The 482,500-nt window shown below is 36.4% G+C and overlaps 12 protein-coding genes and 2 long non-coding RNA genes across 35 annotated transcripts; 8 read left to right on the forward strand and 6 right to left on the reverse strand.

Moving 5' to 3' along the window:
* The first annotated feature begins 2,074 nt into the window (after nucleotides 1-2,074).
* Nucleotides 2,075-14,608, forward strand: LOC127881956 (uncharacterized). Of its 3 annotated transcripts, XM_052430226.1 has the most exons (6): nucleotides 2,075-2,167; nucleotides 2,702-2,864; nucleotides 3,576-5,768; nucleotides 9,446-9,613; nucleotides 11,433-11,625; nucleotides 12,128-14,608. In XM_052430226.1, exons 3-6 carry the CDS (start codon nucleotides 3,587-3,589, stop codon nucleotides 13,014-13,016), a joined length of 3,432 nt encoding a protein of 1,143 aa, XP_052286186.1. In that variant the 5' UTR covers nucleotides 2,075-2,167; nucleotides 2,702-2,864; nucleotides 3,576-3,586; the 3' UTR covers nucleotides 13,017-14,608. The 3 variants fall into 3 exon arrangements, with proteins under 3 accessions (XP_052286186.1, XP_052286187.1, XP_052286188.1); XM_052430227.1 differs by lacking the exon at nucleotides 2,702-2,864 and having other exon boundaries at nucleotides 2,081-2,167; XM_052430228.1 differs by lacking the exons at nucleotides 2,075-2,167; nucleotides 2,702-2,864 and adding an exon at nucleotides 2,307-2,645.
* Nucleotides 14,609-20,674: 6,066 nt separating this feature from the next.
* Nucleotides 20,675-55,013, reverse strand: LOC127881809 (dixin-like). 2 transcript variants are annotated; one of them, XM_052429943.1, is made up of 18 exons: nucleotides 54,531-55,013; nucleotides 52,701-52,830; nucleotides 52,044-52,169; nucleotides 48,558-48,712; nucleotides 46,312-46,400; nucleotides 45,722-45,993; nucleotides 44,529-44,686; nucleotides 43,757-43,837; nucleotides 43,181-43,285; nucleotides 40,761-40,865; nucleotides 39,840-39,893; nucleotides 39,054-39,200; nucleotides 36,409-36,516; nucleotides 35,427-35,597; nucleotides 32,905-33,004; nucleotides 31,961-32,069; nucleotides 31,502-31,610; nucleotides 20,675-30,583 (listed from the first exon to the last, which is right to left on the reverse strand). In XM_052429943.1, the coding sequence occupies exons 1-18, from the start codon at nucleotides 54,870-54,872 to the stop codon at nucleotides 30,506-30,508; spliced, it is 2,439 nt and encodes an 812-aa protein (XP_052285903.1). In that variant the 5' UTR covers nucleotides 54,873-55,013; the 3' UTR covers nucleotides 20,675-30,505. The 2 variants fall into 2 exon arrangements, with proteins under 2 accessions (XP_052285903.1, XP_052285902.1); XM_052429942.1 differs by having other exon boundaries at nucleotides 32,884-33,004.
* An 8,911-nt stretch (nucleotides 55,014-63,924) lies between these two features.
* Nucleotides 63,925-87,616, reverse strand: LOC127882306 (angiotensin-converting enzyme-like). Of its 2 annotated transcripts, none has more exons than XM_052430872.1 (13): nucleotides 87,292-87,616; nucleotides 84,000-84,167; nucleotides 77,642-77,847; nucleotides 76,873-77,036; nucleotides 74,482-74,702; nucleotides 73,874-74,101; nucleotides 73,346-73,625; nucleotides 71,835-71,942; nucleotides 70,853-71,004; nucleotides 70,059-70,200; nucleotides 67,939-68,037; nucleotides 66,643-66,765; nucleotides 63,925-64,636 (listed from the first exon to the last, which is right to left on the reverse strand). In XM_052430872.1, exons 2-13 carry the CDS (start codon nucleotides 84,157-84,159, stop codon nucleotides 64,450-64,452), a joined length of 2,070 nt encoding a protein of 689 aa, XP_052286832.1. In that variant the 5' UTR covers nucleotides 84,160-84,167; nucleotides 87,292-87,616; the 3' UTR covers nucleotides 63,925-64,449. The 2 variants fall into 2 exon arrangements, with proteins under 2 accessions (XP_052286832.1, XP_052286831.1); XM_052430871.1 differs by having other exon boundaries at nucleotides 87,263-87,616.
* Nucleotides 87,617-89,427: 1,811 nt separating this feature from the next.
* Nucleotides 89,428-95,478, forward strand: LOC127882329 (uncharacterized). Of its 2 annotated transcripts, none has more exons than XM_052430897.1 (6): nucleotides 89,428-89,743; nucleotides 91,098-91,160; nucleotides 91,937-92,068; nucleotides 92,704-92,779; nucleotides 94,136-94,222; nucleotides 94,632-95,478. In XM_052430897.1, exons 1-6 carry the CDS (start codon nucleotides 89,644-89,646, stop codon nucleotides 95,005-95,007), a joined length of 834 nt encoding a protein of 277 aa, XP_052286857.1. In that variant the 5' UTR covers nucleotides 89,428-89,643; the 3' UTR covers nucleotides 95,008-95,478. The 2 variants fall into 2 exon arrangements, with proteins under 2 accessions (XP_052286857.1, XP_052286858.1); XM_052430898.1 differs by having other exon boundaries at nucleotides 89,726-90,502; nucleotides 94,632-95,476.
* Nucleotides 95,479-100,455: 4,977 nt separating this feature from the next.
* Nucleotides 100,456-196,849, forward strand: LOC127882166 (uncharacterized). 6 transcript variants are annotated; one of them, XM_052430642.1, is made up of 20 exons: nucleotides 100,456-100,591; nucleotides 111,112-111,223; nucleotides 149,700-149,793; nucleotides 154,332-154,435; nucleotides 157,425-157,509; nucleotides 158,003-158,224; nucleotides 158,920-159,012; nucleotides 161,189-161,311; nucleotides 162,202-162,279; nucleotides 165,033-165,129; nucleotides 167,689-167,838; nucleotides 168,549-168,651; nucleotides 174,803-174,947; nucleotides 175,284-175,468; nucleotides 176,665-176,807; nucleotides 177,753-177,945; nucleotides 183,506-183,624; nucleotides 184,368-184,553; nucleotides 186,817-186,987; nucleotides 187,434-196,849. In XM_052430642.1, exons 2-20 carry the CDS (start codon nucleotides 111,204-111,206, stop codon nucleotides 194,003-194,005), a joined length of 8,883 nt encoding a protein of 2,960 aa, XP_052286602.1. In that variant the 5' UTR covers nucleotides 100,456-100,591; nucleotides 111,112-111,203; the 3' UTR covers nucleotides 194,006-196,849. The 6 variants fall into 6 exon arrangements, with proteins under 6 accessions (XP_052286602.1, XP_052286607.1, XP_052286601.1 ...); XM_052430640.1 differs by lacking the exons at nucleotides 100,456-100,591; nucleotides 111,112-111,223 and adding exons at nucleotides 143,667-143,907; nucleotides 144,170-144,290; XM_052430647.1 differs by lacking the exons at nucleotides 100,456-100,591; nucleotides 111,112-111,223 and adding an exon at nucleotides 124,604-124,868.
* On the reverse strand, nucleotides 118,231-139,438 carry LOC127882175 (uncharacterized). The gene is made up of 3 exons (XR_008050432.1): nucleotides 139,332-139,438; nucleotides 118,938-119,085; nucleotides 118,231-118,507 (listed from the first exon to the last, which is right to left on the reverse strand). It is a non-coding gene; the product is annotated as an uncharacterized LOC127882175 (long non-coding RNA).
* A 2,684-nt stretch (nucleotides 196,850-199,533) lies between the features above and the next one.
* Nucleotides 199,534-218,770, reverse strand: LOC127882174 (transmembrane protein 147-like). Its single transcript, XM_052430667.1, has 6 exons — nucleotides 218,614-218,770; nucleotides 209,524-209,659; nucleotides 208,622-208,758; nucleotides 202,926-203,010; nucleotides 202,394-202,515; nucleotides 199,534-200,811 (listed from the first exon to the last, which is right to left on the reverse strand). Exons 1-6 carry the CDS (start codon nucleotides 218,688-218,690, stop codon nucleotides 200,676-200,678), a joined length of 693 nt encoding a protein of 230 aa, XP_052286627.1. The 5' UTR covers nucleotides 218,691-218,770; the 3' UTR covers nucleotides 199,534-200,675.
* LOC127882170 (SID1 transmembrane family member 1-like) lies at nucleotides 218,768-277,890 on the forward strand. 3 transcript variants are annotated; one of them, XM_052430652.1, is made up of 22 exons: nucleotides 218,769-219,087; nucleotides 239,579-239,700; nucleotides 240,372-240,533; nucleotides 240,633-240,771; nucleotides 242,043-242,126; nucleotides 243,110-243,263; nucleotides 246,098-246,191; nucleotides 246,987-247,030; nucleotides 247,375-247,583; nucleotides 248,589-248,662; nucleotides 254,220-254,286; nucleotides 256,642-256,790; nucleotides 260,055-260,103; nucleotides 260,867-260,984; nucleotides 267,901-268,037; nucleotides 269,296-269,398; nucleotides 269,843-269,916; nucleotides 271,979-272,025; nucleotides 272,367-272,475; nucleotides 274,033-274,143; nucleotides 274,877-274,990; nucleotides 275,795-277,890. In XM_052430652.1, the coding sequence occupies exons 1-22, from the start codon at nucleotides 218,806-218,808 to the stop codon at nucleotides 275,855-275,857; spliced, it is 2,505 nt and encodes an 834-aa protein (XP_052286612.1). In that variant the 5' UTR covers nucleotides 218,769-218,805; the 3' UTR covers nucleotides 275,858-277,890. The 3 variants fall into 3 exon arrangements, with proteins under 3 accessions (XP_052286614.1, XP_052286612.1, XP_052286613.1); XM_052430653.1 differs by lacking the exon at nucleotides 218,769-219,087 and adding an exon at nucleotides 232,086-232,104; XM_052430654.1 differs by lacking the exons at nucleotides 272,367-272,475; nucleotides 274,033-274,143; nucleotides 274,877-274,990; nucleotides 275,795-277,890 and having other exon boundaries at nucleotides 218,768-219,087; nucleotides 269,843-269,945; nucleotides 271,979-271,994.
* Nucleotides 277,891-280,179: 2,289 nt separating this feature from the next.
* Nucleotides 280,180-366,348, reverse strand: LOC127882171 (phospholipid transfer protein C2CD2L-like). 8 transcript variants are annotated; one of them, XM_052430657.1, is made up of 16 exons: nucleotides 365,790-366,348; nucleotides 341,213-341,308; nucleotides 337,488-337,607; nucleotides 335,717-335,821; nucleotides 332,422-332,679; nucleotides 327,443-327,569; nucleotides 325,982-326,090; nucleotides 324,874-324,938; nucleotides 315,580-315,707; nucleotides 311,358-311,508; nucleotides 309,047-309,115; nucleotides 305,959-306,086; nucleotides 305,369-305,392; nucleotides 303,422-303,521; nucleotides 295,897-295,962; nucleotides 280,180-285,008 (listed from the first exon to the last, which is right to left on the reverse strand). In XM_052430657.1, exons 1-16 carry the CDS (start codon nucleotides 366,177-366,179, stop codon nucleotides 284,764-284,766), a joined length of 2,181 nt encoding a protein of 726 aa, XP_052286617.1. In that variant the 5' UTR covers nucleotides 366,180-366,348; the 3' UTR covers nucleotides 280,180-284,763. The 8 variants fall into 8 exon arrangements, with proteins under 8 accessions (XP_052286617.1, XP_052286616.1, XP_052286618.1 ...); XM_052430656.1 differs by lacking the exon at nucleotides 295,897-295,962 and adding an exon at nucleotides 300,284-300,418; XM_052430663.1 differs by lacking the exon at nucleotides 295,897-295,962 and adding an exon at nucleotides 288,288-288,332 and having other exon boundaries at nucleotides 284,860-285,008.
* A 5,157-nt stretch (nucleotides 366,349-371,505) lies between these two features.
* Nucleotides 371,506-380,777, forward strand: LOC127882172 (oocyte zinc finger protein XlCOF6-like). The gene is made up of 4 exons (XM_052430664.1): nucleotides 371,506-371,606; nucleotides 373,948-374,777; nucleotides 375,345-375,469; nucleotides 379,311-380,777. The coding sequence occupies exons 2-4, from the start codon at nucleotides 373,969-373,971 to the stop codon at nucleotides 380,192-380,194; spliced, it is 1,818 nt and encodes a 605-aa protein (XP_052286624.1). The 5' UTR covers nucleotides 371,506-371,606; nucleotides 373,948-373,968; the 3' UTR covers nucleotides 380,195-380,777.
* A 6,737-nt stretch (nucleotides 380,778-387,514) lies between these two features.
* On the reverse strand, nucleotides 387,515-397,802 carry LOC127882173 (tRNA-uridine aminocarboxypropyltransferase 1-like). Its single transcript, XM_052430666.1, has 5 exons — nucleotides 397,703-397,802; nucleotides 393,639-393,805; nucleotides 391,700-391,837; nucleotides 389,926-390,244; nucleotides 387,515-388,015 (listed from the first exon to the last, which is right to left on the reverse strand). The coding sequence occupies exons 2-5, from the start codon at nucleotides 393,801-393,803 to the stop codon at nucleotides 387,735-387,737; spliced, it is 903 nt and encodes a 300-aa protein (XP_052286626.1). The 5' UTR covers nucleotides 393,804-393,805; nucleotides 397,703-397,802; the 3' UTR covers nucleotides 387,515-387,734.
* Nucleotides 397,803-397,964: 162 nt separating this feature from the next.
* On the forward strand, nucleotides 397,965-439,720 carry LOC127882169 (hormone-sensitive lipase-like). The gene is made up of 11 exons (XM_052430651.1): nucleotides 397,965-398,274; nucleotides 407,401-407,535; nucleotides 414,189-414,327; nucleotides 416,843-416,998; nucleotides 419,488-419,565; nucleotides 420,104-420,295; nucleotides 421,247-421,375; nucleotides 431,849-431,993; nucleotides 433,231-433,449; nucleotides 435,371-436,890; nucleotides 438,482-439,720. Exons 1-11 carry the CDS (start codon nucleotides 397,973-397,975, stop codon nucleotides 438,686-438,688), a joined length of 3,222 nt encoding a protein of 1,073 aa, XP_052286611.1. The 5' UTR covers nucleotides 397,965-397,972; the 3' UTR covers nucleotides 438,689-439,720.
* Nucleotides 439,721-447,090: 7,370 nt separating this feature from the next.
* LOC127882168 (uncharacterized) lies at nucleotides 447,091-474,189 on the forward strand. Of its 3 annotated transcripts, none has more exons than XM_052430648.1 (11): nucleotides 447,091-447,207; nucleotides 448,487-448,777; nucleotides 449,094-449,282; nucleotides 449,533-449,573; nucleotides 451,441-451,465; nucleotides 453,625-453,789; nucleotides 456,848-456,970; nucleotides 462,086-462,273; nucleotides 465,693-468,968; nucleotides 469,675-469,819; nucleotides 470,193-474,189. In XM_052430648.1, the coding sequence occupies exons 2-11, from the start codon at nucleotides 448,498-448,500 to the stop codon at nucleotides 471,410-471,412; spliced, it is 5,652 nt and encodes a 1,883-aa protein (XP_052286608.1). In that variant the 5' UTR covers nucleotides 447,091-447,207; nucleotides 448,487-448,497; the 3' UTR covers nucleotides 471,413-474,189. The 3 variants fall into 3 exon arrangements, with proteins under 3 accessions (XP_052286608.1, XP_052286610.1, XP_052286609.1); XM_052430650.1 differs by having other exon boundaries at nucleotides 470,176-470,335; XM_052430649.1 differs by having other exon boundaries at nucleotides 447,127-447,207; nucleotides 448,490-448,777.
* Nucleotides 474,190-476,443: 2,254 nt separating this feature from the next.
* Nucleotides 476,444-479,501, forward strand: LOC127880700 (uncharacterized). The gene is made up of 4 exons (XR_008049699.1): nucleotides 476,444-476,685; nucleotides 478,004-478,127; nucleotides 478,843-478,976; nucleotides 479,234-479,501. It is a non-coding gene; the product is annotated as an uncharacterized LOC127880700 (long non-coding RNA).
* The last annotated feature ends 2,999 nt before the right edge of the window (nucleotides 479,502-482,500 follow it).

A 482,500-nucleotide genomic window follows, 5' to 3' on the forward strand; every position in this document is an offset into this window, starting at 1 on the left:
ATTCATTGAACTATCAACGCCGTATGTCTTTTTTAAAGATATTTCTTGTTAATTGTACGCCGTTTTTATTTAGTTTTGCACTCCTCTTTTTTCTATCTCGTGGCCACGACATAGCTAACTCGTGGCCACGAGATAGAAAAAAGAGGAGAGCAATTTAAAAAAAGAGAAGCACTGCTCTTTTTTAATTGTACGCCGCTCTATTTAGTTTTGCGCTCCTCTTTTTCCATCTCGTGGCCACGACATAGCTTACTCGTGGCCGGGAGATAGAAAAAAGAGGAGAGCAATTTAAAAAAGAGAAGTGAATGTCACCTTTATGCCACCGTACTTAGCGGACTGTACATGTTATTCTGGGATGACACTTTAAGCAAATGCATTAAGCCCCGTTTTCCAAAAGCGCGGCTCATTTGTATTTGATGCGTTCTCGCTTGATGAATGGTTTTCTTTCACTTTACGATTATCTTTCCAATGGCCAAATCACACAACAAGCTGAGATCATTTCGATAAAAGAATGCATACACAATACATGTTTCGTTCTCGGGTATAACCACATGCGCATTGTAAAGCACATGTACAGACGGAACACTATTGCAGCTCGCTTAAAATCTCGAGTAATTATGCATTAATGGCGTTCGTACCTTGTTTGACAGATTTATAGTATGCTATGCCAAGCAATAAATTCATCTTAATTATTTTACGTGTTACTGTGAACCGTGTCGACAGTGATTGCTATGCTGAGCTTTCTCAAGGCAATAACATTCTAAATTAATTGTAAGTTTGCAAGATGAAAACAAAAACAGTATCAAACCTTAGACTTCTTAAAGGGGATTAAAGAGGGTTGGGGTTGAATTCACGCCTTTTCATGGCACACATTTAGCATCTAGTTGACATTGACAGGAGCCTCTGTGTACTCTTACTAAATATTTGTAACTAAAATTTCACATAGAATTAAATGAAAAATAACTTTGTTGTTTGTTTCCAAAAACCATCTAAAAATGTAAATGTTCGGTCATTTTACTGCATTCGATTATTTTCGCAAACTTAAATGTACATTGAACTTATATGTAAACAGGTATGCGACAAAGTTTGTCATTAAATGCCTTTATATTGATAAATGTAAACATTGGATATAAAAAGCTCCAGTGAAAAAAAAAGAATAAAATTAAAGAAGAACAAAATACCCTAAACTGGGCTCGAACCACTGGCCCCTGGAGTAAAAGTCTTTCGCATAGACCACTCGGCCATCCATGCTCATTCAATGAGTGATGAATAATATATATACTTTATATTATTATATAAGCAATCCTCGTAGTATCACACAATATGAGGACAACAACAGAACTCTCAAAATTATTCAATCGTTTCGCGTTGCAACGCTTTATAATTTTCAGGTTTTTAAATCGTCAAAAGATGCATATAATGGATATTTTAGAGCTTAGTAAATGTTCAGTATTACTGTTTCCTCACAAATATCATAACTACATCGAAAATGTGCGAATCTGAAATACTTATTTTAAATTTTGTAAATTAACCAAAACGTGAAAAGCCGCCTTTAGAATGGAAAGTAGCTTAAATCCATGTAGAAAATTGGAGAACGAAAAAGTTTACCCGACCCTCTTAATCAATTCTTGGGAGATTTTAGTGAAAACAAATATGCGACTTCATTGTACCCTTATATTCTATTCACAATGAATTAACTAATATAAAGGTACTTTAATACTGATTTCAGTGCATTTATTGAAATTAACTTGTTCAAGAGACTTTACTAAAGGATGAAGACTGTACTGTGTACAATATGGTTTGTACACTTAAAACCTGCAAGAGGCCTTCTAATCTTGACTACAGTATTCTAGATTGTATTATATTTTTCTAGATTGTATTATATTTTATAATCTTGACTATTCTAGATTGTATTGTATTGTATATCACGGATGCAAGTTTCCAGAATAACAATTTCATTGTTAAATACGGTTTTCATTCTCAATTATAATGCATATCAACAGCGAGTATACAATATAGAACAAAGCACGCGTGCATTCTATACGGGCCTCCTGTCAATATGTACAAGGTTACCTCCCTTGACCGTAAGGCCCTCCATTAGGACAAAATCTAGGTCACAATTGCCACGCACACAATGTCGGAATTGGCAATCTTTCGTTGAATTTGACAGGTAAGAATAATATTTAACTAACAGATAAACATACAACTGATAAACAAATTTGTATATTATAAATTTACATGCATCATTGACGTTAGTTTTCAAAGGTTGTTCTTAAAAAACTTCTACACTGGGCCTCCCGTACGAGAAAGTGAAACTCTACAATTGTACACTGCGTATACTATAATTGTTGAATGTTGTTCATTGTTTACTAAAATCAATATTAATAACAGTTAATGCATTTATGTTTAACAATTATATTTATATTTAACTTCTAAATCATTAGATATTTGTTGAAAACAAAACAAATAATTCAATTAAAACATAGAATCAACTCCCTTTGATGGAGGCCCAAAATGAGCGTGTATTATATTAGCTTTCTAATTGCAATATAATGCAACTGAGTAGTCTGGTGAACAAAGTGGTTGATACACACTGTTATTGCTCAGGCCTACTGGGTTCAATCCCGCTTGCGATGCATGTAAGCTTGGTAGGTGGTCACAATACCGTACAGGTGAATTCACTTCTTCTTCCAATTAATTACAGGGCTCCTTTGGTCAGGGAGTCTTGTGCCTGGGTAGAACCAGTACTTTGGTGCCTTTTGGGATGATCTAAAGAGCGCTCCCACAATGGGGATCAAACCCGTGACCTCCTGATCGCTCCGCGGACATCGTGTCCACTAAGCCAAGGCGACCTCTTACACATCCTGGTACTCGGCTTGCCCTCCACAGCACATGGCAAAACCAAAATTTAATATCTTTCAGTAAAAAATAAGTACAAAAATGTAGCTGTACTTCACAGCTATATTTCAAAATTTGTTTGGTTAACTTTCGTGAATCTAGTCCATTAATTAGGCTCTATATTGGTTATTGTCAGCTCGGGTACTACTTAAATGTACCCTGGGTATGGAAAATACCCTAGTTTTATTGCCTCAAAAAATCCGATTTCGTACAGCGCGAAGGAATACGAAACACAATTCACTTAGAAAAGAACTGTCTCAGCATCCTTTTCGTAGTATGAGTTTCGATAATATAGAGGTAATTATTCAAAATATTGACATAAATATGACCATAATTATTGGAGAAAAAAAGCTGAAAATAACCAATTTAGCGTTAAAATTCCCAGGTAAGTTTGAGTATATTTACCCAGGGTACATTTAAGTGTACTAAAGAGTACCCGGGGTTCATTTAAGTAATACCCGAGCCGACAATAACCAATCCAGTGTTAATAACTAATTAGATAGAGTCCGTTAATTAGGTAAGAGTACTATGACACACTTTGATTCCCCACATAATTTAGCCTTATGTACGGATAAACCTCATAAACATCGTAAAAATACACAATCATAATGATGATGTAATAATTTTAATAAGCAATAATAATAAATACTTAGTCTGAAGTCATGAAACTCTCTTTGTAGATAACTAAGTCATGGATCCGCAGAGAGAATGTTCCAGTGACGTTCCATCAGATGTGGATCATCACATGGATGAATTCATGTCACTGGATGATGAATGCAAGGCCTCATTTGAAGGGAACCACTCCAGAACTTTTGAAGATAATCTGGGAAACATTTTTCAGGAGAGAGAAGTTTTTAACGAAAATGACGATGATCTGTTCGTTAGTAGGGCCACCTTTGATAAAAAATCCAGAATACCCAGTAAAACAACCAAATTGAATGAAATTATGCCAGCATCAGAATCAATTACCAATGGGATCAGCCCTCCGAGTTTGAGTGTGAGTTCGGTAACAACAATAGCCAGTCCTCCTATGACTGATATTCACTATGTTATTGTAGAAGATGTGCTAGATTTGAATAATCTTGAAGACTTTAATAATGTTCAACTATCACACTGCTCGCAGATCCCCTTGTCAAACATTAAACCAACATCGCAAAGGTCATTTCATGTTGATGCTAAAGGTACTTCAAGCTATAAGCTAGAGCAGGACATGTCTGAACCCACACCTATGGATCTTATTGCTGCAGGGGATGATGACATTGCCAACCCACATAATGCTGGTAATGGTACAATTGCATATGATGCAAAACATGAAAACATGAAAGTACTTGTAGAACAAACTGGTCAAAGTTTTGGACATGATGTACCTATGTCATTAGGATCTTCTAGTGATTTTGAAGGTGACAGAAACAAAAGTGATGTAACTGTTGCAGAGATTGCCCTGAACAATGAGAACATTGAATATCATGACTTAGGATTATTGTCGAGCTCAGGGACATATAATAGACTTACAAACAATGATGACAAATCAGATATTAGTGAAAGCTTAGAGGACACCCTCTCAGGGTCATCTATGTCTGATAAGGTCCCAGGAGATATTATACTAAAAGATGTGAATGACCAATACCAGTTAAAACAGGAACAAACTACATTTTCTGAAAATCTTGGGCTCATTCCAGCAAATACTAAAAGAATTGTTGAAAAAGCAAAGAATGCCCCTAAAGGAATGCAAACAAGAAAAAGGTTTGAAGCGAAAAATGTTCTCTTGGCTATGTCATCTGTTGTGAAGAGTAAAAATGAAGCATCACCCATACCTGGCCATAAGCATACACCAGGCAGTTACAAATGTGGTGCTTGTTGTACAATTTTCTTGAATATTTGCAAACTTCACGACCATCTTCAAGAGCATGGCGCTGGTTCGTATCATTATGATCACATACTTTTTACAGCTTTTCCAAAATTAGATAGCAATTGTTCCCATGCTCAAACTCAAACTTTGGATACTTATGGTGCCAGTTTTGGAGATAAAAATGATATGACCATTAGCAATGTCAATACAAACATAAGGAAAGCTTTGCAAGTCAAACTTAAAGCACCCAAAAAGGTTCAACCAAAAGGAAAATCGTCTCAGCCCACAAGTTCTTCCCAAAGGAAAAGAGGTAGGCCAAGAAAAATAAAAGAAACTCCTATTTTGGACCACACTGTTGTTGTTATTGAAAATGTTGCAGCAAATTCAAAGGTAGACAATGATTTAAATGTGGGAGAAAGTGCAGTGTACACAGATTTTGAAACACCCATTGAAAATGCGCTTGCATGTGAACAACACAATGACAGTCATTTAGAACTGAAAAAGTCAGACACAACAAGCATATCCCCAATTGAAGAATTACCAGCTATGAAGAAAGGCAGCGAACTGTTGGAGCTCTTGACAGAGGGAACCCAGGCAAAAAGAAAAAGAAAGTCAAGCATGCCACGAAAGGTCTTGGTGGACATGCTTCCAAAGACACAGTTTCAAGTACAGGCCACAGTCATGGAAAACAAAATAAAATGTGAATTCTGTGGAAGTGCTTTTGAGCACATTAGGGGCTTACTGAGACATGAAACGATAAAACATTCAGATAAGATGAAGTTTGAGTGCAGCATTTGTAAACAAAAGTTTATGCGAGAGTATAACCTTGAACGGCATAAGCTCTGTTCGCATGCCTTAGGGAAGCACAAAACATTTCTTCAACAGAGGCGAGGAATTTACGGGGCAAAGCGTGTCAGGGTGCGTACGCCAAGAACAAAGGAGGCCGACTGTAATATTATGTGCGAGATTTGTAAGACGGAAGTACCGAAGTCGAAGTTTGTGGTTCACAACAGAATTCATACAGGTAATACGAAATAAATGAAATATGTATTTACAAGCAGTGATTTTTTTCGCTTTACATTTTACAGCCTGTGCCTTTTTGATTGGGAAAAAAAGCGTGCTAGACCATGAAATTGGGAAAAATTAAACATTATTAATATGACTTTAAATTACAGTATACCAATTGTTTATAAGTTCATGTTTAACTGCTTTCTAAAATGTATGTTAAAAATTTCTAGGGAATTGCTTTATAATAAACTAAATAAACCTATTATTGAGTTTATTGGAAAAGATTGGCATATTTTTTGGGGAAATTTTGGTCAGATTTTTGGGGAAAATGTTACTTTTTGCCATTGGGAAACAGCCTTTTTTTACTTCTTGCAATTGGGATACAGCCTGGAAAAGGCTGTAATTTTGGGCAAAAAAAAATCACTGAAAAGCAATACAATCTCAGGTGTTATTGATGTATTTAAAGACCTTTCATTTAGATAAGATGTTGTTTTCAAAACAGGTACAGAGTAAAGTTGAAAGAATTCGTCTGGATGAGCATATTACTGGTGGGATTCATTGGTAATAGGCATATTGCTGATGGGATTGGCAATGGGCATATTTCTGGTGGGATTGGCAATAGACATATTACTGATGGGATTGGCAATGAGCATATTACTGGTGGGATTGGCAATGGGCATATTTCTGGTGGGATTGGCAATGGGCATATTTCTGGTGGGATTGGCAATGGACATATTACTGGTGAGATTGGCAAAGGGCATATTACTGGTGGGATTGGCAATGGGCAAATTACTGATGGGATTGGCAATTGGCATATTATTAGTGGGATTTGCAATTGGCATATTACCGGTGGGATTGACAATGGACATATTACTGGTGGGATTGGCAGTGGGCATATTACTGGTGGGATTGGCAATGGGCATATTACTGGTGGGATTGGCAATGGGTATATTACTGGTGGGATTGGCAATGGGCATATTACTGGTGGGATTGGCAATGGGCATATTACTGATGGGATAGGCAATGGGCATATTACTGATGGGATTGGCAATTGGCATATTACTGGTGGGATTGGCAATGGGCATATTACTGGTGGGATTGGCAATGGACATATTACTGTTGGGATTGTCAACGGGCATATTACCGGTGGGATTGGCGAAGGGCATATTACTGGTGGGATTGGCAATGGGCATATTACTGATGGGATTGGCAATTGGCATATTATTAGTGGGATTTGCAATGGGCATATTACCAGTGAGATTGACAATGGACATATTACTGATGGGATTGGCAATGGGCATATTACTGGTGGGATTGGCAATGGGCATATTACTGGTGGGATTGGCAATGGGCATACTACTGGTGGGATTGGCAATGGGCATATTACTGGTGGGATTGGCAATGGGCATATTACTGGTGGGATTGGCAATGGGCATATTACTGATGGGATAGGCAATGGGAATATTACTGATGGGATTGGCAATTGGCATATTACTGGGGGGATTGGCAATGGGCATATTACTGGTGGGATTGGCAATAGACATATTACTGATGGGATTGGCAATGGGCATATTACTGGTGGGATTGGCGAAGGGCATATTACTGGTGGGATCGGCAATAGGCATATTACTGGTGGGATTGGCAATGGCATTTCAAGAGGGAACATATTACCCAGAATACTTCACAAGGGGCCCTAAATAAATACATTTTATATACTTATCATAGTGATCCTTTAGTTTCTTTGCATAGATACGCTAATTGAAAATAAATGCAGGTTTTGATTGTTAGCATTTTAACAGTTGTTGTTCTAAAAGTAATCAAAATTTGAGTATTGCCATTTGGGTTTGTAATTTTTATTTGCACATTTTTTAATTTTGGGGGAAATTTATATATTGGCAATAGGGAATTGGGAAAATGTTTGAAAATATGCCCTGGGATCTTTATTTGTTTTTAATTGTTTTTAAATAGCTAAAATAAGAAAAGAGATCAGTATGATTAAAAACAAGACTATTGTAAAGCAATATGATCCCTTACCGGTGAAACTCCACCAATGTCAGATTTGGTTTAATTATATTTGTTGCCATAGCAACCAGAATTTTTGACTTAGGAACAAAATAAAATGACGTGCATAATCTCCATATTGCCATCTACCCATGTTTCAAGTTTCATGATTTTTTACAGTTATCGCAGGATCCAGAAAAGTGTGACAGACTGACTGACATACTGACGGACACACAGAGCGCAAACCATAAGTCCCCTCTGGTTTCACCGGTTGGGGACAATTAAGGCATAGGGATACCACTGAGCTTAAAGTTCAGGATTCCCTCTGTGCTTAAAGGCCATGGGGGAAGTCTAGAGTAGTACTGTATCTTTAGAGCAGTACTGTATTAAAGGCCATGGGGGAAGTCTAGAGTAGTACTGTATCTCTAGAGCAGTTCTGTATTAAAGGCCATGGGTGAAGTCTAGAGCAGTACTGTATCTCAAGAGCAGTTCTGTATTAAAGGCCATGGGGGAAGTCTAGAGTAGTACTGTATCTCTAGAGCAGTACTGTATTAAAGGCCATGGGGGAAGTCTAGAGTAGTACTGTATCTTTAGAGCAGTACTGTATTAAAGGCCATGGGAGAAGTCTAGCAGGGGTGTCAATTTTCCGGATTATTCCGGAAATCCGGATTTGAGCCGTCCAGGGTTGATTTTGAGGTGAATGTAAATCCGATGAGTTTGTTAAACGCGGGTGGGGGTAGGGACAAAATTCTTTTAGTGCGGGATCATTTCAGAACGAATATTGTTATTGCATCGTCAGCATTCCGGACATTTGCGCTTGGTACCGATTTTATTTATTGATTTCTGATTGGTAAGCGGCTGGCACTGACATGAGCAGTAACTGGCTAAGTAAAGTACTGAAATATCATATTTTAAAACAATATGTTAATCAAATTATATATTGACTGCGTATTTGCTAGGTTACTGGTTACTGGTTTTCATTTTCTGCAGTCAAACGATATGCATATTTTATTTCATTTGCAAATGATGTATCGCGACATGTTTTCGGACAGTCGTTTTCGGATACGCTGGTTTGTCGATTTTAATTTAATTTCAAAGTTCTTAATATCATTTGTTAAGAATGACAAATACACCTGCGGTGTTACCGATGGTTTGGTTTATAATATTTCGCATTGTACTCACCAGAAATTGCACCTAGAAGGACAATTAAAAAAAAGAACAATAAGCTAGGGCTCGGGGAGTTGGGCCCTCTCTTCCCTTTATCCTACGGCTTAATTTTCCGGATTTCAAATTTGGGACAATTGACACCCCTGTCTAGAGTAGTACTGTATCTCTAGAGCAGTTCTGTATTAATGGCCATGGGGGAAGTCTAGAGCAGTACTGTATCTCTAGAGCAGTTCTGTATTAAAGGCCATGGGGGAAGTCTAGAGTAGTACTGTATCTCTAGAGCAGTACTGTATTAAAGGCCATGGGGGAAGTCTAGAGCAGTACTGTATGTGTAGAGCAGTACTGTATGGCTAGAGCAGTCCTGTATTTAAGGCCATGAGGGAAGTCTAGAGCAGTCCTGTATGTCTAGAGCAGTATTGTATTAAAGGCCATTGGGGAAGTTTAAAGCAGTTGTGTTATTTAAGAGAGTTGGAATGTGTCACACTTATGATACCTAACGATATGATTATGTATTTCTTAATTCAGGTGAGCGACCCTTCATCTGTCATGTGTGTGGTAAGGGTCTTATCAGTGAGAAGAAACTGCGGCGACATGTCCAGATACATTCCGATGCCAACAAGCACACCTGTGAAGTGTGTGGTCAGGGCTTCTCAATGAAATATAAACTCCGCACACACATGTTCGTCCACACAGGTAAGTGGAGAGTTGAGTTCTAAGGATAGACGAGTAAAGAAAAAGTGGGAAAACAAGATTCAATCATTTTCACATGTGTGCAATATAAATGTCTGCTCTTTTTCACAAGCACATCTTTTCCTTTAGAATAATCAGAACAAAAATGATAATTTAATTTTTCTTCCAAATGTAAAGCGGGAGACCTGTTTATTGTCATGCAAACTTGTCCCTATGTCACTCTGTCATGTTTGTGTCATTTTGTTTGGAACACTTTCATGTCGACACTATCTCTAAAACCCTTTGATAGATATTCATGAAACTTGTCTCAAATGTGCCTATGGCATGAGGTCAAGGTCATACTTCAATGCCAAAGTGTTGAGCATCTATTTATGTCCTTCTCTACTATACCCTTTGAAGGATTATTTGCTCACCTGAGCACATATTTCTCATGGGAAGTATTTAGGATTCAGCGATTTCTGTCATATGTCAGTGTGTCCATGTGGGCATGCATTAACTTTATGCTAACAACTTCTCCTCCTGAACCCTGTCTGATTTATTAGCAATATTAAAATAATTTGAACACTCTAGAAGTTGCATTTTTTTATGCAGGCCAGTCATTAGAAAATTTGTAATATTAAAATAGTGCATTCTTATGATATCACGGCTTAGTTATACAAAGATGTAATCATTAAACCTCCTGGGGTGGAGGCTGGTTTTCATTGTGAAAGCCTTTAATCACTATTTGCTCAGAAAAGTTGGGTTTCAGGTGATTAACCCAGATCCTTTGGCCCTCTTGTTATTTTTTTCCTAAAAGGACTATTAACAAGTATTAATCAACTTAAAGTTCTTTACCTTGAGAATTGATAATTCGAAAAACCTGCTGTAAGTCTAACAATCTTCTGGTCATGTCAAAGTAATTAATACTTCAATAGCAAATTACCTCCAGTATCGCGATCATTAATAAGTCAAGTTGCGAATAGGCCTTCATCTATGTAAAATTTACCTCCATTACTCAAGGATATTATTCACACTTCTGTTTAGGACTGTCTGACAGGGGAAAGTCTTTCCCACTTTGCGATAGCTGAGAATGGATTAATGGAATGTGTTCTCAACACATGTCAATAAGATGAACTTAATTTAGTTAATTAGCATAATAGCAAGATTGGCATCCTCTTTTTTAGCTCACCTGAGCACAATGTGCTCATGGTGAGCTTTTGTGATCGCCTTTTGTCCGTCGTGCGTCATCCGTTGTGAGTTGTCTGTTGTGCGGCGTCAACATTTGCCTTGTTAACTCTCTAGAGGCCACATTTATTGTCCAATCTTCATGAAATTTGGTCAGAAGATTGGTCTCAATGATATCTTGGAGGAGTTCGAAAATGGTTACGTTTGCTTGAACAACAAGGCTGCCAAGGGGCGGGGCATTTTTCCTTATATGGCTATATATGGCTATAGTAAAATCTTGTTAACACTCTAGAGGCCACATTTATTGTCTGATCTTTATAAAACTTGATCAGAATATTCATCCCAATTATATCTTGGACCAGTGTGAAAAAGATGCTGTTTAGTTGAAAAACATGGCCGCCAGGGGGCAGGGCATTTTTCCTTATATATGGCTATAGTAAAACCTTGTTAACATTCTAGTCTAGAGGCCACATTTATTTTCCGATCTTCATGAAGCTTGGTCAGAAGATATGTCCCAAAAATATCTTGTTATCTCAGGTGAGCAACTTTGGGCCTTTCAGGCCTTCTTGTTTATTAATTACAGGTATTTTTGTCATTCGGGTGTAGTCTTGAAGTTTTACTGTACTATCTATCACATACACATTCCCTTGTGATACAGGTCACAAGCCATTCCTGTGCTCTGTATGCGGGGGTGAGTTCAACAATAGCACCTCGCTGTTGCACCATCACCGCACGGTCCATCTCGGCGACAAGCGCTTCGAGTGTAATGTGTGCGGCGGTCGCTACGGCAAGAAGTCCCAGCTTGAGGAGCACATGTTCAGTCACTCCAATGAAAGAACCCAGACTTGCAGGTGTCTTGACAATTCCCTTTTATATGAGGGCTTAATGCATGTAAAGTGTCGTCCGAGATAAACCTATGTAGTCTGATGAGGCTAATTTGGGATGACTCTTTTCGACTAAACTGGAATTTCTTTAAAAAGAGACTTCCTTTCAAAGAAAAATTCTATAAAAGTGGAAACTAGCGTCCCAGATTAGCCTATGTGGACTGCAGAGAAACGTTATGCACATGCATTATACCCCGCTTTCCAGAAGCAAGGCTCATGTGTATTTCCTTAGAAATAAAACATTGATTGCATGTTAACAACGTCATTGACCAATATAAAAGGAGTTAAGTTGATTGCAAATTTCACATAAGTGCAAACAATATTTACGGCACTAAATAATGATATTGTATTTAATCATATTTTTTGTTCTGAAGTAAGCTGCAAAAAGCCAACAGACCATGAAATTATTTTTGTTGTTATTTTCCTCTTTGTTAAACTTATCTGTTATTCTATGTGTAACTTGTTCCAGGTATTGCGGAAAGTCTTTTAAGCATGGCAAGAGTTTGCGCCGTCATGAACAGACGCACGTTTCTGACCTTAAGTTTCAGTGCAATCAATGTGACAGCAAATTCTCTCGTAAAGATAATCTTGACAGACACAAAATGTGCCACGTTGAGACCTCGCATCAGTGTAGCTTCTGTCGGAAGAAGTTTAAAGAGCGTCAGGCTTTGCTGGATCATGAACAGTTTCATATGAACAGCCGGAAGTTTAACTGCCATATTTGTAAGGAGAAATTCCAAGATGAGACATACTTCTACAATCATATGGAAAAAACACATCAGATTTCTAAAGATATGGTTCACGTGGTCAATTCATTAGTAGGAAATCCTAGTGATAAATCATCAAAAGGGAGGAAGTCTGCGGGACTCGGCACAAAGAGAATGTCATCAGTTTCCTTAGAAACCAGTGATGTAGCATTTTCAGGGGCTACAACTTCCCTAGGAATGGATACTCTAAACCTTAGCATGAGTGTAGCGGGCATCATCCCAGCAGCTGTGTCATCACAAGATATGAACATCATAAACCATGGCAGCGTTCCAATTCAATCAAACATGTCTTTAAATCCATTATACATGTCCGGAACAAACGCTTCGAGCAACGTTCGAAACATCATGACCAACACTATGAATCAAGTGTTCACGGTGCCTGGTAGTAACATGATACACGTGCAACACGGCATGCAGGAATCGGAGCGGATGTCATCCATGAACGCTATCGACTCGGGACTGATCCATGTGGCACTCGGCCCAGATGGGACCATGATTCTACAGGAGCAGCACAGACTGATGCAGGAGGCCCTCGGGTCTACCATGCAGGGCATGCCTAACCAGGCCTTCAGACTGCAGAACATGTTCTGAGGCCCTTGGGTCTACCAAACATGGCATGCCTAACCAGGCCTTCAGACTGCAGAACATGTTTAAGGACATTTTCAATCTAGCCAAAGTCTTACCAGTCCTGGTTTAGTGCTCTAGAATTGAAGCTTTGTTTAAGCAGCATTTCAAGCAACATATAACGTGTTATGAAGACATTGTAGAACAATTAGTAGTCTTCGTCATTGTCATTTTTAGCTCATCTATTTTTTGAAAAAAAATTATGAGCTATTGTCATCACCTTGGCGTCGGCGTCGGCGTTGGCGTTGGCGTCGGCGTCCGGTTAAGTTTTGCGTTTAGGTCCACTTTTCTCAGAAAGTATCAATGCTATTGCATTCAAACTTGGTACACTTACTTACTATCATGAGGGGACTGGGCAGGCAAAGTTAGATAACTCTGGCGTGCATTTTGACAGAATTATGTGCCCTTTTTATACTTAAAAAATTGAAAATTTTGGTTAAGTTTTGCGTTTAGTTCCACTTTTCTCAGTAAGTATCAATGCTATTGCATTCAAACTTGGTACACTTACTTACTATCATGAGGGGACTGGGCAGGCAAAGTTAGATAACTCTGGCATGCATTTTGACAGAATTATGTGCCCTTTTATACTTAGAAAATTGAAAATTTTGGTTAAGTTTTGTGTTTAGGTCCATTTTATTCCTTAAGCATCAAAGCTATTGCTTTCATACTTGCAACACTTACTAACTATCATAAGGGGACTGTGCAGGCAAAGTAATGTAACTCTGACTGGCATTTTGACAGAATTATGTGCCCTTTTTATACTTAGAAAATTGACAATTTTGGTTAAGTTTTGTGTTTAGGTCCATTTTATTCCTTAAGCATCAAAGCTATTGCTTTCATACTTGCAACACTTACTAACTATCATAAGGGGACTGTGCAGGCAAAGTAATGTAACTCTGACTGGCATTTTGACAGAATTATGTGCCCTTTTTATACTTAGAAAATTGAAAATTTGATTAAGTTTTGTGTTTAGGTCCACTTTATTCCTACAGTATCAAAGCTATTGCTTTCATACTTGCAAGATTTATGAACTATCATAAGGGGACGGTGCAGGCAAAGTTATGTAACTCTGACTGGCATTTGGACGGAATTATGGGCCCTTTATACTTAGAAAATTGAAAATTTGGTTAAGATTTATGTTTTGGTCCACTTTACCCCTAAAGTATCATAGATATTGCTTTCATACTTGGAACACTCACAAACTATCATAAGGGTACAGTAAAAGGACAAGTTGCATAACTCTGGTTGTCATTGTTACGGAATTATGGCCCTTTTTTGACTTAGTAACTTTTAATATATGGTTAAATTTTGTGTTTCGATCCACTCGAAGTATCAAGGCTATTGCTTTCAAACTTCAAATACTTACATGCTATCATGAGGTTACTGTACCTGGCAACTTGAATTTTACTTTGACCTTTGAATGACCTTGACTCTCAAGGTCAAATTATTAAATTTTGCTAAAATTGCCATAACTTCTTTATTTATGATTAGATTTGATTGATACTTTGATGAAACTACTCTTACCTGACATACCACAATAGACTTCACCCAAACCATCCCCCGTGCCCTCCCCCCCCTCGCCCCTCCCCCCCCCCCCTAATTTTTTTTTTTTTTTTTTTTTTTTAAGATCATCTCACAAATGACCACCCCACCCTCACACTATACCCCCACCCCACCCCCCCCCACCCCACCCCCCCAATTTTTTTTTTGATTTTTTTTTTTTTTTTTTTTTTTTAAGATCATCTCACAAATTATCACCACACCCTCACACTATACCCCCCCCCCCCCATTTTTTTTTAAAAACGGTTATGTTTGAAATACTGTCCAACCATCGCACCCAAACCCCCCCCCCCCCCCCCCCCCCCCGATTTTTTTTTTTTTTTTTTTCGCTTTTTTGGAACATAATGTAATAAATGTCCACAACCCCACACTATCACCCCTCTTCACTACACTCCTCCCTCCTTTGTGATTGAAAATGAGAGTCCCTTCACCTTTAAAAAGAAAATAGATGAGCGGTCTGCACCCGCAAGGCGGTGCTCTTGTTTTTAATTGATTCAAGCCTTGCCCAAAAGCATTTAAAGCCACATAGAACAGCTGTTAGAAGTTATGGAAAATTACTGGTTTTTAATACTTTATCAATTGATCATAGATATTAAGTCTAATGACAGTTTATATAAAATTTGAGAATTGATAAATAAATAGTATTAAATACTATTGGAAATAAATATGACTATTTGTTAAAATGTAATATTAAATTACAAAATAAGAAAATGCCAACAAAAATTTATATTAAAAAAAACATTCATGGCTTAAAGGTAAGGTGTTGTGAGAAAATTTGGAATAATATAAACATGCCATGTTAAATATGATCCTTTATTTATCTTTAAATTGCACTATTTAATACTGTCATCAGTAACCATAAAATGAGTACTTTTATAATAATTTACTCTCACTGATAATCCTCGTGTTATGTATTTTATGTTAATTTAAGTATTCTTATTACTGGTATATGAACCTATTTATATTCTCTGTTTTATGAAATTTATATTATTTCATCTGTGATAAAAATTGAACTTTAAAGGACCTGTTTTCAAAGTCTATATGTTCTGTCTCTGACTATATAATGTCTAGTGATGTAAAATGTCTTATGACGAATTCTGTATACAAAAGAATAGGGTGACAGTTTGCATTTTTTTTGTGTGTGCAACAAATTGTATTGTTATGTTTTATCTTTTGTATTTGAATATTATGTATGTAGTTAGTTGAAATGCTTTCACTAATAATTGGATATTTGGTTTTATAGTCATTAACAAAATAACATAAATTACAATAGAAATAGCCCCTATGTGTGGATGGACTACTTTTCATGAAACATTTGCCCCAATGATATCTTTGCCTAGTTTAAAACTGGGCTACATGGGGTTAAGAACTAGGTCACAAGGTAAAATTACAGAAAATGATTGTGAACACTCCAAAGAAAACATTTCATTTCTTCATGAAACTAAATCAGTACATTTGTCCATATCATATGTCAGCTGAGTTTTAAACTAAGTAATATGGGGTTAAAAAACTAGGTCACTAGGTGTTATTAAATAAAGGCTTGTAAAAACTGTATAGGCCACATGTATTGCCCAATCTCCCTGAAACCTGTTGAGAATGTTTGTCTCAATGATGTATCTGCCAAATTTGAAAATGGGTCATGTGGGGTCAAAATGAAAGAAAAAGCTTGTGAACACTCTTAAAGTCACATATATTTGCACACTCTTCATTAAATTTGTTATGAACAGTTGCCCTAGTGTTTTTGTCTGATAAGTGAGATTTGGTTTCTTTGCAGCTGCACTTGAAGTCTGAGGGCAAGAGTGATACAGAAGGTCTTTTGTAGGGTGTCAATTCTCTTTGTCCTCAACTCCCAAGTGTGGTGTTCAGCTGTGGTGTGTGGCCACGTGGTTTGTTAGAGTCGGGTCCTGAGAAAACTGGGCATAATGCATGTGCGTAAAGTGTAGTCCCAGATTAGCCTGTGCAGTCTGCACAGGCTAATCAGGGACAACACTTTCCGCTTTTATGGTATTTTTCGTTTAAAGGCAGTCCCTTTTTACAGAAAATCTAGTTTAAGCGGAAAGTGTTATCCCTGATTAGCCTGTGCGGACTGCACTGAGATGACACTTAACGCACATGCATTATGCCCAGTTTTCTGAGAACAAGACACTGTTAAGAGTCCTTTGTCTATAGGAATCACAATTTCTTTTAGGTTAAGCTTACCATTGGCTCATGGTCAAAGGACCTCCTCTGTGAGAATAGGGAGGAAGTGTTTCAACGGATTCATGCCGTGGGCTAATGGCGCACCTCATGATAGCATGGTGTTCCTTTCATTTTACATATGAGGTATTTCCAGTGGGAATGATCACCCCAACATGACCATCACTGGGCAGTTTCTGTTTGTGGCTATAGTAATACTATTTGAATACTCTAATAAAAGTATAATTGTATACCCACTCATACAGAAACTTGCTCTAACATTTATAAGTCCAATATATCTAGACTGGGTTCTAAAATGATTGTAGTTTATTAATAATCATTTTTGCTAGTTATTGGGGTGGTTTTCTGTTTTTATCCTTTACAAAACCTTGGAACACTTCCTGCTCGGATCAGCTTATTTCCTTTGGGTGTCAGGGGAATTCCTTAGGGCTTGAGGCCATTTTGTTGTATTCATTAACATGATTCAATCACATTTTTGCTTGTGCAGGTCACATTTGTTGGTCTGTCATTTGCAGATGATTTACTTATATTGTATTAAAAATATTCCCCAAAGCTTTTTTCAACAATTAAAAAGGGAGTCACACAATATATATACAAAATATATATATATATATATATATATATATATATATATATATATATATATATATATATATATATATATATGTAAATACATAGTGCCAGTTATGTGGTCTCGGTAGTTTTCAGACTATACTTAAGGGGTTATTATTAAAAACGGGGTCTGTATACAACCCCGCGTTCTAGGCACCTTTAATTACTATGAGGGGGGTGTAGGGAAGGTAATGCAATCAAATGTTACAATAAGGTCTTATATCGAAAACCACAATCACGTCTGAAATTGAAATTTTGTATACCTCGCAATTAATGTTGCTATATATTTCCTTGTATGAGATGTTAAATAAATGATGTATTTATATATAATACTATATTAGGTACCCCTAGATACCTTAATTCGTGTTAATATCGGATACAAAAGGGTATGGAGATACATGTATTTAAAGTGGGAACCCCATGACCTAATTTTTAAATCAGAGAACCCGTAACTGGCGATATGTATGAATATATATGAAACATAGGCCTGGCAGGCTATAAGCCAAGGTCTGCACTGCCAGTCTTCTAGGCATAGTAGATTTTCTTTAATTCAACTCTAACCCTCATGTATAGTTCATACATAATAATAATATAACTATAGTATTGTTTTATTTTGTAGTTTGTTCAACACGTGTTTAATTTGGAGTAAGAATTGTATTGTTGTGCTTTTAATGGTAGAACAAGTTTGAATCAAATATTTTATTGACATGGTTTACAAAGGGTTGATTTGTTGATTTTGTGTGCACTTATTGTCTAAATTAAGACTTGATTTAAGACACTGTGGGTTTAAACATGTTTGTGGTTAGAAAAAAGTTTTGTTTTAGTTAATAACAAGACATTCTGAACCTGTATGTACTATCAAACCAATTACAATCGCTTGTTACAATTATATTTTATCTTTATGCTCTTGTGTTACTAATTTTGGTTCAGGTCAATTATTTTGTATTTGTTAATGAAGCAGACAGCTATATAAAGATTTAACTTTTTTTTCTTAAATATTTATGACATTGTTATATATATATTTTTTCATAGTTGTATACATGTCTTGAAGAGGTATTTTTGTGATATATGAATAGAATTAAAGAACATTAATCTGTTATTGTTACTTTGTTATTTGGGAATATTATGTACACAAATATTTAACAGATATACTTTTCATAAATAAATGGATTAAAGGATTACAGTCGTTGATACTGCCCTGTGATTCTACTAACATTTTGTTCATCTTCCGAAGTAAGCAACATACTTTTTGTATTGTGCTGGTAAAGAGAATTTGGTTGGAATACTAGCAATGCAATCATGTACAAGTATAGTGAAGTTTATGTTTACATGCACATGAAGCCGTTGCAACCCAGAGAATACTAATTGAAGCTGTGGAAATTACTATTTCTTTGATGATGTTTGACATATATATTTTCATTTCGGACCTAAATCTGATGATTTATTTGTACCAGATATAACAGCAAACACTAAGTAGGATTCACTTATACAGGTATTTTTTAACATGAACATGACCCTCCTAAATAAGTATATCAGCTAAATCTTTCAAAAATGGCTTTGAGAACATATGCAGCCAGGGTTGCTCCTGAACAGAATGCCTGATTTGGCTGGTTATGCAGTGCGCTTGTTAATAGTTGAATGACTTAAAATGTTTATGCTTTTAAAGAATATCTTTGGGGCTGCAACAATAATTTGCAGAATTATGGCCCTTTATTTTTATTAAACATGGAATATATAGTTGCCTGAACTTGTGTTTTCAGCCTATCTATAATGACTAGGTGGCTTTAATTATGACAGTTGAATTACCTTTAAGTGTAGATGATTATACACAAATGAATTTTGACAGCCAACAGTATCACAGTAAACTGTGTACCTCAGTCATACTGTATTCCAATTGATAACAGTTTACCTATTTCATAATGTATCCTAGTAAACAGTTTACCTAAGTCATACTGTATCCAAGAAAACAGTTTACCTCAGTCATACTGTATCCCAGTAAACAGTTTACCTCAGTCATACTATATCACAGTAAACAGTTTACCTCGGTTATACTGTATCCCAGTAAACAGTTTACCTCAGTCATACTGTATCCCAGTAAACAGTTTACCACAGGCATAATATATAACAGCTAACAGTTTACCTCAGTCATACTGTATCCCAGTTAACAGTTTACCTCAGTAATACTGTATCCCAGTAAACAGTTTACCTCAGTCATTCTATATCCCAGTAAACAGTTTACCTCAGTCATACTGAATCATGTGGTAAATATGTTATCAGTCAAACTGCATCACAGCAAACAGTTTATCTCAGCCATTCTATATCCCAGTAAACAGTTTACCTCCAGTCATACTATATCACAGTTAACAGTTTACCTCAGTCATACTGTATCACAGTAAACAGTTTACCTCAGCCATTCTATATCCCACTAAACAGTTTACCTCAGTCTTACTGAATCCCAGTAAACAGTTTACATCAGTCATACTGTATCACAGTAAACAGTTTACCTCAGCCATTCTATATCCCACTAAACAGTTTACCTCAGTCATACTGAATCCCAGAAAACAGTTTACCTCGGTCATACTATATCACAGTAAACAGTTTACCTCAGCCATTCTATATCCCACTAAACAGTTTACCTCAGTCATACTGAATCCCAGTAAACAGTTTACCTCAGTCATTCTATATCCCAGTAAACAGTTTACCTCAGTCATAATATATCAAAGTTAACAGTTTACCTCAGTCATACTGTATCACAGTAAACAGTTTACCTCAGTCATACTGTATCACAGTAAACAGTTTACCTCAGTCATACTGTATACCAGTAAACAGTTTACCTCAGCCATTCTTTATCACAGTAAACAGTTTACCTCAATCATACTGAATTCCAGTAAACAGTTTACCTCAGTCATACTGCATCCCAGTAAACAGTTTACCTAAGTCATACTGAATCACAGTAAACAGTTTACCTCAGTCATACTGTATCACAGTAAACAGTTTACCTTAGTCATACTGAATCACAGCAAACAGTTTACCTCAGTCATACTGTATCTTAGTAAACAGTTTATCTCAGTCATAATGAATCACAGTAAACAGTTTACCTCAGTCATACTGAATCATGTGGTAAATATGTTATCAGACTTTTTCATCACAACACTGTGATTAAATGGAGACATAAATCCCTTGGGATCCAAACAAGTTTCTTATTCCATTCTTACCCAAAACATTGCATTGATTTAAAAGAAGAATTAACAGGGAAATAGTGTTTCCTTATTTATTGTTTAACCAGCAATAGTTCCATCTTTACAACTTCAAGCAAACAGAATATGAAATAAAAAAATGTATAACATGTAAGTGCAATACTGGCAAAACCTTGCTAATAAGACAGCAGCATCACAAGATTAATGGATCACTTTCACAGAGACGATCTACACAAAATGTGTCAGCAATATTTACAGCTTAAAATTTACCTGTATAAAGACATCATACGTATTTGACAAACATTTTAATACAGTTCTCACCTTAGGAAAGATAAATGTATCCCTTTAAGTTAAAAAAGTGACACTGATAAGGCCCTAGAAAAATATCCCCAAAATATGACAAAACCATTTTTAATAATTATCATATACTAAATTTGGTCATTTACAACAAGATATAAAATGAGATTCAGAGACATTTAAAGCACCAGCTAAAGTTGGATAATGATCATAGTGACTGAAATATAGATCAATCATACTTTATCGTCTCTGTATTATTACACATTTGATCTTCAGTAAGCCAAAACATGGGAAAAACAGTAACCAGCAAAAAATAAGCATACATATTTTTTACCATTCTGTTATTTGTATTAAAACCATATATTTAAGTGTTTGTTTAAAAATGCTCACAATTTAGTTAAAGTATGCCTGTTTTATGACGTATGATGTAAACAGATTTTTATTGTGCATATCTATACATTTGCGCATCTACAAGTTATTCTATTGGTCGGTCTAAATGAAACTAGAATTTGTCACAGTAGCTATGAATACCCCTTAATGCCAAATGTATTACTTAATTAGAAAAAAAGCTTTAAAAAAATATATAATTGACCCTAGGACTTTTTTTACAAGGTTTGTAGAGAACCACAAAACAATCCAACAGTATGTTGTACGTGGAAAGTGAAGGAGAAAGCCTCCACACAAATTTTGGTCCATGGGCCGACAGACAGACTGTCTAACAGACAGTTATTTCAGTATACCCCCTTTACTATGGACTGGTGGTTATAATTACTACATAAGATTAAATACGTAGTACAAGTCCAAATGATAAAATACAAACATACATAAATACAAATACATGTACCTGTAATTGCACTTTGTTCTACATGTCAAACTGACAATCATAAAATGAAAGTGAAGACACCAAAATGTACCTGAAGGTTGCTACAATAACACCGACAGATTTGGGTGACTGCCACAAAACATTTTTTATCCTTTACACAACAGCCCAATGGAACTCATGGTATAAACTGAAGCTTTAATCTATTTTTATTTTAGCACACACTCAGTTGTTTTTTAGCCTGCAGAATAAACTGCATCTTTGTGCACAATTCACCTGACATTGACATAATTAAATTAACCCTTTCACACTCAAAAGAAAAGTGAAAATGGTTATGTGCAAACAGCATAAAACCAGAACAGCCTGCAAGTAACTCGTAGTCTGTTCAGTTTTATGCTGTTTGCTGCTCATAAGTATCTAAGGTTTGGAGATGAAGCCTGAAAAACTTGATTCTAGTAAGAAAGGTCTAGACACATATTTATTATGTCCACTTTTCCAAGATCACAGCTCAAGTCTTTTAATACATCTACAGTACATTTACCCTAGTGTACCCCAAAAACAAATTGTAAAAGAAAACGCATATAAGCAAATGCAAGAATATACCAAACATATACCAAGCAACAATTTTGCATTTATTACAAAACAAACCATTACATATGATTACATATTTACTTTATAAATTGGTAAGTTATAATTCCTAAACATATAACATAAAGTGGACCAAAGACGATCAAAACTGTAAAGAATGTAAAATTATCACACATTATTTTGATGGGATGAACATGAAAATATACACATGTTTTGACTAGAAATAAATAGTGACCATGACACAAATATATATCTAGAGACAGAATATATGGATAGGAGATTAGGATGGAATAGAGACCAAATATTGGTGATTAAATACACAAGCAAATAGAATACAATAATAAACATTATTCTCTGAAAAATAGAGACGCGCAAGTTTCTTTTGTGTAAGATTGTGTCATTAGTAAAACTCAATCTAGTACTGGTATAAGTAACTACAGAAACCAGATCTTAAGTAGCAAGTAAGTACATACAATATACATGTATAATAGTTAATAAAAACCTAATTTCATACCAAATATGTAAACTGTTATTGCTTGTAACTGAATCATGGTGCATGTGCAAAGTAACTAGCGGAGAATGACCATAATTCAATTGTAAATCTACTAAGCTATCAGCACTATAGCATGCAACAATTGACAATAAAACTAGACGAGCAATTAATTACAGCAAATACATTTTCACAATTTAGTTTTGGCATTCTTTAATATTTATAAATCTTTTCTGAACTTAAAATGTAGCCAAACCTCACTGATGCCCTTACTGAAATCACTGGACACAAGTCGCCTTACAGACATTACATGAAAACACCACAGAAACTATCCAAATAAATGGTGCAACATTCCAAATACAGTAGTAGCTTTAAACATGAGTTATACCTTTCAAACTGCTGTAAAACATATAGCCTATAATTTAAATGGAACATTGACCTTAAATTGAGCAAAAGTAAACGGTGCAACATAATAATGAAGTAGCTTTAAACATGAGTGGTACCTTTCTAATTGTTGTAACACATGATGCCTATAAAAAAATATAACCTTGACCTAAATTGAGCAAAATTTATAAATGTTACATGTTGTCTTGATACGACACTAATTTTTTGTCAATTTATTCTGGAATCCCATTGAGCCTCACTCAAACATCTACTTCACTATATCTGTATGTAAGAAATATGAATAACTTCAAGCGTCCGCTGTGACCTTGATCTTTAGATTTTTTTGCACAATAAAAAAACTTGATATGATAATACTTTGTGCAAGTTTTTTATGTTATTAAAATGTATGTTTAAAACTTCCAGCTCACAAAGAAAATTTGTGCAGATATTTTGATACAAAATTGTGATTACATTTCAACAGGAACAATATGTGAGTAATCTCCCTTGAGGAAGATCCAAAATCCTGGAAGACTGTCAATCATTAAAGCTATTTTAACCCTTTCCCCCATAAGAAGCTCTGTGCAAACAACATAAAATCAAATAAAATAAAATCAGAACAGCTTGCGAGTAACTCAGTCTGTTCAGGTTTTATGCTGTTTGCTGCTCATCAGTAACTAAGGATTGGAAATGAAGCCTTTAAAACTAGTATTTAGTAAAAAAGGTCTTTAATTAAATGTAACTTTCTAAGGGACTACAAATGCATCAAAATACGTATCTAAGTGGTAAAGGGTTGATAGACCTCATCCCTATGTATGATTGCTAACTCACATCAAACAGAAGCTGCCTTCAGAGAGGAGTCACTGACACATCAATTTGCAAGGACACTGTATACTTATTACAAGTATACATACTAATTTGTACATGCATAAACACAATTTTGCTTAATTTTTGTTATTGGATATAATTTCACATCATTGATGTTTAATTAGTATCAATCAAAACTAAAAAGAGATGTTAAAATCCAAAAATTTCTTAGTATTGAAAAAATATTCATTCATTTGCTCAAATACACAACACACTATCACATGCCCCATTGCAAAAATACGAATATTACTTAACACATACTGTTGGAATGGAAACAAAATACCTGAGAATGTGAATGGTTACTAATAGAAAATAGATGAAAGAAACCATCATTTTCGCTGGATGTTGGACAAAAAATCAACCAATTATATTTGAGATTCATAATACATGACCTTCCACTATTTTTCATAAATATGAGCCTACCTCAGGGAGTACTGAGCTGAATGCAGGTGGGTAAAGCATTGTCCCAGGTTAGTGTGCAGTTCACACAGGCTAATCAGAGAGGAAACTCTCTGCTTGTATGGTATTTTCCCTTTGAAGGAAGTCTCTTCTTAGCCACAATCCAGTTTAGGCAGAAGGTGTCATCACTGATTAGCCTTTGCAGACTGCACAGTATAACCTGGGACAACACTATATGCACCTGCATAAAGCCCTTTGTGCCATAATGTAGCTCATATCATTTACTAATACCTGTAAATCTAGTTGAATACCACCATTTGAGTGCAGGAGCATTTCTTTACATCCGACTGATTATCAATTTACCACTGAAAATCTTAACAATTAACCATATATGATTAACATATTTAACAATTGAAATAAAGCAATGCATCTTGGATAAATGTTCTACCCTAAACAAAACCAATAAATAACTACAAGGCAATAAATAAACTAGCAAGCTAGATTACCCGCATTCATTGAAACAAGAGAGCCAAGATGGCAGTAGATTGCTCACCTGTGTAATGGCCAGTTTCGAAACCAGAATTGAACAATCTTCGTAGAGGACCAAATTGTGATTGTAAATACCAAAATATAAATTCAATTTTCAACTTCTCAACCCCGCACCACTCAGAAGTCCTTTAAATGTGAAGTTCATGAAAATCTGCCTAGCTGTTCAGATGTTGTTTGAAGCAAAGAGCTGATGACTTAAGACTGATGACTGACTACACTAAAGGGCCACCTACCACAATAGCTCAACATGAGCACTTCATGCTCAAGAGAGCTAACACATCCTAACAGGACCACCATGTGAATATCTGTTGCACATGTTTTGTGCTTTTTAGTAAGTTAACAAAACAATCAGGCACAACATCTAACAGAGAAATGTCTTAAAACAAGAGGGCCAAGATGGCCCTAGTTCGCTCACCGGAGAGGAGTCGGTTCATTCAATTTTTACCAAATTCAAACTTGACCTAGATATTGTCCACAAAACATCCTGGTCAAGTTTCATCATTATTTCATCTGCGAGTCATGATCAATATACCTATGAAGTTTCATAATCCTAGGGGTAAGCATTCTTGAGTAATCATCCGGAAACCATTTTTCTAAGTTGAGTCACCGTGACTTTGACAGCCATTGTGTGAATTTGTTTTTTGGCACTGTGACCTTGACCTTTGACCTAGTGACCTGATAATAAATAGGGGCCATCTGCGAGTCATGATCAATATACCTATGAAGTTTCATGAACCTAGGCATAAGCGTTTTTGAGTTATCATCCAGAAACCATTTTACTATTTCAGTTTACCGTGACCTTGACCTTTGACCTAGTGACCTGAAAATCGATAGGGGTCATCTTCGAGTCATGATCAATGTACCTATGAAGTTTCATGATCCTAGGCATAAGCATTCTTGAGTTATCATCTGGAAACCATTTTACTATTTTGGGTCACCATGACCTTGACCTTTGACCTGAAAATCAATAGCGGTCATCTACGAGTCATGATCAATGTACCTATGAAGTTTCTAGATCCTAGGCCTAAGCTTTCTTGAGTTATTATCCAGAAACCATTTTACTATTTCGGGTCATCATGACCTTGACCTTTGACCTAGTGACCTGAAAATCAATAGGGGTCATCTACGAGTTGTGATCAATATACCTATGCAGTTTCATGATTCTAGGTCTAAGCGTTCTTGAGTTATCATCCAGAAACCATTTTACTATTTCGGGTCATCATGACCTTGACCTTTGACCTAGTGACCTGAAAATCAATAGGGGTTATCTGCGAGTCATGATCAATGTATCTATGCAGTTTCATGATCCTAGGCATAAGCGTTCTTGAGCTATCATCCGGAAACCATTTTACTGCTTTGGGTCACCGTGACCTTAACCTTTGACCTAGTGACCTGAAAATCAATAGGGGTCATCTGCCAGTCATGATCAATGTATCTATGAAGTTTCATGATCCTAGGCATAAGTGTTCTTTAGTTATCATCCGGAAACCATTTTACTATTGCGGGTCATCGTGACATTGACCTTTTGACCTAGTGACCTGAAAATGTATAGGGGTTATCTGTGAGTCATGATCAATGTATCTATGCAGTTTCATGATCCTAGGCATAAGCGTTCTTGAGCTATCATCCGGAAACCATTTTACTGCTTTGGGTCACCGTGACCTTAACCTTTGACCTAGTGACCTGAAAATCAATAGGGGTCATCTGCGAGTCATGATCAATGTACCTATGAAGTTTCATGATCCTTGGCATAAGTGCTCTTGATTTATCATCCGGAAACCATCTGGTGGACGGACGGACCGACATGAGCATAACAATATACCCTCTCTTCTTCGAAAGGGGGGGGGGGCATAATGAGAAAACTTCCCCCCTCCCAGCAGACATGTTATTCAACTGACCGGAACCATTTTTTAACTCAAATCTCATATCAAGGAAACAAATGTTCTGAGCAAATTTTATGAAAATTGGGCCAAAAATGTGACTTCTACTGTGTTCACATGTTTTCACTATATAGATATGGAGAAAAATACCCCGCCCACTGGCGGCCATGTTTTTTCACTGATCCCGACCATTTTCAAACTCATCCGAGATATCAATAAAACCAATGTTTTGACAAACTAGAGAGTTTACAAGGTTTCTCTATAGCCAAATAGGGAAAACTGCCACTATATACATATAGAGAAAAATGCCCAGCCCACTGGCGGCCATGTTTTTTCACCGATCTCGCCCATTTTTGAACTCGTCCGAGACATCAATTGAACCAATGTTTTGACCAACTTTCATGATGATCGGGCAAAAATTGTGACTTCTAGAGTGTTTACAAGGTTTCTCTATAGCCAAATAAGGAAAACTGCCCCGCCCACTGGCGGCCATGTTTTTCAACTGATCAGAACCACTTTTGAACTCAACCAAGATATCATTAACACAAACATTTTGACAAAGTTACACAAGATTGGGCATGAAATGTGACTTCTACAGTGTTTACAAGGTTTTTCTTTTTTTTGACCTAGTGACCTTTTTTTTGACCCGGCACAACCCAGTTTCGAACTCGGCCGAGATTTCATTCGAGATTTCATTTGGACAAAGCTTCTGATCAAGTTTCATGAAGATGGGACAAGAAATGTGGCCTCTAGAGTGTTTACGAGCAAATGTTAACGGACGGACGGACATACGACGGACAAAGACCAGTCACAAAAGCTCACCTGAGCAATCAGGTGAGCTAAAAAAACAATATACATTTTTTACACAAAATCATTTGTCAATGCAATATAGCATGCAAAAAAATGTGAAAAAAATAAACTGGTAAAAGACAAAGATGCTTAGCTTATTCAACAAGCTTTGGAAAGCAAAGGAGAGATGTATAGATTTAAGTCATGTTTAAATTGTATTGTAAATAATTGATAATGATTTCCTTCAATACTAAACATAAAAATTAAGTACACAATAAATCGAAAAAACATCGGCATTACAAATAAAATGACCAACAAATATCATTAACATAACATTACAAGAGGGCCGGAGGGCCCAAATTCGCTCACCTGAGATACAAAGGAACTTACCTGTTCTGTGCAGCCCAAGATATCATTAGAACAAATGTTCTGACCAAGTTTTATAAATAGTGAACTATAAATGTTACTTATAGAGTGCTAACAAGGTTTCATAATCATATAAGGATAACTTCCCTGCCACCTGGTGGCCATGTTTTTCAACAGACCGAAACTATTTTCGAACTCATTCAAGATATCATTAAAACAAATATTCTGACCAATTTTCATGTTCTGACCAAGTTTCATGAAGATTGGATAATAAATGTGACTTTTATAGTGTTAACAAGGTTTTACTTTAGCCATATATAGCCATATTAGGAAAAATGCTCCGCCCCTGGCGGTCATGTTTTCAAGCAACTGAAACTATTATCGAACTGGTCCAAGATATAATTTGGAAAAATCTTCTGACCAAGTTTCATGATGATCAGACTGAAATAAGGAAAAAAGGCCCCGCCCCCTGGTGGCCATGTTTTTCAACAGACCAGAACCATCTTATCCAATATATGTTCTGACCAAATTTTATGAAGATTAGACTATAAATGTGACTTTTTAAGTGTTATCAAGTTTTTACTATAGCCAAATATAGCCATGTAAGGAAAAATTCCCCACCCCCTGGTGGAAATGTTTTTCAACCAACTAACCAACTGAACAATTTTTAAACTAGTCCAAGATTTCGTTTGGAAAAATCTTCGGATCAAGTTTCATGATAATCGGACAATAAAATTGGCTTCTATAGTGTTAAATTTTTTTAACTATAGCCATATATAGCAATATAAGGAAAAATTCACCATCCCATGCCAGCAATGTTTTTCAAACAATCCGGAACCATTTCGAACTCGTCAAAGATGTCATTTGCACAAATCTTCTGACCAAATTTTATAAAGATCGGACAATAAATGTGGCCTTTAGAGTGTTTACAAGGCAAATGTTGGCACCCCACAAGGCAAGACGCACCATAGGCAAAAGGCGATCACAAAAGCTCCCCATAAGCACATTGTGCTCAGAAAAAAAAATATAAGTAGCATCATCATGTTCATAAATGCATAAAAAAACATATCTGCTATTCAAACATGGAACCATCAGTATCTGTGATATACACTGTAACTTGTAAACTGGCATAAAGTAGAACCAAATCAGTATAACGCATTTGTAACGCTGAAATCATGCATGCGTACATAACATACAGGATTAACAGCTTATCAGCAATATTACAGTGAAAACAATCAAAAGTAGGTCAAAAACAAATTGTGTCATTTTAGCAAACACTACCATAGCCTTTAACCTATAAGAAAATAAGGAACTCATATAACAAACAAAATAAAGTTATTGCAGACTTACTAAATGTTGAGCTGTCTATTAAACCCCTTAACTACCTCCATGTTTAATGAACAATGCATATTCACACTCCAAAAAAAAAAGCATTACACGAAAAAATAAACAAATCATGGAGACATGAAGCCGTAGTTGACATTGAGGTCATTATTGGTATAATCTTTTATAAATGTAACAAATACAAACCATAAACATTTGTTAATTGGTAAGTTGGGAAACCTTATCAAATAATAAGAATATTACATGAAAAATATATTGTAGGAATGCATGTGCAATACTGAAATGATTTGGAATGTTCATTTGTTTAAAGACATGTAGCATTGTTCTATTAAAAAAACTTTTAAAAAAACATGCCACATCAAATGATGTAGAATTTGACTGGGAAGGACTTATTGTACTTCAAAATTGGAACCTGCCTGAAAATCTTAAGAAGAAATAAAAAAGGCCCTATTCAAGCAAATGCTTGAATAAACAAAGTTTTGATAGCAGCACTACAATATCTATGTTGTAATGCTAACTATAGGCTAGTGAACATGGCAAAACAACAGTAATATCAAAACTTAACAATATGGCAGTTATATAACCTGGCATGACCAACGATTGGGAGTACAAGATAAAGTCAGGTCACCTCAATTTTAAGAAAGTAAAAATGTCATTAAGAAATGACATTTTAAGCCATTCATTTCTGAAAGACAGGCCACTTAATATCTCATTATCATCAACATCCACTTAACTATAGTTCTTCAAAAGTGTAAATGATTCACTATACTATAGTTTTGCCTAAAATAGAGCACAGATGAACAATATAATTGGATGTTGTTTGATCTAAGAATCAACTGATTGTATACCTAAGCCATAACACAACATTATTTGATGTCAGCCAACCAGACAATGTGACAATTGCATGTAGGCCACAATAATACAAGCACATGCACCAATGCACTCGGGTACCTAATGAATATATGATTAACATGTCTTTGGCCTGCTTTATATTCCACTGTGTGTCTAGTATCTTGTCCTCCAGATGACATAGGTGACCGTCGTACACAAATAAATTACTGAACCATGGTACAGTATCGTACATAATAAATGCTGCCGGGACGCCTATGGATGTTGGACTTCTAAGTTACAGTGTCAGGCTCTACCCACGCCACTATCTTACCCTCCCAGCCTGGGATTATGGCATCCTCGTTGGATATCTACAATCACAAGCATACATATGAGTCTGTCTCTAAACAAATGGGGCTTTGTGCATGCATGCTAAGTGTCTCCCAAGATTACCCTGTCAAGTTGGGACAGTCTAATCAAGGACCACGCTGTTATTCTATATTTGTTTAAATGAAGTCTCTTCTTGGCCAAAATCAAATGAATACACGACTGCCTACCTGTCAATAAATATTCCCATTTAAAAGCCTGTGTTACAATGACCTCCAAAAGATGAATTTATTTGTTGTACAAATGATGGCACAGAAAATAATGGAAGCGACAAAATCAAATGTCTGCATAATACCTCCATAAAAAGGTAATTCATCAGAAACTGCCTTTCTATTTTTAAATTTTAGCAACCGAGACCTTGACCTAAATTCAAATAGGCCAAAATGCAATCACAAGCTTAGTCTAGATGAAAGCAATATACACACAATATTTCAGTGAAATACCTCCGTCTGAACTCAAGTTATTTAGCAGACACTGTTTTTTTAGAATCAATCCCAAACTAGTTCTGAAGGTAAGCTACATTCACACAAAATGTAATTGCAATACCTAAACCCTTTTAGCAGAATTTTTGTTCATTTGTTGAACCTTGACCATGACCCAACCAGCCCCAAAAACAATGCCAATCAAGGTCACCATGCAATCTTGCTATAACTAAGTTTCCCCAATAATGGCAAATACATAAGTTAAGTTATTAACCTGAAATCACTGTTTGACGGTGTTCTGAAAAAAAAAAGTGCAAGGCGTAGTGCCTCACACCTGGTGGAGGCATAATAAAACTTAAAACTGGAATAATTATCCTTTAACACTTTTCTGATGCTACGATTCAATGAACAAACAAAAACTGAAGAGAAGCACTCCGAAATTGCGCACAAATATCTGTGTGTACATAATTACAAGCATACCTCTTCTTTGACTGTGCCAAACTCTGGATCCAAAGCCTTGAAGTGAAATCTATACTGGTTTGGTCGCTCAAATGCCCCTTTGAAATCATGTAAAGTTATTTCCCCTAATCTGGAAGACATAAACAGGTATGACATGAATCAGGTCTAACTATCATAACTTGTGGCCTGTTTTCATAATACCAGTATGTTAAATGTATTATTACTAAATACATACTGATATTTTGTAAAATTATTATTGCAAATTTTTTATTTAACTTAAGTTGAAAAACTACCTGCATATTTTTTTTCGCATTTAAGCAATATTTCTTATACACCTTTTACAATCAATGATTGAGAATAAAACGAGAGTTTATCAACTGCAAGATAAATAATCATGTCCATGTAAATACAGTCCTCAGCACCTTACTGACAGATGAAACAAACACATCCATGTCATTTCAACACTTCACTATTACACACCTTTTATTGATTGTCAGCATGGAAGGAGTGGTGGAGTTGTCTTTGAAGTAAAGTACCTTGGTGCTAGTGGTGCTCAATGGAGGACTGCCCAGCTTGTTAGGGTGAAAACCTGCAAAACACATAGCATACACTTTTATACGTGAGACTTTGGTGCTAGTGGTAGTCAATGGAGGACTGCCCAGCTTGTTAGGGTGAAAACCTGAACACACATAGTTTGATGAAGATTTCATTAAAAAAACTATTGAGAGATTGGACACATTTGGCTTAATGGGAAATTATAAAACATTCAGGGCCCAACAAGAGCTGGAGCAATCTGGCTGATTATTGTATGAACCTAGACATATTACCACAAACAACAACAACAAATGCATGCACTCTGGGAAACATAATATGTAGACTGACTAAAAATGTAAATAAAAGTGTCAGACTGTCCCTCTGGGAATAGCAACAGTCAGTTTACAAGGAAACAATAATTCATTAAAAAATTCATACATGACTAACATGATAATAATATTTATTTTTTTTATTTAACATCTCAAAGCAGTTCTATTAACATTAATCTTTAAACGAACCTAGATAAAAGCAACAAGCAGTAAGAGGCAATAGTTTACATTAGATTACCGGTATACACAGTTCAGGTGTAAACACACTTGTGAAAACACACATCAATTATAACAGTGATATTGCTGTTAGTACAGTAAAAGGACAAGCTCTAAGTAGTTCTGAAGGATGGTTGAACATTTTGCAGTAAACATGTTGACAAATTGAAAATTAAAACAAACACTCGTTTTATGTTTATAAAGCACCTGTTAATAAAGCAGGTATGCTTAAAATTTTATAAGGGGAAACAATCATACACTTCAAAACCTTCATTGAGCTCATCCTAGACAGTAAATTCACAGGTGATGTCACACTATACAAACCGTGGGTTACACAGCACTCACTTGATTGCCTACTACCTGGAATAGCGGTGATTGGCGACCTGCGTACATCACCTGTGCCATCAAAATTCAACTTCCGAGACACATGCGGCTCACCAAGGCTCTGAAAAATGCCAGTCTAATGATAAAATAACACATGCCATGTGTTGTGCAAAAATAGGTCTTATGCCATATGTGGCCAGTTTATCACTAGACTTATGTTAAATCCACAAAGTCAGATCAGGAGATACAATGTCCAATAATGAGACCACAAAACTTGTGTGACTTTATGGCTGACAGGGAAGCTCCTGACAAGGGTGATTTATTGCGCAGGCTGGTCTGGAGCTACCCAGGTTGCATATGGCATAAGACACATTTTAGCATGATGCAACTCACATGGTGTTGTACACTTAGGATTATATCCCTCCTGTGGAATAAAACATGCATGCCCCCCATATGGGCTCTCCGTTGTAGTGACAGCAATTGTATGAATATGTTTTTTGTCACTGTGACCTTGACCTTTGACCTAGTAACCTGAAAATCAATAGGGGTCATCTGCCAGTCATGATCAATGTACCTATGAAGTTTCATGATCCTAGCCATAAGCGTTCTTGAGTTATCATCCGGAAACCATTTTACTATTTCAGGTGACCTTGACCTTTACCTTTGACCTAGTGACCTGAAAATCTATAGAGGGCATCTGCTAGTCATGATCAATCTACCTATCAAGTTTCATGATCCTAGGAATAAGCATTCTTCAGTTATCATCCGGAAACCATTTTACTATTTCGGGTCACCTTGAACTTGACCTTTGACCTAGTGACCTCAAAATCGATAGGGGTCATCTGCGAGTCATGATCAATGTACCTATGAAGTTTCATGATCCTAGGCATAAGCATTCTTGAGTTATCATCCGGAAACCATTTTACTATTTCTGGTCACCATGACATTGACCTTTGACCTAGTGACCTCAAAATCAATAGGGGTCATCTGCCAATCATGATCAATGTACCTATGAAGTTTCATGATCCTAGGCATAAGCGTTCTTGAGTTATAATCTGGAAACCATTTTACTATTTCGGGTCACCGTGACCTTGACCTAGTGACCTGAAAATCAATAGGGGTCACCTGACAGCCATTATCAATCTACCTTCGAAGTTTCATGATCCTAGGCATAAGCGTTCTTGAGTTATCATCCGGAAACCATTTTACTATTTCGGGTCACTGTGACCTTGACCTTTGACCTAGTGACCTAAAAATCAATAGGGGTCATCTGCAAGTCATGATCAATCTACCTATCAAGTTTCATGATCCTAGGCCTAAGCGTTCTTGAGTTATCATCCGGAAACCATTTTACTATTTCCGGTCACTGTGACCTTGACCTTTGAACTAGTGACCTGAAAATCAATAGGGGTCATCTGCAAGTCATGATCAATCTACATATCAAGTTTCATGATCCTAGGCCTAAGTGTTCTTGAGTTATCATCCGGAAACCATTTTACTATTTCGGGTCACCGTAACCTTGACCTTTGACCTCAAAATCAATAGGGGTCATCTTCGAGTCATGATCAATGTACCTATGAAGTTTCATGATCCTAGGCCCAAGCGTTCTTGAGTTATCACCCGGAAACCACCTGGTGGACGGACCGACAGACGGACCGACATGTGCAAAGCAATATACCCCCTCTTCTTCGAAAGGGGGTATAATGAATACTGGTACACCACATGTAGTTTTTTTGTGCATTAATTATTCACGTTTTTTTTTGCTTTTTTTTCTTTCACTTAATTTATAAATATAGACAGCAAATTATGGAATTAATAAAAAAAAATTAAAAGGTCAATGTTCATTTAAAGAATGTTTATTTGCTCAATTGGAATAAATGAATCCCTACCTAATTTGATTAAACCACAGCGATTAAACATATTTTTATTCGAATCTTACCTTTTCTACATGTCTCCACATTATTCTCAATTAAGATTTGGGTAAACTGACTGCCCATTGCTAATTTTGGAGGTTTAATATTAATTTAATACATTGGATGGAAATATTATATGAAAGCTAGGGATAAAACCCACCAAGTGTCTGCCACTGCCACAGGAGTTTTCCACGAAAATCTAATAAATGGAAATATTCAACAATGCAGCCTGAGGTGTTAATACCGTAAGACTGTAAAATAATTAACTAAAACATCAAACGAAGTGTAAACTACACTTTATTCTACAACCAAACAGTTCATAGTTTGTAATTGCCTTGTTCCGAGAAAACTGTTCCAAATGCTTGTACCTAAAGTGTTATCCCAGATAAGCTTGTACAGTTCACATAGGCTAATCAGGAAAGACACTTAGGGCCTGAACTGGTTTTTCAGTAAAAGAGACTTCCTTCAAACAAAAAGTATCATAACAGTGGAAAGTGTTGTCCTGATAAGCCTGTGCAGACTGGACAGGCTAATCTTGGACGACACTTTACAAACATGCATGATACCCAGTGTTCCCAGAGTGAGGATAACATATATTGTAATTAATTGTCATCGTTATCCAGCACCTACCGAATTTCCACCACTGCTGCCCCCCGAGGTGTTCAGTGGTAGCCTTTCTACGAGTGTGGAGATACCTTGCTCTATGGTGTCTAGAGTGTGCTGCTGGGGGTCTGTGGGGCTGAAACACCTGCGCAGGCTAGACAGGGACTCCTGGAGCACTCCCAGCTTGTCTGCACCCGTCTTCACAGAACACATAAGATAATTTAAAGCATATGAGCAATTTAAAGCACTTGTGTGTAAGAGACAAAGGTAAATGTATACTTGATTTAGTAGGCTATCCCCATAAAAAACTTTTCAGTATTACTGTAACTTAAGACAGGAGACACAAACAATGTTTACATAATAAACAAGAGATTGCCAAGCAATATGGTCCCCTACTGGTGAAACTCCACCATTGTCAGTATTTTTTTTTTTTACATTTGTTGTGCATAATCTCCATATTGCCATCTGTCCATTTTCAAGTTTCATGAAAAAATATGAAGAACTTTTTAAGTTATCGCAGGATCCAGAAAAGTGTGACGGACTGACAGACTGACAGACAGACTGACACACAGAGCGCAAACCATAAGTCCCCTCCGGTTTCACCGGTAGGTGACAATAAAATCAGTAATCAATGCAAAAGCAAACACTGTTAATAAAAACAATTTCTAGTTTCCAGTACATGAACATTTGTATGTATAGTTGCTAGGAATTCAAAAGTATTATTTAAATATATTTTTCAATGATTGTTGAGTTTGTTAAACTTTTTAAATATCAAATCTGAGTCATATATCAGGTTGAATGAGCTCTTGCAATGAATGAAAAAGAGACATGACAACACTACCTTGATAATATAACAGTAGAGTGTAATTGAGCCCATTACAAACACACATGCAAAACTAAACCCATGCAAGTACAGTACTGTACAGTAAAGGTAAAGGAGAAACAAGGTATAAAACCCCAATGAAGCTAATCAATAAAGCAAATACTGACAAAGTACTTAAGGTCTTACAGGTGGCGGTCGTATGAGTTCATTTTTATCTGGCTTGGTATGCAGGATTCTACCCGCAAGGCGGGCCATCTGTTCATCCTGTGACGCCAGTCTGGCTCGCAATGAGGCCTGTCAATGACATGCAAGAGCATGGGGTGAGCAGCATGCAGAGAAAAAGCGCACAGGTTTACTTTTGTACTTATTGCTATGTAGTTGACCATTTTATGATTTATCAGTAAGATACACACCTTAACCCATTTGAAGTCCCTCAGAAATTCAAATCAAATGTAAGACCTTTTTTACTAGATTGATTCACATTCAAGTTTTCAAGCTTTCATGTCAATACATATGATACTTTTGAGCAGCAAACAGCATAAAACCTGATAAGACTGCAAGTTACTCTGTTCTGGTTTTATTCTGGTTGCACATAGCCATGTTCACTTTGCTTATGAGTTGGAAAAGCTTAAGAGATGGAAATGCCCTTATACATTCATATTATACAGGTAAGAGTCAGACAATACAATAGACAAAAGCAGTCCCAAGATAGCTCGCTAAACTCTTCTTTCACTTTGACAGTATAATACACATTTCCTGTCAGTCATCTGTTATTATGACTACGAAGACATTATGTTAAGTTGAATCTCTGTAAAAATTATATAGTATGTATTAACTTCAAACTGAAAAAGTATGTATTATGAACAATTTGACCATGCCAAGAAACTAATTTCCACTTTTTACCAATTAATTTATTGGAATTTATTTCACTTTGAAATCAAGAGCTGCAAATAAGCTACCTAAACACAAAATTACAGAAAAAAAACTCCATCCAAACAAACATTTACCATCCAGCGATGCTGTTTTACATGTTTGTATTCCTTCAGAAAATCAAATTAAATTCCAACCCTAAGCTGCTGATAAGCAGCAAACAGCAGAAAACCTTAACAGATTGCAAGTTTCTCGCAGGCTGTTATGGTTTATGCTGGTTGCATAAAGCAATTTTGCTTTGCTTCTGAGTGGGTTAAACCTATTGAGCAGAAACCATTTTCTTGTTTTTAGTAACATTGATCCAACTGGCCCTAAAGTTACTAAAAGTACAAAAAGGGGCATAATTCTAGTAAATTCCAGGTCAGATTTAAGGTCTGATGTCAGAGACCCCCCATGATAATCTTATTGAAGATGTGTGTGAAGACATATCTTGGTCAGTGAATGTTCATTAAGACACAGAACACATAAGTAATGTTTTATTTTAATATCTGTGGTAGAAAAAGTAGTCACACGCAAACGTCAACCTAAGATGGACAAAAATGTGGCATAATTCTGCTTAGTTGCAGGTAAGAATAATGGAACTTTGTAAATGACCTCACTAGATGAGTTTTAACATTTGCTAAGTTTCAATTGAATATCTTAAGTAGAAAAAGTAATATGAAGAGGTTTTATGATAACCTTAACCAAATTTATAAATAACAAAAAGGAAGCATAATTCTGATAAATTGTAGTTCAGAGTTAAAAAAACTTGGTTAGTCCCCGTGCACAATGACCCGAATCTATCTGTGAAGCTTAAAATTAATGCTTAAAATTAATATCTGTAATAGAAACAGTGATAGGGAGACGTGGCAGGTTCAATTTAAGCAGAAAATTACACACATGCCTACATCCGCGCCAACATTTGGGTGAGTAGTACAGCTCGGACTATTCAGTGAATAGGTAAGCTATTCATACCAAGAAAACAATGTTAGAAAATCCACTTTGTTCTTGTCTTTATTTTAGTAAAACAATGTCAATTGTTTTTGCTTGGTTGATATCAAATGGCTTCTTATAAAAATGATTGCATTATTGTAGAAAGAAAAAGAATGAGAAGTAATTTCTCTTTAAGAACAAAGAAATATATTTCAAATAATGATGTGTTGAAGTTGTTCTTCCAATTCTTCAGAAGATCTCCTTGCTTGATTGTTACAATTGTTTGAGTCTCAAATACCTCGGCAATAATAAACATAATTGAACAAACAAATCTGCAAATAAATTATGTATATTTTAAAACAAATAACGAAAAGAACAAAGCAATAATGCAATATTACTTTGAAGAAACATGCTCAAATCAATACATCAAACAAGCATGAACATATCCGAAAAATCAGGACCAAAGTTAGGTGCATTATTGCTCTGCAATTAGGAGTTTTGAACTAAGTTGCTTGTTCCCATTAAGCTGAAGATTTTAATTTTGTGTGTTGACCCTTAACTTTGTTATGAAAGTTCTGGTTTAGGTTTTAATCATTTTTATATTAAAAAATATTTGCAAAATAAACTTTTGCAAACTATTACTGATAAAGAATGAATATAAAATAGAGACTTGGAAGATTTAATTATTGAATATCCTTATTAGAATGGGAATTAACTTGCGAATGATAAAATTAGCTAATCTATCTACCCTATCTGACAAAGTTTCTTAAAGATTGGACAATAAAAGATGCCCACAGAGTGTTCACAAGCGTATGACAGAGTGAACTAGTTTTTGAGTATACATGACCCACCTTTCAACTCACGGGTATTTCCTTTATTCCTATCCCATAAACAAAACAAAATCACTTCATCTTCATGCATTTTTGTGTATGAGCAATGATGCAGCCTAAAAAAAAAAAAAGAAACATATTGAACTGAAAAATACATACACCAGTTTCATCGACGACACGAAATCTATCACTGAGTTCTTTAACCTGCAGTTTCAAGGACCTTGTCGCATTCTCCTTCTCAGAAACCTGCATCTGAAGCTCGTGTTGCAAGTGGTCAATTCTCTGATCTCGCCTTGCAATATCTTTCTACAGAGTTTAGAAAAAAGGATTTGTGCCATGCAAAAATGGGTCTTATGCCAACTGCAGGCAGCGTAGCTCCACACCAGCCTGTGCATACTGACAGACTGGTCAGGAGCTTCACTGTCCGCTGTAAAGTTATGTAAGGTTCTGCCATCAAATTAGCAGACAGTGTAGCTCATAACCAGACTGTGTGATGCTAAGACTGGTCTGCACCTACATTGACCTATATGTCACATGACCAATTTTCACATTTCACTGGTCATAGACTATGGTAAACAAAAGTTATCATGCACCAAATGGATAATTTTCACTTTTCTTTATTTACAGGGCTATGAATTGGGAAACAGCTCAAGGTAGGAAAATACCTACCATAAGAAAATATGGTCACCAAAGCTTTTCTCTTTCAAAAAGGTCCTTTAAAATTAAGAACTTATTGTTGAGCACTCGAAAAAATCATGAAATTGATATTGTGTATTTACTCCTGTTTACAGTTTTTACTGCTAAATAGTTATGTTAATATGGTGGTGATAAAAATAAAATAATGAAAAGATCAGGACAGCAATAATGAGGATACTAATCAGTAATGACGAATGACAATAATGACAATATATAATATTAAGATAAATTTAGTGAATAATAACTTACTTTTAAATCTGTTACAAGTTTATCCTTGTCTTGAAGCTGTTTTAAAAAGTTTGCCTGAAAAAAAACTATATGCTAACAACATTTTTTACCAACACACAAGAACTTGGGAAAACATCTTCAGAGTAAGTTGATTGAATTGAAATGTATGTACTGTTTTGTTCATTATAAGGATGCAATTTTTAAAACAGTAATTCAAATTAAGGAATAAAATTATCAAAGCATCTTTACACTTTCTCAATTTATGTTTGCATCTGACACTAGTATATTTTGATTCACTCTTTGAATATAAATTAAATATTTACCAATTGCAAACACACACTCTAATATTTAGAAGTGATCAAAGGGTTGTATTAATCAGAATGAACCAGTTCCACAAACAAAGATAAGTCCATTTTCAATATTTCTAAGGTTGATTGTCCAAGGATTACAAGTTAATTAGTTTAATAATTCAATCATGTACTTTTAATTACCACTTAATCTGGCTTCCATACTAATAATTCAATCATGTACTTTTAATTACCACTTAATCTGGCTTCCTTACTGGCTTTTTTCTCTTCGACCTTCAATAGCGGTCTTGAGCTTTTCTTGAAATTCCAATATGGCGATGCCTATTGTGCTAAATGCTCAATTATAATCGATTACAGACTAAACATTATTCGGCATTTGACAGTTTAAGAGTAAATCTATTGTTTGGTGCAAATAAAGGTGTGAAAAACAGCATGTGTTTAGCGGTGTTCACGTTCTTATGCTGTTACTATTAATGTGCTATTGATCTTAAATTATTGACAGCTTTGACAAGTTTAACGAGGCATGTTTCCTTCGATTGCTTTTTGTAGACAATATGAATTTATATGGGGTCTTGTGGCTTGGATCCCGTCATCCGCGTTATATTGGACTGACAGTGTCAAAGTAAACTGTTACCTGTTCTGAATCAAAGTTCTGCTTCTGGAAATCTCTGCGCAGCAACTCAGACTTCAACGTGGCAATGTTATTCTCCTGGTCTGATATCCTCTGTTGAAGACCTGCCTGTATTCCAAACAGAAATGGCAAAACACCAATATAAGACTGTAGTTCAGATTTCATAAGCCTGATTAATATTATTTGTGGTTTTGCCTGTCCTGAACAATTGGATTAGAAAAGACCTTTTTTTTAAAGCATTTCGTCTGACTCTTTGTGATTGGGACCAGGCTTAATTTCAGCTCCAAACTTTACAACAAACATATATATATAAATATATAAACAGTATAAATAAACTTTACACACTTTGATGGATGATCAAGGTGTTAAAACCTTTTCTGCCCATATAAAGTAATGTAGTAATCATTCAGCGGACAAACAGGGGCCCCATAATTAGTGCTGCAACAATATACCGGTTTATCGGTATATATCGCAATATGCAATTTGCATATTGTATTGCGATACGATTTTCATCATACCGGTACGAACATTTTACAAAAATTCATTCACATTTCGTCCAGAAAAGCCGTTCCAAATAATGATAACAAGGTAAACAAAACAAAGCAGTGTAAAAAAAAAAATCCGTAAAAATAGCATTCTGAAAGTGTATTATACAGAGTAGCGTTGTTACATCGGAGCATTCGTTCAATGCTTTTGAACAGATTATCGTTGAATTAATTGCGCACAGCTGTAAATGTTTTGTTCGATTCTGAATTGAGCATTATTAAATTTGTATTCTGAACTTCGGAATTACGCTTCCAAATTTTAATGCTAATGCGACAATAAAAAATTCTAGCGTCAAATAAAAAGTGCTTTATCCTTTGTCTCAATTAAAAGCGCGCAAAAATTATACAGACATGTAGAACGTCGCATGGAAAGTATGTGTGTATTTTGTGTTGTATAAAAACGGGAACATCACGTCAGGTGAATTACGCGTGTTCAGTGGAAAAAAATGCCCCGCTTGGACGTTATTTCATCACATCTTTAAATAGTAACAAATGCCAAAATGTATTTGATACTTAAGAAAATTTGCGAATGTTTGTGTTTCTTGTTATTCTTGAGCACATTTATAGTAAATATATACCAGAATTTGCTTTAAAATTGGAATATACGGGATTATCAGGTAATTGGCAAGTTATAATTTTGGTACAAGTAAGCAATATATTGCGATATATTGCAATACGGGTTTTTGAACTGACAATATATTGCAATACGGTTTTTGGCGTATTGTTGCAGCACTACCCATAATATATATACTCAATGCTGCAAGAGAAATGACTGCTGTTCCAGGATAAGTAGGTTGATGTAATTAAATTAAAAATGTGTATGGCTTTTTGCTGTTGTTTTTTAAATCTCATTGAACTAATGGAATGTTCTTATCAGTAAGCATTTTTGAAACGTGTAGTAGTTCCACAAGATTGATAATAATAAAAAACATACATGTTTTCTTAAAATATCTACATAGGAAATAATTATACAAAAGCAAATCCAACAAAGGCTGTTTGTAAAACATGCATGCCCCCCATATTGTCTGTCAGTTGTAGTGGCAGCCATTGTGTGAATACGTTTTTTGTCACTGTGACCTTGACCTTTGACCTAGTGACCTTAATAATCAATAGGGGTCATCTGCGATACATTTTTTGTCACTGTGACCTTGACCTTTGACCTAGTGACCTGAAAATCAATAGGGGGTCATCTGCCAGTCATGAACAATGTACCTATGAAGTTTCATGATCCTAGGCATAAGCTTTCTTGAGTTATCATCCGGAAACCATTTTACATTGCAAGTCACCTTGACCTTTGACCTAGTGACCTGAAAATCAATAGGGGTCATCTGTGAGTCATGATCAATGTACCTATGAAGTTTCATGATCCTAGGCGTAAGCCTTCTTTAGTTATCATCCGGAAACCATTTTTCTGTGTCGAGTCACCATGACCTTGACCTTTGACCTAGTGACCTGAAAATCAATAGGAGTCATCTGCGAGTCATGATCAATGTACCTATGAAGTTTCATGATCCTAGGCGTAAGCGTTCTTGAGCTATCATCCGGAAACCATTTTACTGGTTCATGTCACCGTGACTTTGACATTTGACCTAGTGACCTGAAAATCAATAGGGGTCATTTGCGAGTCATGATCAATGTACCTATGAAGTTTCATGATCCTAGGCGACCGACCGACATGTGCAAAACAATATACTCCATTTCTTCGAAGGGGGGCATAACAATCAACATCTTGGTTGCAAAACCATACAATCCTGAGAACTAGAACGATGTGCTTGCCCCCATGGCCACAAAACCATACAATTCTGAGAACTAGAACGCTGTGCTTGCACCCATGGCTGCAAAACCATAAAATTCTGAGACATAGAACACTGTGCTTGCCTTGATTCCTTGAATCTGCATCATTTCCAGCTTATTTCTGGAGAGTTCCTCCCTCAAACTAGAGCAGACCTCATGTGACTGCTGCAGCTGACTACGCAATACAACCTGTTGAATAAAAAACATTACAGTACATAGAAGCAGCGTCATGTGAAACTGGGTCTTATACCATAAACAACCAGTGTCCCTCCAGACAAGCCCGCGCATCCGCACAGTCTGGTCAGGAGCTACCATGTCTGCAATAAAGTCACGAAAGGTGTCTGGGTCTCATCATCAGACAGGGTAGCTCCATTAACCAGACAGGGAAGAAAATTCAGGCTGGCCTGGAGCTACACTGGCCGCATATGGCTTAAGAATCATTTTCCCATGACACTGAAAATATTTAATTAACAATATCAATCGAACTGAATTGTTTTGTTGACTGTTTTATTCAATATTGTCCGATTTATGCTTTGCTTACAAGCCGGAAATAATGACAGAAGGAAATAAATATTGATATTGCGATTACTATAAGCCTCCCTTCAGATGAATAAAATTATTTCTTAAACAACTTTAGAAGAAAGGATTGCTATAGCGTACAATCTGCTCCTCAGGTGTGGTTCCCTCTATCACATCCTTAAAGCCGGACTCTGCACCATCAGGGGGCTGTCCACTCAACAGCTGAAACAGGGATATACAACGTATGTAACATCTGTAGAACATTATATTGTAAAAAATGTGAAGTCAAGGAGTCAAATTTAACAACTCATATGGCATAACTCAAGCATGCAAGGTTGTGATTTTTGCAAGACCTTGGAAAGTAATATATTCTCCTACTCTCTTAGAGGGTTTACATATATCAAGCCAAATAAAGATTTTCAAAACTTTTTTTTAATTGAAACGGAGGAAAGTAGCAAGAGGAGAAATAACAATCAGAGTACAGTAAATAAGTTTTGATAAAAACAAGAACATCCAAAAACATTCATGTCAGACGAATTGTATTTGTTTTACAGTAATCCAGACATAGGGACTCTGGGAACAAATGCTTAATTTCGCGCACTGAAAAATGTATAGATCACCTATAAATAAATACCATACAGCTTCTTTGACTTCAATATAAACAAACTTAAAATGTCATTGCATCAGCAGAAAATGATTCTCAATATCAGGTCCTTTATTTGAGGCAAATGACCAAAGGTCATACAATTAAACACACATGGAAAGCACATGACAAATAGCAACTCCAAGCAATAAAACTAGGATCACTGCCTTGAATTGTCAATGCAAAACACAGCATTTGGCATATTTATTCAAAATTGTTTTCACTATTAAAATTTCAACTAAATCCAATGATTGCACTTCAAGATCATACCAGGTCCTGCAACATGCCAAGGTCTTTCTTGATATATGTCATGGCCTCTGCAAGCTTGAGATATTCCCCCATCAAGTCATCATACTGGGTCTTGTAGACCATGGGCTCCCTAGCGGGTGTGAACACACTGTCCTCTAGCTCTGTACCGCTGTCCTTGTCTGTAACCAGGGAAACAGTTAAAACACGGCAACCCTCGATATGTAATTGGACAAGGCGAAAATTGCTTATAGATTCCTTAAGATTCGATAAGTAACTGCCAACTTCTATATAAAACCAGCAACAATTTTAGCAATCCACATTTTTTTTCTAATTACTGTTGAGCCACAACAATGTCTTAATGATTTACACGATCTACCTTTCCAACCAACACAATACAGTACCTTGAACTAATCATTTTTATATAAATTATTTGCTTATAATAACAAACAATGCATGTGCATTGCAATGCCAAAGACAGTACAAGATAAAATCACAATCTCAAAAATTGAAAACTTTCAAACTATTAACGAAGGGCTCGAATTTAACTTTTCTTTCTACTAGCAAAACATTGCAAGCAGCTTAAATACCAGCTCGCAAAATCAAAAACATATTCGCAAATAATGCTGGAAACATTAATAAAAACAAGTTTGGACATTAGTAAAGTACTATTAAAACTAAATAAAATATGACATCAACCACAAGTTTTGGTGTTATATATGAAATTCTTTTTCCCACTTTTTCACTGTTTTCGTGGAAGAATTTATTTTCCTTTTGTTTTCTCTCAACTCAACGGTTAACTTTGCTTTATATTTCATATTGTATTTCAATCTGTGGGCAAAAAGAAACTAGTTATTTTTCGTTTCGACATGACTGTTCAGGTTTTTTGTCTTTTATAGTGAACATGTGTGGATAATCGACTGTTTCATTATCTTTGTACCAATACCATCCACATATATGTACTATAAGTATACCAGTCTACATACAAGTTGCGAGCTTCCGCATATGGGTATTCGGACATTCTATTAATTGACCTGCGGTTTAGCATTCACAACGTCGAGCGCATTTAGCAATATAACTCTTTTTTTTTTCACTATTTCTTTACTCGCAAAAAAATTCTAGTGGCTTAAAACTTAACTGGCAATCGGTATTTTTCACTCGCATTTTGCGAGTGCGCGAGTGTTAATTTCGAGCCCTGATTAACGCTGGAAACTCACATCCAATATAGTCGGCCGATTTGCTCTTGGACACAGAAGACATGGTGACCTCCAGACTAGACATGGTATCCTCATGACCCATAGACGATGTTGAGGACACCAGCATGGTGGGCGGGCTGTGTACCGTGCTGGAGTTGGGACTGCTGCCTGCGCTGGCCCCGTCCACGTCCCCCCTCTCACGCCCGGGTACGATACGTGGGTGGTCCGCATGGAAACTGGTGTCAGAGTCACTGTACTGGTCTGAACTGCTCTCGTTGTGGTAGTGTCTGCGACTGAAGCAATTAATGTTATTGAATGACCACAATATTGCTTGAAAAGTGCTGTAGGTTATATTTTTTTTTTTAAATACATGAAAATGTGTAAAGTCATTTTTTAATGAATTTAAAAAAAGAAGAAGATTTCTTCCTGTGTCTGATACTGTAGTCTAACTTTGGCTGTACAACTGCCATATTCTCCCTTAGTTTTCAACTGTTACGTGTATGAGCAAAAACAGTGACAAATGAAAACGTTTTATTTTTCTAGACAACAAAGTACAACAAAACAATGAAAAAACATGTTAAGCTGCTTTTTCGACAAAAGCTAACATCTACCTGTGATGGTAATCGTGCCCTTTTCTTCTGAAGCTGTTTCCAGCCTTGGCCACATGCCTTCTGGCTGCTGTCAACGCTGCCGCTGCTCCCTACATTTGAAACGAATCAGAAAATTGAGCCTCATTCAGGAAAAACTGGGCTTAATGCATGTTCCTAGAGGGTTGTCCCAGATATAAGGGCCCAGTACTCTTTAACAATAAACATGGAGAAGCCACAAACCCAGGTTTCAATGTTTAAATTCACTTGCATTTAAATAACTGTGCACTACCAAGCTGCTTCTGCAAGTGAGCTGCATACACACAAAATTCCTATATCTTGATTTGAAGGTGCACACATGCAATCCCTAGCTAGGCGGGGATGCAAACATTTAACGCAAAATTTCAACGTCTTTATAAAAACTCTAATAACAAGAGACGTGTTTGTCAGAAACACAATGACCCCTTCTGCACCGATTTGAAGCCATATATTTGACTTTTGACCTTGAAGGATGAAATTGACTTTGACCTTTCATCACTCAAAATGTGCATCTCCATGAGATACACATGCATGCCAAACATCAAGTTGCTATCTGAAGCGACATAGAAGTTATGAGCATTTTTCAAAACCTAAATGCGAAACCTAAATGCAAAGTGTGACGGAAAGACAGACAGACGGACGGTCCGATCACTATATGCCCTCCTTCGGAGACATAATTAAAAATAAAATGTAGTCTATTGATAAAAACACTGACTTCTACTTTGATCAAAGTAGCCACAAATTAGGTTTACAGCTAGGTCTGCATGTAAGTTACAAATCCACAAAATTACAGTACACTTGCTCTATCAAAACTCAGACAAATGTTCTATTGTAAACTACAGTGTTTACAAGGTTTTACTATAGCTATATAAGGAAAAATGCCCCGCCAAGCCATGTTTTTCAACAGACCGGAACCATTTTCAAACTCCTCAGAGAGATCATTAGAACTAATGTTCTGACTACGTTCCATGAAGATTGGACAATACATGTGACTTCTAGAGTGTTAACAAGGTTTTACTATAGCCATATAAGAAAACTTCCACAAACCCCCGGGAAGTTTTTTTCAACAAACAGGAACCATTTTCGACCCCTTTCAAGATATCATTGGGACACATGTTCTGACCATGTTTCATGAAGATTGGACAATAAATGTGGCCTCTAGAGTGTTATCAAGGTAAATGTGGCCCTAGAGTGTTATCAAGGTAAATGTGGCCTCTAGAGTGTTATCAAGGTAAATGTGGCCTTTAGAGTGTTATCAAGGTAAATGTGGCATCTAGAGTGTTATCACGGTAAATGTGGCCTCAAGTGTTATCAAGGTAAATGTGGCCTCTAGAGTGTTATCAAGGTAAATGTGGCCTCTAGAGTGTTATCAAGGTAAATGTGGCCTCTAGAGTGTTATCAAGGTAAATGTGGCCTCTAGAGTGTTATCAAGGTAAATGTGGCCTCTAGAGTGTTATCAAGGTAAATGCTGACAATGCACAACACATGACACACATTGTGACACAAGAGACAAGAGGCAATCACAAAAGATCACCATGAGCACATTGTGCTGAGGTGAGCTAAAAAAAGGGAACTTGACCCGACTGGCCCAATGTTCATCACAAGCTGGATATGCATGTATGCTCATACAATGAATTTTTAAGCGCAATACATCCATGTAAACTTAAATGATTGCTTTTCTTTCTATTTTTAGGGGTGTGACCAAAGAGAAGTCAAAAGAAAGGAAAATTCTTACACACTTGTTTTGGACCACAGGATACATACAAATAACACACCTTGTGGAACTTGACATCAACATTTGTTTCTTAACCTTCTTTTTTACTGAGCTTTAGTGAGAGTCACTTGTTTTAACAATTAACAATGATCTTCATTTTCTTCTGAATGACACCATTTGCAAAGAAATCTAATCAACACATTTTCAAAGACCAATTTTGATTGGAAGATTGTAAAACAACAGCCAATGAGATCGCTGATTATACAAATGGAACTAGTGCATAATGGTTATAATGCTGCCAGTGTAATAAGCAGAGTGGTTAACAAATCACTTTTTGTTACCTCAACTTTCAAAATATGCTATTGGAATAGAAAGAAAAGCCCCCCCAAGAAAAAAGGATCCCTGGAAATACGTACAACCAGCAAAATTCACACAATCCAGCTACTTGATAACAGTGACATAGACCTGGTAATTTTATTGAAAACCTGTTTAAGAAATCAATGTAACAGCCACTGACCTGTGCGATGGAGCTGACATTGGGGCTGCGTTTGTCTGCTCTACTGGATCCCCTACTGGAGCCCTGAGAAGACTGCTTCACGCTCTTGGGCTTGTAGTGGGCTGCCAGAGCCAGGATTAGACGCATGATTGACTTCAGATTGCCATCTACTATGTCTGAAAAGAAAACAAGGCATATTCTTGTCTTTTTTGTTTTTTTATTAAGCAAGTTGCTGTCTACAGTGTATTAAAGGAACACATGTACTTATGTTTAAAAAACATGCACTAAATAGGTCAGAAAAATGTATAGCCCAATTTTAATAATGCTTGCAACTATTAAACTAGCTGCGCCATGCACTTTTTGACTTTTGTCCTTTAAAGTGACCTTAACCCTTGCCGCAGGTGTGTGTAAACTATTATAAAATTGCAAGATAGATGAATGACAAAGTTACACAAGCATGTGTTTTTTTTCCAAATAACCTTTAAGCTTTAAGTGTGACCTTGATTTTTGAGGTAGAGAGACAGGTGTAACAAGCAACATGTACCGGTATTATGTTGCTGAAAAATTGAGGTACACTACACGACCCGTGATTTTTGCCGCGATTCTCGCATCACCGCAATCGATGCAACGTGACAAATCGCGGTGTTTCCGAGCGACAATAAAATTTGGGTGATGTCTCGGTGACCGTCGCGCGATGTTTCTCGCTGTTGCGCAATCAGCGCGAATCAGCGCAAATCACCGCATACCGCCGGGATTCCCCTTTTTAAGCGATTTACGTTGAGGGTTACACTACATAATGTAACAAATATGTATACACTTACATTATACATTGCAATAATAAAGCTTTTGTTGTGGTTGTATACAATGGGCGTATTAGCTTAAATACTCCTGTTCCGACATGAACTTGATGAAGTAATGTCGGAAGCTTTAACGGCTCCAAATTAATAAAACAGCGCAGAATGATCATGCAATAATTATTGAACATAACATGTAAACATTATTTAATTAATTGCATTAGCAGAATGTTTATTAACACTTACAATCAATTATATTCCAGGCCGGAAAACACTACCACTGTTCAAATTCCATATTGTTGCCATATACATGTAGCCTAGCACTGTGTAAATTGAAAGTTGCATAGTGTTTCGTCATTGGTCGGTTATAAATACCTTGTTTCTCTATACATGGTATTTGATTTAGACGAAACTAATAATTTGGTAATTTACGAGAAATATGACATAACTTTGATCTTACCGTGTGTGTTTATTGACGTTATTAATTATGTTAATACTTATTTTTGCATTTCATTAAGAATTATAACGTGTAGCCCTTTTGTTAACAGTGTTTAGCAAAATATTCGCGTGTTAAGGCACGGAAAATTGTTTAAGTACCACTTTCATTTAAAGTTTAAATGTAATCGGTGAATTACGTCTAATTATTTGGACTAGATTATGCTATACTTATTTATTTTCTGTTTCAGGCTCCAATGCGGATAACTCGTGTTACTCGCGTTACTTTCCGAGCGTTGTACATACATTCACAATGCTTGATAAGCCGGAAATCGGAAATACATTACTGTTCTATTTTTAAGTACATGTTATTATGATATCGTGTTATATACCTATATATTAAAGCCATTAAACATTGTGTTTGTTTTGCTGGAAAAAAACGAGTATATCAACGTAGCACTAAGCATTCGCAAAGTTAAATAAATATGATGATGTATAATGTACATGCGTTTCTCTGGGTTTTCACGTCCAAAACAAAAAACCCTCAACATTTGATTATTTATTGTGTACTGTCCAGCGGGTGATAGTGTTTATTCTAGTGTCTAATTGGCACTCTTTGTACGTGTTCAAACTGTGAAAAAATGTGACAATCACAGAAACAACAAGATGGCGCTGCCAATTAAGTGCGATAATGGATCAAAGGGCATTGACAAAAAATAACAGTTTGTATATATTTTTGGGCGTTTACTCAGATGGTCTCTCACAACAAAAAAACTATACACGTCAAGGTATTATGTTTTACTTCTATCAGTAACGATACGGCGTGTTTGATTTGACATGATTTTAAAAGAAATATCAAATTTTTGGCGATATAACTGATTTAAAAATACCAAAGAAACATTTAACCGAAATCAACAGAATTCAATGTTCTCTGTGCTGTGCAGTTTGTATGAAAAATCAATACTTGCACACTCTTTACCTTGACCTTGTACATTGCCGCATAATTTTCGCGCTCTTTTGTCGGGAAATATACATGATGGCTATATTGGAAGCATTTGTGAACGTTGTGTTAACATTAAAACATCGGAAGTGTGTTTCGGATTATAAATTATTATTCTCATTTGGGAATTTAACGGAACATTAATTCTTATGGTATAATTGTTATGAATTGTATCTTAATTTGTTACAACGCCTTACGTGTCGAAAAAATGTTTTGATAATATTATGCATTTTTTATAGCACAATTTCCAGGAGGAAAACGTTTTTTTACATGAAGGCGTATGACGCAATAAAACGTTTTTTTTATGTAAGATCGTATTGCATTCGATCTAAATTTTAATACGCTCGTCCAATGAAAGCTGTGTTCCACATTATGCACTACACTCTTTACACTTCTTAAAAATGGCGTAGTCATATAGTTGTTAATGAAATTCTCAAACATATTTACCAACATATATGGTTAAGATTATTTTTCGGAAGTGATGTTGCAATTATGTTGGATTATTTGATAATTGTGAACATTAAAAAAGCGTTTTGTATACATTTATCGATACGATTCGGTTTATATGCATGAATTGGCAAATCATCGATGTCAACGATATCCACTGCTATCACGGCGAATTGCGGCGAATCGCAGCGAATCACCACAACATTGAGGGGATTTAGCGCGAAGATTATCTTGCTCTCGCGCGACGTCGGAGTGACGAGTCACGTGAAATCGCGGTGATTTTCCACCCAAAAAGCAAAATGCCTGCCTTGACTTTGCAAATGAGGCAAAATCACGGGTCGCGTAGTGTAAGTTATTTTTTAATTGCGCAATGAATATTAAAGTTTTGACAGGCTCGGACTCACACATGCACACAAACTCAACTATTTTGTTTTATATATCGCCTTTTCCGCCAGGGGGTTTAACAAAAATCAAAATTCATAAAGGCAGCCAGTGACAATATACCAACTTCATCACATTAGGGTCTCCCCAAGGAAGTATTTAAGTCATAGAATTAAGTTAAGTAAATTTGCAGAGAAAGAAACAATGGTATAAAACTTTGTTAATACCACTTTATATTAAAAATAATTTCAGATTGTAGTTGCAGACAATAAACATAACACCAGTTTTTGCTGTTCAAAGCTTACAATTAAGTGGTGTGACAATATTTTAAGCAAAAATTATGTATGTGAGTATTTTTGGAAATAAATAACTTTACACAATCAAGACATGCAGAATTGTGATTGAAGGTCATGCAGAATCAAAAAGTCCTACATAAGGTTAAACGCTTACCTTTTGCCATGATGTGATGCATGCGAATCTTCTTTGATGACATAAACTGTAAAATTCTTTCAACATTTTCCTTCATTTCTGCATAAGTTGATGGAACATCATGTACCCCAGCAATTGTCTCTCCCGCTAAAAAGTATGTTAGAAATAGTTAGCCTTCATACAACAAGATATTTAAAAACATGTAGACAAGACAACTTCAGTGTAATAAATAAAAGTGACTAAGAAAATAGAGGGTAATTCAAGGAACATTTTTGTTTTGAAAACTGATATGGGAATCAGTTTCTGAGATTGTCTCTATTTTCTAAAAAGGCTAAATAAAGGTCACTGCCATGCACCTGACAACCATGTTACGTGAACTATTTTGAAATCCAGCAATCAGTTCCTGACAAATATTAATTTGCAACTTTTCCCAGTTTTTTTTACTTCTGGAACATATTTTGAAAGATATTCTGTTAAATGTTAATATATTTGTTAAGGATTGTTTCGAAAATTCACACCCCTTTGTGACAGTGACAAATCGATCAGTTTGTTGTCATTTAAGTTACCAGTTAGGCATAGAAAGCCAAATTTTTTTATTGCTAGAAAATTTTATATTCCTACAGGACTTTGTTTATATTTTTTTATGTTTGCTCAAGAAACCTAATTTTGCAAGTGTACCTATCACGCTGATCAAGTCAACAAATGCAACACCATCTCTGGCATCATTCCTCAAATCCTCAACCAGTCTAGCACCGGGTTTCTTTTTAAGTTGTGAGTTTATCCATAACAAATATGCTTCCAGTTGATTCTGAAAACAAAGAAAAATACAGCTTTTATAGTGTTTTATTTTTTTCTTAATACATTTTTAACCTAAATAAAACTTTTACCTATATCTTAACATTCATGACTTTAACATATTGAAATAAATTAAAACTGAACAAGTTACAATTATGACTGCCACTTTCATGAATGCCATCTGTCAATTTGTTTTTTTACTACCTGTAAACGTATTGATCAATAAGATTTACTGAGAGATTTCTGATCAGAACTTCCACTTGCTTTCACAAATTGAAAGTCCAAGCCTTACATTTTTGCCACCCAGATATAAAGTTGGAAATCCCACTTTACTTTCAGTATTTAAGTAAATCCTACCAAAAGTGTTGATTGATGAAAACATACATGTTCCTATTCTATTTATTACCTTATAATCAAGTATACTGGGTAATGAGGATAAGATGATGCAATATTTCAAGATTGCACCATAAAACATTGAAAAACAAGAAATGAAGAACCTAAATTTCAAATAATTTCAAACAGATATTTATGAAGAGAAATGAAAATGAAAAGTAATAAACTTACATTCCAGTCAGTAAATGCTCCACTCGAATGACTGGAATTTGCAGATTCTGGAGAGTTGGTTTGTTTAGCTTGCGCCATTACGGATTGTGTAACATTTTAAGTTGTGTTTATGCATTCATTTTAATGACATCATGATCTCCTTCTTTACTGTCGTTCATTTCACAACAATAAATTGCTGTCAACATATATTGTCGCCGATAAATAAAGGCATATGAGCGTAATTAACTATTCATGATTGCCAAGTCCATGATGATCATGAAGTCAAAAAATTAAGTTGACATTGGTAACAATGAAATTGTGAAAAATGTAGAGCAATTAAACGACGTTGTTAATTGTTTAACGATATAAAAAGTTATGATTGTCGACGTTAGTTAGGAAACCCAAAGCCTTGCATCGTGGATGCCATTAAATTTCTAATAATTATAGTCAATACGGAAATGATTTTCCAATATCCTCCATCATGGCGCTGTAGTCTCTAACCAAACACACTATCATTGTTATCATTTTTAACACGGTAATAACTAATAAAATGACATCAAAATGGTAAGTAAATATTAAAATATTGAATAAACATCAGCTTTCTATATTGCAATCAGCATATTGCATATGCTTTGTATATTTATTTTCATTTCAGGGCTATCCGGTTATAATGATATTTTTATCTCGAACAATTAAGCCCGTAAACAGGTACGGTCAAAAACACAGTTTTCTTTTTGGTTCGATCGACCAAGAAAGGAAGACGCGCTAAACGTCTTCCTTTACTTCATTCAATAACAGAACAAGTGTGCGTACCAATAAAAATGACATTTTAAGAGCATAAAAAATAAACAAAACAACTGAACATGTGTGAAACCCATTTGTGAGTAAACCAATATACAAAAATATACAAGTTTAGCGCTAACACATTATGCGGCATTTTAATGTATGTTTTCGTTTTTAATACATAATGTAATTTCAACAAACTAATACAGAGATTCGGCAATAAAAACTAGTTATGTATTCTAATATTGTATGAACATCATCTACTTCATTTAGTTTAAAAAAAAGTAGCACCAGAGTGAGAGTGAGAAAATCCTAACTTTCCATATTTAACTGTTATATAGAGATTATTGCTCTTATGGCACAGAAAATAACTAATTATCAGGTTACCTCGATTCGAGACGACACTTTCCCGGACCTGCTACCCGAGCTGATAGGCGGCGGGGACACGGAGCGGTCCGACCCCTGCGTGGATACCCTAGAGCTGCTGACCCCCGACCTCGGCAGCACAGGGGACACGTGCCGAGAGGAGCCTGCGCTGCTCGAGCCACTCGGAGACTTCAGGATGTTCAACTCGACACCGATCATTACTCTCGGAGAGAGACGGTTTGGAGGTCGCGAGGTCACCGCGTGCTGCCCGATGGTAGCCGCGGGGCGCGGCACTCTGACGACTCGGGATACTCCACTGTCGCTTTGGCTACTCAGTAGTGATACATCCGCCTTAAGAGCCATTTTTTTGCAAATCCCGTTTCACAGCATTTATCAACTTCAAAGTTTTTAAAATCTGAAAATATATGAACAGTGCTTGAGAACAACAATTGATCAAGATGCTAACACGCCCATGTTTTCTTAACTCAGACTGTACATGATGCTGATACCACTGCACATTTTGATAACTCCCTGCACTTGATAGTATTTATCTAGTTTCACCGTGATTAATCAAATACACAGCCGTGGAATGTATATACTAATCCTTCCACTCGAAAGGACGTTAAAATTAACAACTTTGGAGATAACAGCGTGTTTCCATTGTACCACAATACTACTACTTTAATTGGTGTTTGAGGTATTTCAATATGTCGAGCCTCGGCATAATAAACTGACTGCACTTTCATGCGCACAAGTCACGAATGAGAACTTCGTTCAAACTTTAGCATTGATCTTGTATGTATGAGTATGTTTATAAGATGCCGGCAAGAAAAAACGAAACGCCTATGCTAATAATAAAAAGTAGAAAATGGTTTTTAACGTTGCCACCCCCTCCCCCAAGAGATTCGACAAAATCGCGAATGTTTATTTATAATGGCAAATTACACAATTATCTTTCTAGATTTAAAAAAGCAAGAATTCAGATAAAAGCTCCGCTGTCGACGTGTCCAAATAATGTTTTTCATTTAAATTGGAGAGGCAACAGCATGCCGATGTTTTAAAGGAGGTACCAAGACAATAGGAATCTCAGACAATAACTTTTAATTTAAGTCCTAGTAATTTACATTGGGATCAACAAAATAAAAATCTTCATCTAAGTATGACATAGAATGTCCTAAAATCAATATTATACATGTCTGCGGAACGAAATCTTTTATCACAAGCATCCATGGTCTCAAGCATACATAAAAATAAATATTGACGGGTTGACAAAAACTGATATTAACGACGATCACAAAAATTATAGGATTTGGCGAATATGATTACAAGTCTGTCATAGAAAATTGCATGTACTTCTATATGGACCATGCTATGTGAGAAAAATGGGTCTAATGCATGTCCGTAAAGTGTCTCCCAGATATGGGTCTAATGCATGTCCGTAAAGTGTCTCCCAGATATGGGTCTAATGCATGTCCGTAAAGTGTCTCCCAGATATGGGTCTAATGCATGTCCGTAAAGTGTCTCCCAGATATGGGTCTAATGCATGTCCGTAAAGTGTCTCCCAGATATGGGTCTAATGCATGTCCGTAAAGTGTCTCCCAGATATGGGTCTAATGCATGTCCGTAAAGTGTCTCCCAGATATGGGTCTAATGCATGTCCGTAAAGTGTCTCCCAGATATGGGTCTAATGCATGTCCGTAAAGTGTCTCCCAGATATGGGTCTAATGCATGTCCGTAAAGTGTCTCCCAGACGAGCCTTTGCAGTCCTCACAGGCTAATCAAGGACGACACTTTCCGCCAAAACTAGAATGTTGCTAAGAAGAGACTTTCTTTAAACAGAAAATACCATAAACAGAAAGTGGGACGACCCTTTACGCACTTGCATTCAACCCTCTGTGTACAGAGCACGGCTAATATGAATTACGACTTGTGTACAACTTCTTTGTGTATGATGTTTGTATTACGACTTGTGTACAACTTCTTTGTGTATGATGTTTGTATTATGACTTGTGTACATCTTCTTTGTGTATGATGTTTGTATTACGACTTGTGTACAGCTTCTTTGTGTATGATGTTTGTATTACGACTTGTGTACAACTTCTTTGTGTATGATGTTTGTATTACGACTTGTGTACGACTTCTTTGTGTACGATGTTTGTATTACGACTTGTGTACACCTTCTTTGTGTATGATGTTTGTATTACGACTTGTGTACACCTTCTTTGTGTATGATGTTTGTATTGCGACTTGTGTACAAATTCTTTGTGTATGATGTTTGTATTACGACTTGTGTACAACTTCTTTGTGTATGATGTTTGTAATCACCTTATGCATATTTGCATTTTAGTTGCTTTTACTTTTATCAAATTTAGATGTTTTGCTTCTACCTTCCCCTTATAATGCATACATGTATTTGCTTTGTATACCGTATTATTGGATAATAATTATATTATTGGATAATAATTAAGAGCGACATAAATAGATGCTAAAAAGGGATTGGACAACCAGATACAGTAATATTCTTACTCGCAATAAATCAGTATCTATTTTCACCTTACCGTAACTAACACCACTACCAGCGTGACTGCACTTTCCAATTATATTGCGCATCAGTTCATGCGCTTTACTAGTGGGTGTATACATCCAAGGTGAGAATGTAAATGTTTAAATCTATTTCGGATAGTACCCGAAACGTGGCCTCGACCCTTATTAAACGTCAGAGCACAAGACTTGCCATTTCATCCAACGATCAACTTAATCTCTCTCGAGACAGATAATCGCCCAGGGGACGGCCAGGATCTGTTGCCGCAGACTCACCCATTGACCAAGGTAATCAAAACCGTCGATCTCACTCTCAGTCATCCGAATAATTGACAAGTCTCTGACCGGTTTAAATGAAAATTAAATTAGGAGAGATAGACTGACTGCCACGGCTGCCATTTTTGTTTTTAATTTAGAAAAGGAATAATGAAATTATTGATTTTAATAATGGTAAAGCAATATACGTTGAATGCAGCTGAAATACCGGTAAACAGTGCTGAGTAAATTAATTAATTGCGTGAGCTCGTATGTGAGCATGCATTTGATATTCTCTTATATGTATTTCGAATTTATCGAGGTCCTCGCGCGCAAAAAGCAGAGTGTGTCCCAGCATTCCTACAAAGTTAACTTACTAGATTTATTAAAGTTGGGACTTTAAAAATATTTCTGCAATTTTCAGCTACATTCATGAACGTATTTAGTTTATATTGACGGAAACCCTAACTTTCCAGTATGATGATCACCAATTAAGCGCACAATTTTCGAAAGCGGGGATTGAACCGGGGTAACATAGCTGAGAAGCGCGTGTAAACAACACTGCGCTAAACCGACAGTCTTTTTAAATTTTTGTTTGTGAATTCAGATACCTTTCAACTTTACAATTCAATCTACTAGCAATTGAAAATAAAACCTATCTTGTGTCACAAGAACTCTTGAAACGGACTAAGATATCTGGAGGGGTTACTTAGAGGATTTGGGGACGTGCTTACACAATATTTATTACAAACGACTAGTTAACGACGTCTCAATTGCGTTGTTTTAAAAATACCTCAAAATTTATGTCCCAGGTGAGATCAGTGCTCTGTACATTCGAACTTTGTTTCCCCCAAATCTAATTGTTATTTGATTTAAAAAGGAAACATGCAGGATTGACCAAAGTTATGCATTTTTAGTTTGAAAAGGTTTAAAACATATCTCAAAACGGCGTAAATAATTAGAGCGTATATTTTGCGATTCAAATCTAGTATAAATTGTTCATATTCCTGAAAGCTGTATGAATGAGATCCAGATTTGAAGCATTTGTACATTTAAAGTCTCGATAAATACTGCTATAATCCGTATAAGCGAAGGCAAACTCAAATTTCTTTTATAGTACGCATCAAATTGCAACCATGTTTATCATACCACGGAGGCCTTAAAATCTTATCAGAAGTGTTTTCTTTTGAACTGCGACTAATACTTTTGTAAAACAAAAAATAAACATTTGCTTTGGCTGTACGGATAAGAGATGTAATCGGTTGGGAATGTATCAAGTTTAAAACAGAGTTACAATGTAAGCCACGTCATGCGAAAATAGGTCTTAATGCAAATATAACATGTAAATGAAATTTATCTTCCGCTTAAGGAAGAAGACTGATGGGGCGTTATTAGTTTCTTAGTTTTATGAAACCGATTGTTTCGGATCTTTTGTTTTCGTTTATCGAAACGCGCATCACATATTTATGCGGCTTCAAATGGCCATTTTCATAAAGAATGCACGGCCCTGCGGGCCCAGCAAGAAACAAAAAGGATCACCAGATTTTGCTCCATTAAGCAAAGATGCCCATGACTAGAGCAAAATATATTGTGTTCTACTTCTGTATAAGTTGTGACTGTTGTTGTCAATGTAGCAGACCTTTAATTAACCCATTATGTAAGACTTAAGCTGCTAAGGTGGATTTCGTGCTACATTCTATAGTTTGATTAGTTTGAATATACCTAATACCTGACTAAGGAATATTGTTAAGCATGCCCAACTTGTCGGTAATCAATGTGTTATTCAACATAGTAGTTGATTTCAAAGAGAGGTGTTCACTACTTTCGTACTTAATCATTTGTTCACGAAGTCCTGTTATTTTTTTTCACAAATACTCGCAGTGAATACCTCGATAATTGATTATAAAAAGTGTCTTGTTCTGAGAAAACTTGGCATAATGCATGTGCGTAAAGTGTCGTCCCAGATTAGCCTGTGCAGTCCGAACAGGCTAATCAGGGACGACACTTTACGCCTAAACAAGATTTTCGATGAGAAGAAACTTCCTTTAAACGAAAAATACCATAAAAGCGGAAAGTGTCGTCCCTGGTCAGCCTGTGCGGACTGCACAGGCTAATCTGGGACGACACTTTACGCACATGCATTATGTCCAGTTTTCTCAGAACGGGACACAATACTACAATCAAAACCACGTTGTCATCACTTGCAGTTTTTACACGTATTCTGTCACGTGTTGTTATCTTTGCTCATGATATTAAGTGCACGACCGCTCACATCACTTGTTACTTCCAACGCTCAAAAGACAAAATGCCGTCATAAATTTATAACAGATATATACGACATAAATCTGCCAATCTCAAGTACAAGCCAATACAAGGGACGTATGAAGAGGATTTTACGAGCATGTATGCACTCGACACAAGATATATTATTGAAACAATAAAATTAAACATTAAATTGAAAAAATATACGTGTATGTACCATAAATATTTACAGAATGCTCAATATTTAGGGATCGAACGGGTTAACGTTGGGTGATACTGCTGACAAATAACGTACCTTATCCGTTTAATTCTAAAATTGTCGTATATATAACACACAGCTTCAACATACATTCCACCTTTTTTCATAAGAATAATTCTATCCAATTTGTTACACAAATATTCACAATCCAACACCATCACGCATCAAATGTTTTGTTTTCTGCTGCTTTTAAGGAAACCATCAATAAAAATTATTTATTTTATAATCCACAAGTAAAATTTTCTCCCTTGTTTTATAACAATTATAACTCAGCTAGAACGAAAACCACCAAAATCAAACGACAAGTAATTCCAGAACAGCTCGTCCGAAACCACTTCAAAACACGCATTCCCAAAGCACTGAATTACAGCGACTAACCATTGAAAGTTACAAATTCAACAATTGAGTTTAGCAAAGAATGTTTTGCTATTATTGTTTTCCATTTTCGCGCTCTCTTTAACACCGATGAAACATAATACCCCGGGGTATTGACTGGGCAAACATTAGTTTCTCCCAAGACTATAACTTTGAACAAAAAGAAGACACTATCGCGATGTAGAAGGGAGCGCGTATGTTCGTGTGCTGAACAAATTGGTTAAAGGGGTATAGCCAACAGTACCCATGCAATAAAATTGGGGGTCATACAAATGACACCAGTTTTCAACAAATACACGTTTTGGCTAAAACGTGTTTCAAAATTAAGGTCAACTATCGAAATACGTTATAGAACAGGTATCCAACGTGTTTAGTATACTTTAAGACGACTTATCGCAATGTGTTTTTTTGCATGTTGCACTATGCGATTGCGTTTATGTTTATTATAAATGAAATTACTGATGCAGAATTGATCGCTGCTTAAAACACTTTAAAGATGGTAGATGCTCAACCAAACATATGTTCTAACTCAATGGAATTGCAGTAAATCTGTGTCACGCTGTTTTTAATAGAGTAAACATATATTTAAAAGACTGTTGATTCTTTTAATACTAAAATTATCTTGAACTACGTTAAATTGACTAGTGCCGGAAGCATACTTTGTGCCCGGTACATTACATTCAGTTTGAAAAAACACACACATCGAAAACCATGGTTTTTGCTGTCCAATTGCACGTTTTGCCCCTTTAAAAATATACAGGGGCCTTTTCACAGATTTTGGCATATTTTGAAGTTTGTCATTAAATGCTTTATATTGATAAATGCAAACATTGGATCTAAAAACTTCCAGTAAAAAAATCATGAATAAAATTAAAAAAGGAAAAAAGTAACCATCAGCAGGGCTCGAACCACTGACCTCTGGAGTCCTGGAGTAAAAAGCCTCCCATTGAGACCACTCGGTCATCTTTCCTCATACAATTACAGATGTATTTTAAGCAATCCTCGTAGTTTCACAAAATCTAACGACAACAACGGAACTCTCCAAATTATTTGATCGTTTCGAGCTGCAACGCTTTATAATTGTCAGGTTTTTAAATCGTCAAAAGATTCATATACTAGCTAATTTAGAGCATGGTAAAATTTCAGTATTACTGTTTCCTCAGAAAAATCATAACTTAAACGAAAATTTGCGAATCTGAAACAACTTTTTTCGATTTTTTCAATTTACCAAAACGTGAAAAGGCCCCTTTAAAGCCACGATCCATGATCATCACAGGGACAATGTGCGTTGAAATTAAATACATCGCGATAAATGGACCCGGGTACTACACGCCCCACGCGCATCATCCTTCACATGACGGACCCTTACACGAAAGGGCCGCCCCATATTCACGAACGGGAAAAATAAAGTCACTTCAAGAAATTCATATAATTAATTAAGTGTATGGCTATTTCGTATTAACATAAACATGTTTTAACAAGTAATACGTTCTAAAGTAATAAAGTAATAAAAATGATACCCCTTTTTAAGCAAACCCAACAATAAACGACTTAATTGGATTTCGAATAGAACAATGTATCTTGTTTTTCCCACATGTACAACGGATGTTAAACTTTCCTTTACAGCCCATACGCGGGCCCTCATCAGAACTCGACAACTCGAGCAACAGTGTAAACATTGTTTGTAGTGAGTACATATGTGGTGGCATTAACGCGACTATGGTGGTTACATTACGCTTGGATAATTGCTATATTGCATATTTTAATACTTATTGTTCTTAGATAAGTTCTCTTTATAAAATGACGATGATGATGGTGATGATTGTGATAATCATAAAAATTTGATAATACAAATGATAATACACTCGCGCATCCTTAGAATGAAACAACAATACACATGTTATGCCTATATTTTTGCTGTTTCATCCGTCTGTTGATTCAGTACAGATATTGATGACCCGCTAAAACTCGTGTGATTTCATTCATCCAGCATCATGCACTGAATTTTCCTGTACGAAGCATACTAAATATACATGATCGCTGAAACATTCATCCAGCATCTTGCACTGAATCTTCCTGTTGTTCGCGGACTTTCTCTTTTCGAGTTTTATGACCGAATGTGAATGAAGCGTACTAAAAGTCGGAATGTTTGACGTTTTAATGACACTGTTGCTATAATGACCTCTCCGAAAGTCACGTGATTACAGCCAGCTGCAGCCCCTGAGTTCATCACGAGGGTTTAATGGAATTCTTGAGAGGGAGGCTGGTTATTTCAATCAAATGGAGGACGAATTGGAAAGCTGGAGACATCATAAAAAGGTTCATGGTCGATTCGACGCCAAAGCTTTCAATGTCTTTACCGTTTTACAGCAACGTGCCGTTGGTGACTTAAAATTTGTCTACGAAACCATTGATATTAATGAAATACACAGGTCTAGGAGAAATGAAAAAATGTTCGCCCTATTGAAGCTGATTGTTCATGATTAGTTTTGAAATGTTCGAGACTCAAGGGGTTGTATTGACCATTTGAATACCAATACATACTCGTTTATAAACATACACTTGGAGACTTTTCTAACGCATCACTTAATCATATCAATATACTGTAGCTCCCTTATTTTTGAACGGCTTGTGTTGAAATTTGGACCAAGAATAATTCAACACACATCTGATAATTCATGAAAATATCATTTAAATTGAAAAACAACACGATATTTAACTTAACAAATTAAAAACGTCACTTCAAAAGGCAAATTCGCAAACTCGTACAACGTTAAATAATAACAATGTGAAAAGTAAAACGCATAAACCTACACTTCTTATTAACTGACCGGCTTGCAACATGCCGATTAAGCCGTTTTGCTCCTGAATATTCATACGAGCCATATTGTTTTTCTTTAATTAATATTATGTTTTTCTTGTGTAAAAACTTACCTAGAATTATGAAATTGAAATTAAATTGGAATAACATATATATCGCCTTTTACTACACTTGGTGATTTTTCAAACGCAACACTTTTAAAACTTACATATCTCAGCAATGAGTAAATATTTTTATTTAAAATTGCACATGTGATCATTTGACTACAATATGTGCAAGCTAACGATAAAAGCATTCATCCGTGGCGATCGGACGCTTTAGCAAGTGGGAAAGGTAGCCTGTAAAATGCAAAGTGCGCGATTGCACTTCTGAATATTCATACGAGCTATATTGTATTGTAAATTAATTTTATGTTTTCCTTGTGTAGGAATCCACCTAAAATAATTAAATTGAAATAAAACTAGAATTAAATCGCGTTTCAACATCCACGTGCAAAAATATGGAACCATACCTACCCCACGTGCTAAAGCGTTCAATCGTCACGGATGAATGATTTTATCGTGAGCTTGCATATAATGTAGTCAAATGATCGTATGTAAAATTTTAAATCAATATCTTTACTCGTTACTGAGATATTCAAGTTTGAAAAGTGATGCGTTAGAAAAGTCTCCAAGTGAACTTTTTTGCTATCACGATAGAAGCTGCATGGGTAACAGCCTGGTGTTCTTTACAAGTTGGTGGTCCAATCATTATCTAACACGTGAAGGTCTATGGTACTATACCACCGTCTCACCACTCCGATACTTCCGTTATTATTACAAGAACGCAAAACATGCATATTTTATAGACCGTTTACTTAATTAATTAACGCGATAAAATCATTCAAATGCCACGAAATCGTATAAATGGGAGCACATTTTATTAACGATAACAATTCAATAACATCATTATTCCCAGTATCACAGGTGTTACAACGAATGCATTTCAGTAAGCAACATATTACCAATCATAAATGTGTTACGTTAAATGGTATAATATATAGAAATAAAACAAAGCAGTATAAAATTATTACGATATGCTTTTCGGTCTTTGCATAAATACTATACAAAAACTTACACGTAATTATGATCTATAACAGAACACAATGTCGTATCAAATAGCAATATTAAACATATTTTCTAATATCCTAGTAAAGAGTTAATGAATAAAAGTGTCAAACTTATCCATTTATGAAGCCGCTTTAACATTCTGTGTCGTAATATATGATAAATATAATAAAATAACAGGATTTTACCATTGGCTTTATTAGTGAAGTTACCATATCCGATTTATTGTTATTTTGTTAAGTGCTGTATTTTGGCAATATTGTCATAGAATAACTGTATATGCATATGAATGATTGGTTATTTTCGTGTTTAAAAATTTCTTTATTCAAAGTTAATTTTTGCATGTTTCCACCCGACCGGGTTCTTAAGTCGAGCGTTTTCCGCCACTAGCCAGTCATAAAGGGGCTTGAAGTATTTTAGTATTGCGGACGAGTGAATTTCTTTACTTCCGGTTAGGGCTTCCATTGCTGTTGGCCAGGGTTTTGATTTTCCGAGTTGAAGCAAAGCTCTGAAAAACATAATACTTTTGTCTTCAGCGAGCAAATTTTATAATTGCTGCATTTATCAATAATTTACATGCTCAATTTACCTTCGGCCAACGAGCGGATACCATTTTTAAATACAATGTATGAACAAACACATATAAATCGGGTACAAAATTACTGTACTGAAATAGATTGTTTGTATGTTCCACGGCATATTATACCATACTAGTTATAAAATGTATTTTGAAGTTTAAGCAAAGCATATTCGCATATATCTTAACTGGACTGTCAACCACGAATGACGAAAAAGAAAAAAATGTAAAAATACTTTTTTTACAATTATTAGTTTATATTGATTGAAATATCGCAACTGGTATATTACATTACTTGAAAAAAGTTCATATTTTCAGTATATTTGGTAATAAAATTTCGTGATGTGAAATCGAAAGTACATCGCAAAAATAGGTGACATAACGACATACACACTATAAATAACGCTAGTAGATTGATCATTTCCTATATTAGATATATACAATTCACTACGCATGCACAATTTGCATTCCTGAGTTTACCACATAACGATGATGATCAATCTACGGGCGTTATTTATAGTTAACTGGTAGTTACCTGGTAGACATACCCAGTATAATTTATTACCAAATATACTGAAAATATGAAAACTTTTTTCAAGTAATGAAATATACCTGTCGTATTATTTTGATCAATATAAACTAATAATTTTTAAAAATACGGTATTTTACAACTTTTCTTTTCTACGTCGTCGTGGTTGACAGTCCATTTAAATGATTTGAGTTGTATAAAATATTTTTTAACCCGCACACTTGTATAAACTGCCACATATTCGTTTAATGTATATATATAAACGTTGCTCTTTACAGCGTGATTATAGATAAAGCTCGTGTGACTGACTTCAAATAGCAGCTGATACACACAATCTTCATTTGTTAAAGATTTAAATGCTAGTAGAAAATAAAAACCGAATCAGACAAAGTCACACTCGTGTAACAAAAACCAGATTATATCCGGCATCTATTTCAAGTATTTAATGTGCCAAGTCCACTAACGACAAGTCCACTAGCAATTTATGACTAGGTATTTTCTTAAGTAAATATGTGGTCCCCTTGTTAATGGCAACGAAGTTGAGTGCAAGAAATACCATGAAAAGTAATTCGAAACCAAAGTACTTAATTGGAAGAATTGCATCGTGTTTCACATTTAAGATATATTGCAGCAATATCACGGCAAACAAGTAGTAGTTAACGATTTGAATGAAATATAACCAACTAATAATTCAGATACCCGATTCATTATTTGACCATTTAAACACCTTGTAAATGTCACTTGGTCAGTTATATTGCGTAGTTATAAACTATAATTACATTTGTACATGTATGTAGTGAACACGGTATCCTCATAGAGGTGATATGCCTCAAGCCAAATAAGATTCATACAGAACGGTTATCTTGCATTTATAGCCTCTTGTTTGAGGACAATTATTATTATCGTCCGGCGATTATATTAAGAAAGTACGAAACTATTCAGTAACCGACTACGGTTGCCAACAGTCTGTTTTGTCCTCTAACATGTTAAGAAACATAACAACACCTTTTCGGAATAAAACATTAAAATACATTTTCTGAAGCCATTGTCATTGGCAATCAAATACGCATGGTCAAAAGTACTTCCATGTTAAAACATTCAGAATGCTAGTCAATTTATATTAAATACGGTTGAGGAGGGACGACTCTTTCGTTCCCCTTTTAATGAAGCGTTGTTTTCGATTTTGCACAAGCTTAGTTAAAAATAGTAGTATACATTACCAGCAGATGACCATTCTACGGTGGCATAAAGGGGACATATTTCCTATGTCCCATTTATGCCGCCATACCATTCGATTTAATTTGGAAAATGAAAGCAAATTATTGTGTGCATAGAATATGCGTTCAATTAATTCAGATTTTAGATAGCCAATACCGTCCAATATTACAAAGACAGACTGGATCCATACTTAAGTTTGTTCCCGGCCTCAACGGATTGGTAGAAGTCGCAGTTGTACAGCGGGCCCTGGTGCCCGGCCGCCTCGCACATTGCCTCGTAGAACTGGAACTGGCTGATGAAACTGATGAAGTAACTGGAAAAGAAGATGCCTATCATTGGGTCACCTTGTTCTGTAAAGTTTAGCGATTGTCTTTGAAAGCCATACGCGTGTATGTATGCACGTACTAAGTATATACACAAAAGCCATTCAAAAGACACATCATCACCGTTATTAGATTATTAGAAGATCTACATCTGCATCGTAGATCGCTGCAGGACGACTCGACTATAAAGCGACCGGATAAATACAAATTCGGGAACAAAGTGAGTTTACCATGTTTAAGTAATGGTAGTTTCACAGGTTAATAAATTACGTTATTACAACATAAGGTCAAAAATACGTGTATTTTTTTAAAAATAATTTCAGTCGTAAAATACTCAGGAGTATAATCTATAATTTAAACGAGTTTCCCAGATTAGATTGCAATATAATAAACAATAGCTGTCACCATAGGATGACATATGCCCCCTATTAACGCTTTGATAGAAGTGATGAGCATTTTTCGAAACCTAAACGCAGATTTCGAAACCTAAACGCGGACCCTAAGTTCAAGGTCAAGGTCACAGTGGTGAAAATTTGTGTGCACATGGAAAGGCCTCGTCCATATAAACATGCATACCAAATATGAAGGTTATATCTCAAGGGACATAGAAGAAATGAGCATTTTTTGAAACTTAAACGCAGAATTCGAAACCTAAACGCGGACCCTAAGTTCAAGGTCAAGGTCACAAGGGTTAAAATTTGTGTGCGTATGGAAAGGCCTCGTCCATATACACATGCATACCAAATATGAAGGTTATATCTCAATTGACATAGAAGTTATGATCATTTTTCGAAACTTAAACGCAGATTTCGAAACCTAAACGCGGACCCTAAGTTCAAGGTCAACGTCACAGGGGTGAACATTTTTGTGCGTATGGAAAGGCCTCGTACATATACACACGCATACCAAATATAAAGGTTATATCTCAAGGGGCATATAAGTTATGAGCATTTTTCGAAACCTAAACGCAAAGTGTGACGGAAAGACAGACGGACAGACAGACGGACGGACAGACATACAGACGGACGGACAGTCCGATCACTACATGCCCCCTTTTCTTCGAAAGGGGGCATAAAAATGATTACTACGACAAAACATGGTTTTATCAGTAACAATATATACTATGCAAAATTGACGGAACGTAGTTCTTAATTAACACTTACCATATATAAGGGGAGTCACTCGGTATATGGTATTTTGATCCCGGGTCGAAGTCCTTCTCACTGCGCGGGACTGACGACACCAGGCCCTGGTACTGGAGTCTATAACAGACAGGAATACGAGTCTCGCTCTGCGAAAACGGGACTTAATGCATGTGCTTAAAGTTTCGTCCCAGATAAGCATGTGCAGTCTTCACATGCTAATGCGGGACGACACCTTCCGTCTTAAATTGATTCATTTAAACGAAAAATACCATACACGCAGAAAGTGTCGTCCATGATTAGTCTGTGCGGCCAAATAAAATACATACTGAATATATGCATTTGATATGTTTACCAGCAATTGCTTGAAGCAATCGAGCTGTAACGTCCACTGAATTGTTTAATATTTAACAAGAGCACCGCCTTGCGGGTGCAGACCGCTCATCTATTTTCTTTTTAAAGGTGAAGGGACTTTCATTTTCAATCACATTAAGGAGGGAGGGGTGGAGTGAAGAGGGGTGTATAGTGTGGGGGTGTGGACATTTATTACATTATCTTCCAAAAATACGGAAAAAAAATGCAAAAAAAAAATCGGGGGGGGGGGGTTGGTGGGTGGGTGGGGGATTCTTGGGTGCGATGGTTGGACGGTATTTCAAACATAAAATAACCAAAATAAATATTTGTGTTTTTTAACCGTTTAAAAAAAAAATTGGGGGTGGGTGGGGTGGGGGGGGTAGGGGGGGGGGTATAGTGTGAGGGTGTGGTGGTCATTTGTGAGATGATCTTAAAAAAAAACAATTAGGGGGGGGGATTCGGGGGAGGGTGGGTGGGGGGGATTCTTGGGTGCGATGGTTGGACGGTATTTCAAACATAAAATAATAAAAATAAATATTTGTGTTTTTTAACCGTTTCAAAAAAAATGGGGCGGGGGTGGGGTCGGGGGGGGGGGTATAGTGTGAGGGTGTGGTGGTCATTATTGAGATGATCTTAAAAAAAAAAAAAAAAATTAGGGAGGGGGGGATTCGGAGGGGGGGGGGGTGGGGGCACGGGGGATGGTTTGGGTGAAGTCTATTGTGGTATGTCAGGTAAGAGTAGTTTTGTCGAAGTTTCCATTAAATCTAATCATAAATAAAGAAGTTATGGCAATTTTAGCAAAATTTAATAATTTGACCTTAAGAGTCAAGGTCATTCAAAGGTCAAGGTAAAAATTCAACTTGCCAGGTACAGTAACCTAATGATAGCATGAAAGTATTTGAAGTTTGAAAGCAATAGCCTTGATACTTTAGAAGTAAAGTGGATCAAAACACAAAATTTAACCATATTTTCAAAGTGACTAAGTCAAAAAAGGGCCATAAGTCTGTAAAAAATACAACCAGTGTTATGCAACTTGTTCTTTAACTGTACCCTTATGATAGTTTGCGAGTGTTCCAAGTATGAAAGCAATATCTATGATACTTTAGGGGTAAAGTGGACCAAAACACAAAACTTAACCTAATTTTCAATTTTCTAAGTATAAAGGGCCCATAATTCCGTCCAAATGCCAGTCAGAGTTACATAACTTTGCCTGCACAGTCCCCTTATGATAGTTAATAAGTGTTGCAAGTATGAAAGCAACAGCTTTGATACTGTAGGAATAAAGTGGACCTAAACACAAAACTTAACCAAATTTTCAATTTTCTAAGTATAAAAAGGGCACATAATTCTGTCAAAATGCCAGTCAGAGTTACATTACTTTGCCTGCACAGTCCCCTTATGATAGTTAGTAAGTGTTGCAAGTATGAAAGCAATAGCTTTGATACTTAAGGAATAAAATGGATCTAAACACAAAACTTAACCAAAATTTTCAATTATCTAAGTATAAAAAGGGCACATAATTCTGTCAAAATGCAAGCAAAGTTATCTAACTTTGCCTGCCCAGTCCCCTCATGATAGTAAGTAAGTGTACAAAGTTTGAATGCAATACCATTGATACTTTCTGAGAAAAGTGGACCTAAACGCAAAACTTAACCGGACGCCAACGCCGACGCAGACGCCGACGCCGCCGCCAAGGTGATGACAATAGCTCATATTTTTTTTTCAAAAAATAGATGAGCTAAAAATGATAGGTGTTTGTCATGGATTTATGACTACATTTGACTCACATCAGTTTCCACCAGTGTCTATTGTACTGGTCCTTGGTCACGGTTCCCCGCATCACGTCCCAGCGCCACTTGTCTATGAGGTAACCAAAGGGAAGGAAGGCTACCTTGATCAGCGCTTTCCTCATCAGGTAGTTTATGTCCCCTGAACAGAAGCGGTAAGATAATTAGTACAAGTGACGTGGTCATTAAGACGTTGCTATTCCCGCAGACTACCAGTACACGGCCAACAAATATCTTGAGCAGAAATCAAACTTTAGTCCAAAGGATCTTACAGCTGAACACCGTTTTGATTTCGAAAACTGTAAATTCCAATTTATTACTTTTTAGACTTTTTTAAGTGACCCGATTTTATTTCCTTCTTTTAAATATGTTATTGTAATGCACTTGAACGACAATTGTCGTGCACTTTCAACGTTTATCTCAAGTCCTTTGAGCTTCATATACATATATAAGAAAGGGGCAAATACTAACTGAACATGCACATTGCCCATATGAAACGGAGAAACAAATCGATAATTAATATGTGTATGTATTTCAGAGTATATTTACAGGTCCCCTTTCATGTGAATTTGTTTTATTTTGAGCCAAAGTAGGTAACACTTACCCGACCGACCGATAATGTGCATGATTTTGATCCAAATAAACCACGAACAGTGGCAAATGAGGCTTCAATGTGCACTGGTTGACGATTTCCAAGGAATGGGTAATTAATGCATGACTCTAATGCTTTTATAGTAAACGTCAACTCCACAGCGACAATAGTCAACAACTTGTAATAAATATACTTCCCATACCTTTTGACGGCTTCCCTTGTTCGGCCGACCGCACGGTCTGTACCGGTGTGCCCTGGCCGTCCCCTAGCAGGCGTTCAAGATGCTGCCGAGTCATTGCCGACAGGCTGATGGTGTCGCCTATAGCTTCATGGAACCCGGAATTGGCGCCGTCTCTAGAGGAAAAGAAATTGTGATACGATTTCCAATGTTAATGCCCATTTTCGAAGTCGAGGTGCATTTTTCTACTGTCCGCAATAAGCGGCGATAATTTGCTAAGAAGTAAATCATGCTGGTCTTGTAACCGACTCTACTGAAATTTTGAGTTTTCAGTAAACATCGTGAATATAATAGCCTACAATAAGACAGTTTTGTCACAAATACTTATGCAGGAGGAGAAGATGTGGCAGGAAATCAAGTCTACCCGCCTGACAAACGCGCACAAGCTTTAAAGCGGGTATATACGATTTTTATATGTGCTAAATTGTAAAATATTGATACAAATATGTTATAATAACACACAATTTGCAAGAAAAATGATACATTTAAGACGAATTTCATAAAATACAGCAAATACAAATTAGCGCCCCGAGCCGATTGTGACGAAGATAATTCGTAATTATTTTCCTACAATAACCGATGCATTCGTCTTTTTTGTAAGTGTTCATGTGTCGTATGAATCGATATCGCTGCAGGAATTTCAAATGAACCGTTAAACTAAATTTCGATTCACATCGTACATGCATGATATACATGCTGGCGAATTCGGCTGTACAGCCTTTTTCGATTTGAGAATTAAATATCTGGCTTATTTAGCATTTTTCGACACATGTTCTTCTTAACTTTTATTTTAGTTTATATTGAAATATATGTATAATCAGTTTTTTACACATTTTATATTTATTACTAAATATTTGACAAGATCGTATATACCCGCTTTAAATTCACATTTTACATATGGCCTTGTGAATTATAAGCCTGTTCGGATAAGAGTTCGGATTCTAACCTGTAGACTGTGGGCTGGTCTTGGTAAGCCATAAAGTAAGTGATATGACCCATCTCGTGATGAATCGTCTCGAAACTGTCCATGTTGATCTCTGTACACATCTTGATTCTGTAATAACGTGCGCATACACAGAGAAAGTGGAAGGAATAAAAGCCGCGAAAACAGAGCGCACGAGTGTAGCAATCCGAAATATGTTACAAGTATTTCAAACTACGGATGCAAACATATTGCAGGTGTATATAAAAGCATATGAAACGATAAAGAACGCATTTTAGTGTGCATGAAAAGATTCACAATAGTTTAACTCTACATTAATTAACACGTTTTACTTGAAAGACGTGTTTAGAGTATTCTGACACGTTATATGAAAAATCTTTTTTGTATCAGTAGGATACCACTTAAATATTTAAGGATCGGAAATGTTATTAATAAACTCGTAAAGAATGCTTCATTGAAAATAACGAAAGCTTTCATTGAAGGTGATACATACCGCCACGCCGCTATAATATCAAAGTCTGACCTTGACATTTAAGGTAACAATGAGGCTTGTGCTGCGAAACGTCGTCTCATATTGGTCAACGTGCTTGCCATTTTTTAACGAGCAAATGCATGTCGAAAAAAATTAGAATATTTAAAATTAAATAATTTCTGCTGAGAATGTTCTGTAAGATTTTTTTATTATTCCTCTATATAAAAAAGGACGTAAAGTTCATTTTCGCATTTAAAATGTATGGTACATGTATACAGGGTGAAGAATCTCGTGGCTTCGTGGGGTTCACAATTGAACGTTAATGGATGTTAACACACCGGTAAGTGGTGTGTTTTTTTCAAATCACTTTTTAAAACATTTTTTCTTTAGAATTTCAACTAGTGCATAAAAGACCTCTCCAGCCCGTGTGTACACCCCTGAAAACCCCGTTGATCCTGCAACCTGTATACAGGATGCAGGATCAAAAGGGTTAAAAGAGGCTTAGACACGGTTTGGGCAGAATGTAAACACACCGTTAAGAACTGTCCTTTTGTCAATATCTCAAGTTATTGGACAGGCAGTTTTTCTGGCAGTTTGTGTAGATATTTAAAGATTTAAGAATAAATCATTGAAAACGTCTGAAATCAGTGCCTAAATTTCACGTTGCGTGCAGCATAGCCGTGTAGATGATTGCGTGACAATCGTTTTTTGGCCAAGAACACAGGCTTATTTAAATAAAGTAATTCTAATATATTTCACATTGCCATAAGAAGCATGAAAACTGTCTTTTATGCACTACTTGAAATTCTTAAGAACAGTTGTTTTAAAAAGTTATTTGAGGAAAAGTACCACATACCGGTGTGTTTACATCAATTAACGTTCCATTGTGAACCCCACAAAGGCACGTGATCCTGCACCCTGTATAAGGAATGAGTATTAGGATTTTGCGACCTAAAACCAAAGAAAACCATTCATCATATTGGGCCCACATTTCAGTATTTAATGTTCAAAACGGTATATAATCATTGACGAAATTTCTTACCGGAAATCGTTATTTGGCGGTTTTGTAGTGTAAAAATCGAACGCTGAAGCATGGCAGACGACATCACGACCTTCCGGTTTAGTAATCATCGAATACTTCCAGAAGTCGTTTGTCATTGGAAATAGTCCGATTGACGTGTAGAATTGCTCCGCCATTTTAAACAGTTTGGCGGCGTCAAAGACTTTTTCCTTGAGCATTTTGTCGTAGTCTTTCTCCACTTCTTCTGGATATGGTTTAACGATGTCGTAGATATTTTCCCATTGTTGTGACCACATGTTCCCTTTATTGTTAAAATGATATAAAATACCAATATATTTCTATTGTTTGTTAAATAATGGAATATTATTGTATATTGTACTTTCCTTCTCTCTCGGTACATAAGTTGTTTTCATGCAAAAATTGAAAAAAAATATTCTGAGACAGCCAAAATAATTATCAAGGCCAACAAAGCCAAAAACTAGTACCGGTACTTTTTACAAATTTCCTCTTTAAATGTCGACCGTTCATTTTTGTATAGCGAGGTAATACCTTGTAGGTGTGCTGGCATAGCACCTTGTCTGAACACTCCCCAGAACTTGATGTCGTTGTTAAAGGAGCGATAGTCATGGTAATAGGCCGCCAAGCGGTGGCGGACGTACGCATGCAGTTGTTCATACAGCGGTTTGATTTCCATCCACAATTTCGCCGCCTGTTCTTCGATGTCGTCTGTGGAGTCGAACTGACTTTCCTCCCAAGCGTCGGCGTAGTTAGCGAAACCTAGAATGCCCAAACAGAAAAGTAGAGTTTAGTCTAACATGGTATAATTGAAGTAGTCTCCATATTAGATATATACCGGTAATTAAAAATTTATCAGGAATAAGAGCTTCAAAAATCTCAACTTTAGACTTCTCGTATAAATAGGAAATCTTTTCAAGTATTAAATTTATCATTTAAAAGTCCTTTTTTTAAAAAAACATTCTTAATATATTAATACAATATATTAGTACTTTGGTACATATAATTGTGTCAATGTCAGTATGGCGTTTATACTCTAAACACATCGTGTTAAATATACCCATAAGTAGGTCTATTTTTATAAGAATACTATAGAAAGTGTTTAAATAATCCCAACCCAAACCTGTATATGGTTTAAATACCGTTGTCAGTGGCCCCTTTGTTCAGCAGTCCGATCATCCGTTCATACTTGTCCTTCATGAGCGGACCCGTAGCATTCCGCCAGCCCCACCACGCACCGAGCAGAACATCCGGGTCACGTGAGTGCGACATCACTTCCGTCACGTTGGGCTCCAGGGGGAGGCCGTTCACAGTTGCCGTGCTGTAGATCTTCTGCAGGTCGTTCTTTGTGGTCTCCAGGGCTCTATATACAAAATAAAGCAACACATACCGTATAGGCGAACGATGAAAGCTCAAATGTTTAATTGTAATAATAGCTTATGAGGCTTTGCGTGTCTGACTAAGCGCGGGAAGCTTTGCGTGTCTGACTAAGCGCGGGAAGCTTTGCGTGTCTGACTAAGCGCGAGAAGCTTTGTTTTTCCCATCTTGCTTTAAAGTGATATTATGGGCATTTTTCACTGTTGAATTGAGCTGAAAAGAATTAACAGGTCAAAACAGTTAGTTAAAATGTTGTAACTGATCAATTATCTGCAACTCATCTTGCTACCAGTTGTTAATAAAAGATATATATTATATTCGATATATTACATGACTGCCCCAGTCCTCTAAGCCGAGCGGAACTATCTTTTTGAATAGATATCGTTGCAGAAAATTAAAATGATCCGTTAAACAAAATTGTGTCTTTGTGTCGTATGAACGAATCTGCACTAAAACTAAATTTAGATTCACATCGTACATCGAATCATTTCTGTCGTCAGTTGTCTAAACGAAAGTACGGTTGATATTCAAATGCATTATTTTGCTCTTTCCGGGATTTTGTTTTAGTATGTTGATGCTGCAGGTGAAGTGAAAACACCTACAATAAACAACGGTTGCGATAGGCACCCATAAACATAGCATATACTGTTAGATACGCATAATATCACTTAAATAAGTGCTTTTCTTTTTTTCATGTTTATATAATTGTGTGTCTGATCTATGTTTTTTCGCCAAGATGTTATTATGGGATGCACACCGTATTTAAGTATGAATTGTTTAGAGTAAAACGGTAAACGGCGAATATTCAGACCCTATTGTTTATAATTAGGTCTAACAAAATAATTACATCCCTCGTTAAACATTCCCAAGTTGTATGCGTTACGATGCAGTTGCGAACATCTTATCATACAATCAAAATCATCTTACAGTAAAATCATGTCCATCAAATGAGCATCGTTCTGGGAAAAGTGAGCTTAATGCATGTACATTAAGTGTCGTCCCAGATTAGTCTGTGCAGTCAGCTTAATGTATGTGCATAAAGTGTCGTCCCAGATTAGTCTGTGCAGTCAGCTTAATGCATGTGCATAAAGTGTCGTCCCAGATTAGTCTGTGCAGTCAGCTTAATGCATGTGCATAAAGTGTCGTCCCAGATTAGTCTGTGCAGTCAGCTTAATGCATGTGCATAAAGTGTCGTCCCAGATTAGTCTGTGCAGTCAGCTTAATGCATGTGCATAAAGTGTCGTCCCAGATTAGTCTGTGCAGTCAGCTTAATGCATGTGCATAAAGTGTCGTCCCAGATTAGTCTGTGCAGTCAGCTTAATGCATGTGCATAAAGTGTCGTCCCAGATTAATCTGTGCAGTCAGCTTAATGCATGTGCATAAAGTGTCGTCCCAGATTAGTCTGTGCAGTCAGCTTAATGCATGTGCATAAAGTGTCGTCCCAGATTAGTCTGTGCAGTCAGCTTAATGCATGTGCATAAAGTGTCGTCCCAGATTAGTCTGTGCAGTCAGCTTAATGCATGTGCATAAAGTGTCGTCCCAGATTAGTCTGTGCAGTCAGCTTAATGCATGTGCATAAAGTGTCGTCCCAGATTAGTCTGTGCAGTCAGCTTAATGCATGTGCATAAAGTGTCGTCCCAGATTAGTCTGTGCAGTCAGCTTAATGCATGTGCATTAAGTGTCGTCCCAGATTAATCTGTGCAGTCAGCTTAATGCATGTGCATAAAGTGTCGTCCCAGATTAGTCTGTGCAGTCAGCTTAATGCATGTGCATAAAGTGTCGTCCCAGATTAGTCTGTGCAGTCAGCTTAATGCATGTGCATAAAGTGTCGTCCCAGATTAGTCTGTGCAGTCAGCTTAATGCATGTGCATAAAGTGTCGTCCCAGATTAGTCTGTGCAGTCAGCTTAATGCATGTGCATAAAGTGTCGTCCCAATGTATGTGCATAAAGTGTCGTCCCAGATTAATCTGTGCAGTCAGCAAAGGCTAATTTGGGGCGACCCTTTTCGCTTAAATTTGAATTTAGATTTAAGAAGAGACTTCCATCATTAAACGAAAAAATCCATAAAAGCGGAAAGTGTCGTCCGTGATTAGCCTTTGCAGACGACACATGCATTAAGCCCAGTTTTTCCTTAACGCGGCTCCGAAACTCCTTACATATTGTCATCAGGGTCCTTGGGGCTGGTCTCGAATGCAAGCAGACGCACCTGCCTCTTAATGTCATCGTCGAGCTCGCTGAAGTGCGCATGGTTGAGCACCTTGGTCGCCTGTACAGACAGCTGCTTTGTAAACCCGGACCTTTGCACTGATACATCCGTGTTCTTAAATAACAACAGAAAATGTATATTATATAATTCTCGGTCTTGGAAAACGAGACTTCATGAGTGTGCGTAAATGTCGTCCCAGATTAGCCTACGCAAGCACAGGCTAATCAGGGACGACACTTCCCGCTTTAATTGTATTTTTTGTTGAAAGGAAATATTTTCTTAGCGAAGAACCAGTTTAGGCGGAACTGCACAAGCTAATCTGGGACGACACTTAATGCACAAGCATTTACACCGTTGTCCTAGAGATAGGCTCATTATTTGATTGTTTTTGCTTTCCTGTGATGTGTTTTAAATGAAATACATAGTCCAAAAATTAGTGTCATTCACACTCTATTGATGAATCATTTGACTAAAATCTAGAATAAAGGGCAATAAAGCACTTAAACAAGAATTTGAGTGGATCGACTTCTGGTTTCACCGTTTGCATGCATTCAATTGAAATATTGGTACACAGAATAGATCTTTGTCCATCATGGACTCAGCACTTTGAATCTTTGGAAACTTCATGTCACAGTAGCGCGTGCCAGACACTTGGCTTTAGGCAAAATATTTAACAGAAGTCCTTAAATGTCGCCAAGGGGTAATTAAAACATGCACACCTTCTGTGCATTGGCGTCTGTGAGATCTGTTTCGTAATTCCAATCTGCATACGCAGTCTTCGACTGCCACTTTCCGAGACACATATCCCAGGTTCCCACGAACTGCGTTACGTCATCGACAAATTCGCTAACGTCATCGGGTAGAGGCTCGTCGTAGTGCATTTGTGAGTCGCACGCGCTACGCATAACCTCTTCTTCCGTGCGTTCTAGAAGGGAAACATTACCATTTAAGGTACCATATTAGAAATTATACTGATTAATTTATGCTATCCATGGACATCTTATTTTTATGTAGATATGTTTAAAATGTAGTCCAGCCACAAAGTTAACAAATACTCACAAAAGAATTAGGAACTTAGGTGAGAGCTAAAGCTCTCGGGCAGATATTGCTCGCCGGGCCGATATAACCTCCCTGCCCTGCTTGTCAAGTGAATAATCTCTAATGACTAATTCAAAATGCTCAAATGTATAATTAGAGATCGGCCCGAGAGCTTTAGCCCCTCCGGCCCTGCTGTCCCTGTGTATCAAATTAATTTAATGTGAATTTCAACAATGTTGTGTCCACAATATCTGCGAGCGCTTCCAGTCGCCAACCAAAAAATGATACTTAAAGAATGAATTTCATGCCTGTTTGTATTAAAGTATAAGTATGCGCATCGTTGTTTGTGATGTTTAATGTGCGTCTCACGTTCTATTTACCCAGATGTGACGTCATTACCTTCATCTGTTTGTTCAGGAGCGACACATACATGTGGACATAGTCGTGCGTTTTTAATTTAATTATAAACAATGAAGTAATTACCGTATATATAACGACGCTACGAAATTGTGACAATGGAGAAAACAAAGAAAAAAGTAACTTCGTGACTTTCGCGTCAATTAATGCGTGATATGTATTTTCGGCCAGGAATATGGATTATCGGACCGGTATATGGATTTTCCATATCAAGTCATGTGACACGACATTTCGTCTCGTATTTGATATTGGTTTATTGGTTTATTCAATACTATTTAGGCCGGGCATACACACAAGATTTGCAGATATCTACTTCCTGTTGTACCAAACACCGGTTGGTTTCTGGCACTCCATTGATTTCACGTGCCTTAGTTAATCCACTAGCAGCGTTAAAATGGCTACCAAGGATCGCACGCCTTCCAGCAGGATGTTGCTATTTGGATAAGATGGCAAATTTATGAAAATGTTGATGCGATGCACCTTTACTCCACGACTTAGTAATTGCAAATATTTTACAAATACACGTTCAACTGTTCTACGTCTTATTTATTCGTTAACCGGTAAGATGTAAAGCAACAAGCACAGATGACGTCAAATTAATTATCGGCACTTTGATGTAATTTTTAAAGAGAAGTGATTTTTTAGAAGAAAAAAATGCACAGACTGAATCTCGTGTTCTCAATTAATCAGTGATTACGCGTTGAATACATGTAATATTTTAAAACATGGATCTGGCCAATATTGCCCACGGCACACAACAGCCGAGGAATATCATGACAAAAATGGCTTAAAGGGATCTTTTCACGCTTTGGTAAATTGACAAAATTGAAAAAAGTTGTTTCAGATTCGTAAGTTTTCGTTTTAGTTATGATATTTGTGAGGAAACAGAAATACTGAACATTAACCATGCTCTAATATAGCCATTATATGCATCTTTTGACGATTTTAAAACCTAAAAATTATAAAGCGTTGCAACGCGAAACGATTGAATAATTTGGAGAGTTCTGTTTTTGTCGTTCAATTTTGTGAAACTACGAAGATTGCTTATATAAGGTATAAAATACGTCCAGAATGTGTACACGGCGGAATAGCTCAGTAGGCTAAAGCGTTTTTACTTCAGGACTCTGGCAGGACTCCAGGGGTCACTGGTTCGAAACCTGCTCCGGGCAATGTTCTTTTCCTTTTTTTATTTTTTTTCTTGATTTTTTACTGGAGCTTTTATGATCCAATGTTTACATTTATCAATATAAAGCATTTAATGAATAAGTTTAAAAAATGCCAAAATCTGTGAAAAGGCCCCTTTAAGGATCAAAGCAAGCATTCACAATTATATGTACAAATTTTATGAAATAACTATACGCTGCGTTTTATATTTTCGAATTGTATATCGTATAAGAATATAATCTTTATAAATTAATTATCTATAATTATTATTTTAGTAAACGTTTATTTTATATTCAGATAAATAAAGAAAAACGTAAGTTGTAACGCATTTTTTTTAATGAACTGGAAAAAAAAGCGAAACCTATCGTTAGGCATCACTATGCCAGTGTGCCTCCCTAATTTAGCACTGTAATTAATTTATTATTAAGAAAATTTTAGATTGAGGTTAAAGTATAACACTACTGGTGCAAGGCCTATATCCGCCACCCCATCAAAAGTAGTATTTTAATGCGCTTATGTGTATATGTCTTTATCAAAACTGATGTGTCAATAAACAACACTGACATTTTTTTCTTATTGAAAACATTAGCGACACGCTATTTCACGAGGACATGCATATGCTACAATTGAACGAAAACATACTTTTTACATATGTTCACAAGATTAATAATTTAATCACGGGTATATCAAACTTTGAGCAATAAAAACTCACGTTTTGCAACAGTGAATTCGTTTCGGTCGTTTTTGATTGACTAAATTTTTACTTTGAATAAAATTTACGTTCAAAGTACTTTATTTTACAAGTAAATTTACTGTATTTTACAGGTAAACCGTTGTGTTTTTTCTGCTTTGCTGATTGCCTTTTCAATACCTTTTTAAGAGCGAATGCTTAAAAATGACCAATAAAAAAAGCAACATACGGTTTTGTTCTTTGAAATCTCTAAGAAATACCGTAATCTCTTACCCCGGTAATTGTGGCAACGTAAAGAGCAATTTAAAGGGGCCTTTTCACGTTTGGGTAATTTGACAAAATTGAAAAAAGTTGATTCAGATTTGCGAAATTTCGTTTTAGTTACGATATTTGTAAGGAAACAGTAATACTGAACATTTACCATGCTCTTAAATAGCCATTATATGCATCTTTTTATGATTTAAAAACCTGAAAATTATAAAGCGTTGCATCGCGAAACGAATTATTAATTTGGAGAGTTCTGTTGTCGTTATATTTTGTGAATCTACGAGGATTGCTTACATAAAGTATAAAATACTTCCGACATAGTACACGGAAGGATGGCCGAGTGGTCTAATTCGAAGACTTTTTACTCCAGGACTTCTGGAGTCAGTGGTTCGAGCCCTGCTGAGGGTTACCTTTTTTTCTTTCTTTTTTTAAATTTTATACTTTGTTTTTACTGGAGCTTTTAAGACCCAATGTTTACATTTATCAATATAAAGCATTTAATGACAAACTTCAAAACATGCCAAAATCTGTGAAAAGGCCCCTTTAAACGTAGTTGAAAAATAAAATAGTTCAAAAGAAATCGCTCATGTAAAATGGACATGAAGTCTGTTATTTAACTTCTCACTTTTCTGTTCAGATCAGATAATTATGTTCATACGACATATCAATACAATTTTCGGTTTCTGCAACAATTAGACTTGTCGGTATCTGTGGGTCCCCAAAAGAGTGTAAGGACTTTAAGTGAGCTAGATTCTATTATTTTTATAGCTAGATTCTATTATCTATATTAGTAGAATATTTCATATAATTTTATTCATTAGCATTGTTCTTCGGATTAACTATTGTTTGTATGTACGTGGCTACTATATATTTTATGTTCATGTCTCGAAGCAATAAATCTGGCGACTTAAAATGATTGATGACTACATTCCTTTCAATATATATGCGTATCATCACTTAAATAATGTTTAAATACAGCTATAGTTTGTCGATATTTACTTTGTGCAAAGCTGTTGAGTCCATTTTTCCGGTTTAACGAGATTTAATTAATCTGTTTGATTATAATTAGTTTTCTGTTCCAAACCAAATTATCAATTGCTAATCATAAAGGTAGTTGGCTTGACGAAAATTAAATGTACAGAATTAGGTATTTTGTTTTCAATTTTCTGGAGCTTTACTCAAAACTCGTGCGATACGCTAGACTTCACTAAATGTTTTACACCGTGTAGGTACTATTTATGTTAATTGACATTTCTAGTATCTATAAACCTATGGAAAGATTGCAATTAACGAGCGGATAATCGTAATTTCGCTTAAGTACTCAAAACACACTTCATATTACTTTGCAAAAATGCTAGGCTTTGAAAAGATGGGCTTCTAGTAACCTACCCGTATACCGGTATTAATAATTGTCAACGTTGTTCTAAGACATAATGAACATACTTTGCAAATCTAACATCAATGTGTTATAATGTATTCATTCGATTGTTCGTTTAAAATTATCAATCTGAGGAAGAACAGTACACAAGCTCAATCATCCCCAAAACAGCAGCGACATTCTTTTACCGTTTTATCATGCAAAGCAGCGAACGGGAACACACTGATTCCCAATTTTTATACCCCCAATACACCGACTTCGTTTGAAGTACGTTCTGAAAAATGTGACTAAACGGGCTCGAACTGTGTGAGAACGGAGTGATCGTAGTAGCAACGTGTTACGAACTGTCTTCGAACTTTGTGGACGCCCTGGAACGGGGATGAACGGGAGAGGCGTTTCAGAACTTTGAGCCTGGTCAAAATTTTCTTCCGGTCATCCCGTTCTACAATTAAACGTAGAAACCACGCACTGGAAACGGAATGGACGTACTAAGAACGGATAGGTCGTGTTAAGGTCGAGTTAGGAACGTGCCAGAACGTAGTGCGATCGGACCGAAATTACCTGTACGATGCCACAAAGATCGAGTCCGTTTCTGGTCCGTCCAATCCGTTTTCAGACAGACCGACCCCGTTCGCACTACGTCTCAAGTACGATCTTGTTTCGTGAAAATAAATAGAAACCAAAAGATAAGTTCTTACAACGTTTGCAACACGTTCTACGAGTTCTCAGTACGGTCTTAGTACGTTGTATTCGTTTTAAGGAGTTCGCAGTAGGTTCCAAGTACGTTGTAAATCGTTTAATGCAGTTGTTACAACGTTCAAACCGTATACGTTCAGACAATGTGCATATAAATAGAATTCGTTGTCTCAAATTTCACCATTTGTGATACTAGTATTGAGTTGAAACATGGACAATCTTGGAGCTCTTAATTTTGTAAACTGTTTTGTTGGGCCGAGAAAGAAGGCGGAAACGACACAGAACTTGTTGGGTGAGAAATTTGGCGGAATTATTTCTTGGAGGCATTACAAATGTACGTCTGGTCGGCTCAAATCGTGAAACATAAATGAGAACTGGCAGGAACGTAGTCGGTTTTATAATCGCCGTGCAGAAAATGGCTGCAACAACGTCCTAAACGTACTAAGAACGTAGTAGGACGGAGTGAGAACTGCTTTTGACCGAGTTACCACTGCACAACGAATAAAGAAGGACTGCGTACGAACGTAATTGAAATGACTGAGGACGGGCTCGGTCTGACTGGAAACGGTATACCAACGGGGACAATTGGGAAATTGACCCGATTTGAACTGGATAAAGACGGACTGGCAACGGGATAGGACGGGATAGGCACGAGCTGCACGTAGCGCAAACTGTGTATGAACGTCAGTTAGTCATATTGCAGATTTTCTTCTGACCAAAACTACACGTTCAATCAAGTTCACATCCCGTTCTGCATTTTCTTCAAAACGTGGTCGAACTGTCTAAGAACGTGCTTGGTGTATAAATATATATTGATTTTCTTTACATTTAGATTGCAACGAAATATGAATAAGCTAATAAGCTCTGCATTTTGCTTTGTAATTCAAAACGAAAAGCGCTATAACGTTTTGGTTATTTGAAAATCGGAATACGAACTTAAATGTGTTTAGTCCGTTCATATCGTTTATAGCACAGAGTACTTTTCCAATGTAAAGTCGTCGAAATGTACCAATAACATGCCAATTATTAACACTAAATCTTACTTGAGTCATGTAATGTTTGTGTCGTTTGATACATCACTTTTCAAAATGTCGTTAAAATACATCCCAATATGGCGGATTTATGTACCAGAACTTCACAAGCGCTAATGCATTGGCCCTACAATATGTTGCAACAACAATGTAATTTTTAATTACATAATATGCGCCATGTTGTGGTAATATACAACCGATATACATATGTATTGGCTATGCAAATAAGAATGTTAACATACCTTTTATTAATCAACCGTATTGTTGAACTTTGCATTATCAAAATAAATAATAATGCAATAACCATCTTTTAGTGAACGTTCTGTTTTAATATTTAAAAAAATAGACTCTACCTGTGTTATAAATTATTTATTTAGATATAAATGCTTTATCACCTGTAAGGCTGTTCAATGCGTCCTCGTCTTCAATGAATTCCACATTCTCCAGGTATTCCTTCAGTCGATCAAGCTCCGCCTTGGCAACATCAGCAGCACGGGCATGGAAGCACGTGGCGATAAAAGTCACCAACACGAAGGCGACGAAGGCGAGCCTCATTTCGGCCCCTAAAATGCTCGAGAAACCCCGCCATACATGAATATTATGCTGTTGGAACTTGTGTGACGTCATTCGTGAATATATGACGTCAACTACGAAAGCATATGCAACCTATATTCGCGGGCACGAGACATTTTTTATTAACGTGCACGTTGTTAATTGGGTAGATCTATTAAATAATACACGTATTGATGTGTTTTTTATTAAAAATTCTGGGCAAATGCTCTTACGATGCAAACGTCGATCGAAGACATTCTAAAATTTGTATTCAATTTCGCGCGGTAATATACAAGAAGTTATAACCAAAATGTAGAAACAAGGATACAATTAGATGAATACCTATTGCTGTGTGTGTACAGGCATATACAGTACTGATAGATAACGATTGCAACATTTACCATTGACAGGTCTACTTAAAATATCAACCTTTAGAACATGCTATTTTCTACTCAGGTTCGGTAAAATTTTCCTCATAAATGATAGTTAAGCACACAACTTGTCTCGGGGGAAAAGCAAGTACTTCTCGTATTTCCATATACATACATTTAGACTGTTATTATACTCGGGAATCGTTTACATCCACTTCAGTATCGTACAGCTATTTCTACGGTGAAATTTTGGGTTGCGTCAAATATTACTGTTGTTATTGCATTTTCCAGTTATCCTAATTTATTGCTTTTCATGCAGGCCTGTACATAATGGCGAGGCGATACAAAATAAGTTTGAATCAGGTTTCGTGTCCAAGTAAAGAGTACTTAAGAAGGGATCATTTTATTTAGTAAATAGTTAAGCTGAAGATTCTACATCTGATAAATATTCAAATTTTAAATATATCCGTAAGCCTAACATAGACATTCTTAAAATTGTACGTAGGTGGGAGCTATCACACAACGCTTTAATTGTACATACCTGGGAGCTATCACACAACGCACATCGTTTTTACAGATAAAAAACACTGTTTACTTCTATTACCCAGAGGCGTATCCAGAATTTTTTTAGAGGGGGGGGATCAACAGGGGAGGGTGCGGGAGGGGTGTCCCCTTCCGTCGACGATTTTTTTTTGAATTGGCACCTTGAAATAATGCGATTTCCTGCTATCTAATCAGCATTTTGCATGATAAAAGTTCATGTAAAACAAATAAGAACTTGAGTTCACACATAAAGTGTGACAGACACACGGGCAGACAGACACACATGGGTAAATCAAATGTCTCTCAAACCACTTAAGTGGTGGGAGACATTATCTTTATAAATAACTTTTAACAGAGTAAGATGGGTTGACCTCCTATTTAACCATGCTGGATATTCTTCTAGGTCAACTTAGGTACAACATTAAAATGTTTATGTCCATGTCCCTATGAATGGAAAGCAGGCACACAGCGGATAACCTGTTCTGACCCATTGATGATCTTAGTTTTGTCTTAACAAGTCCTTGGGCACTGATACTCCTTTCACACTCGCATGATGTAACAGGGAACACACATGATATGGACAAAACAGTGTAAATGGTGGGGTACAGCTGGGAATAACAATGTGCAACAGAGCCCTGAAGGGTAGTAGGTGGGTTGGGTACACCTTTCCACCTAGCCTGCCATATAAAGTGCAACTCAGCAGGGAGGGACTGAGGGGAAGGGAGATCATCAATGAACCATTCAAGGTCACTAGCACTGACAGGAGAGGCGCACATTTGTTCAGGTATAAACTTCAATCACATGGCTGCCTTAGTCTGCAAATCACTGAATCGGGTTTCCATTTCGTTCACAAAAGTGTTAACAAAGGGAGTCGTTAGGTTTCTGTGTAGTTTAATTCGGGTGTTGCTGCCTCGATGTTGTCACGCTTTAAGAAAATGATTTAGTTTCATATAGCAAAGCAATTCTTCATTTTTGAGTCTTTTTTAATTTTAAAAAGTATGGATGTACATCAAAGCAGTAAGCCCGATTTGTAAAAAAAATAAATTAAAAAAATAATAATTGCCATTCATTAAGTGTGCAGTTGAATTTCACTGGCAATAACTTGTTACTCAAAAGGATTATCACTCTAAAGAGCTAATACCAATTAAATTCATCAAAGATATTACCGAAAAAATAATTATGATTGTCCATTGCGTTCGTCTGAACTCTTTAATTGCTACAAATTGAAATATTGTTTTTCACAAGTCTCATGCGGCAGCCATTTGTAAAAATTTATCTATAGCTTAAATGTATGGATGAATTTCATTAGTTGAATGTATCTTCTTCAGCCAATCAAATAGCGCAGTTTATTACTTACAGTCAATGAAGCGTTTAGCTGACGAAGGTTAGATCGTCTGTACACATGCCTGGGGGCAAATCACACAAATCGACAGCTGTTTATGGCTTAATTAGGGACATATGACAGGAAATACACAAGTGGATTGAAACTGTAAGGGGCTCATTTTTATTAAAAATCGTGTCTAGCCAGCCAGCTGGGGGGCTTTAGCCCCCTAGCCCCCCACCTAAATACGCCCCTGAAATTTACCGGTAATGCATTGAAGTTTAAACGGATATAGACTGCCATATTGTATTTCTTTTAAAGATTCCCAAAACATATAGACAAGATAAATTACCGAAACAAATACGTCGTAGAAATAAAACTTACGTCGCCTATTTAGTTACAAGCATTTAAGGACGCGGTAACGTGAATATTATGCCCGCATAGCGACTGGCAGGTCAAGGGATCGATCCCTACGGTGTGATCGTTCTTAAGATCTCTCTTAAGTCACAAATGTTTAACCCCAAAAAAACGAACCCGAATCTTTCAATAAGCCTTAGGCTTTTTATGTAATAGAGTTAATATAAATACGTTTAAATTACATGTATTAAAAAGCAAATGTACTGGATTCGTGGGCATTTTTGTATTTTTCGGCAATGGTACACTAGGGTCAGATTTTAACTTTTCAATAAGAACATGTATATACATATATCTATGACAAATCAAATTCACGAATAACAAAACTTAAATATAAAGTTATGTGTTATGCATGTTAAAAATATTCGCGAGGTGGGTATGATAAGACTTTAGCTCAAATGAAATTGTTTCGTTTTATACTGAGCAGTTGACATGTATAAAGATTACATAAAGTTACCTTGTGACGAAGAAAACAAATAATCCTACATGTAGCTATCCATGGCCTGGTTTCAATACACAACACTCTGTCAACTGCACATCAAAATTATGCGCTATTCAATACCGCAGCCGTAATACCAGATTGTTTTAATGTGCTAACTTAAGTGTGCGAGAGCGAATTTACTGCAAACTATTCCCAGTTGATATAACACCGTAACACATGGCCCGCGTACATCCACAACTGGCAAGTAATTTCGAAATACTGTATACGTCTACTTGTATGTCTATTATTCGTTTACAAAGATATTTAAATCGTGTTTTGACAACTCTGCTTTTGTACCCGAGCAAATTTCGGTATGCTTTCATTACCGAGATCAACCAAGCGTGCGAGGTGTTTGGTTTTATCAGTGTACAAATCCCATCCGCCTTCAGCCTTATACTTATGTATGCATAGATATCACTCAAGCATCACAAATACAGTGGTTTAAGAAATAAAAGTTTAGTCCTAAACATATTGTTTTAAAAGAGTGAAGAACAAAACATTTTATGTCAATGCATTTAATGGTGTAAGCATGTTTTAATTAATTTTCGTTGCAATCCGATTTTTGATAATCGACAATCGATGCACGACTGTATGACCAGTTGAAGATGTTATGAATGCAGTCACACTTTAATGCAGAAAAATTATTGAAATGTGAGAAGGTTTGCTAAAAGGGCAATTGAACATATCCCTACGTTTCAAACATCTAAACACATCGTAGTTTTTAAGCGGTAAAGTAAATTAGTTAAAGAGCTTCTCTGTGACATATTTGTAATGATATCAAATAACTATCGTTGTAATATCTGTATTTCTGAAAGAAAATTTTACAACGTAGCTTTTTACCAATTGGAATAAAGATAACCAGTGGTTTAAGTGATTTGTACTTCTATGTTTTTCGAGTAGCATCCTTTGATTTTATTTGTTTTATCTGAGCTGATTTTTTGCCTACTAGCTCGCCTTGAGTACAATAACATACTTTTAGAAATATGACGTTTTAAACTGAGTATACCGGTACATTACTATGGTGACTGAGAAAATGTCTTATTCAATCGTTAAAGACTAGGGTCGTATTTCATATAAACCAAATTGTCATCCATTGAAGATCAAATTAGACTATACGAATATCAAGACAATTAAAAAATGTCAAGTTTTCCATAATGGTTTTTCAGCGCAAATACAAATCATTTATATAAAATATCAGTCAGTTACGTTTACACATCAGGATTTATGCTTTGGTGAGGTTTTTATATATTCCAATAATATTTTTCAAGAATTTACTTCGCTGAGAGATTACACACCAATAATTGGGTATGTATCCATTTTTTTCATAGTCTTTTGATTTGGACGTTATGCATATGCAGTGGGATAAAAGCAACTGTAAACGGGTCTTTTAAGCAGTATTTATCTTACAAGCAGTACTATTATTTGATCATTAAAAATGTATGTTTTATGATTTTTTGCAAATAATTTCAGTGAATGCGTTGTATTGTTTCTCAGTATTTCACGTTAAATATTTAACGTTATATTCGTAAAAACGAATACACATTTTATCAATGGCAACATATATTACAACAAAACACATTTACGAACATACAATAGTAATGAAAAACTAGGTCGTACCGTCTCTCTCGCCACCATGACTAAAGTCCAAGTCTCACTATTGCCGGTAGAGCCCCGGTCCATCCCGGAACGCCGGTCGACCGGCGGGAACCGGGATGATTCGTAGAAATTTTTTAACGCGGTCACACTATTTTCCGGTGCCGCACCAGGTTGAAGCCGGTCAAAAATCAGCCCGGTAGAGTCCCGGTCAACCCCGGACTGGCTACGGTTTATCCCGGTGAAGCCCCGGCAGAGCCCCGGTTGTCGCCGGTAATGCCCCGGTGAAAGCCGTCAGAGTCCCGGTATACCGAAACTCCGCCGGCACTCACCGGGGCTATACCGGCATCAGACCCCGGCAGAGCTACGGCAACGCCCCGGTTTAACCCCCGTCGTCGCCGGTAATGCCCCGGCGGAGCCCCGGTGAATGACGGTGGCGTCCAGGCAGAGCGCCGGTTTACTTATGTACCGTAGCTATACCGGGACTCTGTCGGCATTCACCGGGGCTCCACCGGGGCTTTGCCGTAGCTCTGCCGGGGTCTGTATGGGCCCCGGTGGAGCTACGTTGACGTCCCGGTTGTTCCCGGTGCCGTCCCGGTTGTTCCCGGTGCCACGCCGGTCGTTGCCGGTCCTACCCGGTGACTCCCAGTTCATCCCGGAGGTATTAAACGTTGTAATACTTTCCCGGTGGAGCCCCGGTCGTCCCTGGTTCATCCCGGTGAAGCGCCGGTTTATACCGGTAGAGCCCCGGTTCATCTCGGTAGATGTCGGATCATGCACCGGGGCTCCGCCGGCATCATAGTGAGACTGGGCCTTTAAACTGCGTTACGGTTTCTGAATTACGTTGGGATCATCAGGACACAGGTATGTGAACTTAGCTCATCTCATCTGTGTTCTAGCTAGATGTTTAACTGTAACCCTAATAACGTACACGGGAACATGACCGGACTTGTTAATCCATTTTGATTTGTTTTAATTGTTTTTATTGTAATCCAAAATATTCTCATATCATATACATTTTAAGATGTAAATGAAAGCAAGTTGTATCACGTTACATTATGTTAACATTATATAAGTGTGTCCTCAGCAATGTTCCTTCAGTGATTCAAATGCTAAGACATCTTAACGTGCTACAATAAGGTATCATATTTACAACCGACAGTTTGAATAATTAAGTCAATATAAGATCGTGTTTATATCAAATATCAAAAGCAAAACATGCACCATTATTGATGACAATCATGCACATTCGACTGCATATTTGTTAAGATTCAGGTTTCTTTTTACAAAGATGATCCATTTCATTTTGTTCAATACTTGTAAATAGACAACGATTACCAAATCAAATTTAAACCACGTGGTGCGTCTTTAAATTACCAATATAGCAGATAAATATAGTAATACTATATCATCGATTGTCTCTTTAAATTGTCAGTATTTGTTTTACTCAACTTATTCTTTGTAAGAAGGCGTAATTGAGTCGAAAAATGGTTGATTGTTTGAGTAAATCTCGTAATCAAAGATAAAGTGTAGGATTGAGACGTCGGAATGATTGACACGCATTAGCTGCGCGACAATTTCATCGACGTGATTTGAATATAGCGGATTGTCATTGGAAAAGAGGTATTTTGTTCTAAGTTTTCGTTATAAAAAACAATTACATAAATGTAGTTGTTTCATATCGATCCTAGATTAAGACAATTGCAAGAACTTATTTAAAAAATTGAATTGCTTAAGATTATCATTTCTATATTGCTAATTAATTGGCATGCTCAACATAAAAAATACATTATATTCAATTCGTCAACATGGACAAATTATTCTGCCATGGCAATTTGCTCAACCCTCAAATCTTACTACGTGTACTTGCGTTCTATAAAGATGTTCGGGTGTTTATATTACAATGATATACATATATATGTAAGGGTTATAGTACGCTACATATTGTCTATAGATAAGTTACCTTGGTAAATTTAATTATTGGTTAACCTACATGCATACGTTTATGTATCAATTAAATATTTTCTTATTATCGTCCTCAAGAGCGTGCCTTAGTATATTCCATTTTGTTTAGTTGTTTTAATGGTTTGCCCATGTATTACGCTTTGTGTTATATTTTAAGTCAGCTAGCCAAAGGAGATATAAACCTATAGTCCCACATTACAGTGAGTACTAATTACAATTGATTGTATCCTCGCCACACATACATATTTTACAGCCATGCCCATCTGGCTCGGTATTCTGACTGTCGTGTTGCCAAGTCTGGCCTTTGCCAACCAGAGTATGTATAGCAATATCATTTTGCAGCGTCGACATTTTATAAAACCGTGGTATTCGCTACAGCATATTGTTTTTTTGTAATAATAATATTCATAATAATATAATAATCTCCATTAATAACTTTTAAATTAACTGCGCAGACAGCTTAGATATTATTTTCATTCTATAAAATGTTTTGACTATTGAGATTTTAAAGTGACCTTTTCACGTTTTGGTAAATTGACAAAATAAAAAAATGTTTCAGACTTGGTCTTATCGTTAGACTTTTATTCCAGGGGTCAGTAGTTCGAGCCCAGTCGTGGGTTACATTTTTCTTTCTTTAATTTTATTCTCGTATTTTTACTAGAACTTTTTTACCTCCAATGTTTACATGTATCAATATAAAGCATTTAATGACCAACTTCAATACATGCCAACATCTGTGAAAAGGTCCATTTAACTGGAGTCGTAATATCTGTTTTTGAGTATTTTATATGGTCTAGTAGAACCGGATGTGTGTTATAATTGCTTTCATGCAAACATATTATTTATGTCAACACCGTATATACAAGTATATAATACTGCTGTCACGCGCTATGTGATATACATACATTCGATAGATTTCTGTGTATGAAAAATTAATGAATATGTTATATTACAATCGAATTTGCAACTGTTAGTTTTTTTTGCGTTCATTATTTATTTATTTTAATATTTAGTGACTAAAGAAATATTATTAAAAGCTTATGCACTATGTTTTGATGAGTATTTTCTTATAATATTATGCTCGTTGCTTAGCAACCACGAATGCGACCTGTTGCCATGAGGATAGCAGTGTTAACAGAGCGGAAATCGCCGCCATTGTACTTGGGATCATCTTCCTGTTGCTCATTGGTGGAGCAGTGGTGATCTGCATCCTTTTCTATAAGGGTATATATTATGTTACACAGATATATAGAAAACAGTGTTGTTGTTTTTTCACCATTTTGGGAATGGTACCGGGTCCCTTTGGATTGGGAAAATTTCCGGCGTTTTGACTAAAATTGAGAAATTAGTGTTGTTGTTATTTTGCTAAAAATGATTCAAAATTGAAATCTTAAAGTGTGTTAGTATTTTATTTTCCAAGGTTGAACTTATATGGTTGGGAGATTAACAAAATATTGAAAAATAAAAATTGGAAACCTTTCATTTGGAATTTTTAGCTCCCATTTGGGAAAAATATATATACTTTTTTCCATTGCGATTATCGGACACGATTTTTAATGAAAACAAAACACTGGAAAACATTAACTAACTTTTGCAAAACATGTAAAATCTTATTTTCTTCGAAGAAAGTATCAAAACTAGAATTTTTGCTAGCGACTACTTAGATTTTGCGTGGTGCTAGACATTGATAATTTGTATAGCGATCGAACGATAAATGTAAATATACATAAAGACCATATATTTATTGCCGTTGAATATGTGTAATATTTGTTTGTAATTATAATGTTTATGTATACTTAAGTGCTGTAAGTTATGTCCACAATGTTCGTAGTGATGTTCATCACGGCATTCATTTTCAGGCTACCTGGGTCGGGACCCAGAAGAGCAGGCGACAGTAATGCCGCTGTTTCCGGACATCTTCACCACGCCGTCCAGGTAAGGTTCAGAGACGCCACACGGTCTGCAACGACACCACACAGAGAAGCATCGTTCTTGGCTTCATGCATGTGCTTCAAGTTTCGTCCCAGATTAACCTGTGCAATCCGCTTTCCGCTATATATGATTTTTTTCGTTAAAATTAAGTTTCTTCCTAACGAAAATCCGGTTTAGGCGGAAAGTGTCTTCCCTGAAGAGCCTGTGCGGACAACACATGCGGAAAGTGTCTTCCCTGAAGAGCCTGTGCGGACAACACATGCGGAAAGTGTCTTCCCCGAAGAGCCTGTGCGGACAACACATGCGGAAAGTGTCTTCCCTGAAGAGCCTGTGCGGACAACACATGCGAAAAGTGTCTTCACTGAAGAGCCTGTGCGGACAACACATGCGGAAAGTGTCTTCCCTGAAGAGCCTGTGCGGACAACACATGCGGAAAGTGTCTTCCCTGAAGAGGCTGTGCGGACAACACATGCATTAAGCCCAATTTTCATAAATCGCTGCTCGTACGATTCCGTATTCCGCGTTTGACAGCAGGTATTTACCTGATCAGTTTATTGAAGTATGCTCTACCAATCGCTTTGCATTTACCGTTCAAAGGCGCTGACCCCATTTTTGTTTATGTTTGTGCGTCTGTTATGTACTGTATGTCTTGTCTAGTGCATTGGTCGCGTGTCTTAATGTTAGCCGGGTATTTTGTTCGAACTTTAAGAGGTCCTTTCGCGCTTGAGGCTGAATTATGTGAGGACCCTTTGTGTGCCCTAACACTCCTTCATATTTATCTATTCGACTCACGAAAGTTGGGATTACTTTTTAAATTACAACTGCAATTTTACAGCGTTTTTTTTTACTGAAAAAACTTTTGTGTGAATGTTGGTGCGGTGTTCTGTTGTGGTGTGTTGTGGAGGAAGTCGGAGTACCCCGAGGAAACCACATCTTTCCGGAATGGTGACGACAAACCAAACTCACATGCTTCCGGGAACGGGGTTCGAATCCGGGTCGCCTACAAACCACTGCGCTAACCGGAGAGCCTCACTGATTTGGTTCCTTGCCATAAATAAAGGAACGCATTGTTTAATGATGCTGTTCTCTCCTACTAGTGCAGCTAAACTATCAATGTATTTGTATTTGAGTATAAAAACCATTTTGTTCAGTTGAAGTCGCGCGATCGGATTCTTTTCAGCCTCGGCCTGGGTCGATACATTGTATTGGCCCAGCGTAAACGAGCAATGGCCCGCTTGTGACATAAATCTCTTAATTTTTTACAGAAAAATATATATAATTATGCATTTCAAATGTAAATTCTATAGCCTTTTAACAACTCAAAATTGACAGACGTTCTTAAAATTGGTATACTTGCAGCTTGCGAGCCGTAAGCTATCAAGCCATTTTAAAGTCGAAGAAGACGAGGCAATCATTGTTGAAAAACACTTCATCGGAGCCGATCATGTGAGTAAACAAATTAAAATGCCCATACGAAGTAGGTTTACATATAAATTAGACGCGTCGTACAAAAATGGGTCTTATGCCAGACAATTAGTCTGGTCAGGAGCCATCCTGCCTGTGATGAGACCACACAATCTTGCGTGACTTTAGAGTGGAAAAGGCAGCTTCTAACGAGATTGCGCGGATACGCAGACTGGTCTAGACTACGTTGGCCGCATATGGCATAAGACCCTATGTAGGACGAGGCTCAAATGTAGTATATAATTTGATTTTAATAGCATATATTTTAATTGTCATTAAATAACCCCTATTTGATATATACTATATAAATACATGTTTTATTTCAATATGCAATTTCCTAGACGATTTGGAATATTAATTTAATTTATTAAATATTGTATCATTTGTCAAGATACATCGACGACGACATATACCATCCACCCAATTCACGGCCATTGCCGACCAACAGTGTACCCGCTGTGCCTTATCGAGAGAGAGAAATCAATTCAAAAGTACATAATTATCGGGGATCTGAGAACCGTCAGAATAGGAGCTTTCCTGAACGGAAACGGTCCAGAAAACAAAAATCCAGACGACATACCAAAATAGTCCGAGACATCCGACCGGAATCAGCCCCAGCTCATGTGCGCGAGAGAGTTCATTCCGATGGTCTGGATGAAGATATTATTGTAATTCCGGACACCGGTCGGTCGCTGATCATAACTACCGATTATGGTGCTAAGAATCCATACATGGATTACACTGTACTGTCCAAATCACAATTGTAGAAATACATTGTTCTGTATGAAAACACTATCCTTGGAGTTTATACAGATTTTTGTACTTTTGTCTTTGTTTCGCATATGGTTTGGTTCCATTTGCAATATTTAGTGTTGCGGTTACTTAAATATAATTCATTGTCAGCTTACATAAAACATCTATACACATTTACCCATTTATATATTTGGATTATTAATATAATAATTACTAGCATATTAGTATCTATATGAGTAATATTGTTGTGTGTTGTTTCATTTTAACTTATATATTAAACTGCTATTGCTTAGACTATTTTCATACGTTGGAACTTTTGTACTTTTTCACGATAAAACTGTTCGTTTGAAGTTGCTTCCTTCAATCTGAACCACATCAAGTAGATACATGGGCTATGCCATCTGTCATGTTTTAATGGCATTGGCCATTCCATCAGTTGGCAATGTTGAAAATGCAGATTAAAAAAAGTGTTATAATGTCCAATAATAGGTTTATATTTCTTTCAATATATCCAAGTAACTGTGTAGCGCACAGCTATCCGCGCGAGGTGGCACCAACATCGGCTAGTGTACCTTGGTTATTATGTTTATGAAGCGTGTTCTTATTTATGTTCAATGCAAATGTTACATGTTTGACAATACAGATCATATCAGAAAGCTTTTTAAGTCGATATCGGTGCCAAATCGGGCGGAAAGATGAATCATAGCAAGGAAACACTGTGTGCATAGTTTGATTGTCGACAGTCTTTTCATCTTTGGATGAGTTTGAACACGTCTTTAAGTAAAACAACTGTACGAAGAACGGAGAAACAGACGAAACACATTGGACGACTTGTTCAGTCCGTCTGCTTGTTATGCAACCTTGAAATAATACAGTTGTTACTAAACGTGTGCACTAAGCATGAGTAAATAAGTCGTTAAAATATCGATGGCTAGTACGAAATCAAGTACACGGTGTACAAATCTTAAAAGCACAATTATTTCTTTACACTCTGGTTAGCGAAAATCGTAAAACTGATTTTCCATCCGTGTTCACTCAATATTATCCAAGTATTCCAATGGTTTCTATTTTAAAAAATGTGCTTGAAATGTTTTGATGCAAGCAAAGAACTATCGATTATGATTGTTAATTTACAGATATTTGGTGCAAGATTGCACAAAATGTAATAATTTAATTCTAAAAGATTACCGTTGGATTTTTATCTGGTATGTTCATTGTCGAGTACAGGTGGTGTGCAATCAGTAGGGGTATGGACGACGTGTACACCGTTGAGGATTATAGGCACGTTTCACCATTTATTTTACTGAATTTTATCGTTTTACTAAAGTTTAGACACTTTCATTATGATATTGAGCCAGGTTTTTTTGTTCTCGTCTGTAATAATCAACATTTTAGTGTAACCATTTGAGATTTAATATTTATTAAGCCACATGGTGATATCTTTTTCATGAATTCTCAAACAGAGGGCATGAAAAAGATAAATTGGAGAGACGCAAACATTGTCCCAGTCTTTAAAAACGGAGATCGCCACTCACCTCATAACTTCAGACCATTATCACTCATCCGCGTGTTCTCCAAGCTATTAAAGCATATCATCTGTCGCCATATACTAAACCACCTGGACAAGTACATAGGCGCTCGATGTCAATGGCAATGGTTTTTTTAATTTGTTGATTGATTTATTTTTAGTTACCCGTTGTTTATTATAATGCATACACATACCAAATTCATAAAAATCTTCCGACAAAACGTCTTCTTAAAAAAAAAGATATGTTTTGATATTGACAAGGTAAATCACTCGCCATTTTCTAGAGCAACGGAAGTGCGTCATTATGCATAATTAAATCGCTGTCACCCCGCTCGCTTACAAGTACACAGTATTAACGAACCTTCATCACGGCTTCCGCTCAGGATACTCTTGTGAAACCCAACTTGTGTCACAGCCCATGACCTGCTCGGATACCATGACCAGAACAAACAGGTAGACACCATTATCCTTGATTTCACTAATGCCTTTGAAACCGTGCCCCACCAACGCCTCCTGGTGAAGCTTGAAAAATACGGCATCCGCGGTCCATTACTCAACTTCCTCACACAACGACTACGTTAATTGTGCATTGTGGTTGGAAGAGAGAAGTTCCGTCACGTTTCTGTAGGACCTGGCGTACCACAAGGCACATTGTTAAGGGCCCTGCTGTTTCTCTGTCATATTTATGATCGACCAGGAATCCCACATCCGGTTTTTCGCAGACGACTGCCTAATGTTATGAGCCGTTAGCTCAATTAAGGATCGCCGTTTTCTACAAGAAGAGCTTGACATCCTATAAAATGGGTCCATGATTGGGGAATGCAGTTTTACTACAAGAAATGCTATTTCCTCAGTTCAAAATCGAAATCTTCATTGCTCTACACCATTGGCAACACAATTCTCAAAAACGTTTAAGAGAACCCATACCTACCATTACTTTCTCCAGGGACCTATACAAACAAATTGTTTGTTTTGTTTGTATAGGTCCCTGCTTTCTCAAAATTATGACTTGAAATGGAAGACCCGTATCTCAAACATCACAAAGCGGGCCAACTCTACAATAGGCTTCCTTAGACGTAAACTCATACACTGTCCCAAAGCTGCCGGTTAACCGCATTCCAAGCGCTCATTCGTACTAAACTGGAGTATGGGAGTGTAGTGTGGGACCCATACCAGCAAGGCTACATAGACAAGCAAGATCGAGTCCAACGATCTTCGACACGATTTATCAATTGGGATACAAAAATCCAGACAAGATTGATGCGTATCAGCCATGCTGGACAAACTAAACCTCCACACACTACAAGAGTAGCGACGCCACCAGAGATTGACGTTCTTAATTGTACAAGGTAGTGAAAGGGCACGTACCGGCTATCAATATTGATTACTTTTTGCATCGTGTAAGACCGAAACGAACTATTAGGACTAAGAAGTTTAAAGATAACATCCACCAAAATATAGTGTTAAAATCAGTGATCACAATATCTCTAAATGCTTCCAGCCACTACACACAAACAGTGATAAACTTAAATTCTCTTTCTTTCCGCGAACCAGTATTGACTGGAATGTACTCAGTGAAAGCAATGTGAGCACAAGATCTATTGAGTATTTAAAGGCCGCAATATTGGCAAAAGTGTGACATTTGCCTAGCTTATATTAACTACATGCGCTCTCCACGTTGAATAAAAGCCAAAAAAACTTGGTTATTTCAACGTATCATTTACATTCAGAGATTCACTTCCACCATGGCCGCTGTAATTTCTGGTGTACCCCATGGATCAGTTCTTGGGCCTCTTCTGTTTCTGCTTTACATAAGTGATCTTCCTTCATCTGTGAAGTCAAACGTCCGTCTATATGCGGATGACTGTGCCATCTACAAACCCATCAAAACTTCGGCTTACACTATTCAGTTTCAGAGAGATCTAGGAAGTCTATCATTGTGGTTGCAGAAATGGAAGATGTCTTTTAACATAGAAAAATGTCATATCATGCATGTTACGAGAAACCGTAAACCAGAAAATACAGCTTACACTCTTCACAATCAACCTCTGTCTGTTGCAAACCAAACAAATTATCTTGGTGTTGAAATAAGCACAACTTTAAATTGGTCACCCCATGTAAATAAAATTAGTAATAAAACAAGTCAGAGCTTAGGCTTCTTAAAACGAAACATTCATTCTTCTAAAATGGAAACTAAGGCAGTGGCATATAACAGCATTGTTAGACCATCCTTGGAATATTGCTCTAGTGTGTGGGACCCTTGACATCAGAAGGATATTGATAAAATTGAAAATGTTCAGTGTCAACAGATTTGTAACGAATAATTACAGCGAGACCACGGGCACAGTCACATTTATAATTAAGGATTTAAATTAAAACACCTTGCAATCAAGAAGACAACAAGAAAGGCTCTTATTATGCCCCCGAACCAGCGGTCCGTCCGTCCGTTAGTTAGTCAGTTAGTCCGTCCGGATTAGTTTCCGCTCACTAAGTCAATCAATTGTCATCAGATCTTCTCCAAACTTCATGAAAATGTGTACGGCAATAACATCTGGGTCAAGTTCGATAATCGGCCAAATTGACCCAGACACTCATGAGCTACGGCCCTTGAATCATTTAAAAATATTTTTTCTCGTTTCCGCTAAATAACTCGAGCAAATGTCATAGGATCTTCGCCACACTTCATGAAAATGTGTAAGGCAATAACATCTAGGTCAAGTTCGATACACGGCAAATTTGACCCAGACACTCCTGAGTTACGGCCCTTGAATCATCGTATTTTTTTCTCTCGTTTCCGCTCAATAACTCGAGCAAATGTCATAGGATCGTCCTTCATGAAAATGTGTAAGGCAATAACATCTAGGTCAAATTCGATAATCGGCCAAATTGACCCAGACACTCATGAATAAGGGCCCTTGAATCATCGAAAAATTGGGTATTTTCTCATTTCCGCTCAATAACTCTAGCAATTTTCATTGGATCTTCACCAATCAGTCGTTTTTATGCCCCCCCCCCGGTAGGATGGCATAAAGCAGTCGCACTGTCCGTCCGTTTGTCTGTCTGTCCGTCACACTTTTAGGTTTAGGTTTCGAAAAATGCTCATAACTTCTATGTCGCTTCAGATGTAACCTTCATATTTGGTATACATGTGTACATGGACAAGGCCTTTCCATACGCACACAAATTTTGACCCCTTTGCGTCCCTTTGACCTTGACCTTGAACTGAGGGTCCGCGTTTAGGTTTCGAAATCTGCGTTTTAGGTTTCGAAAAAGCGTTTTTCGGGGGCATATGTCTTCCGATGGAGACAGCTCTTGTTGTTTTATAAAATATTATATAATCATGTTGACGTCAATCCCCTTAACTATCTCACTCCATACACTAGACACACACGCCATCACCATCACATGGTAACCAAATACTACCAAGTACAACTGATTACCACAAATTTTCATTCTTTCTAAGAACAGTTGTACAGTGGAACACAATTCCATTTTATGTAGTCAGCGCTGATACGATCCCTGGATTTAAATCAGCGCTGTCTACATCAGTGTTCCATCGGTAGTTCACATGTTTTTGCTTTTATCCTGTTTTAAATCTACTAATATTATCATCTCACGCACAGCAGTATATGCATATATTTAAGTCTTAAGGGCTTAAGGTGTTAGGTTTTTTCACCTTTTTATCACTGTTGATAGGATTTTCCTGAGTGGATTGAGTAACTCGGATAACCTATCAATCTATTTCTTTTTAACCCCCCAACGCATGGCCATAATGTATCAGTAATTCATGTCATTATAAAAGAAGAAGAAGAAGAAGAAGAAGAAGAAGAAGAAGAAGAAGAAGAAGAAGAAGAAGAAGAAGAAGAAAAAGAAGAAGAACAGATTCATAGCCGCAACGAAGTCCGAATAATAAGCATTCGTTTTAAAAGTCACGTGATTTGCATTCGGATGTCCTTTATATACATTGTGAGAACGACTACCCCAAAAATGGAAGCAAAACAGTTGTAATTCGCTATGTTTTATTTGTTTATTTTAAATCAGAGCATATTTTATAACACGATAGGAAACAGGTATACTAGTATTTTACTCCGTTGGCATAATATCATTGTGATTTGTTGTTCTTACCCATTTTTTGGTGCTGATTTTGAAGAAAACAAAAACTAAAAATAAAACTCTGACAATCTACATTCAATCTCCATTCAATCTACGGCTACTATCAGATGAAGTTCTTTATTAAAATGTTTGCTAACATAAGATAATTAGTTTGAATATGTTATAATAACTGTCAAGAAATTATCTTCGTGTTAAACAGTGAGAGAAGTCCTGAGTCATACACATAGGCGCTCGATGTCAATGACAATGTTTTTTTTCAAATTTATTTATTTATTTTTTAGTTACCCGTTGTTTATTATAATGCAGACACATACTAAATTAATAAAAATCTTCCGACAAAACGTCTTCTTAATAAAAAGATAGTTCAACTATGTATGTATAGATATTGACAAGGTAAATCACTCGCCATTTTCTAAAGCAACGGAAGTGCGTCATTATGCATAATTAAGTCGCTGTCACCCCGCTCGCTCATTGAAATGCGCATGAAATGCAATCAAACGATATGCACATATTATTTCATGTGCAAAACACGTACATTTTTTTTCGGACAGTCGTGTTCGGATAAAGTATTTGTCGTCGATCATTATTTACATGTTTCATTTTAAATTCAGTCGTTGCTTTGTCATAATGACTAAATATGTACAGTGCTCTATGCTCTCAAATCGCGTCACTTGGTTAACGCATGTTCAATGGGAATTCCCCCATCCCACAATTCAACTTGCGTAAAATGGCGGACAGAAGCGGACGTCAGTATTGTCCGTATTTTGGTTTTGCAAATAGAAATCGTAATAATACTGGCTTATTGGGTAATTGATAGAGTTGGAACATGTAAGTGTATTAAAATTCTAAAATGAAAGTGGGACTTCAAAATTTATGTCTGGGACGTCCACAATTTTAGGCTTCGAAGTCAGGACTTCCAACTTTTAAAAGTTACCGGAAGTGCTGGTACATTACCTGATAATTCTGAATAAACCAGCACTTCAATATTTGAAAGCAATTTCTGACCGAAAATGTGTCTTAAGAATTGCATAAACACAACCAATTTGTCTGAAGTGTCAATGTCGCGAAAATTGCATTATAGAACACTCGATACAATGACGTTTTACAGGGTATTCCGATTGTCATGCTAAAACACTGCACACGGTTATTTAAAACACAGTACCTACCGGGAAACACATTTTTTAGCTTCGGTCATTTCGGTCGGAAACTGGGAATTTGTTTGAGAATTGGGAAAAATATGAATATTTGGCATTGGGAATGGGTCCGACTATCGGACCCGTGAGATAGGCAGAAAAAGGCCTGTATTAGTAATAATTGTTAGAATATATTATCTCCATTATTATTAAACCATGCAAATAAAATGTCTATTATGATTAATTAATTAATTAATAACAATATAATGCAGATAGAACTTAAACAGTTATATTTTCCTAACAAAATGTTTTTGGCATAAATGGGCACTTATCCTTCTTTCCTATACATGTATTTTCATCCATTCTTACAGATTTAGTCACCTCCATATCTTGGATATTATTATATATTTCTGATGAAAATTGAGTAATTTATCTTTGTTTATATAATTCTATTACACAGATATGGATGTTTGGTTTAAAACCGGTGAATCTTTTTTATTTTGTTTCGTAACAAATAATTTTGGTACCAAAAAAATGACATTTGCCAAATTTTTTGAAATTTTTCACTGTAAAAGATTATGTTGATGTTTATTTGTCTAAAAGAATAATTTTTTTTATAATTATTCATGTCATCCTCAGTGCTCACACTGGCCTTCAGAAAATAATAGCCATAGTTTTTTCCTTAAAAAAATAATAGTCAAAACAGACGCGGACTTTTCAGCAAATCTGTACTGAAGGCAAAAATGAAAAAACAATCTCATTTTATCTATGTTTTATTAAATGTATATCTATTGAATTTAAGTTATAATATATATATATATATATATATATATATATATATATATATATATATATATATATATATATATATATATATATATATATATATATATATATATAAATAAACGAGCATGATATCAGTGTGTCATTTTCTTATAAAATATTATCATGGCTTTACAATAAAGAATACAATCAAGGTTGTGTGTGTCACTTAACAAACCAGATATCAGCTACAGTTGCATACACAAGAGAATAAAGGGCAGAGCCCCCACCCCACCCATAGCCCTTACTAATTATACTTTTTTTATTATAGTTTTTCCAATTGCAATTTCTGGTGAATACAATTCGAAATATTATAAACAACACCTTCCGTATCACCGCATGTGTATTCGTCATTCTATTTTTTTCTATTATGAACTTTGAAATACATCATAATCGACGACAAAAATACAGTATCCGAAAACGGCAATCCGAAAAATTGTACGCGTTTTTCACATTAATAATTAAATAAAAGGTGCATATCGTTTGATTGCTTTATGTCTTATTACGACGTTTGCCATCGGCAGCTATATTGTAGGCAGAGGCCAATATCAAATGTAAATGATTTATTCCGACAATAACACTTTCGCAATGCCGATCATGTTTACATCAAATAACGTCACAGCGCATGATTTAAAATTCACCATCTCAGTGTAATTCCAAACACGTGTTTCGTTAAAATTAGCTGGCCATGGCATATGCCGGGTCCCTTTGAATTGGGAAAAATTCGCAGCGTTTTGACTAAAATTTGGTGATTTGTGTTGTTGCTGTTTTGCTAAAAATGCTTCAAATGGAGAAAAAAAGTGTTTTTCAGAATTATTTTTAACCAGGTCACCTGGTTAAAAATTGAAATCATTATCAATTTATCACACTTCAAGAAATGTTAAAGCAGACGACAAACATCTGTTATTACGGGGATAATTCATTGATGGCGATTTAATCATTATTTCATCAAGCAATTTTCAACAGCGTGAAAAACAAAATCAGCCGAAAATATTTGCGTCGATTTTCAATAATGACAAATTATAATTGGCGATAAATTATTAGATATAACAGTTACCGATAATTGGTAAAGCATGGGGAGATTAAAGATGTTTTTTTAACCAGGTTTTCCGAAGGAAAAAAACTGGTTATTAGATTGGCGAATGCGGGCGGGCTGGCTGGCTGGCGGGCGGGCGGAACAAGCTTGTCCGGGCCATAACTATGTCGTTCATTGTCAGATTTTAAAATCATTTGGCACATTTGTTCACCATCATTGGACGGTGTGTCGCGCGAAATAATTACGTCGATATCTCCAAGGTCAAGGTCACACTTTGAGTTCAAATGTCAAAAATGGCCATAAATGAGCTTGTCCTGGCCATAACTATGTCATTCATTGTGAGATTTTAAAATCATTTGGCACATTTGTTCACCATCATGGGACGGTGTGTCGCACGAACGAATCACGTCAATATCTCCAATGTCAAGGTCGCCATGACTAAAAATAGATTTTTTTAAAAAACAAACTTACAAAGGGGGTTAATTTTGTTTGTTCATTTGAAAAGAACAGTTTGAGTTTTCTCCCTTTATCAGATTTTTTTTTCACAATGAAAACCTGGTTTTGTGACAATTTTGTCCCTTGTTCCAAAATGTATCACTGCTGTCGGACACTGAGAAAAACTCTCTAGGCCACGATGTCGCAGAAGTTATCGACGCGTTTATGACAATACACAGGGTCGAGTGTGCACACAGCTAGGTAATCTCGTTATTGATTTTTTCTGCTTGATGGCCCGATTTACAGGCCGCCATTGGCGACAATGTCTGGCAGCAGCGTGAGCACTGCATCCTATAAATGCAGTCACTTCCTTATTCCTTATTCATGGAAATGCTTTAATTTGCTGCCAAACATGCCATAAATATAAGCCTATGCAATAAAAAACTGTCTATTCCAACCATGCGCTCCAGGCTTGGTTCACATTCATCAGGGTTGTGATTTTTCCGCAGATCTGCAGATTGGGTTGTCTGGGGGTCATTTTCGCGATTCGCGTAATTTTTTTTTTAAATGTGGGAGGGGTACAACTGATTCCGCGGGCGTATTTCATAAGTGGCCAGCGAAACCACTCTGCATATTACACTGGTATATACTGCCTAAGCATTTTTTTAAACGAGCGATGTCATTTGCTGTGGTTCCTCAATCTTTCAATTAAAATCGGTCTTTTAAAATGTGTTTTATATTTCTCTGCTGATTTGTTTGCAAATGGCGCCTTTGTGAAGGTTAAATGAACATTATTGAACGAATGAATCTCACAAAATCTCGAAGATTGAAAAGTCATTGAAAAATAAATTTTATTGGTAAAGAGAAGAAACAACAGTGGATATAAATCAGAAAGCGATACCACTTTCTGAATGGGTACGGAAGATCAACTGTCTTGGTAAGGCTAAATTCATATTCCATGTGAAAAAATCTTGAACAACGGATCCCGTAGAAAATTGTTGTTAGTTGAACACTGTAAAAATTTCGACCATATTTCGAATTTAAAGACATTGAGCTCAAACGAAAGATTGCTGTCATCGCTCACAAGGATCGGAACACACATTGATTTTGATCACAATAAATACTGGTGACTTTGCATTATATGTTAAATGTGAATTACATTTTTTTTTCATAAATAAATATTGTTAATAAAATTAAGTTTAAGATGGTGTATATTGAAATGTCTGTTTTAAGGTTTGTCGTTGCGTTAAGCATGTGATTCGCAAAGTCAAAATCAGTCTAGAAAATTTTCCTACCCTCTGACTTCACCTCAATCACACCCCTGGTTAATGGATTAGAGGATACAAAACTTGATTGCCAGAGTTAAATAAATTACATTTTTTATGGTAGGTGTTTAGCCTGTTACCCATATAAAGAAAGAACACCTAGGGCTTTTCACCCTTATATGACAGGGGCCGAAATTCAGCCTCTTCCCAATTGAAAATAAGGTCATTTTTCCCCAAAATTGATAGAGGAATTTCCCAAATTGTAAAAAAAAAAAAAATAAAAATAAAAAATTTTGTATTTTGACATATTGGGCATCTCCCAAAGTGAAAGCAATGAGCTCTTATGTGTCTAAGAATGCACCACAATGTCTCTTTTAATACTTCTGCACAATGAAAAAGACACTGTTTCAAAAACTTAAAAAAAAAAACACGGTCTTCCCAAAATTATCAGTTATCGCGCATGAAATTCCCAATTTGAAAGTCTAGGGCTTCTTCCCAATTTCCTGATGAAAAGCCCTGCCATTGGTAAAAACCAACACAATAGAGCAAGTGATGGCTTGCTTACATTTTTTTAACATCATTCATGTAATTTATTTTGTAATCATAAAATTGTTTCAAATTCATGTACTTTTCAATACTTTGATAGTCATGTATGAGATCTTTATGGCTTTATGCCAGTAGGATTTGTTAACATATAACATTTTTATTATAAGAGTAAAGCATGGATTCTTTAACGCGCTTTTATCAGTGCATTCTGCATACACATTAAAGATAAACGTTGTTAGCTTAATAAATTATGTACATGAATAAAATGTATAACTGTTTTTCTTTCATTGCATGAATTGTTATTAAAATTAACTTAAAAATTAAAATTTAAAATTATCATTCAGTCTTTTGTCCTTACCAAAAATTGTTTCGGACTTTGGTCCTTTGGACAATGATTCATGAAAAAAATATTTTTTATTGTCTGATTAACTGGTTTAAAGTCTGAAATTTTAAAATTATTGCTTATTTATTTATACAGAGCTCATTAAAATGTATACTAACTATAAACTAAACAACAAAAATACCATACATTTCAAGTTGAATTTCATAAATAATACATCTTTCATGAAACTCTTAAATATTTAAACAGATATTTTTACATACCAACACTGAAAGTCATGAATAGTCCCGTCAATGGCAGTTTTCTTAATGCTTTCATAGTCTTCACCACCATTGTTAAACGTACCATCACATGTGACACTTACAAATGGGGCATTTCTGAACAGCTGTTTAGGTTTTTTATGTTCACTGTAGTGCCTAGATATTAAATATTTATGTTTCATAAAGTACTTTTATTATTCTTAACTCCACCTTCTCAGAATAGTTTAGTCCCTCTTCTTTATGTAAGTTTGTATATTGACCCTTTGCTGAGGTTCATTTAATCATGACTCTTGAGTCAAAACTGGCCACATTTGATCATATCTCAATATAACTTTGTCTGAAACCGATAGGCTACAAGTGACTTAAGGGCGTATTTGTTACCTCTGGCTTAGTTGAGTTTTAGAACAAAAAGTTGTAAACAAATAAAAATTTCTTTAGCCAAAGTTCTGTATTTGTAGACGTTGCCTTAAAGGGGCCTTTTCAAAGATTGTGGCATGTATTGAGAAGCTTTTCATTAAATGCTTTCTATTGATAAATTTAAACATTCAGAGCTCCAGATAAGGTTTTGTGAAATTCTTAACGTTACTCTCAGATCTTCAAAAATAATTCTTAACTCTGAAATTTTATTCTTAACGTTACTACTAAGTTTTGGAAAATAATTCTTAACTTTTCAAAATGACGTAAAAATAAATAATAATGGTTATTTTCATGCAAAAAATCAAAATAAACATACTAGCAACTTTATTTATACGAGTTCAACAGTGTCTAGTCAGTATTATACAATTTTATTTTTCAAATACCTTCATATGCCCAAACTCTGCTTAGATTGCATGCCTTCGATGAATTTTTACATATTTCACAATTAAAACGGGTCCCCCCTATCAATCTTTTCAAGGATTAGCCATGGGAATTGTCCCTTCCACTGGTTCAATGTTGTTGTTTTTTTTAAGTTTGGACCTGTCGTGTCGCGTTTTTTTTAGCTTTTTCCGACTGTGTCGGCAACTGAACATACAACATCGTATAAGATCTTTTCTATAATGTCTTTCTTAAAATTTAACTTCGGCTCACTTCGCGTACAATATGTTAAAGCGTGTTTTTGCACGCTTTGCAGTTTTTTAAGACGCTCTCTGGGCGCCGCCATTGTTTTTGACAGAGAGACTGTGCACGCCGCTTTTATTAGAAAAAATGTGCTATGTTAAACAAACCCAATAACCATTCTATATAAGCACCGAAAAGATCTTTAATACGTGAAATTCTCTCAAAAAAATCAATACAAACCGATGTAAAAATAATATTCGTAACTTGATTTTGTAATTCTTAACGGTATGACAAGATTTTAAAATAAATACGTAACGGACTTGAAAATAATTCGTAATTACGAAAATACGACCCTTATCTGGAGCTCTGACATTGGACCTACAAATCTCCAGTAAAAAAAACAAGAATACGATATAAAAAAGGAAAAAAAAAGTACCCAGCAACTGGACTCGAACCACTGACCCCTGGAGTCCAAGAGTAAAAAGTCTACCGCTTAGACCACTCATCCATCCGTGCTCATGCTATTCCTGCATGTATTTTTTACTTATGTAAGCAATCCTCGTAGTTTCCCAAAATATAAAGTCAACAATAGAAGTTTCCAAATTATTCAATCGTTTCGCGTTGCAACGCGTTTATAATTTTCAGGTTTTCAAATCGTCAAATGGATATTTTAGAGCATGGTTAATGTTCAGTATTACTATTTCCTCACAAATATCATAACTAAAATGAAAATTTGATAATCTGAAACCAATTTTTTTGTCATTTTATCAATTTACCAAAACGTGACAAGGCCCCTTTAATCAGAATCAACCATTGTGTTGCTGCTCATTAATATATGTAAATTATTTTATACTGACTGACAACATCTGCTTAGCAAATGTTGCAGTATCTCAGTAAAGATCCACGGAAATTGTGAATGCAATTAATAAATTAAATGGCATGATGACATTTCTACTTAATTGCTGCTGAAGCTATTAATGATGTATCAGTTCTTTGCCCAGGATATTTTTCAAACGCCCCAGGGCCATTAGGGGTGGGATAGGGAGGCAACTCGCTGCATATACGCTAATTGTTTTACATTTACTTATGACTTTATTTGTTGTGTTATGACTGTAAAAGAAAAAAAAGCTATAAAAAAAGTAATGGTTTAAATAACAACCTTTTTTGATTGAGTTAACACTTTCAAGTAACCTTTTTTTTTTAAAGCAAATTCTTGTAATTAGGGGCAATAAACGTACTCAAGAAATTCATTGACACAAACATTCGTCTTTTTTCTGAAGTAACAAATGAATTGTACATGTTAAAGATTTGATGAATAACATCAAATCGGGACGGGGTTTTCCCACAGAACTTAATTATATCGCCTGACATGTTGTTTGCGTTTTTATAACGAAATAAATACACCCACACTTTTCACGTAACATGGTACAGGTCTGCACAGTTTTTGCGCGTTTTTATTGAGACAAAGAAACAATACGAAATACATGAAGCACTGTTTATTTGAAGCTAGAAGTAATTCATGTCGCGTTAACATTAAAATTCAGAAGCAAGTTTCGGATTACAAATTTAACTATGCTAATTTGAGAATTCAGCAAAACATTTATCGTTGTGTATAATTCAACAATAAATTGTTAAAACGCTTTACAAGTCGAATAAATGATTTGACAACATTATGCATGAAATGCACTATTTCCACAAGGATGTATTGAATGCCTTCAAGTGCTGTCGCTCTTGGAAAGCATGCGCTCTCATTGGCTAAAATCGATTTTCCAATACAACAACGCTCCGCCTTAAGGTGGGCTAAAGTTGGTTAAAAAGTTTCATGTAATTGACAGATAATCGTAAATCTGCTCTCAAAATATTCGGCGAATTCGTTATCGCTTTGATCTTAAGAATGGCTAGTTGCAATTACTGAAAAATACATAATCGGTAAATTTCAAGCGCACTGCAGACTCTGATTTCCAAAATCAAGCGCCTGGGTGTGGGACTGTTAAATGGCTTGTGGATAGCATTGTGTTTGTACAACCAACCAGTTAAACCAATCGTAGCATTTTTCAAACTGCTTTCATTTACATTGTCTAAACCATACCCCAGAAAGATTTTCAAATTTAAATAACCTTGTTAAATATTTTTACTGACCAATATGTTTTGAAAACCTAACTTATTACAAAATCAAGAAAAGCATTTTAATAACACATATTGGTTTCCCTTGGATACAACCCTGGACCTCTGGAAGCAAAAGCAAGTGCTATAACTTTGTATCGCCCATGCTGTCATATGAGTCACGTTCTGATAAAACTGGGCATAATGCATGTGCGTAAAGTGTTGTCCCAGATTAGCCTGTGCAGTCTGCACACTTCGGCCTAAATTGGATTTTTGCTGAGAAGAGACTTTATTTAAACAAAAAAATGTTATTAAAGCGGAAAGTGTCATCCCTGAATAGACTGTGCAGATTGCACACACTTATCTGGGACTACACTTTGCGTACATGCATAATGCCCAGTTTTCTCAGAGTACGACTCATATTTATTTGCAGGTAGCGCTATGAATTTTGAATAATGACTATCGAATAATGAAGCAATAATTTAAACAGGTTTGTAAGGAGTGTTGTTTTGGTTGTTTAAACATAATGTATATTTGTGTTTTTTTAATGTATTACAATTTTCTAAAAATCTTCATTTTAACAAACTGAACTTTTTGAATTATTTATTTATTTTTTTTCCACAAAGATTCAGCCAGACACAGTCAGATCTTTGTGTACAAACTGCTCTCATCTACATGGTATAAACTATACCGATTCTCCAGCTATGATTTGAAATGGCAGGGCACCCTTTTGTTAGGAGGCCACTTTAGGGAGCATAGTCATATTAACCATGTGACATCGTTTTCAAAATAGCAAATGTCATATTGAATATGTATTTCATATTTAAAACATGTATTTTCTTTCTAATAATCAAATTGTTTTATATGATTCAAATATTTAATACAAATAGTTTCAATGGAGTTTATTTGTTTAAACTTCAAATAAATTAGCTGTATAATAATGTGATCAGATAATTAAAAACTGCATAGGCTTATTATGGACGACACTTTATACACATGTATTAAACCAAACTTGCTCAGTGCAGGTTCATATACATATGAGTAAATTCTAAAAGCAGGGATGGAAATTAGTGGTTGCCTGTGAGCCCCGGGCCAGTACAGTTTGGTCTGGGCAACTAATATTCAAAAAATAGAAGTACGGCCAGGCAACTTGCCTTTTAAGCTTCAAACAATTCAGTGGAATTTAACATTTATGAAATTGGTGACTATGAATTAATATTTTTGTTTTATGAAATTCATTTATCAAAGCCAATGAAATGTTTTAACTAAGACTTATATTAGGACATAATAAACAGTTTGTCAATTAAGCAATGTTGTTGTTTAGTTATCTATTATTTTATTTAAAGAAAGTATTATATACACATGACACTACATGCAAATGGTACTGGGCTCGTTAGTCTTTAGCTGGGCAACAAAAATACTAAAGATGGTTGCCCGTGTGGGCAACCAATTGTAAAACGTTAGTTTCCATTCATGAAAAGCTGCTTTTTTGATTGCAGACTGGTTGATACTTGAGTTAGTTGAAAAGTGGAACAAAATGGTCAGGCTTCTGGAGAAGTATTGAAGAAAAGGTGACGGAATACTTCGGGGAATGGCCACTTGCACCAAGAGGTAAATAGACTCATAATAGTGACCAAATTGCTTAAAGAAAGGTAACTCATGTGAATGTTGTTTTTTTTCATCAGTGGGTTACTTCCCTTAATAAATGAAATTGGATACGGAGTGCTCTTGCTTCTTCCACACAACCAGCTATGCATTTAAAGCATTGAGTTGAGTGTGCATTCTTTAACAACACAAGTGTGTAGAACTACATATCTTTATGCTGAAAATTGCATTGCCCAGTCAAAGCACTGATTTCTCATATTAATTTGCTGATGTTTTTTATAATTTGGTAATTGCCCTTCTTGTTAGTTTTAGTACTCAGTACTAACTAGTTAGTGCTTGAACTCCATAAACTTCAATTAATTATATCAGTGAAACCCGAAGTGCAACTTTCTTATGATTTATTGGTGAATTCAGTTTGTTTTGTTTTAATTTAAGTGCTATTTCAATCAACAAGATTTGCAGGCCCCCCAGACAAGGTCGCATGTTTACATTATTACACTAGAATCTCTTTATTAGCTCGGCTGTTTTCGGAGAAAACCCAAGGTATTGTCATAGCCAGCTCATCATCTGCCGTCAGCCGTCCTCCGTAGGCGTCGTGCTAAACATTTGCTGTAAAATCAAAGTGCTTCCACCTACAACTTTGAAACTTCATATGTAGATGCACCTTGATGAGTTCTACACGCCACACCCAGTTTTGGGTCACTAGGTCAAAGGTCAAGGTCACTGACCTCTAAAAAAAAAAATTTCTGACAAGCTTTCGCAGCCGAGCATTGGCACCCGTTATGCGGTGCTCTTGTTTCAAATACTGCGATAGAGAAAAATACTAATGATTATTTTAATTGAACATGTATTTGTTATATTAGTATCAATTATAGTTTTCAAGACAGCAAAGAAACTTATAGATTTGTTGGTTTCCTTACTTCACAGTGTAGTCTTTCCGAAATTTCGTCTGACCTTCGGACATGTCTGGTAAAATGCTAGTCGGTCCGACAGATTTTCTGTCTATGCCAGACCGAATGTCCGGTAACCTGCATAGAGGTTAATATTTCACCCAATTACACGTGCAAAACAGTTAACATATTCTCCAACAAAACATTTTTCCTTCGACACAAATTATTGGAAAAACATCGATCTTAAAATAGCGCAGCAAACTTATGAATATTCATACAGTTGTGTACTCTCATAGTCTCGCAAGATCATTATGCTTTTAGTGAGGAAATGAAATGGGCGTTCATTGGTTCCATAAGAAAATCAGCATATCTGGTTCCCTACATTCGTTATTTTTTGTTGCCAAATCGAGAAAATGCAGGCCATGCGTTGTTTTGACCTCTTTCCAAGGACTCTTCGCAAATGTAACAAAAGTGAATTCAACCCCTTTTTCGAAATGTAATACTCCTTTTGTCGCAATTGTTATTCTAAATGCATCCAGTGCAGATTAGTGTTTCTGGGGTAATAGGTTTAAATGATAGATTTTATGATCTTTGCTGTAGCTATTGTCTCTATGTTACTGGAAATAAATGTGAATACTGACAGTTTCTGTTAGTCCAATTGTCTTACCTTTTAGAATTAACGAAATTGCCCAATATGCCTTGTCTGGTTTTTTGGTATGGTAAAATGTCAAAGTTTACCAGACCGAATGTCCTGGTGGGCAACTTTCGTAAAGACTGACAGTGCATTGGGGCATTTTAAATGTATATATATATAGTGTTTTATCCAGGCCGTTTTAGCGTGGCGCGGCGCCACGCCGCTTTTTTGAAGCGCCTCGCTGCCCCTTTCAAAGCAAATCAGCGCCACGCTGCCCTTTTCAGAGGCCGCCGCCCTGTTTTCCACCTTGCGCGACCTTATTGATAACATCTTAATTGCCTCTTAACCAAGCTTCTAAGCCGACTTTTATCAGCGAAGATTCGCGCGGTTGTGAATACGTCATGCGTGAATAACCATGTGTCAATATCAATCGATAATTTCAGTGGCTTTGTAACACCAATCGGTCCGGATACAATCGTGCACAGTTACATAGGAGACTTGATGAAAACCTCGATGTTATTCACATGGAAATTGTGCATTTCATGCATAATTCAGTTATATCAAAACATTTATTTTTACGCGTAATTAAATTTAAAAAAAAAACACCAGTTGTATCTGTAAAATATTGATTTGATTTCAATTTTATGCAAAACAGTTTTAAGTTAATAAAAATTAATTTAAAACAGGGCTTGCACTAAGCGGCGTACGGCCGTATATTACGCCCGATAATTGTTTCCATACGCCGATTACAAAACCCCATGACGTCCACTGTACTTCCTGAAAATTGGCCATACGCCGAAAATAGCAACCCGTGACATATTAAAGCTGTCGATTAAAATAACGCTCCGCCTCCTATCCAATACAATTGGCGCAGGCTCATATTAAAGCTGTCGATTAAAATAACGCTCCGCCTCCTATCCAATACAATTGGCGCAAGCTCACAGTGGATGCGTGTTGATGAATTGTAGCAGACGACAATCTTAACACGTTTGCTGTTCACGGTTAGGCAGACCGCGCTTAATTGGAGCACGTGCTTGTTTATTGTCACGATGTTTTGATTACAATAACGTGTGAATGTCGGCAAAGAAGTTGATACCCCGTCTTGGACCCTGTTTGACCAAAAGTTGTTAATTGTTGTAACAGTAGTAGGCCTGCACCATTGGTTCAATTAAGAACATTATGACCCGCTTGTAACTTGTCAAAATATGTTAATTGGCAAACACAGATATTAATTTTACAAAAATATTGAACTTGTACCACTTATCATTCGTGTTTAGAATGTCGCAACGTACGCTTTACGATTTTGGCATTCCACTTTCGACGAAACGTAAATTAGAAATTGATGCAAATTGCTTTGTAAGCAAAACAAGTTTATATCGGAGACCAATTAACGTGCATTGAATTAATTGACAATGAACAAAAGACAGTACGGCGCCGTTCCTAGTTACACTTTTTGCGAAATAAAATGTACACAATCCAACACGTGGTCATGAAAACAATGACATTACGCAGAACTTTCTGACTATTCAACAAAGTGTTAGTGTTTGTGAATCCCATTTAAGATGCATATAAAGGACTTGTTTGTGCAATGTGTGTAACGTTTTAAATATAAATAATTGTTTAAGAGGGTAACTCATTTAACAGTATTCTAAGACTTCTTTGAAAAGCTATAGTTTGTATAAGATATATATCCTAATGTGTTTAATCTTGTTTTTTGTTACTACATGAAAATATAAAACACATAATAAAATATACATTCTGGATTTTGTTGGTTTAATTATTCAACAATAAATCTCAAAACTATACATACAATGTTTGTGTGTAACAAAGCTTGTTATTAAGTCAATATACAGATATATGTGTGCCCTTTTTATGGATGTCGCGCGCTAAAGTGCCCTTTTTTGAAATTTTGCACCACGCCCTTTTTCCTTCCTGTATAAAACACTAATATATATATAATGCATTGAATTTAACATTAATAAGTAAAGTTTTATATAATTGTGTTTTTATGTGCAAGAAATTTCTTGCCAAACTTGAATGAATAAACAAACTTTGGAATTCAAGAGGCTTGAGCAAGCTATTTGTAATAATAGTTGTTGAAATAGACTTACAATCAGAAGATTAACAATTATCACTTGATAAATAAGAATTAAATGTTGACATGGTACCAGATTAATTTGTTTCATTAAGCAATCATTTGAAATAACGGATTTCAAATTAAACATTGAATTTATAATTTAATGAAGAAGGAAAAAAATTGGGACCAAAATTACTATGAGATAATGACAGTGTTTGAAATGACTGTACTTGTACCCAAGAAACTGTTTCAAGCCAGCCTATATGAAACTGAAAATCTAAGTAAGCTGATGAACTACAGCGTGCGAAAAATGGTTTAATGCCATATGTAGCTAACGTAGCTCAAGACAGCTTGTACAATAATGTAGTCTGGTTAGGAGCCATGCTGTCCACTTTAAATTCACGCAAGGTTTGGTGGTCGCATAAGCAAACTGGGTGTCACCTGACCAGTCTGCGCAGATGTGCAGGGTGGTCTAGAGATACAATGGCCACATGTTGTTGTAGACCCATTTTGGCATGACATGGGTCAGAATAAAAATTTGTCAGTGGAGGACTGGCTGGCTGTGTAATTTTGATCACTGCAATAAATACTTCCTACAAGGACATAAATTATTTATAATTATTAATTGCAACTGTTATTTAAGGAAGTTAATGTTGATATTCAATTGATGACATTGTCTGTGGTTATTTTGTGCACTTATGTCCTGGTTTATCAAGATGGTTACTTATATGTTAGATTCGCAATATATGACATCATCTTTATACACCTCTCATGTTAAATAAATTACTTTGCAGATATTATAGTTTTATTTTAAGTTTTTTTGTTTATAAATGGATTGTTTCATCAGACAGTTGCAGTCTCCTTTAGAGTAATTAGAAATAAGAGCTTCTCACTTGAAATGTGAAATAGTCTTGGCTTATTTATGTCTGTCTGGTGTTGTTGCTTCAGTAAACCACCCTGCTGTGGATTTGTGAAACATTGTTTAGATAAGATACTGCTGCTGTTATGTAATGTATTCCAGAGATGTATTTTAGTTTTTATATTGTGACTTAATGAACCACAGGTGCGCTGTGCAAAGACTTAATTAATAAACATTGAAACTGCCGTAACATGATCCAATAAGGTATCATGATCCAATAAGAGTACTTGGATGCTTAAGGGAAACATTGTTACTGAACCTTAGGTGTTTACAAGATCAATATTCAATGTGCTCCATATGTTGCCAAAGGGATAAACAGATATATGATTTCTGACTTAAATATTCACTTTCGCTAGCCTATATGGTTGTTACCTTCCAGACACCTTTAGTAGGTTCAACATTAGGATTTTACCACAGTGTACAGAAAAATAACAAGTTGTGGCATACTGAGTGCAATAAGTGTTGATTTTAACAGTATTATGTTTGACGAGACAAATCAGAAAATTTGGTTTTAAATTGTGAAAGCTGGTATTGTCAGATTGGAATAAGGAAGTCTGTTTCTACTGCTCATCTGTCAGTTATGGTAAGGGACTATTTTCAGTTTTCAAAATGCGGGCTTAGCATAAAACAGTATTAACAGACTTTTCCAAAAGTTTTTGGTTGGTGAAAAAAATTAAACAAATAAAATCAATTCATACCAAAGGTTTTGCATGAGCTTAGGACTTTTACACTATGTTAGCATTAAAATAATTTATTATTATTGTCATGAATATTTGTTAAAGGAGAACAGACATGGTTTAAAAAAGCTGAAACATTCCAATTTTATGGGAGATTATTATGTGTTAAAGCATTTCCACGCCATAGTTTGCTTAAAACCATCGCATTCAGCGAGTATTCAGCCAATAATCATGCCAAATTTTCACACTTTGCAATCGAGTCGACATTTTTGTTCAAACCGGAAGTGACGTAGTCGTGCGACAACTTTCTTCCAATTCATAACAAAAGACTCGCTATCAGCGAGTGTCATTGTAAAGTTAGAAAAATAACGACCAGTTTTCGTATTATACATACAGGTCAGCGTTATTTAATGAAGTTCATTATTGAATTATGATTTAATCAAGACGGTTTTATAAATGACACTTATTGATCTGATCAATTTAGTTATAACTAGAAACTTTTAACACTTCAATAAATTATAACGTTGTCAATATGAATAATGTTAATTTAAAATGTATAATGCTTACAATGGTCATGTCATTTAAAACGGATTAATCGAGATTATTTGTTTCGTTTCTTATGCTCATATCCTGACATGTTCATTTTGTTGAAACCCGATGTGGTCTCTGCACACGATTTTTTATTTATGGTAAATTGAACTGGTTGATGCCATTCACTTCTGAGAATTACCTCAGTTCTGCTCTCTTTTTATTAGCGAGGCTGTTTTCGGAGAAAACCCGAGCTATTGTCATAGCCAGCTCGTCGTCCGCCTTCCGCCATCCGCCGTAGCCGTTGTGCTAAAACCTTAACATTGGCCATAACTTTTTAAATATTGAAGATAGCACCTTGATATTTGGCATGCATGTGTATCTCATGGAGCTGCACATTTTGAGTGGTAAAATTTCAAGGTGAACATCATCCTTCAAGGTCTGGGGTCAAAAAAAAAAGTGAAGGGAAGTAATAAGCTTTTATTGGACATAGTTATCTGACCTGCCCACGTATATTTTTGTTAAATAAATCAAAGCGGCGCAGTAGGCGGCATTGTGTTTCTGACAAACACATTGTGGTAAAAGGTCAAGGTCATCCTTTACGGTCTACGGTAAAAAATACAGATTTAAGGGAAGTAATAAGCTTTAAAAAGGGAGAAAATTATTCAATACGGAACATAGCCACTTTATATATTTGGCATGCATGTGTATCTCATGGAGCTGCACATTTTGAGTGGTGAATCTACAGTCACGGTAGTGGCTTTTAATTATTTGCTACTAAAAATAGAGATTTGATACAGGGCTTATTTGTTAAAAGGCACTTAAGCACGCATGTTCATATTATCCCTGTGGCATATTATATTTTAAATATAGCATTTATTCTGGAAGAAAGGGGCCTAATGAATGTTGCAAAAGTGTCGACCCAGATGAGCCTGTGCAGTTTGCACAAGCTAATTAGGGACGACACTTTCTGCCTAAACTGGATGTACAATACGAAGAAACTTACTATGAACGAAAAATACAATATAGGCTTAAAGTATTGCTCCTGATAAGCCTGTGCGGACTGCACAGACGAATCTGGGACAACACTTTAGGCACATGCATTAATAAGCCCAGTGTTTCCAGAGCGCGCCAGCTCATATACATATTCATATTCAAAGTATTTTCATTTAAACTATTGTTTCTATAATTCATAAAACTAGTTTCCCCGTGAACATCTAATGAATTTATTGAAACTTCAAATAAAATATTCAGTATAATAATATGATCAGATTATAAAAAGGGAATGTTCTGGGTCCAGGGAGGAGACCTTGGGGTGGCAGGGTGCTGCGCCTCTCCGTTTAGGCCTAGCTGCATGGAAAATGGCATGTCAAGTTGGTTCAAATTTCTGAAACTAATTGAACCTAGAGCGGTGCAACTGCACTGCTTCAGTCTTTAAAATTTTCTTCGCAGAAGATGCCAAATGAGGAGGAGAGAACAGAACGGAAGAAGCCTGTCTCGCAGTCTGGCTGCTCTTGATTGTTCTTTTAATTGCAGCAATTCAGCCATGAGCTCGGTGACATAATCTGAAATATTTATCAATGATTGATATTGTACTCATTCAAAACCAATCATATGCATTGTTACAAATATGTACATTGAACAATTAAGGAAATACACATATATTATAAAAAAACAACAACATTTGAATAACAGTCAAGCTGGCCATTTGCAATTACAAGGTTTTGGCATTATATGTATATAAGAATGTGGCTAGATTGCACTTTACCGATATGCAGTTGTTTACCACTATCGACAAAGCGGGGGTTTGGGGGCGGTAGCCCCCCGATACTTAGGAAATATATTGGATAAAATGGATTATTTGGTATTGCTTTAGTTGTTATGTGTTTGGTGTTAAGGGTTAGGGTACGTTGTTTGGTGTTAAGTGTTGCGTACTGGTAAAGTGCAATTGCACCTAGAATGCCAATTTTCTATTGTGCTTAGAAGGACCATTACCATAATTGCAGGCTTCTTTAACAGGTTTTACGACATGGGGGCCCGCCTTATACTTCGGATACGAAATTCTGTAGCGCTTTCCCATTTCTGTGTCTCCACATGTTGTCTGTGTGCATTCGAAACTGAATGCAGGGCTGCCAGATGCAATCTAAATTCAGAATTATTACTTTAAATCACAAATTAAGTCAACTTTTTTATGTAACAAAAATGAACTCAAAATTGTTTTCACAACTTATGCAAGTGCATTATGGACATACTAAGTCCATCACACTTTTTATGGTTAAGAACTGCCACTGACACTGCCACTGTTTATTATTCAACTAGCATGTTAATTTTACTATAAACAAAGAACATATTTTTGGTTGTACGACTTTCCGCAACCAATGCAGAAAAGTCAAAAGCCTGTGATGTTAGATGGACTGTAAGTTAAGAATTAGGTGTAAATATATGCATACAGTGATCATTAAAAGAGTAAGAAAAGACACGTTGCCATTTTTACTCGGACTGAATAAATGTCAATCTCCAAACAGAAATATAGTAAGGATACATACAAATCAATGCATGGACAGCCCAATTACAAGATGATATGAGCAATTGACAAATGCAGATGAAAAAGACAAAGATATTTACATAATTCATCTACTGCCATCAACTGTCATCAACAAACAATTGCATTGGATGGGACATTGGCGCATGTAAATAATAACACACCTCACAGTAAAGGCTATTTAAAAAGGTCAACAACTTAAAAACAAACGTCGATTGTCCAGCCCTGTCACACTTTGGAAAGCCGAAGAATCCTTTTGTCCCCTTCTCGGGACGAGCGTTGCAGCCAAATGCTACACACTGCACCATCGTACAAATAGGTAAATCCTAAATGTCACATTACAAATCTAATGGAAATCAACACAGTCTAGATTGAAAATTGTTTTAATTAACAGTCTTGATGTAAATTACAATTAATGAAGGATGTTCCGGGTCATGCGCAGTTGTCTCACGACTACGTCATCAGGGAAAATGGTGGCGGAAAGTTCGGCACGCATTACGGAAATTACCGATCATCAAAATCATCGTTTTTTAGCACTTTCTTTTTTTATTTTTGTGTTTTTATTTCAATGTTATTATATTATATTCATTTATAAAATGTGCTTTTTAAGTCTGACCTTGTCTGTTCTCCTTTAAATATCAAGATGTGACCCTTTTGCACTCAAAAATCATGAAATGTTTGATTCTCTTTTGTGTGTACAATTGACATTATTATTGAATTATGAAAACTTGGACTGCCTCAGGGTAATAACATTTATTTTATTATGCTTTTGTTAACCAACAGACTTTAAAATAGAAATTATATGTCAAGTTTATTTGGGAGAAACTGTCATTTACAGATACAAAGACACTTACATGAATAACAAGCAACAGCAATTGTTCATAAAAAGTGGATAGTACACGCACATACTGATGTAGTAGAATACCATTTCATGAACAAAATAAATTGTCATATCTTTGTATCACTTAAAAATCATTATATAATTGTATATAGGTACTATGGTACAGCAAGAACAAATGTTTCAATGTCATATGGAATAAGATGGTTTCTATGATTTAATGCTGGGGTATTTCTAAAAATGTTACACAATACCAAGGCTGACGTCTTGGAAACACCTCAGAGTGGTGAGTTATCTTGACCCTTCAACACTTAGATACATATTTTCACGCATTTGCCTTAGAAAGTTACTTTTAATTAAAAAGCTTTCTTACTAAATTCAAGTTTCAAAGGCTTCATTTTCAACCCTTAGTAACTGATGAGCAGCAAACAGCATAAAACCTGAACAGACTGCGAGTTACTGAATTACTCGCAGGCTGCTCTGGTTTTATGCTGGTTGCAAAAGCCATTTTCACTTTGCTTCTGATGGGGAAAGGGTTAAGAAGGATATCAGGGGGTCCCCCCTTCCATTTTTGGGTCAAACCATTCTGAAAAATGTGTTAGCATGGACTTGACCTTGTCTTTCCTTCCATTTAGGAGTACTATGACACTTATGAATCTGTTACAGCTTTCATTGCCTTAATATAATAAATTCAATAGCAAAAGCATCACAAGAGCCATCCCTAGCTGGGGCGCTGAACCATTCTTTCATGTTGATATTATGTGGATCTTCTATCAGCAACCTAAAAATGTCATAAAGACACATTTGAAGTTGAACAACTCTAGTAGTTGGATAGGTTAACATGTATGTAATCTCAAAACTGTTAAATTTATAAATTACATGTGCAATATGAAACATCACCATGCCAAAAAACAATGTTTACAACATTTAACCAATTTAAATAGGATTTCCTTTAATTTCATAATTTTAAGCAGAAACATTTTATCTATTTTGAACAACAAGCTGGGTCCCCATTGAAGCTTGCACATTGCTTTCCTCTTGAAAAATCATTAATTTTGTCTTAGAACTAGTATATAATAAGAATCTTCATATCTGCCTAAACGGATTCCTAGTGAAGGCATATCTTATCAATGTGTTTACAATATGGAGCTAGCTGTATACTTGGCTGTGATGATTATGGGAATATTGTTTACAATTCTAATTATGCCCTGATTTCCTGCCACCTTTCTTCAAGGTCTTGGGCTTAGTAACTATTGGCCTCTAAAATCATATTTCAGTGTTTGGCTAACCAGGAATGATCTGTGAAGATCTTCAAATAATTTGAAGGTTGAACTTCCTAATACAGTAGTTTTAAAACTCCCATACTGTCATGTTGTTCAACTTCCACCTTCTCATGTCTAACTGCAATTGTCTGATGTTGTCCAACATCCATACTTTCATGTTGTCCATTATCATAGGAGTCCTTGTCCAAGTTTGCCAGTTTTTTATGATTTTATAATTCTACTTTGACTGTTTTGTAAGGTCAAGAAACTTGTTGCAATCTTTTCATAAACACCTCCATTGGTGATTTATTTTAAGTGGTACTAAAATTGTCTATAGATCCAAACTGTTGTCCATTCTCTTTTGTTTAGAAATTGATTATGAAAAAAACAACCATGTTGTATTGAAGCTGTCATGTTTTGAAGATTTTTTTATAGATTCTATCAGATAACTAATTTATTACAAATATCATATGATATATTTGTATTGATCAGCCCCACTTATAGACTGAAAAGCTTATAGAGTGAAAAACTCCTTATGGATGGTGAACGTATATTGTGAAACAGTCTCTTCATCGTTATTATCTCTGAAGAAAAAACCAACAACCTCAGAATATGTTACAAACCTAAAAATATTCAGTATCATTGTAATCAATTTGATTAACAGATTTTGCAGCAGCTGAAATGCATTTCACACATGTTGTAATGAGCTGTTAGACATTAGTCCTAGGCAGACATAATGTACAGAGATATCAAGGACGAAACAAAGTGCAACTGCATTTTGCAAAAATCTCCATGTTTGGTGAGATTCCACTGCATCGTCTCATCTGTCATCAAGTCGGAGATGGGGAGATTTGACATTTGTATTCTTAGAATATTGGCTTAAATGTTGTACTTATATACAGGAATCTGGCTGCTCTGTATTTTCAGTGTTGTTTTCTGTAGCTAACAAAATGAATTTTTATTTTTATTGGAAAAAAAGACATAGCAAGTAAGTGAATGATGTGAATAAATATTTGAGACAAAATTAATGACTGGTTGGCATAATTGAGTTATTTGTAAAATACTGTACAGGCAGTATAATCTTTCGCCTTATAACTTTTTGAGAGCAATAAACAAGTGTTTTGGTTTAAAGGCACATTTATACTGCAATCCTGTCATGTTATACACATCAAATTAATTATGGTCCTTAAAGCATTTCCATAAATGGCTGCAATTCATTATATTTTGTATTATATTTAGTTGACGTGCATCTGAAGTTTGTCATGTGGAGATAAAAAATGTTTCAGTGTTGAAATATTGAGTATGTGCATCTAAACTGCAATATTTTTTTTTGAAAAAATGACTTAAATTCTTCTAAAAATGTCAGATGTTGATAATCTTAAAATGCCATCGTCTTAATTAGTGTACTGGTCAAATGATGTAGTTTACTGATAAATTAAAAAAATTAGAAGGTGCGTGTTATTTGTGAATTCATTTGATAATACACTTTTATTTAGTGATTTATAGGTATCCAGTCTTTCAACCAAAGTTCATGTCACATGTACTAGACATTATGTTGATTGAACCTGATCACAGCATATCAGTCAGATAACTGAGAACAATAGTTTTTTAGGATATATGCAAGTGGAACCGCAAAAAGTGCACTGGAGCAGTTTCTTTTGTGATGTTGTTTGTGATGACTGTTAAGTTGTTGTTTCTTGTCTTGGGGCTCAGTATGGGATAATTTTACAAACTACATTTTATTGAGTTGAACAAACCACAACCTGAAATAAACAACCACTCTTTATAACTTCAGCATCTACTGATGTCAGGTGGCATATGGCATTTGTCCCGTCTGTCTGTACTAGGTTCACCCAAAATGACACATATAATATTACATTAATAATGCTCCTACAAAGCTGTGATACCTGCATGTATTTTATCCTATTACCAGATGAAAATCGATAGTATAACAACGATCCCATAAACTTAAGCTTTATACGATCGATATTTTTAGACCATGGTTTCCCGATCTCTATCTAAAGAACGCTATATGTTTCAATGTGACGTCATAGCAAATGATGACGTTGAAGTAAACAAACACTTCGGAGTTAACTTGGGAAACCAGCACTGTTTCTTTGAATTTTAAAGTATTTTTACTCTTTTTGAACGATAAACGACCACAAAATAATAGGATAAATAAAATATTATGTGAGTGTCGGATAGAGATCAAGTTTATCATGCTCGGCTCGAAACTTTGTACCACTCGGCAAGCCTCGAGATTCTTGTTTCTCAGCCTTGCATGATAAACTTGATCTCTATCCGACACTCACATAATATTCTCTATATGTCTTTAAACACTTTCAACATACCCATATCACCTGACTCTATTTTGACCTTGAAATTGACCTTACTTTGGACTTCACAATTTACAAGGTCAAATTTTTTTACCCAAATTGACTGTTTGCTTAAAAGCTTGGATACTTCCATTCAACACTCACAACACATCACCGGACCTCATTTTGACCTTGACATTGACCTTCATGTACTCAGGTCTTCAACTTACTCAAATGGGCTAATGGATCCATACTTATGATGCAGGCTCTTGTTTAATGATAAGTTACTTTGAATGATCAAAATATATGTAAGGACGTGCAATATACTTTAGAAATCTTGGAGCTTGTATGTCTCACATGTAATGTCTATATTATAGGCTATACTTCACTTTAACTTTGGCTTGAAATATCCTTCACAATTTGAGTAATTAGAAGTAATTTTGATTCCATTCAGCAGAATGTAGGCTAAGGATTATTATTGTAGGTGCCAATAAACTCTTCAAACTTTTAACTCAATCTTTCAAACAGTTAATGGTCCTTATGACTCTGCCAAAAATCTTAAGTACCATAAATTCCTATTGAAGCACTTGCACATGCACCCGCCAAGATCCAGTACTGTTTGAGAGGATGCCACAATTTCATTTCCTTTTCCTCATGGATAGCAATCGGCCGCCTGTTGATCAATATGTTAATTTTTTGCTCTACAATGGGGAATGCAGATTATTTTGCATTTTCAAAATCCAATATTATTTTAGATATTGATAAAACACATCAGCTAACATTGCTCTATGAGTGAGTCAGTAACACATGGCACGTTTCAATAGCTGTTACCTGATAACAAGGGACTTACCGTAGTAATGATTGACATTGTTCAGTTCAATGATTGACTCATATTGGTCAGCAATTGGTTACAGAAAAACCTATATTGATTTATTTGGATTAACAACTCTGATGGAGTACTATACACAGGTAAGCAGTTTGAATCTTGGAGTATTGTGTATTGCAGATAGCCAAAACATGTGCTGACCATCCTTTGGTTTTAACACTATTTATTTAGTTCATTGAAAGTACATATAAGCAATACAATACAATACAAACATACATATTATATTTGAAAAAATATTCTAGGCAGGTAGAATTGCAGTATTGCTTAACATAAAGCCTGGAAAATACAATTGGACAGAATTGAGAAGGAAGCTCGAGGCTTATACTATGTCTCTCTTCTGTCAGTTAGAAGCGCTGCTGTAATGGTGTAAACAACCAAACGTATAACAACTATTTAAAGATATGTCAAAATTACGAACAATATATTACAGTGATAGGTAAATGCATACCGTTTAGAAATAAAAAAGTAGTATAAGTTATAATACAAAAAGTATAACAGAGTTATGTAGATAGCATACTTTGGTGACTTCTTTTCAATATTTGCAATGGTAAAACCAAAAGCAATAATACCTATTAAATATTTCAGCATCTTTACAAAAAACAAAGCTTTTTTTGGTTTTAAGAATTGCTTTAAAAAGAAAAGACTCAAGTTGTAAATGATGTCATGGTGGTTTTTAATACTCATAGTAAATGCAATATCATTACAGAATGCTCCATGGAATGTATTCAAATTTTATTCTTAATCAATCTTTAATGATGTTATTTTAAGCAATTTGGTTTTGATGTACACGAGAATTATAAAACGTGATGTTTTTGTTCTTTCAGTAATTATAGTGATAGCGAAGAATTGTAAGTAAATATCTGGTTTGAACCCATGAAAGTTCAAATACTGAATGCTAAGGTTGTGGTGAAAAGTGCTTTATTTAAAATATTTTCAGAAATTTTAGTTGGTTTATGACCTCTTAAAGTGGGAGTTATAAGCATTGTACATGTACTTAAACATCTGTTCATACATCATTATGTCCCAAAGCTGGAGTTTTTAACTTCTCTTTAAGTACTGTTTGAAACTCACTCAAACTTTAACATGTGAATGACCTTAATGTGTTTATGATTTTAAGAAGAAATTTTAGCTGGGACAAGTTTGGGCAGAATTGTTGGTTTTCCACTACAGAACATATAGTCCCAAAATTTAGTGTTTTCAATATCTCTAATTACTAGGTGGATTTTGTTTTAACTTTCACAGTTTAATGAACATTATGTGTTCTTTATTGTTGAGAAAAGAATGAAGACTGTGACCAGTGTGGGTTCAATTATGGTTTTTGTCTTGTAATCCACATTAGACTACTTAAAGGACAATAATTTTATGTCAGTGTCGAAAACTGTGTGATGGGGGCAATAATGTCTGTTCTTTCAATAGCCAAAAAGATATTTAGAAGTGATTGGCTATTTTGGCTACTGGTTATGTTAACATAGGAATATATTGCTAGATCAAAGTTTATAGAGACTTGAGGTTTCTGTGGTGTGTCAGACCACATGGCCAACTTGGTTCCAGCATGTTTATATTTATTCACACTTCATTACAGATTTGGCATGCCTTGGAATAGGATCTTGTGGAAACAAAAATATGGGGATTGTTTATAGCTAATATATATATATATATATATATATATATTCTACAAATATAATTCCAGGTTTTTATCTTATTGTGGATTAGATTCCATCAGAATGGGGAGTAAACAGTTAACTATAATAGTTTGAGTATTGTTGTCTCTGAGTGTTTTTTTTCATGAAAAAAACGCGATGTTGAATATTTCTTTAATTATAAAGTTATAATGATGTATAGTCAATTTGTTTTAACATCTCAGTGTCTAAAAATGGATCGATTATGTTTCTGCTAAGTGTCTTGTACTTAGAATGAACAACTATCACATGTGAATGATGTGTGCAAAACAACTGGATTATGTTATGGGTGATCAATAGCTGTTTTCAGGCTGTGGTTTGACTGTTGTAAATGCAGGTAACAAATCACTTGTAACAAGATCCCAGCATCCTTCAGCTCTAAGGAAATTATCAATATTTGAAAAGTTGCTTGCCATGAGGGCTGGTAATAGAAGACACACTACTCAGTTTTCCAATGCCCTTGTGTGAACCTCTTTCATAAAAATCAATGTCAAATAAAGACTGTATTTCTAAATTGAAGGACCCACTACGTGACTCAGTGGTTTTGGAAAGGATCGTGTGAGAAAGCATGCATTGTGATGTGCACTTGGTGCATATTGGAATGATGTGCTCTGTGATATCTGGTGACACTCTGGAAAGTTGGAAATTAAAGCAGATGATTTCTCTTTGTAAAATTAATGGAATCAACTCAGGAATGGCTTGGAGTATGTGTGTTTGAATATTAAGTGACAATTTAGGATTATAGCCTAGTCACCACCACCCATCTGATGGCATTTACAATGAATATAGCCTAGTCACATTAAGTTATAGCATTATAATTATGTTTGTGTTATTTTTTTCATCTGAATCGAAAACTCATTTTCCATTTGAAATAAAAACTTGTGTACCGAAGTGATGTGTAAGTCATTGTTAATTCTTAATTAACTCAATTTTTGAATTGACATTTGATAGTGAATTCACATCACATTTATATATATCTTGCTCAACATGCAATACAAGTATCAGCTCTTATTGCAAAATCTATGTCTTAGTATTTTTTTACTTGTGTTAAGTTTACTACCTACATGTACTTACTAATATTTCTATATCCATATCCTCGAGGGCAAATGGTTTAGCTGTCATATTATACATGAATATATACATCACTGATAAAGTTGTGCTTTCTGGCTAATGTAAATACAATTTCCTTCTATAGATATTTTCCGTTGCTATATGTTTTTTTGCGATTGATTGTTGGACGGAAACATACCAATGTGACTTCAGATGATTTCATGTCTTACAGAAGTAGAAGATTTACTGTTAAAAAAATGTAACTAGCACAAGCAGTCATGTCATTCAGGGAAATTAATTACAGTTTGCAAGCAGCACTGGAACTGATTCAGTGAAGGATTGGGAACAATATTGGAAAGTGAATGTTGATAATTAGTAAATTGTGTATGTTGATAATCAGTTAGTGGTTCTTTTATTGGAAGCAGATTTAAGTCTAAAATATGTATTGTGGAATGTGGAGAAAAAGAATGTTCAGATTAAGTGTTGGATTATGCTGCTTGTGATAGCAGGCTGATTATGTTGTAATATTAGTGTTAAGCGAAACATTTACCACTACTTCTTCAGCATATATGGATTTTATGAAAATGGGGGCATTGCTGTTTCCATTCTGTAATAATTTTAGGTAAGTACATTTTAAATGTTTCAAGTACATCCTTCCTTATTTTGAGAGGGTGAATTATTATGTATGTCTGAGTTCTTGGTTTGGGCAGTAGAACATGTATACATGGGTAATGATTTCCTATTGTTGAAAGGTTTTGACATGTCTAGGAGCTTACTACATGTAATATATTGTATGCTGCAAAAAAAAAAAAAATTTGTTTTGTCTAATACACAAGATTTTTCACATTTGATCCTAGAACTGATCGGGTATATTTTTGGTGCGGTCATTTTTGCATAAGACTAATATTTAATAAGTCATGAAATCAAATGGAATACAATAGGAGTTTCACTTTGGGAAAACAGGCGTAATGCAAGAGTTGTAGTCTTTATAGCGTGTGTAGTCTGCACAGGCTTATCAAGGAAAAAACTGCGCTTTTTTGTATTTTTATGCCCCCGGTTGGAGGGCATATAGTGATCGGACTGTCCGTCCGTCTGTCCGTCTTTCCGTCACACTTTGCGTTTAGGTTTCGAAAAATGCTCATAACTTCTATGTCCCTTGAGATGTAACCTTCATATTTGGTATGCATGTGTATATGGACAAGGCCTTCCCATTCGCACACAAATTTTGACCCCTGTGACCTTGACGTTGAACTTAGGGTCCGCGTTTAGGTTTCGAAATCTGTGTTTAGGTTTCAAAAAATGCTCATAACTTCTATGTCCCTTGAGATATAACCTTCATATTTGGTATGCATGTGTATATGGACAAGGCCTTTCCATACGCACACAAATTTTGACCCCTGTGACCTTGACATTGAACTTAGGGTCCGCGTTAAGGTTTCGAAATCTGCGTTTAGGTTTCGAAAAATGCTCATTACTTCTATGTCCCTTGAGATATAACCTTCATATTTGGTATGCATGTGTATATGGACAAGGCCTTTCCATATGCACAAAAAATTTGACCCCTGTGACCTTGAACTTAGGGTCCGTGTTTAGGTTTCGAAATCTGCGTTTAGGTTTCGAAAAAAGTTCATTACTTCTATCAAGCGTTTATAGGGGGCATAAGTCATCCTATGGTGACAGCTCTTGTTTGTTTCACCTCCACCTAGCGAAAATCCAGTTAGCTGATGTGTCGTCCCTGATTAGCCTGTGCATTAAAACCCGTTTTCCCACTTCAATGCATAAGTTCTATAAAGCCCAAGTCTCAATATTGCTGATAGAGCCCCGGTCCAACCTGGTTTGCTAACACCGGTCGACTAGCTAGAACCTGGATGATTCGTAGGATTTTTTAGACGTGGTCACACTTTTTTCCGTTGCCATCCCGGTTGAAGCCGGTCAACCCCGGACTAGCTACGGTTTATCACGGTGAAGCCCCGGCAGAGCCCCGGTTGTCGCTGGTAATGCCCCAATTGAGCCCTTGTGAAAGCCGGCAACGTCCCAGCAGAGCCCCGGTATACCGTAACTCCGCCAGCACTCACCGGGGCTATGCCGGAATCAGACGCCAGAAAAGCTACGGCAACGCCCCCGTTAAACCCCGGTCGTTGCCGGTAATGCCACGGCGGAGCCCTGATGAATGCCGGTGGCGTCCCGGCAGAGCGACGATTTACCGATGTGTTGTAGCTATACCGGGACTCTGCCGGTATGGGCCCGACTGGAGCTACTGTGCCATCCCGGTTGTTCCTGGTGCTGTCCCCGTGACTCCCGGTTCATGCCGGAGGTATCAATTATTTTAATACTTTACTGGTGGAGCCCCGGTTGTCCCTGGTTCATCCTGGTCGTCCCTGGTGGAGCTCCGGTATATCCCGGTAGAACCCCAGTTCATCCCGGTAGATCCCGGATTACGCAATGGGAATCCACCGGCATCATAGTGAGACTGGGCCTTTAGCTCTGTGCAATAAAAAGACACAAACTGGGGCATGTGTGACTCATTTCTGTTGTATCTTTAGTGCTTTTATTGACAATTGCTTACCTCCATGTAATCAACTTGTTGCTTAATTTGATTAGCCAAAAAAATTGCATCTGTGACAAGGAAAACATATACAAAGATGGATGAAGTTATGAATTGATATTCTTCACAATCATGTTTTATAAATGCAAAGAATAATCATCATACGTTATGAGAACACATTTCATTGGAAGTCAGGCCACATTTTGGCCTTGGTCGAGTTGGAATATGTCTGAAAACAATTTCTGATGTCCAATTCAAAATGGGCTATATTGATACATGAATGCATTGAAAGTTACTAGTTTCTTTCATTGACACATAATAATTGTATTTTCCGGGGGTGTTACAAAGATGATATAATGAATCATGAGTTCCTTGGAGAGATGTTTGTATATAGGGTTTTCTCTGGATAGTGGCAGAAAGTGTCTATAATAGATCATTGATGTGGACACTAGGGCGCGTTCTGATAGCCATTTGGTATATGTCCCTGGAAATCTTTACAATCAATATTGCATGATCTTTGCTGTTAGAGGATAGATATACAGCTCTGGGAGGTGGTAACTGTCGGATAACAACCTTTCTCAAAATCCATTTCTGGATAAATCCAGTTTTCTTTCCTTGTGATCTATGCCTTACTACACATTGAGAGAACTAACTGTTGAATATAGCCCTAGTTTCAAATTAGGAACTGTGTCCAGACTGCGTCTTCTTTACCCAAATTTGACATAATTGGACGTCAACTTATTTGGTCATAAAATGCTGCTGGTCTAAGTGTAATGAAGTATTGTGAATGTTGACTGCGTCATGTTTTTCAGAGTCAGGGAGTTGAACAACATGTTGACCTGCAACTGTTGCAGGATGGCATTTTATGGATCAGACGGTTCCTGTTGGATCAATTATCATTGAAAATATTGTAAGATTTTGACTGAAACAGTGCTGCCATCCCCTGCATTAACTACCTATCTGGCACTTTCTTGAGGTTATGACCAGACAAAGAAATATATACATTAGGAATAAGAAATGCTTTACAATTCATTAAAACTGAATAGCGCACATTCTGTTTGTGACCTAGGCATAGAATGTGTCTGAGTAATAAGACAAGATCTCAGACTGATGGAAATATTACACAATGACATGATCAATATCTTTGGTTTCTTTATTTTTTTTATGTGTAAATTGTTTAATAATTGTTCACATTTCCTTGCAATGAGGCAGTCATGGTTTCAATTCCTTTTCAGGAAGGATTTCTCAAGATCTTTCCAAATTACATCAAGTATTAGTTCTTCCCATGTGATAGCCTCAAAGTTTCCCATTGAGCTTAGAATTAATGTTTGTTTATCATATACTTTATAAGAATAGTAAGAATTGATAAACAAATATGCAATGTATCATTGAATAGTGTACACAGGCTATTTGTATGACTGCAATTATATGAATAATATTTTTACTACTATTTGGTGTATTAAGAAAACTTTACTGTAACTTTCTTTTATTCTTAATTAAAAAGTCATTTACTCTGCTGTAATTGCAATAATTTTTATCCTATTATGTTTATGTAAAGAGCAATGTGATCTCACCTTTTGAACCCAACTAGATTAGTAACCAAGAAGTAATATATGCCAACATCAGCTGACATTCTCTGTTGTAGCAATAAATGGTGAACAATTTCCCAGAGCATTTTATTGCTTCTCTTTCCTGGTCCAACAAAGTCATGTTGATTATTGTTATGGAAAAAAAAAAAAAACCCTTTCTTTATGAGCATTTTATGGCTTATTCGATATTGATCAATAAAAAGATGGCAGTTTACAACTTTTAGAGACCAGACAAAGTTGGTTCATTAACTAAGGATTTCTGTAACAAGAGACTTTTTCTTTTATAAATTTTTGTTGTGGCATATTGTACGACAGTATTATTTACTCAACAGTTTTCATGATGCATTATTGTAAACCAAAGACATCTTGTACCTACCGGGGCATTTCAGAATGAAATGTTTTCTTTGGACAAAAAGTCGTTACCCTCCAGTAAGTCAAAATACAAGAAATGAAAATAATGTTCCTGATAAATGAAATTTTTGTTGTGGCATATTGTACGACAGTATTATTTACTCAACAGTTTTCATGATGCATTATTGTAAACCAAAGGCATCTTGTACCTGCCAGGGCATTTCAGAATGAAATGTTTTCTTTGGACAAAAAGTCGTTATCCTCCAGTAAGTCAGAATACAAGAAATGAAAATAATGTTCCTGATAAATGCTTTTTGAAGTTTTTTACATTTTTTCATGAAATAAGAGATGCTTCTCTTTTTCTTAGTTGCTGAATTCTGGCCATTAAATTCCCCCCCCCCCCCCCCCCCCCCTGTAAAAATTTTTGGATCCTAGATTGGCTGTGGTGCGTTTTGGGGCTATTTCCTGAGCAAAATTAAGACTATTTGTTTCTGAAATTAGCCCTTTTTTTGCTTGAAATTTTTTCTTTGCTGGAGAGCCACTTGCTGACATTTTGCAGCCGATTTTTTTGTTTACATAGACACAGGTGGCGTAGTGATAATGATACGTTAACACCGTTAAACAGTTCTCGGTACATGTGGTATTTAGGTTTAAAACCACTAAAACAGCCCGCCCGTCTCTGTAGTAATTATACGACATTTTATTAAATCCAAACATTACTTTTGTTTTTGTTTTTGAAGAAATGCATGAGAAATTACTTAGTCAGCATGAGACCGTGACATTGCATGTCAAAAACCGTGAGACTCACGACGAAACCGTTAGACTTGACAGGTAGACGTTTCCGATTCTGCATTCACGTCTGCACTATTTTAGACGTCCTCCGATCGCGAACCTAACATTCGGTCATTTCCTGAGTTTACATTATTCTGTCTGCTTTCTTTTCTAAAGAATTGTGTTAATTTCTGTTGCTTCGACTTTCCATTTTCGCTCGCAGCATCCATTTGTCCCGGAATCTGCAACTCACTTTCTAAATCGGTCTTTCAAGCCGCATAGCGACCGTAAAGGGAAGTTACTCTTATCTACTTTTTTAGCCAATCAAAATCGTTGTGTCTTGGGAAATTAGTTAATAGTGGCTATGTCAATGCCATAACTCTGCCCATCTGATTAAATGACAATTCCGTACTGGTCGATTCGATTACGTTGAGTCGTAACATCTATAGCATAGGTCATTACACGGCACGCTTCAGTGATTCAGTCATCACGTAAATCGCCAAGTAACCCAAATGTTCAAAAAGTCTGATCGCAGTGTAAAGCGTGACCAATTAAGACATTAGCCATGTGGATTATCGACCTAGGCGGTCGTCATTATCCCCTGGGGCCTTTCCGGTATGGGTGTTATCTGTGTAATCTTAGCGATGTTTCTGGTGATTTATACGGCCTGAAAACAGGCATTTAGAGTGTGCATTTGTAAAGCATAGGGTCTTTTTTTTTTCAATCGCCAATTTCATGAAAATCTTATTTTTAATCGCCAGCTAGGAATTGTAATCACTTATGGCGATTTCAGCAATCGGTAACGCTAACGTAGCCAATACAACCTTCAGTTCAGTGAACACTTTCCCATCATACAGGCACCCTAGTCTCATTTATAAGATGCGCAAAGAATTTAGAGATACTTTTTATATGGGATAAATTCTTTGGAAAGTCTCATCGTTGAAGGACCTTGTTTGTGGTGGAAACCAGAAAGTTTAAATTTTCATCAATTTGCGTAAAATTGCAAAATAACATTACCAACTCATTAAGTTTTAATTCAGAAGTTCATTTTTACATCAAATATCGTCGATTCGAAGTTAGAAAGGCATAAATTCTTCAGTTAAACTTCTGCTTAAATCGCAAAACAATCACTGACCTGTAGCCATGTCATGAAACTGATTTAAATATGAACCAATCAGAAGAAGGCATTACGGTGTAACGTGTACGCGTAATTTTATTTAACATGAGCTTTTAACACCGACTTTTACGTAACTAGATCTAGTATGCTAAACTTTGTCGATTTAATAAGCATATGTTCAAAACAGATATGGTGCAGTTTCTATTCACTGTTCTAAGTTTCAGGAAGTGTTTATGCATGTCTTTTTCGCACCTCTGTCTGTGTTGTTTTATGTACTTACATTCTACGTTACAAAGGACGGTATACTGTACGATCTGTATCAATATTATTTATGTACAGTATAAAAATAAAAGATGTAATTTATTTCAGAACTTTTTAATTGTCAATTTAGAAAAAAAAACAATGCTAAATTAATCCAGAAAAGTATAACATCGGTTTACTATGTAACGCGCTGCACCACAACAGACGAACGCAAACTGTATTTTACGCTGTTTATTCTTCCACTTTAAACCAGATGCTTTACATCGAGGTCGTGTTATCGATTTATATCTACACAGCGAGCGTATCGAGAGATATTGAAAAATTGAATAGTGGTTGGATTTAAATTGCTCAGGCGTGCAAAATTCAAAGTGTCATTACATAATTTTTACGGAACATTATCGAGAAATGAATTATCTACACAGGTATGTAAATATTATTGCAATCCGTTGTTATTAAGTGTCTTATATCGGGGCTTGCGCAACAATATAGACAAAGAACAAAAAATTCCCACCACATAATTGGTCTTTCACCCTTTGTACGCTCCAAATATTACCCATATAAAAAGTAGCTTAATATTTAAGAGCGTCAAAAATTTGGACTAACAGGCACCCTATACAAGGCAGGAGAACTGTAAGGTACACATACTTGCTGGTACCAGAATGGTTTGATTTATTGGTGAATTGTTGAATTATTTGTAGTGTTATTTGTCATGTTGATTTCAATGATAAGATAATGAAACATCACCTATTCAATTTAATTTGTAAACATTTTTATTCATACTTCACACTATTGTATTCACATAGAGATATTTGATACAAATGAGGTCTCAAATACACATTCTTTCTGTCAACTGAAGTGGTCTAGATCCACAAAAACCTTTGCACTTGTAAACTGATACATTTTATCCATGTGATCCTAGTGTTAAGATTTGAACAAAGTAATTAGGGTGATAGACATCTTAGCTCTGAAAAATGTAACTGTCAATGTTTTCAAAATAGTCTATATCCAATTTGCTGACAAATACTATGCAACAGTAAGCAACAATAATTTGAAGGAACTTGGTTACACTTATAAGTTTTCATAAGTTACTTTTCTTGTTTTAATGCTACAGGTAATATGCTAATAATCACTTATTATCATCGTAAAAATCCAGAACACAAAAGATGTTATATTTAAAACTAAATTGTTTTGTTTGTTTAAAATTTAATTTTTAATATTCACAGCATTTTACTAGGTGATTTTGAACCTGACTGGCCATGGGTTTTTGTTGCTAATTTAGCTAAGGAAATTAACAAAGCTAATTTAACAAATCAAAGGCATCAACTCAATTTTGGGGGAAAGTGAATTATGTTAAACCATATTTGTTTTGGATGGTGCCTTTATAGTCCCCTACTATATAATTAATAAAAAAATAAGTCCAGATAATTACTTCAGACAGTTTTATGTAAATTACTGTTTCATGTATTAACAAAGCTTACACGTATTCATTTGGAGGAATGTTTTCATATATTGATGGATGTAGAGTAAAACATATATAAGTCATATGTCCTCTGCACTGTAACAGAGTTCCCTGTACTGTGTTTATTGTCCAGTACTATATAGTAGTGGACTAGATAACCAGTCTGATGACATGGTTAAATGAGCTCATTATTTATGAATAATGTATTGCCTATTATTTTATATTTGTGTATCTAGCAGTTCCTTTGAAGTGCATAATGTGAACTTTGGTCTTATGCGGTGTTTTGATGTGATTACTTCCATATTTTGAGTGGACTTATAATGTTTGCAGTTCTTATCATGGCAGTTACTGGCATTGCCTCCCAAGTTTGAAGTTCTTATTTTTGTGGAATTAGTACCAGATACTTGGTGGATGGAGTCCTGGAATTCATGTGAATAAGGAAAATCTGATATCAGACTTAAATAAATAATGAAACAAAGAAAAAGGTAATATCTCCTTATTTACATGTATTAATTTTATGTTAGGTTTAATTTATGTCATGGAAGGAGGAAGAAGGAAGTTGCAAAGATCTAATATAAAAAAATAACTGTCACTGGCTTAATTTACAAAAAAAATAAAATTTAGCATGGTGGCCCATGGTGTAAAATTTTCTTTTCCACTTTTGCCATAGTGATTGAACAATGTCTTAAATAGCATAGTTCCATATGTCATTTGCCAGATTTTCAGAGAGATTCAAACAAGTCTACTTGTTTTTGATGTTTGAACATGTTTACTAAAATGATTGTTATATAAAATATGGGCTTATCAATTTAGTTGATGGCCCACTTTTATCCTTGATATACAACTACATATATTATCCTGAATAATTATTTATGACAGTAATATGTACATTGATTGTGACTAATGCCTGTTGATGACTTGTATTTACATTCTTACACCTGGCAGTTTCAATAACCCTAACTATCTATTAACAATGTGATGTAAACCTTAAGTGGCTTGGCCATTATGGTTCTTCTTGTACTAAATATTTTATAAATACATTTGAATGTAGTGTTTATAACAGTATAATTATGATGGTTTATATTTTAACACTTATATGATAAAATAAAATAATATGCATAAATAAATGTTGATTAAAAATATAATAAACATGTATGAGCTGCATGAGGTGTAAACGGCACCGATGCCATATGCAGCCAGCATAGCACCAGCTTATGATCAGCCTGTGCCGTCTGGAGAGACTGCTGGTCACATGAGGCATAAGACCCTTTTTGCCTGAAGCCGCTCATTGATATGTTCTATGTCTAGTTCAAGTTTAGGCCTCTTGTATATATCTGTAAAAAGTATCATTTACATTGTACTTTCATTCTCCCAGCTTCTTGATGTGTAACATATGGGTGTTGTTGTACAGTCTGCTTTGAGAACTCAAGTAGGACTAGTTCAGAGGTTATTGAGATGTTACTGAGTGATGGATGGAAGTCTTGAGAACAATGTGTGGCTCAAGTGTTAAAGTCATGTGTATACATCCTGGTCACTGGATTGCGCTTTGTTGCTGATAAATTATTTATATTTCATGTTACTTCGCTCTTAGTGGTATTATAATTGTGTTTAATTTGTATTCGGATTTAACATTTGCATCAGTTATCTTAAATGCCTGAATGTGAACCTTGGTCAAGTTGGTTTGAAAATTGGATACATAATTATGTAGAATTGAAAAAAAATAAATACGCTACATGTACAAGTTTCTGTTTTGGAGTGTGTTGTTTTAGAGAAAGGATATTACATGTGTTTCATTGTGTGTCCTGCATGAACCTACAAGTAAGTTGTCCAGCAACATTTATATCAACTTTCATAAAGTTTGGAGGAGATACAGGATAGGGAATGTCTTTCATATGTCTGTCTGACAGTAACATTTTCATGTCTACTCCATATTTCCTATGGCCTCTTAACCCTTTACCACTTAGATAAGTATTTCGAAGCATGTGCAGTCCCTTAGAAAGTTACATTTAATTAAATACCTTTCTTACTTTATTCAAGTTTTAAAGGCTTCATTTCCAACCCTAAGAAGATGAGCGGCAAACAGCATAAAACCTGAAGAGACTAACAGTTACTCGCAGGCTGTTCTCGTTTTATACTGGTTGCACATAGCCATTTTCACTTAGCTTCTAATTGGGGAAAGTGTTAAGGATGTGTGTCAAACTATGCCCAATGTTAAGGTCAATTAGTAGTTGTTCAAAGGAAAGTAGCTTTCACACCAGTCATGGTCACAGTTGAAGATTAGATTTTGAACCTCCCTTTTCTTCTCTAACATGTCCACTCTAATGGATGCTCATTAAGACTGTATGCAGAAGTCAGAAGACAGTAACATCAACCCAGGGTCAAGGTCAAACTTGATGATTGAGTGCTTGAACTTGTATTTCCATTGATATTGATTAAACTTGGCTCAAATGTAAAGCACATGTTGGCAATATTTAGAAGGCATGGTGTAGTTGTGCTACAGCACGGTCAATGTCACAATTGAATGCCAAAAGACTCATGGGTGTGTTATATTGTATAAAGTACTGTATCACCTTCTAGTGCTTATATAATCCATACAAATAATTGAACAAAAAATACTGTTAAGCATCTAGTTTAAGGTAACAATAAACTTTAATCTCTCTGTGAAGAGCAGCATGTAAAATCAACTATTCAAACCATTTTATGCCTTAGTAGACCATAATAATCAAGAGTTCACCAAGTATGAAATAATTTGTTGTCATTTGTATTGAATCAATCGTTGTCTAGTTTGTGGGGTGATTGATATTTATACATAAATTGTCTGTGTCATGTTTTAAGAGGACATTTGTACCTGGTAAATAACAATTTTACTTCTTAATTCAAATTTTCTTAGCAATTTTTGGTCCTAAAAGGATAAGAGTATTTAGACGAACAAAACCATGGGCTGCATCATACTGAGTTAGCATTTCTATTTATTGTTTATTAAGCAGATTCTTGACCGAAAATATGTAATGCAGAGTTTGTTGAAGTTAAAGTTAATTGTATTTTATACTTATTTATGTTTATATTTTACACATACTTATGTTTGCTGCATATCCATAGGATAACAGGTTGTCATCATCAACTATAACCCTTACAATGCGGGAACCGAATTTTTAAGGCCTTTGCAAACAGTTTGGATCCAGATGAGACGCCACAGAACGTGGCGTCTCATCAGGATCCAAACTGTTTGCTATTCTGATAGTATTCTTTGAAAAACATCGAAGAAAATGCGAATTTTATAAATTCAGCAGACGACATTTTAGCAGACGACAAATTTCCCAGCATGCAAAGGGTTAACCTGTACACAACATGAATGTTTCATGATATATTGGATTGTGTGAATAAACACTGTCATCAAATTTCTGAGTAATATATCTTGCTAATAAATGCAAGGTTATGTACCGGCCAATTCAGGACAGGACAATTTTCTATTATATGCAAGATGATTTATCCTTGTTTGGTGATGGTATGGAATTGTTAAGACAACCTGAGCGGATTAATGTATTCCAATATGATCCTTATAATTGCAGGTAGTTAATTGTTGAACTTATGCCATACTGTTTAAGAAAATATTTTGTTTTATTCTAAAGAAGTAAAACGATTAAGCAAAGAAGACGAGTTCTGTTTTAATCCATTAACAATCTATCAATTCAAAGGTGGAAAGTTATGAATGAAGACCACATACCTTAATATTTGTCATTTCAAAGTTCCTTTGACATTTTTTGCCAGCTAAAATTATGATTCTTTTTGTCATTGTGTGCTTATTAGGTAGTTGGTTGTTTGATCTGTCCATATTTTGTTTCTGGCTCATATCTCTATTGTGCATGATAGGGTATTTAAATTTGGTACAAAAAATCATCTTATCAGAACCACTTGTGGCAGGCAACAACCAAGTGACCTTCTTAAAGGTCAAGTTAATAGGGACACCTGAGGTTTGTGCATGTCCTTTTATTGATTATTGTGACAGTGAAAACTTGAAGATGTTTGTTTTACACCAAAAATTATATTGTGCATGATAGTGGGTAGAGATAAATTGGCACATATAATAATCATATAATTATAATGTGTTCTGTGCAAGAACACGCCTCAAATCAACAGGGTCAAGGTCACACCTGGAGTTAAGCCACTTAGATAGGTATTTGGACACATTTGTAGTCCCTTAGAAAGTTACATTAAGACCTTTCTTACTACATTCAAATTTTAAAGGATTTATTTCCAACCCTTGGATACTGATGAGCAGCAAACAGCATAACACCTGAACAGACTGCAAGTTACCTGCAGGCTGTTCTGGTTTTATGCTGTTTGCACATTTTCACTTTGCTTCTGAGTGGGAAAGGGTAAAGGTCAAAAACTGTCTGGAATACAACACAAAGGAATAATGTAATCCATTTGGGTCAGACTTAAATGCTTTTATTGCTTTAACAAATGTTTAGTTACTTATGCTTACATATAGCAAGAATTTTTCAGCATCAAATACCAATTGTTAGCTAACACATTGTTGAGTACTTATCAGTAAAAATGGTAGGTTAAATTGTGTTGTTCATTTTGTAATTGAGTTATGGATTCGAGGCGACATATCAGGCCCGACTCCCCTGAGTTCTAGCTGAAATATTGTGTTGTCCTTGGAAAACGATTCATGTTGATGGTAAGGTAAGCTTTTAACTTCTCATTTGAAGTAATCATTTCTGACAGGAGCTGATAAAAGATTAGAACTGAAGATTTGTCCAACTGTTCTGTAATGTAAGTAGCTGGAAAAGATGAGAACTTTGACTTCTATAATAATCAGTCATCAGCCTAGTGTATGCCAACCAGTGGGTATTATGTGAGGAGTTGGGCAGTGGTTGCCTAGTGTATGCCAACCAGTGGGTATTATGTGAGGAGTTGGGCAGTGGTTGCCTAGTGTATGCCAACCAGTGGGTATTATGTGAGGAGTTGGGCAGTGGTTGCCTAGTGTATGCCAACCAGTGGGTATTATGTGAGGAGTTGGGCAGTGGTTGCCTAGTGTATGCCAACCAGTGGGTATTATGTGAGGAGTTGGGCAGTGGTTGCCTAGTGTATGCCAACCAGTGGGTATTATGTGAGGAGTTGGGCAGTGGTTGCCTAGTGTATGCCAACCAGTGGGTATTATGTGAGGAGTTGGGCAGTGGTTGTGTATGCCAACCAGTGGGTATTGTGTGAGGAGTTGGGCAGTGGTTGCCTTGTGTATGCCAACCAGTGGGTATTATGTGAGGAGTTGGGCAGTGGTTGTGTGTGCCAACCAGTGGGTATTATGTGAGGAGTTGGGCAGTGGTTGCCTTTATACAGGGAATATTAGACTGTTGAAAATAGTGCATTATAATTATCTGTCATCAGCTCCTTCTGTAGTTTAGTAAATGTTATGTCCAATTTTTAGAATTAATGCTCCCTTCAACGCCAGAAGTGCAATTAGCATATCTAATGAAGCCATATTGCCCTTTCTGACTATAAGTTGAAGAATTTTTTTCTTATTTATGTGGAATTTATGGAACGAGATGTTTTAACAATTTTTGTGTGTGACCTGTGACCTATTTAAAGTCTTTCTCTTTGAAGTCCTATTAAAATGTTGTTATTTTTTTCTTATAGGCCTAAGTCATGTAGATGCAGTATTACACATAAGTGTGCTATTTTGTCTCTAAGAAAATGGTACTTTAAATCCATATTGAAGACATTTAAGATCAATTAAAGTTATTATTGTTGCAGACTATCCCATCCTCCAAAACTATCAAGACTGTAGTTACAGTTTTACCACTAATATTTAGCATGCTACTAAGTATTATGTGTCTAGTAAATTCTAAAAATCCACAGGTTGAAAGCTTTACAACATATGCCTACAACATTCCTTTTGCTTTTTATGGAACTTTAATATATATACTTTATATAATAAAGTGAACCTTTTCGTTTGAAAACCAAATTTCTTACTCCCTCCACAGTAAGTGCTCAAATTGGTTACGAACACAAAATTATTCCAAATTTGTGCAGCAATAAGTGGTTGTTATTAAAGACAGGAACATGTGGAGGTGCAACTCAGAAGTTCTGTTTCTTCAGGATATACTATTTGAATTGACATGGTGCCAATAACCCATTGTTTGTAGTGAGAAGTTGTAAGAGGTGTCTGTGTGATGGAGAAAACATTCTGGTAATAGATTTCAGAATTGTGCGTAGAAGGATTGCATGTGTCTACCTGTTAACATGTAGTTGCAAAACTGTAAAAATGTTATTTGGATCACTATTTTTATATATGACTAAACAGTCATTGTAATCAATGTAGTGGTCACAAAAAGAAGTTATTGAATACTTGCAGCTTATTTTATAGAAACGGAACGACCTAAATCATTCAAATTAATAATTGATGACTTTAATTAAGGTTTTGTTTGGATAACACTTAAAATCATACTAAAAAAGCAACATGATATGTCTTTACATAATATATAAATAATTGTCTGTATTTAATGTTTTCCTGGCCTTTTTAGATGTTAGCATGCACATGGAACAGAAGGAAATTTCAACTTAAATGAGGGCAATGATTACACCCATGAGTTCTCCATTTAATGCTCAGTTGATTATCCATAAACTACCAAGGGGAACTGATGGGCCAGCCAGAATTGCTTCAACATGTGTTCACAATCACTGCATAGGTGAAACATTTAAAGTATTTAAAATATGATTAATTGGTTGCAGGAAGCCTGTGGGCTTATCAGGGTTTTAAGCATGCTTCTTTGTGGGGTAATTAGGAATAGCTTCTGATGTTGCCTAGGATTTCTGGGATAACTGTAGATAGATGGTGTATGTACTTTGTGAGGATACTGGCCGATGGATTATGATGGGATATAACTGATGGCTGCTTTATGTGCAGTGTATAATGGACTTCCTCTATCACTTATAATGAAATTGTTATTGCATACGCAAAATGTAAGTTTCATCTTAATTTGATATCAAAGGAGTAATTTCCTTGAGGCTGTAAAATGTGTGAGCAATTATTGGATATGAATTTGCCTTTTGGATGTAAGAATATGGGATACATGCACATTGTGATGTTATCTTTATAAGGCAGACCTGTGGTTATGAAGTTTGAATGACCTTCGAATGTCTTTTACAGCAAAATCTTTGGACAAATATTGAATTATTTTCACCATAATATTTGATATTACTACAAGTTTAGTGTAAAAGTAATAATAGTACATTAGTAACACTTAGTGTCTGAAAATGATGCTTCCTTCTTTTTATTTGTAATGGACATATAAACAACAATCATAAGAGATTGTCTGTTCCCATAATTGTCTCTTAAAGTTGGAAGGATGTGAAACAAGTTGTTAATTATCATAGCAATTAAGAAATCTAAAAATGCTTTAATAATGCTAGGTTTAGTCAGACAGTAGTATTTTGATGTGAATTCATGTGTGAATTCATGTTTCCAAAATGACCAATGTCTTGATAATGTTCTGTGATGGCTATTAACAAAAGGTTTGAACTAGGGTGGGATAATGGGAAAACTGTGAGTCCTACATGACTGCGTTTTCTTCTTGGTATCTTGGCACCTTTTTCTGCTGCTGTTAAGCAAAAAGACTAAAATACATCACATTTATAATATTTGCATGTTTGTGTTAAATTAATAAGATGATGATGATAATGATCTCTATAAAATTGATTTAAAGAATCGCTTTGTTGTTTTCAAGAATTTAATTATGTGTCACTAATAGGTGTAAGTTGATAACAGTCATTTAAAAAGAGCGAATGGCATCACATTTAAAACAGACATATATTGTAACATATCTGTTATACGTGTCATGTGCTTGGTTCCATTATCTGTTTCAAGGCTCTTAACATCGCTATATTATACAGGAAATAAATTGTTGAAACAATTAGCAATCAAATGAAAGAGAAATGAAAGTTTCCATAGTGAATATTGAGGCTGGGTCTAGTTTCAAGAGGGCTGGTCTTATCATAAGTGGTGTTCTTCCATGTGAAGACTGGTATTAAACTGCAGTAAACTGCCCTTAGAAGATATAACAGAACAGAGTTCCAATACTCATTGTGTGCTGTATTAGGAAACTGATTTAGTGGTGTCAGAACAGGAACATGTCTGATGTGTTTAAAAGTAATCATATCACACTGGGAGGAATAGATTGTGTATTTGAGGTGCAATAAGGCTTACCAACATCTTTCTGGTATTTCATGTGTTATTAGTGACTGCACTTAAATATGTTCATAGTTAGCAGAAGATATGGGAATTGAATCTCAAGAGTGTAAGAAATTTACCACATTGTTCAGATATATTGATAAATAAATTATCATAAAATCATTGATTTTAGTACTAGCGTTAGTCATAAGTCGAAAATGATCTAATGATACAAGAACATGTTTCTATGTAATTCCTATTATTTTCTGTTAGAATGGTTTGTTTGATATTTTTTATCGATAAACTGTGTAACGATCGACAAAAAAATCATGAGATTTATTCCTAAGGTTCATAATAATACCATCAAAGGCTTGATGTTGGTTTCCTAGGTAACAAGTAACAAAGTGCGGCCATGTTTGAGGTGCAGAATATTTACCGCAGCCCTCAGATAAAGAGGAGGAACCAGAAATTCCGAGACCTCTTCCGGCGTATGACCTTGGTTGACCTTAGGTACTTTTGTTTGATCCTTGTGGTGTGACCTTGACCTTTTGTTGACCTGAGTTCTCTGTTTTAGTAACCGTTGAAATGATGTAATAGAGGTTGACAAAATACAGTGTAGCATGGTGTAGATATTATCTTGGATTTCGTTTATTGTAGCAAGTTATGGTTGTTTTTGTTTATGTTTTTTTAGCTTACATAAATTACTGTTAATTTGTAAACTTTACTGTAAATTATTGAATTGAAATACTGATAACATTTCATTTTTGTATTGAATTGCCAGAAGTTATATTTATGCTTCCCCTTCGAAGAAGAAGTGGGTATATTGTTTTGCACATGTCGGTCAGTCCGTCCACCAGATGGTTTCCGGATGATAACTCAAGAATGCTTAGGCCTAGGATCTTGAAACTTCATAGGTACATTGATCATGACTGGCAGATGACCCCTATTGAATTTTAGGTCAAAAGTCAAGGTCACAGTGACTCGAAATAGTAAAATGGTTTCCAGATGATAACTCAAGAATGCTTACGCCTAGGATCATGAAACTTCATAGGTACATTGATCATGACTGGCAGATGGCCCCTATTGATTTTCAGGTCACTATGTCAAAGGTCAAGGTCACAGTGACTTGAAATAGTAAAATGGTTTCCGGATGATAACTCAAGAATGCTTATGCCTAGTATCATGAAACTTCATAGGAACATTGATCATAACTGGCAGATGACCCCTATTGATTTTCAGGTCACTAGGTCAAAGGTCAAGGTCACAGTGACTCGAAACAGTAAAATGGTTTCCGGATGATAACTCAAGAATGCTTACGCCTAGGATCATGAAACTTCATAGGTACATTGATCATGACTGGTAGATGACCCCTATTGATTTTCAGGTCACTAGGTCAAAGGTCAAGGTCACAGTGACTCAAAACGGTAAAATTGGTTCCTGATGATAACTCAAGAACAATTAGGCCTAGGATCATGAAACTTCATAGGTACATTGATCATGACCGGCAGATGACCACTATTGATTTTCAGGTCACTAGGTCAAAGGTCAAGGTCACAGTGACAAAAAACGTATTCACACAATGGCTGCCACTACAACTGACAGCCCATATTGGGGGCATGCATGTTTTACAAACAGCCCTTGTTACAACTTGTCTTAAATGAGAAGTGGAAAGTTAGACCATTGGAGTGAAATGGTTTCTAGTTAAATCAATTAAGGATGCCAGTATAACTTACTGTTACCTGCAATTTTTAGCCTTCGTTATAATTATGTGTAGAAACACCAGTTTGTTTCCACGTGGAATGCTGTTTTATAGCCTTGTTTCCTGTTCCAAGAGAAATCTCTCTGTATAATTATGAGCTGAAAGTACTTTGATGCATGTGTTTGTTCACCTTTCCTCTATGCCCTGAACTCAATATGAAATGATAACTATTTTGTATAAAACAGTTACCTGGGATATTAGAGAATATCTTCCAAGACAATCACCTGTTTACACAAAGTATCTGTGGATAATAGTAGAGGGTTGTAACCCATCCATCTCTAGGAGCATACATTAGAATCATATTACATTTGCTTGAAGGAATTATATGAGGTTGGGGTGTATGGAGTCAAGGTGTGGTTGTAACTTGTTGCTTTATGGGATCACAGGGGAAGATGGGAGTGCCTCTTAGTGGCTGAAAGTAAGCACAATGCAATTTGCAACCTGTAAGATTCAAACAATTGGAACTGGTCCAAATGTTTGATTAATCACTTGTGTTTGTAGTCTTTTATTTGGTAAGTTTATGGGATTGAATTACAGAGGTGGAAAACACATCACAAATCTTCTACATGTGTAAACTCTTGTACATAACATAAATTGATTGCTGTTGTTTATGGCTTTTACTAAACTTATTACTTATCCATAAAACAGACCTCCTGGTACAATCTAGTGTGACTGGTTGCAGACCTTGTACACTGTAACTCAAATATAAGGCAGATGACAGGGTCCAAGCCACAAAACCGTGATATAAACAGATCCGGCCATTTTAAGTTCTGATCCCATTTATTGCCATGCTGTGAAGTAATTTGCCAATACATGCGTATACCCTTCCATATCAATAACTTTGTCCATGCCGCTTTTTCTAATGTGCATATATCCAATGATCCAACATAATTACAAAATCAATTTTTTTTAAATTGAGACAAAATATTACAATTGAATGCAATATGATTCAAAGAAATGATTTATTGCGTCATATGCAGTCATCCTTCCTGTGAAAACACACTAAAACTTTTAATGCCCAAGTAAATGAAATAATAAATTCTAATTGATTATAATTGAGAAATTATGCAATCAGCACAAAGGGCGCGGCCATATTTAAATTAAGAAAACGCTTTAGACCAAAATGGGAGGTTGGAGAACAAATGGGAGCCAAAACCCACCCTGTATTGGATTTTGCATTATAATGGAGAGCTTTATTGGATTTACAGTGTATATAATATTATAAAATCAAACAATTTGGAGTTACAATGTCCCCCTGCGAAATGTTGTTCTGCAGTTCACGAATAATTCGCGAACAGTTCATGAACTGTTCTTGAACTGAGTTCATGAATTGTTCACGAATAGTTCGTGAACAGACAATGAGCCACGTCTGTGAAAAGTTCTTGAAATTTTAGTTCATGAACTGTTCATGAACACTAATGGCATGAAGTGTTCATGAAATATTATTGAAACCTAATGGCTTGAAGTGTTCATGAACTATTCTTGAACCCGTGTGGCATGAAGTGTTCATGAACTATTCTTGAACCATTATGGCATGAAGTGTTCATGAACTATTCATGAACATCAATGGCATGAAGTGTTCTTGAACAGTTCATGAACAACACAATTCTTGAAAAATTCTTCAGGGTTTTGCTGTTCACGAACAGTTCATGAACATTTTCCTTCTATTTTTCAATGGCTCATTTTCTGTTCACGAACTGTAAGTGAATAGTTCATGTACCATAGTTCTTCAAGAGTTCATGAACTGAGGTGGCATGAAATGTTCATGAACTATTCATGAACAAGAATTTGTCAATTTATGCAAAGGTTATCATAAGTGTTACTAAAGCTCAACAAACAGGTCAGGGTAAGAAGAAACAAGTCTTGTATTAGCACTTAACATATTGATAGCAACATATAACAATAATTTAAATATAACACTAATAACTGAGATACAAGTGGTTTGATAATACTCTTTAAATTTCATATTACAACTTTGCACTATATGTTCATGAATAATTCATGTATTGAAAAGATTATGAATAGTCTCATTTTCAGTTCAAGAATCATTTACTAATCAATGGTTTCCCTGAAATGGTTACACTTACAGTGCCAAAGAACTTGAAATGGAACCAATGGCTGATCAGTTCAGCCAGTAATTTATTAAAGACTTACATTTTCAAATATAACATAAACCATGTGCCTTCCGTTTCAACTTCCTGTGCACACAATATTCTTTCTTTGTAAAAACAGCAATGCAATGTACATTGAGTTCTTGATATCATCTTAAACTGTTCTTGAAATAAGATGTCCTTAAAACGTTCTTAAACTTGTCTTTTAAGTCTTCCAAAAACAATGACAGATCCTTTTAAGAACATATTGGATTCTTAAAAAGTCCATCATACGTTCAAAAACATTGTGTAGACCTGTTTAAGAACATCAGAAGGAAACATGTTGTTCAAAAAAGTTCTTAAAGTGTTCAAGAATAGTTTAAGAATAATTCAAGAACAGGAAAGGTCCTTAAAAAGTTATTGAAGTGTTCCTGAAGGCAGTTCTTGAACAGTTCTTTTACAAATGTTCTTAAAATTCTCTAGAACAGGTCAAGAACTCTTACTTACAGTGGTGAAAGTACTATGCATATTCATACTAACTTCACAGGTTTCACAAATCTAGATTTGTATGCTAGACATTTCAATATTACTTTCAAAAATATGTATGAAACATCTAGCACAAAGGAATTCATGAATTATTCATGATGGATCCTTAAAGTCTGTCTCAGAAAAGTCATTAGAAATACTTGTGCATGAAATGTTCATCACTAAGTATTTATGGTTAGATGAAGAACTGTTCATGAACTTTGAAATGTTCAACAATAATTCATAAACAGTTCATGAACATGTCTTAAGAACAGTTCATGTCCAAAAGTTCATGAACCAATCTAAGGAACTTTTTCAGAACCGTTCATGAACAGTTCTTGATTGGCTTGAAGTGTTCATGAAATCATGAACAACATTTCGCCGGGGTCAACAATGATTTTATGGTATATAACCCATTTGTTTCATATTTATTACTTAAGGACGATCCAAATTATGATTTTAAGTGTCTACTGACAGACTGATAAAAAAATTTACACTAGGATAAACTAGAGATAATTAACATTGTTGCTTAATGTTCTACTACAATTATGAACAATAACAGCTATTTCTCCCTAAACATTAAGTGACAGTGAACATGGCATGATCTCAACTGTTGCAGATAAGACAGTATTCATGTGTTGAGTTAGGGTTCTCATTCCAAATAGAAAGAGCTGTAGCAACATCATGATTCCCAAAGACTTTTGTTATTTGTTGTAAATGATGCCTTGAGGGTTCAGCATTCAACCCCCCCCCTCCCCCTGAATTCATTTTATTTTACATGTACCTAACTCACGTTATAAAATTTGAAATGGGTATTTGTTCAATGCAGATTTTTACCCAAACACCTTAAATCTTAAGATTTTTTTGCAAAATTTAATGGGAATTATGCCTTTATGCGCATGGTTGGAGTTATGTTGTTTTTTCTTTGGTTGATATTCAAAGAGGCTCCTTAAACCTTAAATGGGTTTAAGCCCTTGTGCTACACACTCTGGCTTCAACACAAGGACATTTTCCATGGCTGGATTTTCCTTATAACGAAAGTTCTAGCAACATAAAGGTAAATCAATACTAAACGGTAAATAGTAAACGTTGACAACTTACTGGACAAAAAGTTAGACTCAAAGAGTCGTGGACATGCCATCTGTCCGTAGATATTGTGATAAGGTTGTCCTCTTTGTACAGTGAGTAAAAACAGCCAAAATAAGCTGGGAATTGTATGAGTTTTATTGAAATAAGTCTCACCCTGGGAAATCAGGGCTTAATGCATGTGTTTAAAGTGTCATCTTAGATTAGCCTGTGCAGTCCACGCAGGGTAATCAAGGGCGATGATTTCTGCATAAACTGGTTATTTGCTAAAAAAAAGACATCTTTTAAATAAAAAATACCATAACAAAAGTGGAAATCAAGTTTAGGCAAACAGTGTCATCCCTGATAAGCCTGTGTGAACTGCACAGGTTTATCTGGGGCAACACAATGCACATGCATGAAGTCTGCTTTCCCCAGAGCATTTTTCATATGCTTGACTGTTTTGCTTTCTGTTTGCAGGACCGTGCAACTAGATGAGGATGACCTGCCATACAGAAAGGGCAGCAACGCTACCATACGGTCTGAGGGTACAGGCACAGAGTACTATACAAAGGTAGATTTTACATACAGTATAAGCTTTGATCTGAGAAAACTGGGCTTAATGCATGTGTGTAAAGTGTTGTGCCAAATGAGCCTGTGCAATCCCAATCGGGAACGACACTTTGCGCCCTTACTGTATTTTTACTTAGACGATACTTGATTTAACTGAAAAATACCATGAAAGCAGAAAGTGTCATCCCTGATTAGCCTAAGCAAACTGCACAGACTAGTCTTGGACGATACTTTATACATATGCATTAAGCCCTGTTTTCCCTGAGGAAGGGTAACATTAATGGCAATGAATAGTCCTTGGCACATTATACCAGATGTAACGTATGTTTTTATATATTTAAAATCATGTTTCTGAAGATACCAGTTCCTGCATAATTTAAATCCACTGTAATTCATGCACATCGGCTTTATAAAAAAAAAGGAGTTATCTTGTTCATTTCTGGTATAACTGATGTCAAACATCTATGTGATGAACAACAAATGAGGCTCTAAGTGAAAATTAAAATGTTAAATTTAAAAGAATAAATTATAAATTAAATGAAGAAGATAATTTTGTCATAATTTATGCTGTGCATATGTTTGATTTTTGGTTTGAATAGTTTTTAAGTTTTTAAGAAATTCATACCCAAAAGGCAGTTATAAGAAGCAGTAGGCATGTTTTTTGTTCATTATTCCCTCACAAACGAAGTTTAGGGGGGTATATAGGAGTGAACTTGTCTGTCTGTCGGTCGTTCGGTCTGTCTGTCGGTCCGTATTAAGTGTCCGCTCTCTAATTCAAGTAGTTTTCATCCGATCTTCACCAAACTTGGTCAGAAGTTGTATCTACATGATGTCTAGGCCAAGTTCGAACATGGGCCTTGCCAGGTTAAAAACTAGGTCACGGGGTCACTAAGTGCGTTTACAACATTCAGCATGTTGTCCGCTCTCTAATTCAAGTAGTTTTCATCCGATCTTCACCAAACTTGGTCAGAAGTTGTATCTAGATGATCTTAAGGCCAAGTTCAAACATGGGCCTTGCCGGGTCAAAAACTAGGTCACGGGGTCACTTAGTGCGTTTTTTAACATTCAGCATGGTGTCCTCTCTCTTATTCAAGTAGTTTTCATGCGATCTTCACCAAACTTGGTCAGAAGTGTTATCTAGATGATCTGAAGGCCAAGTTCGAACATGGGCCATGCCAGATCAAAAACTAGGTCACAGGGTCACTTAGTACGTTTTTCACATTGAGCATTGTGTCCGCTCTCTATTTCAAGTAGTTTAAATCCGATATTCACCACACTTGGTCAGAAGTTGTAACTAGATGATGTGTAGGTCAAGTTCGAACATGGGCCATGCTGGGTCAAAAACTAGGTCACGGGGTCACTTAGTGTGTTTTCAACCTCACCATGTTGTCCGCTCTCTAATTCAAGTAGTTTTTATCCAATCTTCACCAAAATTGGTCAGAAGTTGTATCTTGATAATGTCTAGGGCAAGTTTGAATGTGGGTCATGCCGGGTCCAAAAAATGGTCAGGGGGTCACTTAGTGCTTTTTAAACATCACAATGTTGTCCGCTTTCTAATTCAAGTAGTTTTCATCCAATCTTCACCAAACTTGGTCAGAAGTTGTATCTAGATGATGTCTAGGTCTAGTTTGAATATGGGTCATTCCGGGTCAAAAACTAGGTCACGGGGTATCTTAGTGCGTTTTAAACCTAACCATGTTGTCCGCTCTCTAATTCAAGTAGTTGGTCACAAGTTTTATCTAAATGATCTCTAGGACAAGTTAGAACATGGGCCATTCTGGGCCTAAAACTAGGTCACGGGGTCACTTAGTGCGTTTTTTAACATTCAGCATGGTGTCCGCTCTCTTATTCAAGTAGTTTACATCCGATCTTCACCAAACTTGGTCAGAAGTTTTATGGAGATGATCTTAAGGCCAAGTTAGAACATGGGCCTTTCTGGGTCAAAAACTAGGTCAAGGGGTCACTAAGTGCGTTTTAAAAATTGAGCATGGTGTCCCAGGGATCAAGCTAGACTCCAATTTTTGGGAGAAGTCACTTCTCCCTCAGCTCTGGAGAGGGAGAAGTGAGGCAGTTTTAGGGAGAAGTGGATCTTTTGCGATCACCAATGGACCATTGTGAACCATGACCCAGGGGTTTCACTGGCCCCAAAAAAGTTGTTGCCACTTTTTCTCAGTGTGAAAACTGTCTGTTATTCCAACCGTATTAATATGAACAATAATTTAGGACGATTATTAAAAGAAACCTTGCTACATTACATTAATGTCATTGACTGTATTATCACATGAAAAAATATGGTAATACATAAAAAAACTATAAGTACCTTCATAAGTCATACCTTCATAAGTCTTAATAAGCTTTATTTGTATATAACTTTTTTCATCTTGATAAACAACACAGATAACCAAAATAATATAATAATGTTAACATCAATGTAACAGTATGCTGCATAAATGTTTCAAAATTAACTATTTAATTTAAAACATAGAATCACATCAATTTACATCATTTGGAAGGGAAAGAGAAAACATCAGATAATAAAGCATCTCACTTCATACTGTTAAACAGTTATATTTGGTCATTTGGACATGATATACATCAGCTTTGACAGCTTCTGTTGATAAAACGTTTTCTGTAAGTGGTGGATGATTTCTAGGCTCAAATAAATGAATGTTTTTCACGCATATTTCTTGACAGAAAGGCCCAGATAATTGCCACCATCCATTCTAGTTGCCTGAAATATCATAAAACATAATTTTACAAACTTTCAACAACAAACCAACACATAAATGTCCCTATCTTTAAATGTCCGAATTTTTAACATATCCGAAATATAGTACAACGAGTGAATGGTATACTTTATATTTCCGAAATTGTTGGTTTCTAAATCAAACTTTACCTTTCCCAAAATATTATAATAATGAAACTATTAAACAGAAATGGTCACAAATTCCTGTTGAAACAAGATTTCATGTGTTTTTGTGGAGAAATTGTTTTTGTTAAATGCTTTAAAAATTGCCAGGCCCGTGGTATTGACAGTCACTATTGATTAAATGGTTAAGAAATAGCGGCCCTAATAATCGTTATAATTTTTTATCGTGGTGAAAGTTTGTCACAGTGTTACTTTATTATTGCTCACTATCATAAAGGCGCCGTTCATCCGATAATAACCCCCATAAAACTTGACAATAGCAGTAAAAACACCGTTTGTAACACTTACAGGCTTCAGTGATTTCACTCTGCTTGGTCAAAATTCCTGCCAAATACCCTAATGACGAGCGCTGTGAATGGTTGCTTATCAATTTTCAATAGGTAATTTACTACGCCTGGGGGCGGAGTTTCGTCGATTCGGTCAGTTGATTGACTTTGGCGTGTAATTGGTAATAAACAAAAGCCACTTAGATAGGGCTGCGGATATGATAATGGCCAGATTTTAGGGCGAAGTGATATCGCCGATGCTTTTGATCCGGGCGATTAAAGGGAAGCCACGGCGATATAATCGCCCAAATCGCCCAGTTGCTTGATCCCTGGTGTCCGCTGTTTTTTGTGAAGATGACATGCAAAATATAATGTGTCAATGCGGCATGTGGGGTTATTCGTTACATCTGTGGCTAAGCTCTAGTTGTTGATGACTGTACTGAAAGAGATAATGTGATTTATAGTCCAAAGTATTAAGGATCTGTCAGATGATAATTGTGTTTATGTAGTTATTTTCCTTCTTGTTGTAACATTGAGCCGGATATAAGAAGTTAATATTATTAGATTTCATCCTCATGCTATAATAATATTTTGTGGTCGATATTGTTAATACTTATGTGCAACTATCTTACACATGGGCAACTATCTAACACATGGGCAACTATCTTACACATGGGTAACTATCTTACACATGGAAATATTTTACACATGGGCAACTAACTCATATGGGCAACTATCTTACACATGGGCAACTATCTAACACATGGGCAACTATCTTACACATGGGCAACTATCTTACACATGGAAATATCTTACACATGGGCAACTAACTCATATGGGCAACTATCTTACACAGCCATTATTGTTGAAAAGTGCGTTCAGGGGTAGCGTTTTCATTTTGATTGTAATTAATGAGGCACTTTTGGACAATAAATGTAAATTGGACATTAATTCATGATATATTTTTAATTTTGCACAACGTAAAAACTTTGTTTTCTTTTGGTCTTTTGGTGTTCAATATTTTCCCCCATCTTCATAGCTCCAACCTACCAATGATCTTAATTGAGATAAGAGAAAATGACATCAAAACCAGTGAGAAAAGAATTCTTCAACTTACACTTTGATTGATTCATTTACCAAAATTTAATAATACATTGGTTATATTGAAAAGATTATTTGAAATATTTTGTAAGTATTGGGACGGGTCAATTTTCTTTGCACCAGCTGCGTAAAGCTGCATCCACAACAGAACACTGTGAAGATAAAATGTAGCTGGTTTTTTTGCCATCTTCAACATCATTATTGTCATGACATTCCGTCAATGAACCAACTGAACTGTTTCAGCATGGTCTGCTATCCTCGTATGACAGTCAGGAGACGATCAAGCCATCCTCACGTCCCGTCAGCACGGCCAGCAACAGTAGCATGAGAGTGAGACGCCTCTCCAGGTGAGAACACTGTGGTGTCCTTTCCCCCTATAAGAAGCCAAGGGAAAATGGCTTTTGAAACCAGCATTAACCCATTTATGCCTAGTGGACTCTCCCATCCTTCTAAATTGGATCAATTTATTTCCAAAATTAGGGATGTCTAGTATATTTATTTCTATTTTTAGAATATTTCTTACAGAAATTCCTTTAAGCAAACAGCACAGACCCTGATGAGACACCGCATCATGCAGCGTCTCATCTGGGTCTACGCTGTTTGCCAAGGCCTTTTTTCTAGACGCTAGGCATAAATGGGTTAAACCTGAACAGCCTGCGAGTAGCCCGCAGTCTGTTCAGGTTTTATGCTGTTTGCTGCTCATCAGTGTCTAAGGGTTGTAAAAGAAGCCTTTAAAACTTGAATCTAGTAAGAAAGGTCAAAAGTTATATTTAACTTTCCAAGGGACTACAAATGCGTAAAAAATACCTATCTAAATGTTAAAGGGATTTATTGTATAGTGTAGCCTACCATCTTGATTGAGTGTCGTTCTCACTTTATATTGGCCATGTTTCATATCAATATTTTCAAAGTCTGTACATGAAAGTGACAATAAAAGTTTAAGACAGACAGTTTGTCAGACAAATGATGAATGAACCACTTTGAGATGAATGTTTTATTTGACATTTTCAATGGAATTTATTAATATCATTGTTGCAACATAACCCAAATAAATGTTATAAGCTTGCCTGATTTTCATAAACACTAGACCTCAATTATTTTGTCAAATTGTGTCAATAATTGTTTTATTAGTGAGCCAAGTGCAAACCAGGAATCTTAGAATTGTGTCACTTGGCAGGAACAGAAACATGACTTTGTTGATTTTTTTTTCATGTCCCCCACCACTATAGTGGGGGACATATTGTTTTTGCCCTGTCTGTTGGTTGGTTGGTTTGTGTGTTTGTTTGTTTGCCCCAACTTTAACATTTGCCATAACTTTTGCAATATTGAAGATAGCAACTTCATATTTGGCATGCATGTGTATCTTATGGAGCTGCACATTATACCCCCCTCTCACCCCCCTACCCCCCCCCCCCCCCCCCCCTAAATTGTTTTTCCTTTTTTTATTTTTGAAAGATCATCTCATAAATGACCACACCCCACATTATACCCCCTCTCAACCCCCCCCCCCCCAAATTTTATTTTTTATTTTTTTCCTTTTTTATGTCCCCCACTATAGTAGTGGGGGACATATTGTTTTTGCCCTGTCTGTTGGTTGGTTGGTCTGTTGGTTGGTTTGCGCCAACTTTAACATTTTGCAATAACTTTTGCTATATTGAAGATAGCAACTTCATATTTGGCATGCATGTGTATCTCATGAAGCTGCACATTTTGAGTGGTGAAAGGTCAAGGTCAAGGTCATCCTTCAAGGTCAGAGGTCAAATATATGTGGCCAAAATCGCTCATTTTATGAATACTTTTGCAATATTGAAGATAGCAACTTGATATTTGGCATGTATGTGTATCTCATGGAGCTGCACATTTTGAGTGGTGAAAGGTCAAGGTCATCATTCAAGGTCGGAGGTCAAATATATGTGGCCCAAATCGCTTATTTTATAAATACTTTTGCAATATTGAAGATAGCAACTTGATATTTGGCATGCATTTGTATCTCATGGAGCTGCACATTTTGAGTGGTGAAAGGTCAAGGTCAAGGTCATCCTTCAAGGTCAGAGGTCAAATATATGTGGCCCAAATCGCTTATTTTATGAATACTTTTGCAATATTGAAGATAGCAACTTGATATTTGGCATGCATGTGTATCTCATGGAGCTGCACATTTTGAGTGGTGAAAGGTCAAGGTCATCCTTCAAGGTCAGAGGTCAAATATATGTGGCCCAAATCGCTTATTTTATGAATACTTTTGCAATATTGAAGATAGCAACTTGATATTTGGCATGCATGTGTATCTCATGGAGCTGCACATTTTGAGTGGTGAAAGGTCAAGGTCAAGGTCATCCTTCAAGGTCAAATATATGGGTCAAAATTGCTCATGTAATGTCACTTCTGCAATATTGAAGCTAGCAATTTTATATTTGAAATGCGTGTGTATCTCAAGGAGCTGCACATTTTGAGTGGTGAAGGGTCAAGGTCATCCTTCAAGGTCAAACGTCATATAGGGGGACATTGTGTTTCACAAACACATCTTGTTATTTATGAAAGATCGTCTATTAAATTATTGGATATTAACTATTTCCCCATGATGGCTTACGTTATACTGTCAAGCACTCGAATAGTCGAGCGCGCTGTCCTCTGACAGCTCTTGTTGGGTCACTAGGTCAAAGGTCAAGGTCACTGTGACCTCTAAAAAAAAAATCTGACAAGGTTTCAGAGCTGAGCGTGGCACCTGTTATGCGGTGCTCTTGTTTTTGAAACAGTCCCAATATTTGCAACTTTGTCACCATTGGCAACAATTGCGCTCGACAAGTGGGAACCCTGCGAAAGATTGGTGCACTAATAGTCAAAGCTTGTTTTGTGTATCAACACCTATTTGATATGATATTTAATGGTTTACTTGTGATTTTCATGCAAATGTATGAAGTCATCTATGTAATTGCAGCCTATTTGTGATATTAGTAACTATTATGTTGCTAAACCGTGTATGGTGGTGTAAAACAATTACTGGATCATTTACCAGGTGACAGCTTGTAAAGCATGCATCACTCGTAACAAGGATTGATCAATATTAAGTGTGCAGTACAATAAAACTGGTATTACTGTGACAACTGCCTTTAGATGGGAGTCTGAAAATATTATATAGGAATTACTTGTAGCTGAAGCCAATGTGAGATTCATTGAAGTTTGAAGGGTGAAATTATTGAATAAGATACACCTGAAGAAATGCTAAACAGGTAAAATCATTTCTCGAACAAGCATTCATTATATTTTAATATGTCATATATTCTATTTCATATATGAAAGATGTATAAAAAGTAAGCTAGATGCTTTCTGTTTCAGTTTGACAGATGATAATACGAGGTTTCCAAAGCTACAAGACTGTGCACACTTCCATTATGATCTTGTTGACATTAATTCATTGAAGGTAAATATAAAAAATGTAAACAAATCTGTAATGTTATTGTTGCTTCATAGGAACCAAGTATATTACTTCTCCAAAATAGTATATCCCCACAAACAAAGTTTTTTTGCATATCAGAAAATGCAAATGTGTTCTTTGTAAGTTTGTCTCTCAGTGTTCTACTGATCAAATGTCATATATTTTTATTTTAAACAAAAAGAGAACATTGTTAAGATTCTTATTCAACAATTAACTCTTTCAGTGCTGGAACCGAATTTTGAAGGCCTTTGCAAACAGTTTGGATCCAGATGAGACGCCACAAAACGTGGCGTCTTATCAGGATCCAAACTGTTTGCTATTCTTATAGTATTATTTGAAAAAGATGGAAGAAAATGCTAATTTTAGAAATTCAGCAGACAACATTTTAGCAGACGACAAATTTCCCAGCATGCAAAGGGTTCAAATATATTTCATGAAAGAAAATGTACATTGCTTTCCCACATCCATGTTTGCCCAGGTGAGCCTTTGTGAGGAGGATAAGGAGCACTACCATCACAGCTCAGAGCCAACAAAGTACTTCTACATAAAAATATCCTCCAATAACAAGACGTGGCTGGCCAGACGAACTCTCCGCAACTTTCGCATGCTCGATCAGAAACTGCACAGATGTATATTCGACAGAAAGTTCAGCCACTTGCCTGAGGTGTCCCTTATTGAGAAGGAAAATATTTCTGAAGAGGTGATTAGGTTTTGATTGTACAATAATTGTGCTGTTTAGTCCTGTGCTTATACAAAAAGATAGGCACGCCCCTGGACCTCATTGAGATCATATCTTATTTTCCTTCCTTTTCAGCGACAGGTCATGTACATATATTTCCTTGAAGAAATGCACTATGTGGGAATTTCTCAAGAGCAGGCAATATTTTCTTATTTTGTTTGTTCATCATAACATGCTTCAATTGTGGAGACGTATAAGCTTAACTCTTTACCACTTACATGTAGATACGTATTTTGACGTATGTGTAGTTCCTTAGAAAGATAAATTTCTTACTAAATTCAAGTTTTAAAGACTTCATGTCCAGCCCTTAGATATTGATGAGCAGCAAACAGCATAAAACCTGAACAGACCGCGAGTTACTCGCAGGCTGTTCTAGTTTTATGCTGTTTGCACATAGCCATTTTCACTTTGCTTTTGAGTGGGAAATGGTTAAGTATAGTTTTATTGTGTCCTTTTAAGCTACAGTAAAAAAAAGTTTACGTCATTCAAAGTATGCAAACCATCACCCTCACAATACTGTTTCCCAAAAGTTATTTAATACCTATATCATGGGTGGTGGCAAAATCAATCTATCCATATTGTCCCAGAAAAGTGATAAAAATTATATAATTGGCCTTGAATTCGCTAAGCAGACATATAAAAAAATCTAATTACAGGAGCTGTACTTAGTGCTACAAGAGTATCTGTCAAGGTTCACGAATCTGGCAGGGAGCATGCTCAACTGTGGATCAGTTCTCAACTGGCTCGAGGTAGGCTTACAACTGAAATGTCTTCTCCAGAGGAGTTCACAAATTTCTTCAAGATATCAAAAAATCTGTGTTTTTATGTCCCCGGTAGGGTGGCATATAGCAGTTGAACTGTCCATCAGTCAGTATGTCAGTATGTGTGTATGTCAGTCTGTCCGTCCGTCCGAAAAAAAAAACTTTAATGTTGGCCATAACTTTTTCACTATTGAAGATAGCAACTTGATATTTGGCATGCGTGTGTATCTCATGGAGCTGAACATTTTGAGTGGTGAAAGGTGAAGGTGAAGGTCATCCTTCAAGGTCAAATGTCAAATATATGGCGTCTGTAAGTCCAAAAACTTTAACATTGGCCATAACTTTTTCAATATTGAAGATAGCAACTTGATATTTGGCAAGCATGTGTATCTCATGAAGCTGCATATTATGAGTGGTGGAAGTTCAAGGTCAAGGTCATCCTTCAAGGTCAAAGGTAAAAAAAATAATGCACATTTTGAGTGGTGGAAGGTCAAGGTCATCCTTCTAGGTCAAGGTCATCCTTCAAGGTCAAAGGTCAAACAAAAAAAATTCAAAGCGGGGTTCTCATGAAGCTGCAAATTTTGAGTGGTGGAAGTTTAAGGTCAAGGTCATCCTTCAAGGTCAAGGTCATCCTTCAAGGTCAAAGGTCAAAAAAATAAAAAATAATTTCCAAGCGGCGTTATCATGAAGCTGAACATTTTGAGTGGTGGAAGTTCAAGGTCAAGGTCATCCTTCGAGGTCAAGGTCATCCTTCAAGGTCAAAGGTAAAGCAATAATTTCAAAGCGGCGTTTTCATGAAGCTGCACATTTTGAGTGGTGAAAGTTCAAGGTCAAGGTTATCCTTCAAGGTCAAAGGTCAAAAATAAATAAAAAATCAAAGCGGTGCAATAGGTTTTGTGTTTCTGACGAACACATCTCTTGTTTTATCAGAAATGAGGAGGATTTTATACCCCCTTCCCCCTATGCACCCCAACCTCTCTAAAAGGAATAGAAGTCTGAGAGGGGATATATTAGTTAGTCTGTAGGTCAGTTTGTTGGCTGGTATTAGTTTGTTGAAAGAAAAACTTGCTTATTTTTCTAGCAGTGCAGGGGTAAAATTCAATATGTGACAGACATCTAGATAGAATATTTTCTCTAAAAGTTAATTAAATATTTGTACATGGAAATTTTTGTTTTAGTCCAATAACTTGACTTAAATATATAAATAATATCAAAGGTATTCATATGTACTTGTCTTTTCCATGAATATGGCACGTACTAAAATGCCTTTAGGTGCATGTGGCCTGCTACAGCCAGCACTCGTTCAAAGCTATAATCTGTCAGGGAGTGGATATTCCTCTCAGGTTATTGATTGCTCCATTGAATGGTTATTTTTGTCTCCACATATAAAAAGTTAATTATGTCCAACACTTGTCAGTTTTCTCAATATTCCCAAAAAGGAAATATGATGGAAGTCTGAATTCTGCTTGGTAATATAATTGAAATTTAATGAAAATTGTTTTGATGAAAATTGTATGAGCACTAATAATGTGAAATTGTTTTCAAAAAGCTTCTCATTAAATTGACATTAAGAAACCTTTCCTGTTACTGCAAGTGTCAGGAATTGGAATGTGTCTTGTAATTATTTTCAAATTCACAATTGAATAACTGTGTTTGAGTGTATCTTTAGTTCTCTATTGAATGCAATACAACTTTTCTTCATTTATGTCATCTATTGTCTGGCAATGTAAGTTTGCACTCACCATGAATTGCAAAAGCATGTTACATAAAGGGCATAGATTGCTGTTCAAAATCATAATGAAATATGTATAATGAAGAAAATATATATATGCAGGAAGAAATAGATAGAGGTTTATATGATATATTATATACCATCAAAATTATAAATAAATATAACCATCCAAAGATGTTTTTTTGTATAATTGTGGAAAAATTATAAAGAAATGTTAAATGGTAAGTGTCATGTATTCGTCATATGTGTTTGCTTATTATGGAGGGATAGTTTGGTACCCAAGGATTCCAAGGGATTTTACAACATGAGCTTGTGACACAGACAATGCATTTTAATATTTTGACAATTTTATATTTGATCAATCATTAATCCATCAGTTCATTAATAATCCTGAACAGAGATATAAATTGCTGTCATCTCCACTGTGTTCAGATTGACAATCGAGGCAACCGGCTGCTGGCGGTGGATGACAGTGGTATCAACACACCGGCCATTGCAGCTGCCCATGCCATCAAACGCTACACGGCCCAGGCCGCTGACGAGATCTCTCTAGAGGTTAGAGCAGTACAGAGAATGTACAGCAAGCAGGGCATAGGCCTTATAAAGGCATATGTTGAGAAATTAGGATAAAGCGGATTTGAAGTATAAACCAAGCAATACAGTTTAATTCATTACCAAACCTGTTTAGCTAAAAAAAGTGTCTTTGTTAAAGCTTTAAACATTTTATCTGCTCAATGTCTTATAATAGATAGTATATTGAAAGCCAAAGCCTCTAAGAGATTGTGCACCCTTTGTTTATATCCCATTTTGGCTGTCAAAGAATAATATGTTCTAAAGCATAACTCCAATATCTCGTCACCATAAATGGGATACCCTGTTGGCATAAGGGGATACCCTGTCGACATAATGGGATACCTTGTCGGCATAATGGGATACCTTGTCGGCATAATGGGAAACCATGTCAGCATAATGGGATACCCTGTCTGCATAATGAGATACCCTGTCAGCACAATGGGATACCCAGTCGGCATAATGGGATACCCTGTCGACATAATGGGATACCCTGTCGGCATAATGGGATACCCTGTCGGCATAATGAGATACCCTGTCGGCATAATGGGATACCCTGTCTGCATAATGGGATACCCTGTCGGCATAATGGGATACCCTGTCGGCATAATGGGATACCCTGTCGGCATAATGAGATACCCTGTCGGCATAATGGGATACCCTGTCTGCATAATGGGATACCCTGTCGGCATAATGGGATACCCTGTCGGCATAACTAGGATGTATTGGCAGTATAATTAGCATATACAATGCATTTTCAGCATATTGTCAATATGGCTAGGATGAATGTTCATGTCTTTAAATGGCAAACTTGATTTTATACTCCCTTATATTACTAAGATATCAAGATGTGTATTGTGTGTGTATTGTTTCAGGTGGGGGATATAATATCTGTGATAGACATGCCACCGACAGATGACACCATCTGGTGGAGGGGCAAGAGGGGATTTGAGGTAAGCGGACTGTACTATGAAGTATATAGATTCTGAGGTTTAGTCTTAACTTAACCCTTTCCCACTCATAACCCAAGTGGAAATTGCTTTGTGCAAACAGCATAACACCAGAACAGCCTGCGAGTAACCTGCAGTCTGTTCAGGTTTTATGCTGTTTGCTGCTCAACAGTACCTAAGGAATGAACATGAAGCCTTTGAAACTTGAATTTAGTAAGAAAGGTATTTAATTAAATGCAACATTCTAAGGGACTCCAAATGCGTCAAAATACAACTAAAGGGTAAAGGGTTAAACTACCTAATGAATACTTGCGCAGGCTCTGGTGTTTATCGTATTAATAAAGACAAATCTTGAATAAAAATGTTTGTTGTAAATTGCCTAGTTATCAAAGGGGCCTGGTAAAAAAATGTGCAAGATTATTTGATAAAACAACTTGGTGTTGACATAATGAATCCTTGTGGTGTCAATGTCTTAAGATAGAAACAACACTAGCATGCCAATGAAACAGATGTGTTACTGGTTTTGAGATAATAAGGTAGAGTCAATCTTGTTTTAAGAGACCACAAAAGGGAGAAACCACAATTGGTCTCTTAATAAAATGGTCTTTAAATAAAAAAGACCATTCTGAAAAAAAGTAAAATCATCGTCAGTATCAAATTCATACTCATAGACCAATTTTGTGATACAATTATCCTGTTCAACGTTTAAATTATATGAAATAATCCAGATGTTAGTGTATTTAAACATCATTACCTCAACTATTAATAATCTAACAAACCACTGTTGCCTTTTTTGACGATAAATGTGTTTTAAGAATTTTATAAGCACAAACCACTGTTGCCATTTTTAGCTCACCTGAGCACAACGTGCTCATGGTGAGCTTTTGTGATCGCCTTTTGTCCGTCGTGCGTTGTGCGGCGTCAACATTTGCCTTGTTAACTCTCTAGAGGCCACATTTATTTCCAATCTTCATGAAATTTGGTCAGAATATTGGTCTCAATGATATCTTGGATGAGTTTGAAAATGGTTACGTTTGCTCGAAAAACATGGCTGCCAAGGGGCGGGGCATTTTCCTTCTATGGCTATATATGGCTATAATAAAATCTTGTTAACACTCTAGAGGCCACATTTATTGTCTGATCTTCATGAAACTTGGTTAGAAGATTCATCCCAATAATATCTTGGACGAGTTTGAAAATGATGCCAGTTGGTTGAAAAACATGGCCGCCAGGGGGACGGGGCATTTTTTCTTATATGACTATAGTTAAACATTGTTAACACTCTAGAGGCCACATTTATTTTCTGATCCTCATGAAACTTGCTCAGAAGATTTGTCCCAGTGATATCTTGGATGATTTCAAAAATGGTAACCTTTGCTTGAAAAACATGGCTGTCAAGGGGCGGGGCATTTTTCCTTATATGGCTATATATGACTATAGTAAAATCTTGTAAACACTCTAGAGGCCACATTTATTGTCTGATCTTCATGAAACTTGGTTAGAAGAAGCATCCCAATAATATCTTGGACGAGTTTGAAAATGATGCCGGTTTGTTGAAAAACATGGCCGCCAGGGGGCGGGGCATTTTTCCTTATAAGGCTATATATGGCTATAGTAAAACCTTGTTAACACTCTCGAAGCCACATTCATTGTCCAATCTTCATGAAATTTGGTCAGAAGATTGGTCTCAATGATATCTTGGATGAGTTTGAAAATAATTATGTTTGCTTGAAAAACATGGCCTCCAAGGGGCGGGTCATTTTTCCTTATATGGCTATAGTAAAATCTTGTTCACACTCTAGAGGCCACATTTACTGTCCGATCTTCATGAAACTTGGTCAGAAAATTCATCCCGATAATATCTTGGACAAGTTCAAAAATGATGCCGGTTGGTTGAAAAACATGGCTGCCAGGGGGCGGGGCATTTTTCCTTATATGGCTATAGTAAAACCTTGTTAACACTCTAGAGGCCACATTTATTTTCCGATCTTCATGAAACTTGGTCAGAAGATTTGTCCCAAAAATATCTTGTTATCTCAGGTGAGCCACTTTGGGCCTTTTAGGCCCTCTTATTTGGAAATATACGTGAAGTTGGTATATAGGAATTACTCGACCATTGGGGGAAAGCGGGGACAAATGTATTCATTCTTTCAAAGCTTATTCTGAGTAATTACGATTGCAAATAATTGGGACTGAACTTGCGTGAACCACGTGTTCAATATTAAGCATCGGTTAGAGCTCTTAACCGTTAACTCCACCTTCGTTCTCAATAAAAATTTAAAAGGCAGAGCTATGCACGTGCTATTACACGGTTAGTTAGCATGTTGAGTAAGACAAAGGAAGCCAATTTTATCGACCAGAAAGTCTTGTTTATGGCTTCTTGAAGGAAGCTGCTTTTGTTGATTACGTCAAACTGACGATAAATCGGCAATCACGTTTGTTCTTTACGATCAATAGATTTTTAAATTTACCACGTAGTTGCTAAATCGTATATTTGGACATCAAAACGCACGAAAATCAGCAGTTGCTGGTTGTGAAGACAAAAGTCGCTTAATACAATGTCAAAATAAAGTGAAAAGGCTCGGGGGTTGCATAAGACAAAGGTCGCTTTATTCAAGTGGTCGCATCCTTAAGATTGACTGTACTATATTCATAAATTAACTAGGCTTACATCAAAATTGTATAAAATCCATTGTGCATTTTGAAACGCAGTGTGATTGCAGGAGACTCTGATGTTCCTGTGGACTTTATTGCAGGTTGGGTTCTTCCCCTATGAGTGTGTGGAGCTGATAGGGGACAAGGTGCCTCAGGCAGTGGTGAGCAGCATTCCAGAGACACCACATAACAGGGCCTGTAAGTGAACAAGTCAGTGTGTGGGTGGGGTGGAGGTGAACCAGCCAGTGTGGGGATGGGGTGTTGTTGAACCAGACAGTGTGGGGGTAGGGTGAAGGTGAACAAGTGAGGGTGGGGTGGAGGTGAACCAGTCAGTGTGGGGTGGGGTGTTTTTGAACCAGTCTGTGTGGGTGGGTATACAGGGTTCCCAGCCAACCTGGAAATCAGGGAAAACCTTGAAAAAGACTTTCACTTTTTCTAGTCAGGGAAAAGTCAGGGAATTTGGTAAAAGTTCCTGAAATCAGGGAATTTTGTTTGGTCAGACTTTCCTGACTTAAAACAGCAAATTTATGCCTCTGCATGCCTATGGTGGCTTTGTAGTATACAGTCATGTAGCTTAGTTATGTCTGCAACTGCCATTTATTGAGGGTGCCTCTAACAAGAAATAGGTCGAAATTATGATCCTTTTATTTTTATTTAAAATTAGATGAGAGTCGGGGAAAAATCAGGGAATTTTGTTCTTACAAAAAGCTGGGAACCCTGGTATAAATCAACCAGACAGTGGGGTGTGGGGTGGAGGGAAACCAGTCAGTGGGAGGGCAAGTTGTTGTTCACGTCAGTGGGGGGGGGGGGGGGGGGGGAGTTGTTGAGCACGTCAGTGGGAGGGGGGGGGGGGTTGTTGAGCACGTCAGTGGGGGGGGGGTTGTTGAGCAGGTCAGTGGGAGGGGGGATTGTTGAGCAATTCGGGGGGAGTGGGTTGTTGAGCATGTCAGTGGGAGGGGGGATTGTTGAGCACGTCAGTGGGGGGGGGGGTTGTTGAACCAGTCTGTGTGGGTGGGTGTACATGGACCAGACAGTGTGGGGGAGGTGAACCAGTCTAGAATGTTAATCATAGATGAAACTAGACTAAATGTAGTTCACACATGTAAATCATGGATGAAACTGGACTAAATGTAGTTCACACATGTTAATCATGGATGAAACTGGACTAAATGTAGTTCACACATGCTAATCATGGATGAAACTGGACTAAATGTAGTTCACACATGTTAATCATGGATGTAGTGCACACATGTTAATCATGGATGAAAATGGACTTAATGTAGTTCACACATGTTAATCATACTGGACTATATGTAGTTCACACATGTTAATCATACTGGACTTAATGTAGTTCACACATGTTAATCATACTGGACTATATGTAGTTCACACATGTTAATCATACTGGACTTAATGTAGTTCACACATGTTAATCATACTGGACTTTATGTAGTTCACACATGTTTATCATACTGGACTATATGTAGTTCACACATGTTAATCATACTGGACTTAATGTAGTTCACACATGTTAATCATACTGGACTAAATGTAGTTCACACATGTTAATCATACTGGACTATATGTAGTTCACACATGTTAATCATACTGGACTAAATGTAGTTCACACATGTTAATCATACTGGACTAAATGTAGTTCACACATGTTAATCATACTGGACTATATGTAGTTCACACATGTTAATCATACTGGACTAAATGTAGTTCACACATGTTAATCATACTGGACTATATGTAGTTCACACATGTTAATCATACTGGACTAAATGTAGTTCACTTTTGTATTTTTCATTTAAAGGAAGTCTCTTTTTAGCTGAAATTATATCTTGGCTGAAAGTGTCGTCCCTTATTAGCCTTTTCAGACACTACAAGCTAATCTGGTATCATACTACACACGCATGCGTTAAGCCCAGTTTTCCCAGTACAAGGCTCATATGATCCTTTAGCACATAAGTCATTGATTATAACTATGACCATATAGTTATTAAGATCTGTCTTGCATTCAGGAAGTTGTTTATTCCTAATAAGCACTCATAGCCTTCAAGTTGTTATATTAACTGATGGTCTTCCATGTTTCAATGACTTGAACAGATGTTCTTCTAGTTTAAATATTAAATATTCAATGATGCTCAAGGGTTACTATGGAAACAAATAGTCAGCAACTTTAGTACTCATCCCTTAACATGGCCTGTTACTAATTGACAATGAGCTGTTTAGTAAATTACGCTTAAGTTGAAATAAACTATTCTTTACATGTTTAGTAGCTTTTGATAACAATTGGAAGATTGCAAGATTCAATAAGTTAGTAGTTTTCTTCACTGTTGAAGAGGGAAAATTGTTTTGATGGTTTATATTTGTCAGTTTATTAATAATTATGTAGTCCTTAATAAATGCTAAATAACATCATATTATCATTTAAATAATTGTCAATGGAATTTTAGTTCATACATTATGCAAATGATCCAGCATAATTCATTTTTCACCAAATAATCATAAAAGTTAATTTAAAAGTTAGTTTTAAAATGATTTCTACTGAGTTTTAAAATGGTTCTGAAAACATTTCAAAAGTTGCTTAGAATGCTTAACTATTTTGGGCATATGGTGATGGACCTAGGGTCTTTGGCCCTCGTTATATTACTTGTATCTCAAGTAATTACATGAAACTGTTGTACTTGCACAATCGCTCTATATAAGATGATATAGTTCTATTTTCAACTATTGACTGTGATTTTTCAGTGTTGAAGAAGCATGGCAAGTTCATCTCTTTTTTGCGCCTGTTCTTCAATACACGTCCCGAGCGTATTCAACTGAAGCAGTCTGGGATAGTGAAGGAGCGAGTGTTTGGCTGTGATCTGGGAGAGCACCTGCTCAACTCAGGACATGATGGTTTGTTTCAATATGATATTTACTTCCCTTTTGTGCATTTATTATACCCCTACTAACGTAGCTTGAGAGGGGGTATATTGGAGTCATTCGGTTGTTCAAGCAGTTTACAGGTATGTCTGTATAAAATCTTATATGTTTGTGTATTGAACATGGAGAGTAGATGTGGAAGAAACCATTCTCCCTCAGTGATCTACACATGCCTAGGTTATTTGAAACACATAAAAATTAATTGATGTGGAAAAATGCCATTGTACTAGTATGCGTCAAATGCACAAATTATGAAAAGAGGCTTTAGTCGCTGTCATTTGGAAGTAAGGTGTTAATAATGAATACTGCAGTACAATGCCTGTCTTTAGTGTACTCAAAAACATCACTAGCCACTAGTTTTGGCATTACATGGTATGTTAAATGTGTTTCAGTGCCCCTTGTTTTGAAAAGCTGTACCGATGTGTGCCAAAAACTGGGCTTAATGATATTGCGTAAAGTGTTTCCCAGATAAGCCTCTGCAGTCCACACAGGCTAATCAGGGACTACACTTATCACCTCAGTTGGATTTTCACTAAAAAGAGACTTAAAAGCAGAAAGTGTTGTCCCTGATTAGCCTGTATGGCCAGCATGGGCTTATCTAGGACGACTTTTTAAACTCATGCATAAAGCCCAGTTTTTTTCCCAGAACAATGTTCATTCATGGTGTGTTGTATGTGTTTTAGTGCCCCTAGTATTGAAGAGCTGCACTGATGTGATAGAGACCCATGGGCTGGTGGATGGTATATACAGGCTTTCTGGCATCACATCGAACATACAGAAACTCAGGTAGGGCTTAGTTTGCATGGCTCTATTTATACTTAAACTTACCATTTTTAATCCGTGTTTAAAGTAATTAAAGTGTTCATAGTGAATGTGTGTAAAACAGTTTCTAGTGTGGTATTGAACATTGCATTTAAAAAATAATCTCTCAAATTGTTTTCTATATCTATTTTTTGTTATCAATATATATTTATCATATTCCAATGAGAGTTTGTTTTCTGTACTGTGTACTATCTTGTGCATCTATGGTTTATTGTAACATAGCCCTGCATTCAAAGGTTAAGAGGGGCATATTGGAGTCATTTTGAATTATTGTTGTTACCGTTGGGTGTAGATGTGCAAGTCACAATTTTCATGTGCAGTTACCTTCTCAATCCTTAATCATCTACCCATGAAATTAGCCATTTAGCCATGGGTATTGCTGCCATGCCTGTAACAAAGCAGTGCATTAGCCATGTGTATTGCTGCCATGCCTGTAACAAAGCAGTGCACGAGGTTTAGGTTGGTAAGTTGTATTAGCCATGGGTATTGCTGCCATGCCTGTAACAAAGCAGTGCACGAGGTTTAGGTTGGTAAGTTGTATTAGCCATGGGTATTGCTGCCATGCCTGTTACAAAGCAGTGCACAGGGTTTAGGTTGATAAGTTGTATTATGGGTATTGCTGCCATGCCTGTTACAAAGCAGTGCACAAGGTTTAGGTTGGTAAGTTGTATGGGTATTGCTGCCATGCCTGTAACAAAGCAGTGCACAGGGTTTAGGTTGGTAAGTTGTATTATGGGTATTGCTGCCATGCCTGTAACAAAGCAGTGCACGGGGTTTAGATTGGTAAGTTGTATATTAGCCATGGGTATTGCCGCCATGCCTGTAACAAAGCAGTGCACGAGGTTTAGGTTGGTAAGTTGTATGGGTATTGCTGCCATGCCTGTAACAAAGCAGTGCACGAGGTTAAGTTGGTAAGTTGTATATTAGCCATGAGTATTGCTGCCATGCCTGTAGCAAAGCAGTGCACGAGGTTTAGGTTGGTTAGTTGTATATTAGCCATGGGTATTGCTGCCATTCCTGTAACAAAGCAGTGCATGGGGTTTAGGTTGGAAAGTTGTATTAGCCATGGGTGTTGCTGCCATGCCTGTAACAAAGCAGTGCACGAGGTTTAGGTTGGTAAGTTGTATTATGGGTATTGCTGTCATGCCTGTAACAAAGCAGTGCACAAGGTTTAGGTTGGTAAGTTGTATGGGTATTGCTGCCATGCCTGTAACAAAGCAGTGCACAAGGTTTAGGTTGGTAAGTTGTATCATGAGTATTGCTGCCATGCCTGTAACAAAGCAGTGCACGAGGTTTAGGTTGGTAAGTTGTATATTAGACATGGGTATTGCTGCCATGCCTGTAACAAAGCAGTGCACGAGGTTTAGGTTGGTAAGTTGTATTAGCCATGGGTATTGCTGCCATGCCTGTAACAAAGCAGTGCACGAGGTTAGGTTGGTAAGTTGTATTGTGGGTATTGCTGTCATGCCTGTAACAAAGCAGTGCAAAGGGTTAGGTTGGTAAGTTGTATTAGCCATGGGTATTGCTGCCATGCCTGTAACAAAGCAGTGCACGGGGTTTAGGTTGGTAAGTTGTATGGGTATTGCTGCCATGCCTGTAACAAAGCAGTGCACGGGGTTTAGGTTGGTAAGTTTTATTAGCCATGGGTATTGCTGCCATGCCTGTAACAAAGCAGTGCACAAGGTTTAGGTTGGTAAGTTGTATGGCTATTGCTGCCATGCCTGTAACAAAGCAGTGCATGAGGTTTAGGTTGGTAAGTTGTATTAGCCATGGGTATTGCTGCCATGCCTGTAACAAAGCAGTGCTCAAGGTCTAGGTTGGTAAGTTGTATGGGTATTGCTGCCGTGCCTGTAACAAAGCAGTGCACGAGGTTAAGGTTGGTAAGTTGTATGGGTATTGCTGCCATGCCTGTAACAAAGCTGTGCACGGGGTTAAGGTTGGTAAGTTGTATTAGCCATGGGTATTGCTGCCATGCCTGTAACAAAGCAGTGCACGGGGTTTAGGTTGGTAAGTTGTATTAGCCATGGGTATTGCTGCCATGCCTGTAACAAAGCAGTGCACAGGGTTTAGGTTGGTAAGTTGTATTATGGGTATTGCTGCCATGCCTATAACAAAGCAGTGCACGAGGTTTAGGTTGGTAAGTTGTATCATGGGTATTGCTGCCATGCTTGTAATAAAGCAGTGCACGGGGTTTAGGTTGGAAAGTTGTATTAGCCATGGGTATTACTGCCATGCCTGTAACAAAGCAGTGCACAAGGTTAAGGTTGGTAAGTTGTATTATGGGTATTGCTGCCATGCCTGTAACAGAGCAGTGCACAGGGTTTAGGTTGGTAAGTTGTATTAGCCATGGGTATTGCTGCCATGCCTGTAACAAAGCAGTGCACGGGGTTTAGGTTGGTAAGTTGTATTATGGGTATTGCTGCCTTGCCTGTAACAAAGCAGTGCACAGGGTTTAGGTTGGTAAGTTGTATGGGTATTGCTGCCATGCCTGTAACAAAGCAGTGCACGGGGTTTAGGTTGGTAAGTTGTATTACCCATGGGTATTGCTGCCATGCCTGTAGCAAAGCAGTGCATGAGGTTTAGGTTGGTAAGTTGTATTATGGGTATTGCTACCATGCGTGTAACAAAGCAGTGCACGAGGTTTAGGTTGGTAAGTTGTATGGGTATTGCTGCCATGCCTGTAACAAAGCAGTGCACGGGGTTTAGGTTGGTAAGTTGTATTAGCCATGGGTATTGCTGCCATGCCTGTAACAAAGCAGTGCACGGGGTTTAGGTTGGTAAGTTGTATTAGCCATGGGTATTGCTGCCATGCCTGTAATAAAGCAGTGCACGGGGTTTCGGTTGGTAAGCTGTATGGGTATTGCTGCCAAGCCTGTAACAAAGCAGTGCACGGGGTTTAGGTTGGTAAGTTGTATCATGGGTATTGCTGCCATGCCTGTAACAAAGCAGTGCACGAGGTTTAGGTTGGTAAGTTGTATCATGGGTATTGCTGCCATGCCTGTAACAAAGCAGTGCACGGGGTTTAGGTTGGTAAGTTGTATTAGTCATGGGTATTGCTGCCATGCCTGTAACAAAGCAGTGCACGAGGTTAAGATTGGTAAGTTGAATCATGGGTATGACTGCCATGCCTGTAACAAAGCAGTGCACGGGGTTTAGGTAGGTAAGTTGTATGGGTATTGCTGCCATGCCTGTAACAAAGCAGTGCACGAGGTTTAGGTTGGTAAGTTGTATTATGGGTATTGCTGCCATGCCTGTAACAAAGCAGTGCATGAGGTTTAGGTTGGTAAGTTGTATTAGTCATGGGTATTGCTGCCATGCCTGTAACAAAGCAGTGCACGAGGTTTAGGTTGGTAAGTTGTATTAGCCATGGGTATTGCTGCAATGCCTGTAACAAAGCAGTGCACGGGGTTTAGGTTGGTAAGTTGTATTAGCCATGGGTATTGCTGCCATGCCTGTAACAAAGCAGTGCAGGGGGTTTAGGTTGGTAAGTTGTATTATGGGTATTGCTGCCATGCCTGTAACAAAGCAGTGCACAGGGTTTAGGTTGGTAAGTTGTATTAGCCATGGGTATTGCTGCCATGCCTGTAACAAAGCAGTGCATGGGGTTTAGGTTGGTAAGTTTTATTAGCCATGGGTATTGCTGCCGTGCCTGTAACAAAGCAGTGCACGGGGTTTAGGTTGGTAAGCTGTATGGGTATTGCTGCCATGCCTGTAACAAAGCAGTGCACGGGGTTTAGGTTGGTAAGTTGTATCATGGGTATTGCTGCCATGCCTGTAACAAAGCAGTGCACGAGGTTTAGGTTGGTAAGTTGTATGGCTATTGCTGCCATGCCTGTAACAAAGCAGTGCACGGGGTTTAGGTTGGTAAGTTGTATTAGCCATGGGTATTGCTGCCATGCCTGTAACAAAGCAGTGCAGGAGGTCTAGGTTGGTAAGTTGTATGGGTATTGCTGCCAAGCCTGTAACAAAGCAGTGCACGAGGTTAAGGTTGGTTAGTTGTATGGGTATTGCTGCCATGCCTGTAACAAAGCTGTGCACGGGGTTTAGGTTGGTAAGTTGTATTAGCCATGGGTATTGCTGCCATGCCTGTAACAAAGCAGTGCACGGGGTTTAGGTTGGTAAGTTGTATTAGCCATGGGTATTGCTGCCATGCCTGTAACAAAGCAGTGCACAGGGTTTAGGTTGGTAAGTTGTATTCTGGGTATTGCTGCCATGCCTATAACAAAGCAGTGCACGAGGTTTAGGTTGGTAAGTTGTATCATGGGTATTGCTGCCATGCTTGTAATAAAGCAGTGCACGGGGTTTAGGTTGGTAAGTTGTATTAGCCATGGGTATTGCTGCCATGCCTGTAACAAAGCAGTGCACGAGGTTTAGGTTGGTAAGTTGTATTATGGGTATTGCTGCCATGCCTGTAACAGAGCAGTGCACAGGGTTTAGGTTGGTAAGTTGTATTAGCCATGGGTATTGCTGCCATGCCTGTAACAAAGCAGTGCACGAGGTTTAGGTTGGTAAGTTGTATTATGGGTATTGCTGCCTTGCCTGTAACAAAGCAGTGCACAGGGTTTAGGTTGGTAAGTTGTATGGGTATTGCTGCCATGCCTGTAACAAAGCAGTGCACGGGGTTTAGGTTGGTAAGTTGTATTACCCATGGGTATTGCTGCCATGCCTGTAGCAAAGCAGTGCATGAGGTTTAGGTTGGTAAGTTGTATTATGGGTATTGCTGCCATGCGTGTAACAAAGCAGTGCACGAGGTTTAGGTTGGTAAGTTGTATGGGTATTGCTGCCATGCCTGTAACAAAGCAGTGCATGGGGTTTAGGTTGGAAAGTTGTATTAGCCATGGGTATTGCTGCCATGCCTGTAACAAAGCAGTGCACGGGGTTTTGGTTGGTAAGTTGTATTAGCCATGGGTATTGCTGCCATGCCTGTAACAAAGCAGTGCACGGGGTTTAGGTTGGTAAGTTATATGGGTATTGCTGCCATGCCTGTAACAAGGCAGTGCACGAGATTTAGGTTGGTAAGTTGTATCATGGGTATTGCTGCCATGCCTGTAACAAAGCAGTGCACGAGGTTTAGGTTGGTAAGTTGTATCATGGGTATTGCTGTCATGCCTGTAACAAAGCAGTGCACGGGGTTTAGGTTGGTAAGTTGTATCATGGGTATTGCTGCCATGCCTGTAACAAAGCAGTGCACGAGGTTTAGGTTGGTAAGTTGTATCATGGGTATTGCTGCCATGCCTGTAACAAAGCAGTGCACGAGGTTTAGGTTGGTAAGTTGTATCATGGGTATTGCTGCCATTCCTGTAACAAAGCAGTGCACGGGGTTTAGGTTGGTAAGTTGTATTAGCCATGGGTATTGCTGCCATGCCTGTAACAAAGCAGTGCACGAGGTTTAGATTGGTAAGTTGAATCATGGGTATTGCTGCCATGGGTGTAACAAAGCAGTGCACGGGGTTTAGGTTGGTAAGTTGTATGGGTATTGCTGCCATGCCTTTAACAAAGCAGTGCACGAGGTTTAGGTTGGTAAGTTGTATTATGGGTATTGCTGCCATGCCTGTAACAAAGCAGTGCATGAGGTTTAGGTTGGTAAGTTGTATTAGCCATGGGTATTGCTGCCATGCCTGTAACAAAGCAGTGCACGAGGTTTAGGTTGGTAAGTTGTATTAGCCATGGGTATTGCTGCCATGCCTGTAACAAAGCAGTGCACGGGGTTTAGGTTGGTAAGTTGTATTAGCCATGGGTATTGCTGGCATGCCTGTAACAAAGCAGTGCAGGGGGTTTAGGTTGGTAAGTTGTATTATGGGTTTTGCTGCCATGCCTGTAACAAAGCAGTGCACGAGGTTTAGCTTGGTAAGTTGTATTCACGTATGAGCCTTGGTCTGTGAACACAGGGCTTAATGCATGTGCGTAAAATATTTTCCGATATTAGCCTGTGCAGTCCGCACTGGGACAGCACTTTCCACATAAACTGTTTTTTTGGCTAAGAAGAGACTTCATTTAAACAAAAAAATCCACCCAAACAGAAAGTGTCATCATAGATTACCCTAGGCAGTCCACTTTACGCTCATGCACTAAGCCCTGTTTTTCCAAGATGTAGCTCATATTTATTCGCCCGCAGGTTGGCGTTTGATGAGGATCGGGTGCCGGACCTGACGTCAGAGGAATACCTGCAGGATGTACACAGCATCTCCTCCCTGCTCAAGATGTACTTCCGGGAGCTTCCTAACCCACTGCTCACCTACCAGCTCTATGACAAGTTTGCTGTAAGTACTTCCGGGAGCTTCCTAACCCACTGCTCACGTACCATGTCTATGACAAGTTTGCTGTAAGTACTGAGCACTGGTAGTCTGGCAGGCATGGATGGGTACAAAAACAGCACCTTTTGGACTAATCATATAACTACATGAGTCGGGCTCTGTGAAAACGGGGTTTAATGCATGTGCGTAAAGTGTCGTACCAGATTAGCCCTTGAAGTCCACACAGGGACATCAGGGATGACACTTTCCGCCTAAACTGGACTTTTGCTCAGAAGAAACTTTCTTTTCACAGAGTGAGCCATATTATTAAAAGTGTATTTACATTCTCTATTTTCTGTACAGAATGCAGTGAAGGATGATGACAACAAGCTGCTGCGTATCCATGACGTCGTGCAGCAGTTGCCTCCCCCTCACTACCGCACCACAGAGTACCTCATGAGACACCTGGCACGGGTCGCTGCACATGGCCACGAGACCGGCATGCATTCCAAGAACCTCGCCATTGTGTGGGCCCCCAATCTCCTCAGGTGAGCAATTACAGGACAGGTAGAATATTGGTTTGTTTTTGTTTTGAAAAAAATAAAAATAATGTAATTCCAGAAATATAAGTAGGAGAGAAATTCATGTTTACATATATTCTTTTAGTCAAAGGACCTATGATAGTCTTTTAATCAAGGTGCATAGAATTACCTGTACAAAAAGGGCTGAAGCTTTAACAAATTATTAAACTGGGATCACTGTCTTGAAATGGTCAATGGGGACTAACAGGGGTTTAAACCAGTTTAACTGCACACAAACCTCTTACTTAGCCCAGTTAGAGCCACTTAAAATCAGGGAGTTTAAAACTGGACTACAACAAATTCACAGAAAGAACTGGTAGATCCAAGCGTGGAATAAGAATCTTAACCCTTTTCCACTAATAAGCAAATTGAAAATGGCTATTTGCAAACAGCATAATACCAGAACAGCCTGCGAGTAACTTACAGTCTTTTCAGGTTTTATACTGTTTGCTGCTCATCACTTTCTAAATGTTGGAATTGAAGCCTTAAAAACTGTTATCTAGTAAGAAAGGTATTTAATTAAATATAACTTTCTAAGGGACTACAAATGAGTCAAAGTATGTTTCAAAGTTGTAAAGGGTTAACATGAGTTGTTGGATCAAAGTCACAACACAATGTGATAAATGTGAGTCAATGCACTAGGAAGACCTCTGTCTTAGCATGAGATGGATTTTAGTCACAGCACCAGGATGATCAAAGTCACAGCAAGATGTGGCTGATCAAGATTACATAAAGCTGTGGTAGGTCAGAGTATAAGCAAGATATGGATTATCAACATAGCATTATCCCTTTCCCACTTAGAAGCTAAGTTAAAATGGCTATGTGCAAACAGCACAAAACCAGAACAGCTTGCCAGTAACTCGCAGTTTGTACAGGTTTTATGCTGTTTGCTGCTCATGAGTATCTAAGGGTTGGAAATGAAACCTTTAAAACTTGGATCTAGTAAGAAAGGCCTTTAATTAAATTTAACTTTCTAAGGGACTACAAATGCTTCAAAATATGTTTCTAAGTGGTAACGGGTTATTTAATGGATCAGAGTCCCATCATGATGTGGTGAATGTGAATTACAACACTAGGTTGATCTCAGTTTAGAATGATGTGGATTTGGGTCACAGCATAAGGTGGATTAGTATCACAGCAAATTTTTGCAACTGATGTTACAGGTCCAAGGAGCTGGAGAGTGGGGGAGGGGCGGCGGCCCTGCAGGGGGTGGGCATACAGGCCGTGGTCACGGAGTTCCTCATACTGTATGCTGACCTCATCTTCAGTGATAAGATGCCTTCCTACTCCACTCCTCAACTGAAAAGTAAGTCAATCAGCCATAGCTCATGTTGGTGTGTGTTGCCACATTGTTGACAAGGTCTATCTGCTTCTTTTTTGAACATGTTAAGTATTACTGTGTAATCCTAGGTGGCAATATATATCTGGTTATGTAGCTGGTATTGTTTGCGGAAGAAATTGTATTAAATCGATGAACATACTTGCAGCTTTGAAAAACTGGATATGGTAGTATTTTTGTTAAAAGATCATTTATTGTTTTGTTCTTCTTTTTAACTAAATCTTGTTTATTTTCATAATATATTTCCTGAAAACGTATAACCATTATTCTTTCTCATTTCGATAGTATACGAATTGATTTGGATAACTTACCCTAAATAATATTTATGCTTTTGTTTTCGCTATTTTTGTCTCTTTATGGAGTCAAAAAGTAGGATTTAATTGGTTTATATAAGAGAAACTAAATGCTGATAAGATAATCATTTATTTAATATATGGATTTAGCAATTAAAATGATTGGACAGTTGAATGTACTGCAAGTGGGGGTTGTCTCTTTTGTCTTAATTGCGTGACACCTAACTGTGAATAAAATGTCAATTATCTTAGACAATAGATTATAAGAAGTCATTTAACAGTGTACCAACACTAGTGGTAACTCTTATATAAAAAAAATAAAGACACTACCCCTCTCTTTGCATCCTCCCGTTTGCCAATACTCATCTTGTTAATTGATGTCAGCTGAATCCAAACAATGACTTTTACACGAAAGTCGGCTGCAATGAACCAAAACTGCGAATTAGCACTTATTCCTTTTTTTTAAGTTTCTATGAATAAAAATCAAATACATGTATTCCAATAAAAATTTTGGGTTTGAATATTCGGCCAATTTTCGAATATTCTAATATTTGTTTTCATCCCTAGTAAAAAAAAAAATAATCAAGCAAAATAAACACAGATGGTATCTTGTTTACAGAGACCCAGAAGAAACCACGCCCTAAGTCTCTGGCAATCTCCACGCCCACCCGTCTCCTCTCTCTTGAGGAGGCGAGAGAAAGGGCCTTGATGGGCGGGTTTGTGAAGCCTGACCAGAGGTACATTGACGTAGGGGGCGGGCCAGAGAATCTACCAGCCAAGTACCACACTGTGATAGATCTGCCTGGATACAAGTAAGATGTTGTGTCTCTGCTGTTGTTTTTTAGCTCACCTGAGCACAACGTGCTCATGGTGAGCTTTTGTGATGGCCTTTTGTCCGCCGTGCGTTGTGCGGCGTGCAGCGTCAACATTTGCCTTGTGAACACTCCACATATGAAACTTGGTCAGAACATTTGTCCCATTGATACCTCGACTGAGTTCGACACTGGGTCATGCTGGGTCAAAAACTAGGTCACTAGGTGAAAAAAAAAGAAAAACCTTGTGAACACTGTAGCTGTCACATTTGATGCCCAATCTTCATGTAACTTTGTCAAAATGTTTGTCTAAATGATATGTTGGTTGAGTTCAAAAATGGTTCCGGTCCCTTGAAAAACATGGCAGGGCAGTATTCCTTATATGGCTATTGAGAAACTTTGTGAACACTCTAGAAGTCACAATTTTTGTCCAATCATCATGAAACTTGGTCAAAACATTGGTTTCATTTATATCTCGGACGAGTTCGAAAATGGTCCAGATCGGTAAAAAAACATGGCCGCCAGGGGGCGGGGCAGTTTTCTCTATATGTATATAGTGAAAACGTGAACACTCAAGAAGTCACATTTTTGGTCCAATCCTTATGAAATTTGGTCAATGACGTGTTTTCTGGATAAGACGGTTGAGTTCGAAAATGGTCCAGATCGGTGGAAAAACATGGCCACTAGGGGGTGGGGCAGTTTTCTCTATATGTTTATAGTGAAAACATGTAAACAGCCTAGTTGTGATAAGCCATAATGTTAAAGAAAGATAACCTGTACATACTTTCTAATAGTTAATTAATAGTTAACTCCCTTGTATAAACCTGGGACTTCTTTCATAAAATGTGGTGTACATGAAGACAGTAGTTTGCATGCAATTTAATAAACCTATGTCATAAAATAACTGTACATGTACTAATGCACTGTAGAGCCTTATCTTTGATCTTTACTGATAAGCCAAGTTAACCTACTGGTGTATTTAGTAGACTACTGTGCTATGAAACTGTTTCCATGGCAACCTTGTTATTTGGCATTTTCTAAATTAGAAAGACTCTTTTGATTGAAATAACTTTTATAAATTCTTCTTATTTTTTACATTTGAGTCACTGGAGTTTTCCACTCTCCATAAATTGTGTTCTTTAGATTAAGTTAGACTTATTTTATAAACTAAATTTTTGGAGCAACTTCTAGACTAACAGTAACTAATATTTAGTTTATATCAGTTTTTTTGACAGATTGTGATCTTTTTACATTCATTAAGGTATTTGCTGTAAGATTAATTCTTTGAGTGTATTCAGGCGTACCTGACTGGACGCCTTTAGTTAATTGAATTACAACCAGTAAGTGTGCTAGAAATAAGCGTTCTTTAATAAGACTCGATAAATATTTCCGTATTACATAAGTGCTCACAAAGTTACATAACTTGTAACCGTCCCGTGACCGATTCACTTGCGTAAGCGAACAAGACCGCACTACCAAAGTTGTTTATAGTAAAACATTGTGAATACTTTTAGTCACATTTTTAGTTCAATCTGAATGACACTTGCTGATCTTCACACATGGTGACAATCTTTATGAGCATAATATTTTTTGCTCATGGTGACTTTTGTGATCACCTTTTGTCAATTGTCTGTCTTCCGTTGTGCGTCATGAATATTTGCCTTGTTATACCCCCCACAAACGAAGTTTAGGGGGGTATATAGGAGTGAACTTGTCTGTCAGTCTGTCGGTGCGTATTAAGTGTCTGCTCTCTAATTCAAGTAGTTTTATCCGATCTTCACCAAACTTGGTCAGAAGTTGTATCTACATGATGTCTAGGCCAAGTTCGAACATGGGCCTTGCCAGGTCAAAAACTAGGTCACGGGGTCACTTTGTGCGTTTTAAACATTCAGCATGTTGTCCGCTCTCTAATTCAAGTAGTTTTCATCCGATCTTCACCAAACTTGGTCAGAAGTTGTATCTAGATGATGTCTAGGCCAAGTTCGAACATGGGCCTTGCTGGGTCAAAAACTAGGTCACGGGGTCACTTAGTGCGTTTTATACATTCAGCATGTTGTCCGCTCTCTAATTCAAGTAGTTTTCATTCGTTCTTCACCAAACTTGGTCAGAAGTTGTATCTAGATGATCTTAAGGCCAAGTTTGAACATGGGCCATGCCAGATCAAAAACTAGGTCACGGGGTCACTTAGTGCGTTTTTTAACATTCAGCATGGTGTCCTCTCTCTTATTCAAGTAGTTTTCATCCGATCTTCACCAAACTTGGTCAAAAGTTTTATCTAGATGATCTGAAGGCCAAGTTCAAACATGGGCCATGCCAGATCAAAAACTAGGTCACAGGATCACTTAGTACGTTTTACACAATGAGCATGGTGTCTGCTCTTCAATTCAAGTAGTTTAAATCCGATCTTCACCACACTTGGTCAGAAGTTGTAACTAGATGATGTGTAGGCCAAGTTCGAACATGGGCCATGCTGGGTCAAAAACTAGGTCACGGGGTTCACTTAGTGCGTTTTAAACATCACAATGTTGTCCGCTCTCTAATTCAAGTAGTTTTCATCCAATCTTCACCAAACTTGGTCAGAAGTTGTATCTAGATGATGTCTAGGTCAAGTTTGAATATGGGTCATGCCGGGTCAAAAACTAGGTCACGGGGTATCTTAGTGCGTTTTAAACCTCACCATGTTGTCCGCTCTCTAATTCAAGTATTTTTCATCCAATCCTCACCAAACTTGGTCACAAGTTTTATCTAAATGATCTCTAGGGTAAGTTTGAACATGGGCCATTCTGGGCCTAAAACTAGGTCATGGGGTCACTTAATGCGTTTTTATGTCCCCCACTATAGTAGTGGTGGACATATTGTTTTTGCCCTGTCTGTTGGTCTGTTAGTCTGTTGGTCTGTTGGTTGGTCTGTTGGTTGATTGGTTTGCGCCAACTTTAACATTTGCAATAACTTTTGCAATATTGAAGATAGGAACTTAATATTTGGCATGCATATGTATCTCATGGAGCTGCACATTTTGAGTGGTGAAAGGTCAAGGTCAAGGTCATCCTTCAAGGTCAAAGGTCAAATATATGGGTCAAAATCGCTCATTTAATGTACACTTTTGCAGTATTTCAATATTCAAGATTGCAACTTGATATTTGGCATGCATGTGTATCTCATGGAGCTGCACAATTTGAGTGGTGAAAGGTCAAGGTCATCCTTCAAGGTCAGATGTCAAATATATGTGGCCAAAATCGCTCATTTTATGAGTACTTTTGAAATTTTGAAGATAGCAACTTGATATTTGGCATGCATGTGTATCTCATGGAGCTGCACATTTTGAGTGGTGAAAGGTCATGGTCAAGGTCATCATTCAAGGTCAGAGGTCAAATATATGTGGCCCAAATCGCTAATTTTATGAATACTTCTGCAATATTGAAGATAGCAACTTGATACTTATCATGCATGTGTATCTCACGGAGCTGCACATTTTTAGTGGTGAAAGGTCAAGGTCAAGGTCATCCTTCAAGGTCAAATATATGGGTCAAAATTGCTCATGTAATGTCACTTCTGCAATATTGAAGCTAGCAATTTTATATTTGAAATGCATGTGTATCTCATGGAGCTGCACATTTTGAGTGGTGAAGGGTCAAGGTCAAGGTCATCCTACAAGGTCAAACGTCATATAGGGGGACATTGTGTTTCACAAACACATCTTGTTTAACATTCAGCATGGTGTCCGCTCTCTAATTCAAGTAGTTTACATCCGATCTTCACAAAACTTGGTCAGAAGTTTTATGGAGATGATCTTAAGGCCAAGTTAGAACATGGGCCTTTGTGTGTCAAAAACTAGGTCAAGGGGTCACTAAGTGCGTTTTAAAAATTGAGCATGGTGTCCGCTGTTTTTTGTGAACACGACATGCAAAATATTATGTGTCAATGCAGCATGTGGGGTTATTCTTCACGTCTGTGACAAAGCTCTAGTTAAAACTGTAGAGGCCACATTTATTGTTGGATCATCATGAAACTTTGTCAGAAGATTTGTCCCAATAATATCTTGTACGAGTTCAAAAATGGTTCCAGTCTGTTGAAAAACGTTTCTGCCATGGGGCCATTTGTTGTTCATTCTTCATGAAACTTGGTTAGACAATTTGTTCTATTGATATCTTGGGCTGCAAAGAACAGGTCATTTCTTTTTATCTCAGGTGAGCGACTTTGGGCCTTTCAGGCCCTCTTGTTTGGGAACTTACTTTGGACTTGGACATTTTATGTAAGGAAGAAGGAAAGTTGTTGATATTTTGTCTTTTGATCTTATATCTTATTCATCTTAACAATTACTTTATGAATCTGCTTCAACTTGTCAATCCTTTCATGCTACTTTACTATGATATATTGTGATGTGTAACATACAATTAAACTAACAAATCCTCTATTTTTTTTTGTCATATAAATAGTATTATATTTCAGACTTCTGTTATACATTTCGAAAGGTTGTCAAGCTGTAGTGGATGTAATGTCCGCCGAATATCCTAGAGGTTTTTGAGTTTGAGCCACAATGTGGGGTCTGTCTTTTAATTTTTATCTCTAACCAGAGAACCGACTGAAGAGTGTCTCAATAACCATTGGTCTTTATATGCCATCAAATATATTCTTTTGAACTAAATGTGTTTATACAGTATATAAAAAAGTACACAGAATGCACCTTCAGCTGCACCAGCAGGAGCAAAACTTTATTATGCATTGCGGTTTGTATTTATGGCAAGGAACCAATTGCCAAACAATGAAGCACTTAACAAATGAACAAGACAAGCCACACAATCATGTACACAACAAACAACAACGAATAAAACTGTGCATTGGTTATTTTGTGGGTTGAAACCGGGTTGAAACCAGTTTTAAAGAGCTCCAATTCTCTCATTTTGCTCAGTATTATTCACAAAACATTTAAGTGTAAAAAACATTTCAACTTAAGCTGTATAAAATTGTACAAGTATAATTTTTTCAAATAAATAAAAATATTATAGCCATTTTCAATAAAAATATTATAAAACACAGAAGGAGATCCCAATTCTGGAAAGCCTTTAACCCTTTACCACTAAGATACATAATTAAACCCTTTACCACTAAGATACATAATTAAACCCTTTACCACTAAGATACATAATTAAACCCTTTACCACTAAGATACATAATTAAACCCTTTACCACTAAGATACATAATTAAACCCTTTACCACTAAGATACATAATTAAACCCTTTACCACTAAGATACATAATTAAACCCTTTACCACTAAGATACAGCCTTTAGATACATAATTAAAGACCTGTCTTACTGGATTCAAGTTTTAAAGGCATCGTTTCCAACCCTTACTGGTAGATACCGATGAGCAGCAAACAGCATAAACCTGAACAGACTTTGAGTTACACACTAGCTATTCTGGTTTTATGCTGTTTGCACATAGCCATTTTCACTTTGCTTATGAGTGGAAAAGGGTTGAAATTACACAATTTACACCTGATGGCCTACATGCATCTGTTAGAGTAAAATGTATTCGATGGTTAAACTTGTTGTTGCAGGAAGAAAGGCAGTAGTAAAGATAAAGGCAAGAAATCTCCCGGAGGCTTGAAATCTCTCTTTACTAAATCTCGCTCAGGCAGTGTGCGGCAGAAAGGTCGCAAGGCCCAGAGTATACATGGTATGTCATTACTTGACCGGTTTTAGCTGATGAGAGAAGGCCTCGTTTGAATGGCTTATAGTATTGTTTTGCATTTGAGCCTGGCATTGGGAAAATGGGGTTTAATGCATGTGGGCAGTGTGGACATGTCAAGCACGTGCATTAAGCCCTGTTTTCCCAAAGCAAGGCTCATTATTTTCATTGGCATTGTTTGACTTTGTAACTTGAATTTGAGCAAATTTAGTTAATAATTCACTTTAATACTAAGTTGTTGATTAAAGCTATTAAGAATTTGTGTTGTTAAAAATATAAGCTAAAATCTTTCAAAGAAATGATTTAAAGAAAAATGTATTGATCTTTACTTGATTATTTGGAAATTATCAGCTAGGATAAATTATTTTGGTTAGATTGATTTCAGAACTTATCACCTCTGAAATGAATATACAGTTATGTTATTGAGAGCTTAGTTTTAATGGCTTGATATTTTTGTGAATAAAATATCATGTTTATAAAACATGGTTATAAAATCTGGTTATATTAATACTTCTGATACTCTCAACATTGAGATTGATGACCTTACTGCGACACATTTTGTATCATAATCCTCCGGAATGTCTCATATTTTAGATAATATACAATATAGCTTAACACTTTGTGTACATGTATGCTGCAGAATCTCTCAACTTTGATATTAGAGACCATACTGCCCAATTGCTAGTTGTTTACATGGTATACCATATAATTTGTGTATCTGAATTCTGCAGAATCTCTAAACTTTGATATTGGCGACCGCAAGGCTATCACAGAGGAGGACGTGCAGCACTGGAAGCGTCGCCGTATACGCAGCGCTAAAAGTGCTGAGTCACTGCTGTCACTACCGGTAACCAGTCGGCTCGGAAGCCCCCTCAGTGAGAGTCTGGACCCAAACAGGCTCATGAACATTCTGGCCGGTAAGAACTGGTGACAGAACAGCACCCACTTTTGTTAAATCAATTAAGTTTATATTGGCAGCACTCTGTAAAAACCTTGCTTTATGTATGTGCATAATGTGTCGTCCCAGATCAGCCTGTGCAATCCGCACAGGACAACACGTTTGTCTAGACTTAAAAATTTTTGTTAAGAAGAGCCTTCCTTTAAACACAAAAGTCCATTAAAGTGGAAAGTGTTGTCCCTGATTTGCCTGTACTAATCTGGGATGACACTTTAAGCATATGCATTAAGCAATGTTTTACCCGAGTAGGGCACATTAATATATATATAATATATTTATAGTAAAGCAATAAGAGGCAACTGGTGGTGGAACAGTGATGGTAGGATTGGTATATTCAACTGGTCTCTGAATGACTTTGTTTTCATGGTTGCATCATCCTTTCAATGTACTTGAAATCATTGGACAAACAGCCATAACCAAGAATAAACTTAACTTAAATACAAGATTGTGGTAAAATCTAATTTTTAGCTCACCTGTCACGAAGTGTCATGGTGAGCTTATGTGACCGTGTGATGTCCGGCATCCGTTGTGCGTGTGTGCGTGCGTGTGTGCGTGTGTTCGTCAACAAGTTGTTTGTGTAGACAGTAGAGATCACAGTTTTCATCCAATCTTTATGAAATTTGGTCAGAATATTTATCTTGATGAAATCTGGGTTGGGATTCTATTTGGGTCATCTGGGGTCAAAAACTAGGTCACTAGGTCAAATAATAGAAAAACCTTGTGTAGACAATAGAGGTCACATTTTCATCCAATCTTTATGAAATTTGGTCATAATGTTTATCTTGATGAAATCTGGGCTGGGATTGTATTTGGGTCATCTGGGTCCAAAACTAGGTCACTAGGTCAAATAATAGAAAAACCTTGTGTAGACAACAGAGGTCACAGTTTTCATCTAATCGTTATGAAATTTGGTCAGAATGTTTATCTTAATGAAATCTGGGCTGGGATTGTATTTGGGTCATCTGGGGTCAAAAACTAGTTCACTAGGTCAAATAATAGAAATACCTTGTGTAGACAATAGAGGTCACAGTTTTCATTCAATCTTTATGAAATTTGGTCAGAATATTTATCTTGATGAAGTCTGGGTTGGGATTGTATTTGGGTCATCTGGGGTCAAAAACTAGGTCACTAGGTCAAATAATAGAAAAACCTTGTGTAGACAGTAGAGGTCATAGTTTTTATCTGATCTTAATGAAATATGGTCAGAATGTTTATCTTGATAATATCTGATTTTGGATCATATATGGGTCATCTGGGGTCAAAAATTAGGTCACCTGGCCAATTCTAGTAAAACCTTGTGTAGATGAAAGAGGTCACAGTTTTCATCACATCTAAATGAAATTTCGTCAAAATGTATTAATTAATGAAATCTGGCTGGGGATTGTATATGGGTCTGATAGAATTTTAGTTGATGTAGCAAGGTTAGTCAGGTGAGCGATTCAGGGCCATCATGGCCCTCTTGTTTTTTGTATTGTCAATTTTGCTCTGGAACTGTAAAATGTAAGTGATTGAAATATATTTACAGCAATTTTATAGATATTTTACTTATGAACTTGTCATTATTCTTGTCGTGTTACAACATGTAGAACAACTGTCATGACAGTGTATATATCTGTATTACTTAATTACATGTAAGTTAGTATTGTTATTTCTCTTCAAAATCTATTTCAATTTTTCTTAAGATTTTGAGTTAAACTTTATTCGCATAACAATCTAATGGAGCCATGCACTGGGAAAATAAGGCTTAATGCTTGTGCATCAAGTGTTGTCCCAGATTGGCCTGTGCTATCAGGCTAATCAGGGATGACACTCTGCTTTCCTGGAAGTTTTTTTGCTACAAGTAAGTCTCTTCTAAATGAAATTCTAGTCTATGTGCTAATCCCTGATTGGCTTGCGGAGTTGCATCTTGGACAACCCTGTGCAAATGCATTAACCCTTTCATTCATAAGAAGCAAAGTGAAAATGGCTTTTGCAACCAGCATTAAACCAGAACAGCCTGCGAGTAACTCGCAGTCTGTTCAGGTTTTATGCTGTTTGCTGCTCTTCAGTATCTAAGGGTTGGAAATGAAGCCTTTAAAACTTGAATTTAGTATCAAAAGAATTTAATTAAATGTAACTGTCTAAAGAACTACACATGCGTCAAAATACGTATCTAAGTGGTAAAAGATTAAGCAACAGTTTTCCAGAGCATGGCTCTAGTACAATTGCCTCTATGTTTTCAGGCAAAGAACATGACAGCCCTACCAAGAAATACTCGAGGTCGGCCTCCACAGAGTCCCCTCATACTCTCACCTCCCCACGGCCTCTCACCATGGAGTTTTCAATCTCGTTTCCAAGCTTCGTTCTGGAAGACGATAACTGCCGTGAAATGGCGATTGATGTCAATCCTAAAGGTGAGGCATGCTTTGTGATCTGAAGATAATTCATTGTTGCTCTGCTTTAATAAAGAAATACCAGAAAATGGTAACCTTGATAATTATCAATTTAATGACTTCAATAGGATTTTTCATTTAGAAAAAAAGTTAGGTGTTTTACTTCTGTTAAAGCTAACAATGCGTCATTAAAGTGACTGGTTCACAGTTTGGCAATATTTTCTATTAAACTGTTTTACTTGCTATTACAATATTAAGTTAAGACTATTTAAAACATAGATTATTAAGAAAACATATTAAATTACATTTTTCAAAAATAACAACATCTGTGAACAAGTCCCTTTAATGCAAACAATTTGTCAGAGACAAGAACATAATTAGAACACAAAATTGTTATAGCTTCCTTTGATATTTTAATGGTGTACTAAAAGATTGAAGCTGTATTCGTTGATCATGTTTCATTTCAGATATTGAACTAGACTTCAGCAGTGAGTTAGAGCGTGCCAGTGAACGGGAATCCTCTGAGAGTCCAGAAGGAGGTGTCCATCGCAAACAGTCCTTTGTTCGTAACGATCAGAAACGGCGCGTGATCTGTCATCGACGCATTCCCTCGGCTCCAACCACCCCAAAACAAGATAATACTCCCACTGAGGAGTCGTCGAGAGATTATGAAGTTTCAGACAAGGACAAGAGCTTGTCACTTCAGGCATTAGACGTGAGGCCAAAAATTGCAAGTCGAAGTAATAGCACGGCGGGCCGGATTGGTGGGGAGGCCGAGAGGTTTTTTGTTCACAGTATAACACCTGCGGGTGTGGGTGGTGTAGGGCAGAGCAGTTTCGTGAGATCGGGTGAGGAGAATGGGTCTGAGAAACGTAAAGGATCCAAAACACCGCCCAAAGACAGAAAAAAGTTGAAAGAAGAGAAACATAATAGTCCTTCTATGGAAAGGGCTAGGGCATTGTCCATTGAGGAATGTGTGGAAAGAAGTGAAAGTGATACTGTCTCGTCGTATAAAAGTAATGAGATTATTTCTGAGTTACCAGAGAGTCCTGGGTGTAAAAGAAAGCTGTGGAGTGGGAGTACTGCCAGTGTAGAAGAGCCAAATAAATCAAGTGTTACTGACGTCAAGTATAAAGTTGTGAGACGAAATCATGACTATGCAGAAATTGATGAAAGCAAAATGATTGATATACTGACTGATAAACACTCAAGCAGTGAACAGCTTAGTGAGGATACGAACAGAGATTCAAAATCAAACAGTGCAATAAGTTTAAGTACAGATAGGGCACGTCACTATCGTGTGGAAAGCATTGATAATGTTGTGGCCAGTAGCAGTTCAGTGGGGACCTTAAATTCAGTGCTTGAAACAGACTTTCCTGCAAGAGCAAAGGTTTTGCAGCGTGCAAAGACGTTTGAAAGTGAAGAAAGCATGCGAAGAAACGAGGACTTATTACTGCAGATATCAGAACTTGAGCAAGGATTAAAAAATATTAAAAAACGAGAGCCTGGGAAATCAATTACAAAGTGTGTAAGCATTCCTTTGGATATTCAGAAATCCTTGGAGAACATTCGCAGTCATAGTGGCAGCCATTCAGATATAACGTCTTCTCTGACAATAAGTGAGCTCTCGGTGTCACAGGATAATGTTTTCAGTGTTGGCGATGCCAATGGTGTGAACACGGAGAGACGTAGGAGAAGCACGTCACTTGATGGCCTACATGATGAGTCCCCGCTTTGTAGGACACTGAAGGAGATCAACGCACAGATTGACATGGCATTCAAGAGTGAGAAACACAAGGCTCAGACTCTGAGAGAAATGCAGGCAGCACATAAGGCCTGTCTCACCAAGCAGTCTAGTTATGAGTCTTATGATTCCCATCATGATGAGTTGAATGTGACGCCCACTGGTCATCGATCCTTTGGTAGCATGAGGGACAGTGATGTTTCGCCTTCAGACTACGAGAATCCTGTTTGTAATGTAAGAAAATCGGAGAGTGAGAATTTGAGAAACATTGATCAAAACATTTTTGTTGAGAGGCCTAAGAGTGAAATCCACATAGCTGATGCCCCCAAGGTGATTAAAGCTCCAACTAAGCTGGAGACAGCCACACCTGTTACTATGACAACACCTACTCGCCCCTCTCCCCCAGCCTCCCTGGATATAGTGTCCACAATGTCATCCAATAATCAGCCAGGAAACATGCTAACAAAATCAAACTCAATTTCAGCAATAGAAAGTGAAATGGTTGCGTCACTAAAACAAACGTCGAACCTCCCACCGTCAAAAACTGGCTTTAGAATGAGTGAAGAGGATTTCCAAAAGATTCTCATGGCTGATCCAGATTCACTAAAACAGTTTGAACAAAGCATGATGTACAGTCCAGTGAGAGCACGAGTAAGTAAGGCCTTCCCTGACGACAGGTCAGCTAGAAGCAGTATTGCCAGCCCTTTGGAAGGGGTCATTCCCAGGTCACGATCCAATAGATCCAGCCTGGCCAGTCCAGAAGGCAGCCCAGGTATGTACAGACAGATGGCCACTGGTAGAGGCATGATAAGCCCTGAGACCAGTCCACTGGCCTCTAGACCGCCACGAAGCCATGGAGGGTCCAGTATTGAGTCCAGCCCGCAGCAACGGCAGAAACAGACATCACACCAGCTGACTGCCCTGGAAATCAGTCCGAAATCACGACAGAAAAGTAAGTTGCCAGTTCCCAGCAGCATGGACACCAGCCCAACATCCAAGCAGAAGCTGAACACATCGTTCAGTAGCTCAGAAGGCAGTCCCCAGCCACGTCAGAAACAAAACACGTCCTTCAGTTGTGTGGAAGGCAGCCCACAGTCCTGTAGGCAGAAATTGAACCAGTCATTTTCGTGTCTGGAAGTCAGTCCTCCAATGAGACAGAAACAGAACAACCAGTCTATCAGCAGCTCTGATAGTAGTCCCCAAGTGAAACAGAGATTGAACCAGTCCACTAGTAGTTCTGAGCCCAGCCCTCAGACTTCCAGGAGTCGGCTGAACCAGTCCTATAGCAGTGCTGAAGAAAGTCCTGTGAGCTCTGCAAGGCAAAGTCACAACCAGTCTGAGGTTAGCTGCCAGCTAGGTTCTAGACAGCCGTTTGGAGTTATGAGTCCACAGTCAGAGGTTAAACGGTTTGATCCAAAATCACCACTGGGGTATATGTCTGATGAGAGCCCCAGCTACCAACGGAGGTCTGCTATCGGAAGGGCAGAACAGCACAGTGGCATGGTGTCTAGTCCTTTGTCACCAGAACACAAGCAGCCCAGATGGGAAGACCTAGCTGGTCTGAATGAGAGTTTCAAAGAGATTGACATGTCTGTGTTTAATGACAACTGGAAAAGATGCCTGGCTCCAACAGGTGATTCTATTAGACAGTCAAACAAGAATTCTGCTGATTCCAGTGTCTGTGAGAATGACTCGACCAGAAACGAATTCCCAGAAGTGAGCACCGGCACAGATACATTAGTACTAGAAAGACCATCTATTACACGAAAAGTCACCGCCCAAGTGAAAACTGACCAGCCACTCGAGAACACTACAGCAGCATTCAAGGCTCGGGAACTTGAGACCTATGATAATGTTTCAGAACAAGAAGTTCTTCTGATCCAGACAAGAACACCTGCTAACAGACCTGTTGCCATTGCAATCAGCCCTAAGAGAACGGTGGTAAGAAGAAGTCAGACCCTGCCAGAGTCATCTTCCCAGCCTCAGTCCCCAATGTCAGCACGATCTGGGATCACCTCTCCTGTGTGTCTGCTGGAGCATTCAAACAGTTTTGAGTCGAGTGCTACAGTTTTTGGGCCTTATCGTGGTCTACCAGTGGAAGCGTTGGAAGTAGAACATCCAGCTATTACGAAATCTAGTACCTCACCGGCCTTAGCTAGACAAACTTCATTTGATTCATCAGTCAAACAATCTGTAAGAGTTACCAGCCTTGGCTCATTTGAAGAGTTAAACAGGGAGCATGCTGCTACTGTAGCAACTTCAAATGTTCCGAGCAAAGGTTTCACTGTAACCATTTCATCAAATGAAAGCAACCAATCAGAAGTTACCACTGGTTCAGGGTTCAAAAGAACAGCAGCCAACCAAAGTTCAGTTAACATCTCAACTCGACAGTCTAACCAAGCATCAGTATTGATAAGGTCAGAAAAAAGTCAATCAGCAGACTATTGCTATTCAGATTTGAACAATTCAAGCGTGTCTGATCAGGCCAATACAAGTCACCAGACCAGTATTGGTACCCTGTTGCCACAAATGTTGGAAGAAATGGATGTAAACGAAAGTTGCTTGGGGATTGCTTCACATCAGAACATGTCCAATGAAATGAAGGAAATGATGCAAGAGCAAATAAGGGGGCGTGTGGGAAGCATTCTTTCTCCCCTTGACGAAGTCATGGCCCCTTTTTCCAATATTGGCTCACCAAGATTGAATCAGAGATCTTTCTTTGATGCCAGCCACCCTCTTGCTGGCTTTGACATGGAATCCTCCATTGAAATCCCAGCAGACATTGGTCTGGTCAGCCTGCCTGAGGTGCACATCCAGTACCTGTCAGATGGCCCCACTCTCATTGCCACGCCCATGGTTCTCAACCGGCTGCATTTCTCCCCCAGCTGTAGCCAGCCCCACCAGCCTGTGGACAACACTGAGGAGGAGTTTCAAAATGCCATCAATGATGATCTTGAGCGTAACCTCGCAAGTCTCCGCAACTACCTTCCCCAGCATGCCAATGTCTGTGAACCCGGTAAGCTTCACACCGCAAATTGTGGCGACCCCTTCAACCTCAACCCTCTACAGAATCTCGGAGACTCCTTTGTATGCGGTGGTGACAGTGGAGACCTTCAAAGAAGTATCTATGACAACAATGACTGCCACGCTCCCCTTGTAGAGCACCTGGTTTTGATCCCACCTGTGACTGTGATGGACACGCCTCCCCCTGTCATGCAGGACTCAATGTCCTCCTCTTCCTCCTCCCAGGTTGACCTCATGAGCACCAGCTTCACCTACCCCCAGAACTTTGACTCCTGGCATTACTACAGCCCTGTCGTGAACAGTCTCAGTATACAGGGAGACATTGCCCCTCCACCGCTAGAGATGATCGAAATCTGCAAGTCAGTTGTCGTACGTTCTAAACCTCCGACTGGAAAGGACAAGCCTATTGGGAAACATTTACAGTGGGAATACCCGAAAATATTGGACAAAGATGTAAGAGAAGTTGTGAAGAAGAAGACAGAAAAATTGAAGTCTGAATCATCACATGAGAATGTCAGTTCAGAAAGAGGGGAAGAGATATTAATCATGGATAACCGACCAAGACTGCGAAGGACTCCAGAGGGTCAGAGAAAGGCCATGCCTGGAAATGTTTGTGTAACTGATCTTGTGGACTCAGATCAAGGTGAGAATTCTGCTGCTGAAGATGATGTATTTGTAGACCCTAGTGAGGTAACACCACAGACTAACTTTTTCGCTGCAGGTTCAAAGTATTTTAAACGGAGAGACTTTCTCAGTTATGGTCACTACCCAGGTTTAGAGGACAAAGGTAGAGATACGGAGACCGGAGGTCGTGTGAACAGGGTGTTCAGTTTTGAGATGCCCCCAAGAGTGTCGCCTGATGAGGATATGTTACAAAGGAACCATGCCAGTGATAGATTGAAAACTGAAGTTAGGAATGACCTCATGGATATTGGGCATGAGGGTGCTGAGGATATCAGGTTCAGTAAAGCCCACAAGTCCAGCAAGCTGCTGACACTTTGTGGGAAATTTGAGACTGCCTTAGCTGAAGGGGATGCGTCTATTGCTGTTGAATCAGAATCCAAGAAGACAATTACGCCTCCAGAGAAAAATCTGGTCTCGTCAATCAGACAGATGCATGAATCTTTAGAACTTGAGAAGAAAGATGGAGATAGTGCCAGTAAACACAGAGGCAGTAGAATATCCCTGGGCAATGAGAAAGTTGATGATTTATCTGTGAATACATCTAGTCCTTTAGGAGAGAGAGCAATTGTTGCTCAATTCAATGACCCCTCCCAGAAAAGTCCTGAACTGCCCGGAGGAGCAAAGAATAAAGAAGTTCAATCACCTCAGGGTCGCCCACCCAGGTACAAGGGGAAAACAAGAACCCCGAGCGAATCTTCACTGAGCGAGAATGAATCTACAAGAAGTTCTGGCTTCAAAGCAAAGACTGAAGGTTCTCCTAAACTACGCTATGATGGCTCCCCAAAAGGTCAGAGACAGGGGCCATCAAACCAAGAAGGTTCACCAAAGGTCACTCCTCACAATAACTCGCCTAAAGGGCAAAGGTTGTCCACACAAACTTCACCAAAGTTAGGCACACATGCAAAAGAATGTGCTCCTGCTTTAACAAAGCAGAAAGGGTCTCCAACTCATTCAAAAGCTGAGACATCAGGATCCAGAATTCCAGTGCTTAGACAGACCAGTTCAAAGGACGAGGCAAGACAAGAACTTAGTCCGCGACTGTCTGGTGCTTCACAAGGAATACGTCTCAGCTGGGGTTCTGTTGAAAGTGACTCTTCTAAAACAAGAACAAGTGAAGCTAAACAGAGAATCAGTGATTCATTGACTAGACATGCACAGCTTGGTGATGCTGTGTCGGGTAGTGACAAAAACACTTGGGATGAAAAGGGGGGTGACACTGTGTCAAGACTACCTACTGCAGGTGGTCAAAAACTGAGGGATAAAAGTGACAAAGATAAGGAGGAAAAGAAGAAAAGGAGAGGAAGTATAAAAGAATTGACAAATATATTTGAAGAGAAAATTGAAAGTTTAGGTAAAAATGCTAGTAGTCCATCTCCCACACAGGTTAAACTGCGCAATCGTGTGCGGAGTGCATCGCCAAACAGTGCTACAACAAATTCTCCCGTTCTAGCAGTGAATGTTCGTCACAGTATGGAAGTTTTGTCTACAGTACCTACAGATGTTCCTCTGATAGGGAGACACTCAGACGGAAACATCAAACACGGATCATTACGTATGGGCCCTAAACCATTTTATGGTGCTAAATAGCGTGATAGACATTTGTATTGTTGTTTGCTTTGTGTTGTAATTGGTGTGTCAACATTTAGGATATTTTTAGGAACACTTTGTTGAGGACACCTATTGTTGTTGTTTTTTGTACGAATAAAAGTGTACACATCAGTGTTGTTAATGTATTGTTTTTTTAATTAGTTGTCAAGCAACGTTTCCTTTTATAACATTGATTTTCATATTTACCTGCTTGCCATGGGTACAAGAATGGAAAGAGTAAACAATGGCAAAAGGGTTTGCTAATATAATATGCAGTGTAAAAGCAAGTGAATCCAAGTATTTGTGTTGATAATTATTTACTAGTATTTGATTTTCAAAATGTTTAATTGTTGTGAACAATTGACCCTGTTGGTAATCCTAACCTTATTTTGAATAATGACAATATAAATATACGTTTTGATAGTTTCAAGATGCCTAAAATCTTAACATTTAATTTGTAGGTTGGTGCTCATTTATGAACAGGGCTAAGTTCAAGTGTTAGTATTGTTTACACTTTTTGGTTTTCATCAAAATACCCAGTTGGTGTTCACTGCAGTAATTCTATGTTTTAATACATGTATATATTTTGAATGTGTAAGTGACTGATTATTGACAACAGTCAAAAATGATTTATTGGAGTCACAGAGTGAAAAAAAATGTGTGAAACTTAATTTATAGTAGGGCATTTTCAGTATTTGAAAGTTTATTGAATAGTTGAGTTCAGGGTAATTTTATTAGAACATTTTTAACGGTAACAAAAAACAACAACTGTGTAATCATTGTTTGTTTGTCTAATTTTAAACTTGATATGTTATACTGTAAGGATTGTACACATTTTCTGTATACTTTGCTTCTCCTATGAAATACAATGTTGCGCTATGTATAGATTGCGTTAAAAAATGTAGACGTATGGCCTAAATAATAAGGTATAATAATACAAATTTATTTAGTAACTAATTATATATTGCTTCTAGTCATAAGGATGAAAATGTTTGATAATCAAGACCGTTTAAATGTAAGACAGACATTTATTGACATGCCTGTAAATGTCAACAAAACATTCAGACACGCAGTGTACTGTACAGTTGATTATGTATACCAACCCATGTGCTAATTTCATCGTTGATCGGTATACAATACCCTTTAAATGATTTCTCAAATGTTCTCAACATTTTCATTTATGTTTTCATTGCATAACATTAAGAAAATATACACAAAAATTGAAAATGTACAAACTAAAGTTGGCTTGACTGGACTGGTTGTATTAGTGGAGGTATACTGGTTGTTGTACATAAACAATTTAATGTAGGTAAATTTTTAATTAATTTCACTTTTTTATCACAAATTTAAGGTATTATCATCCTTGATGGGATAAAGGCACATACTATTTTATTCAGTTTATTATGCTCCCCCAAAATTAAATATGCTCACCCAAATTTTTTTGGGAGGGAGCATATAGTCGCCGCTTCATCCGTCCTTGCGTGTGTCGGTCCGTCCGCGCACAATTTTTTGTCCGGGCTATTTCTCAGCAATTAATGACCGAATTCAATTAAACTTTTATGGGAAGCTTCACTACCAAGAGGAGATGTGCATATTATCAGCCGGTTCTGGTCGGATGATTTTTTACAGAGTTATGGCCCTTTGAAATTTTCCATTAACTGTACATATAGTACCCCCCAACTACTAGACGTTTCCTTTTAACTGAATATATAGTGCAATCTTGTGGAAAAAAACACCTTTGGGGAGCATCACCAGTCTCCGTCGGTTTCTTGCTGTATTTTACAAGGATCATGCGTTTTTATGAAAACAGTTTTAAGTTTATAACAGATTAAAAATGACTTGCTAAATAATTTGCAACCATTTAAATAAAACAATATATGGGAAACTGTTCATGCGAGTCTTATACAGAAAACAAATACTTTAACAAATATTAAATAGAAATAGTATGTCTGACATTAGCATGCTTACATTTATGTTAAATTTGTAAATACATAATATAGAGAATTCATGTTAGAAAACATTGACATAAACCCATTCATGTTTAGTTTTATCATAAATTCCACAATTTTCTACACACTTCTTCCAATTTTGAATGTTTTGGACCACTTATTATTTACTTTTTGTTATGTTTTTCCCTGTATTATTTCTTTAGCTTACCTTTTCCCTTTTTACAATGAAATTGAGCATCATTTTAATCTTATTTTTTACTGCAAGTATCCCATTTGTTTCGTTGTTTTAATCAATTTTAATGAGCTTGTACTTTAATATATATTAATATACATATTATTAATTTATTTTAATAGTGCAAATGTTCTCATGTTCATGCTAATTGTTATTTGTTTCTTATTTTTTAATAAATATCTAGTCACTATGATTTGAAAAATGCAGTAAAATAATAATTTAACATTTTAGAAGTCTACATTAAGAAAATTGTTGGATAATTTAGAAACATGTTTAATCTGCAAATTAGTCTCAAATTGCATTATTTTTTAACCATACTAAACTTGTCTCTCAATAAGAAGTTTTGTTTGTGTTAATGTTAATCTAAGATAAACTCAATACCATATACAATAGGAATATAATGTAAATAAATTATTATTTCTTGAAGTATTAAACCTTTTATTTAATTGCTTCTATATTGCCATAATTATATGATTCAGGTGGTAGTTCACCCATACCTTGTAGATATGACCCAGATGTACATACTGGTAGGCAAGAATGTGTATAATATGTAAATTGCCATTTTGTTTTACATTGGGTTGTTTAAACAACTCATTGACAACTTGATTATACTTAATATGACTATTATTAAAATGTATGTGCAATAAATAATTTAAAAAGTGAGTTGAATGTGTTATCCCTTGAAAGAAGAAAGCAGTCAACATTATGGCTTAACATTGATGTCATTGCTTGTAGATCCTCAGAATTCTAAGTTCAGTGTATTGCTGAACATGTATGCAATGAATGCCCCGTAAAGGGATTGAAGGAGTCCGGCATAAAAAAGAATTTAAGGAACTTTTTTTTCTGAAATATTGTTTGTTTATATTCGCGATCATCAGGTTTATTATAATAAACAGAAAATTACACGGACATCATAACGGTCATTTCAGCACATATTTTTTACACATAGATGAATTTTAAAAAGTTAAATTGATTTAGTTAATCCACGAGCAATTCCAAACATATTTCATTTTATCACGGTTTGTTTGCATATCTTTAATTAATGCTGTTCCCAGCCCAAATTAAAAAGCATGCAATACTGCTTTACTGTAATAATGCAAAGTTTTTCGACACTTTAAAATAATAATTTTCTTTATGTCTTAAAATTTTGATACAACAATTATCAAAAAATACAGGTGAACAAAAATTAAGAGACACAAAATACTGGTGATTGAAAATGTTGAGACGCTAACAATATAACATGGAACCATTGCATGCGGGAACGCAATCTGTGAAGTGTCCATATATGTATCCCGGAAAAAATAACTTTTTGGAAAAACCCACTAATCTGCTGGTACAAATAAACACGACCCAATTATAATCCTTTCAAAATCACACACCGTATCAACCGTTATTATTTAAGGTAAGCTATCATTGGTTGATTTAATGGACCAGCATTGTTTGTACCGGGGTGATCAGTGGTTTTTTTCTAAACTCGTGCTTTTCCGGTATCAGTCTATTGTTTCAATGAATAATGGCAGGCGCTTATATAATACAATGCTGTATCGTGTAAATAACTTATATGTTTGCTTTAAGCTGTTGGGTGAGACCATTGTCTATTACCGTCACTTATGGCTATTAAAGGGTCCTTTTCTTGTTTTGATAAATTGACAAAATTAAAAAAAAATGGTTTCAGATTTGCAAATTTTTGTTGTAGTTTTGATATTTGTAAGGAAACAATAATACTGAACATTTACCATGCTCTACAATATCTATTGTATGCATCTTTTTACGATTTAAAAACCTGAAATTTATAATGCCTTGCAATGCAAATCGATTGCAAAATTTGGAGAGTTCTGTTGTTGTATTTTGTGACACAACGAGGATTGCTTATTTAATGTATAAAAAACTTCATTTAAAGTATCAGCACGGATAGCCGAGTGGTCCAAATGTTAGACTTTTACTCCAGGGGTCAGTGGTTCGAGCTCATTTGAGGGTTACTTTTTATGTCCCCCTTCGAAGAAGATGGGGTATTTTGTTTTGCACATGTCGGTCCGTCTGTCCTTCCGTCGGTATGTCCGTCCACCAGATGGCTTCCGGATGATAACTCAAGAACGCTTAGGCCTAATATCATGAAACTTCATAGGTGCATTGATCATGACTTGCAGATGACCCCTATTGATTTTCAGGTCACTAGGTCAAGGTCATGGTGACCGGAAATAGTAAAATGGTTTCCGGATGATAACTCAAGAACGCTTATGCCCAGGATCACGAAACTTCATAGGTACATTGATCATGACTCGCAGATGACCCCTATTGATTTTCAGGTCACTCGGTCAAAGGTCAAGGTCACGGTGACCCGAAATAATAAAATGGTTTCCAGATGATAACTCAAGAACGCTTATGCCTAGGATCATGAAACTTCATAGGTACATTGATCATGACTCGCAGATGACCCCTATTGATTTTCAGGACACTAGGTCAAAGGTCAAGGTCACAGTGACCCGAAATAGTAATATGGTTTCCTGGATGATAACTCAATAACGCTTATGCCTAGGATCATGAAACTTCATAGGTACATTGATCATGACTCGCAGATGACCCCTATTGATTTTCAGGTAACTAGGTCAAAGGTCAAGGTGACTTAACTTAGAAAAATGGTTTCCGGATGATAACTCAAGAACGCATACGCCTAGGATCATGAAACTTCATAGGTACATTGATCATGACTCGCAGATGACCCCTATTGACTTTTAGGTCACTAGGTCACGGTGACTTGTAACAGTAAAATGGTTTCCAGATGATAACTCAAGAAAGCTTACACCTAGGATCATGAAACTTCTTAGGTACATTGATCATGACTCGCAGATGACCCCTATTGATTTTCAGGTCACTAGGTCAAAGTCACAGTGCCAAAAAACGTATTCACACAATGGCTGACAGACATGCATGTTTACAAACAGCCCTTGTTTTTCTTCCTTTAATTTTATTCTTGCTTTTACTGGAGCTTTCTAGATGCAATGTTTATATTTATCAATCTAAAGTATTTAATGACAAACTTCAATATCTGCCAAAATCTGTGAAAAGGCCCCTTTAAACCAATAAAAATGTATGTTCAATTGCCTCAAGAGATTTGTATCAGGGTTTATGATCTTAATCTCCTTGTAAAACTCATGATCAAAGTGTCACCAGATGAGCACAACAGAGTAATTAATTATGGATAAACATCCCTGTGTCGAAAAATATAGTCACAAAAAATAATTATTTTGGCTAAAAACAGGTTTCCAAAAAATTTGTGAACGTACTTAGTGAGAGAGATGGCCAAAGACTCTGAAAGCAGAGGTGTCCAGATCAAGCAACAAAGCATACACAGTTTACATATTTATTTTATGAATTTCATGTTTATACATATTGTCTTCTAAATATTAAAAGATGAAAATAACTCTAGGATAGCCTTGCACAGTAAAACACATCGTACATGTACATAGAAATAATCATCAAACACATCGGACATATAAATAATCATCAATATTGTGGATTTGTTTGTACCTTTAATCACAAGTGAATATTATGTTGACAGGGCCAAATCTATAAATCAAATGTTCATTTAATAGGAGTGTTTATCAACAATTAAGCTCATAGACTTTTATGAGTTTCAGTACCTACATGACAATAGAATTAAGCAAAATTCTTTCAGAGGTTTCTTAATCCTCTAACTGTAATAATTATTTTCACCACAAGTTCCACCTTTAAGCAAAAAGTTGTAAAAATATACACCTTAATGTGATCTCATATGCCACAACATTTATGTGTACATAAAAACTAAGTCCATACATATCAGTAAACCAAACTGAATATTAACTATTGTGCATCAAATAACCATAATTTATAATCACAGTTACTTCACACACAGTTAGCCTGATGATCCGATGTAAACATGCAATATGATTGAGATTACTGTCAGACATGTATAACTGCATGATTGACAAAGAAATCAAGTGACATGAAACATTATATTACAATGATTGCTCTATTTTTGAGTAACAGTTGGACAATAACAAAGACTAGAGACATAATTAAAACTAAACCTCCCTTTAGGGAAACAGGTTAACATGCATGTGTGCGAGGTCATGTCCCAGATGAACATGTGCAAACTGTGCGAGGTCATGTCCCAGATGAACATGTGCAAACGACACAGACTTATCAGGCACAACTTTTTAAACCGTAACTTTTTTTTGTAAGAAGTGACTTCCGTTATATGAAAAATACCGTACACTAAGTATAAAAGTATTTCCCTGATTAGTCAGCACAGACTTGAACTGGCTAATCTGTGACGACACTTAACGCACATAGATTTAGCCCCCTTTTGTTTTTGTGTGTGTTCAATTTCCACTTTTCTGATGTTATCATAGTCTTTGTTTTCTCAATAAAGTACTTTGTTCTCTGTGTGTATTAGCAAGTCGCAATCCATTGACCCTGAAATCACTGACCCCCTTTGATGTTGTGACATTCAGTAGTACGAGTTGACGGCCTGTGTTGACATGCCCATGTACATGTTCAGGGCTATAGTGCTCACCAGCCCCGTGAACAGGGCCTTGGCAAACAGCAACATCCACGAGCCCAGGCCCACTGCATGCACCAGGATTCTGAAAACAGCAAGTATTTTCGAATTGTCATTTTTTATCTGCAAATAAATGATTATTTAAAGTTCCAATGAGCAGGAATTTAAACTGTGATGGTGTTAAATGGGGATAATGTGTGACTACAAACATTGTGTATATAAGAATCTTCAAAAAAAAAAAAAGGCATGGGTACACTCAACAACTTTTGTTATTGGCTTTTGTAGATTTTACTACAAAGTTTCATCAACATGGCTAAAGTACATTTTGACTTGTTGCAGGATCACGATTTTAGTTTCCACTTATTTCTGTAACCATAGAAACCACAATTTTTGTCTCATTAAAAAACCTAAAAAATGTGTTTATCCAAAATATGGCTCTTTATCCACTCACTGAGTTCAATCATCTTAGCTAAAGTACTTTTTATGTTATTGCACGATCCAGATTTGACATAAGGACAGAGGCTACACAGAAAAAAGTGAAGTTATATATAATTTCCCATATGGCCCTGGCCTCTATTCACACACTGAGTTTCTTCAACCTAGCTTAAATTCCTTTAAATTTGTAGCAGGATCCAGATTTCAGTTTTTCCTTTCCTGTAACCACAGCAACCTATTTTGACAAAATATTGATAAATATTTCATATTCCCCATATGAACCTCTATCTACATAATGAGTTTCATCATCATAGCCTTATTTTTCAGTTATGCAATGATCCAAATTTTAGTTTTTCAAGTATTCCTATCACCATATCATAGGTAACCAAAGGAATCCAGGGGACAAAAATTCCACTCGTCCGCTCGTATTGACGAGTGAAATCTTGAAAGGACGAGCATTAGAAAAAAATATTTATTTTGTGTTCCTCATAAATAAAGTAACTTATTTCACTGCTTAGCAGTGATATACTTTAGGAAATTTTATAAGTCATATGAGCCCTTTGCAACCTTTATTTCACACATATTTGAAGGACGAGTGCGTGTGTTTGCAGGACGAGTGAAAATTTTAATGCACTTGTCCTGCAGGACGAGTGCAGTTTATGAATATTTTTGTCCCCTGGAATCACATTTTTTGTCTGACAAAAAAAAAGAATTTACTTGCATACTCCCATATTCCCCTCTATAAAAATACACAGTTTCATCGACAAAGCTGAATCACTTTTTGACTTACAGTAGGATCCAGCTTTAGTTTTTATTGTTTCTGTAACCATAGCAACCACACTTTTTGTGTGACAATAACAACTGAAATAAAATCATTGTACAAGAAATATCTGTCAAACAAGGAAGTCCTGAAGTATGTTTTATTAAAAAATAGCCATGTGTCTCATCAAATAATTGACACTGATAAATTCATTTCAACCTCCATTGACAGGGCTTTTTTCTTCATTTGAAAAAAAGTGCTAACTTTCCTTTTGGGGGATGAGTAAACTGATTTAGGGATAGACATTAACAAGTTGCGCAAGGTTAACTTAAAATTTGAGGTATTTGAATAATTTTAAAGAAATTCCATTGTGGGGAGGGTCTATATTGTGCGATGATGGGCTCTTTATAAGGCCCGTGCTAAAGAAGGAAAATGGCTGCAATGTTTGTTTTACACAGTCACTGCTACTTACTCGACAATAAGGGGTCTGTAGCAGCTGAGAGCCAGCAGCGCCATGACAACGGGCACAAAGGACTTGTTGAGGTCCTGTCTGTAGTACAGCCACACTAGCATTGCAGTAGCGATATGGTGAACCTGCGGAGAGTGCAACATGTACATGTACTTGTACATTTACCAGCCAGCAGGCTCACATGCAACCAGAAGAAACTGAACTGTCTTGCTTAGCTTTTGCAAAGATTCTTACATCAATTAAAACATATGCAAACAAGAGTGAGTCTAATTTGTGAGCAAATATTGAAAAATTACCACATCATGCACAGTGAAATATAACGTACAACTATATGTACCGGTATATCCCTAAAATCTTTGTCAAGGCCTAATGATTGTACAGCAAAATATATCGCAGTGCAACTTGGCAATGTATGAGTAATTACAGATGGTTTTATCATTTATCAATATTTATCATGTGCAGTCCATACATTGAGTTGCATTTTGTAGACCTAAAGCAGTCATATATTGACACAATTAAGTATGTGAATCCTTACCAAACTAATGTTGGAGTCAAAACTCATTTGAATGTATTTCCAGTCAAACTCAACGCCTCTTGCCCCAACCCACAATGGTAGACACCTGCGAAGTATGAACCAAAAATAATTATGATCCGAGCTCTAAGATAATAATGCTAATGCATGTGTGAAACGTGTTGTCCCAGATTAGCCTGTGTCTACACAGGCTAATCTGGGACAACACTTTCTGCTTAAAGTAGATTTTCGATAAATAGGGACTCCTTGAAACGAAAAATACCATTAAAGCCTAAAGTGTCGTCCCAGATTAGCCTGTGCAGATTGCACAGGCTAATCTGGGACGACACTTTACGCACATGCATTTTGCCCAATTTTCAAAGAACAAGACACATTTATAATCATATGGTCAGCAATTACAAAAAACTAGTGATGCAAGAGGTTAACCGGTTAACCTACCGAAACGACCAGTTAACCGGTCATTTTTTCGGGGAAAAGGTTAACATGGAAAAAATATTTGATTATGTTTTTATCATGGAATAAATCGTACGATTTTACTTCTGCGCGTGACATACTGCCAACTTGCGCTGGCTACTAGTTAGAACAAGATGCTGCACCATCGACGGAAATAAATAACATGTCAACAATCAAAGTAACAAAGCACTAAATCAATACCTTTGTGATAACAAATAGGGGGTACGTTTTGATAACTGACACTATTGTTTTGTTTGACTCGCAAAAATTTAACTAGCGAACTGCGGGGAGTCAGAGCAATTAGCGAAGACATAATTGACATGTTTATTAAACTCGCGATAAAAAACAGTTGAGACATTGGACGGCTTATTTTGGTGTTTTGTTAACCAATATCCAACACTGATTGCTCACGAAAATTCCGTGTTAATACTTAACAATTTTATCATGAATTACATTCATAGTTAAAATTTTGTCGAGTCAACGTCGTTTTTGTTTATCAGAAATTAATATTATTATTATAATTTCATCAAGCGATTCCACCATTACCGTCCGATGCAAGTGTTACTTAAAATAGCAAATTATTAACTTATTAAATAATTAAACATCAATTAAAAACAAGAGCACCGCCTTGCGGGTGCAGACCGCTCATCTATTTTCTTTTTAAAGGTGAAGGGACTCTCATTTTCAATCACAAAGGAGGGAGGGGTGGAGTGAAGAGGGGTGTATAGTGTGGGGGTGTGCACATTTATTACATTATTTTCCAAAAATGCGAAAAAAATGCAAAAAAAATATATAAAATTCAGGGTGGGGGGGGGGGGGGGGGGGGGATTCTTGGGTGCGATGGTTGGACGGTATTTCAAACATAAAATAATAAAAATAAATATTTGTGGTTTTTAACCGTTTAAAAAAAAAAATTGAGGGGATGGGGTGGGGGGGGGGGGGGTATAGTGTGAGGGTGTGGTGGTTGTTTGTGAGATGATCTTAAAAAAAAAAAATTAGGGGGGATTCGGGTGGGGGGAGGGGGGGTTTGTGGGGATTCTTGGGTGCGATGGTTGGACGGTATTTCAAACATAAAATAAAATAAAAAAATTGTGTTTTTTAACAGTTTAAAAAAAATTGGGGGGGGGGGGTGGGTGGGGTGGGGGGGTATAGTGTGAGGGTGTGGTGGTCATTTGTGAGATGATCTTAAAAAAAAAAAAAAAAAATAGGGGGGGGGGGATTCGGGGGGGGGGGGGGGGGGGGGGGGGGAGAGGGGAGGGCACGGGGGATGGTTTGGGTGGAGTCTATTGTGGTATGTCAGGTAAGAGTAGTTTTGTCAAAGTATCAATCAAATCTAATCATAAATAAAGAAGTTATGGCAATTTTAGCAAAATTTAATAATTTGACCTTGAGTCAAGGTCATTCAAAGGTCAAGGTAAAATTCAACTTGCCAGATACAGTAACCTCATGATAGCATGAAAGTATTTGAAGTTTGAAAGCAATAGCCTTGATACTTAAGAAGTAAAGTGGATCGAAACACAAAATTTAACCATATATTCAAAGTTACTAAGTCAAAAAAGGGCCATAATTCCGTAAATATGACAACCAGAGTTATGCAACTTGTCCTTTTACTGTACCCTTAAGATAGTTTGCGAGTGTTCCAAGTATGAAAGCAATATCTATGATACTTTAGGGGTAAAGTGGACCAAAACACAAAACTTAACCAAATTTTCAAGTATAAAGGGCCCATAATTCCGTCCAAATGCCAGTCAGAGTTACATAACTTTGCCTGCACAGTCCACTTATGATAGTTAATAAGTATTGCAAGTATGAAAGCAATAGCTTTGATACTGTAGGAATAAAGTGGACCTAAACACAAAACTTAAACAAATTTTTAATTTTCTAAGTATAAAAAGGGCACATAATTCTGTCAAAATGCCAGTCAGAGTTACATTACTTTGCCTGCACAGTCCCCTTATGATAGTTAGTAAGTGATGCAAGTATCAAAGCAATAACTTTGAAACTTAAAACTTAACTAAAATTTTCAATTTTCTAAGTATAAAAAGGGCACATAATTCTGTCAAACTGCACACCCGAGTTATCTAACTTTGCCTGCCCAGTCCCCTCATGATAGTAAGTAAGTGTACCAAGTTTGAATGCAATAGCATTGATACTTTCTGAGAAAAGTGGACCTAAACGCAAAACTTAGCCAAAATTTTCTATTTTCTAAGTATAAAAAGGGCACATAATTCTGTTAAAATGCACGCCAGAGTTATCTAACTTTGCCTGCCCAGTCCTCTCATGATAGTAAGTAAGTGTACCAAGTTTGAATACAATAGCATTGATACTTTATGAGAAAAGTGGACCTAAACGCAAAACTTAACCGGACGCCAACGCCGACGCCGACGCCAAGGTGATGACAATAGCTCATATTTTTTTTTCAAAAAATAGATGAGCTAAAAAACAACAAAAAAACTGAAATTCAGTATTTGTGTTATTGCTTAAAATTTGCGTGCTATGGTACGTTAACAAACATACGTAACTATCAGTATTTGAGATCATAATACTTAGTTACTTCGCTATTAAATAAATGTACTGATTAAATTATTTAACTTCCATTTTGTTCAAAATTAATTTAATTTGCATTTGTGTCCTTTATTTAACCCACATTTTTTAAATTGTATAATGAACATCAAACGACAATACTTCAGCTACAGACGCTCAAATGCACACAACAAAATATGCAATTATCGAAAAAGAAGAGATGCGGATTGCTGATCACACATGAATGACTTAACTTCGAATTGAAAGGGGAAAGCACATTTCTATATTTAGCCAATTTGAGTTTCAAAAATTAAAACAGAATGAACAAAGGAACACACCATTTTTGTGAGCGATACGACGGAACTTCATATAAGTGGCCCAACCAAAAACAGTTCATAACACGAGAAAATGAACATTGTGTTGTTTTTTTATTTTTTACCCCTTTGCATTTACGCAGGAAAAATAAATAAAATATATAGCATACATTTACAATATTGATAAATATATTGTATAAACATTTTATTACGAAACTGGCATGTTATCAATGCAAGCGATTTCAAATTTGAAATTACTTTTGTTTCTACCGAGCGGTTCGAGCGCTATGAAATTTTTATTATTTATTCTTTTTAAATTATTCTTAATCATTTTAACTACGTATAAGGTGTTTTGGTTAACCGGTTAATAACTGGTTACGGAAAAAGGTTAACAGGTTAATGATTTTTTGTAACCTCTTGCATCCCTACAAAAAATGTTACAATATAAAGCTTTTGTTATACTAGAATACCAGTCCTGTTTACACCAGGTGTTGAGCCCAATGACAAGAATGCCTTCCATTATTTAACAAGAGATTGTCAAGCAATATGGTCCCCTACCGGCTCCACCATTGTCAGAAATTCCACCAATGTCAGATTAAAAAAAAAAATTGTTGCCATAGCAACCAGAATTTTTGACGTAGGAACAAAATGAAATGACGTGCATAATGTCCATAATGCCATCTATCCATGTTTCAAGTTTCATGAACAAATATGAAGAACTTTTAAAGTTATCGCAGGATCCAGAAAACCACCATTTTCAGCAGTATTTCTAGTCTATTTGTTGCCATAGCAAACAGAATTTTTGACGTAGGAACTAAATGAAATGACGTGCATAATGTCCATATTGCCATCTATCCATGCTTCAAGTTTCATGAAGAAATATTAAGAATTTGTAAAGTTATCGCAGGATCCAGAAAAGTGTGGCGGACAGACTGACAGACAGACTGACTAACGGAGCGCAAACCAGAAGTCCCCTCCGGTGAAAACTGTAGGGGACAAAAATGACAGGCTGACCTTGAACTTAGGACACAGGCATTACCTCTGACCTGCCCTCACCAAAAGGGTGAACATGTGAGACAAATTTTAGTTTGAATGATGGAAGTTACTGTCAGACAAAGCTCCCCAGATTTTGAGTATTGACCTTTATGAACAACATTGACCTTTGAGCCATGGAAATAATCCTTTCATACATGTACAACAAGTTGTTACCAAATGTTGAGCTTTTTAAATTGGCTGCTGAGTGATGATGAATTCAACTTTTACAGTCTACACATGCAGTATGATGCTCATATTTGGCCTGAACATTTGAACTGAGTCTCCTCCTTGGCATGCTGTATTTACATGGGGAATGTTTTTTTTATAGTTATTTAATGCCTGCTGAATTACAGTCTTAACAACCGGTATTATTTCTGTATTTGACCTTTGATCTCAAAAAGTGACCTTAACCTTTGAGGTATGGACAGGGCCTTAAATGTGACTTGTCATTTCTAGAATTGTGGTAAGCTATTTCAAATTTTATTAACGAAGGACAAAACTACAGTCTGCAAAAGCTCAGCTGGACTGATGCAAGCTTATAAACTGAGCCACCATTTTTACAGCTATATTGATCGGACAGCAATTAGGAGCAACAAACAACAATGCTTTGCTAATTAATGTTGGATGAAATGGAAATAAACTAATCAATGTCTACATCTGTGAAACTGTAGAAATAAATCACTGATTGGATAATGGGTTAATATTGTTTGAAGATTATCAATAATGTTCATGGCGGCAGGTTTCACCACAAATCAACAAACATTATGTTAAGTTAAAACAGTGCTTTCCACAGTGATTAGAGGTGGGTTAGGGAGGGCAGCCCCCTTCATATGATTTTTTTTTTTTACATTTATGTATGATGTTATTTGCACAATTTCCACGAGCATGACACTCAGTGGCCATCATCAATCTTTTAAGTAACTTGCAGAGATTTCATCATTGAGGTGTACACCATTGGTCACAAAGCCAACATACTGTCACAAAACAACACACTTATGACAATTACATCACTTGTTGTCTGCTTATTTTACTGCAGGTATTGAATGCCTACGAGTGCTGTCACTAGTGCAAAGCATGCGCTCTCATTGGCCAATATCGATTTTCCAATGCAAAAATGCTTTGCCTTTACGCGGGATTTAGTTTGGTAAAGCAATACATGTAATTGACAGAGGACCGTAAATCGGCTCTCAAAATATTCGGTGAAGTCGATATTGCTTCGATCTTAAGAAAGACTAGTTGCAGTAACTAACAAATACACTAATTGAGCACCCCACAGACTCTGATTTCGAAATTCAAGCGCACCAGCTAGAGACCAATAAAAAAGGTGGAAAGCACTGAGTTAAAAGTGCCAATGTCAACAGTGAGCAGGAATACCTGGTAACGACCAACTCGGCTGTTGCCCAACCAATGCCAGCAACCATTATTTTTAGTTGACCTTTCCCAGCAATCCTGGACATGACAAAGTAAATGCCAACTAGGTCTGCAATGTCCACAGTGCACTTCATCAATTCCTGAAAACAAATGTTTGCCAGAGAATGTGCTTGTTATATGACAGGACCCATGCCAATTCAATATATGGGGTAATGGTTTATTTTTCCGACTAAATGGACAAATCAGCAGTGACAAAATTCTAAATACATGAAAAGATGTGCTATTAGACAAATACTAATAACATATTGACTCAAAAAGTTTCACATGTAACAGAAAATTGTATATTTATTAAAATGTCATGCTTTTGAATGTCCCAATTTTAAGTTTTCATTTTTCAAAGTTACCAATTGAATCATACCGATTCCCAAAGCAGTGAATTAAATTACTGTTTACTAATCATAAATTCTATATAAATGCCATTTCTGTCTCCAGATATTTTCTCCTGAGTAAAAATTAGAATAACCTTTACTAAATTGAATTCCAAATTTAAGTAAGCAGGAAATTTATTTGGGGTGGCTCTGGATAGAAATAATTTCAATCATGACTAATACACAACTTAACCGGTTACCCTTTACCACTTAGAAACATATTTTGACAAATTTGTTGTCCCTTAGAAAAGTAAATTTTATCAAAGACCTTTCTTACTAGATTCAAGTTTTAAAAGCTTCATTTCTAACCCTTAGATACCGATGAGCAGCAAACAGCATAAAACCTGAATAGACTGCGAGTTACTGACAGGCTGTTTTGGTTTTATGCTGGTTGCAAAAGCCATGTTCACTTTGCTTCTATGGTGGAAAGGGTTAAAGTCAATCATCAAAACATGAAATAACAGTAAATTAACTTACCCCTAGAATATCTAGACTCTCAGTTGCAACTTCATTTGTTGGGAAAAATGTTGCAAGGATAAGCATTTTACACAACTGTGTGAACAGATATGTACCTCCTGCCTGCACACATTTCCAAAATGCACTGTACTCTGACCTGAAATTGTATGTGACATATATAGGTACTGTCAGCAATAAGCTATGTTCAACAGTCTATAAACTTCTGTGATTGTTATATTAAATCTTGTCCACTATAACTAATTACATGCATGTTAAAATGACATCTGTTCTTGTGAAAGACAATAGTACAAGTAGCTCACCTAAGAGTAAAGACCGAGCAGGAATTAACTGTTGTGAGTATATTTTGTGATGTTTTCCAATAACATTTAAAAATCAGCCAAGATATCTTAGCAAAATGTTCCTTAAACAAGAGCTGATAAAAGATAGCGTGCTCGACTTTTCTTCCTCTTTGAAAGAACTGTGTACATTTTCTGTCAGTCACATGATATAAAGACCGCAAAGACAAATTTGAAGTTCAATATCTGCAGTAGTAACAGTGTATGTAAATTTATAGCTAAATGTCAAAGCTGTGAATTTGTATCTTAGCAAAAATATCGTTATCAATGACGTTATAGTTGTGTAAAGAGTCATAGCGCACACAATGTCGCATTTGGCCCCTAAAAATGTAAACAAAGTACGGAGTGGACAGTCCTCCTCACCCCATATGCCCCAGGGGTATGAGAAAAAATTCTTGTGGAAAGCACTGATTTCATGCATTTTCTGAAAATGGGGAGAAAATAAAAGTAATTTTGGTTAAGTATTGTCTTACCACTACAGTACTCAGACAGTAGTGCAGTTGTTTGCTTTACTTTGCAACTTATGTGGAAATATAATGAAGAGGACCAATAAAATGTATGGATTATGGATAAATAAATTAGGATAATTTTAATTGAAGTAAAATTATGAAAAGCAATTATACCTGTTTATCCTCATTTTGGTTGAGCTTGCATTTATTTTCAAGCGTAGTAATGTAAGTGAATTAAAATCCTCAGAGCCCATGCAAGCGACATCATCAGGAGAGCCTTATTCTTAATGTAACATGCATTTATTTATTTATTGGTTGGTAAAATTTTCATATGCAATAACTTATGTAATGTTAAACTTTTTGATAGTGGTAGTGGACTTGGGCTTTAACAGGAAGGCTATGATGGCCCTTTAAAAGACTTAAATTATCCCATATGATGACATTTGCATGCTTTACTTGATTGCACTTTATCAAGCTTCAGTCGATTGGTGTAAAACCGATAGGCATGCTAAGGACTTCGAGTCTCATTTCAACGTAAACACCATGCATTCAGTAATTAAACCTTTAAACCTCTAAAGACAAATGTCTTTCCTATTGAAACATGCCAGCGGTTTTAAAATTCTGACAAATATTTTTTGTTTACAGCGCAAATTTCAGGGTAAACTGATTCAGCCATTACCGGATCGCTTAGGTCTTTATCGGATTACATGTGTATCGTGTTATTTCTTGAAATTTTACCCAGCATTTGTAAAACATATTGCAAGATATGTACATTTCCAGAAAAGGAACTTCATTTCTGCGTTTAATAAGACCGAGTTCATGGAAATCGCTGCACAATTGATGGAGTAATGGCTGTTCATAGCGATGCACCATATATTCGGGTCGTTTTGAGTTGAATACCTTGTTATATATATAGATTTGATAGTGAAAACTATGTTTTCAGAGAAATCGATTTTTCGTTATAATTTTATTATTTTTCATTCAAAATGATGTTTTTACTAATAAATATCATAGCCACACGCTACCCACATGTGTATTGGACAACTTCAATTGAGTTTTCATTTAGTTTGAGACAATCCCCACATTCCCAAATATGTGTCGCCACAAGTCCGTTATTCACAAAATCACGAGTTGCAGCTCTCATGCTTATTTTATGTGGTACACATCACACATTATACTACAATATTACATCAATGAACATAACGTTTACCAAACAAAATCTGCAAAATTCAAGAAACCATACGTCTTCACTTTTCCTTTCGTCACAAAAACGATGCGTACATAACGTGACCTTGTTTTGCTTTCGAAAAAAGAAACAATTGTAAACATTGACACATGTCAACTAAAACATGAATCGACTGAACAATGATAGGCATTTTGTATTCAATTCATAGAACACTATAAATCTTTATATAAATACAAGTACTTTGCAAAAAACTTTTAACCTATCCGTTACTCACTAAAATCCGCTATACACCAATCGACTGTAGTCTCATTTATAAGACGTGCAAAGAATTTAGAGATACTTTTTATATGGGCTAAATTCTTTGGAACGTCTCATCGTTGAAGGACCTTTTTTGTGGTGGAAACCAGAAAGTTTCAATTTTCATCAATTTGCGTAAAATTGCAAAATAACATTACCAACTCATTCAGTTTTAATTCAGAAGTCCATTTTTACATCAAATATCCTCGATTCGAAGTTAGAAAGGCATAAATTCTTCAGTTAAACTTCTGCTTAAATCTGCAAAACAATCACTGACCTGTAGCCATGTCATGAAACTGATTTAAATATGAACCAATCAGAAGAAGGCATTACCGTGTAACGTGTACGCATAATTTTATTTAACATTAGCTTTTAACACCGACTTTTACCTAACTAGATCTCAGGCTTTTTCCGCTCCATTTTGGGAAAACGCCACACTGGAATTTTGGGAATTTCGCGGCGTGAAAAACCCCATTTTGGGAAAAAAATTAATCGCAAAATTGGCTCAATTGGGAAAAATTATTGCATATAAATAGTGTTTCTTATATTTCAAAGAAGCCATTAACTGGTAAATAACGACTATTTGGATAACTTATTATTATAATTTTACAAAATATTATGAACATGTGTGATAAGTGCAGGTTTTTTAATCTTAATTTGGTGAAAAGGCTTGGCCTTTTATGAGGTGAAAAAAATCGCGCGATTTTGAGGAAAATAAGGAAAGTCTTAAATAATCATTAACATATTTTACAGTTTTTAAAACAAATTCAAGGCAACAGATAATTTAATTATGCAATACTTTCTATTTTCTACACCGGATCAGGTCAACTTATATATTTTAAGGGTAAAAAAAAAAAAAAAAAAAAAAAAAAAAATTTTTTTTATTTTTTTTTGGAATTGGGAATATTTTTTTTCAATTGGGAAAAAAACAACCAGATTTGCATTGGGAATGGGGCCGAATTTCGGACCCGTGGCATAGGGCGGAAAAAGCCTGGATCTAGTATGTTAATTTTTGTCGATTTAATAAGCATATGTTCAAAACAGATATGGTGCAGTTTCTATTCACTGTTCTAAGTTTCAGTGAGTGTTTATGCATGTCTTTTTCGCACCTCTGTCTGTGTTGTTTTATGTACTTACATTCTACGTTACATAGGACGGTATACTGTACGATCTGTATCAATCTTATTTATGTACAGTATAAAAATAAAAGATGTAATTTATTTCAGAACTTTTTTAATTGTCAATTTAGAAAAAAACAATGCTAAATTAATCCAGAAAAGTATAACATTGGTTTACTATGTAACGCGCTGCACCACAACAGACAAACGCAAACTGTATTTTACGCTGTTTATTCTTCCACTTTAAACCAGATGCTTTACATCGAGGTCGTGTTATCGATTTATATCTACACAGCGAGCGAATCAAGAGATATTGAACAAGAGTGCCAAACTGTCACAAGATACGCCCGTTCGAAGGTTTTGGACACCATGCTCAATGCTTGAAATGCACTAAGTGACCTCAAGACCTAGTTATTGACTTGGCATGACCCATATTTGAACTTGACCTAGATATCATTTAGATGTAACATCTGACTAAATTTGGTGAAGATCAGATGAAAACTACTTCAATTAGAGAGCGGACACCATGCTAAATGCTTTAAATGCACCATGTGACCTCGTTTTTGACCGGGCATGACCCATATTCGAACTTGACCTACATATCATCTAGACACAACTTGTAACCAAATTAGGTGAAGATCAGATGAAAACTACTTCAATTAGAGAGCGGACACCATGCTAAATGCTTGAAATGCACTAAGTAACCTCGTGACCTAGTTTTTGACCCGGCATGACCCATATTTAAACCTGACCTACATATCATATAGACACAACTTTTGACCAAATTTGGTGAAGATCGGGTGAAAACTACTTCATTTAGAGAGCGGACACCATGAAATCCTTGAAATGCACTAAGTGACCCCATGACCTAGTTTTTGACCCATCATGACCCATATTCCAACTTGGCCTAGATATTGTCTAGACTCAACTTCTGAGCAAGTTTGGTGAAGATCGGATGAAAACTATTTGAATTAGAGTCCGGACAAAGCGGCGCCGTTGAAAATGCACTAATTGACCCTATGACCTAGTTTTTGACCCGGCATGACCCATATTCGAACTTGGCCTATATATCAACTAGATGCAACTGCTGACCAAGTTTGATGAAGATCGGATGAATACAATTTGAAATAGAGTCCGGACAAAGTGGCCCCTTTGAAAATGCACTTATTGACCCTATGACCTAGTTTTTGACCCGGCATGACCCATATTCGAACTTGGCCTAGATATCAACTAGATGCAACTGCTGACCAAGTTTGGTGAAGATCGGATGAATACAATTTGAATTAGAGTCCGGACAAAGTGATGCCTTCCGCCCGCCGCCCGCCAAGGGGTTTCACATAATACGTCCCGTATTTTATACGGGCGTATAAAAATTGAATAGTGGTTGGATTTAAATTGCTCAGGCATGCAAAATTCAAAGTGTCATTACATAATTTTTACGGAACATTATCAAGAAATGAATTATCTACACAGGTATATAAATATTATTGCAATCCGTTGATATTAAGTGTCTTATATCGGGGCTTGAATAATGCGCACAAAATCCTTGCGCAACAATATAGACACAGAAGGAAAAAATTCCAACACAAATCGAATGGTTCAGCCGTTGGACGCTCCAAATATTACCTATATAAAAAGTAGCTTAATATTTAAGAGGGTCCAGGGTTTTTTTTGGCCGATTTTATAGCCGAAATTCGGCTATGTTCCCACACGGAGTGTATATTGACAGGAGATGAATCGAGTATTTGACCCTTACTGTAGTAAATTCAATCTTATGCAAAAACTATTCATCCGATTTTATTGGTTTATACGTTATCTTGTTGCTTATTAATTCCTCTTTCAAAAAAATATAACTTTTAGTATATTCCCGTTGTTATTAATGGATTTATAGCGAGTTAAACACAAGAAATACACATTTTATGTTTTACCACCGCGCGTTTTAACGTGTTGTGGCTATCGATCTTTTACGATTAGCGTACAGCGAAGCGCCGAGGTTATACATTTTGATGTACCCACTCACGTCTTTTGTTAAATTATAGTTTCATTTCTCGGCCGATTTTGACAAATTATATATCATTAAAAAGCTTATGTTACGTAGTAAACAGATATATCAATATATATTAAGTTTTTCTTCTGATTTCGACAGCTCGGCGAGTTATAACTTTAACTTTTGCAAATATCATACCATTTTGGAGTTTTAGAATCTAGATTTACGGTTGACATGTTCGTACTTAATACCAATTTGTAGCGTTTATATTTGGAGTTCAGTTTTAAAAATTACATCTTGCTTAGGAGAATAGAATTCTGTATCCAATAGAAAAATTTTTTGTTTAAAAACGAAAGTAATTAAGGAATGAAGGCGGGAAAATGTAGCGCGCGTTCCTAACGCACTGAACTGATGCTACGGTCTTGGCGATTATGCTTTTGTTTAGAAACCGGCCATTGAATTTCTTTTGCCATCTTATTATATTTTTTATGGAATATATTGTAGTATTTTGTTCACGAAACATATCAATAAAGCTTATTATAAATGAATCTTAATAAATTAACGATTTCAGCTCTTGTTTATAACACAGAAAGGGTGTAAAATTTATGATGAAACAGCGTATATAGCGGACCCTCTCGATATTATTCGGCTTTGCATGCATACTTGAAATAAAATGGGTGTCAAAAACATTCATCGTTTGCTGTTTATTATCAACAAGGTAATTATGTATAATTATTTGAAATGTTATTTACCTTAAATTATCAATTTATTAAAGATTCTTAAAAATCACGGTCCGTGTTACGCGGGTCATTTCGTATTTTGACATCAGGGCATCATGTCCAACTATTGAAAATCAGATTTTTTTTCACCGGGACGATGACGGCTTGGATTTAGACAGGCAGACAGATAGTTTATTCAGACTTAAACAACAGTAAATCGTCTTCAACTCAAATATATAAATTAATTTTTAGACGAATTGTTAGGTGATTACACATATAGCAGTGATGATTCTGAGAATGTTGCCATGTTTCTTATCCGTGTAATCTAGAGTCCATGGTTTGAGCATTTTGATCGCGGTGTTCAATAAAAGATATCTCAATAATCTTGTTTATTGATAGATCTGTGGTTTTATTGCCCCTGTGTTCAGCACAAACCAATTATCTCGTTATGATCAGATACTGTGCCGACCAATACTAAATAACACTATGGTTATTTTTAAGAATCTTTAATAAATTGATAATTTAAGGTAAATAACATTTCAAATAATTATACATAATTACCTTGTTGATAATAAACAGCAAACGATGAATGTTTTTGACACCCATTTTATTTCAAGTATGCATGCAAAGCCGAATAATATCGAGAGGGTCCGCTATATACGCTGTTTCATCATAAAATTAACACCCTTTCTGTGTTATAATCAAGAGCTGAAATCGTAAATTTATTAAGCTTCATTAATACTTAGCTTTATGGATATGTCTCTAGAACAAAATATTTCAATATATTTCATAAAAATTATAATAATCATGGCAAAGGAAATTCAATGGCTGGTTTCTTAACAAAAGCATAATCGCCAAGACCGTAGCATCAGTTCAGTGCGTTAGGAACGCGCGCTACATTTTCCCGCCTTCATTCCTTAATTATCCCCACGCTTTTTGAAAAAAAGGTGGGGATATTGTGGTGATCTCCGCCGTCCGTCCGTCTGTCCGTCTGTCCTGGCCACTATCTCCTCCTACACTAAAAGCACTAGAACCTTGAAATTTACACACATGGTAGCTATGAGCATATGTGCGACGGTGCACTATTTGGAATTTTGATCTGACCCCTGGGTCAAAAGTTATAGGGGTTGGGGTGGGGCCGCGTCAGAAATTATCACTCATTTTTTTAGGTTATTTTACATTTACTTCTTTATTTCTACACCGATTCACTTCAAATTGATACTGGACCTCACCTATGACAATACGGTCAATCTCAACCATGCATGGCCCCATTCCCAACCCTGGGGCGCCCCGCCCACATAGGCCACACCCACCAAAAATTTCCATTTACTATAATTTTTTCATTTCTACACGGATTCACTTCAAATTGATACTGAACTTTTGTTATGACATTAGGGTCAATCTCAACTATGCATGGCCCCAATCCCAACCCTGGGGCGCCCGCCCACATAGGCCACACCCACCAAAAAAATCCATTTACTATAAAAAAATTTTAGGTTATTCTACATTAACTTCTTCATTTCTACACTGATTCACTTCAAATTGATACTGAACCTCTCTTATGACAAAACGGTCAAACTCAACTATGCATGGCCCCGTTGCCAACCCTGGGGCGCCACGCCCACATAGACCACACCCGCCCAAAATTGCCTTTTACTATAATTTCTTCATTAATACACTGATTCACTTCAAATTGATACTGAACCTCTCTTATGACAATACGGTCAATCTCAACTATGCATGGCCCCATTACCAACCCTGGGGCACCCCGCCCACATAGGCCACACCCTCCCAAAATTGCCTTTTACTATAACTTCTTTATTTTTACACCCATTCACTTCTAATTGATACTGAACTTCTCTTATGACAATACAGTCAATCTCAACTATGCATGGCCCCATGATCAACCCTGGGGCGCCCTTGGGTCAAACATGCGGCGTGGGGATACGCGTCGGCCTCTGCCGCGCCATTTCTAGTTACTTTCGTTTTTAAACAATTTTTTTTTCTATCGTATACTCCTATTCTATTCTCCTAAGCAAGATGTAATTTTTAAAACTGAACTCCAAATATAAACGCTACAAATTGGTATTAAGTACGAACATGTCAACCGTAAATCTAGATTCTAAAACTCCAAAACGGTATGTTATTTGCAAAAGTTAAAGTTATAACTCGCCGGGCTGCCGAAATCAGAAGAAAAACTTAATATATATTTATATATCTGAAAACTACGTTACGTAAGCTTTCTAATGATATATAATTTGTCAAAATCGGCCTAGAAATGAAACTATAATTTAACAAAATACGTGAGTGGGTACATCAAATTTATAACCTCGGCGCTTCGATAAAAGATCGATAGTTACGACACGGTCACGTGACTTAGACACAACAAGATATTTGGCATAACTGTCCCGTTTCTTATCCGTGTAATCTAGAGTCCGTGGTTCCCAATCCCAAAAAGTATACTTTTTTCCCAAAATGTGGCAAAAAATATCCAATTTCCAAAAAGAAAGAAGTGTCTAATGAGTATTTTATCTCAATTTTAATTCAATTACATCTAACATAGTATTATATGATTGTGTTCTTTTAATTTGAATGATTATAAAGAGTTATATCAAATTTAGTATTTTCCTAATCAGTGGACTTTTAGTTTGGGATAAAAAGGCTGATGAATTTATTTTCCGAATTTCATGTAAATGCCGATAAAATTCCCAATTCCAAAGCCATGGGCTATCTTCCCAAAAAGTGGGAAAAAAACCCTGGCGTCAACAAGTTGGACTACAATCGACTGTACTGCTTTGTTTCTCTGATAACACTGGTTAATCAACAAGCCATATTCAAGCACCTGCAGTTTTGTCGGCACACACACAATTTACATTAATTAATAACATCTACATAAAGACGTCAGAGTATCTCTGAAAATGAATTGGACGTAATGCGTTGCCCCACCCACATCAATTTACAATGTAAATTATGTCGATATCACTAAACCATGTACTTACAGGCCGGAACACTTGTATACTAAGACATATGGAACATACGCTAGCGCCAGGCAATTACCAAAATGAAATAACGTCATGTTTCCAAAAAAAGAATGGACAAAACAAAAAATTTGCAAAAAATGTGACCAGTTTTCGTGTCGGTGTCTGAAAAAGTTTTGTTTCGTAATAATTGGAAACTAGGAAGAGCAGTCGATGTTTTCTAAGAAATATAAACGCACAAGGATTTACTTTTACTTTTATTTTCTAATTACATCTGACATCTGCATCGCACACTTTATTCTAACAATGGAAAGCCTTTCACTACGTTGGCTTTCCTTCTTTGTGCTAACGAGCTTTTTTGATCCTGTCAACATGCAGTCAACAGTTCTGCTTGATGCCAACGACGGTCAGTTCGGCGTTCAGTACAGCAACTCTACATTTCCGAACGCTAGTAGTAGCGTTTTATTCCAGTATAGATACAACATATCACAAGAGGTAAATTATATTTAAACCAATGTCATGTATGAGCCTTTTATTCCAGGGTTACATCAGTCGCATTTAAAGTGTTCGGAATTGTCCATGACGTTTCTAAACTGACATTATACCGGGTCCATACAATAACCGAAAAGCACCGAAAAGCACCGAAAAGCACTCAATTTCTCTCTATATATATGCAATATATCGTTTTTAGTGTATGTTAACGAGTTTAATTAGTAATAAATGGTTATATGATTGTATGTTTATACTACATTGTGCCCAAAATGGTAAATATCGGCAATTACCGACCGAAAAGCACTTCATGTGGAAACCGAAAAGCACTCAATTTCTCGCTATATATATGAATATTTGCGTTTCTATTGTGTGTAAACGGATTAAATTAGTTATAAATGGTTATATTTCATGCATATTTATACTACCTTGGGTTTATTATGAGGTATTAAGCCCCAAAATTGGATAAATATCGGCAATATACCGACCGAAAAGCACTTCAAGTGAAGACCGAAAAGCACTCAATTTCTCGCTATATATATGAATATTTGCGTTTCTATTGTGTGTAAACGGTTTAAATTAGTTATAAATGGTTATATTTCATGCATATTTATACTACCTTGTGTTTATTATGAGGTATTAAGCCCCAAAATTGGATAAATATCGGCAATATACCGACCGAAAAGCACTTCATGTGAAGACCGAAAAGCACTCAATTTCTCGCTATATATATGAATATTTGCGTTTCTATTGTGTGTAAACGGTTTAAATTAGTTATAAATGGTTATATTTCATGCATATTTATACTACCTTGTGTTTATTATGAGGTATTAATGCCCGAAATTGGATAAATATCGGCAATATACCGACCGAAAAGCACTTCATGTGAAGATCGAAAAGCACTCAATTTCTCGCTATATATATGAATATTTGCGTTTCTATTGGGTGTAAACGGATTGAATTAGTTATAAATGGTTATATGTCATGCATATTTATACTACCTTGGGTTTATAACGAGGTATAAATGCCCGAAATTTTATAAATATCGGCAATATACCGACCGAAAAGCACTTCATGTGAAGACCGAATAGCACTCAATTTCTCGCTATATATATATAATATTTGCGTTCCTATTGTGTGTAAACGGTTTAAATTAGTTATAAATGGTTATATTGCATGCATATTTATACTACCTTGTATTTATTATGAGGTATTAATGCCCAAAATTGGTTAAATATCGGCAATATACCGACCGAAAAGCACTCCCGCGACAGCAGAGAATCACCGAAAAGCACTCAAGTTCTCTATATATACATGCAAGTTAACTATAAGGGCCGATTTTAATGGATTGAAAAGATGTACATATTTATTTAGTCAATAATGACTTCATTAAATAAAAAGTTTAAATATAAAGCTCATTACTATTTTTGGTGGCCACCGAAAAGCACTCCCGCGACAGCACAGAATCACCGAAAAGCACTCAATTTCTCTATATATAAACGAAATTAAGCTATAAGTGCCGTTTATAATGGATTGAAAAGATGTACATATTTATTTAGTCAATAATGACTTCGTTAAATATTGATTTAAGTTTAAAGATAAAGCACAAGCACTCAATTTCTCTCTATATTTAATATAATCAATGATGACTTCGTTAAATATTGATTTAAGTTTGAAAATAAAGCACTATATATATATGAGGCGCGTTCTGAGAAAAGTGGGCTTAATGCATGTGCTTAAAGTGTCGTCACTGATTAGCCTGTGCAGTCCGCACTGCTAATCAGGGACGACACTTTTCGCCCAAACGTGATTTTCGGTGAGGAGTGACTTCCTTGAAACTAAAAATACCATAAAAGCGGAAAGTGTCGTCCCTGATTAGCCTGTGCGGACTGCGTAGGCTAATCTGGGATGACATTTTACGAACATTCATTAAGCCCCTTTTTCTTCCCAGAACACGACTCATATATACATGAGGTAGTTTGCCAACATAATGAATATGTTGCCCAGCTCTTGCCACGTGGAGGCCACCTCTTGTAAGAGCCAAATTTTGAAAAAAAAGGCCGAAATATTCCCGAAAATTTATGCAAGAAATAAAAAAAAACGGAAATAGTCCCATTTGTATAAACAAGAAATTAAATATTTGCAGCTGTTTGTAATGAAATAAAACTGCACAGCTTAAGATAAGCTTGTCTGTCAATGATTATGTTACCCTCAAGTTCAAATCAGATTATGATTATAGAAAGTAATGATATGTAAAAAAAAATCCAGGACATACACCGGCATATGGGACGCAATGTGTATATAAATATATGGTACATACTAACTAATAAGTGGTACATAATATAAAAAAACATAGAATAAAAATGGAAAAACTATACATACAACTATGTTACATATACATATGCAAAGAAGGTAGTAAAGTTAGAATAAAAGATAGATTAAACAAAATAAACAAAGATACAACTATGTTACATAGACATATGCAAAGAAGGTACAAAAGTTATAAAATTCAAGATCATGATTATAATAACAAATGTGAACAATGATAAAAAACCAGGTATGATTATCATTAAGATTTGTAAAGAAATCTATACGACGGGGCATTTAAATCGTGTTTCATTTATTTTCAGATATAAATATCAACGGAATGCACAGGTAAACTATCAGTGAGTTTTAATTACAACAAAACTGATCGAAGGTGTTAATACTGTTATCTTATCAGCGGGGTGTTAATTAAATAGCATCCGATTGAAGGTGCGATAGTCTTAATACACGCAGCGCGCAATCTGATTACCCGCTGCGCACACGCGTCAATATGATAGAAATGGGGTTTAATTTCCCACTAAACAATGTTACAGTTTTGTCTGCCTCAGAAGCCGTTGCTTGGTCATTTGTCAGTTCATCATTCTGATTTGCATCACTGCTCTCAGATAATGAGTTTTCAAAAGACCTTTCAACAGTTTCCGAGTGGTCATAATCGGAGTCGTCACCATCAATTACCACAAAAGTTGCATTAGCAGGAATTGAACATGTTTCTACCTTTGTAACTTTAATATCATCACTGAGTGGCGAAACATCATTTACTAAAATTTTGTTTGCAGGAATCAATGGCACAAAATGGTTAGGTTCTAGTCTGATTATCTCCGAGCGAGACATTTGAGACCACATTATTGTTATATCAGGTGACATGTCTTTACATCCCCTACCCACAACACGCCGTGTTAAGACTTCGGACGTATAGTCCGAGAATGGCTGAGGCGGATAGTACGACTTAATGCATTTTTTGATTACTGCGCTTACCACAAAGATTAGCTCGACGACTGACCAAGTGTATAGACCTATAACATCATGCAACAAATTTGAATATTCCGCCTTAAGTATTCTGTCATCGGCGAGGAACTGATCAGATTTGTAGTAACTTTCGTTTTCAATAAGTTCAAGAGCAGATAACAATCTCAACAAAATATGTTGCTCTTCACTACCATTCAAACATTTTGAAATAGATCTAAACAGACAGTTGCCGTCACCGATTGTTTTTATAGGTGTGTAATGCCCTATCATTGCAGGATGAAATTTGTGCAGAATATTGATCGCCATCTTGTCCGCGTCTGAAGACGGGAACGTAACATCAGTCTGCTGTAATCCCACATTATACGCATCTAATAGTTTCCTTTCGGACTTAGCAGCATTTATCAATGCATTTTTCTTTTTTGACTGTAATGCGGCCCGAAGTCTGTAAAAAGAGGGTGTCCCGAAGAGTTGACTAAATTTCTACAGCTAACATTTAATCAAGCGCGTAAACTTCTGAAAAATCGATATTTCCCTATTTCCGTTCACATTTTAAAAATGTATGTATTAATGGCTTACTAACGCTCGATTGGTCATTGTCGGCTCGGGTACTACCTACATGTACCCGGTCGATATTAGACTGTACCCCAGTTGTATTTCCCGCCCACAATCCGATGTCGTAAAACGCGCTAACGATTATCTTAAACAAACTTCTGTTAAGAAAAACTGCATCAACATGAGTATGAGTTACTTAAGAGTACCCGGGGTACATGTAAGTTTTACCCGAGCCGACAATGACCAATCGAGCGTTACTAACAGTAAAATACCCAACAGCGGTATAATGTTATAGATTTATTTTTGCATTAACATTAATTCAAAACATTTTTAGTTCAAAATGTTTTTCACGTTAAATAAATACATCAGTTCTTCTGTTCATTTGCATCAAATTAAAGGTTAAAGTCCGATTGTTTTTAAAAAACTGCTATGAGTATGAGTTACTTAAGAGTACCCGGGGTACATGTAAGTTTTACCCGAGCCGACAATGACCAATCGAGCGTTACTAAACAGTAAAATACCCAACAGCGATCGGGATTAATGCACTTGGCCGCTAGACGAAAAATTTTATACAACTATTCTGGGAAAATTTCACTTTCAATAAATACATCAGTTATTTTTATCAACCAAATTCCTGTTGTGTGCTACTGTTTCTTATCAGAATTATATATTTTACAATACACCATCAGACCCGAATGAATACACCATTTATTCCAAGCAGGTAAATAACAATTACTATAATAAAACAGTGGAAGTCTACACGGTGTATTAGCAACCTGCTGTGGTGATCTTATCAGTTCAATACACAGGAACATGGCTACTGTACTGGAATTGGAATTACAGCCAAAATAACTGTTTTCATTTCAGTCTACACTGTGTATTAGCAACCTGCTGTGGTGATCTTATCATCTCAATACACAGGAACATGGCTACTGTATTGGAAATATCGGATTTACAGTCAAAATAACTTTCATTTATTGCTGAAGTGGTGTGCACTAACAATTGATCCACCTCACCGTTGCACTTTTTTTATTACATTAATTAATTTACTGAGTCGGCGCTGCGCTAATAAAGTGTGATGGTGGAAATTAAGAAATAAGATATATTTTCGCATGAAAACTGAATACACATGATACATGGATAAAATATATATAAGACACATTTGAATTTTTCATTTCTCCAAAAATTAGCACGTAGTCACATATATATAAGATAGATTAAATACCAGAAAACAATATAAGTAAGACACATTTGCATCTTTCATATCTTAAAAAAACAACATGTGAATTTAAAGAAATACATTTATTACTGGCACTAGCTATTCTAAAAGTCGGCCGTCAACATAAGTTCAAAGAAGGAACCACAATTAAATACGATCCATTTTCGAATGGTACTGATTGTATAGCAAGTAGTCACATATTAATTCTAGCTTGCATTAGTTAAAATAATTTTGTTAATTTTGTTAATTAAGGTCAAATTAATCTGTTCTTTAGAGATTAAAAGGGTTTAAAGACGGCGCTAATAAAGTGTGATTGTGCCCGTGCCTGAAATATACGTGACACGTTGACACGTTGTTTTTTCTGCACTCATTTGGGGAGCTATTGAATTTCAAGTGTACATGTTGATTTTTTTGTATCTTCAATTAAAATCGCTATTATTAATACAGAGCACATTAACTAAAAGTCATGCTGCAATTTCTATTCAACAGTTTCACGTCAATTAGAAATACTTAAAACATATACATCAATTTACGTATAAGATGATAAACACCATGAAATGCTTTTCGGTTGGTACATGAATTAAAGGCACCGATCATAACGCAACTTCTCATCATTATCTGGAATATAATTAATTGAAGGTGCGAAAATCTATTTCCAAACTGCTTTGTGCTGATTAAAGAAGCGTACCGGCCGTTCGTTCACAAGTTGTTAATGATGACTTCAGACATTAAAATTAAGTTTCAACATGAACAGACTTTGACTAAATAAATATGTACATCTTTTCAATCCATTAAAATCGGCCCTTATAGTTAACTTGCATGTATATATAGAGAACTTGAGTGCTTTTCGGTGATTCTCTGCTGTCGCGGGAGTGCTTTTCGGTCGGTATATTGCCGATATTTAACCAATTTTGGGCATTAATACCTCATAATAAACACAAGGTAGTATAAAAATGCATGCACTATACCATTTATAACTAATTTAAACCGTTTACACATAATAGGAACGCAAATATTATATATATATAGCGAGAAATTGAGTGCTTTTCGGTCTTCACATGAAGTGCTTTTCGGTCGGTATATTGCCGATATTTATCCAATTTCGGGCATTAATACCTCGTTATAAACACAAGGTAGTATAAATATGCATGAAATATAACCATTTATAACTAATTCAATCCGTTTACACCCAATAGAAACGCAAATATTCACATATATAGCGAGAAATTGAGTGCTTTTCGGTCTTCACATGAAGTGCTTTTCGGTCGGTATATTGCCGATATTTATCCAATTTCGGGCATTAATACCTCGTTATAAACACAAGGTAGTATAAATATGCATGCAATATACCATTTATAACTAATTTAAACCGTTTACACATAATAGGAACGCAAATATTATATATATATAGCGAGAAATTGAGTGCTTTTCGGTCTTCACATGAAGTGCTTTTCGGTCGGTATATTGCCGATATTTAACCAATTTTGGGCATTAATACCTCATAATAAACACAAGGTAGTATAAAAATGCATGAAATATAACCATTTATAACTAATTCAATCCGTTTACACCCAATAGAAACGCAATTATTCACATATATAGCGAGAAATTGAGTGCTTTTCGGTCTTCACATGAAGTGCTTTTCGGTCGGTATATTGCCGATATTTAACCAATTTTGGGCATTAATACCTCATAATAAACACAAGGTAGTATAAAAATGCATGCAATATACCATTTATAACTAATTTAAACCGTTTACACATAATAGGAACGCAAATATTATATATATATAGCGAGAAATTGAGTGCTTTTCGGTCTTCACATGAAGTGCTTTTCGGTCGGTATATTGCCGATATTTATCCAATTTCGGGCATTAATACCTCGTTATAAACACAAGGTAGTATAAATATGCATGAAATATAACCATTTATAACTAATTCAATCCGTTTACACCCAATAGAAACGCAAATATTCACATATATAGCGAGAAATTGAGTGCTTTTCGGTCTTCACATGAAGTGCTTTTCGGTCGGTATATTGCCGATATTTATCCAATTTCGGGCATTAATACCTCGTTATAAACACAAGGTAGTATAAATATGCATGCAATATACCATTTATAACTAATTTAAACCGTTTACACATAATAGGAACGCAAATATTATATATATATAGCGAGAAATTGAGTGCTTTTCGGTCTTCACATGAAGTGCTTTTCGGTCGGTATATTGCCGATATTTATCCAATTTCGGGCATTAATACCTCGTTATAAACCCAAGGTAGTATAAATGTGCATGAAATATAACCATTTATAACTAATTCAATCCGTTTACACCCAATAGAAACGCAACTATTCATATATATAGCGAGAAATTGAGTGCTTTTCGGTCTTCACATGAAGTGCTTTTCGGTCGGTATATTGCCGATATTTATCCAATTTTGGGGCTTAATACCTCATAATAAACCCAAGGTAGTATAAATATGCATGAAATATAACCATTTATAACTAATTCAATCCGTTTACACCAATTGAAACGCAATTATTCACATATATAGCGAGAAATTGAGTGCTTTTCGGTCTTCACATGAAGTGCTTTTCGGTCGGTATATTGCCGATATTTATCCAATTTCGGGCATTAATACCTCGTTATAAACACAAGGTAGTATAAATATGCATGCAATATACCATTTATAACTAATTTAAACCGTTTACACATAATAGGAACGCAAATATTATATATATATATAACGAGAAATTGAGTGCTTTTCGGTCTTCACATGAAGTGCTTTTCGGTCGGTATATTGCCGATATTTATCCAATTTCGGGCATTAATACCTCGTTATAAACCCAAGGTAGTATAAATGTGCATGAAATATAACCATTTATAACTAATTCAATCCGTTTACACCCAATAGAAACGCAAATATTCATATATATAGCGAGAAATTGAGTGCTTTTCGGTCTTCACGTGAAGTGCTTTTCGGTCGGTATATTGCCGATATTTATCCAATTTCGGGCATTAATACCTCGTTATAAACCCAAGGTAGTATAAATGTGCATGAAATATAACCATTTATAACTAATTCACTCCGTTTACACCCAATAGAAACGCAAATATTCATATATATAGCGAGAAATTGAGTGCTTTTCGGTCTTCACATGAAGTGCTTTTCGGTCGGTATATTGCCGATATTTATCCAATTTCGGGCATTAATACCTCGTTATAAACCCAAGGTAGTATAAATGTGCATGAAATATAACCATTTATAACTAATTCAATCCGTTTACACCCAATAGAAACGCAAATATTCATATATATAGCGAGAAATTGAGTGCTTTTCGGTTTCCACATGAAGTGCTTTTCGGTCGGTAATTGCCGATATTTTCCATTTTGGGCACAATGTAGTATAAACATACAATCATATAACCATTTATTACTAATTAAACTCGTTAACATACACTAAAAACGATATATTGCATATATATATAGAGAAATTGAGTGCTTTTCGGTGCTTTTCGGTGCTTTTCGGTTATTGTATGGACCGCCGCATTATACCTGGATACCTGGATACATGGACTGTTGGGCCGTAATTTAGCTATGCTGTAGTGGCCCCTCTGATAAATGGTCTCTTCTTTAGAATCTCTCTCTGATAATTACTTTTTTATTAAAACTTCTCTAGAGTGCGCTTAGTAAAATTAATTGTTAATTTATCTTAAATTACAAACGGGTTTAACTTCTTAATGTTCCATTTTTCAGAATTTAGCAACGATTTAAATTGATTTACACTTGTGGCAGCTATTGTTGATTCTTACAAACTGTTCCAGTAATGAATTGATCTTTGACTAAAGGTGTTGAGTCTTACATTACTTTTGGAATTCTTGCCTCTTAGTTTCAAGTAATGACCACGAAGATTATCCTCAGCCAGATCGAACAATTTTTCCCAGTTTAAATCATCTAGCTTATGTAAAGATTTGAAAATTTGCATCATATCCGCCATGTCCCTTATGTTCTCAAGTGTGACAAGTCCCAACTTTCGAAGTCTCTGGTCGTATGGTAGATGTGCCACCAATGGCAATAATTTAGTTGCTCTTCTTTGAACATCTTCAATTCACTTTATATGTTTTTTTAGGTGAGGGGACCAAACACATGATCCATATTCCAAGGTTGGCCTGATTAAAGCCTTATAAAGAGGCAAAAACATTTCTAAATCAAGACACTCAAAGGATCTATGTACTAAGCCAAGAGTTCGCTGTGCTTTATTCGTAATGTTTGTAATGTGTTGGTTAAAACTTAGCCGCTCGTCAAAAGTCCCACCTAAATCTTTCTCATTTGTAACTGCTTCAATGGCTGTATAATTTCCGTCCGGGTCTCTCATGGAATAGCGAAAGTCACTATTTGAACTTCCAAGGTGAAGAACTTTGCATTTCTTTGCATTAAATGTTAATTTCCATTTATCACTCCAGTCACTTAAGTTGTCTAGGTCAGATTGAAGATTATAACACTCCTCATTTGTTGTTACTGGTGAAAAAAGCTTTGTGTCATCAGCAAAAATCTTAACAATTCCTGATACTATGTCAGGTAAGTCATTGATAAAACACAGAAAAAGTATCGGTCCGATTACACTGCCCTGAGGGACTCCGCTTACTACATCTGTCCATGATGATAAAGTAGATCCTATACGAACACACTGCGTTCTTCTAGACAAGAAATCCCTAATCCAATTCAGGACTATTCCTCGAATACCCAACTTGTGTAATTTATGAATCAAATGCCCGTGTGAAACGCGATCAAAGGCTTTGGCAAAGTCCAGGTAAATGACGTCTATTGGTACACCTTTGTCTAAGGATTCTGTCCAATTATCAAGAATCTCTAATAACTGAATAGAGCATGACCTTCCTGATCTGAACCCATATTGTGCGTCAGAAAATATCTTGTTGTCATTCATATGTTTAAGAGTTTATCCTGGACAAGACGTTCACATAATTTACACACCACAGAAGTTAGGCTAACTGGGCGGTAGTTTGCTGGCTCTATCTTACTTCCATTTTTAAAAATGGGAGAAACAATGGCTTTCCTCCAATCCTCGGGAATAACTCCTTCACTCAACGTCTGATTAAATAAAATTAATAGTGGTTTTACTAGTTCCTTCTTAGTTTCGTAGAGAACCCGAGGGTGAATATAGTCCGGACCAGGTGATTTCTCTGGGTTAAGTGAATTCAAGGCTTTTAACACATCCTCCTCAGACAACAAAATATTCTCTAGTAAATTCCGATTTTCATGTTGAACAATATCAATATGGTCATTTCCTGCATTGTCTGGTCCAACAAAGACACTGCTGAAGAAGCAATTTAATGTTTCTGCCTTATCAAAATCTGTCTTAGCTTCAGTATTATCCTCCCTTACCAACATGCCTATGGAATCCTTTGTTTTTCTCTTAGAATTAACATATCGCCAAAAGGATTTGCTGCTCTTAATTACTTCATTTGCAATTTTTTTCTCATAACTTCTTTTGGAACGTTTCACAATATTAGCACATTCTTGTCTACACTCAGCATATTTCAAGTAAATATCATGTGAACGTGAAAACATATATTTTTTCCAGGAGCTCCTTTTCTTGTTAATTGCTAATCTTGCAGTTCTATCCAACCACAATGGTGAATTCACTTGTTTTGAGTTTGACTTTTTCTCAGGAATAAACTTTGATGAGATTTCAAGCAAGGTTGACTTAAAAACAGCCCACATATCGTTAATATTCTTCTCATAAAATAAACAATCCCAATCTAACAAACCTAATTCTGTTTTCATGCCCTCGTAATCCCCTTTAAAATACTGGCGTCTGACTGGTTCCTCACCTAGTTCAGCAACATATAATTTCAAATTACAGCTAACTATAGAATGATCACTTTTCCCCAATGGCGGGTTTATTTCAATTGAATCTTCATCTACCATAGCTTCCTCGTTAGTGAAAAGTAAATCAAGGCAACTTGGCAATTGTCCATCCCTAAAGCGTGTACTTCCTTTCACATGTTGAAACAGAAAATTATCCAAAAAACAGTCAAAGAATTTGTGTCCATCTGAACCAATAGCATAATCACATGTTGGTATTGACCAGTCTATATCCTTGTAATTAAAATCCCCCATGACAGCATAATGAGTGTAATTCTTTTGACATGAATAATTTAATAATTCCAATAATTCCATATTATTTTCATGACTTGAGCCTGGACTACGATAAATCAATCCAGCTAATAGCGACACACCAATTCCAGGAATTTTGATTTCACACCAGACACTCTCGTTAAATCCTGAATTATCAAAAGTAGTCACATTAGTAGCTTTCAAATATTTTCTTATTAAAAACAATACACCTCTGTTCCCATTCGAAGTAGGACTAAAGACATCATAGTCTGTAAACTTCAGATCATTTATACTCAGTTTTTCATTAGCTGACTTTGGAAAAACCTCACAAATTCCAAATATATCTGGATGTACCAAGTCTAAAAATGCCTCAAGTTCTGCAACTTTATTCGATAACGAATCAACGTTTGTAAAGCACAATTTTAAAAATGTATCTGTATCTTCAGATGAACCATTTAACAAATTATTTGAACACCCTGCATAATCCACACTTTCATTTGAACTACTTAATAACTGAACATTTTGAACGTGATTAACAATATTTTGAACATTTTGAACGCGATTAACTGTGTTTTGAACATGTTTAACTGTTAACATATTTACATTACAATCATTGTTAACCAAACCATTTAATGACCGTCCCCCAACCCTTGAGGGGCGGGGAGAGAAGTCCCTGTTGCACCAGCTGGCAAGTTAATTGCTTGTCTGGGTTGAAGTTCAACAATCTTATCCCGCCGGATAGCCCATAATTTCCCTGGGAAGTCTTTTTTCGTAGCCTCCAGTGTTTTTTTCAGTATAATATTGTTTTCTCTCTGCTTCTGAGTGAGGTCTCTCCCTATTCCCACCTTTGAAAGTCTACCAATGTCCTTTAGCTTATAAGCATTCCTTAATATTTCTCCCCTCTTGATGCGACTCTCAATGGATAGCCTTATGGGGCGTATTTTCGTACTGTTTGGGAAGAGACGACCTAATCTTGTTACGTTCTCTAATTGTGATGGATCCAAATCTATTCCAATGCTACTTATTACCTCCCCTAGTAATTCAATGTCCCTTTCCTTTGAACTTCCATTCTCCGCTTCTTTAAGATTAAAGAATATCATGTTATTAGCTCTCAAATCCTCTTCCCTCTTGTCTAAAAGTACCTCACTAACCTTTTCGCTGATCACTTCCGGTAGCTTGAGCTTCATTTCCGCCACATCTTTCATTACAATACTTATCTCGGCCGTCTGATTTGACAACTTCCCATTAACGTCTTTTAATCCACCGTTTACTTTTTTGACCTCTTCCTGTAGTTGATCCTGCCTTTTTGACACTAAAGTGAGCATTTTGAGTAGCTTTTGAGAAGCTCCTCTACAACTTTTGCAATACCACTGGATGCTATCGTCCGATTTTGTGAGAAATTTATAATCATCCATGGGAACATGTTGACAGTTTATATGATGCCACTTTTCACAAACACAACACACCAATGCTTTATCATCTGCCCCTACCTCCTTTTTACAGTCCTCACAATTATTACGGTTCGATTTCTTGGGCGGCATTCTGATCTCGGACTCTAACGGTTATTTCGGACACACGAGGCAATTCATCAAAGACTGATTTCGAATGGTTAACACAAGTAAATTTGATAGCGAACACAAATCACTATGTTGTAATAATGTTTAAATCCAAAGATAACTCAAATTTGTCACCCATAACTCTTGATGATCGCGGATATTTTAAAAACTAAATATTAAATTATTTGCTCTCAAGAAAAGCTGCCATATTGAAAGGTAAACTTTCACCCAGTGCTCAGGTCTCTAACCCACAAATACTACAATGGTACTATAATTACAATTTCATATTATTAATTGATTTTCAACTTTAAGCTGCTTTTTATGTATATTGCGGTCAGCAAAACTAACTTTTTTGTCTTCATAAATGACAATGGGGCATATGCAATTTCAACATTTTATAACTAGAGGCTATTAATAAGTTTACAGTGATAATCATCAAAGAACAACAACACTCTTAACATATGTATTGCAATTTGGGGTGCTAGTTCTTTGCAAAGGAGTAGTGTTCACACTCCAATTTCATTTTTTGATAATCTCGCTTATTAAAAAAATATTTCCAAGAGTTCTGATATATTTTTGATATCTCAATTTTCTTGTATGACAACATGTGGTTCCTTAGCTTTGAAAAATACTGCAACAGCAAAACCTACACAATTTAAAATGATTTTCCTATTCATCAGTGTTAATTGTAGATAATATTCAAAAATCTATTTTGATATTTATCCTTATATCTTAGTAAATTAATAATTTTCCAGTATCATGTGATTAACTATTATTGTAAGAAGAATTGTCAGTTTTATTAAAGTACATGTGAGAAAATGTTAAAAAAATCAAGCGCATTTCTTTATTTAAGGTTAACCCCCAAAACAAAGTATATTTCGCAGAAGCTGGTATTTACGGTATCAATATAAAGCCAGTACTGACTCGGGCATCAATGTAAATGATATATGATAATTATGAACAATGTAACGGTCATTTTATAAATTATTTGCCTTCTATAACCAAAAGTTGACTAATTTACTAATTCAATGAAAAGACTCACCCTTTTTTCTTTTCATTTTGGTATACATTTTAAGTTCAGTTTATCAATAGTATTACATTTTACACTTTCTAAAGATCTAGGGGTGATCAATACAGAAAGAAAATAGGTAAAAGAAGTTACTTTAAGACGTGTTACTGTGAAAATTGTCTTCTGCAATACATTAATTTTTTTATATTTGTTGGTTTATTTTAATGCCCCCGAAGGAGGGCATATAGTGATCGGACCTTCCGTCCATCTGTCTGTCTTTCCGTCACACTTTGCATTTTAGGTTTGGCATTTAGGTTTCGAAAAAAGTTCATAACTTTAATGTCGCTTCAGATAGCAACTTGATGTTTGGCATGCATGCGTATCTCATTGAGCTGCACACTTTGAGTGATGAAAGGTCAAGGTCATCCTTCAAGGTCAAAGGTCAAATATATGGCTTCAAAGCGGTGCAGAAGGGGGCATTGTGTTTCTGACAAACACATCTCTTGTTTAATATTCTTTTCAGATTGTTTCATTCCAAATCGGGCAATCAATAAACAATTTTTCTTACTCTGTTTTGAAATGTTATTGTATTGATGATCAGGCGATGGGGTGATATTTCAGCCTGAAGGCCCAATCATGAATCATAGTTATCTGCCATAATCCATACACCCAAAGAAAGAGATGAAACGGTATTAAAAGAAAAACAAGTTTCTCTGACTCCCATATAAGTTTTCGGACACTTAAAAAAAATAAAAAATTGTGTCCAAATATTTAAAATAATATAGGTTCAATATTTAATTGTCAATTGGATACAGGGTTGCAATAAGTATAACACCCATTGTATTTATGACTAATATCACGTGCTTGTACGTGCTTATATAAAACCATGCTGTATAGTTTCAATTACCTATAGAATGATATATTTGCACCAGTGCCTTCCCCAGGCCATTTAAGCGCCCCTTGCCGGGGCGCTTGAATTTCGAAATCAGAGTCCCCGGGGCGCTTGAAATTTTCCGATCAGTGTATTCTTCAGTAAAAGAAAGTGGCGATTGTCCAAAAAAATCAAGGTTTCCCTATCAGTGTATCAATATTCCCTGTTTTATAAGAGCACTCGGTACCTACTTTCACAAGTAATCGCCATAAACACCACATGGGGTAATGGATAATCCACTGATAAGAGAATAGCATGACGCGCGTTATCGATTATTCTAGCCACATTACACGGTCATTTAAATGCTGACAAGGATGTATCTGGTAACTTTCCAGTCGTCAAACGGTGAAGTTCATCGTCCAATCGGTTACGCGAATGCTTATGAGGGCGGGGTTAACTATCGACCATTATTTTTAACTGACGTCGGGCATGAAGTAGGAGTTTATCGCAGCTTGATTAGCAATAAGTTGTACCATTTGAGTAATATAAAGCCGGTAATTAGTACAGTACAGAACATTAAAGACGGTTTCGGGCATCATCATCACACCTTTTTACTGTAAACAAGTGTTACCTATGACTCATAATTAATATGAGAAATTAATTTCAAGTGGTAAACAATTAATTATTATAGCGAGTACGTTGTTCAAATGACTCCCGGTTACAATTATGTGATAACACTATTTATTTAATTCCAGTACATGTATATTTCAACATGTCCATTTATAGAACTGATTCACCTCGTTTTTCTGACATTTATTCGACACGTAATGCGCTTTAACAAATTTTCGTTGAATTAATTACGCACACTTGTAAATGTTTCGTCCGATAATCGATAGTTAGAAGACTGATGATGGCAACCGGCCGTGATCCTCGTGGACAACGTGAATTTCATGCATAATTCCGTCAAAACATTTATTCGACTCGTAAAGTGTGTAAACAAATTATCGTTGAATTTATAACGCAACGGTTAATATTTGTTGAAATCTCAAATATGAATAATTAAATTTGTAATCCGAAACCCATTACCGTAAGTCGATGTTAACGCGTTTTTAATCCGAAACACACTTCCGAATGTAAATGTTACCGCAACGTTAAATATTTTTGCTTCTAATTAGCAGTGCAAATTCATTTTGTGTCGAATCTTTTTCTCAATTAAAAAGAGCGCGAAAATTATGCAGCATGTACAACGTCGCGTCTATTGCATACAAATGGTGTGTATTGAGCGTTTTAACAAGCACACAAGAGGTCAGGGGATTGACGCATATTCAGAGGCAATATTTCATCAAATCTTTAAATAGTCACTTAAAAAATGGCAAGGTTTCTGTTAAAGAAATAACTGAAAGCTTTTATCGTAAATATTTAACAGAAAGAGATTGATAAAAACGGAATAAACGGGATTATCGGGTAATAAATAGAAACTTGAAAAATAGTAAGTATACAGTAATAGAGTCGGGTTGAAACGGATGTATTGGGGAATCGTTCGAGACGGGATTTTACTATCTGTGCGGAAAAGTTTTAAAACAATTAAACAATATAAAAAAATATATTTTTAAATGACTGTTGTTTTTTTTTGAAGAGTCATAGCGCACCAAATGACGTCTTTTGACGCTGTTTTTCTTTGAGTTATAACGCACCACAGAACGTGAATTGACACGTTAAATTAAAAAAAATCAAGGTAGGGAGGGGACTCCCCTCCCGAACCCACCCCCGGGGCGCCTGAACAAATTCCTGGGGAAGGCACTGATTTGCACCTTACTACAAATAATTTCACATGCACTATTTTTGTACCAGAAGTTACTCCAATGCTCTTTTTTTACCAACCGGTTCAAAGATGAGCATAAGATTTACCGATACTCTTAGACTAGTATGAAACTGCATTGAATAAATTGAATAAAATAAAAATCTGCAACCTGGGAATCTTTTGTTTGGTTGACAGTCGTTGTCTCACACCTTCAATTGTTTATATATCAATAGGGGTGCCTTAAGTTTTGGAGCGTTTAGAATTTGCCAGTTATCTTTCTGGGGTGAAACCTTTGTTTATTACCGGTAAACATGGTAATTTACCTAATTACGTAAATGCAATTGTCAATTGCCCTAAAGCATTAATCTGCCAGGTTTTGTGACCTTATGCAATCCGGTCTTGAAAATGCATGTTGGAAGTGACACCAGATAAGCAAAAACAGGCAACAAATCTGGTAAAATAGCGCTGTAAAATGGGGGTTTAAGCAAATTTAGAGTGTCCGAAAACTTAGAGTTATTACGGTAATAGGTACAATTGCTGTGTTTGTCATCAAAATTATCTCTTACAGATTTTTTAAAATGTAAGGTACTAAATGGTCAATTAGCTGCCATCTGCAGACATATTAAAGCAAATGTCTGATTATTTTTGCAACTTTAGTTTGTTTAATTTGTTTCATTTTATTAGCTCATCTATTTTTTGAAAAAAAATTATGAGCTATTGTCATCACCTTGGCGTCGGCGTCGGCGTCCGGTTAAGTTTTGCGTTTAGGTCCACTTTTCTCAGAAAGTATCAATGCTATTGCATTCAAACTTGGTACACTTACTTACTATCATGAGGGGACTGGGCAGGCAAAGTTAGATAACTCTGGCGTGCATTTTGACTGAATTATGTGCCCTTTTTATACTTAGATAATTGAAAATTTTGGTTAAGTTTTGTGTTAAGGTCCATTTTATTCCTTAAGTATCAAAGCTATTGCTTTCATACTTGCAACACTTACTAACTACCGTAAGGGGACTGTGCAGGCAAAGTTATGTAACTCTGACTGGCATTTGGACGGAATTATGGGCCCTTTATACTTAGAAAATTGAAAGTTTGGTTAAGTTTTGTGTTTTGGTCCACTTTACCCCTAAAGTATCATAGATATTGCTATCATACTTGGAACACTCGCAAACTATCATAAGGGTACAGTAAAAGGACAAGTTGCATAACTCTGGATGTCATTTTTACGGAATTATGGCCCTTTTTTGACTTAGTAACTTTGAATATATGGTTAAATTTTGTGTTTCGATCCACTTTACTTCTTAAGTATCAAGGCTATTGCTTTCAAACTTCAAATACTTTCATGCTATCATGAGGTTACTGTACCTGGCAAGTTGAATTTTACCTTGACCTTTGAATGACCTTGACTCAAGGTCAAATTATTAAATTTCTCTAAAATTGCCATAACTTCTTTATTTATGATTAGATTTGATTGATACTTTGACAAAACTACTCTTACCTGACATACCACAATAGACTCCACCCAAACCATCGCCAGTGCCCCCCCCCCCCCACCCCACCCCCTCCCCAATTTTTTTTTTAAACGGTTAAAAAACACAAATATTTATTTTTATTATTTTATGTTTGAAATACCGTCCAACCATCGCACCCAAGAATCCCCCCCCCCACCCCCCCCACTCCCCCCCCCCCCCCCCCCCCCCCCCCCGATTTTTTTTTTCCTTTTTTTCGCATTTTTGGAAGAAAATGTAATAAATGTCCACACCCCCACACAATGCACCGCTCTTCACTCCACCCCTCCCTCCTTTGTGATTGAAAATGAGAGTCCCTTCACCTTTAAAAAGAAAATAGATGAGCGGTCTGCACCCGCAAGGCGGTGCTCTTGTTAAATAATTTGAATGAGTCGTTGTATGTTGAGATATTTTTTGTAATTATCATATAAAAAATTATATTGCTCATACTTTTGTAGCCTTTACAAAAGTGTTGTTATTAACAGTATTTATTCCATAATGCAGCCTTTTTTTAAAGTCTTAAGGCAGTATTACCTGTAGTTTTACCAGTATTTTGTTGTTTGCTATTTTGTAGTTATATGATTTTTTGAAAATCACCTGAAAATCCTACAAATCCCAGGGTGAGAATAAGTAGATTGGTCAGTGACCTAGCCCAATGGTTGTTCAAGCTCACACATATGCTTTAACAAAATACACTTTTGAGGTTGTTTATCTTATTGTCATCTTACTGACCAAATTACATAAAAAACAAAACATAAAAACCAGTAAAATATGATGCCCGTTTGGTATAGTTTTTATAGATGCTATAGATGCGATAGCATATGATGCATCTTCATAAATTGTGCACATTCATTGTGTAGTAAATATTGTTTTCTAATGGCTTTCAAACAAATGCTTGGTGGAACAGGGCTTAAATCCTGTTCCATGTATTTACCACTTAAATCACTTATTATTGTTTATTATTTATCTGAAGAGAACAAGTCATGATCACTTCATATGCACACTTAAATATCACTTTCAGAACACTTACACTTGGAAGAGATTGAACTTGAACCATGCACTTTTGCTTTCTGGTAAATTGTTCTAATTGTTTGTATTGAGAAATTGATATTTTCAAAAATTAGCAACAACAGTTATGCATTATGTTATAAATCAAGCCTTTTTGGTTTAACTGAGCACTAAGTGCTTTAAAAGTTTCATATTTGGATTGTTGTAAATGCATGTCATTTGTCTTTTACTTGTTACTAGTTTCCACTCTATAATCCACTGTTTTGGCTCACAATTGTTAAAATTAAGCAAGAATGTTTATTGTGACAATATCTAGGGCAAGTTTGAATCTAGATCAATGGGGTCAAGAACCAGGTCACCAGGTCAACTCTTAGAAAAAAGAATTAGCACTCTAAAATTTAAGTCACCTCCGTGACTTACACTTAATTAAGCTTGGTCAGAATGTTTATAATAACAATATCTAGCCCAATATGAAGATGGTCTCAAGTGAGACCAAAACCTAGGTCAGCAGGTAAAATCTTAGAAAAAACGTGTGACCTCCCTAGAAGTAACATTAATGATTTAATCTTGATGAAAATGAGTTGATATGTTTATCTTGACACTATCTAGCCCAGATTATAATGTGGGTCAAGAAGGATTAAAAACTAGGTCACTAAGTTCAAATCTTATAAAATACTGGGTTGAGGTATAGCATGCTTGCAGTCAGGTTTTAGAAGATAGGATTCAAACATTTGTTTCTGGTCAATAACAAATGCATTTACCAATCATGATAAAACTTAGGCTATAGCTAGCTATTTAGGGCTAGTTTATGATAATTGAGAATGTTTACAGATTTACCCACTAATAAGAATGTCAGTGTACACTTCATCCATCCATGAACATGATTTCAAAGTTTGTAAAATGTCCCTCCTTTATTAAGTGTTATCTATATCTATATGCTTTAGCAATAAATATTTTACAATTTTATTGCGAAAGTTTATCATGCTGATCCATATGTTCTGCTAGAAAGTGCGCTAAATATTGTTGACATGAAAAACATCACATTGTCAGCATAGAGAGTGTAATGGTTTGTTATTCATTAGACAAATTGTAGTGATGAAAACAAAGATAACTTTACTTACTTATATAAATTTTTGGTAGCCCATACTGTTAATTTAAAAAAACGCATCTTGACAATTATTGAGTGAAGATTTAGCCTGCTTGATTTGGATCAAAATTTTAGTATGTTATGTAATACGAAAAGTAAGTTTTACAGGATGTGATAAACATATATCTTATCTACTCCTAATTGAGCATCCCTTTAAAATGTGGGCCCCTGTCTATTTAGGGCCTGATCTTATACTGACTGGTGCATGTGATTAATCAATGCATATTTGCTTAGATTTTTTTGTCAAAACTTATAAGCACTAACACTTTGTTCATTTTCAGACAGTAGCAGCACTACAGTGTAACACTTAGTACATTACACACAGCTCTTGTACAGCACTAACACTTAGTACATTTTATACACTTTGTACATTTCGGACACTTTGTACATTTCAGACTGTAGCTGTACGTATCACAGCCGCCAGTCCCAATGCTAGTCAGATGTTCCCAGTGATGTTTGTGATAAGGGAACGGATGGATGTCTTGTCATGGCAGATTCCTCTTGTATTGAGGGACATGTAAGTCTGTGATGGCCTTCTCTATGTCACTTAAGTTGAGTAGCATCAAAATGATATTTTACATATATCAGCACTATTATACATATGTGCATTTAAATATATCAAGTATTATATAGCAATGTCAAAGTTTGCACTTTTATATCATGGAAAAAACTTGCCTAAATTACCAAAGATATATAATTACCTAAGGTGTGTTCCAAGCATCCGACTAGTTCCACACCAATTAAGTAGTACAAGTAATTGTTGTAAAAATAAAAAATAAAACTGATAATTTGCATAGAAACATTTCAGACTCAAATACTTATAAAAAATACTATTATTTACTACAGCCCATGTTTTATTTTTCAGGTTTAAATGACAGAATTAACAACAGCAACTGCATACATTTTCGAGTTTAAATGACAGAATGACATATTCTACTAGGGCTTTTGTTATTCTATAACTGTAGCAGAAAAAATAGGCTACACCCTCTTAGAAAATTTCTTTAAATTCATGGAGTTTAACCCCAAATGATACAAAGCCCTGGAAATGTTATTTCCCTATCATATACATCATATGAACTTAATTCCCTAATTTTGTTTCCTACTCTATTTTTCCTCATATTTGAAGCTTAGGACCCCTTACTGTGTCTTAGAAACGCTATTGAATACAGACCAATTATTGTTTTCCAGATATGAATACACCAATGTCAGTAGGACATTGTGTCCAGTATTTGTGAGCACAGACTTGTACAGAGTATCCACTGAGATGTTTACAGTCGGCATTTCCTCACAATCAAACATACCCATGTCATTCACTTTGATGGCTGAAATTCTTCAAGACTTCACCATTCAGTATGTATTGTTTTTGTGGTGATGTTAATGCTTTTAATTCAAAGTATGTATGGTTATATTTTTATGGATAGTTATAAATAAAAAGTACATTTTTTCCAGAGATTCTAAGACAGTAGTGGTCTCTGCATCTAATCCAGTTTACTACATGTATACCTTTCCACAAGGAGTGGACTCAGTTCTCATCCGAGCAACATCCAAAGACAAAACATGTGCTGTCCTGTCTATTCAGGATATCAAGGTAAGCAGGCTTCATAGTCATAGAAAGCCAATCAATTAAGATCTACGTGGATTGCACACACAAATGCGAAAGTGTGTATTTTAACAGCTTTGGATATTTAAGACCTCGATCATCTGTAAAAATTCTCTTTTTTAACTACACATTAATGATAAAATTTGCAAAAGGAATAGGTAAAGAACAACACCCACTGTGCAAGAATCATTTTGTGTCTTACCTTGACAGGCCAATTTCAGTACCCAGTGTTTGACCATGACATGCCTATTTCAGTGCTCAGTGTTTGACCTTAACATGCCTCTTTCAGAGCTCAGTGTTTGACCTTGACATGCCTATTTCAGAGCTCAGTGTTTGACCTTAACATGCCTCTTTCAGAACTCAGTGTTTGACCTTGACATGCCTATTTCAGAGCTCAGTGTTTGACCTTAACATGCCTATTTCAGTGCTCAGTGTTTGACCTTAACATGCGTATTTCAGAGCTCAGTGTTTGACCTTAACATGCCTATTTCAGTGCTCAGTGTTTGACCTTAACATGCCTATTTCAGAGCTCAGTGTTTGGCTTTGAAATTCCTATTTCAGTGCACAGTGTTTGACTTGAAATTCCCATTTCACTGCCCAGTGTTTGACATTGGAATTCCTATTTAAGTGCCCATTGTTTGAACTTAACAAGCCCATTTCAGTGCTCCGTGTTTGACCTTGTAACTCCTATTTCAGTGCCCAGTGTTTGACCTTGACGCCTGTTTCAGTGCCCATAGTTGACCTTGAAATTCCTATTTCAGTGCCCAGTGTTTGACATTGACATACCTATTTCAGTGCCCAGTGGTTGTCCTTAACAGGCCTATTTAAGTGCCAAGTGTTTTGACCATTGGAACTCCCTTTTTAGTACCCAGTTTTTAACCTTAACACGCCTATTTCAGTGCTCAGTGTTTGACCTTGAAACTCTTATTTCAGTGCCGAGTGTTTGCCCTTGACAGGCCTATTTCAGTGCTCAGTGTTTGACATTGATACTCCTATATATGTGCCCAGTGTTTTAGACCTTGACAGTCCTGTTTCAATACCAAGTGTTTGACCTTGAAATTCATATTTCTTTTCCCAGTGGTTTGCCTCGACACTTCTATCTCAGTGCCCAGTGTTTGAACTTTACAGTTGTGTTAAAGTATATTCAGTGGTTTACCTTAACATTTGTAATTTATAGCCCAGTGTTTGATCTTGATATGTGTATTTCAGTGACCAGATTTTGACCTTAACACTTTACTTTGACACTTATTGTTTTTCAGTGCCCGGTGTTTGATCTTGACACTGATGTGAAATACCAGGGCAAGTACCAAACCATGACAACGCAAGGAGCCATCACAGTCACCGTGAGTAAATTCTGCATGAAGCTGCTTCTTGTTTAAGACTCTTTATGCTTTAAATAGTGCAAGAATGTATGGATTATATTTAACAATATGAACATATTTATGCATCCATGGAGTGGCAGTCATTCCGCATTGCACATACTACCAATTACTATCATGAGGTACATGCATGTCGTGTATAACACCTATCTCCATACTTGAAATGTCAAGGTCACTCTTAGAGGCTTATCAGAACTGTAACTTTGTCATTGATCTTGCTGGTTTTAAATAACTTACTACAAACTTCCACCTGTAACTTTGTCATTGATCTTGCTGGTTTTAAATAACTTACTACAAACTTCCACAATGATGAGTGTTGCATGTAAAATCCGTCACCCTTCCTCAGAAGTCAAGTTCACAATTAGAAATCAAAGGTCGATTGGCAATTTAAAAAACCTTGTGGAGACTGTGACTTTGGGCATTCATTGTGTACTTGATAAAAACATGCTAGAAATGACCACCATGAGGAGATGATGTGTCATGGGTAACATCTGTCTCCCTACCTCAAAGGTTAAAGTCAAACTAAGAGAGCAAAGTTTAATTTTGCCATGTCTGGACTGTTACTTCAGTGTTTATCAAGCAATTTTAGAATTATATTACTGAAAATGTTTACCATGTTGAGACTGCGTCACATGTATCATCCATCTGGCAGTTACATGTTTTTTTCTGAATCATAGTAGTTTGTTATTTTATCCATGATAGAATATAGGGTTTGCCTATGTCTAGGCCAATGTTGTGGGGAATTCAATATCAGTAACATATTATTCTAGTTCCATTGTAGAATATATGGTTTCCAAAATTGTCAAGTGGACATTACCAATATGGATAACCTAAACAAAATAAAGTATTCCAATATTCAAATCGTTTTGCCATTATTAAGATTTTTGTTTTTATATTTTAGATTCATATAGCTGCATGAAGCTAGTTTCAGCTATCTGTTTTTGTAGCGAGAGAACTACCCAAGGGGGCGCCTGTACATTGTATTGGTGATGCTACCAGACAGAAGTGAGTGTGATCAGACTGCAATACAAACCATACTTCCAGCAGGACAAACCCAGGCACAGAAACAGATAGCCATCACTGTGAAGAAAACAATCCCAAGTATGAGAGTCTTTCAGCCTTTTTTTTTACATTTTTTAAGGTGCATTTGATACACCATTTTAAATTAATTTATTAAAAAGCTTATACAAAAAGTTAATGTTTTTATTTGTCCAAATACAAATGAGCTTGTTTTAGGAAATATGGGCTAAATGCACATGCATAAAGTGGCGTCCCAGATTGACCTATGCAGTCTGCACAGACTTGTTGGGGACAGTACTTTTTGCATAAAATGGATTTTCACTTTAAAGAGACTTTCTTATAAGAAAAAGATCCAAAAAAGGGGAAAGTGTTGTCCCTAATTAGCCTGTGCGGACTGAGGGAGCTATTGTCTTGTTGATATAGATCTTATTATTAAAAATGCTCATTCTCACGAGTGTGTCTTTCACAGTTTATGAACTTAAATGTCATGGATATAAAGAAAGATATACTTATTTTAGCTACAATTTTAATGAAGATTTGATGTGTTCACAGAAAGCTATGAAATGAGCCATGCTCTGAGAAAGTGGGGATTAATGCATGTGCGTACAGTTTCATCCCAGACTAGCCTGTAGATTATGCACAGTGGGGATTAATGCATGTGCGTACAGTTTCATCCCAGACTAGCCTGTAGATTCTGCACAGTGGGGATTAATGCATGTGCATACAGTTTCATCCCAGACTAGCCTGTAGATTATGCACAGTGGGGATTAATGCATGTGGGTACAGTTTCACCCTAGATCAGCCTGTAGATTCTGCACAGTGGGCATTTATGCATGTGGGTACAGTTTCACCCCAGACTAGCCTGTAGATTCTGCACAGTGGGGATTAATGCATGTGCATACAGTTTCATCTCAGACTAGCCTGTAGATTATGCACAGTGGGGACTAATGCATGTGGGTACAGTTTCATCCCAGACTAGCCTGTAGATTCTGCACAGTGGGGATTAATGCATGTGCGTACAGTTTCATCCCAGACTAGCCTGTAGATTCTGCACAGTGGGGATTAATGCCATGTGGGTACAGTTTCATCCCAGACTAGCCTGTAGATTCTGCACAGTGGGGATTAATGCATGAGCGTACAGTTTCATCCCAGACTAGCATGTAGATTCTGCACAGTGGGGATTAATGCCACGTGGGTACAGTTTCATCCCAGACTAGCCTGTAGATTCTGCACAGTGGGGATTAATGCATGTGGGTACAGTTTCATCCCAGACTAGCCTGTAGATTCTGCACAGTGGGGATTAATGCATGTGCGTACAGTTTAATCCCAGACTAGCCTGTAGATTCTGCACAGTGGGGATTAATGCATGTGGGTACAGTTTCACCCCAGACTAGCCTGTAGATTCTGCACAGTGGGGATTAATGCATGTGCGTACAGTTTAATCCCAGACTAGCCTGTAGATTCTGCACAGTGGGGATTAATGCATGTGGATACAGTTTCACCCCAGACTAGCCTGTAGATTATGCACAGTTGGGATTAATGCATGTGGGTACAGTTTCACCCTAGACTAGCCTGTAGATTCTGCACAGTGGGGATTAATGCATGTGCGTACAGTTTCATCCCAGACTAGCCTGTAGATTCTGCACAGTGGGGATTAATGCATGTGCGTACAGTTTCATCCCAGACTAGCCTGTAGATTCTGCACAGTGGGGATTAATGCATGTGCGTACAGTTTCATCCCAGACTAGCCTGTAGATTCTGCACAGTGGGGATTAATGCATGTGCGTACAGTTTCATCCCAGACTAGCCTGTAGATTCTGCACAGTAAGGGTTTAATGCATGTGGGTACAGTTTCACCCCAGACTAGCCTGTAGATTCTGCACAGTGGGGATTAATGCATGTGCGTACAGTTTCATCCCAGACTAGCCTGTAGATTCTGCACAGTGGGGATTAATGCATGTGCGTACAGTTTCATCCCAGACTAGCCTGTAGATTCTGCACAGTGGGGATTAATGCATGTGGGTACAGTTTCATCCCAGACTAGCCTGTAGATTCTGCACAGTGCGGATTAATGCATGTGCGTACAGTTTCATCCCAGACTAGCCTGTAGATTCTGCACAGTGGGGATTAATGCATGTGGGTACAGTTTCATCCCAGACTAGCCTGTAGATTCTGCACAGTGGGGATTAATGCATGTGGGTACAGTTTCATCCCAAACTAGCCTGTAGATTCTGCACAGTGGGGATTAATGCATGTGCGTACAGTTTCATCCCAGACTAGCCTGTAGATTCTGCACAGTGGGGATTAATGCATGTGCATACAGTTTCATCCTAGACTAGCCTGTAGATTCTGCGCAGTGGGGATTAATGCATGTGGGTACAGTTTCATCCCAGACTAGCCTGTAGATTCTGCACAGTGGGGATTAATGCATGTGCGTACAGTTTCATCCCGGACTAGCCTGTAGATTCTGCACAGTGGGGATTAATGCATGTGCGTACAGTTTCATCCCGGACTAGCCTGTAGATTCTGCACAGTGGGGATTAAGGCATGTGCGTACAGTTTCATCCCGGACTAGCCTGTAGATTCTGCACAGTGGGGATTAATGCATGTGCATACAGTTTCATCTCAGACTAGCCTGTAGATTCTGCACAGTGGGGATTAATGCATGTGCGTACAGTTTCATCTCAGACTAGCCTGTAGATTCTGCACAGGTTAATCAGGAAAGACACTTTGCTTACATGGTATTTTTTTGTTACAGGAAGTCTCTTCTTAGCAAAAATCCAGTCTAGGGGCAGTCTATTGTCTGTAGGCTAATCTGGGATAACACTTTACGCACATGCATTTATTCCACTTTTCTCAGGGCGAGGCTCAAATGTGATCTTCTTGTACACTATGTTTGTTCTTGTTCTTTCAAGCTTCCCAGTACTACAAGGCCGTCCTGGCTGCCATTGGAGTGTTTGTGTCTTTCTACGTGGCTGCCCTGATAATAGGCATCTTCTATCATGGGTGGTCAGTGCTAGTTAGCATTCTGTTACTTTTGAATACCATTTGGTGTTATTGAATTTATAAATGCAGGGCTCCTGTTGCAAAATATAATTGGGGCTCCTGTTGTAAAGTATAATTGAGCAAAATGGGAATGTTTAAGGAAAGTGGCAATACAATCTTTCAATTAGCAAAACAACTGGCAAGAATGTATTATGTTGTTTTTTTGTTAAGCAAATTATATAAGCGACCAGAAACAAATGACCGTTTGAGCGCATTTTATTACTGGATACTAGTTACTTTAATGACAAAAGTAGCTCTATTTAGATTCCATTTTATGACAGTTAACTAGGGCATATTAAGCTAGTGCTAACATGCTCTAAGGACATTGTTTGTTATGTGATCACTATGAAGCCTATTTTTGATGACAAAGTTAGACAGGAAGGAACTCAACTGAAATTTAAGATAACAATATAGATTTGTATCTTTTGACTAGTTATAATTTTGACTGTTAGCAAAGAGTTCCAACATTGTCTGGACATATTAAGGAACAGTATTGCCCTGTCTTTTACTAATGATCTGTATTCAAATATAGAAATAAAGTAAGGGTGTAATTTGCATTAAGATTGTTTAACTTATTTTTGGTAGATAAAATAACAAATCAAACACTGTTAAATGCTTAGAAAAAAACCTTGTTAATAAAAATTAATTTGAATTTTATTTAGTCTGATTTTTTTTTATGAAGCATTCTACCTGTTTCTGTAAAAAATCTTGCATGAAAATTGCTCATTAAGAAAAAAATGTTGTCTTCTGTAATTTCAGCCAAAGGGGTTGGGGTATCATACCATCAGATTTGCCTAGAGCAGGTAACCAACATGCACCTGTTATTCCTAAATAGCCTATGAACGATGTTTTCAGTTATTGTAACTTTTTCTTATAGTTAATAAATATAAAAACTTTTCTTTTTTATTGTGAAACATTTTATATCTTTAAAAAAGGTATCTTTTCAAGGCAATAGTTGAATTTTTCAATGTTTGCTTATCTAAACGAAATTATTTGTTCAAATTAACCTTTATAATACCAATCCTTTATCTTTCAAGAAAATATCACTTGTTAGAGAAATTGTTTAAGTTATGTCTGTATTTGTTTATCTAAAAGTTTTTTTTTTCAAGTTAACCTTTTTGATACCAGTCCTGTACAATTTTTTAAGGAAACGAAAATTCAGAGTTGCTGGAGAGCCCAGTCATGGCGAGTGGTTACGGTGCAATTCAACCCCAGGTGACAGGAGCAGACAGTCCAGGAAGCTCGCGGGGTGGGGTAGAAGCTAACCGTGACAACGAGTCTGTCAGCTCGCTGAACTCAGACGAGTACGACAAGGTGGACGATGCAGACCAGGACAAAAACATCTTCAGAACAAAGGTATCTTAGTGGAATAACTGAAAACTTTCACACTGGGATTTTGAGTTAGCTTTTTGACCAGTAGTCTTTTGGGTTATCATTAGCCAGACAGTGCTAGGCAAGTAAAAGGTAATTTAAAGCTATCTTGTAAATTTTTCTTTTGTTTTGTATTTATCCATCGCGTGTGATATTTTTGAATGAATGCATAATAAATTGGGCTAGTGGGTTAAAACTAGCAATATGAAGACTTATTACCAGTAAAATGCTGTTGGGAAAAGCTTGGTATAGCAGTTACAATAGTCGAATGTATGTGCAAAATTTCAAAATATTTTAACACAAATGTTCACCATCATGAGACATTGTTTGCGTGTATCACCTGTCTCCCTACCTCAAAGGTCAATGTCATATTTGAGGTCAAATTTTTTGTTCTTGTATAAAATGGCTTGTTTTGAATTCAACTTTTTAATTTATTCTGCAATGCAATTCATAATTAATACAGTTTGAAAAAAGGGTAGTCATAGACACACTAAAGGTCAATTGCAAAACATGTGCATGGTGCAGCTAATCAAATAATTGCAAGAATTATTGACAATAGTCGCGACATGTTACTGACATGTCACTTATACTAGAAAAATATTTTCTGCTTAATACTGGTACCTTGCTTTTGGATGAAGTCTTGAGAAGATATAGATTGGGATTGCAATCATTGCATGTTGTGGGAGTAAGGTCAAGGTTTCTGTTACCAAAAATAGAAAAACAGTTTCTGCTCTAGTACTAGCATTTGGATGGACATATTGATCTGTAACTTTGTTTGTATGTTTTGCTACCAAATTATGCTTTTTAGTGCCTAAACATTGTTTTCTTTATCAACATAAATTATTATATTATATGTTGGTCGTTTTATAAGGTTTACATCTAAAATGTTTTCATGTGTTGTTTTAATAAAAAAGTTTAATTTCTGAAAGATTTTATTACAGAAACCCTATCAAACGCATCTAATACAAGGTGTGTCTACTTATGTTTTAGACACAGATGTTTGTATGTGACCTGGCTAGGAAGAGTGCACACAAGCGAGACAAAAATTACAATCTTTATTTAAAGTAAGCAGACTTCTAATAATATTAATTGAGCGTTTAGTAAACCCCCCTTAGGGAATAATAGGAATTCCCTTGTCCGTACATCAGTTTGTCTGTAACTCTTTTCTGTCAGCTTATATCTCCTGTTCGCAATGACAGAGTTTCTTGAAACTTGCCTCACATTTTAAAAGGACTGTCAACCACGAATGACAAAAAAAGAAAAGTTCTAAAATACCGTATTTTTTTACAATTAGTAGTTTATATTGTTTAAAATATCACGACTGGTATATTACATTACTTGAACAAAGTTTATATTTTCAGTATACAAATGTATTTGGTAATACAATTTTGCAATGTGAAATCGAAAGTACATGGTGAAAATAGGTGACATAACGATATTAACACTATAAATAACGCAAGTAGATTAATCATTTTATATATAAAATATATACAATTCACTTCGCATGCACAGTTTGCATTCCTGGGTTTACTACGTGATGATGATGATCAATCTACTCGCCTTGTTTATAGTTAACTGGTAGTTACCTGGTAGACATACCCAGTAAAATTTATTACCGAATATTCTGAAAATATTAAAACTTAACAACTTTTTTAAAGTAATGTAATATACCAGTCGTGATATTTTAATCAATATAAACTAATAATTTAAAAAAACAACAGTATTTTACAACTTTTCTTTTCTTCGTCGTCGTGGTAGACAGTCCCTTTAAGGGCAATGATGTGATATCAGAAAGCATGAATCAGTCACGCAAGCTCATGATACTCATACTCAAAGGTTTGAGACTGCATGTTTATATCTGTTCCATATTTCCTATACCCTGTTAAGGATGAGACTTTGATAAAATGTTTAGGTAAATTAGACCAATGGCAGAAGGTACAAATCAGTCATGTTGACTTAAGGACAAGTTCATACCTCAAGAAAAAAAGTTCAAAAATAAATTGTTTCCTGTCCATATATCCTAACCCATTGATGGATTATCATGAAACTTAAAAGATTTTCATAAGGCATGCATAAGTCATGCTGGCCTAAGGTGAAGGTTATTCTTCAAGGTCATTGATTTAAGCCTCCATTTTTTTTAGGGATGCAAGAGGTTACAAAAATCATTAACCGGTTAACCTTTTTCCTTAACCGGTTAACCGAAACGCTTTAAATAGTTAAAATGATTTAGAGTACGTAAAGAATGGCATACCACTCGAACAGCTCTGTAGAAACAAAAGTAATTTCAAATTTGATATCGCTTGCGTTGATAACATGCGTTTCGTAATACAATGTATTATACAATTTATCTTAATAATTTTGTGAATGTATGCTTATATTTTATTTATTTTTCCTGCGTAAATGCACAGGAGAATAAAGAACAACAACTACATAATGTTCATTTTCACGTGTTAACTTATTTTTAGCTCGACTATTATATATAAAATATATATAGTGGAGCTATCCTACTCACCCCGGCCTCGGCGTCGCCGTTCACGTGTCCGTTTGCGTGCAAATGATAAAGTTTGCGTACTACCCCAAATATTTTCAATATCATTTGACATATTGCTTTCATATTTTGCATCCTTGTTAACCATCATGACCCCAACCTATAAACAAGAGCAGACAACTGTATCAAGCATCAGAATTATGGCCCCTTTTATACTTAGAATATGCATATTATTGATAAATCTATGTTAAAGTTTGCGTACTACCCCAAATATTTCCTGTGTCCCTTGACATATTGCTTTCATATTTTGCATACTTGTTTACTAACATTACCCCAACCAATAAACAAGAGCAGACAACTGTATCAAGCATTTTGACAGAATTATGGCCCCTTTTATACTTAGAATATGCATATTATTGATAAATCTATGTTAAAGTTTGACAAAACAACACTTACCTTACATACCACAATGCACTCCACCCAAACCATCCCCCACGCCCCCCAGAACCCCTCCCCCCTAACCCCCCCCCCCCAATTTTTTTTTTTTTTTTTTTCAAATTTTTGAAAGATCATCTATTAAATGATCACACACCCACATTATATACCCCCCCCCCCCCTCTCCATGATGGCTTACGTTATACTGTCAAGCACTCTAATAGTCGAGCGCGCTGTCCTCTGACAGCCCTTGTTGGTTGGGCCGCTTATATTACGTTCGCGTTGTATCGCTCACAAAAATGGTGTGTTCCTTTGTTCATTCTCTTTTAATTTTTGAAACTAAAATTGGCTTAATATAGAAATGTTTTTTCTCTTTCAATTCGACGTAAAGTGGGTCATATGTGTTCAACAAATCTGCATCTCTTTTTATTCAATAATTGAATGTTTTGTTGTTTGCATTTTAGCGTTTGTAGCCGAAGTAGTATTTTAATATTACAATTAAAAAATGTGTGTTTAATAAAGGACATGAATGCAAAATAAATCAATTTTGACGGATGTAAAGTGAATATTGAATATAATCAGTACATTTATTTAATAGCGAAGTAACAAACTATTATGATCTCAAATACTGATAGCTACGTATGTTTGTTAACGTACCATAGCGCGCAAATTTTAAGCTATTACACAAATACTAAATTCAACGGTTTCATTTTATTTTAATATTTTTATGTCCCCCACCACTATAGTGGGGGACATATTGTTTTTGCCCTGACTGTTGGTTTGTGTGTTTGTTTGTTTGTTTTTTTGTTTGCCCCAACTTTAACATTTGCAATAACTTTTGCAATATTCAAGATAGCAACTTGGTATTTGCCATGCATGTGTATCTCATGGAGCTGCACATTTTGAGTGGTGAAAGGTCAAGATCAAGGTCATCCTTCAAGGTCAAAGGTCAAATATATGGGTCAAAATCGCTCATTAAATGAATACTTTTGCAATATTGAAGATAGCAACTTGATATTTGGCATGCATGTGTATATCATGGAGCTGCACATTTTGAGTGGTGAAAGGTCAAGGTCATCCTTCAAGGTCAAAGGTAAAAAATATAGCTTCAAAGCGGTGCAAAAGGGAACATAGTATTTCTGACAAACACATATCTCGTTAATTGCTGTTTAATTAGTTATTAATTTGCTTTTTATGCCCCCTTTCGAAGAAAAGGGGGTATATAGTTTTCGCACTGTACATCAGTCTGTCAGTCAGTCTGTCTGTCAGTCAGTCAGTCTGTCTGTCAGTCTGTCACACTTTTCGTGTCGGCTCTCTAATTCAAATAGTTTTCATCCGATCTTTACGAAACTTGGTCAGAAGTTGTATCTAGACAATATCTAGGTCAAGTTCGAATATGGGTGATGCAGGGTCAAAAACTAGGTCACGGAGCGAAAAACAAATCCAAGGGAAGTAATAAGCTTTAAATGGACATAATTATCTCACCTGCCTGCCAAATTATCTATTTTTGTTAAATAAATCAAAGCGGCGCAGTAGGCGGCATTGTGTTTCAGACAAACACATTGTGGTAAAAGGTCAAGGTCATCCTTCAAGGTCTAAGGTCAAAAATACAAATCCAAGGGAAGTAATAAGCTTTAAAGGGAGATAATTATTCAATATTGAACATAGCAACTTCATATTTGGCATGCATGTGTATCTCATGGAGCTGCACATTTTGAGTGGTGAATCTACAGTCACGGTAGTGGCTTTTAATTATTTGCTACTAAAAATAGAGACAATTATTTTCATGGGGAGTAATTTATATAATTATAAATCTCAGATTATATATTTCCTTACCAAGAATTTAAGTTCTTTTCACAGTTACTGTACAGATTTTTTATTTTGATTATTTATAACTCAAATGATTGATTTGTCAAAGTTTTTTTTTAAATGATATAATTATCGTTTCTTTCCTGTACTAATTTGTGAATGGTAGGGTTCATTACATACTTGTGGACTTATGTCCATAGATACATGATGAACTCTGGCTATGATCTCTTTGATAAACCACAGGCCTTGGTTGTCGGGAGGAGGAAAACTACAACGGGCGAGGCATGGTATGGTATTGCGCAAGGGGGGGTTAGAGGGTTAGGGTTAGGGTTTGGGTTAGTGTTAGGGGTCGGGTTAGGTTTTGGGTTAGCCTAAACCCAACCCTTACCCTAACCCGATCCCTAACCCTAACCCTTACCCTAACCCTTTTTTGGGGTTATCACCCCTGATCATGCCTCGCCCGTTGTAGTTTTCCGCCTCCCTTGGTTGTCAGTGATGTCTGACTTGGTCATTTTTGACTGTCTACAGACCCCCCCTCCCCCCGGTTGGATTGGACAAAATCCAAGGGAAGTAATAAGTTTTAAAGAGAGATAATTTCTATACCTGCCAAATTTTATTTCAAAGCGGCGCAGTAGGGGGCATTGTGTTTCTGACGAACACATCTCTTGTTTAAATAAAACTTGCATCAGACAGTTATGGTGGAATCTTTGGAAGTAAATTATCATAATGATATTTATTTCGATAAACAAAAATGACGTTAACTCGACAAGAATTTAACTACGAATGCGTTTCTTGATAAAATTGTTACTCATAAACACGGTATTTTCACGAGCATCAGTGTTGGATATTGGTTAACAAAACATCAAAATAAGCCGTCCAATGTCTCGACTGTTTTTTATCACGAGTTCAATAAACGTGTCAAATACGTCTTTGCTAATAGCTCCCACTAACCACAGTTTGCTAGTTAAATTTTAGCGAGTCAAAAAAAACAATAGTGTCAGTTATCAAAACGTACCCCCTATTTGTTATCACAAAGGTATTGATGAATTGCTTTATTTCATTGATTGTTGACACGTTATTTATTACCGTCGATGGCGTGCCATGTTGTTTTAACTAGTCGCCAGCGCAAGTTGGCAGTATGTCACGCCAAAAAAGTAACATCGTACAAAATATTCCATTAAAAAAACATAATCAAATATTTTTTGCCGGTTAACCTTTTTCCGATAATGTAACCGGTTAACTGGTCGTTTCGGTAGGTTAACCAGTTAACCTCTTGCATCACTGATTTTTTTCTTTCCTTTCTTTATCTTGTATATCCTTTAAAGGAGTTTTTGTTAAAATGTTTAGGTCATCCAGACTTGTACAGAAGGAATAAGTCAGTTACATTGGCTCTATGCCCAGATTAAACTTTGTGTGTCCAGTTTGTATCTCTTATACACTGTAACTCCAATATAGCGCGGTCAATGGGGTCCAAGCCGCGAAACAGCGTTATAACGGATCCGCGTTATAGGTTTTGAGCTCATTTACTGCAGGGCGCTATAAAAAAAAACAGGTATAGAATAGCCTATAATATAGGTCATGTATATTGCCATGCTGTGTTGACGCAAATACATGCATATAAACCGAATCGTATCGATAACAGTATACATACCGCTTTTCTTATGTGCACATTTATCCGATAATCCAATAAAATTGCATCATCACTTAAAAAATAATAATCTTGAACATTAATGACGATATATGTTTAAGAAATTCGTAAACACAACCGTACGCATATATGCCATTTTCGAGGTTCAACGGACGGTTGAATAAAGCAATCAACATGTGATTGATATAAGAGATACTCTTTAGTGCACCATAATTGATCTGTTTCTGCCAATTATTTACAGGAGCCTGTTAACCATAGCCATCTTCTATGGCCTGCCAGTAATTCAGCTGGTGATGACCTATCAAAAGGTGAGTGTTTAGGGTGCTTTTTGTAATTATATCCGTTATGGAGCTTAATGACTAATAAGCACGCTTTTTGAGAAATCTTGATTTGCATGTGTTTGTCCAAATTAAATGCAAACTTTAAATACTTTGAACTCTGCTATGTTTAACACTATTAATTCAAATGATATGCTTATTTAAAAAAACTGCCGGTGCTGATTTTATTCTTTCTTTATTATGCCCCCCTTCCAAGAAGAGGGGGTATCATGTTTTGCACATGTCGGTCGGTCCGTTGGTCGGTTGGTCCGTCCACCAGATGGATTCCGGATAATAACTCAAGAATGCTTACGCCTAGGATCATGAAACTTCATAGGTACATTGATCATGACTGGCAGATGGTGAGTTTTGCAAACAAAAGAAACGTTAGCTATTGTAATTAATTTTCAATGGTCGCAAAATATTTATTTTTGGTCATTAGTAGTTCTGAAACTAAACCGACTTCTCGTACTGCAATGTCTCTAAAATCATGGCTAAATGGTCAATAGCTCAAACCAGGGTCGAAGCGACAAATTGACGATGAAAGTGAAGGTTCACTTAAGAGAACATTCTCTTAAACACTCGGTCAAGATTCGTTTGACTGGTATGTCAAAGACAATACTGGTCTATGGCGCTGCAAGATCTGCAGGTATGTTCAGTAAACTAAGGCTATAAGTTTGTTTTGTAGATGTGTTTTATGTATCCGCTGGAGATTATTATTATTATAAATGTCTATGGTGCATCTTCGTTCATTATTGCTCAATTAATTTATTTATCCACGGACAATTATTTTTATTATAAATGTCTATGACGCGTCTTTGTTCATTATCACTAAATTTCTGTTGACTAATCTAGTTGATTGCTTTTAATATTTTCTTCTCTATGGTCTTGCTAAATACGACAGGAAGTTTACGAAATTATGTGCATACGAGCATGTCTGCGTATAAAGCTTTTTTTGTACATGCCAAAATTAATAATATTTCTATCACCGTAGAGAATAGATATTCGAGCATGAAATCGTATCAACATTCATTGTAAAAAAAGAGAGAAAAATTGTCATATCTGTTGTGTCTAATATTACTATCACATATATGTGTTGTAACGCCCTACACGCAAACCCTTGTGTCCAAGTCTCTCAATTTCTCCTTAAAGTCTCCGCAATTCTCCTTAAATCAGTGTCCAGGGAGAAGTCACTTCTCCCTAAAATTGGAGCCCAGCGTGAGCCCTGTAAAGTGCTAAATGTAATATAACTTTCTTATTTGATTTTACATTTCTGAATATATTTGTTGAAAATTTACATATAAAACTAATGAAATGCAGAATTTATTGCTTTTACTATATTCTATCTAGTATTAAATAAAAACCTTCATATCCATAAACACATCTTAGCATTTGTGTGGAAGTATAACAGCATACACATTTTGTACTGTATAATACAAGACAATTACAAAGAAATAATTCTTTTGAGCTGGTCTATTTTAAAATCCATGTTACTGTCTAAATGACTTCAATATAATATTTCTTTCTTTTGTTCAATATACGTCACAAAGACAAACTCCTATTGTAATTTAATGACAATTTAATTACATATGCATAATGCCATATCCCCAACATATACACAATTCCTGAGTAACCATATCTATACGACCTATATAATCTATTTCATTCACTAATTCCCTAAATATTGTACAAGTTGAGAATGAAGTTGTGATGTCACATATATATGACGTCAAAATAGGTAATACAACCTGGTTTGACACATGACTACTATTTAAAAGCTTGTGAATTTTTATTATAATTATTGATTTGATGCTAAACATTTACTGGATGACTGGCTTTCCCCCATAAGAAGCAAAGTGAAAATGGCTTTTGCAAACAGCATTCAACCAGAACAGCCTGCGAGTAACTTCTTTTATGCTGTTCGCTGATCATCAGTATCTAAGGTTTGGAAATGAAGCCTTAACAAATTGAATCTAGTAAGAAAGGTCTTAAATTAAATAAAACTTTCTAAGGGACTACACATGCGTGAAAATACATATCTAAGTGGTAAAGGGTTAGCCATAAAACATACAGTGTTCAACCATTTCACTCTCAGAGGCAAAGTGAATATGGCTTTATGCAGGTTGTTCAGGTTTTTTGCTGTTTGCTACTCATCAATAGTTTACATTTTGAATGTAAGCCTTTAAAACTTGTATCTATTACAAAAGGTCTTAAATTAAATAAATTGGATTTTTGTAGGGTACCGCAAAGGGTCAAAATTGTAATTGGAGCGGTAGACTGAAGGAGCAAACATTCAGCTCCAATAATCAGTTATTCAATGCTGTATTATTTTTGTTCTGGCGGCAGGTGCTAAACTTCACAGGGAACCAAGATATCTGCTACTACAACTTTGTTTGTATGCATCCGTTGGGACAGGTCAGTGCCTTCAACAATATCTTCAGTAACATCGGCTACATGATGTTGGGGATTCTCTTCCTGATTCTTGTCTACAGGAGGTATGTTAACAATCTTCTGGCAGAGCTGTATCCCTTGATTACCTGCAATTAACCAGTTTAGGGCAATTGAAACGTATTTTAGGGAAAACTGGACTTAATTTGTTTAGGTAAAGTGTTGTCCCAGATTAGCCTGTGAAGTCTCCACAGGCTAATCAGAGAGGACATTTTCAGCCTACACTGGATTTTCACTAGGAAGAGACTTCCTTTATACAAAGAATAGCAAATAAGCCTAAAGTGTCGCCCCTGATTAGCTTGTGGAGATTGCAAAGGCTTATCTGGGTCAACATTTTGCGCACATGCATAAAGCCCAGTTTTCCCAAAACAAGGCTCAATTTATAGCCGCACACATCTGTTGTTTGTCCAAAGATTTACTGTTAATCGATTGGATTTTGTAAACATTTGCTTTGTTTTAACCACAACAAATTTAAACTGATGATTGTTCAACTCAAGCATTAATTGATAACTGTCTACTTGTCATATCTCTCTGCTGACTGTCTTCTTGTCAATATCTCTCTGCTGGCTGTCGTCTTGTCAATATCTCTCTGCTGCCTGTCTACTTGTCAATATCTCTCTGCTGACTGTCTACTTGTCAATATCTCTCTGCTGACTGTCTGCTTGTCAATATCTCTCTGCCTACTATCTACTTGTCAATATCTCTCTGCTGACTGTCTACTTGTCAATATCTCTCTGCTGACTGTCTACTTGTCAATATCTCTCTGCTGACTGTGTACTTGTCGATATCTCTCTGCTGACTGTCTACTTGTCAATATCTCTGCTGACTGTCTACTTGTCAGTATCTCCATGGTGACTGTCTACTTGTCAATATCTCAGCTGACTGTCTACTTGTCAATATCTCAGCTGACTGTCTACTTGTCAACATCTCTCTGCTGACTGTCTACTTGTCAATATCTCTCTGCTGACTGTGTACTTGTCAGTATCTCTCTGCTGACTGTCTACTTGTCAATATCTCTCTGCTGACTGTCTACTTGTCAATATCTCTCTTCTGACTGTCTACTTGTCAATATCTCTCTGCTGACTGTCTACTTGTCAGTTTGTCTCTGCCTACTATCTTCTTGTCAATATCTCTCTGCTGACTGTCTACTTGTCAATATCTCTCTGCTGACTGTGTACTTGTCAATATCTCTCTGCTGACTGTGTACTTGTCGATATCTCTCTGCTGACTGTCTACTTGTCAATATCTCTCTGCTGACTGTCTACTTGTCAATATCTCTCTGCTGACTGTCTGCTTGTCAATATCTCTCTGCCTACTATCTACTTGTCAATATCTCTCTGCTGACTGTCTACTTGTCAATATCTCTCTGCTGACTGTCTACTTGTCAATATCTCTCTGCTGACTGTGTACTTGTCGATATCTCTCTGCTGACTGTCTACTTGTCAATATCTCTGCTGACTGTCTACTTGTCAGTATCTCCATGGTGACTGTCTACTTGTCAATATCTCAGCTGACTGTCTACTTGTCAATATCTCAGCTGACTGTCTACTTGTCAACATCTCTCTGCTGACTGTCTACTTGTCAATATCTCTCTGCTGACTGTGTACTTGTCAGTATCTCTCTGCTGACTGTCTACTTGTCAATATCTCTCTGCTGACTGTCTACTTGTCAATATCTCTCTTCTGACTGTCTACTTGTCAATATCTCTCTGCTGACTGTCTACTTGTCAGTTTGTCTCTGCCTACTATCTTCTTGTCAATATCTCTCTGCTGACTGTCTACTTGTCAATATCTCTCTGCTGACTGTGTACTTGTCAATATCTCTCTGCTGACTGTGTACTTGTCGATATTTCTCTGCTGACTGTCTACTTGTCAATATCTCTCTGCTGACTGTCTACTTGTCAGTATCTCTCTGGTGACTGTCTACTTGTCAATATCTCAGCTGACTGTCTACTTGTCAATATCTCAGCTGACTGTCTACTTGTCAATATCTCTCTGCTGACTGTGTACTTGTCGATATCTCTCTGCTGGCTGTCTACTTGTCAATATCTCTCTGCTGGCTGTCTACTTGCCAATATCTCTCTGCTGACTGTCTACTTGTCAATATCTCTCTGCTGACTGTCTTCTTGTCAATATCTCTCTGCTGACTGTCTACTTGTCAATATCTCTCTGCTGACTGTCTACTTGTCAATATCTCTCTGCTGACTGGCTACTTGTCAATATCTCTCTGCTGACTGTCTACTTGTCAGTATGTCTCTGCGGACTGTCTACTTGTCAATATCTCTCTGCTGACTGTCTACTTGTCAATATCTCTCTGCTGACTGTGTACTTGTCAATATCTCTCTGCTGACTGTCTTCTTGTCAATATCTCTCTGCTGACTGTGTACTTGTCGATATCTCTCTGCTGGCTGTCTACTTGTCAATATCTCTCTGCTGGCTGTCTACTTGTCAATATCTCTCTGCTGACTGTCTACTTGTCAATATCTCTCTGCTGACTGCCTACTTGTCAGTATCTCTCTGCTGCCTATCTACTTGGCAATATCTCAGCCAGCTGACTGTCTACTTGTCAATATCTAAGCTGACTGTCTACTTGTCAGTATCTCACTGCTCACTGTCTACTTGTCAATATCTCTGCTGACTGTCTATTTGTCAATATCTCTCGGCTGACTGTCTACTTGTCAATATCTCAGCTGACTGTGTACTTGTCAATATCCCTCTGCTGACTGCGTACTGTTCAATATCTCTCTGCTGACTGTCTTCTTGTCAATATCTCTCTGCTGACTGTCTACTTGTCAATATCTCTCTGCTGACTGTCTACTTGTCAATATCTCAGCTGACTGTCTACTTATCAGTATCTTTCTGCTGACTGTGTTTTGTCTATGGGACTGTTTGCTACCTACTAATATTTACTTGCTCATTTCAGAATTGATCAAGGAAAGAAATTGTTACCTTTGTATATGTTTTTTGGCAATATGTTTTTATGCCCCTGAAGGAGGGCATATAGTGATCGCACTGTCCGTCTGTCGGTCCGTCTGTCTGTCTGTCTGTCTGTCCGTTTAGTTTCGAAAAATGCTCAAAACTTTTATGTCGCTTCAGATGTAACCTTCATATTTGGTATGCATGTGTATATGGACAAGGCCTTTCCACACAAATTTTGACCCCTTTGACCTTGACCTTGAACTTAGGGTCCGCGTTTAGGTTTTGAAATCTGCGTTTAGGTTTGGAAAAATGCTCATAACTTCTATCAAAGCGTTTATAGGGGGCATATGTCATCCTATGGAGACTGATGCTATTTTTTTGTGATGCTTTCAGGGAATATCTTCATAGGAAGGCAGTACAAAAAAGCAATGACCAACAAAAGGTGAACTGTTTACTTTGTGCTTTCAAAAATGTAAATACTGCTTAACTCTTTGTTTACACAAAGTTGAATTGCAATTATGCCAATTGTGATTATGCCAATCCTGTCATTTTCTTTATTAAATACAGAAAATTCACATATAGTGATACTTATAATGGTTTGATTAAAATATGTGCGAAACAGTTATGCTAATAAGTAAAATGGATTACAGCATTTTAAATAATTTGTTACACTAAATAGCCTTTGAAATTAGCATAATTATTATAATGTTATTTTCAACCATACCTCAGCATACAATTGAGTCGTGTTCTGAGAAAAATGGGCATAATGCATGTGCGTAAAGTGTCGTCCCAGATTAGCCTGTGCAGTCCGCACAGGCTAATCAGGGACGACACTTTCCGCCTAAATTGGATTTTTGCAAAGAAGAGACTTCATTTAAATGCAAAATGTCATAAAAGTGGAAAGTGTTGTCCCTTATTAGCCTGTGTGGATTGCACAGGCTAATCTGGGACAATACTTTACGCACATGCATTATGCCCAGTTTTCTCAGAACACGATTCAATTGTGTTATTTCATTTAACAGAAGCTTATTTGAGTCTTACTGTTGGTAATTGGGACCTAATGCAGTCTGCATCTACACAGGCTAATCAGGGACAACATTTTCCGCCTAAACTGGACTTTGCTTAGAAAGGGCTTCCTTAAAATGAGAAATACCATATCAGCAGAAAGTGTCGTACCTTATTATCCTGTGCACAACGTTTTTCAGCTGTACGGGATACCACAACACTTCGGCCTGTTCTATGCCATGGGACTGGCCCTGTGTATCGAGGGAATCATGAGTGCCTGTTACCATGTGTGTCCCACAGTCTCAAACTTCCAGTTTGGTATGCAATATCATTCTAACATGTTCATTGAAATAATATGAGAAGTGTTCTGGGAAAAGGGGGCTAATGCATGTGCGTAAAGTGTCGTCCCTGATTATCATGTGCAGTCTGAACAGGCTAATCAGGGACAACACTTACTGCCTAAACTTGATTTTCGCCAAAAATAGACTTCTTTTAAACGAAAAATGCAACAGAAAAGGATGGTGTGCAGACACTTCACACATGCATTAAGCCCAGTTTTCCCAGAGCGACTTCCTGGGTTGAACCAGTACTTCTTGTCTTTCAAAAGATCCTTATTACGGTCACTTAGTGGGGTTCAAACCCAGGACAAATTGCTTACAAGGCTGACCCTATAAGGGCACACAGCAAACTTGGTGGTGAAAATAACTAAAATCCAAGGGAAAAAAATCATTTAAACAATTTAGTTTACAATCTTTTGCAAGTATTACATGTTAAGGAGTGTACATTTGCATGTTTTTGCATGTATACATTAGTTTTAAAGGGGCCATTTCACATTTTGGTAACGGGTTTCACTGGTCCAAAAAAAGTTGTCGCTTCTTTATCGTGGTGTGAAAACCGCCAGTAATTCCGACTTTATTAATAAGGACAATCATTTAAGGAACCTTACTACATTTATGAATAATGGCATTGACTATATTTTTTATTACTTTTAGAAGTATGTTAATAAATAAAAAACAATAAGTACCTTCATAAGTCTTAATAAAATTTATTTTATATAAATTAAAAAAAATCCACTTGATACATAATATAATAATGTTAATAATACTTTAACAGTATGCTGCATAAATGCTTTCGAATTATTTATTAAAACCCAGATTCACACAAATATACACATCTGAAAGGAAAAATAAATCAAACATCAGAAAATAAAGCATCTCAATTCAAATTGTTAAACAGTTACATTTGGTCATTTGGACATGATATACATCAACTTCTATCTATTATCAAATTTCACAAATTCTAAAATAACACCCATTGTGAAAAGGTTTTCTGTTAGCTGTGGTGGTTGATTTCCAGGTTCAATTAAATGAATATTTTTCACATCTATTTCTTGACAGAAAGGCCCAGGATAATTGCCACCATCCATTCTTGTTGTCTGAAATAACACAAAACATAATTTTACAAACTATCAACAACAAATTAACACATAAATATCACTATTTTTATAAGTCCGAATTTAAACATATCCGAAATATAGTACATCGAGTAAAAGACCTACTTTTGATTTCAGAAATAGTTGGTATCTTAATTAAAATAAATCGTTCCCAGAACATTATAATAATGAAACTGTTAACATAAAATGCTCACAAAATGCCTGTTGAATTAAGTTAACATGTGTTTTTGTCATGGTATTGAATAAAGAAATAGCGTCCCTTATACTGCACATTGACCATGCTCTAAAATATCCATTATATATAACACCTCAGAGATATTGGTCCTTCTATATCTATATGACCGGTTTCAGCCTATAAAATGCGATAGAGGAACCTAATAGTATATGGACCGATCACTATTTTTGTATATGGACCGTTCGGGGTTACATACCACTAAATGTGCACTGTGTTGAAGTGTTTTATTGAACAGCATTGACACTATTTCAGCTTTAACAAGAGTTAAAAACAACAACTTAATTTAGAATAAACGAAACGCTTATCTCAATGCCAAGTTAATCCAATGTTTATAACAATAAAGTCGAAACGATATTCACTTCCATTTTCTATTCCTCCAACCCTTTATCGAAACTTATTTTAAATAACACTATTTTATTGTATTCCTATCGAAGTTTACCTTATGTATGATAAACACACAATCCGAAATACGGTTTGCATTCATTCGATGCCGTAAACAAATAACTAACTGTTAAAAAAACACCACGTCCGACATCCAGAGAATTTAACTCCAACTGGAATGTTTCATCAGAGAAACTACGTCACACGATATATGTCATCGTTTGCGCATTCAGCTTCATGAAAAATAAAAGTACGGAAAGCCGGTAAAACACTGTACAATGATACAGGGGACACTCTTCGGTGTAATATAAGAAATAGTAAACTCCACTTCGGTCCCAATGGCATTATAGTGACCAGCCAGGCAGCCAAAAACTGTATATGGACCTCAGCCTACGGCTTCCGTCCATATACGGTTTGTGGCTGCCTGGCTGGTCACTATAATGCCATAGGGACCTCAGTGGGGTTTACTATTTCTTAAATACATTTCTTGACGATTTAAAAAGCTGAAAATTAGAAAGCGTTACAAATTAGAAACAATGGAATAATTTGCAGAGTTTTGTTTTTATCGTTGTATTTTGTGACATTATGAGAATTGCATATATAATGTATAAAAAACACCAGTCATCGTATTAGCAGTGATGGCCGAGTGGTTTCAGTGCTAGACTTAAACTCCAAGGGTCAGTGGTTCGAGCCCAGTTGCGTAGTACTTTTTTTTCTGTAATTGTATTCTAGTTTTTTACAGAAGCTATTTAGTTTCATTGTTTACATTCATCAAATTTAAAGGATTATATGACAAACTTCAATACATGCCAAATTCTGTGAGAACGTCCCTTTATCTAATTGGTTTTAAATAATTTTGGATTACAAAGATGTATGCTAGATGTAGATATGATGTAACTAAACAATTTACTGACATTGACTCAAAGACATAAAAAATAACCAACAAAACAAAGTTTTTTTTCTAAACTTAGAAGTAAAAGTTACGTAAATCAGGACAGAACTTTAGGTCAAGAACCAAAAACGAATGTGATTCAGTGATCAAGACCTTTTATACAATGGTATTGATTGATGCAGATAGAAACTGGCAATTGTTCTAATCATCTTGGTACATTTGAAAATAAACATATAGGAGTTGAAATAAAAAACAAAACTTATCATAAAGCATCACTTGGAACAATTTGAATGAAGAAACAATGAAATAGTTGATTATGGAAGAAATAATTTAATGCTTATTTTCAATTTATAGCTTACTGTTTATTTATATTTATGATTTTTTAATTACATCAATTTAGGAGTGTTTTCAAATTTTAGTTCTTGACTTTTTTATTTCTGTACGTTACAGTGCTTTGTTAAACACATTGTACACCTACAGTAATGTTAAGCAGGCAGTTTTTACTAGGGATGCAAGAGGTTACAAAAAACCATTTACCGGTTAACCTTTTGCCGTAACCGGTTAGTAACCGGTTAACCGATATACCTTAAGTAGTTAAAATGTTAAAGTACATGTATACCGCTCGTACCTGTACTCTCTATAGAAACGAAAGTAATTTGAGATCGCTTGCGTTGATAACATGTCTGTTTCTTAATAAAATGTCTTGTAACATTTATTTAATAATTTTGTAAATGTTTGCTATATATTAATTTTTGTCTTGCGTAAAAGAACATGAGTAAAAAATTAAAGAATTAAACAATGTTCATTTTCACGTGTCATTAACTTATTTTTGGTTGGGCCGCTTACATTACGTTCGCATCGTATCGCTCACAAATGGGGTGTTTCTTGGTTTATTATGCTCCTTCAAAAAGAATTTGGGGGGGAGCATTTAGTCACCGCTTCGTCCATGTGTCCGTCTGTCCGTCCGTCCGTGCACAATTTTTGTCCGGGCTATTTCTCAGCTACTAATGACAGGAATTCAATGAAACTTTATGGGAAGCTTCACTACCAAAAGAAGATGTGCATATTATCAGCGGGTTCTGGTCGGATGATTTTTCACAGAGTTATGGCCCTTTGAAATTTTCCATTAACTGTACATATAGTGCAATTCTTGTCCGGGCTATTTCTCAGCAACTAATGACCGGAATTCAATGAAACTTCACTACCAAGAGGAGATGTGCATATTATCAGCCGGTTCTCGTCGGATGATTTTTCACAGAGTTATGGCCATTTGAAATTTTCCATTAACTGTACATATAGTGCAATTCTTGTCCAGGCTATTTCTCAGTAATGAAGCTTTATGGGAAGCTTAACTACCTTGAGGAGATGCGCATGTTATTTGTGGGTTCTGGTTAGATGATTTATTTAGAGAGTTATGGCCCTTTAAAGATTTTAAGTTGCTTAACCATCCATCGTATTATTTTGTCCAAAGTTATGCCCCTCAAGACGTTTCCTTTTATCTGAATATATAGTGCAATATTGTGACAAAAAAAACCTTTGGGGAGCATCACCCGTCTCCGTCAGTTTCTTGTTCTCTTTTAATTTTATTATAAATGTGTATTAATAATTTATTAAATTAGTTTAATTATTTGCTTTCTTAAATAAAACTTGCCTCAGACGGTAGTGGTGGCTTCATTGATTACGTAAATAACTAACAATGATTTTAATTTCTGAGAAAACAAATAAGACGTAAACTCTACAATATTATAACTACAAATACAATTCTTGATCAAACTGTTACTTATAAATACTTTATTTTCGTGAGCAATCAGTGTTGGATATTGGTTAACAAACATCAAAATAAGTCATCCAATGCAAGACCTATAAAATATGTTTTTGTCCAATGTCTCAACTGAATTTTATTGCGAGTTTGAAAAACGTGTTTATTGCGTCTGCGCTCTTAGTCCCCAACTGCCCGCAGTTCGCTAGTTAAATTTTCGCGAGTTAAACAAACAAGTGCCAATTATTAAAAGGTAACCCCTGTTTGTTACCACAAAGGTACTACTTTATTACTTGATTACCTTGTTTGCTGACACGTTATTTACTATCGTCGATGGTGCGGCATGTTGTTCTTACTAGTCGCAAGCGTAAATTGGCAGTATGTCAAGCGCAAAACGTAAAATCTTATAAATTGCATTATAAAAAAAGAAAAAAAATATTGAAAGAAAAAAATGTAATAACATTATTTTCCAGGTTAACCTTTTCCCGAAATGTAACCGGTTAACTGGTCGTTCTGGTAGGTTAACGGGTTAACCAGTTAACCTCTTCATCCCTAGTTTTTACTGATATTTTGTCTTAAGCTAAGAATTAAAATCGACTTATAATCAGTTTTCTTGACAAATTTGTCACAAACCAGCAAAAGTGTAAGGATTTAAGCCAGTATGAATTTGTGAAAATTAGGGTCTTTTAGTGGACATAAATCTTTTGTCAAGAAATGTAAACATCATTCGGGATTAATCATAATGTTTGCTTACATATTTATTTTATTTGCTCATTTAAAAGCATGTGATGAAAAAGATCTGACACTTGTTGTGATTTCATATAAAAATTCATTAAATTCGTCCAGAAAACTCATTAGTTAGCTTGCCAAAGGCTTGCTGACTAACATAATTCCTGAACTCTTTTAATGAAATATGGTAAGAAGAGACAACTCTTGCCAGATCCTATATGTAGTGTACAGTAGTCAACATGTTAATTTTAGTTGAATACAATCATTTATATGAAAACAACTTATTTATTAGCTCTACTTTTCGAAGAAAAATGAGAGCTATACTACTTGCCCTGGTAAGTTTTGTTGAGGTCCACTTTATTCCTAAAGTATCAAAGCTATTGCTTTCATGCTTGCAACACTTACTATCATACGGGGACTTTGCAGGCAAAGTTATGTAACTCTGATTGTCATTTTGACACAATTATGGCCCCTTTTATACTTAGAAAATTGAAAATTTGGTTAAGTTTTGTGTTTTGGTCCAATTTACTCCTAAAGTATTATAGAAGATATTGCTTTCAGACTTGAAGCACTCGCTAACTGTCATAAGGGGACTCTACAGGACATGTTGCATAACTCTGGTTGTTATTTTGACGGAATTATGGCCCTTTTTTTGACTCAGTAACTTTGAATATTTTGTTAACTTTTGTGTTTAGATGCACTTTACTTCTAAAGTATCAAGGCTATTGCTTTCAAACTTCAGATACTTTCTTACTATCATGAGGGTACTGTACCTGGCAAGTTGAATTTGACCTTGACCTTTGAATGACCTTGAATCTGAAGGTCAAATAAATACATTTTGCTTAAATTGCCAGTACTTCTTATTTGATTCATACTTTGACAAAACAATTTTATTTTTGAAATATCATCATATAAATGACCACATCCCCACATTATTCCACCTCTCCACCACCCCCACAATTTTTTTTTTAAACATGTTAAAAAAAGCACAAATATTTTTTTTTATTATTTTATATTTGAAAAATGTTGCTCAAATTGCCATAACTTCTTTATTTATGATCAGATTTGATTCATACTTTGACAAAATAACACTTACCTGACAAACCACAATGGACTCCACCCAAACCATCCCCCATGCCCCACTTTGACCTATTGCTTCTATTGAAAGATCATCTAATAGATTACCACACACCCACATTATACCCCCTTCTCCACCCTTCCACCCCCCTATTACAATTTTTTTTAAACATGGTAAAAAAACACACACAAATATTTATTTATTTCATTTTCAAAGAACGTCCAACCATCCCACCCATGCTATTACGATAAAACTTGAAATAAAATCTTATTAGTTTGTTTTAGGTCTTCACAAATGTTCAATAGATTGTTTAAAATATACCTGAACTCAGAATCGTCTATAAAGTACAACTCCTTTAAAACATAAGGGATCAATATGTTTTAATTATGGTCCTTTCTTTCACTTAGCATATGACTATATTACCTTTACCTTACTGAATATTAACAATTTCCCCATGATGGCTTACGTTATACTGTCAAGCACTCGAAAAGTCGAGCGTGCTGTCTTCTGACAGCTCTTGTATTGTATAATAGTAATAGGTAAATTTTAGTTGAAAAAAGGATGTCCTAAGCAAATCCATTACCTAAGAATGATGTTTATGTTCTTAAAGTAAGACATTTTAATTTTAAACAATCACACTTAAAGCAGATCACAGAGATACAAAAACTTTCAAGAGTTGGCAGTACCTCGCATGTCTCTGCTTGCAGACACATCGTTCATGTACATCATGGCCTGCCTGTGCATCTTGAAGATCTACCAGAACAGACACCCAGACATCAGCGCCAAGGCTCACTCCTCGTACCTTGTCATGGCGGCAATCATCATCATTGCTGTCATAGGAGTGGTAAGGGTGTGATAGGAGTGGTAAGGGTGTGATAAGAGTGGTAAGGGTGTGATAGGAGTGGTAAGGGTGTAATAGGAGTGGTAAGGGTGTAATAGGAGTGGTAAGGGTGTGATAGGAGTGGTAGGGGTGTGATAGGAGTGGTAAGGGTGTGATAGGAGTGGTAAGGGTGTGATAGGAGTGGTAAGGGTGTGATAGGAGTGGTAAGGGTGTGATAGGAGTGGTAAGGGTATGATAGGAGTGGTAAGGGTGTGAAAGGAGTGGTAAGGGTGTGATAGGATTGGTAAGGGTGTGATAGGAGTGGTAAGGGTGTGATAGGAGTGGTAAGGGTGTGATAGGAGTGGTAAGGGTGTGATAAGAGTGGTTAGGGTGTGATAGGAGTGGTAAGGGTGTGATAGGAGTGGTAAGGGTGTGATAGGAGTGGTAAGGGTGTGATAGGAGTGGTAAGGGTGTGATTGGGGTGGTAAGGGTGTTACTGGAGTTGTAAGAGTGTGATTGGAGTGGTAAGGGTGTGATTTGAGTGATAAGGGTGTGACTGGAGTGGTAAGAGTGTGATAGGGGTGGTAAGCGTGTGAAATTAGTGGTAAGGGTGTGATAGGGTTGGTTAATTTTGTAACAGAAGTGGTAAGGGTGTGATAGGAGTGGTAAGGGTGTGATAGGAGTGGTAAGGGTGTTATAGGGGTGGTAAGAGTGTGGTAGGAGTGGTAAGGGTGTGATAGGAGTGGTAATGGTGTGATAGGAGTGGTTAGAGAAGGGTTATAATAAATCTACATTGGTTATTTGATGTTTACTTCTGCTGAAAGAACGTGTGAAAATTATGTCATGATTTTTTTGTCAGACTATGTTACTAAGTTTATTGTCTACAAAATACTTATGTATGTAGTCATATTTTATGTATGGTTCCTTAACAATTTCGTTGATGAGACAGAATTTATGTACATTAGAAAATGACTACAGACTCCAGAACAGTCTTTGTGAAATGTGTTGCCATAGGTTTGCATTATGCTAAAGATAAAACATATAAGGGATGCTTTGGAGTTGGTTTGTAAGAATTAAAGCTGAAGGTCATTAGTTTGATTGATTTAATATTAACTTACTAAATACCAAAGAGTGTTTGTTTAAGGCTATAAATTAATTTATAAATTTGATTATGTTTTAAATTAAAATGAAAACTGTACTTTACTATATACTGGATATAGGATCATTACTGCCTTGAGATTGTTTATTGATTTTTTTAAATTTAATAATTGTTCAATTACAGGTGTATGGTAACAATATTTTCTGGATCCTATTTGCCATTGCCTACATGTTTGTCTCCCTTCTACTGAGTGTCCACATCTACTATATGGGCAGATGGAGAGTAGGTCAGTATCATGGTACCCTAAGAACAATAAAACAGATGGTATTAGCTCTTATAGTGACAGGTTATAATGCACCTTATGAATATGTCCAATAGAAAACACATCAATTTTGTAAATGAAAAACCTTTTGATTTTGTTTAGATTTAAATAGGAAAAGCATAGCTATTTTTTTATTTTGATAGGGGATTCTTTTTATATTGTTGTTTATTTACCTATAAACAACAATTTGGAATGTCTGATAAATATATTTGGAGAACAATAAATTAAAACAGTGTGTTATGAACTTTGCCTCTTTTTGTTTATTTGCTGGTTGAACTACATGTACAATTATTAATATTTTTTTTGGGGGAAATCACATCAACACCCTCTATATGTGTTAAATGTGGCCGTATTGAAGATTTAAGTTCAAATATGTTCATAAATACATTACGCTGTCCCATGTTGCAGATCGCAACCTCTGTCATCGGCTGTGGTTGCTGTTGATATCAGACTGGATCAAATGCAGTCGCCCAGTCTATATGGTAACAACAGCTTTAGTCCAGTCTATATGGTAACAACAGCTTTAGTCCAGTCTATATGGTAACAACAGCTTTAGTCCAGTCTATATGGTAACAACAGCTTTAGTCCAGTCTATATGGTAACAACAGCTTTAGTCCAGTCTATATGGTAACAACAGCTTTAGTCCAGTCTATATGGTAACAATATCTTCAGTCCAGTCTATATGGTAACAACAGCTTTAGTCCAGTCTATATGGTAACAACAGCTTTAGTCCAGTCTATATGGTAACAACAGCTTTAGTCCAGTCTATATGGTAACAACAGCTTTAGTCCAGTCTATATGGTAACAACAGCTTTAGTCCAGTCTATATGGTAACAACAGCTTTAGTCCAGTCTATATGGTAACAACAGCTTTAGTCCAGTCAATATAGTAACAATATCTTTAGTCCAGTCTATATGGTAACAACAGCTTTAGTCCAGTCTATATGGTAACAACAGCTTTAGTCCAGTCTATATGGTAACAACAGCTTTAGTCCAGTCTATATGGTAACAACAGCTTTAGTCCAGTCTATATGGTAACAACAGCTTTAGTCCAGTCTATATGGTAACAATATCTTTAGTCCAGTCTATATGGTAGCAACATCTTTAGTCCAGTCTATACGGTAACAATATCTTTACTCCCGTCTATATGGTAACAACATCTTTAGTCCAGTCTATATGGTAACAATATCTTGAGTCCAGTCTATATGGTAACAATATCTTTAGTCCAGACTATATGGTAACAGCAGCTTTAGTCCAGTCTATATGGTAACAACAGCTTTAGTCCAGTCTATATGGTAACAATATCTTTAATCCAGTCTATATGGTAACAACATCTTTAGTGCAGTCTATACGGTAACAATATCTTTAGTCCAGTCTATATGGTAACAACAACTTTAATCCAGTCTATATGGTAACAACATCTTTTGTCCAGTCTATATGGTAACAATATCTTTAGTCCAGTCTATATGGTAACAATATCTTTACTCCCGTCTATATGGTAACACTATCTTTAGTCCAGTCTATATGGTAACAATATCTTTACTCCTGTCTATACGGTGACAACATCTTTAGTCCACTCTCTATGGTAACAACATCTTAGTCCATTCTATATAACAATAACATATTTAGTCCAGTCTTTATGGTTAAAATATATTTAGTCCAGACTGTATGGTAACAATATCTTTAGTCCAGTCTGTATGGTAAAAATATCTTTAGTCCAGTCTGTATGGTTAAAATATCTTTAGTCCAGTCTGTATGGTTAAAATATCTTTAGTCCAGTCTGTATGGTTAAAATATCTTTAGTCCAGTCTGTATGGTAACAACATGTTTAGCTCTACTCCAGTCTAAGAGCGTGCAATGGCTTTAATGATGTGAACAAAGATAACATTGAGTCTCGCTCAGGGAAAACGGGGCTCAATGTGTAGGCATCTAGATAAGCTTGTGAAGTCCATGCAGTCTTATCAGGGACAACTCTTTCCACCTTGGATTTTTTTTTGTAAGAAGAGACTTCGTTTATATGCAAAATGCCATAAAAGCGAAAAGTGTCATCCCTGGTTAGCCTGTTTGGACTGCTTAAGCTAATCTGGGACAACACTTAATTCACATGCATTAAACACCGTTTTCGAAGAGGGATACTCGAATCAAGATTTCATTTCTTAAACATAAGGTTTTTCTTTGTTTCAAAATCTTGCATATTGTCTGAATGCTATTTCTAAAAGTGCAATTCTTAAACATACGTGATTTTGTTTTTATGTAGCAATAACAATTTTGTAATAAAAGTCAATTTAATCAGTCCATTTTAAGTTTTAATAACTTCCATTTTTTCATGTAAAAATCTCAAATATGAATGACCATTGTTTAAAAAAATATGTGACAAAATTTTCAGTATAAGTAAAAATGGCATATAACAAGGGTTTGGTAAATAATACTTTCTGAAATGTATAGGATGCTATGATTGTTTATCTATGGGAACGTAAGTTTGCAACTTTTTTCATGTTATCTGACTTTTAAATGAGTGTTTGTTATTCTGTTATTTTACTTTCAGAATCGATTGATACTTCTCATCATTGGAAACATCGTAAATTTTGGAATGTAAGTACAGTGTAGAATTATTTCTTAGGCTGGGTTTTATCGTCATTTTCAATAAAAAAAATAACAACAACATTAAGTTTGACTTTAAGTCATCAAAATTTACATTAAAAGTTTGCTGTCAGGTGGATATTGAAAAGGGTTGATGTACAAACTGATAGTGATCATTCAATTATTTAAATAATTACCTCACAAATGCCCCACCAAACCTTAGTTCTATATCCTTTGTAAATTTATTATTCATTTGTGTGGCAGAGTCACCAATGTACATGCGTTGTTTACTTATCTGTCATTTGTATGGTGGTCTTTAGGCCTCAGTCACTAATCCACCTTTGTTCTTTCAGAGCCATCTACGGCATAGTGAAGAGTGGGGGGAAAGACTTTGCCAGCTACTTGCTGGCAATATTTATTGGCAATTTGCTTTTATATACAACGTTTTATATAATATCAAAGGTAAGTTACTTGAAAAAACTCCTTAGATTAGATGTCATTCTTCTTACAATGTAATATTTATGCCCCCCCCTTCGAAGAAGAGGGGGTATATTGTTTTGCACATGTCGGTCTGTCCGTCGGTCCATCCCCCAAATGGTTTCCGGATGATTACTCAAGAACGCTTAGGCCTAGGATCATGAAAATTCATAGGTACATTGATCATGACTGGCAGATGACCTCTATTGATTTTCAGGTTACTAGGTCAAAGGTCAAGGTTGCGGTCAAGGCCACGCTTGGGGGGGGCATATGTCTCCGACCGCGGAACACTTTTTTGTTTGGATTCTGTGTGTTCGCTCTTTTGGTTTGTTTTTAATCTTTATATGTCATAGTCAGCATGGATTTGAGAATCACTAAGCATTTAAGTAGGTCAACTTGTACCATGTACAGACAAGGAGTAATTTGGGCTATTTAGAATGCGATGTCTTGTATATAAATGTAAAACTATGTACAAGGTTACATTCGTATTATTTCAAAAAGTATTTTTTGAACCTGCAAGTGTCAAGGCTCAAATATTAAGTGTGTAAGATCATCAAGTGGTCCCCTTCCCCAAGGCGACTGGTCATGCCCTTTTACACATGTGAGGGGTCTAGGGCCATCTTGGGAACTATTGCGACAAGAGGGATTAAACCCCACAAATATATTAACCATAATGTGAATTTGTGCACCTACATATTTTTTTGACATTTTTCGAGTTATGAAACAAAGTGGAATGTGGGGGAATGCTTGTTCTCATTTCTAGTTAGACAAAGGCATGAGAAATTATACTTCTCATTAATAATTTCCAAAGATGAAAATGCTATTTACACATCATTCTAAATATAAAATGATAGAAAAGACAGTTGATACTGCTGAGTAAAATTCAAATTAACTTCCTTTAAGGAGTACAACAGTAACAATTTAATTCCCAATGTCAGGATTCACTTAATTTCTTAGAAAGGCAGGTGAATACTAGCCCAGATCAAGTTATTGTAACATATGAGCCTCCCTATATGAAAACTGGGCTAATGGCATGTGTGTAAATTGTCGTCCCAGATTAGCCTGTGCAGTCTGCACAGGCTAATCTGGGACGACACTTTACGCACATGCTTTAAGCCCGGTTTCCTCAGAACTCGACTCATTTGAGCCTCACTCTTGGAAAACTGGGCTAATGGCATGTGTGTAAAGTGTGTCCCAGATTACAATGTGGAGTCTATACAGACTATTAACTGGGCTAATGGCATGAGTGTAAAGTGTTTCCCAGATTACAATGTGAAGTCTATACAGTCTAATCAGGGAAGACATTTTCTGCTTTTAAGGCATTTAAAAGAAAGTCTATTCTTAGCAAAAATCAACTTTAGGCTGAAAGTGTCGTCCCTGATTAGTCTGTGCAGTCTGAATTAGCCCGTGTGGACTGCACAGGCTAATCTGAAAACAGGATGTACATGCTTTAAATCCTGTTTTCATAGAGCAAGGTTCATATCTATTTTGCTTGAATATTGCAGCATTTTAATAATTAGATGTATTTGTTGCTTACTGCAGCTGCTAGCTCATGAGAAGATTCCACGTCTGACCATTCTGCTGATCGTCATGGCTGCAGTTACCTGGGCATTTGCATTGTATTTCTTTGTGGCACATCTCACATCCTGGCAGGTAGGTTTGACAGTTGACAATTGCACATTGGTAAAATATCTAATCCAGGATAAGATTGTGTAGGTAAACAGACAGACAGGCTTTGACTTAAATGCTGTTTATAAAAAATCCTTATAAACAAACAAGCAAGAGAAAGTTCTTAATGTGTAAAAAAATTCAGGAAGAAAGTTCATAACTTCAATAGTCACAACACAGTGTTTAGACTCAACATTTTATTTACCCACTTAGATAATAAATATATACAATTAAATTAGTGAAAAAATCACTGAAATTTCTTGTATATTCATTACATGTGTACACTCATGTGTATGCTCAACTTCACTCTCACCCATATTAGCCCTGTTCTTTGCTTTTATTCAAATCTGCCTGTCCTCCCATATTTGGATGGGATTTGGTAATGTGGATTGACACTGATAGGCCCTAACATTTAATTTATATTTATAAGGGCAACTGTTGAAATATCTGACAAACAGACTCTGCAGAGCAACAGAACAGACCAGTCTTCACTAGTTTATAAAATAAACAATGAAACATAGTATCCCGTTCTGATAAATAACATCCACCATGCCCCAATGGCATCAAAGAAAGCAGTCTTAATTCAGTTTGTATACTAAAAATTACAATAAATGGTATTGACGGTAATGTTTTTAGTGGAAATAAGTTTTGGTTCCAAAAATCAAACTTGTACACAATCTTGCATAAGTATGCTAACACTGTGTCTTTTTGTATACAGCTGACGCCATCAGGGTCACGAGAAGGCAATGGGGAGTGTGTGCTGTTCGAGTTCTATGACAAACACGACGTCTGGCACTTCCTGTCGGCTATCAGTCTCTTCTTCTCCTTCCTGGTAACTGACTCTTGTTGCTATGGTAACATGGGAGGCGGAAAACTACAACGGGCGAGGCATGGTATGGTATTACGCAAGGGGGGGTTAGAGGGTTAGGGTTAGGGTTTGGGTTAGTGTTAGGGGTCGGGTTAGGGTTTGGGTTAGCCTAAACCCAACCCTATCCCTAACCCGACCCCTAACCATAACCCTTACCCTAACCCTTTTTTGGGGTTATCACCCCTGACCATGCCTCGCCCGTTGTAGTTTTCCGCCTCCCTGGTAACATTGACAAGTATGGTAACTATGTCAGGTTAAACAAGGCAGCTTTATAAGTTATTTGTAATATGAAATGCAATAAATAATGGACTAATTGTTCAAAATAAAATAAACATTACTTGTATGCAAAAAAGAGTAACTAAGATTAAAAAACCACTCAGTTTCTTGCTTAAAAAAAAGTGAGAGACGAGAGACATGTTTTATTAATGGATTACAACAGTACATTGGTGAAATTGAGTTATTGAATGTGATATCAGACATCTGGCATGTTAGGATGAAGCAGTGTGCTGTGTACAAACCTACCAAGTAATTTCATCTGACTATTATTAGATTTAATACATAAAAACTTTCCACCTAGACTGGATTCATTGTTTAGAAGACATTTCCTTCAACAGAAGATTCCATAATAGCAATAATTGTTGTCCCTGATAAGCATGTGAAGACTGCACAGACTAATGTAGCATAACACTTTACGCTCCTGCATTAAGCCTTGTTTTCCCAGAGCAGTATATAATTTCACTGTTTCAACAAGTTGTTTTGTGATTTTAGGTATTGCTGACATTGGATGATGAGCTAATTCTTGTAAGACAAGACCAGATACCTGTCTTCTAAATGGCTTGCCGATGTTGGAGAACCAAGCACCAGAACATTGGTTCTATCTATATTTTGTTAGTTTAGAGCATAAAAACAGTATGTTTTCTCTTATTTAGGTACCTGTATTTTCAACTGTAAGACTTTTATCTTCTATTTGAACTTTTTTAAGTGCATAAAAACAGTATGTATTCTCTTATATAGGTACCTGTATTTTCAACTGTAAGAGTTGTGTATTTTATCTAGTTGTATTGCTAGTTTTCGGAAAAACAATTTTCTAATACATGACTTACATGCCTTACTGACCTATCTGTGTTAAAGACTACATTACGCAAGATTCCAAAGACTGTATTCATTTACAAAATGAGCATTCTAACACCATGTGATAAAGCTAATGTGATTTGCTGGCGATTTTAATTCATGTAGAGTAAATGTTGATTTGTTGAGTTGATGAATTTTATTTTAAGCGTAGCCATTTGGACATGTATTTACATTACTGTTCCCGAAGGAACAAGTATTTTTTTGTTTATTATTCATTTCATTTGTTATATTTATTACTTTGTTTGTTATTTATGTGCATGTACAGGTGCTTTCTAAACTGTTACTGTTTTATTGCAGATGTAATGTCTCATTTCTTTTGTGTATAATCACTGTATAAGTCAGTTTTGAAATTAAATTGGAAGGGCACCTTAATATATACTGTGAAATCACTTACTTTAGAAAAGGATAATTTTTATGCTTCTTAATAGTTCATAATAGTACATAAAATATTAATCATTTTTTTGTTAACATGATGTGTTATATTTGCATGCTAAATATGCCGTTTTAGTTTGAAATTCTCTATATTTTATTCAAATTTGCCAAAATACAAAAAAAACATTTGAACTACATATCCGAATATCTTTTTAAAATATGTAAATAACAATTTTGTTTGTAATGCTTTTCTTTTGTTATATAAAGCGCACAAAATGCACAAGTTAAGGCTTAACGTTCTCATTTTGATAGAAATCATTGTAGCAAAGAGAATATTAAGATCTTTCCTTTCAAAAAAAAGTTTAATATTTTATCATTTTTGGCGATTTATAACAGTTAATTTGGTTAACTGTTTGAAGCTTTGGAAGTTTGGTGTCACAAAATGACATTATCAGAAAAAAAGGCATGCAATGTACAGTGTTGTTTTAAACCTTTTTAAAAAAACGCGTGCCTTTTTGACATATCTCTTTATGTTAACCCCATTATACCCTGAAAACTAAGAGTCTAACACAATGCACATTGTTTTGGTTTCAATAAGCAAGCTGTAATAATAAGAGATTTCTTCCAGATTGGGTTGTTACATGAATCAATACATGCATTTTTGTTTTGAAAGTTGACATATGTGAACTAAAACTGTTTGTGATTTTAATTGCGCCCAATTTGTATCATGCAAATGTAAGTGATTCCACTTTACTTAAGTATGTCTTGTGCTGAGAAGGGACCGATTGATACAAATGGCCATGGAAAATTGTTTTGCTCTTTTATATGCTTTATTTTGATATGAAAATATTTGGGCAGTGCTCTTTGAAAAAGGTGTTTAATGCTCATGCGTAGTGTTGTCCCAGATTAGCCTGTGCAGTCTGCACAGGCTGTTCAGTGACTACACTTTCCGCTTTAATGATATTTTTTATTTGAAGAAAGTCCCTTCTTAGCAAAAATGAAGTTTAGGGGAAGTGTTGTCCCTGATTAGCCTGTGCAGACTGCACAGGCTAATGTGGGACGACACTTTACGTGCACACATTAAACCCCTTTTCACAGAGCACGGCCCATTTCATTTCAGTACATCTTACATCATGTCAATACGGTAATTTCTTTAATTATGTTAGATAATTTTCAATTTTGTAAAATAATGTCTTGCATTCTGTGTAAATTGTATATATTCATTATTAAAGATAAAGCATTATAACATTAAGTGATTGATTAAGTGACACACCACAGAATGATGAATTAGCAATATTTTTGTTGTTGTTAAATTCAATTTTTCCTCATGTTTTGATATTCATTAAATTCTACAAACAAGAGGTTTCATCGTTTTTATTCATAAGGTATTCTTTTTGTTCGACCTGTATATTGCAGTAACAATTCTCCTGTGTAGGCATGCATGCTTGGGTGGATGTGTGCTTTAAAGATTATCTGGACTGTAACTCTGTCCCTCGTGTAATTTTAATAGAACTAGACAATAAACATTCAGTTATTCACAATCATCAAACAACTTTTTTCATGTAACATGGCTTGCTATGTCAAATGTGGGTATAGAACAGCTTATCTGGTCTGCAACTTAGGCATTCATTATGAGTAATTATTTTAAAGGGGCCTTTTCACGTTAAATATTTGATATGTTATAGTTCAAAATGTACATTATTATCATACACTTTCTTATGTTTTTCCGTATTCTAGTAATTATGGATGTAAACTACAATGTAAAGAAATGTGAAAAATAAATGAGAAAAAAAAAAAATTGACAAAATTACAAACAAATGTTTGAGATTCGCAAATTTTCATTGTTATGATATTTGTGAGGAAACAGAAATACTTACCATTAACAATGCTCTAAAATATCCATTATATGCATCTTTTGATGATTTAAAAACCTGAAAATGATAAAGCTTTGCCATGCAAAACGATTAAATAATTTGGAGATATTTTGTGACACGAGGATTGCTTATATAGATTATAAAGTATAAAATCATGAGCACGGATGGCCGAGTGTTAGACTTTTACTCCAGCGGTCAGTTCTTCGAGCCCAGTTGAGGGTTACTTTTTTTCTTTAATTCTATTCTTGTTTTTTACTGCAGCTTTCTAGATCCAAAGTTTACATGTATATAAAGCATATTTCAACTTCAATATCTGCCAAAATATGTGAAAAGTTCCCTTTAAAATAATTTACCACAAATAACAACCATGTTCACGTGTTGCATGTCACGTATGTCTCACTACCTCAATGGTCAAGGTCACTTTCAGAGGTCAGAAGTGGACACAAACAACAGCTTGTTAAGACTGTTTCATCATCATATAATAACTTACGACAAATGACCATCATTTAGACATTGCACATTATATCCATCTCCCTACCTTTAAGTTCAAGGTCGCACATAGAGATAACAAGAGATGTGTTCGTCAGAAACACAATTCCCCCTATTGCGCCACTTTGAAATTATTATTTTTTTGACCTTTGACCTTGAAGGATGACCTTGACCTTGAACTTCCACCACTCAAAATGTGCAGCTTCATGAGAACGCTGCTTTGAAATTAAAAAAATATATTGATCTTTGACCTTGAAGGATGATCTTGACCTTGAAGGATGACCTTTACCTTGAACTTCCACCACTCGAAATGTGAAGCTTCATGATAACGCCGCTTTGAATTTTTTTTTGTAACATTTACCTTGAAGGATGACCTTGACCTTGAAGGATGACCTTGAACTTCCACCACTCAAAATGTGCAGCTTCATGAGTACGCCACTTTGATTTTATTTTTTTTAACCTTTGACCTTGAAGGATGACCTTGACCTTGAACTTCCACCACTCAAAATGTGCAGCTTCATGAGATACACATGTATGCCAAATATCAAGTTGCTATCTTCAATATTGAAAAAGTTATGGCCAATGTTAAAGTTTTCGGACGGACAGACGCCATATATTTGACCTTTGACCTTGAAGAATGACCTTCACCTTCACCTTTCACCACTCAAAATGTTCAGCTCCATGAGATACACACGCATGCCAAATATCAAGTTGCTATCTTCAATAGTGAAAAAGTTAAGGCCAACGTTAATTTTTTTTTCGAACGGACGGACAGACCGACATACAAACATACCGACTGACAGACAGTTCAACTGCTATATGCCACCCCACATAAAAAGTCATATCTGGCCATAAAACGGCTTGTTCACAGACTGTAACGTTGTCATTCATCATGCAATTTTTAAATGACTGACCACGAATGACCAACATGAGATGGCATGTTGTGTGTAATGCCCATCTTCTCACCTTAATAGTCACAGTAACATTTAGAGATCAAAGGCCAAATTTGTTCTTTAAAGAGCTTATCCCTAATGTGACTTAATCATTCATCATGCAAAGACGATGTGTTCTGTTTACCATCAGTGTTCCAAACACATAGATCATGGTCACACTTGAAGGTCAGACTAAAATGTGGCCATGAAAAAGCTTGAGGGATGAGTATTGAAAATGTACATATAAACATGTGTATGCATGATACTTGATAATACAATCTTGAGGTTATGCAGTTAGAATTACAAATATATTTTCTTTTATAAAAGGCTATTGCAATGAAGTAAACTAACCACATTGATTAAACCAATCTTTATTCCATGACATGCCGTGAGAACACTAATAACACGGGAGAATCTCACATACACCACAACAAACAGACATCATGACATAAATAATATTCTTAATAAGTTAATTTAAATATTAAATCCAGTTTATTTATTTGTATAATGGACATTCAAAATTAATTAATAAAAAATTAATCAAATTTAATGTAAATAAAGTTGTTATTCAATGCATTTTTTTCTTCTGAGAGCTGTTAAAAAACCAACAATATAACATACATCCATACATTCAGCAGACAAAATTAAAAGCTAAACAAAAATAAAGCAACAACATTCATTGATAATAAATAACAAAAAAGATACAACATATAAATTAAAATAGTGGTTTAAACAATCTAACTATTCTACTATAAAGTCAGACTTGTAGAAATCAACATATACAGTCCATTACACCAAAAGGAACCCTGCTTTGTTCTATACTAATATGAGAGTATCACACCAGGATATGATAAAAGAAGTTGGGATTTGCCATTTCAATGCAGACTAGTTCAAGGATAGAATTTGTTGATAAAGTTTCCTAAATCTAAAAATGGACATACGCATCATGACAAATGCATTTGTATTTATATGCAAAATGTTGACAGAATTTAAACAATCTGCAAATGTGCTTTTGTATCATCAAACAACTATAAAACTTCATTACATCAAAAACATCAATAAATTACATCATAAAGCAATTGTTTTCAGGTGTTTAGAAATTGTTCATACTATGAAACATTAACTCATTAATGCCTAGTGGACTCTCCCATCCTTCTAAATTGGATCAATTTCCAAAATAAGGGATGTCTAGTATATTTATTTCTATATTTAGAATATTTCTTACAGGAATTCCATAAAGCAAACAGCGCAGACCCTGATGAGACACCATCATGTGGTGTCTCATCTGGGTCTACCCTGTTTGCCAAGGCCTTTTTTCTAGACGCTAGGCATAAATGGGTTAAAAAAATCATTGATTTTCCACATGAAATTAACAAACAAATTCTACAACCTTCTTACATGCCTTCTACAATGTTTGTTACAGAGATGACCACATGTTCTTTAAAACAGCCGATACTTATAAAGAACTCAATCAAGTGCATATTTACATTCGTTCAATGATTTATGGGATATGATATTATGTTGATATTGCACAGAAATTGCTTAGCAAAATGCTAAAATATGTACATGAATGACATAATGAAAGCAAAATTTGTAGCAAATGTGCTTTGGCTCTGTAAATTGTCTGTGTCTTACACATGTAAAGTGATTGGTCAGTATTTGCAGAAGTAGAATGGAACAATTCACTTTGTAAGGTTACCAGAATGGACTTCCACTGCAATCTGAAAAACACTGTTATCTGTATGGAAAATGGTTGTCAGCACTATTTCGAAGGATTAGCTTGACTTGGGTACACAAATATGGACATAAACTGAACAATCAATCTTGGAAAACAATAAAATAAATATAGGATGGATTTAGCTAAAGCGGATTGGCAGGACTGTCACCCCTTTTATTTTCATACCCCACCCATTTAAATTGTGACCCATTCTTTTTTTTGTTCCTTTTTCATGTTCAATGTTCTACAGACACACCCAACAAGATTTTTGTAGATATTGACAATTGTAAAGAGTAACATACAGTATTACTTGATTTAACACAGTATTACTTGATATTTATATCAACTCTTTTTTCACGAAGAACATACCTCATGGGGTTGGTAATTTAATATAAGTAATTAAGTGGAAACTGCACGATTAAGTCTCTTACACTTTACACAGTTCACAATCCAACAAGGTCTCCCTGCCCCTTTCAGATAGTCCCCACCCACTTCTCAGCATGTTTTAGTCTGGCTTACTTCCTAGCATTGTACACAAACACAAAAGGTATCAATAAAAGGTACACCCATGTGACATAAGAAATATCTTAAGTTGTTGTAATTGTAACACACGTTTTATCAACTATGCATACATTATCAGATACCGGTAATGATGTAAACACAACTTACAACTTTTAAAGGGACCAAAATAAGCAGCAGCATTCAAAACACCCAATCATTCTCAAATATAAAGACCACAACAAAATTGTAATTAAAACATTAGTATTTTCTTTTTGCACAAAACAACAACAATATGTAATTCTATGAAAACAGTCATTTGCTAAGCAAACAAAACACTCAAGTATAAATTAATATTAAAAAAATAAATGAACAAAACAAAGTTGAACCAGCATACACTACCTAAGCTTACAGATATAAACAGTGTTCTTTAAAGACAAGTACATTTCAATAATTGTCCAACAAAGAACACTCCTCATACTAATAGTAACCATGGCAATATGAGAATGCCTACCACACATATGATGCAAAAGCTTGGAGTGCCATGATTCAAAATAGATAAATGACAAGATTGTCTATAAACACAGATCACACAATGGATTTTTCTGATCACATCTGACGTATTCATAACCATACAAAAAAACTTTCCAGTGTGTGCCAATAGAAAATAGTTAATTGTCTTCTAAAGGTAACAACAAATAAATACTTTTTTATGTTAAGGCATTGTAATAATTGAATCATTACAAATTTAACAAGAGCACCCCATAACGGGTGCCAACGCTCGGCTGCAGGTGCAGTTTTGAATAAATGAAAGCTTATAAGAATATTTTTTTAGAGGTCTAGTGACCTTGACCTTTGACCTAGTGACCCAAAAATGGGTGTGGCGTGTAGAACTCATCAAGTTGCATCTACATATGAAGTTTTAAAGTTGCAGGTGGAAGCACTTTGATTTTAGAGCCAATGTTAAGGCTTTAGCACGACATCTACGGCGGACGACCGACACGACGAGCTGGCTATGACAATACCTCGGGTTTTCTCCGAAAACAGCACAGCTAATAAAATTATGCACTGTCAAATTTGAGTAAATATAAATATTTAAAAACATTTATTAGAGAAATCACACCTGTTAACAATTGTTGCCAGAAATTTTAATAATCATCAACTCTACTTGTCTTACAAAGACTTACCTACCCTAGCTTTCAAGATATGAAGGATAATTTCCCATAATTTTATTACTAGACTTGTGTTTGAAAAATACTGACAAACAAAATGTCTGATTTCCTTGTAATACGTAGATAATTTGAAAATGTGAAATACACAACAGCAGACATCATAATATCTTCCAAAAAAAGATTGTACATCAAAACTTTCAATCGATGAAAGTTACAAAGCAGATTCTAAGAGGTAGAAGGATTTTGAGAAAGGGCAACCTTCGCCTAACAACACAGATAGCATCCCCTAACAACACATAGCAACATTCATGATGAGCTTATCATTTATTAACTTAACAAATAAAACGAACAGTTTGTGTACATGCCAAGCATTAACCACATAAATGCATGGTTTGTAATTAAATTCAAACATTATGTCAATACATTCAAACATTATGTCATTCAATTCAAAAGTTTTTTAACGAATGTTCATCTTTTTTACTGAAACTGTAAAGAACAATTTATCTTTTTTGTGTTTAGAACCCTATTTTAAGTCTATTTCCTAGAAAACCGCATGAAAATGTAGTTTTGAGAAAGGTTGCAAAAGGTTCCCATGTAAGGGAACAAATCTAGGAATAGTAGACGGCAGGGTTTTGGGTTTTTAATGATCTGTAAGTATGATCTTGCATCCAGAACATTTACTATCAACAACTATCACATAGCTGCTATATCTACTGATAATCTCTTCACGTGAGGAAAGTGTGGCCTATGTACACAACGAAACATGAAACTGCAATAAGCCCAGAACACTTTTGCATTAAGATACTTTGTGCATTAGAAAAGAGCATGCAATATCGAGAAATTCTAACGCTAACATCATAGTTGCTTACAACAACCATACAGGATGTAGAGCTCAGATCACCAAGAAGTGTGATGTTGGGAGCTATATGACCCGCCTTGTGCAAAAATGGTTTATATGCCACATGCAGCCAGCATGGCTCCAGAAAAGCACGAACATTTGTACAGTGTGGTGAGGAGCTATCATGTCTGCTATGAAGTCACGCTATGTTTTGTGGTCTCATTAGCGAACAGAGTAGCCCTTGACCAGACTGCAGAAATGCCCAGGCTGGTCTGGAGCCATAGAACTTTTTGCACAATGCGGCTAATATGCCACCAAACACCATACACATTTTTTTTCAAACAAACCATTTTGTACTAAAACTATATTTTGCATTTGAAACATCAATAAATTCATGTTCTATTGAGTCTTTAATGTGCACTGCACTTATGAAACCTTTGATAATTTAACATAAAAAACGAGTTTAAATTAAATTTTCAGTATTGTAATAAAATTGCAATCACTTATATATCATTTAGTTTACAACAGCTCTCATGTTGCAGATAAACCTAAATGTGAAACGTGTTATTCTTCATTTTTCACCAAACTCTTAAGAAACAAAAACAAACAAAGCCAGCGTCCTATTCACTACATCAAGCCAACAGATGTAGAGGGGAGAAACCTTATAATCATTAACTACGTAATTCCAGTAAAATCTTTACTTCTTCAATAATCTCATAAGATCACAGTGTCCTGCTGGGATGACCTGTCTTGCTGTGATGACCTAGTTAGCGATCCCTCACGTGACGTGTGCCGTGATAGGCGGGACTGTGAGCTCTCGCGGGAGTGGTCACCGCGCCCTTCTGACCGCTTGCGACTCCGACGGAATATCTTCTTGAGACTGCCTCCGAGGGACCGGGATTTCTTCAGATTGGGAGCTTGGTCCTGCTCTTTCTTCGCTCGATGTAGATCTATGTCGTCTGCAATAGTAAAAGGGAAAACAATATGAAAAATGCATTTAAATGAGTCGTGTTCTGAGAAAACTGGCCATAATGCATGTGCGTAAAGTATTGTCCCAGATTAGCCTGTGCAATCTGCACAGGTTAATCAGGGACGACACTTTCCGCTTTTATGACATTTTTCGTTAAAATGAAGTCTCTTTTTATCAAAAAACCAATTTAGGCAGAAAGTGTCGTACCTGATTAGCCTGTGCGGACTGCACAGGCTAATCTATGACAACACTTTACGCACATGCATTATGCCCAGTTTTCTCAGAACGCAACTCAAATTATTTTAAGGGTTTCAGTAAAACTTTTTTATCTGATCTGACTATAGCGTGTCACAGTAGTGACAAATACACCCCAATGCTGAATGTAGCAATATGTTACAATACAAAATTGGACTCTTCGGAATGCTCAGTAGATGCACCATACAGTTTCACATAGCGAATTTTAAACCTTTGGGCCTTGTGGTGTTAACAGAAAAGTCTATAGTAATTGTAATTTTTAACTTTGGATAACATTGCACATGCTAAACATCATGTCATAAGGAACAATTCAACTTGAAGTAAGTTTCAAAGTTGCACATTCAAGAGTGGAGGAAACATTCTACATTCAAACGGACGGACAGCCAGGTGGACAGATCTCCAAAGTGATTCCAGTATAGCCCCCTTTACTTCTTATCTGGGAGCAACAAATGTTTAGATTATAAATTATTATATTCTCAAGTAAGAAAATCAGCAAATATAACAACTTGTTCTCTTGAATAACAAGATTCTGATGTTACTCACGCTTAAATAGTTTCCAAGTGCAATTTGCTTTCATGTGGAAACAACTTCTTTGAGTCTCTTATAGATTCAATAAACAAACAAAGCTGTGTTTTAGAAAAAGCTTAATATGTTTAAACAATGCACACATCAAGGGCCCATTACACAATAGAATCTATTGAAATGTACCTTGTAAAAACTTGCTTTAACTTAATTATAACAACAAATTATTCCTATGCATTGTGCACAAAGCAATGTTCATGTACATTTAACTACGATTTAAGCCACCAAATGTTAGTTAACATATTATGTTAGTAAACATATAACATTATATTATCTTTCAAATGTAATTAAATTAAGTGTTCATTTAAAAACTATTTAAGGATTAATTAAGTATCATTAGCCAATTTAGGACAAGTATTAGTTTAATCTAAATATGCACATATTTGTAAACAATAATTTCACCAAAGATATAAGTAAATGTACCAACTATTAACTGCATTTAATTCATTTAATATTAAACATTCATAGTTGAGTGTCACTTTTAGACGCAGCAAATGCAAAATATTTATTTGCATATATGGAAATTTAATGCACATTCCCCAGGTGCTCATTCAACCATGTGGTTAGCAAAAAGCTGCAAAAGCAAGTAAAAACAGCCTTTAACTGCTTGTTGCAGGATAACATGATAAACAGTCAAATATTTGTTGATGCTATTTTCATACAAATGCCAGTAATACAACATTACAGTATATTTTATAAATTGTGATTACTTGGGCATGTTATAAAAGCAATTAATATCATTTAGAAACATATAATTTTAGCAAAGGATATAACTTACAAACAAAGATCTGAATAGACAATATAGTATTTACATTATTCTAAGTGTACAAAATGAACTAGCATGCCAAAAATTTTACAAATAGCTTTTCATTTTAACATGATTGTGTGAACATTACCAAAAAGTTTCTTGAAAGATTGATTGTACATGTACTTATAAATTAAACTATTCAATAAAGTGCTTTTATTCTATATCAAACTAGAGCATTGTCACAGACATGACGAATACCTCCACATGCCGCATGGACACAGAATATTTTGCATGTTGTCATCACAAAAAACACCGGACACCATGCACATTGTTTAAAACGCATTAAGTGACCCTGTGACCTAGTTTTTGACCTGCCATGACCAATGTTCGAACTTGGCCTAGACATCATCTAGATACAACTTCTGACCAAGTTTGGTGAAGCTCGGATGAAAACTACTTGAATTAGAGAGCAGACACCATGCTCAATGTTAAAAACGCACTTAGTGACCCCGTGACCAAGTTTTTTACCCAGCATGACCCATATTCGAACTTGACCTAGACATCATCTAGATACAACTTCTGACCAAGTTTGGTGAAGCTCGGATGAAAACTACTTGAATTAGAGAGCGGACACCATGCTCAATGTTAAAAACGCACTTAGTGACCCCGTGACCAAGTTTTTTACCCAGCATGACCCATATTCGAACTTGACCTAGACATCATCTAGATACAACATCTGACCAAGTTTGGTGAAGATTGGATGAAAACAACTTGAATTAGAGAGTGGACACTTAATACGGACCAACAGACAGACCGACAGACCGACCGACAGACAAGCTCACTCCTATATACCCCCCTAAACTTCCTTTGTGGGGGTATAATAAATTCATCCAATGGGCATTCTTCATATGTACCATGTGACAGTCCAATATATTCCGGTATTGGATCCAAAAAGTCTGTATTTTTTCCATAGTGGACAGTTGAGTACAAGTGCACGAAGCAATTGCATTGTAAGGATAAAAGCCGTTACAGAGAAAAAGTATCCGAATTAACAATAATTAATTCTTAGTAAAATGCAATTGCTTATAATCCACACGTTTCTCGTGAATATATTCAATAAGTTTCACAGGTTATCGTGCTGCAAATAATGATTATACATGCATATTCATTAAAAATCAACAACGACCTTATGAAAGGGATATAAAATAAAAAGCTTATAGACGTTTAAACTGTTCAATATGTGATATATTTGGATTTGCACACAGTTTGAAGTCATATTGGACTGGCCTTATTGCTCGTCCAATATGACTTCAAACTGTGTGCTCATCCAAATATATCTCCGTATTGTACAGTGAAACCTCTAATAACCTATAAATATTAAAAATATTATTTTCTGGTTAAATATAAGGAAAGAAAATCAAGGTCAAAAGTTGCTACAATATTGCGTTGATATAATACACTGTTATTGCGCTATGGAAAGCAGATAAGGCAATACAAAATGGTTAGAAACAAACATCTGTTTATAAAAAAAGACATATGTCACATTATATGACTACATTTTATATGCTGAGATTATAACAACAATGGGATTGTATAATGCTGCTGAATAAACATGTGGATAAAGAAGAGTGGTTGAGTGGAAAACTATTGTTTCTACTATAGAAAAGTTGACCAGATACAAACCATTTGAATTATTTCCATACAGTCTTATAATTGTCTACTGCAACACTGTAAAATTAAATTATGACTGTTTACACTGTAAAATAGCTATCTGCTACTATAGTGATACTTTTTTATGTCCTTTCTCACCAGGAAAATCAAATTACAACTCTAAACAATGTGAAAGCTAGCTGCTACTATAGTATTAAATGTGAAAGCTAGCTGCTACTATAGTATTAAATGTGAAAGCTAGCTGCTACTATAGTATTAAATGTGAAAGCTAGCTGCTACTATAGTATTAAAGACTAAACAATGTGAAAGCTAGCTGCTACTATAGTATTAAAGACAGCAAAGGCCACACAAGATATTGAGCCTCTTTCCGGGAAAACTGGGCTAAATGCATGTGCGGAAAGTGAATTTGCACAGGCTAGTCAGGGACAACACTTTCCGCCTAAACTGGAATTTAGTTTAGAAGAGGCATCCTTTCAATTAAAATTTCTCAAAAGCATCAGTTTCATCCCTTATTAGCCTGTGCAGACTGCACAGGCTAACCTCGGAGGACACTTTGTACACCCAGATAAAGCCCATTTTTCCCACTACGTGGCTCTATTGTGCCATGGTGAGATACAGGCTACCTGTTGGTGCGTCTGCTGCAGACGATGATGTGGCTCTACTTCTCTGATCAGAGGACATTGGATCACCTTCACACAGAGCAAACACAGACACGATTATTGTGTACGTAAGATGTATGGGATTTTGTTGGTTGATGATGTACAAGTGTAGTTTGAAAGATTGCAACTGCAAGCTGCTGGACCCTCCACGTATTGGCTGTACATTTATGTACACATATGCTCAAAGTATGCACAAAAACTATTGCATGATTGGGATGGCTTGTTTTCTTCATTTCATAGTCTAAATGTGTTTTGTAGACTATTTTAAGTTTTAGTTTATGGTCAGAATTTTGTTGTCTCTGGCAAACAAGACTAATTTACTCTTAGAGAAAAATAAAGTGGGGACAATGTAAGAGTTCCAGGTGGAAATGCCCATCTAAAGACTCCACCAATCCAACTCTAAGACGCCAAGAAGGAAGTTAACCCAGGCAGCCTCACTGTAAAGCTCTGTTCGCCAAAGAGCCATGGGGTTTGTTTGCTTAAGACTTTAAACTGAACAAGATGTGTTTGTGAAACACAATGTCCCCCTATATGATGTTTGACCTTGAAGGATGACCTTGACCTTGTGAAGGATGACCTTGACCTGTCACCACTCAAAATGTGCAGCTCCATGAGATACACATGCATGCCAAATATCAAGTTGCTATCTTCAATATTGCAAAAGTATTCATAAAATAAGCAATTTGGGCCACATATATTTGACCTCTGACCTTGAAGGATGACCTTGACCTTGACCTTTCACCACTCAAAATGTGCAGCTTCATGAGATACACATGCATGCAAAATATCAAGTTGCTATCTTCAATATTGCAAAAGTATTCATAAAATGAGCGATTTTGGCCACATATATTTGACCTCTGAACTTGAAGGATGACCTTGACCTTCCACCACTCAAAATGTGCAGCTTCATGAGATACACATGCATGCCAAATATGAAGTTGCTATATTCAATATAGCAAAAGTTATTGCAAAATGTTAAAGTTGGCGCAAACAGACCAACAGACCAAAGTACAGACCAACAGACCAACAGACAGGGCAAAAACAATATGTCCCCCACTACATAAAAAGAAATATCTTTAAAAAAGATATACGGCGTTGATTGTGGTTGGAGTTTATGAAAGGTAAAGAGTTCAATGAATGAGATCAAGGATAGCGAATGTCTTTTTCTGTGCAGTTCTTAGCTGCATCACACGCAGTAAGGAATGGTAGCGGAGTTTTTGCGGCTTATTTTACATTATTACATATTGCTGGTCATAAACCTATAGATACAAAACAGAAAACCAAAAAAATAATGGAAGTAAAATTAAAACATATGAGTCAACTGGCCACACACGAAGTATCCATACATATTAACAAATATTTATACACGCGTTCTTCGAACAAACCTGTTTTCGTGGTGTGTCGGGCATTGCTATTTGATTCGAGTATTAACAGTATCGAGAATCATCGAGCTCATGCGTAATACAATTGTCAATATGGTGGAATAATTCTTGTTAAATTAATTAAAAATAATATTTATCATGGTATTGTTAAAAACACATTAAGAATCTATTATTGACATACCATAATTATATCGCTGGATATCTTCATTTAACATCTTTCTGGTCTAAAGAAAATTCCAGTTCACCTAGTTCACGCTATAGCGTCTTTATTATATAACAATTATTCCACTGGCCGCGAACTCCGGTCAGCACATAAGGTAGTCGTGAAGACACAGCGATGACCTGTATATAAACTCTGACATTCACACACACTAACCGCGAACTGACAAAGGTGTAGAATCTATGCACAAATTGTATTGATGTGAAGAGTTGAGTGTAAAACTGTTCTATCATGTCTTTTCATAAGAGATAAAATTGTTTCATGCTAAACATGCAGTAAAACAGTGTTAGAAAGACGTGGCCATGTTTCCAATGTTCTGGTGGTATTCTCAAATCAGCCAATGGACTAAATGAAGTGTATTCATTTGTGGATAGCCGAGGGCATTTTTATGAATGTAACCTAAAGGTCACCTAAGGTCAAAAGTGACGTTAAACAGCTACGCCGAAAAAAAGCTAATTGATAAATGTATCAGTTTGGTTTCTTGTATGAAATTTACATTTATTAGGCTTCTTTCTCATGGTTAACAGTCAACAATGAGCCTCACATGGCTATAATGATACAAGCTTAAGCTTTTACTTTTAAAGCCACTCCTGGCCCATGTGTATGTTTGTGTGTGTATTTCTTAAAGCCACTCCTGGCCTATGTGTATGTTTGTGTGTGTATTTCTTAAAGCCACTCCTGGCCCATGTGTTTGTTTGTGTGTGTATTTCTTAAAGCCACTCCTGGCCCATGTGTATGTTTGTGTGTGTATTTCTTAAAGCCACTCCTGTCCCATGTGTATGTTTGTGTGTGTATTTCTTAAAGCCACTCCTGGCCCATGTGTATGTTTGTGTGTGTATTTCTTAAAGCCACTCCTGGCCCATGTGTATGTTTGTGTGTGTATTTCTTAAAGCCACTCCTGGCCTATGTGTATGTTTGTGTGTGTAATTCTTAAAGCCACTCCTGGCCCATGTGTATGTTTGTGTGTGTATTTCTTAAAGCCACTTCTGGCCCATGTGCATGTTTGTGTGTGTATTTCTTAAAGCCACTCCTGGCCCATGTGTATGTTTGTGTGTGTATTTCTTAAAGCCACTCCTGGCCACGTGTATGTTTGTGTGTGTATTTCTTAAAGCCACTCCTGGCCCATGTGTATGTTTGTGTGTGTATTTCTTAAAGCCACTCCTGGCCCATCTGTATGTTTGTGTGTCTATTTCTTAAAGCCACTCCTGGCCCATGTGTATGTTTGTGTGTGTATTTCTTAAAGCCACTCCTGGCCCATCTGTATGTTGTGTATTTCTTAAAGCCACTCCTGGCCCATGTGTATGTTTGTGTGTGTATTTTTAAAAGCCACTCCTGGCCTATGTGTATGTTTGTGTGTGTATTTCTTAAAGCCACTCCTGGCCCATGTGTATGTTTGTGTGTGTATTTCTTAAAGCCACTCCTGGCCCATGTGTATGTTTGTGTGTGTATTTCTTAAAGCCACTCCTGGCCCATGTGTATGTTTGTGTGTGTATTTCTTAAAGCCACTCCTGGCCACGTGTATGTTTGTGTGTGTATTTCTTAAAGCCACTCCTGGTCCATGTGTATGTTTGTGTGTGTATTTCTTAAAGCCACTCCTGTCCCATGTGTATGCTTGTGTGTGTATTTCTTAAAGCCACTCCTGGCCCATGTGTATGTTTGTGTGTGTATTTCTTAAAGCCACTCCTGGCCCATCTGTATGTTGTGTATTTCTTAAAGCCACTCCTGGCCCATGTGTATGTTTGTGTGTGTATTTTTTAAAGCCACTCCTGGCCCATGTGTATGTTTGTGTATGTATTTCTTAAAGCCACTCCTGGCCCATGTGTATGTTTGTGTGTGTATTTCTTAAAGCCACTCCTGGCCCATGTGTATGTTTGTGTGTGTATTTCTTAAAGCCACTCCTGGCCCATGTGTATGTTTGTGTGTGTATTTCTTAAAGCCACTCCTGGCCCATGTGTATGTTTGTGTGTGTATTTCTTAAAGCCACTCCTGGCCCATGTGTATGTTTGTGTGTGTGTATTTCTTAAAGCCACTCCTGGCCCATGTGTATGTTTGTGTGTGTATTTCTTAAAGCCACTCCTGGCCCATGTGTATGTTTGTGTGTGTTTATTTCTTAAAGCCACTCCTGGCCCATGTGTATGTTTGTGTGTGTATTTCTTAAAGCCACTCCTGGCCCATGTGTATGTTTGTGTGTGTATTTCTTAAAGCCACTCCTGGCCCATGTGTATGTTTGTTTGTGTATTTCTTAAAGCTACTCCTGGCCCATGTGTATGTTTGTGTGTGTATTTCTTAAAGCCACTCCTGGCCCATGTGTATGTTTGTTTGTGTATTTCTTAAAGCCACTCCTGGCCCATGTGTATGTTTGTGTGTGTATTTCTTAAAGCCACTCCTGGCCCATCTGTATGTTGTGTATTTCTTAAAGCCACTACTGGCCCATGTGTATGTTTGTGTGTGTATTTCTTAAAGCCACTCCTGTCCCATGTGTATGTTTGTGTGTGTATTTCGTAAAGCCACTCCTGGCCCATCTGTATGTTTGTGTGTGTATTTCTTAAAGCCACTCCTGGCCCATGTATATGCTTGTGTGTGTATTTCTTAAAGCCACTCCTGGCCCATCTGTATGTTGTGTATTTCTTAAATCCACTCCTGGCCCATGTGTATGTTTGTGTGTGTATTTCTTAAAGCCACTCCTGGCCCATGTGTGTGTTTGTGTGTGTATTTCTTAAAGCCACTCCTGGCTCATGTGTATGTTTGTGTGTGTATTTCTTAAAGCCACTTCTGGCCCATGTGTATGTTTGTGTGTGTATTTCTTAAAGCCACTCCTGGCCCATGTGTATGTTTGTGTGTGTATTTCTTAAAGCCACTCCTTGCCCATGTGTATGTTTGTGTGTGTATTTCTTAAAGCCACTCCTGGCCCATGTGTATGTTTGTGTGTGTATTTCGTAAAGCCACTCCTGGCCCATGTGCATGTTTGTGTGTGTATTTCTTAAAGCCACTCCTGGCCCATGTGCATGTTTGTGTGTGTATTTCTCACTCCTGGCCCATGTGTATGTTTGTGTGTGTATTTCTTAAAGCCACTCCTGGCCCATGTGTATGTTTGTGTGTGTATTTCTTAAAGCCACTTATGGCCCATGTGTATGTTTGTGTGTGTATTTCTTAAAGCCACTCCTGGCCCATGTGTATGTTTGTGTGTGTATTTCGTAAAGCCACTCCTGGCCCATGTGTATGTTTGTGTGTGTATTTCTTAAAGCCACTCCTGGCCCATGTGTATGTTTGTGCGTGTATTTCTTAAAGCCACTCCTGGCCCATGTGTATGTTTGTGTGTGTGTTTCTGAGGAAACAAAACAACATCATTTGGCAACCCAGTGTTTATTTGGAATTAAATGAAGTACGGTGCATTTGTCCAATGAAATCATGGAAAATTTCTTTTTCAGTCCTATGTTTTAACAGAAAGAAATCTACATTTACAGAGAACAATCATATGAAGGAAGACTGGTAACAATTTGTATACAGAACACAGGCAGATGAAAGAAGACTGGTAACACTTTGTGCACAGAGAACAGTCAGATGAAGGAAGACTGGTAACACTTTGTGCACAGAGAACAGTCAGATGAAGGAAGACTGGTAACACTTTGTAGACAGAGAACAGGCAGATGAAGGAAGACTTGTTACACTTTGTACACAGAGAACAGGCAGATGAAAGAAGACTGGTAACACTTTGTAGACAGAGAACAGTCAGATGAATGAAGACTGGTAACACTTTGTACACAGAGAACAGTCAGATGAAGGAAGACTGGTAACACTTTGTGCACAGAGAACAGTCAGATGAAGGAAGACTGGTTACACTTTGTAGACAGAGAACAGGCAGATGAAGGAAGACTTGTTACACTTTGTACACAGAGAACAGGCAGATGAAAGAAGACTGGTAACACTTTGTAGACAGAGAACAGTCAGATGAATGAAGACTGGTAACACTTTGTACACAGAGAACAGTCAGATGAATGAAGACTGGTAACACTTTGTGCACAGAGAACAGTCAGATGAAGGAAGACTGGTTACACTTTGTACACAGAGAACAGTCAGATGAAGGAAGACTGGTAACACTTTGTACACAGAGAACAGTCAGATGAAGGAAGACTGGTAACACTTTGTACACAGAGAAAAGTCAGATGAAGGAAGACTGGTAACACTTTGTACACAGAGAACAGTCAGATGAAGGAAGACTGGTTACACTTTGTACACAGAGAACAGGCAGATGAAAGAAGACTGGTAACACTTTGTGCACAGAGAACAGTCAGATGAAGGAAGACTGGTAACACTTTGTACACAGAGAACAGGCAGATGAAGGAAGACTGGTAACACTTTGTACACAGAGAACAGTCAGATGAAGGAAGACTGGTAACACTTTGTGCACAGAGAACAGTCAGATGAAGGAAGACGGGTAACACTTTGTACACAGAGAACAGTCAGATGAAGGAAGACTGGTAACACTTTGTACACAGAGAACAGTCAGATGAAGGAAGACTGGTAACACTTTGTGCACAGAGAACAGTCAGATGAAGGAAGACTGGTTTCACTTTGTGCACAGAGAACAGTCAGATGAAGGAAGACTGGTAACACTTTGTAGACAGAGAACAGTCAGATGAAGGAAGACTGGTAACACTTTGTGCACAGAGAACAGTCAGATGAAGGAAGACTGGTAACACTTTGTGCACAGAGAACAGTCAGATGAAGGAAGACTGGTAACACTCTGTACACAGAGAACAGTCAGATGAAGGAAGACTGGTAACACTTTGTACACAGAGAACAGTCAGATGAAGGAAGACTGGTAACACTTTGTGCACAGAGAACAGTCAGATGAAGGAAGACTGGTAACACTTTGTGCACAGAGAACAGGCAGATGAATGAAGACTGGTAACACTTTGTAGACAGAGAACAGTCAGATGAAGGAAGACTGGTTACACTTTGTACACAGAGAACAGGCAGATGAAGGAAGACTGGTAACACTTTGTACACGTAACTGCAAAGCTTGTTCAGAGAATGTCAGTAAATGCTTAGTATTTTAAACAAAAGGACTTAAAACTTCAATTTTAAATACCTTTAAGATAATAATTCCTAAATTTCTACCAATGATGTAGCTAATGGACTCAAAAGCAACCTTATTACATTTGATGATGAAGCCTTATGGCTGTCATTGGTGCTGCAGTCTTTAGCGCAAATACAAATCTTTAAGGCTATTTTTAACAAAACATTTATGAAATCACGAAAATACAGAACAGGAAAAAGAACCCAAACAACATTCTCTAAACAAGCAGTTGCGAGCACAATGCTGGCCTTTATCATGACAGGGGTGACAATTGTCCTACCTCGTACAGAGGTCATCGATGTTTGAATAGTCCTTAGAGATAGATCACTCTCTATTGAAGCTCCGTCTTATTGTGAGCAGAACAAAATAACATAATACTTGTATATACTAATCAAAGCAATGTAAATACCTATATTTTGTCCAGTTGTGCCTTAATTCATGTATATAAAAGTTGTTTACCATAAATGTGAAAAAAACAAAAACATTTAAGACATTTCTCCCCATTATTACCTTATGACATTTGACATAACAAATATCACTTTTTATCATTTATCAACATAGAATTACAAACTTAAAGAAAACCTACACAAAATATTACTTTTATACACAAGAGATGTTTTAATGACATGTATTCCCCTTACATTTAGCAAAGTCTCAGCATATGAGTTTGAATATTAAATGCTACTGTACTAAACTTTGACCTGTTAATATGCAAATCAATAGGGGTCTCTCTTCCTTAATTACTAACAGCATAATAATTTATATGATCCTAGGTTAAAGCATTCTATAAATATGGAGAAGAAAAGGATTTTATGTAACAAGCCCCTGCAATCTTGACTTTTGACCTGTTGAACTAAAAATCATTATGCAGTTTCCTCTAATCACAAGAAATGATCATAACACTTTGTGCAATCGTAGGTCAAAGCATTCTCTATACATGTCAAAGAAACAAAATGGTCTACATTCAATGTTACAATCCCTGCTTGAACTTGACCTTTATCTATGACCTGTTGACCTAAAAATCTTCAGGTGTTTTCCTTTCTTCCCAATTCCCCACATACCAATAAGCATTCTCAAGATAGCAACCAGAAACAATTGTTTTGTTACAATCCCGTTTGAACTTGACCTTTAACCAGTCAGCCTTAAAATTGATAGATGTCTTTCTTTCTACAAAGTAGCTGCCATACCATTTAACATGATTGTAGGTAAATGTGCCCTCTCCATATCATGCAACAACAAAATGGTCAATATTTCATGTTCCAAACTTCTGTGACCTTGACCTATGATCTGTTGATTACAAAATCGATAGGCTTCTTTCATTAATTCAAACAAACCATCAAACTCATTTGATCCTACGTTAAAGAGTTCTCTAGACATTAACAGGAACAAAATGGTCTACAGACCCACTAATAAACTGACAGACATGTACAAGCCCAAAGTACTTTGAATGTTTCTTGAATGTTTCTTGACAGAAAGGCATACCTTAACAAATTAATTTCAAAACTATAATAAAAGTTATATGAACCTACTATTGAACATTTCTCATGTCATGCAAACATATTAATTGGTATATACAAACCTCAAAATGTTTCACAAACTTCTAGGAAATACACTCTAAATGACATGCAAATACTCAGTGATGAAGGGAAACTATGAATTAGATAACTTGTTGCTGACATAATTAAATCTTTAAAATCTAGAAATTTCTTACTGCCAAACAACTGTAAATATACCTGTGTCAAACATTCCTTCTTATAAGTATAGTTTACATGGAGAATCATTGATATTACTAAAAAAAGTCCATCATACACTTACAATAATAAGGGCCATTTAAAGATTTTAGATGAAAACAAGAGCTGTCAGAGGACAGCGCGCTCGACCATTCAAGTGCTTGACAGTATATCGTAAGCCATCATGGGAAAATTGTTCATCTTCAATAATTTATTAGACAATCTTTCAAAAATAAAAAAAGGAAAAAAAAATAGTTTTTTTTTTTTGGGGGGGGGAGGGGGGGGTGAGAGGGGGGTATAATGTGGGGTGTGGTAATTTATTAACTAATGTTTAAAAAAAAAATTGGGGGGGGGTAGGGGGGGTGAGAGGGGGGGGGGGGTAAAATGTGGGGTGGGGTAATTTATAAGATGATGTTAAAAAAAATGGGGCGGGGGTTGGGGGGAAGGGATTCTGGGTAGGGGAGTGGGGTATTGTTGGTGGAATCCATTGTGGTATTCAGGTAAGTGTTGTTTTGTCAAATTAATAATAAAATGTGATTATAAATAAAGAAGTTATGGCAATTTAAGCAAAATATTCAATAATGTAAGTTTAAAGGGGCCATAATTATGTCAAAATGCTTGATTCAGTGGGTTGCTCTTGTTTATAAGTTGGGGTCATGTTTGTAAACAAGTATGCAACATATAAATGCAAAATGTCAAAGGATATAGGAAATATTTGGGGTAGTACGCAAACTTTAACATAGATTTATCAATAATATGCATATTCTTAGTATAAAAGGGGCAATAATTAAGACAAAATGCTTGATAGAGTTGTCTGCTCTTGTTTATAGGTTGGGGTGATGTTGGTAAACAAGTATGCAAAATATGAAAGCAATATGTCAAGGGACATAGAAAATAGTTGGGGCAGTACGACGCAAACCTTCACATTTGCTGCATATTATAAGTGGAAAAGGGGCCATAATTATGACAAAATGCTTGATAGAGTTGTCTGCTATTGTTTATAGGTTGGGGTCATGTTGGTAAACAAGTATGCAAAATATGAAAGCAATATGTCAAGGGACAAAGAAAATATTTGGGGTAGTACGAAAACTTTAACATTTGCATGCTAACGCAGACGCTCACGCAGATGCCGGGGTGAGTAGGATAGCTCCACTATATATATTTCATATATAATAGTTGAGCTAAAAATCATTGATACTGCAAAGCAATTAAAACAATTTTTTGTCCGATAATGCCAATCACATTTATTACCTATAACAATAAGTCTTCATTTCAGCAGGACAGTCCTGTTTGGGCAATTTGTCCCATATGTCCTGACATTGTTTACAAACCATGCTTGTTCGATAATTTACTGCAGACGTTGAAATGCAAGCTTCGTTATCCCCAAACTAACTATTAATAATCCTGTTTTAGACTGCTAATAAAAAAAACTCACTAAACAAACTTGTTCTTAACACCTTATCAGGGATAAAGATCTTTTGATTTGTCCCCCCTTTCATGCTACACTGTATGACCTCAGAAAAAATGTCCTTAGTTTGGCCAGAAAAAAGGCATATAGTATTAAAACCGATTGTGTTGAAGTTAATCTTTTGTCATGTAACACTGTCATATTTAGAGACTCATGGTACATATATCCTCATTCCCTGCTTTTGCGCTAAAGGCATTACAAATAGACCATAGATATGACTTTTTTCATGAAGATGAAGTAATAAATTAAACAAGATTATTGCCAAGCAATAAAAGTCCCCTACCGGTGAAACTCCACCATTTTCAGCAATATTTCTACTCTATTTGGTGCCATAGCCACCAGAATTCTTGACGTAGGAACACAATGAAATGACATGCATAATCTCCATATTGCCATCTATACATGTTTCAAGTTTTAGGAAAAAATATGAAGAACTTTTAAAGTTATCGCAGGATCCACCATTTTTAGCAATATTTCAAGTCTATTTGTTGCCATAGCAATCAGAATTCTTGACGTAGGAACAAAATGAATTGACGTGCATAATCTCCATATTGCCATCTATCCATGTTTCAAGTTTCATGACAAAAAATGAAGAGCTTTTAAAGTTATCGCAGGATCCAGAAAAGTGTGACAGACTGACAGACTCACAGACACACAGAGCACAAACCATAAGTCCAATCCGGTTTCACCGGTAGGGGACCAAAAAACAAACTGAAAGCTTAAAATTATCAGAATCACATCAGCTACACACTAGGTAAGTGGTTGTTAAAATCATCCAAAAATGAGATATATGCAACTCAACTAAGTAACTGATGAATGATCAATTAAAAAACTAGTTATATAACACAACAGCGGAACTTTGTAATACAGCCAAGAACAAAACAACACACTGGGGTCATGAGAGTCTATAGAGGACAACTCTAGCAGTTCTACAACACCTCCATGATCCCTTAAGGATTGTTCATATACAATTTTTTACAGTATAACGGCTATATTCTGCAGTTGAAGTAATAAAAACAGTGTCTAATTTATTTGGGTTAAGTATATTTTTTTCACTGTAAGAACAAGTATCATTATGTTAAAAATCTTTTGTAAAACTTTTGAAAGGATTTTGAAAACAAAAAGTAAAGCGCTGGTGAACAAAGAACACTTCATTATGGGGAAAATGGGGCTTAATGAATGTGCGTAAATTGTCATCCTATCATAGCCTGGACACTGGCTTAACAGGGACAACACTTTCTTCCTAGACTGGATTTTTTATTACAAGAGACTCCTTAAATGTTAAATTAAATAAAAGCAGAAAGTGTCGTGCCTGATGAGCCTGTGCAGACTGCACAGGCTAATCTTGGACAACGCTTTACCCGCATGCATAAAGCCTGTTTTCGCAGAGGGAGGCTCAATGGAAGTGCATTTCTGACTCAGAACTTTATCTGAACAATACTTAGGGACCATGTGTTCAAGAAAGCCACCTTTGGACTGCATTCCTGGAGGCTGTAGGTAATTAGAGCCCTCGCGTAGAGAGCTTGACGCCCTATCTGCACTCAGAGAGCGCTTTTTGGAGCGGGAAAAACGTTTCTTTATCCTTGCCGCAAAGGATTTCCTCTCTGGAACCCCACACAATGTAAATATATATATATTTATATAGTGCACTCTCTTAAGCTCTATATATGAGTATGTGTGTCCGTTTGTGTGTCGTGCAAAATATTGTGTATCACTTTGTGTGTCGTGTGTCGCCCTTGATGAAAGAAGGGCGAGATTATAGATGGCAAAAAATGGATTCCGTAATATTCACATGACATTTCAAACTATCAAAAACATGGCCAGCTATAAATCAAGTCATTGAAGAGTTTATATAACACAGCTTTTTGAAAGTTGAACTTTGAACAGCTCCAGAAAAGGTCACCTGTTGAAGCATCACATTATAGATGATTTCAATGAGATAAAGGTTACAAAACACTATAATATTGATACGGTTGTCTCTGCTTCACCCCTAATGTGTGACCCCTAATGTGTGACCCTTAATGTAAAGTCATAAGATAAAGACACTGGAAAATAAAGCAGCAGTAGACAGAGATAATTTCAATGAGAACAAACCCAACAAAAAGAGGATATAACAATGGGGATGGTGAAGCTATCCATGACTATACTTGTGAAATTGATTTGTACCTGCCAAATGATATAAAATAGAAATTATCTCCCTTTAAAGCTTGTAACTTCCCTTAGATTTTGTTTTTTTGACCTTTGACCTTTAAGGATGAACTTGACCCTTCACCACTCAAAATGTGCAGCTTCATGAGATACACATGCATGCCAAATATCAAGTTGCTATGTTCAATATTGCAAAAGTTATGGCCAATGTTAAAGTTTTCGGACGGACAATCAGACGATAGACAGTTCAAATGCTATATGCCACCCTACTGGGGGCATAATAAACTAGAAATGGCGCAGCAGAGGCAGACGCGTATCCCCACGCTGCATGTTTGACCCAGGGGCGCCCGTTGGTTGGTAATGGGTCCATGCATAGTTGAGATTGACCGTATTGTCATAAGAGAAGTTCAGTGTCAATTAGAAATGAATCGGTGTAGAAATGAAGAAATAAAAGTAAAAGATTATTTTGGGTGGGCGTGGCCTATGTGGGCGGGCGCACCAGGGTTGGTAATGGCGTCATGCATAGTTGAGATTGACTGTATTGTCATAAAAGAGGTTCAGTAACAATTTGAAGTGAATCGGTTTAAAATGAAGATATTATAGTTAAAGGCAATTTTGGGTGGGCGTGGCTTTTGTGGGCAGGGCGCCCTAGGGTTGGTAACGGGGCCATGCATAGATGAAATTAACTGTATTGTCATAAGAGAGGTTCAGTATCAATTTGAAGTGAATCGGTGTAGAAATGAAGAAATTATAGTAAAAGGCAATTTTGGGTGGGCGTGGCCTATGTGGGTGTGGCCTATTATGGGCGGGGCGCCCCAGGGTTGGTAATGGGGCCATACATAGTTGAGATTGACCGTATTGTCAAAAGAGAAGTTCAGTGTCAATTAGAAATGAATCGGTGTAGAAATGAAGAAATTATAGTAAAAGACAATTTTGGGTGGGTGTGGCCTATTATGGGCGGGGCGCCCCAGGGTTGATTAAGGGGCCATACATAGTTGAGATTGACCGTATTGTCATAAGAGATGTTCAGTATCAATTTGAAGTAAATCGTTGTAGAAATGAAGAAATTATAGTAAAAGGCAATTTTGGGTGGGCGTGGCCTATGTGGACGGGGCGCCCCAGGGTTGGTAATGGCGCCATGCATAGTTGAGATTGACCGTATTGTCATAAGAGCAGTTCAGTATCAATTTGAAGTGAATCGGTGTAGAAATGAAGAAATTATAGTAAAAGGCTATTTTGAGTGGGCGTGGCCTATGTGGGCGGGGCGCCCCAGAGTTGGTAATGGGGCCATGCATAGTTGAGATTAACTGTATTGTCATAAGAGAGGTTCAGTCGAAATTTCAAGTGAATCGGTGTAGAAATTAAGAAATTATAGTAAAAGGCAATTTTGGGTGGGCGTGACCTATGCGGCCGGGGCGCCCCAGGGTTGGTAATGGGGCCATGCATAGTTGAGATTGACCTTAGTGTCATAAGAGAGGCTCAGTATCAATTTGAAGTAAATCGGTGCAGAAATGAAGAAGTTCATGTAAAATAACAAAAAAATGAGTGAAAATCTCTGACCCGGTCCCGCCCCAACCCCCATAACTTTTGACCCAGGGGTCAGATCAAAATTTTGTCACTGTCACCGACACACATATAGCTACCATGTATGTAAGTTTCAAGGTTCTAGTGCTAATAGTGTAGGAGGAGCAGGTGGCCAGGACAGACGGACGGACAAACGCACATCAATACAGTATCCCCACTTTTTCTCCAAAAAACGTGGGGATAAATACCGGAATGGGTCTTCATGTGTTTTATAAATGAACTGTACTACAAAAAATATAATCTTTTAACAATTTTTATTTTGAACAAGAGATGTGTTTGTCAGAAACACAATGCCCCCTATTGCGCCGCTTTGAAATAAAATTTCAATATATCACTTGGCAGGTTTAGAAATTATCTCCCTTTTATAGCTTATTACTTCCCTTGGTATGTACTTTTTGACTTTTGACCGTGAAGGATGACATTGACCTTAAAATTTGTTTCAGATTATATCCTTTAAAAAAAATATTACTTCCCTTGTGACAATGATCTGTACCTGTCAAATGATATAAAATAGAAATTATCTCCCTTTAAAGCTTGTTACTTCCCTTGGATTTTGTTTTTTGACTTTTGACCTTGAAGGATGACCTTGACCTTTCAACACTCAAAATGTGCAGCTTTATGAGATTCACATGCATGCCAAATATCAAGTTGCTATCTTCAATATTGTAAAAGTTATGGCCAATGTTAAAGTTTTCGGACAGACGGACAGACTGACTGACACACTGACGGACAGTTTGACTGCTGTATGCCACCCTATCGGGGGCATAAAAATAATAATTATAATTATAATAATCCAGACCACTTTTTTGCAAACTGTAACAAATAACAGAAAAAAATATATCAAGGTAGTAATAACATGAAAGATGCATCCTCACCTTTGGCCTGTGGCGGGTAGGCGATTTCCGGTGATTCAGGGGACGACATGTTAGACAAGGTACTTCGATTACTCACTTCAGAAGGAGGACTTTCTGCCATCTTTAAGCAACAATAAATATTTGAAATATGTGTAATCTCTAACTAACAACTGAACATACAACAATGTGCATTATTTAGATAATCAAGATTAGTGAAATGTATCCTCATAATATATCATCAATTAAACAAATACATCATTTTAATTAAGATCAATACAAAAGTAATTGTTTTTAAGTCCATAATAATGTGTTAAAATTACAGTTTCAGTAATGCCTTAAAAAAAATGATCTAATTTATGAATAACTTTTAAAAACAGTTCTGTCACTCTAAATGATCAACTGTGTAAAATATGCAAAGCATTTGAAATAACTTTTTAATGAGTATATCCGTATGCTTAATAATAAAACAATCCTAACACATTTTCAAGATGTATCATCTATTTTATGTACTCTGCAAGTTTAGACCAAACCAAATGTTGCCATGGAAATGAATTGAAGACAAAGCATGAGCTTTCTTGGTGGCAGTATACAATCATGATTTATCATACCACAATGTTGATATCCACCTGATACAAGAGTGCCTATATATTTTTTGTATTAGGTTAGTAGGTGTTTATATATCGCAATTTTGCAAGCTACGTCATTTTATTCAAAAATCAAGTCAACGATATTTCTTTCAGTTTTACCAGGATGTAAAGAATTTAGGCACAAAAAGGAACATAACCAGCAAAGTTATGGATATCTAGCACAAATGCTGAAGATGCCATGATAAACGCACCAAACAACGAACAACATAATCATTCTAAAAATGCAGAATTGTAGTAATTATATTTTAAAGTTTGTTAAAAAATGGGGGCATAGAGGTAAACTGAACAGTCTTTTTTTGTTGTTGCCCAGCCTGATATATTACAAAACCACGTGGATAATCAGGCCTGATGCAGTCTTAAACAGTATTCCTGGATTATACAGTACTAGATAATCTATAGACTTAAACAAATGATGCATCAAAATGTGCTTTAAAATCTGTTTTGAAAAGTCTATACACTACATACAGTAACTGTCCATACCAAGCTCACTCTCCGCACGCTCCTTATTGAATCATTTTTGCATACTTCACATGAGGTTTATTCAAGTTCATGCTTAAGCCCTAAATTAGCATGTGCTAAATGAACCATCATTCAAATAACATAGAATATGCAAATATAATGCAAAATATCAGTGATCTTGAAACAGACACTGTGTTTTTATTCTTTTGTATTAAGACATCTACAAATTGGCAAAATTATTATTGTATGCCTATCTTTGTTTTCTGAAACTTTAAAAAAAAACTAAAAAAACCTTATAACTTGTTTTTTTTTCAACAAATTTATAAAAGATAGCTCAACTTGTAAGCTAAAATAACACAAACAAATGGCCATAATTCTGCCAAAACTGGTTGCACCCAAAATTCTCTCCTTTGCAATACTGTACACATTAACTGTTTTCCTATTTTTAGTCAGTAGGTAGAATTAACAGGACATAATCCAGAAGAGCTTTATCCGATTGGCTGGTATCAAACTTGGTGAAGATAAAATGCCCAAAAACAAATACCACCAAGTTTCATGATGATCTCATGTACACTATTGATTTTGAGGGTAAACAAGGTACATAAGGCTATTTTGTTATAATTCAAGGCACATTATCAAGATGTGCTCAATGTCTAAATGTTTCACTTGGCCTAAATTAAATGCCCGCCATAAACATTATTACCAAGTTTGGTGATGAACTAAATTAAATTATTTTAGTTATTGAAGGAATATGGTCTCCCAGCGCTGCCATGACAACCTGCCACCACAGCTGGGTCCATATTAGCCCTTTGTTTTATTAATTGGGGTATAACAAGAAAATAAGAAAATCATAACATGGTACCTTTATTTTTGGAATGGCTGGTTCCTAGATAAAAAAGATGCATACAATTTACAATCTGTAAGTAAAATGGCATGCAATGCATACAAGAAAAATCATTTTGCTACCCCAAAATTTCCTAAACTATGAACATCAACAATCAAAGTGTTGTTGTACATTTTATCCAATCACTTTATCCATATTTTCCTACGTTTTTTGACGCATTTGTAGTCCCACAGAAAGTTGAATCAAATGAAAGACCTTTCTAACTAGATTCAAATTTTAAAGGCTTCATTTTTTAACCCTTAGATACTGATGAGCAGCAAACAGCATAAAACTTGAACAGACTGCGAGTTACTCGCAGGCTGTGATGGTTTTATGCTGGTTGCAAAAGCCATTTTCACTTTGCTTCTTATGGGGGGAAAGGGTTAAATTGGGAAAGTTCACTGGATGGAAATTAATTCATAATTGCATGGGGGAAAGTTTAAATTAAAGCGTTTAAAGCTGTCAAAAATGCAGTAAAAGATCATTTACATTTTTTAATATACTAACAAGGATATTATCTTAACATTTGATTGGACATTCTGTCCTTAAATATGAAGTTGTCCTCTTACCCTTTTAACGCCAGTTATAATGAGTGTGGAGGTTCGGGTAGAAGGCTTTTTCGCAAGCTTTGAGCGTTCTTTCAACGCGCGAATTGCGGTCTCGGTCACTGACTCTACACCATTTATATGCACAACCTCTGCAAGCATATGAGAACACAAACATGCTTGGTAAACTCATGCCGGCTGACAACTAGGGAGGATAACTCTTATGAAAAAATGCACACAGGCATACATCGGGCCAAAGTTATATCGTACTGTGTTAAACATGAAATGAGCCTCGCTCTGTGATAAGGGGGTTAAATGCATGTGCGTAAAGTGTCGTCCCAGATTAGCCTGTGCAGTCGACACAGGCTAATCAGGGTCAACAATCTCTGTCTTTATGATATTTTTCGTTAAAAGAAAGTCACTTCTAAGCAAAAATCTAGTTTAGAAAGTGTCGTCCCTGATGAGCCTGTGTAAACTGCACAGGCTAATCTGGGATGACACTTTACACACATGCATTAAACCCCCATTTTACAGAGCACAGCTCAAATGTTTTCATTATTTGTTTTGTTGTTAAGGTTTAAAACATGCATATTGTGTATGAAAAAAAAATCATATATAACATTTGGATATGAAATTCTTAACCAGGTTGTCTTAGGTTTCACCTATTTTTTAGTGTACTTTAACATTTATATGTTTGAAAATAATGAGCTGATCTTAAAGATTAACACTTGTTCTTTGTGTGGTAAAATAGGCATTGAACTTTGCATAAATATGCATAACTGATAATACAGCAGTAACATTGTTATCTTCTTTGTTGTAACAAATTAAACCTTTTGAAAAAAGTACATTATAGAAATCTTAATCTATATACCTGTTGTAATACAGTTCAGAGGTCATATATCAGTATTAAAAATTCATTAAAAAAATTGTCTGGACGATATTTTTCCAGACTGTCAATTGATGTTTTTAGATGACAACGCCTTTCCAAGTTCTGAACAGATGCAGGCTACTAAGCTAGCAGTATCCTAGCTCAAAAGACTTGAGAACTGGTGAATTTGTAAAATGCTTTATTCATACATTTAAAGAGCATTATTACCTCACTTAATTTGCGGTAACACTCGCAATGTATCAACATTTAACAAACTTAATTCTGTGAACAATGAACTGTTACAAATATGCCATCAATGCAAATGAGCAAATAGATCCATGCTTGAAACAAAACTAAGGACAATGCTGTACACTCCAATGTAACTCTCCATTCACATAACATCCTCCTACCCTATGGGAAGTTAACACTATGCACAAACACTAACAGTCTACTCACAGGCTGGTAAATGGCTGAAATAGCATTTTAATTAATAAATTAATTAGTATATTAATTATATGTTTCAATTGAGAACAACCATACAGCTTGCTGTCCATGATATGCTAGAAATAAATGTCTTAGTTTGATGTGTTGGTTATTATGCTGTGTTTTGTTCAGTGGTTTTTATATAAACATTTGTAACATAACTATGCCCAACACATATTTTAAAAAGGCTTTACCCCTTTTTTACCACTTTCCCACTTAGATAAGTATTTTTACGCATTTGTTGTCCCTCAGAAAGTTACATTTAATTAAAGATCTTTCTTACTAAATTCTAGTTTTAAAGGCTACATTTCCAAACTTTGATACTGATGAGCAGCAAACCGCAGAAAACCTGAACAGACTGCAAGTTACTCGCAGGCTGTTCTGGTTTTATGGTGTATGCACATAGCCATTTTCACTTTGCTTCTGAGTGAGAAAGGATTAAAGAAATATTCTGCTGTTGTAAAAACAAAACAAGGGCTGTTTGAAAAACACGCATGCTCCCCAAATGGGCTGTCAGTTGTAGTGGCAGCTATTGTGTGAATACGTTTTTTGTCACTGTGACCTTGACCTTTGACCCAGTGACCTTAACATCAATAGAGGTCATCTGCCAGTCATGATCAATGTACCTATGAAGTTTCATCATCCTAGGCCTTAGCGTCCTTGAGTTATCATCTGGAAACCATTTTACTGTTTTGAGTCACTGTGACCTTGACCTTTGACCTAGTGACCTGAAAATCACTGGGGGTCATCTGCCAGTCATGATCAATGTATCTATGAAGCTTCATGATCCTAGGCCTAAGCATACTTGAGTTATCATCTGGAAACCATTTTACTGTTTCGAGTCACTGTGACCTTGACCTTTGACCTAGTGACCTGAAAATCAAAAGGGGTCATCTGTGAGTCATGATCAATGTACCTATGAAGTTTCATGATCCTAGTTAGACGTAAGCTTTCTTGAGTTATGATTCGGAAACCATTTTACTGTGTCAAGTAACCGTGACCTTGACCTTTGACCTTGTGACCTGAAAATCAATAGGGGTCATGCGAGTCATTATCAATGTACCTATGAAGTTTCATGATCCTAGGCATAAGCTTTTTTGAGTTATCATCCGGAAACCATTTTACTGTGTCCAGTCACCGTTCCTTGACCTTTGACCTATAACCTGAAAATCGATAGGTGTCATCTGCGAGTCATGATCACTTTACCTATGAAGTTTCATGATCCTAGGCGTAAGCATTCTTGAGTTATCATTCGGAAACCATTTTACTGGTTCGAGTCACTGTGACCTAAACCTGTGACCTAGTGACCTAAAAATCAATAGGGGTCATCTGCCAGTCATGATCAATGTACCTATGAATTTTCATGATCCTAGGCGTATGCGTTCTTGAGTAATCATCTGGAAACCATTTGACTGGTTCGAGTCACGGTGACCTTGACCTTTGACCTGAAAATCAATAGGGGTCATCTGCCAGTCATGATCAATGCACCTATGAGATTTCATGATCCTAGGCGTAAGCGTTCTTGAGTTATCATCCGGAAACCATTCGGTGGACGGACCGACAGACGGACCGACAGACGAACCGACAGACCGATATGTGCAAAACAATATACCCTTTCTTCTTCGAAGGGGGGCATAATAATGCTGTGACTGTGCATTACATAACATAACGAAGCAAAGCACCATTTCCCCATTCAATCTTAGTTATAAATTAAGGTATGGTCAGTTAAAGGTATTTTTTTCTTAATAACCTTTAACTCACCTGAGAGCCCAGGATCCTGATTGGTAGAACTGTAGTCAAACGTTCTCGTCTGGATGTAGCTTGGTGAACCTGCAAAACACACATACATAAACTGATAGACTTCATACAAACAAAAGTAAAATTAGAATCCTGCTAGAAAAACTGGGCTATATGCATGTGGGTAGTGTTGTCCCAGATTAGCCTGTGCAGTCCACACAGGAAAATAAGGCACGACACTTTCTGTCTAGACTGGATTTTCACTTAGAAAGGAACTGCTTTAAACCATACATACCATTAAAGCTGAAAGTGTTGTCCCTGATTAGCCTGTGTGGGCTGCGTGCTGCACAGGCTAATCTGGGATGACACTTGAGGCACATGCATTAAGCCCAGTTTTCCCAGACTGAGGCTCAACTGACCATTCTTTTTTTGCAATATCAATAAAAACACATCTCATGCATATATACGTATATATATATATGAAGTCTACACATTAATACATGTGAGAAATGATTTCAAACAATTAAAAGCAAGTACATACATGTTTATTTTTTCCCTAAAATAAAACAGAAAAAAAACTATAGTTTATGCACAAATAATGAAGAGTTTTAACCAGATGTGTTTTGTTTCTATCTTTACAATACTGCCAATTAGTTAATCTTGCGACATAGAAAGGAGAAACAAGTGGGAGGAGGATATCAGATTTACATAAAAAGTAAAAAGAAATAAAAGTGAGATTTATGCCTGGCTGTTGATTAAAATTTGATCATTTTTGTAAAAGTTTTCATGGGTATCATTTTTTCAAATTAAAAAGTGATATCAAAATGGCAATAAAATTTAATTCCAGAAAATAATTCCCACATTCCTAGGGAATAGAAAATATTGTACGAGATAGATCATAAGATTGATCGTTGTTATGTTTGTATGGTAAAAATAATCAGACAGTGTTGTTGAGCATGACATTTCCACAAAAAAATGTTGAATATTCTCATTGTATGGATTGCCCACATCAAATATTAGAATTTGTCCATTTGAATAAATATAAACATGTATTGTTAGGATTAAGCTGACAATAAATTGATATTGAAAGCATCTTAGACTTGTACCATTACATCTTTGGTGCACTAATGAATATATTGTAGTCATGTCTTTGGTGCACTAATGAATATATTGTAGTCATGTCTTTGGTGCACTAATGAATATATTGTAGTCATGTCTTTGGTGCACTAATGAATATATTGTAGTCATGTCTTTGGTGCACTAATGAATATATTGTAGTCATGTCTTTGGTGCACTAATGAATATATTGTAGTCATGTCTTTGGTGCACTAATGAATATATTGTATTCATGTCTTTGGTGCACTAATGAATATATTGTAGTCATGTCTTTGGTGCACTAATGAATATATTGTAGTCATGTCTTTGGTGCACTAATGAATATATTGTAGTCATGTCTTTGGTGCACTAATGAATATATTGTAGTCATGTCTTTGGTGCACTAATGAATATATTGTAGTCATGTCTTTGGTGCACTAATGAATATATTGTAGTCATGTCTTTGGTGCACTAATGAATATATTGTAGTCATGTCTTTGGTGCACTAATGAATATATTGTAGTCATGTCTTTGGTGCACTAATGAATATATTGTAGTCATGTCTTTGGTGCACTAATGAATATATTGTAGTCATGTCTTTGGTGCACTAATGAATATATTGTAGTCATGTCTTTGGTGCACTAATGAATATATTGTAGTCATGTCTTTGGTGCACTAATGAATATATTGTAGTCATGTCTTTGGTGCACTAATGAATATATTGTAGTCATGTCTTTGGTGCACTAATGAATATATTGTAGTCATGTCTTGCTATTTAGTTTAAGATATTGCACATGTATATAGGTTACTTTATATCAATGAAAGTTGTACATAACTTTATTTGGCCATTTACATCCTCATCCAGTTTTGTTATTGAAGCATGCAAGCTTGTTGAATTCTATCGTTAAGTAAGTTGTGTTATTTTTAATTATAATGTTATACAAACAGTATTTTGTCTGCATTCTAGTAGATGTTCATTATATGTGGCTTATACATTGCAGTAAGTGAAGTAACTGATAAATAAGTACATAATTTGAGAGAAATTACACTGTATATCTGAACATGGAAATCTATATGATTTAAATTACTCAAGCAAACCCTACCATGCTTTAAGTCACAACATAGGCTACTATGAAATTTGAGTGCACCTTCTATCATTAAATTCTTGTTGACAGTTTTTATACTGCAAAACATGCAATGCATTTCCATAATAGATCTTATAAGCAAACCTAGCACTTACCATCAACATTGGTTTCATAGTTATGTGGACGTTTGGTGGTTGTCATGGTACTGGTAACTATGGTTCCCCCAGGGGTCATGGCCTTGTTAGTTTCTATGGTTCTTTGAGGTGATGATAATGAGTTGTGTGGACTGGCATCAGCAAGCAAGAACTAAACAAAAAATGAAATAATACATAGATTCAGTCGAATTTTAGTGCCAACATTGAAAATCAACTGAGCTAGTACAAAAAAAGTCAACACTTTATTTGTGATTGCCAATGAGGACTTACATGGTATAACATTATGATCATACAAATTGTAAAATAAACAGTTTATTGACATCAGTCATTAATAAAATCTACATTTAGTTCATATAGGATTTATACTGATATGTACATGAATTTATCCCATGCGGAGGAGATGTCTGCAACACATTTCATGCAATTCCTTTGGAATAAAAAATATACAGAATATGAACCACAACATGCGAAAATGAGTCATATGCAGCATGCGGCCAGCGTAGCTCCAAGCCAGCCTGCAGCAGGAGCTTACTTGTCCGCTATTAAGTCATGCAAGGCTTAGTGATCTCATTACCAGACAAGGTGACTCCTGACAAAGCCTGTGCAGACGAGAACCCTGGCTGCATATTGGAGAAAACCCATTTTTGAATGATGCTGGTCATATCCACAAAGTTCTCCTTTTGTAACCTTTTACCACTAAGATACGTATTTTGACGCATTTATAGTCCATCAAAGAGTAAAATTCAACTAATGACCTTTCTTACTGGATTAAAATTGTTAAGGCATCATTTCAAACCCTTAGATACTGATGAGCAGCAAACAGTATAAAACCATAACAGACTGTGAATTACTCGCAGGCTGTTCTGGTTTGATGCTGTTTGAAAATAGCCATTTTTGCTTTGCTTCTGAGTTGGAAAGGGTTAAATAAACATTTGGTCAGACTTGGAAAGCATGCACAGTGCATTAACATTCTAACAAGTACAATACAAGCTGCTGTACTTGCGATTTGGCAATAAAACAGTTACAGAACCTTCAGATGGAAATTTGTAAATTTCAAATTCAAAGTGCAAGTTTTTATCAGAGCACAAAAATAGCATTCCCGCAATGGATGGGTTAAAGTAAGACAGCATCAGGAGTTATTACCAGTACATTTATTGGCAATGAAATAAGACATTTATTTGCAAACAACTTCATTAAGAATGTTTAGGTAGTTTGTTGATGCAGTTAGTGCCAAATAACAAACATTCATCCACAGAGTATAACATTCATCATGACTACTGCTAATGAAGCTATACAGTGAACATTAATACAGACAGAACAGCCCCAAATTTGAACAACAGCTGTGAAGGTGAGGATTGTCTGGTATTTCTTTTTTTATTTCATTACCAATGTTTTCTTACAACACAATCAGCACTGGTGATGTTTCATGTATATTACATACATAATTATACATCTTTCAATTTGTAACCACAAAAGGGAAGTCAAGTTTTCTATTCCTTGCAGCCATATGAAGGTCAACACTTAAACTTTGAGGTCAACATGCTAAGAATATTAAGGGTTCAGGGCTATAGATAACTTTTGGTGTATATTGGGTGATCAACCCCTGTTTTTTGACAACAATATGGTTTTTGTAAATTCAATAGAGTTTTAGCAAAACTTTTCACCCCCTACTTTTGATCTTAATTGGGTTTTTCACCCCCAGTTTGTTAACTCAATAGGGTAATTTAGGGAATTTATCTATCTATACTGTCTAACTCCCCTTGCGGGTATTATTGACAGGTGAAAATGGGAATGACATATATAATATAATAAAAATCTACTAAGGTTACTATATTATTTATACAAATGGAATTCAAAAAAGTACATGTACATAACAACAAACAATTACTGAATTTCTGATCAAAGTTCATTTATTTTTGCATAGAATAAGACCGAGTTCGTGAAAATCGCTGCACAATTGATGAAGTTATGGCTGTTTAAAGCGATGCACCCCTTTTTCGGGTCATTTTGAGTTGAATACCTTGAAAATGAAAGTAGAAGTTGGACGGGTCTACGAATAATTACAATAACACCCCAAAGATTGATAACCGCTGGAAAGACTGTCTTCTTTTCTTCATAGGACGGCATATAAACTATTAGGTACATTTTTGTACAGAAAATACCCAGTCTAAAAAATATGCCCGGTGTTCGTAAGAATTGCGTTTCGTGACACACGTTTTTTTTATGGGAATTACGTTGTTAAATTTGTATTTGCGTTTTTGTACGCTTTATTTTGAATTAAATTACGTTTTTGGTTAATTTAATTGCGTAATAACACAAATACATTTGTTATCTATAGCCCTGAGGGTTACGTGGGACATACAAATCCCATAGGCTTAAAGACAGGAAGGAAATGGCTGTCCAGATAGCACAATAGTTGGTTCACTATCTTCTAACTTAGGCGATCGGAGTTCAATCCCAATACCCAGCAGCATGTGAGTTTTGTGGTCACCATACCACAATGGTAGGTTTTCTCTGGATACCTAGCTCCACCCAACAACAAATGACCATGCCAATATGGAAAAATTTCAGTAACATCTATAACTAGATATTCCTCTAAACTTTTGTGCATCTATTAACACATTTATGCCTAGTGGACTCTCTTATCCTTTTAAATTGGATCAATTTATTTCCAAACTTAGATTGTCTAGTATATTTATTTCTATATTTAGAACATTTCTTTCAGAAATTCCTCTAAGCAAACAGCGTAGACCCTGATGAGATGCCGCATCTTTTTTTCTTTTTTCTAGACGCTAGGCATAAATGGGTTAAGTTTAATAGGTAAGAGGGCTGGGACACACTACAAGTCCACATATAATGCAGCCTCAGGCGCTGACAGAACCGCATTAACTGCAAACACAAACAAACAGAGGCAGGAAGTAAAACATGGCAAACAATGCAACAGAACATGTGAATGCACTAAGAATATTTTGGCTGGAATGGGAACATTCAATCTGCAATCCTCATGCAGGCATTTCAAGCAGGGTCCAAATATTATGTTACAGTATGTGAGTCTAAATTCAAACTGCATACCATTACAATGACATTCACAAACACTTTGATATGTTTGCATGGGTTCAAAAGTTTGGGAAATTAACGCCAAATGCACTTTGTAAAAAAGGAAAGCAAAGTTAAAATTTTACTAGTGCTCTATTGTATGCAGCTACTGTGCAGTTAAAAGTTACTAGTTAAACAATTTTCAAAACTTTTGCAGTCTGAACATTAGACTCACCTTTTGTTTGAAGAACGATTCTGATTGGTGATTTCAAGATGAGAGAAGCTTTCCTATTGGCTACTTTACTCTAAGTGTGACATGGAATCCACACTTCTACTGGCTATCACAACTGAACACTCCATTTATAAAAATGTACACTTGTATGTAATGGATGGGTGAAAAACACAAATCAATCCGATTGCATAGTAGTTTTATGGTCAACACACTGTTTGGGCATCGAACAACCAATGGAAACACTTGTAATTCTATGAATACGTAGGGTGGAGTACTAAAAACTAGTAGGTTACACACACTTCACACATATAGGGCACAGTTAATCAATTTGTTCATCATTTAAAACAACTTGGAGGTGCATAGAACTGAAATAAAAAATATATATGGAGAAACATAAACTTTCTTTTTCACACTTAAAGGTCTATATTTTAATATGAACATTAATAAGTAACATACTTGAATTTATTTATATTCAGTATAAGTTTAAATCTAAACATTTTGGCTTGACTGCAACAATACATTGAGCTAAGAGTTACTATTAAAGTCTCTTTCCTGGAAAGAACCAGTACTTGGTGTTCTGGGTAAAGCAGACATCATATCCACAACACCATAAACTATATGATAGTTCAACTCATTTGAAACGAGCAGCATTTGCAGGCAATCTTGTTAGAGGTTCAGACCACCTTACAACATGCACATGGGTCTCTCTCTCTGTGAAAAGGGAGGTTTAATACACGTGCTTTAAGTGTTGTCCCAGATTAGCCTGTGCAATCTGCTCAGGCTAATTACGGACAATCTTTTGCGCCTAAACTGGCTTTTTGCTAAGAAGAGACTTTCTTAAAACAAAAATAATTATAAAAGCAGACTGCACAGGCTAATCTGAGACCTCACTTTACGCACATACATAAAGCCCGTTTTCGCAGAGATGCTCATATTACATAAGAGAGTTCATACCTCTACTGTAATGGAGCCCGATACAAACTCGCCCGCACCCAGACGACCTTGAAGCGGGATGATCTGGCGGCTGCTAGGGTTACGCTGCAAGTCTTCCATGTACACTATGGCTTCGCCCAGGAAGTTGTCTGTAAGGACACAAAAACTACTGATAATCATCTGCCGTCACGCCCTTTGCTTTTTTACCAATATAATAACATATGTTTTTAAATTGTTTGAAGGTACACAAAAAACACTGAAAATCATCTGAGGTCAACCCCCCTTGATTTTTTTACAAAATCGAATACCATCCAAATGAATTTTGTTGAAAATGAACGGCCAAAATAGTATTTATTGCTCTACAAAATTATTCTGCATACAGTCCAACCTGACTTAGCCGTCACATAGCTTTAGCGGTTTGTCTAGATCCACCCCCTCGCATCCCAAAAAAAAATCTGTGGAACATCTATGTCATATAACAATTAACATATTTAAGATAAGTTGTGCTAAGCTCATGGTTGTTTAAATGAAAAGGATGTGTGTGTGATGTTTGTGCACACAGAATGTTTTTGAAGCTTTTGGAGTGTTTTTCTTTAAATGAGAATGATTATGATGACCAATCTAAAAAATGGTAACCTGCCTATAGCAGCCACTTTGACCACTTCCTTGACTGGCTGTTGTACACAGGATAGATGTATATATGAAGCAGTAAACAGGAGCTTCTTTTCTTGATTTTGAGAAAGGGCCTGGCCTCCCATTTTGAGAAAAATTATCGAAAAAACTGAGAAAGTGGAAAACAAATCCCAATGTAAGCTTGGATTTTGGGGAAAATTGCATCATTTTGAAGACATTCTCTTTGAGGAAGGGGCTTTTCTATTGGGGGAAGGGGCCTATATAAGGCCCTATCTAAAGAAGAAAAAAAGCCCTGAACAGTGACATTACACAGGACTGTATTCATTTCATAAGAGCTCAAGAACTGTTGTCTTGACAGTGGTTCATAATGAAACCTAAAATTAGCTACCTTTACAATGCTGTCATGGGAAAAATGTTGAGAAGCAAAGCTTTCCACTGAGATGTCTGGCATTTATTGCTAATTTCTATTCATTTCTATGGAATGTCCCCACTGCTGCTCACAGACAGGTTTTGCTGATACAAATTATCTGCTGAAAACAGCATCCAAATCCTGGGTGAAGATGCCAGCACTGCAAAACTTGTGGATATCCCACCATGCTCTCAGAGATAGATCTCTGTAAAATGTGTGTGTGAAGATTTCCCAAGAACAATTAATGATTTTCTCATGGTTTGATACTCTCTTGTTTTTAGCATAGGTGCGTTTACGCACCTATGCTTATGGTATATACCACATTTCGAAAATCCACATCGGTCAGTTGCCCTTTATGAAGCCTTACCTGATCAAAAATCAGACGAAATATCTATTTAATTTAGTATATGGTCATTCTTACAAAAAAATTTTGGAAACGTTTTTCTAATGTTTTCTCCCAAGAATATTGCTGACACCGTTTTTAGTGAATTTTTCTAAGACCGTTTTATGTTAAAAAATCTTATAACCTAAAACAAATTTCGTTCGTAAAACAATTCTATCTGCACTATAAATCTCAATCTCCTACGCAGTGGCCTCCCTTATACTAGAAGTTACTGACCGGGCGAAGCAAGGGAAGTAACTGCTGTGAGGAGTTTCTATAAAAATCTGCATTCAGAAATCTGTATTCATAACTCAATCTGATGTGCACGTCTGCATCTAACGCTTACCACAAGTTTTACGACAAATTCTTGACGCAGACGAATAGGGTAGCGTCTATTTTCATTTGTGAAAAGAATAGTTCGATACAGATCTGTCTGTGCTTAAATTTTGAAAGGCTTGGGTAATTATTGTTCATAAGCGTTTCAAACACTGATGTAAATGGAAAGATTATCTATTTAAATAGTCGGTAATTGTTTGAAATTATTGATTTGAGAAATTCGCAGATGGCGATATCGAACTACATTATACCACGTGACGCCATTCTTCCCTGTATCTTGCACCTATGCTTTTAACGCCATCGGCGCTCTCGTTTTTCTAAGGTACTGACAGTGTTTACAGGCATTTGAGAGTTATACTCATTGACTTCAATGATTCAATGTATTCTAAGTAATGAATGTTCTTAAATGTATGTGTAATAGAATGTCATCATTTATCAATCTATTTTACTTACACGTTTAGCTTTACCTATATCAAAACTAATGTTTAATCATACTTTCATAGTTCTGTTGTTGTTGTTGTTGTGTTTAATGAATTTTCAAAAGGCAGTTCATAACACTTCTGCAGTTATGATTTATCAGTAATGTGTTGTATTAGCAGTGGAATGATTGTTTTGACATATGGAATGCCATGGCATTATTATTGTATAAATAAACAAGACTATTGTCAAGCAATATGGTCCCCTACCGGTGAAACTCCACCATTGTCAGATTTTTTTGTTTTGTTGCCATAGCAACATAATTTTTTACGTAGGAACAACATGAAATGATGTGCATAATCTCCATATTGCCATCTATCCATGTTTCAAGTTTCATGAAAAAATATGTAGAACTTTAACAGTTATCGCAGGATCCAGAAAAGTGTGACAGACTGACTGACTAACTGACTGACAGACACACTGCGCGCAAACCATAAGTCCCCTCTGGTTTCACCGGTAGGGGACAATAAACATTGACAAACCTTACATGTTTTGCAATTTGTACCATAATAACATATACACAAATAAACTCAATGAATAGTTCTTTGCTCTTAATTCAGTTTTTAACATTATGTTTCCAGGTCCATATAATTCTTTAAATTATTTGTTAATGCAATATTCCCAAGTCCATGTAATTCTCCAAGTAACTAATAACGCTTCCAAGATATGACAAAATCTGCCCAAATCCATCTGGATAGGAACCCACCCCTATGGGGTCCTGAAGATAATCCTCTAGCGTCTCTCCTATGGGTTAAATCCTTCATCTGTTTAGTGGCCAAAGTAGCTCTGCTTATATACATGGATCAATACATAAACATGTCAACTTGATGGATCAGACTAATTTGTTGAACTTAGTGTGTATTTATTATCTGGGAATTGCACTACACGAAAACAAACATCAACTAGAAATGGCGCGGCAGAGGCCGACGCGTATCCCCACGCCGAATGCTTGACCTAGGTGTGCCCCAGGGTTGGTAATGGGGCCATGCATAGCTGAGATTGACCGTATTGTCATAAGAGAAGTTCATCATCAATTAGAAGTGAATTGGTGTAGAAATTAAGAAGTTATAGTAAAAGGCAATTTTGGGTGGGTGTGACATATGTGGGCAGGGCGCCCCAGGGTTGGTAATTGTGCCATGCATAGTTGAGATTGACCGTATTGTCATAAGAGAAGTTCAGTATCAATTTGAAGTAAATCGGTGTAGAAATGAAGAAATTATAGTAAAAGGCAATTTTGGGCGGGTGTGGTCTATGTGGGCGGGGCCCCAGGGTTGGTAATGGGGCCATGCATAGTTGAGATTGACCGTATTGTCATAAGAGAGGTTCAGTATCAATTTGAAGTGAATCGGTGTAGAAATGAAGAAATTATAGTAAAAGGCAATTTTGGGTGGGTGTGGTCTATGTGGGCGGGGCGCCCCAGGGTTGGTAATGGGGCCATGCATAGTTGAGATTGACTGTATTGTCATAAGAGAAGTTCAATATCAATTTGAAGTGAATCGGTGTAGAAATGAAGAAATTAAAGTAAAGGCAATTTTGGGTGGGTGTGGTCTATGTGGGCGGGGCCCCAGGGTTGGTTATGGGGCCATGCATAGTTGAGATTGACCCTAATGTCATAAGAGAAGTTCAGTATCAATTTGAAGTGAATCCGTGTAGAAATGAAAAAATTATAGTAAATGGAATTTTTTGGTGGGTGTGGCCTATGTGGGCGGGCGCCCCAGGGTTGGGATTGGGGCCATGCATAGTTGAGATTGACCCTAATGTCATAACAAAAGTTCAGTATCAATTTGAAGTGAATCCGTGTAGAAATGAAAAAATTATAGTAAAAGGAAATTTTTTGTGGGTGTGGCCTATGTGGGCGGGGCGCCCCAGGGTTGGGAATGGGGCCATGCATGGTTGAGATTGACCGTATTGTCATAAGAGAGGTCCAGTATCAATTTGAAGTGAATCGGTGTAGAAATAAAGAAGTAAATGTAAAATAACCTAAAAAAATGAGTGATAATTTCTGACGCAGCCCCACCCCAACCGCTATAACTTTTGACCCAGGGGTCAGATCAAAATTCCAAATAGTGCAGGGTCGCACATATGCTCATAGCTACCATGTGTGTAAGTTTCAAGGTTCTAGTGCTTTTAGTGTAGGAGGAGATAGTGGCCAGGACGGACGGACAGACAGACGGACGGACGGACGGACGGACGGCGGAGATAACCACAATATCCCCACCTTTTTTTCAAAAAGCGTGGGGATAACTAGAAATGGCGCGGCAGAGGCCGACGCGTATCCCCACGCCGCATGTTTGACCCAGGGGCGCCCCAGGGTTGGTAATGGGGCCATGCATAGTTGAGATTGACCGTATTGTCATAAGAGAAGTTCAGTAACAATTAGAAGTGAATCGGTGTAAAAATGAAGAAGTTATAGTAAAAGGCAGTTTTGGGTGGGTGTGGCCTATGAGGGCGGGGCACCAAAGGGTTGGTAATGGGGCCATGCATAGTTGAGATTGACCGTATTGTCATAGGAGAAGTTCAGTATCAATTTGAAGTGAATCAGTGTAGAAATGAAGAAATTATAGTAAAAGGCAATTTTGAATGGGTGTGGTCTATGTGGGCAGGGCGCCCCAGGGTTGGTAATGGGCCATGCATAGTTGAGATTGACCGTATTGTCATAAGAGAGGTTCAGTATCAATATGAAGTGAATCGGTGTAGAAATGAAGAAATTATAGTAAAGGCAATTTTGGGTGGGTATGGTCTATTTGGGCGGGCGCCACAGGGTTAGTAATTGGGCCATGCATAGTTGCGATTGACCGTACTGTCATAAGAGAGATTCAGTATCAATGTGAAGTGAATCGGTGTAGAAATGAAGAAATTATAGTAAAAGGAAATTTTGTGTGGGCGTGGTCTATGTGGGCGGGGCGCCCCAGGGTTGGTAATGGGGCCATGCAGAGTTGAGATTGACCGTTTTGTCATAAGAGAGGTTCAATATCAATTTGAAGTGAATCAGTGTAGAAATAAAGAAGTTAATGTAAAATCACCTTAAAAAATGAGTGAAAATCTCTGACCCGGCCCTACCCCAACCCCTATAACTTTTGACCCAGGGGTCAGATCAAAATTCCAAATAGTGCAGGGTCGCACATATGCTCATAGCTACCATGTGTGTACGTATCAAGGTTGTAGTGCTCATAGTGTAGGAGGAGATAGTGGCCAGGACGGACAGACAGACAGACAGACAGACGGGCGGCGGAGATAACCACAATATCCCCACGCTTTTCAAAAAGCGTGGGGATAATTAACCATGTAATCGTATCACGATCTATAATTAAAACAGACTGAACCCAGTTGCAATCGTGCATCTACTGCCAACAAACTAATAAGTCTCCGGCCACACTGACATAAACACAGGACATGCATTATTGCGTACATGATATATACATAAATTATGTGACAAAATGTACAATGTCCCATGTCACTTGAGCCAAAGTACTTGATTTAGACTGTTCCTTTTTTACCAGCATTTATATTCCCCGTCTCACTTAGGCTCATGACTGTGAAAGGCACGTGACAGAGGTTAAGCACAGCAAAATGTGTATTCTTTGTCAGAGCCAAGTCATAAGAAGTTTTGCTTTACTTGTATAGCTCATCAAAATTTACCTGGCACTGACCTTTATGCATGAATATACTAAAGTGGGGTTATAAACAATACATGTATTTCTGCACTTGCAGCTATTTTAATTGTTACAAGAGTACCTCAATTAGTATTATTTTATGATCTGGTGCAAAATGAGCTCAAACAAAGCCGCATGTAAATGTTTGAAATCATCTACATTCACAATTTATGCGAATTCACAAGTGACAGGAAATGATATCGAGCTGTATCAGCAGAAGAACAATAGTGTGCCATTTATGTCTACCGGGTTAACACTCTCCACTATTATAATTAAGTAATCCATCAAAACAAGTTTATTCTAAAATACAATTTTACAAGCACTTTATCAAATTCATGAAGGTGTTTCTCCTGCAATTTTCCAGGTAAATACCTGCTAATACAAGACATTACACCCCCAGACATCTTGATGCATTTTATTATTCTCAAGGTGAAATCAATCTATTTCATTAATTCTTCACATATGTCTGCATGATAAAATAATAAACTGACAGAAGGGGGTAGATCTCTAACACAAAAACAATGATTACAGACTTCCCTGTACTGTAACATTTTGAGTGCTAAACACTTGTTTCTCATTCTTCATCTGATTCAGTTAGATAGTATTCCATTTAAATTATGCAAAAGTGTTGGCAAAATATCTCAGCAAATGTAAGAACACAGCATTAAGAATTATAGCAGTCTAATTTACATAATTGCATCGATATTTCACAAAACTTGAAACATACGCACACGTTATAATAAAACATATGCTTATTATTATGCGAAGTATATGCAGACATGAGGTGCACTTTGTTAGCCAATAATATTTATTGGGTATTCATTTATACCCTGTACATACACCAAACCACATGCTGAGAAAGCCATAGAAGATTCTAGCGTGTTAGAAATGCAGTGCAAGATGAAATATTAAGTCTTCCTAGAATTCTTTACAAATTCTTTAAAATTATTATGATTTTCTTGTAACTTATAATTATTTGCAATTTTCTTTACACTTGATTATAAATATTTGTGGTTTTCTTTACACTGTATAATTTTTTGTAATTTTCTTTACACTGTATAATTATTTGTGATTTTCCTTACAATTTATAATCATATGAGATTTTCATTTACAGAAAATCTTAAGACTCTACAATTGTCGAAGAAAAAGCAGCTTATTATTAATATTAATACATCTATGAAAAATCTATACATCTTTTATATCACAATAACTTATGTATTAAACATTCAAATGGGAAAAACAAGTATCCACAACAAGTGATTTTTTTGTTTCTGTATCCTATAAGTAATCAGACTATTTATACAGTTGAAACAAAAGACAGGGACCGAAACGTAGCTCGCACACTCTCAAAATGCGAGCAAGATTTATGAATAGCGAGTTGAAAAATATAAAGCTTGCAATTTTCTGCGAGTAAAATTTTAGATTCCTCAAACCTGTTTTTCCATAAATCCTTAAAGTATTGAGAGATAATTACTTTCTATAATCACAACTCCCATTTTCATGATCAAAATCTTGCTTAAACGATTAAAGTGTTAAAGAATTGCATAAACACATTCAACAGCCATTGTTGTTGTTGATTTTGTAAGATTCAAGGGAAGCTATTCTGGTACGAGCTATGGTTCGCTAGGCGCTTGCGGCTAATAAGAATCTCTGTGATTGCACTGCCAACTTGGCCAAGGAATTAAAAGATAAAATGAAAAGAAACAATGTTTGAAGAATTGAGAATGAGGTCACATGACTGAAAATTTTAAAAGGTTGCATTTAGCCTGGTAAATGGCAACTGGAGTTCAAGCTTGTTTTAAACAATTTTGAGTTTCAAGTCACTATTGCTGAATATTGAATGTGTGTCCATGCCTATAATTATTGAGATAACTGTTTTCTTCCAATGATTATGCTTTTTTAAGTAGCCAACATATTATGCACAATTTTAAGCAATATGGTACAAGAAATGTTTTGTTTTAAATAAAAAATATAAAACAAAAACAAATTGCGAGTAAGTTTTTCATTTTGCAAGTGAAAAAAAATCAAGTGCCTTTATAGGTTAAAATGAATCCCAGAAAGCTAGACCAGCGAAAGACTCCTGACATCACTTCAAATAATTCTGTGTTGTCTTAAAGTTGCTCTTTAAGAATTATATGACATAAACAGATATACTATAATGGGATATTACACAAGCACCGTGTTCTGAAAACAGGTATAGGTCTCACTGGTTATTCCTAGTAGCATCAACAACAGTCAGAGCTATACACATTCCACAAGAAACTCTCACTGGAACCTGTCTTGAACTACCAATGCAATAAACATTAACAACCATCACAGCAGCTTTATTCATTTTGCTTTTCTTGGAAAGGTTTCATCATTGCAAAGTATTGTCTATAAGAGCCTGGTATAAAATGTTAAATGCCAAGTATATAATATTTACTGCAAACATTTTGATCTTTGCTATGCTACATTTTTGTTGTAATTCGTTCATTATTCGTCTGTCTGGGAATCTTCTACAGTCTTCCTAAGGGAGAAATAATGTCAGTTCTGGAATTGTTATTTATTGACACTTAGATTTATTTAGTTGATTTTGACAACGAGCGAATTAATGAAAAGAATTTCGCATAACCATGTGCATAAACGATCACTATTTGTATATCATACAATGAAATGCTGTAACAAACTGTATAATGAAAAATAGAAGTTAAATATGCTCACTTATTCCTTGGGCCTAAAAAATCCAGATTTCACCAAAACAATCATCTCATTCAAAAGTATGCAAACCCAAATCCACAAACCTGTCAAATGATTATTATCTTAAGTTAAAATACAGTGTTTCACCCACTTTTTGGATTAGTTTTTCAATTTGTTATATACAATTACTCAAATCCTGCATATTAGATATGTTTTTTTTTCCAAAAGCAAAATGTAAATCTCTGAACCCTTTACCGCCCAGATACACATTTCAACACGTTGTCCTGAGAAAATAAAATTAAAATAAAGACTTTTTTTAACCCTGAGAAAACAAAACAAAATACCTTTTTTTAACCCTGAGAAAATAAAATAAAATACCTTTTTAAAACAGATTCAAGTTTTAAAGGCTTCATTTCCAACCCTTAAAATACTAATGAGCAGCAAACAGTATAAAACCCAAACAGATTATAAATTACTCGGCAGGCTGTTGTGGTTTATCTGCTTCTGAGCAGGAGAGGGTTAATCCTTTGCATGCTGGGAAATTTGTCGTCTGCTAAAATGTCGTCTGCTGAATTTCTAAAATTAGTATTTTCTTCGATTTCTTTTCAAAGAATTCTATCAGAATAGCAAACAGTTTGGATCCTGATGAGACGCCACGTTCTGTGGCGTCTCATCTGGATCCAAACTGTTTGCAAAGGCCTTTAAAATTCGGTTCCCCCACTGAAAGGGTTAATAACTAAATAACTTACCATTGGATGGCCTCTTCTTGTCCAGAACTTCAAACCTTATTTCCTGGGTGTCACGTGTAATCTCACTGTAGACAAGTAGTAAAAAAAAGCAAAAGGTTTACTCACTACGATAAGAATTATAGGTTTTAAGGTAATTTACAGGTAAAAGATTTTCTTACAAGTAGAAGGTAAACTAATGAGTAATTACTATAAACAAAATTTGTAATTGAAGGTGAAAACAAGTTAGAGATTTATTTTTGAACAGGTCTACTTATTTTGCATAACATTTGGACTGTATATTGTTTATAATAAATTAACAAAATTAACTTACTATTTAAAGGCTCATTTTCTAGTGGAAGCTTTCATTACCATTCAAATCTTTACGTAACAGTAGATGATTTCATTACTAGCAGAAATTTTTATTATTAGCAGATTTCATTACTAGCAGCAGATTTCATTACTAGCAGAAGATTTCATAACTAGCAGAAGATTTCATAACTAGCAGAAGATTGAATTGCTAGCAGAACATTTATTAACTAGCAGAAGACTGCATTACTAACAGAACATTTTGTTACTAGCAGAAGATTTCATTACTAGAAGCTGAAGATTTCATGACTAGCAGAAGGCCTACTATCTCAGAGGGGGCAATCACGTGATAGTCACGATGGCGACCTTCATGCAGAGGCAAGTATTTTTCGCTGTTATATACCCTTAATTACTTGTATTTATTGTTTAAATGCTGCTCGCTTTTCAGCCATACCAGTTAGAAAGGAACTAGCGTTTATTTCTCGTTGATCTTTGCTCTTTTATCTTGACTTGACTCGCTGAGAAATTTCTTAGGGGGATGCCCTAATTAAAGCTCCACTAAGAAAATTTGCAGAGAGTAAATTGGAGATATAAAGGGAATTTTGATAAGAAATAAACGCTCATCACATGTTTAGTGATATGGCTGGAAAGTGAGTGTCATTTAAAAATTTAACAAAAGAAATAAAACAGCGAAAAATATCTGCCTCTGCATGAATGTCGCCATCATGACCATCATGTGATTACCCCCTCTGTATCCAGTGTATACACATTTTAGCAGACTTCTTTACTAGTAGAAGGCCTACATTCAATTTGATATACTTACTAGTAGAACTGCTCATCCCAAAATGGATTAAATGTGTTCTTGACCACATTGGACACCTCGGTCTGGGCAGGCGAGTCCAGGTACATCACACAGTAGGGGTCAATGGGGCCTGATAGCAACAATAATACTATTTTATTTGTTGTGTTTTAAAATCATTGTAATTGAACCCATGCGGAAGACAAAACAAGAGTGACTTAAGGATCTAGGTCACACACCTGAGACCAGTCCCGAATTAACTATTAGGCAGAGTAGGCAACTGCCTATGGGCCCTGTGACTTTAAGGGGCCCCTTGAGGTTGAATGAAAGATTTTTTAAATTTCTTACTTAGCCTAATCTAATAACTTGACAAATCCAATTATTTTATATCAATGTTTGACGATGCTGATGATAAAATACCTGCATCGCAATAATGTGGACTCATTTGTGACAACATGATTCAGTCTACATTCCCAAATGTTTTGACTGCACAATGAATTTAAATATGCTTAATAATCACAAACTCAACCAGCGAACAAACCTTTTCCTAATTGAACATTCTAAATAACAGTCGGTGTGCTTCATTTGCGCAAGAAAGAGGGAATATGCTTGCCATTATGGCCACTGAAAATTGATTTTCAGTATATTTTAAGAGATTTCTTCACTAAGACTTAACTTAGACTTTCTTAACTAGACTTTTTGAAGGTTTGTTACTCATTAGTCATTACTTAAAAATGACAGCTTACTCGTATATTACAGTATGGAACGGACCAAACGGTAACTACCTATCATGGATCTTAATTTATATTTTCATATTGTTTTTTTTTGTTATATTGTTAAATAATTTAATGTAAAGACTACAGTTAGTGTTTTTTTCCCTAAATTTTTAATATAATAATCATGATGTCGTATTGGCATTAAATTATTATAATGACATGTTATACCTATTAAAAGACATTTAATGTCTTTCCAGCCTTGGCACTGGTAAGATAATTTAAAGAGTGAAATTGCCTGGGCACTGTTTTTTTAGTAGGTACTAGGTTGATTTGGGGCCACAGTGGTAATCCAGCACTGCCGGAGACAGGTAGAAACTAAGTTTTTATGTGCAGAATTTCTTCATATAAATTTCAGTGAAAGAATGTCTTGCTAAAAAAAGATAAACTTGAATTATAAATTTTTCTTGTGTTAAAAATAATATCTAATAACAAGAGATTGCCAAGCAATATGTTTTTTTAAATATTTGTTGCCATAGCAACCATATTATTGACGTAGGAACAAAATGAAATGACGTGCATAATCTCCATATTGCCATCTATCCATATTTTAAGTTTCATGAAAAAATATGAAGAACTTTTTAAGTTATCGCAGGATCCAAAAAAGTGTGATGGACAGACTGACGGACAGACTGATAGACAGACTGACAGAGCGCAAACCATAAGTCCCCTCCGGTTTCATCCGTAGGGGACAAAAATACTAAGTGCTTACCTTCGTTCTGCTTCAGCCCACTTGCCTTGATGACCTTAACCAGGAGTTGCTTGTCCCTGGGGCCCCGGGCTTGCACCCTTTGGGGAGTGGGGACCTTGGTAGGCGTGGCTAGGGTGGGCACATGGAACTGGAGAGGGATACAAGCAGTGCAGTCTTGTTTATGGAAAACAGGTTTTAATGCATGTGTGTAAAGTGCCATCTCAGATTAGCTTGTGCAGTCTGCACAGGGACGACTAATCTGGGACGACACATTACACTTAAGTAGAATTTTTCATTTAAAGGAAGTCTACACAAAATCCAGTTTTAGGCGGAAAGTGTCATCCCTGACCTGGGATGACCGTTAATGTACAAGCATTTAGCCCAGTTTTCCCAGAATCTGGGAAAAGTGTTATACATTGGAGACTTATTGCATGTATGGCACTTATACATTTAGAATCATGATTTGGGCTTACTTAACAAGTTTCGACAAAGCAAAAGGCAACCTGTCTGTATAGCAATTACATAGAGATTCATAAATAATTTTCACTTGCACATACATGCTCAAAGTTAACACTGACAATACTGAAAATGCATTGTCCCAGATTTAAACCTCTTGGGTTTTGTAGAGCAAAGAAATATGTTAAACGACAACTTGGTAATACTACATGTGTTCTCTAGTCAAAATTTCACATATATCACATTTATCCTACATTTCCAGATACTTGATGTTTCAAGAAGAACAACAAGCAAATCATCTTAATAATTTTTTGTTGAGTCCATTCCTGAAACTGGTATTTATGTTTTCAGGCAAATAATAAAAAGCAATAGAATTAAAAAAGTAATATATCTAAATAAGGGTCCTATTGTTTATCATTTTTATCTTGCAATTTATTTGCTAGAACATTCATGTTGTCAAACAGATATAATATACAGAAATGGGTAATCTACCACAGCCACAATCCCATCACTCAACCTCCACCAATACAGGCAACCATAATCAATCATCACCAATACTGTTAACCATCATCAATCATCACCACTACAGGTAACCATCATCAATCATCACAGATTCATGAATCCATAATCAACCATCGCCCTTACAGGTACATCATCAATCATCACCAATATAGGTAACCATCATCAATCATCATCACTACAGGTAACAATCATCAACCATCACAAATACAATTAACCATCATCAACCATCAAAGACACATGCAACCATCATCAATCATCACCAATACAAGTAACCATGATCAATCATCACCAATAAAGGTAACCATCATCAATCATCACCAATACAGGTAACCATCATCAAACATCACCAATACAGGTAACCATTATCAATCGACACAAATACAGGTAACCATCATCAATTATCACGAATACAAATAACCTTTATCAATCATCACAAATATAGGTAACCATCATCAATAATCACCAATACAGGTACCCATCATCAATCATCACCAATACAGGTAACCATTATCAATCAACACAAATACAAGTAACCATCATCAATCATCATCAATACAAGTAACCATTATCAATAATCACCAATACAGGTACCCATCATCAATCATCACGAACACAGGTAACTATCATCAATCATCACCAATACAAGTAACCATAATCAATCATCACAAATACAGGTAACCATCATCAATCATCACCAATACAGGTAACCAGTGTTAATTATCAAAAATACAGGTAACCATCATCAAGCATCACCAATACAGGTAACCATTATCAATTATCACAAATACAGGTAACCATCATCAATCATCTATAATACAGGTAACCAATATTTAATCATCACTAATGCAGGTAACCATTATCAATCATCACAAATACAGGTAACAATCATCAATCATCACCTATACAGATGACCATCATCAACCATCACCAATACAGGTAATTATAACCAATCATCACCAAAACAGATAACCATCATCGATCATCACTAATACATACAACCATCATCAATCATCAATGCATATAACCATCATCAATCATCACCAATACAGATAACCATCAACAATCATCACCAATACAGATAACCATCAACAATCATCACTAATACAGATAACCATCATCAACCATACCAATAAAGATAACCATCATCAACCATCACCAATAGAGATAACCATCATCAACCATCACCAATAGAGATAACCATCATCAATACAGATAACCATCATCAATACATATAACCATCATCAATCATCACCAATACATATAACCATCATCAATCATCACCAATACAGATAACCATCATCAGCCATCACCAATAGAGATAATCATCATCAACCATCACCAATACAGATAACCATCATCAACCATCACCAATTTAGATAACCATCATCAACCATCACCAATACAGATAACCATCATCAATCATCACCAATAGAGATAACCATCATCAACCATCACCAATACAGATAAGCATCATCAACCATCACCAATAGAGATAACCATCATCAATCATCACCAATACAGATAACCATCATCAACCATCCCCAATAGAGATAACCATCATCAATACAGATAACCATCACCAATACATATAACCATCATCAATCACCACCAATATAGATAACCATCATCAACAATCACCAATAGAGATAACCATCATCATGCATCACCAATACAGATAACCATCATCAACCATCACCAATTGAGATAACCATCATCAATCATCACCAATTTAGATAACCATCACCAATACAGATAACCATCATCAATAATCACCAATACAGATAACAATCATCAACCATCACCAAAACAGATAACCATCATCAACCATCACCAATACATATAACCATCATCAATCATCACCAATAAAGATAACCATCATCAATCATCACCAATACAGATTACCATCATCAACCATCACCAATACAGATAACCATCATCAACCATCACCAATACAGATAACCATCATCAACCATTACCAATACAGATAACCATCATCAACCATCACCAATGCAGATAACCATTATCAACCATCACCAATACAGATAACCATCATCAACCATCACCAATTTAGATAACCATCATCAATACAGATAACCATCACCAATACATATAACCATCATCAATCACCACCAATATAGATAAGCATCATCAACCATCACCAATAGAGATAACCATCATCAATCATCACCAATACAGATAACCATCATCAACCATCACCAATATAGATAACCATCATCAATACAGATAACCATCACCAATACATATAACCATCATCAATCAACACCAATATAGATAAGCATCATCAACCATCACCAATAGAGATAACCATCATCAATCATCACCAATACAGATAACCATCATCAACCATCACCAATAGAGATAACCATCATCAATACAGATAACCATCACCAATACATATAACCATCATCAATCACCACCAATTTAGATAACCATCATAAACAATCACCAATAGAGATAACCATCATCAACAATCACCAATACAGATAACCATCATCAAACCATCACCAATTGAGATAACCATCATCAATCATCACTAATCAAGATAGCCATCATCAATCATCACCAATACAGATAACCATCATCAATCATCACCAATACAGATAACCATCATCAACCATCACCAATACAGATAACCATCATCAACCATCACCAATACAGATAACCATCATCAACCATCACCAATACAGATAACCATCATCAACCATCACCAATACAGATAACCATTATCAACCATCACCAATACAGATAACCATCATCAACCATCACCAATACAGATAACCATCACCAATAGAGATAACCATCATCAATCATCATCAACACAGATAACCATCATCAATACAGATAACCATCATCAATACAGATAACCATCATAAACCATCATCAATACAGATAACCATCATCAACCATCACCAATAGAGATAACCATCATCAACCATCACCAATACAGATAACCATCATCAATCATCACCAACACAGATAACCATCATCAATCATCACCAATACAGATAATCATCATCAATCATCACCAATACAGATAACCATCATCAATCATCACCAATACAGATAACCATCACCAATACAGATAACCATCATCAATCATCACCAATACAGTTAACCATTATCAATCATAACAAATACAGATAATCATCATCAATCATCACCAATACATATAACCATTATCAATCATATTGTCTGTAAATGAATAATGATATTAAATACTCTTATTATAAATAACTGATAATTCCGATTAATCCCAAAATTCAAGAAGTTAAATAACTGTTATTGATCTTCAAATTTGGTCTCTAATTTGTATTTTTGGTATGGTTTATTTTCTTATTTTTTTTTGCTTTTGGTGCATTTTAACTGTTAATGCCAAAGTGATCGATTTTACCATATAAAAACAAACTTACTACAATTATTGTCAATCGAACATATTTTTCTCCATTTAAAAAATATGTTCTCATACATCATTTATTAAAAGATGAAAGGTGAAATATCTAAGTAGATAAACCGTGTCTGAGAGAAATAAACACATATTTCATTTGCAGGTGGCATGTCTGCAAGGCATTATCTAATGCCAGAATTTACATTTTACATCATTAAATCGAATCAGATGCTTGCATTATCATCAAATCAACCTGGAAGACATTATTTCTCAAGGCTAAAATAAAAGAAAGCAAATACTGGCACCAACAGAATCTAAACGCAGAGATAACATTTGTTTTTATAATGGCATGCTAACAATTTTTAAAAAAGGAACCCATCAAACAGTTATTTTTTCAATGCTGATTTTAATAAAGGTTTCATATCTTCCACTTTAATCTATATTGGAGAATCTTTAAAGCATACATCATAATTTTATTTTGATAATGCTGAAACAAATATTTATTAAAAAGAAAATGCATCTGAAAAGAAAGATGACTATGTTTGAAACATAATTAAAAAATAAATTACAATTAGAAATGTTAAAATTTTCCTTTTTTACAAAGTGATATTCTTACAGCACTGTGTTGCTGCTGCGGGACATCCTGGGCTTCAAACACCTCCGACATCTGCTGCTGTTGCCGAGGTGATGAAGGAGAGATCGGTACGTTTTCCACTGTTCTGACCTTGTTAGATTCTGTGCGCCTGATCGGAATAGTTTGTTTCTCCTTGTCTACTCCCATCCACTGCGAGAGATTAATTGTGGTGCTTGCGAGGCAGAGGGTGTTCCGCACCACTTCCTGGGCAACCCCTACATCCACCATGTCGGATGGGTCCTGGAAAGGAAACAGACAAAAGGTCAATATTTGTAACAAATGAAACAGAAACAAGTCTTGACCCTTTACCACTTAGATACATATTTTGACATGTTTGTAGTCCCTTAGAAAGTTAAATGTTATTGAAGACCTTTCTTACAAGGTTCGAGTTTTAAAGTTGTCATTTCCAACCCTAAGATACTGATGAGCAGCAAACAACATTAAACCTTAACTGACTGCGAGTGACTCGCAGGTTGTTCTGGTTTTATGATGTTTGCACATGGTCTTTTTCACTTTGCTTCTGAGTGGTAAAGGGTTAAGTACTACTTATGTTAATGACATAATAACAACAAACACAAGTTTCAAGTTCCTTTTGGACAAGGACATCAGAAAAAGTTTCAAGCAGGACTGTAGACAATGACATTATACACAATTTGCTAGTACTAGAATAGTTAAAGACAAAAAACGTTATTTTCAAGTACCAACGTAACTAATGACAACAGACACTAGTTTAAAGTGCCCCTGAAGTGAATGTTTAGCTGCATGTGAAGATCATTTAACTGTTAAAGTTTGAGCAATATTCAACCAGTCATGAAAGAGAAGGTCAATACAATTTGTATGACTATAATTATATTCTACAATGGAAAAACAGAAAAAGGGGTAAAAAATTCTGCCAAAATTCTCAAGCACAATTTCTGTCTTTTAGGCAATCTACAGATCACAGTAATTCAAATGTTTAAGTTTGAGCAAGATCTATCCATAATTTAAACAGATGTTTAGAACACAAGCTTGTGGTGAATACATATGATATTGCAGAAAAACACACACACAATTGGCAATCATCCTGCCAAAAATAATCTCATTAAAATTCCTTTCTTTATTAGCATCTACAAATTAAGGTCATTAAACATGGAAACTTTGAGCGTGATCGGAAAAGTAGTTGAAGAAAAGTTAAAACCATAAGGTTCAGGACATATTTATGTATGTACAGATGGACGGACAAGTGCTATGCTTAATGCTTCTAAACCTGTGAGGGCATAAAACAAATGGAATTTCAAAGCTACTGTAGACAATGACAACAGACACACATTTCAATAAACAGTGTTTCCAAAGACAAAAGAAACAAGTAGTTTGTGAAAACAAACACAAGTTTTAAGTATCAACGTAACCAAGATCCATTGAAGCTAATAACAGCAGACAACAGTTTCAAGTGAAACTGTATTCAATGATATCACATTAAAGTTTGAGTTACCACAGCAGCTAATGACAACACTTCAGTTTTGAGGCAGCAAACAATAACATGCACAAATTTCATGTACCACTGTTGCCAAAATCTGATCGCATAAGATTGTAAATGTAACTCATGTGCACTCAAATGCAATCTTGCATCTGGCACTAAAACAAAACAAAACAAAAACAAGATTACATATTACAAAACCTTAGGCAGTTGAGCAGTTGACTATCTCTGGGATATCAGTACAGGTAAAACAGAAGACGGGTGTAAAACAACACTTCTAAAATATACATTTGGCTATTAATAATCTCTGCAAATTGACATGACTGTATTTCAAATGTATATCCGTTTGTACTATGGTTCGGCCATCCACTTTTTTTTTAAATAATGACATATTTCTGACAAGTTTTGGATTGTCATCTTTATTAAGGAAATTCTATCACAAAGATGTTGTTTTTTTGGGTCAAAACATGTGAATTATATTTTTTTATTTGGAAAAAAGTAGGTAAAAATTGAGTAAAATTTGCTTCCCATGTTGTGTAAATGCCAAAAATGTTGATAATATTAAGTTTTAAACACTTTGTGGGTGTTTACTACAAATGTAGTCTATAAGAAGATGTATTCAATGATTTATATAAAAAATTGTTACACAAGTTTAGTGCTTTTCTATCAAAATAACGACTAAATAGATAAATAGGAAAGATATGAAAAAATCACGGTTGCTAACCTGCCTGCTTAGAATTGGCTTAGCAAATATCTGATACATTTCTTATTTTGCACTTCAAAATATGTTCATTCACTATAAATAAATCACTTTAACTCTTAAGGGCATACATGCCATAATTTTTCAGACCAATTCCGGGACATTGAGTTAAATTGTCTGGCACTTTTGCGGATTTTCCGGGACATGTATAAAATGTAGCGATATTTATAGACATATGCATTTTTGGTACGTTTTTTTTTGTTTCGCATCGTTAATTGCAAAAGTTCGAAAGCCTATCCGAAATACACTTGATCTATTAACGTCAAATTAAACATTGCTACTTCCGTTACTAGATACAAGCCACGTGTTTTCAGTGTAAGCGTTCTAAACATAGATGGTGACGTCACTGCGTTATTGTTATTAAGACCGGTGTAACGCGTAGTTGTTGATACGCCTTTATTCATTTATAACATTTATATAATAAAAAAATACAACAATTCAGTACCGTTAGATCGTCAACTCAAATCAATTAACAATACATACAACCAATCACACGTTTTTATATGCTTACTTTTTTACTCAACTTCTTTGTCGGTTAAACGTGCGAACATAAACTGCTTTTAATTTTTTACTCAGCGATGTTAGACTTCAGATGTGTGAAAAACTATCCTTTGCCCTCACGCAGCGGGAAATAATGACGTAGTAGATTAAAGTCAATTAACAACCACATTAAACAATGCCGCCTTTTTGGTTTGACCGCGAACGTGAGACAATCGATATGATAACAGGACCCCTGTTAATTGATCGATTTTGACACGTAGCGTAGTCTGCCTATTCGGGTAGGCATTGTCATGGAGACGCTGCAGATATACACAGAATCGAGGTGCAGTTAAGCCTAAGATAAGGTACATGTATATATAGATTTTGTAAATTCCGGGACATTTGACAGATTTCCGGGACAGCGGGACAAGTTCTTCATTTCCGGGACTGTCCCGGACAATCCGGGACGTATGGCATGTATGCTTAAGGGGATGAATGTACTGGCAAACTGACAGACAGATACATGGACAGATGAATTTGAAATTATTGCAATGACAATGTCTCAAAATGACAAAGTTTACCATGTACGGATTGACAGGTTTCCCTTGGACTTTGACATCAGGTCTCCCAAGGAACCCAACTTCCGCCATCATGTCATTGCCCTGGCGGAAACAGCGGATCTTCAGCTAAAATAGATTTTATGGAAAAATAATGAAAAACCACTATTATTCATTTGAAACTTATTTTGATAGATTTTTGTTGGTCAGCTTAAACCAGAAATGAAATGTTCAATGAACGTTTCCCTTGGAAGTTTTATATCAGATCTAACCAAATAATACACAAATTTGAGATCCAACGAAAATATTGGATTTTATGACTCCATTAAATTTGTTTTCACAGAATATAAACGAATCCACAGTAAAGTGCTGCAGTGCTGCCCTAAACAGAGAGGCGCAGCACCCTGTCTTCTTAACCCTTTACCATACGTATTTGTAGTCCCTTAGAAAGTTCTATTTAACTCATTTATGCCTAGCGTCTAGAAAAAAGGCCTTGGCAAACAGCACAGACCCAGATGAGACGCCGCATAATGCGGCGTCTCATCAGGGTCTGCGCTGTTTGCTTTAAGGAATTTCTGAGGGAAATATTCTAAATATAGAAATAAAGATACTAGACATCCCTAATTCTGGAAATAAATTGATCCAATTTAGGAGGATGGGAGAGTCCACTAGGCATAAATGGGTTAATTAAAAACCTTTCTTACTAGATTCAAGTTTTGAAGTCTTCATCTCCTAACCTTAGATACTGATGAGCAGCAAACAACATAAAACCTGAACAGACTGTGAGTTGCTAGCAGGCTGTTCTGGTTTTATGCTGTTTGCACATGGCCATTTTGACTTTGCCTCTGAGTGGGAAAGGGTTTCAGTTAAACATGGCCTCTTGAATCCCCACCACCCTTTTTATGGATCTGATACATTTTTTGAGCAGCATATATGTTTCTTGTCAGAAAAGCAACTTTAAAATTAGTAAAATAATCCCAAAACTTTGATGACTGAGCTGTTTTAAGAAAAGTGATAATATATTGCTCTCAGTATTTTTTTTACAGCATCATCAGTCGTTTGAACAAACATATAACTGCAAGTGAGATTTAAAACTACTAACCTATGTTGCCTGTGTGTTGACATTAAAACACATGCATGAATTTCAGTACAAGACTTAATTATGACTTTAAAATATGTCTGTAATGTTTTTCTGACTGTAAGTCTTAAATATGTAGCTAGATACCTTGAAAATGCAGGTGTCTATTTACTTACTGTTTACCCGTTGAGTAATACAATTTCCTAAAACATTCTTGGGATGATGAACAATTTATGCTTCAATGTGGTTTAGTTTTCATTGCATAATAAAGACATTTGTCAGAAATCTTACAAATCTTTGTATTTTTGATTTTGTGAATATTATGGTACCTGATTCTTCCTTGTTGAGAAATTCTTCCTTGTCAGAGACAACACCCTTAAAACTGAAATCCTTACACAGCCTGCACAGTCTCATCCAGGAAAAGACTTAACACAAGTGTATTAAGACCAATTTTAAATGGGCCATGCTTTTTGAAATGGAGGTTTAATGCATGTGCGAAAAATGTTGTCCCTAATTAGCCTGCGCAGTGTGTATAGTCTAATCAGGAATGACACTTTCCGCTTTAATGATATTTTTCATTTAAAGAAAGTCTCTTCTCAGCAAAAATCCAGTTTCTGTGGAAATTTGTTGTCCCTGATAAGCCTTTCGCACATGCATGAAACCCCCTTTTCACAGAGTGAGGATCATATGTATATAAGACTATGTTTGCTATCTGACCTGTCCGCGCAGTTTGAGCACAGTGATGACTAGGTTAGTGAGTTTCACACCCTCATGTGTCTGCTGGGAGGCAAACACGGCAAACGAAAGATCCCTTGAGTCCACACGGCAGTTGAGCACCTGAAACCAAAATTTGTTTATTTAACCCATTTATGCCTAGTGGACTCTCCCATCCTTCTAAATTGGATCAATTTATTTCCAAAATTAGGGATGCCATGCGGCGTCTCATCTGGGTCTACGCTGTTTGAAAAGGCCCTTTTTCTTGACGCTAGGCATAAATGGGTTAATTATTGTTAGAAACTTTCTATGGCAGGAAGTTCCTAGCAAATACCCAACATTTCTTGTGAACACCAGTCTTATTCTCTCAGTATGTGTTGAAAAGGTACTTGTATAGAGATTATTACCATCAAACATTACACAAATTACAGTAGATGTTCCCTATATCTTGTAGATTGTGATAAAATAATATATAGTACATGTACCTTTTTCAGCTACATTGAGTCCAATCCTACTGGTAGTTTAGACCCAGTTCTTGAGACTTTTTGAGAAAGTTCATTCAAATAGCTATATAGTAAGAATTTCTTCAAATATTCAAATCACAAAATATCCATAATAACAAAATATTGCAATTTGCATATTAATTTATAATTACAACTTTTTGTAAGCTAAATCATGCTTTAATCAATCTATTTTTGTCAGCATTCATTCAACACAGCCGAAAGAAAGATTTTACTTTAAGCAATCACCTTCAATTCTTAATTCAAAAGGGTTAGCAATTTATCTTCTTTTAATCCAGAATTCCCAGCCTCCAATTGATATCTGATATCCATTTAATCTCCATGTTAAAGGGGCCTTTACACGTTTTGGTAAATTGACAAAATTTAAAAAAGTTGTTTCAAAATCGCAAATTTTCGAATTAGTTATGATATTTGTGACAAAACAGTTATACTGAACATTTACCATGCTCTAAAATAGCAATTATATGCATCTTTTGACGATTTAAAAACCTGAAAATTATAAAGCGTTGCAACGCGAAACGATTGAATAATTTGCAGAGTTCTGTTGTTGTCGTTATATTTTGTTAAACTACGAGGATTGCTTATATATAGTATAAAATACATCGTACATTGTATGCGGAAAGATGGTCTAGGGGTCTAAGTGGTAGACTTTTTACTCCAGGACTCGAGGGGTCAGTGGTTCGAGCCCTCTTGATGGTTACTTTTTTTTCTTTTTTTAAATTTTATTCTTGATTTTTTACTGGAGCTTTTTCGAGCAAATGTTTACATTTATCATAGAAAGCATTTAATGACAAACATCAAAACATGCCTAAATCTGTGAAAAGCCCTCAGAATTGCTTGTTGAGGTTACTTGCTTCATGTTTATGAATGAACTTTAAACAGGTCTACATTTAATGTATTCCTGCGAAAAAAATACATAATAAGTAAATAAAAATGTTATGGATAACAATTAAAGGTTATGACTCTTGCTAGAGTTACATTTTAACCTTGGGGTGGGGGGTGGGGGGAGGGGGTGGGGGGGACCAGTGTGTGTGGGGGGGGGGGGTAGGGGGGGGGGCCCGGGCTTAAGGAATGTGCGTAAAATATCATCCCAGATAAGCCTGTGCAGTCTGCATGGCTAATTTGTTTAGCTTTAATAAATTTTGTTAACAAAAAAGTGACTGGCTGGAAAATCACCAGTCTGTGATTGAGAGTTGAGGCTCTATGTATTGAGACATGCATCATGATTCCTCTGGCAAAAATTAAACAGAAAAACCGCTTTCTCTCAAAAATATTTATACTGGTTTTTCCAGATGCCTCTAATAATGATAAAGAATCACACATGTTTTGTATTCATGTACCAGTAAGTGGCTGACATTGGAACCAATGTAAGACTTCTATGTTCAATACAATGGAACATGTAGCAGTTTTGTTTCCCCAATTAAGTTTGTTACCATAGTAAACAAGAAATATCTTTTTTTTAAAGATATACGGCGTTAATTGTGGTTGGAGTTGGTGAAAAGTAAAGAGTTCAATGAATGAGATCAAAGATAGCGAATGTCTTTTTCTGTGCAGTTTTTAGCTGCATCACACGCAGTACGGGATTTTTTACATTATTACATTATGCTGGTCATAAACCTATAGATACAAAACAGAAAACCAAAAGAAGAATGGAAGTGAAATTAAAACATTAGTAAACCGGCCACACACGAAGTATCCGTACATATTTTAAATATCTATACGCGCGTTCTTGGAACATACCTGTTTTAGTGGTTTGTCGGGCATTGCTATTTGATTCGATTATTTACAGTATCGAGAATTATTGAGAATCATCACGCTCATGCTTAATACATTAGTCAATATGGTGGAATAATTCTTGTTAAATTAATCAAAAATAATATTTATCATGGTATTGTTGAAAACACATTAAGAATCTAATATTGACATACCATAATTATATCGCTGAATACCTTCATTTAACATATTTCTGTTCTAAAGAAAATTCCAGTTCACCTAGTTAACGCGATAGCGTCTATATTATATAACGATTATTTTACTGGCCGCGAACTGACCCTGATACCTTGCGGGTTGGAATGCAATGAATTAAAGTGAGACCACGGTTCCACTGCTGGAACGACGGCTTGTTTAAAACTTTATACTTTTACATGTTAAATGTTCAATTTTGAAAACAATTTAAAATGGTTTGGTCCAAACGATTATCAGGATAGGGAAAAACGATACTATTATGAACTTAAATATACTAGTACACAGACAGGAATATGGAAGTAATTACTAAATATGAGAACATAGCCTTTAAGTACAAACACTATTGCGCTGGCAATCCTCTCAAAATAAAAGGTGCACGCACAAACCGTATTGATGTCAAGAGTTGAGTGTAAGTCTGTTCTATCTATCAAACCTTTTCATTAGAGATAAAATTGTTTCATGCTGAACACGCAGTAAAACAGTGTTACAAAGACGCGGACATGTTTCCAATGTTTTGGTGGTATGCTCAAATTAGCCAATGGAATAAATGAAGTGTATTCATTTGTGTCTAGCTGCAGGAAATTTTATTTGAATTTTATTGGACACTTACAAAGGTCAGGTAAGGTCAAAAGTGACGTTAAACAGCTACGCTAAAAAATACCACCCCATGTCATCACTTGTGACAGACAGGCACAGAGACATCAATGATGAATCCTGTACACCCACTTCTACTTCTTTGCTTGAGGTCACATTATGCAAGAAATTAATCTTGATCAGCCCATATGCACAAGAAACAGAATAAAATGCTTTCGGTGATTAAGTGCTGAGATATCTAAGTTTAGTTCATCCAATGTGTAGGTATGTTTTTTCTTGTTATTTACATGGATCTGGTACAAGAAATGTAGATCTGCCAAGTTCAGAGCAGACTGACTTCCAGGAAAAATGTATTCAGTGCAGCCAGACTTTTAACATTGTTAATTATCTACCAAAATGAATAATTATATATTTTAAATCTAACAGAATGTATATTCAGCCATAAATTTCCTTTTCAAAAGAGAGCAGAATATTCAAAACTTAAACTACAGTATATGCCTCTACCGGCAAGATGCCAAGGGCATAACACAACAATTTGGAGCCATACTTAAACAAAAAAGAAGAAATTATATAAGTTACCAGTGAAATGGATTGTAAAGAAGAATATGCTAGAAAATAACCAACAGATGAGCAACATGAGAGTCTTACATATTTGTCCTCGGGTCCAGAGTCAAATGTGACCTCTCCAAACTTGGGTGGCAGGCTTCCAGACTGAACCTTCTCAAACTTGATCTGTACTGGGCCCTGAAATTAGTTAAACTTACACTTAAGAATGGCAATTAATAATGGAGAAACTTGTATTTAACCCTTTCCCACTCAGAAGCAAAGTGAAAACGGCTATGTGCAAACTGCATTAAACCAGAACAGCCTGTGAGTAACTCACGGTCTGTTCAGGTTTTATGCTGTTTGCTGCTCATCAGTAACTAATGCTTGATTGGTCATTGTCAGCTCGGGTACTACTTACATGTACCCTGGGTACTCTTAAGTTTACTTACATGTACCCCGGGTACGGTAAATATACTTTAACGTACCCAGTCGGTATTAGAATGTACTGAGTTCTATTTCTGCCCAAAATCAGATGTCGTAAAACGCGCTACCAATTACGTGTAAACGATATTGTTTATCTTAAACCAATCTCTTTTACAAAAACTGCATCAACATGCTTTTTAGTATGAGTTCCGATAATATGGAGGCCATTTAACAGAAAATTGATATTAATTTGAACATAATTTATTTTAAAAAAAATAGCCGACAACGACCGATTTAGCGTAAAAATTTCCCGGGTAGGCTTTAGTATATTTACCGTACCTGGGGTACATGTAAGTGTACTTAAGAGTACCCGGGGTACATGTCAGTAGTACCCGAGCCGACAATGACCAATCGAGCGTAACTAATGGTTGGAAATGAAGCCTTTAATTTAGTAAGAAAAGATTAGAGAGAAGAAGAGACTACAAATGCATCACAATATGTATCTAAGTGGTAAAGGGTTAACTTACACTAAAGAATGGCAATTATAATGAACAAACTTGTATTGAAATGTGCTCTAGAAATAAACATGTATTATACTAAACTGTGCTGCTTGTAATAGATTTGAACAGGGTTCTAAAATTATACAAACGTGGTTTATGGTTTATTAAACAATTCATCCAGAAGGCCAAAAGCCCAAGTGGACAAAGCACGCATACATGATACAGTGTTTACAAAATACACAGTTTATGATTATACAAAATAAAGTTATGCAAAGAAATAAAATCGTTTGGTTACAACGATGCATACATGAATTATTATGCATTACACTAGATCATAAATAATTATCGAAATCATACATGTAATTAAATATATCCTAAGTGCGTCAGAGTGTATGAGGCTAATAAACTCAATTTAATGCAATATACCAAATATAACGTGAACTGCACCTAGCCCATAACAGTAAATATGCTTGGCAATATAAATGGATTTTTTAATATACTTAGTCTTGTAAGGATCTTGCTTGGGTTTGATTTTGTACTGAGTTGATGCCTCTTTAAAGGAAAACATACAGGTGTTTAAAAGCTTTTTCTTAACCACTTCATTATATTGGCTTAAAACTGTTTGCATGAGAGGCTGTTGGGCTCCATGCAGGCTTAATTAATTTTTTTCATGCATTTCACTGAGCATTTTGGGGATCCTGTTGTTTTTTTCAACCAGTCCTATTTGTCAAGCCATCAATATAGACATTAATGATTAAATCTTGTATTTAATGATTGCTTATCTTAATTTTCCAGTAGATTTCATGATTGGTTGAAGTGACAGCCTTGTATTGTCCAACATGTTTGAAAACATTCTTTGCAGAGGCTCATCTGTTATTACTGCATAGTGATGAATTGCAGACTTGTTGCACACAACATTAAAAGTTTATTATTGAAATTCAAATTTATTGATACAAAGCTTCACACAGTATTTATTAGTTGCATGTGACAAAACAGTAATTTCTAATGTATGAAAAAAGCTTTTGTTGTAAGAAATACGATTCTTAATATTACTGTTGAATAAATTTCAGTACCGCCTTGACAGAACTTAGATGTTCTTGGCATCGATTGTGTTTATTTGTATTTGTATTCTTACATGACTATTTTTATGTCATGTAATTATATGTGACAGAAATACATTTGTATATGTAAGTATGGGGACAATGTTCTTAAATTGTATAAATCTCAATAAACTGTTGTCTGTCTATATTCATATGAAAATGACTTCAAGTTCTTTATTCATTTGCATTACGCCCTGTTTTCACATTCCTTCTGAGATGTTTTGTTTTTGTTGCACAAGCTCTGCTGCATTTATCATAGCATCCCTGAGACATCAAAGCAAATTAATTACATATACTTATGAAATGTAAATTATTGGCACAGCACACAAATGAACTCTTCCAAAAGCTTGTGTTTGTATGCACGAGTGAAAGCCCAGTGAAAGCCTTTCATTGATCTTTATAGCAACATAAATTTAAACACTTTTATCCAGTCTAGATGGACTTTTTTCCCATATGAGCATCAAAGTGTTTAAGTGATTTCAAATATAAAACATTTAAATAATATCCTAAGACAGTCTTTTCTACATGCTCAACTGTTGTTTAAAGAGTTCAAAGAATTTAAGAAACAACTCAATAATTGAATATGCAATAATTATTGTAAGATCACAATTAAATTTTAATACACTGTATTTATTTAGTATTTCATATTAACACAATACACTAAAATGTAATGCATTATTATGCAATCCACACATAGGTGAATTACATTAATAGTATGAACGCCCACATTTTAATGGGGTGAATGTTTTCTTGGTAACTGCAGAGTGTTTTAACTGATGGAATGTCCATATATTGAACAAAGATATTTTACAGTACGCATAATTTAAATATTGAAGACTAGCAGTATCAGTAGTGGTTGGTATTTCACAACCCCTCAGACGCCAAACCAGTAAATGACTTCCATGGAAGTTTTCAGTTTCATTTAACCTTTGCAGGAACTCCACCTTTCACCTTAGCCTCAGCATTAGCTCATTTCACCTGGTTTATGGCTCATTAATGTTGCTTCCTGGTATGTTTTTAGAACAGAACATGGAAGGTAGATTCCATTAGGACAGATTCTGTAGGGCATTGAACTGGCAGAATGCTGCAGCTTATACAAGGCCAGAAATAATTACCAACACCTGCCAGTAATATGTTAATATGCCAGCAATAAATGCATCTTTAACCTAGAGCTTTAATTGTCACAGACGTGACGTATACCCCCACATGCTGCATTTACACAGACTATTTTGCATGCTGTCTTCACAAAACAAGAGAATCAAATTTATGGCGATTTTTAAGAATTATAATGCCACTATCATTTATGGCCATTTCGACCTTTGAACTCTTGAATTCTTTTGCATGCCGTCCAAATTTATGGCCATTTTTTACTTTTGAACTCCAAGTGTGACCTAGACCTTGGAGCTATCGACATAATTCTTTCGCATGACACATCGTCCTATGATTGTGAACAAATGTACCAGGTATTTTTAAAATTTCACAATAAATGACATAGTTATGGCCCGGACAAGATCATTTATGGCCATTTTTGACCTTTGAACTCACAGTGTGACCTTGACGTTGCAGATATTGACGTAATTCTTTCCCGCAATACACCGTCCAATAACGGTGAACAAATGTGCCAAATTAATTTAAAATCTCACAATGAACAACATAGTTATGGCCCGGACAAGCTCATTTATGGCCATTTTTGACCTTTGGACTCAAAGTGTGACCTTGACCTTGGAGTTATCGACGTAATTCTTTCGCCCGACACACCGTCCAATGATGGTGAACCAATATGCCAAATGATTTTAAAATCTCACAATGAACAACATAGTTATTACCCGGACAAGCTCATTTATGGCCATTTTTGACCTTTGAACTCAAAGTGCGACCTTGACCTTTGAGATATTGACGTAATTCTTTCGCACGACACACCGTCCCATGATGGTGAACACATTTGCCAAATTATTTTAAAATCTCACAATAAATGATAAAGTTATGGCCCGGACAAGCATTTGACCCTTGAACTCCAAGTGTGACCTTGACCTTGGAGATATCGACATACTTTTTTAACGGGACACACCGTCCCATGATGGTGAAAAAATGTACCAAGTTATTTTAAAATCGATAAAAACGATAAATGACATAGTTATGGTTCGGACAAACTTTCGGTTTAAAACACACTAAGTGACCCTGTGACCTAGTTTTTGACAGCATGACCCATATTCAAACTTGACCAATACATCATCAAGATACAACTTGTGACCAAGTTTGGTGAAGATCGGATGAAATTTCTGGACAGACCGACAGACTGACCGACAGACTGACAAAGTGACTCCTATATAGCCCCCCATTACCAATGGTAATGGGGCAATAACAAGAGCACCGCATAACGGGTGCCACGCTTGGCTGCGAAAGCTTGTCAGAAAATATATATTATTTTTTTAGAGGTCACAGTGACCTTGACCTTTGACCTAGTGACCCAAAAAGGGTGTGGCGTGTAGAACTCATCAAGGTGCATCTACATATGAAGTATTAAAGTTGTAGGTGGAAGCACTTTGATTTTAGAGGCAATATTAAGGTTTTTGTTAAAGTTTTATATTAGAGGTCACAGTGACCTTGACCTTTGACCTAGTGACACAAAAATGGGTGTGGCATGTAGAACTCATCAAGGTGCAACTACATATGAAGTTTAAAAGTTGTAGGTGGAAGCACTTTGAATTTAGATCCTATGTTAAAGTTTGAAATTAGAGGTCACAGTGACCTTGACCTTTGACCTAGTGACCCAAAAATGGGTGTGGCGTGTAGAACTCATCAAAGTGCATCTACATATGAAGTTTCAAAGTTGTAGGTGGAAGCACTTTGATTTTAGAGCCAATGTTAAGGTTTTAGCACGACGCCTACGGCGGACAGGGGACGAGCTGGCTATGACAATAGCTCGGGTTTTCTCCGAAAACAGCCTCGTTAATAAAAATGAACATAATCATAGTATTTAAGGTAAAATTTGGAAATTTAGGAATGCATAATGAGTTGTTTACTGTTAATGCATGAGGGATTATGTCAAAGTTATTGCTTACAATCCATAAGATGCATGTTATGGTTCTTGTGCATAGCACTTCTTCTGATTGATCTCTACATGCCAATAAAGTTTTATGTTGAAATTGTGTTTTGTATCTGAGATATAGCCCTGAAAAGTTAAATTGTACGAACAACAAATGGCTATCTCTTATTTAAGAAAATGTAGTGTTATGGTTCACGAGGGTTGCACTTCTTCTCATTGATCTCTACACCAGCATGAAGTTTCATGTTGAAATATGGCAAATTGTCTGAGACATAGCCCTGAAAAGTTAAATCATACAAAAACAACAAAGGGAAATAAGTCTTATTCAAGAAAGTGTAAGGTTATGGTTCTTGATCATGGAACTTCTACTCATTGATATCTTAACACCCATAAGTTTCATGTTGATTCCTTACATAGTTTCTGAGATAAAGTCCTAATTTTTTTGTGACAGAGGGAATAATAGACTGGTGGACAAAGCAAATTCGATATCTCCCCATCTGTGGCGCGTGATAATAATAAATTATTTAAATGCAGTAAGATACTGTAAGCAAGCCATCACAAGGTTCAAGATCATGTTGGTTTGTTCCACAAATACTATCTTAGTACAAGCCCAGCAACAGGCTATCCACCCACCAGGTATTGTAATCTATTAACTCTGGCAATCAAATTCAATCTCATTTAATTGATTATGTATGAACCAGGCCAGCCACACATGGTAGGTACAAACACAACTGCTGCAGATTAAAGGACCTGTCCTGGCAATTAAGGGATATCACAATACCACCACAGATAATGAAAGTGAGAGGCGCTAAGACTTATGAGATTGGGGGAAATGCTGATACCCACATAGACAACCAGACACAATCATAAGCTTTGATTTTGACAGCAACTAATTTTTTCCATTTAATTACAGTTACATTGAGCCAATGCGCCTCCTATGCAAACAAAAATGAAGTTTTGTACAATGTGTATAGCTATTCTTTCATCCTTGATAACACCTATCCAATGTGCAGACCCTGGACATTAGTATTGTATAGGCCACGTTAAATTTTAATCGCTCAATTTGTTTTAAAATTATTGAGTACCAACAACACTTGAATACCTACTTTCAGTGACCTTGACATTGACTCAACACACCCCATAGAAGATCGCATGTTAGATCTGGCAAATGGAATTTTATATGAACATAGTTTCAATACAGTAGCTAAATTTTGTTTTTAAGACACTTAGCAGAATCCATTTTGCAAGTTTTAGCCAAAGTGAGATTGACTGTGAGCTTATGCATGCCATGCGCAACCATAGCAAGATCTCTTTGCGAGCATAATGTAATCTTCTGCTAGTAATGAAATCTTCTGCTAGTAATGAAATCTTCTGCTGCTAATAATGTAATCTTCTGCTAGTAATGAAATCTTCTGCTAGTAATGAAAAATTCTGCTAGTAATGAAATCTTCTGCTAATAATGAAATCTTCTGCTAATAATGAAATCTTCTGCTAGTAATTAAATCTTCTGTTAGTAATGAAATCTTCTGCTTGTTATGAAATCTTCTGCAAAATGAAATCTTCTGCTAGTTATGAAATCTTCTGCTAGTTATGAAATCTTCTGCTAGTAATGAAATCTTCTGCTAATAATGAAATCTTCTGCTAGTAATGAAATCTTCTGTTAGTAATGAAATCTTCTGTTGGTAATGAAATCTTCTGCTATTAATTAATGAAATCTTGATCTTCTGCTAGTAATGAAATCTCCTGCTAGTAATGAAATTTTATACTTATTCAGCCTATCATAGTATTTTCAGCAAATTCAGCCAAATCAATGCATTTCATTGATTCATACATAATAAATACATTTATTATTGACTTATTGAGAACAAGGGCTGTTTGTAAAACATGCATGCCCCCCCCATATGGGCTGTCCATTGTACTGGCAGCCATTGTGTGAATACGACTTTTGTCACTGTGACCTTGACCTTTGACCTAGTGACCTGAAAATCAATAGGGGTCATCTGCAAGTCAAGATCAATGTACCTATGAAGTGTCATGATCCTAGGCAAAAGCGTTCTTGAGTTATCATCCGAAAATCATTTTACTATTTCGGGTCATCGTGACCTTGACCTTGTGACCTCAAAATCAATAGGGGTCATCTGCGAGTCATGATCAATCTACATATAAAGTTTCATGATCCTAGGCATATGCGTTCTTGAATTATCATCAGAAAATCATTTTACTATTTCAGGTCACCGTGACCTTGACCTTTGACCTAGTGACCTCAAAATCAATAGGGGTCATCTGCGAGTCATGATCAATCTACCCATGAAGTTTCATGATCCTAGGCGTATGCGTTCTTGAGTTATCATCCGGAAACCATTTAACTATTTCGGGTCATCATGACCTTGACCTTTGACCTAGTGACCTTAAATTCAATAGGGGTCATCTGCGAGTCATGATCAATCTACCCATGAAGTTTCATGATCCTAGGCGTTTGCGTTCTTGAGTTATCATCCGGAAACCATTTTACTATTTCGGGTCACCGTGACCTTGACCTTTGACCTAGTGACCTCAAAATCAATAGGGGTCATCTGCAAGTCATGATCAATGTATCTATGAAGTTTCATGATCCTAGGCCCAAGCATTCTTGAGTTATCGTCTGACAACCACCTGGTGGACGGACCGACCGACCGACCGACCTACCGACAGACCGACCGACATGAGCAAAGCAATATACCCCCTCTTCTTCGAAAACAATGTTTCTATATTTACTAATCATGACCATGACCACACTCACCCCAAGGCAATCAAAGCTAGGTCTGGTAACAAGGTAACAATCTACGAAGTTTCAATAAAATAACTAAATTAATTATTGAACAATTCAGTTTCATTCATTTTTTTAGTATCAGTGATCCTAACCTTGACCATCACCCCTACATATGAGCCGCGCTCTGTGAAAAGGGGGTTTAATGAATGTACGTGAAAAGGGGGTTTAATGAATGTAGGTGAAAAGGGGGTTTAATGAATGTACGTGAAAAGGGGGTTTAATGAATGTACGTGAAAAGGGGGTTTAATGAATGTACATGAAAAGGGGGTTTAATGAATGTACATGAAAAGGGGGTTTAATGAATGTACGTGAAAAGGGGGTTTAATGAATGTACGTGAAAATGGGGTTTAATGAATGTACGTGAAAAGGGGGTTTATTGAATGTACGTAAAGTGTCATCCCAGATGTGTTGCATAGCAAGATGGATTATCAAGTTATTAAATTAAATATCATTATAAATAATAGTTAAAGATTATATTATATATTAATAGACAATACACCAATGACGGGTTGTTGTGTAGATTGGCATTCAGATATGAAGGCAATGATGCAACTTCACGATAAAACCTGTCGCGAGTTGTAGTTGAACGTAACATAGGGACGAATATAGCTTGGGAGCGGTTTCTATATACCGAGAATCACAATTACAAAATAATTGAACACGAAAGACCTAAAGATCAGATAGGTAGCGCAGTGTGCCTTCTAATTATACCCAATTAATCAATCAAAGGATACATGTTTCCATATGATGTCAGATGTCCAGTACAACCAGCTCCGCCTATATAATACTTACCCCAAGACATGATAAGGCACTAGTGTTAGGAAGTAGGATAGGTTTTTCTATGTTATTTTATAAGTCTTTTGAAATTATTAATTTTTATTATAACTTGAGATTGTAAATAGAACTTTATATAAAATAAATTAGCTTTGTGAATTGACTAAGTTGTGTTTTATCATACTTATAAAGTTAAGGTATAGAACTACATTACATCCGCACAGGCTAATCAGAGACGACATTTTCCGGTTTTATTGTATTTTTTGTTAAAAGATGGACTCTTATTAGCAAAAATCCAGTTTAGCCGGAAAGTGTCGTCTCTGATTAGCATGTGCACATGCAAACCCCCATTTGACAGAGCTCAGCCCATATGATGTTTCATGAAAGGATCTAGTTTCGATGACCTGAATGAAATCCCTCAAGCCATTCCTGAGAACTAGCCTACCAAAAAGCTTTAACCAAGCTTGGATGCACACACCCATGCTGGAGTGAGAAAAATTGCTTGCTTGTTCTCCAAAAAGTTGAGCTAATTTTTTTTTTTATCATTCAAATGTTAGAGTAGTTAACAAGAGGGCCAAGATGACCCTAGTTAGCTCAACTGAGAGGAGTCGGTTCATTCAATCTATACCAAACGTCAAACTTGACCTAGATATTGTCCAGACAAACATCCTGGTCAAGTTTCATCATTATTTAGCCAAAACTCTGGCGTATGGAGTGTTTACAAGGTTTTTGTAAGATTTGACCAGGTGACCTATATTTTGACCCCTCATGACCAAACATCAAACTTTGCTAACAACAAGGGCTGTTTGTAAAACATGCATGCCCCCCATATGGGCTGTCAGTTGTAGTGGCAGCCATTGTGTGAATACGTTTTTTGTCACTGTGACCTTAACCTTTGACCTAGTGACCTGAAAATCAATAGGGGTCATCTGCCAGTCATGATCAATGTACCTATGAAGTTTCATGATCCTAGGCGTAAGCTATCTTGAGTTATCATACGGAAACCATTTTACTGTGTTGAGTCACCGTGACCTTGACCTTTGACCTAGTGACCCAAAAATCAATAGGGGTCATCTGCGAGTCATGATCAATGTACCTATGACGTTTCATGATCCTAGGCGTATGCTTTCTTGAGTTATCATCCGGAAACCATTTTACTGTGTCAAGTCACCGTGACCTTGACCTTTGACCTTGTGACCTGAAAATCAATAGGGGTCATCTGTGAGTCATGATCGATGTACCTATGAAGTTTCATGATCCTAGGCGTAAGCGTTCTTAAGTTATCATCCGGAAACCATTTTACTGGTTCGAGTCACCGTGACCTTGACCTTTGACCTAGTGACCTGAAAATCAATAGGGGTCATCTGCAAGTCATGATCGATGTACCTATGAAATTTCATGATCCTAGGCGTAAGCCTTCTTGAGTTATCATCCGGAAACCATTTTACTGGTTCTAGTCACCGTGACCTTGACCTTTGACCTAGTGACCTGAAAATCATTAGGGGTCATCTGTAAGTCATGATCAAAGTACCTATTAAGTTTCATGGTCCTAGGCATAAGTGTTCTTGAGTTATCATCCGGAAACCATTTGGTGGACGGACCAACGGATGGACCGACTGACATGTGCAAAACAATATTCCCCCTCTTCTTCCAAAGGGGGCATAAACATTTATATTATGACCAAGATTCATAAAATCTGAAACAAAATTGTAACCTCTAGAGTGTTTTCAGGGATTTTGTATAATATAATGAAAATTTTGACATTTATTATTCGATTTTGCTCATTATCAAACTTGACTGAGATCTTGTGGCCATATAGCTTCTCAGCAACTTTGATAAAGAATGCTTGAGAAATGTAAATGCTAGAGTGTTTACAAACCAAATGTGGACGGACGGACGGACGGACAAATACCAACCCTTAAACCTCACCTGAGCAATCAGGTGAGCTAAAAAGTGTTTTTTTCACCGATCTGAGCCATTTTCCAACTTATCCTAGATATCAGTAAAACCAAAATATTGACTAAGTTTCATGATGATTAAGCAAAAAATATGACTTCTAGAGTGTTCACAAGGTTTCTCTATAGTCATATAAGGAAAACTGCCCCACCCACCCCTGGTGGCCATGTTTTTTTACCGATCGGGACTATTATCAAACTCATATGAGATATAAATAAAACCAATCTTTTCACCAAGTTTCATGATGATTGGGCAAAAAATGTGACTTCTAGAGTGTTCACAAGCTTTTTTACTATATAAATATAAGAAAAATGCGCCCCTCCCCCCTGGTTGCCATGTTTTTCAACGGACCGGAACCATTTTCTAAGTCAACTCTCGTATCTAGGAAACAAATGTGCTGACCAAATTTCATGAAAATTGGGCCAAAAGTGTGACTTCTAGAGTGTTCCCATGTTTTCACTATATACATTTAGAGAAAACTGCCCCACCCACTGGCGGCCATGTTTTTTCACCGATTTGGACCATTTTCAAACTTGTCCCAGATATCAATAAAACCAATGTTTTGACCAAGTTTCATGATGATTGGGCAAAAATTGTGACTTTTAGAGTGTTTACAAGGTTTCTCTATAGCCAAATAAGCAAAACTGCCTCACCCACTGGCGGCCATGTATTTCAACGAACCGGAACCACTTTTTAACTCAACCAACATATCATTAAGACATTTACATTTTGACAAAGTTACATGAAGATTGGGCATGAAATGTGACTTCTACAGTGTTTACAAGGTTTTTCTTTTTTTTGACCTCGTGACCTAGTTTTTGACCCAGCATGACCCACTTTCGAACTTGATCGAGATATCATTGGGACAGATCTTCTGACCAAGTTTCATGAAGATCGCACAAGAAATGTGGCATATATAGAGTGTTTACAACCTAATGTGGACGGACAGACGACAGACGGATGGACGACAGACAACGACTGATCCCAAAAGCTAACCTGAGCAATCAGGTGAGCTTAACAAGAGGGCCATGATGGCCCTAAATTGCTCACCTGACTAACCTTGCTACATTATCTTAAATTCTATCAGACCCATATACAATCCCAAGCCAGATTTCATTAATTAATACATTGACAAAATTTCATTAAGACATGATGAAAACTGTGACCTCTTTCATTTACACAAGGTTTTACTAGAATTGGCCCAGTGACCTAATTTTTCACCCCAGATGGCCCATATACGATCCAAAATCTGATATTATCAAGATAAACATTCTGACCATATTTCATCTAGAGTTTCGTTTGATTATATTTCGCGAAGTTTTTTTTAATTTGTGCGGGCAATTTTCGTCTCTTTTATTGATGTTCTTTATGGAATATTCACGTCTTTTTTCCAATTCTGCAATTTTGAACTTAGCTAAGTTGATGTTCTTGTTTAGTTTATTTAAATTCTTGTTTTGCTAAGCACACAAATACCTTGTCATTTTATAACATTTTGTATTGTCCAAATCATCATCACTCTCGAAATTTGTTTGACAAGACACTGACTTTTTTTTCTTGATTTAGGGATGTTTCAGATGAACTACTACTACTAGGCGGCGGGGGAGTAGGCCATGAAATTTCAGTCACGGTTTGGCACACAGTCAAATCAACGTTTTCATTGGAAACATTATTGCATGTTTTGGCAGGCACCATTTGTTCAAAATGTTTACTGTCTGTGAATTCTTGTTTCAACAACTCTGGCAGAGTTTTTGCACATTTTATTTTTTTATGTTGCAGTTTCTTTTTGTTTTCAGACAGACGCTGACTTTTCATAGTAACTGCACGTTCATTAAAGTTTACTAATGCTTCATCCAAGAAAGCCAACAAACCGACAAGTTCACTGCTGTGAATATTTTTATTCTTTGCAATCTGCCATATTTTTAAAACTGCTCCATTAGTGAGTGTTAGTTTCTGGAAGTTGTCAGCTTTGCTGCGCAGAATTGAATCTGTGATGCCCAGTGCTTGACAGTAAGGTCCAGGGTAGTTCTGGGTCCCCATCATTACATCTTAAATTGAAAAGATAACATCACACACTAATTCAGCTTTTTGTGCAATAAATTATGTAAACGTAATCGAGTTAGCTTTTTAACAGTAAGAAACGTTTTTTCAATTTTTGGTACAAAAGTGATCGCAAATAATTTGCAATATTGGTTTTACATCGGAACATCGTTATTATCTACTTCATTAGCGGAAACATATAGACGTAATAATTTAATGACTAGTTTTTACGAAAATTACTTAAAATATGTTTGACTGATTGTTTTTCTATATTCCGTTCGACTGCAAACATTAAACGACTACGACTCGTAGTACGAGCCGAAAAATGGCTTGGTGACGAATGCACTTTCGTTTTTCTTGAAGACTATTTATAATAAATATGTAGAGATTTATTGATATTAAATGAAATAATTCAATTATTTATTTACTTACCAATCAATTTTTATTCCATCATAACGCTTCAACAATCCAATAATCGAACGTAAAGCTTGTTTCTGATTGTAAACTATGCAGTGCGACTGTAAACAAAATGGCGGCTAAGCTTGACCTTCGACTCGACTGGAATTTTCAACAAAGGCGCGTTTTCAAAGACAAATGGGACGCGCTAAAAATTGTTTGCGAATATTATTTTTGGTATCAAAATAAAGTTTAGAATGTATAGTTTATAAATATATTTGTAATTTTTCGAAATACTGACGAGATTTTCGGCAATTTACGATTAACTTTGGGATTTATTTTCTCGGCATAGGAAGGTCATACAGTAATTTTACAAACACCTGCATAAAGCTCGTTCATTGGTCTATAAAAATAGCCTGTAAACAACAATGTGTAACTGATTCCACTATGTCGCAAATTGAATGAAAACAGATGCCTCTCACAGCATGATTGCACAAAGTGTGATAAACAGCGGTACTTAACAAAATGCACAGAAGCCAATTAGGTAATAGGCTATATAATATCGTAATCAATCAGTATCAAATTGATATTTATACCATTTAAAAGGTAATTTTATTTCCTATTTAAATAACTTTTAATGATAATCATATCTTTAAAAACAAATGTGTAAGACCGATTTTATTTGAAGTGGTTTCAATGATTATTGGTTTTCTTCTATTATCAGCTGATTAGCCACTCAGCTTCTGGAGTTGCTATTCATTAAGATCATATGAAAACTATGACCTCTATTGTCTTCACAACGTTTTTCTATGATTTGACCTAGTGACCTAGTTTTTGACCCCAGATGACCCAAATACAATCCCAACCCAGATTTCATCAAGATAAACATTCTGACCAAATTTCATAAAGATTGCATGAAAACTGTGACCTCTATTGTCTACACAAGGTTTTTCTCTTATTTGACCTAGTGACCTAGTTTTTAACCCCAGACGACCCAAATACAATCGCAACCCAGATTTCATTTAGCTAAACATTCTGACCAAATTTCATAAAGATTGGATGAAAACTGTGACCTCTATACAATCTACACAAGATTTTTCTATCATTTGACCTAGTGACCTAGTTTTTGACCCCAGTTGACCCAAATACAATCCCAACCCAGATTTCATCAAGATAAACATTTTGACCAAATTTCATAAAAATTGGATGAAAACTGAGACCTCTACTGTCTACACAAACAAATTGTTGACTGACACACGCACGCACACACACACGCACGCACAACGGACGCCGGACATCACACGGTCACATAAGCTCACCATGTCACTTTGTGACAGGTGAGCTAAAAAATACAACTAAAAAAAACAAAACATTTATTTCCATTGATAATTTTTTTACTTAACATGTAAGTACCACGCTAATTGTCTCATGTGTAATTTGTTGCAATCTGGCAAATTGTTGGTAACCTGTGGCAATTACATACATGCAAACTACTGGCAGTATGTAGCATGGGCAATATGATAAAGGCATGCTCGGAATCTGCACAGAGGTTAAGTTAAATAACCCTTATCTTATAATCCCCACGTTTTTCAGAGAAAAAGTGGGGATATTGTATTGATGTGCGTCTGTCCGTCCGTCCTGACCACCTGCTCCTCCTACACTATTAGCACTAGAACCTTGAAACTTACATACATGGTAGCTATGAGCATATGTGCGACGGTGACAGTGACGGAATTTTTATCTGACCCCTGGGTAAAAAGTTATGGGGGTTGGGCCGGGGCCGGGTCAGAGATTTTCACTCATTTTTTAATGTTATTTTACATTAACTTCTTCATTTCTGCACCGATTTACTTCAAATTGATACTGAGCCTCTCTTATGACAATAAGGTCAATCTCAACTATGCAAGGCCCCATTACCAACCCTGGGCGCCCCGGCCATATAGGCCACGCCCACCCAATATTGCCTTTTACTATAATTTATTCATTTCTACACAGATTCACTTCAAATTGATACTGAACCTCTCTTATGACAAAACGGTCAATCTCAGCTATGCATGGCCCCATTACCAACTCTAGGGCATCCCGCCCACATAGGCCACGCCCACCCTAAATTGCCATTTACTATAATTTCTTCATTTCTACACCGATTCACTTTGAATTGATACTGAACCTCTCTTATGACAATACGGTCAATCTCAGCTATGCATGGCCCCATTACCAACCCTGGGGTGCCCCGCCCACATAGGCCACACCCACCCTAAATTGCCTTTAACTATAATTTCTTCATATCTACACCGATTCACTTCAAATTCATACTGAACCTCTCTTATGACAATACAGTTAATCTCAACTATGCATGGCCCCATTACCAACCCTGGGGCGCCCCGCCCACATAGGCCACGCCCAGCCAAAATTGCCTTTTACTATAATTTCTTCATTTCTACACCAATTCACTTCAAATTGATACTGAACCTCTTTTATGACAATACGGTCAATCTCAACTATGCATGGCGCCATTACCAACCCTGGGGTGCCCCGCCTACATAGGCCGTGCCCACCCAAAATTGCCTTTTTCTATAATTTCTTCATTTCTACACCGATTTACTTCAAATTGATACTGAACATCTCTTATGACAATACGGTCAATCTCAACTATGTAAGGCCCCATTACCAACCCTGGGGCGCCCCGCCCATAATAGGCCACACCCACCCTAAATTGTCTTTCACTATAATTTCTTCATTTCTACACCGATTCACTTCTAATTGATACTGAACTTCACTTATGACAATACGGTCAATCTCAACTATGTATGGCCCCATTACCATCCCTGGGGCGCCCCGCCCATAATAGGCCACACCCACATAGGCCACGCCCACCCAAAATTGCCTTTTACTATAATGTCTTCATTTGTACACCGATTCACTTGAAATTGATACTGAATCTCTCTTATGACAATACAGTTAATCTCAACTATGCATGGCCCCATTACCAACCCTGGGGCAACCCGCCCACATAGGCCACCCCCACCCAAAATTGCCTTTTACTATAATATCTTCATTTCTACACAGATTCACTTCAAATTGATACTGAACCTCTTTTATGACAATACAGTCAATCTCAACTATGCATGGCGCCATTACCAACCCTTGGGCGCCCCGCCCACATAGGCCACGTCCACCCAAAATTGCCTTTTACTATAATTTCTTCATTTCAACACAGATTTACTTCAAATTGATACTGAACATCTCTTATGACAATGCGGTCAATTTCAACTATGTATGTCCCCATTACCTACCCTGGGGCTCCCCGCCCATAATAGGCCACACCCACCCAAAATTGTCTTTTACTATAATTTCTTCATTTCTACACCCATTCTCTTCTAATTGATACTGAACTTTTCTTATGACAATACGGTCAATCTCAACTATGCATGGCCCCATTACCAACCATGGGGCGCCCCTGGGTCAAACATGCGGCGTGGGGATACGCGTCGGCCTCTGCCGCGCCATTTCTAGTATTCCTGTACTGTTTATTGCTAATTATGACGCTTAGGTAGGCTTGTCAAACGCTTGATAGAAGTTATGAGATTTTTTCGAAACCTAAATGCAGATTTCGAAACCTCAACGCGGACCCTAAGTTCAAGGTCAAGGTTACAGGGGTCAAAATTTGTGTGCATATGAAAAGGCCTTGTCCATATACACATGCATACCAAATATGAAGGTTATATCTCAAGGGACATAGAAGTTATGAGCTTTTTTCGAAACCTAAATGCAGATTTCGAAACATAAACGCGCCCCCTAAGTTCAAGGTCAAGGTCACAGGGGTAAAAATTTGTGTGTGTATGGAAAGGCCTTGTCCATATACACATGCATACCAAATATGAAGGTTATATCTCAAGGGACATAGAAGTCATGAGCATTTTTCGAAACCTAAACGCAGATTTTGAAACCTAAACGCGGACCCTAAGTTCAAGGTCAAGGTCACAGGGGTAAAATTGTTTGTGCCTATGGAAAGGCCTTGTCCATATACACATGCATACCAAATATGAAGGTTATATCTCAAGGGAAATAGAAGTTATGAGCATTTTTCAAAACCTAAACGCAGATTACGAAACCTAAACGTGGACCCTAAGTTCAAGGTCAAGGTCACAGGGGTAAAAATTTGCGTGCGTATCGAAAGGCCTTGTCAATATACACATGCATACCAAATATGAAGGTTATATCTCAAGGGACATAAAAGTTATGAGCATTTTTCGAAACCTAAACGCAGATTTCGAAACCTAAATGCAGACCCTAAGTTCAAGGTCAAGGTCACAGGGGTAAAAAAAATTGTGCGTATTGTAACAAGTTAGTTGTTACAGAACTCAAGACATAATTCTAAACATCTAATAATTTCTAATATATATCTCATATTGTATTTTTACTTAGTAGTTGTTAAATGAATAATTGTAGGCTATGTTTATATTGCAATTGCAATATTATTATGACTCAAATAATTTATTGTATGTTTACTTGGCCATTGCCCAAGTATCAATGTTAGGCTAATATAGCCTATGCAATATAATAGTTAAAATGTGATTTTATTCACCAGTAATTTACTGGGAAACTGTTGAAACTGTATTTAATGATTTATTGATGTGTTGTTATTTTGCAGTTTTTGCTTATGCTTAAAATAAGTATGATTCCGAAAAAGGTCACCCTTTATATATATTTAATATGTTTTTCTTATAGCATAATGGCTAAATGAGATCGTTCATGTAAATGTATGCAATGCAATCTTAAGCAGTTTTCTCATGTCAACTTACTTGTCAAACGTCATTCACATCCCCCATCTTGTTTGGAAGCTGTCAATGTCTATTTTGGAAACCGGCGTTTGATATCACATTTTTGTCTATTGAAACCATTTGTGGTGCCATTTTATTCATAAGATATCATTCGTTCTAAAATATCAAGTAAACGCCACATTATAATTGTAAATAATTGTAGTTTTGCATCAGAAGCTAAATTTTCTCAGAATCATTCATTTTAGAACGCCAATGTCACTTTGTAACGATTGTTTTCATTGGTCTGGATTTCATAAGGTGCTGTCTGATTGGCTGATACTGTCTATAAAAGAAGGAGTTTCAGAAGGCAGATTCATTCAAATTTCCAAATCTGAATCGACAACATCAAAAAGTAAAAAATAAGATAAATAAAATATATTCTAAATAAATCTTAAATTTAAACTCTAAGTATACCCAAATTAAAACAACTTGAAATAAACTGTCAAAGGGTGAGCCTTAGATGTACTTTATTATTCAAGTTATATTTACAAATGTTGTTAAACTTGTTTAGTGTGCCTGGCCCTGGTGATCCAGACTTTTAAAGACGGAAAAATAGAACGTTTAGTGAACCTGTCAAAAGCCTTCGTTATTTACTTTATCATAAACCATACATATGCGACTACTATAATATATAACTCGCCGTCCTGATAAGTCTTACAGTATGGAAAGGCCTTGTCCATATACACATGCATACCATATATGAAGGTTATATCTCAAGGGACATAGAAGTTATGAGCATTTTTCGAAACCTAAACGCAAAGTGTGACGGACAGACAGACAGACAGACGGACAGTCCGATCACTATATGCCCCCTTTTCTTCGAAAGGGGGCATAAAAAGCTGTAGCCCTCCTGGCCCCTCCCACCCTGGATTGAGGTCCGAAGCTACATGTCATTATTGCCTTGGGGATTGAAATCAGGAACCAAGCTTCATATTAAGCTTGCCTCAGCCCTAGGATCTATCGTAACCCTCTGGCATAGATAGTAACCAAATGGGCAACCATCCCCAATGTATCAATTACGCATACAACTATTTAGCATAATAATGATTTACCTTCATTAGAGAAAGGCCTATTGGAAAGCCCACAACACACCTATTGGCACCTTGTTCAAAGAGGCAAACAAATATCAATAAACCTTACAGGAAGGGTTTTTATTTTACATGTTGCTGTTTATACATTTACTGGATATACTTGTAAATTGGTAATGCATCATCAGAGCTGTGTGAGCAAAACTGTTTCCAGAATACAAATTATGTATTTTCTTAATGGGGCATATTGACAGAACGACATTTCAATATAATACTGTATTAAAACACTGTACTTGAATATTCCCATGTCAAGAAACAAAATTTTAATATTATATTCATGACAAAATATTTTGCTCCAAAGTTTCAGTGGGATTCAAACACAAGACTCTAAACAAGAGCACCGCATAACGGGTGCAACGCTCGGCTGCGAAAGCTTGTAGAAATTTTTTTTTTTTTTAGAGGTCACAGTGACCTTGACCTTTGACCTAGTGACCCAAAATGGGTGTGGCGTGTAAAACTCATCAAGGTGCATCTACGTATGAAGTTTCAAAGTTGTAGGTGGAAGCACTTTTATTTTAGAGCCAATGTAAAGGTTTTAGCACGACGCCAGATGGCGGACGGCGAGCAGGCTATGACAATACCTCAGGTTTTCTACGAAAACAGCCTCGCTAAAAATGAACAAATCAATGTTCAATCAGCTAAAAACATCTTTGGCATAACACTATCATATATAATTGTTCCTTAATTATTCCACAAATATGATTTTATATGAAACAAGCAATATATAAATTCATTGGTTAGTAGCTAGACATGTTTGCATATTACATTCAATGAACTTTAATCCTTGGAAAACAACAAAAGACAAACAGAGAAGGGGAGCTAACTAAGTTTTTTTTTAACATGTCAACTTTTGAAGTTATAAATTGCAATCACCTTGAAACAAATATATCCCCTTGAAATCCAGACACGGATTTTAGCCATGTTAACACATAATAAGACTGATGATGATGTGTTTTGAATTTAACTGCAGGATATGTTGTTTTACATTCATGTATCGAGAATATACACAGAAATGTTGCTAGTCTAAACCAGCATTATAGCATAATAATGAAAAGGAATATTTACAAATGTGTGTGTCATTTGTCGATAACACAGCCTACAACAAACTTTCCTTTGAGTCACTTAAGACAATGAAGGTAACAAGTACACCTAATACACCTGTTGCTATTGATCCCTATTAGCTGTTAGAAGTAATATCTATTGATTAAATGGAAACTCCCACTACCAAATGTGATATGACCTTTAATTTCCTGTGAAGGTAAAAATATAAAATTATAACAAGAGACTGCTTTGAAGAATCTGTCAATGAATATGCCTGACAGCTTCAGGTTTGAATTAAGAAGTGGAATTTACTTGCCACAAGAGAGCCATAATTAACATTTAATCGCATGGCTTGTGGTGTCATTAGCTCACGACTAAATTCACAGAGCATGTTTTGCAAATCAGTATGTGCTTAGAAGCCATAGCTTTGCTAAGAACCATAACTCACTATGCTAGGAATGATTACCACTGCCTGTCTGCACTGCAGACGACGAATGCTTATGAGCGTCTACATCTACTACTGCAGTGAGTGTATTTACCAGCTTGTAAGACGACATTGGCCAGTCTAGTGTTTATCATTGAAATCTGAACATATTGGCTGCTTTCATGGAAAACGGGGCTTAATGCGTGTCAAATAAGCCTGTGCAAACTGATTAGCCTGCAGTGTTTTTTTTATGGCAATTTCAGGGCCAATATTCGGCCCCATTCCCCTAAAAAAATAGTATATATTTTTCCCCTAATTTGTAGAAAAAATCCCCTCCAAAAGTAAAAAAAAAAAAAAAAAACATTTTTTTTTTTTTTTTTAGAAAGAACTGTCTTATGATACATATATCTCATATTTATTTCATAAACAACTAACAAAGCATATACATATAATATTAATATGATTTTGAATAATCATAAAGAGTTAAATTAGTTTTTCCCAAATCAGTGGTCACTTTTCACATGAATTTCATTTTTTCCAAAAATGGCCAGGGAAAGGCCTGATGTATCTATATTGTGTCAACATTGATAAAAACATTCCAATTTGCTCCATTTTATTGGTAAAAAATGCTCAAATTTGCCATTTTATTGATTAAAAAAATTCCAATTAGACTGAAATTGGCTAGGAAAACTGAGACTGTGCATGATGGCTGAACTGTCTGAAACTAATGTTGAAACAATCATTGATATATATTTAAGAAAAAGGACAGAAACATTCAGCTGTGAATATTGCATTCATACATACATGTGTATTCATATAATAAATATCATTACATAAAAAAGAGTGAATTTGTAATTTTCCCCTTTTCCTAAAAAACGACGCGTTTTTCCCCTTTGGACGGGCCCCGCCACCATTCCCCTATAGGTGAAAAAAACACTGGCCTGTGCAATGCGCACAAGTTTATCAAGGACTACAACAGCGAACATCTTCAGTGCCTTCAGTGCTTTGATTTTTAAAAGGTGACCTACACCAGTGAAATTAGGATTGTGAGTGTCATTTAAGTGGGGGAAAATTGTGTGATATTTTGAACAATTTTTGATAAAACTGACATTTAACTGTAGATTCTAAGTAAACATGAAGAGCTCAGTAAAATGAATATTACAACTGAATTGAAGATGCCCATTTCAAGTGGTGTTGAATGCCCATCAAGAGCAATGATTTAATTTCAGTTGACCAAATACACTTGACCAGTCATTGAACCCCGGGGGTGGGTGTCCCACTGAGACTGCCGAAATGTGACCCATTTTTATACCGGAACTCTGATAAAGTAGACCCATTCTAAAGCAGACCCATTTATATACCATACCATTGAGAAAATGGACCCATTTCAAAACAAGAATTTTGATAAACTGGACCCATTTCAATACTAGAGTTTGATGATAAAGTGGACCCATTTCATACTAGAATTTTAATCTCTATCATATCAATACAGTATACTTATTGAATTTGCTATTATATGTTTAATTGTAAATTTTATATATGTATCAAGTCAAGTTTCTGCATCTTTCTCGCTACTAAAATTTACTTTTTGATACCCATTTATATACAAGAATGAAATGTATCATACCCAATTTGATACTGATACTTTCCAATATATATGCATTTTATTAACAAGCAAATTTCAATACCCATCTATACTTAGATGCTAACCCCCTCCCCCCCCCCCCCCCCCCCCCCCCTGGGCATTGAACTCAGACTTACTATGGCTGCAAATAAGGTTTGTTCAATTAGTTGCTTCAAATTGCATTACACAAACAAATATAATCATGATTAAATGTCATATTTCACTATCACGCAATGTTTACTGTAATTCTATTCTCACTGCCATAACATAGCCGTACAACCTGGAAAACATAAGGAATAGTACATGTTACTATGGAAACACTGACAGCTGATGCTCTGTATCATTTTCTGGCTCATATGAATCAGGCAAACAATTTACACAAGGAAAAGCAATGTCATCCTTCAGTATTGGATGCATTTAGTATTTTTCGGCGTCAGCTGTATACGCCAGCTTTTCACCTTAGCCTGACCTTTGTTAGCGTCAAATAGAACTCAAATAAAACTTCCCGCGGCCAAGTACAGATGAATACACTTCATTGACTGCATTGGCTGATTTGATAATACCACTAGAACATTGGAAACATGTCCGCGTCTTTGTAACACTGTTTTACTGCGTGTTCAGCATGAAACAGTTTTATCTCTAATAAAAAGGCTTTATAGATAGAACAGTTTTACACTCAATCTCGACATCAATACAGTTTGTGCGTACATCTTTTATTTTCAGAGGATTTTCAGCGCGAGAACGTTGTGTACTTAAAGGCCATGTTCTCATATTTAGTACTGACTTCCATATTCCTGTCAACATGTTATATGTAAAAGTATAAAGAGCAGTGGAAGCGATGCCTCACTTTAATGTGTTGCATTTCAACCCGCAAGGTATAAGGGGTCAGTTCGCGGTTAGTGTGTTTGAATGTCAGAGTTTATATACAGATCAGACCTTCTGTGCTGTTCGGAGTTCGCGGTCAGTTATATAATAGTTATATAATAAAGACGCTATAGCGTGAACTAGGTGAACCGGAATTTTCTTTACCACCAGAAAGATGTGAAATGAAGATATCCAGCGATATTATTTTATGGCATGTCAATAATAGATTCTTAATGTGTTTTCAACAATACCATGATAAATATTTTTTTTAATTAATTAACAAGAATTATTCCATCATATTTAATAATGTATTATTGCAGCATATTGACTAATGTATTAAGTATGAGCGCGATGATTCTCGATACTGTTAATAATCGAATCAAATACACGTAGCAATTCCCGATAAACCACTCAAACAGGTTTGTTCGAAGAACGCGCGTATACATATTTAAAATATGTACGGAGACTTCGCGTGTGGCCGGTTGACTTTGGTTTTCTTTTTTGTATCTATAGGTTTATGACCAGCAATATGTAATAATGTAAAATAAGCCGCGAAAACTCCGCGTAACATCCCGTACTGCGTTTGATGCAGCTAAAAACTGCACAGAAAAAGATATTAGCTATCCTTGATCTCATTCATTTAAATCTTTACCTTCCATAAACTCCAACCACAATCAACGCCGTATATCTTTTTTAAAGATATTTCTTGTTATTTATGTTCAGAAATGCTGGCTGTTAACCATGTAATTAATTGCTCAATGAGTAAACCAGACAAGAACAGATCTATGCTACATTGTACTTGAGTAACAGATGCAACTTTAAAAAGCAATTATATATCCATGTACAATAATAGAGAGAAAAAACAATACTAAGTTTGAGTTTGTGTTTTTTATTATTAAATAATTATTATTCATAGTACAAGTTAACTGATTGCATTTTGGATGTATGCTTGTAGGTATTGGTAACTAGTAAAGGCTTTAAAGCCAATATGTATCATTTGTACAATGTAGAAGAGAGAAATTATCTGTTGGACCATTTTGCATGAATTAAACTTCAAATAGCAACACAAACTATACTTTTTTATGAATCATACACTGTACTTAGCATGTGATATTTCTATAGCAAACTTTTCTAGTATTTACTACCTCGTACTTTCTTTACTGTTACTACCAAACTGCAGGAAAGCATTTTCATAGAAATTGTAGCTTCTTTCAAGTGTTGATTAATATCCAGTTGAATAAACTCTGTTTTAATGGGGTTGCTCCTTTCAATAGTGTCAGAAGGAATCAAGTTAATAAATAATTTATTTTTTTTGAAGGGTTAGGAGTTGCTTGTTTATGATTAATTTTTATTTAAAGACCATTTTTTGTATTTGTGTATGCAAGGACATTAATGATCAATCAAGAATTGTGTTGGCCAATCATTGAGCACTAAGCAGCAATAATAACACACATTTGCATAATCCGATCAATTTACTTAAGTCCCTGGACAAACTATATTTGACAAACACAAAGGGGAAGCTAATTACATTACGGGAAATGGTCAATTTGTATTTGGGCCTGTAGTAAATTCAGTCCCCAAACTGTGAAGGTTCCAAAGTATAGTGCAATATAACAACAACAAAATGTTGTAATCAAACCAGATATCCATTTATGGTTATCATTTTTGATTTTACCTACAGAATACCACTAATTATCAAATTTAACAAAATAAAGACATGTAATGGAAGATTTAGTTTATTTTAATGACATGTTAATTTTTTGGATAACCTTACCCCTAATTTGTTAGCCTGCTCATTAAGTGCCTGGATCCAGGCATCGACGAACTCTGGAAACTGGTCATAGTGCAGGTAGAGCCAGTTGAGAGCTGAGTTGAGCCATTGGGTGGACTCGGGCCCTGTCGGCCCCTGGGGGGTTGCAGGTGAGCTGGTCCCGCCATCCTTGGATTGTCTCCACGAAATCCGGGGTTGCAAGGGGCCGAAAAATGTTGTCAGTGAGTTGACAACCCCGACGATTAGTAATCCGCTTGAAATCCAGAAAACCAACAAACAATCCAAGAAATGTTCTTCCCAACTAAACCAGCTCATGTTTGCACCGGCCTCCGCCATCTTTGTGTAAGTTTCGCCCAACTTGTACCATATCAGCTTCAGTGTAATATCTGCCATGAGTTAAACCAATCAGGATCGTGCATTAAGCATGCGTTACCTAAGCAACCGTTGTTCTCTCCCATAAACTGCTTGGCAGCGGTACAAGAAATTCAAGGTGAGTATTTTCGGCTTATCCGAATACCTGTCAAATTAGCTTGTTTTCATTCTGATAGGGAATCCCATTGACGTCACAAACTTGCATATGAAAACGAGGCAACCTTTGTAAAGCTTTTCAAAAAGCTCTGCGAAAAGTTGTTTCACCTTATAAAAGTTGTTTGATAGTCGGGATAAGGGTATTGCTCGCAGGCTGTGAGAACATGCTTCTACACCTTATGCCGATGGCATGGATAAGGGCATTATTTGCAGTATTGGTGGACATGCATCTAAACCTGTTGCTGAAGGTGGGTAAACAGTATTACGCGCAGGATGAGAGGAAATTCATCTCAACATCAACATTGTTGCTGGTGGGGATAAGGGTATAGATGTGAGGACATGCTTCTCCAACCCCTTGCTGATGGATACAAGACGCATTGTGGTATGATTTGAATCTCAACCTCCTGCTGATGGTGGGAAAACTGTTGTAAGGCTCATGGTGGGAGGGCATGCATTTCAACCTCCTACTCATGACGGGGACCAGAATATTTGGCACAGGATGGGGATACATGATTTTCAACCTTCTGCTGATGGTGTGGATACAACTATAAGGCTCAGGATGGGCGAAAATGAAAGTCAACCACCTGCTGATGGTGGGAATAGTGGTATTAAGAGCATGGTTGGAGGGCATGCATCTCAACCTCTTTCTGACCGCGAGGATATGAGTATTTTACACAGGTTGCGAGGACATGCATTAAAACCTTCTGCTGCTGATGGGGATATCAGTATAAGGTGCAGTGTGGGAGGACATGCATCTTAAACACCTGCTGATTGTGCGGATAAGAGAATTAGGGAAAGGGTGGGAGGACATTCATCTCAAACCCCTTCTGATGGTGGGAATACTTTTATAAGAACCTATGTGGGGGATATGCATGTACATTTTCTTCTGGAGGTGGGGATTATGGTATTAGGTGCGGGGTGAGAGAAAATGCAGAAACCTATTGCTTATGGTCAGGATAACGGTGTTTGGCGCAGGTTGGGGGACATGAATCTATACAACCCCTGATAATAGACACTTTATTGGATTGCATGCATATTAACCCCCTGCTTATAGCGCGGATAAAATTTTAAGGTACAGGGTGGGAGGCCATGCATCTCGGTCTGATGCAGATGACGCAGTTAAGGTAGCGCACCTCTAATGATTTCCCGCGATTTCTTCGAAGGTTGAAGAGCCTACTATTAGGTGCCGTAGCCTAGTGGTTAAGGCGATAGACTAGAAATCTTTTGGGATATTCCCGCGCAGGTTCGAATCCTGCCGACGACGTATACTTTTTTGCGACACGTTTTATTTATTTTCTAACGTAATTTGATTTAATATGGCATATAAGCTATATTTATTGTTAAATATGTTGCAATTTTTATGCACATTCTTCAATTATTAAAATTAAAACAACGTTATTGCGAAATTGGGTGATTTACTGTTGAAAATACGAACCATGCATGTTGCATTTTTATTTTTATTTCAAAAAGTAAACGGTAAATCTGTCTATTTCTTGGTATTTTTGCTGTATATAGTGTTTCTATAAAAACTAAGTTTAAAATATGACTTAAATGATACTATTTTGAATTTTATGACACTTTGTTTTTAACCGACCCAATTTTTACTTGGCTGAAATCACTTACATTTCATGGCGCTCTTCCATAGATCAAAATTTGTAAAAAATAAATGTCTGTAAAAGAATACTTATTTCATCTTTTTTAAACTTTAAACACCTTTACAGCATCTGTACACACCATCTGCATGCCCATATTTGGAAATTTGAATGTATTATGGAACTTTTATATACCCCAGGGGTGAAAATAAACTGGACAAAAGCCGAGCGTGGGGGTGGTTTTGAAAAAATCGGTTTATTTTTTTAAAAAGCATGGAGAGCCTACCTACAAATTTGCATGTAGTTCAGTGAAATGATGCTGATTAAGAAAATAATTAATTAGATTATATTTGGATATGTGCCCATTAGAGGTGCGCTACCTTAAGGCTATTTTTCGTAGTGTCGCAGGACATGTTTCTCGCTATCCTGCGAATCGTGGGATACGTGTATTAGGCTCAAGATTGCTAGACAGACATCTCAACCTCCTTCGGATGGTGGTGATAAAGTTATTAATCACAGGATGTGAGGAAATGATCTCTAACACCTGCTGTTGGCGCGTATAAAGGTATAATGCGTAGTTTGAGAGGATATGCATCTCAACCTCCTGCAGATTGTGGTTATAAGGGTATTAGAGGCAAGATTGACATGCATCTTAATCTCTCGCTGATGATGATTACTATCGTGATCTCGAATCGTTTTTTTTTGCATTCGCATTGTGTCTTCGTGTACTCGTTCTTGTAATCCAAACAATGAGACAAAAACGAGTGGCCATTAGTTAACATGTTTGGCGAATTTGCCGCTCCTTAAATTCCTAATGTTAAATATTTTGTAATGAACCAGCACTTTCAAATTTACCATGCTCCCATTTTTAACATGAAATGGCAATTTTATACAGAATCATTTTGGTTATACATACACATTTTACGATATATATATACTGTTGGTTTTTCGCACACAATATATGTATAAAGCATTATTTATATGTATTTTGTTTTCTTTATACTAATGTGAAAACATATTATTAAAGACTGTTGTATTGAGGAAATAAAGTATGCGTTCACTTAGATAGGTTATTTCGTTTGTTCCTAATATTTACTTCTAATCTTACGAAAAGTTTATGTCAAATGCATAACGAGTTTATTCCGACCCAAATGAATTTTAATCATGTATGTAAGTGCTGAATACACTTGAAGATGTATGAAAAGACATCGTGGGAAGAAGTGACGTAACACAGATAATGGTTTATTTTAATTTAAAACAAGAGCTGTCACCATAGGATGACTTATGCCCCTAATAAACGCTTGGTAGAAGTTATGAGCTTTTTTCGAAACCTAAATGCAGATTTCGAACCTAAACGCGGACCTAAAGTTCAAGGTCAAGGTCACAGGGGTCAAAATTTGTGTGCGTATGGAAAGGCCTTGTCCATATACACATGCATGCCAAATATGAAATTGCTATCTGAAGCGACATAGAAGTTATGAGCATTTTTCGAAATCTAAACGCAAAGTGTGACGAACAGACGGAAGGACAGACGAACGGACAGTCCGATCACTATATGCCCTCCTTCGGGGGCATTAAAATGTCTTAGAATATCAAAATAAATCAGAAAGCCACATAAACTAGAGAGCGGACACCATGCTAAATCCTTAACATGCACTAAGTGACCCCGTGACCTAGTTTTTGACCCGGAATAACCCATATTCGAACTTGACCTAGATATTGTCTTGATACAACTTCTGACCAAGTTTGGTAAAGATCAGATGAAATCTACTTCCAATTAGAGAGCGGACACCATGCTATAAATCCTTGAAATGCACTAAGTGACCCAGTGACCTAGTTTTTGACCCGGCATGACCCATCTTCGAACTTGACCTAGGTATTGTCTAGATACAACTTCTGACAAAGTTTGGTAAAGATCGGATGAAAACTATTTGAATTAGAGAGAGGACACGAAAATTGTGACAGACAGACTGACAGACAGCATTACCGAACGTTGCCACAACGTTGCATACAAAACGTTACCCGGACGTCCGGGTAATGTTTTGTATGCAACGTTGTGGCAACGTAATATTTAGGTCGCAAAGTCGGCAACCATTACCGAACGTTGCCATAACGTTGCATACATAGAGAATACAAGGTCGGTGCCGAATAAAGCAAAGTTTATTTTGCGAGTCTTAGAAAATCTGAACCACGAGCCTTGGCGACCATTCTCCGCCGCGCGTGACAGCTATATTTCAGCACTGCCGAAATAGAGGAAAATTTATTCCACAGTGGTTTATTTCGACAATGCACGTCTGATGATGGGATAAAAAACATTACCCGGACGTTTTATCAAACGTTGCAGTTTGTTTGTCACAATGGTGTATATGAAAGTTTTCCCGACGTTTATTTCCAACGTTGCTGCAACGCTGTATTTAGGTTGCATTCGAACGTTGCAGTTTGGTTGTACCAATGGTCTATTTGAAAGTTTTCTCGACGTTTTTTCCCTACGTTGCTGCGACGTTTTTTTCCCAACGTTGCTGCAATTCTATTTTTTAAATTCTATTTTTTAATACTATAATATTATTTATTTTTATTTACTGCCAACCGCTCTTTCGAGTATTATCGGCAGATATGCACACTGTCGAGTCCGTTTCCTAGGAAGAACCAGTACTTGGTGTCTAAAGAGAAGATAATAAAACGCTCCCCGAGTAGGAATCGTAGCATCAATGAAAATATGATTTCTTGTAAATTTTAGAAATTCATTTTTTTTAATTTTACAGATCAGTTGCTTAAACTTAAAGATGCTAAATATGAACTTTAGCTCAAAATCGCCGGATAAAATATTTTGTTTAAGTTGTGTTATGCATTAAAATGGTAAAATCTAGTTTCAAAGTTTAAACAAAAAATTAATAGACAACATTTTTGTCTGAAATTTTCAATTGTCGCCGTGGTGTAGTCGATGAGGTGTCCGCCTAGCGATCGGGAGTTGGTGGGTTCGATTCCCACTCTAGGAGCGTTTCATTAACTCCTCTATAGACATCAAATAATGGTACTTTCTAAAAAACGAACTCGAAAATGTCCAAAACTGCCGATACTAATCGAAAAAGCGGTTGGCAGTAAATATATATTTTTTAATTTCATATTATTAAAAAAAATAGAATTTAAAAATACTGCGTTTTAATGCGACCTAAATACAACGTTGCAGCAACGTTGGGAAAAAACGTCGCAGCAACGTTGGGAAAAAACGTCGGGAAAACTTTCATATAGACCATTTGTACAACCAAACTGCAACGTTCGAATGCAACCTAAATACAACGTTGCAGCAACGTTGGATGCCCACTGGGTATGTGGTGGATAATTTTATGCTTGATTTATTGCGAATTTTGCTTTCTTACAAATTGTGGTTTGGTATATATTTTTACTGTAATTACTGAAAGAGTGCAGATCAATCTTTAAAATGATACCAGTCGTGCACAATTTGATACTAGTATATGAAAGGCATGAAACTTGCTTTGAAAGTTGGCAGTTTTATAATAGGATCCAATGGGAATTCGAATTAGTGTAATTTAACGTCTTAAACAGATGGATTGTAACCGTTATTTTTCATGAGTTACTTCCCGTTGAGAAGAAAAGTCATGATTTTTAGACTAGGATATTTTTTGTTCTCTTTTCAAAGGCTGTTTAAACAACTTATTTTAAATAAAATATCGGTGTATTGGTAAGTCATAATAATGGAAAAGTTAACGCATACTGGTCATCAAGTAGTTTCCGTCATTTTATCATTCATTGTTGTGATACCAGTTAAGCTGTTTTGTTCAAGGGTTGTTACCCTTAGGTCATCATAAATTCACTTGTAATTTTTGCAAATGTTGCTAAAACTGATAGTTTGTCCGGCTTTCTTTGAACAGATAATGTTCTTGTCACGTCGTTTGTTGATATAATGATTGCAATCTTGTTTTAAAGGGGCCTTGTCAGAGTTTTCGGCATGTATTGAAGTTTGTCATTAAACGCTTTATATTAATACATGTAAAGATTGGATCTACAAAGCTTAAGTAAAAAACAAAAATAAAATTGAAGAAAGGAAAAAAAGTAACCCTCAGCTGGGTTCCAACCACTGACCCCTGAAGTAAAAGTCTATCGCTTAGACCACTCGGCCATCGGTGCTCATACATTGAGTGATGTATTTTATAGTTTATTTAAGCACACCTCGTAGTATCCCAAAATATAACGACAACAACAGAACTTATCAAATTATTCAATTGTTTTGCGTTGCAATGCTTTATATTTTGTAGGTTTTTAAATTGTCAAAAGATGCATATAATGGTCGAAAATGGATATTTTAGACCATGGTAAATGTTCAGTATTACTGTTTCCGCACAAATATCATAACTACAACGAAAATTTGCGAATCTGAAACATTTTTTTTTATTTTGTCGATTTCCCAAAATGTGAAAAGGTCCCTTTAAATATAGCCCCTTTTAATAACAAATTGTGAATGGAGTCAGTTTCTATGGCATTTCATTGATTTCAAAAATTTAAGTAGGGTCGGGCCAACGGAAACAATTTTTTTTTACGCCTCACAATCTACAAGTTGGCTTTTAAGTTTATTTTTGCTATAAAATTAAAAAATATATAAATGCACAGTAAGTCAATAAAAACGCGCCATTATTTTATCAACTTAAATATAATATATCAATATGTACATTGTAGGCTCACGGAAACTGATTCTATTCACAATAAGTAAATAAAATTTATATCAGTTTCCCTAAAGTAAAAAATTCTGGTTGCTATGGCAACAAATATTAAACAATTCTGACAATGGTGGAGCTGGTAGGCGACATATATTGCTTGGCAATAGTCTTGTTATATAATGAGACACATGGTATGCTTAATGAAGGATGTAATGTAATATTTCAGTATTTTAACTGAATTAGGCTTAAATCGTCTCACTATAGCCTTAACAATAATGATTCGTTCTCTTCCTCTTACTACCGGTTATGTTTCGCTACAACAGTCAAGGGATTCAAATGACTACATGCATACATGCCAGACATTCTGATCTCAGCAGGACAGACCTGCTTTTCGGGTGTTTGTCCTGGCGTCTCGATATGAGACAATTTGTCCCGATATTCTTAAAAATTATAAATTCTAATAACTAAGTTCACAATAAAATTCACTATTCAAGCTCAGTTTGGCTTAAATTCATCATCGCTTATCCCTGTCATGCCCCATATTAACAAACCATTTCTCCTACTTGAATGCACATGTGTTCTTTTTGACACCTTGTCAGAAATGTATTCGCAAATTATTGATTTTATCAGGCATTCACACCATGGTGGCCACTTTTTTTCTTTGACATATTTCAGACAGGTCTCAGGCTGTCATTTGCCCTTTGAGCCATTTGCGAAAATATTGATTATAAAAATTTGGATATACAATTTCTGATTGCGGAAATGTCAAATTTTCAGAAAAAAATTGTTGCCATTTTAACCCGGACTGGTTTTCTTTGCTTTTTATCTTTGTTTCAATAAAAGAAGTTAGCAGTTAAAACAGTAAGAGAAATCCAGTCTGCAGTTTTTGAATGTTTTCAACTGGTTAAATGTTTTAAGCTTTTATTAAGTAGTCATTATGAAGCATAGGTAGGTATTATGGAATCACCATGGACATCTGTCCGTTTGATCATCTTTCTGTCTGTCCATAGACACAATCATGTATGTAGAGTTCTGTCCATAGACACAATCATGTATGCAGAGTTCTGTTAATAGACACAATCATGTAATCCGAGTTCTGTTCATAGACACAATCATGTAATCAGAGTTCTGTCTATAGACACAATCATGTCTGCAGAGTTCTCTTGCACTTGTAATATACCACATGTGACATTTATCCTACTTTAAAAATTACAAAAATTATGACCCTATGTCATCTTAGCCATTCTTAAACATCATTCATATTTTGATATACATTGTATTATGACATGCAACAATGGAAGTTTTCTTCATACTATTTTGATAAACTCGAGTTTGTATCGGTTCACAATTGTTTGTATTATTTTCCAGTCTTAAACCAATAATTTGACCATGAGGAAGAAAAATCAAGTTCCAGCAAGATCAGGTGAGAAGAATGTTTTGGGGGCGGATTCTGATATTGGGCGTGTAAGGAAAAGAAAGATAAATGTTGGAAAGGATAAAAGTGCAGTGTTGCGCTCTGCAAACAAAAATAAGTCTGATTCTGCTGTTGAGGACAGTTCTCAAGATGAGACAAATGACTACACAGATAAAAACAGTCAAGAATCAAAGAAAGATGCTGAAAATACTCAAAAGGGTGTGATAGGAAATCTTAAAACTGAAGATGATTTCTCTGATGATGACATAGATGAATTGAACGAAGTAGTTACTAGTGATTCAGATTCTCTTGATCATGAAATGGAAAATGACATTGAAAAACAACGAAAACACAAAAGAACAAAGATTTTTAGCAAAAGGGGCATGAGAGAACCAACTTGCAACTACTGTAACAGCCTTTTTAGCTCAAAAGCAGAATTGAAAACTCATACCCTCACTGAGCACAAAGACAGAAAGATGTACAAGTGTTTGTACTGTCCAAAAGAATATAGAGGTTCTTGCTCTCGAGGCAAACATATCATGACGGTGCATTTTAAAGAATATCGCTTTCAGTGTCATGTTTGTGGAGAGAGGTTTCTAAACGAATCGCGCTTAAAACAGCATATTTATTGTTACCATACCAGTGTTAAAGACAAGAAGCAGTTTCCATGTAGGATATGTGGAAAAGTCTTCTATTCCAAGGCCCACAACAAAATGCATGAATATTTGCATGTCGGTGAAAAGAAAGTACCATGCACTGTTGAGGGATGTGGAAAATTGTTTAGGTAAGATAAAAAATTGGATGCCAGTACATGTAAACAGGTCAATTTTGTATGTAGATGAATAAGGTTAAGCTGTTAAACTTGCTATTTGTAAATGCATGTCTTTAATAGTAAGACATACTGTCATTAAAATGTTTTTAATCATTTTAGTAACCTTAATTGTTGACACATTGAATTAAGTGTAAAATAAATGGATGTAGAGCAACCTGCCAATAATACAGAAAGGCAACAACCATTACTTGGTGTTGAATGAGTTGCTGTAGTCTAATAAATGAGAAATTTAACACCAATTAAACCTTCACCACATAGATACGTATTTGTAGTCCCTTAGAAAGTTCATTTAATTAAATACCTTTCTTACTTAATTCAAGTTTTAAAGGCTTCATTTCCAACCCTTAGGTACTGATGAGCAGCAAATAGCATAAAACCTGAAGTGAACAGACTGCGATTTACTAAAGCCATTTTCACTTTACCTCTTATGAGGGAAAGGGTTAAGGGCTAGTTTTTACATAAGGCTTAATAAAAAAATATTTCATGTATGCTATCTGTGTTTTTGTGTTTTCTGCGTAGGACGAAGAATCAGTTGCAGAAGCACTTGCCTGTGCACAGTGATGTAAAGCCGTTCATCTGTCAGGATTGTGGCAAGGCATTTAGGAAGAAACATGGACTTCACAATCACTCGCTGTCACACAAAGGTATGATTCAAAGCTGGTATTCTAACTTGTGCTTCAATAGCCTTTTTCAGAGAAAACTCTGCTTAATCCATGTGCATAAAGTGTCGTCCTGTATTAGCCTGTGCAAACCTAATCAAGGATGGCACTTTCCCTTTTTATGAAATTTTGTGTATGATGTCTGTCTCTTGTAAATGAAAATCAAGTTTAGGCGTAAAATGTATTCCTTGATCAGCCTGTGCGAACTGCACAAGCTAATCTGGGACAACACTTTAGGCACCTGCATTAAGCCAAGACTTCCTGGAACAAGTCTTATATGGCTGGCCAAGATAAACCGGATACTTGTGAACTCTTAATACTATATAATTAATTACATGCTTGAATTGTGTCCTATAATCACACTTGCTTTTGTTAATTCAAATGTTTCGTCGAAAAAATAACAATAAATCAGTAACAGTCAGTAAGCAGATATTCCTTTTATGCCCCCGGATCGAATGATCGGGGGTTTATTGTTTTTGGCCTGTCTGTCTGTCATTGTATGCGTGTGTCTGTCTGTCTGTCCCAAAACTTTAAACTTGGTCATAACTTTTGCAATATTGAAGATTGCAACTTGATATTTGGCATGCATGTGTATCTCATGGAGCTGCACATTTTGAGTGGTGAAAGGTCAAGGTCAACGTAATCCTTCAAGGTCAAAGGTCATTTTTAGCTCGACTATTATATATGTAATATATATAGTGGAGCTATCCTACTCACCCCAGCGTCGGCATGAGCGTTGGAATGCTATAGTTTGCGTACCACATCAAATATTTGATATCAAATTTCCCTTGACATATTGCTTTTATATTTTACATGCTTCTTTACCAACATGACCCCACTCTATAAACAAGAGCAGACAACTGTATCAAGCATTTTGTAAGAATAATGGCCCTTTTTTCACTTAGAATATGCATATCATTGATAAATCTATGTTAAAGTTTGCGTACCACCTCAAATATTTTCTATGTACCTTGTCATATTCAGGGATTTCAATAGACGTAGAATCCTGCATTTTGACGCGATCAAATTAAAAATGACTCGTTTTTAAGCAACCCTCTTTACTGCCGTGCGTCATTTTGACGCATTGAAAATTTAACCCGTGCGTCAGTCAGTTAACATCTCAAGTTCCATGGTAATAAATCCCACTTTGCTCCTAATTGAAATTAATGTTTCAGTATTTGAAACTCGGTCTATAATCGAGGGAATACCCCGGGCGTTGTATATCTTATCTCATCTCCTCGAATACACATGTCACCTTTTAAATAGTGCGTGCGTACTAACTGGGTAAATAGCAGCAGCGATTACGTGATAATTGATTTACCATCCGATAATTGCAGGTTTTTTTGCAAACTTGCAGACGGCACGGTTAAAGTAAGTCGGCAAAAGTAATTAAAGAAAAAACAAAATTGATCAAAGGTCTATTAATTACGTAGATCCACTAGTAAGTCCAGCGAGTTTTGTCAGTTTGTTAATCCACCGATACTTACTAGTACCACCCATCTTATATAAACTGGAATCACAGTTCATTTTTTATACTAACATATTTCGGACATGTGTAGTATTCGGATAAACAGTAATAGATATACTAGATGTTCCATGCATTTTGATTGTGATTGTTAGAAAAGCTATCATAGGGATGATGATAATATAATGACGATAAATATGTGATGAAAAGGTGCTACCGGTACATATCTTAAATTACTTAAATGTGTTCAAAGACTTAAATGTTTTAAAAGGAAGTAGATTTTAATGTACCAATTCATTAAAATATGTTGTGTTTTTATCATGGTATTGTCTTTTTATAAAGCAATATAACTTTTTAAGATATTATATTACTCTTAGAGCATATTTTTATCTAAAAAAATTGAATAATACAGACAAAAACACAATTAACGCGCTTTAAAATTGACCCCAGCCTTTTTCAATTGACTCCTCAAAATTTCAGTCCAGGGGTCATTGACTCCTGGTTTTTGAAATCTATTGAAATCCCTGCATATTGCTTTTATATTTTGCATACTTCTTTACCAACATGACCCCACTCTATAAACAAGAGCAGACAATGGTATCAAGCATTTTGTAAGAATTATGTTCCCTTTTTATACTTCGAAAATTGAAAATTTTGTTAAGTTTCGTGTTCAGTTTCACTTTATTTCTGAAGTATCAAAGCTATTGCTTTCATACTAGCAACACTTACTATCATAAGGGGACTGTGCAGGCAAAGTTATGTATCTCTGACTGGCATTTTGACAGAATTATGGCCCCTTTTATACTTAGATAATTGAACATTTGGTTAAGTTTTGTATTTTGGTCCATTTTACACCTAAAGTATCATAGCTATTGCTTTCAGACTTGGTAAACTCACTAACTATCGTAAAGAGACTGAACAGGGCAAGTTGCATAACTCTGGTTGGCATTTTAACGGAATTATGGCCCTTTTGTTCCTTAGAAACTTTGAATATTTTGTTAAATTTTGTGTTTAGATCCACTTTACTTCCAAAGTATCAAGGCTATTGCTTTCAAACATAAAATACTTTCTAACTATCATGAGGGAACTGTACCTTGCAAGTTGAATTTGACCTTGACCTTTGAATGACCTTGACTCTCAAGGTCAAATTAATAAATTTTGCTTAAATTGCCATAACTTCTTTATTTATGATCAGATTTGATTCATACTTTGACAAAACAACACTTAACTGACATACCACAATGGACTCCATCCAAACCATCACCCACACCCCATCCCAGAATCCCCCTTCCCCACCCCCCAAAAAAAAATTATAATAAATATTTGTTTCCATTTTTTTCTCTTATTTTTGAAAGATCATCTAATAAATGACCTCACCCCCCCCCCCATTATACCCCTTTCTCCACCCCTAACCCACCCACCCCCCACCCCAATTTTTTTTATTTTTTTTTAAACATGTTAAAAAAATGCAAATACATATATATATATATATATATTTTTTATGGACTGTCCAACCATCCCACCCAAGCTATTGCTATCAAACTTGAAATAAAATTTTATTAGTTTGTTTTATGTCTTTACAAATGTTCAATAGATTGTGGAAAATATACCTGAACTCAGAATCGTCTATAATGTACAACTTCTTAAAAACATAAGCGATCAATATGTTTCAATTATGGTCCTCTTCCACTTAGAATATGACTATATTACCTTGACCTTATTGAACATGAACAATGTCCTCATGATGGCTTACGTTATACTGTCATGCACTCAAATAGTCGAGCCCGCTGTCTTCTGACAGCTCTTGTTTTCTAAAATAGCTGCCGTGCGGCTTCAAAGCGGCCCAGTAGGGGGCATGGTGTTTCACAAACACAGCTTTTGTTTCTGAGTAACCTGATTTTAGTTTGAAGACTTATATAGTAATCATAACAGTTCATAATTATGCATAAATGTCAGATTTATGTTTGTGAGCTAAAGAAGTATAAACAAAAATTGTCAATAATAGGTGGTAATATTTCTGTGTGCTTCATGAATCACAGTTGTTTAAAAGATTTTTAGTTAAAAAATGTTTGAATTGCAGAAGTAATTATTGAGTTCTTTGCAGAGATTATAAAAATGATACATGTAGTAATTTTCTGAGAAAGTAAGTGTTTGTGTTCTCATAAGAATGGGTGTATATGATCTGAGCCTAAATAAGAAAGAACTTTTGTTGTTATTTGTATGAAAAACAACTTGACACTAAGAGTAGTGAGCAAACTTAATTTTTTATTTCAATTAATATGTGCCATCTGAATTATGAGTTAAAACATTTGTATATTTTTTATTAATAACACAGTATTAACACAATAATTATATTTTTAGGCATAAAGTTTCAATGCTTGGAGTGCCAAAAGGTGTTTAGTACAAAAGGAAATCTCAGGGTTCACATGAAAGTGCACGAGGGTGTACAGTTCACGTGTGAAGTCTGTAGCAAAACGTTCAACTTTAAGTCCAACTACAATTTCCATATGAAGCAGCATTTTGGAAAAGAGGAGGGAACACCGGACGAAAAAAGTGGCAGAAAACTGGAGAAGAAAATGAAGGAGGCTGGAACCAAAAGAACTAAGACAAAATATACGCAATTCAGCAGCACGTCCTTGGAGATGGAAAGTAAAATGATGTGTAATGAATCAGATACAGAGATTCAGAATCAAAATGTAGGTAAGATAACTCCTCCAAGTGATGACGTGAAGGAACACACACAAGAGGAAGCTGAAGACATAAGTGCGTCTTCGACAGATGTGTCAACACAGGTCAGAAATTACAACAAAGGCATCATTGGTAGAAGCACTTTTGCAGAAGTTTCTGGAACCAAAAAATATATTGTTTTAAATACAAATGAGATGGCAACAAGATTAATTTGTAAGATGGCACACAATGATTACGAGTCCTCCAATGAGAAATCTCCCTTGCAGCCATCAACCCAAGATGATACTGCTAACACCTGCGCAAATGACTCAAAAAATGCACATGAGATCAGTCCTACAAGTAAAGGCATGGATCTGGAAACTGCAGCATATAACTCAGAGCTGAAGGATGAGCCTGTGGAACAGGAAGTTGAGGGTGTAACCATACAACCTGAGGAGTTCTTGATCAACTGCAAAAGACCAGTGGCAGTCCTTGAAAAGGCAAATGAAGCTCTGGACAAGACAAATGACCTGACAGAAGAAGATATTGAGAAGATTGTATATCAAGCACATAAATGATGCCAGGGATGCTATCATTCAGGTCATGTGGAAAGGACTAGTTGAAAACCGTATATTGCTATTTTTTCTAAGATAGAATTTTAGACTGCAACAATAGCCGCAGTATTTAGGTAACCATGAATTAAAGTATCTTTAATGATGGCAATGGCGCAGTTAGCTACTGTGTTTCTTAGATTTCAGTATCATTCAGCATGTGAGGGAACTGACCATCAGGGCAATCAGGAACAAGCTTGTAATTAATTGTATTATATTGTGTTTGTAAACTGCTAAATAAGACAAAAAATATCAACTTGTCACAAACAAATTACCTGAATTTGAAACATTTATTTGCATGCAAAATAAGTTTTCTTGAAAATGTGTGCATATCTTAACATGACATTTAACTTATTTAATGACAAGCCACAGTCCTGTATTGTTCAACACTTTGATTATTGTTATCTAATTCTTAGAACTTCAGCTTGAAACATTCTTTGCTTTTAAGGTTTACAACCAAGAAATTGTTATTTGAATCAACAATGCTTTAATCAATTTGTTATTTACAGTTAATTATTATATTGAACAATACAACCTAGTGACAAAATCACATGTTTTGTATATTTTTTAGAAACTGTAATTTTACACTTATTAGCTAATCTGAGCACAATATGCTCATGGTGAGCTTTTTGATCGCCTTTTTTTTGTCCGTCCCAGTTGTGCATTGTCAACATTTGCCTTGTTAACACTCTAGGAGCCACGTTTTTTGTCCGATCTATATGAAATTTTGTCGGAAGATTTGTGCCAATGATTACTTTGGACGAGTTCTAAATGGTTCTGGTTAGTTGAAAAACATTGCTGCCAGAGGGCGGGCCATTTTTTTCCTAATATGGCTTTAGAAAAATCTTTTTAACACTCTAGAGGCAATATTTATTATCTGATCATCATGAAATTTGGTCAGAAGATTTTTCCTTATGTGACTATATATTACTATAGTAAAACCTTCTTAACACTATAAAGACAACATCAATTGTCCCATGTTCATGAAATTTGGTCAGAAGCTTTGTCCAAATGATTTGTTGGAAGAGTTAGAAAATGGTTTTGGTTGGTTGAAAAACATGCCACCAGGGGGCTGGGCATTTTTCCTTGTATGGCTATAGAAAAAACTTTTTAACTCTCTTAAAGTCACAGTTTTGTCCAATCTTCAAGAAACTATTAGAGAACATTTGTTCTAATGATTTCTTGGATGAGTTCGAAAATGGTTCTGGTCTGTTGAAGAACATGGCCGCCAGGGGGTGGGCATTTTTCCTTATATGGCTATACGTTGATATAGTAAAAACTTGTTAACACTCTAAAAGTTACATGTATTGTCCAATCTTCATGAAACTTGATCAGAAGATTTGTCCCAATTATATCTTTGAGCAGTTTGAAAATAGTTCCAGTCTGTTGAAAAACATGGGGTCAGGGCATTGATCCCTATTTGGCTATAGTAAAACATTGTTAGCACCCCCAAAAGTTACATTTATAGTTCACTCATCATAACACTTGGTAAGAACATTTGTTCTAATGATATCTTGGGGCTGCACAGAACAGGTCAGTTCCTTTGTATCTCAGGTGAGCGACTTTGGGCCTTTCAGGCACTCTTGTGTATAACCAAATTTACCTGCTTATGTATTCGTGAGATTGCCTTTTAATGTAATAGCTATTACTTTGTGTGTGTGTGTGACATTGCCTTTTAATTTAATAGCTGTTACTTTGTGTGTGTGACATTGCTTTTTACTGCAATAGCTGTTAATTTTCTTGTGTTATATGTTAAGTATGTACATGTACATGCATTAAAAAAAACTGATGCAGACTTGCATAACATAGATCTGTTTTAATGAATTGTGTTTTTAAATTGGCTGTTTTTGGAGAAAACCCGAGGTATTATCATAGCCAGCTCCTCGTCCGTCGCCCGGCGTGCTAAAACCTTAAAATTAGCTCTAAAATCTAAGTGCTTCCATCTACAACTTTGAAACTTCATATGTAGCTGCACCTTGATGAGTTCTACATGCCACACCCATTTTTGGGTCACTAGGTCAAAGTCACTGTGACCTTTAATATAAAACTTCTGACAAGCTTTCATTTATTCAAAACTGCACCCGCAGCTGAGCGTTTGCAGCCGCTATGCTTTGCTTTTGGTTCCACATTATTATGCCCCCCTTCGAAGAAGAGGGGGTATATTGCTTTGCACATTTCAGTCTGTCTGTCGGTCGGTCTGTCGGTCCGTCCACCAGGTGGTTTCCGGATGATAACTCAAGAACGCTTGGGCCTAGGATCATGAAATTTCATAGGTACATTGATCATGACTCGCAGATGACCCTATTGATTTTGAGGTTACTGGGTCAAAGGTCAAGGTGACCCGAAAAAGTAAAATGGTTTCCGGATGATAACTCAAGAACCCTAAGGCCTAGGATCATGAAACTTGATAGGTAGATTGATCATGACTCGCAGATGACCCCTTTTGATTTTCAGGTCAAAGGTCAAGGTCACAGTGATCCGAAATACAGTAGATTCCACTTAATTGAATATCGGATAATCAATAATTCGGTTAATTGAATAGAAATTGAAAACGCCAAATCATTTGCATCTCTTCCTTTTGTAAAAACTCCACATATTCTGATAGGAAATATGGCGTATTTCGGTTAATTGAATAGCCAATTTTCTATTGCACACTATAATCCACACTTTAATCCAGCAAAGAATGTCATAAATATCCAAGGATACGCATCGTATCGACGATTTTGACAGACACGCTCAATTGACTGCCTTTGTTTTCATTTCACACCATGCATGTATGCAGCATCGGTCAAGCGTCACGTGACTAACAGGTGAAGTATGTGAGCAAGTACCATGCAAGCACTGGAGTCTCCGGTGTGCAGTCAGGTGCGAACTTTCGAATGCAATCTGTCGAGTAACACACTTCAAGTAACAGTTTGTTGTCGCTTAGAAACAATTAAAGAGTGTGTTGCTGACCCCTATTGATTTTCAGGTCACTAGGTCAAAGGTCAAGGTCACGGTGACCCGAAATAGTAAAATGGTTTCCGGATGATAACTCAAGAACGCTTATGCCTAGGATCATGAAACTTGATAGGTAGATTGATCATGACTCGCAGTTGACCCCTATTGATTTTCAGGTCACTATATCAAAGGTCAAGGTCACAGTGACCTGAAATAGTAAAATGGTTTCCGGATGATAACTCAAGAACGCTAATGGCTACGATCATGAAACTTCATAGGTACATTGATCATGACTAGCAGATGAACCCTATTGATTTTGAGGTCACTAGGTCAAAGGTCAAGGTCATGGTGACCTGAAATAGTAAAATGGTTTCCGGATGATAACTCAAGAACCCTTAGGCCTAGGATCATGAAACTTGATAGGTAGATTGATCATGACTTGCAGATGACCCCTATTGATTTTCAGGTCAAAGGTCAAGGTCACAGTGACCCAAAATACAGCAGATTCCACTTAATTGAATATCGGATAATCGAATAATTCGGTTAATCGAATAGAAATTGAAAACACCAAATCATTTGCATCTCTTCCCGTTGTAAAAACTCCACATATTCTGATAGGAAATATGGCGTATTTCGGTATATTGAATAGCCAATTTTCTATTGCACACTATAATCCACACTTTAATCCAGCAAAGAATGTCATAAATATCCAAGGATACGCATCGTATCGACGATTTTGACAGAAACGCTCAATTGACTGCCTTTGTTTTCATTTCACACCATGCATGTATGCAGCGTCGGTCAAGCGTCACGTGACTAACAGGTGAAGTATGCGAGCAAGTACAATGCAAGCACTGGAGTCTCCGGTGTGCAGTCAGGTGCGAACTTTCGAATGCAAACTGTCGAGTAACACACTTCAAGTAACAGTTTGTTGTCGCTTAGAAACAATTAGAGTGTGTTGCTGACCCCTATTGATTTGAGTCAAAGGTCAAGGTGACCCGAAATAGTAAAATGGTTTCCGGATGATAACTCAAGAACGCTTATGCCTAGGATCATGAAACTTGATAGGTAGATTGATCATGACTCGCAGTTGACCCCTATTGATTTTCAGGTCACTATATCAAAGGTCAAGGTCATGGTGACCTGAAATAGTAAAATGGTTTCTGGATGATAACTCAAGAACGCTAATGGCTATGGTCATGAAAATTCATAGGTACATTGATCATGACTTGCAGATGACCCCTATTGATTTTGAGGTCACTAGGTCAAAGGTCAAGGTGACCTGAAATAGTAAAATGGTGTCCGGATGATAACTCAAGAATGCTTATGCCTAGGATCATGAAACTTCATAGGTACATTGATCATGACTCGCAGATGACCCCTATCGATTTTGAGGTCACTAGGTCAAAGGTCAAGTTCAGGGTGACCCGAAATAGTCAAATGGTTTCCAAATGATAACTGAAGAACGCTTATTCTAAGGATCATGAAACAAAGGTCAAGGTCACAGTGACAAAAAACATATTCACACAATGGCTGTCACTACAACGGAGAGCCCATATGGGGGGCATGCATGTTTTACAAACAGCCCTTGTTAATTGCTTGTTTTATGTTATTTTTCATCAGCAAAGTCATGATCTTTTAGGATCACCAGAAACGCGGACATTCATTGTTGACATTATTCAACAGGTCTTATGTTAAAGACCCAGTTTCTGTTGTGGGAAAATGAAATGATTTGTAGTATGTTCTAGAAGAATGTAGGTAAAAATGCCAGATATGAAGTGGTAAAAATTCCATAGGTAAAAATGCCAGATGCAAATGTGTATTATTTATATTAAATATGTGTGTCTTGAATGTGTCCTATTTATATGTGACTACATGCTATACAAAGCATGTGTCATGCAAAAATGGATCTTTTTTCATTGTGTTTCACTTTTTGAACTTATGTTATTTCCAAGTTTATAATAATGTGCCAGTAATACTAGTAAATGAATTACTTCAGATTCATAATTTATTTTGATGAAATTAAAGATGCAAATGTGTCAATGTCAATGTTACTGACTCTACGTATTCAATATTCATTATCATATTGCTTATTACTAATGAATAATAATAATGATGAATACTAATACACATAATGAATACAGAACAACAAAATTACGTAGTCTAAATTTATTAGTTAGACAATTGAAATATATATAGCATATTCAATGTCATCAGTAAATAAGCATAAAATGTTATTCCTCCAATACTCAATATCCGTAAAAAATTATGCTCAAAACTCTATTTTACTATTTAGCATCTGTCATTTTTACCACTACTTCTGGCATTTTACCTGTGGTATTTTTACAGCACTGTTCTAGAATGTTAAGGTTTGGATAGCAGATTGCTAGGGTTAAGGGTTATTTTAAGCTCGCCTGACCACAACATGTTCATTATGAGTGGTCACCATTTTATGTTTTTTGTATCAACTTTTTTGGGTTGGGAACTTTCTTGAGGCTGCATTAGTTGCCCTCTCTTCACAAACTTGGTAACAATATTTATTCAAATGATATCTGGGCCGAGTTGGAAACAGGGTCATGTGGAGGTCATAATCTAGCTCTCAAAGTCAAATTAAAGAAGCTTGTGATCACAGTATAAGCCACATTTATAACCAAATGTTGGTCAGAACATTTGTCTCAATGATATCTCTGCTGAGTAAGTAACAAGGTCACTTTCATTCATAAACTTGTTTTTTCCCTATCATTATAAATGCCAAGAAAATTTGTTCTAATAACATTTAAGGATAAAACAAAACAAGGGCAGTTTGTAAAACATGCATGCCCCCCATATTGGCTGTCAGTTGTAGTGGCAGCCATTGTGAATACGGTTTTTGTCACTGTGACCTTGACCTTTAACCTAGTGACCTGAAAATCAATAGGGGTCATCTGCCAGTCATGATCAATGTACCTATGAAAATTCATGATCCTAGGCCTAATTATTCCTGAGTTATCATCAGGAAACCATTTTACTGTTTCGAGTCACTGTGACCTTGACCTTTGACCTGAAAATTAATAGCGGTCATCTGCCAGTGATGATCAATAAACCTATGAAGTTTCATGATCCTAAATGTAAGCATTCTTGAGTTTTCATCTGGAAACCATTTTACCATTTCGAGTCACTGTGAACTTGACCTTTAACCTAGTGACCTGAAAATCAATAGGGGTCATCTGCCAGTCATGATCAATGTTCCTATGAAGTTTCATGATCCTAGGCGTAAGCATTCTTGAGTTATCATCCGGAAACCATTTTTACCATTTCGAGTCACTGTGACCTTGACCTTTGACATAGTGACCTGAAAATCAGTAGGGGTCATCTGCCAGTCATGATCAATGTTCCTATGAAGTTTCATGATCCTAGGCGTAAGCACTCTTGAGTTTTCATCCGGAAACCATTTAACCATTTCGAGTCGCTGTGACTTTGACCTATGACCTAGTGACCTGAAAATCAATAGGGGTCATCTGCCAGTCATGATCAATGTACCTATGAAGTTTCATGATCCAAAGCCTAAGCGTTCTTCAGTTTAAGTTATCATCTGGAAACCATCTGGTGGACGGACGGACCTACCGACAGACCGACATGTGCAAAACAATATACCCCCTCTTCTTCGAAGGGGGGCATAAATATTTCCACCTTATCTGGCTTACGCCGTGTGCTAGTCTACCAAAAAATAACATAGTCAAGCATTAAAAGATGTCTTAAGTGACCAGCGTGATGGGGGCGGAGATATGTTCACAAGAACTCGGTCTCTAGGTTTAATGTACTTGTATTCTTGTCAAATCTTTACTGGTTTGGTATAGAAATATTTTATTTTATGTGTCATGATAATCAAAATTTTAAATAAGCTATGTGTAAAAGACCCATTCCAAGAAGTCTTAGCACCATATATGAAGTTTATTAAAGCAACAACTATTTTGCCTTGAAAAAACAGGACAAAGTAATGTGTCTTTGTCGGTGATGTAACAGTGTTTGTAGTGATGCAAAATTTTAAAAGTTAAAAAATTACAATATTTCTGAACAGTTATTTTTATCCTACTCAAGTGCAAAATCTGAATAGTATGCTTTGCTTTGGCTGTTTGTCATTTGTCATCAAGATATACTTTGTGGATGCTCTAAGGTTATAAATATCTCGGTGCCTATAGAAAATGTGTGTGGAGTCCCTTCTGAAGTTCCAGTTTTGTTCCAGTCATCATGAAACTTAGCTTTGATCATATGAGCAACATAGATTGGTTCTGAATAGGCCATGTCACCATGTTATTGTTTGTAGTCTAAAGCTTATCTATCTTTGGTATATGTAAATAAACAAATTACTATCTTATGATGCTTTTTATTGTTTTTTTTAGCAAGAAAATGTTTCAATTCTTTCTTTGTTAGTTACACATATCAATGCATAACACAACAAACTGATAATTACCAGTATGTAACTACTTATTATACTAGTCATCAGAAACATAAAAGCCTGAATATATCATTCAACTTCATTTTAAATCATTCTTGCAAAAAATTATCACAATTTACTAAATCTTTTTTGTTAAGAAACATTTTTCGTCTGCAATGCCTTTTCCTTTCTACTTTTATATGCCTCGAGATGTTCACCGCCATCATAGATATTTCTGATTTTCTTGTACATGAAGTTGAAAAAGAACAGCAAATTGTCATATTGCCCTGAGTACTGAGTGTCCACAAAATGTTCATGGAATTCACGCATGAAGTAGTAGATAGCTTCAATTGTTGCCAGGTGCGTATCTGGATTGTTCTTCTGATGGCGCCAGAACTTTGTTTTCTCACTCTTCAACTCTACACACTGTATACCTGGAACAAATATTATTGCAGGCATTAATTAAACCTTTACCACAAAGATATGTATTTTTGTCGTTCCATAGAAAGTTACATTTAATTAAATGCTTTAAAAAAAACTAAATTCAAGTTTTAAAGGCTTCATTTCCAACCCTTAGTTACTATGAGCAGCGAACAGCATAAAACCTGAACAGACTGCGAGTTACCCGCAGGCTGTTCTGGTTTTATACTGGCTGCAAAAGCCATTTTGACTTTGCTTCTTATGGGGACACTTATTACACACTTATCAAAAGATATTTTTGAATGTTCCTGTAGGTTGGCCAGTTGTCTTGGTAGGTAAGTCAGTGGGTAAGCTGCATATGTGTAATTTTTGTCGCAATTAAATTTCTTAGTTTTCTCCATATCAATATGCAACTTAATAGATAACTGAGCCGTGCTCTGTGAAAAAGGGGTTTAATGCATGTGTGTAAAGTGTCATCCCAGATTATCAGGGACGACACTTTCCGCTTTTATGATATTTTTCGTTTCAAGAAAGTCTCTTCTTGGCAAAAATCATGTTTAGGCAGAAAGTGTCATCCCTTATTGCCTTTGTGGACACACATGCATTAAACCCCTTTTTCACAGAGCACGGCCCGTTTGTTGTTTATATGTTGTTGTATTAGTGCTTATCAGCATGACACTTTATAGATTAGTTGTTCATACTATGTAGAAGTTTAAGACAAATTTCAACAGTAATACAGTTATATCACATCAGTTTACCAACTCACACTTCTTACTGTGCTAGCTGGTTTACAAGTGCTGAATGCACATACTTATGCCAGTAACTGACAACTGCTGTACAGAAATAAGAGGTATAAGAGAATAGCCGTAAAACGATTTCATTACAAATCCTAACAAAAGCTTTGTGTATGTTGCATTATTTGTTGCAGAGTTATTTACCCTTAAACTTTGTAAATTTATTCAATAAATTTATGTGAAACTTTGTTTTAAGTGTGAATTAGAGACTAACACAACTTAATATTAATTTTACTTCTACTCATATTATGCAGCTTAAAATGCACGTGATATTTGTTATATTCAGTGACTGTTCTAGTAAGTATACAAAGAGATTGATATTTTTACTTGTATTCATGTAAATGATAGCTGATATATGTAAACATCCGGTGGTATTGAATACTAGTTCAGTAAGTATTTGGGAAATTCATTACATAGAAATTTTCTGATAAATAAAAAAAATAAAGTGTTTCCAAGTAGGATATGTATTGATTTCGAACAATGCAGAATATGAGTAAGACAAAAGTTTCAAGTGAACACATGCATGAAAAGCATTAGATGATGAACACATGCATGAAAAGCATTAGATGATGAACACATGCATGAAAAGCATTAGATGAATCATGATGAACACATGCATGAAAAGCATTACATGATGAACACATGCATGAAAAGCATTAGATGATGAACACATGCATGAAAAGCATTACATGATGAACACATGCATGAAAAGCATTACATGATGAACACATGCATGAAAAGCATTACATGATGAAAAAACATGTAAATGAGCAGCACTCTGAGAAAAAGGGATATAATGCATGTGCATAAAGTGCCGTCCCAGATTTGCCTTTGCTGTCAACACAGGCTAATCAGGTACGACATTTTCCACTTTTATGGCATTTTCTGTTTTAAGTAAGTCTCTTCTTTAATAGCAAAAATCCAGTTTAGGCGGAGTATGTTGTCCTTAATAAGCCTGTGCAGACTGCACAGGCTAATCTGGGACGACTTATCGCACTAGCGTTAAACCCTCTTTTCACAGAGTGAGGCTTAAATCTTTATTGAGTGTAAATCAAAAAGTTTCTTTTTAAGAAAACATTTGAACTTGTCTTATCTTCAAAACTTAAGTATGGGATCTGATTTAATGTTACCTCTCAAACGTTCATCATTGAAGATTGCCCTGGTTTGATTCCATGTGCTGTCAATAAAGATCACTCGTTCAAATGGTAGCTTTGGAGATTCTTCTAATTTAGACAAGGCTTCATCTTCAGAACTGTGTAATTTCTCTGTTTTAGCAGGGAGTATTTCACTGCCAGCAATTGTTGATTTCTCACCACTAGTTTCTAGTGATCCTTTCCCACTGAATACAGATTCATTGGATTTCAACTGAGTAGGCTTGAGTCCATGTTTCCAACTAGAGGCCAGTTGCTCTAATGTCTTCGAGTCCTTACATGGGAAGACAAGTATCACCTAAAGAAATTAAAAGAGAAACAGTATTTATATTAACTGTTTTATGCATTTCACCTATCAAAACTTACATAGTACATTCTCTTAAAATATAAATAATATTTCTCTGATAGATTCAAGATAAATATTAAGTCATTGTGTAAACGTAAATATAATCTATGAAATACTATGGAATTAAGTAAAAAAGCATCTTAAATTCTTAATGCAAACACTTCATCAGTCTGGCAGCACAATCATGAGACAGTGAGATGAGTAATCTTCCTTTTTGGAGTCGATATAACTGTGTGCGTGATAGTACTAAAAGAATTACCACAAATGTCCAATTTTACATGTATCAGACAACTTACAAAATTAAATCAAGGAGAGAATTTCATCACGTTTTAAAAATGTCTGTCCTCATGCCAGTTTTAATTAGTTCTACTGGCATTAAAGATATTAACCTTTACCACTAAGATAAGCATGTGCATCGCCTTAGAAAATCAACTTAAACAAGCAAATTTGTTGAATTGATATCCCCCGCCAATATGCTTCTGGACACAAAAGTGTTATATTTGACACTAAAAAAAGCATTTTTTCTAGATACAAAGGGCCATAACTCCGTTCTTATGCTCCCCCCAAAAAATTGGGGGGGGGGAGCATATAGTCGCCGCTTTGTCTGTCCGTCCGTGTGTCCGTCCGTGCACAATTTTTGTCCGGGCTATTTCTCAGCAACTAATGACTGGAATTCAATGAAACTTTATGGGAAGATTCACTACCAAGAGGAGATGTGCATATTATCAGCGGGTTCTGGTTGCATGATTTTTCACATAGTTATGGCCCTTTGAAATTTTCCATTAACTGTACATATAGTGCAATTCTTGTCCGGGCTATTTCTCAGCAACTTATGGCCAGAATTCAATGAAACTTTATGGGAAGCTTCACTACCAAGAGATGTGCATATTATCAGCGGGTTCTGGTCGGATGATTTTTCACAGAGTTATGGCCCTTTGAAATTTTCTATAAAAAATTATTGTCCCCCCAACTACTGTGCCCTCAAGACGTTTCCTTTTATCTGAATAAATAGTGCAATATTGTTACAAAAAAACAACATTTGGGGAGCATCATCCGTCTCTGACGGTTTTTTGTTAACAGATGGTGTACAATGCCATTTGGCGTGCATCATCCTCTTATCCATATATATACCAAGTTTCAATGAAATCCGCCAAACACTTCCAAGATATGGCTCCGGACGGACGGACAACGCCAAAACAATATCTCTCCGCCGATAGCGGGGGATAATTAAACTTAAGACATTTTATACTTAGTTTCAAAGGCTAAATTTCCAATCCAAATAGCTGATCAGCAGCAAACAGCATAAAACCTGCGAGTAAAGCCAGGCTGTTCTGGTTTTATGTTGACTTTATACAGCCATTTTCTCTTTGCTTCTGAGGGGTAAAGGATTTAGATTTATCATACTACCTTGTCCTTCTCATAGTCTGGAATGCATGGGTACGTATAGATGCATACATCCTCGGGGGCCACAATCCCAGCATGCACTGCTGTACTCTTTCCATCCACCTCACTGGGGTGCTTCAGAATATCAACCTTGAGGGGCAGCTGCATACAAAGAACAAAACTATACAGAAATGAGAAACTTTGTTGTTTGTTAATTTCATTATATTTTTAATAATTAATAATACACAAGTCAGCAAATAAATGGCCTGAGCAGGGTCTGGTAAAAGAAAATGCCAACACATGTTTTTATACATGAATTTCTGTCTGGAAAAAAAGATAAAATGAAAGTCAACACAAAAATGTAACTGAATCACTATAAAACAATATAATAGTGATAAATTACTTTGATGTGTTTAAAGGGCGTAAATTATCATTTTAAACTTGAGATCTCAACTTCCTTGGCTCTAAATTTGAAAGTTTTACTTTTATGTAATTTTAAAAATGTTTTTACATTGCAGTAAATGAAATAAAAGAGTATTAAAGGATGACTTCTTTGCCTCTATCAATTCAAACCCTGTAATAGTATTTTTTGCATAATTCTTGATTTCATTATAATATCTACAACCATTTTTCAGGAAAAAAATGTTTTGCCATTGAACAAGACGGCCCTAATGCGCCGCTCATCTGAGACCCAAATAAACTGGACTGTTCTTAACAAGTACAAGTTGATTCATAAAGATTTGACTAAAACAATTAGTTCTAGATTATTGACATGTTTGTTTTTTATTAGAACTTCTGACCAAGAATTTGAGCTGACATGACCCAGTTTCAATCTCATCCGAGATTTCATTGGGATTAATTTTCTGACCAAGATTCATGAAGATTGGCCAATAAATGTGGCTAATATAGTGTCAACAATTTTTCTTTATAACCATATAAGAAAAATTGCCCGCCCTATGGGGACAATGCTTTTCAACAAAAAACGATTTTTTTAATCTCTGCTGAGAAGTCAATAGAACATGTGTTCTGACTAAGTTTCATTAACTGTACATGTATATTGCACTAAATATGTGACTTTTAGAGTGTTGGAAAGGTTTCACTAAAGCCATATATGGAAAAATGCCCCGCCCTCTGGCCCCAATGTTTTTCGACGAACCATACACATTTTAGAACTAAGCTGAGCTATTATTAGAACAAATGTTCTTACCAAGTTTCATAAAGATTGGACTAAAATGTGACTTCTAGAGTGTTAACAAGGTTTAACAGTGTACTAGAGCCATATAAGGAAAAATGATCTGATGGATGACCTTGACCTTTCACCACTCAAAATGTGCAGCTCCATGAGATACACATGCATGCCAAATATCAAGTTGGTATCTTCAATATTGCCAAAGTATTCATAAAATGAGCAATTTTGGCCACATATACTTGACGTCTGACCTTGAAGGATGACCTTGACCTTTCACCACTCAAAATGTGCGGCTCCATGAGATACACATGCATTCCAAATATCAAGTTGGTATCTTCAATATTGCCAAAGTATTCATAAAATGAGCGATTTTGGCCACATATATTTGACCTCTGACCTTGAAGGATGACCTTGACCTTTCACCACTCAAAATGTGCGGCTCCATGAGATACACATGCATGCCAAATATCAAGTTGCTATCTTCAATATTGCAAAAGTATTCATAAAATGAGCGATTTTGGCCACATATATTTGACCTCTGACCTTGAAGGATGACCTTGACCTTTCATCACTCAAAATGTGCAGCTCCATGAGATACACATGCATGCCAAATATCAAGTTGCTATCTTGAATATTAAAAAAGTTATTGCAAATGTTAAAGTTGGAGCAAACAGACCAACAGACCAACTTACAGACCAACAGACAGGGCAAAAACAATATGTCCCCCACTAAAGTGGGTGGGGGACATAAAAATTCCAATGGGAAAATGTGTACCTTAACTCTTGGAATTCTGTGTTCAATTTCTGGCAAAGGTAAAAAGCAGGTGTAGCAGTAGAATTTTCTAGACCTCTGACACTTGGAACATTTGCTGCGCCCATCTAAGTCATTTAGGAAATCAGATGATTCAATTTTGAGTCCTGGAAAGGGTTCTTCTTCCATTGCTACAAAATATTTGCAAAATTATTTAAATAATTAAAAAAAGTTGTATGTGTTCATTCTTAGAAATTTCTGTAACTCGAATCTTAAATCCTAAACAAGGAAGCAGCTGCTGAAAAACATAACATGATTTGGGCCACCTTCAGATTTATGTACATTTTTTTAAGAATAATGTTCTAGTTTTTTTTTAAATTCCCAATACATTATCTATTTGTAAGTAAACGGAAGCATCAATGATCAACCATTATATCCAAAGAAAACTTTATTGAAAATGTTGTCTACCTCCATGAGCAGCATTGTTATTTTTTTCTTATCTTTCATACATGTACATGTACATGTATACTGATTAAATCAGACATGAACTAAAATTAAAGACTTGCACTTTTGAAAAACATACCATTCAATTCATAAATCAATTAAAAACTTAAAACAGATGTGATATACATGTAGACAAAGCATGTGGATCCATGTAAGTAAAATTTACATGTAAGTAAAATTTACTTACTAATGTTGGTTTTTAGATTCAAAACATTGCATTTAACAAGTCCCTGATATAAATCCACTTTGCCAAATTACTGGCTTGATTTAGCTCCCATTAATTATCACTTTCATGAACACTGTTCCCCGTTGATCCGGCCATTCAGATTGATGGACAATTTTATTACTCTGTGCATGTTCTATAAAATATTTCAGGATTAAAATTATTGAGTTTTGTTCATATTTTTTTTTTAAACAAGCACCTTGTGTTTCAAGTTTTTCATTTCGTTTATTTGAAATATTTTGATGTTTTGCTTGATTGCATACATGCCATAATTTTTCAGACCAATTCCGGGACATTGAGTGAAATTGTCCGGGACTTTTGCCGATTCTCCGGGACATGTATAAAATGTAGCGATATTTATAGAAATATGCATTTTTGGTACGTATTTTTTTGTTTCGCATCGTTAATTGCAAAAGTTCGAAAGCCTATCCGAAATACACTTGATCTATTAACGTCAAATTAAACATTACTACTTCCGTTACTAGATACAAGCCACGTGTTTTCAGTGTAAGCGTTCTAAACATAGATGGTGACGTCACTGCGTTTATGTTATTATGACCGGTGTGTAACGCGCAGTTGTTGATACGCCTTTATTCATTTATAACATTTATATATATGCTTGCTTTTTTACTCAACTTCTTTGTCGGTTAAACGTGCAAACATAAACTGCTTTTAATTTTTTACTCAGCGATGTTGGACTTCAGATGTGTGAACAACTATCCTTTGCCCTTACGCAGCGGGAAATAATGACGTAGTAGATTAAAGTCAATTAACAACCACATTAAACAATGCCACCTTTTCGGTTTGACCGCGAACGTGAGACAATCGATATGATAACAGGACCCCTGTTAATTGATCGATTTTGACACGTAGCGTAGTCTGCCTATTCGGGTAGGCATTGTCATGGAGACGCTGCAGATATACACAGATTCGAGGTGCAGTTAAGCCTAAGATAAGGTACATGTATATATGGATTTTGTAAATTCCGGGACATTTGACAGATTTCCGGGACAGCGGGACAAGTTCTTCATTTCCGGGACTGTCCCGGACAATCCGGGACGTATGGCATGTATGTTGATTGCATGGAAAGCCTAAAGCTTATTAAAACACTCTCTAGCGAGCACACATCGCGAAGATAGGTGACATGACGATATACACATGTTCAGTGGGTATACCCTGTCCCTATTCCTAATTGGATGCTGAATTTCCTCAAATCTTTTAAAATGTAACATATATGCCAAAATTTTATTTGAAAAAAAATGTGAATGTTTGTGTCTTTCAAAGTTTGCCATTCTTGAACACTTTTACGTGCCAATTTTGCTCAAAAGAAGATCCACCGATAAAACAGAAACTTGTTAAATTGTAATCAGAAGTTTAAAAGCTTAATTACTTTTTCAGTTTGTATAATTATGTTCAGTGAATCGAATTTTCGAAGTTTTGTTTGCTTAATGCCTATTGCAATTGAGTACTCTAGCTTTTCGGAGGTGACATCTACATCTCTACATCTACATGGTACTGCTATACAATCGTTGAACGATTATCAGAAGCAGGCGCGTTGTCAGAAAATAGCTGTTAAAGATATGTTAAGTGCAATTTACTAGGTACAGATAAAAAGATAAATGAAGCTACAAGACTAAGATAAAAAGTTAAAAACACAATAGATTAGAACTGGTGGAAAGGATGCAGCTGCCCAGTAAAGATGTCTAAACTGGGACTAGCTTGTAAGGACACAGGCAGGCCATTCCACAGACGAATAGTACGTGGGAAAAATGAATTCGAGTGATACTGTGTCCTTGAGTACGGTACCAGGTAGTTCAGGTTTCTGGTGGGTGTCAGGTGGTGATGGTCAACCCACACAAGATTATTTTGGATTTTGTATAATAATGTGACATTACTGATGTTACGACGCTGTTCTAGGGTTTGCCATTTGAGATCATTTAGCATTTGGGTAACACTACTGGTATAGTTGTAGTCATTACAAACATACCTGGCAGCTGGACTTGTTCAATTTTGTAAATGAGATATTTTTGCCAAGGATGCCAAACAGTTGAACAGTATTCTAACTGGGGCCTAACATACGTTTTGTAGGCAGTCTCTTTAACCTTTTTATTTGAAGTTTTGATATTTCTTTTAATGAATCTGAGTGAATTACTGGCCTTTGATGTTATGTTGTTTATGTGATTGGTCCAAGACAGGTCTTAATTTATGGTGACACCTAGGTATTTTGCAGTCTCTGTGGCTTTTAGTTCTATACCATGGAGTTTGTAGGGAAAAAGGAAAGGATGTTTTTTGCGGCTGATTCTAAGGATTTCACATTTGTCGGGGTTGAATTCCATTGACCAATCGGATTCCCAGTTTTCAAGATTTAAGAGATCTTTTTGGAGGGTTTGTGCATCTTGGGTAGATTTAACTGTTAAATAAACAATAGTATCATCTGCGAAAAGCCTAACCTTGCTCTTAACACTGTCAGTGAGGTCATTAATGTATGAGAGAAACAGGCAAGGTCCGAGGACCGAGCCTTTGGGGACGCCAGATAGGACTGGAAGGTTGTCAGAGTTATGGCCCTCGACGGCAACCTGCTGGGTGCGACCGTATAGGAATGACCTTATCCAACAAATGGTCTCGGGGTGTATCCCTAGTCTATGAAGTTTCATGAGGAGTTTGTGATGGTCGACTTTGTCAAAGGCTTTGCTGAAGTCCATGACTATAATATCAGTTTGTTGACCTTGTTCTAGGTTGTCATAGACTTCCTGAGAAAAACTAATGAGCTGGGTTTCACAGCTATGTTTTGATCTGAACCCCTGTTGAAATTGACTTAAAATATTATGTTCGTCATAAAAAGACATGATATTGGAGACAAGTATATGCTCCATAAGCTTAGAGGCAATACAGGTTAGTGAGATGGGTCTATAGTTACTGGGGTTGCATTTAGGGCCTTTCTTGAACACTGAAGCAATGACTGCGTGCTTCCAGTCATTCAGGACAATACCTGATTTCAAAGAAATTTGGTAGATATGGGTCAGGACAGGGGCTATTTCATGGTGAAGTTCCTTTAGTAACCTTGGGGAGATCTGTCTTGATACCAGGTAAACAATGGGTGTAGTGGATGTAATTTGTGGGTGGGTATGGAACTATAATAACTTGCGGTTTTGTGAGCATTTATTCAGAAATTCGTTTACTTGTTTCCTTACTCGCTTGATACAGGGTAATCGGAAGATACATGTCAGATTCAGAAATTATCATTGTCGACTTTATTTAATTTTTATAGAAGACCCATATCCTGGCTGCCCAAATCTGTGTACTAAATTTATATATTTATTCATGATTTAATAATTCATAGGTATTTTGTAAACGGTTATACCTTCTTAATTTGATACAATATTCAATCTCCGGTCGATATTAGACGCAGATCCACGTTTCCTTTCGATAAATAAAATCAGCTTTACTATTTTATCTCTACGTATATGCGAATGAATAAAGTTATGTCACGCTACATTATCTTTATAAAAAACATAAATACTTGTGTATATTATTTATCAATATCATGTACTAACACGTTAATAGTGTTATTGTATTATAAATTCCTGATACATTTTAAAATTCGAATCTGCGGATAATGCGATGTTTGGGAATGGCGAACACGGAAACGGATGGACCACCGTTCGGACTTACGAAAAATGACGCTGAATTTCTAAAGAATTTCCATTCGCGTCTAAAGGATCTAAGATCGATTATAATAAGCAATATTGAGTTTTATCAAAGGGGTAAATCTAGTGTCCACTCTTGTTATTACGCTGCTTTTTGTATACTTCTTGAACGAACCCAAGTGTTAGAACCTCAGGTGATCCAGATTGTGCCTCGGTTAAGTAAATACGATTTCTCAGAGGAAGTTCAAGCTAATGGTTACAGGAGTTTCATAAGTATTGTAAACAGGTAAATTTAGTAGTTACAAAGACATTTTCTGAATAAAATGAGTTATTGTGTACAGTGTTTTTTTTTCGTTCAAATTTGGGTCCGGTAAGGGGGTTAATGGAGGTTTCGGCAAAACACCAGTTCGGCGAATTGATTATAAATAGTAGGTGTTCATCCGGTTCGGTGAAATGATTTATAGTTGATTACGCCTTTACATAACTACTTAATAGGTGTGAATAGATCGATGTACAGCATTGCTATCACATTCAAATTGTCGGCGAAGTGTTAGCAAACACTATTGTGTTGCCCATTAGCAGATCAATTACTATTGTAGTTCAAATCAGCGCACAAGGAGCAATTAAACAGTATGCATGAGTATTTAATCATGTGAATAAAACAAAGGAAAAACTGTGTGTAGTGTAATATTTTATTGAAATACCTTTTAACGATTGTTCAACATGTTCATATACACAAATTTACTTGCAAGTGATTATACATAAAAAAAATAGTCATAATTACCTTATTTACTTATACATTTCACCATTATATATGCAATGACATGACAACACATGATACACTTGGGATACACAATATTTATATGCATTTACACATACACATGTACTAAGGCAATCATGTACTAAGGCAATCAATTTGCAAATGATACAGCACAGACATTTCAATACACATAAGGCCTAACAAAAAAATATGTTTGTTTCCACTGACATGGCCTAAAAAATTAGGGTAGGTAGGTAGGCAAATAATTTTATTTTTAAAAATATTTTTTTTTAGAAAATTTCGTACATGGTGCATCTTCTTCTCATTTATTTGTGTACAACTGTATGTACAATAAATTTGATGATGTATGTAATGCAATATGGCTTTATTTAAATGCTTTAACGAAATAAAAACTTGCTGTTCATTAATTCTGCATTTGTTGCTTTCCTTATTTCCGAGTTTAATGTTGACTTCTGGCAGCGGCTTTAATAGTCCATTTTATTACCAATAAAAGGCATTACTTAAGTCGCAGTAAGCTTGACCCTCAGTGTCTATAGGGATTCAGTGTTGTTATACTTTCCGTTCCTTTGGAATCATGGAGTATATACTATATTATTTATAATTTATAAAATTTAAATAGCCCAAAAGCCATGCTTGGGGGACGCGAGTGGTGTTGCATGTAACATTATCACCATGAACAGACCCAATCAAACTTGGTGTGCTATTATATTTCTTGGATGCAGTTTATGCTTCCAAAGGACCACATTTTCAGATTATATTATGTACTGGTGCCGTGAGGTCTATCTACCAGGGCTAGCGCTGTCCCAAATTTCTTTGAGCCGACCAGGTTTTTGTTTTTTGCTGCGCGAAAACTGGTTTTAAAATAATTATATATACATTTACTATCAACTTGTTTATATTCTTTTAATGACAACAAGGGCATATCACATATAAAATGTAACATACATTTTTCAATATACAAATAATTAGTATGGTACTTGTCAAAGTACAAACATAAGTTATTTTATAGATGAACATTTAATAGGGGTGTCGATTTTTCCAAATTTGAAATCCTGAAAATTAGGCCGGGGATCTTGGAACCGCAGCCGCAGGAATCCAACAGGAATAAAGGGCAGATCCACCAACCCATCCAGAGCCTTTACTAATTGTTCTTTTTTATAGTCTTTCCAATTGTATTTTCAGGTGAATACAATTTAATATATTATAAACCACACCGTCCGTATCACCGCATGTGCATTCGTCATTCTATTTCTTCTATAAAGAACTTCGAAAATAAATTATAATCGACGAAAAATAATGTATCCGAAAACGACAGTCCGAAAAATTGTACGCGTTTGCCACATTAATTAAAATGTGCATATCGTTTGACGGCAGAAATTGCAAAACCTAGCAAATATACAATTTGGTTGTCATATTGCTTTACAATGGCATTTTTTGTGGGTAAAAAACAACTTAATTATCACCTTTTAATTTCAAACGATAATCGGCAAAAAGATGTAACATCGTCGAAATAGAACTAATTATTTAATTATCATCCTTTCATTCAGATCGATAGTCGGGAGAAAGGTGTTAAGTAATCAGCTTAGAAATAATTTATTTATTGGTACGCTTCTTTTGATTTGCTAATCTTTAAATACGACGTTTGCCATCGGCCGCTTTATTGTTGGAAGACGACAAGATCAACTGACTGTGTATTCCAAGTGTACAGTGTCTGCGCATGAATGACCCAATATCTGTCTGTATAAATTATACAGGAGAAAATGATGGTTATGATTTCATTGGTATAAAGCGCTTGCGTTATTGGATATATGCTGTACGTGTGTAAATTATGCCTTAAAAGGAAAGTTAAACGTCCATTTCACAAATTTTGGAAGTCCCTTGGACACCCTATAATTTTGCTTGATTGGTCATTGACTGGTGGCTCTGGCACTACTTAAATGAACCCCGGGTAATTCTAACGCTCAATTGGTTGATGTCGGCTTATTTTAAAAATTATGTATGTTCATATGTATGTCAATATTCTGTAACATGCCTTCTATATTATGGAAACACCTACTCAAAAAAGCATATTGAGGCAGGTTTTATTCAAAGAGAATTTTGTTTTGCATTCCATGGCACGTTTTATGACATCACATTTTGGGCGGGAATAAAACTTGGGTGCAGTCCAAATTGGCCCTGTATGTGTCAGTATTATACTCTTAAGTATACTTTAATGTACCCTGGATACGGACATTATAGTATATTTTCCGTACCAGGGGTACATTTAAGTATACTTAAGACAGGGGTATCACTAAGATTTTAAAACGGGAGTCCTTGGACTCCTTACTTGGCAAAAGTAGGAGTCCAAAAGGAAATAAATAGGAGTCCCAATGAATACTGCACATGTCTTCAAATTTTCAGCAAAAAATCCATTTTATTTTAAATTAAGAAGAAATATAAAATAATAAATAATATTATTGTTGGTTTCATTATAAAAAACCCAAATACAAAATGTACATTTAGGAATCCCACTCATTATGTACTCTTTATAGTTACTCAAATCAAAAGTCATGTAGAAAAATAAACAACTTTTTATTTATGGCAAGTGTGCATAAAGGTGCTTTATATATTTACATACCGGTACACACCCCACATATGACCATTAACTTTTTTTTGTAAACAAAACATTATCATTACCTTGCAATGATATTTATGCCCCCCTTCAAAGAAGAGGGGGTATATTGTTTTGCACATGTCGGTCCGTCCGTCCGTCCACCAGATGGTTTCCGGATGATAACTCAAGATCGCTTAGGCCTAGGATCATGAAACTTAATAGGTACATTGATCATTACTCGCAGATGACCCCTATTGATTTTGAGGTCACTAGGTCAAAGGTCAAGGTCACGGTGATCCGAAATAGTAAAATGGTTTCCTGATGATAACTCAAGAAAGCTTATGCCTAGGATCATGAAACTTCATAGGTACATTGATCATAACTCGCAGATGACCCCTATTGATTTTCAGGTCACTAGGTTAAAGGTCAAGATCACGGTCACCCGAAATAGTAAAATGGTTTCTTGATGATAACTCAAAAACGCTTATGCCTAGGATCATGACACATTGATCATGACTCGAAGATGACCCCTATTGATTTTCAGGTCATTAGGTCAAAGGTCAAGGTCACGGTGACTCAACTTAGAAAAATGGTTTCCGGCTGATAACTCAAGAACGCTTACGCCTAGGATCATAAAACTTAATGGGTACATTGATCATGACTCGCAGATGACCCCTATTGACTGTCAGGTCACTATGTCAAAGGTCACGGTGACTTGACACAGTAAAATGGTTTACGGATGATAACTCAAGAATGCTTACGCCTAGGATCATGAAACTTCATAGGTGCATTGATCATGACTCGCAGATGACCCCTATTGATTTTCAGGTCACTAGGTCAAAGATCAAGGTCACAGTGTCAAAAAACGTATTCACACAATGGCTGCCACTACAACTGACAGCCCATATGGGGGGCATGCATGTTTTACAAACAGCCCTTGTTCTATTTGAAACAACAACAAAAACAATTAAATACAAAAGTCTTTGACAATCACACAGTGTTACCGGATGACATCAATTAAACCTATGCCTAAAAAAACTGCAAGTTGTGAATGGTGTCAGCAGACATCAAAGGTCTTTGATGTAAAATCCGAGTTGGGGCAAGTTTCCAGGAAGTCAAAATTGTAAATTTGCAACACATCAGCAAGTGGCCATTTTAAACGGCATTAATCAATACTACATTACTGGAAGCATGCTCATACTGTCAGATAAAGCATATGATTACCTAGGGCTTAGCTCCCTAGAGGATGGGATGTGGGAAAACTATCTGAAAATTTAGAAACATTACTGCACTTGATTAATTTGATTTTAAAAAGGTGTAAGGAAACAAATTGTGTTGGCTTGAGTTTAAATAGGAGGTTGCTTTACAAGTTTGTTTGTAAATGGAATGACTTGAAGAACCCAGTTATTCAAAAATGTGCGTCCTGGGGACTCAGTTGATTTCCAATTAGCGCCATTTTTCAAATTTATGCGTACAAATAAGCTTGATTAGGCATTTCCGAGAGCCCTGTAAGAGTACCCGAGGTCTGCATGTATGATGTTTTGTAAAACAAGGAAGATACGAATCTCAACAGTAAATCTGGTCATTCACTCCCCTAACTACTTCCACCACTTACTGTATACAGTGCATTGCTCAGCCAGCGACTTATATAGATTTTTTTAACTCTGCCTACCATCCAGTTATCAGAGTCTTGCTATCAAATCAGACATTAATGCAAGCTTCGCCTGTGGCCAAGATAAATAATCTTCAGATGCATAACTTATTTGGTGTTATTAATTACCATCATGACCCTGAATTTAAACAATTTAAATGATGCATGGGAACACGTGTTTAATAGAAAAAAGACATATTGGGTATTTCATCAGTACTCTGTATGATTTTCAGAAATATTTGTTTACCCTCAGAAGTCCACTTTCTCTTTAGCACATTTTCTGAAATTGGTTACATATTACATTCAATCCAAATTTTAATTAACATGTTTCATATTACTAAATATGAACAGTGCTTGATGCTCACACATGGTGTCACGCAATTCACTTTGTACATACATATAAAGGCGGGCATATGTGTATTTGAAATTCTTCAATATTGACCATATTTTGGTTTTGAAAATAGAAATTGTAATTAAACTGGATTATTGGAAAATGGATAGAAGTTGAGGGAACATGTATGTATCCTGCGATCAACACATATGGATGGTTTACTACATTGTATTATATCTTTAGCAACATATGTTCAGTATGGTCACCAGTTTTAGAAATTTTTGTTGAGGTTTTTAATAGGAAGACTCTGTAACAATTAACATTTGAAATACCAATCTTGAACTTTTGTTTTGTTTTGAAACTGAGATAAGTAACCAGCGATATGACACATACACTTGGTGCGAGTCCAGGTGTAATCATACATTGTAAGGTCCCAAATTTTGCAAGACATACACTGTAACTCCAATATGACGCGGATGACGGGGTCCAAGCCACGCGACAGCGTTATAAACTGACAGCGTTATAGGTTTTGAACTCATTTATTGCAGGGGGCTATAAAAACAGGTATAGTATAACCTATAATATAGGTAATGTATATTGCCATGCTGCGTTGTCATTCATCAGTACATGCGTATAAACCGAATCGTATCGATAACAGTATACATACGGCTTTTCTAATGTGCACATTTATCTGATGATCCAATAAAATTACGACATCACTTACAAAAAAATAATCTTGAATATTTATGACGATTAATATGTTTAAGAATTTCCTAAACACACCATATGCATACGCCATTTTTCAGAAGTGTAAAGAGTATAGTGCGTTTCAGGGCAGAGCTTTCATTGGACGAGCGAATTTAAATTTTGATTGAATGCAATACGATACATGTACAAAGAAATGTTTTATTGCGCCATAAGCAGTCATGTAAAAAATGTGCTTCCCGGGGACTTGCTGATACCGGGCAAAATTGAAAGTGAATCTCTGTTAACAATTACACTGCGTTTGCATGTACATTAATCATCTGGATTATTTAATTAATTTCTCGTTCACGTACTGAAAAATGAAATGCCTAAATACTAGAATGAAATGTCAGGAAACTTGTTTTATACTGTGCGCAGTATATTGAACAGCCGCTTCTTTAATTTAGACAAACTGCAATCATATCAAAGTAAGAATGTTTTAATTGTTTTGAATAACTTTAATTTGATAATTATTCCGCTTGCACTTACGTTATTGAAATAAACCACTCTGATAGGGAATACATGTAATAAACACTGATACACGAGTTTTTCACACCTTTATTGACACTACACAACAGATTAACACCAATTAGCTGTCGGTGAACCTCTAAGTGATTTAAATCGGTTAAACAGAAGGTGGATAAAGCAATCAAGATGTTATTGCTGACATCTTTGAATTTTCTGAAAATACATGAAGTTGCATGACAATGGATTTGAATCAGAAATCATTTATAGAAGGTTGGAGAAAAAACAGGATCCAAGCATCCCCCGGGTTATATTAGACACAGCATTATAACGGAGCGTGTTATATTGGAGTTTCAGTGTACAGTTAGTATGATTATAAGACGCCAAGAAATAATGTGCTCGTGAAATTATTTAATGATTTTTGGAATGGTCGAGTCACGATTCTGACTAGGATCATGAATTTAATCCTACACCAATAACAAGTAAATGAAAGTCAAGTCTCAAATTATTTTAATATGAAGGATCTAAGGGTTTTATCAATCTAAATGTATTAAATGTGTTTGCTATAGTTGAGAACACTTGCATCAATTAGATTTCTCATCTGGTAGTTCTTGGTGTTCTGCAAACATTCCCAGGTGTAAAAAACATTTCCGTTGTAATTTGTATCTTAATTCCAGATGAAGACAAATTATTTAGATGACAAGTATCTCACAATCTCTGATAGACTTTTATTATGCTCCCCCAAAATTTATTTTGGGGGGGGGGCATATAGCCCCCCATTGTCTGTCAGTGTGTGTGTCTGCCCGTCGGTCTGTGCACAATTTTTGTCCGGGCTATTTCTCAGCAACTAATGACGGGAATTCATTGAAACTTTATGGGAAGCTTCACTACCAAGAGGAGATGTGTATATTAACAGCGGGTTCTTGTCGGATGATTTTTCACAGAGTTATGGCCCTTTGAAATTTTCTATAAAAAAATTATTGTCCCCCAACTACTGTGCCCTCAAGACGTTTCCTTTTATCTGAATATTGTGCAATATTGTGACAAAAAAACAACTTTGGGGAGCATCACCTGTCTCCGACGGTTTCTTGTTTATCTATTGACATCTTTTCTAGACAGTGAATAAAACTAAAGAGAAATAGTTTTCTTGTATTTTGCAAAATCAATTTTATGCCTATGAAAACCTGTTTGGGCCTATGACTTTGCTAAGGATGTATGGCTGCATGCCCTATGCTCTTAAAAAAATATTTTGCCGACTGCAGTTAAATTTGTTTCATGGTTTGCAGTTACAAGTTGTTTTCACTTCTCTCCTCTTCTGTGTAAATTTGCAGACGACGATTAAAAAGTATTTTGACTTAAATAATTTTTCTTGATTTGATAAAGTTCTCTGAACATTTATAATTGAAGTACATTTGTGTTACTATTGTTGGGTATCTAGAAGGGAAATTTTACGTCGCAACCATCGCTTTAAAAATATTTCTATAACGTTTTTAAATTATATATCAAATATTCTTATGCGAGTTAATTTTTATGCCCCCTTTTGAAGAAAAGGGGGTATATAGTTTTCACACTGTCCGTCTGTAAGTCTGTCACACTTTTCGTGTCCGCTCTCAATTTCAAATACTTTTCATCCAATCTTGGCCAAACATGGTCAGAAGTTGTATCTGGACAATATCTAGGTCAAATTGGAATATGGGTCATGCGGGTCAAAAACTAGGTCACGGGGTCACTGAGTGCATTTCAAGGATTTAGCATGGTAAAATGCTCATAACTTCTATCAAAGCGTTTATAGGGAGCATTTGTCATCCTATGGTGACAGCTCTTGTTGTGAATACTTTTAAAACAAAGTTTTATCAAAACTTTTCACAATTTTTAGCTCGGCTGTTTTCGGAGAAAACCCGAGGCATTGTCATAGCCAGCTCGTCTTTGTCGTGTAGTCCGCCGGCGTGGTGCTAAAACTTTGACATTTTGCTCTGCAATCAAAGTGCTTCCTCCTACAACTTTGAAACTTCATATGTAGATGCATCTTGATGAGTTCTACATGCCACACCCATTTTTTGGGTCACTAAGTCAACGGTCAAGGTCACTGACCTCTTGAAAAAAATAATCTGACAAGCTTTCGCAGCCGAGCGTGGCACCCGTATGCGGTGCTCTTGTTAGACATTGTCTGAGTGACTTAATTTATGCCTTCCTTATCATAAGTTAAAATCCACTGCAAGAGGCTCAGAGCACTTAAAAAGTTAGGATATTTGCTCACTGCAGGTTTCTCCACACCTAGACTTGCTCGTATTTCGTCTCCACAAAAGTCCAACAACCTTGGACAATGCCAGTAACAATGTACGAGGGCCAGTTAATTTTATGAGGAAACTCTTGCACATGGCCAGCATTGCTTTTGGGGAAGGATCTTATTTGTATTTTACTGGCCAAAGAAATTGAGTCTGGGATAGTAGCAGTAATGAGATTAACCGAAGTTTATCGGGTCCTTTCCAAGTCAGAGGCTACATTATGTGTGGACCCAGAGTGTGTCTCAGCACTCCTACTTAATTAACTAATTAGGCTCACGAAAGTTGGGACGAATTTTGAATTAACGCTGTGATTTCCAGTTATTTCGTTGTTACTGAAAGAATTTTCAATTTTGATGTGGTTTAATGTTGTGGGGGAAAGTGGGAGGAAACCCAACTAGTCTGGTATGGCGACCACCAACCAAATCACATGCTACCAGGAATGGGAAGCATGCCCAGGTTGCCAAGGTATGTTAGCCGCATTGTGCGAAAAAATGTGGTTTTGATCAACCTTTATTGCTTTACATTTAGAGTTTCTCAATGACGTTTGTTTCATGTATTGCAGATGCTGCTTACATTTGCTGCAGCTATGTCGTCACATCTGCGTGAACAAGACGAGTTTGCTGTTCAGGTCTGCATTCTACTTAAAGGAGTTAGAGGCATATGTGGACGTATTAGGACAGCTAATGGCTTTCCTAGGGTAATGATAACTGTTTGTTGTCCAAAATTGATACCATTTTTATGTCCCCCACTATAGTAGTGGGGGACATATTGTTTTTGCCCTGTCTGTTGGTCTGTCTGTCTGTCTGTCTGTCTGTTTGCGCCAACTTTAACATTTTGCAATAACTTTTGAAATATTGAAGATAGCAACTTGATATTTGGCATGCATATGTATCTCATGGAGCTGCACATTTTTGAGTGGTGAAAGGTCAAGGTCATCCTTCAAGGTCAGAGGTCAAATATATGTGGCCCAAATTGCTTATTTTATGAATACTTTTGCAATATGGGTCAAAATCGCTAATTTAATGTACACTTTTGCAGTATTTCAATATTCAAGATAGCAACTTGATATTTGGCATGCATGTGTATCTCATGGAGCTGCACATTTTGAGTGGTGAAAGGTCAAGGTCAAGGTCATTCTTCAAGGCCAGAGGTCAAATATATGTGGCCAAAATCGCTTATTTTATGAATACTTTTGCAATATTGAAGATAGCAACTTGATATTTGGCATGCATGTGTATCTCGTGGAGCTGCACATTTTGAGTGGTGAAAGGTCAAGGTCATTCTTTAAGGTCAAGTATATGGGTCAAAATTGCGCATGTAATGTCACTTCTGCAATATTGAAGCTAGCAATTTTATATTTGAAATGCATGTGTATCTCAAGGAGCTGCACATTTTGAGTGGTGAAGGGTCAAGGTCAAGGTCATCCTACGAGGTCAACATCATATACAGGGACATTGTGTTTCTCAAACACATCTTGTTTAACCTTTTTTTTACTGTGGAATACAACAATTTTGGTAACATTCAACAGTTAATGTATTAAATAAAATAAATTGCTTCCTGCAATGTGGTTATAAGCACTTCCAACAGAGCACTGCCTTTTAATGTTGGTTATGCACAATATGTTGCCAGCACGTTGCTGGTAGTGCTTTAAACTGAACAATTTAATGGTAGCATTAGTAGAGGTTGGTACTCATCAAAGAAAGTGCTTTATTTTCTGTGAATTATAAGCCGTACTACACCAACAAACTCTTTATAAGGATAACAATATTTTCATTTGTTTCATATGAAGTCTACTTGTTTCAATCTGGTTGTGAATTTTTCACTAATGCTCTGTCTGTTTAACTGTTTCACATGGCCAGTATAATGTATATTGCTAAGCTGGTATGTACTGTTTCAGAAAGCAAGTAAATGGCTTAACCCTTTCCAACTCAGAAGCGAAGTGAAAATGTCTGTATGCAAACAGCATCGTGTTGTAAAATACAGATAAACTGCTTTCCACTAATGTCATCAGCTAGGTAACACTTGTCATTGCTTGTTTCGCCCTTTTAAACCTAGGACAAGCTCTAAGTGGCGGGCGGCAGTGTTGATCAGACACTACCCATTAGTGGATGGCTTCCAGCTACTGGCGTTCCTCCTTAGCCACAGCCAGCTGGAGCTTCTTTCTGCTGCCTGTGATACCTTCTTAATGGCCAGCTTTCTCGCCTGTCCCTCTATTCCCATATCCTGGAACATCTTTCCCAGCGATGGTGCAGGAAACCCTCTGCATCCCACTTCAATCGGGTAGTTCCATGCTCTCCACCCGGCCTCTCTACATTCCTGGACGAGATCTTCGTACTTGGCCTTCTTTCTCTCATGTGCCTGAGTACATCTTTCTTCCCACAGGACAGTCAGCTCTACCAGGATGATCTTCTTTGTCTTTCCGGAGACCATCACAATGTCTGGGCGTAGGGTAGTGTGGACAATGTCTGGAAACTGCAGCTGTTTCATAAGATCTGCCCGTAGTTCCCAGTCATTTGTGCCGTCTAGGATACTCGGATGTCCTCCCTTTGTACCCTTCATTACTGTCCCTGCTGGTACAAAGTTGATGTGCTTTGCCCCTGCATGTACTCGTGCCTTCTTCTTGTGTCTCTCAAGTGTATCCGCTACCTCTCGGAGTACCTGGTCATGTCTCCAGCGGTATCTCCCCTGGGCAAGTGCTTCCTTACACGAGGACAAGATGTGGTCCAGGGTAGCTCTTCCTCCACATAGGGTGCATTCTGCTGTTTCTATCAGCCCCCATCTCTGGAGATTCGCCGGTGTTGGCAAGACATCATAAAGTGCCCGGATCAGGAACTGCAGTTGAAAAAACTGGTACTTCCAGATATCTGTCCATGACAGTTTCCTCCCTGTTGTCTGCCACTTTGTCCAGCTTCCCTGGCTCCCCATCTGGACTGCTTTCACCTTTCTTATCTCTTCTTCTTCCTTTCGGATTTCACTCTGAACAAGTTCTCTTCTTTAGACTGTTGTGGCTGAACTCCACGGTTGTCTAGTGTTCAAGCCGAGTCCCTGTCTACCTTGACAACTTGTTCCCACTATGTCTTGATGTCTCAGTCGACTCTCTGCCTGCTCAACTGCATTCAAAGCTGACCATCTTCTTCCAGTTCTGACCTCTATCCCTGCATTTCTAATGCTCATGTCACTAGAGTCTCGTAGGTTCAACACGAGCCTTGCCTTACTAACTTTGTACTCCTCTACAATTGATGAAAGAGGGAGCTGCAACATTCCGGTTCTGTTGTAGAGTCCAATACTTGTCATACATGATGGAAGTCCGAACCATCGTCTCAGGCTCTTGTTTATCATGCTTTCCAAGCTATCAACCGTCGATGTTAGGATCTCATACAACATTAGTGGCCACAGAAGACGGGGCAGGAGGCCATGCTGGAAAAGCCATGCCTTGAACTTCCCTGGTAGGCCTGTTCCCTCTATCTTTGCAAGCCCATTCCTCAGTTGCTGCCTGATGCGCTCTGTGTTATTTCTGCTATCACCCAGTGTGGTGTCAAACCATTTACCCAAGCACTTGACGGGGTTGTCAATAAGTGATGGGATATCCTCGCCCTGTACCCTGAGTGTTGTCTTCTGCCAGACTTTACCTCTTCTCAAGATAAGAAATCTTGACTTCCTTGGTTTGAAGGCCATTCTAGCCCATGACACAACATCTTCAAGGGCTGATAGGATCCATCGAGCTTGTATGTGGGACTCTGTTGTGATAGTCAGATCATCCATAAATCCCCTCTGTGGTGGAAGTCTGATATCTGTCTGGGTCTTCGGTCCCCTTGACTCCCTGTCTCCGGCTTTGATGATGAGATTCATAGCGGCGATGAACAGTACTACTGACACTGTGCAGCCGGTTACAATCCCCTTCTGAAGCTGTATCCAGGATGTTGTAAAGTTCTTTGTTGTGAAGGGCATGTTGATGTTTCTGTAGTAGCTTCTGACAATGCTCTGAATATGTTCTGGTACATGGTGGTGTTTCAGAGCAAACTCTATTACCTGGTGGGGTACTGTGCCATACGCATTTGCTAGATCCAGCCATACAACTGTGAGATCTGTCTTGTTGATCTTAGCTTCCCTGATTAACTGGCTAATAGCGCATGTGTGTTCAATGCAGCCAGAGAATCCTGGAACACCTCCCTTCTGTGCTGATGTGTCAATGTACCCATTACTGGTCATGAATGTTGTAAGACGCCTGGCAACCACTGACATGAAGATCTTGCCCTCCACATTCAACAATGATATTGTCCGGAACTGTCCAATATCCTTGGAAACCTCCTCCTTTGGGACGAAGATGCCTTCTGCTCGCTGCCACTCCACAGGTACATCTCCTTTACGCCAGACCACCTTCAATAGTTTCCACAACCGTCTCAGCAGTTTTGGGCATGACTTGTACACCTTGTAAGGTATTCCATTTGGGCCTGGTGCTGACTTGGATCTAGCCTTCTTGATTATATCTTGGACCTCCTTGAGGGTTGGTTCTCCCTCAGTAAATGCAACAATGGGCATGGGTACTGGGGCTATGCGTTCATGTCCCTCCATCCGCATATGTCTCGCCTGATCAGAGTGCGTGTTCTTCAGATGCTCTTCAACCTCCTCTTTAGAACAATTCAGCTGTCCTGCTTTCTTCTCTTCAAGGATTTCCTTGCTAAAACCATAGGGATTGGAAAGAAATCGTGATCTTTGTCTGGCCTTCTCCCTTCTGGCTTTTCGTATCCTTTCCGCTTTCCTCAGGTCTTGAAGTCTGCGTCTGGTGTGGTCTCGTAGTTCCTGTAGACCAATTTTCTCTAGCTCTGATGCCTGTCTGTACTGGTTCCCCAAGTTGCAAAGGTCCTTCCTCAACTTCTATTTCTATCTGCCGTCTGTTCTTGGCGACTGTAGTCTGCTTCCTTTCCGATGGTGTCACCCCAAATCTTTCCTTCCCGACTGCATATATCAGTCTACACATACTCCGCAGTTTCCTTTCTACTGTTCCAAGTAACACCTGTTCCACGATGCCATCTACATCCTCATCAAACTCCTTCCACTGTTTCTCGTTCATAGCTGGCCATTTGATGCGCTCTAGTCTGTCATCTGTACGACTGCCCTGGCTACCAAGATCATGTTCTGGTCTTGTAGGCTTATCCACCTGTTCCACCTCAGATTCATGGAGATCCTCAGCACTGTGGTGTTCTTCCTGGCTGTGGTCCTCCTGTGTCTCACCAGACAAGTCTGGGCACTGTCTCTGCTCCGGATCAGGCTGACAACCCTTCCTAGACCGGTGTATCTTGAGACCCCTGGCATTCTTACAGATTTTCCCGCAAACACACTGAGCTGTCTCTGTATAGGCCTCACCTGTCAATGTCCGTTGTACTAGCCGTGTCGATTCCGTTGTGTCCGTCCTATTGGATCTCTCTTCCACCCCCCCTCTCGGAAGACCCTGGGGGTATCTTTTTGTATGTCTTGTTGTAGCTGTTCTGTGGGTTACTCCTTACGGAGTCATCATCTTGGGGTGCCCGCCCTTGATGCCCAATTCCAGTCTCTCCTGGATGTCCACTGTCTCTCCAGTTATCACCAATCTATTCCTGGTTGTCATCCAGTCTTTCCTGGAAGTCACTGATTCCTCAGAAGTCATGTTGTAAAATACAGATAAACTGCTTTCCACTAATGTCATCAGCTAGGTACCACTTGTCATTGCTTGTTTCGCCCTTTTAAACCTAGGACAAGCTCTAAGTGGCGGGCGGCAGTGTTGATCAGACACTACCCATTAGTGGATGGCTTCCAGCTACTGGCGTTCCTCCTTAGCCACAGCCAGCTGGAGCTTCTTTCTGCTGCCTGTGATACCTTCTTAATGGCCAGCTTTCTCGCCTGTCCCTCTATTCCCATATCCTGGAACATCTTTCCCAGCGATGGTGCAGGAAACCCTCTGCATCCCACTTCAATCGGGTAGTTCCATGCTCTCCACCCGGCCTCTCTACATTCCTGGACGAGATCTTCGTACTTGGCCTTCTTTCTCTCATGTGCCTGAGTACATCTTTCTTCCCACGGGACAGTCAGCTCTACCAGGATGATCTTCTTTGTCTTTCCGGAGACCATCACAATGTCTGGGCGTAGGGTAGTGTGGACAATGTCTGGAAACTGCAGCTGTTTCATAAGATCTGCCCGTAGTTCCCAGTCATTTGTGCCGTCTAGGATACTCGGATGTCCTCCCTTTGTACCCTTCATTACTGTCCCTGCTGGTACAAAGTTGATGTGCTTTGCCCCTGCATGTACTCGTGCCTTCTTCTTGTGTCTCTCAAGTGTATCCGCTACCTCTCGGAGTACCTGGTCATGTCTCCAGCGGTATCTCCCCTGGGCAAGTGCTTCCTTACACGAGGACAAGATGTGGTCCAGGGTAGCTCTTCCTCCACATAGGGTGCATTCTGCTGTTTCTATCAGCCCCCATCTCTGGAGATTCGCCGGTGTTGGCAAGACATAAAGTGCCCGGATCAGGAACTGCAGTTGAAAAAACTGGTACTTCCAGATATCTGTCCATGACAGTTTCCTCCCTGTTGTCTGCCACTTTGTCCAGCTTCCCTGGCTCCCCATCTGGACTGCTTTCACCTTTATCTCTTCTTCTTCCTTTCGGATTTCGCTCTGAACAAGTTCTCTTCTTTGGACTGTTGTGGCTGAACTCCACGGTTGTCTAGTGTTCAAGCCGAGTCCCTGTCTACCTTGACAACTTGTTCCCACTATGTCTTGATGTCTCAGTCGACTCTCTGCCTGCTCAACTGCATTCGATGCTGACCATCTTCTTCCAGTTCTGACCTCTATCCCTGCATTTCTAATGCTCATGTCACTAGAGTCTCGTAGGGTCAACACGAGCCTTGCCTTACTAACTTTGTACTCCTCTACAATTGATGTAAGAGGGAGCTGCAACATTCTGGTTCTGTTGTAGAGTCCAATACTTGTCATACATGATGGAAGTCCGAACCATCGTCTCAGGCTCTTGTTGATCATGCTTTCCAAGCTATCAACCGTCGATGTTGGGATCTCATACAACATTAGTGGCCACAGAAGACGGGGCAGGAGGCCATGCTGGAAAAGCCATGCCTTGAACTTCCCTGGTAGGCCTGTTCCCTCTATCTTTGCAAGCCCATTCCTCAGTTGCTGCCTGATGCGCTCTGTGTTATTTCTGCAGTTTGTCCAGGTTTTTTGCTGTTTGCTGCTGATCAGAACTTTGGGTTGTAAATCATTTATGGAGGCTTTATAAGTTGAACTTAGTTTGATTTTTTAAAGGGTTTTCACGGCATCAAAGTGCGTATATAAGTGGTTAAGAGCTAACTGTAGTGTTCCCTGCAGGTATCTGCAGCAGCTGATGAGTGTGACCCCGGATGGGAACCTCTTCCTCACAGATGATGGAATGGTGGGAGATGACCTGCTTCTGGAGGTGGAGATGCTCAATACAGACTGCTTCTATGGCCGCTGTCTGGGATTCCAGGTTTATAGTTTACCGTAATTACTCCGAAAATTTAGATACGAAAAATATATTCAAACAGAATGAGTGTCCGAAAATTTAAAGACATAGATGTTATGTTTGGTTGTCAACTATTATATTGAAATAAAACCAATTAATTAATGTGCACTAATTGTATTGTGTTGTACTCTCTGTTCTCTGCTTTTAATATACAGTCAATCTTGTGGATGCGACCACTTGTATTAAGCGACCTTTGTCTTATGCGACCATTTTGAAATCCCACGGAGCTTTTTCGCTATATAATGATATTGTATTAAGCGACTTTTGTCTTACGCGACCAGCGACCGCTGATTTGTGTGTATTTTGATGTCCGAATCTTGTATTAAGCGACCACTAGGAGGTAAAAGTGGTTAATCTATCTATCTTTCAGGGACAAATCCGTGTTAATTGTTTATCTAAGCCGATAAGATGTACTGTTACACCTCTGCTTTGTTTTCACAACCATTATGATTATGCTTTGTCTCGTTGACCGGTTCTGACCGGTATTGTTGTAGACTGCGTATTAATTTATTGAGTTGAATAATAGGGGAATGTTATTTACTTAATAAATTTTCCAACCAGGTCTGATTGTTTGTTTTCAATTGACGTGTTTTAATTTTTTCAGCTCATTATGTATCATAATCGAGTTAGATTTCCTTAAGCGTACATGCAGAAATTAAAATGTCAAAACAAAAAGTGTTAACGTTGAACGAGAAAATTCGGGTTTTGGAATTGTCAAAGAGTATAAGTGCACGTAAAATCGCAGACGAGATTGGAGTCGGAAAAACCCAAATTCAGAACATTCTTAAGCGTAAAGCCGAGGTGCTTGAAGACGTGGAAAATAATGTGTCAGATGAAAAAAAACGCGCAATATAGAAACGGAAAGAGAAACACATGTGATAATGTATCATAGCTTTTGGCTTCTGACATTTATTTCTAGTTTTAGCTGTACACATGTATATGTAGACTGTTACACATTTTTAGCAAAATTCTTTGTTCTTAGGAAAAATATTTCCTTGTCTATGTTGTTTTTGCAAATAAATATGTACACACAATTGATTTATAATAAATGATAATTTATAATAAGTGAAAAATAAAACACATTATAAGTAAAATATTGTTTATGTATTGTGTTTATATTCATTTTATTATAAAAGTTAAAATCATTGTGGATAAAAGAGATAATCCTTCATATAGATTAAAATTGAGGGTAAGCATTCTTCCAGAATGGCCTTTTGTATTCAAAGACCGTTTTATTAAGAGACCACTTTTGATTACTCCCTTGAGTGGTCTCTTAATACAAGATTGACTGTAATACTACTTCACTCTGCAATCTCTTACCAATGCAATCTCTTACCAATCTCTTACCTGAAATGGTATATAAAACGTTATAAAACAAACAACCATACTGCTTCCTGAATACGATATCATTTAAAATGTTGTTGGTGGAAACGATTGTATATTACCGGTATACATGGTAATCTACCCAATAACACAATTGTTATGGTCCATTGCCCTAAGGGCATTCTGTGCTAGGATTTATAACTTTAATCCGGTTGTAAAACTCCATGATCAAAGGGTGCCAGATAAGCGAAAACAGGGCAGAAATGTAGTAAAATAGCACTTTAAAATATACTATCAGAAAAATTGGAGTCATTAATTATGGACGAAAACCTGTATGTCAGAAAATATTGTCATGAACAATATTTATTTTGGGTAAAAGGGGGGATGTCCGAAAACTTAGATATGGCAGTCAGCATTTTAATACAGAGAGAACATTGTTTGTGCTTTATCAGTGAACTTATTATCTCATTTAATCATTCAGTCTTGTTAAAATTAATAGGACTAGGAGAATGTAGCCGTCATACTTAAGTGTTAAATTCACAGTTACAGGCTGTGCTATGCTAAATTCACAGTTACAGGCTGCGCTATGCTAAATTCACAGTTACAGGCTGAGCTATGCCTGCATATTCCTGCCTCTGTTTTACAAGCATCCTGATCATACATCTGGGCCCTTATTGATATTCACCAACTCATTTTTAGACTTAATTCTTTACCACTTAGAGATATATTTTTTGTAGTCCTTCAAAAAGTTAAATTAAATTTAAGACCTTTCTTACAAGATTAAAGTTTTAAAGACTTCATTTCCAATCATAAGATACTGATGAGCAGCAAACAGCATAAAACCTGAACATACTGCGGGTTACTAGCAGGCTGTTCTAATTTTATGTTGTTTGCATATAGCCATTTTCACTTTGCTGCTGAGAAGAAAGGGTTAAGAATAGAAAATAGACTTAGAATTAAGAAACACTCATGTACAGGCTAGCGCTGGTGATTATGCCATTTGCAAAATGTTTGCCATGAAAAACGATATAGAGGTGATGCTCTGTTCAATTCAAAAGTAATTCCATATAAGAATAATCGTAATTCTGAGATTGAATTATAAGAATAGTTTGGTTAATACAGACCCTGGGGTACATGTTTTGTGTACTGTTCCCAGTACTGTGAGTCAGTGAAGAAGGTGCTGCAGGCAGTGCTGGTAGCCATGGCAACATTCAGTGAGTGCTACGAGGAGTCCTCGCAGGTGATGCAGGTGGCTTCCTCTGTGCTGGGGAGCAGCAAGTACATGTGGGATGAGGACCTGAGAGCTAGACAGGTCAGTGGGATAAACATGATATTAGTCGTTTTCTGAGAAAATTGGGCTTAATGCATGTGCGTTAAGTGTCGTCCCAGATTAGCCTGTGCAGTCTGCACAGGCTAATCAGGGACGACTCTTTCAGCTTTCAGGACCTTTTTCGTTAAAATGAAGTTTCTTATTAGCAAAAGTCCAATTTAGGCGGAAAGAGTCGTTCCTGATTAGCCTGTGCGGACTGTGCAGGCTAATCTGGGACGACAGTTTACGCACATGCATTATGCCCAATTTTCTCAGAACATATGGTCATTGCATTTTGCAAAATGATCAATCTTAAATACCTTTTAAAGTCAAGATACATTTAATATTGTTACTGAAATTTTCCATGGCACATAAAATGTTTTCACCATTAAATTGTGCTATTGTTAAAAAGTTGTTTCCATTTTTAGCTCAGCTGTTTTCGGAGAAAACCCGAGCTATTGTCATAGCCAGCTCTTTGTCCGACGTAGGCGTCGTGCTAAAACCTTAACATTGGCCATAACTTTTTAAATATTGAAGATAGCAACTTGATATTTGGCATGCATGTGTATCTCATGGAGCTGCACATTTTGAGTGGTAAAATTTCAAGGTGAACATCATCTTTCAAGGTCTAGGGTCGAAAAAACAAAGTCAAGGAAAGTAATAAGCTTTAAATGGACATAGTTATCTGACCTGCCCACGTATATATTTTTGTTAAATAAATCAAAGCGGCGCAGTAGGCGGCATTGTGTTTCTGACAAACACATTGTGGTAAAAGGTCAATGTCAAGGTCATCCTTCAAAGTCTATGGTAAAAAATACACATTTAAGGGAAGTTATAAGCTTTAAAGGGAGATAATTATTCAATATTGAACATAGCCACTTTATATATTTGGCATGCATGTGTATCTCATGGAGCTGCACATTTTGAGTGGTGAATCTACAGTCAGGGTAGTGACTTTTAATTATTTGCTACTAAAAATAGAGATTTGTTAGAGACAATTATTTTCAAGGGAAGTAATTTATATAATTATAAATCTCATATTATATATTTCCTTACCAAGAATTGAAGTTCTTTTCACAGTTACTGTACAGATTTATTATTTTGATTATTTATAACTCAAATGATTGATTTGTCAAAAAAAAAATTTAAATGATATAATTATCATTTCTTTCATGTTAATAGTAGTGTTCATTACATACCTGTGGACTTATGTCCATAGATAAATGATGAACTCTTGCTATGATCTCTTTGATAAACTACAGGCCTTGGTTGTCAGTGATGTCTGACTTGGTCATTTTTGACTGTCTACAGACCCCCCCCCCCCCCCCACTGTTGTTGGATTGAACATAATCCAAGGGAAGTAATAAGCTTTAAAGGGAGATGATATGTATACCTGCCAAATGATAAATAGAAATTTTATTTCAAAGTGGCCCACTAGGGGGCATTGTGTTTCTGACGAACACATCTCTTGTTGGGTCACTAGGTCAAAGGTCAAGGTCACTGTGACCGCTAAAAAAAAAAATTCTGACAAGCTTTCGCAGCTGAGCGTGGCACCCGTTATGCGGTGCTCTTGTTTTTGTTATGATTTATATGAGACACAGATCATAGTCTATTTAAACAGAATAGCCACCATTAAAAAGCGTAAACTGCATTAATATGATGAGCACCTATATAGTATTAAAGTTATTACATGTAGAAACTTTTTGTTTTAAAACACTTAATTCAACATTTGTAGCAAATGAATCTTGTGAATAGTTGTAAAAATTGTTCATTGATTTAAAAGGTTCGATAAGTGTATGACAATATAAAATTGAGACAATTGAGACTTAACTTTTGTTTTACAAATTTAAACATTGGGAATAATTTTTGTCTGAATCTTAAATTTCTGGATCAATCCATCCACAAAATCAAAGAAAATTAATGTCACGTGAATATTTATGATTTTGCAATAATAACTAGCAGTGGTGTGATTTCTCCTCCTCTCAGAGGATTTCCTCCAGTTCAATATCATACTCATTTTACATATAGTGATAAACTTTGCTGGATAAAAACAAAGAGTTTTATTGAACCCTGTAAAGGGGTAGAACAATTTTTTCCCCAGAGGTGGATTTTAATCACATCCCTCAACAATTCAGGAAATTTAAAATCTCTATTGTTAAGTTGGATCTGGATTAAGCATGATTGTGCAATATCAAGCAGAAAAGTGATGCTGCTATATCATATAAAAGCTAGGCTCCTCTTATCTGCAACAAAGAGCTAGTTAATGATCTGATAACAATGATTCTTGAGGCATGTTTGTATTGGCTCAATCTGTTCTAGAAAGTATTACAGGTAAACTGCCAATAAGTAAATAGGATCCAGTATTAAAATGTAATGTTACAGGTACTTGTCTGTGGTCCAGTCAATCATGCCATAAAAAAATAATTACCAGGTAGAAATTACGTTTTTGCCACTTTTTACCATAATTAAAAGATTTTCCTTGTTATTTCCAGGTGGTAGACATCACGCGGACTGCTGATATAAAGTTTTGCAAGGCCTTCTGGTCCATTCCAGAATCTCCAATGCTTCATGTAGGAGTCAATAGTTAAAAATTCTCATTGTAAAAATAAGTTTGTAACCTGTTTTAAATGTCTGAGAGCCGAGCCATTTTTATTAAAGTGGATCTGATTTGTACAATTGAAATTCAAAGATTGTTATTACAAATAATTTAATTTAAATTTCTTTCATCTCTGACTCATTATTGATGCATGCTTTCTGTTAAATCAAATTTCTTGTAAACTTTCACAGTCAACTTATTTGAAAGATTTCATTATGACTGTAAAATATTGAAGTCAAACAGAACTTTGAAATGCATAGTAATAAAACAATATGTTAATTATCATTGTTCCAATTATTTGCATATTCGCAAATGTAACATACAGGGGTGCGATTTGTCCTCCTGTCTGCTAAGTAATTCCTTTTGAATTCCTAGATTGCTTTTCAAAAAGTTCTGTACGTATGGAAAAGTGTAGAGTTTTGGGTACAGAGAAGGTAGGATAGGATATTTTCTTGGGGCATGTAAAAAATAAATAAAAATCTGCATATTGCACTTTGTCTGTGTAACTGCAGGGACTGCGTTCGTTCACATTTCCACATGTTGACGTGAGTGAGGTGCTACTGTTGCCGGCAGAGGATTTTGAGTTGCCGTCAGTTGGGCCAGGCTGTGACTTCCCCACAGTGAAGATCTCCCCCCCATGTGCCCACACTGGGCCTGGGCCAGTATCAGTCCGCCTCATATCTCATGTGGTACGAGAGGGAATGGTAAATAAACTCCTGCTTGTAGTATTGAAAACACTGCAGATTTATTAGTGATTGCACTTGGCCTCTACTCTATTGAGTAGATGTAATTCGTTTTTGGAAGTGATAAGAAACAAATTACAAGTTTTTTAAGAGTAGCTGGAGCTCATCATAATTAAGGTAATCAAAAAGTTCCTCTCTCAGACAGCTAATTGTATATATTGTGCTTTTCTATGTGTAACAAATGCCCATTATGTTTTTTTGTATGGCAAGATTTGTTGTGTCCCAAAACAGTGGCCTTGATTTCATTAAAGAAGACTTTACTTGTGAAGCCTTCATGCTCCGTTTTCATATTTGTTATGTAACATTGATTTATGGTCCTCAACAAAATAATTCTTAAGTTTATGCCTCAGAAAAGTTTGCTGTTCCCTGTAAGACATATGGATTCAATGAATGTTATGTGGGGTAAATGCTTCCAGATGCACATTTCAATTTGAGATAACTAATTTTAATTGAACATTGGCTATGTCCAAAGAATTTCTTAGCCATACATTTTAAATTAAGGTATGTAAGCATTTTCTTTTCATTTGCCATTGAATGTTCCCTTAAATTTATTGAATTTCAACAGATTTTCAAACTCGTTCTTTTTTCCATCCTCGTAAAAAGAAGTGGGTAACCGAAAAGGAGCTATTTCACGTTAGATCTTAACCTAAAATATTTTGCAACTTAATAAAAGAGAACGCAAATTTTGCGTTGTATAACTTCAGTGCACTGACCTCTAAGATTCATTTCCTTTTAATCTGCCCCATGTCCTTATTTTAAGAACACATATTAATAGTAAATTTCTGTTTGTTTTAACCTAACATTTTAGTCCTTATTTTCATAATACAGAGTCCGGATGAGTGCTCTCATGTGTTGCAGGCTAGATTTGCCATGATTTTTCAATAACAAGAGTCCTACATTGATTGCATTCAGCAAGTGACCCGTCACCGATTCAGACCACGTACAGGAGGTTCCAAGATGGCCGTGCTGGGGAAGTCGTCGGGCCTCCTGTTCCACTGTCATGGGGGAGGCTTTGTGGCCCAGTCCTCACAAGCACACGAGGTATGGTAGCAGTAATATTACAGGCATAAGGGATCAATGGCGTTAGCAGGCTTTTTTTTATCTGGCCGTTATAAGCAAACTTGAAGAAGGTAACTCTAAATAATTTAAAGACCAAAAATATCAATTTAAATATGAAACCAATTTTTTACAGTTTTATAAATTAATAGTTGATTTTATTTCCATTTATGTTGTCTCTGATGTATCTTGATTGATGTTTCAAAAGATTTTGAGCACTATTTATAAGCATGTAGTTTATAGTAATCACTGATGTTTCAACAGATTTGGATAATGACAACCATGTAGTTGATAGAAATCACTTCAGGATACTAGAATACATACCTTTTTTTTTCTTTTTTTTATGGCAATGTAAATAAATATTATTTTTTAATAAAACAGGGAAGTATTATGGGAATTCAAGCGGTTGTCATCCTGGATAATGTCCCCTCTATTTAAAAAAGTTTACATGATATCATCATCAAACTTAGTTTAGGGTATAATATCCAAGGTAAGTTTGATAAAAAGCCAGATTTCTTGAAATACTTCTGAATTATTGCCCTTGAATGATAAAATATTGGCCAAATAAACCTTGTTAGCCATCTAACTCATTTTTTTATACGCCTGTTTTTAAAAACGGGACGTATTATATTGACGGGCGGCGGGCGGCATCCACAGCAGTGTCCGCTCTCTAATTCAAATAGTTTTCATCCGATCTTCACCAAACTTGGTCAGAAGTTGTATCTAGACAATATCTAAATCAAGTTCGAATATCGGTCATGACAGGTCAAAAACTAGGTCACGGGTCACTTAGTGCATTTCAAGGATTGAGCATGGTGTCCGCTTTCTAATTGAAGTAGTTTTCACCCGATCTTCACCAAATTTTATCAGAAGTTGTGTCTAGATGATAAGTGGGTCAAGTTCAAATATGGTTTATGCCGGGTCAAAAACTAGGTCACGAGGTTACTTAGTGCATTTCAAGCATTTAGCATGGTGTCCGCTCTCTAATTGAAGTAGTTTTCATCCGATCTTCACCTAATTCGGTCAGAAGTTGTGTCTAGATGATTTGTAGGTCAAGTTCGAATATGGGTCATGCAGGTTCAAAAACGAGGTCACATAGTGCATTTCTAGCATTTAGCATGGTGTCAGCTCTCTAATTGAAGTAGTTTTCATCTGATCTTCACCAAATTTAGTCAGATGTTACATCTTAATGATATTTAGGTCAAGTTCAAATATGGGTCATGCCGGGTCAATAACTAGGTCTCGAGGTCACTTAGTGCATTTCAAGCATTGAGCATGGTGTCCAAAACCTTCAAACGGGCGTATCTTGTGACAGTTTGGCACTCTTGTTTAATTTTATCATCATCAAGCATTTGTAATTTTTAACATTTTTAGCTCGGCTGTTTTCAGAGAAAACCCGATTTATTGTCATAGCCAGCTCGTCCTGTCCACCGTCCATGTTAAGGTTTTTAACATTGGCTCTAAAATCAAAGCCCTTCCACCTACAACTTTGAAACTTCATATGTAGATGCACCTTGATGAGTTCTACACGCCACACCCATTTTTGGGTCACTAGGTCCAAGGTCAAGGTCATTGTGATCCCTAAAAAAAAAACCATTCTGACAAGCTTTCGCAGCCAAGCGTGACACCCGTTATGCGGCGCTCTTATTTTTTCTTGAGTTTAATATTTAATTTCACTTCATTAAGCACCTTAATGTTAGTCAAACAAAACAATTGCTGTCCAGCTAGTGGTTGGTACACTTACTTCTCTCCTAGGCGGTCTGGGTTTCATTCCTGATCCCAGCAGCATGTGAGTGGACATCATACAGGACATGTGGGGTTTCATCCGGGTACTCACATTTCCCCCCTAAGCTCAAGACAACACCAAAGTTCAGCAATCTTTCAGTAACAACAAAATTTACGTCAATAAAAAAAATCTGTCTTTCTGTCTGATTATGTCTGAATTATGGCCATTGCATTATCCAAAATATGCCATATCAAACTTGTCCGCCCCCAACCACAAATGTTTTTATTGTATCATTATAAAACTATGTAGCAAAGTTTGTTCACATGAAATCTTGGCCAAGAACAATATCCAGCCAGAGTACATGCAGCACTTCTGAATTATTGCTCTTGAATAATCCACAATTTGCTAAGATAAGGCCAGCAATTTTTTATTATCTGTTTTACTTGAGCGACCGACCCTATTTTTCGACAAATAAAAATAAAAGTCACTTTCTTTTTTTTTATTTACATTTCATCCGCCGACCTAGTATTTTATCCAAAACTATAAAAAAAAATGCGCAGGTTGCCAAAAGTGTTGTTCAAAATTTGTTTATAATACGGGTTGTTTCGTTGTGCCAATTTGACTTGTAAAGCGTCAGCGATTTTCATTGGCTATTGCAGCCAATACCACACTATTAGCCAATCGGTGAGTATTTAACAAATGATTTTCATATTGCATTTTCGAAATAGCGGACATTAACAGCAACGAGACAAATCAAGCATATTTTTAAATCAAATTAATTTAAAACAGAGCAATAACAATTTCAATTAGAAAAGATAATCTTCAGAACCCCATTGTTGACATAATGCCCATATTATGTGATACTAAATTCAAAAGAATAATGAGTTTTTGCAGATGATGCAGTGGTGACACCATCGATAACTTTCGGTGTGTTAAAAAGTTTTGGCAAGGTTCAATAAATATGCGTAATTATTAAAATGCATGTCCTGTAATATTTTTATAGATAAAAATCAACATCCCGAAAATGTCCAAGAAGTACTACTTTACGTTTCTTTCTAATGAACATGAGGACTGAACCACAGGTACTTGCATCAATAATCCCATTCCCCACCCACCCATATATATTCTTTATTTAGAAAAAAGTATGCAACACAGCTTCTGAAGAAAATAACATTGGGTCGCGATGTTCGTATGTCCGTTAAAGTCACAAGAAAGTTTTATTTATTTTTCTTGACATTACAGGCCTTGACACAAACTTTTTTCACTGTGTACCCGGAGGGAACCCTACTTTCAACTTTTTGTGACCCTCAGCCAAACTAGGGTTTCCTCTTGTTTCAACGCACAGCGACTAAAGAGTAAGGGCAAATACAAGAAGCATACTAGTACATATTTTTATATTTCCTATATTCAATTCTGTTGCCATTTAAAGCTGACACATTAATAGCTCAAAAGCCTTGTCTTGTAAACTTTTGATATCATGTCTTTCATCAATTTCATCATCATCGTCATCCTTGTCATACCCGGTAATCATCTTCAGCATTGCCCTTCGCCACCAGTACTTACCGTTTCGGAAGTTCTTCTTATAAACTTATAAGAAATAAAAGGTAATTACGCGGATTCAGGGGTTTCAATGGCCAAAAAAAAGTTGTCGCCACTTTTTCGCGGCGTGAAAACTGTCGGTTATTCCAACCTTATTTCATAAGAACAATCATTTAAAGAAACCTTACTACATTAATGTCATTGACTATATTATCACTTAAAGTATGTTTTTACATAAAAAACAATTAGTACCTTCAAAAGTCATACCTTCATACGTCTTAATAAGCTTTATTTGTATATAAATAACATTTTTTTCAACTTTATAAACAACACAGATAACCAAAATAATAATGTTCACTTCAATGTATTAAACAGCATGCTGCCTAAATTTAAAAAAATTAATTATTTAAACATAGAATCACACCAATGTACATCATTTGAAAGGGAAAAAGAAATATAAAACATCAGAAAATAAATCATTTCACTTTTAATTGTAAAACAGTTATATTTGGTCATTTGGACATGATATATACATCAGCTTCTGTTGTTAAAACGTTTTCTGTTAGTGGTGGATGATTTACAGGTTCAATTAAATGAATGTTTTTCACGTCTATTTCCTGACAGAAAGGCCCAGATAATTGCCACCAACCATTCTAGTTGCCTGAAAGAACATAAAACATATGTTTACAAACTATCAACAACGAACCAACACATAGATGTCCCTATCTTTAAATGTCTGAATTTAAACATATCCGAAATATAGAACATCGAGTGAATAATATACTTTTTATTTCAGAAATTGTTGGTATCTTAATCAAATTATATCCATCCCAGGACATAAAAACAATGAAACTATTAAACTGAAACGCTCACAAATACTTTGTTGAAATAAGTTTTTATTTATGTGGAGAAATTACATGCTTTTGCCAGCCCCATGGTTTTGATTAAGAAATAGCGGCCCTAATAATTATTTTAAGTATTGATCGTCGTGACAGTTTGTCCCCTTGTTACTTTTGTATTGCTCAATATCATAAAGGAGCTGTTAATCAGATAATAACCCCCATCAAACTTGACAATAGCAGTAAAAACACCGTTTGTAACACTTACACGCTTCAGTGATTTCAATATACCCCCTGCACTGTAGGTCGCTTACATCGTCGAATATCAATATTTACAACTGACAGATGCTGAGGCTAATGCTTGGTTGCGTGCTTTCGATTCGCAGTACATTTTCGGATAGGATTTTACCGATTTTTTCAATTCGCCACTTACAAAATTTGAGCCACTTTTAAAAATTTAGCTGCGTTGGCGCCAATGGCGATTGACAGCGAAACTCCTGGGATTCAAATGGTCAATCAATACGAAATGGTTCTATAAATTTAGGGTTCCCGAAGGATCACCCAGCTTGAAAGAACTGGTGACCCTCTCCAAAATCTGGAGGCCTCGGGTCCCCGGACCACCGTTAGTGTCGAGGCCTGCATTATTTTCAAAAATGAGTTATTATTTAGCCGAAATATGATGTTCTATCAACTGTAAATAATTTTTTCATACTGCAAGATTTGTACTGCAAGAAATGCAAATAAATTTATCACACCTCAGGCTCTGTTGATAAATGTGCTCAATCGGCTCTATGTATTTGTTCCAAGGGTTATTTTTATCTTCACATTTATATAGCTCTCTCTGTTTATTATATATCCAAAACATGTTATTGCTGTTTCTCCTTCAAATAATACAGACAACACATTCCATAGAAATTTTCATTTGAACTTAAACTGTGAATAAGAGAGGAACAAAATAATATGTGCAAAAGTTTACACCATTTTATTTTTACGAAATTATTAAAATAAAATACTATTTTAAAATCTACAATTACATAGTTCAAAAGTTGTGTTCTATATATAATTAATCTTGCGAGTAAGTTATATACAGTCAGCAGAGTAATTCTACTAGAACAATTTAAATCCTTGCTACATGTGCAATTTAATTCTTTATACGGCTTTCACTTAAGAAAATGTTCAATGAAATAAATCTAGGTTTCTAGGTATATTGTGTCTTTTACCTCTATATTTTGTTGTGGCTAATGTGAAGCCAATGGACAAGATACAAAACCTACGAAGATTACCGCCATACAATGTCACATACAAAATAATTATCACCTAACCCATGCGTTTTGAGAGAATAATATTGTTTAACTCTTTATTATATAAGTAAATATTAAGCATGTGAAACACGGACGGGTTATTTTTAACTCCAAATGTATGATTTGATCACACCTAGAAGAAGAAAACACTAACGTGTTACACACCAAATATTGAACCCCTGACCCTTGCGGTATCTGTGTTGTTAGGGATTATCAAAGACATTAATCTATATAAATCAGTTGACCCCTGAAGCGCAAACAGTTTTGACCACGGAGACATGCTTTGAGGAAACTTAGCAAAGAACCACTATATGGTTGGCATGCAACGCAACAAACCAAAGGGCCTTGCGGTTTCAGAGAATGATTATATTAATATTTATATTTATAAGCAAAACATTAACCCCTAGGGAGGGCAATTTTTCTGCATGATTTGAACAAACTTCAAAGAGAACCTCATAATGATGTTACACACCAAACATTGTAGTCATGCCTCTTGTGTTCACTTTACATATATAAACACTATAACTCTCTCTGAATATAAAATGAAATGCAGCACATGTTTTTATAAGTCTATAACTCACGGTTTCTTAGATGAAATATTCACATTTTATGTACTAGAATTTTCACTACACAAAGTTTGGATCAAGATCAATTCAAGCTCAGTCTGATCAGGATCCAAAGTGTTCGCTTAACATCTTTAGAAGAACTGACTGAATGACAATTATGTTAAACAGTTTGGATCCTGTTCAGACTGCTCTTTTAGAGCAAAAATGGTCGCAATCGCCCTAAGGTCCAATTTCCTGTTATGTGGCTCATTTTTTCTCATGATTGATACAAATTATCATGATATAAAACAAGTCTGTTGTAAATTAAATAGTATTTTTTAGTGTGCATATTCCACTCATGGAAGAAAGTTACAAAGTTGGTTGTTATTTAAAGCTATTAAACAATTTAAAAAGTTTTCAATTCTTTTTTATTTAAGTCAAATGCATGCTAGATTTGTTATAAACATACATATGATTAACACTCAAGAAAAAAGTTTAACGATCACTATAATACACTACGCACCTGGCGTGGTTAATGGTCTCTATTGAAGCAATATAGTTTAATACATGCGAAAGGTGCTTTAACATATAAATATATATAAAAATATGTTTACTATTATTATAAAAAGCTTCTACAACAGTGTAATAAGATATTTAAAACACTTAAAGGTTAATGCAAGTATACATAAGGTTAAATTGGCTTAATTTTAAATTTTTAGAAATAAAAAAAATAATCAGTTTAGACATCAGTTTAGTTTTACTTTTTTGGTAGACTGCTCACTTTTCATGATTTTATTTTTATTTATCCCCCCCGACTCAATTTTTGTGAAAAAATTTCCCATAAAACAAATAAATAAAAAATGCTGGCCTTAGTAATCCCACTCATTATGTTCTCTTTATTGTTACTTAAATCAAAAGTCATGTAGAAAAATAAATAAAATAAACAACTCTTTTATTTTATGGCAAGTGTGCATAAAGGTGCTTTATATATTTACATACCGGTACACACCCCACTTATGTACATTTACTTTTTTTGTAAACTGTGACGAGCTTACTAAGGAATTTCCTGGATGAGTTTAATAAAATATGGTATGATATGAAAACGAGTGTCAGATCTTTTTAGCTCATCTATTTTTTTTTTTTAAATTATGAGCTATTGTCATCACCTTGGCGTTGGCGTCGGCGTTGGCGTCGGCGTCCGGTTTAGTTTTGCGTTTAGGTCCACTTTTCTCAGAAAGTATCAATGCTATTGCATTCAAACTTGGTACACTATCATGAGGGGACTGGGCAGGCAAAGTTAGATAACTCTGGCGTGCATTTTGACAGAATTATGTGCCCTTTTTATACTTAGAAAATTGAAAATTTTGGTTAAGTTTTGCGTTTAGGTCCACTTTTCTCAGAAAGTATCAATGCTATGGCATTCAAACTTGGTACACTTACTTAATATCATGAGGGGACTGGGCAGGCAAAGTTAGATAACTCTGGCGTGCATTTTGACAGAATTATGTGCCCTTTTTATACTTAGAAAATTGAAAATTTGGTTAAGTTTTGTGTTTAGGTCCACTTTATTCCTACAGTATCAAAGCTATTGCTTTCATACTTGCAACACTTATTAACTATCATAAGGGGACTGTGCAGGCAAAGTAACGTAACTCTGACTGGCATTTTGACAGAATTATGTGCCCTTTTTATACTTAGAAAATTGAAAATTTGGTTAAGTTTTGTGTTTTGGTCCACTTTACCCCTAAAGTATCATAGATATTGCTTTCATACTTGGAACACTCGCGAACTATCATAAGGGTACCGTAAAAGGACAAGTTGCATAACTCTGGTTGTCATTTTTACGGGATTATGGCCCTTTTTTGACTTAGTAACTTTGAATATATGGTTAAATTTTGTGTTTCGATCCACTTTACTTCTTAAGTATCAAGACTATTGCTTTCAAACTTCAAATACTTTCATGCTATCATAAGGTTACTGTACCTGGCAAGTTGAATTTTACCTTGACCTTTGAATGACCTTGACTCTCAAGGTCAAATTATTAAATTTTGCTAAAACCTCCATAACTGCTTTATTTTTGATTAGATTTGATTGATACTTTGACAAAACTACTCTTACCCGACATACCACAATAGACTCCACCCAAACCATCCCCTGTGCCCTCCCCCCCTCCCCCCCCCCCCCCTATTTTTTTTTTTTTTTTTTTTTTTTTAAGATCATCTCACAAATGACCACCACACCCTCACACTATACCCCCCCCCCACCCCACCCCCCCAATTTTTTTTTTGAAACGGTTAAAAACACAAATATTTATTTTTATTATTTTATGTTTGAAATACTGTCCAACCATCGCACCCAAGAATCCCCTCCCCCCCCACCCCCCTCCCCCCCCCCCCCCCCGAATCCCCCCCCCCCCTAAATATTTTTTTTTTTTAAGATCATCTCACAAATTACCACCACACCCTCACACTTTACCCCCCCCCCCCCCCCCCCCCCCACACCACCCCCCCCAATTTATTTTTTTTTGAAACGGTATTATTTTATGTTTGAAATACCGTCCAACCATCGCACCCAAAATCCCCCCCCCCCCCTAACTCTGTTAGTAAAACGGTCCCCAGGCGTGGTTAATGGTCACTATTGAAGCAAAATAGTTTAATACATGCGAAAGGTGCTTTTACATATACATATATATATAAAAATATGTTTACTATTATTATAAAAAGCTTCTACAACAGTGTAATAAGATATATATAAAACACTTAAAGGTTAATGCAAGTATACATAAGGTTTAATTGGCTTAATTTTAAATTTAAAAACAAATAAATAAATCGGTTTAGACAGTTTTATTTTTTTGGTAGACTGCTCACTTCATGATTTTATTTTTATTTTTATTTATCCCCCCCGACTCAATTTTTTTGAAAAATTTCCCGTGAAACACATAAAAAAAATATGCTGGCCTAATTTGTTCTGTGCCCTTTCTCAAGATCAATCTAACCAATGTGCATATTTTCTGACAAGTTAGCACTCTTGTTGACATAGGTGTCTTTGAAACAATGGTATTTGTATGTATAGAAAACAAACTTAAGAAACTTATAAAATAACACGGCATAATGCTGTTTTGAAATTGAGTGAAATATTGCTACTGTTTAATATAAGCTTGTGTTGCATTTTTATCTCAGCTGCCTTTTGGTATATTTGGTAAAATGATGTTTGCTCTTGTAGATCAGTTTTATTGCTGTCTCTTACATTATTGTCTTCTTTGTTGTTGCTGTCGATTAATTTTACAGGATTATTGTACACTTCAATTTAGAGATTAGTGTTTGATTTTCAACACAGTTATGTTATTTCTGTTCTTACATGATAAATTAGCAATAGTTGTAGTAGTAATAATGATCGCTTCAAACTGTGCACTAATATTATTTTGTTTGTTTAGTTTATGTCTAATAACTTTTACTTGTGGTGTCTTTGATATTAACATAATGTCAAATTGTCAGTGTTGTTGCTATATAATACTGTTAAAAAGAATGTAAAAGATTAATAAACATCATATACTTTAGGTAATAGAATGCTATTTTCTTAAAATTTAAGTTATTTGGTTAGATGCAATATATCTGAAATGACTACTTTGATATTTGTGCACGACTGTTGAACCACTTAGATACATATTTTTATGCATTTGCAGTCCCTTAGAAAGTTAAGACCTTTCTTCTACTTTCAAGTTTGAAAGGATTCATTTTTTACCCTTAGATACTGATGAGCAGCAAACAGCATAAAACCTGAACAGACTGCGCATTACTCGCAGGCTGTTCTGGTTTAATGCTGGTTGCAAAAGCCATTTTCACTTTGCTTCTTATGTGGGAAAGGGTTAACCAATCTTTTATGATGAATGAATCTCAGTTGTAACTTCATCATTGTTAAGGTATTTCGCGTATCTATAAATCTGAGTATCTATAAACACATGAAACATGGGCAGAAAAAACTTCAATAACTTGATCACAAATTTTATATGTGTTTCAACTCAATATGGTTGAGTTTTACTTAAAACAAGTTATTTTCACAATGTTTGAATAAAGCAATTTGATAAGTTACCATTTGTGATTCAAATCCTGCAAAATGACCAATACTTATTTGTCTAGTTTTAGCTATCATTCTGTGGAAAGTAACTCATAGAAATTGACTCGTGTAAAAATGTCTGAACATTTTCTTTTGTATTTAATTGGTTCCTATAAAATAATAAATGGATATATTGTTATACACACACATACTGCAAAGAACTTCATCAGATGTTAGCCAATAAAAACTTATCTACACATGGTCTTAAGTTTGCAGTATATTCAGACCACAAAACATGAGGAAATCTAACGACTGTGCAATACAATTATTTTAACTGTGGCTTAAAACTATTATTTTCTTTCATGCAAATAATTATTATATAAGCCTAAAGCTTGATATGCCAAATTTCAAATACAGTGCCTGTAATGTTGATCTCGATATTGCCATTGTTTCAGGATTATTTGCGTGTGTGGGCTAGGGAGCTAGAGATGCCCATCTTATCAGTGGACTATTCCTTGGCCCCTGAGCAGCCCTTCCCTAGAGCCCTGGAAGAGACATTCTATGCGTATGCATGGGCCCTTAAATATCCAGAAAAGCTTGGTGAGTGTTGCTGGTCACTCTGCTAATCAACACTATGGCACTATGGGTGAAACTATTTGAGTCACTCTCTTGGAAAATTGGGCTAGATGCATGAGTGTTAAGTGTTTTCCCAGATAAGCCTGTGCTGTCTGCACAGGCTAATCAGGGACATTTTACACCTTTAGTCAAATTTCGCTCAGATGAGACTTCCTTTAAACAAAAAATTCAATTATATTTGAAATGTTGTCCCTGATTAGCCAGTGCATACTGCACAGGCAATCTGGAACTGAACTTGATGCTCATGCATAAAAACCCTAGAGTGAAGCACATTTATCTGATTTAAAAATGTTAAGCAGAGTGAAAAGTTAATGCCTAACTTTTGTTATCCATTGGATAAACCCATTTTATGCATAGGTTTTTGTCCACCTAGTTAAAACCAAACAGGTGAAACAGGTGAACTTTTGGTGCAGTGTTCTGTCTGGTAGTTTGCTTTATATATGCCATCTCTAGTATCAAGGGTACCAGTGTATGTCTGGTATCTGAAATTGTAGTCTTGAAGAGCAAATGCTTTTTATGTCAGCACAAAATAAAATGCTGGTCATGTGAGCTAAAAATAAAAATAAGAGTTTAAAACTGAAAAAAGCTACTAGCCCAGGTAGCCCTATATGACCCAGGTAGCCCTATATGACCCAGGTAGCCCTATATGACCCAGGTAGCCTTATATGACCCAGGTAGCCCTATATGACCCAGGTAGCCCTATATGACCCAGGTAGCCCTATATGACACAGGTAGCCCTATATGACTCAGGTAGCCCTATATGACCCAGGTAGCCCTATATGACCCAGGTAGCCCTATATGACCCAGGTAGCCCTATATGACCCAGGTAGCCCTATATGACCCAGGTAGCCCTATATGACCCAGGTAGCCCTATATGACTAGAGATCTAGCCACAGGTAGCCCTATATGACCCAGGTAGCCCTATATGACCCAGGTAGCCCTATATGACCCAGGTAGCCCTATATGACTAGAGATTGCAAAGGCTTATTCTCCCTTATTAAATCATTATTTGTGTGTTTCTTTTTTCAAAATTGTTTATTCAATATTAAAGACAAATGCAATTTCAAGTTTACATTGCTTATCTTTTGTTATGGCTTTTTTTATGGCAACGGAAATGTTCAGTTGTCATCACAAGTGGTCAAGTGGATATTTACACCTCGAAATGCTGATGAGTATAAATAATTTTCTTATATTCATTCAGGATGGACTGGAGAGAGGATATGTTTTGCTGGAGACAGTGCTGGTGGCAACCTAGTGCTTACCACCGCTCTTAGGGCCGTGTCCTTCCAGATCAGAGTTCCGGATGGGATCATGGCGGCCTACCCTACCACCATGGTGCAGTATGAACCCTCCCCAGCCCGCCTCATGTCCATGATAGACCCACTCCTGCCCGTCGGCATTCTCACCAGGGTGCTGGCTGGTAAGAGGCTGCTTTGTCTCTTTAAACATGATTTTTTAATTAACATAAATTAAGCTGTGCTCTGAGAAAATGGGGCTTAATGCATGTGGGTTAAGTGTCGTCCCAGATAAGCCTGTGCTGTCCACATAGGCTAATCATGGATGTCAATTTTCACTTTTATTGATTTTTTATGTCCCCCACCACTCTAGTGGGGAATATATTGTTTTTGCCCTGTCTGTTTGTTTGTTTGTTTGTGCAAACTTTAACATTTGCCAGCTTCATATTTCGCATGCATGTGTATCTCATGAAGCTGCACATTTTGAGTGGTGAAATGTCAAGGTCATTCTTTAAGATCAAAGGTCAAATATATGGGTCAAAATCGCTCATTTAATGTACACTTTTGCAATATTGAAGATAGCTACTTGATATTTGGCATGCATGTGTATCTCATGGAGCTGCACATTTTAAGTGGTGAATGGTCAAGGTCATCCTTCAAGGTCAATGGTCAAATATATGGAGACATAGTGTTTCACAAACACATCGCTTGTATCTTTCAAGAAGTCTTTTATTAGCAAAATTCCAATTTAGGTAAAAAGTATCGTCCCTCAATAGTTTGTTCGGACTGCGCAGGCTAATCTGGGATGACACTTTACACTTATGCATTAAGCCCTGTTTTCCCATAGGGAGGATCAATTAGTGTTTTTAACATTGTGTTTTGAATGAGGATTGGCTTTTGTCATACAATGTCAGAAAAAAATGCCAGTATGTTCATATGTAGGTCACCTCAGCACAGCATGGACATTATGAGCTTTTGTGAATGCATGTTGTCCATTAGCAACATTTATCTTATGAACTCTCTAGAGGCCATATTTATTGTCCAATTTGTACAAAACATTTGTTCCCATTGATGCTTCAGTAGTGTTTAAAGCTTGGTTTTGGGGAGTATCTTATGTGTGTTACAAAGTGGCTCAGCTCAATTGTCCTAAAATGGTGTCTGAAATAGATCGTGACTTCTTAGAAATCACATACTTTTCCCCATGGTCATGAAATATTTGTAGTAGTTATCTTTAAAACACCATTTAACAATGGTTCTGCTTCTTTGTAAAGCATTATTTTCAGGGATTAGAAAACTGTACAAACTGTATGGAAGTTTAGAAGCTGCATTCATTTCCATTTTGTTACTGCGTCAGAACATGTTTTCCAATGATGACTTTTAAAATCTTTTTAAACATTCTAAAAATCAAAATTTTAACCAAACATCAGGACACTTATCAAAAAATTAGTCTAAGTGAAAATAAAGTTTTTATATGTTATCAATATTATTTCTGTTTTCTTCAATAGCTAAATTATTTCAAAATGGCTCAATATTGCAATGCTATTTATTTAGAATCATGTTTAAGTCAAATACTAATTCAGTATACATTTACTATGTGTTTTGTTGTCCCCTACCGGTTTCATCGGAGGGGACTAATGGTTTGCGCTCCGTCTGCCAGTCTGTCCGTCAGTCCGTCCGTCCTTCCGTCACAATTTTCTGGATCCTGCGATAACTTTTACAAATCTTAATATTTTTTCATGAAACTTGAAACATGGATAGATGGCAATATGGACATTATGCACATCATTTCATTTTGTTCCTATGTCAAAAATTCTGGTTGCTATGGCAACAAATAGACTAGAAATACTGCTGAAAATGGTGGTTTTCTGGATCCTGCGATAACTTTAAAAGTTCTTAATATTTTTTCATGAAACTTGCAACATGGATAGATGGCAATATGGACATTATGCACGTCATTTCATTTCGTTCCTACGTCAAAAATTGTGGTTGCTATGGCAACCAAAAAAAACAAAAACAAAACAAAATCTGAAAATGGTGGAATTTCTGACAATGATGGAGCCGGTAGGGGACAATATTGCTTGACAATAGCCTTGTTTAAATTTACAGCCTATTCAGGAATTGCCGACAAGTTTTCCAGTGCATTGGCTACTCCCATATTTTGTAACCCAGCAAAGTATGAGACATGGGAGGTTGTTGAAACTGCAGAGGTTGTAGAGGAATCTTCTAGCCTTCCAACCAATGAAATTGCTGAGTGTAATGGACACTCGCCCAATGAGAAGTGCTCATGCAATCATGTGGAGTTAACAGCCAATCAAAACTTGTCAGCTCAATCTATGTTCTTCGCTCAGCAGAATCGATGCGGAACTGAGGTGAATGCTATCAGTGTGAACTCCAGATGCAGCAGTATTGACACCATTACTGATGATGAGTTTGTTGTATATGATTTAGATGGCACGCAGACGTCCATGAAACTGAAACAAACTGATGGCAGTAACTGTGATAATAAAATTGAAAGTGCATTACCCAGGTACTCTATTCAGTCCTCTAGTACCAATATGTCTATATTGCCTGACCAATGTAGTAAAGATCATGCACTAAACTGTGCTGAAGCTGTTGGAAATAAGGTTCTAGATATGGCGTCTGGAAAAGACCTGAATCAGGTCAGTGTTGTAGAAAGTGAAGATACCAATAGTTCCAAAGAACAGCATCCTAAATTAAAGAATACAGACCAGCGATTCTTTGGAAGTTTTGAAGAGATGATGGCTACTTTGAACTCCAACATCACTGTACAAGAGAACTGTGATGATAGTGCTACTGCAACGAAGGATCTGTATGCAGTGTGTCAGGAGCTATTGCACGAGGACAGCGGTAGACTTAGTGTTGATATGAAAAGTACAATTTGTAAGTCTATTGAAGATATGGATGAGCTGGGTGATCAGGCACCAATAGAATCATTTGTTTGTGAAGAACAGCAAGCATTTAACACTGAGCCTAAGAATGAAGAAATTGATATTAGGAACAAAAGAAGGAAGATCAATCAAAAGCAGCCCTCATTGTCAGGCGCAAACTCCAGCTGGATTCATGGAGATACCGATATTGAGAGAGGAAGGGAACCTGTGAATAGTGATATTGGTTTAGAAAGAGGTAGTGAAGTTGTGTGTAATGATAAGGATATAGAAAGAGAAAGCAAAGCAGTGCCTAGTGATACAGATAAAGAGAGGAGTCATGAGTCTGTGCAGAGGGATCAGATGGGTGAAGGAGACAACAGTAAACCAAGAACTCACAGTAACATAGAAACTTATATCACAAACACACCTGCTCATACTGACATGCTCAATAGTAAAAAGAGAACATTGTCCTTGGATTTGCCTGTAAGTTTTCATCCTGGACAAAAGTCACAGATATCCAAATCTCCAGACAAGATGCTATTGTCAACGTCTGATTTTTCTCCGAAACTGTCCCCTGGTGCTGGGAAATGTACTCCAAAGTTGTATTCAGTCCAACGTAAGATTGCTCAGAGTCCCATCCACCTGTTCCGGAAGCTCCCGATAGTGAAGAATTACTTTATGTCTCCCCTGCTGGCCCCTGATGAGTTCCTGATGGGACTTCCCGAGGTTCACTTAGCGGTAAATATACTGGTTTTTGTGTTGCTTGGTTTCCCTGAAAGGAGTTGAGCAAGTTATAATTTATGACATACCTACTGTCCATATTTTTAGTAGATCTGTGGGATATTCTATGTTTTCATTATCCCCACGTTTAACGTAGAAAAAGTGGGGATATTGTATTGATGTGCGTCTGTCCGTCCGTCTGTCCTGGCCACCTGCTCCTCCTACACTGTTAGCACTAGAACCTTGAAACTAACATACATGGTAGCTATGAGCATATGTGCGACGGTGACAGTGACAGAATTTGATCTGACCCTGGGTCTAAAGTTATGGGGGTTGGGGTGGGGCCGGGTCAGAGATTTTCACTCATTTTTTTATCTTATTTTATATTACCTTCTTCATTTCTGCACCGATTTACTTCAAATTGATACTGAGCCTCTCTTATGACACTAAGGTCAATCTCAACTATGCATGGTCCCATTACCAACCCTGGGGCGCCCCGACCACATAGGCCACGCCAAACCCAAAATTGCCTTTTACTATAATTTCTTCATTTCTACACCGATTCACTTCAAATTGATACTGAACCTCTGTTATGACAATACGGTCAATCTCAACTATGCAGGGCGCCATTACCAACCCTGGGGCGCCCCGCCCATATAGGCCACGCCCACCCAAAATTGCCTTTTACTATCATTTCTTCATTTCTACACCGATTTACTTCAGATTGATACTGAACATCTCTTATGACAATACAGTCAATCTCAACTATGTAAGGCCCCATTACCAACCCTGGGGCGCCCCGCCCATAATTGGCCACACCCACCCAAAATTGTCTTTTACTATAATTTCTTCATTTCTACACCGACTCACTTCTAATTGATACTGAACATCTCTTATGACAATACGGTCAATCTCAATTATGTATGGCCCCTTTACCAACCCTGGGGCGCCTGCCCATAATAGGCCACACCCACCCAAAATTGTCTTTTACTATAATTTCTTCATTTCTTCACCGATTCACTTCTAATTGATACTGAACTTCTCTTATGACAATACGGTCAATCTCAACTATGCATGGACCCATTACCAACCATGGCACGTCCCTGGGTCAAACATGCGGCGTGGGGATGCGTGTCAGCCTCTTCCGCGCCATTTCTAGTTGGCAAATATTTTTTATTAATGATTCATTGTAGCTGAACCATAATCTTATAGGCTCTATCATAAATACTTGAGCTTTAGCCAGTGGAATATTACAAACAGAATTGAGGACAGGCATATTGTCTTACATCATTCATTGTATAATGTTACTTATTTGTGCTGGTTTATCATATGTATCTTAAATTTCCTCTCAATATGAGCAGCACTGTGGGAAAACAGGGCTTAATGCATGTGCCTTCAGTGTCATCCTAGATTACCCTTTTCACCTCTACTTAATTTTCTTAAGAAATGACATCCTTCACAATGAAAATGCCATAAAAGCAAAAAGAGTTGTCCCTGATTAGCCTATGCAAACTGCACAGGCTAACTAGGGACAACACTTTATGCGCATGCATTAATTGCATTTTATTTCCGTTTGCTTATATTGTGTCTCATATTTATATTCCTTAAGGCCTGCCACTTTGACCCCCTGCTGGATGACTCAGTCATGTTTGCGAGGAAGCTGCAGTCCCTGGGGCGCCCGGTCACTCTCAAGGTGTACGACTATCTGCCCCACGGCTTCCTCAGCTTTGGCCATGCTAGCAAGGAGGCCAGCCTAGCGTCCAACGGGTGCCTAGACATGATCAAACAAGTGCTGATCAAACTGGAGCGATTCTAGAGGATTTCCTCTATATGGAAGAATAACTCTGCCTAAAACAATGCAAATAATCAATGCTGACTAAAGAGAAATGTATTTAGTTGCTTTATTTTTATAAAAACCTATATAACAGCCAAAATTAGAACAAATTTCAAATGGTACATACAGGGATCCAGAGAAGATGTGTATTTGTTTTGATGCCATTTAAAAGTTTACACTCTTAAAACTTGAAGAGGGGATGCTGGTTAACATTGAATATCTTTTCCAAGCAATATTGAAATACTAGGTCATTAGTCCTCGTTAATTGGTGTACCTTAAACTCGGCTTGTAAGGGTCATAGTGGCCTATTTGTGTTTCCTTTGTATTCATTTTGTTTATTTGATCTATCTAATAATGTTATTATAATGATCTGATGTTATATAACTGGTTGTCAATTTTTATTGTGTTCATTCAATAATTCATTTAATTTTAATGTGTTTTTTTTTTGTTAAAAATATATACTGGTATATCATGTATCAAAGGAGAGTAAATTAGTAAAAAAAAAGATGTTTGGAAATAATGTATGATACAGTATCATACATTATTTCCAAACATATTTTTTACTAATTTACTCTCCTTTGAAATTTAAATAGTGTACAACATTAAATTTTACACAGTATTTCCTCAGTATTTTATTATTTATGATAACCACCTAGCTAGGTTTTAATGATTTCTGTGATACTGTTATTCCTTGAAGTATTTATCTTTATTAGAAAACATTACACAAAACGGTCAGTCATACCAGTTTTAATGTTAATTTTATTATAAATGTATACAAGTATATCATGTATCATACATAATATCAAAATATTATTTTGTTTGTTTACTACCTTTTGATATTTTATTTTATTTAACAATGATGTCAACTGTAAATTTTGTACAATTTTTCCATGGCATGTTATTAATTATGATAACTATATTGTTAGATTCTAATGATTGCTGTGATACTGTTTTTCCTTGAAGTTTGTACATCATATATCTTTATAAGAAAACATTAAACAAAACAGTTTGTCATTGAAGGTTTAAATACTTGTGTATCCCATCTAACAACCGAAGGTTTGTTTAAAGGGCGACAACAAGATCTACCAGACAGTGTATCCCCTGCCACGTATTCATGATTGTCTAAAGGGCGCTGTACAGTTTGGAATTTCCGTTTTAAGGAAAAAAGCTAAGACAAAATTCTATCACATAACCTTGTATCGTGCGCATAAACAGAACATGTTTAATATCATATTGTTAAATTTTTATTTAAATAAATAGTTAGACAAAATTACACGGGCATTAAAGAAGTAGTTTCGCACCGTAGCTTTTGTAAATAATTTTTAATAAAGGGCATACATTCTTATAAAACATGCAATTGTGAAATCTGAGAGAATATGTGCTGGAGATAATTAGGTCCTGGCACAAGGCAGAACATGTTTATTATCATTGTGTTAGTGTGTTATTAAAATCACAACTAGTTTGACGAAAATAGCCAGCAAAAAATACTAGGAGTTTCACACAGAGGTTTTTATATATATTTTAAACAAAGGGCAATTACACCTTTAAAAGAACAAGAGATTTGCTTCAAACAAAACAGCAAAATATATGGCCCTCTTGCGACATACCAATTTTTGTAAACCTAGCATAAGTATTTTTAGCTCATCTATTTTTTTGAAAAAAAATATGAGCTATTGTCATCACCTTGGCGTCGGCGTTGGCGTCCGGTTAAGTTTTGCGTTTAGGTCCACTTTTCTCAGAAAGTATCAATGCTATTGCATTCAAACTTGGTACACTTACTCAATATCATGAGGGGACTGGGCAGGCAAAGTTAGATAACTCTGGCGTGCATTTTGACAAGAATTATGTGCCCTTTTTATACTTAGAAAATTGAAAATTTTGGTCAAGTTTTGTGTTTAGGTCCATTTTATTCCTTAAGTATCAAAGCTATTGCTTTAATACTTGCAACACTTACTAACTATCATAAGGGGACTGTGCAGGCAAAGTTATGTAATTCTGACTGGCATTTTGACAGAATTATGTGCCCTTTTTATACTTAGGAAATTGAAAATTTGGTTAAGTTTTGTGTTTAGGTCCACTTTATTCCTACAGTATCAAAGCTATTGCTTTCATACTTGCAACACTTATTAACTATCATAAGGGAACTGTGCAGGCAAAGTTATGTAACTCTGACTTTGGACGGTATTATGGGCCCTTTATACTTAAGTTTTGTGTTTTGGTCCACTTTACCCCTAAAGTATTATAGATATTGCTTTCATACTTGGAACACTCGCAAACTACCGGGGGTATCATAAGGGTACAGTAAAAGGACAAGTTGCATAACTCTGGTTGTCATTTTTACGGCATTATGGCCCTTTTTTGACTTAGTAATTTTGAATATATGGTTAAATTTTGTGTTTCGATCCACTTTACTTCTAAAGTATCAAGGCTATTGCTTTCAAACTTCAAATACTTTCATGCTATCATGAGGTTACTGTACCTGGCAAGTTGAATTTTACCGTGACCTTTGAATGACCTTGACTCTCAAGGTAAAATTATTAAATTTTGCTAAAATTGCCATAACTTCTTTATTTATGATTAGATTTGATTGATACTGTGACAAAACTACTCTTACCTGATATACCACAATAGACTCCACCCAAACCATCCCCCGTGCCCTGCCCCCCTCCCCCCCCCTAATTTTTTTTTTTTTTTTTTTTTTTTAAGATCATCTCACAAATGACCACCACACCCTCACACTATACCCCACCCCAACCCCCACCCCACCCCCCAATTTTTTTTTTTTGAACAGTTAAAAAACATTAATATTTATTTTTATTATTTTATTTTTTAAAATACCGTCCAACCATCGCACCCAAGAATCCCCCCCCCACCCCCCCCCCCTCCCCCCCTCCCCCCCCCCCCCCTCCCTTCCACCCGATTTTTTTTTTTTTTTTTTTGCATTTTTTTTGTGTGCATTTTTTCGCATTTTTGGAAGATAATGTAATAATTGTCCACACCCCCACACTATACACCCCTCTTCACTCCACCCCTTCCTCCTTTGTGATTGAAATTGAGAGTCCCTTCACCTTTAAAAAGAAAATAGATGAGCGGTCTGCACCCGCAAGGTGGTGCTCTTGTTTTAGTTGTTGCAGAATCCAGATTTTAATTTTTAGTTGTTTGCTAGAACAACTAAGGTAAATAGTCGTCAGGGGTGTGATTTCTCCTCAGTAAAGCTGATTTCCTCCCTTTCAATGTTAAACTAATTCAACTTTTCTGGCTCTATGTATAAATGAAGAGTTTAGTTGAACCCTGTATGGAAGGTAGGGCATTTTCCTCCCCTGAGGTGGGTCTTAAATCAACATCTTGTCATATTCCGTTGTTCGCTGTAACAACTAATGCTAATAGTCGTGTTTCGAAAAAGGGTATGCTGGGTACTACTGTTGACCTTATCACACTCAACCTGCATCCACACTGAGTAAGAGTTCGCAGCGCGGAAGAGTATACTTTACATAACATTTTTGCCTTATGAAAATAGTCCACTGCGTGTTACGTTATAAGCTGGTAGCACAGCTCACCTTAAAGGTCACGGTGGAAGGTCAGGCAAAAGATGCATTCTCGAAGATGCAGCGGGACTTCTAAAAGAACTCTGAAATACATACATACACCTACGCAGCTGAGGCTATTAATTAGCAACCTTAACAACAGCCGATTCCTTATCAGATCAACAGGAGAAAAACAGAAAACCCACTACTATTTTACTTAGTGATCAATAGAACCATTACAATTAAAATTAAATATATAAATACCATTTCATTATTGTGTCAATGGTAACACGCTTTTAATTGAGAAAATCGTGCAAATCGGAAATAATTTATCCATATTCACTTAAATTCAACAGAAAACAACAAAAAGGTTCTGATCATTTTTAGCACACCTGAGCACGTGCTCATGGTGAGCTTTTGTGATCGCCTTTTGTCCGTCGTCCGTTGTGTGGCGTGAACATTTGCCTTATTAACTCTCTACAGGGCACATTTATTGTCCAATCTTCATGAAATTTGGTCAGTAGATTGGTCTCAATGATATCTTGGATGAGTTCGAAAATGGTTACGTTTGCTTGAAAAACATGGCTGCTAAGGGGCGGGGCACTTATATTGCTATAGTAAAATCTTGTTAACACTCTAGAGGCCACATTTATTGTCCGATCTTCATGAAACTCGGTCAGAAGATTCATCCCAATAATATCTTGGACGAGTTCAAAAAATTATGCCGGTTGGTTAAAAAACATGGCCACCACGGGGCGGGGCATTTTTCCTTATATGGCTGTAGTTAAACCTTGTAAACACTCTAGAGGTCACATTTATTTTCCGATCATCATGAACTTGGTCAGAAGATTTGTCCCAATGATATCTTTGATGAGTTCGAAAATGGTTTTGGTTGTTTAAAAAACATGGCCACCAGGGGGTGGGGCATTTTTCCTTATATGGCTATAGTAAAACCTTGTTTACACTCTAGAGGCCACATTTATTGTCCAGTCTTCATCCCGATTCATCAGATTCATACTGATAATATCTTGGACGAGTTAGAAAATGATGCTGGTTGGTTGAAAAACATGGCTGCCAGGGGGCAGGGCATTTTTCCTTATATGGCTATCGTAAAACCTTGTTAACACTCTAGAGGCCACATTTATTTTCCGATCTTCATGAAACTTGGTCAGAATATTTGTCCAAATAATATCTTGTTATCTCAGGTGAGCGACTTTGGGCCTCTCAGGCCCTCTTGTTGATATTATTATGTCCCCCCTTCGAAGAAGGGGTAAATTGTTTTGCACATGTAGGTCAGTCGGTCCACCAGATGGTTTCCGGATGATAACTCAAGAACGCTTAGGCCTAGGATCATGAAACTTCATAGGTACATTGATCATGACTGGCAGATGACCCCTATTGATTTTCAGGTCACTAGGTCAACGTCACAGTGACTCGAAATAGTAAAATGGTTTCCGGATGATAAAACAAGAATGCTTAGGCCCAGGATCATGAAACTTGATAGTACATTGATCATGACTGGCAAATGACCCCTATTGATTTTCAGGTCACTAGGTCAAAGGTCAAGGTCACAGTGACTTGAAACAGTAAAATGGTTTCTGGATGATAACTCAAGAATGCTTACGCTTAGGATCATGAAACTTCATAGGTACATTGATCATGACTTGCAGATGACCCCTATTGATTTTCAGGTCACTAGGTCATGGTGACTTGACACAGTAAAATGGTTTCCTGATGATAAATCAAGAAAGCTTATGCCTAGGATCATGAAACTTCATAGGTACATTGATCATGACTGGCAGATGACCCCTATTGATTTTCAGGTCACTAGGTCAAAGATCAAATTGACAAAAAACGTATTCACACAATGGCTTCCACTACAACTGACAGCCCATATGGGGGGCATGCATGTTTTACAAACAGCCCTTGTTTAATCACAATTTTTGTCCGAAAAAAATGAGCATGTATTTCCCCATATGGCCCTCTATCCATTATAAAGTCGAGTCGCCAATAGCGGAACAAAAATAATGGTTGATGATTAGTTTTTATATTACCGATTCCACTTGAAAGAATATGTCGTTGTATCAGCCTATTATCCGAGATTAAGTAAGAATGAAAGGGCCATAAAATAATCCAACAATTCTCTTTATCCCAATGCGAGTGATTAAAAGATTCAAGCTTTCAGTTTGCGTATGTGTTACTAGCGTTCGAAACCACTATGCGATAGTTATACAAACGCATCAATGTTTAATAGAATATTTCCTGTAAATATTAACAATATCGATTCAATAAACTTATTTTTTATTAGCAATTTTATAGATTGCAAGGAATCGCTTTAAAATTAGATGCAATGTCAGTCTTCTATAGCGGTCGACGAGTAGGTCATGCGAGTTGTGTATCGTGTTATTTCTTAAAATTTGACCCATCAATTTAAAAAAAAAATATGGCTAAGATATGTACATTTCAAGACAGGAAATTCATTTCTGCGTTTAATAAGACCGAGCTCATGGTAATCGCTGCACAATTGATGAAGTGATGGCTGTTCAAAGAGATGCACCCTATTTCGGGTCATTTTGAGTTGACTACCTTGTTATATATATATATATATATATATATATATATATATATATATATATATATATATATATATATATATATATATATATATATATATATATATATATATATATATATATATTTGATAGTGAAATATTTTTCAGAGAAGTTGATTTTTCTTTTCGTTATAGTTTAATTATTTTTCATTCAAAATGAGGTTTTTACTAATTATTACCGTAGCCACAGGCTAACCACCTGTGCTACGACCATGAACATGACAAGCTCCTCATACACGTATTATGAACACAGAAAAGTCGCCATAGAGTCTCCCTGCGTCTATGAACAAATTCTCGGCATTTCCGCGGCGACTCTTTTACGTCTTACCACTTTTATTTTGCGCTCTTTGCGTTGCTATAACATCAGTTCTGCGCTAAAGGCGTCCTCATGACGACCTTACTGCGTTCTAGCCAAGACGCCATAAGCTTGAGTTCGGCTTTTAATTTCTCAAGAAGTCGCCGAACGGTCGTAATCTACGGCTTTCTTTGCTATTGGACGCCGTATTGATGCATTCTCACGGCGACATCACGGCGACCTTGACGGTCTTTCAGAGTCCTTGGTCGCCGAGAGAACGCAGTTACAACGCCAGTCCGGTTTCACAAAGCTAAAAGCTGCAGGGCATTCTTAATGTGTTTTCCACAATCGATAAATCTTGTACAAGTAACGTTGTAATTTTGGTTGGAATCAATATGATTGTATATTATCGTCTTCGGAACAAGTTTTGCTTCGGATGACACATGTTGCTGGAGGTCGTTTATAACGGCGAGATACAGGATCGATAAGAATTAAGGCTCCAGTTATGAACATGCAATGACAATGTCTCATTATAAATAATTATAGTACTCCGCGTTACATCGTATAGCGGAGTACTTTTGTCCTGACGGACATGAGAAAACAAACCGGTTTTGCGAGTTTGTTTTGTGTATTTCTATTTATAGAAATAAATAGCGATAGAAATCAGTTCTAGCGAAGGCGTCAACGTGGCAAGATCAAATTCAAATTCATGTTTTGTATGAGTACATTTTTATGTAGCTATATATTCTATATCCATAATTGTTTTATTTTATTTTTTATGTTATGTATATGCTCGGATAAAGGCCGTAATTCCGATATTCTGAAGAATGGTCTAAGTGCATTGCTACGTGCCCCACGTTTTTTCCTAGGTAGGGAATAAACCCACCACAAATGGGAGTTGTTCGTGGGCGGCTACCATTCTTGTGACGAATATATGGTTAAATCTGTAGTTGATGCTTTATCGTAATGCGGTTTAATTTAAAACACAGTTTACTGAATATTTACTACAGATTTTACCTGAGCATACATTTATGCGCATGATGAAAATGCGCATCAATTATACTTGTAATTTCGTATTGCTGTACCTGCTTTATGAAAATCAAGATTGTCTTGAAACTCTGTGCACATGCGGCCAAAATATATGCGTCTCTCGCAAATCGCACAACAGTGTTGTTGTTTGTTTGTTTGAAACATAGTTAGGACTGGTTTATAATGCCATAACTGTCTAGCTTCGACCCCGTTTCGCATCTTTAATCCTTTTAAAAGAATCGTGGGTGCCTGTTAAATAAGTTGATTGACATCGTGTTTTATGAAGTTTAAAACCAACTTCAGTTGTAGTTATATTATGTCCTCATGATCGTGGGCGATACAGCTTTGCTAGCGATGCTGGTAAATACTTTGTCAACTTAAGATGCAATGTCCGGCTTTTTTCTGAAAGAATTTTAATTTTTAAAAGCAAACTCTATTAGGCGAGGAGCGCATGTACCAACCACTATGCGAAGCGGATTGTCTGCCTATTTCGTTAACTGATTTACGGGTATATTTCTTGCTGTACTGGTTATGTTAAGTACCGTTAACCGAGCTTTTGCGAATGCATCGAAGTAAGGTATAATTTGGTCTCAAAGTGTGGTTATTCAAAAGTTTTTTTACATGTTCGTGTTTTAATATAATGGTAACTACAAACCATTTTTTTATTCGACAAATTCACAATAATTAAAATTGGTTTTAAACGGATCGGTTGGTCCGAGAGAGTGCGTAGAGTAGACATGTATAGTGTAATGTAACCTGGCAGAAACTTGAGCTGAGCATCTCATTTGTTAAAATATTGTATGATTTGGGTATAATAAAATAACAAGTATGTAATTTAGTACCCGATTATATTTAAACAAAAACTATTCCATACTCACTGAGTGCTCAAAACTATTTTAAACGTTTAACTTAAAAGCAATTGATTTCGAAACCACGTAATTTACATATTCACTTCCATTTCAAGTTTGTTTCGTTTGCGATGGCGTATTTTCCCAGATGGGGTTTATATAAATATTTGTAGTAAAGTGTATGTTAATTAAGGTAAATCAATTATCTTATCACATTTAACGAATATGTACATAATGGATATGGTATTTATAGTGTTGATAATAACGTTTTTACGCTCTAAAAACATGCATTTTGAAACCGAAATAGGACAACTTTCACATTCGATTTTCAACAGATCGGAATTCAAGGACATAAACAAAAGCGATGCATGCTTGTAAATTGTTGCTGATATCGTAAAAGATAATAAATAATGATACGTGTATAGTTGTATTGAAAGCCTCCTAGACAATATCAACGTATAATGTATTCGAAACTTTATAATGTCAGAAAACAAAATGGCCTTCGCCATCATGGAGGCTTCTTTGCGTCTACGCATCACGTGACCTATTTACACAGAAACGAGGCAAATAAATGTCAAATAAGTTAAAATTATAATTGCTTTACTTTTTGTTTATGTTTGGTTAGCATTACTTGTCTTGATATATTTTATCGATCTTGTAAGTTGTCATACACTGTGAGTGTACATTTCATTTGATACAGCGGTAATCGAGAGAAAAATGAAAGTGAAAGTAGGTGTGATTGAAACTGAAAGTTTCACTTTCCTGCTCATTGAGTTCGATTGTTTGTAGAAAGTACATATTAAAAACACGAGTTTCTTTTGACGAAAACATAAGTTACTTTTAAATATTAAACAGTTAAGTTGTTCTTTTTTTCTTGCACATTAAGTGGCCTTTATTTTGGCATTTATTGAAGTTTGTCATTAAATGCTTTATATTGATAAATGTAAACATTGGATCTAAAAAGCTCAAGTAAAAAAAAAAAAAAAAAAAAAAAAAAGTAACCCACAACTGGGCTCAAACCACTGACCCCTGGAGTAAAAGCCTATCTCTTAGACCACTTGGCCATCCGTGCTCATACATATATGTATTTTATACTCTATATAAGCAATCCTTGTAGTATCACAAAATATAATGACAACAACAGAACTCTCCAAATTATTCAATCGTTTCGCGTTGCAACGCTTTACAATTTTCAGGTTTTTAAATCGTCAAAAGATGCATATAATGGATATTGTTCTGCATGGTAAATGTTCAGTATTACTGTTTCCTCACAAATAGCATAAGCTACAACAAAAATTTGAGAAACTGAAACAATTTTTTTTTTAATTTTGTCAATTTACCAAAACGTGAAAAGGTCCCTGTAAAAAAAGTTTTTTTACTTAAAATTGAAATTACATGTAAATATTTGAATAAAAAATAGCATGATTGCTGTCAGCTTAAATGTGAATAAAAATTTTGCTACTTGTGTATAGCAGAGGAAACCATGTCGGTGTCAGATGGAAGAATTTTGGGTCCCAAGAACCCTGGCAGTCGTGCAGTCCCATCAGGAGGCAAAGGTGACAAGAGTCGGTACATCCGACCTGTGGAGCGCCAGAGGATGAGACCATGGCTCATTGATCACTTGGAGAAGAATGATGTACCAGGCTTAACCTGGCAGAACAGAAATGACCATGTCTTCAGAATATCGTGGAAACATGCTGCCAATCAGTGTTTCAACATGCAGAATGATACCAACCTTTTTGAGAGATGGGCAATTCATACAGGTCTGCCTTGTTTTTGACAGTATATTTAATGTACACTTATATTTGATAAGTTTTATTAAGTTTGTTTTTCTTAATTTATTTAATTTTTACATGTTAAGTATACAATTTTTAAACAGAATTCAGATGGGATAACAAAACTGTTAATATGCTTGAAACAGTTATTTATTAAAAGCCACTATTTCGCGTAATCTTGTTCATTTTAATTTAACACAGTAAACTGTTTCTTTCTTGATTATTATGGTCTTCATTTATAACTTAATTATTAAAACAAGTTTGTCTTTCAATAAATATTAAGTAAAACTTTCCTTTTACATAGGTCGGCATGAAGAGAGTGATCATAAACGGTGGAAAGCCAATTTTCGATGTGCACTGAACAGCCTTCCGGATGTGATCGAGTTAAAAGAATATGGCATTAAGAAAGGCAGTAATGCTTTCAAAGTGTACAAGTTTTTAGACGAGAAAGAGAGCAGAGCTAATAAAGAACACAAGGCCAAAATGAAAAGAGGTGAAGCAAATTTTTTTTTTAATATTCCATTTCTACATGATTGATCCCTGTCTAACAAAAATTGTAAGTTTTCTTAATAGCTTTGACTTCAAATGATTGGTGCTTGTTGCAATATGCTGTTAATTCTTATCTATGAAGTGTGCTCTTCCAAATCTGTGTTGTGCACTCTGGTAGTCCGGAAAGACTTAAATGACAAATGTCATCACTGCAAAAACTGGTACTTATTTAGTATCTTTACTTTTTTTCTTAGATCCTACATCATATGGCGGCTATGAGTATGTACAGAGCAGAGTAAGTTATTGACATATTTGTCATTATATTACTTCTTTATTGCTTAATTAAATGAATATAATTATGGAATGAAAAGGGTGTTTTTTTGTTTGTAGAAAATGCATCATAACATTGAATGATCTTCATGCCATATAATTTATAGATTGAAGTCCACGGTTTTAACTGTTACTGTGGCATCCCTTTAGGTTATGCAGAGATTCTGTAATACCTTTAGAAGTTTCTTTGCAGTCATTATTCAAATGTACAACAGTGTACAATTTATGAAAAGTTGTTGTTCTATCATTCAACAATTAGTTACAGATATTTGTTATCATTGAAGGACTGGAAGGTTAGTTTTTACCTTATCATAATGACTCAAGTTCTATCATTTCTTTTGCCCTCACATAATTGAAACATTCTATGCAACTTTTATTACTCACTATTCCACAAAGAATTAAGTTCATGGTTACAAGCAAATCTATTCTGTGGGCATATTTATGCCCCCCTTCAAAGAAGAGGGGGTATATTGCTTTGCACATGTCGGTCTGTCTGTCTGTCTGTCGGTCGGTCCGTCCACCAGGTGGTTTCCGGATGATAACTCAAGAGCGCTTGGGCCTAGGATCATGAAACTTCATAGGTACATTGATCATGACTTGCAGATGATTTTGAGGTCACTAGGTCAAAGGTCAAGGTCACGGTGACCCGAAATAGTAAAATGGTTTCCGGATGATAACTCAAGAACGCTTAGGCCTAGGATCATGAAACTTGATAGGTAGATTGATCATGACTCGCAGATGACCCCTATTGATTTTCAGGTCACTAGGTCAAAGGTCAAGGTCACAGTGACCCGAAATAGTAAAATGGTTTCCGGATGATAACTCAAGAACGCTTAGGCCTAGGATCATGAAACTTTATAGGTAGATTGATCATGACTCGCAGATGACCCCTATTGATTTTCAGGTCACTAGGTCAAAGGTCAAGGTCACAGTGACCCGAAATAGTAAAATGGTTTCCGGATGATAACTCAAGAACGCTTATGCCTAGGATCATGAAACTTGATAGGTAGATTGATCATGACTCGCAGTTGACCCCTATTGATTTTCAGGTCACTATATCAAAGGTCAAGGTCATGGTGACCTGAAATAGTAAAATGGTTTCCCGATGATAACTCAAGAACGCTAATGGCTACGATCATGAAACTTCATAGGTAAATTGATCATGACTTGCAGATGACCGCTATTGATTTTGAGGTCACTAGGTCGAAGGTCAAGGTCATGGTGACCCGAAATAGTAAAATGGTTTCCGGATGATAACTCAAGAATGCTTAGGCCTAGGATCATGAAACTTCATAGGTACATTGATCATGACTCGCAGATGACCCCTATTGATTTTGAGGTCACTAGGTCAAAGGTCAAGTTCACGGTGACCCGAAATAGTAAAATGGTTTCCGGATGATAACTAAAGAACGCTTATTCCTAGGATCATGAAACTTGATAGGTAGATTGATCATGACTCGCAGATGACCCCTATAGATTTTCAGGTCACTAGGTCAAAGGTCAAGGTCACGGTGACCCGAAATAGTAAAATGGTTTTGGATGATAACTCAAGAAAGCTTATGACTAGGATCCTGAAACTTCATAGGTACATTGATCATGACTGGCAGATGACCCCTATTGATTTTAAGGTCACTAGGTCAAAGGTCAAGGTCACAGTGACAAAAACGTACTCACACAATGGCTGTCACTACAACGGAGAGCCCATATGGGGGCATGCATGTTTTACAAACAGCCCTTGTTTAATTTTTGCTCAAATGTTTTTTGTTATTAAACATGACAGAATTTCAGAGTTGCTATTCAAAAGTAATATTTTGTTATGTTTTGCATTTCAGAAGTACCGGTCAGATAGTGATCACGGTAAGTTTGCATCATTTTCAGATCTTTTTTACCACTTGTTTTATTTGAAGAACAAACGCTAATATATCAATTTTGATTTAAAAGTATACTGTACAGCAATAAGAGTCTAAGACTGTACAGCAATAAGAGTCTAAGACTGTACAGCAATAAGATTCTAAGTATACTGTACAGCAATAAGAGTCTAAGTATACTGTACAGCAATAAGAGTCTAAGACTGTACAGCAATAAGAGTCTAAGACTGTACAGCAATAAGAGTCTAAGTATACTGTACAGCAATAAGAGTCTAAGTATACTGTACAGCAATAAGAGTCCAAGTATACTGTACAGCAATAAGAGTCTAAGTATACTGTACAGCAATAAGAGTCTAAGTATACTGTACAGCAATAAGAGTCTAAGTATACTGTACAGCAATAAGAGTCTAAGACTGTACAGCAATAAGAGTCTAAGACTGTACAGCAATAAGAGTCTAAGACTGTACAACAATAAGAGTCTAAGTATACTGTACAGCAATAAGAGTCTAAGTATACTGTACAGCAATAAGAGTCCAAGTATACTGTACAGCAATAAGAGTCTAAGTATACTGTACAGCAATAAGAGTCTAAGTATACTGTACAGCAATAAGAGTCTAAGTATACTGTACAGCAATAGAGTCTAAGACTGTACAGCAATAAGTGTCTAAGTATACTGTACAGCAATAAGAGTCTAAGACTGTACAGCAATAAGAGTCTAAGACTGTACAGCAATAAGAGTCCAAGTATGCTGTACAGCAATAAGAGTCTAAGTATACTGTACAGCAATAAGAGTCCAAGTATACTGTACAGCAATAAGAGTCTAAGTATACTGTACAGCAATTAGAGTCTAAGTATACTGTACAGCAATAAGAGTCTAAGTATACTGTACAGCAATAAGAGTCTAAGACTGTACAGCAAAAAGAGTCTAAGTATACTGTACAGCAATAAGAGTCTAAGACTGTACAGCAATAAGAGTCTAAGACTGTACAGCAAAAGGAGTCTAAGTATACTGTACAGCAATAAGAGTCTAAGTATACTGTACAGCAATAGAGTCTAAGACTGTACAGCAATAAGTGTCTAAGTATACTGTACAGCAATAAGAGTCTAAGACTGTACAGCAATAAGAGTCTAAGACTGTACAGCAATAAGAGTCCAAGTATACTGTACAGCAATAAGAGTCTAAGTATACTGTACAGCAATAAGAGTCTAAGACTGTACAGCAATAAGAGTCTAAGTATACTGTACAGCAATAAGAGTCTAAGTATACTGTACAGCAATAAGAGTCTAAGACTGTACAGCAATAAGAGTCTAAGACTGTACAGCAATAAGAGTCTAAGTATACTGTACAGCAATAAGAGTCCAAGTATACTGTACAGCAATAAGAGTCTAAGTATACTGTACAGCAATAAGAGTCCAAGTATACTGTACAGCAATAAGAGTCTAAGTATACTGTACAGCAATAAGAGTCTAAGACTGTACAGCAATAAGAGTCTAAGACTGTACAGCAATAAGAGTCTAAGACTGTACAGCAATAAGAGTCTAAGACTGTACAGCAATAAGAGTCTAAGTATACTGTACAGCAATAAGAGTCTAAGACTGTACAGCAATAGAGTCTAAGTATGGGAAGAGCTAAGATTATAATAATTGTGTGGACATTTCAAGTTTGAGAGTTTCAGTGATAAGGGTTGTGGGGGGGGGGATGATTTCTGCCTTTGGCTGATATGCTCCTTTTCAATGTCAAACTTATTTCACAAATAGTTTTTTTTAACTTACTCAACTCTCGATAAGCAGTATGCTGATTTAGGGTTTCCTATATGTCTGGTAGAGTTCCTCATTCATCCCTTTATTAGCTGTATGCTGATTGAGTGTTTCCTATATGTCTTGTACTGATGTCATGTTTCCTATATGTCTTGCACTGATGTCATGTTTTCTATATGTCTTGCACTTATGTCATGTTTCCTATATGTCTTGCACTGATGTCATGATTCCTATATGTCTTGTACTGATGTCATGTTTCCTATATGTCTTGTACTGATGTCATGTTTCCTATATGTCTTGTACTGATGTCATGTTTTTTATATGTCTTGTACTGATGTCATGTTTCCTATATGTCTTGTACTGATGTCATGTTTCCTATATGTCTGGTAGAGGAGACTGCCGAAGCAGTACCCAGCCTGCCCAACCTGTCCAGCCTGTACACGCCCCTGTCCACTGTGGAGATGGTGGTGGAGACGGACTCCCGTGACGACACACAGGAAGTCGACATGGACAATCTGCAAGAGATCCTCACCGCGGCACAGGCATCCCTTGAGGGTGGGTGATATGCTTCTGTATGAACCTAGATCTGTGAAAAGGAGGTTAAATGCACGAACGTAAAGTGTCGTCCCATATTGGCCATTGCGGTCCACATAGGCTAATCTGGGACGCCACTGTCCACCCTAAACTAGATTTTTGTGAAGAATAGTCTTCTTTTAAACACAAATACAATTAAAACTGACAGTGTCAGACTGCACAGGCTTATCTGGGATGACAATGTATGCACATGCATTTAAACCCCTATTCACAGAGCCAGGCTTATATTGCTTGTTGTTGTATTTACAGGGGTGGCGAAATCAAATGTCCGAGTTGCCCGAGTCGTACATTTGCTTGTCTGGGCAACTGACTTTTTTCAATTAAGTTGTCCGTGGACAACAAGTTTTTTAAAAGTCGCGTCCAGGTATACAAAAATACATTGTATTAAAGCCGTAATTAAGTTTTACAAAACCGGATGTTGACACGCGATTACATTGTCAATGCTATTTGCGGAGCAATCAAGCTAAAATACGTGCACTTTCCTGCGCAGTGATCTCCCTTATTCTATATGAGACCGGGATCATGCCGCATTTTCAACATTCGGCCCGACTGTAGACAGTGTACAGACTGGTTTCTTTATTTTTACAATCAGACGGAAATAAAAAGTATCATTATAAGATAATCAAAACACGGTCTATACATTGTTATTTAAGACGACTTTAATGGTAAAGATGAAACTTTTTTTTTTTTATCTTTTTTTTAATCTAAAAAACTAAGAAAGATTATGATAAAAAATATGATCTAAGTAAACGCACCAGAACTTTTCAAGAAACTTGGTTAACCGATTTTCAATGGTTACCAGTTTATATAATAAAATTGCTACCAGTAGCGGAGCCTCAGTCTGATGAGGTCCACATATTGGACTAGTTTAATTTGTTAAGATTACAATGTACTTATGTTCAGCACATGTTTTAATAACACTAGCTTCGCAAGATTTAAAGTTTAAGAAAGTCTTTATATTGTTTATAATATACTGCTATAATGAATGTACCATTGAAAAACAATTATAAACAAAACAAGCAAATCATACTCATTTTGATATATTCCACATTATTTAACATTAATCAATAAATGCGTTTATAATTTATATAAACATTAACGGACAAGTGTAGTTCAGCAACGGGCAAGTTAAATTTCCTAAATGGTTGTCCGTGGACAAGTATAGTTTTTTGAGATTTCGCCACCCCTGATTTATTGATCAGGTGTTTGCACTTTTGCAACCATCTCACAACAATCTATTCAAACTGCTTGTCCATCTTGACAAGTAAACAGATCAAGGTGTGTTGATGCTCGTTTGGAAGTTTTGGTCTGTTTGAAAATCAGAGTAACAATATTTGATGAGTCCAATAAATGGCTATTGAAACATTACTATTGATGCCTCTATGACTTTAAGCTCTACTGGCGGAAGGCCTGAAGAGCTTATGTCATGGCGTGGTTTCTGTCGTCTGTGCGTTTGTTAGACTTTTTCTTGTTTACGCGATAAAGTCCACAGTTTTCATCCGATTCTTTTCAAACTTGTTCAGTGTCTTTATATTAATGAGGACTCGAATCCTAATGAAAATGGGTTACATCAGAATAAAAATTCCAGAATTATCTCCCCTTGAATTTGAGAAAATTGTGAAATAAGGCTTGTTTACGCAACTAAGTCCACAGTTTTCATCCAATCATTTCCCAACTTGCGCATTGTCTTTATCTGAATGATGAGTCAAACCATATGGAAAATGAGCAATATTGGAGTTATAAGTCCAGAATTATCTCCCCTTGAATTTGAGAAAAAAAAATTCATCCAATTCTTGGCAAACTTGCACAGTGTCTTTGTATCAATGAGGACTCAAACCCTTATTTAAAAAGAGCAATATCGAAGCAATAAGTCCAGAATGACTTCCCCTTGAATATGAGAACATTTTGAAATCCCGCTTGTTTACGCAATAAATTCCACAGTTTTCATCCAATTATTTCCAAATTTGCACAGTATCTTTATATCAATGAGGATTTGAACCCTATTGAATATGAGCAGTATTGGAGAAATAAGTACACAATAATCTCCCCTTGAATTTGAGAAAATTCTCCTTGTTTGCGCGATTAAGTACACAGTTTCCATCGTATTCTTTCAAAACTGGCACAGTGTTTATAGCAGTAGAGCGATTCAGGCCTTGTTTTTCTTGTAATTTTTGTTATCTATATTAAAGAAAACAATAGTTAACATTAAATACCAGTACATTTTTAGTAAGTTTACCTTTTATTTCTAATATAAAACCAAACACAGTAAATATTAACAAATACACTCTTTTATATCATATGGTTAAAATTAATACACCAGCCTAACATTAGAGTTATCTCTCTTTAACTGTATTTGTTGTATTTAATGTTTGCTGTATGAATTGGGTTTGTACATTGTGGAGTTGTTTGTATGTCCACGTTTAGAAGAGAATAAAGTTCACTTCTTGATCAAATTATTATTTTTTTAAAGCCATTTGACAACATGACAATTGGCTTGAAATAATAAAATTGGTTAATTCATACCCTTTTCTTTTTTTTTTTCAAATTGATTACTAAATAATGGTCAAATATTCCAATGGCCCGGTTTTTTCATGGAATAATTTTATACATTTTATGTTAATTTTACCTTTAATTTCTAATATAAAACTTCAGACAGTCAACCTTAACAAAATATTACCACACACTTTGATATGGTTATCTTTTTTTAACTTTGTGGTTTTGGGTCAGGTGTGACAACCACAACCATGACATTGAATTTTTAAGAAGAAAATTATGTTCTTGTTCATATTATTATAAACAATAGCCATCAAACAACATAACAAAAAAATTGCTCTAAATAATAGAAAATATGTAATTCACATTTTCTATTTGTTGATATTCACTTTGATAACCAAATAATTGACAAAAATAGGCATGTTTTATGTCTGAAACAAACCAAAATATAAAAGTGACTTCCACTTCCACCTTTTACTTTGCTTCTCACAGTTGTATTACTATCTGTCACTGTCCATGTTCACAGCTGGTATAGATGCAGCTGCGCTGGAGAAGATCTCCATAGAGCAGCTCAGCAAGATGGGAGACCTGTCAAAGATGAAGCTGGACATCCGTAGCACTGGCACAGAATCTCCCATCGAACCCATGTGTGAGTTACTGACCAACTGCTTTGGATATTTCTTAACTGGCTCAGCTACCTCTGTTCAACGTTGGAGTACAAATCCGAGAATCACGGATTTCATTCCTCGCCAGCCACATAACATTTCTTGTGATTTGTTATGAAATGAGTCGTGTTCTGAGAAAACTGGGAATAATGCATGTGCGTAAAGTGTCATCCCAGATTAGCCTGTGCAGTGTGCACAGGCTAATCAGGGACGACACTTTCCGCCTTATTTGGAGTTTTGCTAAGAAGAGATTTAACCGAAAAATGTCATAAAAGCGGAAAGTGACGTCCCCGATTAGCATGTGCGGATTGCACAGGCTATGTGACGACACTTTACGCACATGCGTTATGCCCAGTTTTCTCAGAACACGACTCAAATAATTATCACTGCCATACTCCCCCTAGCTCTGATTCACGAAGGGTAATTGTCAGTTATTGGTCTTAGTTTGTTCACTCAGTACTGGTGAATGAGCTTAGCCAGGAGAAGTGGGAGTAGGTGTACTGACTGCTAATATAGGACTGAAGTACTTTTGAAAAGAACAATAGAGCCAAACAAACACATTTTTTATCTGTACATGTAGAAAAAAGGTGACAACAATAAAGCCACACAAACAAATTTTGTATCTGTAGATGTAGAAAAAAGGTGACCTATTGTCATTTGTTATGATCCCAGCATCTACAGATGCCCAGAGGCATATTAATTGGCCCTTCCATCTATCCCTAAGAGGTGAACCCAAAATGTCACATTTCATCCAACATCAATAATTCTTCCTACAAAGCTGTGATATTTAAATGGTGGATGTCTTTGAACACAATCAACAAAGCCACAACTGACCTCATTATAACCTTGATGTTGACCTTCTCCTGGACCTAAACTATTTCAGAAGGTTCATATGTATGTGATTTACCCAAAATGATGCATCCATTTAAGATCAACAGTTCTTCCTACAAAAAATGTGATGCTTGCATTTATGATTTCTTTGAATACTTTCAAAGTACCCACATCACCCAACCATATTTTGACCTTAACATTGATAACTTTTTGACTAATTAAAAAGGTCCAAATTTTTGGTTTACCAAAATGTTGTGTTTCGTCGTCATATAAAAACCGCTGTCTACAGAGGTTTTATATTTGCATTGATGTTATCAATCAATACTCTCACCATATCCACATTACCTTACCTCATGCTGACTCTGATATTGACCTACTTTTGGACTAAGACTTATTTTAATGGTCCAAATTCTTGGTAAACCAAAATGGTGCATTTGGTCTTAAATCAATAATGCTACCTACAAAACTTCTATGCTTGGATGGCAGATGTCTTTGAATACTATGAACACACTTGCATCACCTGAACAGATTTTGACCTTGACATCGACCTTCTGTTGGTCTTATGCAGCACCTGAAACGAATACCAATTATGTTATTGCATGATACTTTAAGCATTTGCATCATAAACACAGAAACACCCTCTAGAGAAAAAATGTTGTGAATAAGTTACCTAACCTTCATACAATCCAATCTTATTGAGCTGTCACCTGTGTACATAGGTCACCTGGCCTTAGTGGTTGGTCTAGATTGCCTGAGACAAACATTAGTCTTTATAACACCCAGTGTTTTTTCCCCATTTTGGTAATGGGGTTGTGTCCCTTTGGATTGGGAAAAATCACAGCGTTTGGACTAACATAGGGAAAATAATGTTTTTGTTGTCTTGCTAATAAATGCATCAAAATTGAGAATAAAGGTGTTTTCAACAATATATATATACTAAGGTGTATGCTCGATGGGATATGAATTAAATGTAGAGAAAATATATACATTTTGGAATAGGGCCGACTTTTTCACTTAAGTGGTTACAAGGCAGTCATTTCTGTTTCTGAAAAGATAAAACTCAAATCAATCTGTGTTGTTGTCTCTCACTTCTTGTGTAAATCATAGCGTCTATTGTTCAGTTAACCCTTTCCCCATCAGAAGCAAAGTGAAAATGGCTTTTGCAACCAGCATAAAACCAGAACAGCTTGTGAGTAACTTGCAGTCTGTTCAGGTTTTATGCTGCTTGCTGCTCATCAGTATCTTGAGGTTAAAAATGAAGCCTTTAAAACTTGATTCTGGTAAAGAAGATTTTATAGTTAATCAGATTTTGTAAGGGACAAACACGTCAAAGTGTGTTTATAAGGGGTAAATGGTTAAAGAATATGATTGGGTTAAAATACCTCTGATACAATATTCGACCCATTTTGAGAAAATAAATAATACATTGTTGATGTTTGTTCTACTGGGATCATTACGGGAAAATCTTCCAAATTAATTATAGTTGGGTATGTAACACGCTTTTAATAATTATTGCTAATTAAATGATTTTTTTTAACATTAAGGTACATAATTAATTATCGCTTAAACAACATTTCTGGATTATTCTTTAACTGAGCTTTCATGCTAATTGATCAATTTTACATTAAATGGGATTAATCAATTAATTGATTTAATAATATACAGATATACAATGAACTTAAAATGTAAGTCATGTCATAATTGTATGTTATAAAACATTTATATTATTTAATAAAAATTTTGCTAAGCTTGTAGTCATTGGACTGAAAATAATATTTGTGTGATGTTAGTTTACAAATAAGGTTTTTTAATCTTTTGGTGTTTGTTTCTTTTAATGAGAATGATGCTATTAGCTGCCCAACCATCTAAAACGTGATCACCTGACTATAACTGTCACTTTGACCACTTCCCTTGACAGGCTATTAATTCCAGATTGGACTAATATTAATAATTTGTTGATTGGTTTATGGACTAAAACTATTGTTTTGGATTTACATACATTTCAATAAAAATGAAGTGAATTTCATTCTTAAATAATTTATTTAAATTCAAGTTATTTAATTTGATTTAATTTGCATTGTGCCAGATATTTAATCTGAAATTTATTTTAACATTTCGTTTTTGTTTATTGTAAGTATTAATCAATCAATCACCTGTTACTCATCTAATGTACCGAATGCCTTTAGAGGGATGAAAGACCACCCCAGGACAAGGAAATTTACAATGACTAATTATTGAATACGTATTTGGTAGATAACCAATCATTTTAATTGTGAAATGTTTTATAATTTAAGTACATGTATAATTATAGAAGTTTCCGGTATACATGATGTTTTGATGAAGTTATAATTTAAGTGATATTTTCAAATATGTTTGTGCTTAAGTCTTGTTTATAGATTAAAAACAGCAGTCTTTGTTTTCATTATCTAATTCCTTTGTTATTTGATATGCATGTAATAATAGATACCTTCCATATTCAGTAAAATTGAATCAGCAGCCAAATAAAGCCAGGAATTGTTGAATTGTCTTAAGTTAGTTTTAGCCATTTTAGCCTGGACAATCCGCAAGTTTTCACCAAATGTTCATACTTGGCAAGAATATTTATGTTTTAATATGATATCTGAGGTTTAATGATTGAAAAATACATTGTACAATTAGCCCTTGTAAAAGACATGTCTATGTGTGATACTTGTCAAGTTGAGAATGACATGTAACAACCTTTAGTATTTCAAATCTTTATTTTAAGCTTCTTTTTATAACTTTTTTTATGTACATAACCAAAAGTATATCAATAAAGCTATAAATATTATCTCACTAGCAAAGTAGCCACTTGAACAATTAAAAAGCAAAACATAATATCTTAATGGTTCTTTTACATGGAATACAAGGTATAGCTTATACTAGAATGGTTTTTATTTGTAGATATGTTTTTGTGCAACTGTTGTGGGAAAGTTGTTTCCGCTCAAAATAAACAAATTACCCCCACATATTATGTTAAACAAGAATTTCCCGTGTTGGCTACTGTTTCAGCATGCTTGCAGGCTTGGTTGTGTGGTGTGAGATGTTTCAGCATGCTTGCAGGCATGGTTGTGTGGTGTGAGATATTTAGCTCCTTGGAATAATTCCTTTTATATATGTTTACCAATATTTTCTTGTTCTAGGTGACAATTTTTTGTGTGTGCTGACAGACATGTGGTTTGTGTTCAACTGTTGTGGAAAAGTTTGGTCCAAACAAACACAAATGAGCCTTGATCTGGGAAAACAGGGTTTAATACATAGCATAAAGTGTTGTCCCAGATAATCCTGTGCAGCCTGCAAAAGCTAATCAGGGATGACACTTTCAGCAAATGCATTAAGCTCCAATTTTCCAGAGTGAAGATCAAATATTCTTACAATTTTTCAGTTTTTCTCTGTCTTGTTTGTGTGCAACTGGTGTGAGAAGATGTTCCCATCTTGAACTGTTTTCCTTTGTAGATGTGTTTGTGTGCAGCTGGTGCAAGAAAGTGTTCCCATCTTGACTGTTTTCCTTTGTAGATGTGTTTGTGTGACACTGGTCTGAGAAGGTGTTCCCATCTAGAACTGTGTTTCTTTGTAGATGTGTTTGTGTGCAGCTGGTGTGAGAAGGTGTTCCCATCTAGAACTGTGTTCCTTTGTTGACGTGTTTGTGTGCAGCTGGTGCAAGAAAGTGTTACCATCTAGAACCGTTTTCCTTTGTTGACGTGTTTGTGTGCCACTGGTCTGAGAAGGTGTTCCCATATAGAACTGTGTTCCTTTGTGGACATTTTTGTGTGCAACTGGTCTGAGAAGGTGTTCCCATCAAGACCTGTGTTCCTTTGTAGATGTGTTTGTGTGCAACTGGTTTGAGAAGGTGTTCCCATCAAGACCTGTGTTCCTTTGTAGATGTGTTTGTGTGCAACTGGTCTGAGAAGGTGTTCCCATCAAGACCTGTGTTCCTTTGTAGATGTGTTTGTGTGCAGCTGGTGTGAGAAGGTGTTCCCATCTAGAACTGTGTTCTTTTGTTGACGTGTTTGTGTGCAGCTGGTGTGAGAAGGTGTTCCCATCTAGACCTGTGCTCCCATCTAGAACTGTGTTCCCATCTAGACCTGTGCTCCCATCTAGAACTGTGTTCCTTTGTTGACCTGTTTGTGTGCCACTGGTCTGAGAATATGTTCCCATCAAGACCTGTGTTCCTTTGTAGACATTCATGTGTGCAACTGGTGAAGGATTGTGTTCCCATGGAAGATGAAAAGTTTTTCTCTGTATTGTAGATGTGTTTGTGTGCAACTGGTGTGAGAAGGTGTTCCCATCCAAGGTGGAGCTGTTCCAGCACTTCCTGACGGCCCACCAGGAGAGGCTGCTGGCTCATGAGGAGTACCAGCGCGAGGGCTCCAGTCTGCAGCGGGAGATTGAGGACCTCGAGAAGAAGGTGCTTAACTTCACCAGGGAGAAATACAAGGTGGGCGTTTTGCCGACCCTGGGCTGGTAGTCACCAAACGTTTCTTAGACTTAAGAATGAAGACTAGTCTTTGACTCAATAAAAAAACATCAGAGCTAGCATATATAGAAGCTTAAAATAGTGCTTATATTATTAACATAATGTTCTTAACAAAGAATGTTATGATTATGGGTGTTGTTTGCCATGACTTGACTTTCAAGTAAGTTTAGCTCATTACAGATACAAAAATATTCTTTAATTTTAGTCTTAAGTCTAAGAATCAATTGGCGAATACAGGACCAGGGTTAGTATTTACAGTGAACCTGAAACTAAATTTAAGTTGTAGTTCAGGTTGCAGATAACATTTTTTGTGTAAAATGAAATGTATTTTGCTTTTAAAATACTTTTTAAAGTATTAATAATTTTAGAACTATGGACTTACTTAACACATGTAAATGTATAAAGACTAAAACACAAAATATTGGTAGCCAGGGACTTGAGCAATATTTTAAGTTTTACAGAATCAGCTTCAGTTTTCCATAACAAGCTTTATTAATATGAGCCCAGCACAATTGTACACGGGCTTAAGGAAAGTGTGTTAAGTGTTTCTGAGAATAGCCTGTGCACTTCCCATTGGCTAGTCAGGGACAACTCTTCGCTCAGACTGGATTTTCGTTTGCTTAAAAGAGACTTCTTTCAAACAGAAATTCCTTAAAGGTAGAAAGTGTTGTCCCAGATAAGCCTGTGTGGACTGCCTTCCTAAAGACAGGTTATTACTTTTTAGCTCACCTGATTGCTCAGGTGAGCTTTCGTGACGGGTCTTTGTTCGTCGTATGTCCGTCCGTAAACATTTGCTCGTAAACACTCTAGAGGCCACATTTCTTATCCCATCTTCATGAAACTTGGTCAGAAGCTTTGTCTCAATGAAATCTCGGCCCAGTTCGAAACTGGGTTGTGCCGGGTCAAAAACTAGGTCACTAGGTCAAAAAAAGAAAAACCTTGTAAACACTGTAGAAGTCACATTTTGTGCCCAATCTTCATGTAACTTTGTCAAAATGTTTGTCTTAATGATATCTTGGTTGAGTTCAAAAGTGGTTCCGATCCGTTGAAAAACATGGCCGCCAGTGGGCGGGGCAGTTTTCCTTATTTGGCTATAGGAAACCTTGTTAACACTCTAGAAGTCACAATTTTTACCCAATCATCATGAAAGTTGGTCAAAACATTGGTTCAATTAATGTCTCGGACGAGTCCAAAAATGGTCGAGATCGGTGAAAAAACATGGCCAGCAGAGGGCGGGGCATTTTTCTCTATATGTATATAGTGGCAGTTTTCCCTATTTGGCTATAGAGAAACCTTGTAAACACTTGAATCATCATGAAAGTTGGTCAAAACATTGGTTTTATTGATATCTTGGACGAGTTTGAAAATAGTCGGGATCGTTGAAAAAACATGGCCGTCAGTGGGCGGGGCATTTTTCTCTATATGTATATAGTGAAAACATGTGAACACAGTAGAAGTCATATTTTTGGCCCAATTTTCATGAAATTTGCTCAGAACATTTGTTTCCTTGATACGAGAGTTGAGTTAAAAAATGGTTCCGGTCAGTTGAATAACATGGCTGCTGGGAAGGGGGCAGTTTTCTCATTATGCCCCCCCCCCCTTTCAAAGAAGAGAGGGTGTATTGTTTTGCTCATATCCACCAGATGATTTCCGGATGATAACTCAAGAGCGCTTATGCCAAGGATCATGAAACTTCATAGGTACATTGATCATGACTCGCAGATGACCCCTTTTGATTTTCAGGTCACTAGGTCAAAGGTCAAGGTCTCGATGACCCGAAATAGTAAAATGGTCTCGGATGATAACTCAAGAACTCTTATGCCTAGGATCATGAAACTTCATAGATACATTGATCATGATTCGCAGATGACCCCTATTGATTTTCAGGTCACTAGGTCAAAGGCCAAGGTCACGATGACCCGAAACAGTAAAATGGCTTCCGGATGATAACTCAAGAACTCTTATGCCTAGGATCATGAAACTTCATAGATACATTGATCATGATTCGCAGATGACCTCAGGTCACTAGGTCAAAGGTCAAGGTCACGGTGACCCAAAGCAGTAAAATGGTTTCCGGATGATAACTCAAGAACGCTTATGCCTAGGATCATGAAACTTAATAGATACATTGATCATGACTCACAGATAACCCCTATTGATTTTCAGGTCACGAGGTCAAAAGTCAAGGTCACGATGACCTGAAATAGTAAAATGGTTTCCGGATGATAACTCAAGAACACTTAGGCCTAGGATCATGAAACGTCATAGGTACATAGATAATAACTCGTAGATGACCCCTATTTATTTTCGGGTCACTAGGTCAAAGGTCAAGGTCACGATGACCCGAAATAGTAAAATGGTTTCCGGATGATAACTCAAGAATGCTTATGACAAGGATCATGAAACTTCATAGGTACATTGATCATGACTCGTAGATGACCCCTATTGATTTTCAGGTCACTAGGTCAAAGGTCAAGGTCACGGTGACCCGAAATAGTAAAATGGTTTCCAGATGATAACTCAAGAAAGCTTATGCCTAGGATCATGAAACTTCATAGGAACATTGATCATGACTTGAAGATGACCCCTATTGATTTTCAGGTCACTAGGTCAAAGGTCACGGTGACCTGAAATAGTAAAATGGTTTCTGGATGATAACTCAAGAACGCTTATGCCTAGGATCATGAAACTTCATAGGTACAATGATCATGACTCACAGATGACCCCTATTGATTTTCAGGTCACTAGGTCAAAGGTCAAGGTCACGGTGACCTGAAATAGTAAAATGGTTTCTGGATGATAACTCAAGAACGCTTATGCCTAGGTTCATAGGTATATTGATCATGACTCGCAGATGACCCCTATTGATTATCAGGTCACTAGGTCAAAGGTCAAGGTCACAGTGCCAAAAAACGTATTCACACAATGGCTGTCAAGGTCACGGTGACTTAACTTAGAAAAATGGTTTCCGGATGATAACTCAAGAATGCTTACGCCTAGGATCATGAAACTTCATAGGTACATTGATCATGACTTGCAGATAAAATAATGATGAAACTTGACCAGGATGTTTGTCTGGACAATATCTAGGTCAAGTTTGATATTTGGTAAAGATTGAATGAGCCGACTCCTCTCAGGTGAGCGAACTAGGGCCATCTTGGCCCTCTTGTTAATGTTTTCAAAGCTGTCTATTTATAAATTATTAATTCTCTTTAAAATAAAATGTCCTTTCTATAATCCTGTTTCTATGCTTTTGTAGTTTTTTCAATTGTTTACAGCCCAAGGAGTAGGACTTTTCTGGTTTGTCTGTTTCAAACTTAATTAATTACTTCAAGCAATCCAATTTCTTTACAATTGTGATTTGTTCCAATATGTTACAGTCCAAGGATTCTGGGGAGGTGATAGAGGATGGCCAAGTGGTTGACATGAGTTCCACCAACATCATGACAAGCCAGGACGTGTACATTGAAGATCAGGCACTGGACCTGTCCATGACTCAGACCCCTGCAGTTAAGCAGGAAGAAGCTCTAGATCTAACCACGGAGGCGGTTGCAGGCAAACATAAAATGCAGTTGAAGGCCTCGCAACCAAAGTTGATAACCAAGAAGCGGAGGTCAGGTGCTCTTGACATGGACTATATCAAGAAATTCGATGATTATGGGCTTGCTGGGAGACCCCAGACCAAGAGACAGCTATCACTCGTCACAAAAAAGAAAGAGGAAAAGGAGAAATCAAAGAAGGGAGGGGTGAAGAAGAGTAGCGATTCCTCCAAGCAGCATTCTGTGGAAGACCTGGTCCATGCAGAGATTTTGATATCACTGAAAAGTGGAGCCAATGAGGACGAAGAGGAAGAGATGGAAAGTGATCCTGAGACTGTAACGGATGTAGAGGATGATGCTGCTGACAAAGATGGAAGTGTGAAGTCTGAAAAGTCAGCTACAAGCAGCAAATCAAATACTGATGCAGATAGAAAGCCCGTCACTTGCGGAATATGTTCTAACGTCTTTGAAGATGCAGCGAAATTGTACGCCCATGTTACAGAGCACAAAAATGAGTACAAATGTGGTATGTGTCAGACAGTGTATCATACTAAAGATGAATATGTCAAACACCTTGGGACACATGTTTCCACGTCAGAGAGTTCACAGGATGCAGGGAAAGCAGCAAAGACCTTTACATGCAGCATTTGTGAGAAGACCTTTTCTTCTGCTAAACTGCTTGAAAGTCATAAAGACGAACATTACACAGTGACACCAATTAGAACTAGCAATAAAAAAGTTGCAATGGTAGTGCACCCAAGTACCTCCCTTTTGACAAGTAAGAAAGACAAGACTGCTGCATCTTCTGAGAGCAGAGAAGATCAAAAGCCCGCTGAGGCTAAAGAAGATGCTAAGGTGATTGTCTCGTCAGCTAGTAAGTCAGATAAAGTGGCCAAAATTGTAAGTTCAGATGGGGAGGAAATATATGTCCTTTATTCAGATATTGACGATGGAACAGGTCAAGGTGACAAGAAAAAAGGGAAGACTTCTGATAAAGCTTTTGATCAGGATTCGGTAGATGGTGACAAACAGACCATAACTAAAGTTGGTAGCAATGCAAAAGGTAGCAACATCTCTGTGAAAGAAAAGGATGGTCATCTGCCTGCATTTTCTGAAATTGTAAAAGATGTTGATGAGTTCTTCATTAAAGATGTAAGATCAGAGAGTGAATCACAGTCTGAAAAGGACCTGGAGACTGACACAGACGCAAGTAAGACTGAAACAGCAGCCTCAACATCAGCAGACACATCAGAAAATGCACCAGATATTTCCTTAGAGATATCACCACCATCAAGTCAAGATCCACATGGTGATTCAAATCATTCTGATGAGGAGGATAACAGATGTGTGATTTGCATGGAAGAGTTAGATTCAACACAAAGCCTTAAGGAGCATATGAAATTGCACTCGATATTTGAATTGACAAATGCCAAATGCTTTGAAAAGGCCTTGAAAGGCTTGAAAGCTGGAGAGGTCTCAGATGTGCATGCAGATTCTGAAAAAAAGTCCAAGCTGTTTATATGCAAACTTTGCCATGAAGAATTTGAGCAGTTTTTAGATTTAAAAGAACATGTATCAAAACATTTAGAAAAGCCAGCTAGTGGGAAAGCAAAAAGAGGTCGCCCTCCCAAAAGGTTTCTCGACAAACCTGAGTCGCCGAAAGCTAAAAGGCATGATTCTAAAATAAAACAGTCAAACAGTGTTCTTGCTGCTGCGCTAAACACTGGCCCCAAGTTTCCAATTCAGACTCATTTCAAGAATGGCAAACCAAAGAAACATTATTTGCTCAATGAAAAGGGAGATGGCACTCTTAAAGAGGGTGCCAGTCTGGAAAAGAAGTTCAAGGATGATTCTGATCATGAAAATGTTGATGTTGAAAAAGTTGAAGTTTTGACAAAGTCTACAGCTGTAAAGAAAGCAGCAAATTCTGATTCAGTGAAAGCTACACCAGTTGCAATAACACAGAACTTTGCATCCAAACTTCTGGTTCAGGGAGTGACATCATTTTTGAACCAGAAAGAGAAAAACATTTTTTTTCCCAATAGTACATCTATACCTACGGGGACAACTGCTTCTGCACCAAAATCTGCCCAGCAACCAACTCTCCAGGTTTTGACCCCAACATTTCTTCCCAATGCAGGCGGTGCAGCATCAGCAATTAGCATTGGCGGCAAGGTGACACCATTACACCAACTGCGGTTCATTAACACAAGTGACATAAAAACAGCTGTATCCCCTCAAGTGATCTTCTTGAAACAAGGTTCTCCTCTGCCAGTGCAGTTGACCTCGCAACTGAACGCACTGCATCAAAATACAATCGCGGTTTCACAGGTTGCTGGGCTTCAGACCACTACAATTCCTGCATCCAAGCTGAGTACCATGGTTACCTTGCCTATTGTGTCACTTCCCCAACAACTCATTGCAAGTACCCTGACATCAGCAAAACCAAATTTGGATCCGTCAGTCATCGCACCAACTGTAAAGCAAATGATATCCACTCAAAAATCAGTCCCACAAGTATTGCCTACAGTGGTACCAGTTAGTATGGTAAAAACCTTAGCACAGTACGCACCTCAAGTGACAGTTGTGTCCACTCTGAAGGCTGTACCATCTATAACAACAATACCAACACTCAACCTGGCATCTTTGCAACCAGTGAGGACTACAATTTCCGACCTTTCTCCAAAATTTACAATATCTTTAGCAGCTCTGCAGGGTCTTGCGACAGTCGATTTGAAACAGAAAACTGTAAACATCCCAGTCACGACAAAGGGAGCCACCTACACTGTCCCTACTGATACTTCACTGCCAACAACCAGAGTTAACCCACAAACTCAGAACAATCTTCTGAACATGGTTCTCGCACGAATGGGTCAGCCAGGCCAGGTTTCGGTCTCAAGACCAAGTAACCAAACGACTCCCGAGACAACAGCCTCATTACCAGCCTCAGTCTCATTGTTAAGCGGTACAGCAACTTTGTCGTCTGCACCATCTGTAATAGAAAGCGGTGTTGCTGCTTCCTCCACACAGCTGAGCCCAGCGGCACAGGGAAATGTGGAGACTCCTCTAAAACTGTCCAATGAGAACATGCACAAATCTTCAGGTGAATTTGGAAAGGTATGTCTGCTTGTTTGATACATATGTCCCTCATGATGTGTAAAATATAAGGAATTAGGAATTAAAATAAAAAACTATTGTTTGCTTACACAAAGCTGTGATTTCTTTACCAGTATTTGAGTTAATGTTCAAGTTACATTGGATAAAAGTGTTTTAATTGAACTGGCAAAATAAATTCAATATGTTCTATTTTACCAGTTTTCGTCAGGGTTTTACTTACAAGCTACCAGTTATTGTGAGGGTTTGGTAAGACAATGTATCAAGATCTGCAGATCCTTGGAACCAAAGTAAAGGCCACATTTGAAATCAAAGATTTTTTTAGCCATAGATCCTCTCCATAACTTTTTTTGGTACAGCATTGAAGGAATTTAAAAACACCGGGCCCTTGTCCAGCATTAAGCCCTAATTCTCAGAGCATGGATCAAATGAGTCGCGTTCTGAGAAAACTGGGCATAATGCATGTGCGTAAAGTGTCGTCCCAGATAGCCTGTACACAGGCTAATCAGGGATGACACTTTCCGCTTTTATGACATTTTTCCTTAAAATGAAGTCTCTTTTTAGCAAAAATCCAATTTAGGCTAAAAGTGTTGCCCCTGATTAGCCTGTGCAGACTGCACAGGCTAATCTGGGACGACACTTTACACACATGCATTATGCCCAGTTTTATCAGAACGCGACTCAAATGAATTACTATATTGTATTGCAGGGTGTGGTGTTGTTCTCTTACATCTGCAAAGGGAACCTGGCCTCTCTGGAGGAGTTGACCTCTGACTCCTGTAGCCAGGCAACCACGACCTCCTCTGACACTGTCACCACAGTGTCCACTGGTGCACTGCAGACCTCCCCTACCTGTAAGTGCAAATAATTAATTGAATAATGTTTTAATGTTGTTGATGTTATGTGATATAAATTGGTTTATATAGTTTTTATTTAGTACTGGACATTTTTTAACATTTGTGTGTGAATGAAATTTTGCTATAAATTAAAGTGTTTTTTTTCTCTTATTCAAAATTATAACAGATGGTGATGAAAGTGATGAAACTTTATAGACTTATTCCTTAGAAGAATAATTGATATTGTGTGCAAGTGGGTACACAAATTGCAAAGAGCTGCGTTACTAGCAAAAACATGCGGTCAAATTTGCATTAAAACTTATTCTAGTTTGAAATGACTGTATTTAAAATGTTAATGTATTTATTAACTTTAGGAAAAATGTTTTGCAAGGTGCCTCTGACACTTCTGCCATAGAAACAGTTGCCATGGATACCAAGACAGGTGATTCTGAATCTACACATCCATCTGCAACGACATCCTCCACCAATACTGGGAAGAAGACATGGACGGGACCGAGTCTGAGGTGCCCAAAATGTCTATTCTCATGTGACCAGCCAACGAACATGTTGACTCACATGGAGTCTTTTCACGGAGTTAAGTGGCACAAGTGCAAGTACGCAAAATGTAGTCAGTCCTTTGATAGTGAACTGGAGCTGGAGCTGCATTATGTGGTGTCCCACAACTACGAATGTAAGATCTGCTTCCTGCGCATGAAGAAGTTCCACATCTACGAGCATTCGACCAGCCACTGCACTGTGGTCATAAAGAGCTGCGTCCAGTGTGACAAGTGCAAGGACGTCTTCCTGAATATCGACCTGTTCAAAGACCACCAGGAGCACTGCAGGGACTCCAAGGATTTCTCCATGGTGAGCCAGATGCTTATCAAATGTCAAGGCTGCACCCTGCACTTGAAGACAATGAACATTGTCCTGTCTCATGTGAAGAAGTCTCACATTCAGAGGGTCACCTACAGCTGTGCTCACTGCGACTGCATTTTCCAGCACTGGACTGATGTGAAGACCTCTATTGTTGAACACATAATGTCTAAGCATGCCGCGGAGAGCAGTCAGATCAGGTTCTGTCATCCATGCTGTCTAGCATTTGCGAATGAAGCGGACTTTGAACGACATAAATTGTCTAGTGAACATGAAAGGGTGAGACAGCAGCAGCTAGTGAATGAGTCCAACACTGAGACCGACTCGATAGTTTCCACCGATGGTAGCATGCAAGAAATCAGGACAGTGAATATGCTCACAAAGTCGTCTCTGAAGCTTGGAATACTGAAATCAAGGAGGAAGCCATTTCTGAGCAGGTCTTTATCTTGCAGGGATTGCCATTCGACTTTTCGTACGGTGTTCCAGCTGAGACAACACAGGGTGTTTCGACATGGGGACGTGATGAAAGGACGAACAATGAAAGCATCCTTATCAAAGGCTGATTTTACATGTGAACTCTGCAGCAAAAGCTTTATGGCAAAGAACAGTTTGAATAAGCACAGGGAGAAGTGTATCCTACAGGCAAAACAGCTATCCCAGACATTGATTGTTAGTGATGAAGATTGTGGGAAGTCAAAACAAGATGGAAACAGGCCAGATATTGAAAATTCTTGAACTTTAGTAATCGTTGATTGTTATGCAATGTTTTATGAGTGTCCGACATATTTGCAGCATATTTTTATTACTTTGATTCCATTTCTATTAGGATGCTTTTGAAATTGAGGACTAGATATGAATATTGTTATGGTTCTATATTTTGTGAAAGGGCTGATATAGGATTTTTGTGTTGTACAGTGTACCCATAGGTATTGTTTTAATTCCTATTATTGTGCATGTAACCATTTATGTTATAGGATGTTCTATAAATTCTATATACTTATGCCATGCCTGTCTTGTATATGAATCTCATAGGTCATATATGGGTAGTAAGAATAAAATATTCTCATTTAAATGTTTACTTATTTAAAGAAGAGCGCCTGTAGCATTCAAATATTACTTATATTCAGTTGATAATATGTACCACTAAGTCATTTTAAGATTTTCTTTTTATAATAATACATTTGCTTTGTTATTTTAAAGTGTAAAATGTGAAGCTATGCTAAATATATAATTGTTAAAATATTGCAGCCTTTTAAAATGATACATAAAAGCACGCATAAAAATGTATGGAGCATTTGTTAAAGTGATATTAGACTACACATAAATAATCTGATTGTTGTACGAAATTTACCTCATGGAAAAGTGATGGATAGTGCTGCAATAAATAAGGTTTAGGTTTGTGTTATTAACTTATTCAAATATTTGCATTCTATTCCTGTTTCGTTACTTTTTACATTCATTTGCTTACTTATGGGTCAGAACTAAAGATAATGTGAGGGTCAGTGCAGTTTTCCATATTTGGCTTCGGGTGTTTCGGGGTCCATTGTTTTCATTTGAGTTGCGTTCTGGGCTTAATGCATTTGTGTAAAATGTTGTCATTATTAGCCTGTGCAGTTTACACATGCTTTCTTAGTAGGAACGACAAATTCCTCTTCTATGGAATTTATTTTTTCAACAAAGTCTGTTCTAAACAAAATCCAGTTAAGGTGCCAAGTGTTGTACCTAAGTAGCCTATCCGGACTGCAGGGGCTTATACGGGTTGCTACTTTCCCACTTTCAAGAAGCGCGGCTGTCCCAGAGCAAGGCTCCTATATATCAGCATTTAACACTTTGCATGCTGGGATATTTGCCGTCTGCTAAATTGGTGTCTGCTGAATTTCTAAAATCATAATTTTCTTCACTTTTTTTCAATGACCACTATCAGAATAGCAAACAGTTTTGTGGCGTCTGATCTTGATCCCAAAGGCCTTTAAAATTCGGTTCCAGCGCTAAAAGGGTTAACCAGCCTGTGTAACCACTCAAAAATGTCTTCATGATCTCATAAACTCTACCTAGAGCCATCTTAGCCCTTTGTTTTTTGTTACTATCACAACCATTGTATTTCTGTTATGTCATCATCATAAATTAAAACAATGGTACATATTAAAAAATATAGTAATCAAATGTGTGCCATTTAATTTTGAGTATCAAATCCTGTTCATAGGAGTCTTCGGAGGCATCAAGGAAATGAGACAGGCCTATGCTAATTGCAGTCTTCGGAGGCATCAAGGAAATGAGACAGTCCTATGCTAATTGCATTCTACTGTAATTCTTCTTTGCATAAACCATACATGTATGTTTTTTTAAATGGAGCTCAACATTAATTCTAATAAGTTACTTGATCACAAATAATAGTTACCGGTATTTACACTTATGATTATTCCGTTACAGGCATTTTTTCAGGTTCTTTGAAGTTCTTGTGTCATTATTTGCATAGTCTTGTGAACAGACTGACTTTGCATGTAAGTTTTTATTTCAAGTTTATAAATGATGAACTATTCTTTACAATTACTCTATAACATTAAACCCTTTACCTCTTAGAATTGATAATGACACATTTGTAGTCCCTAAGTTAAACTTAATTAAATACCTTCCTTCCTAGATTAAACTTTTAAAGGTGCTATTTCCAACTCTTAGATACTGATGAGCAGCAAACAGCATAAAACATGAACAGACTGGGAGTTACTGCACATAGTGATTTTGACTTTGCTTCTGAGTGGGAAAGGGTTAAGATTATTGTTTAATTATTCTCCACCTTAAATGCTAGTTGTGCATATGCTTGCTGATTAAAAATTCGAAGTTTTTTGTATTGTCAGTTGCTATCATTTGTGAAGCCATGTCCATGTCGTAGATCTACATCATGTGAGGAATAAAGGACAACAGTAGTGAGCAGCTGTCTGGTATGCTTGTGCTATAAGTTTGTTGAACGCACAGGCTAATCACGGACGACACTTTCTGCCTAGACTAAAGTTTGTTTAAAAGAGACTTCTTTTAAAGGACAAATATGAGCCTTGTTCTGAGAAAACTGGGCTTAATGCATGTGCTTACAGTGTCATCCCAATTTCCGCCGAAACTTGATTTTTGGTAACAAGGGACTTCCTTGAAACTAAAAATACCATAAAAGCGGAAAATGTCGTCCCTGATTTAGCCTGTGTGGACTGCACAGGCTAATCTGGGATGACACTTTAGCACTTGCATTAAGCCCAGTTTTCTCAGAACGCGGCTCATATAATTACAGCTGAAAGTGTCGTCCCAGATTAGCATTTGCAGCATTAAGTCGTGTATTGCCAGAGTGATGCTCATATTAGTTATTTAATGTTTTGTGAAGTGACTAATTATTGATTAATTGAAACTTGCTATAAGTAAAATATATGTGTATGGCCTCGAGGGATTTGGGAAGAGTTGGTAAACGTCTTTGTACAAAATGTTGTTAAGCCATGTACATGCATAATTGAAAATAAATATATATGTTTTTCTTGTGTCTATCAAATCTGTTTAATATCTGAACACATTTGCCCCTTGTGATCCTACGATAAATGAATGTGTATTGACGTCAGTATTAGTAATAAAAATTAAGTGATTTGTTATAGTTATATAGTTTTACAAATGTAGATGTTTAATTGCCCAAACTAACTATCATGTTTCAGCCACACTATAATATTTGTACATTCACAAAAGGAAAACACATCGCTCCTCAAGACTTGGGGTCACGTTGACTTTTCTAGAGGTCACATTGACTTTTCTACTGAATAAGATACATGTGAGCAATATTTACATGTACTGTATGTGTCATCAATATACAACTTACAGCTAACTGGTTTTACTGGAAAACTCTTGTATTTTACTTTTAATAAAATGTACACGTGGAACCTTAACATGGTTGTATTGAGAATATATTGGAAGTATCTATATAAGATATTTGCTTATTCGCCGAATAAATGAATAATAAATGTTTCCACACATTTTTCAGATTATGATATTGAGTATAATGTCATCTATTATAATGAAATTTAAGGCCGATTATGACAGTCTTTTTAATTCATAACTAATTATTATACGCCCGTTTTAAATCAAAGCACTGAAAGTACTGGTGGATTATTGACATGAAATCTCACAACGTGGCCCTGATTCAAAAGGAAACTAAGTTCATTTAGAAAAACATTCAAGTTTCTGAACCCTGTCTTCGCCACTGCGATGTTTAGTGTGTTACTAGTCTCGGACCAGCTTCAATAGGAAAGAGTTAAAGGGAAACATACAATCTAAAATATCGCCTGTGTGAATCGAGTATTGTACATTCGGATACTTTTTCTCGGTAACGGCTTTTATCGTTATATAGAGAATACTAGCAATGCGCATGTACTAACATTTTCACAACACCCAATCAAATTGCGTTGCGTTAACAGAGAGTTAGTTCTGCGGCGTAGACAGAAGTGCTCCGAAGTTTGCAGTAATATGCAAATTAGGCTGAAGATTGGCTACTGTGTATTATTGCCGCTTTGCGTCAATAATCCAAAAACGGAAACTATTATCGAAACATCTATGGCTGGCGGTCGGTTCGGCATGCTGGCGGTGTACGTGAAGACCATTTTAAGAGCCAAATAAGCCATCTGGATCTCACATGTCAATGGGTCGTACGGAGACACTTAAGCTGTGGTGCACAAAGATTTATACAATGCGCAATACTAAACAGAATTTATGTTCGCATACACTGTTATATTGTCATTGAAACTAACGTGTCTTTTAATAAAAAGTTATCGGAGCATTTGTCCATGTTAAAGCATGGCATTTGAGAAAAAAAGGGTCGAATGCAACTTTCATTCTGAACACAATGATCTTAATTCTGGATAACAACTTCATTTTTCAATCACACTTCCAGTTTTTCTCTTGCAAGTATGGTCCCAACAAAAGACAAATATTAAAAGTACGGCAAACAAACGCCCATGTTATAACCACATTTTGTTTGTAATGTTACCATTTTGTGCATTGAAAATTGGAAACCCTGTTGAAAGCGAACTAGCTATTATCATGGAGTAAGAGCAAATTAAAGACTTGGTTATTTAGTTGAAAGCTTATGAGCAATTATTCACACACATGTAAAACTTACATATACATATCTGTAAATTAAAGGTGTATGGGTTATTTAAAAGTATGGTTTCAATATGCAAAGTTGGATAGGTTCCTATTTTCCGTTTCACTTAACCCATTTATGCCTAGCGTCTAGAAAAAAGGCCTTTGCAAACAGCGTAGACCCAGATGAGACGCCGCATGATGCGGCGTCTCATCAGGGTCTGCGCTGTTTGCTGAAAGGAATTTCTGTTAGAAATATTGTAAATATAGAAATAAATATAATAGACATCCCTAATTTTGGAAATAAATTGATCCAATTTAGAAGGATGGGAGAGTCCACTAGGCATAAATGGGTTAAACCAAGTTTTTGTATCCGTTCATGATACTTATGACGAACAAATCTCGACATTTGGGACGCTGGTATGTTTTTGTTGAACTCTAATGTTAAATCAACTGTTTTAAGCGTATTATTTCTAAGCTGGAACATTTTTATTACCACATCACTATGGTGGTTAATTATCTAAAATCAGTTAAATATACAACGATAAAGGTTAGCCAACGTAGGTTGGAACATTCTTAAGGAGTGTCAACTTTAATACATTGTAATACAGCTTTAAAGACACCTAAACACTTTACGGAAACATGTCAGTAAATTATATTGGAAAAACAAAAAAATATTATTTGAAAGTTGAATAGCTTGATATATATATGTTCATGCCAATTACCGGGCACAACGGGCCAATGAACGTGGATCACCGGCGATAGTGACGTCAATTAAACGCGGCGGAAACGGAAGGAGTCGTCTTCTTAATATAAGCAAGCAGACGGGAAAGGCGTAGTCAGGGTGTTGAACATCGGACTGTTAAGTTGGTACTTGTTGCACGGGAAGATCACAACTTAAGGTTTGTGAAATTTTACATGATTTTGTTTAACGTTAGAAGTGAGTGTTGCCGTATAAATCTTGAATGTGCCATGCTATTTAATATAATTAATTCCGTTAACGCACACAAGTTTAGTCGTGGCTTCGTGAAAAAGAAACAGTTTTCGTCTCAATTATTTTAATATTTCAATATCACTTGTAATACCTATTTTATGTTAGCATGGTAACAGGTTTCATTTTCTCAATGAAATGTATTTGTGTACCGCGATAGTTTTATATAAATATGAATAATAGAGTTTATAGCTGCTGCGTTTTATATGTGTATTTGTATTATGACAAAACATTTTTCAATAAGCGTGCTTTTTAATAATGTTTTTTACTCGTACAGTTATTACGAAATTACTTACATGTACACATATTACCAAAATTATTTCATAGTTTAAATCCATAGCTATACGTATTTTTCCGATATAGGTAAATACGCGTTTTTAATACTTATTTATCTTTCTGTAAAATTAAGTACAATTTAAAATATGTTTTTCAGAAACATAATGCAATCGTTTTCATATACAAATAACGCTAGTTCAAGTTGTTAACATTATAAACATCTATTTCAAACTAAACCAGTTAAAAAAATATCCATGTTTTGGTGTTCCCAACAACTTGACGGGATTTTCGTCATATTGACAAATTTCATTAAACATGTTTACCAACAAATCGATTATGTTTTGAACATTTTAACTTATTATAATGGCGAGTAAAAAAGCTGAATACAAATATAACCTTCCCTGGGATTCGAACCCGGAACCTCTGGAAGCTAACCCATTTATGCCTAGTGGACTCTCTCATCCTTCTAAATTGGATCAATTTATTTCCAAAATTAGGGATGTCTTGTATATTTTTTCTATATTTAGATTTTTTATTTCAGAAATTCCTTTAAGCAAACAGCGCAAACCCTGATGAGACGCCGCATCATGCGGCGTCTCATCTGGATCTACGCTGTTTGCCAAGGCCTTTTTTCTAGACGCTACGCATAAATGGGTTAAAGCGAGTGCGCTAGCAATATGACACGAGGCTGAAAGACCTGAGAGCGAAAACAAAAATAGTGTCCACATTATCAAGCAAAAGCATTACAAACGCTAATTTTATTCAACCGATTGCGAAAAAATGATTATCAATTTAAGAATCAATATTTTAAACATTTTTCTTAGTCAGAACTGTGTTTTCGCTTTTTCAACCGCAATACATGAATACACATTATTTATTGAAGAATTCTCTATGACAATTATTTTGAAAATCGTCATTTTACCAAACCCCTTAAAAGTCTTTTTGTGTTTCAGCTAGCAATGGGAAACATAGACTCTGGATTTAGCAGTCATGGTGGTAGTGCCATGGGATATGGAGGATATGGGGGTGTCGGGGGTGCCGGGGGTGGCAACGGGATTTTCGACATCCTCATTTTCCGTAAGTATAGGCTTTCAACATAAAATATATAAATGACATTTTCTGATTCAAAATGGGCATCGTAAATGCAAGTTAAAGCAACAAAAGTTTTTTACGACATTTGCATGGCAATTTATTTATGAATGTGTAATTCCAAAAGGAAAAAGTGACATTATTAAAAGTAAAACAAATACCGGTATTCACCAAATAGAAGGGCAATTTTGCAAACTAATATCGTCTTTCTAATAGCATCGGTATACAATTAAAGTAATTGTGTCAACGTATGCCGTACTCAACATATTTGTTATTGTTTAATCGGAAACAGGTTAAAAAAATACCAACGACAACAATTGTTAAACACAATTTCAACAAGAATTTTGATTTGTATGAATGTCTGTCCATCTTTTCCAAATGAATTACAAGTTCGCAAAGAACGTCAGTATCACTCACGGCATAACCGGGTTGATAAAATTGATATAGTGAGATCAGAGACGTCTTGTCAATAATGAAGAGAATGTTTCGACAACAATGATATAAAACAGACTTGTTTTTAATCAATACATTTCATTAAGAATCTGTATGAAATATGAGTTGCTTGTATATTAAACACTAGAATCAACCGACAATAAATTGAAAACTATAAAAAAAATTTAGCCTTTATCTCGCTGCGTTTTGTCTTAAAGCAATTCTAATTTACCTATTATTATTATTTAATTGTTTGCTATTTAAATTCCAGTGTTCGTGTTCATCGTAATTATCCGCGTGCTCGGCTTTGGAGGCGCCGCTGGCGGTGGCATTGGTGGTGGCGGCGGCGGTGGCGGCGGCGGCAGCAGATATAATAACGACAACTACAAGAAATAGCCTTGAAACGTAATGCAGAATTTCATCATGAACACATTAATCGAAATACACTTTTGTAGACACTATTTTATGTGCACGTATATATTAATATATATGTGACAGAAAAACACGAATTTATATATTAAATAAAACCATAGAAATGCGTTTTAAAACATCTAAAAGAAATATAAATAATTGCGAGGACTACTTTATTTTTGAGTACCCGGTAACTACTGTTTTTGATTGAATCATATTGAACATAAATAATTATCGTTCTTATTTTTCAGATCCTTCACTCGAATCATTGCGATCGTTCTTTGCCAAGTCACACACATCCTCCTAAATTATACGTGTGTTCAATATGCCGCAATGTTTCTGATGCGATGTGATACGGGCAAATGGAATAAATTATACTGCAATCAAACACGTGTGTCTAAGTGTTTATTTTCAAAGTAATTACCAGTCAGGAACTCACTCGTAAATGATACATGCTTTCAAATGCTGCAATATTTCTTATGTGAAATTAAATACATATAGGTCTATCCTGCAAAGATATATGTTTGTTTGAGTTTTAATTTTTAAGTTACTGCATCCAAAATAAAAGTATTTAAACAAAGAACGGACAAAACTGACACATCTTCGTAGTGTTAGGGGCCTATAATCCAGACTTGTTAATTAAAGACTATGGCAAGACTTCACGGACGTACAGCTGAACCACAGGTGGTTAGCGTGTGTCTATGATATTAATTAGTGAAAACATCATTATGAATGATAAATAATCATATTATAACGAAAAATTAACTTTTCTGAAAAAAAAATTCACTATCAAATATATATATATATATAACAAGGTATGCAACTCAAAATCAGCCCAAAACGGGGTACATCGCTTTAAACAGCCATATCTTCATCAATTGTGCAGCGATTTTCACGATCTCCGTCTTATTCAACGCAGAAATGAATTTCCTTTCTGTAAATGTATGTCTTGCAATATTTTTACAAATGCTGGGTCAACTTTTAAGAAATAACACGATACACAACACGCATGACCCATTTGACAGTGATCATGCAGTCTTTATGAATGAAATCTCCAGTTGTAAAGACACACCTCCGCATTGGACCAATGAAATCACTCGTATGTTAAAAATGTCAGTTAGTTGAAATGTATGTAAACAAAGGTTTCAAACGGCGCTGGACAGTTAGTCTTGATGCATAATGTAACGAAAAGAACGGTAATAATGTTTTTTCATACGTTTTATTGAATTATGTTATCGAACTACATGAACTTTGTAGGGAAATTGCCCTTTACTCCGTGAAGATTTCAGTCTTTAAGACTGCATGATCACTGTCAACTGGGTCATGCGAGTTGTGTATCGTGTTATTTCTTAAAAGTTGACCCAGCATTTGTAAAAATATTGCAAGACATATACATTTCCAGAAAAGAAATTCATTTCTGCGTTGAATAAGACCGAGATCGTGAAAATCGCTGCACAATTGATGAAGATATGGCTGTTTAAAGCGATGTACCCCGTTTTGGGCTGATTTTGAGTTGCATACCTTGTTATATATATATATTTGATAGTGATTTTTTTTTCAGAAAAGTTAATTTTTCGTTATAATATGATTATTTATCATTCAAAATGATGTTTTCACTAATTAATATCATAGCCACACGCTAACCACCTGTGAGCTGAACAAAACATTCTCGTCATTTTTCTCCACGCTACAATCGTGTAAACAGTAAAAACTTAACACATATAATAGTTACCTTGTAGTTTTGCAATCGCAAGCAGCATTGCTAGACAATGCATATACTGGGGCATATATATTAGGTCATATAGCATATGTTTTGTACTCCGATAAGTAACGACCACGAATGGGTATTATATTTAAATTCTATAATTAGTTAATTATATAAAAAGCTAATCTGCACTGAAATTCTCAGTTAACACGCTGTCCTGTTTCATATTCTCTGGAATCACAAATCGTGTGATTTCCTCTAATGGATTTGCTAGCTCAAAAAACTATGTATAATTTAAAATCCACATCGGGAAATGTGTTTCTTGTTTGGCACTGTAATGTATATTTAATTATTTCCTATATCGTTAGAGTAAATATCGTTATATTAAATACTAGTACATGGGGGACAAATGGTAACGATGTGTTGATTAAGTCCTTAAACAAAGTAAGAATGACAATCATAGTATCGTTCGAATGCAAATGAAAAAGATGTTTGCATTGACGCACATTTATATTTTAGCCTCATCTTCAAGTTGAATACCTATGTTATATACAGTTAACCAACTTGAACATATAATGTAGTATAATCTAAAACATACTAAAGTTTGAAATTCTGAAAACATTCACTTCTGCCACTTACTTCAAGCATGTGTTGCATTTCTGATCCACAGGTGGTTAGCGTGTGGCTATGATATTAATAAGTGAAAGCATCATTATGAATGATAAATAATCATATTATAACGAAAAATTAACTTTTCTGAAAAAAAAATTCACTATCAAATATATATATATATATATATATATATATATATATATATATATATATATATATATATATATATAACAAGGTATGCAACTCAAAATCAGCCCAAAACGGGGTACATCGCTTTGAACAGCCATATCTTCATCAATTGTGCAGCGATTTTCACGATCTCCGTCTTATTCAACGCAGAAATGAATTTCCTTTCTGGAAATGTATATGTCTTGCAATATTTTTACAAATGCTGGGTCAACTTTTAAGAAATAACACGATACACAACACGCATGACCCATTTGACAGTGATCATGCAGTCTTTGATCATGCAGACTAAAAACTCCAGTTGTAAAGACACACCTCCGCATTGGACCAATGAAATCACTTGTATGTTTAAAATGTCAGTTAGTTGAAATGTATGTAAACAAAGGTTTCAAACGGCGCTGGACAGTTAGTCTTGATGCATAATGTAACGAAAAGAACGGTAATAATGTTTTTTCATACGTTTTATTGAATTATGGTATCGAACTACATGAACTTTGTAGGGAAATTGCCCTTTACTCCGTGAAGATTTCAGTCTTTAAGACTGCATGGTCACTGTCAACTGGGTCATGCGAGTTGTGTATCGTGTTATTTCTTAAAAGTTGACCCAGCATTTGTAAAAAATGTTGCAAGACATATACATTTCCAGATAAGAAATTCATTTCTGCGTTGAATAAGACCGAGATCGTGAAAATCGCTGCACAATTGATGAAGATATGGCTGTTCAAAGCGATGTACCCCGTTTTGGGCTGATTTTGAGTTGCATACCTTGTTATATATATATTTGATAGTGAATTTTTTTTTCAAAAAAGTTAATTTTTCGTTATAATATGATTATTTATCATTCAAAATGATGTTTTCACTAATTAATATCATAGCCACACGCTAACCACCTGTGTTCTGATCTAGGAAACTCGCCTTTTATTTCCTTGATCCTTTTGCCAAGCGGCATCAGTATTTATTGAGAACAAAACATACTTCAGAGTTATCTCCCTTCATCTGCTATATATTGCAATAT

The sequence above is a fragment of the Dreissena polymorpha genome, chromosome 5, assembly GCF_020536995.1.
Source record: "Dreissena polymorpha isolate Duluth1 chromosome 5, UMN_Dpol_1.0, whole genome shotgun sequence".
NCBI lineage: Eukaryota > Metazoa > Mollusca > Bivalvia > Myida > Dreissenidae > Dreissena > Dreissena polymorpha.

Coding starts and splice junctions, on each gene's coding strand:
- LOC127881956 (XM_052430226.1), top strand. CDS start 3,587: ATGGATCCGCAGAGAGAATGTTCCAGTGACGTTCCATCAGATGTGGAT. Junction 5,769..9,445: donor TCACAACAGAATTCATACAG/GTAATACGAAAT, acceptor TTCTTAATTCAG/GTGAGCGACCCTTCATCTGT. Junction 9,614..11,432: donor ACACATGTTCGTCCACACAG/GTAAGTGGAGAG, acceptor CTTGTGATACAG/GTCACAAGCCATTCCTGTGC.
- LOC127881809 (XM_052429942.1), bottom strand. CDS start 54,872: ATGGCTCTTAAGGCGGATGTATCACTACTGAGTAGCCAAAGCGACAGT. Junction 46,401..48,557: donor ATGTCAGCTCCATCGCACAG/GTCAGTGGCTGT, acceptor TTTCAAATGTAG/GGAGCAGCGGCAGCGTTGAC. Junction 43,286..43,756: donor CCACACCTGAGGAGCAGATT/GTACGCTATAGC, acceptor TTTATTCAACAG/GTTGTATTGCGTAGTCAGCT.
- LOC127882306 (XM_052430872.1), bottom strand. CDS start 84,159: ATGAGGCTCGCCTTCGTCGCCTTCGTGTTGGTGACTTTTATCGCCACG. Junction 77,848..83,999: donor CGCATTGAACAGCCTTACAG/GTGATAAAGCAT, acceptor TTTCCCTTCTAG/AACGCACGGAAGAAGAGGTT. Junction 74,102..74,481: donor CAAAGGGGCCACTGACAACG/GTATTTAAACCA, acceptor TGGGCATTCTAG/GTTTCGCTAACTACGCCGAC.
- LOC127882329 (XM_052430897.1), top strand. CDS start 89,644: ATGTCGGATCATGCACCGGGGCTCCGCCGGCATCATAGTGAGACTGGG. Junction 91,161..91,936: donor TCTGGCCTTTGCCAACCAGA/GTATGTATAGCA, acceptor CTCGTTGCTTAG/CAACCACGAATGCGACCTGT. Junction 92,780..94,135: donor ATCTTCACCACGCCGTCCAG/GTAAGGTTCAGA, acceptor GTATACTTGCAG/CTTGCGAGCCGTAAGCTATC.
- LOC127882166 (XM_052430640.1), top strand. CDS start 144,193: ATGTTTGAGGTGCAGAATATTTACCGCAGCCCTCAGATAAAGAGGAGG. Junction 167,839..168,548: donor GCTCAACTCAGGACATGATG/GTTTGTTTCAAT, acceptor TATGTGTTTTAG/TGCCCCTAGTATTGAAGAGC. Junction 176,808..177,752: donor CTCCACTCCTCAACTGAAAA/GTAAGTCAATCA, acceptor TCTTGTTTACAG/AGACCCAGAAGAAACCACGC.
- LOC127882174 (XM_052430667.1), bottom strand. CDS start 218,690: ATGACGTTATTTCATTTTGGTAATTGCCTGGCGCTAGCGTATGTTCCA. Junction 203,011..208,621: donor GCCGAGTTGGTCGTTACCAG/GTATTCCTGCTC, acceptor CATACTTCGCAG/GTGTCTACCATTGTGGGTTG. Junction 202,516..202,925: donor TTGACTCCAACATTAGTTTG/GTAAGGATTCAC, acceptor CACTCTCCGCAG/GTTCACCATATCGCTACTGC.
- LOC127882170 (XM_052430652.1), top strand. CDS start 218,806: ATGTTTTCTAAGAAATATAAACGCACAAGGATTTACTTTTACTTTTAT. Junction 219,088..239,578: donor GATACAACATATCACAAGAG/GTAAATTATATT, acceptor TGTACATTTCAG/ACTGTAGCTGTACGTATCAC. Junction 240,772..242,042: donor TGTCTATTCAGGATATCAAG/GTAAGCAGGCTT, acceptor ATTGTTTTTCAG/TGCCCGGTGTTTGATCTTGA.
- LOC127882171 (XM_052430656.1), bottom strand. CDS start 366,179: ATGGCAGATATTACACTGAAGCTGATATGGTACAAGTTGGGCGAAACT. Junction 306,087..309,046: donor TCAGGATCCTGGGCTCTCAG/GTGAGTTAAAGG, acceptor ATATGCTTGCAG/AGGTTGTGCATATAAATGGT. Junction 285,009..300,283: donor TCCAGGAATGCAGTCCAAAG/GTGGCTTTCTTG, acceptor TTACTATTGCAG/ACGACATAGATCTACATCGA.
- LOC127882172 (XM_052430664.1), top strand. CDS start 373,969: ATGAGGAAGAAAAATCAAGTTCCAGCAAGATCAGGTGAGAAGAATGTT. Junction 374,778..375,344: donor GGATGTGGAAAATTGTTTAG/GTAAGATAAAAA, acceptor TTTTCTGCGTAG/GACGAAGAATCAGTTGCAGA. Junction 375,470..379,310: donor TCACTCGCTGTCACACAAAG/GTATGATTCAAA, acceptor TTATATTTTTAG/GCATAAAGTTTCAATGCTTG.
- LOC127882173 (XM_052430666.1), bottom strand. CDS start 393,803: ATGGAAGAAGAACCCTTTCCAGGACTCAAAATTGAATCATCTGATTTC. Junction 390,245..391,699: donor CAGACTATGAGAAGGACAAG/GTAGTATGATAA, acceptor TAATTTCTTTAG/GTGATACTTGTCTTCCCATG. Junction 388,016..389,925: donor CAATGATGAACGTTTGAGAG/GTAACATTAAAT, acceptor TATTTGTTCCAG/GTATACAGTGTGTAGAGTTG.
- LOC127882169 (XM_052430651.1), top strand. CDS start 397,973: ATGGCGAACACGGAAACGGATGGACCACCGTTCGGACTTACGAAAAAT. Junction 416,999..419,487: donor AGGACCTGAGAGCTAGACAG/GTCAGTGGGATA, acceptor TGTTATTTCCAG/GTGGTAGACATCACGCGGAC. Junction 436,891..438,481: donor TTCCCGAGGTTCACTTAGCG/GTAAATATACTG, acceptor ATATTCCTTAAG/GCCTGCCACTTTGACCCCCT.
- LOC127882168 (XM_052430648.1), top strand. CDS start 448,498: ATGTCGGTGTCAGATGGAAGAATTTTGGGTCCCAAGAACCCTGGCAGT. Junction 449,283..449,532: donor CAAGGCCAAAATGAAAAGAG/GTGAAGCAAATT, acceptor TTTTTTTCTTAG/ATCCTACATCATATGGCGGC. Junction 449,574..451,440: donor ATGAGTATGTACAGAGCAGA/GTAAGTTATTGA, acceptor TTTGCATTTCAG/AAGTACCGGTCAGATAGTGA.